This window comes from Moschus berezovskii, chromosome 28 (assembly GCF_049115385.1).
Source record: "Moschus berezovskii isolate FMDL1 chromosome 28, NW_MosBer_1.0, whole genome shotgun sequence".
Taxonomy (NCBI): domain Eukaryota; kingdom Metazoa; phylum Chordata; class Mammalia; order Artiodactyla; family Moschidae; genus Moschus; species Moschus berezovskii.
In genome coordinates, this window is record NC_142487.1 from 1,686,689 (window position 1) to 2,216,686 (window position 529,998).

General features: G+C 45.1%; 6 protein-coding genes, 1 non-coding gene and 2 pseudogenes across 20 annotated transcripts; 4 read left to right on the plus strand and 5 right to left on the minus strand.

Annotated features, from left to right (window-relative positions):
• Positions 1-7,452: 7,452 nt before the first annotated feature.
• Positions 7,453-83,714, plus strand: ANKRD29 (ankyrin repeat domain 29). 6 transcript variants are annotated; one of them, XR_008684653.2, is made up of 11 exons: positions 7,455-7,569; positions 22,400-22,510; positions 25,424-25,522; positions 27,909-28,007; positions 32,969-33,067; positions 45,468-45,566; positions 57,514-57,612; positions 58,772-58,867; positions 61,758-61,856; positions 75,368-75,590; positions 81,449-83,714. XR_008684653.2 is itself a non-coding variant. In XM_088833348.1 (11 exons), the coding sequence occupies exons 3-11, from the start codon at positions 22,320-22,322 to the stop codon at positions 70,079-70,081; spliced, it is 816 nt and encodes a 271-aa protein (XP_088689474.1). In that variant the 5' UTR covers positions 7,479-7,569; positions 8,149-8,195; positions 22,210-22,319; the 3' UTR covers positions 70,082-73,015. The 6 variants fall into 6 exon arrangements, 5 of the variants coding, with proteins under 5 accessions (XP_055273068.2, XP_055273064.2, XP_088689474.1 ...); XM_088833348.1 differs by lacking the exons at positions 22,400-22,510; positions 75,368-75,590; positions 81,449-83,714 and adding exons at positions 8,149-8,195; positions 22,210-22,361; positions 69,998-73,015 and having other exon boundaries at positions 7,479-7,569; XM_055417094.2 differs by lacking the exons at positions 75,368-75,590; positions 81,449-83,714 and adding exons at positions 8,149-8,195; positions 69,998-73,014 and having other exon boundaries at positions 7,526-7,569.
• Positions 83,715-88,357: 4,643 nt separating this feature from the next.
• Positions 88,358-132,242, plus strand: NPC1 (NPC intracellular cholesterol transporter 1). Of its 2 annotated transcripts, XM_088833486.1 has the most exons (25): positions 88,358-88,541; positions 99,327-99,449; positions 100,389-100,495; positions 102,565-102,740; positions 105,430-105,597; positions 106,379-106,628; positions 108,337-108,410; positions 108,798-109,168; positions 110,466-110,692; positions 113,058-113,158; positions 115,354-115,456; positions 118,328-118,517; positions 119,285-119,467; positions 120,227-120,341; positions 122,157-122,284; positions 122,380-122,520; positions 123,917-124,006; positions 124,385-124,575; positions 125,175-125,290; positions 125,935-126,064; positions 127,366-127,566; positions 128,821-129,052; positions 129,789-129,902; positions 130,703-130,865; positions 131,441-132,242. In XM_088833486.1, exons 1-25 carry the CDS (start codon positions 88,485-88,487, stop codon positions 131,521-131,523), a joined length of 3,834 nt encoding a protein of 1,277 aa, XP_088689612.1. In that variant the 5' UTR covers positions 88,358-88,484; the 3' UTR covers positions 131,524-132,242. The 2 variants fall into 2 exon arrangements, with proteins under 2 accessions (XP_088689612.1, XP_088689613.1); XM_088833487.1 differs by lacking the exons at positions 88,358-88,541; positions 99,327-99,449; positions 100,389-100,495; positions 102,565-102,740 and adding an exon at positions 102,835-102,955.
• RMC1 (regulator of MON1-CCZ1) lies at positions 131,969-154,433 on the minus strand. Of its 2 annotated transcripts, none has more exons than XM_088833488.1 (20): positions 154,189-154,433; positions 153,450-153,526; positions 150,848-150,932; positions 149,235-149,291; positions 147,779-147,865; positions 142,811-142,951; positions 142,407-142,510; positions 140,858-140,947; positions 140,661-140,766; positions 139,851-139,962; positions 137,920-137,964; positions 137,624-137,677; positions 136,851-136,979; positions 136,287-136,393; positions 134,441-134,560; positions 133,873-133,950; positions 133,468-133,572; positions 133,144-133,212; positions 132,835-133,060; positions 131,969-132,106 (listed from the first exon to the last, which is right to left on the minus strand). In XM_088833488.1, exons 1-20 carry the CDS (start codon positions 154,288-154,290, stop codon positions 132,027-132,029), a joined length of 1,974 nt encoding a protein of 657 aa, XP_088689614.1. In that variant the 5' UTR covers positions 154,291-154,433; the 3' UTR covers positions 131,969-132,026. The 2 variants fall into 2 exon arrangements, with proteins under 2 accessions (XP_088689614.1, XP_088689615.1); XM_088833489.1 differs by having other exon boundaries at positions 150,848-150,988; positions 154,189-154,221.
• LOC129549729 (small ribosomal subunit protein eS6 pseudogene) lies at positions 145,813-146,569 on the plus strand (annotated as a pseudogene).
• Positions 154,434-169,461: 15,028 nt separating the features above from the next.
• On the minus strand, positions 169,462-190,068 carry RIOK3 (RIO kinase 3). Its single transcript, XM_055417096.2, has 13 exons — positions 189,843-190,068; positions 184,070-184,185; positions 183,316-183,461; positions 183,116-183,223; positions 182,833-182,942; positions 181,513-181,656; positions 180,433-180,560; positions 175,541-175,738; positions 174,178-174,337; positions 172,918-172,998; positions 172,740-172,829; positions 171,752-171,859; positions 169,462-171,020 (listed from the first exon to the last, which is right to left on the minus strand). The coding sequence occupies exons 1-13, from the start codon at positions 189,903-189,905 to the stop codon at positions 170,913-170,915; spliced, it is 1,560 nt and encodes a 519-aa protein (XP_055273071.2). The 5' UTR covers positions 189,906-190,068; the 3' UTR covers positions 169,462-170,912.
• A 3,630-nt stretch (positions 190,069-193,698) lies between these two features.
• On the plus strand, positions 193,699-313,542 carry SLC35D4 (solute carrier family 35 member D4). Of its 6 annotated transcripts, XR_008684656.2 has the most exons (17): positions 193,699-193,855; positions 196,168-196,214; positions 199,648-199,725; positions 219,026-219,107; positions 234,821-234,898; positions 238,357-238,382; positions 243,314-243,365; positions 245,806-245,854; positions 246,600-246,645; positions 248,376-248,411; positions 252,083-252,117; positions 262,207-262,276; positions 266,735-266,828; positions 279,741-279,964; positions 284,237-284,332; positions 300,720-300,784; positions 311,695-311,762. XR_008684656.2 is itself a non-coding variant. In XM_055417097.2 (15 exons), exons 1-15 carry the CDS (start codon positions 193,784-193,786, stop codon positions 311,753-311,755), a joined length of 891 nt encoding a protein of 296 aa, XP_055273072.1. In that variant the 5' UTR covers positions 193,699-193,783; the 3' UTR covers positions 311,756-313,542. The 6 variants fall into 6 exon arrangements, 2 of the variants coding, with proteins under 2 accessions (XP_055273072.1, XP_055273073.1); XR_008684658.2 differs by lacking the exon at positions 279,741-279,964; XR_008684657.2 differs by lacking the exon at positions 284,237-284,332 and having other exon boundaries at positions 311,695-311,757.
• Positions 220,233-221,062, minus strand: LOC148773556 (dynein light chain 1, cytoplasmic pseudogene; annotated as a pseudogene).
• On the minus strand, positions 294,083-294,184 carry LOC129549927 (U6 spliceosomal RNA). The gene has a single exon (XR_008684732.2). It is a non-coding gene; the product is annotated as a U6 spliceosomal RNA (small nuclear RNA).
• An 18,086-nt stretch (positions 313,543-331,628) lies between the features above and the next one.
• Positions 331,629-434,422, minus strand: CABLES1 (Cdk5 and Abl enzyme substrate 1). Of its 2 annotated transcripts, XM_055417101.2 has the most exons (10): positions 433,454-434,422; positions 384,513-384,584; positions 377,373-377,465; positions 366,138-366,215; positions 351,440-351,536; positions 349,387-349,543; positions 348,091-348,194; positions 336,568-336,674; positions 334,383-334,590; positions 331,629-332,404 (listed from the first exon to the last, which is right to left on the minus strand). In XM_055417101.2, exons 1-10 carry the CDS (start codon positions 434,293-434,295, stop codon positions 332,264-332,266), a joined length of 1,899 nt encoding a protein of 632 aa, XP_055273076.2. In that variant the 5' UTR covers positions 434,296-434,422; the 3' UTR covers positions 331,629-332,263. The 2 variants fall into 2 exon arrangements, with proteins under 2 accessions (XP_055273076.2, XP_088689618.1); XM_088833492.1 differs by lacking the exon at positions 366,138-366,215.
• Between the last annotated feature and the right edge of the window lie 95,576 nt (positions 434,423-529,998).

Here is a 529,998-nt window from a genome sequence, read left to right on the forward strand (position 1 = left end):
GTCTTTATAGGCTTCAGATCACTCATTGGGGGAAAAAACCCAACTTTTTAAATGAGGACAAGGACACGGTGAAGAGTAATGGGCATAAGGGGTGAACATGTCTGTGACAGAGCTGGATGGGGCCCTAGTTGGGGTTCACCATCCTTCTCCCTTCACCTTGCCCTTGCTCCCCTGACCAGGCTTTCACCATGTAGGGCAGTGAAGTAGTTAAGCCCACAGAGTCCCAGACTTGGATTTAAATCTTAGATCCCCCATCTGCTAGCTTCTGTGACTCCCTGACTTTGGGCAAGTTATTGAAGCTATTTAAGTCTCAATTCCTTCATCTGAAAATTTTTACCCCTGGCAAGAGATTGGTGACTGTGGGATGAAGACCTTCTTAAGGGTTGAAAGCAATGCTAGCACATAGCACACCTCCGATTAGGCCAGCTATTGTTCTTTTCCACCCAGTTCCAGCAACAAGCTTTGACCCATGGTGTCTTAATTTCTGGCCCAAGGCCTGCCACAGATTCTGATTACTCAGAATCTGGAAGCTTTCTTACTCCTGCCTTTAAACACCAGCTCTTAAAGACTGAATTTCTGTTTCTACCTGCTGACCCTCTCTGCTGCTGCACTTGGCATCTCACCAGAGCCCTAGCACCCTAGAAGGCTGCCAGGTATCCTGTGGAAGCTCTCATTGCCTTAGGGTCCTCTGGTCAGCTGTTCTGCCTTGCCTACCCTCTACTTTGTGCCCCTAGACCCTCCAGGACACTGCCCTCACCCCCAGGCTTTTCCATTTTCTGTAGGGAGCTCCTGGATCCCTGCCTCTCCATGAGCCTAGCCTGCCCCAGGATTGAGCCAGAGGGGCCTAAGCCCCAGTTCTAACAGCACTTGCTGTGGAACAAGTCAGGGCATGGATCCCATCCTGAGACTGGCACATCACCAGGGGGTCAGAATGCCAGCACCAGACTGAAGGCAGATGTTACCAGAACTGTTTTGTCTAAAAACCATGTTCGATTATGGCTCTTCTGGGAGCTTCTGCTGACATTTCTCTTTGCAATGAAATCCTTTAAATTTTTCCATATACATCCTTGTACTTTCGTTTAAGTTTCCTTCTGCTGCCCCATCCCACATTCTGGGGGAACTGAGAATCCTATACCTGCATAAAAGTCATCAAAGCCAGCAGTGGTCAGTGACCTAAGCTTCCACCAAGCTGCACCTCTGGGGAAGTGAGGATGGTGGTTCCGTAGAGCATGAGGTCTCTCATTCAACTCAAAATTCTACAGTGCTTATGTGTGCATGTGCAGGTGCGCACAGAGGGTGCATGCACACATAAAGAGTATCAGTTAATTTAAAACACACGTGGAACCACACAAAGATGGAGTCACAACCCCTTAGCAATCACTTTCAGGTCCCTCAGGCACATCCCAGCCCCATTTTTGGGATGAGTGATGATTTGAGGTATGGGGTGGGGTAGTTCTGCTTTCAGTAAAATCATGATGGTTGTTCTACCAGGCAGTAACCCTGGTGCAAAAATAGGAATTTTTTTTTTACCCGCCCAATGGCCTCCCTTATAAGCTAGTATCTACATGCCTTAGATTCCTGAGTAAGAGAAGAAACTCATCAACACAGACTCCAAGTCTCATTAGAGAAAAGCACATCAGAAGCTTTGGTTTCAGGTCTGAGAAGCTCGTGGATCCTCAGATAACCTGAGAGAGTTCATTCGTTCATTCAAAAATACTCAGTGAGAACCTGCTGTGTGCTAGGATCTGGACTTCTCTTGGGAACTGCAAAGAGATTGAGGCAGATACCACTTCTGATTTAATGTGACCATATGGCTCATGGCCTAATTTTCAGTCTCACTGAAGTTCCTGTAACCCAACACTGCCTTGCAGTGTAATCCTAGACTTACCTGTAGGCTGTAGGAGGTCAATCAAAACATCTTCACTTGAGGCTCCTGCCACACTCGAAACCTGCCACTTTTAAGACACAGTTCGATCCCTGGGTCGGGAAGATCCCCTGGAGGAGGAAATGGCAACACACTCCAGTATTCTTGCCTGGGAAATCACATGGACAGAGAGCCTGGTGGGCTACAGTCCATGGGGTCGCAAAAGAATCAGACACAACTTAGTGACTAAATAACAACACCGTTACATTACCAAACAAGGGCTCCAAAAGTCAATCTGTTATCGCCACAAACAAAATTAAACTTGAAGTCCACTCTTGCTCCCATGCGAGACTGTGAGAGAATTTCCATAGCAAGGAAGTCTTCTAGGCCATCCTCCCTAAGGATTGAACTCAGCTTTTTTGGTTTCTCTTAAACAGTTTCGGTTCAATTAAACATTAAGTGAAACCGGTCCCGTCTTTGCTAATGATTTAGACTGTATGCACGTGTCTGCTGCACTTTTACCCCTGTGAGTTTAACAACTTGGTAATAAAATATAAGGACTGAGAGTTCAGCTGGTTAGCATTCAGGATCCTCAGTTCATTAAAAAAAAAAAAAAGTTCTTAAATGGATACTCCAAAGCTCCAGTGGAATGCTTAAGGCAGATTCACTAAGGATGTACCTCTGCCAGGCCCATCCATAATAGCTGCTCTTATTCCCAAGGGCCAGATTACCAGCCCAGTGATAGAGTACTTTCCAGTTATTAACCCAGACTCTTCAAACAAATGTTGGAAATTGAGGCAGCTGATAGAGTTGCACAAAAATGCTAGACATCCAAATAAAAATCAAACACTGCAGAAAACATCTGGACATCTGACCAATGGATGAAGGCTCTCGTGCTGGTATTTCGACCCCAGTGCTTAGTCCACTGGGTCAGAGTAACATTGAATAGGGGCAGGAAGCTTGGGTCTTTAAAGTCCCATGTCAATGTCATGAGATGTGGGCCCCGAAAAGACAGCATGACCTTGGCAAGGTGACTCTGCAGTTGAGGCAGTCCCAAGGGGCAAGCAGCTCAGAGTTATCTGCCAACAGCACTTGAATAACTGGGGTGACACATCACAGCCCCGGCTACTGCCTCTGGTCTCAGGACCACAATAAATGCTTTTCCACTCCTCAAGTATCTGTTCCAGAGTTTCCTCTTTCTCAGCCAGCATATCTGCCCATCTTACCTGGTGGAATGACCCAGGTCCTCGTCCCTGAGGAGTGCAAGCCCTGGTCACCATGTGCTTCTCAGGCTAGAGTTTCATCCACGGTCCATTTAATATCAACTGTGGTCAAGAGGTACCAAGTAAAGCACCTGGGTTCCATAAGAACTCCCCCTGCTCCCTCTGCTCCACAGCAGCCCCCCTTCCTCCTTATGACCAGGGCCAACTATACTTGCCAAGACGGTGACTCCACTTCTCCCCTGCTACTCCTGGAAACAAAGAACCTAAAGTACCCAGGCCATGGCCATATGTTATAGCTCAATGGAACTATTATTACGCCCACTGGTGGACGTGTTTTCCCTTTTGGAAAATAGTACTTGCAAAATGGCTGAGCCTAGAGTTGCTGGGACAGGAAACACAAGTGGGTCACTGAGAGTCATGGTAAGTGGGGCCACTCTGCTCGCACCCCGTGGTCTGCAGCCCTGCGTATTCTTCCCATGGGACACAGCGCCACAGACAGCTCTTTGACTTAAACTGTATATTGTGTCCTAGAAGACAGTACCCTATGCTCATAAAATATCATCTCCAAATTAGTGCTTCAGCTATGCAACCCCAACACTCAAGTGATTGTCAGCTTTGGATAATACGAATGCCACGGTCTTCAGTCTATAAGTGCACCTCTTTTGCTATAAAGTGGGTTTGACATAACATTATTCTGGATTCTGTGTCAGTCCACTAATCCAACAAACACTCCACGAGCTCCCAAATAGCAGTGCTGGCCGACGCCCCACAGGCAGGAATGACAAACCCACACCTGGAATGTGTCTACTCCTGGCAAAAGAAATCATTGGTTTTCTAGGATGAAATGTATCCAATAGAGTCAATTTGCCACCAAATGACCAGGTTACCTCCTCCAGGGATGACGGCATATTGGTCACTCAGTATTGAGGTCTGTTATTGGCCATGTAGTGGCCACAGTAGCTAGATCAGGCTTGGTAAGTGGGAGCCCCTGCTCTAGGGCCCATTCACTGACCTTTATCCCTCCCAGCATGGCTGCATCACTCACAAGACCACCATGCCAGCACTGGGGGAGTCCAATGATGGAGGCTGGTTAATGTCAACCGATAAGTCACTCTGTCTATTTTGTCATTAAGTGCCTTTCTTGTTGAGCATTAAGATACATTAATTTTTTAATATGAATGCTCAACAAGAAAAGCACTAAATGATAAAACAGACACAATGTCTTACCAGTTGACATTAACCAGCCTAACATATATTACAAAAAGAGGGAGAAGTCTCAGTAAACCAGTCTGACCCACTTCACAGTACTGTCTAGAGCAAGTCCTGCTGCAGCATAAACTGGGACAGTGCAAAATCGAGAACAAACACATTTCAGTCTGTGCTCGTGTAAACCGCAGTGATAACAAATATGGCCTCATTTGAAATGAACACAGATGCTTCTGTGTTGTGGGTGTCTGTGGAGGAATGGTGGGTTTTCTAACAGTATAGATATAAAGAACACAATTCCTGAATCTATTCAATCAATGATTAATACATTTTGACCACCTACTGTATCTCTAGCTGAAACTAGCCCTTGAAGAAGAGAAAAGACATAAGACTCAGAGTCTGGCTTTGAAGATTTAAAATTCCGCTGGAGGAGTCAGAAGTAGAAGCAAGGTCTAGAGAAATACAGATCACAGGCTAAGGGATGTGGTGCAGAGTGGGATTACAGAAGGAGCCTAGCAAAGTTGGGAGAGGGATGGCTGAGGGGCAGAGTTCAGGAAAGGGCTTGACCTGTGAGTAACCCTGCTAGGTCAGGACTGGGGTTAGGGCAGACCAAAAGGGGAGACATGAAAGCTATGGGGCTGGGAGTGAGGGTGGTAACAAGGAGAATCCTCTGACAAGTGTGGAGCCCTTCTGGTGGGGGAAGAGAAAGTTTTAGAATATGGGGTTGGGGCCACAAGAGTTCAAGTTCCTGTGTGAGGGCTGGTGGGTCCCTGCTAAGTTTTGGAGCAGGCAGTTTTAGAAGGAGGTGCCTGGCCATGAGTAGGAGAGTTTTGCTCTGTTTGGAGGCTTCTTCATGAAGATGAACTGAGCCAGGCGTGCCAGAGGGTGTACAGGCACATTCTTTCCTGTGACTTTGACAAGAATTTCATCAGCAGCCTGGCCAGAGATGATGCTCAAAACAACTCTGAGTGGCAAGTGCAGTTGTGGAAAGGAAATAGGCTTTGGAGTCAGAAAGACTTCAAGTTCTAGTCTGATCTCTCATGAGCAGATGACTTCATCTTTCAGAACCTTAGTTTTTCGAACTATGGAATCAGCATAACACACATCTCATAGCATTCTTATAAAGGAAGCACCTTAGCACTCAAAGTACTCTATAGCACTCAAAATATTACTTCTTTTCATTCTCTCTTTTTATCAAAACTGTTAATAAAACACAACTTCCAATGCTTGATCTTATATAGTAATGTCATGTCAAAACTATCTCATCAACATCAAAACTATCTCATCCATAGATACCAAATGCAGGGTAAAAGTTTTGCATCATCCTTGATATTTTTTTATGTTATTATTCTTGGCCACACTACATGGCATGCCAGATCTTAGTTCTCTGACTAGGGATTGAATCCAGGACCCCTTCAGTGGAAGTGCAACGTCTTAACCACAGGACCACCAGGGAAGTCCCTCTTTCTTGATTTAAAAAATTAGAAGTTCCTATCAAATTCTGGAACACTTTTTCTTAAAATTGTTTTAAACACAAAGTAGTACAATGTATCCACCGTATTTACACAAGATAAACATTTTATGTCCTTTATGAACTTCAACTTGAAGTTGTATTTTTTAACTTTTAAATTAAAAATTCATTACAAATTTATTTGAGGAAAAGGAAGAGGCTCAAACAGAGATGACAGGGAGAATGAGTGTATTCCTGTAGTAGGAGGGTGTGAGATGTCCACTTTTACTTTAGCATTCAGATTTTCTAGAAAGGCTATTACTGCTTTTTATACTTTAAAAATAATATATTTTTAATTTTTAAGAAATATGGCTCTCCCACTTTTATTTCCCTCAACTCAGTCCTGGGCAATCAGCCAGCAGTTTGTATGAGGGAGTGGACAATGCCTGCCATACATACTGTGGGTGTGCAGGAAAGGTCAAGAGGAGGAGCTGACTATGTGATAAAAAAGTGGAGGAATATGTGTTTATTTCAAATTGTGCCCTTCACCGTCAGAAAGGAAAATACCATTTATCACTCATTCAATCAAAGGCTTTTTTCCCAGCTCTTTTCTGCAAGAGGAACAAAACTCAGATTCTTAGAAAAGAAAAAGAAGAAAAAGAAAACCTAGAAGGACAGAAACTAGCCATTTGAAAGAGTTGTGAGATGATGGGTGAAGTTTTTTTCTCATGTTTCATTTCCATCATCATCATATTTGTGCTGTAATGAAGGCTGAGAGTCATTTGATGCAGACTGTGCCCTACTGGAGGCTGTGTGTGTGTGTAGTGTGTATACATGGGTGTGTGTGGATCTATGTATTGATTGTGAACCTGTGTGTGTGGAATGTAGAGGCTGTGTAGAGACTGCAGTGTGTGCAGAGGGTGTGTGTGTGTGTGAGGCAGAATTGTGGATGTGCATGGAGTGTGTGCATGGGAGAGAGGGTGTGTACATGAGGGGTGTGGGTGTGGGTTTTTTTCCTCCTGAACCAAAATTTTAAATTATTGGGTTTTTAGTGCATACGAAACACTTTCATAACGTAGTATATATAAGCATGTCAGCACATTGAACTACAACAGAAAATTTCTTACACAACTTTGGAAACATTGATATGCTTGTTTCTCTTGTGTATGAACGGCACCGTTAGCTTAAATCAGCTTTGTCGTGAATTATCAAGTAGGTTAAAAGCAGAGCTGGGTTTCCAGCTAGGGTTGAAAACGTGGCTAGGGTTGTGTGTGTGTGTGGAGGCTGGAGAGTGTGCACAGAGTGGGGTGTTCAGTTTGGAGTGTGAGAGAGTGAATCTGGATATGTGCAGAGTGGTGTGAGGTTGTGAGTGTGCAGCGGTGCGTGCATGAACCTCGTGTGTGTGTGTGTGTGTGTGTGTGTGTAGTGTGTGCACAGTGCGAGCGGAGCTGGGAGTGTTTGTGTGGCAGGTGCGGGGGTGCGGGTGGGGCGGGGATGGGAGGGTAGGGGGATGGGGGAGGGTCGTCCGAGGGATGCCCCCTCCCTCTCCCTCCTCCGTCCCTCCTCCTACCCCTCCTCCCCCTCCTCCCCCTCCTCCCCTCCCCCCCTCCTCCCCTCCTCCTCCTCCCCTCCCCCTCCTCCTCCTCCCCCTCCTCCCCATCCCGGCCCGGCCGGGTCTGCAGCGGCGGGAGCGCGCGGCGCCGCGGAGGCCGCCCTCTGCGGAAGGCGGCGGGAGAGGGAGGGAGGCAGGGCCGTGCAGGCGTCCGGGCCGGAAGCGCGCGGGGCCCGGCGGGGCGGCCGCGGACATGTGCAAGATGTCGTTCAAGGTGAGCGCCGCGCCTGCCGGAGGACGCGCCGGGCGGGCGGCCGACCTGCAGCGGCGGGGCCGGCACCCTCCGTCCGCCCGGCGCCGCCGCGGGCCCGCAGGATGGGGTGGGCTGCGGGGCCCGGGAGGGAGCGGCCGGGCAGGGCTGCCCCTGTGGTTTGTGATCTGGGGGCGCGGGCTCTGCGGGAAAGGCTTTGCGCACTTCTGGGTGCAGGTGGGTGAGCCGGGCCGCGGGGCGCCGGGCGGCGGGGACTGTCGCCGGGGTAACGGGCGGGCGGGGGCGGGGAAGGAGCCCTGGGTCGGCGCTCCTCGCGGGGACCCGGGCTGCGGCACCGATTCCTGCATCCGTGTTCCCGAACGCCAGCCGCCCCACTGCTGCTTCCTCCCGGAATACTTTTTCGACTCTGGAGCTGAGGGACCAGCGCAGAGCGAGTTTATTAAAGTCATTTATTTAACCCCCGCATTTTCGGGTTCATTTCGGGAAAACGAGGTTCATTGATTTGCCTGTATTGAAGATGTTTTTAAAAATGTATTAGTTAAAATGTACTGAGCACATAAAATGTGCCCGATTCTGATCCAGGGGCTCCACGGTTCAAGTTCTGAATCTTCCGGAGGAACCACGAGAAGGTACTTTGCCCCCACCCCCCACCACCATCACCACCACCTTTTCTAAGTAAGGAAACTAAAACATGGAGAAGTTAAGTAACTCTTCCCACAACCGTGCAGCCAGTGAGCGAATGGTGTTCAGACTGAAACCCTGGTGAGTTTCGCTCCATAGCAAGTGTGATCCCAACTCTTAAAATAGCTTATTTAAGCAGGGGAATGACACGGTGAGATTTGCATGTCAGAAAGATCTCTGGCTGCAATTTGGAGTTGGGTTTCCCAGGTGGCTCAGTAGTCAAGAATCCACCTGCAGTGCAAGAGACACCCTGGAGAAGGAAATGGCAACCCACTCCAGTATTCTTGCCTGGGAAATCCCATGGATAGAGGAGCCTGGCTGGCTATGGTCCAAGGGATCACAAAAGAGTAGGACATGACTTAGTGACTAAACAATAGCAACAGTTCAAAGAATAGAACGGAGCTGGGAGACCAGTCAAGACTATGTTGGGGACATCCTGTTAAATGGTACCAGACTAGGGCACAGATTTTGAGAATGGAAGAAAACAGACAAACGTTGAGTGACTTAAACATTGTTAATCAGCAGAATTCAGTGATTGATGTTATTCACTGGGTTAGGGAAGGGCAGAGAGATAAAGATAAAATGTTTGGTGTGGTACATGTAAAGTTTCAGGATGGAGTGAGTCCAAGTAGAGATGTTAGTTAGACAGATGTGCAAACTGGGAGCCCAGGAGGGTAGTCTAGGCAGGAAACAGAGATGACATTTAAGAGTGAGCAGTGTTAAATGGTCGTTGAACCCATGGGAATGAATGTGGCTGCCCAGTGAGATCATGTAAAGGTAATACATTAGAGGACTGAGAACAAATTCTTAAAGAACCTCAGGACTTAAGAATGAGCAGAATAAGAGAAACCCATTGAGAAAATGGAGGGGGGAGGAGGGCGTGGCAGACAGAAATGTATGAGAAAAATCAGAAGCATGTGTAGTCATTAAGCCAAGAATCTCTAGCCCTTCAATAAAGGCGAAGAGGGACGCAGAATTAAATACCTCAGAGAAATCAAACAAGCTAAGAATCAAAAAGTGCCCGTTGAACTTAGTAACAGAACAGACTCTGGTGACCTTGTTGAGAACAGTTTCAATGCAGTGTTGTGTTCAAAAGCCAGACTGTAACAGCTTGAAAAGAGAGTGGGTGGAAACCACAAGTGGAGAAAACTCTTTCAAAAAATTGGAAACAGTGACTGCGGTGGGAATCCAGACTTGGCCAAGAGTTTGTTTGCTTTAAAATGGTAGAGACTTGAACATCTTTATTTTTTAATTATTATTATTTTTGGTTGCACCACACAGCTTGGAGGATCTTAGTTCCCCTGGAAGTGAAAGTCACTCAGTCATGTTTGACTCCTTGTGATCCCTTGGACTATTCAGTCCATGGAATTCTCAGCCAGAATACCGGAGTAGGTAGCCGTTCCCTTCTCCAGGGGATCATTCCAACCCAGGGATCAAACCCAGGTCTCCTGCATTGCAGGCAGATTCTTTACCAGCTGAGCCACCAGGAAAGTCCAAGAATACTGGAGTAGGTAGCCTATCCCTTCTCCAGGGGATCTTCCCGACCCAGGAATCCAACTGGTGTCTCCTGCGTTGCAGGTGAATTCTTTACCAGCAAGGATTGAACCTGAGCCCTCAACAAAAGCATGGACTGCCAGGGAAGTCCTGATCATCTTTAAATGATAATAGACATTTCAACAGTAAACAGACAACCCAGTTTTGAAATGGGCAAAGGATCTGAATAGAAGTTTCTTCCAAAGAAATATACAAATGGTCAATAAGCCACTGAAAGGATATTTAAATCAGTAGCCATCAGGAAATGCAAATCAAAACTGCAGTGAGACACCACAGTTACACCCTTTAGGATGATTACAGTCAACAAGACAGACAATGACAAACATTGGCAAGAATCTGGGGCAATTGAAAACAACAACAAAAAGAAGAATGTGGAGAAATTGAAAACAACAACAATGAAATTGGAACCCTTCTACATTACTTGTAGGAATGTAAAATGATACAGCAATAATAGAGAACAGTCTGGTCATTCTTCAAAAAAATTAACCGTTGCCATATGACCCAACAATTCTGCTTCTAGGTGTATATGCAGGAGAAATGAAAACATATGTCAGGAATTTATATCTCACCGTGGTGGAGACCGGGAAGCCCAAGAACAAGCTGCTGACAGTTTTAGTTTCTGGTGAGAGCCTACTTCCTGGCTTGCAAGCAGCTACTTTCTGACTGTATCCTCAGATGAGAGAGACAATGAGCTCCAATGTCTTTCTTTCTTTGTAAAGGCACTAACACCACCCTTATAGCAGAAAGTGAAGAGGAACTAAAAAGCGTCTTGATGAAAGTGAAAAAAAAAAAGAGGAGAGTGAAAAGGTTGGCTTGAAGCTCAACATTCAGAAAACTAAGATCATGGCATCTGGTCCCGTCACTTCATGGGAAATAGATGGAAAAACAGTGGAAACAGTGTCAGACTTTATATTTTTGGGCTCCAAAATCACTGCGGATGCTGATTGCAGTCATGAAATTAAAAGACGCTTACTCCTTGGAAGGAAAGTTATGACCAACCAAGATAGCATATTAAAAAGCAGAGACATTACTTAGCCAACCAAAGTCCGTCTAGTCAAGGCTATGGTTTTTCCCATGGTCATGTATGGATGTGAGAGTTGGACTGTGAAGAAAGCTGATCGCCAAAGAATTGATGCTTTTGACCTGTGGTGTTGGAGAAGACTCTTGAGAGTCCCTTGGAGTGCACGGAGATCCAACCAGTCCATTCTAACGTAGATCAGTCCTGGGTGTTCTTTGGAAGGACTGATGCTAAAGCTGAAACTCCAATACTTCGGCCACCTCATGCGACGAGTTGACTCACTGGAAAAGACTGATGCTGGGAGGGATTGGGGGCAGGAGGAGATGGGGACGACAAAGAATGAGATGGCTGGATGGCCTCACTGGCTTGATGGACGTGAGTTTGAGTGAACTCTGGGAGTTGTTGATAGACAGGGAGGCCTGGTGTGCTGTGATTCATGGGGTCGCAAAGAGTCGGACACGACTGAGTGACTGAACTGAACCCCACCAAGGGGGCTCCACCCTCATGGCCTAATCTAAACCTAATTACCTCCAGACATCACATTGGGAGGTTAGGACTTCAATATACGAATTCAGAGAGGAGAGGACACAAAGATTCAGACCATGACATGGTGTATCCATGTGATGGATCATTCAGCCAGCAAAAGGAATGAATCTCTCATACGTGCAGCAATGGGGATGGACCTTGAAAACGTTATGGTAAGTGGAAAACGCCAGACACAAAAGGCTCCATGTTACAGGGTTCCATTTATATGGTGTTAGTCACTCAGTCCTGTCCGACTCTTTTGCAACCCCATGGACTGTAGCCCACCATGCTTCTCTGTTCATGGAATTCTCTAGGTAAGAATACTGGAGTGGGTTGCCATTCCTTTCTCCAGGGGATCTTCATGACCCAGGGTTCGAATCTGGTGACACCTGCATTGCAGGCAGTTCCTTTACCATCTGGGCCACTAGGGAAGCCCCCCCCCCACCCCATTTATATCAAGTGTCCAGAATAGGCAAATCCATAGAGACAGAAACTAGATTAGTGGTTGCCAGGAGCTGGGGGAGAAGGGGCTAATGGAGAGTGATTGTTAATAGATATGAGGTTTCTCCTTGCTTGCTTGCTTGCTTGCTAGCTAAGTCACTTCAGTCATGTCCGACTCTGTGTCACCCCATAGACGGCAGCCCACCAAGCTTCGCCATCCCTGGGATTCTCCAGGCAAGAGCAGTGGAGTGGGTTGCCATTTCCTTCTCCAATGCATGAAAGTGAAAAGTGAAAGTGAAGTCGCGCAGTTGTGTCCAACCCTCAGCGACCCCATGGACTGCAGCCCACCAGGCTCCTCTGTCCATGGGACTTTCCAGGCAAGAGTACTGGAGTGGGGTGCCATTGCCTTCTCCGAGGTTTCTTCTAGTTGATGAAAGTATTCTGGGATAAGGTGATGGCTGTAAAACCTTGAGATTAAAATAAAAACCACTGAATTATATGCTTTAAAAAGATGGGTTTTGGGTTTTTTTTTTTCATAGTCTATTTGTTTATTTTTCTTTTGAACATTTTTTATTTTGTATTGGGGTGCAGCTAGTTAACAATGTTGTGATAGTTTCAGGTGAACAGTGAAGGGACTTAGCCATACATATACATGTATCCATTCTCCCCCAAACTCCCTTCTAAAAAGATGAATTTTATGGTATTGGGTTTTCCAAAAAGTTCATTTGGGTTTTTCATCACAGTTATGGAAAAACTTGAATGAACTTTTTGGCCAGCCCAGTATGTAAAGTATTAGTTCTAAAACTAAAGTAAGTCATGTCTGACTCTTGTGACCCCATGGACTGTAGCCCACCAGGCTCCTCTGTCCACGGGATTTTCCAGGCAAGAATACTGGAGTGGGTTGCCATTTCCTTCTCCAGGGAATATTGCCCAACCAGGATCAAACTGGGGTCTCTTGCATTGCAGGCAGATTTTTTTACCGACTGAGCAAAGCATCTCAGTACAGAAGTGTTTTAAGATGGCCGAAGGGAGTGCTGAGAAGGCTTGTGCGTGGAGAGGATGGTCGAGCTGAGTGCTGAAGTGCTCAGAGGTGGGAGAGCAGAGACACTGATATTTTGTAAACCGAAGGCCAGGATGAGCTCAGAATTTGGGGTGGGCAGGAGGGCAGGTGCCAACAGTTTCAGTGAAGAAGGGAGAACGATCCGGAGGCCACAGCTACGTTGAGGTGAGGCAGAAGATGAGAAGGTGGGATGGCCTGGGTCTTGAAGCAGCAGAGATGTGTACACCTGCTGAGAGGGGGTGTCTGGAAGCCAGGTGAGGAAGGTCCAACCCCATTCCTCATCCTGGGGCTGCTATGGGAGCAGGTTCAGCACCCCCTCCCCACACTCCCCTCCCCCGCACCCCACCTAGGGAGACAGGAAGCTTGGTGCTGGGTGAAGGAGAAAGACGGTTGATTTTTTAGAAAGTAGAGGAGTTCTAAAAGGCACAGAGAGAAGCTTTGAGGGTCAGCGGGGGAGAGTCTCAGGCTGGGTGACTAACCGTGTACTAGCCCCAGCTAATATCATGTTGTTTAGTTGCTCAGTCTCTGCGACCCCATAGACTGTATGACCAGGCTCCTCTGTTCATGGGATTTTCCAGGCAAGAGTACTGGAGTGGGTTGCCATTTCCTCCTCCAGGGGATTTTCCCAACTCAGGGATCAAACCCGTGTCTCTTATGTCTCCTGCACTGACAGCTTTTCCACTAGTGCCAGAGTGTGCCCACAGCCCATGATAAAAATACAGGACGTCCCTGGTGCTCTAGTGGTTAAGACTTCCCCTTCCAACACAGGGTGTGTGGACTTGATCCCTGGTTGAGGAGCTATGAGATTCCACATGCTTCTTGGCCAAAAATACAAGACATAAAACAGAAGCAGTATTGTAACAAATACAATAAAGACTTCAAAAAAATGGTCCACAAAAAAAAAAAAAAGAATCTTAAAAAAAATAGCGCTTTTGGGAATTCTCTGGTAAGTCCTGTGGTTAGGACTCAGTACTTTCAGTGCCTGGGGTCCAGGTTCAATCCCTGGTTGGGAAACTAAGATCCCACAACCACTTTTATTGTACATTTTTGGAAGGGTTTTTATAATATTGCTTTTAGAATTATTTAGCAACCAGTCCATTCTAAAGGAGATCAATCCTGGGTGTTCATTGGAAGGACTGATGCTGAAGCTGAAACTGCAATACTTTGGCCACCTCATGCGACGAATTGACTCACTGGAAAAGACTCTGATGCTGGGAAAGGTTGGGGGCGGGAGGAGAAGGGGACGACAGAGAATGAGATGGCTGGATGGCATCACTGACTCGATGGACATGAGTTTGAGTGAACTCCAGGAGTTGGTGATGGACAGGGAGGCCTGGCGTGCTGTGATTCATGGGGTCGCGGAGAGTCGGACACGACTGAGCAACTGAACTGAACTGAACTGAACTGAATCTTTAAATTTAGACTTCTCTGGTGGCTCAGTGGTAAAGAATCCATTTGCCAGTGTAGGAGACACAGGTTCAATCCCTGGGTTGGGAAGATACCCTGAAGAAGGAAATGGCAACCCACTCCAATATTCTTGCCTGGGAAATCCCATGGACAGAGGAGCCTGGCGGGCGACAGTCCCTGCGGTCGTAGAAGAGTCAGACATGAATGAGTGTCTAAACAAAAGAAAGCTTTAATTTACAATTGCCCATGCTGCTGCTGCTGCTCAGTCGCTTCTGTCATGTCCAACCCCATAGACGGCAGCCCAGCAGGCTGCTCTGCCCCTGGGATTCTCCAGGCAGGATTACTGGAGTGGGTTGCCATTTCCTTCTCCACATTTGCCCATGATTTTTCTGCAGTTCAGTAGTTCTTGTATAGTGGGAAAAACAGACCTGCAGATTATATTGTGTCAGCAATATTTTGTGAATATCAGTTTTAGCAATTGACATTTAGCATTTTGTAGATATTGAATGATGTTTTCATTGACTCTGATTTTGGAGCCATTGTTTCATTTTCGTAGGTGGCTGAAAGGCTTGGAGGCCCTAGACCCTTTGTTTCCAAGGTCTGCATTGAAAAGACTCAGCTGTTGGCTGAATCTGTGGGTGGATAAACAGGGCTTTAGAAACCACAGTTTAGCTTCTTCTCGTGACTCAGAGTCACCACTTGTAGGACTGTTAGTTTCTGAGCCTCCAGGACGCTCGCTTCATCCTTTCCCCGTTATGTTGTCAACAGTCTCTTCTCGCTGGTAGCGCTTTGCCTTCAGTAAATGTCAACGTTTTGTTGTTGTTCAGTTGCTCAGTCCTGTCCAACTCTTTGCGACCCCATTGACTGCCGCATGCCAGGTTTCCCTGTCCTTCACCATCTCCCGGAGTTTGCTCACTCATGTCCATTGAATCTGTGATGCCATGCAACCATCTCATCCTCTGTTGCCTCCTTCTCCTGCCTTCAATCTTGCCCAGCATCAGAGTTTTTTCTAATGAGTTAGCTCTTCTTATCAGCTTTGGCCATCTCATCTGAAGATCTGACTCATTAGAAAAGGCAACTGCTAGTTTGTTCTGGTTGGGAAAAGACATACATGTTTGCTGGAATTGTTTTTAAAGTAAAGAGAACTCAGATTACAGGTCTGAGTCTTTTTTGTGGAAGAAAACTCATAGATTTCAGTAGATTGACTTTTGTCTTTCAGTTCAGTCGCTCAGTCACGTCCGACTTTTTATAACCCCATAGACTGCAGCATGCCAGGCTTTCCTGTCCATCACCAACTCCCGGAACTTGCTCAAACTCACGTCCATGGAGTCGGTGATACCATCCAACCATCTTATCCTCTGTTGTCCCCTTCTCCTCCTGCTTTTAATCTTTCCCAGCATCAGGGTCTTTTCAAATGAGTCGGCTCTTCCCATCAGGTGGACAACGCATTGGAGTTTCAGCTTCAGCATCAGAACTTTCAATGAATATTCAGGACTGATTTCCTTTAGGATTGACTGGTTGGATCTCCTTGTAGTCCAAGGGCCTCTCAAAAGTCTTAAACACTACAGTTCAAAAGCATCAATTCTTCGGTGCTCAGCTTTCCTTATAGTCCAACTCTCACATCCATACATGACTACTAGAAAAACCATAGCTTTGATTAGATGGACCTTTGGTGGCAAAGTAATGTCTCTGCTTATTAATATGCTGTCTAGGTTCCCATGGATGGTGGAGCCTGGTGGGCTGCAGTCCGTGGGGTCGCGAAGAGTCGGACACGACTGAGCGACTTCACTTTCACTTTTCACTTTCACGCATTGGAGAAGGAAATGGCAACCCACTCCAGTGTTCTTGCCTGGAGAATCCCAGGGACGGGGGAGCCTGATGGGCTGCCGTCTATGGGGTCGCGCAGAGTCAGACATGACTGAAGCACCTTAGCAGCAGCAGCAGGTTGGTCATAGCTTTTCTTTTGTCTTTATAACAGCTATTTCAGCTACTCAGGATTTATTCTTCTGGGCTGAGGTTGCCAGAAGTCCAGCACAATTTGTAAGTTAGACCCTAACCCAGTGAGGGGGAGTCACTATTCCAGAGGAGAGATCACCAGATAAAGAGTAATACCTGGGTCTTTCTTGATCATGTCTTAATGGAGAGGATTTGCTGTTTAGTCACTGAGTTGTGTTCGGCTCTGCAACCCCATGGACTGTAGCTTGCCAGGTTCCTCCATCCATGGAATTTCCCAGGCAAGAATACTGGAGTGGGTTGTCAATTTCCTCCTCCAGGGGATCTTCCTAACCCAGGGATCGAACCGGCATCTCTTATGTCTCCTGCATTGGCAGGCAGGTTCTTTACCACTGAGTCACCAGGGAAGCCCTGAATGCCGGGTTCCATATTGGTGGCGGAAATTGCTCATGCCTTGGCCAGACATACAGGAACTTATACTTTTGACCCTTGTTCTGAAAGTATGTAAGTTTTCTCAGAATCAACTCCAGTTCATCAATCATCTGAAATTACTTGGATGAGCCACAGGAAAATAAATTGACAAAACCATGCATTTATTTTTTTGACAGCTTTATTGAAATACAGGTCACATACCATATAACACACCCAGTTAAACTGTCCATTCTGGTGGCTTTTTTTTCTAGCATATTCAGAGTTGTGCAACCATGAGTACAATCTATTTTAGAATATTTTAATCAACCCCACAAGAAACTGTGTACCTGTTAGCAGTCACTGTATTCTTCTAAATAGCCTCATTTCAGAAAACAGCTGAAGTACTTTCTACTCTATCAATTGGCCTCTGCTGAACATACATGTGTTAAACAGACTTTAAACATAGTCTGCAGTTCTGAGTTTGGAGACACCTGTGTTATACAGGGCTACTACCTCTATGGCAGAATGCCTGAGTAGAAAAATCACTTATTTTTTTTTGTCAGATGTTTAGCTTTTTGGAAAAACCACAGTGATTTTTATTATTTTATTTATTTGGCTGCCTCGGGTCTCAGTTGTGTCATACGGGAATCTTTCGTTGTGACACACGGACTCTTTAGTTGTGGCACGTGGGCTCAGTAGGTGCAGTGTACAGGCTTAGTTGCTCCTTGGCATGTGGGATCTTAATTCCCCAACCGGAGATTGAACCAACTTCCCCTGCATTGCAAGTTGGATTTTTAACCACTGGCCCACCTGCGGAAGTCCCCTAAATTACCTACTTTTTCTCTGTGGTTTCCTGTCATTTACAGAAGTGTAATGATACTTACAACACAGGTTTAACGCTCAGTTAATGTTTTTTAAGTGACTCAGTGAATTTTAGCCATTTAGCACAAAGTGAAATGGTAAGATCTCAGAAACCTCCTTCTGCACATGGTCTCTCCACCCTTCTTATCTCCTCGTTTAATCTGGCTTCTAACACCAGAGAAATTCATCATTGAACAAAGCCAGTGTTCTCTTGATTAAATTAATTATACACGCTTAAAATCCACATGATTCTCAACCAGTTTTTAAGCCAATAGTTGGGATCTCTACCCCCTCTTAGCTTTTAATCAAAATTCCATTTCTGTACAAGTAACAACTTCCCTTCTGTGTTTCTCTCCCCTTCCTTCCTGTATTTAATTTCTGGTAGTGTGCTAATGAGCAATGTGTGAGCCAAAATTCTAGCAGTAAAGGGGGGCTGGGGGAAGAGAAGAGAAGATGACCTATGTGGAAGGTTGTGCCCTGGTTTTCTAACAAGGTATAAGATATAGGATCTCAGACTCTGGACCCAAACAGACTTAGGTTTGAATCCTAGCTCTGTTACTTTCCAGCTGGCTGACCTTGAGTAAGTCATTTCTGTGCCTCAGTTTCCTCATCCTAAAACTGGGAACAGTAGCATCTACCTTGTGAGATTGTCCTGGGAATTAAAAGTGTTAGAGCAATGAGAGTGCTCAGCACGCTGCCTGACACAGAGCACTACCCAGCTTAGGTTGGCTTTGCTGTAACTCATCATATCACACTGATAGCCTGATGCCAGAGACGCGAAAAACCAAGAAAGAGGTTAAATAGTCATCACAGGATTGGTGAAGTGCCTTAGGATTTGTGTGAGGCATTTTCACATGCATCAGCTCCTTTCAAGGCTTAAGGGCTGCGCTTTATAAACCACATGTTAGGATTATGTGCATATTGTGCCCAGAGGAAGTTTGGAAGTTTACCAAGCAATGTGGTCTGTAAAGGAAGGCCAGGGGACTTTCTCTGTTGGCAGAAGAGGAGCTTGGCATGAGGTTAGGAAGGTGGTCATTGGGGTGGCCACTGCCTGTTTCTTGCTGTCTCAGGAGGAGACTTCTGCAGGAGGCAGGCAGGGGGATGGCTGAAAGCCTAGCCTCGAGCTCCAGACTGCCTTTTGGCTGCAGCCTGCCTTGTTCTCACTATGTCATCTGAGCAGTAGGGTAGTAATGTTCCCACTTCACTGAGCTGTGTTGCAGAGGATGTGCCAGTGGTATGGAATAAGCATTTGGTAAGAAATAGCTTGGGCTTCCCAGGTGGCGCTAGTGGTAAAGAACTCGCCTGCCAGTACAGGAAACATAAGAGACACAGGTTCGATCCCTGGGTTGGGAAGATCCCCTGAAGGAGGGCATGGCAACCCACTCCAGTATTCTTGAGCCTGGTGAGCCACAGTCTATAAGGTCACGAAGAGTCGGACATGACTGAGCAACTAAGCGTAGGAGGACTCTGCTTTTAGAGATCACATTTCTTGAATGTTTACTCTCGAAGTACATTTGCACGTATTACCTCATTTATCCTCTAACAACCCGTGACAGAGGCACAGTTGACCCTCTGTGTCTGCAGATTCTGCATCTGTGGATTCAACCACAGACCAAAAATATTTGGAAAATTTCAGAACGTTCCAAGCAAGAGAGCTTGAATTTGTCCTGCACTGGCAACTATTTACTTAGCACTTACGTCGTGTAAGGTATCGTAAGTAACCCACAGGTGATTTAAAGTATATGAGATGATATGTGTAGGTTATATGCAAATAGTTTATATGTAACTACTGTGCCAATTTATATAAGAGACTTGAGCATCCACAGATTTTGGTATCCACAGGCAGTCCTGGAACCAATCCCCCAAGGATATTGCCTACACTAGCACTGTTAATATTATTCTCACTTTCCTGGGGCAGAGAGAACTTAAATAACCTCCCCAAGGTCACAGAACAGGGATGCAGCAGGGTTAGGACTTGAACTCGGCCCTCTCTTACCCCAAATCAACAACTTTTTCATGCCTCCACCTGCCAGTAAATCAAGCCCTTGAGGGAAAATGAAAGATTTAAACCTTTTCCCAAAGCTCAGTTTCTGGAACCTTCTACAAAACGGGGATGTCTAGTCTGTGAAAAGGAGAGGACTCCCTGAGGCCATTCTAAAGGCAGGAGAGGCTCCTGGCCGGAGAGCTTGTTATGACAATAGAAGCTTGTGGTTTACAGATGGTTTTTGAAAGGCATTTGGGGTTAAAGTTGAAACAGAATCACCGAAAATGATTTAAAGTTTATTTATCTCAAGTTCTCATGTTTCCGGAAAAGCCAGCAGAGCTGTTTCCGTGGTGCATATTAAATTATCTTCCTGATTCACCCTCCCATACTTCGTCCTGGCCTCGTGCAGTGTCTCTTGTCAAAGGGGCATTGTTTCATGGTTTATATACAAGTCAAACCAGCCTGCCATGGCTTATCGTAGTCACAGCTGTAACATCAGGCCCAGCCTGGTGTAAAAGCCACAGACACTGGGTGTGCAAACTGGGACAGTACAGTTTACACCTTCAGGGGAAGCAAAGGGTTCACCTGCAATTTAAGGTGAATTTTCTTCCCTCCTAACAGAGCCAAAAAAGCATTGCAAGTATGTTTGTAATCTGCTTATCACTCCCTGCTTCGCCACACTCTCATCCAAGAATGCACAGGAACGCTAAGTTGGGTACGTGCTGAAGGGCTTCTCAAGTTAAATCCTCCTACCCCAGATGCTGCCAGCCCTCTGCCACCCCTGTACTTCACTGTGTTGGCTCCTCGGAGCAGCCGAAACTGTTGGTGTCTGCTTTTTAACTTATTGATGGTGAGTTAGGTACTGTTAGGGCTTCCCTCATAGTTCAGTTGGTAAAGAATCTGCTGGCAATGCAGGACACCCCAGTTCAATTCCTGGGTTGGGAAGATCAGCTGGAGAAGGGAATCTAGTATTCTTGGGTTTCCCTTGTGGCTCAGCTGGTAAATAATCCACCTACAATGTGGGAGACCTGGGTTCAATCCCTGGGTTGGGAAGATCCTCTGGAGAAGGGAAAGGCTACCCACTCCAGTATTCTGGCCTGGAGAATTCCATGGACTGTATAGTTCATGAGGTCGCAAGAGTCGGTCATGAATGAGCAACTTTCACTTTGAGTTTTCACTAGGTCTGTATGTAAAAACGTATCAATAGTCTTCGAAGATGTATTGCATATAAGACTCTCTGGTTCAGAGGAGTGCTTTGAAGAAAGAAAGTGTTAGTTGCTCAGTCATGTCCGACTCTTTGTGACTCCATGGGCTCTACCCCACCAGGCTCCTCTGTCCACGGAAATTCTCCAGGCAAGAATACTGGAGTGGGTAGCCTTTTGCTTCTTCAGGGAATCTTCATGATCCAGGGATCAAACCCAGGTCTACCTGCATTGCAGGAGGATTCTTTACCATCTGAGCCACCAAGGAAGCCCTGAGAGGAGTGCTTTAAGCCCACCAAAAAAAAATATTTTTGTTAATTTGAATACTAAAAAATTTCCTGTGAATTCGTCGTTAGTAGCAATACTCTGATTTTAATTTTGCCTGTTGGTTCTAACTTTGTAAAGAAAGTGGATAGAAGGAAGGAAACTAGCGTTTTTAAGCACATATAACATGCCAGATACGGTATTAGCCAGTTAACCTACATCATTTTTTAAATTTACTTCTATTTTTTAGTGGTAGTATAGTTGCTTTACAGTTATATGTTAGTTTCTGCTGTACAGCAGCATGAATCAGCTATAAGTATACATATTAATGTATCCCCTTCATCTTGAGCCTCCTACATCATTTAATTTTTACCATAAACTTCAGGGCATGTCGTGTGATCTCCATCTAAGCAAGAGGAAACCAGGACTTATCAGGGCCAGTCCATTGCCCAAAGCCAGACTTGAAACCCAGAGCTGACTGGTTCTGCCCATCCTTCTGCCCCCACCACGGACTTTTCTCTGCAAATCCAAATCAATGCATTTTAGAGAAGGAGGTGGTGCTTCAGTCAGCTCTGCCACTTTGATTCTGGAGAACTGTTCTCCACCTGTGTTCCTTCCATAGTCATGGTTTCAGGGTTAACTTAGCAACTTTAAAATGACCCCACACTGGAGTGAAGGATCCACCTGAGGTCGCATAGCAACATTTCATGCCCAGAGTTCTTTGTTCTCAACAGAAACCTCTGGCAAGTTCCAGCTGAATCAAAGAACCTTTGGTAGAGAGCGAGCGAGGCGTTTACCCAGGCGGCTGAAATTGAGTAGAAAGCATTGATGACACAGAAAGTTAGTCACTTGCTCAGTCATATCCATCTCTTTGCAACCCCATGGACTGTAGCCCGCCAGGCTCCCCTGTTCATGAACTTTCCCAGGCAAGAATACTGAAGTGGGTAGCCATTCCCTTCTCTAGGGGATCTTCCTGACCCAGGGATTGAATCCAGGTCTCCTACATTGCAGGAGGATTCTTTACCATCTGAGCCACAGAAAAGACGCTGGTAAACTCAGAACTGGGAGCGATTTCCCTCCGCTTAGAGATAAGAGACATTTGGGAACATGGCAGGGAAGAAATAGCAGTTAAGCAGAACCTTGGCCTTGAAGGATGGGGAAAAATTCTTTCAAGCAAAAAGGAAACTGAACAAAGACACAGAGGCAGGAAAGCGAGGACGTTGGTGGGAAATGGAGTATATTAACAGTGCTGTGTAATCAACAACCCTGCGCTCTGCCACAGCCCCAGGGCTCGGGTTTCCTGCATCCCATAGCCAAGTATACAGCGATGACCCGCTGCGGGAGGAACACTCTTTCCAATGATCAGACACATCTGGAAACTCTCCATTTTGAATGGCAGCGCGTGTTTACGTAGCGGTGGTCACATTAATGAAGGTCAGTTTTAAAGATTCTGTTTCATTTTGCTTCTGCAGAAGGAAACCCCGCTTGCCAACGCGGCATTCTGGGCAGCGAGGAGGGGCAACCTGACTCTGCTCCGCCTGCTCCTGAACAGCGGCCGCGTGGACGTGGACTGTAGGGACAGTGTACGGACCGGTCCATTTGGTACCCGCATGCTAGGAGCTGGCTGTCCCCTGCTGGCGTGAGAGCGCCTGCTGAATACCCTGCCCTTCACAGCGCTTGTCCCCTTTTTCATGCGCTTGTCCCCTTCATCATGTGTTTGCTTGCCTCATCCTTTTCAAAAAGTTCAAAGCACCGTGGTTATTGTTCCGTCGCTCAGTCATGTCCAACTCTTTGCGACCCCATGGACTGCAGCATGCCAGGCTTCTCTGTCCTTTGCTCTCTCTCCTGGAGTTTGCTCAGACTTATGCAGAGTACCACGGGGAAACATATCGAGGAAACTATTATCTGCATCAGACAGGAGGGGCCGCAGTAGGGGAAGAGATAGGTCACTGGGAAATCAGAATTGGCCCAGTCAAGAAGAAAAGGGGTGGGGGTGATTCAGAGTAGAAGGAGGCTGCCATGGATGGAGGAGTTGGATTTTTTCTGCTGAGAGATGGAAGCCCCCCACCCAACCTCATTTCCCTCTACCTTTGCAAACATCAATTCACTCATCAGTGACGGCCGGGAACTAAAGCAGGTCCTCCCACCCGCTGGCAGCATCACTTGCGGAGTCCTTCCCTCCCCAGCCAGGGGCAGTGATCTCTGTTCTCAGCAGGACTTCACGTCTCTGGGGACTAAGAGGACCTCAGATGAGGAGAGAGAGGAGATGTTTTGATTTTAGGGATTAAATAGAAATGTTTTCACAGGAGCCTTCTTGTTTTCCTGGAAACATGGTGTGCCATTTCCAGCTTTTATTACACAAATTTGGTAGGTGATATCAGCCACCAGCCTGAGTGAGGTATCAAAGTTTGCTCCCTTTGCCCCCCGGGGCATTGGTGCAGGACAGCTCAGGGTGCATCTCCGGACCCACGTGTAACTTCCTCCCCACTTGCTCCGTGTCCCAGGGTCAGAGCTCTCTGTCTTGCCCTCAGGCACTCACTTTCCTCCCACCGCCAGTAGGGTTTGGCCAATGGGAGGCGTTGGCAGGAATCAGAGGCTGGGAGGACAAGGATGTTGGGGAGTCCAGCCCCTGGGTCCTGTCTGGCAGCAACACCCTCATCCTGTCTGTCCAGGGAGCTACCACCTGCCTCTCGTGCTTTGGGGCCTGGGCTGGTATTGAAACCCCACTGTCCCTCCCTCTCAGTCCTGTTCTTTGTGGTTTCCTTCCATCCAGAGCATAGCTTTATAAATAGTCTCTTATGCTTTCTTCCAGTTATCCCAGTTTGAATATACTGTCTATTCTTTGCCAGGACCCAGACTGATATGGGTCTTAGGCATCTGTGAACTGATTGTCTGGTCTTACTGGGGGCTTGTTGGGCAGCAGTGCCATACTGGACAGATCTGGAGTGGGAACACCCGACTTCATTGTGGTCTCACCCACTGACCATGTTGATGACCAGTTACTCCTTTTTCTTAAAGTCACCCCTTTCCAGACACCCCTGACTTCCAACTTTGTGTCCCTTCCTACATCCACAGATCCCACTTCTTCTTTCTCTTTCTCCTTTGTCCCAACCTCTGACTTTTTGTCAGTTGACCATGTTATAGAAGTGAAATGCAATCCATAAGGAAGCATTTTGGGGCAACTTGTTTTATTCATCTTCCCTTACTTTAATATAGATGAAACCTGACATTTAAATTTTTTCTTTGTGAAATGGCCAAGTTAAATGCTCTGTGCTTCCTCTAACTCTTGATTGATTTGTGCTTTGAGACCAGTGTGGCCGTGATAGAAAATTTTTCTTTTTTTAAAAATTGATTGTGATTGGAGTATAGTTGGTTTACAATGTTGTGTTTCTGCTATACAGCAAAATGAATCAGCTATATGTGTACATGTATTCCCGTTTTTTTTTTTTTGGATTTCCTTCCCTGTTAGGTCACCACAGAGCACTGAGTAGAGTTCCTTGTGCTATACAGTGGGTTCTCATTAGTTATTCAAGTCCTTGAGTCATTTTTTAAATCATTTATTTGTTTTATTTATGCATTTTTGGCTGTGCTAGGTCTTCACTGCTGTGCGGGCTTTTCTCTAGTTGCGGAGAGCAGGGGTCACTCTCCAGCTGCTGTCTGCAGGCTTCTCATTGTAGTGGCTTCTCTTGTCGGAGCACAGGCCCTAGGATACAAGGGCTTCAGTAGTTGAAGCACGTGGGCCCAGTAGTTGCGGTTCCGGGGCTCTAGAGCACCGTCTCGGTATTTGTGGCAAACGGACTTGGTTGCTCTGTGGCATGTGGGGTCCTCCAAGACCAGGGATCCAATCTGTGTCTTCTGCATTGGCAGGCAGCTTCTTTGCCACTGGGCCACCAGGGAAGCCCCAGTCCTTGAATCTAAAGGTAGCGAAGACCTTGGCGATCATCTCATCCAATTCCTCATTTTAAAGATGAAGCAAAGGAGCCCCGGAAATTGTGAGCGGTGTGCCCCTCAGTGTGCCAGTGGGCCCCGGGGCTCCTGACTCTCACCTCTGCAGCCTCATTGCATCTGTCCCTGAATCAGTTCGAAGACAAAGAATTCTCAACTCGGAAAACTGACTAGTGTCACTCAACCCACCTTTTTGCATTAGTAATGGTGTTTTGGCTCAGGAATCATTTAACAGGAGTCATAAAATAAGGCCATTCCCTTGCTGCTGCCTCAAAATACAGTAGCCATGGTTCATTTGGACTGTGTTTCTGACGGTAATGGAAGTAAGCGAATGTTTAAATTGAAAACTCCAGCCTCAGCAGTTTGTCGTTTTGCTTTCTCCTGCATCGTCTACATTATAAGATTGTTCATGAGGCAGTTTTCTTTACTGTGGGAGCTGTTGCGCTCAGCTCAGCCGTGTCCTGGGAGGAGCTGACCTTGGCAGCCTCTTCTCCAGGTGCCTCTCTGACGTCATGGTGGCCTAACTGCTCACGTGTCTCTCCTCCCCCTAGCACGGCACCACGCTCCTCATGGTCGCCTCCTACGCTGGCCACATAGAGTGTGTGAAGGAGCTTGTCCTGCAGGGAGCGGACATCAATCTCCAGAGAGAGGTAGGTCAGGTTGGCATATGAATAATAGTAATGCTGGTGACAGAGCTGTGAAGTTTACACGATGAAGGACTCAATGGACATGAATTCAAGCAAACTCTGGGACACAGTGGAGGACAGAGGAGCCTGGTGTGCTGCAGTTCATGGGGTAAAAAAGGGTTGGACACGACTTAGTTATTGAACAACAAGGACTAGAGTACAGCCGTCCCAACAAATCTGGGGGGATTGGTTCCATGACACCCCCTATCCTGTGGATACCAGAAGCCACTGATGCTCAAGTCCTTTATATAAAGTAGCATAATATGTGCATATAACTACACACATCTTCCCATATACTTCTGACATCTCTAGATTACTTATAGTACCTATGCTCGGTTGCTTCAGTCATGTCCAACTCTTTGCAACCCTATGGACTGTAACCCATTAGGCGCCTCTGTCCCTGGGATTCTCCAAGCAAGAATACTGGAGTGGGATCTTCCCGACTCAGAGATTGAACCCATGTCTCCTGCTCTCCTGCATTGCGGATGGATTCATTACCCACTGAGCCACCTGGGAAGCCCACTTATGTAAATAGTTGCTGGTGCATGGGAAGAGCTAGAACTTTCTGGAATTTTTTCAATTTTTTTTTCTGTGGTTCATTGAATCCACGAATGCAGAACTTACCGATACTGAAGGATGACTCTAATCATTGCTTGTTTCCTATGTGACATTAAGCCCAGGTTGCAGACCGTGTTGTGTCTAGAGAAGGCCCAGGAAGGGACCATTGGTTGTACTTTAACTGAACAAAACTTCTCAGGCCCTTGTTGCATCTGACGTAACCAAACCTCCTTAAACATTCATATGGTTCACCCTGAGCCTAAGTCAGTTCTTCTTTCTTCTCTTGGGATGAGATGTTATAGAATGTATAGGATTTTCATAGAGATCTTCATATTTTTAGGAGGATCAGGTCACCCACCTGTTGTTAGGGAGACTCACTGGCTAACCTACCTCAGCCATCCTCACCAAACCATGTCTGCAGAGGGCCTCTCTGACCATCCATGTGTTAAATAGGTTTCCCCCCCAAAATACCACGTGGTGAATATCAGACTGAAATGGGAGCCTGTTTGCACACTCATTCAAGGGAGTCCCAGCCAGCGAGAGGATCCAGACTTGGTCCGATGCCAAGGAGCAGTGGAAGGCTGGGCATTCAGGCCCGGGGAGACTGCCTGTATTTCCAGACCAGTCCAGGGCCTGATGAGTTCACCTTTGTGGAGTCACATCCAGGGTCACACCTAGAGTGGACGTGACCTCAGTCCACAGTGACTCAGACCTCAGGTGGGCATCCATGGGCAAGTTCCAAATGAGACAAGAGTGCTTGGTTCTTCTTGAGCCACTCTTACTGGAGGTCCTTCCCTGTAGTTCTTTCAAAGAGGATGGTCCCCAGAATTCCCTGAGCCAGGCCAGTCTGGAAAAATAGCCAGAGTGGCCCTGACCTCACCCTGCATGTTTTGAAAACTGGAAGAGAGTGTGTGGCAGTGCTGTGAAACTGACGCTTAGAGCAGACTTCTTTGGTTCATTTGTAATCCGTTCTGCAGTATCAGAATATTTGTCTCCTAACGAAGTACTGCTGTTGTTTTCTGTATTTGTCTATCTAGACACATAGAGTTTGCACACCTTGGTAGTCTCTAAAATTCATGTCTATTAGGACGAGGGGGCTTCCCTGGTGGCTCAGTGGTAAAAAAGAATCTGCTTGCTGATACAGGAGATACAGGTTTAATCCCTGATCCAGGAAGATCTTCCATACCTCAAAGCAATTAAGCCTGTGCCCCACAACTATTGAGCCTGTGCTTTAGAGCCCAGGAGCTGCAGCTACTGAATCCCACATGCCTAGAGCCCATGCTCTGCAAGAGTGGCACTGCAGTGAGAAGCCCATGCATTGCAACCAGTGAGTGACCCCTGCTCGCTGAAAATAGAGAAAAGCCCGCACAGCAATGAAACCCCAGCACAGTCAAAAATAGATAAAGTTATAAATTAAAAAATGAGGAGGAGGAGGAAATTCCCTGCTGGTCCAATGGTTAGACCTCCACGCTTCTACTGCAAGGGGCATGAGTTCAATCCCTGGTCAGGGAACTAAGATCCTGCATGCCATGCAGCACAGGCAAAAAAAAAAAAAAGAGTTTTCCCATTCTAGCCCAGTTTTCTCATCCAGACTTTGTTACATCTTAAGGTTTCTGGAACCCAGCATTATCCACACTGGTCACTTAACCTGAGCAAGGAATAGTCTGTTCAAATGTAGTCCCTTCAGGCTAGAGGTTTATATGTAAGGATTTCGTTTTGTTTTGTTTGCAGTCAAATCAGTCAAATGACATGTAACCAAGTATCTTTTAAAACCAGCCTCTCTCTCTCTCAGTCAGGTACAACCGCCCTTTTCTTTGCTGCCCAACAAGGACATAATGACATCGTGAGATTTCTCTTTGAATTTGGAGCATCCACTGAATTTAGGACCAAAGTAAGAGAATTTTCTTGATTTTATACCCTATTGAAGAACTTCAGCAGTTATGGGTATTCAGTTCTCTTCATTTATAGTATGAATGTTTGCTATGCTATTTACAAGATTCACAAGCCTAAGAAGTTGGGTTTCACAAGGTTAAGTTGTAATGATTCAGGGGTAGCCCTAGGAATTCAATTCAAAAAATGACATTTTTACCCTGGGCTAACATATGCAAAGTACATCATGAGGAACGCTGGGCTGGAAGAAGCACAAGCTGGAATCAAGATTGCCGGGAGAAATATTAATAACCTAAGATATGCAGATGACACCACCCTTATGGCAGAAAGGGAAGAGGAACTCAAAAGCCTCTTGATGAAAGTGAAAGAGGAGAGTGAAAAGGTTGGCTTGAAGCTCAACATTCAGAAAACTAAGATCATGGCATCTGGTCCCATCACTTTATGGGAAATAGATGGAAAAACAGTGGAAACAGTGTCAGACTTTATTTTTTTGGGCTCCAAAATCACTGCGGATGCTGATTGCAGCCATGAAATTAAAAGACGCTTACTCCTTGGAAGCAAAGTTATGACCAACCTAGATAGTATATTAAAAAGCAGAGACATTACTTTGCCAACCAAGGTCCGTCTAGTCAAGGCTATGGTTTTTCCCATGGTCATGTATGGATGTGAGAGTTGGACTGTGAAGAAAGCTGATCACTGAAGAATTGATGCTTTTGAACTGTGGTGTTGGAGAAGACTCTTGAGAGTCCCTTGGACTGCAAGGAGATCCAACCAGTCCATTGTAAAGGAGATCAATCCTGGGTGTTCATTGGAAGGACTGATGCTAAAGCTTAAACTCCAATACTTCGGCCACCTCATGCAACAAGTTGACTCACTGGAAAAGACTCTGATGCTGGGAAGGATTGGGGGCGGGAGGAGAAGGGGACGACAGAGAATGAGTTGGCTGGATGGCATCACCGACTCGATGGACATGAGTCTGAGTGAACTCCAGGAGTTGGTGATGGACAGGGAGGCCTGGCGTGCTGTGATTCATGGGGTCGCAAAGAGTCGGACACGACTGAGCGACTGAACTGAACTGAACTGAATAATTGGAGAATTTGGCTGGGGCGGGGGGGGTGTGGGGGCAGCTTACATTCTTTCTTGTATTGGTAACTTTCTGCTCTGGGACACTAAATTTTGTTATCACAATGGATACAGTAGTAGGTGCTTAATGACTTTTCCTGTTCTCTTTTGCTTTTTTCTGCTCCAGGGTTAATCCCAGTGCTGTGATAGGAATTATTGGAAATATTAAGCCAATCCTAGTGATCTTGAGAGATTTCTTAGGAGGCTTTGGCAGGCAGTTTACTTTCTGAGATGTTGCTGCTGAGATATATAACATATGATTCCAGTTCATCTGGTTGGGTGAGGAATTATGGTTCTTCCTCAAAGAAGTCATTGATTCTTCACATTTGACACGTGAATAAGAAAACTGAGGCTGCAGAAAGATCAGTTTGTCTTCACAATATGATTTTTCATGATAATATTTTGTAGCAGAAGAATTTGAACTGTCACATTTTTATAATTGAAAACTTCTGTCTAGCCCAGACATAAAAAATTCTTGAAAATTTGCCCTATTTGGAAACTTTTAGGTTTTCTTAATTCATTGTATGTGATATGTTGATATCAAGGGAGTTTCCAATGGGTTTTTTTTTCCTGTTAAAACACTATGAAGTATATCTGAATTTCAGAAAGGGTTTCTGTCTTTTCTAAAACCCACAGTCAGGTTGTGTACGTGCCCCTAGACATGCTGAGTATAATATACAGTAATCCAAAACACATGTGTTCATACTCTTTATGTTAATTATCATTTAATTTTTAATTATAAAAGGGACACAACTAAAAATAAAATGTGGAAGTTCTACAAATCTCAGGCTCAACTCTGGACTAAGTCAAATGATTGTGTGTGACTAGATGCTTCATTCTTCCTGGGTAACAAGTTAGAGCTGGCCTTTGTACATGAGCCAGACTGTGCTACCCTGGAAATCCATGGCACACAGGCCCAGGATGAGCAACTCCACATATTTCCATTAGGACAGCTGCAGGTGGCCAAGAGCTTTTTCTGAGAAGAAGACAATGTTGGGAAGCTTTGGGTTTTAATATAGTCCTGTCATCCAAAATTGACTTTGTGTCAACAACTGTTCTCATTGTAATTAAACTTGCGTGCGTGCTAAGTCATTTCAGTTGAGTCTGACTCTTTGCAACCCCATGGACTGTAGCCCACCAGGCACCTCTGTCCATGGGATTTGCCAGGCAGGAATACTGGAGTGGGTTGCCATTTTCTTCTCCAGGGGGTCTTGCCGACCCAGGGATCGAACCTGTGTCTCTTATGTCTCCTTCATTGGCAGGCAGGTTCTTTGCTGCTGGTGCCACTTGGGAAGCCCTATGTCCCCCCAAATGTGTTTTTTCTAAATAAAAGGTATCAGCTCTTCTATAACAATCATCATGTTTTAATCTATTCTCTAAACCCAGACAAAGAGCAGGGAAGATTGACACAATATAAAGTGGAAATGTTGGTGCTCATTGCTATTATTAACCAATTTCTTGATGCCCAGTCACCCCACGCCCCGCCCATCTCCACTGACCTCAGCCTTCCAATCTCTCTCCTCCATTCCCTTCCCTTCAAAACGCCCCTCTTTCCCACCACATAGCCCGTCCCTCACTGAAGCCTTACTCAGCCGCATGCATCCTCCAGCATCTTGCAGCTATAACAGCGTTTCTCCAAGGGAGCCCTGCCCGACTGGCACCTGCACCTCACAGTCACCTCTCATGACTGGTCAAAGCCTGTATCTGGGCCTCACTCCAGATCTACCGAATCTGAGGCTGTGGCTCCAAGGGTAGGCATTTTGAAGAAACACTCTATGCCCAAATTTAGGACCCACACTGTCTTATGTTTATGATTTGTATTTCAAAACCAGATTCCACATGCTTGCATTATTTATAATTAGCTCAAATGTCCAAATACCCATTCATAGAGCCAAACAAATAACACAGCAATCCTAGATGGAGAAAGAAAAAACCTCAGCCCAGCACCTGAGGAAAACCATTAAGGGCTTCAGTTGACCACAGACTCTGAGTCAGTAGTGTGGTGTGGTTGGCGTCAAAGCAAATTCTAATTTAGGCGCAGAGATAAAAGCAAGAGTGGATGGAACCAAGGAATGTCCCGTCAGACCACATCTACTTTGCAGTGCTCTGTTGAGTCCTAGCATCTGCGTTTTAAGAGGTTTGGACAGATTGGCACATGTTCAAAGGAAAATGCAAAGTAGGAGCATCCGAAGCATATGGAATATGCTGTAGTTATCCCTGCTTAAGTGCATGTAGATCTCGTCCAAGAAGGCAGGGGCCCAGAGAGCAACTCCCTAAATACCCCTTAATCTCAAAGGCCTGTAACTGGGCAGACCCACAGGAAGAAGCTAGTGACCATTCTGGTAATTCCAAGACACAACTGGTTGGTACAGTCTTTCTGTTCTTTGTTTCCTTTATTGAGAGACAAAGAGATGATTCTGCATTTAAGATGAGAAATTTCGGTACATATACACAATGGAGTACTACTCAGCCATTAAAAAGAATGCATTTGAACCAGTTCTAATGAGGTGGATGAAACTAGAGCCTATTATACAGAGTGAAGTAAGCCAGAAAGAAAAACACCAATACAATATACTAACACATATATATGGAATTTAGAAAGATGCAAATGTTAACTCTGTATACGAGACAGCAAAAGAGACACAGATGTATAGAACAGCCTTTGGGACTCTGTGGGAGAGGGTGAGGGTGGGATGGTATGGGAGAATGGCATTGAAACATATATATTATCATGTGTGAAACGAATCGCCAGTTCAGGGTTGATGCATGTTACAGGATGCTCAGGACTGGTATGCGGGGATGACCCAGAGGGAGGATAAGTGGAGGAGGGATGTGGGAGGGGGGTTCGGGAGGGGAAACTCATGTACACCCGGGGCAGATTCATGTCAATGTATGGCAAAACCAACCAATATAATATTGTAAAATAATTCAGTTCAGTTCAGTTCAGTTCAGTTCAGTTGCTCAGTCGTGTCCAACTCTCCGCGACCCCATGAATCACAGCACGCCAGGCCTCCCTATCTATCACCAACTCCCGGAGTTCACTCAAACTCATGTCCACAGAGTTGGTGATGTCATCCAGCCATCTCATTCTCTGTCGTCCCCTTCTCCTCCCGCCCCCAACCTTTCACAGCATCAGAGTCTTTTTCAGTGAGTCAACTCGTCGCATGAGGTGGCCAAAGTATTGCAGTTTCAGCTTCAGCATCAGTCCTTCCAATGAACACCCAGGATTGATCTCCTTTAGAATGGACTGGCTGGATCTCCTTGCAGTCCAAGGGACTCTCAAGAGTCTTCTCCAACACCACAGTTCAAAAGCATCAATTCTTCGGCGATCAGCTTTCTTCACAATAAAAATAAAAATTAAAAAAATAAAATAAAATAATTTTTAATTAATTAGTTAATTATAATAACTTAGTCAAATATCTGTAATGTATCTCGAGCAAGTCACCTGAGTATACAACACAGTGATGTCCTTAAGACAAACTCTAGGGATTTCCCTGGTGGACCAGTGGCTAAGACTCCACGCTCCCAATGCAGGGAATCCAGGTTCAATTCCTGGTCAGGGAACTAGATCCCATATGCTGCATCTAAAAGAGTTCTAATGCCACACTAAAAAGATATTGCACGCCGTATAAGACCCAGAGCAGTCAAAACAAAACGAAACAAAAGATGAGCTCTGTCATGATTATAAAGAAAAAAGTACAAGAAATCACAGAGGAAAAGTCAGTTTGTTATTATGTATGGGAAATGCTTTTCCAAAGTTCTCACCATGCGAAGAGCATCTGCCTGGTAAGATTTGTGCCTGCCCTGTTTCTAATGCGTTTATTCTTTGCATGCCCGCAGGATGGAGGCACTGCCCTGCTGGCCGCCAGTCAGTACGGGCACATGCAGGTGGTGGAGACCTTGCTGAAGCACGGAGCCAACATCCACGACCAGCTCTATGTGAGTGTGTTTCAAGGGGGCTTTCGGGGGACACTTGCTCATTGCCTCAGCACATACAGCATCACAGTCTAAATTCTGATGCCGGAAGTGGCATCTGAGCCATCAAGGAAATAAAACAGTTAACTGGATGAGCCTTTTCTGTGTAGAAATCACATAACCTTTATCTTTGCTCTTTTAAGTCTCTCGCACATATAATGTATTTCACGTACCTACACAATTAAGATCTTCAAAAATCGTGTGATACATATTTATTTATAACAAGCCCAGTGTTTGGACTTGCTGAAAACCAAAATAAACTCTCCTGTTGTTGAGTTCTTTGGGGGGAAGAGCACACAAAAAAAGGAGAAATAAAGTTGTTTGGAAGAGAAGTGAGGCTGGATGGAGGAAGATCTCTGAAATACGTGCATGCCATTGACCTTGAAAGGCATCCACTGCCAGCGTGGGTCTGTTTGCAGCTAATTGGCAATTAGCACATTACCCAAGTACTCTTAATGGTCGCTGTAATTCTGTAGAATTTATGGCAAATGTTATTCTGGTTTTGGAGGAAGAAGTAAAACATGGGGAGATGAAGTGACTGGACAGTCTCATTATGAGGAGTGCAAGAATCCCTGCTTCCATTTATCTCAGAGCCGTATTTGAGGCTATTGTACCACCAGACATGAGCCCTGTGCCCAAGAGCACTAGACTTTCATAGCCCTGTAATGAGATGTGTGGGTGTGAACTTTTCCATTTGAACATCCTTCCCAGAGTCTACATGGAACCTCTGACAGATCACAGGCCTCTTTGAAGTGCAAAGGAACTAGCCTTAGCCTTGGCGCTTCAAAACCTGCTCCCGCTCTTTGTGCCGATAGCATTCCTAGTACCATGACTGAACTGCGTGACTGTAGTCTGAAGGAGTGATTCTCAACTCTGGCTGCACAGGAGAACCACCCAGGGAGCTTTAAAAAATTTCACTTCCTGGGTCCACCCAGGCTTCCCCAGTGGCTCACTGGCAAAGAATTCACCTGCAGTGCAGGAGACAAAGTAGATATGGGTTTGATCCCTGGGTTGAGAAGATTCTCTGGAGGAGAGCATGGCAGCCCACTCCAGTATTCTTGCCTGGAGAATCCCATGGACAGAGGAGCTTGGCGGGCTACAGTTCATAGGGTCACAAAGAGTCAGATATGACTGAAGCGACCTAGTACATAGCATAACATACTATTGGATAACATTCTTCCATAAGGCTCACTGAGGCGGCACTTAATTTTAGAAATGTAGAGTTTCTAAACTCTTCTGTGATAGGGTAACCTAAAAATTCCATGCTCCAGAACTTCCATTTTATGTTTAAACTTTTACCCTTACCTGAACAGTCCAAAATAAATGTTTCCATTAATAACAGTTGAAATACAGGGCCAGGGAGGTGGCATCAATGATTCCTGAAAGCTTCTAGGAACAGAACTGTGTAATGCATGGTAAAAAAAAAAAAAATCCAATGAATGCAGGGAAGATCTGTTTTGGAAAATTCTTAAGAGTTAGCACTTCTGTGTCAGGGAAGCCTTTCTGTGGCAACACAGTAAGGAACAGCTGAAAATTGTATCCCCGTGTCAAACATCTGCTTTAAAATCTGTCCAGTAATTTCCTAATGATTGCCTTGGGGGGATCTGACTGCTCTGCTGATACCCAGTGGAAAGCCAGCACCCTCTACCTGGTTAGACTTGCAGGGAAGGTGCTGTGAGTGTTTTGTTAGTGTTCCGACGGGAGGGGTGGTTATTAGCTGGGAGAACTAGTTTTCCACTGTGTATCTGAAAGTAATGAGGCTCACCCTGTCCTGTGAGCGCTGTCTGCGTGGAGAGAGCTCCTGTGAGGAGGCATACTCTGGATGGACCGATGTACTTGCTGAAATTAACCAATGGTGCGTCTTCAAGAAAAAAACGCCCAGAAGATGTAGACACCCAGTTAAAAAGAGAACGAAAGAACTTGGTAACAAGCAGTTACTTTGGGTTTTCATGCAGGACTGCTTAGTTGTGTGTATAGGTATTGTTGGAGTCTGCTGGCCTGGCAGGGAGAAAGTTCATGGACATTGTTACCAGGGTGGGTATTCTGAAAGCTATCGGGGTCCTGCCCCGATATGACCCAGGGTATCCTCGGGATGAACGGCGTCGGCGTCAGAGAGAGAGAGAGAAAGAGAGAGAGAGACAGGGGCTGATGATTCCTTGGTTTACGCTGGAGACCAATAAAACCCCAGCACAGGGCTTGCTCTGTTTACGTAGGCCGCAGGCGCCCTCTCAAATCACTTGAGGCACCCCACCAGGGCACCCCCTCGAGTGGGTCTTAGAAGCCCAGGCAGATAAGTAAACTCAGAGGGCCCAGCGCTCCAAGGATCTCAACCAGAAAACGGAGAATAGAGAAAAGGATGGAAAAAGAGAAAGAACGACACGGGGAGACCAAGCTTCAGTGAGCAAGGCCCAAAACTTTATTTTCCAGTGCTGCTTTTATACCCTAAGTTATGCGCATAAGAAACAGAGAAAGGAAGGTATAGATTCACACCGAAATCACGTGGGGTCAGCAGTCTTGACCCTTATCAGGATCAGGGCTTATTTTTGTGTGATAAAAGTTTTAGGTGATTTACATCATCTTCTGGCCAGGGGGCCTGCTAACAGTTTTATGGCCCTCTCTCCTGACAATAGGTTAGTTAGCAAGTAAAAGACTTTTCTTTTAAGGTGACTTTCCTAAAGTTAGGTGGTAGACACATAACAAAGTTACATTCCTATAAGGCACCGGTGTAGTGAGCTGCAAGAAAAAAATTTATTAACTTAAGATCTGATGTGGTTAAATCAAAGGGTTAATATATTTCCAAGGATACAATAGAGGAAACTGCAGCAAGCATTGATTCAACAATGAAATCTTTTCTAGTACTATTCTAATGATTTTAACTTCTTCAACAGATTCCTGTATTTTAGAATATTAGGCTTTCTGTCCTTGCATGGCTGGGAGGCTATAAACAGTCACACTCATAGTTGTAAGAGCCCGGACAAACTTGTCATGCAAGTTAGAAAGCTATCAGAGGGGCTTGGATTGGAACACTCCTATTAAGCCGAGGAGAACTTTTAAACTACAGCTCTGAATTAATGTTTTCAGAGAAAGGTGGTTGGGGGGAAGCCCCTGTAAGTATTAGAGGACTTGGTAAGAGGCGTAAGATAGTAAAGCAGTCAGACTCCAGTTTTCTTTGGGGTAGATGCTCAGGTAAGTCCAGGGGGTTCCTCGAGCCCTGATTAGCCTTTGCCCGTCAGGCCTCTTCCCCAGTTGACCTTTGCCACAGGTAGGATTTCCCTCGCTGGCTCCCGGCATCTCCCCCTTTTTTATTTCTTAAAATAGCCAGATGTAGTTCAGCTGCGAGATTTTGAGTGCTCTGCCGGACAATACAAGGAAGAATTATAATGAGAAGCAAAATTACAGCAGCCACAGCAATATAGCTGAAAACAGTAGATAGAATGTTTTTTCCAGAAATGAAGTTAGAGAAAGTATGAAAAAAGTCATTTGCTACTCCTGCGGCGGTAAAATCTAGTCGGGAGTGTTCCAAGGTCTTTATCTGATTTTGAAGTTTTCCTAAATCTAAACTAATGCTGGAACTGTTCCAAACCCCCCAAATGTGGCTTTTAATTTTCTCCCAGTCATAATCTGTGTCATTTACTCTTAGGGGTGTAACACACATCCACCGATAGTCAGCATGACAGGACAATGCCAATTTTACTTTTAAAGCCTGTAATTCAGTCCCAATATACATCATCGCCTCTTCTAGGGCATTTACCCTTATTTCTAGCTTCCTATCTATAACTTCCTGTGTAGCTAGCATTAGAGAAACATTTTTGGACATATTGTCAACATATTGAGCAGTAAGTACTTGTTGAGTCAATGACACTGCTGCTGCAGTAACAGAAGTGATTGCTACTACTAAAGCTGAAATTCCTAGGATAAGCAAGCCCACAAATCGTCACGGTCACATTAAATCTTGTAGTTGTTGTAGCACAGCAAGACCATAGTTATCATACCAATGAGTAGTTAAAGTTACAGGCACCATTAGATAGGGTGGTCATTGTAATATCACAAAAGAGCAGACATTGTATTGGGGAGTCAGAGAAGATGAGAGCATACATTGTTTACAAGACACTACATTAGGTCCGCCTGAACAATTCATACATATACTAATTCTCTCAGAGTGATTAGTAAAGAGAAAAACATAGGGAGATGGTAAGCAAAAATATTTTTTGGTCAAATTAGAGTAATGGGGGCAGTAGCGGCAAGCAAAGTACAGAAGCAAAAATGCATTACAGGAGCATTAAGTTCTACATTAGGTTACAGCGTCTAATCTGAAATCACACCCATAATATCATTTTTCAGGATATCTGGGAAATAGTTATTTCCCAGGATGTTTGAACCATAGCTACTTTATTTTGACTTTTAATTGTAATTTTTTTTTTTTTTATGACCAAAGCAGATGTCACCATTAATGACGTCAGTGTTTTTCTAGGTATGAGAAGATGCAAGAATTGGAAGTCATACTCTGGACCACTGTCTTACTAGCCTCCTGATCCAGGAAAATATTCCCTCTTGTTGCTTTTTTTCATACCCAGAGTCACACTATTACAATTACTGATCTCATATGGAACTGCATATCAGCATTATATCACAGGCTCAGTGAAACAAGTGACATAGAAAATAATACAGCCATAGCTAGCAGTTATTAGTAAAATAAGAATTATCAGTCAAGAACTTTTATTAGATAAAGCTTGGTATACCCCAAGTCACCTGACTTCATTTGTTAAATGACTATAGCCTGGTGTTAATCTCCTGGTTGTACATTATGGAGCATCTGACCTTTATCGAACTATCTCAGCAGTGAGTCTTAGTAAACACTAGACCTTAATTAACAAAACTAGAAACTTAATTTATCAATTTACAAAACTTAATATTAGAGGTCTAAGAAGTCAGGAAAACATTATAAATGATCATACGAATCAGGTCCAGCCTCTTGGGCAAGCTGTCTACCTCTGGTGTCATCGTCTTCTCATCCTGGTGTAGTGTAGTTTCTTCTGAAAAAAGTCCTTCCATCCAGGTTGGAGACAGTCCCTTAAATCATGTCTTCTTTTTTTTTTTTTTGTCCTGGTTGCAGGTCATGAGACATCTGATCTTCATCCAAAGATGAAGTAATCTACTGAGATAAGCTTCAGAAACAAACTTAGGGTGTTCTTTAAGAATTCAATTAAATTTTATATTAATATCACATAACAGCAAAGATCTATTCAGGAAATGAGTCTTAGTAGATACAGACTTCCGTTAACAAGCTTGAATTCAACATTCATTGAAACATCTTTTTTGGTTTTTTTTTTTTTTTTTTTACTCTCATTTTTATCAAATATAACCAAATTAAGACTTGTTTACAAAATAGATCTGTTCTCAATAAACTTGACCTGATTATTTATATAACCATAGACTTTTTTTTTTTTTTTTTGGTGAAACTTTTATGGAGTCTCAAACTTAACTTTAAAATAAAACCTTTCAGGGCTAGCAAAATCATCCCAAAGGCTTATCACAGATTTCGCCTAACAGATCTAAGTGAATTCCTCCCTTTATTTTTTAATGAGATAACCTTTCTAATTTATCTGATAAAGTTACTGGAAGCCTAAGAGTTTCCAGTCTCTGAAGGGGTCAGATAAAAATGTTAAATGCTTTAATTTGTTTAATAAATACCATTTTACCAAATTACTGTTAAATCATAATTAGTTTGAGGGGAAGGTTTCCTAAGATCTGGGAAAAAACAGATTTAAACCAGTAATTTTTCAGAAACCATAAAAGTTATAAGCATATTTGCCAGTTCATTAGGTCTTTTTGTTAACCTTTTTACAGTCAGTAGGTTTCCCACTAGAATCTTTTAATTTCTTACCCAGTTTAGAAACTTATATTTATCTTAAAGTCCTTTCCATAAATCTTTTGGAAGAGGAAGAATTTTTACAAGAAACTTGGTTAGTGCTGTGATAACACTTTAAGATAGTAATCAGAATTATGGCAATATTTTACCTGAATATATCAGAATTTATGTATAAATTGTTTCTAGGATATCTGTATTAGTAACATCTACCATACAATATAGCCGAGATTTATTATTTACTTGACAATACTTTCTATGTAATTTAATCATGGAAGTTGAACCCAATTACTCTAATATCTCGCTTTGGGATGTTTCAGGGGCCCTCTGAAGCATCCCAAAGTTAGCTAGAAGCCAAAAGTGCTTCATCAGATTGATTTAGAAAGTTTTGTCAACAAATATCAGAAAGGTTTAGAGCATTCAGTCAGATGGGATTATAGGTCACTGTGAAATAATAGATATTTACTCAGCCATAGTAACAATATAGGATTTTAGAGGAAAATATGGAACAGACCACAAAACTTAAATCTATTGTCAAATGCAGTCTAAAATCTCAAGAAAACGTTTATTTATACACAAAACTCTTTCCTTGGGGTCCACTTTCCACAAAAGCTTTTTATAACTTTCTGTACCCATTTTTTCTCCCATCCTGGAACAGCCAACTGTAAGTCAGACCTACTACCTTTTTCCCTCATAAAATGTAACTTCGTTCTTCATACCTTCTTTACTGAACACACCCATCTTACTTCCCTTAAGCAACCAAGAATTGACCTTTATATTAGCATTCTATAGATTGGTGAACATAAATACCAGTGATAACTTAAAAAAATTTTAGCGAACATCTCAGGATGGCATCAAACATTATTTATTAATAGTCTAAAATCTTTAGTTTTTTTGTAAGTTAGTATTTAGTAGTGAATGTTTCAGAATCTTATTTTATTTGGAAATGACCTAGCTAGTCAATAAACTTTTGTTACTTAATTTAGCACAACCTTAGAAATTCAGGTTACCAAAATCTAGAGAAACTGTTTTAGACAGACATTTTTAATCTTAATAGAATTTATCTAAAAGCTCATATCTCATTTACTTTTTTATTTTTTATTTTTATTTTTTAGAGGTATCTTTTTTGCCAACAAACTTATGACAGATATAATATAACAATATTTAACTTATAATAAACCTAGGTACAATGAAAATATGCTTAATGTTAATGACTCTTGCTGCTGCTGCTGCTGCGTCACTTCAGTCGTGTCCGACTCTGTGTGACCCCATAGACAGAAGCCCACCAGGGTCCCCCGTCCCCGGGATTCTCCAGGCAAGAACACTGGAGTGGGTTGCCATTTCTTTCTCCAATGTGTGAAAGTGAAAAGTGAAAGTGAACTCGCTCAGTCGTGTCCGACCCTTAGTGACCCCACGGACTGCAGCCTACCAGGCTCCTCCATCCATGGGATTTTCTAGGCAAGAGTACTGGAGTGGCTCGCCAGACTCTTAGACATGTCTATATTGGATTAGCAAACAAACATTAATACTAGATATTTAATATTTAATATTTACCAGTTTACGTGACTCTGAAACTCAGGTTAATTTTTTTGTACTTAGAATTGTCTGATTTGTAAGCGCTTATTTATTTATTTTTTAGGCCAATTAAATTAGAGCTCACAGCTTCAGCAATATTGTAAAATAAACAAGAAACAAAAAACAAAAGACACACACTGAGACATACATAAATCCAGACAGACAGACTTTAAAGTCTCTTGTTCCTTACAGGTCGGGGCACTCTGGCCAGTTGTCTGCATCAGGAGGAGACCAGGGACAAAAGTGTCCCAGTTGCGGCCGCTGGGTCTGGTCCATTGGCAGGCAAGCTGGCCCCTGAGTACCTCGAGTACTTTTTTAGAAACCCAATTTTAACTGCATTTGGTCTTCATCGGCCCCAAATTCAATTTTTGCCAACATTCCCTGAGTAATATGTTCTGGGCCATGTCTGCCAAAGTATATTAGGTTTGAGACCGCGAGGGTTAACTCTCATATGCAAACTATTTGTAGCAGTGGGACAATGTGAACAAGAACGAACAATCTCCCAAGCAGATTCTCGAGGAATCTGAAACTGATATCTTAAAGCCATAGCATTTTGATGGTGCAGTGAGTGAGAAGTTTGGGCCTCTTCAAAAGCAGAGGCCACTGTAATCTTGGTCAATGCATCTGCCAAATCATTGAAAGCATTTAAAGGGCCAGGCAGCCCAGAATGAGCTCGAATGTGGCCAATAAAAAATGGTCGGTTTCGCTTCCAAATTTGTTGCTGTAATTTAGTTAGTAAATGAAATATTGTGGTTTTATTTTCAGGCAGAAGCTGCAGTCTCAATATGTGGGAATAATCTGACTACATAATGAGTCAGAAAAAAGGTTGAAATCTTCTTCTGCAAACATGACAAAGGCTTCTATAACAGCTGTGAGTTCAGCTCTTTGAGCTGAAGTCTCCTGTGTTTGCAGAACCTTATGTTGATTTTTTGTAACTATAGAGGCTCTGCCATTAGCTGACCCGTCAGTAAAAGCTAGCTGAGCGCCTGGAATGGGGAGTTGTCTGCATCTAACAGGGAAGATAACCGGGTGTCTAGATATAAAATTTAACAAAACATGTGAGGGTAAATGATGTAAAATTTGACCAAAATAGTTTCCTATAGCAATTTGCCAATCTTCATCAAACATTAAAAGAGCATCAAGCTGTTCTTTGTTATATGGAATTGCAATCTCTGATGGCTCTTTACCAAATAGTTCAATGCTCCGCCTTCTTCCTTTTAATATCAAAGTAGCTATCAGCCCCGGATTAGAAGCCACTATCTTTTTTGCTTGAGCAGGAAGATGGACCCATTGTAAGGGGCCGTTTTGCCATAAGACTCCCCTAGGTGCAATGGGGGTAGCTAAGCAAAAGAATTGCCAAGTGGCTGCTAAATCTATTTGTTTTACATAACTATTAGATAGGGCGTTTTTCACTGTAAGCAAGGCTTCTTGAGCCTCAGTAGTTAATTGCCTTTTTGAAGCTGGGTCGGGATCCCTGCGCAAAATGTTAAAGAGAGGTTTTAGCTCAGTAGTGGTTAATTTTAAGTAAGGCCGAATCCAGTTAATATCACCTAAAAGTCTTTGAAAGTCATTAAGAGTAACAAGATGATCTTTTCTTAATTGTAGTGGGGCATGAGTCACTGTTTCTGAATGTATAATCCTTCCTAAATAAGTTATGGGTGGGCTGGTTTGAATTTTTTTTTTTCGGGGCAATTTTTAAGCCTCTAGCTGATAACGCCTGAGTTAACTCTTGGAGGACAGTTTGTAAGTGAGCTCTATCTGGATGAGCTATTAAAATATCATCCATATAATGAATCATATATACCTGCTCATATTTAGCCCTAATATCTTGTATAGCGGTATTAACAAATTTTTGACATAAGGTGGGGCTATATTTTTTTATTTCCTGAGGTAACACTTTTTATTGAAACCTCAAATAGGGCTGTTTAAAATTTTCTGACGGCAGGCTAAAAGCAAATCGCTTTTTATCCATGGCGTTTAAGGGAATAGTGAAAAAGCAGTCTTATAAATCAATTACAATTGTATTATATCCCTCTGGAACAGCTACTGGGGAGGGGAGTCTCGGCTGTAAGGCCCCCATGTTCTCCATAGTGGCATTAATAGCCCTAAGATCTTGTAAAAGCCTCTCAAGGTGCAGATCAAACTCATCTCCAGGGCTAGAGAGAACTCTTTTCTGGGGAACTTCCAGCGGTGGTCTCTCGCCCCTATAAGGGGGGGGAGGCAAAGGGGGACGAGAATGTCCCACATATTTGGTCTCTAGTTTTAGAGAGCCTTTCTGATGTTTAGATTTTGAGGACAGTTTATTTGAGGATGTTTTTTTCAAGCTTTTAGGAGTATCAATAGCTAAAAGGTATTCATCCTCATCAGAATGGTATTGATCTATTATCTCATCTAAATCTTCCTCATCTTGAGGAGGAGCAGAGGGTGAAACTTGTTTTTCTTTTTCATCCCCGCTTTCTGAATGACTATTGGTGTTCTTGGTGGCTACCATAATCTTTCTTATGCAGGGGGGTTCCGGAAACCCTAAGTGGGATCCTTAGCCGTCCCGAAAACTGGACAATGGGGGAGACTTACCCTCGGAAGCCTGGTTCGGGCGCCACTTATCGGGGTCCTGCCCCGATATGACCCAGGGTATCCTCGGGATGAACGGCGTCGGCGTCAGAGAGAGAGAGAGAAAGAGAGAGAGAGACAGGGGCTGATGATTCCTTGGTTTACGCTGGAGACCAATAAAACCCCAGCACAGGGCTTGCTCTGTTTACGTAGGCCGCAGGCGCCCTCTCAAATCACTTGAGGCACCCCACCAGGGCACCCCCTCGAGTGGGTCTTAGAAGCCCAGGCAGATAAGTAAACTCAGAGGGCCCAGCGCTCCAAGGATCTCAACCAGAAAACGGAGAATAGAGAAAAGGATGGAAAAAGAGAAAGAACGACACGGGGAGACCAAGCTTCAGTGAGCAAGGCCCAAAACTTTATTTTCCAGTGCTGCTTTTATACCCTAAGTTATGCGCATAAGAAACAGAGAAAGGAAGGTATAGATTCACACCGAAATCACGTGGGGTCAGCAGTCTTGACCCTTATCAGGATCAGGGCTTATTTTTGTGTGATAAAAGTTTTAGGTGATTTACATCATCTTCTGGCCAGGGGGCCTGCTAACAGTTTTATGGCCCTCTCTCCTGACAATAGGTTAGTTAGCAAGTAAAAGACTTTTCTTTTAAGGTGACTTTCCTAAAGTTAGGTGGTAGACACATAACAAAGTTACATTCCTATAAGGCACCGGTGTAGTGAGCTGCAAGAAAAAAATTTATTAACTTAAGATCTGATGTGGTTAAATCAAAGGGTTAATATATTTCCAAGGATACAATAGAGGAAACTGCAGCAAGCATTGATTCAACAATGAAATCTTTTCTAGTACTATTCTAATGATTTTAACTTCTTCAACAGATTCCTGTATTTTAGAATATTAGGCTTTCTGTCCTTGCATGGCTGGGAGGCTATAAACAGTCACACTCATAGTTGTAAGAGCCCGGACAAACTTGTCATGCAAGTTAGAAAGCTATCAGAGGGGCTTGGATTGGAACACTCCTATTAAGCCGAGGAGAACTTTTAAACTACAGCTCTGAATTAATGTTTTCAGAGAAAGGTGGTTGGGGGGAAGCCCCTGTAAGTATTAGAGGACTTGGTAAGAGGCGTAAGATAGTAAAGCAGTCAGACTCCAGTTTTCTTTGGGGTAGATGCTCAGGTAAGTCCAGGGGGTTCCTCGAGCCCTGATTAGCCTTTGCCCGTCAGGCCTCTTCCCCAGTTGACCTTTGCCACAGGTAGGATTTCCCTCGCTGGCTCCCGGCAGAAAGCATCTTGTGTTTTAAAGCGTAGAGAAACTGAAAGTCTGGAGAATATGGATAAGGAAATACAGAAAAGAAAGCAGTAGGGAACATCTAATTAAAAGGATGGGCTTCCCCGGTGGTGCAGTGGTAAAGAATCAGCCTGCCAGTGCGGAAGACGAGGGTTTGATCCCCCGGAGAAGGAAATGGCAGCCCACTTCAGTATTCTTGCCATGATAATCCCATGGGCAGAGGAGCCTGTGGGGTACAGTCCATGGCGTCGCAAAGAATCAGACACAGCTGAGTGACTGAACAGTAACAAACAAAAATTAAAAGGATACTGTTCATACCCAATTAGTAAAAGCACACAAAATAGATTTGGGGGATTTGGTTGTTTTTTAGTTAACATGCGTTTGTGTGTGTGTGTGGTTTTTTTTAGAGTTTTAATGTTCTAAAAAAATTTAGATTTTTAATGTCCTGATGTGCTTTCTAGAGCACAGGCTGAACAGTTGTGGTGCACGGGCTTAGCTGCCCCAAGGTATGTGGGATCTTCCCGAATCAGGAATCAAACCTGTGTCGACAGGCAAATTCTTTACCACTGAGCCACCAGGGAAACCCTTTGTTTTTGTTTTTTAAATGAACAACTTAGCTCTTAGTGACAAAAGGATTGCAATGGAAAATTGTATTAAGTGTGTATTTTTTTTTATCCTAAATAAAAGAGAGTGAACTCTGAGATCACACAACAAAAGCAGAAGGCAGTTAATGAGAAAGCTGTATGGACAGAGAAAAATGATGACTCTTTGGAAAACCAGAGTTTTGCAACTAGATGTATCATAAGCTCTATGACCAAGATTTTATAGTGTGAACAGTCACTGCATATGTTGTAACTCATCCTTGTACAGCTGTCTGTTTTAAACTTTACCTTTCAGCCTGACTTAGTGTCATGTTTTAGAACTAGTCTTCAAAGAATAAAATACCATGCATATTAAAAAGGGGGACGGGAGGGGTGGAAGTGGAAACTTGTATTAAACATATGTATCAGTATTATAAGAGCGAATTTCTTTTAAAATAAATAATTTCTTAACACTTTACATTTGCTAACTTTCAGGATGGAGCCACTGCACTCTTCCTAGCAGCCCAAGGGGGTTACTTGGATGTGATTCGATTATTGTTATCTTCAGGCGCAAAGGTCAACCAGCCGAGGCAGGTAATGTTTGCATGTGCACATGCGTGTGGGGCGGTGGGCAGGGTGGGCTTCCAGTCCTGCAACAGCACCTGCCTAAGATAACCAGTCAGATCTGGGTCTCTAAAGCCTTTTTGCCTCTGGATGAAAGTTCATCCTTGATCAAGCTTTCTTCTGTTCTTTGCTTTGGGCTCACCTGAAAGCCTATGAAATCAGGCTGACATCACCATTCAGTATGTTTCGTGTCTGCGGTCAAGTGCATACTCTGCCACCTCCTGTTCAAATAAGTGATGTCGGTGCGCTGAGGTCAGGAGAGTAGGCTAGACTGGGGCACAGGTAAATCGAAGCGGTCCAGGTAGCCTTGCCCTTGCTCAGCCCCTCCGCTGATATGCTGCCTTATCTCTTCCCCACCACTTCTTGTGCTGAGTCAAAGGTGTTTTTAGTGGGTTCTGTAGTTTTGTCTCTCAGATTATAGCACTGTTGAGACTTCATTTACCAAAAGCCAAGATGTTATCTGGAGAATCAATTAACTGATACTTAAAGAGAGGACCACAAGGTAACTAACCCATGGCTTCCCTGGCGCCTCAGCGGTAGCCACAGGAGACAAAGGTTCGATCCCTCAGTTCAGTTCAGTTCAGTCGCTCAGTCGTGTCCGACTCTTTGCGCCCCTATGAATCACAGCACGTCAGGCCTCCCTATCCATCACCAGCTCCTGGAGTTCACTCAAACTCATGTCCATCGAGTCAGTGATGCCATCCAGCCATCTCATTCTCTGTCGTCCCCGTCTCCTCCCACCCCCAATCCCTCCCAGCATCAGAGTCTTTTCCAGTGAGTCAACTCGTCGCATGAGGTGGCCAAAGTATTGGAGTTTCAGCTTTAGCATCAGTCCTTCCAATGAACACCCAGAATTGATCTCCTTTAGAATGGACTGGTTGTATCCCCTTGCAGTCTAAGGGACTCTTAAGAGTCTTCTCCAGCACCACAGTTCAAAAGCATCAATTCTTCGGCAATCAGCTTTCTTCACAGTCCAACTCTCACATCCATACATGACCACGGGAAAAACTATAGGCTTGACTAGACAGAGCTTTGTTGGCAAAGGTTCAATCCCTAGGTGGGGAAGATCCCCTGGAGGAGGGCATGGCAACCCACTCCAGTATTCTCACTGGGAAAATCCCCACAGACAGAGGAGCCTGGTGGGCTACAGTCCGTAGGATCGCAGGGTCGGACATGACTAAAGCGACTTAGCAGGCATGCATGCACAAGGTCATGTTTATAAATGGTTAAGAACCATCCAAAGGTAAGGCTTTATAATTAGCCTCTCTTCTATCAGAACTATTTCTTCACTAATTCGTTTTTAATGAAACATGTCAGATTAAGGTAACCTTACTTTTAAAGTTAGTTTTCTAGGGAAAAGGGCAAGCTGATAACTTGCCAGGAAATTTGACACAGGCAGATTTCCACTGTGATGTGGCCCTGATATGGGAAGGCCTGTTGGCTCATCAGTGAGTAGCCATGTGAACCTTGGGGCTTCCCTGGTGGCTCAATGGTAAAGAAACTGTCTGCCAATGCAGGAGACATGGGTTCAGTCCCTAGATCGGGAAGATCCCCTGGAGAAAGAAATGGCAACCCACTCCAGTATTCTTGCTTGGAGAATCCCATGGACAGAGGAGCCTGGTAAGATACAGTCCATGGGGTCACAGAGAGTTGGACACAACTTCGTGACTAAACACCACCAACAACAAACGTAAAATGAGTTGTGTGATGATGTGAAAACCAGGAAGTTAAAGAGTAACCCAGCAGTGCCATGGTAACCATAACACACTGCTGCTGTTTTTCATTCCTCAGGAATGAGGATAACCTGGGCGAAGTGCGTGACCCAGCCTGGGAACGGCAGGACCCCGCCCTTGGGTCAAGGGTCAAGTGACATGCCTTCCCAACGACTACATCTAATGCAGCTGTTTGGAATTGCGAGCATCCAGCTCTGAAAAGATTGTTATTTAGGTGTTTTATAAAATAAGAATCACCATGGCGCTGGGGAGCCTGTGGGAAGCGATGAAATTTTTCCTTTCCATAGAGTGCACTAATCCCCTTGTACCCCTAAATCATGATCTTTTTACTGCCTTCCCACACGCTTATTGTTAAAGGTTATCTACCCAAGTCAGACTAGTCCAAATTCTGTCTTCTCTGAAAGAGTAAATTCTGCATATTTAATTCCATTTCAGGAAACAAGAGTGGCAGAAATACAGAAAAAGTAATATCAGCTGACTTTGACGAAAGTTATAAAGAGGTCAGGGCTTCCCAGGTGGCTCAGATGGTAAAGAATCCACCTGCAGTTCAGTCCCTGGATCGGGAAGATCCCTGGGAAAAGGGAATGGCAAGTATTCCCAGTATTCTTGCCTGGGAAATACCATGGACAGAGGGGCCTGGCAGGCTACAGTCCATGGGGCTGCAAAGAGTCGGACATTACTGAGGGACTAACACTTTCATTTCACTTACATGAAGCGGTTAAAAAAAATCTAATTGAAAGTTTCCATTAAAATGGCCTGCACATGGTAGACATTTACACAGGTAGGACATCTGGAAGCCAATATTTTATTCTAAAATCTCAGTTCAGTTTAGTTCAGTCGCTCAGTCGTGTCCAACTCTTTGTGACCCCATGGGCCGCAGCACGCCAGGCTTCCCTGTCCATCACCATCTCCCGGAGTTCACCCAAACCCATGTCCATTGAGTCGGTGATGCCATCCAACCATCTCATCCTCTGTCATCCCCCCTCCTCCTGCCTTCAATCTTTCCCAGCATCAGGGTCTTTTCCAATGAGACAGCTCTTCGCATCAGGTGGCTAAAGTATTGGAGTTTCAGCTTTAGCATGAGTCCTTCCAATGAACACCCAGGACTGATCTCCTTTAGAATGGACTGGTTGGATCTCCTTGCAGTCCAAGGGACTCTCAAGAGTCTTCTCCAGCACCACAGTTCAAAAGCATCAATTCTTCGGCAATCAGCTTTCTTCACAGTCCAACTCTCACATCCATACATGACCATGGGAAAAACCATAGCCTTGACTAGACGGACCTTGGTTGGCAAAGTAATGTCTCTGCTTTTTAATATGCTATCTAGGTTGGTCATAACTTTCCTTCCAAGGAGTAAGTGTCTTTTAATTTCATGACTGCAATCAGCATCCGCAGTGATTTTGGAGCCCAAAAAAATAAAGTCTGACACTGTTTCCACTGTTTTCCCATCTATTTCCCATGAAGTGATGGGACCAGATGCCATGATCTTAGTTTTCTGAATGTTGAGCTTTAAGCCAACTTTTTCACTCTCCTCTTTCACTTTCATCAAGAGGCTTTTGAGTTCCTCTTCACTTTCTGCCATATAATGGTGGTGTCATCTGCATATCTGAGGTTATTGATATTTCTCCCGGCAATCTTGATTCCAGCTTGTGCTTCTTCCAGCCCAGCGTTCCTCATGATGTACTCTGCATATAAGTTGAATAAGCAGGGTGACAATATACAGCCTTGACGTACTGCTTTTCCTATTTGGAACCAGTCCGTTGTTCCATGTCCAGTTCTAACTGTTGCTTCCTGACCTGAAATCTCAGCTGACACATTGAATCATTGTCTGAATATTCTTGAGTTTACAAAATAAGGACATTGTATGATACACTATGCCAGGATGTGAACAGAGCTGCACTGAAATTATTCAACTAATATTTGATCTGAACTGCAGAGGATCCAAATGGTAGTAGGCAAGACTTTTCCTTGTAATTGTTTCACTGAAGAACTAACTGAAAATCCTTTTAGTACTCTTATAACTCTTGTGAGAAGGAGTCATTAATCAGAAAGCAAGTCATAGGCAGGTTCGGGAAAGACTAAATTCTTTTCTTCTGTCTTTTTTAAAAAAATTTTTTATCCCTAGAAAGAACTTGAAAATTTTCCCTTTTCAGTTCAGTTCAGTTCAGTCGCTCAGTCGTGTCCGACTCTCCGCGACCCCATGAACCACAGCACACCAGGCCTCCCTGTCCATCACCAACTCCCGGAGTTCACTTAAACTCATGTCCATCGAGTCAGTGATGCCATCCAGCCATCTCATTCTCTGCTGTCCCCGTCTCCTCCTACCCCCAATCCCTCCTAGCATCAGACTCTTTTCCAGTGAGTCAACTCATCGCATGAGGTGGCCAAAATAATGGAGTTTCAGCTTTAGCATAAGTCCTTCCAATGAACACCCAGGATTCTTTTAGAATGGACTGGTTGGATTTCCTTGCAGTCCAAGGGACTGTCAAGAGCCTTCTCCAGCACCACAGTTCAAAAGCATCAATTCTTCGGCGATCAGCTTTCTTCACAGTCCGACTCTCACATCCATACATGACCCCGGGAAAAACCATAGCCTTGACTAGACGGACCTTTGTTGGCAAAGTAATGTCTCTGCTTTTTAATATGCTAACTAGGCTGGTCATAACTTTCCTTCCAAGGAGCAAGCGTCTTTTAATTTCATGGCTGCAGTCAGCATCCGAAGTGATTTTGGAGCCCAAAAAAATAGTCTGATACTGTTTCCACTGTTTCCCCATCTATTTCCCATGAAGTGATGGGACCAGATGGCATGATCTTTGTTTTCTGAATGTTGAGCTTCAAGCCAACCTTTTCACTCTCCTCTTTCACTTTCATCAAAAGGCCTTTGAGTTCCTCTTCACTTTCTGCCATAAGGGTGGTGTCATCTGCATATCTGAGGTTATTGATATTTCTCCCAGCAATCTTGATTCCAGCTTGTGCTTCTTCCAGCCCAGCGTTCCTCATGATGTACTCTGCATTTAAGTTAAATAAGTAAGTTGTCCTAAATAAAGAGGTCAAGAGTCACAGACATATGTGAACTCCACTGTCATTTAAAACCTCATTTTCACTTCTGTCTATGCATCCTCACTGAGTAGAGTTGATATGACTCAGATGTTTTTAATCAGTTGCTGAGATGGCTAATTAGTGTTTTTTTCTACCAACAAGGAGTTTTACAGGTGGTGCCAGCAGTAAAGAACTCACCTGCCAATGCAGGAGACATGAGTTCCATCCCTGTGTCTGGAAGATCCCCTGGAGAAGGGAATAGCTACCCACTCCTGTATTCTTGCCACTCCAGTATTCCATGGACAGAGGAGCCTGGCAGGCTGCACACCATGGGGTTGCAAAGAGTCAGACACGACTGAAATGATTTAGCATGCCTACCAATATACTTTTCCCGTCTCAATTCACACAGCCTGTTAAAATGATGCTTTTATGGAGTGGCAAAGGTCGGGCTCTGTACCCAGAGATGAGGTTGGCCTGTCATCAGCTCATCTCTGTCTCATTCTCTCAATGTGCTAATCAGCATTTCTTTGAAGCCTGACCAAAAGGTCATCTCATAAAGTGCGTTCTCTAATAGAAGCCTTGGTTTGGACTTGTATCCATCCAGTCCAAGAGAGATACTGGGACCCAGATTGGATTGGACCCAGACCCTTTCTCCTGGCTTGTAAGCTTGGAGGGCAACTCAGTGGTGGGCACTGGGCAACGTGGAGTCATCAGATGGGTATGGTGTCCTGAGGGCTCTGAGATGGGAGCGGACAACAATAGGGAGACCCACCTGCTTGCATGTCCCCTATTCTCAGAAATACTGTGTTGACTACCAGAGGACAGCCTATGGCGTGGGCAGAGTTCCCGTGAGGCCCGGAAGGCTGCAGTGCATGGTGATCAGTGACTGGAAACTGGAGCGAGGCTCTGATGTAGGGCCCGGGCTCCTGGGCAGGACACCAATCCCAGGAGCCTTCTAAGAGCCAGACCCAGACCTCAGGGGTGGGACCAAGGCTGGGGAAAGTGAGCAGCTTGGTGGTTATGGGAATATGGACAAGGAAATGAAACATAGTTTCAGTTTTGCTTAGTAACTGTGTGACCTCGAGCAAATTTGCTTACTCTCCCTGAATCTCATTTTTTAAAACTGTAAAACCATGATCATAATGGTATCTTCGCTTTGGGAGTACTGTGAGCATTAAAAAAAAATAATCCCTGCAAAACTTCCTGCAGTGGCCAGTATATACCAAGGGCTTAGTGACTGTTAGGTTTTGCTGTTTTCATTCCTAGTCCATTGAGGCCTTCCTGCCTCCCCGGAACAGAAAACCCATCAGAAATCAAGGCTGTTCTTTTTCTCTCGTAAGCCAAGCAGTGTCTGTCATCTCAAAGTCCTTTCTTACCTCTCTCTCTCAATCCCCACTCCTTTTTATTTTGATCGGCTTCCTCTGTCCACTTATTTTGTATGTGGTCCCCAAGTTTCCAGGTCAGATTCCCAAACTCTTGGGGTAACCATGTCACTGAAGCTCATCCCTGCTCCCTAGGCCATGGCTGGCCTGCCATCCTTGGTCTGATCAATGGGAGAATGGGTCACAGTGTGGACAATGCAAGCATCAGGTAGCATCTTCTATAGACTGGTTTGCTGGACCAGGGACACAGAATAGAAGGACAGTACTGAGAAATGGGCTCTAGGTCAGGGCTCCAGGGCTGGTAGCAAAGTTGTCTCCATATTGAACTCCCCTGTGTTACTGATGTGGTTCCTTGTAATCTCTTGCATGTGTGCATGCTAAGTCGCTTAGTCGTGTCCGACTCTTTGCTATCCTATGGACTAGAGCCTGCCAGGCTCTTCTGTCCATAGGATTCTCCAGGCAAGAATACTGGAATGGGTTGCCCTGCCCTCCTCCAGGGGATCTTCCGGACCCAGGGATCAAACTAGCGTCTCTTACATCTCCTGCATTGGCAGGTGGGTACTTTACCACTAGCGCCACCTGGGAAGCCCTAATCTCCCCCAGTTAGAACAGAATTGGTCTTCAGCACTTTCTTGTCTGGCTGGAGCCTGCCGGTGAAGTAGCCTAAGTGTAGGTGCTAGAAAGCAATAGAAGCAAAGAGCTAGTGCCACTTAATATACTTATTGCCATGTATTCCTAGGTCACTCAGTGGTAAAGAATCCACCTGCCAGTGCAAGAGATGCAGGTTTGATCCCTGAGTTGGGAAGATCCCCTGGTGGAGGGCGTGGCAATCCACTCCAGTATTCTTGCCGGGAAAATCCCATGAACAGAGGAGCCTGGCAGGCTACAGTCCATTGGGTTACAAAGACTCGAACACAGCTGAGCACACATGAAAGCACATGGAAGAGAATGATTTCCCCCCATAGACGGAAGCCCACCAGGCTCCCCCGTCCCTGGGATTCTCCAGGCAAGAACACTGGAGTGGGTTGCCATTTCCTTCTCCAATGTGTGAAAGTGAAAAGTGAAAGTGAAGTCACTCAGTCGTGTCCGACCCCTAGTGACCCCATAGACTGCAGCCCACCAGGCTCCTCCATCCATGGGATTTTCCAGGCAACAGTACTGGACTGGCTTGCCATTGCCTTCTCCGTGTTTGGTGATCAGCCACTGTCAAACCCCTCCAGGCATGGGGATCTCATTACTACCTCATCAACTTATTTAATCTTTTACCAGCGCACCTTATCACTCCTTTTTTGCACTGAGCCAGTGTATCACTTGGTATGCAAAATAAGTCTAAACTGTTTTCTACTTGACATGCACAAACAGTAAACGACAGCTGTCATGATCCCCATGAATCCCATCTTCAAGCGAAATGTTCTGTTTCTTTTTCTATGTACTGGTAAAGTTGTAACTTCTACTTCATGAAAGTTTCTTTGATTTAATATACTTTGACTGTATGTTTTTGTCAAGAAGTAATTTAAAACTTATACAAACATTTTAAGATGTTTTTCCTACTCCTTTTCTCCCCAAAGCTCTATAAAAAACCACTACATTGACCTGATTGCAATCAGTTTTATTACACTCATTGTCATAATGAAGATTTTAATAGAAGGATAATATATGAAAAAGCAAAGATTGTGGTGTAGAGAAGAGGAAAACCTGTCCTCTTCACAGACTAGATAATCAGCTGATAAATAATTGGATCACATTCAGCTTCCTGGGTTCAAAAATCAGCTTTGGTGGTAACATAAGTGGGAAGGAAATCCAAAAAAGGGCATATATGTATGGTATAGCTGATTTACTTTGCTGTAGAATATAAACAAACACAACATTGTAAGGCAACTATACTTCAATAAAAATTAATTAAAAAAAAATAAAAATCAGCTCTGGAGAAGTAAACACCAGTAAGGAAATACATAGAGTCCCCCAAATCTCTTTTTCTCAATCAATCCTACCTGCTCAGTCAGTTTTTGCTTAGGATAACTAGGAGAATCAACTTAAAGTACATGGAATGCTTTGTAAACAAAAGTTCAAATTAACTTACTGTTTTTCATGATAAATAATATTCAGATCTGGTTACCATTTTCTAAGCATCTGTTGGCCACTCCTTGTGCTGAGCACATTTCTGTATGCTTTCTCCTTCACAAATATCTCTGAAGCTAATGTTTTTGCAGAAGGCTGGCACCGAGGATCAGAGGAATTTGTCTAAGTTTTCTCAACCAGGAAGTGGTGACTTCTTTTTCCACCTACCATGACTATTGCAATTAAGGTGACAACATTTGAGTGTTAGCATCACTGTTACGATATTAATAGTTGTTGCTAATAAAGCACCTCTCAGCACTTTTCCACGTATTAGTATCAATTAATGCGTGTATGCTAAGTTGCTTCAGTTGAGTCCAACTCTATGACCCTATGAACTATAGTCCACCATGCTCCTCTCTGTCCATGAGATTCTCCAGGCAAGAATACTGGAGTAGGTTGCCATGCCTTCCTCCAGGAAGGGATCTTCCAGACCCAGGGATTGAACCTGGGTCTCCTGCATTGCAGGCTGATTCTTTACTTTCTGAGTCACCAGGAAAGCCCCGTGTCATTAACAGAGTTTAACTAAAAACAACTAAAGCCCTTGGAAAACACAGGGAATGGAGTGCTGGCTTTCTTTCCTTGCCTGCCCTCTGGTGGCTATAACGACAAAGAGCAGATGAACCCAGAGCTGGCTGGAATGGCAAGTGCATTAGCACCTGGGGAAATCTTTTGTGGAGCCCAGACTCTCTGTCCTGTCTCCTGGGGCCCCACCCATATCCCTTGGGCTGCAGCCAACCGACTTTCCCACCCAGCCTGAGCCAGCCACGCCTATCCACGCCACTGTGACTGTAAATGTACTTCCTTCTACGTAGAACATTTTCCCTCTTTCCCCACCTGGCAAAATTCTAGTCCTCCCTGGAGACCCAGCTCATACCACCCCATCTGAGAAGCTGACCGTGTCGCCCCCCACACAGTAAGAGGGTCCCTCTCCAGGTTCATCCTGGGCATTTTGTCTGTACTTTATTGAGACACTGCAATCATACTGATATTTCCATGTCTCGTCTCCACTAGGCTGCATTCCTTTGAGAACTGAGACCAGATCTTGCATTTAGTACTCCTCCCAGGACTTAGAAGATGCTTAATAATTGTTGGGTGTTTGAATGAGCAAACAAAAGATTGGTTGAATCCTGAATTGGGAGAATCAAATTAAACAATGAATGCAGACGTGCTTTGTAAACTCAAAGTACAGATGAAGGTATTATTTACATTGCTAATGATAAAGAATATACAGTGATGTCCCTGATGGTCCAGTGGTTAGAACTTTGTCTTCCAGTACAGAGGGTGTGGGTTCAATCCCTGGTTGGGGAGCTAAGATTCCACAGGCCTCATGGTCAAAAAACCAAAACATAAAACAGAAACAATATTATAACAAATTCAATAAAGACTTTAAAAGTGGTAGTGGCTTAGTCACTAAGTCATGTCCTACTCTTGCAACCCCATGGACTATAGCCCACCAGGCTCCTCTGTCCATGGTATTTTCCTGGAGTGCACTTCCATTTCCTTCTCCAGGGGATCTTCCCAACCCAGGGATCGAACTCGAGTCTCCTGCACTGCAGGTAGTGTCTTGCATTGCAGGCAGATTTTTTACCCACTGAGCCATGAGGGAAGCCTGTGGTCCATCTTAAAAAAGAATATTCAGATTCAGGGATATGTCTAAGAGGCCCTTGTAGAGCATGAAGTAGGTCAAGGTGTCTCCAGCCTTCTTCCATCCTTTGTTCCAGCACTTCTTCCCCGTATCTCCCCCAAGACAGTGGTGTCAGTGTCCACTGACCCTCCCTAAGCACTACCAGATCCTTCTAGGCTCCTGGTTTGCCATCACCCACCACCCTGCTCAAAGACCTTGGTCCTCTGTTCATTTCAGGACAGCAGTGGGCAGTGACCCTGTGACTGCTGCAGGCAGTACCCTGGTGTTGAAACGATATCCTCCAACTGAAAGTGAAACTCTAGACTCTGTACCCAAATCATCTTGCTCTTCAGCCCGCAGCCCCACTGATGAGTAATTTAGTCTGATCTGACTAAAGCCATCTCTTCAGGTTCCATTACCTTAATTACGTCTGAGGTTAAGGTTGGTCAGTTTTGGGTTCTCCCTCCTCCTGCCCGTCTCTCCAAGTGATCTAGGTTCTCAGAGGTCAGAGTATCACTGTGGCATTGGGATGGGGTGAAGATACTCTTGTTGCTTCCTCTGCTGGCTTGTCCAGCTCCCTGGCCTCTAAGCCTCTTGTGCTGGTCCCCTGAAGGGGCAACTGGTCTACCAGACGCAGGTCCTGCCATCACCTATGCTCTTGACATTCTGTAGCCTTGTCTCTCCGACCCAGGCTCACTCCAGGCCACTGTTCAGCCAGCACTTCTGATGTCCCTCAGGCAGGCAGGGACTCCTGCGTGGATGTGACCAGGGGTATTGGGGGCCAAGTCCAGCATTGGTCCAGATGGTGCCCACGACCATTTCTCTTCTACCCATGAGGCACCAGCCAAGCGCAGAGCTCCTCTAAGGGGTCTGCAGTGTTCCTGGGTTTCATCTCAAGAATAGGAGAAAGTCCTTTCCCATTTGGAATTCACCATAACTGATCTGAGTGTTTCTGGCACCCGAGCTTACCAACCCAGATTCAACCCAGAGCTGGTGGAAAACACAGACACTCGTGACCCCGCCTCCCCGCTCCCTCTCTAGTGAGTCCTTCCTGGCACTAGCAGGGTTTACTAGTTTCCTTTCTGACCAGAAGGAACCACCTTCCTTCCTGTCAAATCCTTCTCTGTCTGATGTTTCACTTTTCCTTCTCTGAAGCAACGCACCTCAGTTTCATGACCCCAGCGTTCACAGGGAAAAAAGAATCACAGGGAAAAATAACACTCAGGAAGTGTTACCAAAACCATCGCTCTGCTGTAGCTGGGCAGTGTTGCAGCAACCTCCAGAAGACACAGCGTCACATCCTGCATAAAGTTTTAGTCCCTGGAAACGAGGTGATGGTGGAGGAGTCTGAACACAGAAAAAAGAGTGGGAGCAACGTCTTTAGCTTTCTGACACTCAGATGGGGCTCAGAGGAGACCACCCCCTCTTCTGTGAGAATGCGTGGCCCCCACGAAGCACAGTGTGTTGTGTGAACCCTCCAGTAAAGCAAAGGGGGCAGAGTCAGGAGCAAATAAAGACAGGCTGGCTTCTCCTTGGGCTTCCCAGGTGGCTCAATGGTAGAGAATCCACCCGAGATGCAGGGAGCCGCAGGAGACGCGGGTTCGATCCCTGGGTCGGGAAAATCCCCCGGCAGAGGCCATGGCAACCCATTTCAGGAGATTCCCATGGACAGAGGAGCCTGGTGGGCTACAGTCCACAGGGTTGCAAAGAGTTGGACAGGACTGAAGCGACTTAGCACAGCATGCATAGCTTCTCTTCCCCGAGGCTGTCAAATTTGGTTCTGCCTTGTGTGAATGCAACTCTGCCGCTTCCCACGCGCCTTCCCTGGAGCCCTGCACACCGTTGACCTTTAAGAAGCCAGGATCTGAATGTTGTCCATTTCCCAAGTGGTCCAGGCACTGCCAAATGCCAGTCTCGGTAGGTGGGTAGACTCGCCCTCGTTGTGTGTGGTCGGGAGCCCTGCCCGGGCCCTAACCACTTTCCGCGCCCACCCCACCCCGCCCCGTGTCCTCTCCCCGCAGGACGGGACAGCACCGCTGTGGATCGCCTCGCAGATGGGCCACAGCGAGGTGGTGCGGGTGATGTTGCTGCGCGGGGCCGAGCGCGACGCCGCCCGCCACGTGAGTGCGGGGACCCCCGCGCGGGAGGGGAGGGGAGGCCTCCATCGAAGCGTTGACCCCGAGCCCAGACGTGCGGAGAAGAAAGGCGCAGCTTCATTTTGTCTCTAATTCACCAGGGTTTCCTCCCAACCTCCTCCTGCTCTTTAGCAGAAACCCAGGAAAGGTCTGAATTCATTGAAACCTAGCAATTGCTGCTCGGTCTCTAAAGGGGAAATGTTAAATTCCTCGAGAATATTCCTCCAACCAGAGCTAGCCTCTGGATGACCCGCGGCGGATGGGGGAGGTAGGAGACTCAGACCTCGGCGGTCCTTGGGGATGCGTCCCCGTCGGCTGCTGATCCGCCTGGCGCTGCGCCTCCTGCCGGGCTCTGGGCCGCAGCGCAGCTGGCTCGCGGGGTCTGTGGTTTGGGGTCCCCATGGTGCCCAGGCTCCCCAGGCTGTAGACAGCTTCACCACAAGGATGGTTTCTTTACTACAGAAGTCTGTGAGCAAGATCGTCCAAATACAGCAATTGATGCGTTCCAGCCGGAGAAAGGGGAAATTGGAAAATCTCTTCTCAGGCCACAAAAGGACGACAGAAACTGAATATTAATTTTTGAACTTGTCTCTGCATCCTTTCCTGCAGATTTCAGTCTGCCCCTTTCCTGTTCTCCCCACAGCACCCATACACCCAGGGCAGACTATGGCAAGAGCGTGTACACGGAAAAGCAAAAAGAAAAACACATTTAAAATTTCAAAACCGTGGATACATTTCAACTGTCATAAAAAATTTTTAATTTAAAAACTTTTAAAAAGCAGTTCAACAATTAATTTCTAAGTTGTGAACTGCAGAGAATGCCTCTTTAGTCCATCTATGTTCTAAAAATATCCTCCTGACATTCCCCAATATTCTGAGGGATTAGAAGACCTTGGATTCCCAAAGGACAGGGTTCTAAGATAACAGAATAAGTCACATACTTTGTCTGGTATTCTTTCATGCAGAGTTAACTGTTTAATATGCTCTAAAATGATTTTAGTTTAAAAGACATGGCAGCCCTGTGCTTTAGTTTACATATTTTGCCAGTTTCTGACAAGCATGTTCCCAGTTCTCAACAAACATTTCATTCTTAGCCAACACACATATGTTAATAATGAACTTTTCTTTTCCTTTCTCTGTAAAGGATGGTACAACAGCTTTATTGAAAGCAGCCAACAAAGGCTATAATGATGTTATAAAGGAGCTGCTGAAATTCTCACCCACCCTCGGTATTTTGAAGGTAAGACCTGCAGAGAAATTTTACCAAATTGTAAAAGAGAGGGGTTAGAAATTTGAGAAGTCTGAACTGGGGACTGCAGTAGAATCCAGGTACCATTTCCTTGGTTAGTTGTATTCTTGAGAGAACATACCTACAATTTCTTGATTTTGGAGATTCCTGGGCACTGGTAGAAATGGAAAGGTAATAAAAAGGGTGAACCAGAGTCTATAGGTACCTAGTTTCTAGGGGGAAGAAAATCAGACAATAGTAAGGAAATGCTAAATCAGAGAGTCAACCCTATTAATATTAATATATCATTGGAAGATTGGTGAAGTCCTTCACAAGTCATCACATGATTTGTGTCCCAGAAAACAGAAGGATGGGTACATTCTTTCTCTTCTTTACCTGGATCAAAGAACCACACTGTTACCTTAGGTCGAATGAAATAAGCTTCAAACATCTGGATACCTCAGAGACTGTGTCATCCTGGAGGGCTGGGTCTTCCAGAAAAGAGAGCCCTCAAAATCCTTTATTAAGTTGTAATCATTTTGAGTTAAAATATTTCTAAACTGGAGGATCTACCAGAGATTGGCAGTCTTTTTCAATAAAGGACCAGTCGGCAAATGTGTTAGGCTTTGTGGGCTGTACTCTCTGTGTTGGAACAGCTTCACTCAATGGTCATACAGACAAGCAACCGTAGAAAATGCAGCAGCAACAAAAAGTGTTGCTGCATCTTACCACACTTCACTGATGCATACTATATTTCTTTTTAAAATTACTTATCTGGGTTTTTTATCTTTGGCTGCGCTGGGTCTTCATTGCTCTGTGTGGGGTGTTTTCCTAATTGTGGTGCACACGCTTCTCCTTGCAGCAGCTTCTCTTGTCGGGGAGCACGGGCTCTAGGCACCTGGGCTCAGTAGTTTGGGCTCCCGGGCTCGAGAGCACAGGCTGAGGAGTGTGGCTCACAGGCTTAGGTGCTCTGCAGCAGGTGGAATCGTCCCAGACCAGGGATTGTGTCCCCTTCATTGGCCGGCGGATTCTTAACCACTGGACCACCAGGGAAGCCCTGTATTTCTGAACTTCCATATTTTCACATGTCACAAAATAGTCTTCTTTTAAACTTTTTTTAAATTCTGAGCTAATCAGGATGTATAAAAACAGGTGGGCGGGGGGAAGGGGGGCGCTGCGGCGGAGGCGCTGAAAGAGGCTAGATTTGGTCTGAGTGCCGTAGTTTGCTGATTCCTGGTATACACGCTCCTGTTTTCTTAGATGACACCAGCACCTGTTGTAAACTTGGGACAGTCATTTAGCACTTTGGGGATTTATTGATGTGTCTGAAGTCCTTGCCCTTAGATGACCCCAGAGGCTTTTTGAATGCCTTGTATTTGACCTTTATATGTTCAGGCTTCAAGGCTGATGTCAGCTGATACAGAGCTCCTGTTTTCAGTCCTGACCTCTCTCGCCCCAGTGAGCTAATTGACCTCCCTGAGTTTGGAAGTCAAAAAACTATACTTTGTAAAAACTGTTTGGAAAGTAAGAATAAATAGTCTGTGAAAGTGAATTCTCTGTGAATAACAGAAATAAGCTTCAGGAATGGACTTTGCAATATCTAGTCTTGTTTCAGACAACTCTTTCTTAGCTTTTTTATATTTTTATTCTTAGCCATGTTGCACATAGGCAACGTTGATAGATTGGTGAAGATTTAAGTGAATGTTGTGTTGTCAGATTAGCATATCGCCATGCATGGTAAACGTGGTAAAGCAGACATGGGAAACTGCTGCCTTGCTGACATTTTTCTCTGGGTATGATATTGATTTAACTTGTCTGCAAAATCAGAAGGTTTTATGTGTACATATACAGTAATAAAGTATAATATTACTATTTTATTAATATTATAAAATGTTTTTCCTTCCATCTTCAATACTAAAGTGACTACACAAAAATTCACCAATTTTAGCAAGTTTTTTTTTAATGCACACTGATACAACAGCTGTCAGAATGTAATCTAACAAAATTGCTTCAAATGAAGTTAAAGACATATAAGAGCTACTAATGAAGTTAAAGACATCTAAGCGCTATTAGAACCATCTTACGGGAAAAACCAAAGGAATGTTTTGAACAACCCAATATCTATATATAGTGATTAATTTGAAAACTAAGCTTGCATTTAGGTGCTGTTCACGACATATGTCCCTTCTAGAACAGATAGCTTATGATTGTCCATTGTTCTTATATCAGGTTTGTTATATTCTCTTCTCCCCTCCCAGAATTCAGCTACATACTGTGCATGGCTGCTTCCTTATGTCAATAAATGTTTGCAGTAAATTTCATAAAGTGTCAGCAACCTATTCACTAGGTCTGTCTGTACCCAGAGATACTTCAGCTCGGGGCTGAGGGCAGGGAATGGTCCTCACCCCCACCTGTTCTTACTCGTAAGCCCTGTGGCTCCATAGTCATTGCCCTGCCCACCTGTGCATGCGGAGTGAGAGCAGCAGGGCTAAGTTGGCATGGAGGTGAACAAGCTATACCTCCAGCCTTGCAGAAGTGTGTTCACCTAAAGCACAAAGACTCTTAAGGAAAAAAAAAGAAAGTTTGACAGAGCGTTGTTGTTTTTCCCACAGCAAGTTCTAGTGCATCTACAATGGACCAAGTGAGCATAAAGTCATGGACGCACGGGGCAGATCCCTTATTGTACTTGGAAAAGGATGTTGGCAGTATTTATCCTGGCTGTCCGCGGTGTCCCTGAGGACACTGTGTTAGATGCTGAAGTGAGTGACTTTGGAAAGGGAAGATAAGGACAGGAAGGGCTCCAGCATTACAGGATCCCCAGTCGGGCTGGTTCACGAGGCGAGCCAGGACGAGTGCTGAAGCTGGGAGCTCTCGCCTGACTCGCACTGTCCTTTTCTCCTAGAATGGGACATCAGCACTCCACGCGGCGGTGCTCAGCGGGAATATCAAGACAGTTGCCCTGCTCCTGGACGCAGGGGCGGACCCAGCCCTGAGAAACAAGGTACCATCTTAGTCATCTGTTCCTTCCATGGGGCGCCTATGCAAGGAATCTGCTGAAGCCAAGACAGCATCTCTCTGGCTTCAGTCACTGACTTCATCCTTGGGCATAGTGGTTGGTTTAGTCACTGAGTCATGTCTGACTCTTGTGACCCCATGAACTGTAGCCTGCCAGGCCCCTCTGTCTATGGGATTCTCCAGGTAAGAATGCTGGAGTGGATTGCCATTTCCTCCTCCAGGGGATCTTCCCAACCCAGGGATAGAACCCAGGTCTCCTGCACGGCAGGCAAATTCTTTACCGACTGAACTACCAGGGAATTCTCTTGGGCATAGTAAGAACATAAAATGTTCTCCTTATAGGTTATGAGTGAGCAGTATATTTGAACCCAGCATGCATGCATGCTAAGTCACTTCAGTCATGTCCAACTCTGTGTGACCCCATGACTGTAGCCTGCCAGGCTTCTCAGTTCATTTAATTCTCCAGGCAAGAATACTAGAGTGGGCTGCCATGCCCTCCTCCAGGGGATCTTTCCAACCCAGGGATCGTACCCAGGTCTCCCTCACTGCAGGCAGATTCTTTACCATCTGAGCCACTGGGGAAGCCCTTTGAACACAGAGGTTCAAAACCCCTATATCATCAGTGATTTTTAGGTAACGATGAGGCAGGAGGTAGGGGGCAATAGTGGGGGGAGTAAGGTTATAAGTGTTTTATCATCAGAGAAGTGTCCTGAAAATGTCAAAATTTTGATAGTTTAATAACCATCCTCTAGGCAAATTTGGCCTTGGAGCACGGAATGAAGCAGGGCAAAGGCTAATAGAGTTTTGTCAAGAGAACGCACTGGTCATAGCAAACACCCTCTTCCAACAACACAAGAGAAGACTCTACACATGGACATCACCAGATAGTCAACACCGAAATCAGATTGATTATATTCTTTGCAACCAAAGATGGAGAAGCTGTATACGGTTAGCGAAAACAAGACCAGGAGCTGACTGTGGCTCAGATCATGAACTCCTTATTGCCAAATTCAGACTGAAATTGAAGAAAGTAGGGAAAACCACTAGACCATTCAAATATGACCTCAATCAAATCCCTTATGATTATACAGTGGAAGTGAGAAATAGATTTAAGGGACTAGATCTGATTGATAGAGTGCCTGATGAACTCTGGACGGAGGTTCGTGACATTGTACAGGAGACAGGGACCAAGACCATCCCCATGGAAAAGAAATGCAAAAAAGCAAAATGGCTGTCTGAGGAGGCCTTACAAATAGCTGTGAAAAGAAGAGAGGCGAAAAGCAAAGGAGAAAAGGAAAGATATAAGCATCTGAATGCAGAGTTCCAAAGAATAGCAAGGAGAGATAAGAAAGACTTCCTCAGTGATCAATGCAAAGAAATAGAGAAAAACAACAGAATAGGAAAAACAAGAGACCTCTTCAAGAAAATTAGAGATTCCGAGGGAACATTTCATGCAAAGATGGGCTCGATAAAGGACAGAAATGGTATGGACCTAACAGAAGCAGAAGATATTAAGAAGAGGTGGCAGGAATACACAGAAGAACTGTACAAAAAAGATCTTCATGACCAAGATAGTCACGATGGTGTGATCACTGACCTAGAGCCAGACATCTTGGAATGTGAAGTCAAGTGGGCCTTAGAAAGCATCACTACGAACAAAGCTAGTGGAGGTGATGGAATTCCAGTTGAGCTATTTCAAGTCTTGAAAGATGATGCTGTGAAAGTGCTGCACTCAATATGCCAGCAGATTTGGAAAACTCAGCAGTGGCCACAGGACTGGAAGAGGTCAGTTTTCATTCCAATCCCAAAGAAAGGCAATGCCAAAGAATGCTCAAACTACCGCACAATTGCACTCATCTCACACGCTAGTAAAGTCATGCTCAAAATTCTTCAAGCCAGGCTTCAGCAGTATGTAAACCGTGAACTCCCAGATGTTCAAGCAGGTTTTAGAAAAGGCAGAGGCACCAGAGATCAAATTGCCAACATCGGCTGGATCATGGAGAAAGCAAGAGAGTTCCAGAAAAACATCTATTTCTGCTTCATTGACTATGCCAAAGCCTTTGACTGTGTCGATCACAATAAACTGTGGAACATTCTGAAAGAGATGGGAATCCCAGACCACCTGACCTGCCTCTTGAGAAACCTGTATGCAGGTCAGGAAGCAACAGTTAGAACTGGACATGGAACAACAGACTGGTTCCAAATAGGAAAAGGTGTACGTCAAGGCTGTATATTGTCACCTTGCTTATTTAACTTATATGCAGAGTACATCATGAGGAACGCTGGGCTGGAAGAAGCACAAGCTGGAATCAAGATTGCCGGGAGAAATATCAATAACCTCAGATATGCAGATGACACTACCCTTATGGCAGAAAGTGAAGAGGAACTCAAAAGCCTCTTGATGAAAGTGAAAGAGGAGAGTGAAAAGGTTGGCTTGAAGCTCAACATTCAGAAAACAAAGATCATGGCATCTGGTCCCATCACTTCATGGGAAATAGATGGAAAAACAGTGAAAACAGTGTCAGACTTTATATTTTTGGGCTCCAAAATCACTGCAGATGCTGACTGCAGCCATGAAATTAAAAGACGCTTGCTCCTTGGAAGGAAAGTTATGACCAACCTTGATAGTGTATTAAAAAGCAGAGACATTGCTTTGCCAACCAAGGTCCGTCTAGTCAAGGCAATGGTTTTTCCCGTGGTCATGTATGGATGTGAGAGTTGGACTGTGAAGAAGGCTGATCGCCGAAGAATCGATGCTTTTGAACTGTGGTGTTGGAGAAGACTCTTGAGAGTCCCTTATACTGCAAGGAGATCCAACCAGTCCATTCTAAAGGAGATCAATCCTGGATGTTCATTGGAGGGACTGATGCTAAAGCTGAAACTGCAATACTTTGGCCACCTCATGCGACGAGTTGACTCACTGGAAAAGACTCTGATGCTGGGAAAGGTTGGGGGCGGGAGGAGAAGGGGACGACGGAGAATGAGATGGCTGGATGGCATCACCGACTCTGTGGACATGAGTTTGAGTGTACTCCGGGAGTTGGTGATGGACAGGGAGGCCTGGTGTGCTGTGATTCATGGGGTCGCGGAAAGTCGGACACGACTGAGCGACTGAACTGAACTGAACTGATGGGTTGGATACTCATATCTTGAGAATTGCCTGTGCTCTATTTGGTAATGGCAAGGGGAAAATGTTGCTTTTATGTTGTTAACAGGACTTTGACCACAGCTGTAAAACCAACCCAGATTTTTTTATTGACGTATAGTTGAGCAAAATCAACCCATATTTTTATAGCCTCCAAATAATTTTAGTTTTCTATTAAGTCAAACTTGGAGGTGGGAGGATGCACAGTAACCACAGCAGGGGAAAAAAAAGGTTAACATTGTATTCCCCCCTACTCAACAGCTGCCTAAGCAGTCAGATATAGAGACTGGGGGCCAAAGAGTAGCCTGGGAAAGGTCTGGAGAAAACAACTAAACTACTGACTTTTGAAGGAGGAAGTAGGATGGGTGCTTATTAACAGGGGAGGATATGAAAGCAGTTTTCACTCTATACTTATATACTGCTTGAATATAATAAGCATCTGTGGCTGTGTCGTGTGTTCGTTGTTCAGTCGTGTCCGATTCTTTGTGAACCCATGGACTGTAGTCCGCCAGACTCCTCTGTCCATGGGATTCTCCAGGCAAGAGTACTAGAGTGGATTGCCATTTCCTTCTCCAGGGGATCTTCCCAACCCAGGGATTGAACCCAGGTCTCCCACATTATAGGCAGATTCTTTACCATTTGAGCCACCAGGGAAGCCCATTACTGTATTGGATTTTATTAACAATAAAACCAAAACCATGTAACATTCCATGGTGTTTTTAAAAGAAACCATTTTGAAGTTCAGTTAAACAATATGCCAAGAGCCTCTTTTTTCTCATTCTTAGCAGATGGAATTACTATTTCCCCTGTTGCTATCATTGAAGTACTTGAAGACAATGTTGCTGCTTATCTCTTCCTGAAATACATGGATTTGTTTTCCATTAGCGGATCTGATTGTATCATGAGCCCGCAAAACCACAATTGCTCTCTTATCTTTGCATCTTGGACACAGACGTCCTAAGATGCTTCATGGCTAAGCCATCCTGTATTGAGTTAAATCAAGGGGGAAACTTTAGTATCTTTATATAGAAACTGAAAGATGCGATTCTTCCTGTGTCTCCTCGAATCTCATCAATAATGGTTATGGGTAATTTCCAGTGACCAAAATGCTGGACTTTGGACCCTTCCTAAAGCTGTAAGCCAGCAGCCTGGAAAGGCCAGGCTCTTTAGAGGCACTCCAGGAGCAAGAGTGTTGGGATTCCTGCAGCCACTCAGGACTCTTGAGGATGTATTCTTGACCTTCATTCATTCATCCAACAAACACTTAGTAGCGCCTGCTAGATATACTAGTGGTAAAGAACCCATCTGCCAATGCAGGGGATGTTAGAGAAGTGGGTTTGATCCCTAGGTCAGGAAATCCCCTGGAGAAGGGCATGGTAACCCAGTCCAGTATTCTTGCCTGGAGAATCCCAGGCAGAGGCTGCTGGGCTACAGTCCATGGGGTCGCAGAGTCCAACACGACTGAAGCGACTTAGCACACACAGATAGCATGCACTGTGCTGTGAACCTTATCAATGGAGAGATACTGGTGAAAGAGATTTACATAGTGTCTGACTTCATAGGGTTCACAGTTTACTGGGGAATAAGGATAATCAAGCAATTGCAAGAAAAAAAAATTGCAATACAGAGTGACAAAGGCTGTCAGCAGGAAGTAAAGAACGCTACTGAAGCCTTCCCAGGGAGTCACTTCTCAGCTAGTACAGAAGTGCTCTCTAGGCTCCAGGACTTCTGCCCTGGAGCAGACGCCCAAGGAGAGGGTGGCCATGGCCCCAGTAGTCTCCTCCCCCCACACCGTGGCCTTTTCAACGGGTGCAGGGATCCTGTGTTCCTGGTACCCCAACTGGGGACTCAGCACACAGCTTCTCCCAAGAGCAGTGGGGACAGAGTGATGTGATGCTGTGGGTCATGAATATGGACCTGTGGTCCTGTACTGTCATGAATAAGATGGACTTTAGGGGCAACGTGGGTGCTAGCCATCGTAGCAGTTGGCACAGCCTCAGCAACCTGAGAATTCAGTGGGGACCCACTCGGGGAGAGCAGGAATGAGACTGAGTTTTTAAACCTGTGTGGATAACACACAGAGCAGTGATGTGATTGGCCAGAACTTTGAGAGTATAAAGCTTATTTTAATGATAAAGGATACAGACATTGATGGAGACGGACACATACATTACTACTCAACAAGCTGATAGACAGAGGTACAGCTTCTTAGATCTGTTCCTCTTCCTGACTGTGGAGAACCCCTGGCTCCCTGCCTGCCTGTCAATCAAGGACCAACAATTGATGCCAAACAGTTAGTTCTTCTGAGGGTTACTCAAAGACTGGATGTCGCACCAGTCCATTCTCTGTGAGCATTTTTCTCAGGCCCAGGCATTAAGCCCATACTGCTCCTGCAGGAACTAAGCTAATAGTAGAACTGACCCCACAGTGGGGCCTCTGGCCTAAGGCAGCATCGCACAGAGACTCCCATCTGTCAGTCCGGCACCAGCGTCAGCGGTCCTATGGGTGGGCAGGAGTGCAGCTGCAGGACGAGGTGCACAGCAGGACCACTGTGGCAAATTCATCATTCCCAGCAGGTGGGGTCAGGGAGAAGGATCCAGTTTAGAAAGTGGGGACTGCAGGAACTTCACCTGAGATCCAGATTTCAGATGAAGCAGCTGGGGCTCCAGGTTTAACTGCAAGGAAAAAAAACTACCTCTGAGTTCTCTCCCCAGTTTGAGTGCGTTTCTGCACTTGAATTGCCTCCCCTGAGTTCCCAAGAGGATCCTTTTATTCCTCTGTAGCAACTGTTCTCAAAGTGTGGTCCATGGACAGTTGGGGTGTCCTCCAAACCCTTTCAAATGTTCTAACAGGTCAAAACAATATTCTTGATAAGACAGAGACGGACTTTCCTGGTGGTCCAGTGTTAAGACTCCACGTTTCCACTTCAGAGGGCATGGGTTCGATCCCTGGTCAGGGAAGTTTCTAAAAATTAAAATAATAAAAATACAGAGGCACTATTTGCCCTTTTCCCTGTGCTGCCATTTACTGGGCTTCCCAGGTGGCGCTAGTGGTAAAAAAAAAAAAAAACCTGCCTGCCAATGCAGGTTAGATGTAAGAGATACCAGTTCCATCTCTGGGTCAGGAAGATCCCCTGAAGGAGGGCATGGCAACCCACTCCAGTATCCTTGCCTGGAGAATCCCGTGGACAGAGAAGCCTGGAGGGCTACAGTCCATGGGGTCACACAGAGTTGGACATGACTGAAGCAATTTAGCACACACAGCCATTTGCTGTAATGGTGCAAAGACAATGGTGGAAGAAACCATTGGCACCTTAGTACACATCAAAGCAGAGTCACAAACTGTGGCTGAAAATAATTTCACAAACCTCTGTAAGTTATTTTACATGTTATAAGTTATTTTATAAAAATTCCAGTTTTATTGGTATTTTCTAAATGACTAGTATGGGATGTTACAAATCAAGCATGGGTTTTTTAAAAAAATCCACTTGCGGATAGATAGACCTATGGATTTTAATGCAACAGAGTAGAAAAATTCATTGATGTGGTTCCAGATTGCACACAGCAATTAATCTTTAAGAAACAGCCACTTGTCCTGTATTGTTGAAGCATCAAAGAAAAATATCTACTATGATCCAAAAAGGCTATTAAAACGTTTCTCTCTTTTCCAACTACCTGTCTGTATGAAGCTAAATTTTTTCCCTATACTTCAGCCAAAACAAAATATCACAGTAGATTGGATACAGAAGCAGATATGAGAATCTAATTGTCTTCTTTTAAGCTACATAGTAAAGGAATATGCAAAACTGTTAACAGTGCTACTCTTCTGTTTTTGAAAATTTAGTTCTTTTTCAAAATGTATTATTTATGTTAACCTTAATAGGCTTATTATTTTCAATGAATTGATAAATATTCTTAATTTTTTTCAGTTTTCACTTTTAATAAGTTAAAAATAAAAGCTCTTTAGGGTCCTCAGTAATTTTCAAAAGAGTGTACAAAAGTCCTGAGACTGAAAAGGGAACCATTGCCCTGTCATGTCTATTTCTTGGACTAGAGACTCACTCAGAGTAAATGCTTAAAGAATGCGTCTCAGCAGCACTGTGAAAAGAGAGCACGTCGAGTGAGGCTGGATCAGGCGGGGCATGGGGGACACTGAAGCTGCTCTTTCACGTGTGTCTTACGTTCTGGCTTTTTCCTGACTCTGCCTTCTCATCCAACAACAAGTCTCCCGCCGCAACTATGAAGCCCACGTGCCTAGCACCCATGCTGTGCAACAAGAGAAGCCAATGCAGTGAGAAGCGCCCCCACCACAACTCAAGAGTAGCCTGTGCTTGCTGCAAGGAGAGAAAGCCCACACGCAGCCACGAAGAGCGAGTGCAGCCAAAAATAATACATAAATCTTAAAAAAATAAAATAAAATACGATATGAATGAACTTATTAAAAAACAGAAACAGACGCACAGATATGGAAAAGAAACTTCTGGTTACCAAAGAGGGAAGTGGGGGAGGAATCAGTGAGAAGTTTGGGATTAGCAGATACGAACTACTAAATATAAAATAGATAAACAGTAAGATCCTACTGTATAGCACAGGGCACTATATTCAGTATCTTATAATAAACCATAATGGAAAAGAATACGAAAAAGAACACACACACACACACACACACACACACCCCTGTGTATATATCGACACATGTCTGAATCACTCTACACCTGAAACTAACACAATGTAAATCAGCTCTACTCCAAAAATTTTTTTTAAAAAGAAAGAAAAAGTACTAACAATGAGGTAAGAAAGTAACTGGTGATATGTACATTTAAGTATATTTTTAAAAACCCTTTAAAACCTTACAAAAGACTAAGTCCAGTGGGGTTTTTCATCAGTGGAGGAGCAGGTCTGGGTGAGGGGCCCCTCTTCAGAGTCCCTAAAACCACACCAACTGTGGTTGAGAATTCACTCATGCCTCTTATTTTCTTTCAGGCCAATGAACTTCCAGCAGAACTAACCAAAAATGAACATATACTGCGTCTCCTCCGAAGTAAACAAGGACACAGGAAGAGCTAACTCAGTTCTATATTTGACTGAAAGATAGAAACCTTAATCATAGTGTCCAAAAAAGAAATTGCTTTTCAAATAGTGTTGGAAATTCCTGTAAGAACAAAAATGCCCAGAATGCCCACCCAGGGTCCCTGACCAAGAAGAGCTGTGTGGTTTCTGTACCAAGTGGAGAGCAGAGCCACTCAGGGACCCTTCCCATGTAGTGGGCTTCTCGCTCTGGCCTCCAGCCCCACTCCAGGGGGCCTGGCATGTTCATTCGGGGATTCCACAGAAACTCATTTGAAACTACATCAACTTGGGTCTTTCAGTTAAACTCTAAGATAGAGTTAAACTCTCTTAGAAACTGAAACAGGAAACAAAAAGCTTTGTTCCTTTAAAAGGACTGAAAGTCTGACCTTCGATGAATTGACGCTCTTTTGCTTTTGTGTTAAATATATGTGAGCTCAAAGATATGGTTCTATCATATTTTACATGTATGTGTATGTCATTCCAGTATAAAATGTTCTCATCCACCCAAGGGTCCTGGCCATGGTTATTGTGAATCAATAATGGGTGAACTTACATTATTAAAAAGCCACTTCTGACCTTCCACCATGTGCTTTCCAAAGATGGACTATGGAACTATAAAAAAAGAGACAAATAGTTCATTTAGACCTCATCTTATTTCTCATATGTAAAGGTCGTTTTTACCTGGAGTCAGTGTTGTTGGTATGGAAGGTTACAAGTGGCAAATTTGGAAATTCAGAAAATCACAAGCCACAAGAAATGTAGGCTTGTCTCTTTGAGCTCTCACTCTGGGTCTATTGCTGGGAATCTACTTCCTGTGCCATAACTAAGTAGACTTGACCTGCTGTGGAATCTTGAGTTTCCAACACCACATTGCTTGATACAATGACTTTGGAGTCCTTGGATATAATGTGATGTATGGAAGCACACTGTGTTGCTGTCACTATTGAAGGAGTATAAGTAATAAAAGACTGTTGCTGCTGCTGCTAAGTTGCTTCAGTCGTGTCCGACTCTGTGCAACCCTATAGAGGGCAGCCCACCAGGCTCCCCCGTCCCTGGGATTCTCCAGGCAAGAAACTGGAGTGGGTTGCCATTTTCTTCTCCAGTGCATGAAAGTGAAAAGTGAAAGTGAAGTCGCTCAGTCCTGTCCGACTCTTTGCGACCCCATGGACTGCAGCCTACCAGGCTCCTCCGTTCATGGGATTTTCCAAGCAAGAGTACTGGCGTGGGTTGCCATTTCCTTCTCCGAAAAGACTGTTACTAGTATTTAATAAGTGTTCATCTGTGCATGTTCTTGACCTGATTGATTCCAAGAAAGAAACCTAGGTTTTTTTCCTTTGAGGGGGGTCAGAATTTATATTCACTGCACTTTTTGATCAGTGGTGTCTAAACGCCTCAGTTGGTGCCTAATTGCACGCACACAAATTAAATCTTTCTGTAACCTACCATAATAAACACTGATGGCATTTCGGTTATTTAAGCACATCTTTAGTTTTCTTGTTCATGTCTGCTCTGGTTTCCAGCCAGTGTTCCATGTGAAAACACATTAAAATGGAGGGAAATGTTTTAAACCTAAAATATATACATATATATTTATACATTTAACCAACTTGCAGTAGTACTAAAAGCATTATATTTAAGTCAGTAAATGATGAGTTAATAATTTTGACATTAGAAGAGATTCTCTTAAAGTTTATTATGATCAATAAAACAGTCATCAAAAAATCAGCTTATTTTAATCCATATCACAGCAAAGCCAGTAATGAGCAACCCACAGAGCCCCCAAAGATGCCTGCAACCTAACCAGCCAAGCAATGAGCCTGCAATCTAATTTTGGGATAAAAAAATTAGAAAGCTCTGTCTTATTGCTAAAACATCCAGATATAAACATCTTAATAGTTAAAAAGCAGTGCCAGTTTCCTCATTGGCTTTCTTTTATTCAGCAAAGTTGTACAAATATATCTTCTTTCTTGGGAATTTGATAAAGCTAATATTCATTTTGTAAAGGAAAATAATGTGGGCTGAAATATTTTATTTTTTCCCCAACCAAAAAAAAAAAATTTTAAGTTGTTCATCACTGATATAAATCAAAATAGTATAATGGGTACTAATAGCAAAGTTCCCAAAGACAAAATGGAATGAAATCACAGTATTTTTCACGAGAGCACATCGTCCTTGGCCTATTTGTTAGATCCTTTTAAATGGATAATGTTCTTGATCAATACTAGGGGCATAAAAATTGAATTCACTAGCTTTAAAGTATTTAACGGAAGCTTTCTTAACTGTAGGCAAGGGATCTCTAGCTTACAAAGGATCACATTTGGTCTGAATGAGATGAGATAAAATTGTCCAGAGCAGGGAAGTTGACTGTATTAATCCCTCACCAAAGACTGAACAAAAGTTCAGTTCCTTAAATTGCATTTTAAAACTTTTTTTTATAAAGTTAAATTGCATTTGTTTTGCACACAGGTAGATGATTCTTGTTTTATGTTAGTCTGATTCACAATTCAGTGAGCTCTGCATTTTCACACTTAGGAGGAGCGATTCCCATGCACATCATTTGCTTAGTTGAACCCCTAAAGTTTTTCATTACATCCATTTGTTTGATGAAAAATTCCATGCTATAATTCAAAATAAAGTTAACATACTACCCAATTTACCTTTGCTGCTTTTTCCTGTTTATCAAAAGTTCTTTCTGCATGATTTTTTTAATTTTGTTTTTATTTATTTCTGGCTGTGCTGGGTCTCTGTTAACTGTGCGCGGGCTTTCTCTAGTTGTGGCAAGCGGGGGCTACTCGTTGCAGTGGCTTCTCTCCTTGCTGAGCACAGGCTCTAGGCATGGCTCAGTAGTTGGGGCTCCTGGGCTCTGGAGCACAGGCTCAGTAGTTGTGGCACAGGGGCTTAGCTGCTCCTCAGCGTGTGGAATCTTCCCGGATAAAGGATCAAACCAGTGTTCCCTTCACTGACAGGTAGACTCCCAACCACTGGACCACCAGGAAAACCAGTCTGTGATTTTTAATAGGGTGGAATTTTAGAGTGAATAATCCAGCTCTGTGGATAAATATATGAATATTTGGAATCCTGAATAGGATTTTCAAGTTATGCATGGACTTATGATTTCATTATATCTACTGTGGAGAACCTTTGTAGTGATCCCAAAATAATTTTTATTCAAACAAAAATTGCTGGGATTGTTATGAAAGGTACTGAAAATGAAACTCTAAATTGTATATCATGATAATTAGCTATTTATAGACACTGTGAAATGATTCCCCCTGCTAGGTAATTAACACATCCATCACCTCACATATTGATCTTTATGTGTGTGTGTGTGTGTGTTTGTGAACATCTTAATGTCTATTTGTATTTCAATGATGCTTCTGGCTTTTCAGTCTTGTGCAGTGGCTTTTTCTTCTGCAGTAGCTGATGCTTTTTGCATAACAATATTTAGGAAAAAAGTATTTACAGTAGCAACATTAGGAATCTGGAGCATGCCATGGCCATTCTGGGGTCCTCCCCTGCTCCATCCACTCTCTGCAACTGAAACCTCATAACAAAGATAGGACTCAAACCCAGCCAAAACCCACTGTCATTTAATTAAGATTGCACACCTGGTCTCAGGACTTAATGAAGCCCAGGTTCTTTATGGACTTAGAAGGAATACAACAAGAGGCAAAGTAATAGGTAAGAAGTGGACTTATTTAGAGAGATACACATTCCAAACTTTGGCCATCTGATGTGAGGACTTGACTCATTGGAAAAGACCTTAATGGCTGGGAAAGATTGAAGGCAGGAGAAGGGGATGACAGGACAAGACTCAACAGACATGAGTTTGAGCAAACTCCAGGAGATAGGAAAGGACAGGGAAGCCTGGCATGCTGCAGTCCTTGGAGTCCCAAAGTCGGACATGACTGAGCGACTGAACAACAATACATTCCATCGACAGAATGCAATCCACCTCAAAAAACAAGATCGGCCCTGAGAGAAACACACTCAACAGACAGAGTGTAGGCCATCTCAGAAGGCAAGAGGCCCTGAAATATGGGGTGGTTAGTTTTTACGGATTGGGTAATTTCACAGGCTAATGAGTGGGAGGATTATTTCAACTTTGGGTGGAAGGAGTGGGGATTTCTAGGAAGTGGGCCACTGGTCACTTTTTGGCCTTTTATGGTCGGCCTAGAGAAACATCACGGTGTCTGTGGGTGTGTCATTTAGCATGCTTATGTATTACAGTGAACATATACTGAGGTTCAAGTTCTCCTGAAAGTTGAATCTTCTGCTATCTTGAACCTAAGTGGTTCTAACCAGTTTTTGTCGTATCCACGACTGTCATTCTTTTAAATGTTGTGCCCTGTCCTTTTCCTTCGTTTCACAACCACACTTAAGCTATGTCTCATTGTTACCCCATACTGGGGTACCTACTCAGAAGACAAGAGCACGCCCAAATGCCAGGCTACTTAGAATCTGATGGAAATGCCTGTATCTTGGGGTGGGCCTGCACTGCAGAATGTAGGGGTGAGAAGCTGAGGCCCTAATTTCATAATAAAGTGGTTTTGGTGCTGGAACTGGCTGAGCCTCACAAGTAGTGACCAGATGGAGTCCACAGACTATCAGTACTAACAACAGAAACAACGCTAATGTTTTTTAAAGGATTGTAATGTCCTCAGTACTTTAGGTAGATAATCTCATGAAAAGTGAAAGTCACTCAGTCATGTCCGACTCTTTGCAACCCCATGGACTATACAGTCCATGGAATTCTCCAGGCCAAAATACTGGAGTGGGTAGCCTTTCCCTTCTCCAGGGGATCTTCCCAACCCAGGGATCGAACCCAGGTCTTCCACATTGCAGGCAGATTCTTTACCAGCTGAGCTATAAGGGAAGCCCAATCTTATGAAGTTTATACGTATTTTCTTATTTACCCCTGGCACCAACCCTATGGAATAGGCGCTATTATCATCTTCATCTTGCAACTGAGGAAACAGGCTTTTTTAAAAAGATTTATTTATTTTATTTTTGATTGCACTGGGTGTTTGTTGCTGCATGGGCTTTCTCTAATCGCGGCCAGTGGGGACTACTCTATTTGCAGCACGCAGGCTTCTCATTGTGGTAACTTCTCTTCTCTTGTTTTGGAGCACAGTCTCCAGGTGCACAGGCTCAGTATTTGTGGTGCATGGGCTTAGTTGTCCCACAGCACGTGGGATCTTCCGGGACCTGGGACTGAATTCTGTTTTGCAGAAAGTTTTCACTTTCCCCAAATAACGTTTTGCCAAAAATTTTCACTTTCAGGTTTAAAGGATTTGTTAAGAAAATAAGCCACTCATTGTATACAAATGAATACGATCAATAGAATACTCTTGAGAGTCCCTTGGACAGCATGGAGATCAAACCAGTCAACCCTAAAGGAAATCAACCCTGAATATTCATCAGCAGGACTGTGCTGAAGCTGAAGCTCCGATACTTTGGCCACCTGATGCGAAGAGCTGACTCATTGGAAAAGACCCTGATGCTGGTAAGGATTGAAGGCAGGAGGAGAAGGGGATGACAGAGGATGAGATGGTTGGATGGCATCACCGACTTACCGACTCAATGGAAATGAGTCTGAGTAAACTCCAGGAGTTGGTGATAGACAGGGAAGCCTGGTGTGCTGCAGTCCATGGGGCCGCAAAGAGTCAGACACGACTGAGTGACTGAACTGAACTGAGTAAGTGAGTAAGTAGTAGTTGTTAGTCACTCAGTCATGCCCGACTCTTTGCAACCCTATGGACTACAGCACACCAGGCTCCTCTGTCCACGAGATTTTCCAGGCAAGGATACTGGAGTGGGTTGCCATTTCCTTCTCCAGAACTGAAGTGAAATGAATATTTATTAGAGAATTATCTAGCTTACTCTCAATATACTAACATTAAAAGTAAAGAGAAATAGAAACAGCAGAGGAAACATCACCAAATTGGATTTTGACTAACGTTCAGACTCAAACAGTGTTAGGAAGTCCTGTGTCACAGCCCATCTGGAAACCCAATTGGGAAAATGTTAGGTAGTTAGAATAGGAAACAGGAGTCCAAAATGGCAGTGGCTAAAAGACAAGGAAGGGAAAAGCCTGCGAAAATAGAACAAAGGAAGGTCAAAGGAAGATCCGAGGACCTGAGTGAGGACCTCAGGTAGAACAAACAGCACTCCTAGTAGCCCAATTTACATAGAACCCAGGGGGAGGAAAAAACATATAAAAAGAGGAGCCGAAAGGCTCTCTCTCTCTCCCGCGCACTGGCACGCTCCTCCACTGTCTTCTCTTCGCGTCTTTGGGTTGGCATGCCCTCACGCTTCGAGGATGGATTCTCCTGCTATCTTCTATATAAAATAGAGCTGTAACACTGATTTGTCTAAGAGCTATAACACGGTTTGTCCAAGACCCGAGAGCTGTGATGCTCCAAGGGCTTTAATGTCCGTCGCTCCAAATCATTGTTGTGATGAGACAGAACCGAGGCGCGTACACTTGCCTGACAGAAAAGATCCTAGGCATCACTTCCACTCCGTGGGTGAGACTTCAAAGATTACAGTTCAGGGTACCCCGTTTATAATCCCAGGACACAAATTGATAAAATCATCAATCTGTGAGATAATTTCAGCTCTGATTTCATGTTAATGCATAAAACTTAGAATGTTGTTAAGCCTGGGGCTTGGTTAGCCAGCCCCCCTCCAGGGACTCAACAATCTCTCCTCCCCTTTCTTATCTGTGGTGCTGCTAATCTTGCAGTCACAGCAGGCAGTCCACTCATAGTCAGGACAGCCTCCAGGCAGGTTAGAAGCAAGGTTGGAGGCCTGTTCTGCTTTGTCTCTGAAGTCTAAACAAGACTATTTAATTTCCCTAACAAACCCATGTCCCTGGTTTGGCTAGCAGATCCCTAACCACTAGACCACCAGGGAAACCCAGGAAACGGGCTTTGAGAGTGCTTTAAAGCAGCAACAACATGCCCAAAACGGAGTCACTTGCCCCCAGAAAACAAACGTGGTTTGCTCTAAGATTTAATTTCAACTTCAGCTACTCTCAGGAGTATGATCTTTAACCAGTCAATCTGGAATGATCACATCAGCTCCTGTGAGGTCAATTGATAGATTGATAGGTCAATTGATAGATTGATAGACTGATAGGTCAATTGATAGATTGATAGATAGATTGATTGATTGATTGATAGATTGATAGATACATTGATAGATTCCCCACACTTCTTCCAAAGAAAGGTGACTTTGCCTGAAATATGGTAACCTTTTTTCTTTTTTATGACTTCCTTGTCCCACCCTCTTTCTATCTATGAAAACCTTCCATTCTGTACAGCTCCTAAAACTTCTTTCTACTTGTTAGGTGGAATGTTGCCCAATTCATGAATCCTTTATTATTATATTTTGGCTGCACCATGGTAATTGAAGGATCCTTGTTCCCTAACCAGGGATCACACCCATGCCCCTTGCAGTAGAAAGACAGAGTCCTAACCACTGGACTGCCAGGGAATTCCCATGAATCCTTGAATAAGGCCAATTAGGTCTTCAAATTTACTCAGTACAAATTTTTTTTTAGACAAGAAATAACCTCCCTCATAGCATCAGCTTACTGCTGTCCCCCAGTCTTTTGGTTTTACTTTTATAGTGGGGGAAAGTAGGGAGATTGATGCCCAGATGGGGTCATGGTTGTAACATCTTGGCAGTGAAGGTGGAGAATATGGGACATAAATATTAATTTCGAGGTAAAAAGCTAATGATAATTAGGTGATTAATTGAACAGAGAGGGTGAGGAAAAGAAAGACGAGTCAGGAATTATACAAAGGTGCATCAGGGAACCCTAAGATCACTCCCAGTGATCTTCAGTGATTTGCTGGGAAGACTCATGGGGCTCATAGTATGGTCATATTCATGGCTAAGATTACAGTGAAATTGATATAAAGCAAAACTAGAAAGGAGAAAGGGAAATGAAATGGACACACAGAGAAAACCATTGAAGCTTCCAAGAGTCCTCTCCTCTAGGAAAGACTTGTGGCAACATTGTGAAGTGTTATCTGCTGTTAAGCAAGCTCATGAAAGACTCAGGCTTTTAACTGGGAGCTGGTCACATAAGCACCTTATGCCTAGCTTTTAGCCACTCCAGTACTATTGCCTAGAAAATCCCATGGATGGAGGAGCCTGGTAGGCTGCAGTCCATGGGGTCGCTAAGGGTGGGACATGACTGAGCGACTTCACTTTTCACTTTCACACATTGGAGAAGGAAATGGCAACCCACTCCCGTGTTCTTGCCTGGAGAATCCCAGGGACGGGGGAGCCTGGTGGGCTTCCGTCTATGGGGTCACACAGAGTCGGACACGACTGAAGTGACTTAGCAGCAGCAGCAGCAGCAGCAGCCTAGATTTTACCAGAATTCCAGGCTGCCAGGAAGAAACCAGGCATTTAGCATGAGCCCCATTGTTTGTGCAATCAGTGTGGGCACAGTGAGCCATTATCACTTAGGAAAAGTTTCATATCTCTGTAAAGAACTATTTGCCTGCCAAGAGTCCAGTGGCCTGCCAATGGCCAACCTCGTGAGCAAGACTTTCTATAGAGAGCAGACTCAGGTCTGTGGGCTAACTCCACACAAAAGGTTTATGTGGTGGGCGGTGGTAGTCATTGTGTCAGGAAATAGAGAAGAACAGCAGAGCTGAATGGGGCCAGAGAGAGAGTATGGACATGTTCAGCTTGAAGAATGTACAGAATTGATTCCAGAAGGCAGCTGGAAATAGCTGCTTAACATTTAGGACAAGACTCTTCCAGATCTGGGCATCATCTGTGTAGAGGTGATGGTCACAGTCATAGGACAGATGAAGTCCCCAGAAAGACTCTGGTGAGAGGAAATAGATGAGAGAAGGAAATCAGCAAAGGAGATGAGATGAAATAGGTGCAGGAAGTGAAACGTGGATAGTGGCAGGAAAAAGTCTCAAGGAGAGGAGAGCAGGCAACAAACCCCATGAAGAAGTGTGACCATGGGACTTCCCCGGGAGTCCGGTGGTTAAGACTCCATGCTCCCAAGGCAGGGGGCATGAGTTCAATCCCTGGTCGGGTAACTAAGATCCCGTGTGCTGTGCGGAGCAACCTTTAAAAAAAAAAAAACAAGAAAAGAAAAAAAAGTATTGTGGTCATGAAACAAGGGCCAGCAATTCCAGACCTCTTTTGCTGCACAGGCTTGCCCTTGGTGAACTTGTTCAGTCATCAGAGAACTCTGGCCCTGCGTTGGAGAGGAAAAGCGTGGTATCTGGTTAGGACCTGGAGCTGATGATAAGTGGCTGACCTGATTCTAGTTCTGTTGGTAGAATTGTGTTGCCTTCCTAACACTTTCTAGGGCTTCCCAGGAGGCATTAGTGGTAAAGAATCCACCTGCCAATGCAGGAGATACAAGAGATGTGGGTTCGATTTCTAAGTCAGGAAGATCCCCTGGAGGAGGAAATGGCAACCCACTCCAGTATTTTTGCCTGGAGAATCCCATGGGCAGAGGAGACTGGTGGGCTACAGTCCATGCGGGCTACAGTCCACAAAGAGTCAAGTACGACTGAGCAACTGAGCACATAACACTTTCTAGGAGTTGTTGGCTGCCATGAGATTGCATCTCCTCTGCTTTTCACCAAGAAAGAATCTTTTGCACGATCTGTGCGGTGTCTGTGATTATCTACGCTGGTCAGTTGGTCTTAGTAAGTTTTATGTCACTATGCTGCTGCTGCTAAGTCACTTCAGTTGTGTCCGACTCTGTGCGACCCCATAGACGGCAGCCCACCAGGCTCCCCCGTCCCTGGGATTCTCCAGGCAAGAACACTGGAGTGGGTTGCCATGAGAAGATGCTAAAAAATGAGTGCACAGAACCATGTTGAGGCCCAGCTATGAACAGAGTCACACCGTGTCATGATTTTTCATGTCCTTTCCTCTCATCAGCTCATACCCATGTACTTACCTGTGCTTTGAAACACAGAGAAAACCAAAATTGAAACAAAATAGGCCAAAACCAAGTTCTATGCTCTCTGGGAAAATTTGAAATAATTTGTTTCCCATTCCTCTGACTGAGGGCCTTACCTGTCTCTTTTTGCTGTTTAATCTACTAAATGCAATGAGATAAACCAATGGGACTCATGGAGGTGTTTTCTCCAAGCTCTCTGACCATACTTAGTCCTCAGTTAAATAATTTATGTGCTATTGGGCCTGAAGAGTCTTAAAATCTTTTCCTGGTGTTTTACCCTTATTTTTTGGCAATATTTTAAGATAATTTAAAAATATGAGTGAAGTCATATTAAAACAATTGAAGGAAGTTAATTAAATACCTTTTAGGTTTTTTTTTTTTTTTTGGCTGTGTTGTGAGCTTTGTGGGATCTTAGTTCTCTGACCAGGCAGTGAAAGTGCTGAATCCCAGTCTCTGGACCACCAAGGAATTCCCGAGAGCTTCAATTTTAAGATGCCTTGTCAGCTTTAGCTCTGGCAACAGAAAGCATGACTTCTCCCATCTTTGATCTCTTCTCTCCCTCACTGGAATTGAACCTTCTAATTTTTAAGGAAGGAAATACTGCTATTGTTCCTATTTCTTGCAGTTAAACTTTTAAGAATAGCCTTAGAAATCTGCCATTTACAGGAGTTAGTCTTCCTATTTTAGCAAAGATAAGACCTAAAGCCATCCCAGGGGAAGGAAACTGTATTATGTGACTGAATCTTCCAAATTAGGGAAAGCCAGGGCAAAATACTAACGGCCAAGTTCAAGTTACCTCCACACTAATGAGCCTAAGCTACACTGCAACTCATGACTGGATTAATCACCAGTTAAAGTGTCCTCAGTGTGGTGAGTAATACTTTACCATAAGTCTGACCAACAATACCCCACTCCTGAACTCTCATAAACCACTGACGCTAAAGTCATGAGTGGTAGCCTAAGCTGTTTTAAAAGAAGGTGTCTGTAAAATTCAGCTTAAGTATGGAGTTTTAAAAGTTTATTGCAGAGCCCCAAAGAATTGAGGGCATATTTCAAAGAAATGACCTGCACAAGAATGTTCATAGCAACTCTATAAAAGCCCAACCTGGAAACAATTCAAATGTCTGCCATGGTATTTTTATACCATGGAATATGACCCAATGATAAAAACAAACAAACAGAAAAAGATGAACTATTGCTATAAGTGATGTGGATGAGTCTTACAGACATAATGTTTAGTGAAATAATGCAAGACACGAAAGATGACTCAGTTTGTATGAAGTTCAAGAACAGCAAAAGCAATTTATGATGACAGAAGTCGAACTAGTGGCAAAAAAAAAAAAAAAAGACTGGCATGCGACCATAAATGTTCTAACTTGCTCTTTCTTGGATCACTTGTTCTGGAGGAAGCCTGCTCCCTGTTCTTAAAGACAGATGAGCAGCCCTGAACCAGTGGAGTGGAACTAAGATCTCCTGCCAGCAGCATCTTGGAAGCAAGTATTCCAGCCCCAGTCAAGCCTTCAGATGACGGTAGACTTGCTGAAATCTTGACCTCAGACTCGTGAGCCAAAACCACCCAGAACCACATAAAGCCCTGGCTGGCAGGAAATCTGATCTAATAAATGTTTGTTCTTATCATCTATTATGTTTTAGGATAATATGTTATCAAGTAATAGATAACATAAATATATAGTACTTACTGAACTGTACATGTAAGTTTATAGATTGTACATGTGTATTATATATGAATAAAGAAGAAAAAAAAATCTTTTACCAAAAAGAGGCTTTCAACCTAAAACTCAAACTAAAACTCCCTAAGGGTTTTACAGAAGCTTAAACTCAAGGTTTCCTATGGTTTACCAAAATGTGTTTGCAATGTGTAGATTGACAGAGGGAGTCAGGTGTGAGCTGGTCACCTACTCATGTTGAACTGGTCACTTTCCAATCATCTACAAGGTGGTTCTTTTAGAGTCAGCTCTAGTTGCTCTTCCTGGATCTTTTTGGGGGCAGTCTGTTAGCAAAATTTACAGTGTCTACAAAAGTGGGTCCAGCTTCTCCATTAAGCCAAGTAGGCCTAGTGCCTAGGGCCCCTGACACTTCTAAGGTCTCATGAAAATGTTTTAATAGCAATTTATTTTAAAATCAGAAGAAAAAATATAATAATAAATATATAATAATGAAATCAGCTTGGATTATATCCATCTCTATACCAACGTTGTTATAAAGCAGAATTTTAAGTGTTTGTTTTTTGTTTTTTAGGAAGAAGGGGCCCCCAAAGGCAAAAGTTCTTAGAGCCCACAAAAGTCATCAAGCAGCCCTGAGCATAAAGAGGGGTGCAATGAACTGAATTGTGTCCCCCTTCCCCAAATTCCTACATTGACACCCTAACCCTTTAGAGACAGGGCTTTTTGTTTGTTGCTGTTTAGTGGCTGTGTCCAACTCTTTTGAGACCCCATGGACTGCAGCCCACCAGGCTCCTTTGTCTGTGGGATTTCTCAGGCAGAAATACTGGAGCAGATTGCCATTTCCTCCTTCAGGGAATCTTCCTGACCCAGGGATCAAGCCTGCATCTTCTGCATTGCAGGCGGATTTTTTATTGCTGAGCCACCAGGGAAGCCCCTAGGGCGATTAAGAGGTTTTAATAATTAAGGTTGAATATGGTCAAAAGGAGAAGAGGGCAGCAGAGTATGAGATGGTTGGATAGCATTACTGATTCAGTGGATTTGAACTTGGGCAAACTCTGGGAGATGGTGAGGGGCAGAGGCCTGGTATACCTGGGGTCGAGAAGAATCAGAGATGACTTAGTGACTGGAAAACAACAACAGTGGTCCTAAGGGTGTGGCCTTAACCCAATAGGATTTGTGACTTAATATAAGAGGAAGAGAGGTCTCGCTCTCCACACACAAGTACCAAGGAAACAGCACATGAGCACACAGTGAGAAGCTAGTGTCTACAAGTCAGGAAGTGGGGACTCACCGGAAACTGACTGGCAGCTTGATCTCAGACTTCTCTGTCTCCATTACCATGGGATGTAAATTACTGACGTTTAAGCCATTCAGTCCCTGATATTTTGTTACGACAGCCTAAGCTGACTAACACAATGGGGGTGGGTTGGGTAGGTAGGGGGAGTGGCAGTGAGAAATGAAAAAAAAGCAAAGTGAAGAGGCACCCAGTCCATCCAGAATGGTCTCAGGTGAAGTCAGCTGCATCCTAGTACCCCAAAGGCCCAGCTCCATCTACATGTCTCATAATTAAATTTCAGCCTTTAAGTTAGAAACTGCGCAAGCTTGCAATCTGTACAGAAGTTAGGCCTTCTTTTTTCTTTGCCCCCTTGAATCATTGCCTACTTTGAAGCTTCAAAGTTAGCAGCAGCAAAACAAAGCTTCTATATTAGAAGAACTCAAAGTTATTTTATTGAAACAAAATTTTATTAATAGGAACATGCTGCTCAAATCACATCCCTTAGTCTCTAGAAGATGAGATGCAATAGCCGCTTAGCCAGTGAGGTAACCCAGGAGAATCAGGGTTAAAGAAGAATGTTTAATGAAGAACATGTGATTATCTGTGCTCAATGTTATTAAGAAGGCAAGTGAGATGAGAAGAAATAGGTTGTCTTTGATTCTGCAACACAAAAACTAGTGACGACTTTAAGAAGAGCAGGTGTCATGTGATTGCCGAGGTTCTTGGACCGGGGTGGGAGGTGGGGGGGTGGGAGATGGAGGGTTGGGGTTGGAGGGGTGGGGGGACCTGGGGGAAGCTGGATCCTTACATCACTGCTCACAGCAAAACAATTCCAGTCTGATCATTATCTTCAAGAAATCATTAAAACTCAAAAGGAAAACATGGAATATTTTTTATAACCTTGTAAACCATGAAATTAAAAGACACTATTCCTTGGAAGGAAAATTATGACCAACCTAGACAGCATATTACTTTGCCAACAAAGATCCATCTCGTCAAGGCTATGGTTTTTCCAGTAGTCATGTATGGATGTGAGAGTTGGACAGTGACGAAAGCTGAGCACTGAAGAATTGATGCTTTTGAACTGTGGTGTTAGAGAAGACTCTTGAGAGTCTCTTGGACTGCAAGGAGATCCAACCAGTTCATCCTAAAGGAGATCAGTCCTGGGTGTTCATTGGAAGGACCGATGGTGAAGCTGAAGCTCCAATACTTTGGCCACCTAATGCGAAGAGCTGACTCATTTGAAAAGACCCTGATGCTGGGAAAGATTAAGGGCAGGAGAAGAGGACGACAGAGGATGAGATGGTTGGATGGCATCACCGACTCAATGGACATGGGTCTAGGTAGACTCTGGGAGTTGGTGATGGACAGGGAGGTCTGGAGTGCTGTGGTTCATGGGGTTGCAAATAGTCGGACATGACTGAGCGACTGAACCGAACTGAATGGATCAAAAACTATTAACAGACTATTTCTAGCCTTCCTCTTCCATCTGTCAGGTGAAAAGAAATTTGTTTGGGGTCAATGTTCTCATCTCTCTCCCTCCGGAAAATGTTCAAAATCTTATGGACTTCTGTGATGCAATATCACAAGGAAAGCCAAGGGCACGGAAACATGCAAAGCTTTGTGGAATCCAGACAAGCTCAGGAATGTGCGAAGGCATAAGAAAAAGAAAGGTGAATTTATGCAGTATTACTACAGACGTACAAACACTTGTCATGTACCAGAAATGCAGTTTGAGGCTTGAGTTATTATGAAATACTTTCTGATGGTGCACTCCGTTTCATTGACTTAGGCACTGCTCTGAGACTGGCCCACACTGCTGGCTTCAGAAATGTCACATACACACAATGAAATCCTGTAAAACTAGTAAAAGTAGTGAAGTAGAAAAGCCTACTGCTTACTGTGTAAAAAAAAAAAAAAAAAGCAAGTTGCAGGGACTTCCCTGGTGATCCAGTGGCTAAGACTCCACACTCCTAATACAAGGGGCCTGGGTTCGCTCACTGCTCAGGGAACTAGATCCCACATGCTGCAACTAAAGATTGTGCATGCTGCAACTAAAGATTCCACATGCCACAACAAAGATCAAAGATCCCATCTGCCACAATTAAGACCCGGCACAACCAAATAAATAAATAAATATTTTTTAAAAAGCAAGCTGCAAACTGTATACCATATGTCCCGACTTGTTTAAAAAGCCCATATATTATATTCACAAAAATGTTTTCAAATACACAGATGTTTTTTGGAGGATGTTTCTGCATATTGATAAAGGTGCATACATGCAATAATTTCATTGACCCTCTTGTTTTGTCCTTTATTTTTATGCAATCAATGTTGGATGCTGTTTATAATGATAGTGGTATTGACAAGTATTTAAACAAACAAATGAAAAGCCTCTCCTAGGACTTTGACTACATGTCAATTGAAATAAAAATGCACAATGTGAAAGTTGTGAGTTAAGTTTTATTTAGGTACCTTACTTAGGACCATAGCCAGAGAGACAGGCCTCTCAGAGAGCTCTGAGGAACTGCTCCAAAGAGATAAGGGAAGAACCTGTGTGTACATGAACTTTTCTGTTGGGGAAAAAACATGTAATTAAACATGAAAGATTACTGCTGTCAACTTAAGATGCACAACGTGAGAGATGCAAGTTAAGTTTTATTGGGGGTAAAATGACTACAGCCCAGGAGATAGCACCTCAGATAACTCTGAGAAACTGCTCCAAAGAGGCAGGGAAGAAAAGTCAGTTTATATGTGACTTTTGGTGAAGGGGGAATAAATACAATCAAGCATATATTTTTCCAGAAGGTTTCTACTAGTCTTGGGGAGCCTTCACTAGTCATGAGGAACAGTGTCACCATGAAAGATTTTAGTGCTTTTCTAGATATGAGAAGATATAAGAATTGGGCTCATAGAATCAGCTCCTGATTTAAGCACCCATGTGCTAATTTGTAGTTGGCATTGCTAATCACGAAGAACAAACATTTCAAGTTAATGATTTCAGGGCTTTTCTAAATATGGGAAGATGGAAGAATCTGTGGTCTTTGAAATTTTCTCTTAGATATGTATTTTACCTAGTGACTGGTGTATCTATTGCACAGAATGCTTCCCGTTGTTTTCCATCCTAAATTGCCCTCAGAGCACACACGTTATGGACTTCAGTGACTAAGAGCTTAACTCTTGTGGAACTGAAGCGGCAGGCAACATTTTTTTCTTTACATGCATTAAAACAATTTCCAGAGAAGGAGAAAATACACCATGATGTGACACAGATTATCATAAATGGTGGAATTATAAATGATGTTTTTAATTCTTGCCTATAAATTTTCAAAATTGCTACCATAAGCATGGATTGCTTTATCAGCAAAAAACATTTTTCTTAAAAATAAGATACTTTATTTTTAAAATATATCATTGCCTTTTGGATATTATCAAAGTTGTACAAAATACCGAACTAGAAATATATGTATATAGCTAAAAGATCTTTTTGTTCCTATTTTGGTGAATGTGTATGTGTGTGTATGTGTGTGCTTAGTTGCTCAGTTGTGTCCGACTCTTTTTGATCCACCAGGCTCCTTTGTCCATGGGAATTCTCCAGGCAAGAATACTGGAGTGGGGTTGCCGTGCCCTCCCCCAGAGACTCTTCCCAACCTAGGGATTGGACCCAGGTCTCCGGCATTGCAGGTGGACTCTACTGTCTGAGCCACCAGGGAATTCCATTTTGGTGAATAGTGGACATAATTTACTGGGTATCAAAATTTCTGCCCATCCAAGACATGTTTCATATGGTGCTCGAAATTTCCTTTACTCAATTCAATTATTTAGTAAAGGTTTTTTTGGTTGATTGCCTGGTTTCCCCCATAAGTACTGGAAGCGTAACTAAGCCACTGAGATCCTGGGAATATGTTACAGAGGTAGTTGGTGAACTGGAATGTGAATTGGGACCACCTGGAGGGCTTCATCCTCCTAGGGTTTGCATGGGGAGGGGTGTCCAGAATGGGGCCCGTAATTTGCATTTCTAAGAAATTCCCAAGGGTGGTCCTGCCAGCTGGCTCAGTGACAACATTTTGATTACCTCTGCGTGATGTACATACCAAGTTATCATCAGTGAGCAAACCAGGCACTTGAGGGCAAGCAGATGCATGAGGCCAGGAGATTGCCAAGGCTGAATGTCCAGAGGGAATCCCTACAGTTTAGTGGCCAGCCAAGCAGGTGTACATTTCAAGGCTGAGGAGGTCGGGAGGCAAGTCAGTAACTGCACAATCAGTCAAGGACAGTCGCCTTGCAGAATAAGGATGAGAACATTACCAGATCATGGTCCTACCTCCACTGGCTTTGATCATTGCTACAGATGTATATTTAGTCTTTTCACTGTACTTTGGCTTCCACTGTGGGGAGGAGGGATCCTTACGTCCATTTTCCTAACTTCAAAATGGAAATGACTGATGCTTTTGAGTGATCTTAATAATTAAATCTGAGGGGAAATGATACCGGACGTGCATATAACAAAAATAAGTGTCAGATCAAAAAAAGTATAAGGCTTGAAAACGAAGATGCTTCTTTATCTCTGTGTTACTTCACTTCACCTAGAACTTAGGTTCTCTGGTCCCACCTTTGCGTCCAACTTCCCCGGGGGTGGTTTCGGAGGTGGCTCTTCTCCGGCGGGCGGGTTCCCTGCCACGCTCTGCTCCGCCAGCAGATGGTGTGGTTCTAGAACTTTTTTCAAAAGTGGGCTGAGCCGACAGAAAACAGAGATTGGGCGGCTCTGAGGCATCACCCACTGCCACGCTCCGCCCGCTCAGCTCTCCGATCACAACACTGTCAGGCCACCGCGTGGCGCCGCCCCCAGCTTTGCTAGAAGTGCCCAGGCACCAATTCCTTTTGCGTGACTGGGTTTGGAAAGAGAACTTGCTTGGGGTACTAATTGGGTCCGCTGAGAAGTGGGATCTTAATTGGGGAAAACTGTCCCCACGCACCCCGATTTGCTAAAACCTTCTCGCCCTCCCATTTCCAATCGAGGAATGACAAAAAGGGGAGAAAGGAGTTAAAGCATCAAAACCACACACTGTTGCGACAACCCCAGAAATATCCTTCCCAGGCCGGATTCCAAATGTTCCGCTCTACCCGGGTCTCTTAGTCTCTGGCCTCACGCCGCGGCTGGGGCGGAATTAGTGAAGAGCGGGGACTGGGAACGGGCTGTGACATGAAGCGGTCCGGGCTCCACTAGCCCCGCCCCCGCCCCTGCCACGCCCCTTCCTGCTCCGGCCCCGCCCCAGGACGGGTCCTGTGCTCGGACGGCTCCACCCAGAAGTGGGAGGAGCCGGCGACGCCTTCGTCCTTCCTGACCTGCGCGCGCAGCCCGCCGCAGCCGGCGCGTGGCCTCCTCCCTCCGCGGGCGCGGGAGCCGGAGACAGCCCGGGGCGCCGAGCCGAGCCTGCGAGCCAAGTCTCTCCGACGTCCGCAGCCCGTCGCCGCGGCAGCATGAGCGTGCGCGGCCCAGCCCTCGGCCTTCTCCTGCTGCTCTTCTGCCCGGCGCAGGTGAGTGGCCGCCGGCGACCCGGGCGATCTGTGGGGGCCGTGGTGGGGCGGCCGTCTGTGCCGCGACTCCGGTGCCTTTCTCTGGCCACGCACTCTTCGCGGTGATCTGGAGGACGGTGGCAGCTGGGGCTGCCTGTTTGACCTGTTTTGAGCTCATTTCATCCGTGGTCATCTAATTTCTGGGTTTAGGATGTGGGATCAAGAAGGGAGGAAGAAAATGGGTAGAAAGGAATAGAATTCTTATCATTTTAACCTCCGCACCCCCTTCATTCTGCCATTTGTACAGAAATTCTTTATAAATTTGTTTAGGAGATCCGACTTCTTCCCTAAAGATGAAGGAGAGTGGGGAGGTAAATAATCTGAACTCACCTGAGTGCTTCACAGAAGGCAACTTGGTCTTCCAGAGAGGGCAAGTTACTTCTTATCCGCCCCCTTTACATCCATGGGAACGGAGGCCCGCAGGTGGGGGGTGGTTAATTGAATTTCGCCTTGTCACAATCCTTGCAGTGGAGAAGATGGGCCTGGAACTCCCAGTCCTGACTCCTTGGGTCGCTTTCCCTTGCTTTGGTAGCCTTGGGCGTGAGCACCTCACTGCTATTTGTGTTTCTACAGTTTTCTCCTTGAAAACTGTGTGGTTGGGTGTGGGGGGGGGATGTCTAAGGATATAGTGCTGATTAAACCAGATACAGTGGGAATCCTGAGCCCTGGTGCCCACTCGTAGGCGTGTCTATGATGAGGGTGTAGTGAGTCACGGGGAAGGCTGATGAAGGGGTTCCCTGCACTAGAAAAACCTCTCTTTGAACTATATAGTTCTCAGCAGGGGTTGGGTAAGGCTGACCTGGGAAGGGCCTCCTGTGGTGGGGTGGACGGGGGTGGCCAGCCCTGTGGGCTTCTGCAAGACCACATGTTTGGTGCCTGGTGGGGAGGAGAGGCAGAGAAAAGCAGGTTTTCGGGAGGTGGTTTGGAATGCGGTTAACCCGTAGACCACCTGCTAGCTCTGTGGCTTTGGGCTCATTACTCTTCCAAGCCGAACTTTTACTGAAGATAAACAACAGATTGTAGGATTATTGGGATTCTTAAGTAGCATGGTGTATGGAGGGGCCTCATCATAGTAGTAAAAACTCAAAAAATGGTAGCAGTTACTTGCTTTGAAAATACAGCTGTTTGGTTTCCTTTTGGTTTTAGGTCAGGATCTAATAGGCAGGCTTCTGGTTAAGTAGCTTTAATTTATCTCTGAAATCCGTCAGTGCCTCTCCTCCTAGGACTTGTGGGGTAGGTCAGAGGTTGATCACAAGTTTCTTGCAAAACGCCTGGAAGCCTTGAGAAGGTTTGTGAATATGAATTGGAAACACTTCTGTTGTATTTAAGATTGGCTCCGTCAGTCTGAAAGATGAATCCATTCCTGATCTCCTTAGGAAAAACAGTTTTAATGACTTAATTCCTACCTAGGCCTCATTATGGTCCTAGTTCCTCAAGAGAAAAAAAAAAACTTTAAAAAATTACAGTCAGGAGAGAGACCATAATGAGGCCTAGGTAGGAATTAAGCCATTAAAACTGTTTTTCCAAAGGAGATCAGGAATGGGTTCATCTTTCAGCCTGAGAGTGTTGAAGAGTAAGCCTCTGAAATGGAAGCGAATATAGGTAATCTTTCGCAGTCTTCCCCATTCCTAGAGTGATGTTGTGATCAATTATTTTACTAACATAAGTAATCAAGGGAAATGAGTTTTTTAAAATTATTTTTATGATTCGCAAGTGGTTAAAAAGAAGACAACTAGCTGAATAGGTCTTTGTATTCCTTCAGTGTTTGTCATATTACCCAGAACAAAGAACTCTCTTTCCTGGGTAACCCTTCCCCTCCTTCCACTCCTAAAAGGGACTCTTGTCAGGGTGTTAATGAATGACACGTTACCTGTCCGGAAGCCTGGAGTGGGCCATCTCTAACCTGATCTCAGGTGCTTCATCTGCGCTTCTCACCCACAGCTCTGTGAAGGGTGTTAGCTCTCTAGCTGAATAAACAAAGTGCTGTCAAAACCCTGCCCATCTTCCAAGGTCCAGTTCAAAAGCTTCATCATCTATAACACTTATTCCCAACTAGAATGCCTTCCCTCTGAAGTTCTAAACCTTTATTTAAATGGCTGCAGCAGCTTTTGGTATTTTGTTGTTGTTTAGTCACTAAACTGTGTCTTTGAGACCCCATGAACTGTACCCTCCAGGCTCTTCTGTCCATGGGATTTCCCAGGCAAGAATACTGGAGTGGGTTGCCATTTCCTTCTCCGGGGGATATTCCTGACCCAAGAATCGAATCACTGTTTCCTGCATGGCAGGTGGTTTGTTTACCACCTGATCCACAGGGGAAGCATTTACAGGCTGGCACAAGACTTGGCATTAAAAGACCTGGTACAGATCTTGACGCTTTCTCTTACCAGGAGTGGTCTTGGGCAAGGCAGCTGCCTCCTCTGTAAAATGGGTTAACAACCCTGCCTACCAGATGACTCATATTTAAAGTTCAGCAGATGTTCCACTTGGCCAATAACGTTCATAACCTGTTCCTGGCTCCAGTGTGGCTTCTCCAGAAGCCAGTGATAGATCAGGAGTGGCTTTAGCCTGCTGGCCCAACCCTTGGTTCAGTTTGTCACCTTGTGTGAACATTCCTTAGGAAAAAAAAACAAAACTGGGGACAGTATACACCCCATCCACTTTCATGGTTTTATTTGACCTTGTGACTGTTGTAGGTGCTGGAGCTTATTAAGCCTAAACTAGTAGTATAACCTTGAGCAAGTCAGTTAAACTGCAAGCCCAGGGCTTATCTATAAAGTGAAGACTGGCTGAACCCATCTAACTCTAAAATGTATCTTAAATACCCATCTGAAGGCGTGCCTGGTGCTCACACCAATTATCATTTGTTACGTGGATACGTTTATCCCAGATTGGCTATAAAACAGAATTCCAGAGAGTTGTGTCAGTAAAAGTCAGACCAGTCCAGCCTCCACCCCAAGTGTCCTATCATATTTATTTGATCTGCCCACCTAACTCCAAAGGATACAAAGCTTAATCTCTGGACAGCATTCTCCGGGCCACCCCCTCCACCCTTGTCCTGGGTTATCCTGACTGGCCAGACCAGCCCTGGTATTCCAGCCCTTGCCAGAGCTGAAGCTGGGCATGTCTGTCCCCAGGCTGGGGACAGTCCTGGATACTGAGGAAGTGAGTCAGGACTTGACAGCTCCCTGGAGTTGTACGTAAAGGGTAGTCACCAGTCATGCAAGTGAACAGTCCTGTGTAGCAGGAGGGGCATGGTAGTGGATGGGCCAGCCCGTCCCTGGCATATTGTCACAATCTAAGGATACATCAGTGTGCAAGCCGAGTTGGAGTTTGAACAGTGCGGCAGCTGTGGGGAGGATGGGGGGGGATATGGGAGGGAGTATGCCTACATTAGCGTTCAAAACCTTGGTTTTCATTATTGGTTTTGTCACTTACCAGCCAGGTGACCTTGGAGAATCCTCTCTGAGCTCTAGTTTTCTTACCTGTAAAATTCTGCAATGCTACTCCGTGGGGTGTCTGATAAAGAACTGAGGCGAGGAAGGAGAACTCACTCAGCTTTATGCCCAGAACCCGGTTGATGTTCAGTGAGCAACTGAACGTGAGTTACTTAATAGCCTAAAGTATAGGATTCTGTTGCTGGTGATCAGAGCTTCTCCAAGTGATAAGATGTGCTCTCATGGAGCTCCCAATTAGAGTCTGCCAGAGTTGCTGACATATAGCAGAAGGGGCATTTTTTTTTTTTTAACTGTCCTGAGCTATTCCTATTATTATTGAAAGATGCTTCCCTATGCAGTCACATATCTAATAATTTAAACTTTAGAGCATGTTGTGAAATAGCCGTATGGCCTCACCTTTAAAAGCAGAGACATCCTAGCCTTGTACTAAATTCTGGGTTAAAGCCAAAGTCACTTCTTACATAATCCAGTCAAGTTCCTTTAACTCATCGTGTATGTTTGGATGTTTTCTGAATCAGGGAGCACTGGATGAGATATTAAGACTTCAGAGGAAGTGTAACCCCCAAGCTCTGCCCTTTAGGATTCTGCAGTCTTGCAGGGGAGTCAAGACACCAGCAAGAAAATACTCTTGCAACCTCTGCCCACATACACAACTTCTGCATTCTCATAAATATGTGAATTCTGTTTCATCCTGGAGCATGAGCCTGCAAATTAGTTGTGGATGGTTTTCTTGGGACACACCCATGCCCATCTTTGACCTGTTGTCTGTGGTTACTTTTGAGTTAACAGCAGACAAGGTTGAGTATGTACCACAGACACCTTAAGGCTCACAAGCCTACCATATTTAATACGGTATCTGGCTCTCTTAGGAAAAGTTTAGGAATTTCCCTGGGTGGTCCAGTGGCTAAGACTCTGCGCTCCCAATGCAGGGGGCCCGGGTTCCATCCCTGGTCAGGGAAGGAAACCCCGAGTACTGCAACTAAAGAGTCCAAATGCTGCGACAAAGATCCCGTGTGCCAAAACTAAGACTCAGTTCGGCCAAATAAATACGTATGTGTGTGTGTATGTGTGTTAGTCGCTCAGTCATGTTCTACTCTTTTTGACCCCATAGACTGTAGCCCGCCAGGCTCCCCTGTCCATGGGATCGTCCAGGCAAGAATACTGGAGTGGGTTGCCATTCCCTTCTCCAGGTGATCTTTCCAACCCAGGGATCCAACGCAGGTCCCCCACATTGCAGGCAGATTCTTCAGTCTAAGCCACCAGGGAAGCCCAAATAAATAAATATTAAAAAGAAAAAAGGAAAAGTTTATCCACCTCGTCCTGGTGGATCCACAGGGGAGCTTATGGAAACGGGAGTGTACAGAGCTCTGGGTTCAGGATGCCTGGTGGCTTGAGCATTGAGGAGGGATGCCCGTGAGCACCTCTGAGGCCACATCTGAGGTTTGCTCATCTGTAAGTTGGACATAATAATAGCACCACCTGCCTCTCCCCAGGACAGCTCACCCAGACCAGGTGAAAGGAGTCAGAGTTAAATTCGGTGTTGGCAGCGAGTCTTGGGTGAGGCTTGTAAAAAGGGAGGCCGTCCTAAGATGTGGGGGCTGTGGGGAGACTGAAATCTATGGAGCAAACAAGGGACAGCAGACAAGGGCTAGAGTCTGTCCTTGGGGACCTGGATAAATACAGTTACAGTTAGTTCAAATAGAGCCAGCCACGGAGGGTAATCGAGATTTGTTTGAGAATATGTATTTCAAAGTTAATTCACTTGTGTTTTCGTAGGTGCATCTGTATAGGTTTACCTATTGGGGGGAAATTGAAAGCCGGAAGACCAGGATCCAATACATCAACATTTGTTAAATCTGAGGAATGGGATGGGGTGGAGAGATGAGGGGGGCACCCCTGTTATCTCACGTATACTTGTGATGTCTGAATAATTGGGATCGGTGGGTATTCTGTAATTAAAATCTACGATCATTTATTTTTGACTTTTTAGGAATCGGTCAGATGTTAAAATAAGATAGTTCTTGTGGTCACGAGTCACCCTGTAAGAGACTGGTCGGTGCCCATGAGATGAACTGGGAAGAATTATTCTTCTCTGGGCTTGTCCCCCACCCCCACCCCTGCTGCCCCCCTCAGTGGAGCTTTTGCAACACTTATTACTAGGGACGCTGGGTGTGTTAGTGACATTCAGACCCGTGGTTTCAACTGATGGTCCCTCTATACTTTGTTTAATCTCAGTCGAACCAAGAACATGCTCTCTGCAGTCTTTGCCACTGGACTTTTCTCTTAAGTGGTGAAGGACATCTGAGCTCTTGTTTTGTGTCAAAATACACATAAAGTTCATGGTTTTAAAGTACAGTCAGGGACATTAGGTATATCACATGTCGTGCAGCCACCACCAACCGTCTCCAACACTGAGCTCACATGTGGTCTGGTGCCCTTGGTGGGGGGTGGTGTGTGTGTGTGTGTGGTCGCTGTGTGTGTGTGTGTGTGTGTGTGTGTGTGTGTGTATAGTCGCTCAGTTGTATCCGACTCTTTGCGACCTCTTAGACTGAAGCCCACCAGGCTTCTCTGTCCATGGGTTTCTCTAGGCAAGAATACTGGAGTGGGTTGCTATTCCCTTCTCCAGGTGATCTTCCCAACCCAGGGATTGAACCCGGATCTCCTGCATTGCAGGCGGGTTCTTTTCTGTTTGAGCCACCAGGGCAGCCCACCCTCCCCGACCCGCTTGGAGTCCTGGCGGACCGCAAACCTTGGTAACTTTCAGTATCAGCAGGATCTGCCCTCCCCCAGGGGAGTATGGGTATGAAGCAGCAACAGGTGTTCTTGTATCAGTAAAGGCAGCTTTCACCCAGTCGCCTTGCCTTTGGAAATCACGTGGTTCCCTGGGAAGACAGGTGTGTGGCCTGTGTCCAAGCCCTTGGTCTGGGTGTCGGCTCCTGCTGCCCTCACATTCCAGGGAATCTTCCAGGGATCTCAAGGTGCAGCCTTTGTCTTTGTTAATAAAGTTCTGCCCAATGCAGTGCTGTGGCCATTTGGAAACTGGAAATTCCGGTCACTGGGACTGCAGCTAGGTTCTAGACTGGCTGCAGAGATGAGCACTGCCCAGTCAGTGGTCCACGGAGGAGTGACCCCGGTGCAGCGTAAGGAGTAAGCGCTCCAGCTTCCAAACCAGCCAGGCCTGGCTCACCCATTTCTCTGATGTGGCCTCAGAGGAGTCACTTTACCTGTGTAACCCTCGGTTTCCTCATCTGTGAAATGGTGTTGTTTTAGTACCAGACTCACAGACCTGTTGTGGGGTTGAGCTGACGGGGGCACCCTTAGTCAGTGGCTGGCTGCTGGGTGCCGTGGGGTGGGAGTGATGGAGATGGCACCTGTGAGAACAGACCAGGTGGAGGGAGGTGATGAGGTGGACCGAGGAGGCCTGTGGGCTCCCAGGGGAGGGTTCAGGGAGGGCAAGGGTGAGGGAGACTGTACCAGGGAGGCTTCCCGGAGGCTGGTAGGAGAGGACCCGGGGCTTTAAACCCTGCTGAAGAGGGCCTGGTGATGGAGGAAGGATCGGTTTCCTTGTGAGCATCTCAGCTGTTGTGGTTGGAAGTGCAGCTGGAGAGGAGTTGGGGGCGGTTTGAGCAGGGGAGGAAATGGGACCGCCTTTATGGGAGGAGCAGGTGAAAGGACCAACATGGAGATGAGGTTGAACATGTGGACGAGAGGGGGGCCAGGTGGAGGAGGTCTCTGGAGAGGCTCGGGACCATGGCAGCAGCTGGGCCTGGGGCAGAAGGAGGCGCTTGGGTTTCAGCTGTAGTTGAGCCCAGGAGAGGCGGAGAGAGAGCCTGGAGGTGAGCACGAGGCCTCCCCCACTGGTGCAGCCATGCGAGTGAGCTCAGAGGCTTGCGTGCCTGCACACAGGGTGGGGGAGGCTGATGCCAGAGCAAGGACCTCATTAAAGGGTTAATTGTATCTTGTTGAGAGTCTGTTTCTGGAACTAGAATGTTCTGGTTTGAATCCTGGCTCTGCTGCTCTTGGATTCAAACTCTCTGCCTCTGTTCATTCATGTGTAGATTGGGCTTAATCATAGCACCTCCTGGGACTTCACTGGTGGTCCTGGTCCGATGTTTAAGACTCCAGGCTTCCACTGCAGGGGGCAGGGGTTCTATTCCTGGTCAAGGAGCTAATTCCACCTGGCATGGTACAGCCAAAAATAGAAGAAAGATAAAACAAAAAACACTGCCCTCTCACTCATGCTTTAAGGTTGTGTTGGGTTCATAAGGTGAGAACAGTTAAAGCAGTGCCTGACACCCAGCAGGCAGCCTGTGAGCACCTTTGGGCCCCGCTGGTTCATGCTTCTTCAAGCAGATGACTTGGGAAAGCAATCCTAAGAGCAATGACTCAAGCCCTGTTTTTTCCTGGCCTGGAAGAAGCTTCAGGTTGTTTATTTTGTTCAGGTCTTTGAACCTCTTTGGTGAAGTCCCATATACTTCTCGGAAAACCTGGAGAATAATTCCTTACGTTTGATGGGTGGTGCTTTCTGGCTTTCTAAGTGCTTTCTCGTTTATTCCTGAATTCAGTCTTCCACCAGAGCTGTGATGTAACCGGGGTTGGGGGTGGTCAGGAGTGAGGAGGAGGTTGGAAACTCCTACTCGGCACAGCTGGGTGACCTGCTCCGGGTGCAGCTGGGCTCAGCATTTATTAAGGATCAGAGCCCAGGGCTCCTGACCTCCCGCCCCTCAAACTCGTTCTCCACCCCCATCTCTCCTGCCTGGTGGGTAGAAACACCTTTGCTTTGAAACAGATGGTGTAGATTATGAAGGATGATCTTGTAAGTAGGACCCAGACAGCATTGGGTCATCTTTGTTGTCCCGTAGAGCGCCGAGTGCTGAGGAAGGGGAGCTTAGACTCCAGAATCCCGTCTGTTAGTTATGCTAGAGCTGTGGGTTTGTTTTTTTTTTCTGACTGGATTCCTGTCACTCCTGCAGGTGATGAGCCAGAGTGCCCCTTGGCCAGTACCTGCTTGCCTTGTTGGTCTATTGAGAATTCTGTGCTGGAAGAGTGGGGTGCGGTGAGAAATCCAAGGGGTGGGTCCCTAGTATGTAAGTTACAGGTCAACATCAGCAGTTGTCACCCTCCTTGGCTTACTTGTCTTTCTACACTTCAGTAGTTGGATGATGACCTTTCAGTGGGAAACCCAGAATCGGAAAGAGCAGTACTTTTCCTAGAACCACTGGGTTTACAGACAAAATTATGATTCTTTTTATATAGGAATGGTGGAATTTTGTAAGTTCTTGCCAAAGGTTTGGGACGTGGCATTGCTGAATGCTTGTCGCTTCCTCATTTGTATACGTTCCCTCCCTCCCTGTGTCCTAAACCTATGACTTAATGAATCAAGCTGGGGTAAGTCATAATTGCTGGTTTAAAATATCGGAAGAATGAATTCAGAGACGAGTCTTGTGGGCGCTTAGATTCCCCCCCAGCTCCCCTCCATCTCCTGCCTGCTTTTCCTCCTGTGTTTTCAGGGCCTGTCGTGAGGTTTGTGTCTTTTCATCAGGGACCAGCACTGCTCAGCTCCTTGCAGGGTGTGTGGGTCACGTGCCCTTGTCCTTGGAGACAGTTCACTCTCTTGCATCTGTGCCCATTTTTCAAAAATGGCTTTTCCATCAGGCACCTCGGAAGCCATGGTTACTTCTCTCTTTTTTTTTTCATTTTTTTTTTAAATTTTACAATATTATATTGGTTGGTTTTGCCATACATTGACATAAATCCGCCCCGGGTGTACGTACATTCCCCTTCCTGAACCCCCCTCCCACCTCCCTCCTCCCCTTATCCTCCCTCTGTGTCATCCCCGTGCACCAGCCCCGAGCATCCTGTATCATGCTTTGTACCTGGACTGGTGATTCGTTTCACATATGATAATATACCTGTTTCAATGCCATTCTCCCAAATCATCCCACCCTCACCCTCTCCCACAGAGTCCCAAAGACTGTTCTATACACCTGTGTCTCTTTTGCTGTCTCGTATACAGGGTTATCATTTCCATCTTTCTAAATTTCATATATATGCATTAGTATACTGTATTGGTGTTTTTCTTTCTGGCTGACTTCACTCTGTATAATAGGCTCCAGTTTCATCCACATCATTAGAACTGATTCAAATGCATGGTTACTTCTCAACAGCCGCTGCTTCCCTCCAGGACAGCTGACTGCACAGTCACGCCAGCCGTGACCCTGGCCAGCTTGGTGGAGCTTGGTGGCCTTGCTAATGAGATGAGTCACACTCGCGCACCCCCCTGCCTTTTCTGATGCCATGTGACTGTCACATGGGGAATAGGAAAGGCCCTTGAGAAATCTTTATGCAAAAGGTTTTACATTTTTTCAAGATTCTGAAGTGATTTTCCTTAAAGTATGCACATTTCTTGCTTTTTCCTTAAACTCAAGGATAAGATACTCATTGTTGCTCCTCCTCCTTATGGGTTTTTTTTTCCCCACATTACTCATGGTGTGCTGATATTAATTAACCTTAGCAGATATGGAACTGTTCTTTCATTATTTACACCTGACTCAGTTCCTTATCCTGATGTGTAAAAATAGAGCCTTAGTAATCATAGGCTCACCTATTATCTTGCTTTCTTCTACACTGATTGATAGTGATTCTTGTATGGAACTGTTGCTTCCTCTTAATAAATAATCTAGCAGGAAGTAGAAATCATGTAAGCAATTTCAATTACCTCCTTTGCTGACTGACTTCACAAGTCCGTTTTGGACTTGGTTGTTGTTCGTGCACTAAGTCGTGTCCAACTCTTGCGCCCCCATGGACTGCAGCATGCTCGGTTTCCCTGTGCTTCACTGTCTCCTGGAGTTTGTTCAGACTCTCGTCCATTGAGTTGATGATGTCATCCGACCGTCTCATCCTCTGGCTCCCGCTTCTCCTCCTGCCCTCAGTGTTTCCCAGCCTCCGGGTCTTTTCCAGTGTGAAGTCAGCTCTCCATATCAGGAGGCCAAAGGATTGGAGCTTCAGCTTCAGCACCAGTCCTTCCAATGAATATCCAGGGTTGACTTCGTTTAGGATGGACTGGTTTGATCACCTTTCTGTCCAAGGGACTCTGAAGAGTCTTCTCCAGCATTGAGCTTTGGGTTTATTTTAATTAATGTTTTTCAAAATGTTCAACTAACCGGTGCCTCTGGCTTTTACTTCGCTTAGCAGGTACTGTTGGAAGCTTCTGTGAATGAGGGCGTTTTTGCTGTTGAAATTTGTGTTATCCCTGAGGCCCTAGTGAACCGTTTTCTGTTGACTTTTGCAGGTATTTTCACAGTCCTGCATTTGGTATGGAGAGTGTGGAATTGCATCTGGAGATAAGAGATACAACTGCAGATATTCTGGGCCACCAAAGCCATTGCCAGAGGATGGCTATGACCTAGTGCAGGTGAGTGAGTCGTCTTGGGCATTGGGAACACAAAACACTAATCAGAGGTCCTCTGCAGTTACACCGTAAATATTCCCGTGGGGTGGGGATAGAGATGGAATGAATGGGCTTCTCTTGTCCCAGACTCTTCCCTGTAGCGCAGAGAAGATAATATGCTAACTCTGCAGGCGTCATTTTTCTGGGGTTGACCATGCCTTGCTCATAAAGTTTCCCAGTAGCAGGTTACTACTGAGGGACTTGGTCTTGGTACCTTCCATGTTGCTCTTTGCAGCTTCTTCAAAATACACTCAGAGTTAGCCCCTTTTTTTCCTAGATTTCGGGACTTGAGTGGATGGGGCTGCTGAGTGGCTGTGACTCGCTTGTCCTATGTTCACTTTAGAGGTTCCTCCAGTTTCCACCTAGAGCCTGTGACCTTTGACTGCCGCCAGGAATCTGTTTCTTGTCTCTATTACCATCCCTGATACACAGGGATATTAGAAAAGAACTGGAAAAATCCAGGTTAAAAGACTGGCTTTAGAGGCTGCAGTTATCTAAAATCCAGCTGACACGGTAGCAGGTCTTCTGGACTTATTTGCTTCTTCCATCAAAATTTTTAAAGGCATTTGACTTTCCCTGGAGTGACTCGCAGAAAATAGCATTCTGGTTAAACATAACCAAATAACCGAAAAAGGGGTAAAGTTATTGTCACAGAAAGAAAGTGAGTTTCCCAATAAGACAAAGAAGTTGAAATATCTCTGCTGCCTCTAGTTTTGTGAGTCCCTGGTTATATAGAAGGAATTTGATCGCCTTTTAAAGGAATTCTGCAAGAGGTTTGCAAATAGGTGTGTCACCCTTGTGTTCCTCAAAAAGGATGAAGTGCAGAAAGTGGTCTCCTCTTTGAGGAGTGTTTGTGTTTATTTAACTTGGCTACTCTGATGTTCATGTTTTCTCTCCCGAAAGGAACTCTGTCCGGGGTTCTTCTTTGGCAATGTCAGCCTTTGCTGTGATGTCCAGCAGCTTCACACACTGAAAGACAACCTGCAGCTGCCTCTGCAGTTTCTGTCCAGGTGGGTTGACCTCCAGTCATGTAGAGAAAATGGGTTTAAAAGTTAGTTCTTGTTTCATTTTAAGAATGCTATCTTAGGACTTCTCAGAGATAAAGGAGAACTTCTGATAAAGTAGTAATGATCAGGCTTCGTTCTCGCTCTCGTTAACATTCAGAGTTGCTACTTGGTTTGCTTCTGAGATGTCTTCACCCCAAAGGGGACCTGCACTGGGGTCTGGGTCCTTTCAGACTTGAGCCCCTTTGCACGGTGGCGAGGCGAGGTTCCGGGGATCCTGCCCGGGTCTCTGACCCAGGCCCCTCCTCCGCACAGTCCTCTGCGTCGCCCCCGTCCCCTGTTTGGTGCATGGTTCCCTCTCCTCAGTGGAGCCTGCCTTTGATGACTGTTCACAAGCCTGTTCTGGCAGAGTCGGCTGGTTTTGTCAAAGTTAGTCTGCTGTCCACTGTGTTCTCGTGACCGGGGCAGTGAAAAGGGCCACGTAATAGATGTTCTCCAAGCTTACCCAGCAGTTTTCAAATGTGAGAAGAGTGAGCTGGTGGTGGCCGTCTGAGCAGCATGGTGTGAGCCCCCTGATGAAGGTGGATGGAAGGACCCGTGCTTCTCTGTGCAGGTCTCACTGCAGGTGACAGGGCTCACGTGGGCATCCTTGTTTCTTCCCAGATTTTCAGTTGGCAGTGCAGAGCGGAAAACCACCCCTCTGTGTGTTATCTCAGGATGACATACAACGTAGCAATAGATCTAATTAGATCTTTAGCCTTGAGGCTCTAATCAGGCCACTGTATCTTATGGAAGGAAATCTCACGGCTGTTGCTGGAGTCAGATTGAAGCTGTCATTCGGCCAAATACATTTATTTAGCATCTACTCGGCGTGAGGCATTATGGGCATAAACATCAAAAGATAGCCAAGTATTTCCCGTGTTGTCAGAGGTAGCAAAGCTTTATGTATAATAACAATGAGATGCTAATACGGAATATTATGCAGCCGTCCAAACTGATGACTGTAGAAGATGGAGTAACATGGAGAGAAGTTTGTAATTTATGGAAAGTGGTAGGAAGCAGTGCACCCCAGGAGCCATTTCTGTTCAGATGGTGCAGTTGTCCTTCCTGTCTGTCACAGTAAAGCATGGGACTCCTGAAAGCAAGCCAGTGTGTGTGTGTCTGCTCCTTCACTAGACGGGAGGCTTTTGTTTTATTTTTGGCCGCGCTGTGCAGCCTGTGGGGTCTTTGTTTAGTTCCCTGACCAGGGATAGAACCCACGCCTCTTAACATTGAAAGCGAGGAGTCTTAACCACCAGACTGCCAGGAAAGTCCCACAAGACCAGCAGCTTTGAAGGCTGAGACCAGACCGTCCTTGTTCTGTGTCACGTGTGGTCATCTGGATGGGAGCAGAATGGGGGGCAGTCTTGATTGGTTGTGTTGCAAGAATGCAAACCTGATGAAGCAATAGCTTTTGCAGATAAGAGGGAACTGAAGGGGAGGACAGAGGCCTTCTGCCACATAACTGGTCAACATTAGAAGCTTAACAGTGGACAGCTTGTGATTCTTAGGAAAACTGGGTGCTTCTGAAATGCATGTAGCTGGAGAACACCACTGCTGTTCTTTTTATCTTCTGTAATCATGGGGAATCCTCTTGTGTTTAGAGACGGTCTAAGATTATTTGGGGCTTGAAAGAGAGCCCTTCAGTAGGTTATGAGATGAAAGCACTAATGTGTAAATCTCATTTTTCCCCTTTTTTATTCTCAATCAGAATGTCACCATGGTAGTCCTAAGTCCTTTTGGCTTCAAGATACAGGAAACATGACCGAATTATAAAGTGCAGGATTCAGAGAGCATTTGTCTCTTCAAATTACATCCGGGCAGCACAAATGTTAGTAATTAGGGTGGTTTTTAAAGAGGTTTCTTTATTTTAACATGAGGTTTTAGGTTTGGAATTGCTGGGTTTAATATGTCCTCATGGTAATCCATTTGCCAATTTACAATAAATTTTAAATGGTCTTTGTGTATTTTAAATCATCTTTTTTGCTGGCCCTGTTATCCACGAGATCATTCAAAATAGTTTACTTTTTCTTTAGATGTCCATCCTGTTTTTATAACCTAATGAACCTGTTTTGTGAGCTGACATGTAGCCCTCGACAAAGTCAGTTTCTGAACGTTACAGCAACTGAAGATTATGTTGATCCTTCTACAAACCAGACGAAAACAAACGTCAAAGAATTACAGTACTATGTTGGAGAGAGTTTTGCCAATGGTAAGTAAACTTTTAAATTATCTCTCTTTTATATTTGATTTCAGGACAGTGGATCAAGTTGTCCTGTCAGCTCTGTGAAGAAGGACAGTTTTCAGTTCTGTTAGCACTGAAATGCTAATGGAAATGTGAGTTGTTGCTTTGCTTGTCTTCTGGGACTTGAGCTACAACCTGTGAAACAATCTCCTTAAAGTATTTGCTTTAACTCCTTCCTAACTGTAAGTTCCCTTCTGGAAATTTTTAGTTTGTGCAAGTTTATTTCTGTACATTTTAGGAACCATTCGGACTTTGGTTCTATTGGACATGAAGTGCGTAACTTCATGAATTACTGCAAGACTGCAGAGATAGGGTGGAAGGGAGACCTAGGTGGCAGAAGAGAGATTTTGCCTGTGAAGAAACCAGGCACCATAAGGGAAAGTAAGCAGGTGTGACAAACAGGAGAAAGGTATCCCAGCAACCGAAGATCATAGAACAGTCTGGAAAAGACCATGTCATGTTTGTTGAAAACGACTGAAATGAAAGAGTTCTGAAAGAATAGGACACTAGGGAAAGAGAATGAACAGATTAGAAATAGAACCAACTGGATCCGTTAATGAGAAATAGTTATGTAAGTGGATTAAAAGATAGAGGATTAGATGCAGCTGAATAAAGAATGTGCCCGAAAACAATAAAATGAGAGAATAAGAATTCAGCAGTTGCTGACTATAAGAGCAACGTATAAATATAATGATCAATTAAAAATGTAACCAAAAAATTTAATAAAAAACTTGTGCTTTGATGGACACCATTAGAAGGAGACAGACGTATTTGCAAAGCATGTATTTAATGAGGGACTTGTGTCTAGACTATATAAAGACCTCTGACAACTCAAAAAGGAAATAGCCCAATTAAAAATGGGCAGAAGATCTGAGCAGACATTTTTCCAAGGATGTTATTTGTACAAATAGTCAATAAGGTTTTGAAAAGGTGCTTAAAATCAGTCATCAGAGAAATGCAAATCAAAACCACTACGAGGTATCACTTGACAGCCAGTAGGGTGGCTGAAATAAAAAGACAAGTTCTGGCAGGTATGCAGAGAAATTGGAACCTTCATACACAGCTGGGAAATTGGAACCTTTATACACAGCTGGTGGGAATGTGGAACAGTGTAGTCACTTTGGAAAACAGTCTGGCAGTTCCTGAAGCAGTTAAACATGGAGTTACCCATATGACCCAACAGTTCCACTCACAAGAGAAATGAAAACATATGTTCATAATAGCCAAAAGGTGGCTATATGAAACAACTCAGATATCAATCAACTGATACATATAGAGAGAGATAAAATCTCTCTCTATATGATGGAATATTATTTGACCATAAAAAGAAATAAAATAAGGATCCATGCTGCAACATGGATAGACCTTGAAAACGTCATGCTAAGTGGTAGAAGCCAGTCACAAAAGACTGATTTCATTTATATGAAATGATTTCATTTCATGAAATCATGATTTCATTTAAATGAAATGTCCAGAATAGGCAAATCTATAGACACGGAAGTAGGTTAATAGTTGCTTAGGGCTTAACGGAATGGGGAAATAAGGGAGCATTAGTTAAAGGTCCTGGGTTTCTTCCTTAAGGTGATGAAGATATTTTAAAATTAACTGTGGTGATGATTTCTCATATCTATGAATATGCTAAAAGCCGTCAAGTTGTAACTTTAAATTGCTAAATTGTATGTGAGTTATCTCAGTAAAAGTATTGAAAAAAGGAATTTGTAACTAAATATAGCTCATTTTAAAAACTATAAAATCTGAATGACAGATAATCTTAAATGCAAGTAGAGAAAAGGTGGAAATCACTTCAAAAGAATGACAATTGGAGATTTTCTATCCAGCAAAGGTAGAGGCCCGAAAGCAGTGGGGTTATCACAGTTCTGAAAAAAACTATTGCGCTAGCTAATCTGCCTTTCAAGAGTGAGGCTAAAACAATGGATTTCTAAGTATCTCTAAAGTTTAGGGGAAGAAGGTTTTAGAAAGTTTCTAACAATCAGGGACTGACAACTGAATGTTAATATAAGACCCATTGAAGCCTAGTGCACTGCAGTCCATGGAGCACACAGTCAGACACGACTCAGCAACTAAACAACAACAAAAACAAGGAAGACCCATTCCTGCTGCTTTCTTATGTCCAAACTGCCATCGACAGTACTGTTTCATGTGTTTTATTTTATGCGCACTAAAATGAAGCTCCGGAAGGAGTGTTACTCAGCTCATCTCAGGTGAACTCTGACCCGAAACCAGTTTTTACCCTGGAGGTTCCATCATTTGCCAGCAGTAGTTTCTTGGGACGAGCTGCGCTGGCTGAAGAGGCCCTGAGGGTCTTGCTTCTCCCCCTTTGGCCTTGAGTGTGCTCTTCCCTGCACGGGGGTGACGCTTCTCCAGGCCCCTGTGGACTGGGATGGTCACGGCTTGTCCTGCCTTTGACTTTAGGTTGCTTGGAATCCGGCCTAGCCTGTCGCTTGCAGGGTGACAAGCCAGTGTCAGAGGTGACCTCCGTTCCTTCCCTTAGTGGTTGCTGTCCAGAGTCCCAGCCCCTGCTTGCTGGGAAACCCTGTCTGGATTTCCAGGTTCACAAGTGAGAGGCCCCCTGTAAGCTCTCACCCGGTGAATTCCAGCAGCGCGCTTTCAGTCTTCTCCCTCCCTCCCCTGCCAGCCATGTACAACGCCTGCCGGGATGTGGAGGCCCCCTCGAGCAATGAGAAGGCCCTGGGGCTGCTGTGCGGGCGCGAGGCCAGCGCCTGCAACGCTACCAACTGGATCGAGTACATGTTCAACAAGGACAATGGCCAGGCGCCCTTCACCATCACCCCCGTCTTTTCAGGTGGGGACAGAGACCCCCCGCCCCCAGGTTTCGTGTATTGTACTTAACGGTTTTTTTATAGCCTAGGAACCCTAACCTGCCATGGGAAGATGAATTCAGATCAGTAGGTCCTGGAGTTTCCTCCAGCGAGAGGTAGCTGGAGAGGTAACCCCTGAGTTATCCGGGGCTGGATGAACTGGTGGAGGAGGAAGAATTGCCTTCAGGTGTCGATATATACTTAAAGGAATAAGTCATTTGTAAAAAAAAAAGCCTTTTCAAAAAGTAAAATGGATAAGCAACAAGGACCTGCTGTGTAGCACAGGGAGCTCTGCTCAGTGTTATGTGGCAGCCTGGACGGGAGGGGAGTCTGAGGGAGAATGGATACATGTATATGTATGGCTGAGGCCCTTTGGCTTTCACCTGAAACTGTTATACTGTTAATCAGCCACACTCCAATACAAAATAAAAAATGTAAAAAAACGAGCCTTTTCAGAAGCTCTGCCTTAGTTTTAAACTAGCTCCTCAGTGGAGGTAAACATTTGATTGGAAGTTTACACTGAAGTGTGGTGGACTTGAATGTTGGTGATGAAACCTATGCCCAAAGTTATTGAGGTTAACTTAAAATTTTGCAGCACTAAATGGCAAAGCATAACTCGATCACCCAGAAACCTCCAGTCTTTCTTATTCTTCTGGCTGCATGACTTCTTTCAGTGTGCTTATCATTGGGTTAAAATATAATTTAGTACAACCCTTGTAATTAATTTTTTTTTAATGGAGATTCTCAACACACTCCTTCCCACAGATCTTCCAACCCATGGGATGGAGCCCATGAACAATGCCACCAGGGGCTGTGACGAGTCGGTGGACGAGGTCACGGGGCCATGCAGCTGCCAGGACTGCTCGGCCGTCTGCGGCCCCAAGCCGCAGCCCCCGCCCGCTCCCGTTCCCTGGAGAATCCTGGGTCTCGATGCCATGTACGTCATCATGTGGAGCACCTACATGGCTTTCCTGCTTGTGTTTTTTGGAGCATTCTTTGCTATGTGGTGCTACAGGTAATCATTTTTGCTTCCCACCCTCCCAGACAAGAAGAGAAAACTTATCCCAGTGGCATTTCTAAGCTTTCACTTGGTAGACTTTGGTTCATTAGAATAAGAACAAAGATCTGCACTAATACAATTCCATGACTTGCTTATGTCCTGCAATTAGTCAACAATCAAAAGCCTATTTAGACCTTGAGATGTTTAAAGTTAGTTTCATTGGTTTATTCAAAATGGCGTGTGATTTAAAAGACCCATTCTTTAACAGAAAGTCTGAGCCAGATCTGATTCAAATCCTTTTAAATGCAGTACTGTAGTCCTTTTAGATACCTGCGTCTTGACTTAGGATAACACGTTTATTTAAAACTGTCTTTTGAAATAATTTTAGACTTACAAAAAGGGTGCAGAAATAGTTAATTTACATCTCTACTGGCTTCGAAGCCTCTAATGTTACCACTCACATCACCCATAGTATGTAATTTAATCAAAACCATGAAAATAGCATTGGTATACCATTATTGGTTAAACCACAGTCCTTTTTTAGGTTTTACCAGTTTTTCCTCTGAGGTTCTTCTTTTTCTGTTTCAGGACCCCATGTCACATTCACTTCTTGCTTTGTTCGTCTCCTTCAATCCATGACAGCTTCTCATCTTCCCTTTTCTTTTATGACCTTGACACTTTTGATGAGTGCTGGTCAGTTATTTTGAATGTACCCTGATTTGGTTTTATCTGATGTTTTCGCATGATTAGGTGGAGGTTTTTGACAGCATCACAGATGCAATGTGTCTTTCTCAGTGCAGCATGTCAATGGCTTATGATGCCAGTATGTCTCATCACTGGTGGTATTAGCCTACATCATTTAGTTTAGAAGGTGTCTGCTGGGTTTTTCCGCTGTGAAGCTACTGTTCCTTCCTTTGGATTTGATAAACATCTTTTGGGAGCTGTGTTGAGACTGTGCTAATACCTCCTTTCTCCTCAAACTGTCGTCCACTGATTTTACCATCCATCGTGGGTCTTCAACACTTAACTCTTGTGGTTTTTACCTAATGGTGACATTTCGTTTCCCTCGTTCCTTCTCCATTTACTAGCTGGACTTACTCTGTTATTCCTTCTACCCTACTTACTTAACCAATATTTATTTAGTTATGTTTACATAATGGACTTGAAAAAAAAACAAAACTGATCTCTGTTAGGTACCATCATTTATCTTTTTGCTCAGATCTTCCCAATTTTGACCACTGGCAGCACCTTCTGCTGGCTCCTGTGTGTTTTTTAAGCATGCCCTCACCTTTCTCAAGCTTGTTCTTTTTTCTGGAATCACAGGATGTTTTTGTATTTTCCCTGCCCCAGCCCTAGAAGCACCCTCTTCTGCAAGGAGCCCTGGTTCTTTTCACTGGAAAAAGGTGTTTAGAAAGCACTAGGCAACAGGTGTGCTCATTGTTCCTGGAATATAGTGTTCACAGTGTTTTTAAAGGACCTAAAACTTTTAAATGTGAGTGAGGGCTACAAGGTGAAATTATCTTCTTAATACCTTCTTAAATTTTCCCCTGAGACTAGTGAGCAGAGAGACCTGGAGCAAGGGAACTTCGGGAAAGGAAGGCACCAGTTAGGAAGGAAACAAACAGGATGAGGAAGTAAGCTTTTAATAGGGTTGTGGGAACATCAAGAATAGTCTCATGATGCTGAAGTCCACTAATACGACTTATGTGCTTTTATCTTTCAGAAAACGGTATTTTGTCTCTGAGTATACCCCCATTGATGGCAATATACCTTTCTCTATAAACGCCAGTGACAAAGGTAGGCACATTTGTACATAAGTAAAAGGGTTGGCACCGTGTTAGCAGGAGAGTGTTTATTTCTTTAACGTTTACTCACCTCTCCTGGGAACGGTTGGAGGGGACTGCTTTGGCTGGAACGCTCAGAGCACTTGGCTTTTCCGAGGCTTATGTATGAGTACTGTCCCTCGGGGGGGCTGGTGGTCACTGTGGGCAGGTGAGCAGGGCCGCTTCTCCAGCAGACAGGTAGCTGGGTGGGGCGGGGGATGGTCTCGTGCACATCCCTGGGTGTCCCTGTGCGGCTGCGAGTCCCGCAACATGCAGTGGTAGCTAATACTCTCCCTGTTCCGACTTTCAGGAATGGTTTGGCTCTTAACCTTCACCCTCCCTTCCTCTCCTGCTCTTCCAGGGGGGCCGACCTGCTGTGACCCTCTGGGCGCTGCCTTCGAGGCCCATCTGCGGCGGCTCTTTGAACGGTGGGGCTCCTTCTGCGTGAGGCACCCCGGCTGTGTCGTGTTCTTCTCCGTGGCCTTCATTGCCGCCTGTTCCTCGGGCCTGGTGTTCATCCAGGTCACAACTGACCCGGTGGACCTCTGGTCGGCCCCCGGCAGCCAGGCACGCCGGGAGAAGGAATACTTCGACACGCACTTTGGGCCCTTCTTCCGCACGGAGCAGCTCATCATCCGGGCCCCCTACACCCCGCCGCACACATATGAACCCTACCCCTCGGGAGCCGACGTGCCCTTCGGGTCTCCCCTCGCCGTAGACATTCTGCACCAGGTAATCGGCTCTTGGCAGAAGCCACTTCCAGAAGACCCGGCACTAGGCCAGCTTTCAGCCAGTTCACTTGATGTGGGTTTCGGCCTGAGTGTGATGGTTTAATGATAAGACACTTTTCACTTACTTTCAAAAAGTGATCAGTGTTGAACTTAATGAAAAATTTGCTGTAGATCACTTTTGTATTTATTTCATATAGTAGGTCTTGCTTGAAATTGAGAAGAGCATGTCTCTATTGAAACAGAATGTATTTATTAATATATTCACCTTAGGAACTTACGAGTTTTTTTCCCGCTAGTAATTCAAAAGTAATATACCAGGAACCAAAGGAATAAAGCTTCTTGTGTTGTCCTGGAGACCTCGGAGGGACTGCTGGATCACTGTGGACCCGCCCCACCCCACCCCACCTACCGCAGGAATGACCTTGTCACTGCCTGAATGTGGGCTCCTGGCCTGTGTTTGGAATAAGATCCACTCCAATTCCTACAGCGTCCTTTAAATCTGTCCATCCTCCCTTCCCACACTTGCCCTGGAGAGCTATCTGTAAATTAACTGCCATCCACTTATTTCTTAATGAACAGTTATACAGTTGCATACTTTTTCCTTTCAGTGTTGCTCTTGCCCTACAGAATGTCTGATAGCTTGAGAAAACATCAGCATGTTCCCAAGAGTCTAATAGAATCTTCGTACCCTTTGACCATTGCTTTCTCCCAGCTTGTTGCAAAAGGTGCACATGTTGTCATTTACCTCCTGGAGTGTATTTGTATTCTTTACTAGAAAATACGAGAATATACGTAAATAACTACAGTGTTCTTGCCTGGAGAATCCCAGGGACGGGGGAGCCTGGTGGGCTGCTGTCTATGGGGTCGCACAGAGTCAGACACGACTGAAGTGACTTAGCAGCAGCAGCAAGCATAGTGTGGAGCGAGGTGGTGTTTGTTGGGGATGGGAGGGACTGTCAGGAAGACCCAGCAGATGACCCCGGGCTCCCCTTCGTGGTCACTGTTTCTCCGGGTGGGAGGGCACATGTTGGTGTGTCCTGCGCTGGGATGTGGCCTGTCGTGCTGTCCCCTGCCCCTCTCTCTGAGTGCCGTTTGCTGATCCTCAGCAGAACTGTAGTAAACTTAAAAATATTTTCATCCTTATTTATCTCAGTCTTCTCCCCTGTCTCAGGAAGGATTTTCTCCAAAGACTCTTTTATCTTCTAACCACCCTCACCCAGAGCAGTAAGAGTTAATCAGCGTCTGAGGGAAAAATGATGTATTTCTGGGTTTGTTTATTTTAAAAAATCCTTTTTCAGGTCCTTGACTTACAAACCGCCATCGAGAGCATCACTGCTTCTTACAACAACGAGACTGTGACCCTGCGGGACATCTGCGTGGCGCCGCTCTCTCCGTACAACCAGAACTGCACCATCCTGAGCGTGCTGAACTACTTCCAGAACAGCCACTCCGTGCTGGACCACCAAGTCGGGGACGACTTCTTCGTGTACGCGGATTACCACACGCACTTCCTCTACTGCGTCCGGTACGTGGCGGGGGCGGTCCTTCCTCTGTCCCTCCACCAGGTGACACCTGCCGTGGCCACACACCGCTGTAGGTGCTAGAGCCCCAGCAGGGAGCAAACAGCGGGACCCTCACGGTGAAGCGATACTTGGCCTGATACCAGGTCGAGGCAACGCCAGGTCCAGGCGATTCCATGGGAGAAGGAAGCCAGGTGAGGGTGGGCTTGCACGGGAGGTGCCACTCCAAGTGCAGCAGAGCCTGCTCAGCAGAGGGGAACAGAGGGAACCTATGAGAGTCGGGGAAAAGCTTTCCAAGTAGATGGGCAGCTGGTGCAAAGGCCCTGAGATGGAGTGTTCACCATGTGTCATCAAGGTACCGCCCAGCCCCTGACTCCCTCCTAGCTGGATTACACATAGTTGCATCTGCCACACCATCCCAAGCATTTCTGAGCTGGTTTCTTGGTGCAAAGACAGAAGCCTCTAATGCCTTTTCTTATCTTTCAAATGTAAATTGATCTCATGACACTGACTTTTCAGAACATGTGGCGTCCCCTCAAGGAGTGGGGGCTGGATTGGAGTTCAGTTTAGATGGGAAAACACTGAAGTTGCTTCATGTCGGAGGCTTGTCTGGCTGCGCAGGCCAGTGTGTGGTTTGAGTTAGTCACAGAGAAGCCACGCAAGGTGACCTGTGTGGTGACCTTTAGGCCTGTCCTGTGGCAGGAGGAGTGGCTCGCTTCTCTGCCCTCCCTGGATGCCCTGTCACTTGACCTGACCTGGCCCACAGAAAGTTGTTCAGCCACTCGGACAACTGCTGTGGCTGTTCGTTTGGTACAGAAGCAGAGAAGTTGCTCCCCGTCACCTTTGAACGTGCTGCTCAATTAACCACGTCTCCACAGCCAAGTGCTCCGATTTCTGGCCCAGTTCAGTGGCCCGAGGTTCCATCTGTTTTTCTTACTGGAGTGTGGCTAACTCCAGGTGCTTGCGCTGTGTTGACTGTCTTCAGGCGGTCACCTCTAGAAACACGAGCCTGTGAAGCAAGGGGGGTAGCCCGTGTACCCCCAAACCAGCGTTCTCTGAAGGGCAGGTAGTACAGGGCAGCCAGGGGCAGTTAGGAAAAAAAAAGGTTTAGTATTATATAACTTTAATATTTAAAGAAAAAAGTTATTTATTTTACAAAATAAAACAGGATTTTGGCAGCAGGAGAGATGGATGTATTATCCAAGGGGAGCGCGGTTCGTCTAGGTGTGGAAACACCGCTGGGCGCGTCCCCTCTCCTGTGGAGAGGGCTCTGTGTGGCCTGTGGTCACGCCTGTGCATCTCCAGCTTTCAGCTCCCTTCTCACCCTCCAGCTTTCTCTGGGCTTGTCCCCTGGAGGGAGGCCCTGCAGGAACCCGGCCAGCCCAGAACCACTCACAGGCCTCCTGCGTTCCCTGGTTAATACCCCAGCATCACATAAAGGCATCAACACCTACCACTTATGGGATCCCCGAACTCTTCCTCACATGACTCTGTGGATGTTAATTTTGCCATGAGCTCTCAAGCCCGCAGTGTGGTGGCATAGCCCCACATGGGTGGACAGGACCCGGCTTCTGGCTGCAGCCCTGTAGCCTGTTCGCCCCGAGCATTGACCTAACCTTCCATGGCCCGAGTCCGTCCCCTGGCACTGAAGGGCGGTGCTTCAGATTATATATGAGGACCTTCATGTGTGCCCAGAGTCCAGCTGACATCTGGCCTGAAACGCTGGTTGTCTGTCTGTCTTCCCTGCACTGCTGGCATCGCTGCCCCGTCTCCAGACCTCTTGCTGCTTTGCCACCGAGTTTTGTTTGCCACACAGTTCTTGATCTCCTTTTCCTTTGATTGTTCCCAGGTGCCGACAGAATAAAAACCCCAATCGCTGGTCAAGATGCTTACCCCTTCCTTCCATTGCATCCCTCTTCCTTCCCAGCCCCACCCCCTCCTGGGGAGGCCCCCATCATGGGTACCCCACGCACAGACCCAGGACTTCCTGTGGTCCCTCAGGCCATGGTCTGTTCTCTTCTTTCCTCACGCTCTTTTCTTCTCTTCCTGCTGGTATGGTGCCTGGAAGCCTTCACCTGCTCCTTAGAGACTGGGTCTGCGCATAAAGTTCTCTGTAGTGACAGCTCAGCTGCCACCACGCATTAGCAGCTCCCTCTGTGCACCAGCTGATGTCAGCCACATCTCAGCGTATTTGCCTGCCTCTCTCAGTGACTCTGAGCTCCCAAAAGCAAATACTGAACTGTGTCATTCACCCAAGGGGACCTCAGGCCCACATTCTTAATCAGCCTCGTGACTGCTGTGTAAACGTCTGGGTCTCTGTGATGTGTTGAGGTTGTTCTAACTGGAAGGTGTTCTCTGAATTCCTGGCAGGGCTCCTGCCTCCCTGAATGACACCAGTTTGCTCCACGATCCTTGCCTGGGGACGTTTGGTGGCCCGGTGTTCCCATGGCTTGTGCTTGGAGGCTACGACGGTAAGTGAGAGAAGCTTTTACTCTTCTTCCTGGATAAAGCGGTCTTGGTTCTGTCATTAACACTCAGGTGGTAATTATGAGGATTTCATACTCTCATTAATTACCCAGTCTACTGCATCCTAAATACCGTATCTCCTTTGGCTTTCGGTTTTATTGTGCATTTGGAAGAAGTGGTTTTAGCCATTTTTAGGTTACTTTCTGGGAAGCTGTCAACAGCTGAGGACTTTTTCCCAGAACAGCGTCACTGTTAACATCCACATAATATGTTGCTTAGTCTCAAGTTCATGGGACCCTTGAAACTCATCAAGAGAGCCCCCAACGAGTCCATGGACCTTGGGTTAAGAACATCTGTAATAGAGGAGAGACTTGTGAAATATAGGGGGAAAGAAAACAGATTTTTTTTTTCCTTCTAAACCAGTTGGTTAAGGAGTCAGACGCTTCCAGTGGGAGGAGCAGTGAGGCTTTGCTCAGATCACTCCAGGTAGATGGGGTAATAACTCACGTGGCAGCTTTGGCTTCTGAAGCCTAATTATAAGCAGCTCAACAGGTTTTTCTCCAGCCCGTTGAAGAGGCCAGATGTTCTTCTCATCCGGTGGGAAGGGAGAGATTGTGAGCTATAAAGTAATTTTTAGATGGAGAAGGCATTTCTAAGCAGGACACACAATGTGAAGCCACAAGAGGAAACCCTTATGAGTTTGACTGTGTGAGAATTTAAAGTTCCTGTGTAGAGAACAAACATAAAATGTTAAGAAACCGAACAAATGGCCAACTGGAGCAGGAAAAAATTTAGTGTACATAACAGTGTTTCCTTAATAATAGAGAGCTCTTGAGGAAAAAAAACAAGGTCGGCCCTCCAAAAGAAGTGGGCAGAGCCGTATGCACGTTAATAAGAGAAGAATTACAAAGGGCTTTTAATTATATGGAGAAAATGCTGAACCTTACTTCAAGCTAGTGAAACACCTCTCACTTCAGTCTTTTACATAACAAACAGATTAGCAAAGATCTAAAGTCAAAGCGTTCGTCACTCACTGGTGTCCAACTCTTTGAAACCCCATAGACTGTGTAGCCTGCCCGGCTCCTCTGTCAAAGGGTTTTTTTTCCCAGGCAAGAAGGCTGGAGTGGGTTGCCATTTCCTCCTCCAGGGGATCTTCCCGACTCAGGGATCAAACCCGTTTTCTTGCATTGCAGGCAGTCTTTACAGTCTGATGGGCTTCCTTGGTGATTCAGATGGTAAAGCAAAGATCTGAGAATTTGACAACATTCTGTGTGCATGTAACCCTGCCGTGGGCAAACTGCATTTTGGTGGGAGTGTAAATGGTTCTAGAATATAAGCGCTAGGAAGGTTGAGATTTTTAACCTCTGTTGCTCATTAATGTATCCACAGTCCCTAAAATAACACTGGCACACAGTAGGTCTCAGCAAATAAAGAAATGAAAAACAGGATAGCATTTTTGGAGGGCAGTTTGGGAGATCCATCCAAATTAAAAATGCACATTTTTCTTTTTTTTGGATTCTGAGTACTTGTAAGATTTGATCCTACAAATACAGATTTTATGTGTTAGAAATATGAGGTTAATTTTTGTAGTAATTCTACTTATAATACAAAAAAAAACCAAACTTGCAAAGATATCCATCAACTGGAGATGGAGTTAAACTGTACTAGAAAACATCATAAGCAGAAACAAGAATAAGGAAGTGCTGTGTCTATTAAAGGAGCATTCTCAGGATATGAATTTAAGGCAGCATTTGCAGAAGGGTGTGTTACTATTTGTGTGACCAAGAAGGAAAGGGGAAGGCCGTGCTTGTGCGTGTGGACTGCGGCTGGTCGGGGCCGCAGCCGTCATGGTGTGAGGAGGAGAGGTAAGACACGGATGGGGCGGAGGGAGGAGAGACTTTTCCCCGAACACCTTTCCGCTTTGTTTGAAATCGTCACCCAGCACGTGCTGGGTAGTCATGATGATAGAATGACAGCTGCGTCTACGTTTGCTCGAGAGTCCCCTTTTCTCCCTAGCTGAACTACCCAAGCGCCGGGTCAAGGGAGCTCCCATTTTGTTCCACGAGCTCAGGCGTGTTTAAGCTTCAGCCCCATGAGAAACTGGGCACCTAGCCAGCTTGTGATTTTTTTCCCCCGTGTATTGATCTGGTTTTCTGCACTCTTGTAATCTGCTTTTTGATGTCGCCTTTTTCCTTTCTAGATCAAAACTACAATAACGCCACAGCCCTTGTGATTACCTTTCCTGTTAATAATTACTATAACGACACAGAGAAGCTCCAGAGGGCCCAGGCCTGGGAAAGAGAGTGAGTTGCTCACAGGATCTGTAAACCAGCTGCTCTCTCACAGGAAGGTGGACGCTAGCAGAAAGCGTTTATATGATATTCAGCTAAATTAACCAACATCAGACCTAAAAGTTGTGCCATTTTTTTTTTACTTGGTTCTAGTGATGCTGTGAAAAATATATATATATAAATAAATTTACTTGTAAACATTCTTTAAATATATAGTCCTGCAATGGGAATGCACAAGAGTCTATGCAGAAATGCTCCTTTAGTTATTTTCTAACAGCAAAACCTGGGAGCAAGCTAAGTGTGTATCAGTAAGGAGAAGTACAGTCAAATGTTATGCCATCATTAAAGATAAGTGAGGTAAACATTAATAAATGGTGCAAGAATTATTAAATAAAAACTGTGGTCAGCATGTTTGGGCAAATGCATGTCATGCATGCTGTCCATGCCTAGAAAGGATAACAAGTAAGTGACCCGGGAACCAGTTAGCTGTGATGTAACCTCTGAAGGAGGGGGAGGGGACCCAGGAGAATGGGACACTGAGCAGCTTTGTTGGGATGTTCGTATACCATACAATTTACCCATTCGAAGAAGCTTTTTGTATTTTCAGTACTAGTATTTAGTATTTTCAGTTCAGTAGCTTTTAATATTTTCACCAATGTGTGCAGACATTACCAGGGTCAATTTTAGAGCATTTTCTTTAGCACAGACAGAAATCCCATCTCCTGCAGCAATCTGCCTCCTAACACCTGGCCCTACATAACCCTAGTCTGCTTTCTGTCTCCATCAATTTTCCTGTTCCAGACTTTTATATGGATGGAATTACATACAAGGCCTTTTCTGTCTGGCTTCATTCACTTAGAATAATGTTTTCAAGGTTCATCCAAGTTGCAGAATGTGTCAACACTTCATTCTTTTTTATGGCAGAAGATCATTCCATCCTACAGATAGACCCCATTTTGTTTATCCACTTACCAGCTGATGAACATGTGCGTAGTTTCTCAGAAAGTTACTCAGTTGTGTCTGATCTTTGTGACTCCGTGGACTGCAGCCTGCCAGGCTCCTCTGTCCATGGGATCCTCCAGGTCAGTTCTCTGATGGAATGGGTAGGCATTCCCTTCTCTAGGGGATCTTCCTGACCCAGGGTTCAAACCTGGGTCTCCCTGCATTGCAGGCAGATTCTTTACCACCACCTATGACCTTTAGGAATAATGCTATAAGCATTCACATGCAAGTTTTTGTGTGAACATGCCTCCGTTTCTCTCTGTGTGTGAACTTGTTTTCCTCTCTCTTGGTTGGTATACACCTAAGAGTAGACTTGCTTGGTCATATGGTAACCCTGAGGAGCTGCCAGACTCTTTTTTCCAAACTGCCCTGTGGGTCTTCGCTTGTGGTCCCGTGGTTTAGACTGCCCTCCCACTGGTTAGGGAACTAAGATCCCCCATGCTGTGCAGTGCAGCCAAAAAACCAAGTGACTGCACCATTCTACATTCCCACCAGCATGTAGGGAGCTTCACATTTTCCACCCCTCGCCGGCACTTGTAATTATTTGACTTTTTTGATTCTCAGTGGGTATGAACCGATATCTCATTGCAGTTGTTGTTTTTTTTTTTTTTTGTCCACACTGTACAACTTATGGGATCTTTGTTCCCCAACCAGGGCTTGAACCTGGGCCAGGCTGTGAAAACACAAAGTCCTCAGCACGGGACCACCAGGGAATTCCCCCATTGCAGTTTTGATTTGCATTTCCCTGATGACTAATGAATTCGAATACTTCTTCATGCACCGATTGCCCATTTGTATTAACTTTCTTGGAGAAATGTTTATTCATATCCTTTGCCCATTTTTTGACTGGGTTGTTTATGTTTTTATTATTGAATTAGAAGAATTCTTATATATTCTGTAAATCCTTTATCAGATCTATGACTTCCAAATATCTTCTTTTCTTCTTCCAAATATCTTTTCTCTGGCCTGTGTTTTTGCTTTCTCAATGGTGTCTTCTGAAACATAAAAGTTTTTAATTTTGATAAAGTCCAATTCATCTGTCTTCTCTTTTGTTACTCGTACTTTTGGTGCCATAGCTGAGAAACCGTTTCATAACCCAGGGACCTGGAAGTTTACACCTATGTATTCATCTGACAGTTACGTGGTTTTAGCTCTTACAGTTAGGTCTTTGATCCATTGAGGTCTTTGTGTATGATATGAGGTAAGGGCTCAACTGCATTCGTTTGCATATGGCTGTCCAGTTGTCCCATACCATTTGTTGAAAAGATTATTCTTTCCCCCGTTGATAGTCTTGCCACCGTTATTGAAAATTAGGTGAAAATACTTGGCGTATTTCTGGACTCTTAGTTCTGATCGTTTGTCCTGATGCCTGTCCTTAGGCTGGTAACCACACTGTCTTGATTACTGTTGGTTTGTAGTAAGTTTGAAATTACGGAGCATGAATTCTCCTACTTTGTTATTCTTGAAAAACATTTTGACTGTTGTAGGCCCCTTGCAATTTCACGAGAATTTTAGAGTCCTTTTGTCTTTCTATAAAGAAGTCAGCTAGGATACTGATAGGGATTGCATTGACTCTGAGATCAGTTTTTAAAATTTTTGTTCCATGAGCATATATCTATATTATAATATACTACACTTAGAAATCATTTTTAGTGAAAAATGAAATGAGACTATGAAGCAGTTTTTAAACTTGGTCCCAACTTATTTTAAATGGTAGAAAACTCAGCATGTCTGGAACTTTGTAATCTGGCCAGTGTAGAAAGTCCTAAATAGGGAGAAGGGTTAAGTGTGGCTTTTGTGTTGTAAAAGTTAGGAAGAAGTTCCTCACTTAGCTGTCATTCAGTTTTAACTAACAGTGAAAAATTTTGCTTACCCTTTTAGGTTCATTAATTTTGTGAAAAACTACGAGAATCCAAATCTGACCATTTCTTTTAAGGCTGAACGAAGCATTGAAGATGAACTAAACCGTGAAAGTAACAGTGATGTCTTCACTGTTCTGATCAGCTACGGCATCATGTTTTTATATATTTCCATAGCCTTGGGGCATATCAAAAGCTGTCACAGGCTTCTGGTAAGTGGGGTGTGTATGTATGTGTGTGTACATGTGTGTGTGTGTTAGAAATGGCAGTACACAGCATGATGTCATGTTTTTGCCTCTATTTAATCCTAGTTCATTATGTTCAAAACTGCCTTAAGTTGTCCTGTTCTTTTTTTATTTTTTGGCCATACAACTCAGCATCCGGGATCTTTGTTCCCTGACTAGGTTTTGAACCCATTCACCCTGCAATGGAATCATGGAGTCCTAACTGGAAATTGTCTGTGTTTTAACTGTTTGTCACATTTTCTGCTTCCTGCCCTTGTTTTCTTTAGTTACAGATTTTTATCTTCAACTTAAAATTTATTTCACCTAATTCATTTTTTGTTTTTTTTTTTGTAATTTGCTATCACCTAAGAGTCTGATGCTGGGAGGGATTGGGGGTGGGAGGAGACGGGGACGACAGAGAACTAGATGGCTGGATGGCATCACCGACTCTGTGGACATGAGTTTGAGTGAACTCCGGGAGTTGGTGATGGACAGGGAGGCCTGGCATGCTGTGATTCGTGGGGTCGCGGAGAGTCAGACACGACTGAGCGACTGGACTGGACTGGACTGGAGAGTGTAGGCTCCTGAAATATGTGGCTCAGGAAGATCTAGACAGCTTTTCATGTCTTCTCTCAAACCGGGAACTGTGCGTTTAAATCTGGATGGGCAATGAGCAAGTAAAAAGGTGAAAGCCCTGTTAGGAGCAGGACAGAAAACACTATAAATGATGGTTTATGTCTTTGTGGCATCTCCAGGTAGATTCGAAAATCTCCCTGGGCATCGCTGGTGTCCTGATTGTGCTGAGCTCAGTGGCCTGCTCCTTGGGCATCTTCAGCTACATCGGGGTCCCCCTCACCCTCATTGTGATAGAAGTCATCCCGTTCCTCGTGCTGGCTGTGGGGGTGGACAACATCTTCATCCTGGTCCAGACCTACCAGGTACGTCTCAGAGCCTCATAGCGTCTGACCAGGTACTAGGCTCCACGTGCATGCATGCTGGCTCCACGCAGGGTACCTGCAAGCGTGACACGTGGAGGCTTCGTTTCCATGCCTCTGAGTGCTTGCGTATTGGTGCTTGTCCTGGACCCTTTGAGACCAGGAAGTATAAGACCCTTCTCTTTGCTTGGTGGCATAGATACAAAGTGAGAGTTTGGTTTTAAATATGTGCAGCGTGTGTGCAAGAAGTGCTAATACACTTGTGGAAAATATTTTAGGTACAGCAAACTATTAAAATGATTCAACATAGTGTAGAAGAAGGAAGGACTTGAAAAAGTGCTGTTAAAAGGCAGAAGGTCAACATAGGACCCTGCTGTAGAAGATGACGTCAGTTCTCCCATGGTCCCTTGTCCTGCAGGCCTTACCTGGGCAAAGGCCCAGTGGCACATTGGAGTGTTATTTTAAAGCTTCAGCCACTTGCAGCCTACGTTGCTTGTATTTTCCTGATAACCTGATTCAATCCTTCCTTTAGCCTCTCACCTGTTCCCTTGGCTCCGAGCTTCAGAAATACCCCAAGTGAATCAACATGAGAAGTTTGGGGTCCTCACCACTTTATTGTACAAGGTTTATAAACAACAAGTAGATGCTGCCAGTCATTTTTCTTTACCATCAAGCTAACACAAGGCAGCCAAGAAGCAAAGAGGTGGCGTTGTAGTTGAGAAATGTGAATGTTGCATGTTTCGCTTTTTTTTTATTTTTAAGAGAGATGAGCGTCTTCAAGGGGAAACCCTGGACCAACAGGTGGGCCGGGTCCTGGGAGAAGTGGCTCCCAGCATGTTCCTGTCGTCCTTCGCAGAGACGGTAGCGTTTTTCTTAGGTAATTACTCTTGGAACTCGGCCAGCCCTGTGGTGTGCTAAGCCTGGGTGTGTCAGTATGCCCCTCTGCATTCTTCCTTTGTTAAACTGTATTCTGAAATTATAACCTATCAGAGTGGACCATGAAGAGAATCGGTGGCAGTAACTTGGGCACCATTAGCAACCGTCTTCTCTCACATTGTTTCGGGATGGTATTGATGTGGTTGGGTCAGATACCTAGGGCTCCTGCCCCTTCCCCTTTTGGACATGTGCTGGCGAGTGTGGGGATTTGAAAATAGCAGCCTTGCACAGCCACAAGTCCTCCCAGCACAGTGCTCCCAGCAGCAACTCCACAGTCACAGGCATTAGCCCTCGAGGTGTGTACCCCTGTTCCTGAGGGCGGTCTTCCTTCTCGGCTCACTCAGTTCATGGGGGAGCACCCTTGTGACTGAGCAGAGGGTCTTGAATCTTCCTTCTGTACAAAGAGCCACGAGCTGGAACACAACCCAGCGTTCCTGTCTTCTTTCACGTGGAGAAATCCAGTAGGCCCCTCCCTGCCCCTATGTCTGGTGATAAGTAAGACAACACTGGCCATGTCCTTTGCACAGGATGCCGGCTAGGATTGCCCTGTAAGTCCAGGGAAGACACATGGTCTGTGGGTCACAAATGGAAATCTCCAGGGGCCGCAGGACACCTTACAAGGGGCCGTAGGAGGGACAGCGCGCGTATGGTCTCGGACTCATACTCCATTAGCACACGTCCCCCTGCACTTCCACAAAGCAGTGCACTGTGGAGCCTGTGGCCCTGTGGTTCCTTCTGATAGATACAGATGCCAGAGAGTTACTTCCTTTCTTTCTATGATAAGAAAACCAGTGCAAGTGTGTTGGTGACAGCAGCTGACCCTGGGCTTTAAGGTTGGAGTGACTTTGTGAGGACAGGAAGAGTTGGCGGTGGGGGGACCCCATGGCTCCCATTTATAAGAGCCAGGTTCAGTTTTCTTCTCAAGCAACATTGTGAATCTAGAGTTTTGTTTTTTTTTTTTCCCTGCTCAAGTGACACTGTGACTCTCATTGTTAAATATTGGCTCCTTATGTTTTTTAAAATGTTTTAAAATTCTGATATTGGAATTGGAAATGGCAGCCCACTCCAGTATTCTTACCTGGAGAATCCCACGGACAGAGGAGCCTGGCGGGTTGCAGTCCACGAGGTTGCAAAGAGCTGGACACGACTGAGTGTACACACAGCATACACACAAAACAGGTTGATGATATACGTGTGACCCATGGGCGGCCAGTGTTCAGTCTCTGAGTCTTAGTAGACAGCATACACACAGAACAGGTTGATGACATACGTGTGAGCCGTGGGCAGCCAGTGTTCAGTCTCTGAGTCTTAGTAGCCTAGAGGATGCTTACAGGCAGCACCCTCATCTGATTGTAACTAAACCTAGAGGCTGAAATACCATCCCTCCTGTGGACTGAATCACAACAGATCCCATAAGCAATGACTTGTGTTAATGGTTCTTAGATGCTGCTGTGTATGCGTTTGCTCAGAGAGTGTGTTAAATTACAGAGATGGGGCCCTAGAATTCTGAACAGTAGAATCAGAGTTGAATTTCCATCGTTTTGATAAAGTGGGATGGATCAGGTCCCCAGAATCTGTTTTTAACTCCCAGGGTGGTTCTGGTGTGACACCCACAGCCAAAGTGCCTTTGGGGAGGGGAGGTGGGGGTCTCCTCGTGGGTTTGGTGGCTCTGGGGCCACGTGTTCATCCATACACGTGCGTGTGAGGCCACATGCCCTTGGCCGGGGAGGACGTGACCTCTGTCCTCTCCCCGCAGGAGGCCTGTCTGTGATGCCGGCCGTGCACACGTTCTCTCTTTTCGCGGGCATGGCGGTCCTCATCGACTTCCTCCTGCAGATCACCTGCTTTGTGAGCCTCCTGGGCTTGGACATTAAGCGGCAAGAGGTAAGTGGTCATCAGGACTGCAGCCTGTTTCCTTTGAGTCTGGAGTCTGGGTGAGGCAGCCAGAGGGTGACCTCTGTCTCCCTTGGTCCCCTCAGAAGAACCAGCTGGACGTTCTCTGCTGTGTCGAGGGGGCAGCAGACGACGCGGGCATCCAGGCCTCCGAGAGCTGCTTATTCCGCTTCTTCAGAAACTCCTACGCCCCGCTTCTGCTCAGGGACTGGATGCGGCCCCTTGTGGTATGAGCCTGTCTGTCGTGGTGTCCCCAGACAGACTTGTCACCTGCCTTCTGAGAAGTCACCTTGGGAAGGGTGCCGACAGCTGTTAAGTATACCTACGAGAATGCATGGGACTTCGCTGGCGGTCCAGTGGTTAGGACTCTGCTTCCACTGCAAGGGGCGTGGGTTCAGTCCCTGGTTGGGGAACTAAGATCCCTCATGCTGTGTGGTGTGGCCAAAAAGAAAAAGCCATAGCAGATATGTGTAAGTATATAAAATATTTTTAGCAGTCAATATAAACAGGAGTTTTTGGGGCTTTGGGGTTTTTTTAAAAAAAATAATTACAGGTTCATAGAAAGTGACAGAGTAGCACAGAGAGGAGCCTGCTGCCCTTTGCCCAGCTTCCTCCCATGGTCTTACATGATAGTAGTTCAGTATCAGAACCGAGAGCTTGACATTGGCACAGTGTGTGTGTCTGGTCCTGTGTCCGTTTCTCAACTGTTGCAGATTTGTGTAAGCACCAGGATAATAAATGTCTCATCACTCTTGTCCTCACCTTCAGTCACACACACACACCCTGACACACACAAACACACACACCCTGCCCTCTCCCTCCCTGTACTGTCCCTTGTCCCCAGCAGCCATGTAAGAGCGTTTCATAGTTTACATGCTGGATATACCCAATAGCGATAGTGAATCATGTCTCTGCTTAAAGCATAAATTCATTCCAGTAATAGTAATATTTAGCATTTATTGAATACTTAATATCTGGTACTGTGGTGGTACGCTAAATTCTGAATTGATTATTCCTAGAGTTTCCTCATGTAATCCGCAAAACTATCTGATGCTACAAGTCTTATTTTTCCTGTTTTATTGAGAAGGAAATAGAAGCTCAGAGAGGTTAAATGACTGCCCCAGGGTCACTCAGCTTGTCAGAGGCAGAACCAGGATTTGAACCGGATGGTTTGGCTCTAGAGACCGTGACTTCAGCCACTGCCCCAGACTCCTTGTTTTCTTAGTATATCATTTAAACTTGCTTGTCAGTTTAGGAAAGTCCTGTTTTGTGTGTTTAAGATCTGATTTATGTTCTTCTTTTTTTTTTTAATTTATTTTTGGCTGCGCTGGGTCTTTATTTCTACTCGAGGGCTTTCTCTGCTTGTGAGCAGAGGGCTACTGTCTAGTTGTGGTGCATGGCTTTCTCACTGCAGTGGCTTCTCGTATTGCAGAATGCGGGCTCAGTAGTGTGGCACACGGGCTTAGTTGCTCTGAGGCATGCGGGGTCTTCCCAGGCCAGGGATCAAGCCCACACCGCCTGCATTGGCAGGCAGACTCTTTACCACAGCACTGCCAGAGAAGCCCCTGATTTATGTTATTCAGCTCGTGACCACTCTGCTCTGTGACTCACTTCTCATTCCAGGTCGCAGTATTTGTGGGTGTGCTGTCGTTCAGTATCGCAGTCCTGAACAAAGTAGAAATCGGATTGGATCAGTCTCTTTCAATGCCCGATGTAAGATGCTTTCTCTTTTATTCTGACTTGTTTGGCCCATGGTGAACACATTTTCCCAAACACACACGGTCGTTTCAGCCTCTGCCGGCTTCTGAACACAGATCCTGGCAGGCTCTCCCACGTCACAGGGACTGCCCTGGGGCTCTACCCACTAACTTGGCCTTCTGAGCGCTCAGGCCTTGGGCGCCACTACAGTATGTGAGCAGCCGGTCTTGACCTCATGAGGTGCCCTCCTAAGGGTGGGACTGACTGGAGAAGCCCCTACGCCCAGGGTGGGGCAGGGTGCTGGCTGTGGAGGGACTCAGAAACCAGGGCTGGAGGCATCTCGGCTCGCAGGACGTTCACGCCGTGTCCCGTCGTCCGCTCTCTCTCTCTCAGGACTCCTACGTGACGGATTACTTCCAGTCCTTGAATCAGTACCTGCACGCAGGCCCACCTGTGTACTTCGTGCTGGAGGAGGGCCACGACTACACATCCATGAAGGGGCAGAACATGGTGTGTGGGGGCCTCGGCTGCAACAACGACTCGCTGGTGCAGCAGGTCTTCACGGCCGCCCAGCTGGACAGCTAGTGAGTACCCCAGCTGCGGACGGGCACCTGGCCTGGCACCTTGGCCTCACGCCTCTCTCTGAAGATAGCTTTTCTGGAAAATCTGTCTTGCAGAATGCAGGCTGAATCTAGCTTGACATGAGCAAAACCTCTCAAAGGGCTAATTAGACTGCCTCATATTTTTTTTTTTTTTTGGTTTAAGCAACAACATTTTATTTTTTAATTCAGTTTTTAATTTTTTTAACACCAAAAACATTTTGTATTGGGATATAGTCAATTAACAGTCTTGTGATGGTTTTAGGAGAACAGTGAAGGGACTCAGCCATACATGTACATGTATCCATTTTCCCCCAAAATCCCCTCCCATCCAGGCTGCCACATAACATTGAGCAGAGTTCCATGTGCCATACAATAGATCTTTGTTAGTTGTCCATTTTAAATATGGCAGGACCACCTTATATAAGGAAGCCTTTCCCATTAAATACTAATGTGGTTTGTCTTCTGACTGGGTGGAATGAGAAGGTCTAGAAAAGGAAGTTCTAAATTTCAAGAAAAGGGACTGAAACTGGAGATTTCCTCCTCGTGGGGGCACCCATAACCCTTTCTCTTCTGTTCTCTAGCACGCGGATAGGCTTTGCCCCGTCGTCCTGGATTGACGATTACTTTGACTGGATCAAGCCTCAGTCATCTTGCTGTCGCATCTACAACAGCACGGAGCAGTTTTGCAATGCTTCGGGTACTTGACCCTTCTCTAGATCTTTCCCTCTTTTCTGAAAAATTTTACGTTTATCATTTAAAAATCATGTGCATGCCACCCCCAATTCCGCCTGGTTTCCTCGGCCGTCGCTGGGTCTCATCCCGCTTTGTTCTTGCCCCCTTCATCCATCATCCACTCTGGACATGCCCTGTTGTCCCGTCTCCTGCCCCCCACGGGGCTGCAGGCTGAACCGGGTCAGGGGACTCTGGTTTTCAGGTTTCTTACCTTTTCCCAGTGACACCGACGGCCTCTCTTGATTGTTATCTGGCTGGAGCTTGTCATGGGCCTGCTTTCTTTTTGTTTATCACTATTGCCCTTTGGTTTTATGAGAGTGTTGAGGTTGTCCTAGGATTTTCTTCATAAAAACATGGAAGCCCTGTGCTCTGGTAATAACATACTGAGGTTGTCCTTAAAGCAGGAAACCTGCTTTGGGGAAGGAAATTTGTACAGCCTATGTTAGGGGAAAATGGGACCTACCTCATTAGACTGCAGAGATCACGTTTGAAGCTTTTGGATAAGCAGGTTCAGGAAAGGAACTCCCGCCATTTCTTTTTCATTATTTTAAAATGCTTTAATCTGGACACCCGTCCTCCTCACTCGGGCTCCTCCACCTGTTTGCACAGTGGTCGACCCTGCCTGTGTCCGCTGCCGGCCGCTGACTCCGGAGGGCAAGCAGAGACCTCAGGGCGCAGACTTCATGAGGTTCCTGCCCATGTTCCTCTCCGACAACCCGAACCCCAAGTGTGGCAAAGGGTAAGGGAGGCTGAGCTGTTCAGCTGCACGCCCACGTCCCCAGTCATGTGTGCTGGGAAGCTGGGGGGCTGGGGGAGTGGCTGGGTGGGCCTCTTTTCTGCCTGTGCCCACCTTTCTGTGAAAGCAGAGAAACCAGACCGCCTTTGAAGAAAATTCCTCATTCTCAGCTGATTCCGACTGGTCTGAGCGTTTGGTCCCAGGCTCCCCTCTGTGGACTGGCCCTCCTGGCGGCGCAGAGGACTCGGAGTCCTGTGCAGGCTTCCGGCAGGGTGGAGTGCGAAGAGGGATGCGGGCATTTCAGGACGTGAAAGGGTCTGTCCAGTTGTGTGTGGGGTATATGAGACCGCAGATTTGTCCTGGTGATGTTGCCTGGGGTAAAGGTCTAGGTTTTTCTGTCCCCACTGTGCTTCTTGCCAGCCTGTCTACATGAGCTCTTGGGCTGCCCCACTTTCCCATCCAGCCAGGCAGCCAGTTACCATGGAAACAGGATCTCTGGCCCAGAAATAGCAGAGACGACTGAGGTCTGGAGTTGGGGGGATTCAGACAGAAGGTGAGGGTTATATTTACATTATAATGGTAAATGCTGGACATCCCTGTTTTTCATTAAGAATACATAATACGACCCGAGTTCCATCAGTCATGTGTCATGTCTGTTGTGAGACCTAGGCTAGGTACCGTGGGAGAGCTATCCCCCAAAACAAAGTAGGAATGAACCTTGCATCTTGATCTCCCTGCAGACTGAACACTCAGCCTGCATAAACAAGTCAGAGTGAATGCAGCTCTTTGGAAGGCAACAGCCACCACTCTCAGGGAGCTTCCTTTGAGCCCGAATCGTGCCTGGCATCTCACTGACACTACTTCGTTTATATACAACTCTGTAAGGAGATGGTGGTGCACCCATTTGCAGGTGACACTGCAGCCGAAATTCAGTAATTCTACCCCGGGGTTCCAGGACTGAGGACGATCTCACAGCCACCTGACTCCAGGGCCCCCGTCCCTTCCTGCCTCCTTTTACACGGCATGGCTGGGCACACTCTGTAAAAAAAACACACTGGATGGCAGAGTAGAGCCAGCTATAGAAACAACAGCAGCTGCATGCAAAGAAACCAAAGCAGCAAAGGAAAACCAGTGTGGGAAAGCATAAGCTACACCTTCCTCTTTCCTTTTCAAGGACTTCCCTGTCCCTGAAATTGACAGTCTGACCCCTGAGCCCAGGGTCAGGTGACCCCACTAAGCTTGGATGCCCAGATCCTGCAGGTACGGCATGAGATGTGGCCTCTGACACCACTGTCTTGTCACAGGGGACACGCTGCCTACAGCGCAGCTGTCAACCTCCTGGACAAGGGCACAAGTGTGGGAGCCACGTACTTCATGACCTACCACACGGTGCTGCAGACCTCAGCTGACTTCATCGATGCCATGGAGAAGGCCCGCCTCATCGCTGACAACATCACCAGAACCATGAACCAGCAAGGGGGAGATCACCGGGTGTTCCCATACAGGTAAAGTATACATGAGGGTGTCCTCGGGAGCGGCCCCACACGCCAGGGCTTCCTTGCTGGGGTTGCTGGGGGGTAGGGGGGTACGGTGCTGACACTTGACCCTGGCTCCATCCTGAGCTTGGGGGGAGCCTGTCGCTGGATATGGCATCTGGGCAAGGAAAGCCGGATCGTCTAGGTGGAGCTCACCCTGCAGAACAGCACCGGGGGGCATGGGTGGGGCGCCTGGGAAGCAGCTCCACAGAGAGGGCCCAGCAAGGCAGGGCTCCCGATGCCGATTACTGGAGATGGTGCCTTTATGGAGGTTTCTTGCTTTCATTTATTAATTTTTTTCTCATTATAAAGAAAATATTGGGACTTCTTTGGTGCTCTAGTGGTTAAGACTTCATGATTCCATTGCTGAGGGCATGTGTTTGATTCCAGGTCAGAGAACTAAGATTCCACATGCCAGAGGGGTGTGGCCAAAAAAATTAAGAAAATATTTTATGAAATACTGAATTTGGAAAATATAGAAAAGTAGGGGAAACAAGTGATTTCCCCACCAACCCCCGGGGTCTCAGTTCAGGGAACCTTGACTTTTTCCTGACAGAGGGCCAGCTTGTTGTCCTGTGGAAGGAGCTCTCAGAGTGGGTGTCCTGACCTCTAGGAGGAGCTGGTTAACTTTGCCAAAATGGCATTATCTCCTCAGGTCGTGCACAGACCCTGTTTGGCTGGGGATGATCCTCCAGATAGACCAGGGCTTGTTTTCCCAAAGTACCGTGAAATATTCTTTATAGATGAATGCCTGCAAAGCAGCACGGGGGCTTCCCTGATGGCTCTGCAGGTAAAGAAGCCACCTGCAATATAGAAGATGCAGGAGACACAGGTTCGATCCCTGGGTCAGGAAGATCCCCTGGAAGAGGGCATGGCAACCCACTCCAGTATTCTTGCAAAGAAAATCCCATGGACAGAGGAGCCTGGTGGGCTACAATCCAGGGGCTCACAGAGTCAGACATGACTGAGCACGCATAGCACAAAGCAGAATGGATTGGGCACATGAACAAAAACTTTCTATAAGGTACACGTCTGCGAGGCCCTACTTTGGGCATCAGGGGTCAGAGGTCCAGCTGAATTGCCAAAGGCGAGTCTTACAAAAACAGGGAGGTTTCCTGTGAGGCCTGCCTCTCAAGGTAGCTCCGTTTCGCAGTGGTGGCAGGATGAAGGGTGAAGCTTCCCGGAGTGAGAACGAGCGGTAACAGACCCCTCTCCCACTTCCAGCGTGTTCTACGTCTTCTATGAGCAGTACCTGACCATGATTGACGACACCATCTTCAACCTCAGCGTGTCCCTGGGCGCCATCTTTCTGGTGGCCGTGGTCCTCCTGGGCTGTGAGCTGTGGTCTGCCATCATCATGTGTGTCACCATCGCCATGATCTTGGTCAACATGTTTGGTGTCATGTGGCTGTGGGGCATCAGCCTGAACGCGGTCTCTCTGGTCAACCTCGTCATGGTGAGTCCTGGAGGAGCGCTCGGCCCTCACTCCTGTGCCACTGATGTGCCTTGTTTCTTGGGGTGAAAGGTCAAGGTCAGCTCTTGCTTTTGGTGCACTCAAGCAGCTGGATGTGGTCATGTAATGAAGTCGGTGTGACCGCATGATCTGGCTGAAGTATTCTGCCTGTATTATTCTGAAGGGTGAGTTGTCGAAGCGTGTAGCCTGATGACAGCAAGATGTTCCATTTCCACTTAGAAAAATTGCCCCTTCTGAAGGCAATTTTCTGACCAGGACGTTTTGCCTCTCATGTAGTTGCCAGTTGCTTTTTAAGTCTTAAATATATGCGCATCTGAAAAAGTATGAACAGAAGCCAGACCTGTGCATGTGCCCTTCAGATAGGAAAAGAATATGCTTCAGGGGGAGTGGCAATGAGGAGGCCCTGCTAGAGATGACAGTGTGCTGCCTGGGTTGGGGGTGGGAGGACCTGGCGAGGTTTCAGCCACTTCCCCCAGAGAAGGCCAATCTGCTGGAGGAATCTGGAGCGCTGGGTACTGTGCCTGGAGGTTCCACAGGCTTCCCGGGACAGCTGATGTGGGTGCCACAGGGGCTTTGTCTTGCAAGTAGAAGGGGCTCTGCTTGGGGCTCCTTGACCCCCCAGAGTGCCCTGGTAACCACAGATCCCAGGAAGAGGGGTGGCTGCCTTTACCACCTTTAACCAGAGCAGAGCAGTCCTCATGGGAGCACTTTATTTCAGAGCTGCGGCATCTCCGTGGAGTTCTGTAGCCACATCACGAGGGCGTTCACAGTGAGCACGAAGGGCAGCCGCGTGGAGCGGGCGGAGGAGGCGCTCTCCCACATGGGCAGCTCTGTAAGTACTGCCGAGGCCACCCGGGCAGTGACTTCACCGTGAAGGGCCCAGTTGGATGACTGAGAGCTTCTCAGGAGAAGGAACTTCACCAAATTCTGAAAACAGAATTTGTTATCTCTGACTTAGCAACAGTACCTCAGGATTACAAGTTTTCAAGCGATTCAGGAAACTTGCATAGAGCTGTATCCCGCATAGAGCTCTAGCCTGGAATTCTTTAGGACTGTTCCCTTTGGTGACTCCTTTGCACAGTCTGGCTGAAGCAGGAAAACAGGTTTGATGTGAGAGCCATTGAAAACCCAGGCCCAGCCATGTGTGTTGAAAAGCAGGCGAGCTGCCATGCTTGGAGCCCAGTGTGGTTTGTGGGTCAGGTTGGCAGAATCTTCTCAGGCTGAACCAGGATACAGGGCTGGACGGTGAACCAGTTCCTTTTCTACCATAGAAAATACTGTTATAGATGAACAATGAAAAGTGTGCAATAGCATTGTCTAAAAACATAATGTGCATACCTTAATTTAAAACTAATGCTCTTGGAAAAATGGTGCTGATAGACTTGCAGGGTTGCTATGGGGTATATGCAGAATACACAGCTTTTATCCTTATTACACCTTTTTTTTCAGATTGATAAGCAGCAAATAAAACAATTTAAGCAGAGCCACATGCTGCTTATCAGTAACTCTGAAAGCTGGGGTTCAGTCCCTCATTACTTTGGACCTTTATGTTTAAGAAATCCCTTTAGAAGGAAGTGTTCAATTATGGTCAGTTGATACAAGTGGTTTCTGAGCCCATCTCTCTTCTCTTAGGTATTCAGTGGAATCACACTAACGAAATTTGGAGGCATTATCGTGTTGGCCTTTGCCAAATCTCAAATTTTCCAGATATTTTACTTCAGGATGTATTTAGCCATGGTCTTATTGGGAGCCACTCATGGACTAATATTCCTCCCTGTCTTACTCAGTTACATAGGTAAGAGCTTTTTGTTTTTAACCTGGTGGGATGGAGGAAGCCTGATAGGAGGGTGGGTACCTTGAAGCTTTCTTTTGAAGTATTTGAACCTACTTATACTAGTGGTCATTTGATAAATATTTATTCTAAGAGAAAAACTCTGATCCTGGGGCTTCAGGGCTAAACCACTTCATTAGAAAACCAGAGCCTGATGTGGTCAGCACTGGGAGTGAGCTTGCATGTCAGAGGCCCAGGGCTCCTACCCGCTGAGGAGAAGGACCTGAGTCTGGCCACAGCCCGCGGTGCCCTGGAGCAGCCTTCATTTCCGTTCACTTTTAAAGAACAACGCTGCTCTGCGGTTTGTCTCTAATTTGGAGTTCTCCTTAGGAGCGTCTTTTACCTCTGTGGCAACTTCAGCTTCTATAAATGACCTGTGGTTGACAGAACAGTACTAATTTGCTTGATTTATAGCTTTGTGATTGAGAAAATGAGGATTTTTTTTCCCTGTAAATCTCTGGAGGACAGGAAGTTCTGTTATAGTAGAAACCATCTCCTTTTCTCAAGAAATGATTCATAAGTTATTTTATCCCTCACAGGCCCGTCGATAAATAAAGCCAAAGGTTTGACCACGCAGCAGCGATACAGAGGCACAGAGCGAGAACAGCTCCTCAACTTCTAGCTGCCCCCTCATGGACTTGAGACTGTGTCTGCGGGTCGGTTGGTTTACCACTGGACAGCAACTGCGTTGTCGAGGCTCGGTTGAACCGTCGATGTGAGCAAGCATCAGGCTACTTAACAGCAGCCGCTTTGGCCTAGCGCTTTTAAACTCAGGAATGCAGACTCTGACCGGAAGCAGTATTACTGAACCTGGAGGCAGCCCCAGGGCGCTGGAGCACCTTTCGGTTCCCCAGGAATGAGGCCTGGTTCTCGGGCAGTCAGAAGGGGGCGCTAGGGAGCCTGCGATCTGCTCGCTGACACTTCCTAAAGGCCAATCAATGCAATGTTTCTCCTTTTTCAGGAGTAAGCCATCACACAAGTTCTACACCTTATTTTTAGTAATATTTGAGGATGTGGTAGATACATACTTTATTACAACATTTTGTAGTTTAAAGAGCTTTATTAATGCAATAAATTAACTTTGTACACATTTTATATATATATATAAAAAACTAGCAAGTGACCTCAGAACGTTGTAGGCCTCATTAGAGCTTGGTCTCCAAAAACTTGTTTGAAAAAAGCGACATGTTCTTCACAGTGCTCTCCTGTAAAGGCAAATGCAGATTTAACCCGTTAGGACGAGGCACAAAAGGAGGAAAAGAAGGGAACACTTTGTGGCTCCTAGATGTGGATCCTGGGTTTTAACTTATTTTTCTCTCATAAAATACTTTGTTTTCCTAAGCTTCTGAGTCATCCTTTCTGTTCACACAGCTCATGCCATCACAGGACTGGCTGGTGCCTTGACAGCCCCCAGCAACCCTGCAGTCTGCCCTGAGAGACAGTAGAGAATCAGGGAGATCCGTAAACACTGGAAGCCCTGAAGGAGTCACAGGTTCCCCCATCCTGAGGAAAAGGGTTCTTTAGATTTCATAACTTTGGAGATTAGAGGGATTGGCCAATGCATCCTGCCTAAAAATGAAATATTGACAAGCCTCAGGCCATTGACAAGCCTCTGAAGCCATTTCCGGTCTTGTTCCTGAGTCTTCAGAAAGGGCCATTCCAGGCCCAGATATCAGATAGCTGTGCCCAGATGACACTGTCTCCACCCATCACTCCCTGCAAGTTCCAGAGCAGAACCCCAACTCCATCAGCACCCTAAATCCACTCTCACTACAGTGAACAGGCTAAGGCTTATGCGGGCTGGTACAAAATTTTGTTAAGAACTAGCCCAAGAGTTCTCCCAACCAAAAGGCTTCTCGCCCCACCCCAGCCGCCAGTGATCTCCTGGTACTGAGTGTGGCTGCCCCACTTTTCCTTACAGCTGTATTCTCACCTGGTGTGAAACTAGGGTTCCCTCGCAGACGCTGGTTTCGCTGTTCAAAAAACCGGAATATCGTGTAGAAAAGCATGTGGTCTTCAGTCTGCTTTGCAGCATCTAGAAACTTCCGCGCGGAGATGTTATCGTGGCCACCAATGCCCCGGATGAACCTTAAGGCAGCTAACACTTGGTGTTTGGAAAGGAGAACTTCTACTATTTCATCATTTGCTGTGGAAAGTCGCTGGAAATAAGATAGAAAGCTGGGTCAGCACAAGCAGTAGGAACAGCCTTTTGTGGGGTTTGAAACTTGGCTATATCAGTTACCTTCAGCATATCCAGAGACAGCTGGTGGGCAGGAGGATAAAAACTTTCTAGGGAAAGCAGCAGACAAGCCTGAAAGACACATACTTTCAGATTGGATTCATAATATGTTGGAAGGTCAAAGTTTTTTTATACTTGTTTTTATTTGGCTATGCCAGATCTTAAGTTACAACATGCGAACTCTTACTTGTGGCAAGCAGGGTCTAGTTACCCCACTGGGAATGAAACCTGGGCCCCCTGCATTGGGAACGTGGAGTCTTAGCCACTGGATCACCAGGGAAGTCCCTCAAATGTTGAGTCACGGAAGTTAAGCCGGCTGGCACTCACCAAAGGCTTCGCGTCACTGAGGACGTGGTACTGCAGGAACTGGTGCAGCGTGTAGAATAGGTTGTGCTGGACGAGCGTCCTGATGACCAGCTCGTGTAAGTAATGCTGAGACACAGACAGACACATCATTCAATTACGAGACGAGATGCGGTGCAAGGACTGTGGCTGCTCTAAGTGAAGTTCCCATCACTAAGAGAAGTGGGTTCTGTGTGCAGGGAAAGAACCCAGCCCTCATCTGACACTGATCATTCCACTGAAGAACACGGGGTCCCATGAGGGGGGTGGCTCACTCTGAGCCAGGTGTGCAGACCCTTGTGGGATACTGAGAGTCACCTCAGTTAAGACAGTGATGCTGCTTTTACTCTAATGATTCCCTGTCCCTGGAACGTGGGCCCACAGAGGTACCTGTACTGTGATCTGAAACTGGTTCAGGGAGCGGATGTACTCCATGAGCACGGCGATCACGAATTTGTGCGGCGTCTCCTACACAGAGGAGAATGGTTAGACACACACGTGACTCCTTGTTCGTCTGCCCCCTGGCTTCCGGGGTTCCACTTGGCTGTGCTGTGCTGGACTTGGTCACTTCAGGCATGTCCAACTCTGTGCGACCCCATGGACGGTAGTCCACAGGCTCCTCTGTCCATGGGATTCTCCAGCCAGGAACACTGGAGGGGGCTGCCATGCCCTCCTCCAGGGGATCTTCCTGACCCAGGGATCAAACTCACATCTCTTACATCTCCTGCACTGGCAGGCAGGTTCTTTACAGCTACGCCACCCTCCAGACCCTCCCTGGTCTGTGATCATATTTAAGCTTGAGTATTAGAGGCCAAACGATGAGCATTCACTCAGTTCTCACTCCAAGATAGCTCGGTTACTCCAGTCACATTCTGAGTTCTTTCTCCTCAATTCCCTTCAAGTATGATCACCGCCTTGGGAATCCTAAGCCCAAAGGGGGCTGGCGAGCCTCCCTTACCTTCTTCTCCGTGAATACTGACAGAACATGGGTGTACATGTCAGACTGGTCGACCACGGCCTGGGTGCGCACTGGCCTCCTGAGCAGTGGGCCACTCCGGCTCTGCCCTGCCTCCACGGCCTGCACACAAACCACACACAGGATCTCAGTCGTCTTCTGGGTAATGGCATGTTTGCAGTCAACCCAAAAAGACCAAATTCCTGGATGTTGTGAGCCTGGCCATGAGCAGAGGGTAACACTTGGACAAACTGCAGTGCAGCTAGAGAGGATGTTTAGCAGGTCAGAGCTGATCATCTTGAAAACAAACCAGTGTTCATGGGTGGAACTAAAAAGCCTAAGGTGTAGTTTTATTGAGAATTATTTTTTTACCCTCTTAAAATAACTCCCTAATATTATTAATTGCAAACCATCTGACATTTGTTGTCTAATTAAGATGCCTACTGCATCTTTGTTTTATGAAGCCCAGATCCTACACTGAGTGAAAAATCTTTCTTAGAATGAGTATCAATAGAATTTTTTTTTTGGCTGAGCAGCAAGGCTTGTGGGATCTTAGACCAGGAACTGAACCCGGGCCCTCAGTGCTGAGAACAAAGTTCTAACCACTGGGTTGCCAGAGAATTCCCTCAACAGCTTTTTAAATGGCAAGCAAGGCTCCCCAAATGTCACTGAACAAGAAAGCCCTGTGAGATCTTGACTTCACCTCACTTGGTAATGCTGACTCTGCGACGGGGCACCTGAGAACCTGCATTTGCAGAAGCCCGGCGTGATCCAGTGGTGGGGTTGGTGGACCATGCTCTTGACTCCCACAGGTTTACAGAGCCAGAGCACCGCAGCGTAGGGGCTCACAGACACTGCCATCTGAGATCAGGCCTGCTGCCTTCTCTGCCCAGAACGCCAGCGGCAACAACAGGATACTCCAGAAGGACCTGGGTCAGGACAGGGCCACACAAGGCTGCATGCTGCACCTCGGCCCTGTTAGCCCTGAGAAGCGAAAGGGAAGGGGTTCTGGGGGGCTGTTACTGTTTAAAACCACTGCCATTTTTAGCCTTCGGACTGCTCAGGTTCATGAAGGTAAATAATTCATTCCACTTGTCCTGAACTTCCTTCTAGCTTCAGAAGACACACTTAGGAAACAGTACAGCAGACTCTGAGAAGCCTACCCTTCACAACAGATACTTGACATTTTTGTCTGTTGTTTTGTTTTTTTTTATGGCTGCAAGTGGCATGTGAGATCTTAAGTCCCCAGACCGGGGGAACTGGTCCCAGACCATGCCCCGAGCAGTAGTAGCTGGGAGCGTGAAGTCTTAACCACTGGACCACCAGGGAAGTCCAACAAACACCTGAACCTACTAAAGGAAAAGTGCAGTGCTAATACTGAACTATCAGGATCCTAAAAGGAGCTTGACTGAATGACAGGATAAGTCTTATTTTTTTATAGCTTTTTCATCCTAAAAGGAAAAGAAGATGTGGCAAAATACAGTACTGATTTACCAAAGTCTAGAGTCTGGCTTGGCAGAAGGACATAAAATAATGCAAACTGAGAGTGATTTTCTTATCCGTTACATAAAGGGAGACCAAGGATCTATACATGTGTGTGACCAAACACAGATTAAAAACAACAAATGAAGAGGAACCATTAAGTGACACTCAGCCTCTGAGCTCAGGGGACATGAGGACTCTTAAGTTTACACTCCCTGTAAACATCCACCATGCTCTCTGGCACACGGCAAACCTCAGTGTTATCATTCTATGAGAATCTTGCTTATAATTACGTTGAAAATATACCCACAGTGGGGTGGGGTGGAGTGCCCCACCTTGTATGTAAAGTGTACATAATACAACTTACCATCGTGTAACTCTGCTCGGCGTCCAGGTACTTCTTATACTCTTGGTTGAGTTTGTCAAAGACGGTGGCTATCACGGGCAACGTCGCTCTGTCTGACTCTGTCAACACTGGAAGGAATTAAGTTTCACACTGGTCAGCCAACACGCTAGGAGAGAAAGGACTCATCTCCGAGGGTCACCAGGAGACATGACACAGTTGAGGGGCTGGGGGCCCTGAGGGTGGTCAGTTACTGACAGAGGGCATCAGGAGAGTCTCAGAGTATTAACAGACACAACGTCGTGAGTGACTTGGACTCAGAGAAAGGTTTCTTTTCCAGCTGGGGAGGGCAGCCTCTACCCTCCTGTGTGTCCAGGTTTAGGTCTGTTTAGTCTCCCCTACCCAAGAAATGTCTTGCAGGGATAAATAATTTTTATACCAAGCAGCCTTTCCAGGGGGTTAAATGATGCTCCCGTCACTGGGCCTACAGGCTGCAGACAGGAGAAGAGTGTGGCCCATCTCGTGGTAGGCGTGCAGGCTGTGTCAGGAATCAGACGGAGAGGCTGAAGACCCCCCACCCCTACTTACTCTGCGAGCACACAGACAGGATGACCATCTTGCACTCCTTCCTCTGCAGGAGGAAGTCCATAAGCCTGCCTTTATCGGGCAAGAGGTTCACTATGGGCTGGAGCTTCACCTGGAGGTTCCAGAGGTAACCTGGTGGAGAGGTGGCACGCTGAACCCTGGCTGTAAACCAGAGCAGCGGCCCCAGAGCTGCTTCCCTCCACCTTCACGGCGGGTGGGGTTGGGGGGTGGGGGGAGGTGACGCTGCAGAGCTGAGCCAGCGGCTGCGCTCACAACACAGCCCAGGCTGCGATGATCAGGACACCCACACCACAGTGGGGCTGCAGCCAACGACCTCTGCGTGTTGGCCAATTCCTCACAGAGGAACCCTCCCTGCACACTTGTGGAGCATCCACTGAATACAGGCACCTCCTCCCCTTCAGCGCTGATGGGAGAGCAGGTGGAAGCCCAGGCGCAGACTTTGGTCCTGGGCTCCTCTTCTGCTCTGACTCATTAGTCAAAGGCAATTCCTGAAGCTCCCAAAGGAGCCCTGGAACCCGCCATCCTCCCAGCCCTGGGCATCCCCTGTCCTCGAACCTCCCAACACCCTCACTGCTGGGCAGTGGGCACAGTCCTTCTCATTGGGGCTCCGGGAGAGAATTAAAGGCTTCACTGGAAATGTCCGAGTCAGCCCTTTCTCCCCAGGGCCGGCACCAAGCTGGTACCCTCGAGACGGACAGGAGGCCGTCCACAAGCTTGTCTAACAGGACACCCCACCACCCACACCCCAGACCCACCTTGGCTTGCACTGATGATGATGTCGGGCTGGAAGACGATCCACGATGAAGAATCCACACGTTATAGGAAACACTACCCCAGGAGAGGCAGGAGGCGACCCAGCTCCCGTGAGCATCCTCCCCACCCCTCACTGAGTCCCCCATGGAGGCCCGGCCCTCGATGAGAGGGAAACCCCACGGGTGCTTTCCATGATATGATTCATCCGACTAGGAGGCTTGGACCACCCTTAGACCCCTGTGTAAGGAGAGGTGACAGCTCCCCTCCCCGGCCCGGCCAAGGCTTTCAGAAAAGATACAGAGTTTACATGGGACGGGGGACTGGCTGGTCACAGGAGCCGGACCTACAAACAGAGAAGACGTGTGTAAGGGCTAAGTAACCCAACTGGAAAGTGCTACCAGTGCGACACTTAATACTTTCTACAGGCTTCAGTGCGTGTTCATTTGACTGCAGTTAAGTAAGGAGGAAGTGAGTTGGCATGTCCCACTGATAACACCGATCAGGAGAAAGAAGGAAGTCGAGAACAATCCATGAGGAAGTCTTGAAGAAGTCTTGAAAGAAGCGGAAAGCAGGCTGAAGTTTCTTTCACAGCACTGTTCTGCTTTTTTACACATGTACACAAGAAAGAACTGAAAAAGTCACCTGGGTGCTTTCAGACTGGAAGATAGGTTTTTATCAGCTGGTTAGAAAAGATGTTAATTTTGTGCAGACTTCCCCCCCCTCCCCAGGGCCCCATTAGAGGACCAGGCTGGAATGTTTAGAGTCGTTTTTGCCCCAATTACCAGCAGTTACTTTCATGCTGAGTAAGCAATCGCAGATACCAGCCATTCATCTGACACCATCTACTGACATCTTTCTAACAGGACACCTTTAAGTGCTGACATCTTTCAACTACCCTGGCAAAAGGAAGAAGCTGGAAAGAACAGAGAAGGCTGAGACCTAATCAGATGTGAGAACTACAGCCAACCCTCAAACAAGGTGGGTGTGAATTCCATGGGCCCACTTACACAGGGATATTTCTCAACAATAGAAACCACAGGACTACACGGTCTGTGGGTGGCTGAATCTTCAGGTGCAGACCGATGGATCTGGAGGACTGACCATCAGTTATATGCAGATTAACCCTCATTGTTCCAGGGTCAACTGTAGCTTGTTCTCAAACCCTGCTCAGCTGGCTGATCCTGCAAGACCCAGTGCAGAGGCAGCACTCTGGCTAAACTATCAGCGAGAGCCTGACCTGATTCTTCCCGTGACAGGTATTCGGACGTCCTGTCAGTGGGCAAGGCCAACCCAAAGCTATCTGACAAGGATTCCTTTAAGAAAACACTCCTCCCAGAGTTCCACATGTGCACTTCTGACTCTGGTTTATACATGGCAACTACAACCAACCTGCTCCAGACTCCCATCTCCTTGAAAAAGAACATGGTTTGAGTTCTCCACTAAAGTCAGTCACACTGAGTAAAAGCAAGAGGAACGAAATGGCTCTTCCCCTTTTCTGACATCCTGACCTTCTCTCTCCTCTGACTTCTCACTGCCACCTCTTCGGGTAGGAGGACGGGTTCAGAATAACCTCACAACTACAGCCTTACCACTTCCCATGACCACCAGTCAAGGGAAAACAACAGTCTTCATCATCATAGTGACACAGAACATAACAACGGTAAGGAGAAGTGATCCCAGGTTAAAATGACAGCCGTAAATAGCCAAATTTAACCGCAGGGTTGCTGAGCAGAGACAAACAGAAATGTCAACATCTTAACTCAACATTAAAAACTCTTTGAGCTTCAGTGGGTAATCACAATGCTCCACTGTAGAGCTCAGAGAAAAGAATCATTCTGTTTTCTTCAAAGGGAGATTCATGTCGCTTATAAAACGCTTTTCATGAGAACACAATTTTAACTTATAGACTCAGCAGTGTTGGTCGCTCAGTCGTCCGACTCTGAGACCCCAAAGACAGTCGCCCGCCAGGCTCCTCTGTCCATAAAACTCTCCAGGCAAGAATACTGGAGTGGGTTGCCATTTTCTTCTCCAGGGGATCTTCCCAATCCAGAGACTGAACAAGCATCTCCTGTGTTGCAGGCAGATTCTTTATTATCTGAGCCACCAGGGAAGCCCAAGATTCAATAGTGACGTTAGAAAACAGACAGAACCAGCCCTGGAAAAGTGAACAGATGTGGGAAGCCCCGGAACTGCTCCCCCTTCCACCCACACACGGCGACTCCCTCTTACCTGCTGCGGGGATCTGATAGGGCTGGATGGATCGAGCTGGGAGCACCGGGTGATGCAGAGTAACAGAGCCATCGAATTCCCCCCTCAACCTGATATCAAATATCACCGACGTCTGGCGGGTAGAAAGACAACCGTGTGGTATCAGTCCAACAGACCACAGTTCCACCCACCCTCTCGGGGCCTCACATCTTCTGTTCAGATCCGCTGAGGAGCCTCGTGTCTGCGATCTGCCCCTGCATGCTGGTTCCTATATGAGGCGGACTCTGCTGCGACATCACAGCTCTCCGCCAGCTCTCACACGGATTCCCACAGCTATGACTCTGCTGCTGAAGGGCTCCAGCTATTGGAACACAGCTTTTTCACTTTAACTTGCAACATCTTCATTAGTTAACAACACGGGTGTCACCAGCCTCCAGGAGGGGAGTGGCTTGTCTCCCACCAGACACCCAGCTGACAGGCATTCTAGTTTTCTCTGGAGCCACATGGCCTCAAAACCACCATCATTTACACTCACAAAGGAAGTGCAAGGTTCAGGTGCTAACGCAACACACTGGCTCGGCAGGAATTCCTGGCTTAGATGACTCAACCAAATGACTATTCCCAAGTTCGATCTTATGTGTTTTATTTCCTAGAACAGTATTTAATTATCCTAATCAACTGGCAGGGTTTTCCTAAACCATCTAGAAAACCAAACCCACTTCTACCTGGAAGACCAAAACTTTGAGCATAAAAAGCATCTTCTAGTCTTTTTCAGAATGTTGTGCTCATTTTCACGGTTCCGTGGCGCAGGACATGCCCCTGCACTCATACCTCTGTGTCCTGATGATGAACCACCACCAGGTTGTCCACCACATTTAGGGCAAACTTCCCCGTCCGGTTTAACTTCAATATGTGCATCTTTTTACAGGCACCTTCTCTGTAAGACAAGAGAAAGGTCACAAAATAGGTCAACAAGCTTTAGTTTGTATTTTAAAATTGGAGAAGAGGGAAAACAGCATTAAATGTACCGTGGTAGGTGATACAGGACTACCTCTGCTCCAGTACTATTGGAGGTCCGAGAATGATGCCTCAGGAAGAGAACGTACAGTTGGCCGTATCTGATCAGAGAACAAGGAGACGTAAGTCACGCTGGTCATCTGACATCCTTCCATTCTAAATGCTGAGATATAAGGCCATAGGTAAGTGAGTTACAAGATACCCACTTAATCAGATATTCTGCATGAGATATTCTGCAGCCAAGAGAAACATTTATAAAGAAAGTGCAGTTAGCTTAAAAAAAAGAAACCTAATATTAAGTGAAAAAACGGGGATGCAAAACTAAATAGAACTTGATCATAGTATTAAAAAAAAACCAAACCTACAAACTTATGCAGCATGTCCAAAACCACTGGAAAGAGAGACAGGTTGTTAACAGTCCTTGAGTAACATGCTGTGCTCATGTGCTCATTCACGTCCGACTCTGTGCAACCCCGGGGACTGCAGCCCACCAGCTGCCTTTGTCCATGGGATTTCCCAGGCAAGGATAGTGGACTGGGTTGTCATTTCCTCCTCCAGGGGATCTTCCAGCCCAGGGATCAAACCCGGGTCTCCTGCATTGGCAGAGGGATTCTTTACCACTAGCACCACCTGGGAAGCCCACAGTAATATGCCAAGTCCATTTTTCTTTTCACTTTCTGTGATTTCCCAGTTTTATAAAATGAATACATTCCTTAACCATAGGAAAGGATAATTAATCACTTTGCATTTTTAAGCCTCATCTGATACATGCTGCTGTGACCAGTTCCTGTAGGCAGGTTTTTGTTCCAGGAGTTCACACTGTGCTGGGGCCTCCCTCAGGGACAAGGAAGAGACAGACGGAAGGGTCTCCTTTTGCAAAGACTTCTCATTTTATCTTTTTCTATACCATCATGCCTCAGATTTCTTTAAAAAAAAAAAAAAGCATTCTAAGTGCTAAAAATATTTTACCATTTGGAAACCAGTTTTAGGCCATAGAAGAATCAGAAGTAATTTAGAAGCAAAGTGTTGATATTTGTTGAATTTGGGTATATAGGAGATTCTCGAAATCAGTTTTATTTTTGTGTTTGATATTTTCATAATAAAGTTTTTAAATTGAGCTATCTACATTTCCAAATGAAAATAAACATTCCTACACAAATAATCTAGGTCTGCATCTGTTAGCTAAAAAATGTAAACTATGTTTTTCTTTAGAAAAACATGATATATTTTATCTAAAAAATCTTTGATAAGCTTCAACTCAGAACTAAAAAAAAATTTCTGAAACTGAGAAATAAATTGGCTCAGTGGTCTCATTTTATCAGACTAATGTGGTGAAAAAAACTTCTCTAAGATCACAACGTCAATAAAATCAGAAAAGAATGTCAGGAAGATGAGGAGCTTTCTACATTCATAAGACCCGGAAGTGGAGAAGGAGGGGTCCTTCTCGTGTGTTCTGAGGCTACAGGAGCCAGGGCAGCCCTGGTGGGCTTACAACAACCTCCTATCATGACAGAACTGAAAACAATTATGAGGAGGAATTCTCCCAAAGGACAGACATACATTGTCGCCATGGCAATGTCTCTCTCCGAGAGGCTCAGTTTAGTTGACTTTGGGGCAGCTGGTAATTCAATCTCAAACTTGGGCAGCTTCGACATGGTGCCAGCCTGTTTTGGGGAGAAAAAAGTTTTTGCAAAAGCTTATTAAGCCCTTCTGATGTTTCAGCACTCCCCACATCAAAGCACTGAGGATACACATGCACTGTGTCTTCCCCTCCTTTTCAGGGTTCCAGGGGCCTGGCCTTAGGACTCCTTCTTGATGTAGATGGGATGGTATGGGGTGCCCTCTAGTGGTCAGAAGGGGTGAGGCTCTTGTTGGAGAAACTTGCCCCTTTGAAGTTACAGGATCAGTTAGGCTGTTAGAGAAACAAGGTCAGAGGACTTTTTTAAAGGGAGGCCGACTCTTACCCGGAAGTAGAAGGGCTGCAGCACATTTCCAAGCACTGTGGTGGACAGCAGAATCACAGAGCCCTCAGGACAGTACATGTACCAGTTCACGTTGATGTTCTGGCTCTTCAGGAGCTTCAGATTCCGCTTCTCTGGTAACACCTGACACAAAGTTCAAGAAACAGAAGCTTCATTTGAAAACAGCAAATGGGAAATTCCCTGGTGGTCCAGTGGTTAGGACTCTGTTCTTCAGCTGCAGGGAACGTGGGTTTGATCCCTGGTCAGGATCCTGCATGCCTCGAGGTACGACCAAAATAATAAAAAAGAAAATACCTGAAAACTGACATAGTACACAAAGAAAATCATAAAAAGCAAAAATTAGTAGTTAAGTAGAAAAAAATAATTTTTATTTATAACAGCTACCATTCTTCCAGCCCTGTGCTTATTAACACTTCCAAATCTTAGCTCATTATTCTTTCCCTGCCCCCAAGGGCTGGGCATCATTAGGCTGATTTGAGGGGAAAAAATAAGGCTCCAAGGGGCAAAGGAACCTGTGACAACCCAGGCAGCCCACCTCACTCCAGGGCCGCCCAAGCCCCGACACTCCCAGGCACCATCCTTCCAAGAGTGGGGAGCAGTAGCATCCTTGGTTGTCATGGATCCAGCAAAACAAACCGACACGCCCTGGAGCCACGTGCACCAAATCAGTCACCGCCCTGCCTGCAGAATCAGCCTTCCTCCTGGTCTCCCGCTCAATCTTAGGCTGGGGGTGAGGGGGTATCCTTCTAACAGACCTGTTCATGAGACTCCAAGTGCAAATCGAGTAACTATTTTATAACAACGGCACATTTAAAATATACTCAGAATCTCATGATACATTAAGGAGTGCTGAATAGAGCCCAAAGATGATGTTAATGCTCCCAGAACACTGCCCTGAAGAACTGTCTTGGAAGTCAGCGTTGGGGGCATGGGTTTCTCGATGATCCAGGGATAATAAAATAAAGATGTGTCAGAGTCCTCTTTCTTTCTACCTTATTTCTTGAAGACCTTAATTAAAACCATCTAGATGACCTGAATGTACACTATTCTACTCTGAGAACAGAAAGATATACTTTTAAATGACTGCCCCAGAAACCCTTCTGTAAAGCCACAATCCTTTCCTTGCTAGTCACAGGCACAAAATTCTATTTCTGTGCAATGGGATTCAGGTAGCTTTTCTTTCTGCCGGTCACTGAGGTTCTGATAACAGACCTACAGCAAAGTACCACGGCATTCACAGAATCCTGTGTTACACAGGTGTGCCTCCTAGATTCGTATATTCTAAATTACACTGGTTTTGTTGGGGCAACAAACTTAACACCTGAAAGAATTCTAACCCTCTCCACTTTGGCGCCACTTGAGAGATTTCAGGAGCTCTCTCAATAGATCAGGCAGCTGGAACAGATTAATACATTATTGACCAGGGGATTTTTGCAGAAACTAAGGCCTGTGACCAGCAATTTGTTATGTAAATGAATATTGAAACACTCTGGTCAATTATGTTCCGGTAACATAATGTATAAGGTGCATTACTACATCAGTCAGTTAGTTATTAAAAGATAAAGTCCAATGTAAACCACAGAGTGAAGAGGCAACCTACAGAACAGGAGAAAGTATTTGCAAATTATCTATCTGATAAAGGGTTAATACTCACACTATACAAACACTTTCTACAACTCAACAAAAAGAAAATAACCCAATTTAAAAGCAGAGGGGACTTCCCTGGTGGCACGGTGGCTAAGGATCTGCCTGCCAATGCAGGGGACAGGGATTCAATTCCTGGTCCGAGAAGATTCCACGTGTTGCAGAGCAACTAAGCCCAGGAGCAACAACTGCTGACGCCTGCTCGCCCTGAGCCTGTCCACGGGAAGCCACTGCAGTGTGAAGCCCGAGCGCTGCCACGAAGAGTAGCCCCCACGCGCTGCAATCAGAGAAAGCCCGTGAGCAGCAACACAAACCTAGCACTGCCAAAGATAAATAGTTATTTGTTTAAAAAGAGGAACAGACACCATCCGGAGCGCAAACAAGCCATGAACGAGGTGGACACCGTCGCCAATCAGAGAAAGGCAGACCAAAACCACGATGAGACACCACCTGCCACCCAGCAGGACGACTGCCACGGATACAACAGAAAACAAGTGTCAGCACTGAGACGGAGGAACTGGAACCCTTATGCACCGTTGCTGGGAACGTAAACTGGCATAACTGCTAAGCGGAAATGCCTCAAAGATTAAAAACAGAACTATTATGTGATCCAACGATCCCATTTGGGGGTTATATACCCAAAAGAACTGAAAGCAGGGTCTCAGAGATACTCACACACTTGTGTTAATAGCAGCATCATTCACAGTAACCAAAAAACGGAAGCAATGCCAGTGTCCGTTGGTAGATAAATGGACAAACAGAATGTGGTGTGTGTATTCAATGGAATATTTTTCAGGCTTGCAAAGGAAGGGAATCCTGATGCACGCTGTAACACGGATGAACCTTGAAGACATTATGCTAAGTGAGACAGGACGGTCAGAAAAAGTTGTATGATTCCATTTGTAGGAGGTAGAGGACCTTAAAGCAGACAAATTCATAGAAGCAGAAAGGAAACCCGTGGTTACCACAGGCTGGGAAAGGGGAAATGGGGAGTTGTTGTTCAATAGGTACTGAGTTTCAGTTTTACAAGATCAAAGTTCTGGAGCTCGTTTTCACTACAACGTGAAAACACTGCTAATGAATTATACACCTAATGGTTAAGATGGTAGATTTCCTGTTATGTGCTTTTTATCACAGTTAGAAAAAAATCTGGGACTTCCCTGGCAGCCCAGTGGTTAAAGCTTCTAATGCAGGGGGCAAGGGTTCAATTCTTAGTAGGGGAACTAAAATCCCACATGGCACAGCAAAAAAATAAAAAATAATAATAACAATAATTTTTAAAAAGTTTAAAAAAATATTCTTTTTAAGATGAAAAGGCTCTTTTTCATGGTGCCTCTGAGGCTGTCGGCTGCTTCAGAATGAAGCTGAACATCTCTTTCCCGGCCACTGGCTGCCAGAAGCTCATTGAAGTGGACGATGAACAAAAACTTCGTACCTTCTACAAGAAGCATATGGCCACAGGAGTTGCTGCTGACGCTCTGGGTGAAGAATGGAAGGGTTATGTGGTCCGAATCAGTGGCGGGAACGATAAGCAGGGTTTCCCCATGAAGCAGGGTGTCTTGACCCATGGCCGAGTTCACCTGCTACTGAGTAAGGGTCATTCCTGTTACAGACCAAGGAGGACTGGAGCGTGAAAGCGCAAATCTGTACGGGGCTGCATTGTGGATGCCAACCTGAGTGTTCTCAATTTGGTCATCGTGAAAAAAGGGGAGAAGGATATTCCTCGACTCACTGATGCTACAGTGCCTCGTCGCCTGGGTCCTGAAAGAGCAAGCAGAATCCGCAAACTTTTCAATCTCTCTAAAGAAGATGATGTCCGCCAGTATGTTGTGCGAAAGCCTCTAAACAAAGACGGTAAGAAACCTAGGACTAAAGCCCCCAAGATTCAGCGTCTCGTGACTCCATGAGTTCTGCAACACAAACACCGGCGTATTGCTCTGAAGAAACAGCGTACTAAGAAAAAATAAAGAAGAGGCTGCAGAATATGCTAAACTTTTGGCCAAGAGAATGAAGGAGGCCGAAGAAAAACGGCAGGAACAGATTGCCAAGAGACAGCGGCTGTCCTCTCTGAGAGCTTCTGAGTCCAGTCAAAAATGAGATGTTCTAAGAGTAACAAATAAATAAGATCAGACATCCAAAAAAAAAAAAAAGATGAAAAGGCAATTCATAAAACAGGAAACACAAATGTACAATACACAAAAGATGCTTAGCACTCTCCTAATGAAACATGCAAATTAAAATGGCTTTCCACCTCTCAAGATTGACAAATGTCTACAGATTTATGCTATCTAGCTCTGCTAATGGTGTGGAAAATGGAGATGCCTATATTGCTAGTGAGAATGCAACTTCTGGAAGAAATTTAACAGTATCTGTTAAGGTTTTTACTTTTTATTCTCAATTTTGTTCTTACTCCCAATTTATTTTTTGGCCTTGTTGCATGGCATGTGGGATCTTAGTTAACTGATCAGGGACAAAACCTTCAACAGCCCCACCCCACACATACCACCCGTTGGAAGCAAGGAGTCTTAATTACTAGACCACCAGGAAAGTCCCTGTTCAGCTTTTTAGGTATTCATACCTAGATTGTAATTTCCCTTCCAAGAATTGTGTCATCTAAGAATATAAAGCAACATTTACAAGCTCATTCACTGCTTGAACTCACTACAGAATTGTTTGTAATCACTAGAAAACAAAGATGTTCATGAACAAGAATTGGTCAAACTGTAGCACATCTACACGCCTAAATACCAGTCAGAATAAGATATGGTAGATGTCTAAGAAACACCCCTATGCAAAAAAAAAGAGCCAGTCCCCAAAATTATACAATATAACCAACCATATTTGTAAGTGTAGGAACCAAGCAGAGGAACAGGCACCAAATTAGTTCATAATGGTTACTTCCAGGGATTATGGGGGACTTTTTACCCTCCAAATAAAGGAAAGGTAACATCTGAATGTTTTATATAAAAATATGTATTACTTCTAATTAGAAAAAGAAGAAAAACCCAAGTGATTTCAAAAAGCTGCTAAAACATGATCACAAACCTTTCTCTAGAACATGTAAGTAATAAACATTTGTTCTTGGTTGTTTGCTAAGTCCTATCTGACTTATTTGTGACCCTGCAGACTGTAGCCCACCAGGCTCCTCTGTCCATGGGATTTTCCAGGCAAGAATACTGGAGTGGGTTGCCATTTCCTTCTCCTGGGGATCTTCCCGACCCAGAGATTGAACCTGTGTCTCCTGTATTGGCAGGAGGATTCTTTACCACTGAGCCACCAAGAAAGCCCAGGTAATAAATATAATACCTGGTAAAATTCAATTCCTTGATCTGTGATGAAGACAATTTCAGTAGAACTGGTCCAGCAGAATCCTAGTATGTTGGCATTTTTGGTCTGAAAAGAATTGTAGAAAGATTTTATTTTAATTAATAATAAAGAAAAAATGAATCTGTAATTTTTTTCAAAAGTTTAAAGTACCTTGCTGTTTATATCGCTCTTTGATAAAAGTTACCAAGATTTGATTACTTATGAACAAATCAAACTTTCTGTTAAATACAGTGTTCCCAGATCTCCACCTGAAACACCTTACTGAAGCACCTGAATATGAAGTCCTTCTTGTCAACAGGATGGGGGAAAGGACTGAGTTTGGCAGGAAGGTAACTGCCCAGCACTCTGATACCAACCTCTACCTTTAGAAATCAAAGGACAGCTGATATGCTGAGTCAAACACATCATAAAAGCTAGTGGTATAAAGGTCTAAAGGCCTAAAGATTTTCCATAGCAGTTACCCAAAGTGGGGTTGAAGATCTTGAGCTCTGCCCTGAGTCACCTGGTGAAGTCACACTGGGAGCCTCACGGCAGCCAGGCCAGGATCAGGCTCTGTTGCACAGAGCAACGGAGTCTGCCAGGGGCTAAAGTGTCTGCAGACGGGCCCCTCTTTGCTGAGAACCCATCAGAAGTATTAGTCATTCAGTCGTGCCTGACTCTTTGCAACCCCACGGACTGCCAGACTCCTCTGTTCATGGGATTCTCCAGGCAAGAATACTGAAGTGGGTTGCCCTTTCCCCCTCCAGGGGATCTTCCCGACCCAGGGGTCAAACCTGTGTCTCCTGCTTTGCAGGAAGATTCTTTACCTCTGAGCCACCTGGGAAATCTGAGGAACCCAGGTGGATCCCCAAGTAGCAAAACCATTACAAACATGTGCAAAGACAAACCCCTTCACCAGCAGCTTCTGCTGGGTTCCTAGGTGCCAAGATACTCTCTGAGCTGAGCCCCCTCTAGCTCATCAGGCCCAGCAAATCTGATTAAAACGGATTAGAATCTCCACGGACGGGAGGGATGGAAGATGAAGGACACAAGGAGCGCAAGTCCAGACAACATCATCAGGGAAAAGGGGGAAAGAACTCCTTTTCCAAAAACCTCCGGAGAGGCTGCTAAGAAGGGAATCCAAGGTCTGACCCAAAAACGCCGCCCAGTGGAGAAGGGCAGGAGCCACAGGAAGACAACAGCCACCAAGGGCTGAAGGGGCTCGTTGTTCAACATTGTCCATCCATTTAATCCTGCCAGCTCCATCTTACAGCTGAAGAAACGCACTTTAAAAAATCTAAAAAGTGTCCAAAGTCAGAGCCAACATGAGGCAGATCCAAGGGTCTGAGCACAATCTAATTCCACATTCGTGCTCTCCATTACCCGGCTACCCTGTGCCTCTGACCCTGGAGTTTATACCCACCAGCTCAGACAGAATCACCCCATCGGCCCATACCTTGCACTCCTGAGTGTACTCCAGCTGAGAACTGTCCGGGATAAAATTAGAAAAGTCCTGAAAGGAAAGAAGCACACAGAGGAGAACTGTGGATCTTCGAGTACAAACAGACAAGAGGAAAAAGACAAATTTAAAAAGTGGTCAGGTAAAAAAAAAACCGGACAAAACCCCAAAGACAGGAAAAATAAAACAACTGATCTGGACAAACTGCCCTGTTATCAGCAGCAGTTGGAATTTAAAAATTCCAATTTTTAAAATGAGTTAATCCAAATATTGATAGGTTTCAGAAACTAATTTTGAAAATGCATTCCTCAAATGACTGACTTCAGAGAAATGAGTTGCTATATTTTACAAGAGGCTTTCCAAAAATTTTAGCAGTTAATACTGACAGAAAGAAACAGGATTTGCCTTTCTCAACAGCTTTTTCTCTACAAATGGCGATGGTGAAAACTGACGAAAGCCAAAATGCCAACAAGCTGCTCCAGCTTTGAATATCTGCTCTTAGATCAAGCATTCAAAGATGAGAGAAATGAAAATATGAAGTTACTGAGGTAAGGCTAACTCCCCAAGTTGCCAAAAATATGCTTTGCAAAATCTATGGTTCCAGTTATCCATCAAAACAAAAGATGCCTGATGTTCCAAATAACTTTTAAAAAAACTTTAACGGGATTCTCTGCAATTCCAGGGGTTAGGATGCCTCACTTTTATTGCAAGGGGCCCAAGTTTGGTCCCTGGTTGGGGAGCTAAGCTCCTGCAAGCCACGTAGAGCAGCAAAAAAAAGGAAAAAAATTAAAAACAGGTACATCAAAAAAAAAATTTTAAGTCAAAAATGACAAACTAAGGCTGTTAAGCGTTTATTCATTTCAATGTCTTTCTCATCTTCAAGAATCCAAAAACTCAAAAACAATGCAGCATGGAACTACAGCTTCCATGAAATTAAAATAAAAATGGGTCCTTTAACACTGGAATTTTTCAGTTCGTTCTCTTCCAAACGTACTTCAAGTTTTATATTTCCCTATTCTGTATTTCTTCGGAGAAGGCAATGGGAAGCCACTCCAGTATTCTTGCCTAGAAAATCCCATGGATGGAGGAGCCTGGTAGGCTGCGGTCCGTGGGGTCGCTAAGGGTCGGACACAACTGAGCGACTACACTTTCACTTTTCACTTTCACACATTGGAGAAGGAAATGGCAACCCACTCCAGTGTTCTTGCCTGGAGAATCCCAGGGACGGGTGAGCCTGGTGGGCTTCCGTCTATGGGGTCACACAGAGTCGGACACGACTGAAGTGACTTAGCAGCAGCAGCATTCTGTATTTCTTATTATTTACCGTGTGTATTTATTTGGTCTATTTTCTCTGCTCTCAAATGTCTGACTCTTTGCGACCCCATGGACTGTAGCCCACCAGGCTCCTCTGTCCATGGGTTTCTCCAGGCAAGGATACTGGAGTGGGCTGTCATGCCCTCCTCCAGGGGATCTTTCCAATCCAGGGATTGAATCCACATCTCTGGTGTCTCCTGCATTGCAGGCAGATTCTTTAACACTAGTGCCACTTGGGAAGCCCACCAAATGTACTTCTAATGTCCTTTTCTTTGCACTATAAAGATATGTCTTACCACGGTCTTTGAGGTCCTCTGAACAGCCAATATCTTATTTTCCAAGGAAAACTTGATGCACTTCACTTCTCCTTTGTCCTCCATTCTTTAAGAAGAAAGAGCAGGTGATGAGTTGTACAGTTCATGACTGCATTCTAGCTTCTATCATTTTATGAGAAGAAAAAAGACAAGTTAAATATTCAGGAAGCAGCAAATCTTAGCTTAAAATGATAACAATGTTTCTGAAGCTTCAGTAGGACCACTTTTCAAACAGCAGAGTCCAACTGGCAACAGGCAGCAGAAGAAACTGACCAAATTGCATGTAACAAGTGACTAAGGTGTTGCAAACACTGCACTTTCACCTGAACCTCCTTTTAGATGTCACTAAGTCTAGACCCCAGAGTAACTTTCTGCACACACTGCCGCCTTCTCTCTCCATTCCCTTCACAGCAGCGCCTTTATTCTCCTGAGATACTGGCAGCTGTGAGATATTTACTTATTTCTGATTGAAGTATATAGCAGCGCTTTTGAAAGAGGAGTCTACTTTTTCCCACCCAGCACCCCATGGGCTGTGCCGCCCAGGACGGCTCCACCTCCATCTCACAACCACCTCAAATGGAGGTCAAGAGGAAGCCAAGGGCTGGATCACAGGGGAAACTCTCAAAGGAAAGGGGTCACTCCCTGTCCTGATTATAGTGATGGTTTCATGTATCAAAACTCATCTACTGTGTATGTCAAATATATGCAGCTAGTAATAATTAGACCACAACAGAGCTATTAAAAGTAGCAAGATGTTTTTAAAACAGGGTAGGGAATTTCCTGATGGTCCAGTGGCTAGGACTCAGCACCTCACTACTGGGCCTGGGTTCGATCCCTGGCTGGCAAACTACGATCTCACAAGGCGCTCAGTGTGGCCAAAAAAACAAAAGAGGTAAACTCAGTATCTCCCCTCAAGTCTTCCTGAGCCCACTGGGCTAGATCATCAGGGCCTCACCCCCACTTTCCACACGCAAGCGACCAGCGAGTCTTACCCCAGACCTTCCTAAGCAACCCCGTAGAACCTACTGGATGCCAGTCAACACTGTTTTTGGTCTACACAGCCTTCAGGCAGGTTTCCACTGTACCAGCTCAGAATGAAGCAATTGTCTCTTAAAGGGATACCTGACTCATATAACAGGTTCCCAACTAATCAAGCTTCAATGCTGCACCAGTGCACTCTTCCCAAATACTGATCTTTTTGCCTTTTTTTAAAGAATCTAAAGTAATGAGATGAACCCTGAAATCCACAGCAGAATATAGAGGGTTCAAGCCGACCGATGTCAGTGGCCACACCACCACCCACGTCTTCCCTGCGTGAAACCTCGTCTTCAGTCACACAGACAGGGAATCCCCCCTCAACAGGGAGACTGCTTGTCTTCGTGTTCTCTCCATCCAGAAGCCTCCTGTCCACCTAGAGGCCTCCCTTTCAGCCCTCGATCCTCTCTGAGGCCTTCCCCCTCCCAGGCAGTGATCTTCCCCAGCCCATCTCTTCTCTGTGCCTACATTCTGAAGAGAGGGTGATTACAATATCTATCACAGTAAATACTATGCATCCACTCCCTGCCTCCCAACACTAAATGTATGGGTTTTCCAAGAGTGGGGTGTGCTCACGTGCTCAGTGGCTCTGTCATGTCTGACTCTTTGTGACCCCTAAAGGGGGCCAGGCTCACTCAAAGCCTTCCTGCGCCTGGAGCCCAGCATACTGCAAGCAGTGTTTTCCCAACAAAGGATGATCAAAGAAAAAGAGGCTGATTCATTTTCTACTTTAAAAATTGTTTTCTAGGGACTTCCCTGGTGGTCCAGGGACTAAGAACTCTGCGTTCCCAATGCAGGGGCCCAGGTTCCATCCCTGGTCAGGGAACCAGATCCCACATGCCACAAGGAAAAGAACCCATACGCTGCAAGTAAGACCTGACACAGCCAAATTAAAAAAGTAAAAAAACCAAAAAAATTAAAACTGTTTCTTAGTTACACAGTCCAACTGTAAAATGTTTTTAAAGTCACCACTGAACTGAGGATCAACTCTGTACTTTCCCCTCTGTAATCACAGCAGTTAAGGTCATCAAATAGTTTATCATCCAAACTGAGATAATTCTGAAAGTGAAAGGAGCTGCTACCCACAGTTACACTGGTTCCATTGGGATATACTGGGACATCCAGTCCCCTTAAGTATACTGGAAGCTGAGGTTTTAACACACATGATTACATGGCAAACACTGACCCAGGAATCTCCTCCAACTCCCAAATGCTCTGGAAAGTCCCTGAGTTAAAAGAGGAAATAAAGCCCCTCTTCCGCCAAGAAACCGGAAATACGAACGCTGACGCTCCGACTGGTTAATTTCAAAAGACACGAACTGGAGTATGTGGATCCCGAAACAACAAGGAAAGACTGCACACCTTCACTCTGACGGGAAGTCCAAGGATGTCCACCAAGACTGTATAGCAGGTGTCTGCTTCCCTCTTCCTACAGGCAGGGATGTGCCCCCCACCCAACACGTAAAACAAGCTTCTGAATGAGAAACAGATAAAAACACCACTTTGTTTACACGTTGAAACAGTCTGGAAACGTCAATATGATAATTACCTAAATGAGATGGGATTCCTGTCATCAGGGCCTTTCACTACCACTCCAGTGGCTCCACCAGATCGAACGGCAAAAACCTGGGAGAAAAAGCAGCGACGTTTTACCACCCTGAACTCGGAAAGGCTCCAGACATCTATGCCCACCTGCGAGGATGATTTCTGCTACGCCCCACCCTGGGTTCAGATGAACTAACGCGGCACTTAGCAAACTGCGGATGCTTGGTGTCCACATGAATTTTAAGAAACAAGAAAGTAGTGACCAAAACAAGCTGCCATTGGGCACACTGCCCGCCGTGCGAGACCGGGTCGGTCCTGCAGGCTGCAAGCTCTAACCCGTTTCTGCAAAGGCACCATGAATGCACTTGGGCACAACCGGCTACTCAGCCAAGCTGCTCCCAGGGTTTACAAAATTCCCGAGAACAGTGAAAATCTCAGCGCCTAAATCCTTGACTGCAAGGGAAACTGATGACGAGAAGGCGTCGGGGAAACACCGGCATGCCACCAGCGGACCGCAGCGGCCGAGGGGCGCCGGGGTCCGCCCGGCTGTCACTTCGGGGGAGAAAGCCCTGGCCACGGCAGATCCCGGTCACTCGGATGCCTCCCAGGAAGGGACTGGCGCGGCGGCCTAGGCCTGATCCCCGGGCCCCCGGCCCCGGCGCGCGGAGCACCCGGCGGCATCGGGGGCGGCTGGCAGGGCGCGCCGGGCCGCGCGGGGGAGAAGGGCGCGGGCCGGCCCGGACCTGCTTGTTGGCCTCGTCGAAGAAGACGCAATTGACCGGGTTCGCCTTCTCGAAGTGCACTGGCCGCTCGCACAGTTCCAGATAGTAGTCCTCGTCGCCCATGGCGGGCGCCGCGGCGGCGGCGGGGGGCCCGGGGGCGGCCGCCAGCGTGAGGCCGGTCGAGCAACACCGGATGTAAGGAGTCTGGCCGGGCGGCGGCGGCGGCGATCTCGCGGGCGCTGAGGCCGCTTCCTGGTGCCACGCCCCCAGCCCTCTGGCACGTGACCCGCAGATCTCCTCGCTTAAACTGGCGACTAACCGCCCGCCTCGTAGCGGTGGGGCCCACCGGCCCGAGACCAAGCTGGGCTCTCCGCGGGAGGCTCCGCCCCTTTGCGGTGGGGGCGGAGCCCCAGGTCTGCCCAGCCGGCGGAGGGGCGGAGGGCCTGACAGGGAACACACGTTTGGTGCAGTGGGCGGGCTTGGGCGCCCCGGAGCTCAGCCGCCCTTTTCCGGGCGGTCGGTGGTCCTGGCTCCCTCTCGGTCACAGGAAGCTTGCGCAGGGCCGCGTGCTCGTGTGGGGCAGGGCTGCCCCCTGATCTAAGGAAAGCGCATCCTTCTAGAGCCTGTCTCTTACTAAGGGAGAGCATGGTCAGGGCCTGGATGCTCTGAGCGTGTAACGGGGAAAACTAGATTGCGGCTCTGAAAGCCTCTTGATGGCTTTGATAGTTGAAGGGGATGGGGTAAGTGGGGGGTAGCTCCTCATTTAAGGGATAGAAGAGAGAGATGGGAGGGAAGAAGGGAGAAGCACAGATGACCCCCCAGATGTCCATTCTCAACAAGCAGATAAATTTGACACCATTCTCTTAAGATAGAAAGTGTTTTGCGACATTTGGCAGAGAAGTAGAGAAGGTCAAGGATTGGATTTTGGACAGGTGAATCCGAAGATAAATGATAGTTACACAGATGGATATATGGGCATCCCTGGTGGCTCAGATGTTAAAGAATCTGCCCTGCAATGCAGGACACACAGGTTTGATCCCTGGAGGGGTTAAGATCCCCTGGAGAAGGAAATGACAGCCCACTCCAGTATTCTTGCCTAGAGAATCCCTTGGATGGAGGAGCCTGGCAGGCTACAGTCCATGGGGTTGCACAGAGTCTGACACGGCTGAGCTACTAACACATATATAGGTCTGAAGCTCATCAGAAGAGTGACAAAACTGGAGACAGAAATTGGGAGTTATTGGAATATAGATGGTATTTGAAGCCGTGGAATTGGGTGGGATCACCTAAGACAGGTGCATAAAGGAAAACACACACAACCAGCCTTTCGAGGCCAGGAGCAGGAATCCCAGAGGACAAGCAGAGCCTGCCAGAGAAGTAGACAGAAAACCAGGAGAGGTTGTCTGTGGAGCTGAGTGAAGAGACTGAGGAAGCAGGTGTGGTCTGCTTTGACAAAGGCTGCTGAGAAGTCAGCTAAAGAGAGTCCTGCAGATGCTCCAGGTTGGGACCCTACTGAGCCTTCCTGGGACAGACCCCTCCCCTCTCTCCCTGCTGTTGCTCTTCTCTGAAATACCCAGATAATAGTATCTCATGCATATTTTCTGTGTTTTACAGATGCTGCCCATCAATCAACAAAACAGCTGTCATCAGCGTCCCCAGAGTCCTCCATGTTACTATGTTTGTGTAGATTTGTGAAGGAACCAGAGATCAAATTGCCAACAGCCATTGGATCATCAAAAAAGCAAGAGAATTCTAGAAAAACATCTATTTCTGCTTTATTGACTATGCCAAAGCCTTTGACTGTGTGGATCACAACAAACTGTGGAAAATTCATAAAGAGATGGGAATACCTGTCCACTTGACCTCCCCCTTGAGAAATGTGTATGCAGGTGAGGGAGCAACAGTTAGAACTGGACATGGAACAGTAGACTGGTTCCAAACAGGGAAAGGAGTAAGTCAAGGCTGTATATTGTCACCCCGCTTATTTAACTTACATGCAGAGTACATCATGAGAAACGCTGGGCTGGAAGAAGCACAAGCTGGAATCAAGATTGCTGGGAGAAAGATCAATAACCTCAGATATGCACATGACACCACCCGTATGGCAGAAAGTGAAGAACTAAAGAGCCTCTTGATAAAAGTGAAAGAGGAGAGTGAAAAAGTTGGCTTAAAACTCAACATTCAGAAAACTGAGATCATGGCATCTGGTCCCATCACTTCATGGCAAATAGATGGGGAAACAGTGGAAACAGTGACAAACTTTGTTTTGGGGGTCTCCAAAATCACTGCAGGTGGTGATTGCAGCCATGAAATTAAAAGATTCTTGCTTCTTGGAAGAAAAGCTGTGACCAATCTGGACAGCATATTAAAAAGCAGAGACATTACTTTGCCAACAAAGGCCCATCTAGTCAAAGCTATGGTTTTTCCAGTGGTCATGTATGGATCTAAGAGTTGGACTATAAAGAAAGCTGAGTGCCAAAGAATTGATGTTTTTGAACTGTGGTGTTGGAGAAGACTCTTGAGAGTCCCTTGGACAGCAAGGAGATCCAACCAGTCTATCCTAAAGGAAATCAGACCTGAATCTTCATTGGAAGGACTGATGCTGAAACTGAAGCTCCAATACTTTGGCCACCCGATGCAAAGAACTGACTCATCTGAAAAGACCCTGATGCTGGAAAAGATTGAAGGTGGGAGGAGAAGGGGACAACAGAGGATGAGATGGTTGGATGGCATTACTGACTCAATGGACATGAGTTTGGGTAAACTCCAGGAGTTGGTGATGGACAGGGAGGCCTGGTGTGCTGCAGTCCATGGGGTCGCAAAGAGTCGCACATGACTGAGCAACTAAACTGTGAAGTCACTGTGTTTCCCAGAAGTGTGCAGTACCTCTTAATCATGCCCTCAATCTCATGAAATGTTGTTGATATTTATTTTTCTAATTATCTGGTTATAATCTGTTCCCGTTTTACTGCGAGAGCAGGGGCTATGTCGTTTGTGCTACTCAGCCCTCACATCAGTGACCTCCTCATCTCCACCTCTGCTGCTGCTGCTGCTAAGTCGCTTCAGTCGTGTCCGACTCTGTGCGATTCCATAGATGGCAGCCCACCAGGCTCCCCGTCCCTGGGATTCTCCAGGCAACAATACTGGAGCAGGTTGCCATTGCCTTCTCCGATCTCCACATCTAAGCACCTGGAAACCAACATCTCTAAAACAAAACTCCAGATCACCCCTCACCGGGGTCTTCTCCAAGGGTCCCCTACCCCAGTAAAGGCACTGTTACCAAACTAGTCAACAACCCATGCCAGGGTCCTAGCCTGGGCAAGAGTCACCTTGACCACGGAGGAGGTTCTTTTTCCAATCAGATTGGCCTAGACGATAGCAAAACGGATGCTGAGACTCGAGCAACATAAGCTTTATTTAATGGCCAAAGAATGGAGAACCGGGAACCTAGTTTGCAAACTTCTCAACCTGATTTGGGTGGAGACACCAAAAATATAGAAAGGTTGAGGAAAAAGGGAGGAAACTGGAAAGAGTGAGAGGAATACATGAGTTATTCAAGAACAGGTGTGTGATTTTGACCTGAAACTGATGCAGCTTTCCTTTTCAGTCCTCATATGGGCTTGTCCAGTTGTTGTCATGGCAACTGTCAGCCATCTTTGTGCTGGTGGGCGTATCATTTAGCTAATGTATTAGGAACCTGTTATCAGGCTCAAGGAAGTCAAATCTTCCACCATCTTGGGCCTAGTTGGTTCTAACTAGTTCTTGCTTTTTCCTCTTTGCAGCTTCCTTTTGAAACTTAAATATTCATGATCAGTTGTGTACGATGGACTTGTGACCCCATGGACTGTAGCTTGCTGGGCTTCTTTCTGTCCATGGCATTTCCCGGCAGTGATACTGGAATGGGTTGCCATTTCCTCCTCCGGGGGATCTTCCCAACCCAGGGATCAACCCTGTGTCTCCTGCATTGCAGGTGGATTCTTTATCCCACTGAGCCATCGGAGAAGCCTAACCCCAATAAATGGAAGAAGTCAGTATTCCTCATTCCGGAGAAGACGATCTAAAGCCAGATTAAAAGAACTGGAGAAGCTCATCAAGGGATGACTTGAGCCCAGATTAAAGGAGTGCAGGTCCCACACACACCCTAATCTGATCAGCACCCCCACCCTGAACCACTGCTATAAAACTCCTTACCAAATCCACACAGTTTTTGAGGCAGGAGACCACTCTATCCCCCTTTGCCTGGCATAGCAATAAAGCTGTTATTTTCTACTTTCACCAAACTGTCTCCAAGTTTCAATTCAGCACAGAAGAATTTTCAGCATCACCCCCACACCTGATAATTCTGTTACCAGAAGGTTCTTTCTGTAAATTTCCTGTGTTACTTAGGTAGATGTTTCCTTCCTCATTTCATTTCTGTAACAGTTTATGCTTCTGTGTTTCTTTAAAGATTAAATTGAAGAATGGATGCAAAGCTGTACCTCTGTGCCATATGTCTTTTCTTTGCTGCTATACCTTTTCTCTGATTTGATTTTCAGGGAAAAATAAAATTTCATTATACAAATCAGAATAATTTTAATACTTAAAATTCACTTTTGGGCTTCCCTGACCGGTTTAAACCCTGATCTGGGAAGATCTCACTTGCCTCAGAACAACTAAGCCTGTGCCCACAACTATTGAGTCTGCACTCGATAGTCTGGGGGCTGCAACTACTGAGCCCATGTGCAGAAAGTACTGAAGCTCGGCGCCTAGAGCCTATGCTCTGCAACAAGAGAAGTCACTGCAATGAGAAGCCCTTGCACAGCAACAAGTCAAAGCCCGTGTGTAGCAAAGAAGACCCAGCTCAACCATAAATAAATATCTTTTTAAAATCACTTTTATTGAAAATTTAAAATTGCATTTTAAAATGATTTGTTAAAAATTTCTGTACCTTTCCTGAAGGTGCTGGAGAGCTCCCAAAGCAAGTGGAGCCCAAGAAGCCATGATCCTGGGGAGCAGGTAGGCCCAGAGAAGACAGCCTGGAGGGGGGTTGCTGCCACTGTGTTCCACTATGAAATTGCTGCTGTGAAAGTGATGGCTGAGAGGCTGAGGTGCTGAGCAGAAGGGGAAAGATAAAAGATGCTGAAACAGAGCAAAGTGCATTTTTAGACACCTCAGGGCCGCAACGGAGGAGCAGGGCTAGGACCTACTAGGCTTTCAGCGATGCCCTCAAGGACATGCCTATCCAGGAGCAGAGGAAAACAGGGGCTGCCTCCAATCAGCTCAATCTATGGTGGGTTAGGAGAAGGCAATGGCAAGCCACTCCAGTACTCTTGCCTAGAAAATCCCATGGATGGAGGAGCCTGGTAGGCTGCAGTCCATGGGGTCGCTAACTGAGCGACTTCACTTTCACTTTTTACTTTCACACATTGGAGAAGGAAATGGCAACCCACTCCAGTGTTCTTGCCTGGAGAATTCCAGGGAAGGGGGAGCCCGGTGGGCTTCCGTCTATGGGGTCACACACAGTCGGACACGACTGAAGTGACTTAGCAGCAGCAGCAGCATGGTGGGTTAGAGTCACCTGCCCTGCCCTGACTGCCCCAGTGTTAGTGAATCAGCTCTAAGTTCATAATTGGTTTCTCATTTCATTGTGGGCTTGTGAAAGCTCAGTGTATGTCTGGTGTTTAAGATAAGCAGCTTTACAAGCATATTATCTTCCCACAGTAGCTTAAAATGTGCTTGTGACAGTTTCTAAAATCTAAACACAAAACACACAGGCTTTTTTGTTTTTCTGAGTTTTGTTTTGTCTTTAAATTCTTTTTCAGGCTTTATGACGCATCTGGAAGGATATGTATCAGCACTATTAGAGTGGTTCTCTCAGCCTGGCATGTTTTCAGGAATTTCACTTTCTTCTTTGAACTTTCCAAATTCCATTTGGTTTTTAAAACAAATGTAACTTTTATAAAAGGAACTGTTTTAAAAAGTTTGTGTGCCTTTCTTTACCGGCAAATCTTGATTATATATTACTGTTGTACAACCTGCTTTTCATTTTGTAAACACTTTATACATGAATTTATGTTTCCTTACATATATGTATTTGCCTGTATATGTGTATACAAAAAGTGTTAGGTATAGTATTGATGATGGTTCTTGTACTGTGGTAATTTCTGATTTTTTTCCCTCCTACCTTTGGTATTATTTGCATTTAGAAAAATAAATGTGCATTATCTTCATAAAAAGAAATAAGAAAACACCTGTGTGTTAAGTCACTTCAGTTGTGTCTGACTTTTTGTGACACTATGGACTGTAGCCCGCCAGGCTCCTCTGTCCATGGGGATTCTCCAGGCAAGAATACTGGAGTGGGTTGTCGTGCCCTCACTCAAGGGGCTAGTCCCGACCCAGGGATAGAACTCATGTCTCTTACATCTACCTGCATTGGCAGGAGGGTTCTTTACCACGAGCCCCACCTGGGAAACCCAGTAGAACACGCAGGAAGGTCCATAACGATTAACAAATCTAACCAACCATCTTGTGTTCCTCTGCACTGCACCTGAAGAGCATCTAACCCCTGTGTCTACTTACTCAGGTGGTAAGACACTCACGTCCTGCCAAACAACTTGTTCTGTTCTTAAGCAGCTGTAAAGACTTGTTTTAAATCGAACCTGATTGCATGTAATTTGAACAGAAAAGCGACCTGATTTAACTTCTGTTTAAAAAAGATCACTCTGGCTGCTGTGTTGAGACTTGTTCGAAACGAGGAGCGAGATAGGCAAGAACAGAAGCAGGGAGACACTTAAAACACTAACTTGCACTAGGGAAGTGGCAGTGGATGCAGTAAAAAGTAGTCAGATTCCAAATATATCTAACTATAGGTGGAGCACAAAAGAAAGTTTGAGATGCCCACGAGATGGCTACATAGATATGTTAAGATGCTAGATATAAAAATTAGAAAATGTTTTACAGCATAAGTTCCTTTCCCTATTTAGTTAGGAATTTGTTCATTAATTCATTCAAAAATTAAATGAGCTAAGACACAATTCTGGGTGCTAGGGTTCCTGCTGGTGAAAAAATCATGAAAATCTCTGCTTTCATAGAGCTTACATTTTTAGTGGAATCTCACCTATATTATGACAGATAAGACTTATAAAATACACTGGTTCAGTGGCTGTGGAGAACTGTACGGTGAGTCCTTAAAAAATTAAAACAGGATTACTAAATGATCCAGCAGGAGCTTCAGCATCAGTCCTTCCAGTGAATATTCAGTATTGATTTCCTTTAGGAATGACTGGTTTGATCTCCTTGATATCTAAGGGACTCAAGAGTCTTCTCTAGCTCCATAATTCAAAAGCATCAGTACTTTGGCACTCAGCCTTCTTTATGGTCCAACTCTCACATCCATACATGACTACTGGAAAAACCATAGGCTCAAACAAACCTTGTGTGCACCAGGACCCAAGGACCCCACAGAGACTGAGACAGAACTGTGTTTGAGCGTCTCCTGTGGAGGCATGGGTCAGCAGTGAACTGCCACATGGACAGGGGCTCTGGGTGCAGCAGACTTGTGTATGGCATAAGCCCTATTGGAGGAGGTTGCCATCATCCCCACCACAGAGCTGCCAGAACTTACACAGGACTGGGAAATAGACTCTTGGAGGGCACAAATAGAACCTTATGCACCAGGACCCAGGAGAAAGAAGCAGTGACCCCACAAGAGACTGACCAAGATTTGCCTGTGAGTGTCCAGGAGTCTCCAGAGGAGGCGTGGGTTAGTGGTGGCCTGCTACAGGGTTGAGGGCATTAAGTGTAGCAGTATAAGCATGGGATCTTTTGAAGGAGGTCACCATTATCTTCATTACCTCTACCATAGTTTGGCCCTAGCTAAATAGCAGGGAGAAAGCTAAGGAGGAAAGGAAAGATATACCCATTTGAATGCAGAGTTCCAAAGAATAGCAAGGAGAGATAAGAAAGATTTCCTCAGTGATCAATGCAAAGAAATAGAGGAAAACAACAGAATGGGAAAGACTAGAGATCTCTTCAAGAAAATTAGACATACCAAGGGAACATTTCATGCAAAGATGGGGTCAATAAAGGACAGAAATGGAATGGACCTAACAGAAGCAGAAGATATTAAGAAGAGGTGGCAAGAATACACAGAAGAACTGTACAAAAAAGATCTTTATGACCCAATCAATCACGATGGTATTATCACTCACCTATAGCCAGACATCCTGGAATGCGAAGTCAAGTGGGCCTTAGGAAGCATCACTATGAACAAAGCTAGTGGAGGGAGGGATGGGATTCTGGTTGAGCTATTTCAAGTCCTAAAAGATGATGCTGTGAAAGTGCTGCACTCAATATGCCAGCAAATTTGGAAAACTCAGCAGTGGCCATGGGACCGGAAAAGGTCAATATTCATTCCAATCCCAAAGGAAGGCAATGCCAAAGAATGCTCAAACTACTGCACAACTGCACTCATCTCACACGCTAGTAAAGTGATACTCAAAATTTTCCAAGCCAGGTTTCAGCAATACGTGAACTGTGAACTTCCAGTTGTTCAAGCTGGTTTTAGAAAAGGCAGAGGAACCGGAGATCAAATTGCCAACATCTGTTGGATCATCGAAAAAGCAAGACAATTCCAGGAAAACATCTATTCCAGCTTTATTGACTATGCCAAAGCCTTTGACTGTGTGGATCACAATAAACTGTGGAAAATTCTGAACGAGATGGGAATACCAGACCACCTGACCTGCCTCTTGAGAAACCTATATGCAGGTCAAGAAGCAACAGTTAGAACTGGACATGGAACAACAGATTGGTTCCAAATTGGGAAAGGAGTACATCAAGGCTGTATATTATCACACTGCTTATTTAACTTACATGCAGAGTACATCCTGAGAAACGCTGGGCTGGACTAAGCACAAGCTGGAATCAAGATTGCCGGGAGAAATATCAATAACCTCAGATATGCAGATGACACCACCCTTATGGCAGAAAGTGAAGAACTAAAGAGCCTCTTGATGAAAGTGAAAGAGGAGAGTGAAAAAGTTAGCTTAAACCTCAACATTCAGAAAACAAAGATCATGGCATTTGGTCCCGTCACTACATGACAAATAGATGGGGAAACAGTGGAAACAGTGGCAGACTATTTTTGGGGGCTCCCAAATCACTGCAGATGGTGACTGCAGCCATGAAATTAAAAGATGCTTACTCCTTGGAAGGAAAGTTATGACCAACCTAGACAACATTATATCAGCATTAAAAAGCAGATATATTACTTTGCCAACAAAGGTCTGTCTAGTTAAAGCTATGGTTTTTCCAGTAGTCATGTATAGATGTGAGAGTTGGACTATGAAGATAGCTGAGCACCAAGGAATTGATGCTTTTGAACTGTGGTGCTGGAGAAGACTCTTGAGAGTCCCTTGGACTGCAAGGAGATCCAACCAGTCCATCCTAAAGGAGATCAGTCCTGAGTGTTCATTGGAAAGACTGATGTTGAAGCTGAAACTCCAATACCTGATGGTCACCTGATGCAAAGAGCTGACTCATTTGAAAAGACTCTAATGCTGGAAAAGTTTGAAGGCAGGAGGAGAAGGGGATGACAGAGGATGAGATGGTTGGATGACATCACTGACTCAATGGGCATGGGTTTGAGTAAACTCTGGGAGTTGGTGATGGACAGGGAGGCCTGGTGTGCTGTGATTCATGGGGTCGAAAAGAGTGGGACACGACTGAGCGACTGAACTGAACTGAAATAGAAGGGAGGGAACACAGCTCCACCCATCAACAGAAAATTGGAGTAAAGATTTACTCAGCGTGGCCCCGCCCATCAGAACAAGATCCAGTTTCTTCCTCAGTCTGTCTCTCCCATCAGGAAGCTTCCATGAGCCTCTTATCCTTCCCCATCAGCGGGCAGACAGACTGAAAACCACAGTCACAGAAAACTAACCAATTTAATCCCGTGGACCTAAGCCTTGTCTAACTCGGTGAAACTATGAGTCATGCCGTGTAGGGCCACCCAAGATGGACGGGTCATGGTGGCGCGTTCTGACAAAATGTGGTCCACTGGAGAAGGGAATGGCAAACCACTTCAGTATTCTTGCCTTGAGAACCCCATGAAGAGTATGAAAAAAGGCCCCCATGTTCACAGCAGCATTATTCAGGACAGCCAAGAGGTGGATACAACCCAACCACTGACAGACAAATGGATAAAACAAATGTGGCCTGTGCATACTATGGACTGTTATTCAGCTTTTAAAAGAATGAAATTCTTACACCTGCGACAACCTGGATAAAACCTGAAGACACTATGTGAATGAAGTAAGCCAGGCATAAGCTAATATTTATATGAAGTGCCTGGGGTGGGTAGCCTTTCCCTTTTCCAAGGGATCTTCCCAACCTGGGGATCGGACCTGGGTCTCCCACATTGTAGGCAGATTCTTTACCATCTGAGCCACCGGGGAAGCCCCACGAAGTGCCTAGAGTAACTGAAATCAGAGAAACAGTAAAATAGTGGTTGTCAGAGATTGGGAGAATGGGGAGTTTATTCTTAGATGGATGTGAAGTTTCAGTCTGGGAAGATAAAAAAAAATTTTAGAGATGGATGGTGATGATGGCTGGATAAAAAATGTAAATATTCTTAATCTTAATGAACTGCATTTAAAGAATGGTTAAAATGGTAAATTTTATGATACGTATATTTAATCACAGTTTAAAAAATAAAATTCAGAAAAAGAGGAAGAGAGAAAAAAATGATTTAACTGTTCAAATCAGAGAGCTATTAACCATAAGTGGTCTCAAACACAGGTCTGTTTGATTACTCCTGCTGTTAACTCCCTTTCTACACTGCCTTCATAACAAACCAATACACTCTCATTTCAGAAGCTAGCTGTTAGGTCCTCAATCTTTTCCAGGCTAAGCACCTTCAAATTCTTTGGCTAATCCACAGACAAGATTTCCAGACCAATTCTAGTTGCTTTCCTTAGTATACATTCTCATGCTTGTATCTTTGACAGTCACCGTTCTCAAACTTTTTGGCCTCAGGACATCTTTTTACTTTCAAAAATTATTGAAGACCTCAGTGACCTTTTGATTGATTACATCTATTGCTATTAAGAATGAAAACTGTGAAAATAAAACAACTCTTAAAAAAATAACAAAACATGTTAATACAAATATTTGCAAGTTAAAAATAACTGTATTTTCCAAAACTTCAGTAAAATGGCATTTTAATGTTTTTTGCAAATCTCTTTAATGTCTGACAATAGAAACAGGTGAATTATCGTATCTACTTCTATATTCAATCTGTTGCGACAGCTTGTTTTAGTTGAAGTATATGAGGCTAATCTGGCCTCTGGCAGCTAAGTAGTTGAATAAAGAAGGGGTAAGTTAGTGGTCTTTTCAGATTATTGTAGATATTCTTTATGTCTGGCTGAGTCTTTTTGATGTCCACCTGAAACTATCAAAATATTGGAAATCAGTTACACTCTAATATAAAATAAAATGCTAAAAAATAAATAAAGGTGATTTAAAAAATGGTACAATACCCAACAAATCAATTTCTTAAACGGTAGTTGCAACATGGAATCTGAAACTGCATCAGTGAATATTTTGTGCTGTTACATTAAAATTCTTAGTCTTCCTTGAACTTTTTTAATAAAGTATTGACTTATGTTTATTTGGCTGCGCCAGGTGTTACTTTGAGCACACAGGATCTTCCAGCTTCCTTGGGCACACAGGTCTAGTTGTGGCAGTCAGGATCTTTGGTCACGGCAAGGGAACTCTTAGTTGTAGCACGTGGGATCTAGTTCCCTGATCAGGGATCAAACCTGGGCTCCCTGCAATAGGAGCAGAGAGTTTCAGCCACTGGACCACCAGAAGTCACTTTCTTGAACTCTGAATCTCTTACCCATTGTATTTGTTATCTAATCCCTCCAATACAAATGACCCACAGCACTTGATGGCTTAAGACCACAAACATTTATGATTTAGCAGTTTCCATGCACAAGAATTTGGGTATGCTTCCCTGGGTAGTTCTGATTCAGGGGACCCCGAGTTGTGGTTACAAAGTTGGCCCGGGCCGCTGTCACCTGAAGGTCTGACTGAAGACACAGAGAGAGGGTCTGCTTCTAACCTCATTCGTGTGGCTGTCTGCCAAGGGCTTCAGTTCCCCACTTGAGTCTCTCCATAGGCTTCTGGAGGTGTCCTCAAAAGCTGGCTTCCCCCAGGGCAACAGGGTCCAAGAGAGAGCAAGGCAGCATCATATCTTTTTATGAATGAACCTCAGAAGTCACACACCATCCCTTCTGCCACATTCTGTTGGTTAGATTCACTGAATACAATCCACATTCAAGAGGAGAATTTGCTTCTACCTTTTGAAAGGAGGGGTGTTAAAGAATTTGTGGACATATATTAAAAGCAGAACACTCATAAATGGATTTTGTAACATCATGCATCAGTCACGTGGAAAATATTTGTTCACTGAGTTACATGGATCTTTTTTTCCTTCCTGTCTCTCGGCTTGTGGGATTTTAGTTCCCTTACCAAGGACTGACATGGATATTTTCAAGGTTGATAATCCCATTGTTTTTAAAAAGATCACATCAGTATTACTACTAATATCACTGGATATCACTGCACACTTATTAGAATGGCTAAAATAAAAAAAAAAAACTGATTATACAAAACAGTGGTGATGACGTAGAGAAACATTGCAGGTGGGAGTGTAACATGATTGAGTTTCTAACAAAGCAAAACATGCATCTGTCATTCAAGTCAGCAACTGTACTGTTTGTGCAAAAACCTGTATATAAATGTCCATAGCAGCCTTATTCATAACAGCCCAGAGACAATCATCCAAATGTCTTTCAACAGGTGAACAGTCAAAGTCTTGGCATATTTCACTCCCAGATTCCTGTCATTTCACAAATCTAATAACGGGATCTGTTATATCAAGTCTTTGCTAAAAACACTGAATAAACTATGCTTGATAGCAAAGTCCTGAGTCTCCTGAAACAAATTTGATAGTGATTAGCCAGATTTGCTCTGAAGCTAATCTAAAGCTACCACCATGTTGTCTATACTCTTCCAGTTTATGGGGTTGGGGAATGGGGGTGGCAGAGAGCAAATGTCCAAAATCCTATTGTTGCATTTCCCTATTTTAATAGCCCTGCTTAACAGTTTTGGTCGTTTTTTTTTAGAAATTCATGCAAGCTCAAGTGTAACAACATAATTTTAATAATTCTGTATGTGTAATATACTACCTTATCATATACCTTCTTCCCTCTTTAAAATAATTTCCCAAATATCTCAGATATTTTTTACCTTAGCAAAATTCTTAACTTAGCTGAAGGAGTAGGATGCCCTTCCAACCTCCACCCACCAAATACACTTTATCTACCTGGGGTCATGTATTAGTCTGCTCGGGCTACCACAGTCAAGTACCACAGACTGCATGCTTAGAAAACAGAAATTCATTTTCTCACAGTTCTGGAGGATAGACATCCAAGATCAAAGTGCAGGGTTGACACCTGCTGAGGCCCCTGTCCTTGGGATACAGACAGCTACCTTCTCCCTGGTCCTCACATGGCCTTTCCTCTGTGCTTGCGTGAACAGAGATCTCTGGTGTAGCTTCCTCTTCTTACAAGGACACCAGTCCTGTTGCATTAGGACTCCTATGACTTCACTTAACATTTACACCTTCTTAAAGGCTCCATTTCTAAATACAGTTGTCATAATTGGGGCTAAAGCTTCATATGGATTTAGGGGAGAAAACATTTAGCAGAACAGACTTCAATTGCTCTGTCCAATATTTATCCTTTTCCAAATTTAATACAACTTGAAGATGAAACAGAAAATTAGTTGTTTTTTTTACTTAATAATATATTAACACTTTAAGCAATGGACTCATCTGTTTCTTCCTAATAAACTTCCCAAACCCTTTTCGATGTTTCCCACATTCTTCATAAACTTTGGCTCATCATCTAGCACTTTTCCCAGACACTGTTTTTATGGTTTTGCATCTAACATTCTATGTTCTTTCCCTTCCAGAAGTCAATAGAGAGAAAAAAAAATTAGAGCTATAAGTAGTAGCTCACTCATTTATTCTGTAATGAATACCCTACTTCCTCCTCCATCTGCTGTGTTTTTATCTTTCCACTATATTTGGTCTTGACTCCTCGAAGGGCTAGCTATTTTGGGAGAAAGTTGGAAAGCCAAAAGTCATGCTGTTTCCAAATGTAACCTTTTCTATTTATGAATTGGGAAATAAATATGAAATCAAAGAATAAAAACAAGAGGCTTTGACAGGAATAAACTGGTATCTCCAACTATAAACTTTGAGAAATTCAATCACTCATAAAATGTCTTCAAAAATAGAAATATTGAGGTTTGAAAATACAATCAGATGAGCTTTTCCCTAGTAACTTCTAAAGTGTTGGAAACTGATCAGAAGTTTTCAAAAGGTGCAGACAACAATCTCTTCTGATGCCCAGGGCCTAAACAAGCAACACTGTACAGACTCTAATGTATCTTAGGGCCTTTGTCTCCTTCATCTTCCTTAGGGCTTTACCATGATCAACACTTCACCATCAGCTGCCTAGCTTCATCTCACTTTCTGTCCAAAGATTTTTTTAAAAAAGAGAATATAACATTTGCTGAGAGGAAACAACGTGGCATAGATGTATGCCCACTGCATGCAGTGATTTTTGGAATTCAAGGGAGCATTTACTTCAGTACTTCTGGATTTCTGTAATATTTAAATTTAAATAAGCAGGCATGTCTTAGTTTTGTAAGCAGAAAAACAGATTTTTTTTTTTTTTGGCTGCTCCGTAACTTCTGACCAGGAATTCAACCCAGACAGTGAAAGCAAGGAGTCCTAACCACTGCCAGGGAAATGGATTGGATTGCCAGGGAAGTCCCTGATTTTTTTTTAATAAAAGGAAACTGGGAAAAAATTATCTTGTTGAAATAAAATTCTCTACACATAATCTTCCTTATTTTGATAATTTATCTCATATTCATACATCCACTTCCATTAAAGTGAGGCAAAAGATCCTTGTTTCCAGATTTTGTTATTTCCCATTTGTATTTGACTATTTAGCAAATCAACATTTTCCACTATGTGAAAAATTTACTCTCAGCTCTGCATGAGGGGAAAAAACCTATTTGTAATGTGAAATAGGTCATTTAAAGTGAAATCTAAAGATGGGAAGTTGGTGGGGGGAGGGAACTATTTAAAATAGCACTGCTGAATTTAAAGAGGAGGGGTAATGTAACTCAATGTTAATATAAGGAATAGGAAGAATACACACAAAGAACCAATTCTAAAATGATCTCTTCATTTTTAATTTCTTAAAAAGCATGTTCACAGCACACTCCAAGAATGCCACACAGCAGTAGTTTGCTGCTACTGTCAAACAGAGTATGTCAGAAAACAAAACAAAATTTAATGGTTAATGGTTTTTAAAATTAGTTCTTTGAAATTTCTGTAAAGTCAGTAATTCCCAGTCATTTAAATATTTGTTTCATAGTGGTAAACATTTCATGAAACGCAATGAGTAGCCCCAAATTACACTTCTCTGAAACACAACTGAAAGTTATAAAACAGAAACAAAAAGAAATATTTTTCTAGGAGAGAATGTATTTGGCATTTTAAAATAATCTTAATGGAGAAGCTTTCAAGTGTAACTAATGATTCTAGTAATAGGAGGAACGATTCTGTTGTTCTGAATGAGCTTCAGTCTTAATAGAGTCAATGTATTTTGTCTGCATTAAGAAGTGGCGCCCCAACAGTACTAAAAATTATTAAAAGCGAGATCAGGCAGTTTAAATTAGTTGGTGATTTGGTACCTAACTTGCTTTGTATGTACTTTTCATCCTTTGATTTTATAATCTTTCTAGGCAGCCTGCTATATTTCTTTCAAAATCAGTAAGTATACAGCTTGAGTGATGTGTAAACTGAATTTTGTTTCAATGCTTCATTAAAAATGTTAAACATGGTTGAAAATTCTATTCTGTCCTTCCAGATAATTTACATTTTCATTATAAATGCAGAGCGGCTGCACCATGAGTTACATCCTAACCATTTCACCTAAATGTAGAAAAGCTGGAAGTTAAATTTAAAAACTGTGGATAGCTGAAAAGTACTTATTTATCTCTTTCAGAAATTGATGATGCCTTTTTCTTGCATATGAGTGTGGAAAAGAATTCATGATGTACCAATAAAAAGCACTTTCAGCCATTCTGAAACCAAATTTCCATTTACGTCACCTACTAAAGAGAAGAAATTTTCCTTTAGAATCATGGTCACAATCTGAAAAAAGAATTAAGAAGGGCTAATTTTAGGCCAATAAAATATTTGAGGAAAGATGCAACACTAAAGAGGGAGGTGAGAAAAGCCAAGTGTGTTGTAATAAATGTCTCCTTTGTAAACACATCTGTCCCTTCCTTCCATATTTGGAAATGTTAAAAATTCTCATCAAAACATTTTATGCCACAAATCCTGTAAAATCAGGTTGATTTCATCTAGATAACCTGTAGCTGTTAAGAATTATATTGCCCTATTCATATCATGAGAGGTAGTGACATTTTATTCTCTCAATGCTGAGCTAAAAATTCCACGCATCTGTTGTATGGGTTACAAGGGAAAAAAACCACAGAAGCACCATTGTACACGCCTCATGTTCTGATATTTCAAGTCACCCATAACTTCATTTGCCATTGGCAGCTGACAATCACCACTGTGTCAACACGGAAAGCAGTGGGCATTAGTGCTATTCATCATATAAGACTGGTGGACCTCCATCATCTTTCAAAAATGAAGCAGCTTTCCTTCCATTCTTCTGAACATGATCTTCATTCATTTTCTCCAAAGCTTCTATCTACAAAATACATACATTGAATCCATTGGTCAAAATGCTACTTCACAGAAATCATACTTGAGATTGAACTGGTATTTTTACTCTCCTGAAATGACATTCCTAATGACACTGGACTTGAATCAGAATTACAGTGTGTGACACAGATCACAGTGTGATACATACGTGTAAGTTTTTACTTGATTATGTTATCAGGATTGATGCTTAGTGTCTTTTATCAAGCTAGCCACTGGCATCAGATAGGTCTTAGGATATAATCTATACAGCTTTCAGGGAACAAGAAAAAGAAATCCCAAAGTTGATTCAGCAGCAGCAACATCAGGTAACTGTCCTGAACTAAAAGCTAGATGTACCAGCTTCCCGTCACTTCTCTTCTGGCCTTAGACTCCAGCATGGCTTGGCCAAACTCAAGTCACAGCGGGCTTTCTGGAACAGATTCTACAATCATTCTCTGCTTTGGTAGGTTGCTGGGAATAATTAGCTGCTGTTTCACATTTTGGTTTTTGCTCAGTTTTGAGAGGCCTTTCTGGAGGAAGGTTTTTTATGGTTCTGTAGGTCCACTGTAATGACTGGGTATTTCCAAGGAAGGATCAAAACCATTTCAAGAAAGGAAAAATCTCTAATTACTTTTGTTTCTGAGGGGATGAGAGGATGAACTCAGCTCTGGGTTTCATTATCTACTCCCTCCAATTCCCCACTATCAGTGAGGTGAAAAACAGCCTTACAACACTTACCTCGGCTAAGAAATCAGCTTCGTTATCTGCCGTGATGTGTAAGCCTGAAACAGCATTGAAGAGTTCTCGTTCACCAAGGGCTTCCTTTACTCCTCCTTTCTGAAAAAACTAGTAACGAAATATGAGAAAGTCAGCAGAGATATTAGCAAGGTTCGCTCAGAAACAGGAAACAGTGTACTTGTAAGACACTGGTGAATTCCCTCCATAATTTTTTAGCTACAGATGTTTCCAACTCAAATAAAACTGCGCTCAGGTTCTACTTGCTTACTGTCCTCTCACACATTCAGCTGTCTTCGGATTTAGTAATAAGTCTGTCATATTGTACCTTCTATACCTATAAGTGGTATATACAAAATCGCTTGCCGTTGCTTTCAGTAGACATAAAATAATCACTAAATTTCATGAATTAAAATTTTCCAGTAAACTCAGACATTATTTCCAAAATGAAGTTGTTCTATCATATTTAGAAAGAACATTCCTATCTGAATCTGTTGCTGACAATTCATTTCCTTTAGAAAATAGCAAACAGATGTGATGTTTGATAGCATCCACTCTGTGATAACTGAGTCTACCGTCCCTCGTCTACTCACTCAGCCTCGGAGAAACAGTGTCCGGACTACACCACCAGGAAGACTCTTCTTAGTGTGGTAACAACGGCAGAAGCATGCAGGGCTGCTATAGTTCCACTTCCCTTAAAGCACTGTGCACGGATTACATGTCTACTTGGTGGCTTAAATATTTAGAACCAAAATAAAGCTTACTCTCTCAGAAATTTAATTCACTGGCCCAAATGTGAGGCATGCAATCAAATTCTTGCAAAAAGTGAAAATCTGACAAATCAATCTTTGTCTCTTTATCGTGAAAGTAAAGAGGAACTAAACCCTTCCTTTAACTTCTAAGAACAGTGTCTTCTTATTGGTCTTAGGAGTCAGAAAAATACTTCAACCTATTACAGCCCACCCATAAAAAAGACAATTTACATTCCCACCTGTGAGACATTCCTACAGTCACGAAACAAGAATTCCAGGCCATGAGGGTGGGTTGGTTCTACAGACTGACTGACATCGATCAACCAGACCTATTTAAATACACAGCACAGTGATTTCGTTATAGTCGGTCATTTACATCAAGTCACTAAGTCTGAACATGAACAAAATGCTCCTCACCTTCCCAGCATGCCAGAGCATGTTGTACTCACTGAGGTCGGCGTGTACGAGAGTACATTCGTTATATAACTGCTGCATCAACTGTGAGAAGGCAGGACAGACATTAGGACATGAGGAACCATTCTGCGTTACCCACACAACTAAAACATCTACATCAACCAGTATTTTCCAGAAGGAGCAAAACCAGGGTAAAGAACTTAACTTATTTTGTGTGCTACAGTCAAGGCTGTGCCTTTTTTTTTTTTTTTTTAACCACAAGGAAGGATGGGAGAACAATGAAACAGTGGAAGAGATATGACACCGTACTTCCCTGCCCACGTGACAGTTATGTGATCAGGAGGCCAAAGGGCAGACCTAGATTCCCACACATGTGAGAGAGCTGTGGTCACTTAACCAGGGGACCGAGGCTTACCCTTCACAAAAGGGCAAACATAGCACTGAGAGTTCCAAGGGGTGCACACAACTCCAAGATAAAAAGTGAAGAAGTGAAGTGAAGTCACTCAGTCGTGTCCAACTCTTTATGACCCCATGGACTGTAGCCTACCAGGCTCCTCCGTCCATGGGATTTTCCAAGCAAGAGTACTGGAGTGGGTTGCCATTTCCTTTTCCAGAGGATCTTCCCTGCTCAGGGATCGAACTTGGGTCTCCCTCAGTGTAGGCAGACACTTTACCATCTGAGCCACTAGGGAAGTCTTACAAAACAGAGGAATAACAGTATCGGGAGCAGTTTCTTGAGCTAGAAGGATCCCAGACTGAATTTGGTTGCTGTCCCAAAACATAAATAGCTTCCTCAAGACTCCAGACATATGCCTTCCAACTCTAATGCCTGCACAGATGGATAAACCACGCCTCACCATCTTCTGATCATCACTTCCTTACACTGAGAGCCAATCTGCCTCCTTCCAAGTTCCCAACACTAACGGTATTTCCTTCACCGTTTCAAGAGGGCATACAAACTAACAAGGCACTGTATCTGCTAAATACAATAACATCAAATTTTATTTAATGAAGTTTTATGAATAGCTTCTGGCTTCCATGTCACTAACATTGACCCTTCACTTGCTCCACTGGTCCATGATTTTTCTAAAACAAGTCAAAACACATGCATACTGATAGAAAGACCACTCTTCAACATTAACATTCCTTCACAAATTTCAGTTTGTTCTCGTTATAACTCCTTAAAATAGTACTGTTAGGAATTTTTTTAGTTTAGAGGAAGTATTTTTTTGGTATCTGAATGCTCTGTACGGCACAACTTACATGAAGAGTTTGATAGTAGGCATCTTTCATTTCTTCACTGCTGAGCTTTACTTCTTTCAATTTAGGGGCTGGAACTTGATCATGGCCAATAAAAGACATAACTAAAATGTGTTTCTTGAGTAGTACAACTGTTGGACAAGGAATTCCAGCTCTCTGCATCCTATACAGAAAGAAAGGATCAAGAAGGTAAAGATCAGTAGGAGAGAATATTTCATTTATTCAACAAATATCTAACGAGGTCCTGCAATGAGCTGTCAGTGTGTTCCACTCTGGGGAATGATGGAATGCAAGGGCAGTATGACACAGCCTCTGCCCTCACAGAGCCTGTGGCCTGGTGGAAAAAACAGATGAGTGAAGAGATGATGACAGCACAATGTGGTATGGGCACTGGCAGAGGTGTGGGTAGGCGGCATCGAGAAGAAGTGGGCAGACAGGAACCAGCCAGGTTCAAACTGTGGGGAGGTGTGGTGTGGAAGCTACTGTGAGATGCAGAGGCATCAGGGTGCACAGTCCACGTGTGTGTGTGTGTGTGTGTGTGTGTGTGTAAATCAAGGACAAGTGGGCTGAGCCCACAGAAAACGGCTGGCTCCACGTCACAAAACAGCTTTGAACTTTACAGTCAAGACTATGGGAGCTACGGGAAAATGTTAAGAAAGGCAGTGATGAGATCTTAGTAATACAGAAAACAGTCTGTAGGGCAGAAAGGCCTCTTGGGAAATTATCCTAATTAGAAGTCCTACTAAATAGAAGACTTGAAACTAATAAATGTAGATAATTATGTTTGAAAGCAAACAACTTTAGAAAAAGCAAACTAAAAAGCTTTTAATAGTTCAAATATAGGAAGGTTTGTAAATAAGAAAGATTATTAGTCAATTTCTTGGTTGACAAAACAATTTCCTTGATAAATTCTGCTTAGAGAATTGGGCAACAAGTCTAATAAAGCAAAATGCAATCAGACTGGTAAAACCCTGCCCTCACCAAATTAACAAATATTAGATGGGATAAACCTTTCCTGAAACAAAAAAGGAAATTATTATTTATAATATGCCTAACTGGAAGCTGGAAAAGATAGCATTTAGATATATGACAAAATATCTTTAGTAAAAAATGACTTAATTTCCCTCAAACTTTACTGAGGAAAAGAAAAAACAAAATGGATTTTCCACTCTATGAGTATGAATTCAGGTTATATGCATAGAAATGCTTTCTTATAGAAGCCCTCCTTAAACACTAGAATTTCAAGGCCTTTCATGCTTTCTACAAATGAATTTAAAAGAAAGCATGGGTGTTTTTGCCAGGCTGGTAGATTTAATACAAAGAGGTGATCACCCAAGATGACTTCCAGCACAATGATTTTCTTTACCTTGTAAGATTGTGCATTTCTTTTTCTGCCCACATGCGGATGATCTTACGCGGATTTAGTTTACTGAAGCGATCTTTAAACCTGAAATCATCTTTAATATATTTGTCACGATTCTTAAACTCATTAAGGGTTGTTTTAAATACCTTGATGGCACATTCTGTAGGTATAACTTTACTATCTTCCTTTCCATCCTCCATGCTAAGTGGAAGAAACAAACATTAAGTCAGTATAAGTTACCAGGTAAAAAACAATTTAAAAATAAAAGATTTTATGACATGAAAGTAAATCTACCTTCTCTGAGAATGAAAGTCTTGGGGTGTTTTGTTTTTTTTAAGCCTCCACGTTTTAGGTCTTAAGAAAACCCTAGCTTTTATCTTTTTTAATAAGATACACTTTCAAATAAATTGTCAACGGTTTTCAACAACCCATAATATAATCTTCATTTAATGACTATGGAATTACACTTGAACAATGAAGACCTATACACTTGCCCAAAGTTTATTCAAATTTCCTTAATGAATTTTTTTTCTTTTTTTTTTTTTTTCCATACACTTCAAAATAGGCTGCAGTCTGCCCAGAGTCTCTCTCCCTCCCCACAGCCAACCCCGCAGCACAGACTGTCCACTCTCACTTTCCAAACATACACCAGAAGTCTCCTATTCTTCATCTTCATCACCTGCTAGTCTGACCAAAGTCATCTGTCACCACAACTTTCACCACAACTTTCTAACTGATCTGTTTCTTCTCTTGCCTGACTAGAATTCATCTCCCACACAGCAATCTGAGTAATCCTTTGAAAATGAGACTTGATTCTGAGCTTTGGTTCCCACTGCACTGAAAAAGCAGACTCCATACCCTGGCTTACAGAATGTTGCCTGATCCACCCTTTGCTTCTCCAGCCTTCTGGCTCCTCCTCACACCCTGCACTCCAGAGACACTGGCTTTCTTAGTCTCCCAAAGATACCAAGCTTACACCTGCTGAAGGCATTAGCACTAGCTGTTCTTTAGTCTGGAATGTTCTTCCTTCTGATACGTGATACTGAATCCAGGTGTGTCATTCAAATCCAGGTTTAAATGTCACTTCATCAGAGGTTTCCCAGTCCTACTGATAAAAAGCAGTCACCCAGTCACTATGACATCACCCTGTTTTATCCATTTGCATGGCACTTATCTGATAGTCTTGGGAGGGGATTGGAGGGAGGGGTGGGAAGAAGTACAGTCTATGAAAACAGGGACCTTCCTTGTACCAGTCACTGCTAAAGCCCTAGTACACAGAAGATGCCTGGAACATGGTAGCTGCATAAATACTTGGTGAATGAACGAACTGGTTTTCAGAGAGACGGAATATTCTCTCCAAGGAAGAAATGATAATTTAAAGATGTTATAGACATCTCTGGATTTTGCTATAAGTTCTCTGTCACTGAAATAATTTAACCATAGGTAGATGAGGCCGTATCAAAAATAGCACCGAGGAGATTCCTCACTTGCAAGGTCTCCAGAATAGAATCTAATTTATAAAATTCATCTTGTCATTCTCCTACTAAAAAAAACTTCCATGTTTCTCGGTAAATTACACAACCCTCTGCCGAGCTCTTAAGGTCCTCTGTACCAATTTCTGGTTTGCTTACACAATTTTATCTTATTACCTCTAAATATGTAACTTCTAATTTTCTCACTGTCTAATCTCATTGTCTAAATTTCAATCCTCCCATTTTCAGCACTCCCTCCTCCACTTTTTTTTTTAAAGAATTAAACTTTACAAATAAAGGTGCAATTTCCTTTGATTACCACCTGTGGTAGTTACATTCCCCATTTCAACTCTTGAGAGACAATCACGATCATGAATAGTACTTTTCTACACTTTTAAAAAAGATACATACATATGTATTAAAAAAAACAACCTATGTATGTTACATTCTGTGTAACTTTTACCAGTTCTTACTGTAATGTCTGCCTCTTGAATATACCATAAGCTCTTTGAGAGCAGAAAACATGTTATACATTTATTTCCTGAAAAAATCTTGCACATGTTACTATTCAATTAACTGTTGATTACTTGGTCAATGTGAGCATGACAGAATCCATAAGAGCTCTGTGGTAGGCAGGACCTAAAAGGGTCCCCAAGATCCCAGTCCCTGGTATACACGCCTGTATAAGCCCCTCCCTTGAGTAGATTACACTACAGCAAAAGTGATGGTATAGTCATTGCCAGGATTATCTGCCATCCTCTAAGACTCAGTAGACTCAAGGCAGAGAGTTTCCTGATTATTCTGAGATGCAACCTGCTGTACAAAAGGGCTTCAAGACTAGGACTTACAGGGACCTCTAGGAGCTCAGAGCAGTCTGGCTGGCAGGCAACCAGAAGGTGGAGACCTTTGTCCTACAGTCACAAGGAACTGAACTGCGCCTATGGAAGAGGACCTCATGCTCCGGTAAGGAACACAGACCAGCTGACATGCAAGACTGCAGTCCTGGGAGACCCTGGGCATAGAACCCAGCTAAGCCGTGCCTGCCTGAACTTCTGATCAGCAGGAACTGTAAGATAATACATAGGTGTTGTTTTAAGTTGTTATATCTGTGGTAATTTGTTATGCAGCAGAGGAAACTAACTTACACTTTAAAATATATTTACTCTCAGTTGTTGAAAACCAAATGCTCTCTAGCTTTACTAACTTACAAATACCAAAGTATAGATTATAATATCAATTCCACCATAAGCAAAGGGAGCTCACTTGTTCTATCAAAGGATCATTAAGTTGAACAGAAAATGGACAAAGAATAAACAAGGAAAATGACAAGGAAAAGAAACCCAAGTGGCCAAAACGTGAGAAGAAAAAATACAACCTAATCATAACTAAATAAATGCACACTAAAACACTAAAAAGGTACTTTCCATCTTTTACACTGAGAAAAAAATATTAAGTTTGATAAGACTAGGCACTGATGAGGATGAGGGAAACAGGTTCATACTGCTTACAGGTGGTGGCATAAACTGGTTAACTGTCTCATTGGGCAATTTGGCAACAACTACTGACATTCAGAAGTGTGCAACCTGCAGATCTAACTAGCTCATAGGGAAAACTGTATTTGCCCCACTATTAAAAAATAAACAAATTTAAGATTTCTGGCCTTTGGTGTGACACATAAGAAGAAAAAGTTTAAAAAAATTTTTAATGAATAACAGAAATCAAGAAACATTGATTGCTATAATAGCCAACTCAGCGGGCCAAACAGTGAGCAAAATCTGGTACTCTCCCTTCAGTAAGGCCTTCCACTGTTTAACAGAAAGGGGGAAAATGCATGTGGTCTTTGCTCCAGCAATTCCAAGTGTTCGGAATTTAACTTAAGGATTTATTTGCAAAAGTACACCAAAGCTTATGTACAAAGATATTCCTGTAGAGTGGAATGTTCTACTATAAAAATGGTAAAATAGAAGGACCAGAGATATATTAATTGAAAAAAAGATGCTGAATACAGCATATAAACGAAAATAAGAAATACATGCATAAAAACTTCTAGAAGACCAGACTAAAAACTATTAATAGTGGTAACCTTTAGAGAAAAAACCTGTGGGGCCACAGCTGGTAAGATGAAGGCTACTTTCATTTTAGTCCTTTTTGTACAGTTTAATATTTATTGTGAGGAACTTTTCATTTTAAATTAATTTGTGCCATTAAGTTACGTTTGCCTAATCTCAGGGAACCCTCAGTTGAAATTTGGAAAGCGGGCAACAGAGCTTAGAGTAAAAAAAAAAAAAAGAAAAGGTTTATTAAGATTAATTTATACCAGGTATAATCAAATATGATATCAATCACCCCTACTAAAATCCTATGAAGGGAGGGTCAGTTTTCAAGTAAGTTTAGTAGACTGTTCCAGATCACACTGCTTAAAAAATGTTGAGTCATTTTAAACTAACATTCATTTTTATCCCTTTCATTTTGGAACTTAGTATAATTCAATACATGATTATATGTGTATGTCTCATCTAGAAAGGGAGACAAGTTAAATAAGAAAACCAAAGGCAAGTACTTGAGCAGTAATTGTTTGAATCCCTTTAAGTACATAATAAATACCTTCTAAAGCTAAAAATAACTAGAATAATCTGTAATCTATTTTAACATTTTTGTTTATAAACACTGCTAACATAAAGGATTAGCTGAGCTAGTAAGCCTTGCTGAACTAGTAAGACTTCAAAGCTAAGTAACCAGATGACATCATACTCCCGGTTTGCACATTCTCTCAACAGGCTCCACGTTTAAAATGTTTTCTCTTCCTCATGCCATTCTTTACTAGACTAAGATCTCGTAACAAAAGTAAAGTGGGTAAGATCTAAAATGACAAAAAAGCTTTAAAGACATTTCTTTAAATAATGCAAGCATTATTAAAAGGGGGAGAAATCAATAAGTGATCTAAGTATAACCCTCCCAACTTGGTATCAGAGTCCCATAGAGAAAAGAAAAGTTTTGAATCAAACTCAGGTTCAAATTTTGCTGGGCCACTACAGCTACCTGTATGATACAGAACAATTACAATAATAAGAAAAATAATACGTTAATAGAAAAAAGACTGGAGGAGTCTACACAAAATTATTACTGGTTCTCTCTTGACGGTAGAATAGGGATGACTGTTTATTTTTTTGGCCACCCAGCAACGCTTGCAGGATCTCAGTCCCCCAGATCAGGGACTGAACCTAGGCCATAGCAGTGAAAGTATCGAATGCATCGAATGCTAACCACTAGACCACTAGGGAACTCCCTTGATTGTGTTTCTCTTTTTATGTCCCTATATTGCTGAGACTTCCTAAAATAACACTTTAAACTTTGATCTTCTGTAAATTCAGAACAAGGGACTAAGTTTGGTTTATGTTATTGTATTGTTTTCTGCTCGTTTACCTCCCTCCATATGCATGAAAGACAACAGATTCCTTTCCTGTACTAATACAGCCAGTGATTGTCTCCAACATTCCAGAGTTGACCATTTTATACATAAGTAAACGTGTCTTAGGATCAACTGCTTTTTCCTGCAAAAGATAAAGTGCTGTAAGTGAAAATGACTGGTAATCACAAAACATTTTCTGAGCCATTTCTAATATCTAACATTCAAAATAATATACACTTTTTAAAACTTTTATATTTCATTTACTTAGATGTATATATGCTGCTGCTGCTGCTAAGTCACTTCAGTCATGTCCGACTCTGTGTGACCCCATAGACGAAAGCTCACCAGGCTCCCCCGTCCCTGGGATTCTCCAGGCAAGAACACTGGAGTGGGTCGCCATTTCCTTCTCCAATGTGTGAAAGTGAAAAGTGAAAGTGAAGTCGCTCAGTCGTGTCTGCCCCTTAGCGACCCCACAGACTGCAGCCCACCAGGCTCCTCCATCCATGGGATTTTCTAGGCAATAGTACTGGGGTGGCTTGCCATTGCCTTCTCCGAGATGTATATATAACAGGCTCTTAAAAAAGGACTGTTAAGATACCATCCATTCCTATAACTCTACTGTCTCTGAAAGTGAATATCAAAAAGAACTACTAAAAATCAGACTCTAGCTTAGTCAAAGTTTTATCTCCAAACTTTAAATAGCTCTCCTGATGTACCTACCATTAGTTTGTTTTTCTAAAAAGTTTAAAAATTATTCTCAAGATACTAGACACTAACTTCATTAACGTAAAACATTATAAACTATTACATTATTATAAATATGTCATGACAGAAAACAATTTATCATATGCAATGAAAGCAACATAGTCCAAATTAATTATGACCACTGAAAGGCTAGTCTTGAGTAACTGATTAAGAACCATTACATGAAATCTGAAAGTCAAGTGGCAAAGCTACTTGGGTTTTATTCACATCTTTGATTTGAAAAGTCAATCTCATAAAAAAATATCAAACATGAACTTTTGTCTTGTTTTTTTCTTCCAAACGTGAAGTTTTCCAATATGAACCTTTTCATTAAACGTAAGAATACTTACTGCAGTAGAATGCTCTTTTTTCTCATGAAGGCGGGCACTTCGACGTTCTTCTGAGTAGGCATGTTGTTTTAAAGCATTGAAAACATGGTTTGATAGTTTTAAGTCCATTCCAATTCCATCTCCTACCTGAAACCCAGGTGCAAACTGCCAAAATGAAAAAGAAAAATCAGCATCTGAATAGTTTAACATGGGACAGAAAAAATGTTTTACTTGGATAAGGTTACCCACTCAATAGATGATAATGCTATGAAAGCAGAACCCATAGACATTACAGAGGAAAAACCAAAATAACTCACCAGTGAGCTCAACAGAAAGGGAAACAAGGCTTTTTTAAGAAATTTCATCCCAAAGGAAGGGAGGGTTTATTTTATGCATAGAAAACATCCAAACACATCTAAAAACTAAGGTATTTTAGCATATGCTCTGAACTTTGCTTTTATATCAAAGAATATATTACATTTTGAAATCACACTAAGTCTTAACAAAAAAAAAATTTCCCAATTATTTTTGAAGAGTAGGGTACAATAATAAGCTATGCTCACACCATGACAATTAAGTCCAATATGGAATCCACTAGCCACATGTGGATATTTACATTTAAATTATTAAAATTAAAAATTCAGTTCCTCAGTTGTACCAAATTTCAATTTCTCAGTTGTCAAATATGGCTACCATATTAGATAGCACTGGTACACACAGTGTGTGATACTATCACAAAAAACTCTACTGGACAGAGTCGTTCTACAGTCAGATCTAGATTATTTCTAGAATTTAATAATATGTTTACTTAACAAGTATTTTTGTTCTGAAGTCTAAATGTTTTATATTTACCATGATATTTACGAAGGAGGAAAAAATGCCATTTTTCTTTTTCTATTTTTCAAAAATCACATCTTGTTTCTGATTTTGCAGAGGTAGGCACAAGATAAAAAATTCAAAAACTGTAACAGGGTATACAGTAGGAAGTATTTCCACCTCCCACTGTTATCCTCCAATCACCACTGTTATGTCTCTCAGGCATTTCATGGAAAACTAAGATACTGGAAAACGTTACTTTCATAAGAACGGTTTCTTAATTTTAGAATCAATGTAAATCAAACTAGTTTTCTTAATATTGTTGGAGAATTTTATTCTGAGGTGTATTCTCATCAGTGGCTGAGTCTCCATGGTGTTGCTGTACTGTCTTGTAAAATATCTCTAGAAAGGATGAAGGATATTTTTAGAAACTTAAGATAGTGTATTTAGAATCCTATGTTTTTAACTTATCCTAATAGAACTTTAGGATATTTACGACTCAGAGGAATCCTTTCTGTAACTTACATTTTCCATTCTGGCTGTGTTCTTTCTCCCACATACTACTTCATCGTGTTTGGTGGTGATGTCTTTTCCTTTTCCAATAAAACCCTTTTTGGGAGTAGGAACTGGTTTTGCTAAAGGTGATTAAGACAAGGCAAGTATGTAAAAATAGCAGAGACTAAATTGCTGCATTCGTTATTGTCTGACTCTAACAGTAAATTACCAAATGAGCGTCAAAGATAAATATAAAATACTTAGTCCTCCTGTCCCCCCATTCTACGCCCCCAGAAGGTCAAAGCTCTGATACCTGGTCTGTAGGGGTCATCACGAGTGTCCTGCCAGTCAACCTCATCTTCAGAGCTATCGCTGTCTTCGTAAGGATGCACTTTTCGATAATTTTCAAAGGAAATGGAAACTTAAAAGGCAAAAACAGTTGAAGACTTATTTAGGGCCCATTACAAGCATTTCCTACCACCCAATGGGGTTGTCACAATAAGGTCACAGTACCTTTGCTATCTCCATTGAATTTTTTTTCTTCACGCCTAAGCTGGGCATCATATTCTCTGTCAAACTCCATCTGTAGCATCTGAGCCAGCATTAGGTCGCTGGAAGTGTCAATGTTTTCTCCAGTAATAAATGGTCCTTCAGCAACACTATTCAAAAAGGCAATATGGGCTAATACAATGTGCTGGTGTAAACAGATGCTATCTATTATGGGTGAGATGTGCCTTTTCAGTGTTAACACTGTATTGAAGAAACAATGGAAGAACTTTACCAAACCCTTCACCCTCTCCTGCCCAGCTGCCCTCTGACCAACAGCAGAGCAGCGAACAGGATTAAGGGAGCTTTAAGAAACAGAAAGCTAAAGGGCCTATCATAAGAACCAAGCAGACTCCAAATTCATTTGTTGTGTGTTCTGATCAGAGAGATAACATACATATGGAAAGATAAACTACAAACACTTAATCAAAACTGTTAATCTATTTGATTATTATTTGTTAATCTATTTGATAACAGAGTTCAACTGTTGAAGTAACTGAAACCCAGAGAAACTGAGCAGTTTGCCCAAGATAATACTGAAAACTAGTCACAAAATTGGGACCAAAACCCAAATATCAGTGAACTCCCAAAATGGTGCTCCTTCTATTGCACTGCTTTTCTATATCTCTGACTCATTTGTCATGACAATCATTAATCAAATCCTAAGACTTGGGTATGGTCAGTTGCTAGATCAAATAGATTCTTTGTGACTTTTACTTACGCAACTTCAGGAAAAGCGGCAGCTTCTTCTTCTAACTGCAATTCTTTAGCCAACTCCTCACTCATTACATCAGACAAAGAACAAGATACTGTATTTTGAGGAGTAGCCCATGGACACTATTGGAAAAAAAAAAAGAAGGCAATTCAAAATAATGAAATTAAAGTGACTTCCAAACTTGGAAATAAGGTTATCTTTTGAGAATTAGAGGAGTTATATAAACTCAAAGGCATGTTTAGTTTTTTGCAGAAGTCATCTCGAAGGTAAAAATAGATCCTAGCTCAAATCTAATCAAAGATACACCTAGACTATGGCAGCCAAGAGCACTTTCCAGCCCGCTTGGAGGGAATGTCCTTATGGTGGAGGGGAGCACAGGCTGCGCCAGCATCACCTGACTAGCCACTGCGTTCATGGGGTGCCCTTGTTCTGATATCAGGCTCACCAAGCAACATATACTTTTGCTCACCGTCCACTTATAATCTGGCTTCCTGGGCAGGTTCTCTTACAGGAACAGGCTAAACCAACTACCACAATTCAAAGCCCACTTAGAAGTTATACTTCCTTCTAATTTAAGCATTAAGTCTTCGACAAGTAAAAAGTGTACGGCAGCCTCTTTCAAGATATCCTGGGATACGCTAAAACAAACAAAAAAAAAAAAACCCAGCAGTGACAATGAACCCTATACTTCTGAACTTTAGAAGTTCAATAAAGTTTCAATGGATTGAAACAATATTACTAGAGCAAAGTAGTATTCTGTGAGACTCTTCAAGAACAGCTGGCTGGTCAGCCCTCCTCAATGGGCATCACCATCTCAGCCCTCCTGCAATTTGTATAAACCATAGGTTTATTTCACAATTCCTAATTTTTGAGGGGAGAAGCTTCACTGAGCGGCAGCAAATGACTCCATCTGATAGCCCAGTGATTAAGACCATTAATACTAATAAGAGGTCTAAGTATCTCCTGAACTTGTTCTCTATCCCCTTTCCGAGGTGTCATCCTCCCATCGCTGGATTACTCGCTGTAAGAGCCTCCTACCTCTGCCTTCTGTTTGCTTCCACTCTCCACACCACAACACAATGGTTTTTCTAAAACGTAGATTTGACTGGCTCAGTTTCCTTACTGAAGTTCTTTTATTGCTTTAATGTTTCCCACTGCCTTCAAGATAAAGTCCAAACATTTCTTAACCATTACCACTCCTGAGAGTCTAATTTAGAATAACACATGATGGTAAGTGTTTTAGCCAGAGTCCAGCATAGGGCTTCAGACCTAAAGAGGCATTCGAGTTCTTTACTGAACAGGCATCAAAAGGAAACCTGGGGATATGTCACGGAACTGCCACGGTGTCCCTAGGCTGGAGAGGTCTGATTTCTTTCTACACCACTCCCAGGTTAAAATCCTCCTCTCCACCGTGCTGTCAGCCCCTCTGCCCACCCACTTCTCAGGCTTCTAGTCTCTAGCTCGCAGTCAATTAATTCTCCTAAGATGTTAAAACATCTGTGGACAAACTCTCAAAGAGAGAAAATAATGAAAGGCAGTCACTGTATTATTTTGGAGGCAGAGATGTACCTACTTCCACGATAGAATGAATGGGAAAGGGAAACATGCAGAGACTGAGAGCACCAACAAGACAGCGGGACTGCTCAGTCTTGCTGACCGTGCTCCTAGGCTCTAGAGCTGGACTTCTCTGTACCCCTGCTGGTCAGCTCAGCTGGGCCACCTCACGTTGAGGTGACTTCCTTGGGTGGGGTAAATAAGTAAAGATTTCTGAAAGTCTGCCAGCTTCCATACTTTGAAATCACATCTTCAAACCAGTAGCCCCAAATCCCTCCTTAAAACGTTCCAGGCTGTAAGGGACAGCTGCCAGGCATGGTAGCCCTCCACAGGCTCAAGTGGTCCACCATCCCGAAGGGGGCTTAGCAAAGGCACTGGGGCCCCTCCTCCGAATGGGCACCATGGGGTGAATGGAGGGGAATCTTCTTTTGTCATATTTCAATTCTTCAGGAAGTCGTCGGCTCCCTCTGTCAAATGTTTAAGGAGATAAGAGTAAAAGGCCCTTATTCTACCCAAGCAATCTGACATCATTTCCCACTACTGCTTTCAACAAATTAAACTCACCAGCCATCAAGATCTGATGGGAAACTCCAACCACTTCCAGTTAGTTATTCTGCTTTAAGTGACATCTACCAAGCCCATCATTAGCTCCCTGACTCCTGTTCGCTGAGGACCCCTGGCCTACCCTGTTTTCCTCTCCTGGGAAACTTCAACCACTGAACGCAGCAACGTGGGGTCTCCACAGTTACCATCCTCCCACACCTGGCTGGCTGCAGATGGCAGGGAAATCATTCCCCCTGCCTTCTACTCTTCAAGATGCATCACAAGCTGCCCATTCCGCTTTTTGTTTCTTTCTAAAGATTTTACTGCACACAGCTATGGGGAAAGAATCAACTTACAAACAAAAAACAACAGCAAACATGAAGGAGGTACACAATAACAAAAATTCTGTCCTCAACTTAAAGCCAGTCAAGAGAACCATAACTCACAGGAAAGTCCCTTTTCTGCTCATGCAGCTGAAGACATAATCTAGGCAAATATTTAAGTGGGTAATTTTACTTCTCAGAACAAGGATTTCTGCAAAATGTGATCTGAGCCTATACAACAACACTACTTTTTTTTAAACTTTCAATTTTAGAGTATTTTTAGAGCAACAACAACAACAATAAAAAATCACAAAGATTATAGAGTCGCCAGATTCCCTATACCCGGCATCGCCGTGTAAATACTGTACATGTGTCACAATTAATGAGCTCAATCATTAATTAAAGCCCATACTTCATTCAGATTTCCTTAGCTTCCCCCTAATGTCTCTACTCTATTCCAGAATACCATCCAAGATACCACTGAACATTTAGTCATCATGTCACCTTAGGCTCCTGTTGGCTGTGAGTTTCTCAGACTTTCCTTGTTTTTGGTGACCTTAACAGTTCTGAGGAGTACCACTAATCCACTTGTTACAGCTCTTTCCAACAGAGCTACACACTTCCTCACTTTTGCCTACAGTATGTCCATTCTCCTGCTTGGAATATTCCCTAAAATTCATTGCTCATAACAGCAGCTTTGCATTTTGTAACTGGGGACCCCCAAGTCCCTTTCGGGGTGACTAAGAGGTCAAAATTATTTTCATAGTAGTTCTAAAAAAGTTTCCACTCTCATTCTCTCAAGAGTGTAGAGTTTTCCAGAGTCTGTACCAGATATGATGGCAGCACTCTGGTGGCTACTAGAATGAGTGCCTGTGAACTGTGTTCTCCAAAAATTTCAAAGGTAGTGGGTTTAGAATATAAATGTGAATTTTAACTACTATATATAGGATGGACAAACAACAAGGTCCTGCTGTACAGCACAGGGAACTACAGTCAATACCCTGTGATAAACCATAATGGAAAAGAACATAAAAAAGAAGCATGTATAACTGAATCATTTTGCTGTACAGCAGAAATTAAACACAACACTGTAAATCAACTATACTTGAATAACATTTTTTTAATGTGCAGTTTTAAAGATTAACTCAGTTCGTTCTCAGTGTGTCTACCGTGCTCTTATTACCCATCTGCAATTTTGCTTGCTAAAATCTATGTATCTGTAAGGATGGATTTTCTTCATATACTTCAACTGATACATACTTCAATGGACCGAAGAAAAACGAGCTATGAAAATTAAGCTGTCTTCTACTAAGTTACTATATTAAAGAGATTTGCAAAAATCCAAAATACTACTTCACTAATTTTTCATTTTGGAAAACAGCTTTTTTTTTTTTTTTTGGTAAAACATAAAAATATTATTTATATAAACATCATGATGTGTATCACTTAATAAAGTTTTTCAATATCTCAATTTTAATTACTGATATGATAAATATCAATAGATATAACCAATATAAACAAAAGTTCTTGGAGTTCTCAATGGTTTTTAAGAGGATAAAGAAGTCCTGATGGAAAAAGTTTTGAGAATCATTAGCCTTTAACATCCTTTCCATTTTCCAAGGTTTTCCTCAAATCTCCACTTACTCCACACAGGTTTCTACAATCACTTCCATCTTCCAAGAGGTTAGAGAAGGAAACGATACTTGCAGTGTGATACCTGCAGTGCATTTCTATTGTCTCCCCCATGAAAATGCTGTCTTCTTAACAGAACATCAGTAAACCCCAAGATGATCTTTTATTGCAAGAAGAAAATGAAATTTTATAGTCCTGATGATGCACACTTAAATGAAAATATGACTGATGTCAAATATTTTACTACTGAATTAGTTTTGGAAGTGAAGTTTGTTCTGAGCTTAGGTATTCTGAGCAAAGTTTGTCTCATCTGCATTTTTACAAGCTTTACAAGCTTACCTGGAGAACTTTAATATGTATAGTATATATTTATTAGTGTCTCTCTAATGACTTTTCTTTTACATCTACTGATCTTGACCTTGTAAACAAAGCTTTGACAGGAAAAAAATAAACAATGTAAACACACAACTATAACCACATTTGCCAATTAAATATCCTAGATTCTCCTTATGGTTGTATGAGAACTTTCCTTTACAGTACTTAATAGCTCATATTTCCCCCACTTTCTGTTAAGACCTGGCATGAAGATCTAATAAGATTAATGAGTGACCCTTTAAATGGAACAAATGTTCTGTGTGAACACATAAAGAAGTCGGTGAAATGGGTAAAGGTGGTCAAAAGACAGAAACTTACAGTTAACAAAATAAATAAGGCATGAGACATACTATACAGAATGACTAGAGTTAATGATACTGTATTGTATACGTGAAAGTTGCTAACAGAGTAAATCTTAAAAGTTCTCATCACAAGAAACAAAATGTAATCCTGAATGCTAACTAGACTTACTGTGGAGAGCATTTTGCAATATATACATGTATCAAGTCATTATGTTGTACACCTTAAATTAATATGTTGGTAAATATCCATTTTACTTTAAAAAAATGAACAATTAGGAAGCAAAAAAAGTTAGATTCCTTCACAACTTTGAGGAACACAAAATCTCAATTGAGCTACTTGTACTTTCAAGAAAACCCTCCATAAAGTGGCAAAAGAATCTTCTCATTCTTATAATGAAATTATCATGAAAAGCAGCAGCCCGAATTCAGGAACCAAATGTTAAATGAGCATTTTAGCTGGCCATTACACGAAAAAGCATAAACGTTAAAACCCAGACATAACCATCTTACAGTTTGTAAACACTTGAGTATTAGCCTGGAGGGGAGGAAGGGTGCGCCTGGACTTATCTCCTAAACTTTCTACTTCAAAAACAACAAACTGCCCAAGTAGGATGACCACACTTGACAAGTTAAGGAAACAGCTTCCCCAACCATCTATCCGTCTGGCTTTCTGTGAATAATTGGGCTGACTCATTTGGCTGGAGAAAAACAAGTTCGTGCTTGCCTTCCCCCAGACGTCAGCATCTTTAAGCGAGTCCCGCCCAAATACATGCTACGGGGGTTCAGAAACCGAGGTGCAGAACTAGACGGAGACTCCAAACCGGGGAGGCCTTTGGTAGCCTGTGCCCCTTCCGTGCCCCTTCCCTGCCTCTCTCTCCCCGACACCCGCAGCCCCGCCGCCCGTCCTCCCTTTCCCAGGCGGTTGGTATTCAGCCCCAAACTTCCCAAGTCGCCTGGGGAGCCGCTTCGGCGCCTGCCATCCTCTCCGGGTCCTCCGAGAGGGCCAGTCGGGAGGCTACGGCAGGTGCGTCAGCCCCGACTGCCACTCACCTTGCTGGGTCCCCAGGCCGCTGCTGGCCCGGGCTCAGGGGATGCCACTCTGACCAGATCCATGGAGGGGAAGAAGTCAGCGACGAGAACAGAGCAGACAGGTGGCAGGATCGGGAAGCAGCTCCGCCAAGGAGACAGGCGGCGGGGCCTGGACGGCAGGGTACTGGTGCCGGAGCTGAGGTGACAGATGGCGGCGGGGGCGGTCGCGAGCGGAACTAGACCGCGTCTCTTCCGCCTTTTACGTTTGTACGCTCGCTTCTGATTGGCCGTCTACCCGGGCGCGTCAGGTCACCTTTCTCCGCCCCAGAGGACCGCACTTCCGGTCGCTGCCCTGGCCGGAGGCTGGTGGTCGCTGTCGCTCTTTCCTGGCAGGGCAGCAGCCGGGTGTGGCTTCCTCTGGTCAGCCTCTACGCTGACCCCGAACCGCCTCTTTGGCTGCGCGAGAGGGCAGCTGGATCAAGTTAAACGGAATCAGAGTGCGTGGACTGTAAATAAACAAGCAGAACAGACTCTGTTCATTCATTATTTCCCCGGGTGGATTCTCAACTGGGATGTGATGGGAGACAGAAAATGGCAGGTTTAGAGAAGGGAGATTGAAGGAAACGTTCATGTTTTGTTTTTATTACAGTTGTCGATAGGAGGCGGGGCGAGGAGTGTGAAATTTTGTAAAACGTGTTATGTAACATGGAGCAAAACTAGGACTGCGTAATAGATGTTTTGATTCAGCTTTTCATAACGTGACCGGAAAAATCCGGAATAGGTAAATCTATGAAGACAGAAATCGAACTGGTGATTGCCAGGGAACAGGGTTGGGAGGAGGCAAACGAGGAGTGATTGGTTAATGGGTAAAGGGTTTTCTTTTGGGTGATGAAGCAGTTTTGGAACTTGTTACCGTTGATAGTTGGACAATATTGTGAATCTGTTCAATGCCACTGAATTTTACACTTTGAAATGGTTACACTTTACCTCAGAGAAATAGTGTGTGAATGAGCCGTTTAAGTGATTTGGGGGTAAAGCAGATACTGGCTATCTCAGATCAGAGGAAACCACAGTGAAACAATCGTGAGGACGAGGTTGGGAAGCTTAAGGGAGCAGGGAAAAATGCCAGGATGTTAGATGGGTGATCCACGTGAACCTTGACATTACCCAGCAAGACGGCAAGGCTTGGGTTGGAATGGAAGAGTGTGAGCAGGTGCTGGTCTTCAGAAAATGTGCAGATTGTAACCCAGAAAGGTCGGTAGATGCTCTGCTCTGGAATCTTAGAGACAGGCAGAGATGTCAGAGGACAGCCTTATAGCAGGAGTCACATTTTGGTAGCCGCACTGGACAAAGTAAGGCGTGCCAGCTGGCTCCCCTGCCTTGCACACCAGACAGAGATGAATAGTCTCAGAGGACACTCAGGCTTTACTTCAGACAGGGAAGAGAGAGGGCAGGCTGTGGGGACAAGGGAAGTTTCTTTATCCTGAGTTGGAATTCCAGGTTAGAACAGAGTTTGTGAGTTAACAATCTTAATGCTTGTGTCTCAACAGTTAAGGTATATACTTGATGCCATCAACTATGTGCTCCTTAAAAGAGAAGATAGAAAATTACAATATTTACAACTTACATTTACAAATATTAATAGGAAAACTGTGGTTTACCAACAACAGCATGTTGTTGTATGTTACTTGTTTTTTTGTTTAGTCATATATTATTAAATAGTGAGTTCTTGAATGGGGTAATGGCCATTTTGCTGTGAAGTGGAATAAGTACAATGTTTAAAAGATTTAGTTTCAGTTTTTACTCCTATCATCTCTGCTGATAAACTCACTGGTGCTCAGCTGAGATGAGCTAGTCTAGAATTTGTATTCCCTAAGAGTGATTCATGGGGTTGCAAAGAGTCGGACATGACTGAGCGACTGAACTGAACTGAACTGAAGCACATGGAATCAGCAGATTCTTAAGTCTCTAAAGGGAACAGAATTAAAATTCTTTACTCTTTATTATTGAAATTAGTTGTCAATTTTGAAAGTAACTGTTTCAAGCAATCAACAAATATTCAATAACTACTTGCGACATTCCTAAAGTCCTGTGGGAGAAGAAGAAAACTATGAGATATAGTTGGAGAGATAACATATTCACATAACAATGTTGAATGATAATACAACCCTTCTATCTCAAAAGAGGGCATGATTAATTGCCACATGACAGCTATAGACAGTGAATGCTTCAGGATTCTTTGCTGGTTTGAGAAATCTGGAAAGGCTGAATGGAGGAGGTGCTACCAAATTAGACAACCAATTTGAAGAGAAGCTATAAAGCTAGTTTAGCTGGAATGAACAGCATAAAACTCGGTATAAGGGTAGGAAAGTCTATTATATGTTTAGTGATGACAGAATTTCCCTAAGTTTTCTAAAGGGGTGTTATGGATATAGGTCGGTTAGGTTTAATTGGGACACAGTGATTTTTGAACCCTATACAACCCATTGCCATTTTCCTTCTTTCTTTTTTTGACTGCACCGTGTGACTTACGTGATCTTAGTTCCCCCAACAGGGACTGAACCTGGGCCATTGGCATTGAAAGCCTGGAGTCCAAACCATTGGACTGCTAGGGAATTGCTGGTTGCCATTTTCTGACAACAAATATTTTGTTTTGTTCCCTTTACTGCACAATTATTTTTTAAATTAATATAAAGAGTTGGACACGGATGAACTGAACTGAGTGTTCTGACTATAAAAGATAAAGGGAGAATAATTTTTAATAAAATATGTATTCTTGATTGCATTCAGATAAGGTATCCCAAGCAGTAGAAAGAAAATAAAATAGAATGGTGGTTCCCATTCCCAGGTGCCCTGGGGGAGCAGGGAGGGGTGGGGGGAAGTTTTTCCCTGGGTGTAGAGTTTCAGATTCAGTTCAGTTCAGTTCAGTCGCTCAGTCGTGTCCAACTCTCCGCGACCCCATGAATCACAGCACGCCAGGCCTCCCTGTCCATCACCAACTCCCGGAGTTCACTCAGACTCACGTCCACGGAGTCGGTGACGCCATCCAGCCATCTCATTCTCTGTCGTCCCCTTCTCCTCCCGCCCCCAACCTTTCCCAGCATCAGAGTCTTTTCCAGTGATTAGCAGGATGCAAAAGTTCTAGAAATCTGTTACACAACAATGTGTATGTAATTAACACTACTATACACTTAAAAATGGTTAAAATGGTTATTAGCAAATTATATGTTGATATTTTAATACAATAAAAATGTGAATTTTAATATGTAAATATATGAGTGGATTTCTTTTCATTTAGTTTGCTCAGGATTCAGTGGGCCAGCTCTGAACATTTTTCTTTCAATGCTAATAGACTGTTGTGAATTGTTCTGTCAGCTGCTTTTCTCCCCTCTTATACCATTTTCTACCTTTTTACAAGGACTACCCCGCTCTTGTTCTACAGATGGTCACAGCCCTACTGCTGCTGCTGTTGGTGCTGCTAAGTCGCTTCAGTCGTGTCCGACTCTGTGCGACCCCATAGACGGCAGCCCGCCAGGCTCCCGGGTCCCTGGGATTCTCCAGGCAAGAACACTGGAGTGGGTTGCCATTTCCTTCAGTGCATGAAAGCGAAAAGTGAAAGTGAAGTCGCTCAGTCGTGTCCGACTCTTAGCGACCCCATGGACTGTAACCCACCAGGCTCCTCCGTCCATGGGATTTTCCAGGCAAGAGTACTGGAGTGGGGTGCCAGCCCTAGTGAACCTTATTTCTCCCTCCACATCCTGGGAGCTGGCCCCGCCCACCGCGAGCCTAGGAGTTCTTGAGGAGGCGCGGCCCCTTTAAGAGGCAGGCGCGGTGGGCGGTCGCTGCGCCGATTGGCGGAGCTCGCAGCCACGTGGCGGTCCTGGCAGCAAGGGCTGTGGCCCGGCTCTGGTGGCGGCAGCGGGGCTTCTGGGGGGTCCCTGGGAAGGGGCGCAAATTAACAGATGTGCATGAAGAAGTGTCTGGTCGGCCTCACGTTTTGTACCTGCTACCTGGCTTCTTACCTCACGAACAAGGTGAGGAGGGGCGGGTGCGGGGTGGTGATGATTGCCGGTAGGGGATCTGAGTACCCAAATCGTATGGGGACCAAATACTGCCTCCCGATTTTTATCTGATTTGTTCCTGATGATGATGGAGAAGAAAACAACTCTGCACGATGCTCTTTTAGAAGTAAGATTTGTTGGACGGTACTGTCCTCGTTTCTCGTGCTGTAATATGTCCTTTTCATCTACTGGGAAACTGCATTTTTGACTGGTGAATTCCCAGGAATTTCATTTTTGGATATGTGGACTACTTTTTCGGGAAGGGGAAAGCTGTTGGCCCCTGTTCCCTCTAGGAGGAAGAGTAGGAGAAGAAATCACGGTTTGCTTTTCTTCGAAACATATCCCTGCCCCAGAACCACCAAAATTCCAGAAGCCTTTAAATAGAAGATATCAGTCCATCTCCATCTCTGCCTCACACCATTGATTCTCAAACCTATTTTTCTTGTGGCTCCATCCCAGGCATTTCGAATATATTTAAGAGTTTTTCATGAAATTATTAAAAAATAAAATGTAAACTTAATTTTGTTTAATATCATAAAACCCGTTTGATGAAAAGTCAGAAAAGCAGTGCTACCGTGTTTTTGTTTTGCTAGGAGGGAGCCTTGGGTTTGGTACCATGTAGAGAAATGTTAGATCCCTGTGAGCTAGTGTGGGATATCACCCCTTGTCCTGGACTCTGGGGTAGACGCCAAGCCAAAGTAATGATAGGGGGCTCAGGACCACCTTTCCCCACTATGGGGTCTCTACTAATCTCTTTCCACTCCCCCTTGAGGGGAAAAAAAAGCAAACCAAAAACCCTCTTTTCTCTGGAAAAGAACTACTAGCAAATAGCAATGAATGAGCATTTATTGTCTTCATGAAGGTTGTTCAGGATGTTGCAAGACATGGTCCAGATGCTAACATAATCCTTCCCCTGTCTCAGTGTTACAAATAAAATATCAGAGGAAAGTGGAGAGGAATATATTGACTTAACGTGAGTAAATAGGCTTCAAAGAAGAATGATGGTCCATCTCTAGGATATATACACCAGAGCACAGGCAGGTAACTATACCAGTGACATTTAGGAATTCATACAAGGGGAATTACAGGTTGATTAATCCATGGGGGGAAAAAATAGAAATTAAACTTGCATAATACCAGTCTATTGTGCTTTTCAGATCATGTGACGAATCAGTGGAGTCCTTGCTTAAAGTCATTTAATGGTCTTTAGGCTTTTAAAAAATTCTTAAAGTGTTCCATCATAGAAAAAGATACCCAGAAAGACAAAATACACTTCTCCTGTACATAATGTGCTATAAATTTGGTTAAAAGACATAATAGAAATACAAGTTGATCTTAGTTGAATTGGCTTTAAAAACAAAAACCTTAAAAAACACACCTAACGTGATAGATACCTGAGCAGAATTAGTTAGAAAAAAAAATCCCAAGAATGCAAAACCAAACAAAAGTGGAAGGAAAACAAAGGAAAGAACGAATAGGATGACAAACACAGAAGGCAGTGAATTTTTAGGTAAACTGGGCAATAGATGAAGTGGATACTCCGAGAAAACCCACTGTGTCCAGGGGTTTTTCTAGTTTTCTCTGAAGTTGCCACAGTTATAGCATGGTACTTCCAAGGTCTGGGAATGCTGAGAGGGATCAGCTGTCTACAGTATCTGGCCCAGCTGTTGTGTGTTCCACTTTGTTCCATCCCCAGCTGAGAAGTGATCCTGGGGAAAGCAGCTCCCTTCACCCCCTTGTTAAAAGTTTTACTGGAGTATAGTTGTTTTACAATGTTGTATTAGGTTCAATTGTACAGTGAAGTCATTGAGTTATACATATGCTCATTCTTTTTCAGCTTCTTTTTTCATATAGGTTATCATAGCGTACTGAGTAGAGTTCCCTGTGCTCTACAGTAGGTCCTTGCTGGTTGTCTATTTCATATATATGTATATGTTAATTCCAAGCCCTGATTTATCTCTCTTCCACAGGTTTTTCTTTTCAATGTCTGTAAGTCTGTTTCTGTTTTATAAGTTCATTTGTCATTAAAAAAAATACATTCCACATATGAGTGACAGCATATGATACTTGTCTCTCTGTCTGACTTCACTTAGCCCCTCTCTTTAATATGAATTGGAAGGTCATTGTTTTTTCCCCCACTGTGTGATTTCTTTGGGGAGGAATAAAAAAGGCCTTTTTGAAACTTGAGTGTATTTATGTTTCTTTATTAGGGATTTCCTTGATTATATGGTCTATCAATTCTCTATAATTTGAAAATGTCCATTAATTTGATATTTGTTTTTCAGTATGTCCTGTCTGTCTTGAAATTTACCTACCCTACATTATTCCAAGGGTGAGTATCTTTTATATACATTTGTAGGAAATGTCCAACTAGCATCATTAAAATATTCTTAATGACTGCATAGATTTTTCATTAGATAGACATACTGTAATTTATTTCGTCCTTCTGTTAATGTCATTTAAATTGTGCCCCTTTTTTGGGGTATAAACACAACAATATTATCAGACATTTGTTTGCATTCAAATCTGCCAAATTTCTAATTCTTTGGACTAAATTCCTGTATAAGAAATTTAGATTAAAGAACATGAAATTCTTTAGTCGACTGCTTAAATATTAAAAATTTCTTTTTCAGAATTGTTTTGTCATGTAACCCTAGCCTATGTGTGAAAGTTTCTATGATATTTTGAGTTGTGCTCAAAGTATGGCTCATTTTTTTCCTCTCTCTGTTAATTTCATGAGCAAAAAATAATAGCACGTTGCTTTGTCTTACCATTTCTTAGATTATTCGTGAAGTTGGATGGTTTCTTTTGTTATCCACTTGTATCTCTTTTTTCAGTGAATTATGTTTTTGTGCCTTTTATCTTTTTATTTTTATGATTTATTTTAAATTGAAGGATAATTGCTTTAGAGTATTACATTGGTTTTTATCCTTTTATTACCCTTTTATTTTTACTAGGGTTTTAGTATTTTCTTATTAATTTAATGAATTCTTCATATTTTAAGGATGTCAACAACTTTTTTGTCATATTTATTGAAATTCTCTTTTTTTCAATTTATTCTTTTCCATTTCGTTTTGTTTATAATTATTTTGATTATTTGGACTTTTTAAGTGACATTATAGACAATTCATTGTTTGAACATAGGAATGAAGCAGCAGAGAGAACCTCAGATGAATCCAGAATGTGGTCTGGTAAACTGAGGGACACTATTATTAGAAAGAAGACAGAAAATGGTGTAGAGTCAGGTCAATAGAATAGCTAGTGTAGCAACAGCATGGAGTGCTCTGGCGCTCACATTTCCCCCTTTTACCTTAACCACCCGCCCCCCAGCTTTTTAAAAATATATTTTATTTTTATATTGATTGTTTCTTTTGTGATAGCTACCATTGCTTTTAGGGGCTTCCCAGGTGGCACTAGTGGTAAAGAACCTGCCTGCCAATGCAGGAGACATAGAGATGCAGGTTTGATCCCTGGGTCAGGAAGATTCCCCTGGAGGAGGGCATAGCAACCCACTCCAGTATTCTTGCCTGGGAAATCCCATGGACAGAGGAGCCTGGTGGGCTACAGTCCATGGGGTGGCATAATAGTTAGACACGACTGAGCAGTTCAACAAGAAGAAGCTTTGCTGGAGCCACTCTCTCTCACCTGTGAGCCATTGTCCGTTCTGGGCCTCCTGCTTTGAACAGACATCTGCTCAGATTTATTGGGTTGGCCAAAAAGTCCATTTGGATTTTTGTACCATTGTATGGGAAACCTGAATGAAGTTTTTGGCCAACCCAATACTTTCTCGAGGAAAACTTATCCAGCTCCCTAGACTAGGTCAATTGCTCCCTGCTAGGGTGTTTTGTGCTACCCGAATTCTTCCCCTTAGGACTTTTTCACACCTTATTGTATTTACTGGTTCATTCGCTTACTTTCCATTACACTAGGGTTTCTCAGCCTCCGCACTATTGATGTTTTGACCTGGTTAACTCTTCTGAGAGGCTGTCCAATATGTTACAAGGTGTTTGGCAGCATCCTGGCTTCTATTTATCAAATGCCAGTAGCAATGCTTCCCCCACCCCCAGCTGTGACAACCAAAAATGTCTACAGATACTGCCAAGTGTCCCCTGGGGGGAAGATCCACACGATTGAGATCCATTGCTCTAGACCAAGCTGTTGGAGGATGCGACCCCATGTATTTCCACGCTGCCTGGTGGAGTCATTGAAGGCTCCACAAGGGAGACATAAAACTTGGATCTTATAGGATGGGCAGGTGTCCTCCAGCACAGAGGAGATGGGAAGACATTATGGGTTAAGAGGACCACATGTGCAGACTCTAAGAAGTGTGAAATAACCTGGCACATTGCCGAGGCTGTGGCCAGTTCAGTGTAGCTGGAATGTGGCTGCCACTGGCAGAAAAACAGGAGCTGACCCTGGGGAGGGGCGGCTGCAGGTCCTGGGAGGCTTGTGTGTCCCATGCAAGTGACTTTGTCATTTAGGCCAGGGGTTCTCCACTGTCATGTCCCAACGCATGGATGTGTTGTAATCACCTCTGGAGGTGAGGTGTCTCAAGTCATGACTAAAAATAAGGTTTTGAAATTTGTGAATGACTCACCAAAAACAGAGTAAAAGCAGTTACTGCAGAACGGGATAAAGTTGTGCCTATCGTACCTGTCACACATTTGGCGCTCAGTCGTGTCTGACTCTGCGATCCCATGGACTGTAGCCAGCCAGCCTCCTCTGTCCATGGAATTCTCCAGGCAAGAATACTGGAGTGGATTGCTTTTCCCTTCTCCAGGGGATCTTCCCAACCTAGGGACTGAACCTGGGTCTCCAGCATTGCAGGCAGCTTCCTTACTGTGAGCCACCAGGGAAGACCCTATAATACCCATCATTCATTCGGCGTTTTGCTGTGCTTTCTGTAGTGGGAGGGGAGGGGTGTTTATTTTGTCACCTGTGCCCCCCGCCTGAACTTTGCACTTGAGGAAATGTGTCTCCTGAGAACTTCATGTCCCCAGGTGTGTTGGCGTAGCAAGGGGGCTGAGAGCTGCTGCCTATGGCACCAGGAGGAATCAATGGTTCTTAAAACAAGTGAGGAGCACAATTAGGTTTGCATTTTGGAACAAACCCTTTGGCTGCAGCATGGAAAATGGACAGTGCAGGGCAACCCTGGAGAGAAAGGGGACCTGTTAAGGAACTGATGCTGTGGTCTAGATGTGGAATGATGGGAGGTTGAATTAGGCAGAGGGATGGAAGGGAAGGCTTCAGGTTTCAGAGCTGTTATGGCGATAGAGTCAATAGGGTTTTGTAAGTAGATGAGGGAGGTGATGGCAGAGGAGGACTAGGATGACATCTAGGTTTCTGGTTTGGCTGATGGGAATAGTTGGAGGATGACCAGGATGGGGAAGGGGAAATTCCAGGTTATGCTTTACCATCAGGAGCTTGGGGTAGGTGTGAGGATGGCTGTATCCTGTGAGAAGGGGAGGTGGGACTCACCAGTGCAAGGTCATGGAGACGTGCTGGCTGTGGGTGAGATTGTTCAGGAAAAGTCTAGAATAAGAAGAGGAGATGGTCAGTGTCAGCAGGGAATGGTACAGCTGGACTCAGGGGAAAAGCAGAGGTCAAGAAGGACAGGTCTAGAGCTGGGGTGATGATCAGGAGAAAGTGCTAGAAACGAGTTGTAAGAAGGCTCACATATGTATATTTGTCAGTCAACACATCTGTGGGGGTGAGCCATGAGACCGTGGCACTCTTAAATTCACCTTGGCCCTTTTCCTTTTCAGGTGGCAGACACTGATTGGTGGACTTCTGCTTCATGTGTCCTGGAAACTGGGCTGGGTGGAGATCAACAGCCGTTCAAGGTAGATTTGCCTCTTCTGTGCTTCATTCATGATTCATACCCTGCTTTCTTGTATGCTATTTGTATTGCATGGTGTTACACTGGGAAATGCTCATGTTTATTTCAGTTGTTTGATCTCTTAATTCCCTTCTAATCTTGAGATTCAATGGCTTTATAATCAAGTAGAACTCAAGTAGAGTTTTCCTGGTTAATGCCACTAATGTAATGTCAAAATAAATTGAGATATAAAAATGATAATGCCATATTAATTTGACTTTGTTTTAGATTATAGGATCCTATGAGTAAGTTATTAAATCAACTTTTAAATTTGGGGGATAATTTTTTTATTTTGAAATTATTTCCTGCTTACAAAACAGTTAAAAGCGGTATAAAGATGTCCCATACTCTTTATTCAGATTTCCCAATTATTATTTTACCTTGCTTCTATTGTCATTTTCTCTTGATATATACATATATATGTGTACAGTAATTTTTTTCTGAATTATTTGAAAGTAAATAGCAGAGTTTCTTTAATTCTAAATTGCTGAGTATTTCTTAAGAGCAAGGACTTTCTCTTACATGACTTAAGTAGTTATCAAAATGAGGAAATTAACGCTGATACAATACTATTATCTCATCTGTAGACCAATATTTATTTTGCCAGTTTCCTTAATAATATTCTTTATAACCCTCTCCACAAAAATTCTGATCCAGGGTCCAGTTCAGTCACACATTGTTGTTATGATTCTATTAAGACCGCTTTTCAAATAGATTTAAAAGAAATGTCAAAGACCATGACATTTTTCAGCCAAAATGATCATCTGAATTGGCTATGTGAATCATAGATAAATCCTCACATAGGTAAATCCTCATGATTCTTTGAGAACATCATGCCTCACCTGAAATGATGTAGAAAATGAAAAGAAAATGAAATTAAGATTTACATGCTGCTGCTGCTGCTAAGTCACTTCAGTCGTGTCCGACTCTGTGTGACCCCATAGACGGAAGCCCACCAGGCTCCCCCTTCCCTGGGATTCTCCAGGCAAGAACACTGGAGTGGGTTGCCATTTCCTTCTCCAATGTGTGAAAGTGAAAAGTGAAAGTGAAGTCGCTCAGTCGTGTCCGACCCTTAGCGACTCCACGGACTGCAGCCCACCAAGCTCCTCCATCCATGGGGTTTTCTAGGCAAGAGTACTGGAGTGGCTTGCCATTGCCTTCTCCGAAGATTTACATAAATAAGGTAAATATCCCAGTTGAATGATCAGGCCAAGTCATTTGCCGTGTCCGAGTTATCTGCCCAACTTCTCCATGAAGATAAACTGCTTCCTTGCTAAGTCACCCCTTGGCTTAGCATACTGGAGAAGCTTTGGGAATGAGACCAGTGTAAATATTAACAATTTTGGCTTCTCCTGAAAACGTTTAACTGGAGAGCAAAATACTGGTCTGAAGAGGTTTGACAAGGGTGAGGCCCTGGGAACTTGGGTGTGGATTAATTTCCCTGACCCTATTACATCATAGTTCATATTCTGAAAGAATATCCCACATGAGATGCTTAACTAATCTGAAGGAATAATTTATTAAGTCATACTCTTGCATTTCCATGGAAGAGTGTTCTCTACTTGATAAAATACAGAGACTTCTGGGATTTCATAGGTGTTATTGGGTACATGTCTTATACTCCGTTATTATGGTAGATAGTTCAGTGAGAACTGGGTCTCCATTTAAACAAATGTGGGCCCTGAATTCACAAAGCGTGTGATAGTTCTATGATTTAGTTAAATAATAGAGCATCTGGACTCTGAATAGTTGAATATATTCTTCCACAGAAGCAAGACAGTTGGCTGTCAGATTTTGGACTAGAGTCTACCAGGGCTGATCAACATGAGTCTTCCACTCATAGCATTCCTGACTATGATTAGCTTGTAGTTTCTGATGAGAATTATTTACTTGTTCATAATGGTCATTTAAACATTACCTTAGGAATTCCCAGGTGGTGCTAGTGGTAAAGAATCAGCCTGCCAGTGCAGGAGACTCAAGAGACACGGGTTCAATCCCTGGATTGGGAAGATCCCCTAGAGAAGGAAATGGCAATCCACTCCAGTACTCTTGCCTGGAGAATCTCATGGACAGAGGAACCTGGCCGGCTTAGTTCATGGGGTTGCAGAGTCAGATGTGACTGAGCACAGGACTGGAAACATTGCCTTACTCATATTTGCTTAAAAGCAATGCCATTGTTCATACTTAAACATTTTATTGGTATGTAAAAGCTACATAACATAACATTTACTGTTTTAAAGTAGTTTTAAAGTATACAGTTCAGTGGCATTAAGTATGTTCACAATATTGTGCAACCATTCAGTTCAGTTCAGTTCAGTTCAGTTGCTCAGTCGTGACCGACTCTCCGCGACCCCATGAATCACAGCACGCCAGGCCTCCCTGTCCATCACCAACTCCCGGAGTTCACTCAAACTCATGTCCACAGAGTCGGTGATGCCATCCAGCCATCTCATTCTCCGTCGTCCCCTTCTCCTCCCGCCCCCAACCTTTCCCAGCATCAGAGTCTTTTCCAGTGAATCAACTCGTCGCATGAGGTGGCCAAAGTATTGCAGTTTCAGCTTTAGCATCAGTCCCTCCAATGAACATCCAGGATTGATCTCCTTTAGAATGGACTGGTTGGATCTCCTTGCAGTATAAGGGACTCTCAAGAGTCTTCTCCAACACCACAGTTCAAATTATCATTACCACCATCCATTTCCAGAACTTTTTATCATCATTCCAGACAGAAACTCTGTACCCATTACATGATAGCTCTGGCATTAAAAACAAATTTCTTAAAAAATAGAGCTACAGGACTTCCCTCGTGATCTGGTAATTAAAACTCCATGGTTCCATTGTTGGGGGCATAGCTTCAGTCCCTGGTGAGGAAACCAAGATCCCACATACCTCGAAGACTGGCAAAATAAAAAATAAATAAATAGATGATAGCTCTCCTCTCTCTCTACCCACCCCAGCCCCTGGTAAAGCTCTCTTATATTTTCTGTCTCTATGAATTTACCTACTCTGGGTACCTCCTTTAAATAGAGTTATATAGTATTTGTCCTTTTGTGACTGGTTTACTTCACTTGGCATAATACCTACAAGCTTCATCTATGTTGAAAATTGTGTCAACATTTCCTTCCTTGTTAAGGCTTTTCGTTGTGTATATAGACCACATTTTATTTTTATACCACATTGTATACTGCGTTTGGTGTATCCATTTATCCATCGATGGATTTCTTCATATTTTTATTGCTTTTTTTTGGAGGGGGGAAGGGGAAAATGACTAGTAAAACTTGGTGAAGTCAAAGATACTCAAGATGCTTTCCTTGGAAGAAGTGGTTCTCAACAGAGAAGTTTGAGACCCACGAGACACTGCTGTCCCTTGAACACACAGGATGCTAGATGTTACCCAGCTCAGAAGAGCTGTCATCATTTCTTTTTAGTCCTCTTGCTAAAGCTCCCAGAGAGTTTTTTCAGTTTTATCCCCTGGACTTCTTTGGTGGTTTCACAGCAACACACAAGATGTCAGCCCAGTTAAGCTTCTTGGCAAAGATTCTAGTGTCTTAGTTTGTAGTGGGTTGATAACAGGTGTCACAGCTCAGAATCTCCAGTCACCCTGGGCCTTGGGCAGAGGGGTGTTACCAGGTAGCAAGCAGCAGGGACCCAGGCCCAGGGCTCCTTCATGAGCTGGGCGGAACTGGGTTTGTGTTTCTTGTGGCTGCTATTTCCTACCAGGCTTGGCTTTCTGATGATGTCAGTAGAGAACCAAAGTTCAGCTTTGCTACGTGACTGGACTTGTTCGCTGTGTGACTGCGGACTTGTGCAGAGATAGCGGCAGTTGGGCTCTACTCAGAAAGGAAACAACCCCAGGAGGACAGTTTGGAGTTCCCAGTGACATCATGGACATCCCCATCACCCGTGGAGTGAAAGTGTAAGTCATTCAGTCATGTCCAACTCTTTGTGACCCCATGGACTATACAGTCCATGGAATTCTCCAGGCCAGAATACTAGAGTGGGTAGCCTTTTTCTTCTCCAGGGATCTTCCCAACCCAGGGATTGAACCCAGGTCTCCCACATTGTGGGATTCTTTACCAGCTGAACCACAAGGGAAGCCCCTCACCCATGGAGGGTGGGCCCCAAATTGGTCCTTTTTTTTTTTAATTGGAGGATAATTGCTTTACAATGTTGTGTTGGTTTCTGATATACAACAGTGTGAATCAGCCTTAAGTATACATATTATCCTCTCCCTCTTGAGCCTGCCTCCCACGTCTCCCTCTGACCCCTCTAGGTCGTCACAGAGCACTGGACTGAACTCCCTGTGTTATATAGCAACCTCCTACTAGCTATCTATTTTAAGCATGGTAAGTATATATATTTACCATGTGTATGGGCTTCCCAGGTGGCACTAGTGGTAAAGAACCTGCCTGCCAATGCAGAAGACATAAAAGACACGGGTTTGACCCCTGAGTCAGGAAGATCCTCTAGAGGAGGGCATGGCAACCCACTCCAGTATTCTTGCCTGGAGAATCCCATGGATGGAGGAGCCTGGCAGTCTATAGTCTAGTCTATAGGGTCGCAAAGAGTAGGACACACCTAAAGCGACTTAGCATGCATTCACCATGTGTATATATTTCAGTGCTACTCTCTCAATTCATCGCACCCTCTCCAAATTGGTCTTTAATAGCCTATGCCATTGAGAGTTCATTTAAACTGTCCTTGTAGCCGGGAGCACAGGAGAATCCTAGATTCCCTCTCAAACAAGTCACAGAACCTACCACCACGCTTCTTCCATTGCAGAGAGGCCATGACAGCTGTGTGGGTCAGCCTCTGGCCATGTCATGTACTGACTCCACCAACTGACCCAATGGAATCGTTCTTCTCCCAGGATGTTTGCCCAGCACCCAGTTGTTATCACCAGGTGCTGGATGATACCCTGGGAGGCTCTATCTTAGAAGGAGAGCACTGGTTTTCAGTCACAAGCTTGTCATTCTACATTAGCTCTTGCTGTTGTCAAAGCTTTGCAGAACATTGCAGTGATTTTTCTAGCCGATGTTGGAAGGCCTGAGAGCGAGCTTTCTGTATTTACAAAATGTGATCCTGAATGAACATTGTGACCTGTTTCAGCTGACAACGTTGTAGCACAGTGAGACCATGTCCTTCTGTTAGATTCTAGAACCACTGCTGAGGACAGACTCAGTTGTAAATTCACTGGAGACTTTATTTTATTTAAAAATTATTTATTTATTTTGGTTGTACCTCGGGGTATCCAGAATCTTAGTTCCCTGACCGGGGATTGAACCCATACCCCCTGTAATGGACGTGCGCTTTCTTAACCACTGGACCATCAGGGAAGTCTCTCACTGGAGACTTTAGATGTCATCTCCTGGCTCCTGTGTTACCAGGCTGTATATCTAAATAAAAATATTTTGAAGCCTACTTGTCACTTTTTGTCCGCTATATATATGAGAAAAAAATTTGCTCTCAAGGTTTTCAGTTAAGAGAAATTCTACGTTAGAAAAACAACCTGTGTCATAATATCTTTGTGACCAGAGAATTCTAATAGATGAAGAAGCCCCCACCCCTTAATTTTCCACTGAGAGTCTTTGCTGGAGAACCTTAACAAATATCTTTGATAAAGCCTGCAAATTAACTCAGCCCTGTCCGTAAAGAAATGAACAATGAGACAGCCAGCTAGGGTTGAGATTGTACTTCTTTTTAGTTATTGATTATTTATTGGTTTTTCAGTGAGCTAGCCCATCTTTGTCAAAGCTACTGGTGGTCCAAATTTCCCAAATAGTGTTGTAATGTATTGACATTTCATTTTGAATGACTCGTAGTTTTCTAAAAACTGAGCTTTGCTCACGGAAGAAATTCATGTGTTTTTGATATTCTTCCCTGTTGTTTTTGCTCCAGAGGAATACTTTACGCACATGCATGTGTTGGAATTACTTTGGGGGAATAATAATTACGTTGGGGGAATAATAAATCCAGCTTTCAAAACTTCCTCAAGAAACATGCTAAGAACCACCAAAAGAATAAAATAGGGAATAAAATCTGACTGGTGTTGGTCTGGTGATTGGGGTGGTACCTGGGGGGAGTCCAGGAGGCCAGTAATAGTAAAAGGACAAGATGTTTTTAAGTATCAGCTTTTTGGGGCTGATTTTGGTCTGCATTACTGCACGTGGGCTTTCTCTAGCTGTGGCACATGGGCTTCTCATTGTGGTGGCTTCCATTGTTGCAGAGCACGGGCTCTAGGGCCCTCGGGTTTCAGAAGTTGTGGTACGTGGGCTTAGTTGTCCCACAGCATGTGAAATCTTCCTGGACCAGGGATTGAACCCATGTCTTCTGCATTGGCAGATGGATTCTTAACCACTGGACCATCAGGGAAGTCCTCTTGAAGTATCAGCTTTTTTTGAAGTATCCTTCACAAATACAATTTAAAGTTATTCAGAGTATACAGTGGGGCTTCTCAGGTGGCTCAGTGGGTTAAGAATTGACCTGCCAATACAAGAGACACAGGAGACATGGGTTCAATCCCTAGGTGGGGAATATCCCCTGGAGTAGGAGATGGCAACTTGCTCCAGTATTCTTGCCTGGAGAATCCCATGGACAGAGGAGCCTGGTGGGCTACAGTCCATGGGGTCGCAAAGAGTTGGACATGACTGAGCGATTGAGCACACACGCACAAAGTATACAGTGTGGTGATGTAATTATATATATATATACACACACACATTGTGAAAGAGTCCCACCTTGCAGTTAATGAAGGCATCCATCACCTCGCTTATTTATTTATTGTGTGAGAACAGTTAAGTTTATTAGCAAATTTCAGTTATAGGGTACAATGTAAGCAGTTGTAGTCACTGTATGTTATGTTAGATTCTCATAGAATACATTGTTCATTGTTCGCCAATAATCAATATCAATATACATTATTCACCTTGTAGCTGAAAGTTTGTGTCCTTTTATCAAACGGAGCTGTTCCCTCTACTCCCTAGCCACTGACAACTACTTTTCTACTCAGTTGCTCTTAAGTTTGACTTTCTAAAAAAAGTTGACCCATTTAAGTGATACCATGCAGTATTGGTCTTTCTCTGGATGGGATGTTCTGACCTTTGACACTGCAGGCCATGCCCACACCACTCAGTGCAAAGGAATGTGCTAAACTCATTTATAATAGACTCACCGTGTGGCACTGTCACTCCCAGTTCACATGGCCCTTTCTGGCCTCTTAAATCTGTGGTATGAAATGTAAACATCCCTAGACTGTTAAGTCTTGCACATTAACTTGGATTTGTAGTCCCCTGGACCCTGTGCATGAGCAAGGTGCTTGTTTTCTTTCTCCCATCTATTAGAGATGAGATATGTACCTCTTCAATGGCAAGCCACTCCAGTACTCTTGCCTAGAAAATCCCATGGACGGAGGAGCCTGGTAGGCTGCAGTCCATGGGGTCACTACGAGTCAGACATGACTAAGCAACTTCACTTTCACTTTTCACTTTCACACATTGGAGAAGGAAATGGCAACCCACTCCAGTGCTCTTGCCTGGAGAATCCCAGGGATGGGGGAGCCTGGTGGGCTGCCATCTATGGGGTCACACAGAGTCGGACACGACTGAAGTGACTTAGCAGCAGCAGCAGCAGCATGTACCTCTTCTATCCTGCCTCACTTCATATTTGGGGACCTCTGTCCATAGTGCTCAGTCATGTCCAACCCTTTGCGACCCCGTGGACTGTAGCCCTCCTAGCTCCTCTGTCCATGGAATTCTCTAGGCAAGAATACTGGAGTAGGTTGCCATTTCCTACTACAAGGGCTGTTCCCCACCTAGGGACTGAACTGATGAGTGCGTTGCCATTTCCTACTCCAGGGGATCTTCCTGATCCAGGGATCAAACCTTCATCTCCTGCATTGGCAGGCAGATTCTTTACCTGTGAGCCACCAGGGAAGCTCCCTGATACCTTGCTGCTGCTGCTGCTAAGTCGCTTCAGTCGTGTCCGACTCTGTGAGACCCCATAGACGGCAGCCCACCAGACTCCCCTGTCCCTGGGATTCTCCAGGCAAGAACACTGGAGTGGGTTGCCATTTCCTTCTCCAATGCATGAAAGTGAAAAGTGAAAGTGAAGTCGCTCAGTCATGTCCGACTCTTCGCGACCCCATGGACTGCAGCCTACCAGGCTCCTCCGTCCGTGGGATTTTCCAGGCAAGAGTACTGCAGTGGGTTGCCATTGCCTTGATATCTTGGTCAAAGTTTGGAAACAGCTTTTGGGTCACTAGGTGTCAGTATAACACAGAGTTTTCAAGAATTCAGCTCAAGGATCCTGCCAGGCTCCCATGAACAGATAAACTGAGTGTTTTCAGAGAGCAGATGTTCCTTCAATAATGCATGCTCTATTTGAAAAACAAATGATTTAATTTAATTAGCCTTCATCTCAATAACAACAGTTTTAAGATTCATGCCAACAGACTATTGTTAGCTTCTTGCAAAATGCTTTATTCATCAGAGTTCTTAGGGACAGTAGAGTGTGCAGAAGCAGAAAACAAAAAGTACACCATGCAAACAAGATGCAGCATTTGTGCTAATAAATCATGTAGGGAAAATTGTGTGTCACCACTCTTTTTAAAGCAGACCCCGTAGCAAATAGTCCTTTAACAGAGTACAGTCTGCAATCTCTCAAAAGAAGTTGCTATGAGATCCCTCCTACACACACACACACACACACACACACATACACACATATGCATGCATGCATGCACTTCCTGGTTCAACAGCTCCCCAGAGGCCCTCCAACCACAGAGACTTCAGATTCTGCCAGGACCTTCTCAGGATTTGATCCTGTCTTGCTTCCTTTGATAGAACAATGCAAGGGTAAACCCAGATGGTGCCACCTTATGAATTAAAGGTGGAGAGGAGGTGCTCCTTTGTTCTAGTAGGCTGTTGAGTGTCTTGGAATCACGCAGTGTTGGAGCTGCCAAGGAGCATCTCCATCAGCTCAGGCTGCTGGCACAAAAGACCATGGGTTTAAATAGACATTAGACATTTACCTCTCACAGTTCTGGAGGCTGGGATGTCCAGGATCAAGGTGCCAGTGTGGTTGGGTTCTGGGGAAGGCATCTTCTGGGTTTATAGATGTTTGCTTTCTTGTTGGGCTGCCCTGGTAAAGAATCTGCCTGCCAGTACAGGAGACACGGGTTCAATCCCTGGGTTGGGCAGATCCCCCAGAGGAGGAATGGCAACCCACTCCAGTGTTCTTGCCTGGGAAATCCCATGGACAGAGGAATCTGGCGGGCTGCAGTCCATGGGGTCGCAAAGAGTCAGACACGACTCAGCATCTGAGCACACATGCGTGCATGAGCTCTGTCTTGCTGTATCTTCACATGGTGGTGGTGTGTGTAGGAAACAGAGAGAGATCGATGAAGCAGAGAGAATAGAGGAGGCATGCTCTCCTGTCTCTTCTTACAGGGGCACTAATTCCATCATGAGGGCCACGCCCTGATGGTCTGATTACCTCCCAAGAGCCCTGCCTCCTTCCATCACACTAAGCGTTAGAATTGCAACATAGGAATTTTGGGAGGACATTAACATGCAGTTCATAGCAGAGAATAAATCAGTATAGGTCCTTGGAAGGCAATTATATAACCAATTGCAAACTTTAATAGGTGTATCTTTGAACAGCAATTCCACTTCAGGAAATGTATTCTGAATATTGTGAACATCATGAATACGAGAGGAGAATATAGTCAAGGATAATCATTACTGCGTTAGAATAGTAAAACCCTAGGCTGAACTTTGATGTTCAGCCGTAGCATGGGATATGCGTGTGCTCAGTCCCTCAGTTGTGTCTGACTCCTGGCAACCCTATGGACTGTAGCCTGCCAGCATAGGATATAATTATTAATGAGTTGGGGATGACCTTTTTGACATGGGAAGGTGTTAAGCAGGTTATAAAACAACCTGTATAGTTGGATCCAATTTTTGTTGAAGTGTTCACATACGTGCATATGGGTACTGTTTGGAAAGAGTTCTAACATGAAAGGTACCATTTTTTATTTTTATTTTTTATTTTTTTTTAACATCTCAAGAAAACGTTTATTCATACACAAAACTCTTTCCTTGGGGTCCACTTTCCACAAAACCATTTTATCACTTTCTGTACCCATTTGTTCTCCCATCCTGGAACAGCCAACTGTAAGTCAGACCTACTACCTTTTTCCTTCATAAAATGTAACTTCAATCTTCATACCTTCTTTACTGAACACACACATCTTACTTCCCTTAAGCAACCAAGAATTGACCTTTATATTAGCATTCTATAGATTGGTGAACATAAATACCAGTGATAACTAAAAATTTTAGCAAACATCTCAGGATGGCATCAAACATTATTTATTAATAGTCTAAAATAGTTTTTCTGTAAGTTAGTATTCAGTAGTGAACGTTTCAGAATCTTATTTTATTTGGAAATGACCTAGCTATTCAATAAACTTTTGTTACTTAATTTAGCACAACCTTAGAAATTCAGGTTACCAAAATCTAGAGAAACTGTTTTAGACAGTTTATTAGACAGTTTAAGTTTATTTTTAATCTTAATAGAGTTTATCTAAAAGCTCATGTCTCATTTACATTTCTTAGAAGTTTTTTTTTTCACTCAAGGTAATTTCTTTGTCGACAAACTTGTAACAGATATGATATTTAATTTATATAGAACCTAGGTGCAATGAAAATATTCTACTTAATGTTAATTACTCTAAGACATGTCTATATTAGATAGATCAACAAACATTAATATCAGGTATTTAATACTGAATATTTTCCACTTTACTTGAACCTGGAATTTATTAATTTAGAATTATCTGATTTGTAAGCGCTTACCCTTTAAGCCAATTAAATAGAGCTCATTTACAAATTAACTTCAAAAATATTACTCAGAGACAAAGACATACCAAGACATATTAAGACAGACACAGTGTGAGTCTTTAGTCATGAATTAGACATTACAATATAAAATTTACTAAATTTATAAAACAGTTGGACCGATTCTATAGGGGGTCGGCGGAGGGACCCCATAAACAATAAAAGAGCATAAGGAAGGAGAGTCACCCAGTCCCCGCCAGTCTCTATTGCCAATTTTGCAAATGTTTCCTTTAGGGTCCGATTCATCCTTTTTACTTGACCCGAGCTCTGGGGATTGTATTCGCAGCGTAATTTTCATTTAATCTCCATAGCCAAAACCAATCCCTGAACAACTTTATCTTAGCCAAATTCCTTGGTCTCCGGGCAGCTGCTCGGAGGCCTGCCATAAGAGTCTGGCGGTACACTCGGAGATGCTCCCTACCTTCTGCGCGCTCAAAGTCCCACTGGGGCCGGGTCAATGGAAATCCCTCATCAATTAGGTTCGGCTGCAGGGTGGGCCTCCCGTCCACACCCCGGACATGTTTCCGAGCTTCCGATAGAATCCGCTCCCGTTCTTCCGTGGTGAAGAGCACCTGTAACAGCTACTGACAGTCATCCCAGATGGGATTATGGGTGAAAAGGATAGAAACAAAAGGCTTTATCCATGCTGGTGGGTTTTCCACCAGATCTTGCCAGACCAGGATATAGGGCATCTGGTCCGGGTGGCCGGAAGGGCCGGGCGTGAGAACCTTCCCCCAACAGCCGGATGGTGGGCAGGCTGAAGGTTCCCTCCCTCGGCCACCCGACATTAAAAGTGGGCCACTCCGAGGAGCAGAGCGTCACCAGCTTATTCCTCTTCACTAGCAGAGACAAGTCTCACGCCCTAGATTTAAAGTCAGAGAAATGATCCATCATGAGGGAGAGCGGGGTAGAGCTTCCTTGACCCAGGACCACAGAATAGATTACGGGAGAGAAAAGACACAGGAGAGAGACAGAGACAATGCCGGCACACACGATAACACGACAAACGGAAGACAGACAAACGTCGGCCGAAAATACACTACTAGGTCTCTGAGACCTCTGAGGCTTCCTGCAGTTTAAAGTAACCTTACCGAAGGGCGTCCACTGCCCACCAGATTCCGGATCGGGAGAGACCTCCTCTCTCCCGCAGAGCCAGCTGCCTTCCAGCGCAAATGCTGGGCCTCGGCCTTATGCCAGCTACGGCGACCAATTCGCCCCTGAACAGACCTTGCAGATCCAGCTGCCTTCCAGCGCGAATGCTGGGCCTCGGCCTTACGCTGGCTACGGCGATCGCCCCTGAACAGACCTTGCACCGGTGCTATAATCAGCCCTCCTCCGGGCTGATGAACCCCTTCTGCCGGGAGAGCGTTATTCTCCCCAGTCAGAGGGATCCCGGACGAGCCCCCAAATGTTATGCCCTGAGTCCGGTCCCCCCATACTGGTAGAATAAGACACTCGCAGCAATGCAAAAGCAAGAATGGGGTTTATTTCTAGCTCGAGCTAGGGCTCATGCCTCCTCCAGTGCAGTGGAGTGCTGACAAGAGCCTAAAGGTACCATTTTTTAATAAGAAAAAGAGATTCAGTTATCATAGGAAACAAAATAACTGCCTCTATTCCAGGTTTCTCAGTTCTTGTCCATTGAAGAAAAACATGTTTGTTTTTTAATGCACTTTTTTGTTTTATGGTTGTAGGTTACAACATGATTGTTGTAAATGTTTATTGAATTTGAAATTGTTACGGCTCCTCCATTGGGGCCATTTTAGAGAGGCAGATGACAGGATATAGAAATTTTTTGCTTTCATCCCTGTCCTTGGAAACTGAGTAGCTGTAAGCACAAACAATTCTGTTCAGAGCAAAGTCTCTGAAGGGCTTGAGAAAAGCAGAGGAAGAAATGTGAATTAGGGTCATGACAGCAGTTTCCTGATGTATCTTGTTGCTTTCTACTGAACTAGCAAGAGCAGGGAAAACTTTTTTTTTAAGTTACAAAAATAATTCATGGCGATTCATTCAGCAAATATTTGAGCATCTACTGTATAAGCCTTTTCCAGTCCTGTGGCCATTGCTGAGTTTTCCAAATTTGCTGGCATATTGAGTGCAGCACTTTCACAGCATCATCTTTCAAGATTTGAAATAGCTCAACTGGAATTCCATCACCACCACTAGCTTTGTTTGTAGTGATGCTTTCTAAGGCCCACTTGACCTCACATTCCAAGATGTCTGGCTCTAGGTCAGTGATCACGTTATCGTGACTATCTTGCTCGTGAAGATCTTTTTTGTACAGTTCTTCTGTGTATTCTTGCCACCTCTTCTTAATATCTTCTGCTTCTGTTAGGTCCCTACCATTTCTGTCCTTTATCGAGCCCATCTTTGCATGAAATGTTCCCTTGGAATCTCTAATTTTCTTGAAGAGATCTCTTGTTTTTCCTATTCTGTTGTTTTCCTCTATTTCTTTGCATTGATCGCTGGCGAAGGCTTTCTCATCTCTCCTTGCTATTCTTTGGAACTCTGCATTCAGATGCTTATATCTTTCCTTTTCTCCTTTGCTTTTCGCTTCTCTTCTTTTCACAGCTATCTGTAAGGCCTCCTCAGACAGCCATTTTTCTTTTTTGCATTTCTTTTCCATGGGGATGGTCTTGGTCCCTGTCTCCTGTACAATGTCACGAACCTCCGTCCAGAGTTCATCAGGCACTGGAAAAGGTCAGTCTTCATTCCAATCCCAAAGAAAGGCAATGCCAAAGAATGCTTAAACTACCGCACAATTGCACTCATCTCACACGCTAGTAAAGTCATGCTCAAAATTCTCCAAGCCAGGCTTCAACAATATGTGAACCGTGAACTCCCAGATGTTCAAGCAGGTTTTAGAAAAGGCAGAGGCACCAGAGATCAAATTGCCAACATCCGCTGGATCATGGAGAAAGCAAGAGAGTTTCAGAAAAACATCTATTTCTGCTTCATTGACTATGCCAAAGCCTTTGACTGTGTGGATCACAATCAACTGTGGAACATTCTGAAAGAGATGGGAATCCCAGACCACCTGACCTGCCTCTTGAGAAACCTGTATGCAGGTCAGGAAGCAACAGTCAGAACTGTACATGGAACAACCGACTGGTTCCAAATAGGAAAAGGAGTGCGTCAAGGCTGTATATTGTCACCTTGCTTATTTAACTTCTATGCAGAGTACATCATGAGGAACGCTGGGCTGGAAGAAGCACAAGCTGGAATCAAGATTGCTGGGAGAAATATCAATAATCTCAGATATGCAGATGATACTACCCTTATGGCAGAAAGTGAAGAGGAACTCAAAAGCCTCTTGATGAAAGTGAAAGAGGAGAGTGAAAAGGTTGGCTTGAAGCTCAACATTCAGAAAACAAAGATCATGGCATCTGGTCCCATCACTTCATGGGAAATAGATGGAAAAACAGTGGAAACAGTGTCAGACTTTATTTTTTTGGGCTCCAAAATCACTGCAGATGCTGATTGCAGCCATGAAATAAAAGACGCTTACTCCTTGGAAGGAAAGTTATGACCAACCTTGATAATATATTAAAAAGCAGAGACATTACTTTGCCAACCAAGATCCGTCTAGTCAAGGCTATGGTTTTTCCCGTTGTCATGTATGGATGTGAGAGTTGGACTGTGAAGAAAGCTGATCGCCGAAGAATTGATGCTTTTGAACTGTGGTGTTGGAGAAGACTCTTGAGAGTCCCTTGTACCGCAAGGAGATCCAACCAGTCCATTCTAGGGGAGATCGATCCTGGGTGTTCATTGGAAGGACTGATGCTAAAGCTGAAACTCCAATACTTTGGCCACCTCATGCGACGAGTTGACTCACTGGAAAAGACTCTGATGCTGGGAGGGATTGGGGGAGGGAGGAGAAGGGGACGACAGAGAATGAGATGGCTGGATGGCATCACTGACTCAATAGACATGAGTTTGAGTGAACTCCGGGAGTTGGTGATGGACAGGGAAGCCTGGCGTGCTGTGATTCATGGGGTCGCAAAGAGTCGGTCACGACTGAGAGACTGAACTGAACTGATGGCTTAGATGGTAAAGAATCCGCCTGCAATGTAGGAGACCCGGGTTCAATCCCTGAGTTGGGAAGATCCCCTGGAGAAGGAAATGGCAACCCACTTCAGTATTATTGCCTAGAGAATCCACCCATGGACAGAGGAGCCTGGCGGGTTACAGTCTACGGGATTGCAAAGAGTTGGACACAACTGAGCAACTAACACACACACACATATCCCACAGCAGTATATGAAGACATTAATTTTATGACCCCCCTATATTACATTATCGTTTTATAAAAACTGCTAGTTTCTTGGGCAAAACTTGGTATATCATTGGCTTAGTTTTTTAAATTATTTATTTATGTATTTTTAGCTCTGCTGGGTCTTTGTGGCTATGCTTGGGCTTTCTCTAGCTGCAAAGAGCAGAGGCTACTCTAGTTGCAGTGCATGGGCTTCTCATTGCAGTGCTCCTCTTGTTGCAGAGCACAGGCTCTAACTGGGCGGGCTTCACTAATTGCCACACGTAGACTCAGTAGTTGTGGCACATGGGCTTAGTTGCTCCCTGAGAACCAGGGATCAAACCCGTGTCCCCTGCGTTGGCAAGCGGATTCCTGTCCACTGTATCACAGGAAAGTCCAGTATACCATTGTTTTATTTAAAAATTCTTGTAGTATAATGGATGTTGAATAATTTTTCATATGTTTATTAGCCATTTGTGTTTCTTGTGTGTATGTGGGTATGAGAGAGAGACACAAACAAAAGCAGGGGAGAGAAAATTACCTATTTTTGTCATTTGACTGTTTTTCTTTTTCCTTTTGGGGAGTTGATTTTTCTGTCACTAATTTATAAACACTCATCCTACATCAAGCATATTAAACTCTAGCCGGTTTTATGTGTTGCCTATATTTTTTCCTGGTTTATTAATCATCTTTTCATTTTCTTCATGATATTTTTGGCCATTTTATATAGGCAGATCTCTCAATCTTTCCTAGTGGCATCTGTCCTTGGAGTTATGTATGGAAAACCCAGAAGCAGAACATTTATTCAATATTGTTTTTAATGTGCCATGCATTGCCCCGAGTGCTGCTTATTCATTCTCTTAGCTAATCATCTCAGTAGCCTTCTGAGCATTATTATCCCTATTTTATAAATGAAAAAAGTGAGATTTCAGTGCAAACTAGCTTTAGAGTTGGGGTAAAAACCAACTTGCTTTAGAGTTGATATAGACCTGCTAAGTAGGAAGGTTTGCCTGACCGTATTTCTTCTACTGCATACAACTCCCTGCTCTGTATTTGTGCATCCTTCCTGCCCCCACCCCTAGATGACTGTGATGACCCCTAGATAGCCCCTGTCCTAGATGCCCTGACCTAGAATATAGGGCACAGCCCACCCAGAGATGTGAGTGAAATCTGTCCATCTCTTAGAGCTGTTGGTTAAAGTTAGCTGACTGCTGGAACAGTCCTTGGAAGTGAAGAGAGCTAATCATAATTTCCAAGATTTGGGCAACCATGTGACCATTATAAGATTATAGTCTCCAGTGCCCAGAACTAGATACGATTTCCATCACTTACTGCTATATCTTCTCAGAAAAGAATCCTCAGTTTTAGCTGAGCTAACTAGGATGTCAAAATTATAGTTTCCTTTCTTCCTGAAGAAAGGATTTTAAAGAACTGCTTCAAGAGATGACAAAAATGCTAAGAAGCACCACCCTTGCAGCTCGTGCCTTCACCTTGTCTCCACACTGCCTGGAAGATAATGGAAAGTTCAGTTGTCCTGAATTTTATCTGCCCCAGTAGCTATTAAAAGGTCTGACCCCTCCATATTGTGAGACCCCACTCACAGTTGTGAAAACTCTGGAAGCCAGAGATTCAAATTCTAATTCCTGAAGCAGCCTGTGTATATTTTTTTCTGGTTGAAGTTCTTTCTTTTAAAAAAAAAAATTCTTTATTGAATTTCTTACAGTATCGTTTCTGTGGTACATTTTTTGTATTTTTGTCCACAAGGCATGTAGGATCTTAGCTCCCCAACCAGGGGTCTAATTGGCACCCCCTGCATTGGATGGCGAAGTCTTAACCAGCTGACCACCAGGGAAGTCCCCTTTCTCTTTTTTTTAACAACAAAAAGAAACATGTTTAATTGAGAGAAAAAAATTCTACTCTAGTAGTAAGATATGGAGGAAAATTTAGTCAGACCTTATGCCATGCTCTATACTTAACAGTACTTATAGAGATAGAATTTTTTTTTGGCTTAAAAATAACATAAATTTATTATCTTACACTTCTGGAGTCCGAAAGTCTAAGATGGCTTCACTTGGGATGACAAATCTTTGGCTGTAAAGACTTTGCTACAATTGAGAGATTTTCCCTCGTTTTTTGTGTTTCAAAACTTTGCAGTACAACCTTAACTTTTCAGAGGTCCCAGTTGCTTTTCAGAATCTGCAAACAATTTTTATGCAGAAAAAAAATGTTTATTTGTACACGTCTTCTAATTTTGCCGAAACTTTCTCTTTTTTAAAAAAAATACACATTTTAAAAATGTTGGTGGTATTTTCAAGCTGAACAGTCAGTACTGTTTTGTTTTTGTTTATTTATTTATTTTGGCTACACCGCACAGCATGTAGGATCATAATTCCTCAACCAGGGTTTGAACCCACGTCCCCTGCACTGGAAGGCAGACTCCCAACTGATGGACCACCAGGGAAGTCCCTATTGTGCAGATTTTAAAAATGATAACAGCATAGAAAATATTTAGCACAGGGCCTGGTTTGTAGGAAGGCTCAAACAATGTCAGTGGTGATGCTGGTAATATTAACACTGCTGTGAGCACCTTGTCAGTTGCTATGAGTTTTGGCTGAATGAATGTGTACAGGAGGTAGGGTTTGAAGGCCTTATTTGAGAATAAAAGCATTTGCATGCTGCATTCTCTGGGAGGTTGTGCAAAAAGCATGGCTGATGATAGATAAAGTCCCTGCTCGTGTTAATCCAATTAACAAAGAACATTTCTTGAACAGGCACCATCTGAGGAAAGCAGTTCATTGAGTTACTTGGGATTATTATGTTATATCCTGCAAGAATGCTTTCATTAATTCATATTTATTATTAGAATGACTCTGGGAACTCGCATTAGCAAAACGAATGCGTTTGTAACTAATGGGGAAAGCAAGCTGCACCCTCAGTGATGTGTGCCCTATGTAAAGCCTGGGATTTTGCTTTTCTTGAGGAGAGCAAGACCCTCAGCTGAGTTGAAACAGCAGTTCTGTGGTGTGGCCACAGTGTAATTGAAGAAATGCGCCCTTGAGAAGTCCTTAGAGATTTCTTGAACTGACATCCCAGGTTAACTGTTGAGGCTCAGCACATGGCCACCCAGCTCAAGTTCAAGCACTCGTTTCAATTCCATTCTTTAACACTGTGGGTCCTTTCGTGGTTTGATGGAGCTGTTTGGTACCTTGGTAGGTGTGTGTGTGCTTAGTAGCTCAGTCGTGTCTGACTCTTTGTGACCCCATAGACTGTAGCCTGCCAGCCTTCTCTGTCCATGGGATTTTTCAGGCAAGAATACTGGAGTGGATTGCCATTTTCTTCCTCCAGGGGTTCTTCCCAACCCAGCGATTGAGCTTGCATCTCTTATGTCTCCCGCATCGCAGGCACATTCTTTACCTACTGAGCCATCGGGGAAGCCCTTTGCTAGGTAAATAGCTTTTAAAAAAATTTAAAAGGAATTTGGTATGGGTTCAAAGCATCTGACTACTTAAATTTCAAAGAATAATGTTCACTGGTCCTTAAAAAAAAAAATCAGTTTGTCTCTCAACCTGCAGGAAGCCTTTTTCTATCTCTAGCTCATCTGTCGGAGAAGGCAATGGCAAGCCACTCCAGTACTCTTGCCTGGAAAATCCCATGGATGGAGGAGCCTGGTAGGCTGCAGTCCATGGGGTCGCTAAGGGTCGGACACGACTGAGCGAATTCACTTTGACTTTTCACTTTCACACATTGGAGAAGGAAATGGCAAACCACTCCAGTGTTCTTGCCTGGAGAATCCCAGGGACGGGGGAGCCTGGTGGGCTTCCGTCTATGGAGTCACACAGAGTCGGACACGACTGAAGTGACTTAGCAGCAGCAGCAGCTCATCTGTGGCTGATTGTGGGGCCAGTAACGCCACATCATTGGCGGAGTGATGGGCTGTAGGCAGAATGCTTTGGTCTGCCTCCATCCTGCTTGATGATACAGACCATGTCAGGCTTCACCAATCAGTCACCTGGGGATGCTTAGACAACCACGGGTGCTATATTTGGTGTATGGGAGGGTCATATCTTCTAGGGAGGTCTTTTGGACAGAAATATGATGGCCTCTCTTTCCCTCTTTTCCAGATCCGATGTTTTGACGTGGCTTCCTGCTTCGGTGCTATTTGTGGGTATCATCTATGCCGGTTCCAGAGCACTGTCCAGACTGGTAAGTGTGAGAGGCTTTGAGGGGGACAGTCCCTTTTTCATCTTCCTCTTTGCCTTTTAACTGACTGCACCTCGGATCAATAGTGGATAGAGCATCAGCTTTAACAATGGTACAGCTAGATTGAAGAACTAGTCTTGGGGCTGAGGCCAATGTGGAGCCTTTTACTACCTCTTCCTGAATTGAGGGGAACCACGTAACAGGGAAGGAACTTCCCTATAGTTCAGATCGTAAAGAATCTGCCTGCAATACAGGAGACCTGGGTTTGATCCCAGAGTCAGGACGATCCCCTGGAGAAGGAAATGGCAACCCACTCCAGTATTCCTGTCTGGGAAATCCCATGGACAGAGGAGCCTGGCGGGCTACAGTCCATGGGATTGCAGTCAGACACTACTGAGGGACTAACACACATACACACACGTCACAGGGAAGATAGACTTGTGTTACAAAGTAGAGATGCAGGTGGAGACTCAGAAAGACAGAGTAGGGCTATTTGTGGAGTCTGCTCTGTGTGAATGCAGGCTGTCCTTGGGAACAGGGAGGGCAGGCTCAGTCTGCTCCTTACTTCTGGGGACCATGACCCTACCCATCAGTAATGCCGCCTGAGCACACTGGGCTTACTCGTGGGGGCACATGCCTGGCATGAAACTGATGCCCACGACATGTGGACCCTAGTGAAACAAGTGTTCATTCTGTCCTCCCACCCAGCCCCCAGAATTGAGCTCCTCAAAGGAGGCTACTGTGAGGAACAGATTCCTTCCAGTTACATTATATAGTATGTGGAACTCCAGAAATTTATTTTGTCACCAAAAGAGAGCCCACAAATATCACTATTGACCAGAGAGTCAGAATGTGGCTTAAAAATCAGGAATGGTGTTAAGGCCTCTTCCCTTTTTAATCTCCTAATTGCTGTTTTTATCTATCTGAAAATGATTGTATTGTGATGTTGGAAAAATACAAACTTTTTACACAGTTTAGTTTTCTGTTTTAAATGCATACTTCTCCAACAGATTTATTTCTGTAAAGGAATGGATTTTGAGGAGAAAAAAACATGGAGCAGAGAGGTATGGAATAGAAAATAAATACAGATGTAAGCTATTTTGCTAATTGCAGTATAAACACAACAAACTAGTACAGAGACTGTTCTGGGCAAAATAACACAATAAAGGTTCAGAGATTGAGGTGTTCCCTTAAGCAAGACTGAAGATTTCAGCCTCTGGTATTTGGAATTTAGGCTGCAGTCCTTGTTTGTGGATGGATCACTGGGTATGTGGCCCAGTCCATGCTTTAAACCAGATCTGAACCAGAAAACGACCCCTTGGCCCAGGTAGAAGTCATTGAAGTGTTTGGTTTCACATGTCTCGTAACCGGCAGAGTTCCTCCCCGTGATGCTCTGCCGGGTTGGGGTTGTACTTCTTGTCAGACTCCTTCTTGATATGGGCAGCAATGTCCTTCTCTGTATTATATTTCTCCACTAAGTCCTACTGCATCTCCTCTGGCATATCAGCATTTTAAAAATGATTGTTTAAAAAAAGATTTATTTATGTGGCTGTGTAGGGTCTTAGTCTCAGCATGTGGGATCTTTAGCTGAGGTATGTGAACTCTTAGGGCTTCCCTGGTGGTTCATTCAGTAAAGAATCCGCCTGCAGTGCAGGAGACTCGAGTTCAGTCCCTGGGTCGGGAAGATCCCCTGGAGAAGAAAATGGCAACCCACTCCAGTTTTCTTGCCTGGAGGATCCCATGAACAGAGGAGCCTGTTGGGCTACACTCAATGGGGTTGCAAGAGCCAGACACCACTTAGCAACTAAATCACCATCATGTGAACTCTTAGGTTTGGTATGTGGAATCTAGCTCCCTGATCCTGGGCTCCCTGTTTTGGGAGCATGGAGTCTTAGCCACTGGACCACCAGGGAAGTCCTCATATTGGCATTTTTGATCATGGCCTTTCAGTCACACATGGTTACCAAGGAGCGGTGTGTGTGCTTAGTTGCTCAGTTGTGTCCAGCTCTTTTCGACCCGATGGACTGTAGCCCACAAGGCTCCTCTGTCCATGGGGATTCTCCAGGCAAGAATACTGGAGTGGGTTGCAATGCCCTCCTCCAAGGGATCTTCCCAACCCAGGGATCGAACCTTGGGCTTCCCTGGTGGTTCAGCTGGTAAAGAATCTGTCTGCAATGCAGGAGACCTGGGTTTGATCCCTGGGTTGGGAAGATCCTCTGGAGAAGGGAACAGCTACCTACTCCAGTATTCTGGCCTGGAGAATTTCATGGACTGTTTAGTCCATGGGGTTGCAAAGAGTTGGACATGACTAAGCGACTTTCACTTTCTTTACCATCTAATCCACCAGCCACTAGGGAAGCCCAAGAATACCAGAGTGGGTAGCCTATCCCTTCTCCAGGGCATCTTCTCAACTCAGGAATTGAACCAGAATCTCCTGCATTGCAGGCAGATTCTTTACCAGCTAAGCTACCAGGGAAGCTTGCAAAGGATCAGAGGGTTGGCCAACTGCGAAAGTCTCCTGGGGAGAGGCTGAAGAGGTGCAGACTTGTTGGGAGTGGTCATCACTACCTAACCCATGATGCTTCTCCAAATAATTTAGTTTGTTTTTTTTTTTTTTTGGTCGTGTTGCGTGGCATGTGGGATCTTAGTCCTCCCCCAGGAGTTGAATCTGCGCCCCCCTGTATTGGAAGCATGGAGTCTTAACCACTAGACCGCCAGGGAAGTTCCAAAACAATATTGTTTTTTAATGTAAAGTTTATTGTTGTGCTGGCTCCTTAGAAGTCAAATATGAAAACGTGTTATAGTAGCTGTTCTCAAAAACAAAATCTGCCTCTCTGGATAATGATAGTGTTGTTAGGACAACTCCGAGGTTGCAAAATAGCGGTTGAGAATTAGTACTGGTAATTTCTAAATGAAATCATCATTTTTCTTTCGTGACTCATAAGCTTGAGTAAAAGGGATGTTGTGTGTTATGGGGGAGAGAACAGCCTGACTGACCTAAGAAGTGAGCCACCACACCGCGTTGGTGGGTGCTGATCCTGGAATAGGGGTCAGGTTGGCTCACTGCTGCCCCTCTTGATGGGGTCGAGCTCCTCGGGTCTGTGGCCTCACTTTATGCCCTCTGGCCTGTAGGGGGAGCTGCTTCTCCAACCACAGAGTATAGGATTTGATTGGGGGGAAAAATCTATAGTTGTACAAATGCTTTTAAAATTTTTTGTAGGCTCTGAATATTTATGGATGCCAGAATTTTGAAGTTTGAATGAATAAGGTGGCGTGTTAATAATGATAATGATTTTTTGTTTGTACAGTGCTTTTTCATGTTTCTGGAGTGATTTCTTTTGTATCTTTCTGTGTGGCTCTTCCAGTCACCTGACAGGTGAGGCAGATGTTAATCCCCTGACAGAGGAAGGGACTTAGGTGTGGGAAGTTACCAAGACTTTCTCCACCTAATGGGAAGCTCTTCTGGCTCCCCACCTTTCACCTTTTCTGATTTGTCTTTTTAGGGTCAGTGTATGTGGATTTTCAGATGAGCCCAGGGTATAATAGTCTTGCATAGACTTGAGACTCTTATGATTTTAAGTGTTAGAAAGCTCACCAACTGGTCTAAGCAAAGGGGAAATCTCCTGGTTTACATTAATGAAAAGTCATCAGGTAGAAACTGCTTTAGGCATGGTTTGATTGAGAGATTTGAACTGTGGTGTTGGAGAAGACTCTTGAGAGTCCCTTGGACTGCATGGAGATCCAACCAGTCCATCCTAAAGGAGATCAGTCCTGGCTGTTCATTGGAAGGACTGATGTTGAAGCTGAAACTCCAATACTTTAGCCACCTGATGCGAAGAACTGACTCATTTGAAAAGACCCTGATGCTGGGAAAGATTGAGAGCAGGAGGAGAAGGAGGAGAATGGGATGACAGAGGATGAGATGGTTGGATGGCATCACCGACTCAATGGACATGGGTTTGGGTAGACTCCGGGAGTTGGTGATGGACAGGGAGGCCTGGTGTGCTGCGGTTCATGGGGTCGCAAAGAGTCAGACACGACTGAGTGAACTGAACTGATTGAGAGATTCCAATGACCTATTCAGAATCCAGATGCTGTCTGTCTGTCAGTTCTGCTCTGTCTTTGCTTCATCTCACAGTTCAGCTTTCCCCTCTTGAGTCTTGTAGATTCCAGGCTCACATCCTCACAACTTCAAGTCTAATGGAACAAGACTGTCTTCCTTGCAGCTTCTGCAAAATTTCCAGGATTCACTCTGATTGCATCAGTTAGGGCCACTGCCCATCACAGGTCTAAAAACTAAAAACTAACCATGATGGAGTTACGCTGATTGGCCAGCCCTGGATCATGTCTTCCCTGAACCATCACTGTGACTGGAAAGACTGAGAACACTATTTGGCCAGCCCTGGTCACACAGGATCCCCACCCACACCTGCAGACTGATAAAGAATGAGGCACATCCTCAGTATTGGGGTGTTTCATCAAAGAAAGGGATCAGGAGATGAGGTAGCCAATGAATCCTCAAAAGCCCATTGTAAATGTCAGTCCTGTACATCTCAGGCACATGGAGAGCTCTCCAACCTGAAACAGTGCCTCTTGAAGTATAGTCCACAGGTGGTGACTGCCTGTGAGCTCTTGTTCAGTTCAGTTCAGTTCAGTCACTCAGTCGTGTCCGACTCTTTGCGACCCCATGAACCGTAGCACGCCAGGCCTCCCTGTCCATCACCAACTCCCAGAGTCCACCCAAACCCATGTCCATTGAGTCAGTGACGCCATCCAACCATTGCATCCTCTGTCGTCCCCTTTTCCTCCCGCCTTCATTCTTTCCCAGCATCAGGGTCTTTTCAAATGAGTCAGTTCTTCGCATCAGGTGGCCAAAGTATTGGAGTTTCAGCTTCAACATCAGTCCTTTCAGTGAACACTCAGGACTGATCACCCCAAGGATGGACTGATTGGATTTCCTCACAGTTCAAGGGACTCTCAAGAGTTTTCTACAACACCACAGTTCAGAAGCATCAATTCTTTGGTGCTCAGCTTTCTTCATAGTCCCAACTCTCACATCCATACATGACCACTGGAAAAACCATAGCCTTGACTAGATGGACCTTTGTTGACAAAGTAACGTCTCTGCTTTTTAATATGCTGTCTAGATTGGTCATAACTTTCCTTCCAAGGAGTAAATGCCTTTTAATTTCATGGCTGCAGCACCATCTGCAGTGATTTTGGAGCCCCCCAAAATAAAGTCAGCCACTGTTTCCACTGTTTCCCCATCTATTTGACATGAAGTGATGGGACCGGATGTCATGATCTTAGTTTTCTGAATGTTGAGCTTTAAGACAACTTTTTCGCTCTCCTCTTTCACTTTCATCAAGAGCTCTTGTTACCTGGCCCTAAGGAGACTGTGCCAGAGTGAACATCAAGGTTGGCACTAAACACGTTGTTTAGTTGAGCTGACTTTTTTTTATTCATAGCCATACTTTTTGAAGAAGGAAGTAGTGCACTGACTTACATTCTGTATGTGAGCTCCTTATCGTGTTCTTCTTTTTTTTTTTAATTAATTAATTAATTTGGCTGCTCTGGGTCTTAATTGCAAAGTAAGAGATCTTTGATCTTAGTTTCAACATGCGGGATCTAGTTGCCTGATCTGGGCCCCCTGCATTGGGAGAGCGGAGTCTTTAGCTACTGGACCACCAGGGAATTCCCTGGAGCTCCTTTTCTTCTGAGGGGACTGCATTTGAATGGCCCTGACCGAGAACACAGATTTTTTTCATGGGCAGAAAGAAGCTGCTGCATTTCAAACTCCAAGCAAAGAGAAACAACCCCAAACCAAATACACCCGGTTAGAGCAGTAGGAAGACAGAAAGGAGATACTTATTTTTTTTCTTTTATAGTGAAATAACCCAGCATCTTTTCTTTGTTTTCTGAGTTTTTTGTTTTTACATAGTTGCTTAAAAATCTACAACAGAGTGGATGAAACACGAGGTACTTGTACAGCTTGTGTTAGATGGAAAACAGGCGTCAACATGCTGGTGCCAAGCTGTCAGTTTCATGGATCCACGAGGAACTGGGGGAGAAAGCACTCAGTTAAAATCCGTGGGCGTGTTGTTATGCAAAACACTTACGGAGTTGCTTTGCTCCATAAAGGCCTCCTTTATCCAGCAAGACTTTGAAGCCTTTCTTCTGATGTGTAGCTCCTGAGAGGAAGCTGACTTAACTCTGCAAAGGCAAGGTGGGGACATTCTTTATTGATTTTTCCACCTCAAACTCACAACCAAATGATAGAATTAAGGCAAGGAGATTATTTTTGTGGTTCTCCACTCAGCAAATATTTATTGGGGAGTCTACTGCTGCTGCTGCTAAGTCGCTTCAGTCGTGTCCGACTCTGTGCGACCCCAGAGACGGCAGCCCACCAGGCTCCCCCGTCCCTGGGATTCTCCAGGCAAGAACACTGGAGTGGGTTGCCATTTCCTTCTCCAGTGCATGAAAGTGAAAAGTGAAAGTGAAGTCAATCAGTCCTGTCCGACTCTTAGCAACCCCACGGACTGCAGCCCACCAGGCTCCTCTGCCCATGGGATTTTCCGGGCAAGAGTACTGGAGTCTACTACTGGGGGCTTAATGAGGGATGATACCTGGTTCCTGACCTTGAGGGGACTCCTAGGTGGTGCTGGTGGTAAAGAATCTGCCTGCCAATGCAGAAGATGCAAGAGACGCGGGTTCGATCCCTGGGTCAGAAAGATCTCCTGGAGGAGGAAATGGCAACGCACTCCAGTGTCCTTGCCTGGTGAATCCCATGGACAGAGGAGCCTGGCAGGCTACAGTCCAAGGGGTTGCAAAGAGCTGAGCACACACACTTACCTGACCTTGAAGAATTTACAGGGGAATCCATGAGAGACACACAACTCACCATGGGAACAACCATTTTGAATATTCAGTGTTATATATGTGAGCCAGGCACTTCCTGCTGCCAACCTTCATGACATATGAAGTTGGACTTAATTACTCCCATTTACAGATGAGGACAATTGCACTCATCTCACACGCTAGTAAAGTCATGCTCAAAATTCTCCAAGCCAGGCTTCAGCAGTATGTAAACCGTGAACTCCCAGATGTTCAAGCAGGTTTTAGAAAAGGCAGAGGCACCAGAGATCAAATTGCCAACATCCGCTGGATCATGGAGAAAGCAAGAGAGTTTCAGAAAAACATCTATTTCTGCTTCATTGACTATGCCAAAGCCTTTGACTGTGTGGATCACCATAAACTGTGGAACATTCTGAAAGAGATGGGAATCCCAGACCACCTGACCTGCCTCTTGAGAAACCTGTATGCAGGTCAGGAAGCAACTGTTAGAACTGGACATGGAACAACAGACTGGTTCCAAATAGGAAAAGGTGTACGTCAAGGTTGTATATTGTCACCTTCCTTATTTAACTTATATGCAGAGTACATCATGAGGAACGCTGGGCTAGAAGAAGCACAAGCTGGAATCAAGATTGCTGGGAGAAATATCAATAACCTCAGATATGCAGATGACACTACCCTTATGGCAGAAAGTGAAGAGGAACTCAAAAGCCTCTTGATGAAAGTGAAAGAGGAGAGTGAAAAGGTTGGCTTGAAGCTCAACATTCAGAAAACAAAGATCATGGCATCTGGTCCCATCACTTCATGGGAAATAGATGGAAAAACAGTGGAAACAGTGTCAGACTTTGTTTTTTTGAGCTCCAAAATCACTGCAGATACTGATTGCAGACATGAAATTGAAAGACGCTTGTTCCTTGGAAGGAAAGTTATGACCAACCAAGATAGCATATTAAAAAGCAGAGACATTACTTTGCCAACCAAGGTCCGTCTAGTCAAGGCAATGGTTTTTCCCGTGGTCATGTATGGATGTGAGAGTTGGACTGTGAAGAAGGCTGATCGCCGAAGAATCGATGCTTTTGAACTGTGGTGTTGGAGGACTCTTGAGAGTCCCTTATACTGCAAGGAGATCCAACCAGTCCATTCTAAAGGAGATCAATCCTGGATGTTCATTGGAGGGACTGATGCTAAAGCTGAAACTGCAATAGTTTGGCCACCTCATGCGACGAGTTGACTCACTGGAAAAGAGTCTGATGCTGGGAAAGGTTGGGGGCGGGAGGAGAAGGGGACAACGGAGAATGAGATGGCTGGATGGCATCACTGACTCAATAGACATGAGTTTGAGTGTACTCCGGGAGTTGGTGATGGACAGGGAGGCCTGGCGTGCTGTGATTCATGGGGTCGCGGAGAGTCGGACACGACTGAGTGACTGAACTGAACTGAACAGATGAGGAAACTGAGATGCAGATTTGGCCAAGGTCACCAACTGGTAGATGTTACAAAAACCAGAGATGCAGACTCAAGACTGTCCAATGATAGTGGTTCATCTGCAATGCCTCGGACTTTCCTGGTGGTCCAGTGGTTAAGACTTGCAGGGGACAGGGTTCGCTCCCTGGTCAGGGAACTAGATCTCACATGCTGAAACTAAGAAGTTTGCATGCCACAACTAAGACCCTGTACAGCCAAATAAATAAATACAATTATTCTTTTAAAAGAAAGCAGTACAGTGCTTACCCTGTTTCCTCCCTAAATCATAACAAGCCAAGGAGATGAGCCTATCAGAATGGCACGGGGAGAAGGGCAGAGGAGCTGTGTAGTTGTTCTGCCTTCTGTGCGTGCATGTGTGGCAGGTTGCTTCAGTCATGTCTGACCTTTTGTGACCCTGTGGACTGTGGCCCACCAGGCTCCTCTGTCCATGGGATTTCCCAGGCAAGAATACTGGAGTGGGTTGCCATTTCCTTCTCCAGGGGAATCTTCCTAACCCAGGGATCGAACCCACGTCTCCTGCATTGCAGGTAGACTCTTTACCGACTGAGCCACCAGGGAAGCCCCTGTACGATACATACTTGTTTCTTGTATGTTTTATATATAGTAGTTTGGTGCCTCTTTTTTAAATTTAAGTTTATTAAAAAATTAATTAATTTAATTTTTGGCTGCACGGGGTCTTAGTTGCAGCAGATGGACTCTAGTTGCGGCGTACAGGCTTAGTGACTCCATGACACTTGGGATCTTAGTTCCCCGACCAGGGATTAAACCCTTATCCCCTGCATTGCAAGGTACATTCTTAACCACTGGACCACTGGGGCAAGTCCCTAAGTTTTATTTTACATTGGGGTAGAGTTGATAAGCATTTCTTATGAAGAGATTTTAAAAGAAATCTATACATATAGCTGATTCCTGTTGTTGTAAACTAATACAACATTGTAAAGCAGTTATACTCCAATTTAAAAAAATAAAATCTTAAAATTGAAAAAAATAAAAGAAATCTATATCAAGGGAAATAGAAGAAAACCACAGAGAGACTTAGCACATAGAAATTTATGCTATAATATGTAATGAAACAAGTATCATGGGGCCTTGGTTTTAACTCTATCTTTTTGCAGTGAAGTAAAGAAGTTACGAGACTCTCCATGCTTGTAAGATAAATGCTAGCTATTTGCTGAAGAAATGCAGCGTCCTTCTTTGCTCTCAATTCTTGCTGTGTGCTCTGTGCTCAGTCGTGTCCAACTCTTTGTGACCCAGTGGACTGTATAACCCACCAGGCTCCTCTGTCCCTGGCATTTCCCAGGCAAGCATACTGAAGTGGCTTGCCATTTCCTCCCCAGAGACTCTTCCCAGCCCAGGGATCAAACCCGCATCTCCTGTGTCTCCTGCATCATAGGCAGATTCTTTACCCATTGGACTCTCAGTTAGTTAGTCCTTATTGAGGGTAGGACGGGCCACCTAGGATCTTCAGTCGCATCCTTATAATAAACCCAATGGTAACCTAGTTTCTGGGATTCCTCCCAGTCTGTTTGGTAGCATGATGACAGCACGGTTCAGTAGGAACAGTTCTCTGGGGTTAAAACTGCTGCTCTCCAATTATCTGCCTCCTTTCCGTTAGGAACATTTATTTCTGCAGGCATGATTTTGATAAAAAACTAGGCAGCCAAATGCTCAAAGGTATATTCTTTGGCACGAGCATGGCAGTTAATTATTCTATAATATATTGTAGATTGAAGTCACACACACCCAAATTGAAGGTAGGATTGATGTTCTACAAAACTAAGAAGCCAACCCACAGTTTGGCTAAGCGAGCCATCCACACTCCTGCAGAGGGACCCAAGGCCATGCCTGTGGACAGGGCCAGGGCTTGCCATAGAAAACTGTTTTAAGTCAGTCCCAACACCTGAACAAACAACAATCAAGGCTTGAAAATTCCACTCTGGGAAGCATGGGAATAATGAAAAATTTGAAGTAAAAGTTACTGATTTCTTTTTACAGCCAGAGAAAAATTTCCAATGGTGCATGGACAAAATGTTGAATTTTAAGTGAATTGACTCCAAGAATAAATTAGTTGCAAATTGTGCCCCTGAGTCATGAAATGAATTGGACTGCAGTGTAGTTGAATTTGCTCAGTTACGTTTTACGTTAAAAATGATGATTTGGGTTTCATGGTAGTTGATCTTGGGCCATTTTTCCTAATGAAAGATGGTAGGACCTTTTATTATTGAGGCCGTTCCTAGCGCCTTGACAGTATGGAAGAACAGACTTGATTTTCTGTTCTCTTTAGCAGCAAGCTAGTGTCTAGATTGTCTAAAAGTGGTTTCAGATTATTAAGAGGCAGGTTAAAAAAGAGAATCAAAGTATATCCCTCCTTTTCCTCATCTGTATAATAGGGATGTTATTAGTGTTTCTCTCAAAGGGTTATTATGATGATTCAGTATATAAAAGCAGTTAGAATGGAGTCAGGCACATAGGAAGCATTCAGGATATCTTGACTGTTATTATTGTTGTTATAATTTCTCAGAACTTTTTTTTTTGGCCATACCATGTGGCTTGTGGGACCTTAGTTGCCCAACCAGGAATCAAACCCATGCCCCCTGCAGTGGAAGAAAGGAGTCTTAACCCCTAGACAGCCAGAGAAGTCCTCATTTCTCACAACTTTTGTCTGATTTCACAAAAGTAAGTCTGCTGAACTTCAGTCTGTAAAGGACAGGTTTTCTGAAATAATTGGTCACTTGGGTCTCTTGAACTAATCACATAGTTCAGACTAAGGCTTGATACACAGAGGTGGAGGCCAAGGGAAAGTCAGTACTTATAGGTTGCAGATTGCCTTAATATTGTTCTTGATAGATCTCTTTGGAGGCCTATAAAAGTCAATGGTAGAGTTACTGTTTCTAAAGTCTGCTAGCTCCTCAGTCAAGAAAAATGGCTTGAGAAATTCAGATTAGACCATTTTAAAGTAGAAATGGATGATGTCCCTTTAAAGAGTGGCATGGAGTTTACGTGGAGGTCATCTGTTTTAGATCATACCAGTTTTATCACCAGAGGACGCAGCCTGGCAGAGTTTGGAACAATGCACAGTTATGTTGGACTTTGTACAGGTGTGGATCCAGGAAGCTTATACTGGGAGCTTGCCATAACCTGGATCCTAATAACTTTGAGGATGGGGCTTCCCTGGTGGCTCAGTTGTAAAGAACCCACCTGCCAATGCAGGAGATGTGGATTCTATCCCTGGGTTGGAAAGATTCCCTGGAGAAGGAAATGGCAACCCACTCCAATTTTCTTGCCTGGGAAATCCCATGGACACAGGAGCCTGGTGGGCTACAGTCCATGGTATCACAGAAGAGTCAGACGTGACTTAGCAACTAAACAACAACAAACATCAAGGCTGGGAGTGTGGTCTTTGCCGTTACTCGGTCGGAATCCTGGAGTCCCACCCTGAACCAGCTGTGAACTCACCAGCAAGCTGCCCCATCACCCTGAGCTTCCGTTTCCTTGTCCGTAAATCAGGGTAACAGCATCTGTGGATACAATTGTTGAGAGGTGATTTAAATAAGAGAATGCAATTAAAATAGCACTGTGCTGAACACATTGTTGGTACCTACTATTAGTGAACTTTAAGATCAGTTCTATATGTACTGCTGCTGCTGCTAAGTCGCTTCAGTCGTGTCCGACTCTGTGCGACCCCATAGACGGCAGCCCACCAGGCTCCTCCGTCCCTGGAATTCTCCAGGCAAGAACAGTGGAGTGGGTTGCCATTTCCTTCTCCAATGCATGCAAGTGAAAAGTGAAAGTGCAGTCGCTCAGTCGTGTCTGACTCTTAGCGACCCCATGGACTGCAGCCTACCAGGCTCCTCTGTCCATGGGATTTTCCAGGCAAGAGTACTGGAGTAGGATGCCATTGCCCTCTCCATCTATATGTACAGATAGATCCTTTTACAGAATCTGCTCAGATTCTGCTGGGGCGATGGAGGAACCTCTTGACGGTTTATAAAATTGAGAAAGTAAAACCTCTTTGAGGTCTAGAGTTAGAGTCTAGTGAAAGTAAAAGTCGCTTGGTCATGTCTGACTCTTTGAGTCAACCCTAAATCTCATCTCCTCTCTGATTTTATAGTCAAGGAGGCAAAAACATTTAAAATCAGGTCTTGTTGTGTGCTCCGTCGCTCAGTCTTCTCTAACTCTTTGTGACCCCATGGACTGTAGCCTGCCAGACTCCTCTGTCCATGGGATTTCCCAGGCAAGAATACTGGATTGGGATCCAATTTCTTATTCCAGGGGATCTTCCTGACCCAGGGATCAGGTCTTAATTTTAAATAAATAAGATCCAGGTGGCCACTGTCATGTACCACAGGATTAACCTAAAGATTTTCTGTTCCGTCTTCTTAGGCTCAGACCTAGAAGGCCAGGGCCCAAGTTTTCCCAACATGAACCTAATGGATGAGGCCAATTAATAAAATACATAAAACATAATAGAAAACATAAAAGCTTAAGAAGAATAAAAAGAAGCACAAAAGACATGAAAAACATAGGAAATAGTTATGATTTTAAAGGGAAAAAAGAGTTGAGTTGAATTTTTAATGAAAAAGAGTAGAAAACATTAAAAAAAGGAAGAAAAATATAAGGCAAGAGCTCAGAATGAAACGAAACAGTGTGAGTTAGAACAAAATACTAAAATAGGGCAGAGCTATAAACTTATAAAAGTCTTAATGACAAGGTAAAAATATATCTTCCCCAAAGATAAAGAATAAATCCATCTGGAAGTGATAGGGCAGTAGCATCTGCTTAAAGACCCACTTAAAGGTCCTTGAAGCGGGAACAACTTCTCAGCTCAGGGTCCTTGATCGACACCACTGAGTGTAGGCTTGGTACACGTTAACATTGACAGCCTTCATACAGGGCTCTTGCATGGTTTCCACCTTCCTCCCAATAGCTTCAGGTTGTAGGTACTGTTATCCTCATACTACAGAGGAGCAAACTGTTTGGATAAGCTCCCTGCTCCATGAGCAGATGGTGGAGCTGGAGCCTGAAACCCAGGCTGATGCCAAAACCCATGCATATTCTTGATTTTCTTTTGCTTTCCAGGAAGCATCACCATTGGCAACAACAAAGATAGTAGCAAATATCCCTCACCCTTCAATCCCTCCCCTGGCCTTGTCAAGATCATCTATCAAATCAGGAAAGACTGCTGTTCTTAGCAGACAGCCCAGCAATTGTCAGTGTACAGTGGGTACTCTGTGTATCTTGACAGCCCACTGCTTGTTGTTCAGTCTTTAAGTTGTGTCCAACTCTTTGCAGCCCCATGGACTGCAGCACGCCGGCTCCCCCTTCCTTCACCATCTCCCAGAGTTTGCTCAAATTCACGTCCGTTGAGTCGGTGAGGCTATCTAACCATCTCATCCTCTGCTGTCCCCTTCTCCTTTTGCCTTCAAGTCTTTCCCAACATCAGCGTCTTTTCCAATGAGTCGGCTCTTCACATCAGGTGGCCGAAGTGTTGGAGCTTCAGCTTCCGCATTAGTCCTTCCAATGAATATTCAGGACTGATTGCCTTTAGGATCAACTGGTTTGATCTCCTTGCTGTCCAAGAAGCTCTCAAGAGTCTTCTCCAGCACCACAATTTGAATGCATCAGTTCTTCGGTGCTCGGCCTTCTTTATGGTCCAACTCTCACATCCATACATGACTACTGGAAAAACCCTAGCTTTGACTATATGGAACTCTGTCGGCAAAGTGATGTCTCTGCTTTTTAATATGCCACCTAGGTTTGTCCCACTGGAGTGTTACATTTTTAAGTATCTTCTCCCTCTCCCCCTTTTTGGGGGAGGGGGTACAGTGTTGATCCCAGTTGTTCCACCATTGACTTCAATCTCCTAAATGTTTCCTTCCGGTGTCCACTTTTCTCCATCTCCACAGCCACTGCCAGGTTCAGGCCACCGTCTGGTGATTCCTTCTGTTGGTTTCCTGTAGCTACTGTGACAAATGACTACTTCCCTTGGTGACTTAAAGCAACAGAAATTTATTCTCTCCTCGTTCTGGAGGCCAAGGTTCTGAAATGGCTGTGCTCCCTCCAGAGGCTCCTGGGGAGAATCCAGTCCTCGCCTGTTCTGATTTCTGGTGGCTGCCGACCTGCCTCGGCTTGTGGCTGCATCCCTCTGTCTCTGCCTCTGGGGCCATATTGCCTCTTCTCTGTATGTGTCACATCTCTGCTTCTCTCTTAGGAGGATACATGTGTTTGCATTTGGGACCCACCTAGATCATCCAGGGTATTCGCTCCATCTCCAGAGTCTCGATTTGATTACATTTGCAAAGGCCCTTTTTTACTGTACGAGGTCACTTTTACAAATCCTAGGGATTGGGACTTGGGTAGTTTTAATACTTGTTTTATGTGTTTATATTGTTTGTGTGTATTTATATGTGTTAGTATGAATGCAGCTGTGCTGGGTCTTAGTTGCATCATATAGCCTGTTCAGTCTAGATTGAGGTTTGCGGGATCCTTAGTTGTGCCATTTGGGATCTGGTTCTCTGACCAGGGATTGAACCCAGGCCCCCTGCACTGGGAGCACAGAGTCTTAGCCACTGGACCACCAGAGAAGTCCTGCGGCTAGAGTTTGGAGGGTCGATTTTCAATCTGCCACACCGCTGAACTTCTGTAATCATCTCTGTCTCTTCTCCTGCACCCAGCAGCCCAAGTTCCTATAAACATGCAGATGCAATCATGTCACTTGGGCTTTTAACCCTTCAGCATCTGCTCTGGCCCTCGGGACGGTCCTGACTCCTTGATATGATTATCGCCTCACCTTCCTTCCCCCACTTTCGCCTTCCACGCTATTTCTACCCGGCTCAACTCCCCCCAGGTCCCCGAGGAGGTGGGCTGCCTTGATCCTGTGGACTCTCGTGTGCTCCTCTGCCTCCAGCCTTCTCCCACCTTGTCTGTTTTTGCTGGGCTCGTTCTAGTCCATCATTCGGTTCCTGTTTAGACTTTGGGCTTCATTTCCTCCAAGAAGGCGTGCTCTGCCCACGCTGGGTTGGTTATGCCTTTCTGTGCATCTGGTCAGAGCTCTCACCTCTAGAGAGACAGCCTATCTGGCACGTGTGCAGCTGTTCACAGGACGTGTCCCCTACACCTGGCACGGTGCCTGACACACAGTAAATGCTTAATCAGTGATGAGAAAACCCATAGGAAGGGAGTCTCTACACCTACCGAGTATCATGCCAGCAACAAGAGTGCAGCAACAAGAGCGCAGGAGAGTTTTTGCTGGAGAGGAGTAGCTATGTGAATGCCAGCAGTTCCCACAGATCTTTTATTTTGAAGCAGACATCAAGAATTATGTAATTATGAGATCAAAGAAATATTTTCGTGCTTATTCCTTTGTTTTCTTTCAGGCCATTCCTGTGTTTCTCACTTTGCATAATGCAGCCGAAGTTATCATCTGTGGGCACCAGAAGTGTTTTCGGAAAGAGGTAAATGATTACGCAAAAGGCTAGTTTCACTTCCCTTGCTTGAAATTTCAAAGACATGCTTTTTATGTACGGCCCAGGTTAGTGCCTGCCTCTTTCCTGCCATCTGTTTCCAGTCAAGGCTGCATGACAGTGGTCATTAATTGATTTCAAGGACCACGGTTTCGACATCCCTTCAGGTCACCCAGCATACATGGGGATGCTTGTGGGTCTGAACGGAACTCACCTCAAGGCCAGAGATGAGCCAGGGCTCGGGGGCTGAGGTAGAGATGCCTGTGGGCCTGGGGGAGGCATGGGGGAGTGGGCATTACCCCACCGCATCCCAGCTTCGACGAAATCGATGGCAAGCTTCCCATAGGGTGCTGGGAGCTTTAGCCCACCCCGAGGAAAACTTCTTTTCTTCCCCACCCCAGCTCTGCCTTCCACCACCTGGAACAGCTTCCCTCACCTTCTGGGCCTCCATCTGTGCAAAGGGGAGAGAAATGTCACCCCCTCAAGAGTTGTAGGAGGACCCTATCAACTGCTTGGTGCTCCCAACACTTTCTGGCACATAGTAGGTGCTTTGTACTCATGAGCTATGATTTTTAATATTATGAGCAGTAGTTTTATTTTTTAATAATTTTATTTATTTATTTTTAATCTTTGACTGTGCTGGTCTTTATTTCTGTCCAGGATTTTCTCTAGTTGCAGTGCCCAGGCTCCTCATTGCGGAGGAGCCTGGGATGTTGAAACCGTGGTCCTTGAAATTAATTAATGACCACCGTCAGGCAGCCTGTTGCAGGTCACAGGCCCTAGGGCTTCAGTAGTTGTGGCTCCCAGGCTCTAGAGCCCAGGATCAATAGTTGTGAAACGTGGGCTCAGTTGTTGCATGTGATCTTCCTGGATCAGGGGTTGAATCCCTGTCTCCTGCATTGACAGGCAGATATATTACTACTGAGCCACCAGGGATGTGCAGTGGTGCTTTTAGTTTGGTATCTCTTTTGAGGGTTTCTTTTTTCTAATATCTGCCAGTTTCAAGTGACTTCCATCAAAATTTTGGAACTCTTAAACTCGAGAGAGGTTAGTGGGTCATTCAGGCAACATACTTTTTACAGGCATGCTGGGAAGAGAGGCAGCCTTCTGTGCCCAGGGCCACTCCACACACTCCCATGGACCAAGGGACCTTTCTGACACACAGATCTGATCGTGTTCCCCCACATACAGCTCTTCAGGACTGCCCAGAACCTATCTGGAGACATGCAAAGCCCTTTACCACCTGGGCCCCATCCATCTGTCCGGCTTTAGAAATTTCAGCCACAGCTAAACTTCTCCATCTTCCTAGACCATATGTTGATATTTCTCTCCTCTGATCTGTCAGGAAACCTCTTCTCGCACCCCCGCCTCATTCACTCTCTGAATATTTATACGTCTCTGGGTGTGTGGCTGCCCTGCCAGGCCCTGGGTCTACAGTCATGAGCAAGAGGCATAGTTTCTGCTCTTAAGGACACGATTGAGCCACTGAGCATTCACGTGGGAGCACGCCCCTGCATTGGAAGCTCGGAGTCTTAACTGTTGGACCGCCAGGGAAGTCCTGAGCATCTGTTTCATTCTCATCTTCATTCCTACTCTTCCTCCAAACTCTGGAGATGTCGGCTGTGTTTAGCTCAGAATCTGTTAGTGACATGTTTTCCCAAGTTGAGGGCAGTTATCCAGGTGGGAGCCAGGTCACCTCTGTCATCCTTCTGGGACCAAAGGGATTCGAGTCTCCACCAGGGGGCAGTGGAGTCAAGGTCCGCTTTGCCTTTTGGACTGTTGGGGCGGGTTCCACAAAGATGAGAGGGAACAAATGAGAAGTAAGAAAGGATCTGAAGACGGGAGCCACTGCTCTGTACACAGACATCTCGCGTTTATTAAACCAATACCAACCGGATGATTTAGTCACACGTGAAAACTTAGGAAAGCCTTCACAGCAAACCACAAAATTCTCTTGCCAGTGCTTTACCTTCTTTAAAAAAAAAATTGAGATATACTTGAAAGATAAAATTATATTCATTTCAGGTGTTCAGTATAATGATTCAGTGTGTATATTTTGAAATGATCACCACAGTAACATCTGGTTATGTGATCTAGAAATGATCATCTAGAAATGATCACCATCTAGTTAACATCTGTCACCATGCATAGTTACATTTTTTTTCTTGTGATGAGATTGTTAAGATCTACTCTCTTAACAACTTCCAAAATTTGCAGGAGACTTGTTAACTATAGGCACTGTCCTGTACATCGTCAGCACTTGCTCATTTTATAGTCAACGGACATTCGTACCTTTTCAGTGCGTCACTTTTACAGTGTTATTTATTTATTTCACTTTTAGCTGTGCTGGGTCTTCTTTGCTCCACGGCCTTTTCTCTAGTTGTGGAGAGCGAGGGCTACTCTCTAGTTCCAATGACCTCTCATTGCAGTTCCTTCTCTTGTTGGGAAGCACAGACCTTAGGACACGAGGGCTGCAGTAGTTGCAGCCCCCGGGCTCTAAAGTACAGACTCAGTAGTTAGTTCCTCCCCTGTATGTTGAATCTTCCCGGATCAGGGATTGAACCCCTGTCTCCCTCACTGGCAGATGGATTCTTTACCCACCAGGGAAGCCCAGTGCTTCACTTTTGAATAATATGGTCATACTTCACACTTTGAGCTGGAAGAAGAAAAAAACCCCAAAACTGTGGTTTGCCCTCAACTAGCAAAGTAATCCTTCTGAAATGTACAGAAATAATCTCTTACCTGACCATTTTCCTTATCAAATGTAGAAAAATCTATGCTTCTCCCTGCTAGAGATTTCTTCCCAAGTGCCAAGGCATAATTCCCTTAAAGTAATAAAAAAGGAAGTAGTAAAGGTGGAGTCTGTGTTAGAATTTCTTTGTTTCTTCATTTCAGGGAGCTTTAAACGCCAAGTTCCGATTTCCCCAATCTGCCCTTTTTTCCTTCTCTCTAGGGGTGGAATCAAATGTCCCTGCTCCTTTTTTTCTGTTTCCTAATTTACACATCATACCAGAGAATTTATAGCGCTGCTCAGAGTCAGAGCTGGATTAATGAAAGGAAAATTTAAAGAGAGTGGAAAAGAAGTTGAACCAGAGCCTGATTTCTTTTCCTGCACAGGATATGTCAATTTCTATCTCCTTTTCACGGTGTGTGAGATATTTGCAGGCTTGGGCGAGGTGGCATTGTGCTTTTTTGTGGGTAAACAGAGTTCTAATGGTGAGAGTGGTAAAACTGCTCATCCCAAAGTGACTCACCTCTGGACCTCTGAGTCATCCTTCATCTGGTCCAAGCAGAAAAAGCCTCAATAAATACTGAAGTGTGACAACTTGTTAAGACCCCAATAAATTTACTCATAATTTATGTGCCTCTTGATCTAAATATTTTCTTTTAAGGAGAACAAAAAAATTTTTTTTTAAAGATTAATGCTGGGTCTTTTTATTTTCATACAGAAAACTTCTCCTGCAAAGATTTGTAGGTAAGTTTAAAAAAAAAAAAAAACAGCTCCACAAACCTCTAAAATAGAAGATTTAACCTGATTTTAAACTCTGATGAGAAACCGTCTGTTGATGATTCATACTTGAGAGTTGACAGAGGAATTTCTTACAAACACTCGTATATCCCTATTTCATGTCTTATTCAAAAATTTACTTCCTTTTTTTTTTCTGAAATATTTTATTTCTAAGGGGAAAACAGCCCGTGCTAGGTTTCAACCACCGATGCCCAGAATTTCGCTGAGTTGCGCAATACTGATGAAGAATGAAAATGGAAAAATGGAAACGACCTATTTTAAAAAGAAGGTTTGCTGTTTGAGTTTTTAAGAATTCCCACGGTGGAAAAAGCGCTGACCTGCGCATCCAGGGATCTGAGTCGTGGTCTTGGGCCACATGACACCATGGCTGTGGACAGGCTGCACACCCCTCCATTTCTCAGTGTCCCCAGTTGAAACATGGAAAGTGACCCACCCCCCCAACCCATCCCTGTGCCCCCTGTTGTGCAAATTCTGATCTGAGTGCCTCATTCTCTGATGACTTCCTGTCTTCTCGGCAGTAGCTGCGAAGCTCAGTCCTGTAGATAGAAAATCAACAGAAAGGCTTTGATGCATGGATTTGGGCCTTTTTGTTTCAGCTATTTCTGGGCTTTTATCCAATCTCCTTTTTTTTTTTTTTTTGCCTTTATTACAAGCTGCTACTTGAAGAAGAAAAAACACCCCACAGTCAGGACTCATCCTCTTGTTTAAGAGATTAGCGGGTGTTAAAGAGAGGCATTGAGACCCATTCATGCCATGCCTGGTGGAATCAGGTGTTGCTCAAGGCCAAGTTTGGTGGGAACCTGGGCTGTCCCACACCTGGCTGACCCCCTTCTCCCCTCAGTCCCAAGGGCCTGTCTGTTTGAGGACTCTAACACTCATTGCCTGTGAATGGTGAACTGTCCTGCATCTGAAGCAGGGGTCCCCAGCCTCCAGGATCTAATGCCTGATGATCTGAGGTGGGACCGATGTAATAATAATAGCAATAAAGCGCACAGTAACTGCAATGTGCCAGAATCATCCTGAAACCATCCCCCTACCCTGGTCCATGGAAAAATTATCTTCCATGAAACCGGTCCCTTGTGCCATAAGGGATGGGGTCCGTCGCTCCAAAGCCTTCTGTCCACTGCAGGCAGACACTGAAGCCATGAGGGTCCTCCTCTCCCCCGACCTGCAACCTGTCTATTCATGTGCGGTCGCAGGAACCCTCCCTGGGAGCCTCCCTCCCCTTGCCTTACCCTGGCCTCTGAGTTGCTCTGCAGTCGGGTGCCAGGGAGTCTTCTTGAGGCCATTTGTGTTGTGTGCCTCGAAAGTTGGCGAGACTGTAGAGTGGGTGGGCTGGAGTGGATAACCTCTGCCGTGTCATCCTGCCCTTCCCAAGGCCCTGAGGCCCCAGCTCCGAGGCTTCCCCCATGCCCGTCCTCCTGTTCCGGGCTGGGCTGGCCAGGCCAGTCTGTTGGGTACACGTGTGTGTCGTGACAATGTTGAGGACTCGGGGGGACGGTATGTGGACAGAACTGATTAGCATTACTATTGCCGGTGTATTTAAGTTATGAAGAACCTGTTGTCATGTATTACATATATATGTAAGTAATACAGAATTCAATACGTATATAGAGTATATGGCTTCCCAGGTGGCGCAGTGGGTAAAGAATCTGCCTGCAATTCAAGGAGACACAAAAGATGCAGGTTCAATCCCTGGGTCGGGAAATCTCCTGGAGGAGGGCATGGCAATCCATTCCAGTATTCTTACCTAGAGAATCCCATGGACAGAGGAGTCTGGTGGGTTACAGCCCATGGGGTCGCAAAGAGTTGGTCACGACTGAAGCGACTGAGTACGCATAGAATATATATGGTGTGAGATGTCCCATGATAAAATCCCCTAATGGTGAAAATGCTGTATTCACTGCCCCTGTTCATGTCCTTGATCCTTTGCTGTTTGCCGCCTGATGCGATGGTCAGAAGGGACCCAATTCTAAATATGTTGTTGCCTCATAAATGGAAAGAGGGGGAATGAGCATGTGATCATGTGGGTTTTGTGTTTTCTGCTGCCTTCCTTTAGGAGGAGAGAATGACTGGGACAAGATAGAGGGCAAGGTGTTTTGGTATAGGAAACCCAAATACCACATCAGTTCAGTTCAGTTCAGTTCAGTCGCTCAGTCGTGTCCGACTCTCCGCGACCCCATGAATCACAGCACGCCAGGCCTCCCTGTCCATCACCAACTCCCGGAGTTCACTCAAACTCATGTCCACAGAGTCGGTGATGCCATCCAGCCATCTCATTCTCCGTCGTCCCCTTCTCCTCCCGCCCCCATTTATTTCTACGTGAGAAAATAACTCCAAATCGACTTTCTAATGAATGAGAAAATTTGAAAATATCTGTGATTGGCAATGTTACTTTTTTGTGCAAGAATTTTTTTTAAAAAAAAGCCTTTATGATGGCAATTTCTCAATATATATATAAAAATAAAAAGAATAATAAAATGAATTTCTATAGACTCATCTCTGAGATTCAGAGATGAGATTTCAGCTTAAGCCTGCACCCAGCGCCTCATTTCAGCAAATCACAGGCTCTGTAGGGTTACATCCATAAATATTTTGGTATGTGTAAGATTTTTTCTACTGAAATTTTTAATTATTAATACTATTTGGCTGTGCCAACAGCTTGCAGGATCTTAGTTTCCTGACCAAGGATTGAACCTGGGCCCTTGGCAGTAAAAGTGGTCGGAGTCTAACCACTGACCACCAAGGAATTCCCTTATTTGGGTAAAAAGTTTAAGCTGGTAGGAAAGTTGAAGGAGTATTACAATGAACTCCCATATACCTTTTTATTTAGCTTCACTCATTGATAACATTTTTTGTATTTGCTTTCTCTCTCTCTCTCTCTCTCTATATATATATATATACATGCACATGGTGGCTCAGGAGTAAAGCGCCTCAGCCAATTCAGGAGACGCAGGTTCAATCCCTGGGTCAGGAAAATACCCTGGAAAAGGAAATGGCTACCCACTCCAGCATTCTTACCAGGAGAATTCCATGGACAGAGGAGCCTGGCAGGCTACAGTGCACGGGGTCACAAAAGAGTCGGACACGAGTTAGCGACTAAACAACAATATATGTATCGCACAAAGTATATAATAATAGATATAATTATTCTTATTCTTATTTTTTCTGAGCCATTTGAGGATATGTTGCAGGGATTATGACTCTACCCCTAAATACTTCAAAGTGTATCACTCAGTCATGTCTGACTCGTAGCGACCCCATGGACTGCAGCCTACCAGGCTCCTCCGTCCATGGGATTTTCTAGGCAAGAGTACTGGAGTGGCTTGCCATTGCCTTCTCCGCCTAAAGATAATAATCTCTTGTATAACCACAGTGCAATGCTTACATTTAGAAAATTAATGTCTCATATGATACTGTTATGTAATTTGAGTCAATGTTCAAATTTGGTCAATAATCCTGATATTTCCTTTTGTAGTATTCACCTCCCCCAAAGATGCCGTGTCTCTTCCTAACCTTTATTTTTTTTTTTTTTACTATAACCTTTAATTTGGAACAGTTCCTCGGCTTTTTATTGCCTTTCATTGCCTTCAGATTTTCGAATAGTGTAAGCCCACTGTTTTGTGGGCTGCCTGAATTTGGGTTTGTCTCAGCATTTCCCTGAGGTTCAGTCTGGGTTGTGCATACTACCACATGAGTGACACTGTACCCTTCTCAGTACAGTATCAGGAGGCGCATGATATTGATCTGTCCCTCTGCTGGAGATGTTAAGTTTGATTATTTGAGTAAGTTGATAAGACTGTAATGTGCTTTCCACAATGTTTTCTTATTGGTAAGCAGCAAAACTGTAGTCTGCTTGGCCACATTTTCCACTTCCCTAGTGGTTCAGATCAGAGAAGGCAATGGCAAGCCACTCCAGTACTCTTGCCTAGAAAATCCCATGGATGGAGGAGCCTGGTAGGCTGCAGTCCATGGGGTCGGTACGAGTCAAACATGACTGAGCGACTTCACTTTCACTTTTCACTTTTACACATTGGAGAAGGAAATGGCAACCCACTCCAGTGTTCTTGCCTGGAGAATCCCAGGGGCAGGGGAGCCTGGTGGGCTTCCGTCTATGGGGTCACATAGAGTCGGACACGACTGAAGTGACTTAGCAGCAGCAGCAGCAGCAGTGGTTCAGATGGTAAAGAATCTACCTGCAATGTGGGAGACCTGGGTTCAATCCTTGGGTTGGGAAGATCCCCTGGAGGAGGGCATGGCAACGCAGTCCAGTGTGCTTGTCTGGAGAATCCCTTAGACAGAGGAGCCTGGTGGGCTGTAGTCCCTTGGACAGAGTCCATGTAGTCCAAAGGGTTGCAAAGAGTTGGACAGGACTGAGCAACTAAAACTTTCACTGGTCAGTTTTCCACTAGTGTATTTGTTGGGATCGGTAATTTAAAAAAACCTCCTTTTATGTACCCTTTTTTTTTGCCTCGACATGTGGCATGTGGGATCTTAGTTCCTCAACCGGTCATCCAGCCCATGCTCCCTACATTGGAATCACAGATTCTTAGCCACTGGACCACCAGGGAAGTTTCTATAGATACTGTTGTTCTCGAGTGAGCCAGCTGTGGTTTTATACATATCCTGCAAATGCCTCTGTCTGGGAAGATGGCTCACTGAGCCCCAGTCCTCTGGAACTGTCTGGTGTCAGCAGAGCACGTAACTGAAAACTAGACAGATAAAGTGGTGCTCAGTGGATGAACAGGGCAGCTGGGTGTGGTCTCTCGGGATCTCCGCCCCACCCGAGCTCCAATCCAGGTATTTCCACCTCCACCCTCTCCGGGACGCCCTTCATGTTGAATAGTAAAGCTGTGTCTTTTACCTCCTCTCCACAGTGCCCTCTTCCTCCTGGCCGCTGCCGGGTGCCTGCCCTTCAACGACTCCCAGGTAAGTTCAGGTAGACTCACTTTGCCTTCGAGTATCTCTGAAGCCTGCCTGGATGAGCAGAATTTCCGAGTCCTTCCTTTGAGAAGCAGTATGACCTCGGCCCGTGCAAAGACAAGTAAACGCAAACTTTCAGGCAGGGCCTAGGGGAGCCATTGGCCAGGCCAGCATCTCCCTTTAGGTCTTTGCCTTCTCTCTGTGTGTGGCAGGGTGACCCACAGAGCTCAGACCTCTGGGTGCTGTGTGATGGGGGCAGTCCATCCTCTGTACCAGCTTGGAGGACCTGCAAGCCCAAATGACCCACACACCGAGGCAAAATTGATTTTCCCCTCTCATCCCAAGGGGGCTTCCCAGTGGCTCAGCGGGTAAGGAATCTGCCACCAATGCAAGAGACACGGGAGACACGGGAGACGCAGGTTCGATCCTTTGGTTGAAAAGATCCTCTGGAGGAGGCAGTGGCAGCCCATTCCAGTATCCTTGCCTGGAAAAATCCCATGGGCAGAGGAGCTTGACAAGCAATTGTCCATGGGGTCTCAAAGAGTCAGACAGGAATGACCAACTGACATTTTCATTTTCACATCCCAAGGGCCTCATCTACACAGTGTTTTCACTTTGTCTTCTTGAGTTTTTCTTTCTTAGGCACTGAGGACCCACCCCCAGCTCCAGGAGTCATCTCATTCCTGGGTCGCTTTTCGCTTCTTTCCTTCCCCAGCATTGATTAAATCCCCATCAAGTGTCAGGCACCAAGCCAGGCTCTGGGGGCACAAAGAGAAATTGCCGTCGTCCGGGCAGAAGCCAGAGTCTAGTCAGAGCAAAGGGGAGGGGGCAGACGATGAACAGATAATTATAACCGGGGGAGGCCAGGGCTCTGTCCGGGGCGGGGTGGGATCCTGCCAGGCGCCTGGGAGGCTCAGAGGAGGAAGAGCTGACGATTGTATTGAGCTTGCTGGGTGCCAGGCTCTGGGCCAATGCTTTAGTGCCTTATTTTATTTAATCTCAACAATAATTCCACAAGGGTAGCAGCTATTATTGTCTCCATTTTGTAGTTAAAGAATAGCGAGGCCCAAAAGGTCACCAGCGAACAAGAAAGTGGAGATTTTAGAATTTTACCCAGATCTTTCTGATGCTGGAGCCAGGCTCTGTTGACTGGACCTAAATCTTTATTTATTTGGCTGCTCTTCGTGGCAGCGCATGGGGGCTTCCCTCTAGTTGTGGCTCGTGGAGTTCTCGCTCTAGTTGTGGCGTGGGGTCTAGAGCACATCGGCTCGTAGCTGTGGTGCTTGGGTTTAGTGGCCCCGTGGCATGTGGGATCTTAGTTCCCTGACCAGAGATTGAGCCCACATCCCCTGCATGGGGAGGCGGATTCTTAACCACTGGCTGCCAGGGAAGTCCCTGGACCTAACTCTTGAAGGGTGAGGAGGAGTGAGCCAGAAGAAGAAGGCAGGGGCGGACAGAGTCGTGGAGGTGTCCTAAATGCTCTGTAACTCAGCTTCATGGCACACCTACCATGTCTGTGCTCCTGGGCTAATTCCTGCCCTCCTGGAATTGACCATCTCACGGAGGGTGGAGACAGAGACAGATCATAAGCTAAATGGAATGTGTCAGGTGAGATAAATGGAAAAAATAAGGAAGGGAAGGAGAGGAGGGAGTGCCCCTTGGCCAGGTTGGCTGGGGAAGTGCAAGTTCTCTTTCTCTGGAGAGGGGATGGGCAGTGGATGGGACTGGTTGGGTTGACAGGGGCTTGTCATGGGGGTTCTTGGGTGCCTTGTGTTCGGATTTCATCCTGAAGCCACTGGGGGACTGTTGGCTGATTTTAAGCCATAGGTGACATCATCTGATCTGCCTTTTTAAAAAAATGATGATTCTTTTATTTATTTCTGTTTGGTTGTCCTGGGTTTTGTTGCTCCTGGGCTTTCCCTAGTTGTGGAGAGCAGGGGCTACTCTGTGGTGCGTGGGCTTCTCATTACAGTGGCTTCCCTTGTTGAGCACGGCTGAGGGTGCCCGGGGGCTTCAGTAGTTTCGACACGTCTTAGCAGTTGCAGCTCTCGAGCTCTAGAGCACAGGCTCAATAGTTGTGGCAAAGGGGCTTAGTTGCTCTGCGGCACGTGGGATCTTCCCAGACCAGGTATCAAACCCGTGTCTCCTGCAGTGGCAGGCAGATTCTTTATCACTGAGTCACCAGGGAAGCCCCTTGGATCAGCCTTTTAAAGATGCAGTGCTGGGGAGTGTTGGGGGCGGGAAAAGTGGTGCTGGAGGCGGAGAGCCTTGTTGGGAAGATGTCACATAGGCCAGCTGGGTGAGGAATAAGGAGGGGCTGGCCCAAGGTCCCAGAGTCCTGTCTGGCATTAAACGCTGTGTGTTGGCATTTAAAATTGCCGCGCTGAATCCTGTTTGTCTGTACTTACAGCTTTTTTCTTTTTTTTTTTTAAACCCTCTGTTACAGTTTGATCCAGATGGATATTTCTGGGCTGTAATTCACTTACTCTGTGTAGGTAAGTTTTTAAAGAATTCTTACTTAAACAATTGAGGCTTATTATTTAGACCTCACCATGTATCCATTTTTTAGTGACCCTGGACAATAGGAAGATTAAATCCAAGATGTCAAGGTTAAAATTAAATGGGCATTTTTTTTCTGGTTTGATTTTCCTATTTTGGAGTTTTCCCAAAATGGTTCCAGTTCCCATAGAGTCTCCTCTTTCTCATGACAAATGTTAACTAACTCACCAGGGCCTAGGGTCCATTTCCTCAGATCCACTTGTGCAGTGCTAGCTTCTTCTCTAAAAAATGGTTGGAAGAATTCCATATCCAGAAGTTTGTGTCCATAAAAACTCTCTTTCAGTACACTTAAAAAAAATAAAAAGTGGGTGAAATAAAAGGACCATCTACTTTATTTCAAACCAGTGTTTCCTCTCTTAGAGGGAAAACAGTGCCCTGACTTTGTGACACACAGTTCAGAAATCCAGTGATGTTTCTCATGGCACCATCAGAGGTAACCCAGGCCTCCTGTTAACTGTGTCCTTCTGTGGTCCGTGAGACTCACTGGCCCAGCCCTTTCTCTGTGAACTGCATCATCTGGGGGATTACCAGATGCGCATCCTTGATGTCCTCCAGAGTGCCTTCAGTCACCCTCTGTCGGCTGCAGGTGACCCTTGCAGGGAAGAGGGGTCCTTCTCCCCACAGATTTCGCGCCCTCTGCAGAATTCCCTGTGCCAGTGACTCCTGTTGCTTCCTCTCTAGGGGCTTATAAGATACTACAGAAATCCCAGAAACCCAACAAGTTAAGGTAAACTTTTAAAACAATACATGTATATATTTTATGGAACTTCCCTGGTGACTCAAATGGTAAAGAATCTGCCTGCAATGCAGGAGACCCGGGTTCGATCCCTGGATTGGGAAGATCCCCTGGGGAAGGGAATGGCCAGTATGCTTGCCTGGAGAATCCCATGGACAGAGGAGCCTGGCTGGCTACAGTCCATAGTGCTGCAGAATCGGACATGACTGAGTGACTTACACACATATATTTTATAATTAATTAATTAGAAATTTTTTGTTTGCAATGGGTCTTGTTACTCCTTGCCAGCTTTCTCTAGTTGCAGCAAGCGGGGAATCCTCTTAGTTGCAGTACACGGGCTTCTCACTGCCGTGGCTCCTCGTGTTGAGGCGCACAGGCTCTAGGCACACGGGCTTCAGTAGTTGCAGCCCTCGGGCTCAGTAGTTGTGGCTCAAGGGCTTAGTTGCTCCGTGGCATGTAGAATCTTCTGAGACCAGGGATTGAACCCATGTCCGCTGCATTGGCAGGTGAATTCCCACTCACTCTGCCACCAGGGAACTTTTGAAGTCTGGTAAGTTAATGTTTCACTAAAGGAAAGGGGAGACCCATGGGGTTGTGAGCGTCTTCCATCAGGAGACTCTGAGAGTCCAGGATGTGGGGAGGGCAACAGTCTTGGTCCACCAGGAGCTGAAATGTGCCAGCCGCCAGCCATGTACAAAGAGCCTGGAAGTCTCTACTCTTCCCTCAGGGCGGCTGTTTAGAGGACATTTTGTCAAAAATTATGTGACTGGCCTCCTTGGGCCCCAGTTGACTTCTTGCAGCTCAGAAGCACAAGTCTTTTTTCTTGTTTCTCCAGCCCCTTCCAAACTAGACCCAGAAGTCCCTCCCATCACTAGCTCTGTTCTGAGGTAGAATGAAGCCTTTGTTGAAGGCAGGCAGTGGCACATTTGCTGAATAAGAGTGAAAAGAGCTGCCAGGTCAAAGCCCCCTAGTGATCCGCTGGGTTTTGGGGCCAGGTGAGGCCCACAGAGAAAGGTCTGAAGGGACTGACTCCTGGGAGAAGGCGGTATATACTCTGAGGGTGTGTGATGGGTCCTAGGGCACCATATTTTCTTTGAATAAAGTGTTTTTGCAGCAAGAAGTCGGTTGAGTTGTTAAGATAATGTACAGGATACCCAGTTAAATTTAAATTTCAGCAAATGATTTTTTTAGTTGAAGTATGTTTCATGCAATATTTGGAACACATTTATACTAAAGCATTATTCTTTACCCACAGTTCAGATTTATTTGGGTGTGCTGTATTTTTACTTTGTCAAATATGGTAGCCTTAGAAGCCAGTCCAATGGCCTGAGAGAACTGACACTCCTTTTATTTTTTGGCCAAGCCTATGGTGGCATATGGGATCTTAGTTCCCTGACAAGGGATCAAACCCTTGCCCCCTGCATTGGAAGGGTGGAGTCTTAACCACTGGACCACCACAGAAGTCCCAACACAGCTTTCAAAACTGCAGATGTACCCAAAGGAAATAATCGACCAAAGTGAAAATGCATGTGATGGTACTTAGGAAATGGTTTTCAAAAATGAGCCAGGAAATGAAGTACTCTTCATATTGTTTCTTGATAATTTATAAATGTAACTTGTACATAGGTATAATTTTTTAATAGAGGAAAATTATTATTCTGTATATGTAAAACACATCTATTATTTCATCTTTTGTCTTTTTTTTTTCTCTTATTCCTTAGTGACATTGACCAGCAGTACTTAAACTATCTATTCAGGTAAAATATAATTTTAAAGTTTGAAAAAATAATTCATATTATTCTAGAGCTAATGGATTTTTATTTTTAATAATATCTTGATTAGGGAGATCTGAGCCAGTGTGCCAGCCAGGAAGGCAACCTAAATAATTGGTGAGATGATCAGAATTGAGGAAACCAAACAGTAGTCCTGCCCTCAGGCCAGACAAGCAGGGCTTCCAACCAGCCTCAAACTTCAGAGGGCTATTCCTCTGAAGGGCTTTTGGAGTCTGTAAAGCTAATAAGAACCCACACCTTTTCTTCTAGACTGGGCCCTGAAATTTCCTACCCAAATGGATTCCAAAATCTGTCTTCTTAACTCATTCCTAGACCCAGTGGATGTCCAAGGAAAGGGTTTTAGTGGGAAGGTTGGGGGTGGCGGATGGACTTGCAGGCTGAGATGTCCACACACAATACACATGTATGAGGTCCTTTGGGTGCAGGATGGAGCCTGGTTTGGGGAGACAAGAGGGTGCTTTGGGGGTTGGGAGCCAGAGGCTGGACCTTCCCCACACCTCTACCTTCTGACACGAAGCTCCAGGGACTCTGAGAATTCTGCTTTAATTTGGAGTTCCAGGTTGTTTTGAAGGTGTTTTTATTAAGGTAGGATGAAGTCTGAGGCTTGGCTTATGACATTTAAGTGTGGCATTGAATAGTATTTAATAGATTACACTTAAATGTCATAAATCAAGTATAATATTGAATATATGGGCTTTCTCGGTAGCTCAGTGGTAAAGAATCCACCTGGTAAAGAAAGCTCCTGCAGGAGCTGTAGGAGACCAGGGCTCAATCCCTGGGTTGGGAAGATTCCCTGGAGAAGGGCATGGCTACCCACTCCAGTATTCTTGCCTGGATAACCCCATGGACAGAGGAGCCTGGCAGCTACAGTCCACGGGGTCACAAAGAGCTGGACATGACTAAAGCAACTTAGCACGCGTGCATGCATTGAATATGTGGATCCTTTTGTACCCTTGCCCCAAAACAGGTGTAGAATAGGGCTTAGCCACTCAACAGAATAGCCTGGGAGCATTCCTGAATCCTGAGAATCCTCGAGGCACTCTGTAGGACCTAATTGAGAAACAACAAGGTTTGCTGTCCGAAGCTCAAGTTTGCCTAATGCAACAGCATTCTGTCCAGAGGATTGAGTTCACAGAGGTGCCTTTCAGCATTTGGTGGTTTAGTCGCTATGTTGTGTCCTACTCTTGCAATCCCATGGACTGTAATCCACTACGCTCCTCTGTCCATGGGAGTCTCCAGGCAAGAATACTGGAGTGGGTTGCTATTTCCTTCTCCAGAGGATCTTCCCCACCCAGGAACTGAACCCGGGTTTCCTGCATTGCAGGCAGATTCTTTACCAACTGAACTCTGAGGAAGCCCCTGTCAGTTTTGGCCTCATGGATTTCTGGAGGAAGTCACTCAGCTTAAAATGTTCGACATGAGCTGTATTCTCCACCTACAGATAAAGTTCCCGAATATCTGAGTATTTATGAAAATGCCATTTTGAAGGCAAGATTCAACCCAAACATAGCTGTGGCCTCTTTTATACTCAGCTGAAAACAGTCATTAGTTCCACTCTGCCCAGACCCACCAGCTGCCTTTTCAAGAGATGTTTCTGAAAATGCAGAAAGACTCTTGGTGTTTGAAATGTTTCCATGACATCGCACCACTTTAAACAGTCCTTTCCCCCCCACCCCCAGAACTTACAGCCAAGTCTAGCAGCAGCAGAGAGTTAAGGGGATGGAAAATCAAGCCACTGTGACCACCCCTACCTGCTAGTTCTTCTGCCTCTCCCCCTGTGTGAGGGTTTCATTGCTGGGGAGCCTGATGCTCAAGGCTTCCTGCCTCAGACTGCTGATTCTGTTTTTAAGTCTTCTCTTCAGTGTAAGTGAAGAAGGTGAACCAGGGCTGAGATTTGATTTGCCACAGGCCCTGAGCATCCAAACCCGAAGATCTGCAGTTGGTCAGATCTGTCTGGACCTCTGCCTGCTGGTTTGATCTCTCTGCTGGTTTGAAAACACAGAGAGAATCTGCTATGTATCTGGCCCCACTAAATACTTGAGATCCAAAGATGAATAAAATATGGTTCTTGCTCCCAAGGCCATCACAGTGTAGGAATTAGGAAGGTGTGACATTATATTTACAAATTTTCAGACGTGGACTAGAGAACCATCACTTTTATTTAATGATTTATTTTTACCCCCTAGTCTTTTCTTTTAGAGTCACCGTTTGGGGTGATCCTGATGATGGCCTTTGGGGTGATCCTGATGATGATGGCCTTTGGGATGCCATGTCAGGCCCTGGGAGATATTTTGGGATGGAAAAGGGGTCCCTCACGTCCTACCATAAAAGCAGTAACTTCTGCTGCTGAAGTTATAAGTGGAAGGGGATCCAGGGAGCTAGAATAATGGGGTATTAGAGGGTATGTGCTTTCTGGAGAAAGAAGAGACAGCAAGCTGACATCCTGTGTGAAGGATAGAAAAGCTCCAGTCTTGTTTTTGGTGTGTATGTTTTTTACAGCTGCATGTAAACACTTACCTTACAAACCTACAACTTATGAATGGCCAGAATGTGGCTATTCTCCATGGCCTTTGTCCCGACCTGCATCTCTTCTTGCATCTTTCTGTGATGCTGCTCCTCTGGGAGCTGTCAGAAAATCAGAAATGGTGCTGGGAGGTAAATCAAGAGCAGGGCAGGGCAGGGCTGATGAACTCACATTGGTTTCCTTGTAAAACTGGCCTCTTCTACTTCCCTGTAATGTCACCAACTGCAGATCCGAGGCAGTGGTTCTCAGCCCTGGTACTTTATAGCTTCCAGGAGCCATGACAAAGTAAAATCATGGATGCCCAGACTATTCTCTTAGAGATTCTAGCCAGGATAGTGGGCTATTCAGATGTGTCTGCAGGGTTAAGAATCAGAGTGAGGCCATCTAACATTAAGACAAACAAACAAACATTCTTTCTTCTATTTGAATACAAGGTTTTATTCCTACCTCCAACTAAACCAGCTGCCTGGTAGCATAAGTTTTGATAGAAGAGGGTGTGGAAAGTGGGCTTAGGGCCACACTAAGGGGCTTGTAGACAGGCAATGGGAGATGGGACAGGTTTCCAGAGAGGAAGATGGGAGACAGCCAAACAGGTATGACCTGCGTCGTCCCTTATAACATCAACTACAGATTGGTCCAGGTAGTTTTCATGCACACTGTGGATGGCATGGATCATGTTGTGGATTAATTTCTTGGAAATCTAACACTCCTTCTGTAGTTAATTTTGTGATTTAGCTCACAAGTAGATTTAGCTCCCATTCAACAGCTAACTTTTAGGCTGTAGCCTCTGTGTAATTTAGAGTCTGCTTTGTTTCGCTGACAAGGACGCTCTTTAGATTAGCGGGCTATGGTGATCATTCATGGTATGGCTGATGCTCAGAGAACAGTGTGGACCCTCAGAATCATCACAGGAGAGCCAGCCCTTTTACCAATACTTGAGACATTTCAGGAGATTCTCACACTCTTCCTGATGAGTTAGATTTCATCAGAATGAGAACATTCAGTGCAGATAATTTGCTTTTAGGCAAATCTCACTATTTCCAAGTAGAATGGATGCCGTTTTCTCAGTGCTGGCGAAGCTTTCTTCACCAGTCTGCTGTTTCTTTTTCAGTGTGGTGCTCCTGGCTTTAGCAGCTCACCCCACAGGTAAGATTTTGTTTATTTGTTTGTCTCACATTACCCACTTGACCCAGTGCTCTAACCCTGCTTATATCTCTGAGGGAAATTTTGTAAGAGAAAGTGGCTGCCTTCCAGGGTGTCACACTCAGGGGTGAAGAATGGCCCGCGTACTTGAAACTGCTCTTAGTGTTCCATCATGGAATTCACCGTCCATGTGCATGCGTGCATACGCTCAGTCACTCAGTGGTGTCCAATGCTTTGCGACCCCATGGACTGTATCCCCCACCAGGCTCCTCTGTCTGTGAGAGTCTTCAGGCAGGAATACTGGAGTGGGTTGCCATTTCCTCCTACTTTTATGTGAATTGGTAACAAAATTATGGTCTATATAAACTGTTGTTTAGAATGAAGTTGTATAACGCACAACTTTGTGCAGCTCAAACAGCAGCCCACTGCTTCAAAAAGCACATAGGTTTGTTAGAGTAGATAAATAACGCAGGTAGATATTAAGGTAGGAATTTGGTATGCGAGATTACAGAAACTCCAAATCTAGAAGATCCCTTGGAGATCAGTTTTTCCCACTTTTATAAAGCCAAGTCACTTGACTTAAACCCTCTGATGGGTCCTGGTGATGTTTTGTCATAGGACCATAAGGTTGATTACAAAATGTAAACAACTAAAGCAGCGGAGGAAACTCCCTCTCCTCCAGAAGTGTCCAACTCCCTCTCCTCCTGATTCAGTTCAGTTCAGTTCAGTTGCTCAGTCGTGTCCGCCTCTCTGCGATGCCATGAATCACAGCACGCCAGGCCTCCCTGTCTATCACCAATTCCCAGAGCTCACCCAAACTCATGTCCATCGAGTTGGTGATGCCATCCAGCCATCTCATTCTCTGTCGTTCCCTTCTCCTCCGGCCCCCAACCTTTCCCAGCATCAGAGTCTTTTCCAGTGAGTCAGCTTGTCGCATGAGGTGGCCAAAGTATTGGAGTTTCAGCTTTAGCATCAGTCCTTCCAATGAACACCCAGGATTGATCTCCTTTAGAATGGACTGGTTGGATCTCCTTGCAGTCCAAGGGACTCTCAAGAGTCTTCTCCAGCACCACAATTCAAAAGCATCAATTCTTCGGCGATCAGCTTTCTTCACAGTCCAACTCTCACATCCATACATGACCACGAGAAAAACCATAGCCTTGACTAGACGGACCTTGGTTGGCAAAGTAATGTTTCTGCTTTTTAATATGCTATCTAGGTTGGTCATAACTTTCCTTCCAAGAAGCAAGCGTCTTTTAATTTCATGGCTGCAATCAGCATCTGCAGTGATTTTGGAGCCCAAATAAATAAAGTCTGACACTGTTTCCACTGTTTCCCCATCTATTTCCCATGAAGTGATGGGACCAGATGCCATGATCTTTGTTTTCTGAATGTTGAGCTTCAAGCCAACCTTTTCACTCTCCTCTTTCACTTTCATCAAGAGGCTTTTGAGTTCCTCTTCACTTTCTGCCATGAGGGTGGTGTCATTTGCATATCTGAGGTTATTGATATTTCTCCCAGCAATCTTGATTCCAGCTTGTGCTTCTTCCAGCCCAGCGTTTCTCATGATGTACTCTGCATATAAGTTAAATAAGCAAGGTGACAATATACAGCCTTGACGTACTCCTTTTCCTATTTGGAACCAGTCTGTTGTTCCATGTACAGTTCTGACTGTTGCTTCCTGACCTTCATATAGGTTTCTCAAAAGGCAGGTCAGGTGGTCTGGTATTCCCATCTCTTTCAGAATGTTCCACAGTTTATTGTGATCCACACAGTCAAAGGCTTTGGCATAGTCAATGAAGCAGAAATAGATGTTCTTCTGGAACTCTCTTGCTTTCTCCATGATCCAGCGGATGTTGGCAATTTGATCTCTGGTGCCTCTGCCTTTTCTAAAACCTGCTTGAACATCTGGGAGTTCTCGGTTCACATATTGCTGAAGCCTGGCTTGGAGAATTTTGAGCATGACTTTACTAGCATGTGAGATGAGTGCAATTGTGCGGTAGTTTGAGCATTCTTTGGCACTGCCTTTCTTTGGGATTGGAATGAAGACTGACCTTTTCCAGTTCTGTGGCCACTGCTGAGTTTTCCAAATCTGCTGGCATATTGAGTGCAGCACTTTCACAGCATCATCTTTCAAGATTTGAAGTAGCTCAACTGGAATTCCATCACCTCCACTAGCTTTGTTCGTAGTGATGCTTTCTAAGGCCCACTTGACTTCACATTCCAAGATGTCTGGCTCTAGGTCAGTGATCACGTTATTGTGACTATCTTGGTCATGAAGATCTTTTTTGTACAGTTCTTCTGTGTATTCTTGCCACCTCTTCTTAGTATCTTCTGCTTCTGTTAGGTCCATACCATTTCTGTCCTTTATTGAGCCCATCTTTGCATGAAATGTTCCCTTGGAATCTCTAATTTTCTTGAAGAGATCTCTTGTTTTTCCTATTCTGTTGTTTTCCTCTATTTCTTTGCACTGATCACTGAGGAAGGCTTTCTTATCTCTCCTTGCTATTCTTTGGAACTCTGCATTCAGATGCTTATATCTTTCCTTTTCTCCTTTGTTTTTCGCTTCTCTTCTTTTCACAGCTATTTGTAAGGCCTCCTCAGACAGCCATTTTTCTTTATTGCATTTCTTTTCCATGGGGATGATCTTGGTCCCTGTCTCCTGTACAATGTCATGAACCTCCGTCCAGAGTTCATCAGGCATTCTATCTATCAGATCTAGTCCCTTAAATCTATGTCTCACTTCCACTGTATAATCATAAGGGATTTGATTGAGGTCATATCTGAATGGTCTAGTGGTTTTCCCTACTTTCTTCAATTTAAGTCTGAATTTGGCAATAAGGAGTTCATGATCTGACCCATAGTCCGCTCCTGGTCTTGTTTTTGCTAACTGTATAGAGCTTCTCCATCTTTGGCGGCAAAGAATATAATCAGTCTGATTTCGGTGTTGACCATCTGGTGATGTCCATGTGTAGAGTCTTCTCTTGTGTTGTTGGAAGAGGGTGTTTGCTATGACCAGTGCCAAACTCTACTGGCCTTTGCCCTGCTTCATTCCGTGCTCCAAGGCCAAATTTGCCTGTTACTCCAGGTGTTTCTTGACTTCCTACTTTTGCATTCCAGTCCCCTATGATGAAAAGGACATCTTTTTTGGGTGTTAGTTCTGAAAGGTCTTGTAGGCCTTCATAGAACCGTTCAACTTCGGCTTCTTCAGCGTTACTGGTTGGGGCATAGGCTTGGATTACTGTAATATTGAATGGTTTGCCTTGGAAACGAACAGAAATCATTCTGTCGTTTTTAAGATTGCATCCAAGAACTGCATTTCGGACTCTTTTGTTGACCATGATGGCTACTCCATTTTTTCTAAGGGATTTCTGCCCACAGTAGTAGATATAAAGGTCATCTGAATTAAATTCACCCATTCCAGTAGGCTGCGGTCTGTGGGGTCGCTAAGGGTCGGACACGACTGAGCGACTTTACTTTCACTTTCACACATTGGAGAAGGAAATGGCAACCCACTCCAGTGTTCTTGACTGGAGAATCCCAGGGATGGGGGAGCCTGATGGGCTTCCGCCTATGGGGTCACACAGAGTCGGACACGACTGAAGTGACTTAGCATAGCATAGCATAGCATTCCAGTCCATTTTAGTTCACTCTTGCCATTTCCTGTTTGACCACTTCCAATTTGCCTTGATTCATGGACCTAACATTCCAGGTTCCTATGCAATATTGCTCTTTACAGCACCGGACCTTGCTTCTATCATCAGTCACATCCACAACTGGGTATTGGTTTTGCTTTTGCTCCACTCCTTCCTTCCTTCTAGAGTTATTTCTCCACTGATCTCCAGTAGCATACTGGGCACCTACCGACCTGGGGAATTCCTCACTCAGTATCCTATTATTTTGCCCTTTGATACTGTTCATGGGGTTCTCAAGGCAAGTATACTGAAGTGGTTTGCCATTCCCTTCTCCAGTGGACCACATTCACCTGTGGTCCATGTGATCTGATCGACTAGTTTCCTGTGATTATGATTTCAGTGTGTCTGCCCTCTGATGCCCCCTTGCAATACCTACCGTCTTATTTGGGTTTCTCTTACCTTGGGCCTGGGATATCTCTTCACAGCTGCTCCAAGTAAGCACAGCCGCTGCACCTTATCTTGGACGAGGGGTATCTCCTCAAGGCCGCCCCTCCCGACCTTGAACCTGGAGTAGCTCCTCTCGGCCCTCCTGCGCCTGCGCAGCCACCGCCTATTGGACGTGGGGCAGCTCCTCTCGGCCGTTGGCCCTGACCTCGGGCGTAGGGTAGCTCCTCTTGGCCGCACTTCTGTGCGTGGTTGGTTGCGCCGGGGCCGGCGTCCCTCGCGTCTGATTGGGAGGCTCCAATTCCTGCCAATGTGTTATCTTTCTCATAGGACCCAGCCCTCTGGGTAGTCTAGCCCATTTTTAAGGCAGAAGGACACTTGCTTATTACACTTTGTGTGTGAAATGTCCACTTCATAGACTGGGTGTGGGTCAGCCAGAGTGCTTTCAAGACTCCTTATATCTGCACCAATTAAGACACAGTAAGAGTCAGGACCCATGGGTGCAGTCTTTTTCTTTTTTTTTAAGGCTCTGTTAATTTCCTTCTTTTTTTTCTTTTGGCCGTTTTGTACCACTTGTGGGATCTTAGTTCCCTAACCAGGGATTGAACCTGTGCTCCTTGCAGTGAAAGCTGAGTCCTAACCACTGGACTGCCAGGGAATACCTTCTCTTAATTTCTGACATTTTAAAACAGGGCTTTATCCTTTTTGGTTTTGTCTTACCTCTTCTTTTTTTTTTCACTTGTGTCTTCATTATTTGGTAGTACTTTCAAAACATTGTAAAATTGAAATATGATTTACACAAAGGAAATGCATATTCTTAAATGTACAGCTGGATCAATTTTGAGAAGGGTACACACCCATGTAACTCACACCTCTATCAAGATATAGAAAACATCTGTCACTCCAGAAAGTCTTCTTGTGTCCCTTCATAGTTGCTCCCTCTTTACCAACCACCAGAAGTCCCTATTGAACTGATTTCTGTTACCATACATGAGTTGTGTCTATTTTAGAGTCTCATACAAATCGAAGCACATAGGAAGTGTTCTTTTGTGTCTGACTCTTGCATTCAGCAGAGTGTTGAGGTTCATCCAGGTTGTCATGTGTTTCACTAGTCTGTTCCCTTTACTGCTGACGAGTGTGCCCGTGTATGCACCTTTTGTTTATCCGTTCACCTGATGATGCGCACGTAAATTGTTCCAGATTAGGGCTGGTATGAATAAAGTTGCCATCAACATTCTCATAAAAGACTTTTTGTAGACTTATGTTTTCAGCCCTCTTGGATAAATACCTAGGAGCAGAATTTCTGGGTCTTAGAGTAGTCATATGTTTACCCTTGAAATAAAGTGCCAGTTTTCTAAAGCATTTGTACCATTTTACCTCCCAAGCCACTCCAGTACTCTTGCTTAGAAAATCCCATGGATGGAGGAGTCTGTTAGGCTGCAGTCCGTGGTGTCGCTAAGGGTCAGACATGACTGAGCGACTTCACTTTCACTTTTCACTTTCACACATTGGAGAAGGAAATAGCAACCTACTCCAGTGTTCTTGCCTGGAGAATCCCAGGGTAGGGGGAGCTTGGTGGGCTTCCGTCTATGGGGTCACACAGAGTCGGACACGACTGAAGTGACTTAGCAGCAGCAGTAGCAGCAGCAACAGCTAGTGGTAAAGAACTCGCCTGCCAATACAGGAGACATAAAAGATGCAGGTTCAATCCCTGGGGTGGGAAGATCCCCTGGAGGAGGGCATGGAAACCCTCTCTAGTATTCTTGCTTGGAGAATCCCTGGACAGAGGAGCCTAGCAGGCTAGTCCATAGGGTTGCAAAGAGTCAGACATGACTGAAGTGACTTAGCATGTAAGCCTGCACAGTAATGCATGAGACTTCTGGTTACTCCATGTCTTCACCAGCCTTTGGTGTCGTCTGTCTCGTGTTAGCTGCTCTCCTAGGTGGGTGATGGTCTCTCAGTAGTGCTTTTGACTGAGCTGCCCTTCTCCCTCACTCCTGAGTAGCTAGCAGGATAAGATTTCCTGTGATGCAGATGGTGTGACTTTGACACACACCTTTGGGGTGCACTGGGACGTGGTAGTAGGTAGGGACCAGGTAGACAGTTCTCTGTGTCCTGGTTGCAGACCCTGATACTTCTACCCTTTCAGGCATTTGGTTTGCTTCTTGGTGAGTGGGGTCTACATCTCCTTCTAATCTTTCAAAGTCACAGTTCATGCAGAAGCTCCAAGAATCGTGGAACCTTGCTTCCCCTGGGACTATTTTAGATAAGAGTAGGGAAAAGAAATTCTTCCTCTGTTTGAAAGTTTGCATTTCCTCTTTGTATGAGGTCCCTCTGTGGTGGCATTTTCAAAAGAGAACATTTCGTAGAACCAGAAGGGCAGGAGGACTTGCAGGAATCTGACCAGAAATGACCTTGTCACCTGGTGTCTATTGTCAGTACTGAGATAAAGCCAACAGTACTCACCACATCTTGGAACTGACCTTCTGCTTTCCCACTGATTCTAAGGACTAAAATGTGGTGAGAGGAAATTTTCCTGCTGTTCAAATATCAGTTGTTCTTGGATGTAATAAGATCGTTGCCACACTTTTCACTGGCGCAATCTCATGCTCCATTATCTTCAGAGAGATGGGATTCACTCCCTCAGAGAGTCAGCAGAATTTTAACCGTGGAGTATGAGGATGAAGACTTAACTCAGACCTTGGTGCGTAAGCTGTGTGTTGATGCCACAGGACAAGCTTACAAGCTTGGACCACTTACTTTGTGCTTAAAGTGGGTGTTCTGCCCTAGTGGTGAAGGAGTGTTGTCTTTTGAGCATCCTTACACCTTTTTTAGGCTCCTGGGTTTAGTTCTTATGTGGTTGGGTCCAGCTAGCCACATACTGCAAGATCTTCAGGGCTAATTTTGTAGCACAGTTGAGAAGCTGTGTGCACCCTCTCTGTTAAAGTAAAAAAGGAGGCCGGCTAAAGTCATCAGAGGGGAAGCATTGGGGGTCGATTTGAGATTGATTGGGCTTCCCTGGAGGCTCAGACCATAAAGAATCTGCCTGTAATGCAGGATGCCCAGATTTCATCTCTGGATCAGGGAGATCCCCTGGAGAAAGAAATGGCAACCCACTCCAGTATTCTTTCTTGAAGAATCCCATGGATAGAGGAGCCTGGTGGGCTACAGTCCCTGGGGTCACAAAGAGTTGGACATAACTGAGCGACTAACATAAAACTTGAGATTGAAGACCAGCAGAGCCAAGTGGAAAGTGTTTGGAACATACTCTGTAGGGAAAGCAGGAGGTCTCCCAGATACTCTTGGTTCACTAGCACTTGTTATTTGTCAGAGATGGCCCTGACACAGTGGATACAAGTGATGAATAATCATAGAATCGTTGCTGTCAAGAATGGGATGGTTCTAGAAGAGACCGTCATGGGATCAACTACATGACAAATATGTGGAGGTTTTAGAAATGGCTCAACGAGAAGAGCCAACTATGCTCTCTCTTGCTCTCAATAATTTACGTGATCAATTTTTAGGATTTGGGTGAGGATTATTATGTAACTGGTCAATTCCTTAGGATGGTATTTTTTTTGCTTTATCTTCCACCCTCCCTATCTACTAATGACCACCCCACTGCCCTTTAGATCCCTTCACAGCTTGGGCTGGGCTGTCAAGACTGCCCCTTGCCCCCGCCTCCCTGTTCTGGGCACCAGGAGCCCAGTTCCCCTCCCCTGAGTGAGGCAGTAGCACCCAAGGAAACGTGAGGTCGTGCGTTTAATGTGTTTCTCTCTGCCTAGCCCTCCGGATCACACTGACTGCACTGCAGTTTCCCTCACTCTGAAAGGGAGGTCGGGAAAAAGCCAAGAACCAACAGTCACTAAAGAGACAGAACAGAGCCTCTGAGAACATCTTTCCACCCTCCCGGGAGGGGGTTGGGACCACCCGCTAGGATCTGGATGCTCAAGGTTACCCTGGCTGTCACTTCTGGAAGAAAAGGGCCTTCAGAAGCAGTGGAGCTCTTCATGCACTTTACACGTCTGGGCCTGATGTTGGTTACAAAGTCCCTCCACCCAAACAAGTCTCGAGTTGATGACAGAGGTGTTCAGTGGGGCCAAATATAAAGAGAACCAAAACTCTTAGTCTTTTATTGGCTGTAAGAAAACCAGATCCTTGAAGACCCTCTCACTTTAAACACAGGTACATATGCACCAACCAAACCAAACCAAATCATGATAGTTACAGTAGAAAAAAACAACCCTCCAGAGAAATGGAATTCACACCTTTCTTTCCCAATTGATGGTGGAATCATTTGAGATCATTTTTTTTTAACACAAAAATCATTTTGTATTGGGATATAGCCAATTAACAATGTTGTGATAGTTTCAGATGAACAGCGAAGAGACCGTTTGAGATCATTTAAGGCTGAGGAAGTGTAGCCTGCCCTGTGTCTTTTGTTCTGAAACTCTTGATTAATAAGCTTAGTGATCTGATTTTATGTATGGTAATGTGTATGTCTCGGTGCTACTCTCTCAACTCATGCCACCCTCTCCTTCACCCACCTCCTGTCCATAAGTCTGTTCTCTGTCTGCCTCTCCATTGCTGTCCTGCAAAAAGGTTCATTAGTATAAGCCAGTGGAAATTCACTGGGAACTCAAATCTGGTGCTCTGTGACAAGCTAGAGAGGTGGGAGGGGTGTGGGGTAGGAGGAGGTTCAGGAGGGAGGGGACATGTGTGTATATATCTATGGCTGATTCATGTTGGTGTATGGCAGGAACCAATACAGCAATTGTAAAGCAATTATCCTCTAATTTAAAAATTAAAAAAAGAAAAAGTGATGAAGAATGTTCCACTGCCCCTACTATGCTGTGAATACTCAGGAGAATCAGCCTTTCTGGCTCCAGACCATCCAGAACTGAGAGACAGACCCAGGCCAGGGGGTCTTGAAGGCCTGGCGCCTCCAGAATCTCAGAAATCCAAGATTTGGAAGGATTAGGCTATCTGCCGTGGAAATGCTTAATTCCTTCTCTCTGGACATTTTTGGAAGGCTTTCTGCTTTTTTAATCTCCTGACTTCTTGTTTGTGACCAAGTTCAAATTCCAGAGAGGGAAGCAGCCAATATGTGTGATTTTCCTCTTGCACCAAGTGGAACTAAAAGAATGAACTTACTTCACTAGAAATAAATGTACCCTTTGGACCTTAAACTAAAATGAGTATGCATGGCCATTGGCCCCTGCTCTCTTTGTGTGGTAATTAAAACACAAAAATGAGAAAAGATGTCAGAGGCATGCACTCATGATCCTTTTTTAGATATAAGGAAAAAAATAATAGAAAAGTCTTAAAAAAAAAAAAATAAAGATTCTTTTTGTCCTGTACTCTGGCTGAGGCAGAGGTGGCTGCCTGGTGAAGAGCAAAGATCTTAGGGTTTGGAGTGACCAGGGTCCATGTTCTGGCTCCAGAGTTCAAGAGTTGTGCAATCTCAGACACTTCACTTCTCTGAGCTCCAGTTGAAATGGGGATAAGAAAGCCTCACAGATTGTTACAAGGATTGATAAAAACAATATATGGAAAGCTTTTAACACAGGGTCCTGCTCAGGGCAGGCTCTCACTAAATGGGTGACAAGTGTCATCATACTTGGGCTTCCCAGGTGGCTCTAGTGGTAAAGAACCTGCCTGCCAGTGCAGGAGACACAAGGGACACAGGTTCAATGCCTGGGTTGGGAAGATCTCCTGGGGGAGGGCATGGCAACCCACTCCAGTATTCTTGCCTGGAGAATCCCATGGACAGAGGAGCCTGGTGGGCTACAGTCCATGGGGTCGCAAAGAGTCAGAGATGACTAAAGAGACTTAATTATTATATTTATATATATATACTTATATATTAATACTACTATTAATATATTAAGACAGTGCTGATGACATGGAGACCTTCGAATGCTGGAGTGAATTCGCTGATATAGTGCATTTCTGGGCAGCTGGGGGCAGGGGGCTTTTGGCCTTTGCGTCTCACTCTTGCTGTTTCCACCAGGTGATCTCTTCAGCGTCCTGGACTTTCCGTTCCTATATTTCTACAGATTCCACGGCAGCTGCTGTGCCAGGTAATCCCAGCTCGTAAAGCCCCTCACACTGTGGATCTGTGTGTTTCTGTACTACCACCTGTGTCTTTGTGAAGCCCACGCTCACTGCCTGAATGTGCAGCAGAAGAAAATGGTGCCCAGTGCCAATGAGGAAGGTTCCCCCCTCAGCCATCAGAGGGTTGTTAAAGGACATTCTTGGATGCTCAGAGCTGGCCTGGGACCTGCGAGGTTCCCTGTCCTGAATAATCGTCTTGGCCAGAGCAGTGGTTTTCAGAATTGCAGGAGTGAGAGAACTCTCCCACTTTTTTTCTCTCCCACAAGCAGTTCTTAAACAGAACTTCAGTATGTAAAAATGATGAAACTGATTCAGTTCAAGGCAAGATTCGGGTGCAGATTCACACCCTGTCAGCTTCTGCCTTAACTTCTCTCTTGTTTCTAAGGGGTGACCTCCAAAAAACCTTGACTGAACCCTAAGACTCTGAGAGACAGATTTTGAAACCAACAGCTAGGAGCTATCTAGACAACAAGGTGATCCCTAATATTTGGCCTTGGGAAGGATCAGAGATGTGGACCAGTTAGATGGATACATTTATGGTGCTACTGATAAAGAATTCACCTGCCAGTGCAGGAAATGCAGGAGACATGGGTTCAATCCCTGGATCGAGAAGATACCCTGGAGGAGGGCATGGCAACCCACTCCAAGATTCTGGCCTAGAGAATCCCATGGACCAAAGAATGGGGCTGGCTACAGTCCATGGGGTTGCAAAGAGTTGGACACGACTGAATGTCTAAGCATCACAGATAAACAGAAGTTCATCCAATCCTACCCCCCCTCTATCCTGCATGAGCCCCACTTCACTTGACTTTCCTGTGCTGAGAAATGGAAAGGCTTTTGCGGATAATCTCAAAGGATGGATTCTTTATATTTTTAATCATGATTTTTAAAAACATTCTTATTATTTATTTGGCAGCACCAGGTGTTAGTTGCAGCATGTGGGATCTAGTTCCCTGACCAGGGATCAAAGCCAGGCTGCCTGGATTGGGAGTGCAGAGTCAGCCTCTGGACCACCAGGGAAGTCTCAAAAACATGAATTCTGATATATTTGGAAGACTACACTTGGGTTGAATTCCAGTCTTGCTGTTTGCTCCTTTGTGTCTTTGGGCAAGTTATCCTAGTTCTCTCAAACCTTAGTTTTCTCATCTGTAAAATGAAAAGATCTTACAAATACAGGATGACTGTGTGTATTAAATAAGGTACATAAAGTTCTAAGCATCTTGCCCAGCCCAGCAATGGTGGGCATTATTATCTGTAAATAGAATGTCAATAGACCAGGAGCAATTGCTGCATGAAAGCCAAACCACTTGTTCCCACACAAAAGAGACTGTGCCTTGTGAAGCAGTGATTCTTCACATAGTCAAAAAGCTGATATGTAGGCTAGGTGCTGTTTCTGATGGGGGTGTGTTAGCATACACACAAACTCACTATTATAGAGTATACTCCTGCATTTGGGGCTTCCCTGGTGGCTCAGATGGTAAAGAATCTACCTGCAATGCAGGAGTTTCAGGAGACCCAGGTTCAATCCCTGGGTGGGGAAGATCCCCTGGAAAAGGGAATGGCTCCCCACTTCAGTATTCTTGCCTGGAGAATCCCATGGACAGAGGTGCCTGGTGGGCTCCAGTCCATGGCGTCGCAAAAGAGTCAGACATGACTGAGTGCTAACACTTTTCTGCATTTGAGCCTCAGAATGATTAAAAAAAAAATCATCCTCAGGGAAGTTTCAGGAAAGCACTGACAGAATTCACCTTCTCAGTTCCTGTGTCTTTGGTCAGGCCTTGTCACTTGCCTTTTAGCTAGGATTCGTGGTGTGAGTGTCCATGGGCTCATTCAGTTCAGTTCAATCGCTCAGTCGTGTCCGACTCTCCGCGACCCCATGAATCACAGCACGCCAGGCCTCCCTGTCCATCACCAACTCCCGGAGTTCACTCAAACTCATGTCCACAGAGTCGGTGATGCCATCCAGCCATCTCATTCTCTGTCGTCCCCTTCTCCTCCCGCCCCCAACCTTTCCTAGCATCAGACTCTTTTCCAGTGAGTCAACTTGTCGCATGAGGTAGCCAAAGTATTGGAGTTTCAGCTTTAGCATCAGTCCTTCCAATGAACACCCAGGATTGATCTTCCCTTTGAGCCTGGTTATTTGGCTGTATTGGGTGACCAGGGTGTGGAGGGAGGGCACCAGGTTTGGTTAATTTGATCAGAGCAACAGAGTTCATGGCCTGTGGATGATGGCTTTGTGGGGTGATCTTCTGCCTCCATTTCTGTCCCTTTTAATCTGTCTCATAACCCAACATGAAAAATCAGGTTTTTTCATTTAAAAGATTTGGAAATCTTTACTTGAGTTAGTTTAACTCTCCATTACATTCTACCTCTCACTTCAGCACACACAGAGCTTACCCTCTTTTAAGAATGTGTCGGGACCTCCCTGTTGGTCCAGTGGTTAAGAATCCGCCTGCCAATGCAGGGGACACGGGTTCAATCCCTGGTCTGGGAAGATTCCACGTGCCATGGGGCAACTAAGCCCGTATGCCCTATAGCCCATGCTCCGCAAGTAGTAGCCTCCCCCACTGCCACCACTCGCTGCAGCTAGAGAAAGCCTGTGTGCAACAACGAAGACGCAGCACAGCCAAAAATAAAAAAAAAATAGTAAAATTTTTAAAAAAGGAATGTCTCAGTTTTCCCCACATCATCTCATGGCTCCCCTGTAACTGTATCTCAGACTAAAAGTGGTCACTGTCAGAGATCCTGGGGGAGTTCAGGAGGAGTCGTGGAGGCCTGAGGGGTCAGAGGCCCCATTAGCAGGGAGCCCCAGGCTCCCTCACTCCTGGGGTCCACGCAGTTCCTCCACATTGACGGGCAGGCAAGCTGGAAGTAGAACAGCTGGATGAGGGCAGGACCCATGAATCATTTAGAAATGATTAACCAACATGGAAGTCAGGTGATGGGAAGGACTCATGGGTACTTTCAGGAGCATGTTGGCCACAGAACAGGGGTCGCTCAGTTCTCGCAGAGTCTGTGCTGAGGGGAAGGGTCGACATGGAACTGTGCCCTCAGGAGAGGACAGAAGGAGCCCTGAGCAGACCGAGGTATGGCGGGTGAGAGCCAGGCACCTGTGATGATGGGGCTGCGGGGCATGGATGCCACCAAGAGGAACCCTGGAGGGCCAGCCACCTCACTGACCCCTGCCAGCCTCACAGTCACAGGCACCCGGAGCATCTCACTCCGTCTCTCTAGCCGAGAACACATTTCCACAGGTCTGAAGGGCCGCGGAGAGCTTTGGAAGAGCCAGGAAACCTGGACCCTAATTGTGTCTCTGCCTTAGTTTGCTTGTTAGTAAAAGGAGACTTGGGGCTGGGGGGGCCTTTCTCTTCTGAAGATCTGATTCCCTTCAGGTGGGATGAAATGACTACCCTTATTCCTGCTTTGAGAACACAGAACCGAACCTGGGGCAAGAAAAAAAGGGGAAAAAAAATGGGGATTTGGTCAAGGTTACAAGGGTCGGTGAGCACAGCCAGGAACAGAATTGCAGGTCACTGGATTCCCAGCCTCCCGCTTCCCCACAGGGGCTCCTGTGGGGGTGACTCAACGCCTTAATCCAGAGCGGGCTGGGCTGCTGGCTCCCATGCCTGCAGAGACAGAACTGTGCAAACTTTGCAGGTTGTTAGGCCCAAAGGGCTGGACTGTACACAGAGGAAACCTAATCCCCATCTCTGGTCCTGCCCCAAGAATGGGAGCTCATAGAATCTAATGAAGTGAAGGCGCGCATTTCTGTGAAATCTGGCCTTAGGTGGTTTAGTCAGTTCAACCTGCTTCTAAGTACACCTGTCAAGACACTTATGTAATGCCTGCCGAGACCAAGACACCTTGTTTGAGTCTGTTCGGGAAATACAGAGACATCCAAGATGGGACCCCTCCCTCTCAGGGCTCATGAGCTGGGTGGGAGCAGAATCCCCTCGGTTCTTACCTTGAACCTAGGGGCCAGTCCACACCCTCTGACTTCATATCATGAGTGTTTCCTTGGAAATCTTTTCCTAACAGTTTGTTTTGCTTGAAAAAAAAAGTTGAAGCTCTGCCTTGAAAACACCAAACTCCAGAAGTATTATAGGAGTGAGCAGGAGATACTGTCCTCCAGATTTTTTTTTTCTTTCATGATTTACCCAGAGATCTCCCAGATTTCTCTACCCACTCCCCACCTCCAGGGAAATGATCTCATCATAGCTCCTTGGCATAGTAGAGTTAATGGGTTTTTTTTTAACTTTTGATGTTTTTATCCAAAGATCACTAGAAAACAGAGGTGAGATAGAGGTGTTGTCATAACTAAAAATTGACTAATGTTTGTAAAGGTAAATAAAAAATGTCACAGAAAATAGCTACTGGCTACAGGAAGATAAGTCTCACTTAAAAAATCTGTTTTCTCCTTGCAGCGGATTTTTAGGATTCTTTCTCATGTTCAGCACCATGAAGCTAAAAAGCCTTATGGCCCCGGGGCAGTGCACAGCCTGGATTTTCTTTGCTAAGGTAAGAGGGAGGGAGAGGGTGGAGAACCTATGTCAGGAGCTCTTGTGTCCAGTGTTCTCAGAGCCCATGTGCTTCAGGTTGGTTTTCAGGGACTTGTCTCTAATTACTGACCCTGAATCTGATCCTTCACTTGTTTGGGGGTAACACTTTCCGAGGGCTTCTGCCTATTTTAGGCTTCCCTGGTGGCTCAGATGGTAAAGAATCCTGCCAATAGACACAAGTTTGATCCCTGGGTCAGGAAGATCCCCTGGAGGAGGACATGGCAGCCCACTCCAGTATTCTTGCCTGGAGAATCCCATGGACAGAGGAGCCTGGCGGGCTACAGTTCATGGGGCTGCAAAGAATCAGACAAGGCTGACGCTACTTAGTAGGCACGCATGCATGGTTGATTTACAATGTTGTGTTAGTTTCTGCTATACAGCAAAGTGAGTTAGTTATACATATATCCACTCATTGTTAGACTATTTTCCCATATAGGTCATTACAGAGTGTTGAATAGAGTTCTCAATGCGTGCTTTGTAGTAGGTTCTTACTAGTTATCTATATTGTATATAGCAGTGTGTATGTGTCAATTCCAATCTTCCAATTTATCCTTCCCGCCCCTTTCCCCCCTCAATAATGATAATGTTCTATTCTTGTGAGTCTTTTTGTATATAGATTCATCTGTATTATTTTTTAGATTACACATACAGGTGATATCATATAATATTTGTCTTTCTCCATCTGACTTATATCACTTAGTATGACAGTCTCTAGGTCTGCCCATGTTGCTGCAAATGGCATTATTTCCCTTTTTTATGGCTGCGTAATATTCTGTTGTTTATATGTATCGCATCTTCTTTATCCATCCTCTGTCTATGGACATTTAGGTTGCTTCCATCTCTTGGTTATTGTAAATAGTGCTGCAGTGACTCATTTGAGAAGACCCTGTTGCTGGGAAAGGTTGAGGGCAGGAGGAGAAGGGGATGACAGAGGATGAGATGGTTGGATGGCATCACCGACTCACTGGACATGGGTTTGGGTAGACTCCGGCAGTTGGTGATGGATAGGGAAGCCTGGTGTGCTGCGGTTCATGGGGTCACAAAGAGTTGGACATGACTGAGCAACTGAACTGAACATTGGTATGCATGTATGGGAAGAAATACATTAAATTAGACTGGGAGGAACTTCAGGGGAGTAGGAGAAAGTTGGGCACAGAAGAGTCAGTTTATAGGAGTCCCTAAAAGCCAAGCCACAGAGACCATTGTGAACTTCTGAATGAGACTGACCAAGGGTAATTTTTTCTTTTTTGCTGCACTTTGTGGCTTGTGGCATCTCAGTTTCCTGACCAGGGATTGAGCCCGAGTCATGGCAGTGAAAGCCTGGAATCCTAACCACTAGGCCACCAGGGAGGTCCCCTGAGGGTAATGTTTTAAGCAGATTAATAAGGTGACAGTGCTTAAGACAGATTGGAAATTACTTCCAAGCATTTAGAAGAGAGGTGAATCAAGGTAGAGATGGCAGGAAGAAAGGTGAAAGGTCAAACTTGACTTACAATTTGATGGAACCCGAGTGTCCTGCATCTCCTGCATTGGCAGGTGGATTCTTTACCACTCAGCCACCTGGGAAGCCTGACTTATAATTAGAAGGAAAATAAATTTTAATTATACAATTTGTCCCATAACTGTTACGCGATGTGATAAAATTAGCTGACAAAGACTCTTATCATTTTAGAACAGATTTGAGGGAGTTTGGACAAAGGAATGATGAATATTGTTGTTTGTTATTGTTTAGTCGCTAAGTCGTGTCCAACTCTTTGTGATCCCATTGACTGTAGCCCACCAGGCTCCTATGTCCAGGAGACTTCCCAGATGAGAATACTGGAGTGGGGTGCCATTTCCTTCTCCGGGGATCTTCCCAACCCCGGGATAGAATCTGCATCTCCTGCATTGACTGGTGGATTCTTTGCCACTGAGCCACTGGGGGAGCCCAGTGATGAATATGGAAGGTGACAAGTGACTCCAAAGTTTTTGCTAGAGACAAATGAGATCTGTGGCCTTAACAAACAGAAATGGGGGTGATTATGAAAGAACATCCTTTAGGAGAAAGCTGGTGATATACATTTTAGCCAGATGTGTATAGTGATAAAACATCTGCATGGAGCTCTTTTGTGTTGGAAACATGGGGTGAAATGTAGGTGAGTGTTCAGGAATTTGTCCATTTGGGCTTCCCCTATAGAAAGATGCAGCTGAAATCAAGAAACCCTATCCATCAGGGAGCTCACTGAAAGAGTGAAAGGATTTGGGGAGAGCAGAGCAGAGTCCTAGGGCTTAGCCTGGGAGAAACTGAGATGCCAGGGGCCAATAATGAGCAGGAAATAAAAGTCACAGCTGGAAGGTAGAGGGGATCAGAGAAGTTCTGAGCAGGGAGGTCTAAAGGAGAATTGCAAGGAGTAAAGCAGAATGCCACCCAAAGGTCAAAATGATCACACTGAGAAGAGTCTAGAGCAGGCACTTTGCTAAGCTTTGCGGAAACAGCTTAAGGAAAAGGGCAGGATTGGGAGTAGGGGAGAGGGGATCATAAACATTCAACAATACTAAGATGTGGAGAGAAGATTGTGACTGTTGGTGGGCAGAGCTAATGAAGATAACTTCTTTTCTAGATAAAGAGGGACTTGGGCGAGCTTGAAAGTAGAAAAGGAGACACCCTGATACAGAGATTTCATGATGCTAAAGAAGGAGGAGAAAATTTGGAAAATAAGTTTCAAAGGGAAGTGGAAGGAGTGTGTTTGTGGTGGGGGAAATGTAAAACCTTTTTCCTGGGCTTTACCTGAAGGTAGAGGGCTTCCCAGGTAGCTCAGTGGTAAAGAATCTGCCTGCCAGTGCAGGAGATGCAGGATCGATCCCTGGGTTGGGAAGATCCCTGTAGGAGGAAATGACAAATCAAGCCAGTATTCTTGTCTGGGAAATCCCATGGACAGAGGAACCAGGTGGGCTACAGTCCATGGGGCTGCAAAGTGTCAGACGTGGCTGAGCACACATGCTCTCATGGGAAGGTAGACAGGCTGTTCTCTGAGTCATGTGGCAGAGGAACTGGGATTCCCGGGAATTCAGGGAAGGAAAGACTGACTTTGATCACAATGCATTGAACCCCTTTAGTCCTCAGTTTTTTTTGTCCATAAAGCAAGGGATCTGGACCAGAAGATAGAAAGATAATTAAAAAACATGATTCTGACAGGGAATGTCTCATACTTGGGACTAAATGCTGATGGCGTCTACATCCAATTATAGGATCATCTGTTATGAAGATCTGCTGGGAACCATATCATTGATTGTCAGTGCCTACTTAGTAAAACGTGTGCCAGATTTTAAAAGTCTTTCATAGAACTGATCAGAATAAAGTAGGAAACCACTTAGCCATTGGACTTTCATCTCTATTATCAAATTCCATCTTCTCCTGGGGAAGATTGTATATAAAGACCATACATACATTATGTATAAAGGCCATAAGATATGTATAAAGATTATACCAGAATGTTCATCTGTGTTCTTATTTAGAGTCTTTGGTGTTTTTTGTTGTTGTTGTTGCGTGCATGCTCAGTCATGTCCAACTGTTTGTGACCCCATGGACTGTAGCCCACCAGGCTCCTCTGCCGATGGGATTCTCCAGGCAAGAATACTGGAGTGGGTTGCCATGCTCTCCTCCAGGGGATCTTCCCAAACCAGGGATCAAACCCGTGTCTCCAGCATCTCCTGCATTGGAGGGCAGGTTATTTACCACTACCACCACCTCAGAAGCCCCTGTGAGATAATGTGTGTAAGGATAAACCACAGAGTGCTATTGCAAACACAGAACGTGGTGTAGAATCACTTAAACCCTGGCCAAGATTGAATTTATGAACTAGCTCTGAATCCCAGCTCGGCCACACTTTCTAGGTGTACGCTTCGTTTTCTCATCTGTAAACAAATATAATAATAATGTCTACTTTCAGAGAGGGTTGAATAATATTTAGGCAGCCCTGGAATGGTGAGTGTCGGGCAGCTGACAGGCCCTCCTTGGCCCTATCGACCCCTGGTTTAATTCTTCCACCAGATTAACCCGTGATTTCCCGAGTCTGTATTTTCCATTTGTATTTGCTGGTTCTAGATTGTGAATTGAGTTGGGACCTGCCTGCTCCAGACTCTGCTCAGAGATCAAAGCTCAGGAGAATAGACTCTCTCACAGCATATTTCATGAGACACTGCCTAACAAAAGATGCAATTGATGTACCATTCACAATGTTTTTTTGCCTATATAAAGAGTCATTGATTCAGAGCAGTTGCTGTGCCTGTGAAAATGTGTGTTTGTAGGTCTCCGTGGAGACCACCTCTGGCTGTTCCGTGACCACCAGACTTAATTATACACTGCGGTTGCCAAGGGAGCCTGCAGAGCTGTCTCCATAACAACACTTCCTTGTGTAGTAAAAGGACCGCAGTCCTGAACTCTTTTCCGGTTAGGAGTTTCTCTTAAAAGAGTTGAGAAGGTTGTGCTGCGAAGTAGCAGCCTTCTTTTGATTTATTCTTGGGAAGAACTCTTGAGTGGATAGGAATTGCTCTGAGTTTTGACCTCCTCTTGCTCAGATTGTTTGGCCAGGTCTCAGGAGCATGACCTGGCATCTTCCTTTTTCCCAGTGACATGTTAACATTTCTCTTGACCTATTGCCAAGATATTGAACTGAGAAGGAAACTTGGCCAAGTGAGTTTCAACGTGTTTTAAGTAAAGGATGGACTTGAGAAAATGTCCTCAACAGATGCTGTGATGGTTTGGTGTTTGGAATTTTCAAATGTCTCCCAAGACCATGGGGGAAATGCTTGCTGTTTCTTGTGGAACTGCAAAAAGGAAAAAGAGGAAGCAGCCTTGTGTCTCTTATAATGGAACCACACAGATTTCATAACTTCTAAATAACATCATTTTTTTCCATCAAGTTTTTTTTCTGATCTATTTGCAGGGAAGTTTCAGAGCTTCACATGAAGTCATACCTTGAACTTCTGAGAAAGCGACAAGTAAACAAATCCTTCAGGTTCTGGAATAGATGTAGATTCAGTTTCTGGTGCATACATGCTTGTTTGCGCATGCGTGCATACGCGCGCATGCGCACACACAGATTACAAAAAGATCCTGGAAGTACACTTTGCTCTCTCTAGATCTAGTCTACACTGAACGGAGCGTTAGTTCTCCTCTGTCTTCTACTTCCTACTCTGTTACAACTCTTACTGTTTTTTTCTTTCCAGTTTCATACAAATGTAGCTGTCAAATAGCACGGTATTAGTTTAAGATGTGCAACATAGTGATTTGATATTCGTATATACAAATGATCACCGCAGTATATACAAATGATCACCGCAGTATATTTAGTTAACATCCGTTACCTCCCATAGTTACAAAAAATATAGATTTGCTTTGTGAATTTGCGGGTCATCCTTCTCCATGTCGTTCTGGTTTGGTATAGGTGCTGCTGAAACAAGCACAGTTACTTCTTTTTCTTTATCATCATCGTCCCCATCATCTTCATCACCATCTGTTGGGTGTGGGGAGCCTGTTGCTGTCTTTCCTTGCTTCCTAGGTGGTAAAAGGCAATCCCCAAAGAGAAGGTTACTCCCCTCAGTTTATTACTGGTATTGAGTGCTCAGTCATATCTGACTCTTTGTGACGCCATGGACTCTAGCCCACACCAGGCTCCTCTGTCTATGGGATTCTCCAGGCAAGAATGCTGAAATGGGTTGCCTTTCCTACTCCAGGGGATCTTCATGACCCAGGGATCGAACTTGAGTCTCCTGCGTCTCCTTCATTGGCAGGCAGATTCTTTAACCACTGTGCCACCTAGGAAGCCCTTCCCCTCACTTCGGTATTTGCATTTCTTCCTATTTTCTCAGCTTCTTTAGACTCCACACTCGTTCTTCCTGTCACATTTAAAATCTCATTTGAACAGATTACTTTCTGGGTTCAGTTCAGTTCAGTTCAGTCGCTCAGTTGTGTCCGACTCTCCGCGACCCCATGAATCACAGCATGCCAGGCCTCCCTATCCATCACCAACTCCCGGAGTACACTCAAACTCATGTCCACAGAGTCGGTGATGCCATCCAGCCATCTCATTCTCCGTCGTCCCCTTCTCCTCCCGCCCCCAACCTTTCCCAGCATCAGAGTCTTTTCCAGTGAGTCAACTCATCGCATGAGGTGGCCAAAGTATTGCAGTTTCAGCTTTAGCATCAGTCCTTCCAATGAACACCCAGGATTGATCTCCTCTAGAATGGACTGGTTGGATATCCTTGCAGTATAAGGGACTCTCAAGAGTCTTCTCCAGCACCACAGTTCAAAAGCATCGATTCTTCGGCGATCAGCCTTCTTCACAGTCTAACTCTCACATCCATACATGACCACGGGAAAAACCATTGCCTTGACTAGACGGACCTTGGTTGGCAAAGTAATGTCTCTGCTTTTTAATATACTATCAAGGTTGGTCATAACTTTCCTTCCAAGGAGCAAGCGTCTTTTAATTTCATGGCTGCAATCAGCATCTGCAGTGATTTTGGAGCCCAAAAAAACAAAGTCTGACACTGTTTCCACTGTTTTTCCATCTATTTCCCATGAAGTGATGGGACCAGATGCCATGATCTTTGTTTTCTGAATGTTGAGCTTCAAGCCAACCTTTTCACTCTCCTCTTTCACTTTCATCAAGAGGCTTTTGAGTTCCTCTTCACTTTCTGCCATAAGGGTAGTGTCATCTGCATATCTGAGGTTATTGATATTTCTCCCGGCAATCTTGATTCCAGCTTGTGCTTCTTCCAGCCCAGCGTTCCTCATGATGTACTCTGCATATAAGTTAAATAAGCAAGGTGACAATATACAACCTTGACGTACACCTTTTCCTATTTGGAACCAGTCTGTTGTTCCATGTCCAGTTCTAACAGTTGGGTAGCAGTTCATATTTCTTTATTTTCTTCCTCAAACTGTTATTCAGCACCTTGATGTGTTCTGGAATGGTCTGATGAAAAGAAATTATTCAACCCAATGTAGCTGTAGCTTTTTTTTTTTTTAATTTTTCTTTTTAGCTGTAACTTTTATGTTGAAAGAGTGCGCTTACAAAATCTAATTATGACTGTTTCCTAATTAAATAATTTTTCTTTTTCACAGTCTAAGTGGCTAGGGCAATGAGAAAAAATTTTTCATGGAAAATGGAAACTTAGAGGCAGCAGCATAATTTCCTTTACAGTCTCTAACTGGGCAATAATAACATGTCTATGTCTTTCCATGACATCACCGCTGAGGCGACGGGAGCATGAAATAGCAAGTTCAGAAGCTGCTCTGTGTTTGTTGAACTAAATGGAAACAGTCAGCAAGAAACTGGTTATCTGGGAATTATTCGTTTATAAGCAAGGTTTTCCCAGAGGACACGTGAGAGGGGGACATACAGTTTTGGACTGAGGGGGAAAATTAAATTCCATTTCCTTTCGTCAAAATAATTCCTAGGGAAGTGAGTGATGTTAACGGACATTTTGCTATTTTGGATAAGGCTGTTGTTTTTTCTTGTTTCCGATTATGAACTCCTGATTCTTTTCTGGGCTATTTTTAGTGCCATTGATCATCACAGTGTTCTCTGCAGCAAAAATGTGATAACGATTCTGGACTTCTCAACTTTTGACCTGAATGAATTTGCCTTAAAGGAAATACCCGGAATTTCTGCCCATGTTCTGACTGCAAGGTTTATAGGAATTCTATCAGTATCCAAGATAATTTATAATACCTAAATTAAAGTTATTGGCAATACAAAGAGCAGTTAATTGGGAAAGTTTACAAGACCTCCACTGTGGGGATGAATTGATGTTTCCTTGGTTCATTGTGGATACAATAAATGATGGCTGAGTGAATGCTTATTTTATGCATCTTTGCAGGCTTGTGTACTCACATCAGAAATAAAGGTACAATTCTGCACGTATCTTGTAAAGTCCCTTCCACTGCTCCCAGTTATGCTCTTATAATGTATGTGCCTCTGTCTTTAGCTGTGCCATTAATCCTGTTTGAGTTCATTTTTCCTTATGAAGAGCTTTTGTCCTAATCATGAGATCCAAGTTCCCCAGGGTGTGGCTGGACACAAGGTTATTAGCAGGGTGCACTTCACCATCTGTATGTGCCCAAACCAGAGGACAAGCTTCAGGCCTGTGTCACTGGAGAATGAGCTGGCAGTCAGAGCTAATAAAATAAAACAGTTTTTGGGAAATCAGAAGGAGCAAACTTTCATTATGGGAAAGCTAAGTTTTGTTTTGTGTTTTTTAATATTTGGCTGTGCCAGGTCTTACTTGCGACCAGGCATGGAACCCAGGCCTGCTGCATTGGGAACTTGGAGTCTTAAGCAATGGACCACTAGGGAAGTCTGGGAAAGCTAAGTTTTGACGCATGATAATAGAAAAGAATGACATGTGGATTTGAAAAACTTAGTAGACATCTACTTGGTGCCATTTTGGGCAAATAACCTCTCTCCCACAATGCCTTAGAGACATCTTGGTGACCTGGCCCCCTGGTGGCCCCAAGTACCCCCCTGGATCTTGCCCCATACTTGTTCTCCTGTTTTATCCCCCAAAGTGGAATTTGCTTAAAGTTCCAGTAGCTCCGATGATAAAGAATTTGCCTGCAATGCGGGAGACCCAGATTCGATCCCCAGGTCAGGGATGATCCCTTGGAGAAGGGAAAGGCAACCCACCCCAGTATTCTTTCCTGGAGAACTTCTTGGACAGAGAAGCATGACGGGTTACAGTCCATGGGGTCTCAAAGAGCAACTAACATGACTGAGCAACTAACATCGCATAGATTGTTTTTTTTCTGTTGAAAATGCCCTCCCTTACCAAAAGTAGTCCAGACTTGCTCCCCACCCCCCTGCCCCCTCACCCCGACTCTCCATCAGCACTTTAAAGTGACCCAGTGGCTCTTTAGGTTAAGATTCCTGATGTTGTTTTTGTTTTTCTCTAAGTAGGCTGCGTCAGACTGTAAGGCCAGGCAGTTCCGTATTGAACACAAGCTGTTATATGACACCAAAACAGCCAGTCTGTTAGTCAATGTGTGGCAGAAAAGGTTTTTTACAATCAACAGTTAATTGCCTGATATTATGTAAGATGTACTAAATCACTTTATTTGTGTCCGGTTCTTTGCGAAGCTATGGGCTGTAGCCTGCCAGGCTCCTCTGTCCATGGGATTCTCCAGACAAGAATAGTGGAGTGGGTTGCCATGCCCTCCTCCAGGGGATCTTCCTGACCCGGGGATTGAACCTGCGTCTCCTGCATTAGCAGTTGGGTTCTTTATCACTGGCGCCATCTGGGAAGCAGATATGTCAGCTAGACCACATATGACCATGTGTTAGAACACATGTGTAATTGTGTTTGATTGTTTCTGCGCACATCTGGGGGTTTGGAGTAGCATATTATGAGAGGAACAGGCTGTCTCTGGCTACATATCCACATCTGTCTTCTTGTCATGGGACTTCTGGGGGTGTTGCAGGGGATACAAGGAGACACTCCTCCTTCAGTTATTTGAAATGAACTTCTTTTCTAATGTCTTTAGTGTTCTAGCTATCTGTGAAGGACAGATCATATCAAGCGTATTCCAATGAAAAGGGAAATGGAATAATTGCCAAAATGTTCCCTCTCAAAGTGCTGAGCTCCTAAATCCTAACAATCCTGTATTGTTTATCTTAAAAAAAATTTTTTTTTTATTAGAGTATGGTTGATTTAGGACTTCCCAAGTGGCACTGGTGGTAAAGAATGTGTCTGCCAATGCAGGAGATGCAAGAGAAATAGGTTTGATCCCTAGGTCAGGAAGATCCCCTGGAGGAGGGCATGGCAACCCACTCCAGTATTCTTGCCTGGAGAATCCCGTGGATAGAGGAGCCTGGAGGGCTACAGTCCATGGGGTCTCAAAGAGTTGGACAATACTTAGCATGCACCCACGGACATGGTTGATTTCAGTGTTGTGTTAGTTTCTGCTGTACAGCAAAGTGAATCAATTGTGCCTGTATTAACATATGTATCCACTGTTAGATTTTTTTCCCATCGGCCCTTACAGAGTTTTTTTCATTTATTATTTTTTTATTGAAGTATAATTGCTTTACAATGTTGTGTTAGTTTCTGCTATACAACAAAACAAATCAGCTCCATGTATATATATATTCCCTCTCTCTTGAACCTCCCGATCCCACCAAATCCTAACATTTTCAGGGTGCACAGAGAGAAGTAAAAAGCTCTGGCATGGTCAGGTGGGAGCATACGTTTGGCAGTTTGGAACAGGAGTGCTGACACTGCTTACAGTAGGGTTTATAAGATAGGAATGCAAGCCTTGAGGTGGTGAGCACGTCTCTGACTCTCACTTGAAGGGAAAAACTAGCCCAGTTCTGAGCCCAGAGAAATGGTGCTTCTTCTACTGGTGTATCCCTGCTCTGACATCTGAGTTGAGCTTCACCATGTGAACCACTCAGATCCAGTCAAGTCCTAACGCATCTTTTGTGAAGCCAGTCACGCTTATTCTTATTTTCAAGTTATGCTTAGACAGTTGACTGTTCACTCTAAGAATTATATAATCATGACTCCATTTCAATACTCAGATCTCCTATGAAGGTTTTCTTTTCACTGAAAAAAAAATTTTTCAAGTTGCTCTGTGGGAAGTTGATATAGTCAACAGAGATTCATAGAGTGACCTGTCACAGTCCAGGCTGAGAAGATGAGACAGCAGAGGGAAGTGACAAAGAGCCCTGCGACAGAGAGGATTGGGAGAAAATCCCACTCTCCAACAATGTAACTTTGAAAAGTTTCCTTAGCCTCTGGATGTGTCAGTTTTCTCATCTGTAAAATGGGAATAATTGTATAACTTTCACAGAAATATTACAGGGATTATATGAAATAATGTACTGTTGTTGTTGCTCAGCTGCTTAGTCCTGTCTGACTCTTTGCGACCCCATAGACTGCAGCACGCCTGGCTTCCTTATCCTTCACTATCTCCCAAAGTTTGCACAAACTCATGTCCATAGAGCCGGTGATGCCATCCAACCATCTCATCCTCTGTCATCCCCTTCTCCTCCCATCCTCAATCTTCCCCAGCATCAGGGTCTTTTCCAATGAGTCGGCTCTTCGCATCAGGTGGCCAAAGTATTACAGCTTCAGCATCAATCCTTCCAATGAATATTCAGGGTTGATTTCCTTTACTATTGACTGGTTTGATCTCCTTGCTGTCCAAGGGACTCTCAAGAGTCTTCTCTAGCACCACAATTTGAAAGCATCAATTCTTCGGCGCTCAGCCTTCTCTTTGGTCCAACTCTCATATCCGTACATGACTACTGGAAAAACCATAGCTCTGACTACACGGACCTTTGTTGGAAATAATGTATGTTGAGCAGTTAAAGTTTGCTCATATTAATTGAAAAGAATAAGCTTTTCCCTTGCAGGTGAAGAAATGTTTGAAGTACTCTTTGTATTTTGGATTTGGCTACAATTTGAGAGCTGCTGACTTGTATCGTTAGAAAACCTTCACTTCTGCTTTGTTCCAGTTTGACAATCTAGTGTCAAGAGGAATTTAAAATGACCAGATTCAAGTGGCATCATATGTTTTAAAGTTCTTTTTTCAAGTAACTCAGGGAACCTCATTTATCATTTGATCTAACATTTTGGAAGTCACAGATGTCTATTCTGAAAAAGAAAGAAAAAGAGGAAGCAGCAGTCCTAAAGGTTGATGGGTGAGCCTTCAGTAGGGAAATGCAGCTTTCAGTCTGTGCTAGTTTGGTTGTCAGAGGATGGGGATTTGAGACAGAAGTGGTTTTAAATCTGATGTAGAGCCACACACCCACCAGAATGGCTAAAATTAAAGAGACTGACAATACCAAGTGTGGGTGAGGATTTGAAATAATGCCTGGTTTAGAAAACACTGAAGCTAAACAAGATTTGTTATGACTAGGCAGCCTTGGTTTATACCCATGAGAAATGAAAATGTATACCAGCAGCAAGGCACGTTAGGTGGTAGGGAATTAGAGGTGATGGTCCCATGACTCTGTGTATAGAGTAAAAAACTTTTTTTTTTTTTTGCCACACCATGCAGCTTGTGGAATCTTAGTTCCCCAGTCAGGGGCTGAACGCATGCCATGGCAGTGAGAGCACTGAGTCCTAACCATTGGACCTCCACGGAATTTCCCATACTAAACAACTGTGGAATGGTACACTTCTAACAGGGTGAATTTTATCATATGTGCATTCTATGTCAGTAAGACTTATTTTTTAAAAAATCCATAATAGGAATATCCACAGTAGTTTTACTCATAACAGCCTCAATCTGGAGGAAGTAGTCCATACGTCAGTCAAGGAGAAATAAATTTTGGCCTAGCCATACGGGGCGGGAGGAGAAGGGGACGACAGAGAATGAGATGGCTGGATGGTATCACCAACTCTGTGGACATGAGTTTGAGTGAACTCCGGGAGTTGGTGATGGACAGGGAGGCCTGGCATGCTGTGATTCATGGGGTCACGGAGAGTCAGACACGACTGAGCGACTGAACTGAACTGAGCCATACAATGGACCAGTACACTGCGATAAAAGAGCCTATAGCCACAAAAGTGATTTGGATGTATTGATTGGGAAAGAACCTTGTGAGATGCTGAAAGGGTTTCTTTTCTTTCTGGCAGTGGTTACATGGGTATTTAAAGATGTAAACATTCAACAAGCCCCACACTTTAAATTTAAGCTCGTCGTGCACTTTACTGTATTTGTGTTATAATTCGATTTTTACAAGTCTAACGTGGGTGCTACAAGGGTGCGGTCCTTAGAAAACACACCTGAGCCGCCTCTCCAGCTGGTCCCTGGGAAGCCCAGGTGTTGGGGCCAGCAGACCCTCCCGACTCTGACCTTGACCCTGTCTTTATACTGCAGATGGCCATGGGTTTCATTTACTGAAGAAAGAGAAGAGCCCACAGGCTGGTACCTTGCTGATCTGGGCCCTGGACACCAGTTCTCTTGAATGTCACGGTTGGAGAGGATTTCTAATCAATATTCAGCTCAGTGCCAAGGCAAAGAAAGTGAGCTCAGGCTTCCTGGTAGCATTGCAGAAGTATTTATTGTTCTGCCTCTGCTCCACAGGCTTCAGTGTTTCTTCAGTAAGTAGTAGCCTCCGCTGAACCCTCTCTCCTTGACGGAGCGGGGCATTCAATAGGCTCCTGGCTGCACCTGGAGGAGGGTGGGTCCATGATCGCTCCCTGCACTCAGGCTTCCTGGTTTCTTTGATGGAACCCAGGCAGGACCACAGTGCAGATTGCTCTGTTCTTAGTTTTCTAATTGTTCAGGGGATACTCCTTGTAAATCACATGGGGACCGCCTCACTCTAGCCAGCTGCCCAGGTTTTCTAAGTTAACTGATCTCTGAGTATTGCGGAAAAAAAGTGTGTGTGTGTGTGTATATATATATATATGTATGTATCTATGTATGTATATAACTGTATATATATAACATATATACACACACATATATATGTATATAACTAGATATGTATATAACTAGATATGTATATAACTGTATATATATAACATATAACTATATATATGTGTGTGTGTGTGTATAACTATGTTTACAGTTTAAACTTCGGAAACAGATTAACATTAGGGATATTTTGTTGTTGTTCAGTCGCCAAGTCATGTCCGACTCTTCACGACCCCATGGACTGCAGCACAACAGGCTTCCCTGTCCATCACCAACTCCCAGAGCTTGCTCAGACTCATGCCCATTGAGTCAGTGATGCCCTCCAACCATCTTATCCTCTGTCGTCCCCTTCTCCTCCTGCCTTCAGTCTTTCCCAGTGTCAGGGTCTTCCAGTGAGTCAGTTCTTCACATCAGGTGGCCAAAGTATTGGAGTTTTAGCTTCAGCATCTGTCCTTCTAATGAATATTCAGGGTTGATTTCCTTTACGATTGACTGGTTATGGATATTACTCAGCCTTAAAAAAGAATGAAACTGGGTCATTTGTAGAGACATAGATGGACCCATAGAGTGTCACACACAGTAAAGTAGGTCAGAAAGAGAAAAACAAATATCGTCTACTAATGTGTATGTGTGAAATCTAGAAAAATGGTACAGATGGACCTATTTGCCAGGCAGGAATAGAGATGCTGACATAGGGAATGGGTGTGTGGACCCAGGGCGGGGAGACGGCCTGGGGGACTGGGATTGGCTTGTGTGCGCTGCCTTGTGTGAAAATAGATGGCTAGTGGGAACCTGAGGGCAGAGAGCTCAGCTCGATGTTCTGCAGTGACTTAGACAGGTGGGGTGGAGGGTGGGAGTGAGGTCCGAAAGGGAGGGGATATATGTATGCATGTAGCTGATTCACTTCATGTACAGCAGAAACTAACACAGCATTGTAAAGTAACTATACTCAATTACCAAAAAGAAAAAAAGCCGGTTAACATTAAGTGGCTTCTCCCATGCAGTAGGTCACCTGCCTCTTGGGGATACATGTTGTGTGTCTGATCATGGACCTTCTTGGCTTTGGCTGCAGTGAAACTCCTGAGCCGCTGCTTCCTCTGCTGTGTGCCCCCTCCCCACCATGAAGGTAGATGTATCTGGCGTGGATTTGGCGTAACAGCCTCATCTCTGCTTCCCTATCTTTGTTTTCCTGATCCCTTCATCTCTCTTATCTACTTCCTACAGACATGTTGGATCTGTAACACTGTCTTTTTAAGCTTCTTGAAAATTCTTACTGGAACAAGTCAAGAAGTAAATCACATTCGCCCTGTCCCTTTCAAAAAAAGTTGTCAGGGAAAGAGTAAAATGTAATTCCTGAGAAATGCTTTACAGGTGATTCCTTTGTCTTAGGGATGGGGAAACTGAAATCCAGAGTGCAGAATGGCCAGCCTGAGGTTAGTCAGTGAGTTTGTGGTGTATCAAGGGGGCACTGGGGACTCTCACAGTCCCGAGGCTGTCTCATAGACGTGGCTCAAAAACAGATTAAGGTGAGCTCTTCTGAAGTCCCAAGTCCAGACATCTGATGAAACTATATGCCCCGTTGTCCTGGCCCTGGCTGCCCATGGTTTTGGGGATTTTTTGTGTGTCTTTGGCCACACTGTGCAGCTTGTGGGATCCTAGTTCCCTGACTAGGGGTCAAATCCTCACCCCCTGCATTGGAAGTGCAGAGTCTTAACCACTGAACTGCTAGGGAGGTTCTTGCCCATGGTCTTTAAGTGAATAGAATTCCCATGGGATTTTTGTTTTCAATACCTTGCAAGGAAAAAGGGGTTTCCAGCCATTGGTTTTTTCCTTTCTCTTCAGGTTTTCTTTGGCTTTAATGGTGGCCTCCACCCACCTCACACTTTCCACTTCCGATAATACTAACACCCAGTGGCTTAGAGTTTGTGAGCTTGCTCATACTGTTCCTTCTATGTAGAAAGCCTTTTCCACCTTTCCTCACCTGGTAATTCTTAACTGTCTTTCAGCACCAGCTCAGGAATAATCTCAATGTGGGACTCGTTCCCATAATTGGGTACACCCATGTCTTGGCCTGAGTGTGTGCTCAGTCAGTTGTATCCAACTCTTTGCGACTGTAGTCCGCCAGGCTCCTCTGTCCGTGGGATTTCTGAGGCAAGAACACTGGAGTGGGCTGCCATTTCCTCCTCCAGGGCATCTTCCCGATCCAGGGGTTGAACCCCTGCCTCCTGCATGGGCAGGCAGATTCTTTACCACTGCACCACCTGGGAATCCCATACCCACATCTTAGCACTTATCACAGGATATAGAAAGCATTTTCTTAGTAACCTCTGGAAGTGGCTAACCTAGAATAGGGGGGTGCTAGGGGCAGTTTCTTACCTTTCCTTTTTATCTCTTTAGTTCCTAGCAAAGGGAATTTGACCTTAGCTTCGTTCTAGCAATAATTCAAAGCCCTTTTCCTCTTTCCTTTCTAGTTCAGTGAAAGCTGCTTCTGAAGCAGTTTGTTGTTTTTTTAGCTTTCCTTTTTTACACTCTCCAAAAGAGCAAGGAATAATGTCTTAGCTCTGGCTGCCATAATAAAATGTCATAGATTGGGAGGCTTGAACAACACACATTTATTTCTCACAGTTTGAGAGGCTGAGAAGTCCAGGATCAAGGTGCCAGCAGGGCCGGTCTCTGATGGGAGCTTTCTCCTTGGGTTGCAGATGGTGGTCTTCGGTCTACATCTTCACATGGCAGAGAGGGAGCAAGCTCTCTGATCTTTCCTTATGAGGTCACTAAGCCCATCACGAGGACCCCACCCTCATGAGCTCATCTAACCCTAATTACCTTCCAAGGGCCCCATCTCCAAATACCATAACACTGGAAGGTAAGGTTTCAACATGAATTTAGGGTGGAGGACAGGCACACAATTTAATTCATAGGCAAAGAGTGCACGGGTGACCCACTGACATTTTGCCTTGAGTGCCAAGAGTGCATGGGTGACCCACTGACATTTTGCAGTGAGTGCCAAGAGTTGGCTGGCAAGTGCTAGAAAGGCTTCATGGTTTACCTAAATCCCTCAGGTGGAACTGAGCTGGTAGAGTGAGTCTTGTGCAAACTTTGTCTGTTTCTAAGGCATTCTGACTCTGGTCATGTGAAACTGGGTGTGATCAGACCTGGATCTGGTGTACAGCCCTTGACATCATGGACTCCCTTCTCCCAACTGATCCTCCTTCAGGAATTGTTGGGATTAAGAAAAGAGGCAGGTTAAAAGTAGCAAAAAGGTTTTGTACCAAATGAGTACCACATTTCCTATCTTGAAACATTGCAAGCAGATTTTTTCTCTTTTTTTCCTTTCTCTCTCTCTCTCTTTTTTTGGCTGCACTGCCTGGCATGCGAGAGCTTAGTTCCCCAACCAGGAATTGAACCCATGCCCCTTGCAGTGGAACCATGGAATCTTAACCACTGGACTGCCAGGGAATTCCCTGCAAGTGGGTCTTGCTGTATATCTTTTGGCAAATCTATTCTTTCACTTCCGTTATTTCCAAGTATAACAATATGAAAGTGAAAGTCACTCAGTCGTGTCTGACTCTTTGTGACACCATGGGCTATGTAGTCCATGGAATTCTCCAGGCCAGAATACTGCAGTGGGTAGTCTTTCCCTTTTCCAGGGGATCTTCCCAACCCAGGGCTCGAACCCAGGTCTCCCGCATTGCAGGCAGATTCTTTACCAGCTGAGTCACAAGGGAAGCCCAAGTATTAAGTATAACAATAATGTGAAGCTATTGCTAAATGGAGATTGAAAAAAAATCCTCATGGCCTTGGAGTAAGTATAATTACGGTGTTTTAATTTAAAGCTCATTTGCGCTTAAATTAATCTCATTCTTAAACTTTGATGACAGTGATTAGATCCATTCTTTGAGTGAATCGAAATAACTTAGAAAATAAAAACACTTGGGTCCTCTTCTTTCCAGAAGCACAGAGTAACTGCTTAGCTGGGAGACTGAACATTTTAATCAACAGGAAAAAAGTTTGAAAAATAACTTTGGCAGAAATCCATCTTTACAAAAGTAAGTCTGTCAGTAGGTGAGTACATTTACTGAATAGAATGGGCTTTCCTGGTGGCTCAGATGGTAGAGAATCTGCCTGCAATGCAGGAGACCCGGGTTCAGTCCTTGGGTCAGGAAGATCCCCTGGAGAAGGGAATGGCAACCCACTTTGGTATTCTTGCCTGGAGAATCCCATTAACAGAGGAGCCTGGTGGACTGCAGTCCATGGGCTTGCAGAGAGTCCTAGATGACGGAGCGACTGACACACTGAATAGAATGGGACTGAGAAAGTTGAAAAAAAGTATTGGAGTAAAGAATGTATCGAGTCTGTACCAGGCTGTCACTGAATTGAATTTGAAGGAAGATTAGTCTCAAATTCTTCCTTTGTCTTCAACAATTGGATGTTCTGAGTATATCGTTTTGCCCTTTATACTTGCAAAGAAACAATACTTGGGAAGAAAAAAAAAAAAGAAGAAGCAATACTTGGCAAATTGTAGCCCCTTTATTTATTTATTTTTTAGATTTTTATTTTTTGATGTGGACCATTTTTAAAGTGTTTATTGAATTTGTTACAGTACTGTTTCCGTTTAATGTTTTGAGTGATGTGGGATCTTAGCTTCCTAACCAGGGATTGAACTCGCACCCCCTGCACTGGAAGGTGAAATCTTAACCACTGGATCACCAGGGAAGTCCCAATAGCCCCTTTATTTAAAGAATTATAGTATGTTATAGAAAACAAAACAACCAACAAATTCAGGTGTTTTAGAATGAGCAGAACTGGAATGCCCACAGAGATAGATGAAAGGCCCCACCCCAAAGGTGCCAAGGAACACCGCTTCAGCAGACATGACATTAATATGGCCTCTTGAGAAATGTTTGAGTACTCAAGAGAAAAGTCTGACACCCAGCTCTCAGGGAGAGCCAGTACTTTCTGGCACTGCTGATCCAGGAAGATTGCGGGTCCCAGATAAAAGATCCAAAGGTCCACAGATTTCTAAAAGTGAAACCAAAGGACCAGTGCCAAATGGTATAAAAAGTCACAGGTCTTTTCAGCACACAGCATGTGTTAAAGATTTCAGAGTTTTGGCATTTGAATTCTTCTGTCCATTTGGCCTCCTTTCTTGGGATGTGGACGAAGAGAACATATGAGACTTCTCTGGTAGCTCAGTGGTAAAGAATCCGCCTGCAAGGCAGGAGACAAGAGTTCGATCCGTGATCCAGGAAGATCCCACATGCCTCGGAGCATCTAAGACCATGTGTTGCAAGTACTGAGCCTGTGCTCTAGAGTCTGGGAGCTGAAACGACAGAGCCCACATGCTGCAACTACTGAAGCCTGTTCACCTAAAGCCTGTGGTCTGCAGCAAGAGAAGCCACTGCAGTGGCAAGCCTGCGTACTGCAACTAGAACGTAGCGTCTGCTCTCTGAACTATAGAAAGCCCACGCACCGCAACAAAGACCCTACACAGCCAAAAATAAATAAATAAATTATATTAATAAAAAGGAAAGAACATGTGGACAAGGAATAGTAGGCAAGTGGGAAACAGTGGAATTGAAAAACTCAGCCTTGGTTTAGAGACATACGGCTTTCTGTTCCTTGTAGGAGGCATGCCTTCCTCTCCACCCTCCACTCCCATCCCAACAGGTGGAGACAGAGGGTAAAGAGAATTTTATGGCATGGATTCCAGAGAAGAAATAAACCGTGTGGAGTTTGGATTCTTGCCTTTAAAGCGCTGGAGTCCCACTAACTAGTGTAATGAGCCTCATCAAGTATACAATCAGATGAATAATTTTTCCCACTAGAGTGATCTTGGAAGAGATTGAAAGGATGAAAGGCAGAAGATTTTCCTCCCCCAAGGCAGAGAGAAGCGTGAGGAAAGAAAACCGTGTGTTCCTCTCACCTCCAGTTTGCCCAATTAATCATCGTCAGTTGCGTCATATCTGACTCTGTCTGAAGAGGAGGAGACGGGGCGTTTGAGAAAGTCCCGTTGCTGCTGGCTGTTACATACAAGATCCTGCTGCTACTGCTAAGTCACTTCAGTCGTGTCCGACTCTGTGTGTCGTGTCCCACCAGGCTCCCCCGTCCCTGGGATTCTCCAGGCAAGAACACTGGAGTGGGTTGCCATTTCCTTCTCCAACGTGTGAAAGTGAAGTCGCTCAGTCATGTCTGACTCGTAGCGACCCCATGGACTGCAGCCTACCCAGGCTCCTCCGTCCATGGGATTTTCTAGGCAAGAGTACTGGAGTGGCTTGCCATTGCCTTCTCCGGATACAAGATCCTAGACTATAATAAAAAGACAAAGCCAATTAAAATTGTAACGATGAGTTAATATGATTGTTACTGATCAGGAAGGTGTTCAGAACAAATCAGATAAAACCCCACCTAGCTAAAGAATCTGTCTGCCAGTGCGGGAGACAGGGGTTTGATGCCTGATCAGGGAAGATCCCATATGCCGAGGAGCAACCGAGTCCATGCCCCTCAACTATTGAAACTGCTCTAGAGCCCAGGAAGCTGCAACTACTGAGTCCGCTTGTCGTGACTGTTGAAGCCTGCATGCCCTGGAGCCTGTGCTCTGCAACGAGAAGCCACTGCAGTGAGAAGCCCTCATACTTCAACTAAAGAGTAGCCCCTGCTCACCCCAACTAGAGAAAAGCCCAAGCAGCAACTGAGACTCAGCATAGCCATAAATAAATGAATAAACAGAATTATTTCTTAAAAACATTCCCCCCCCACCACCGCCCCACCATGCCACCATGACGTCCTAGGTGGCTCTAGGGAAATTGTGGTCAGCCAAACCTGGTTTGAAAAGCAGTGCCTTACCATCTCTGTGTGTCTTAGTTTTCCCTTTCTGTGTAACAAAGGGAAATCCTCTGCCTCAGAGTAGAATGTTGTGCATTGTGACAGGACAACATTCAACTGAAACAACTGGGAGAAAAACAAATCAATTGCAAAATATTATATTTTTAAAGAAATCAGAGATCTATGAAGGCAATGAGAACCAAATTAGATATATTTCCAGAGAAGGAAGAACCCTGCCTGGGTTTACTAAGTAGCACAGGTTATTGTTTTTCCCAGAGTGGGGTTGGAGGGTGAAGGATAATTGTTGATTCTGGGTGTGGCCTAAGGATCTGACTTGGTCCAAGAAGAGGAAATATTCTGTGGGAAGGAGAAACTAGCAGATCTTTTGGCAGTCGTGTGGAACTGACTTGATGGGTTGGAAAGGAGAGGAGCCCCAAAGGCAAGTCCAGTATTCCCAAGAGACATTTGCTGAGCTCTGAAGCAGTTCTGGGGGATGCAGGCTCACCCAGGAAGGCAAAGCAAAAGCTCATAATATTGGGGGGTACTAGGAAACAAATTCTGGTGGTGTTTTTTTTTTACAGCACTCAAACTTTTTTAGCTTTATATTTTATATTGGTGTATAGCCAATTAACAGTGTTACGATAGTTTCAGGTGGACAGCAAAGGGACTCAGCCATACACCTACATGTATCCATTCTCCCCCAAACTCCCCTCCCGTCCATTGAGCAGAGTTCCCTGTGCTATCCAGTAGGTCCCTGATGGTTATTGATTTTAAATATAGCAGTATGTACATGTTCATCCCAAACTCCCTAACTGTTCCTTCCCTCATCCCTGGCAACCATAAGTTCCTTCTCTAAGAGAGACAAAATCTTGCTGGAAAGAGGAGTCTGAAGCAAATATATGATGAGTCTTCACCTAAAGACTGTTGCCATATTTTGAATCTACGTGGGATGAGAAGCTAAAAAGCTACGGTCACAATTTTTGAAAGGCAGAACTTACAGGACTGAGAAGACAGACCAAGCTCTTAAGCATAAGTCTCAGAGGGCCACACCTGAAGGACTAGGTGAAGAAGAGGTGAATTAAGCCTTACTAGAGCTACAGCCCATCTGATTCACTCAATCCTTGATTGTAGATCCTTTATACACAGTGTTTGACATATTAAGTTGTAGAGGACTTCTCTGATGATCCGTGGTTAAGGCACCATGCTTCCACTGCAAGGGCACAGGTTTGATCCCCATTCAGAGAAGTTCTGGATGTCGCTTGGTATGGTCAAAAAATAAAAACTCAAAGTTGTAGACATGTGAAGAGGCAGGAACATTGACTGATAAGTGAACAAAATACTGAGAATGTAAACACAAAGGATCTGGATTTTAGAGCTAGCGATAACTTAAAGTGATGATGAAGAATATGTTAAAGAAAATTGAGGAAAGTATGAATTAAATGATGGAATTTCATTGCAAAATTGGAATCTGTAAAAAAAAAATCAAAGTTATTACTGAACTGAAAAACTATATGTCAAATTAATAACTTAGTGGATGGATTTAAGAACAGATTGGACTTAGCGTCACAGAATTAGTGAAGTACAGAGAGAAAAAATTTGGAAGTACAGAAAAAAGCATAAGAGACATGGAGGAAATTCTCAAAGTCTTCAGTTCAGTCGCTCAGTCATGTCCGACTCTTTGTGACCCCATGAACCGCAGCACGCCAGGCCTCCCTGTCCATCACCAACTCCCGGAGTCCACTCAAACCCATATCCATTGAGTCGGTGATGCCATCCAACCATCTCATCCTCTGTCGTCCCCTTCTCCTCCTGCCCTCAATATTTCCCAGCATCAGGGTCTTTTCAGATGAGTCAGCTCTTTGCATCAGGTGACCAAAGTATTGGAGTTTCAGCTTCAACATCAATCCTTCCAATGAATACTCAAGACTGATCTCCTTTAGGATGGACCAGTTGGATCTCCTTGCTGTCCAAGGGACTCTCAAGAGTCTTCTCCAGCACCACAGTTCAAAAGCATCAATTCTTCGGCACTCAGCTTTCTTTATAGTCCAACTCTCACATCCATACATAACCACTGGAAAAACCATAGCCTTGACTAGACGGACCTTTTTCTACAAAGTAATATCTCTGCTTTTTAATATGCTGTCTAGGTTGGTCATAACTTTCCTTCCAAGGAATAAGTGTCTTTTAATTTCATGGCTGCAGTCACCATCAGCAGTGATTTTGGAGCCCAGAAAAATAAAGTCAGCCACTGTTTCCACTGTTTCCCCATCTATTTGCCATGAAGTGATGGGACCAGATGTCTTAGTTTTCTGAATGTTGAGCTTCAAGCCAACTTTTTCACTGTCCTCTTTCACTTTCATCAAGAGGCTTAGTTCTTCTTCACTTTCTGCCATAAGGGTGGTGTCATCTGCATATCTGAGGTTATTGATATTTCTCCCGGCAATCTTGATTCCAGCTTGTGCTTCCTCCAGCACAGCGTTTCTCATGATGTACTCTGCATATAAGTTAAATAAGCGGGGTGACAATATACAGCCTTGACGTACTCCTTTTCTTATTTGGAACCAGTCTGTTGTTCCATGTCCAGTTCTAACTGTTGCTTCCTGACCTGCATACAGGTTTCTCAAGAGGCAGGTCAGGTGGTCTGGTATGCCCTTCTCTTTCAGAATTTTCCACAGTTTATTGTGATCCATACAGTCAAAGGCTTTGACATAGTCAATAAAGCAGAAATAGATGTTTTTCTGGAACTCTCTTGCTTTTTCAGATGTTAGCAATTTGATCTCTGGTTTCTCTGCCTTTTCTAAATCCAGCTTGAACATCTGGAAGTTCACGGTTCATGTATTGCTGAAGCCTGGCTTTGAGCATGACTTTACTAGCGTGTGAGATGAATGCAATTGTGCGGTAGTTTGAACATTCTTTTGCATTGCCTTTCTTTGGGATTGGAATGAAAACTGACCTTTTCCAGTCCTGTGGCCACTGCTGAGTTTTCCAAATTTGCTGGCATATTGAATGCAGCAGTTTCACATTATCATCTTTTAGGATTTGAAATAGCTCAACTGGAATTCCATCACCTCCACTAGCTTTGTTCATAGTGATGCTTCCTAAGGCCCACTTGACTTCACATTCCAGGATGTCTGGCTCTAGGTGAGTGATCACACCATCGTGATTATCTGTCCTTGAGAACCCCATAAACCACTTCACTTCTCAAAGTCTAATATATAGGTAATTGGAGTTCTAGAAGATGAGGAGAGAAGCAATGTATGAAGGAATAATGGCTGTGAATTTTCTAACACTGCTGAAAGACATCAACCCACAGCTTCAAGAATCTCACCAAACCCAAGCAAAAAATACAAAGAAAAGTAAGTATCAGGACTTCCCTGGTGGTCCAGTAGCTAAAACTCCACATTCCCAATGCAGGGGCACTGGGTTTGATCACTGTTCAGGGAAGTAGATCCCACACGCAGCTACTAAGACCCAGCATAACCAAATATATAAATAAATATTTAGAAAAAAAGCAAAGGAAGTATCTTTAGGCATATCCTAGTTAAACTGTTGAAAACCAAAGATAGAGAAAATCTTAAAATCAACCAGAGGAAAAAGACACCTTAAATTTAAAAAGTAATTGACTTTTCAGCTGAAGCTATGAATACCAACAGACATGGAATGACATCTTTAAAGTGTTGAAATTTAAGGGAGAAATTAGATAATCTGAACACACTATTCCTTTATTCTTTATATTTGTTTATTTATTTGGCTGCTCTGGCTTTTAGTTGCAGTATGTGGGGTCTAATTCCCTGACAAGGGATCGAACCTAGGCCCCCTGCATTGGGAGCTCGGAGTCTTAGCCACTGGACCACCAGGGAAATCCCCAGTGTTGTTTTTCGATACCTGGAAAAATAATGGTGAATTGTATATTTTAATGAGGTGATACCAGACACTGTTAATAGCTGTGCCTGGAGTTTAGCATGATTTGTCTGTCATTAGTAATTACACTGATCCTGGAATAAATCACAGGATTGATATTAAATTAATTCAGTGTTTTAAAAACAACGAACAGAGATGTCAGCTTTAGCTGTGGTTTCTGTCTAATGGATTTGGAATAGTTTCTTTGGTCCCAGGCGAAAAAGAGAGCCTGCTCTCAGATTATACATTTTTGTTAGATTTACTCTTGAACCTAAAAGACAGGCGCGGCTGGTAACATTCATATGTGAATCTGTGACACAGATGGACTCCAGGACGGTCTGACACATGTGCGTACAGCGTGTGAGAAAGCTAGAGTCCGCCCGTCTGGGGAGATGGGACAGCACCATCTGGACAGTGTTAGAGGTGAACCGTATGGAGCAGAATCCCTCACATTTCAGCGTGATGAGTCTCACCAGGGGAGGAAGGGCTGTTCCCTTGTAGATGGTGCTCAGGCAGTCTGGGGTGGGGCCCGAGATCCGGCCTTTCCTCCAGGCTCCCAGATGGTGTTGATGGTAAGGGTATAGAAGACAGCTGTTCTTCTTTCTGCCCACCACTTTCCCTACCTTCCTCCGGAGAAATGTTGCTTCCTCCATTCCCACCATGACGTTCAAGGGTGAGCTTGCATGTTCTTACCTTACTCTGTTTCCCAGGATAGTCAGGTGATTCAGCGACCAGTCAGAATCTTCTCTGGGATTTTTTTTTCTTGTTTTTTTTTTTCTCTCTCTCTCTCTTTTTTTTTTTATTGGAGGCTAATTATTTTACAATATTATATTGGTTGGTTTTGCCATACATTGACATGAATCCACCCCGGGTGTACATGAGTTCCCCTTCCTGAACCCCCCTCCCACCTCCCTCCTCCCTTTATCCTCCCTCTGGGTCATCCCCGCACACCAGCCCTGAGCATCCTGTAACATGCATCGACCCTGAACTGGTGATTCGTTTCACATATGACAACATACGTGTTTCAATGCCATTCTCCCAAATCATCCCACCCTCACCCTCTCCCACAGAGTCCCAAAGACTGTTCTATACATCTGTATCTCTTTTGCTGTCTCGTATACAGGGTTATCATTTGCATCTTTCTAAATTCCATATATATGTGTTAGTATACTGTATTGGTGTTTTTCTTTCTGGCTTACTTCACTCTGTATAATAGGCTCCAGTTTCATCCACCTCATTAGAACTGATTCAAATGCATTCTTTTTAATGGCTGAGTAATACTCCATTGTGTATATGTACCAAAGCTTTCTTATCCATTCGTCTGCAGATGGACATCTAGGTTGCTTCCATGTCCTGGCTATTATAAACAGTGCTGCAATGAACATTGGAGTACGTGTGTCTCTTTCAATTCTGGTTTCCTCGTTGTGTATGCCCAGGAGTGCAATTGCTGGATCATATGGCAGTTCTATTTCCAGTTTTTTGAGGAATCTCCACACTCTTCTCCATAGTGGCTGTACTAGTTTGCATTCCCACCAACAGTGTAAGAGGGTTCCTTTCTCTCCACATCCTCTCCAGCATTTATTGCATGTAGACTTTTGGATAGCAGCCATTCTGACTGGTGTGAAATGGTATCTCATTGTGGTTTTGATTTGCATTTCTCTGATTATGAGGGATGTTGAGCATTTTTTCATGGGTTTGTTAGCCATCTTTATGTCTTCTTTGGAGAAATGTCTGTTTAGTTCTTTGGCCCATTTTTTGATTGGGTCACTTATTTTTCTAGAATTGAGCTGCAGGAGCTGCTTGTATATTTTGGAGATTAATCCTTTATCAGTTGCTTCATTTGCTATTATTTTCTCCCATTCTGAAGGCTGTCTTTTCACCTTGCTTATAGTTTCCTTTGCTGTGCAGAAGCTTTTGATTTTAATTAGGTCCCATTTGTTTATTTTTGCTTTTATTTCCAATATTCTGGGAGGTGGGTCTTGGAGGATCCTCCTGCTGTGATTTATGTCGGAGAGTGTTTTGCCTACGTTCTCCTCTAGGAGTTTTATAGAATCTGGTCTTACATTTAGCTCTCTAATCCATTTTGAGTTTATTTTGGTGTATGGTGTTAGGAAGTGTTCTAGTTTCATTCTTTTACAAGTGGCTGACCAGTTTTCCCAGCACCACTTGTTAAAGAGACTGTCTTTTTTCCATTTTATATTCTTGCCTCCTTTGTCAAAGATAAGGTGTCCATAGGTGCGTGGATTTATCTCTGGGCTTTCTATTTTGTTCCACTGATCTATATTTCTGTCTTTATGCCAGTACCATGCTGTCTTGATGACTGTGGCTTTGTAGTAGAGCCTGAAGTCCGGCAGGTTAATTCCCCCAGTTCCATTCTTCTTCCTCAAGATTGCTTTGGCTAGTCGAGGTTTTTTGTATTTCCATACAAATTGTGAGATTATTTGTTCTAGTTCTGTGAAAAATATCGTTGGTAGCTTGATAGGGATTGCATTGAATGTATAAGTTACTTTGGGTAGTATACTCATTTTTACAATATTTAATCTTCCAATCCACGAACACGGTATATTTCTCCATCTATTAGTGTCCTCTTTGATTACTTTCACTAGTGTTTTATATTTTTCTATGTACAAGTCTTTTGTTTCCTTAGGTAGGTATATTCCTAAGTATTTAATTCTTTTCGTTGCAACAGTAAATGGAATAGTTTCCTTAATTTCTCTATTTTCTCATTATTAGTGTATAGGAATGCAAGGGATTTCTGTGTGTTGATTTTATATCCTGCAACTTTACTATTTTCATTGATTACCTCTAGTAGTTTTCTGGTAGAGTCTTTAGGGTTTTCTCTGTAGAGGATCATGTCATCAGCGAACAGTGAAAGTTTTACTTCTTCTTTTCCAATTTGTATTCCTTTTATGTCTTTTTCCGCTCTGATTGCTGTGGCCAAAACTTCCAGAACTATGTTGAATAGTAGTGGTGAGAGTGGGCACCCTTGTCTTGTTCCTGACTTTAGGGGAAATGCTTTCAGTTTTTCACCATTGAGGATAATATTTGCTGTGGGTTTGTCATATATACCTTTTAAAAATATGGAACGCTTCACGAATTTGCGTGTCATCCTTGCGCAGGGGCCATGCTAGTCTCTGTATCGTTCCAATTGTAGTATATTGCTGCAGAAGCGAGCACTTCTCTGGCATTTTTAAACTTGGAACCAGAGAGCCAAGATCTCAGATCTTCTCAGTGGAGATAATTGGTCATGCTCGCTTCGGCAGCACATATACTAAAATTGGAGATAATTGGTCAAAGAAGCACAGATGAGGGACCAAGGGTTTGTCTTCATGGTTCTCAGGTCCGGGTTCCAGTGGTCCCTAATATATGAAAATTGATTTGAAAATCAACAACATCTTGACCTTTGGGGTTATGTTAGCAGCTCTGATGATTGAGTGTATTTGCTTAAAACGTTTCAGGCACTTACCATAAGCAAGTCTCTGTTGCTGGGCCCTGAACATAGGAAGATGAATAGCTCACATCCTGGTTGGGGAGACTACCACTTCAGTAGAATTTGGCATGTGCAATGATACGGGGTTATGAAAGCCCCTAGAAGTTCCTGATCCACTCGGATCTATGAATGGCGGTCAGGGTCAGGAAAAGATTTCTAGAAATGTATTTTCAAAAGGTGAGTAGGAATTGTTTGAGGAAGCCTATGAAACTATCCCAAGTGGAGAGAATTGCTGGGCAAAGGCAAGAGATGGGATGCAACAGTGTTTGAAAAACTATAACCTGTTTATGTGGGAGGTGCCTGGCTGAAACTGGGGCAGTTATGGTGAAGGACCTCATACATGTGCTGACATGGACACATTTTCCTTAAGTCATATATATTTCAACAGACAACAACCACATCAAAACAATAATAAACAATAAAGCTAAATTTCTGATTCTCTTCCAAATCCTTGACTCTGGCAGGTTCCCACTAACAACTGCTCCTCTTTATTTTCCTTTAAACAAACAGGAAATTTGTCTCAGGATCGAAATGAATGTTTAAAAAACAAACCTGATCTGCTTTAAATACCAAAATCTGTTTAAAGAACACAGAGGTTGTGACATCCGTTGACACAGCCAGGAAGTTCAAAGCCCCGCCGTTGACACAATGTATTGAGTTCTGCTGTTGTTGGCAGCCCAGACTGTGGCGGGTCCTGGTGTTTGTCATTCAGATCTGCATGTGCGCAAGGGAGACATTCCTGCGACCACAGGACTCTTTCTTCTTTGGGGAAACATTTGTATTTTTTAAAATGCCGTTCGAACGCAAGAACAATAATTGGCAGTAATGGCTGCTACTCCCATCTCTTGAATGGCAAGTCCCAAGAGTAACTTGGAGTCTTTCTCATGAGCAGATTTTAGCCATTTTAAAGGTTAAAAAAAAAAGTTTATGCTTTTACTGACATCCATCTCCAGAATTTTTTCATCAACCTAAATTGAAACTCTATACCCATTAAATGCTAACTTCCCACTCCTGTCCTCAGATTCTGGTAAAATTCGTTCTGCTTTCTACCTCTACGAGTTCGGCTGTTCTAAGTACATCATATAAGTGGAATCATATAGTCCTTATCTGTGTCTTGTTGATTTTACTGAGCTTAATGTCTTCTAGGTTCACCCATGTGGTAGCATATGTCAAAATTTCCTTTCTCTTTAAGGCTGAAAAACATTCCACTGTACATATATACCAGGTTTAGCTTACTCATTCATCCCTTGATGGACACTTGGGTTGCTTCCAGATTTTAGCTATTGTGAATAACGCTGCTGCAGACATGGGTTTGCAGATATTTGAGTCCCGGCTTTTAGTGGATTCTTATTTTCAAAAAGGCTATATGGAGCTCCCTTGGGTCCTCTCTGGCTGTGAGAGGAAGCTGACCTGGGAGTCAGAGCTCCACGGCTCCCTGACATGAAGTTGCCAGGCCCTGGAGTCAAGTCACACACTGTCTCTGGGTCAGTTTCCCCACCTCTGAGCTTAGGGAGTCGATTGCACCTCTCAAGTTCTGCCCTCAGGTGTCTGTGCGTGGGACATTCAGTACCCAGACCTGCATAGTCAGCTATTCCTGGCTTCTGTTTGTTCCTCAGTGGAATTATAAGTGAAGTGGACTCTTGGCACAAGCAGATTTATCATTCACACTTTCCAGTGTTTTGAGCAGCCCTGAAGGCTCATTGCATATGGAAAGCTGTTGATTTGCTGAGGCATGAATTTGAAGTTCATACAGGGTGAGGTCGGTGTGTGGGTAAGTTGGGCTGGCCACCTGCCCAGTGTCCGCCCCTCAGTGAAGTGTGACCGGCTGCTATTCATCCCTTATACAGTGACTTTTGTGAAGTGGTCGAACTTTGGTGACTGTGTGTGTGATACACACACACACACACACACACACGGGATGGGGCAGGAGGTGGGGGGAATGAGAAATGCTTTTAAAAAGAAAGCTGATGGCTGGGGCTGGTTATGGAAGTAAAGCAGAGAAGGGATCTCCCTGGCCGTCCAATGGTTAAGACTTTACCTTCCAATTCAGGGGGGAGGGGTTCAGTCCCAGGTTGAGGAGCTGAGAGCCCACATGCCTTGTGGCCGACAAAATAAAACATAAAAAACAGAAGCGATATTGTATCAGATTCAATGCATGTAAGCACATTGTCGCTTCAGTAGTGTCCAACTCTGCAGCCTCATGGACAGTAGCCCGCCAGGCTCCGTTGTCCATGGGATTCTCCTGGCAAGAATACTGGAGTGGGTTGCCATGCCCTCCTCGAAGGGATCTTCCTGACCCAGGGATCAAACCCATGTCTCTTACATCTCCTGCATTGACAGGTGGGTTCTTTATCACTAGCGCCACCTGGGAAGCCCACAGATTCAATAAAGACTTTTAAAAAATGGTTCACATAAAACAAAAAACAAAAACAAAACCCAGAAAGCAGAGAAGCCTAAGGAACTAAGGGTCCTTCTGGAAATAGATTAAAAAGTGGCCCATCTAACTCCCCAGGAGTGCTATCGAACAAACAAGGTCACTGTAAATTCCCTACAGAAATAAGACAGATCTTTTTGTGAGATTTCACTGAGTGTCTCAGCCAGCAGAAAATTTGCTCCATGAGGGGGGAAAATATAGAGATGTTTGAAAGAGGGGCCCAGGAGAATGGCAGGAGACCATGCAAACGTTTCCAGGAAGCGGCAGATGGAAAGGCACCAGTCTGGCTACTAAACCAACCTTATTTTCAAGTCAGGGCTGGTTTGAAATTTTTCAGAGGTGTTTTTCTTGGCAAAAGGTGCGGTTAATAGGAACAAGCAGGCCAGCTGTCTATTTCACGGCAGACGAGATTCCTTCTGAGCTGAAAGAAGCCTGCGGAGGGCTAGAGACATAAGTCCTCGGCTGTGACTGTTGCAGGGCATGTGGGAGGTGACAGTGTCACAGAGGAGCCTGAAAGTCATGTGGAAAAAGCCACCAGAAGGACTTCCCTGGTGGTCCATTGGCTAAGACTCCAAGCTCCCAAGGCAGGGGGCCCCAGTTCCATCCCTGGTCAGGGAACTAGATCTGACATGCCACAACTAGGACCTGGCACCATCAAATAAATAAAAACATAATTTTAAAAAGCCATTAGAGAAGCCAGTCAGAGAAGGCCATGTACGTATGTATATGTCTATCCAGTCACGGTGTACAATTGAAATAGATACAGTTACATTTGCCAACTTTATTCCTTAATAAAGTTGGCAAAAAAAAGACAAGAGCTGGTAAAAAGGGTAAAGGAGATGAAGATAATGGTGAAGAGTTAAGAAAGGCTTCAGAAATTTCATGAGTTGTTCCATTAATGCCAAGCTGCCGTTGCTAACCTCCCTCAGTACAACAGAGGCTTTTTCAGCAATCCCAAGAAATAAATCTCTGTTGGCACTCTCCCAGGAAATGTGCAGGAAGCTGCAAAAGTAAAGAGGGATTAATGAGGTTAAGATTAACTTTGGTTGAGACTAAAGAAGGAGAGAGAAAAAAAAAAGTATGAGAAAATGATAAAGTAAGAATAAAAGGGAAGATGATAAAAATGGGCACAAATGAGATAAAATAATATTTCTACAAACTGCTGCTGAATGTTAATGAATGGAAAACCTAGATGAAAGATATTTTTGGAAAAAAATGAAAATAATAAACTTGAATCCAGGAGAAAGAGAGGATTTGATTAGGACAATGGCCATTAAAGGCCACCCCAATTAGGGCTTCCCTGGTGACTCAGATGTAAAGAATCTGTCTGCAATGCAGGAGACCTGGGTTTGATCCCTGGGTTGGGAAGATCCCCTGGAGTAGGAAGTGGCAACCCGCTCCAGTACTATTCCTGGGAAATCCCATAGACAGAGGAGCCTGATGGGCTACATCCATGGGGTCACAAAGAGTCAGATGCGACTGAGTGACTAACACTTTCACTTTTTCACTTTCAACTAGAACCTCCAGGTCCAGGGGTGGTCAGGTCAGAGTGGAGACCCCAGTAAAGACCGTCTTTATCCTTTACAGAAAAAGAAGCAGGGAGGCTGATGTATTAGCTTATGTGGTTTGTATAACCTTGTTTCCAAAACTAGACAATCTCATTACAAGATAATAAAATTTTAGGCCCACTTCATGTATGACCATAGATGCAAAAGTCCTAAATAAAATGTCAAACAAAAAGAAGGGAGGATGGGGGAAGAAGAGCTGCCCTTTGAGATAAAAGCTCTTTGAGATAAAAGCCAGCACTCCGTTTTCACTTTGAGAAACGGTTCTTCTTGTCCTTTGCATTCTGCTTTGCTGCTGTCTCTCTGACTTTGTTGTCACTTCTTTTTTTGTTCCTGAAGACACCACAGGTTCTTTTTTGTTGTCAAGGTTTTTAGCTGCAAATCAATACAGGGAAGCAAATAGAAAGTGACCTTAAATGAATAAACTATTACAAAGGTTCTAAGATCTCACAAGGTTTTTATACTGAGAGTTCCAGGTTTATATTTCCAGGCTTCTTTTTGAGATGGTAAACAAGTGAAGGTGAGACTCATCAAACATACTGCCTCCTTCTTGTTTTTTAAATTGTTTGAAAACATGTTTGGCTGCACTGGGTCTTCTTTGCAGTGTGGTCTTTCTCCATTCGTGGTGCACAGGCTCATTCATTGTGGTTGCACGAGCTTAGTTGCCCCACAACACATGGGACCTTTGTTCCCTGACCAGGTATCGAACCCATGTCCCCTGAATTGGAAGATGGATTCTTAAACACTGGACCACCATACTCCCTTCTTCTAACCATCTGCTTGCTGCCTTGTTCCCATCTTGGGACCCAAAGAGGCCTCCAAGACAGGACTTGACATCCCTTTGAGTGAGATGGTAGTTGATATCTCTGAGGACATGCAGCCTGAGTGACCTGTCCTGATACAGCCTGCTTTTTACTTCTCATTGCAGAGAAGCAAGTTCTTAGGGTAACTTTCCTCACAGAAGCTGCTTTGCATTCCAGAGTGCAGAATCCCGGGAGGAAAAAAAAAATCTTACCTGAGCCAGCATTCCAGAGTTGGTCTTTGGTTCTCAAAACTTTTTGTGTTGACTTTTTAGAGGCATCTTGGGAGTCTGAGTCCCATTACTGCCACTTTTAAGAGGGTTTTTTTTGGAATTTCTAGCTCTGAGAAATGTGGAATAACTCTTTTCTCTCCTTTGCCTCCTGTGTTCTGCTCTGTCACTGCTTCAGTCATGTCTGACTGTGTGCGACCCCATCGGTCATAGCCCGTCAGGCTCCTCTGTCCACGGGGTTTTCCAGCAAGAATACTGGAGTGGGTTGTCATGCCCTCCTTCAGGGGATCTTCTCGACCCAGGGATCAAACCCTTATCTCTTTTGCCTCCTGCGTTGCAGGTGGGTTCTTTACTGCTGAGCCACCAGGGAAGCCCATTTACTGCCTCCTGCTGCTGCTGCTGCTAAGTCGCTTCAGTCGTGTCCGACTCTATGCGACCCCATAGACGGTAGCTGACCAGGCTCCGCCATCCCTGGATTCTCCAGGCAAGAACACTGGAGTGGGCTGCCATTTTCTTCTCCAATGTGTGAAAGTGAAGTCGCTCAGTCGTGTCCGACTAGTAGTGACTCCACGGACTGCAGCCCACCAGGCTTCTCCGTCCATGCGATTTTCTAGGCAAGAGTACTGGAGTGGCTTGCCATTGCCTTCTCCTAGATGTTTGCAAATAATTAATGATTTCATTGCTCCCTCTCTTAGGAAGAACCTGGTTTCTCAGAATGTGTGCATTGGGCCAGAAAGACAGGGACATTAGGACAGGGCAAGAGACAGTGCTGTTGGCTAAGGTGGGTCGGCAGCTCGGTTTTTAGCTGGAGGATCTGGGAATGGGTGAATGGATACTTCTGCCCTTGGGGGTTCTTGTGCAGCTAAGACAAGATGGAAACAGGTATTCTTGCTCTGCTGTTGCCCTGGAGAGAGAGGAGTGTGATCTTAGCTGTGTGCCTCCTCTTTTGAAAAATTTGGAAATTAAATGCTTCTTTGAAGATTCTCATCTCAAAATAGACGAGGACTTAGCATTGTCCGTGAAACACCAGGGACTACTAGGAAGTGCAGGGGGCCGGGAAAGACAGAGCGGGAAGACAGAGCTGATGTCTGGGGTCTGAACTGCCACCAACTAAATGTGTGAAAAATGGCTTTGGAGAAGGTCACCAAGGTCCTGCTGCTCTGATGACCTTTTGCTGAAATTGTTTCTGCAGGTGATCACGTCTGGCTTCTCGATGTTGCTGTTTAATATAATTCTGACCAGGGAAACCATGGGATGGTAAGTCTTTAGCAGAGAGAGGAGAGGAAAATAAGTTCTTTGGGTTTCCTGGGGATACTAATATTTGCTCTCCAATGTTAGTGTGCATGTTTGGGGTGTATGTCCTATGGACATATAAATAAACATACATTCAGAAGAGTGCTTATATGATGAATATTTTCACAAGCTGAATATATTATATCTGGTACAGCCAGCATTCAGGAAGCAGAGCCTCACCAGGACACCTTTCAGCCACTCACCCACACCAGAGTAACCACTGTGGGTGAACCACTAATTATGTCTGTATATGTAACTATAGCTATAAATATGTAACTGTAACTTTAACTGTGACTATGGCTATGTTTGTGTTTCTTCCTTTGATCCTTCTATTCATTTTTCTCTTAGACAAGCTCCAAACCATCCTCGTTTAGAATGCACTCACCCATTTGCTTAAAGACAGCACCGCTTCTCACTCCCATGTTTGAGCACAGACCTGAAGAAGTAGGGGGGTGAGCCCTGGGGACACGGAGGGGTAACAGAAATTGCAAAGGCCCTGAGGTGGGAGAGTGCTTGGTTTGCTCAAGGAGCAATGTGACCGGAGCAGGTTGCTGGGCAAGAGTGGTAGGAGATGAGGCTGGAGAGGTGGTAGGTGGCTGACCATGTGGGTTCTTAAAGGCCATTATAAGGGCTTGGCTTTACCATGAGTGGAGGCGGAGAGGAGTGATCCAAGAGCAGCCACACGCTCCTACTTTAAACTCACATTCCTTGGTCTGCTGTATGGAAGGTAAGGTGGTAGGGATCTGCCCCTGAACCCTGTACACAGACTGCTGATTGGCGACTGACCACATTAAGACTTTGATCTACTCCAGCTTATTAATATTCAAACCAGCTGACATGATGATCACCAAGGGTTGTGGTTGTCATCTTCAGGGAGGGTGAAGGTGAGGTGGGGAATGATGGTGAGTTTAAACTGTTAGGACAGCTGTTGCTCCCCTCAGTCAGAGGGCATGCTCTTTTGGGGGTTATGTACTTCAGTAGGGCTTCCCAGGTGGCGCTAGTGGTAAAGAACCTGGCTGCCAAATGCAGGAGACATTAGAGACATGGGTTCGATCTCTGGATCAGGAAGATCCCCTGGAGGAGAGCATGGCAACCCACTCCAGTATTCTTGCCTGGAGAATCCCATGGATAGAGGAGCCTGGCGGGCTATCTTTCATAGGGTTTCAAAGAGTCAGACACGACTGAAGTGACTTGGCACGCATGCTTATACTTAGGTATTTTATTTTATAATTTTTGACTATGCTGGGTCTTGGTTGCTGCATGCAAGCTTAGTTACCCCATGGTGTGTGGGATCTTAGTTCCAGGACCAGGGATCAAATCCACATCTCCTGTATTGGAAGGTGGTTTCTTAACCTCCAGACCAACCAGGAAAGTCCCTATACTTAGGTATTTTAAATCTATATGGTAACGTATGCTATTTCCTCCATAAGCAAGGTAGTCAAAACTACGATAATAGGCAGCAAAATTGGGAGGCAGTCAATGTAGGGTTGACTTAGGAAAAGGATGGAGAGTCATCAAGACTGTTGCTTAACAAGTTATAATAGAAATATATCAAAAATGGTTAAGCAGAAGGCAGGGGTCATTTACGTAACTTAAAGTGACAATCCTTGGCCAGTTTCCAAACCCAAGTCTATTCTCAGAATCAGAATCAATCAACTGAGGAGAAGATTAGTTCCTAATGAATAAAGATTCAGTCGGACACGACTGAAGTGACTTAGCAGCAGCAGCAGAAGCAGTAGGAGACATTTACGACAATACAGAAATGCATCCAGTAAAAAGTGTAGATCCTCTGTTTCCATGGTCTCCACTTGCCAGAAGTCACACAAGTGTGGTCTGATGGTGAGGACAACGCACTGTTTGGCCAGGGAAGTCTGTGCGGAGGGAGGCGGGCTCTATTGTCTATAAAGTGAAACCACGCTGAGTGGTGCTTGACGAGCCTCTCAATGACCATGAAATGGGTCAGTCCTTCCCAAGTCTTCACCCAGCTTACCAGCTGCTGGCCTGGTGACCCACAGCTTTCCTTTCCTGTGACCACGGCTGCCTGCTATACGGCCTAAATCACTAATGCAGCACCTTAAGGAGAATAATTCCTGTTGGTTCTCGCTACTTACTGTCTCTTAACCTGTTTTAATTTTTTGGGCTCCGAAATCACTGCCGATGCTGATTGCAGCCATGAAATTAAAAGACGCTTACTCCTTGGAAGGAAAGTTATGACCAACCTTGATAGCATATTAAAAAGCAGACACATTACTTTGCCAACAAAGGTCCGTCTAGTCAAGGCTATGGTTTTTCCTGTGGTCATGTATGGATGTGAGAGTTGGACTGTGAAGAAAGCTGATCGCTGAAGAATTGATGCTTTTGAACTGTGGTGTTGGAGAAGACTCTTGAGAGTCCCTTGTACCGCCAGGAGGTCCAACCAGTCCATTCTAAGGGAGATCGATCCTGGGTGTTCATTGGAAGGACTGATGCTAAAGCTGAAACTGCAATACTTTGGCCACCTCATGCGACGAGTTGACTCACTGGAAAAGACTCTGATGCTGGGAAAGGTTGGGGGCGGGAGGAGAAGGGGATGACCGAGAATGAGATGGCTGGATGGCATCACCGACTCTGTGGACATGAGTTTGAGTGAACTCCGGGAGTTGGTGATGGACAGGGAGGCCTGGCGTGCTTGATTCATGGGGTCGCGGAGAGTCGGACACGACTGAGCGACTGAACTGAACCTGTTTTAAAAAGAAAACAAGCCTAGGGCCACTTGAAGTTATATAATGCTTATTTCCATTCCAGTTTGAATATATTGTTTGGCAATACCCACCCCCCACTCCCAGCACCAAGTATGGCACTCCAGAACTGAATTGCAGACAAGTTTTGGAGGCTTTTACATTTCTTTACCAGCATGATGGAAAGAAAAGCATTTTATTTAATTTTGCTGAATTAAGGCATAGTCCTCGAAAATCCGTATTTTTTTTCTCATGCTTTTTGTTGTTTAATTGCTAAGTTATGTCTGACTCTTTTGCAACCCCATGGACTATAGCCTCCCAGGCTCCTCTGTCCCTGGAATTCTCCAGGCAAGAATTCTGAAATGGGTTTCCATTTCCTTCTCCAAGTGATCTTTCTGACCCAGGGATCGAACCTGTGTCTCCTGCGTTGGCAGGCAGATTCTTTGCCACTGAGCCACCAGGGAAGTGCCTCTCACGCTTGGGATGAGAGTAATCCTAAGGGTTGGCTTCCTCCACCTCCTCCCCCAATTTTTGCATTGGTTTGCACATTGGACATGCAGAACTGTCACCTTTTGCTCCAAGGCCACAGTGCAGGTTGGTGGGGCCAGCACATGTGTCCAGGGCAGCCTCCTGACTCCCAGGACAACTTGTAAATAATCCCCCATCTTGTGCTGTCATAGCCCCCCCGCCCCAACTCACACACACACACACACACATGCGCCTACATGCGTGCAAATGGTGTCAAGTTTAAACATCAGTATGAGGTTCCTGCAGGATGAATGTGAACGACAGGACCAGCTCCAGGAATACCGTGATGAGGAAGTCCAAGAGGCAACTTTGCATCTCCTGTGGCTTTGGGCTGGAAGGGGTTTGTTCAATAAACAGATATTTCCTGAGACCCAGTATGTGTCAGGGCCAACTCTTGGATAAAAGTGAAAAGTCGCTGCCCCTGGGATGTCAGTAGTTACTTATCTTCCTGCCTGGTGTTAGTTGCTCAGTCATGTCTGACTCTTTGAGACCCCAAGGACTATAGCCCACCAGGCTCCTCTGTCCACGGGATTCTCCAGGCAAGAATACTGGAGTGGGTTGCCATCCCTTTCCCTTCTCCAAGGAGCAGGTCTGTATCTAAACCATCTACACTGAAAGAAATGGATCTTTTTGCTCATGGCATTCTGTGAAAGTGATTTTCAGCCTCTCTCAGGAGCCCTTAATGGGGCACTTCCTGCCCTAAGAAGAAAAATGGAAGGAAAAGAAAAATTGAGAAATACTTCTACGCCATCCTCTTCCTTCTCCTCCTAATCTCTTCTCTTCTTTTTAATAATTATTATCCATTTATTGAGCAACTGCTATATTTCAGACATTTTCATATTAACATTATATATCTCATTAACTTTCACAGCAACCCTTCAAGTTAGCCCCCATTTTAATTTTTAAAAAAAATTTTGGCTGTGCTACATGGCATGTGGGATCTCTGTTCCCTAACCAGGGATTGAAGCAGCACCCCCTGCATTTGAAGCAAGGAGTCTTAACCACTGGACTGCCAGGGAAGTTCCCTAGCCCTGTTTTAAAGATGAAGAAGCTAAGGTTCAGAGACATTTAACTGTTTTTTCCCCAAGATTTTAGAGCTACTAGGTGATTGGAAGAAAGGGAAGGAAGTACTAGTTGCTCAGTCATGTCCAGCTTTTTGTGACCCCATGGACTGTAGCCCATCAGGCTTCTTTGTCCACAGGAGTCACCAGGCAAGAATACTGGAGTGAATAGCCATTCCCTCCTCCAGGGGATCTTCCTAATCCAGGGATCGAACCCAGGTCTCTTGCATTGTAGGTGGATTCTTTACCATCTGAGGCAACTTCTAATGTTTTTCTTCCCACAGTCTGGTCATTTATAAGGAGTATGGATGATTCAGCAGCAATACAGAAGGAGCATTATCCAAGACATATTGGCCCTATTTCTTGTTGAGAGACTAACACAGTGAACTAGGAATGTCCAGTGGAACATTTTTAGGAAAAGGATCTCACTGCCTTAGATTTTTAATACTATGTTATATTTCTGTGAATTAACAAAAAAATATGTATTGAGTGACTGGTATATGCAAAGCATGTAGAAGTCATTAAGCAGCATAAGACATCATCCAGACCTCGAGGAGTTTTCAGGAGAAGAAGTCATAAAGATAATTTCTGAGGTAGGATAGTAACTATTTTTTGGAAATATATATATATATATTTTTTTTTTTTTTCTTTTTGCTCATGCCACTACCACACAGCATGTGCAATCTTTCCCAACCAGGGATCAGACCTGTGCTCCCTGCATTGGGAGTGTGGAGTTTTTGTTGTTGTTGGTTTTGTTTTTTGTTTTTAAGCCATTGGACCACCAGGGAAGTCTTGGATAGTAAGTATTTGTATGCACAGTGGGTGTGAAGAGCAGAGGAGAGAGGCAGGCTGGGGTGATAGGGAGGGGCTTGAAACTGGACCTGATGCAGAAGGGAGAGGCTTAGCCAGGCTGTGGGTGGAGGAGAATTTGGTCCCTCTGGCCTGGGAAGACAGGGAAGAACGGAGGGGCGGAAGGTGCCTATGGTGAGACTTAGCAGTTTGGAACTAGAGCTGGGGCGGGGGGCAGGAGCTGACCCTACACAGTCCCTCCTTCTTCCCCTCACCTGTCCTCCTGGGAAGGCAGAACACAGATGGTGGGCAGGTTGATGTCCAGAAACCCAATCGTCAAGGTATCCTGGTGCATCCTTGAGACTGTTCCCCCAGTTTCTATATCTTAGCCTTCATCTAATATCATGGCATCTGGTCCCGTCACTTTATGGCAAATAGATGGGGAAAAAATAGAGTGACAGACTTTATTTTCTTGGGCTCCAAAATCACTGTGCCTGGTGACAGCAGCCATGAAATTTTTAAAAGACACTTGCTCCTTGGAAGAGAAGCTATGACTAACCTAGACAGTGTATTAAAAAGAAGAGACATCACTTTGCTGACAAAGGTCCATATCATCAAAGCTATGGTTTTTCCAGTCATGTATGGATGTGAGAGTTGGACTATAAACAAGGCTGAGTGCCAAAGAATTGATGCTTTTGAACTGTGGTGCTGGTGAAGACTCTTGAGAGTCCCTAGGACAGCAAGAACATCAAACCAGTCAATCCTAAAGGAAATCAACCCTGATTATTCCTTGGAAGGACTGATGATGCTGAAACTGAAGTTCTAATACTTTGGCCACCTGATGGAAAGAGCTGACTCATTGGAAAAGACCCTGGGAAAGACTGAGGGCAGGAGGAGAAGGGGACAACAGAGGAATGAGATGGTTGGATGGCATCACCGATTCAATGGACATGAGTTTGAGCAAACACTGGGAGATAGTGAAGGACAGGGAAGCCTGGTGTGCAGCAGTCCACGGGGTCACAAAGAGTTGAACACAACTGAGTGACTGAACAGCAATAGCAACCATTATAGTGACTATCTCAATTCTTGATGGCATTTTTTTTTTCAAATAATTCTCATTGACTGTATTTTGTACATAATTTCAGAATGAACTAAAAAAAAAAAAAACCCAGCAAAATCCAGGTGTTGAACTGAGTGTAAGAAATAAGCGTGAGATGCTCTGCAGTGGGGAGGACGTGCTTAGTCTTAAGGTTCCCATAGCTGTCTGTGGGAGCCGTGCCTACAGGCTGTCCCACATCCTGTGGACTTCATGGTATGCCCTGTGTGTACCCAAGTCAAGGAAACAGCATGTGTGATCATTGCAAAAGGAACCTTGACTTTGGAATTTCCTGATTCTTGAGAACTCTTGAGTTTAAGGATGGTGTGTTTTCAGCCTCAAAGAATTTTCCGACCACAAAGTGAACCACCAGAAGAGGAGTGTCAGACTGTGTTTCAGATTTCCTGTCTTGCACAGGGCTGGTCTGCATTGTCCGTAGACTGGGTGTGTTCAAGCTGTGACTGGGTGACTGGCTAATCGGATCCTGGGCAGGAATCCATGGCCCATCTCTGCCCCGTGGGAGCCTAGACTGGTTAGAAGTCACAAAAGGCTGTTTGGTTTGGACCGACTGTGTTTGTCTGCATAGTTATCGTTTCTTTTTTTTTTTCCTTTGATTTTCAATTTCAAATTATTCAACACTTAGAAATCAGGTGGTTTCCCTGTAAAAGTCCAGATCTCCAGATTCTTTCAAAAATATGGAGCAGCTGTTAAGTTGGGCCTGCACATGGCAGCAGTTACTGGAGTGGGTGGAGGTGGGTAGAAGCTGTACAGCCACCCCCCTGCAGTCCGGCTGAGGCTGAGGACCCTGTATCCACTGACACGCTCACCTCCATTGCTTGAATGTTCATTCATTCTACCAGAAGTGCCTACTGGGTTCTGTAGACACAGTTCAAGACCCCAGCGAGGTCACCATCTAGGAGACCAGGGTATATGTCATTGTCCATCTCCCTGGATGGGCAGGAGCTTGGATGCACAAAATAGCTCATTGTCTGAAGAAGGTTTTTCACCCTCAGTGCTGTTGACCTCTTTGTTATGAGGGGCTGTCCTGTACCACATGGAATTTTTAGCAGCAAGCCTAAGCCCCACCTCACCAGGTGCCAGTAACACTCCCTCAATTCCAACAACCAAAAAACATGTCCAGGCTTTGCCAAAGGTCCTCTCGTTGGCAGAATCACCACAGTTGGGAATCACGGATATAAAGGTTTATGGCAGTTCGTGGAGAAAACACCATTTGAAATTTCAGCAAGATCTTAAAGAACTTATCTCCTCACTAGAGATTTGGATCAGCTCCAGGCTCAGGTCCTTGGCAGCCCCTGCCACCCCCACTGTGTACCTCCATCAGCAGGTACCACAGGAAGTGACAGGTGTGCACTTCCTGCCTACCTGCTGGCTGAAGATCCTCCAGGAAAGGGTTGTTTCATTCACCTTTCCATCTTTCTGTCTGGCACTGTTAGCTCAATCAGTGGGTCCTGTACTCAAGAAAAATGATAAACCCACTCCCCCAACGTTGGTCAACTTTTAAAGCCTTTAATTAAAAGCAACTGCTCTTGTCCAACTATCTTCTTTTTAACGATAAAAGCCCAGTATTTTAATATCTATTGCAAGCTCATTAATTTAAATATCCAGGTTCATATTTAGTTATTTGTTTTTAAATTAACAACATTCTAGGTTATGTATCAATATGAATTCCCAGTATTCCAAAATTTGACTGCCTAGGTCTGGAAGGGGACGACAAAGAATGAGATGGCTGGATGGCACCACCGACTCGATGGACATGAGTTTGAGTTAACTCCGGGTGTTGGTGATGGACAGGGAGGCCTGGCGTGCTGTGATTCATGGGGTCGCAAAGGGTCAGACGCGACTGAGCAACTGAACTGAACTGAAGTCTATTTGTAGGAAGAGTGAATTTTGGAGTGAAGAAAGAACTTCCTCCAACATACCCCAGAGTGCAGCTAGGATCACAGTGTCTGCAATTTTTCAGCTGAATTAAGAATCTGAAACCTCTTCTTTAAAATGCTGAGAAAGGCCTTCTGAATAACTACACTCGTTATATTTCCACACAGAGTAATTAATCAGATTGTGAATCGTCACTCAGCAAGTCCCCAAGGGAATGGTGCATTTATTTTGGTGAGGAAAAGAGAGAAAAAAATAGTTTGGAATCCAGATGGGAAAGTGGGGAGCAGGTATAAGAATTCCATCACTCATTGAGCAAATATTTATTGGGTGTTGTGTTAAGTGCTAGGCCTACAGCTGAGAAAAGAATACAGTGTCTGTCCTCAGTCTGGAAAGTTCCATAGGAATTCATTGGATCACCACAGTAATAAATGTAAGTTTGAGATGGGGCCTTTGGCTCCTGATAAGAGAGAAGAGAAAGAGTGGAGAGACGCTGAAAATAAATAACTCCCTGGAAGAGAATTGAGTGATGACTATTTCTGGCTGGCTCTGCAGTCTGAATGTTTATGCCTTCGTTACATGAAGTTTGTTCATTTCAGGAATGATGGGGATTACAAGATTTGCAAACAGTTCAGTAAAGCTCTGACTTAAACAGCTGTAATGCTATTAAGATTCCTGCACCCTGTGTCAGCATCTCCCGCTGTTTAGAAAACAGCATCAAAGCTCACCTCCCTGGTGCTCTTAACGGTGAACGGAACCAGGTTTGTTTTCATGTCAGCATTCTCTAAAGCCGTTCGGTGTTTCATTAAATCGCTAAACCAAGGGGATGCAATGCAAGGTTATTATGCTGCAGCATTGTTCTAAGGCTGGGGGAGGGAGGGTGGCAAAGAGCCAGCCGAAACCCTGTTTTCCCTGGTGATTAAGGAAGATTAGTGGAAATGATTGACCCCCCGTGTTACATTTGCAGAAATAAAACTCTTCCCAAGTCGAAGTTCTGTACTGATCTTGCGTCAGGTCATGGTGACTCTGTGCTCATCCAGGGATTTAGGAAGACGGTGTGTGTGTTCTTGAAGGAATGCAGAAGGAAACAGCAGATCGGCTTAGAAGGCAAAGCTGGGTCTTTAGAGGTGAGCCTGTGTACAGAACAGGCTTCCCAGGTGGCTCAGTGGTAAAGAATCTGCCTGCCAGTGCAGGAGACGCAAGAGGCGCAGGTTCGATCCCTGGATGAGGAAGATCTTCCCTGGCGGAGGAAACGGCAATTTTGCCATTTCATATTCAGTGTGCTTGCCTGGAAAATTCCAATGACAGAGGAGCCTGGTGGGCTGCAGTCCATGGGGTCGCAGAGTTCAGACAGGACAGCACCCAGGCATTGTGTACAGAACAAATGGCTTTCCCTTCCTGGGTCCTTCTTCATCCAAAAAGAAGAGGTGATAGAACCCACCAGAATCTAGGTCTGTCCCCAAACTACACCAGGGACAAGTCCAGTGGGGTCGTGTTTAAAAATACAATCTTTGGAACTTGGTCCCCAGTTTCTCCCAGAAGCAATGCTATAAATGACAAGTATAGATCTAGGAAAGTCCTCTGAAATTTGTTTGGTTTGTAACAAACTTCAGCTACATTATTATGAATTCAGTGGGTGTTAGAGAGAATTCATCGACTTATTGTCACTATTTTAATACTTCTGATTGGGGAACTAAGATCCCACATGCCATGTGGTGCAGCCAAAAAGAAAACCCCCAAAAACCAAGAAACACCTGAGCACAGTTTGAACTCAGCTTATTGTTTTCCTGTTCCCACTTAGTTCACTCCTTTATTGGAAGTGGTTTATGGTAGATGTTATCTTTAGGTCATAGTCACCCCCATAGGTGACTTTTTTCACTGAGAACAGAATACACACGGCCTAAGTGTATCTCATAAATTTGATGCCTTAGACCTATGTGAGGACCGTGGAGGCGCCACTACCCAAGTATGAGTGTGTTGTGTGTGGGTATGTATGAAGAGTGGGTATATAGGAAGAGTGGGATGCTGGGGGTTAAATGGAGAAAAAAGGAAGAAGAAGGTGGCGTCGAAAGGGCTGTTGGCACCTCTGAACAAGAGCACTTTATCCTCCGGGACCCCCATCACAAGCCTTTACTCATGGCCCAGCCCAGGCTTCAGAGGTGCTTTGGGGGAAGAATGATGGGGGCTTCAGACAGACACTAGAGTGTCTACTGAGAAGTTTAAAATAGAAAATGTGCAACCCTTCGAATGTGTTACATTTTAAGCATGTAAAATCCACCTCTTTCTCACAGTCTTCCGTTCTGCTAATTTTCATTTTCATTGACCATAGATCTTTCTGCTCTGGTGGGAAATTCATGAGTCCCCATTTGTATTTTGTCTTTAAATGTTCTGTTAGTCTAAAAGAATTCAAGGATTCAGAGACTATCAGTAATCATAGGATTGTGAATACATGCATGGTTTCTTATCCATCACTAGCAAAATGCACCAGTGGGAAGCCCTCCTCCTATGTTTGGGCCAGAGAGCAGTAAGGAAGTGCAGTCAGCATCACCTGGTCAGGATGGTTGGGACATGTCACCTTTCTCCCTGAGGGACAGCTGAGGTTTACCCTGGACGACTGGGCAGTCCAGGACCTGACTTGAAGTCCGGCAGTGTGGGCAGGGGACAGGATGTTCAGCTTCATGATGAGGGAGCATCACTTGTTCTGCGGTAGGTGGACACCAGGCAACTCCACACGTCCACAGCCTCTAGGCTCCAAAGAGGGCAAAGCTGACCTCTTGCTGTTTCTCGCAGCCTCCTGCTCGGCGGATTTGGAGAGGCCTTGCTGGTTTTCTCAGAGCGGAAGGGCTCCTAAACCCGGGAAAAGTGGACTCCCAGGCTGTAGTGGAGAACACCGCGCTGTCCAGATGATAGAAGAAAGCGAGGACGGAGAGGCGCCACTGCTCGCTGCGGCAAGGAGAACGCTCTTTCTGGGGTCTCTGGGATGCTTCAGGGAGTGGACTGTGTCGAGAGGCTCCCCAGGTCCAGCTGACTGCGCCCCGCGCCCAGGTGTGCAGAGAGAGATGCAGGGTTTCACCTGCGTGGGGATGGCTCCGCCTTCCTGGATTGCTGCGCATGCTCCTTATTAAACACCCTTCAGCAAGCAAGCTTTCACTGCCAGGTAGTGGAGGTAGTGTATCGTGTTTTTGGTTTTGTTTTGTGATTTCACAACCTTGAAGTCTTCTCTGAGGATGTCCTTTCCTTGCTGTCAGGTTGGCTTGCCTCGAACCCACGCTCACTCACTTAGGGGCACACAGAGAATTCCATGAGGGGGCTTCCCCTGGGGGCCGAGTTAGGGGGGCAAATGGGAGTTCTGGACCAAGTAAGATGCCAGCAAGGACACTATTTCTCTCGAGCACTGAAAACTTTCTGTGGTTGTGTTGAATTCTGAACACCCTTTTGGGCTCACCAGCAGGTTGAATTGGTACTAATGATTACCCAAGGGTAATGATTACCACTGATGAATAAGCACTGGTAGATGAAACAAACATAAGTATGCAAACACACACATATTTTTATTCATAACCCATGTAATTCCCTGATATCTCAGAAGAGTTTTCAAATCATTGGAACCTGAAATATATTTTTCAGGCCAGATTAAAAATGTTAAACTCTAAATCTTGCCTTTATGGGAGTCGGAAGAAATGAATTTGCATGAAATGGTCATTTGATTCTGAACTTCGATGGTGGTTTAAGAAAATAATGTCTAACTGTAAATATTCCTGCTCATAAGAGGTTTTCTGAATACATTATACTCTGCTAGGTGTCAGTTTTGAGCATTTTGAGATGTCAAAGGTAGTGAAGTCCAGAGAGTCCTGTCCGGGCAGGATCCAGGCATTGCCGGATTGGACACTCATGTCAGTTACGAAGGACCATCTCCAGTATCTGGGAAACAAGCCTTGTCCATTCTTGGCCTTGTGAAGACTAAGGTCAGCTGAGTTAGGACACTCTTCGCACATGTTTTCTCCAACCTGTTGCAAAAAGAAACAGAAGATGAAACAAATAGGAATGGATTAGTATACATGGACCTTGAGTACCTTAAATTCATTTCCTTGTCTTTTCCCGGTCTCTGCTTGTCATTTAAGGTAAAGATGTTCAGAGTGACCTTTATACATATATAGTTGCACTTTGCTTTTTGTTCCTAACCTGTGATGTCAGACTTGCTGCTCAGGATCAAATGGAAAATCTGAGTTTCAAATTTTCCTTGTTCTTTTATTCCCGTAAAACCCTCTCTGTACTATTGAGGCTGGTTCCTTGTCTGCGGAAAGTGACATCTGTCCAAATGTCATCTTATGTCTGTCCTTCCAAGTGTCATTTGAGCAAATGAGATTCCTGAGACACGAAAGAGCTGTGCACGGTTAACAAGCCCCCTCCCCTGTTCTAGCAGAACTGACTTCAAAAACTTTTGCAGCAAGTTTTTTTTTTTTTTTTTTAAGAATCTCTAGCAAGGATTTTTTTGCGTGTGATTTTTTTAAAAACTGCGTTCGAGAATTCCATTGTTTTTAAAATCTCGGGTCTTTTCTTAGTTTGACACCAGCAAGAGGCAGAGGATAGGTGTTACCTCAGTATATTATTCCGTCTCCTTTAGCTTCCGTTTCTTCATGGGCTTGTTTCTTCAAGTGTTAACCACCATCTTTTATGCCCAAGTTCTCATGCTCAGCTCTGATCTGAGGATGAGCCTGTTATTAAGTCGCTAAGTCGTGTCTGACTCTTTGCGACCCATGGACTGCAGCACACCAGGCTTCCCTGTCCTTCACCATCTCCCGGAGCTTGCTCAGACTCATGTCCATTGAGTCGGTGCTGCCACCCAACCATCTCATCCTCTGTTGTCCCCTTCTCCTCCTGCCTTCAATCTTTCCCAGCATCAGGGTCTTTTCTAAGGAATCAGCTCTTTGCATCAGGCGGCCAAAGTATTAGAGCTTCAGCTTCAGCATCAGTCCTTCCAATGAGTATTCAGGACTGATTTCCTTTAGGAGGATGAACATAGAGCTCTGTAAACCAAGGGACTTCTGTCTCCTTAGCTCTTAATCTTTGTGGCTCTCTGGGTCCTTGGGCCCCCAGGCAGGGAATCCACAGATAACCCCAGCAATCCCTTTTACCCGAAATGATCCATTTGGTCAAGACCTATCTGGGGCATGTCCTTGCTGGCAGCAAGTCAAAGCCAGGGTGTTTTTAGTTGTGTTTTTTTTAATTTGTCCAGATAATGAATATGATTTCTGTCAAGAGAGGCATGGTTCTGTCTGGTGATGTATTATTACAAATCTGCTATGGATTTAAAGAAAAATAAACCGTTTATTTTCTTGATAATTTGCCTTTCTCTTCAATGTTGACAGGAGCGTAGAGTACCAAAAAAACATGTTGTTATCCTGGGGGAGTGAGTTCTTACATTTTAAACACGGGCCTAGGGACTTCCCTGGTGGTCCAGTGGTTAAGACTTTGTGCTGCCACTGCAGGGGGCACAGGTTTGATCCCTTGTTGGGGAGCTAAGATCCCTCATGCCCTACAGCCAAAAAGAAAGAAAGAAATCCAAATACACCAGTAATAATAATAATAAAGCCAAAGCACAGACCCAGACTTCTGCCAGCATCCAGGCCACTTATCTCTGCAGAGTGAGCTCCACCCAGCTCCCTCTGTAGGTCTGCCCTGTCCCGTAGGGCAACCACCAGTCAGGCGTGGTTGCTGAGCACTGTGATGGCGTTTACAGACCTTGCAGTTCCTGTCTTTCTCCTGAGTCTGGGCTGCCTCTGACATACTGGCTGCCAGTAGGAGGTGATAGAAGCTGCCAGACTTCCAAGGTGGAGTTGAAAGCAGCCTCGATCTTCTTGAACAGCCTCTGGGAATCCTGAGCTGCTGTGTAGAGGTCTGACTCCCCTGAGGTGGCTGTGCTGGAGAGCCCAGGGACAGGAGCCCCACAGACGGTCCTGCTGCACCCAGCCTTCTCACGGCGCCCAGACATGTAAGGGGAGCTGCCCCGGACCCCCTGGGCCCAGCCAATCTACCAGTGGCCACAGTGAGTGCCACGTGGTGCAGAAACATCAGAGCCTACATGAATGCCTGACCACAAAATCATGAGATACAGCAGAACTGTTTCAAGCCACTATGTTTTGGGGATACTTATCACACAATAGGGGCTTCCCAGGTGGCCCGAGTGGTAAAGAGCCGCTCTGCCAATGCAGGAGACATGAGACATGGGTTTGACCCCTGGGTCGGGAAGATCCACTGGAGAAGGACATGGCAACCCGCTCCAGCATTCTTGCCTGGAGAATCTCATGGACAGAGGAGCTTGGCGGGCTACATTCACGGGATCACAAAGAGTCAGACACGACTGAAGTGACTTAGCACGCACACAAGCATGCATCACACCATAGAGAGCCTTGCATTCTCCTCTCAGGTGGATCTGATCTGAGCACTCTCAGTCCCTGCCCTGAGTGGACTCCTGCTGCAGAATAACCAGTGTCTGCTCCAGGTGCCCTCCACCCCAGAGCTGCCCTGAGGAGTGGGCCTTGCTGACCATTATGGAGCAGGATCTATGCCTTTGGGTCAAAGAACCTCACATTCATTCATTCAAAAGATACCAAGAACCCACTATGTGCCGTACTCTGTTTTGGGGCTTGTGAATAAGACAAGTGCCCTGAAGCTTACTTTCTAGGGGTGGAGACAATAAACAAGTAAATAATGAAATTTCAGAGAGACTTGAGTGCTTTGAAGAAATAAAGCCCAGATGGGAAACACAGTCTTCTGAAAATCTGATGAAGAGTAAGGGATATCTCTTCCAAAATGTGCAGTCTCATACCTGCGTGCACACTCACACACGCACACACATATATACGCCTGCACACTCACACACACACACAATTAAGCATCTAGTCAGGGGATTTATTCTTGAAGTCCATCTGTTGGGCCTCTGTTGGACTCAAGAACAAAGGAGTGAGAACCTCTTTGGGGGACATTCGGTATAGTCGATTGTTCCCATAGTGGGATGTCCCGCATTGGTCTGAGTGGAGGCTGGATCACTGTACCAGATGGGCCTTGTGTAGGCAATGGTGCCATGGAAGACTCGGCCCTGCCTCAGAGTCGCCCTCACCTGGTGTGGGCGAGATGTGCAGACCTGAAGATGGATCTTGTGGTCAGTTTCAAGGACATGACGCACCTGGTAGGAGCCCAAGGAGATGCTAGGAGGAGACATCCGGCTGTGAGGCCCAGCATCGAGACTCACTGTGGGCCTCACAGAGTGTCCCCCAAAGGCCTCACTCCTGTGGCCTCTCATCTAACCCTCAAAGGAGCCACCAGTGGAGGAGCTGCCACTGGCCTCGTTTCTCAGAGGAGAAGGTAAGTCGCTTCCCTGTGAGGAAAGGGGGCGCGGGGATTGGAGGGGCCTGTGTGACCTCACAGCCCTGCCTTTCAGCATCCACAGTGTCTGCCCTCCCTGTGCAGGTGACAAGGGGCTGGAGGGAGCAGAGATGGACCAGGGAAGTCTGGCCATGCTCAGGGAGTGACCACCGTCAAGACTCAAGAGGCCAGGTGGTGGGTTGGGTCAAGGCCGGGGTGTTTTGAAGGCCTGGCTGGGAAGTCACGTTGGTGAGCTCCATAATGCTCCAGATGGAGTGCAGGTGCCTCCCCCCACATTATATCACCTGCTTTTCATACCCTCGGACTTAAAAGATGACACCTCTGACAGCCTGACGGCAGGAAAACTCAGCCTGCTCACCACTCCTGAACCGAGATTCCAAGGTGGCTTTCACGACCCTTCTGCCCTGGCCCTTCCCACGTTATGGGTCATCTGTGGGTTCTGCCACCTCAGCCCCACTCCACACCACTGGGGTCTGAACAAACCAGAGGAGCCAAGCCCCCTCACTGGCAGCCCTTCTGCAGGGCCGAGGAGAGTGATGTCCCCCAGGGGCATTGGTCACGCCGGCCCCACACAGGCGGTCTTTCCGGCAGCTCCCAGGTCCTCTGACCCGGGCAGTGGACCACTGGGATAGCCGAGCCCATAGTGGAGCTTGCATGAGGCTCCCTGTGTTCTGGAGACTTTCAGAGGCTCAACCATCCTGTGCTCCCGGTGAAATGAGGGCTCCTTTGCTCCCGCTTCAAGCTGGTTTTTTCAGTGGCCTGACCAGCAGCGGCTTGCCCTTGGCAAAGCAAACATCAGCATACAGGCCTTCATCCAGTTCCATCCAGGACATACTGGGCTGGGGTCTGAAGGAACGGCGCCCTGTTCCACCCCCCCAGCTCCCCTTCCTTTTGGCTGCGGAGGGTGTTATCCCATTTAAACAAACCACCTGAGCCAAAAGGAGCATTTGGGTCATTTATTTAGATGACTGTGTGAAGAGGCCACGGGCTGGGGCATGCAAGGCCGCTGTGCCCAATTTTGTCTTCACACCCGTCACTCTGAGGGAGCCCCTGGGAGAGCAGTGGAGACCTTGGAGACGTGGGGATTAAATCTAGGCACCGTTCCCTGGATCCATGGATCTGCATGGCCGATTAAAGGAAGGTGTTATTGAAAAGGGCTGTCGGTCGGGGACAGACCCCTAGGTTCTGTCCATGTTCTCCCACCACCCCAGCAAGTGCTGTTAATCAGTCTTGATTGCCTCTTCTCTTCATCACATACCATCGAATGCCCACTGGCCGCTAGTCTCTGCTATCTCCAGGTGTCTCCAGAATGCTCCGTGTCCTCCAGCAGAGCTGACCTGCCATCTCTGTTGCTGCAGGTGAGGCCTGGCTCTTCACACAGGTGAGGCCGTGGGTGGTCAGCCTCCCATGGGAGCAGCTGTAAATTGTCCTGGAGGCAGGAGCTCCCTTGTCCTGGTAGGACGTGCTCTGGTGACCTGTGTGATAAACTACAGCAGATACACCCTCCCTATTCTTAGGGATGCTCTGAGTCTACAAGAAGACCCTAAGACTGAGATTTTTTTTTTAATTTAAATTTTTAAAAAGGTAAAAATTTTTTAAATTCTACTTATTTAGTTTAAAAAAATAACGGCTTTATTGAGATATAATTGACATGCCCTAAAATGTACTCTTTTAAAGTGTACAGGTCAGTGGTTTTTAGTATATGTACAGAATTCTGCAACCATCACCACTATCTAATTTTATTCTAAAAAATATTTATTTGTTCGATCCCTGGGTCAGGAATCTCCTGGATCCCCTGGAGGAGGAAATGTCAACCCTTTCCAGTGTTCTTGCCTAGGAAAACTCCCATGGACAGAGGAGCTTGGCGGGTTACAGTCCATGGGGTCACAAAGAGACAGGACTGAGTGACAGCACAAACAAAAACAGTGATTGGTTTTTTACTTGGCTGCAGTGGGTCTTAGTTGCAGCATGTGGGATCTAGTTCCCTGACTAGGGATTTTACCTGAGCCCCCTGCACTTTGAGCACAGTGTCTTAGCCACTGGACCACTAGGGAAGTCCCACCACCATCTAATTTTAGAACATTTCCATCGGTCCCAAAAGAAACCCTGTACCCATAGTCACTCCTTCCTCCCTCCCCCACTCCTGCTGACCCAGGTAATCCACTTTCTAGCTCTACAGATCTACCTCTTCTGGAGCTTCTGTGTGTACAGGGGTTCTGCAGTAGGTGGCCTTTTGTGTTAGAGTCAGGTTTGTGAGTAGTTCATGTCCTTCTATCAAAACTGCCCTCCCGGGTAGCTATGTATCTGCCTGGAGGGGTGGGGCGGGCGTCCTGAAATGAACATGGAGAAAAGCTGGGGGTGGGAAGAAGGCTGCCCAGACATCTGCAGGTAAGCAAGGGAGCTCCAGAGAGGCAGCAGGAGGGAGGTGGTCCATGCTGTTGCAGAGCCCAGTGGCCACATCTAAGATTCATTTTTTAGCCAAAGCTCTTTATGATTCTCAGGCCTTCGGTAAAGTCTGTTTCCCATCACAGCCTGCTATTGGCTGTCCTCCGGGGAATAAAGGGCCAGGGTCTCCCATTTGTGGTGAAGCTGGATGGGAGAGAAGGAGTGGTCACCACTCTCCAGCCGGTGGCTTCACTTTAAAAAGCTTTCAGCTCCCAAAACTGTCCTTTCTCTGGAGGTCTTGAAGGTACAATGGAGTCAAACTCATCATTATACTTGTGTGTGTTGACTACTTATCACATGTTCTCTAAGTAAAGTGCTCTCTCCTGGGAGGAAGGAGAGAAGCAACATGGCCATTTGAGGGTTCACTTCCTACAGAACAGATTCACACCCACAGGTGACAGAGGACAGGGCCCAAAAGGGTCTTCCGTGAAGAGAGGAGAAAAGAATGGCCCCAGCGTCTCTCTTTTCCAAGAGCCCAGGCCATTTGCAATGTGATAGAGCCAATTCCCCACTGCTCAGATCTGAGTCAGCCTTGTGACTTGCTCTGGATGATAAATGCAGTGGAAGTGACCCTGCCCATTTTGAATCAATGCCTTATTAGAAGTCTTGGACACTTCCACTTGCATTCTTGGACTTCCCTTCTGAACCCTCTTCTTGACCAGTTCAGCAAGAATCCTGCCAAGCCAGTTTAGCAAGAATGCCCCCTCCCTCCACTTGGTACCTGACCGAGTTTCCTTTTGGTATTTTTCCATCCACTGACTCCCTTGCCCTGCCCATTGGCTGTAAATCCCCAGCTGCTTCCGTTGTATTCCGAGTTGCATTCAGTCTTTATCTCCTTTATCTCAAGTTGTCTTGACTCCTATTGCAGAAGTCTTAAATTAAGTTTTTCTTGCCTGTTTAACTCTCTCCAATGCATATTTTCATTGACCACTTCCACTGTGACAATTAGTCCAGACAACCTGTTGGAGAATGAGAGACCACGTGGAACAGAAGTAAATCCTACCAGCTGAGGCCATTCTAGACCACCCACCCTCAGGTAACTGCAGTGACATTAACAAGCCAGGTCAAGATCAGATGGACCCCAAAGCTCTTGAGAAAGTAAATGTCCCGTAGTTCACTCCACAGTGATTTACAGTGAATTGATTTGCAGCAATATGGCTCAGATGGTAAAGAATCTGCCTGCAGTGCAGGAAAATTGGGTTTGATCCCTGGGATCAGGAAGATTCCCTGGAGAAGGAAATGGCAATCCATTCCAGTATTCTTGCTTGGAGAATTCCATGGACAGAGGAGGAGCCTGGTGGGCTACAGTCCATGAGGTTGCAAGGAGTCTGACATGACTGAGCGACTAACACTTTCACAGACGAGAAAAGCAGAGCAGAAGGACCTTTAAAAAGAGCCCCTGCCCTGAGCACCGTGGATCCTACAGGGTGTTAGGGCTTCTGTAGAATCAGTGAGGGGGCAAACCTGTGTTTTTGGCTGCCGTTCCCGGAAAAGAGGGAACAGAGCTACAGCTGACTGTGTGGACATTGCAGCCACCCCGCAACAACAGAGCAGGGAGGCGGAGAGGTACCTCGGGCAGGGAGGGACCGGTTAGCACTGGGGCTGCCCTCCTGGGCTGTGCCAGCTGGGAAGCGATCAAGTCCTATATTCCAAATCCCTTCAAGTGAAGGCACTGGGACTGAGTTGTTGATAGCAGGCGAACGAGTCTGCATTATCAGCAGCAGAGCCTCAGGTTGGTGTCCTCCCAGTCTGCCCCTCCCCCCGCCTGGACCTGCTGTTCTCCACACAGCTTCTCTCACCTCCTCAGCCCTTTCTTCTTTTTTATTTTGGCCAATCGTGGTAAAAGATACATAAGATAAAATCTATCATTTTAAACTGTTTGTAAGTGTACCCTTAGGTCCATTCACAGTGTTCAAAAAACGAAGATCATGGTATCCTGTCCCATCATTTCATGGCAAATAGATGGGGAAATAATTGAAACAGTGACAGACTTTATTCTTTTGGGCTCCAAAATCACTGCGGATGCTGATTGCAGCCATGAAATTAAAAGACGCTTACTCCTTGGAAGGAAAGTTATGACCAACCAAGATAGCATTTTAAAAAGCAGAGACATTACTTTGCCAACCAAGGTCCATCTAGTCAAGGCTATGGTTTTTCCAGTGGTCATGTATGGATGTGAGAGTTGGACTGTGAAGAAAGCTGATTGCCGAAGAATTGATGCTTTTGAACTGTGGTGCTGGAGAAGACTCTTGAGAGTCCCTTGGACTACAAGGAGATCCAACCAGTCCATCCTAAAGGAAATCAGTCCTGGGTGTTCATTGGAAGGACGGATGCTAAAGCTGAAACTCCAATACTTTGGCCACCTCATGTGAAGAGTTGACTCACTGGAAAAGAGTCTGATGCTGGGGGGGATTAGGGGTGGGAGGAGATGGCACGACAGAGAATGAGATGGCTGGATAGCATCACCGACTCGATGGACGTGAGTTTGAGTGAACTCCGGGAGTTGGTGATGGACAGGGAGGCCTGGTGTGCTGTGATTCATGGGGTCACAAAGAGTCGGACATGACTGAGCGACTGAACTGAACTGAACTCCTTGGACGGAAAGTTATGACCAACCTAGACAGCATATTAAAAAGCAGAGACATTACTTTGCCAAGAAAGGCCCGTCTAGTCAAAGCTATGGTTTTTCCAGTAGTCATGTATGGATGTGAGAGTTGGACCATAAAGAAAGCTGAGTGCCAAAGAATTGATGCTTTTGAACTGTGGTGTTGGAGAAGACTCTTGAGAGTCCCTTGGGCTTCAAGGAGATCAAACCAGTCAATCCTAAAGGAAATTAATCCTAAATATTCATTGAGAGGCCTGATGCAGAAGCTGAAGCTCCAATACTTTGGCCATCTGATGTGAAGAGCTGACTCATTGGAAAAGATCCTGATGCTGGAAAAGATTGAAGGCAGGAGGAGAAGGGGGTGACAGAGGATGAGATGGTTGGATGGCATCACCGATTCTATGGACGTGAGTTTGATCAAGCTCCAGGAACTGGTGATGGACAGGGAAGCCTGGCGTACTGTAGTCCATGGGGTCGCAGAGAGTCAGACATGACTGAGCGACTGAACTGAACTGAACGGGATTGTACAATCATCACTGATGTCCATTTCCAGAATTTTGTTTATTCTCTCAAGTAGAAATTCAGTACCCATTAGATAATAACTCCCCATTCCCTCTATTCCTTCCCTGTCTCCTAGCTCCCAGCAACCCCCTCTGTAACCTCTATTCAACCTTCTGTGTCTATGGATTTGCCTAATCTAGGTATATCATGTGAGTGGAATCATATATTTGTCCTTTTGTGTCTCTCCAGCACTTTATTCTTTTTTAAAATTTTTAATAGAAGGATTAATTGATTTACAATATTGCACTGTTTTCTGCCATACATCAACATGAATCAGCCACATGTTACAGCAATTGCAGAGTCTTAGCACTGGACCATCAGGCAAGTTTTTGCACTTTCTTTAATACCCATCCCCCTTCCTTTGGCCTGCAAGAGTTGGGTTGCGTGACTTTGGCCTTGGGGTGTCCCTGTTCCCATCAAATCCCCAAACAAAACAAATAAGTCACTCTTCCTGGTCACGCTGAGCAGGGCTGGGAAGACACCCCACCCTGCATTTTCCTCTCTGCCTTTGAGTCCAGCTGTTCTCACCCATGCCCTCTGCAGCCCAGACTGCTCCCGCTGCAGGTGGATAGAGAGCATGGATGGCACCATGGGCCTCAGGTTTATCTCAGCAACCCCCAGAGAGTAGGGTCCACATTCTTTGAGCAGCTCCAAGGGGCCCGCCCAGTGTGAGGTCAAAAGCTCAACAAATAAGTTGAGCTTTGGTAGCAGAAGCCCTGACTTGAGGTTAGCTGAAATCAGACCAGCCCTGTGGGACTGGAACAACCCGATGGAACCTGAGGCCTGTAGACACCTTGTCTGTCCAAGGTTGGTGTGGTCAAGGAGGTGCTGGGGAAGACGCAGAATATTGCTAAGTTTCTGCCCTCTGCTGCTCCTCCCTCACCCTAACACAGACACACAAACATACACACTTCCTCACTCACAGACACTCATGCACACCTGCCTCAGGGACTTACGTTTTTAAAGCCTGAGGCGAGAGGCTATTAATCAAAAATGTGTTCTAGAAGACCCCAGGGGCCATGAACAGTGGGATCAAAGGTGACAGTGAGAAGGAGAGAGGGAGTTTTTCCCAACTTCCTAGAGGGTACAGCACTGCCCAGGCCCCTCAGCACACTGGGGACAGTCCAGGGGTCTGTGGGCAGGGGCTGCGCTGGCCCTTGAAGCGGGGAGGCTTGAGGGCCTGTGCTTCCCTGAGGGGGTGGGGGGGAGGGAAGAGCAGGGGAGGGGAGGGGCTGGCAGCTTGTTGTTGCGTGTCCCCTCTCCCAACCCCGCCCTGGGGATTATTCGGTGGCCTTCCATCAAATCAACTTTGCCCCCAGTGGGAGACCAGACAGTAAATCCACTTTGTCCTCAGACAGGGAATTTATTTTCTTTCTTCACTTTCATTCTGAAGCTGATTCTTCAATATTGAGAATTCTCTACCTGCCTTTCCCCCAGCCCCCTTGGTTAAGGGGGTCGTGGCTGCCTCTGTTGGACAGGGGGTTCTGGGCAGGAGTGGAGGGGCCCCATGGAGCCCCAGTTCTTTAAAACGGGAGGGGTAAACTAGTTTCAGAGATTTGTGGAAATACTTAAATGGGAAAAAGTTATATGTGTGTGTGTCTAAGTATATGCAAACATGCATTCACTACATATGTATGTATATATATGTGCGTGTACCATGTATAGACCATCTGTGAATGGATGGGGCTTAGCATGGCACCCAGCACATCATAAGCCAGAAATGTTACTGTTGAGTCTTATCATCACCTGGGACTTTCCCTCGTGGTTGGCTTTCTGTGGCAGGGGACTTGGGGTATCCAAGTAAATGGAGTGTGACGAGGAGGTAAAGTGACTTTAAAATCTCTTAGCACTCACATATCCCAGTGAGTGTGAAGGTACCTAGAAACCTTAATTCATTTCTTTAGGAAGTTATGGAACAGGGTGGATTACGTTCTCTACACGTTCACAAGTGCCAGTCTCTGATGGCTCTCTGCACCACCGAAACCATGGTGGCTCAGGATGGTTCATGTTCCCAACTTTTGCAAACACTTACACTCTCTTGGGCTTCCCTGGTGGCTCAGATGGTAAAAATCTGCCTGCAATGCAGGAGACCCGGGTTCAATCCCTGGGTTGGGAAGATGTCCTAAAGAATGAAATGGCCACCCACTCCAGTATCCAGTATCCTTGCCTGGAGAATCCCACGGACAGAGGAGCCTGGCGGGCTACAGCCCATGGGGTCGCAAAGAGTCGGACACGGCTGAGAGACTTAACACAACACCCATCTCTTACTTAAAGGGAAAATGGAAGCTCTCAGGTGAGAACTGTCACCTTCCCAATCTCTTCCGGAAAAACCCGCTCCCCTGAGCTCACCTCACCCCTGCTTTTCCCTGTGGAGAAGTCCCTCCCTGCTGCTCATTTTGATTTCAGCGCCCCCTGCCTCCTCAGGAGGCCGAGCTGCCCTCTCTTGGTTATTTAAACTTTCCCTGACAACTGGCTTTAAATACCCTCAAGTCTTTCAACACAACAACAACAAAAAAGGAGAACCAAACGAATGCTGAACTTGACTTCTCTCTTTAACCCCGTCACCAGCACGCTCCCCAGGTATCACCAACACACCCACTAAAGAGACAAAGTCGAGGGTGCCAGCTGCTGCCCTGGCCCGGAGGGCAGAACAGCAATATCTGGAATTCAGAACCAGGAAGGCAAGGTCAGAGCTTGCCAAGAATTGCAAGTTTGGTTTGATGGTTGTATCTCAGGTAGGGAGTAAAATCAGGTAATCACGGATCAGTTCAAAGAGCCGGACACGACTGAGCGACTGAACATCCGTGTTGGGTCAGAATCCCACAGTCCAGGTTGGGCGGAGATGGCAAGGTGATGGGCTTGAAAAATCTTTAGGGATAAACAGGTGATGCTTTTCACAGAACAGCTGTCTTGCGGGGGAGGTTTCTGTAGGAAACACTCTGCTTGGGAGGACAGTCCCCTAAGAGTAAAGAAATGCCAATACAGACAGTGGAAGGGCCCCGTCTTGTGACTTGTGACTTCAGGCAGTAAGGTGTAGTTTCACTTCCCTCTGTCTAGGCTGAGTGTGGGTAGGTTTGATTCTCAGCCTCAAACTTCTGCCCTAGCTCTTTCCTCCTGTTCACGACTCCACTTCTCAAAAAAAAAAACAAAAACAAGAAACAAACAAAAAAACTCTTCTTTGCCTGCTGATGCCCCTTCCTCCCCTCCTACTCATTCCTGCAACCTGCCTTGGGAAGCAGGACTCACTGAGCCAAGCCTGGATGCCACAGAGGCCTCATTATCTCCCCGTCCAGTACCGGAGGTCAGCACTTGGGGATAATTTGGGTTTAAAGAAGCGGCAAGGTACCCAGTGCCCATCTGCTGCCTCTCCCAGATCCTGGGTCCCCAAAGGGTAGTCAGCACCAGTGTTTGCCCAGCCGTGGGGACAAGAAAGGAGCGACTCCCTGGGGGTGAGTGGGGGAGAGTCAGTGAGTGAAATGCCATGGAAATCAGGAGGACACTTCCGGCTGGAACGAAACAGACTGACTGGGAGCAGGAAATGGAATCAGCACACAGCACGTTGTTGCAGAAAGACACTTTCTTGTCATCTCTCCGAGTCTCCTGATATCTGAATGCATGCCTAGGGTCCATCGTGGGCAAGAGCAAGTGATCTCAGCCCTTGGCTCTTACTCCAAGCTCTGCAGCCCAGGGCCTGGTTGGTCTGACTCAGGCCAAGCTGGTGAGTGGAGCCTGGAACTCTGGGTGAAATTGACCCAGTGGCCAAGCGCGGTGCTGGCTTTGCTTGGGGGGTTCAGTGAGCAGAAGGCCCCTCCTTGACAATGTCCGTGCCCCCACCTCAGTCTCAGGGGGTAAAGTGCTGACTTCAGGTCTTCTTTGTCTTTCCTTCTTTAGCCTTCAGGAAAGTGACCTTGTGTGGGAAGGGGGAGGTGCTAGGAGAGCATCTGAAAGTCAAGGTGAAATAGGACTCCCAGGTGTCACTGGGCTTCTCCAAACTCCTTCCAAGAGGTGACCACCTGCCCGGCCTCCACCAGATGAAGATGCCTTGAGAGTTGGGCCCTGCACCCTGCTGCACTTCTTCATATCCACTTTGCTCTAGTTCTACCACCACCCTCTTCTCCCCCCGGCTGGTAGCTGAGGCAGGTCAGTCCTTGCTGTGTCTCTGCTCTTCAGCCCCAGCCCACCTCTGCTTGCCTTGCTCAGAGCTGTTCCATTTCCCCTGGATTTCTAGGGAGCTCATCCACGCTCTACACCCTTGACCATAGATAGCATGGCCTCCTGGTCCTCTGAGGGACCACGTAACCCAGCTGCACCCCAGGGCTCTAGCAGCCAGCTCCCTCATAGGATGGGGCTCATCTCATTGGACACATGGGGCCCTGGTGAATCCTCCATCCCTACCCTCTGCCCGCTGCCCTCCCATCACCCAGCTCCTCTGAAGGGTCAGGAGTAGATCTGCCTTTACCCAGCTGCCTGAGCACAACAGTCAGAGAGGTGTCCCTTCCTCCACACTTGTGCCTTGGACACAATTTGGTGAGTGAAGCTAAGGCTGAATCACAGCCTCCCAGCACCTCCTCAACTGGGCACCTGGGCAGGGTGCAGCCACACAGCTGTGCCGTCCATGGAGACGCTGGGTCACCTACCCTGGGAACCCAAATGAGTCAGTGTACCTTCCTTCTCTGGTCCTAGACATATCTGTGCTCCAATAGCTTCCCCTATAGAGCAGGGCTTTTTATTTTTTGCTAACTCAGTTAAGTTCAGTTATAAAATTGATGATGGCCATTTATGGCTCACCTACGGGTGTTTCTTGCAGCATCTCATTTGAGCCTCCTGAACCTCTCTGATGGGAGGCATTAAGGCCCCCTAGCAGGCCAGCCGGAGAAGGCGATGGCATCCCACTCCAGTACTCTTGCCTGGAAAATCCCATGGACGGAGGAGCCTGGTAGGCTGCAGTCATGGGGTTGCTAAGAGTTGGACACGACTGAGTGACTTCACTTTCATGCATTGGAGAAGGAAATGGCAACCCACTCCAGTGTTCTTACCTGGAGAATCCCAGGGACAGGAGAGACTGGTGGGCTGCCGTCTATGGAGTTGCACAGAGTCGGACACGACTGAAGCGACTTAGCAGCAGCAGCAGGCCAGCACCCTTCAGTGTCTGGCTGGAGGTCCCCTGGTCTGCTGGCCCCAAAGTCTTCTCCTTTGCTTCTCTCTTTCCTTTCCCAGGGTTGCCCCCTCTGGACTTTCAACTGGCTGCTGCTGCTGCAAGTCATCCTTTCTGATATGGGCCCTCCTGTTTCTGGCTGTTGCTCTTCCCAAAAAACCTCTTGCCCGCCATGTCCCCTAGAAAACTGCTCCTGCCTTTCTAATGGGCTTCCCTGGTGGTTCAGACAGTGAAGAATCTGCCTGAAATGCAGGAGACCCAGGTTCCATCCCTGGGTTGGGAAGATCCCCTGTAGAAGGGAACAGCTACCCACTCCAGTATTCTGACCTGGAGAATTCCATGGACAGAGGGGCCTGGGGGGCTATAGTCCATGGGGTCGCAATGAGTTGGACACAACTGAGCAAGCATGTGTCAAGCATCATCACATGCTGAGAACAGCCTGCCCAGGGGGGTAACTCTTTCGTGATGGTTTATTTGACACAACCAATGTTTACGTGGCAAATTGCACGTGCCAGGTGCTGTGCTGGGTGCGTAGGGGTATGGCGGCAGATACCGTTCCTGCCCTCATGATCCCTGTGGTCTAGAGTAAGAGTTAATGACTGTGAAAGGGCCTCTCTGCACCTCTGATGAGGGCCCAAGTGCTGTACATGACGCTTGGGGGCTGAGGCACGAATTGTCTCCAACAGCTCTAAGCCCTAAGCCATTCCTTGGCTCTACCTTGTGAAGTGGGTCTCGCTGCCAGCTGATGGCCTGCCCAAGGTGAACTTGGCTTCGCCTCAGAGCAAAATAAACGTGCATTTCCTAGCCATACAGTGACCGGGGGGACAGCAGCCAACGCACATGTGGAGCAGAGGGGCAAAGAGAATTTGTGTTAATTGTACCACCTTGTGGAAAATCCACACACGTGCACAATGAGAAGCTGATGGATTGAATGCTGGCGGACAACCACCCTGGCCACGTTAGCCTCACTGTGATCTTCTGCTTTTCTTTTTTTGATTGTTTTTTATGTGGGCCATTTTTAAAGTCTTTACTGAATTTGTTACAGTATTGTTTATGGCTTTTGCTTTGGTCTATTGGCCATGAGGCACGTGGGATCTTAGCTCCCCAACTCGGGATGGAACCCGTACTCCCTGCATTGGAAAGTCGTCTTAACCATTGGACCACTGAGGAAGTCCCCTTAATTTTGGGGTGCCCTGGTCATGTTACTGGAGGAGACCCAGGTTCAATCCCTGGGTCAGGAAGATCCCCTGGAGACGGGAATGGCTCCCCACTCCAGTATCCTTATCTGGAGAAGTCCAAGGACAGAGGAGCCTGGTAAGCTACAGTCCACGGGGTCGCAAAGAGCTGGACACGACTGAGTGAATTTCACTCACATGCGTATATGGAGGAATTGCACCTCTCAGATTTTAATGCATACAAATGTCCATGGAACCTTGTTGAGGTGCAGATTCTGCATGTGTCGTAAGGCCCCAGGGGATGCTGACGCTCTGGTCCTCAGACCACACTTTGAGCAGCAAGATGGAAGTAGGAGATGATACACAGCACCATCCTCGCCAGGTGTCTTCAGGGTTCAGTCAGCCCTGTGTTTGCAGACCTTCTAGAATATCTATTTAGATATTAGTCTTGATGCAGTGTGGGTTGTCAGAGCTAGCACTCCCTGCTTGGGCAGTACCATGCCCTTCAATTATTATTTTCTTCTCTTAGAGCTTTTTGGCTCATCTCTTGCTTTGCACTTGCCCTCCTGGAAGCCACGTTTACATTAGTGTTGACAGTAAGTGACCCAGATTTATTGTGTGGATGTTTCCTCCCCTGTCGGGCCCTCCGCTGGGACCTGGTCAGCAAGTGTCCTGACAGCCCCCAGATGAACTCAGGCTGTCTCTGGAGGAGGGAAGACTCTGGGCTGCTCCCCCAGAAACCTCTCTCTTCAAAGAACTCCTTCTATTGCTGGACCGATACTGCAATTAATGGGTAATGAAAACTACTTGGCTCAAACCTACTCTGTCCCAGCCTGCCCCGCCTCCTCACGTGCAGATTGCAAGGGAGACGAGAAGACTTCAGGGAAAATGAGTTATAGAGGAAGCCAGGGGGTGGGGGGTGAGGGCTGGCCATTCAGCACTGCACCAGAAATGTCTGGGAGAGACAGTTCAGCAGTGAGGGCAGTAAACAGACCTGTGTGCTGCTGGGGTGTGCAGGGGACTGGCACCTTCTGCCACCCCTGTGCCTGCATCAGCAAGGCAGGGCTATGGAGGACTTGTGTAGGGTAAGGGTGGCCCCAGATGGGCCTGCTGGGTGGACCACAGGAAGAACAGAGGAGTTTCTCATCAGAAAAAAAAAAGCCAAGGAAAATGAACAGCTTTGTGTTGTATGTGGGTTGCTTGCTTGAGGGTAGGTTTGACTGAGGCAGGGGTGCGGGTAGAAGGGAAAGGAGGGTCCCTACTAAGTGTCACTGGGCTGAGGTTCCCAGGCTTTTAGGGGGCGGGAGACTGACCCTTCCTGGCAGGGCACACAGCGGGGCCCATGGCTTTGGGACATGCCGGCTGCTTCCCTGGCTTCCGGCTCTAACAAGACTTCACAGTCAGGCCACCAGAAGAGAGCACCCCCAGTCCATCAGGCCAGGCTGGGGAAACTAAGTCAGGTGAAGCGGTTTCCTGCTGTCCCCACGGGCATGTGGCTGTGGTGGGCTTCCCCACACATGTGGCCTTTGGGAGAACTGCAGAGGCTTCAGGCAGCCCTTCAGGGAGCAGGGGCTGCAAGGGGCCTGAACTTGCCCCTGTGGTGGAGGGTGGAAGGGGGCAGAGCCTCAGGATCTTCTAGAATAGTCTGCCTTCTCTCCACACAGGCTCAGGCTGCCCCCATGACTCTGCACCAAAGGCCGAGGATGGGAAGTGATTGGAAGGCACCAAGTCACAGGGAGGCTCCAGCAGTGACCCTGGTCCCCTAATCTCCACCTGGTTCTCCTTTCCCTTCAGAAAGCTCATGAAATGGACAGGGAAAAGAAAAGAGAGCCCTGGACAACATCTTTCATTCTAAGCCTCCCTCCCGTAATAAACTCCTCACTTAACAGACCCACAGGTCAAAATAAACTTTTAAATTAAGTTTTTAAAAAATAGACCCACAACTTCATAAGTCTACCTCCTAAATGCCAAAATCCAAACTGCCCCAAACCAAAGAATGTTAGCCTGACTTTAAGACAGGGGGAGGCTGCAGGGTATAGCACAACACACATCTGAGCTGGTGGCCTGTGTCACCCATTGGACGTCCCCCCAAGCTTGGCAGGAAACTCAAGGTGGATGGACGGCAGGGAGCCACCTGCAGGCAATTTCTAGATATAAGTGACCTGGAGTCTATGTAAGGCCTTTCACCTGCAGGCCCTCATGGCAGAACTTCCCTGGTGGCTCAGATGGTAAAGAATCCACCTGCAATGCAGGAGACCTGGGTTCAATCCCTAGGTCAGGAAGATCCCCTGGAGAAGGGAATGGTTACCTACTCTAGTATTCTTGTCTGGAGAATTCCACGGACAGAGGAACCTGGTAGGCTACAGTTCATGAGGTTGTAAAGAGTCAGACATGACTGAGTGACTAACACTTTCAACTAGTAATTGACGAATCAGGCCAAAGAGGTCATGTTCATCATACCTCCCGACAAAATCATCTCACAACTGAACGCAGTTAAGGAAATCTGTTTGCAAAATATTTAGGACTAAACTTGGTTACTTGTCCTGTTTGCTCTCTCCCCCACCACTCCTTGATTTCCTCCAACCTGTGACTGTCAGATTCTTTCAAACCCCGCTACGTAAAGCTGGGTACACTCTGTTCCCCCATCGTCCCTTCTCTGGGATGAGAAGCTCCAAATCTGTATGTGGGATTGAGGAGGAGCTGGTGGCATCCGTAAGGCATGGTGAGGAGTGACTGCTGACACGTGTCTACACATACACGGGTATAGAAATCATAAAATATTTTAATTCTCTTTTTACAGGGCCACAGGCTTCCTTGTGTCAGGTGAATCCCAGCAGGCACCTCTCTCTGGCAGCTACGAGGTGATGATACATTGAGGAGCCTCCATACAGGTTGCCCCAGTAAATCGGTACAAGTTGCAATGAAACCTCTGCGCTAATAGCCCCAGGGACATGGTGATGCTAAGAGTTGCTGCCTCTTTGATTGACTTAACCTCAGCTCAAGACGCAGTTTGTCCCAGCTGTCAAAAAGTCTCAAAACACCAATCATGCGTCTTACCCCTATTCTGGATTTTATAAAACACTTTATATATATCCATATAGATAGATATAGATAGATAGCACAGAAACGTGCCTGCGATGCACTCTAACATAGAGCACAGGAATACACACTGCGGAGCCCAACCCCAGCGTGTCCACAGGAGAAAAATGCGATGGTTCAATGCGCACCCAAGGTGTGACAGTGGAAAGGTACAGAGTGCCACACGCCATACCTTTCCACACAGCCCATCTGACAGTGATAGCTTGTCGCCTCTGTCCTGTTAGTGGTGACGGGAGCAGGAACAGAAACTATATGATTTTCTAAGGGCAGAGGATATCCATCTGGTTTGGAGAGAGTGATGGTTATCCAGAGATTTATTTAGAAATAATTGCCGACGGTCAGTATAACTCCAGGCTGGGGTCCACGGGTGGGGCTGGCTTTGCAGGTGGAGGCTGATTCGGCGTCTCTCAAACACACACACTCTCACACTTCTCCATACACTCCTCCAAGGGAAAGTGCACTTCCAACAGCGGCTACAAAAATAGGTTGGCACGCTCTTTTGATACAGTGAGGGAATCTTCTAGAAGCTTTCCCCCTACTTCCACGAATTCTCTTCCCCGATCTGCTCTAGAACTTCACACTCCGAGTTGAAACGGGTCCTGAGAGAAGGCCCTGGACCACGCCTGCAAGGTCTGGGTGTGGCTTCGAGGAAGTCCCAGAGGGGCCAGCAAGGGACTCGTACTTGTGCTAGGGGGCAGCCATCTCCTGAACGCGTCTCCCCTTCCTGGTTGAGCAGTAATCAGCTCACTGCCCATCTCGTCTGGCCAGATGGAAGACTCCCTGAAAAGTTCCCGGTACGGCTTCTGTACAGAAACAAATGTTGAGAGGAAAAAAAGTTTGCAATGTTGCGTTCTAGTTTTGCATTTCCAGTAGTATGGCGCTACCACTCGGGGCTCAGAAGAAATGGTCCCCGGCCCTCCCAGGAGGCCTGTGCTAGGAGCTCTGGACCAGGCGTCTGTAGTGGGGCATAACTTCGTGCTCTGGGAGGTGAAGGGCAAACTCCAAGGCCACCAGCACTGGAAACTCAAAGGCGATCAGTTCTCGTCGATTCAGCCGGAACTTCTCTTCCAGTTTCTGCAACAAAATGTAAAAAAGCCAAAAGCCTTTTAGCCTTGAAATAAAAATCCTAGGTTTTTTCCACGTGGAGCCTCTATATCCATATCCATTATGGTCAAGACTGTGGAGGAAGAAAGGGAGGTGTCAGCTGTGTTTCCTGCTCGCAGTCCTAGGGCAGAAGGACTCATACCTCCTGAGGATCCACAGGCTGCCGGGAGCCTGACATACATCAAATGACTTCATTTAATCCCTCAATAATCTTACGATCTCAGTGGGTTTTCAAATTATTTATTTATCTGGCTGCACCAGGTCTTAGTTGCAGCATGTGGGATCTAGTTCCCTGGCCAGGGATCGAACCACGGAAACTTGCTGTGGGAGCATGGAGTCTTAGCCACTGGACCACCATGGAAGTCCCTGAATACACTGGATTTTAAAACAGGCATTCATATAACTGTCTAAGAAGGTCAGTGTTGTCTTGCTTTGATGACATTCTACTTTAAAAGCAAGGACATCAAAAAGTCTACAAACAATAAATGCTGGAGAGAATGTGGAGAAAAGGGAACACTCCTACACTGTTGGTGGGAATGCAAACTGGTACAACCACTATGGTGAACAGAATGGAGGTTTCTTTAAAAAACCAAAAACAGAGCTACCATTAGACCCAGCAATTCTATTCCTGGGCATATACCCAGAGGAAATCATAATTCAAAAAGATACATGCATCTCAGTGTTCATTGCAGTGCTATTTACAGTAGCTAAGACATGGAAGCAAGCTAACTGTCCATCAGCAGAGGACTGGATAAAGAAGATGTGGTACACATATACAATGGAATATTACCTAGCCATAAAAAGAAGGAAATAATGCCTTTTGCAGCAGCACGGGTGGACCTAGAGATTGTCTTATTGAGTGAAGCCGGACAGAGAAAGACAGGTAACATATGATATTGCTTGTATGTGGAATCTAAAAAAAATGGTAAGGTTCATTTGTACAAAATGTACATTATGTACAAAACAGAAATAGAGTCACAGGTGTAGAAAACAAACCTATAAGGAGAAAGGAAGGGAGTAATACAGTGGGGGATTTTGACTGACACATACACAATACTACATACAACGTCATGTGAAGAGTTGACTCACTGGAAAAGACTCTGATGCTGGGAGGGACTGGGGGCAGGAGGAGAAGGGGATGACAGAGAATGAGATGGCTGGATGGCATCACCGACTTGATGGACATGAGTTTGAGTGAACTCCGGGAGTTGGTGATGGACAGGCAGGCCTGGCGTGCTGTGATTCATGGGGTCACAAAGAGTTGGACACGACTGAGCGACTGAACTGAACTGAACATATAACACAGATAAATTACAAGGACCTACTGTATAGCCCAGGGAACTCTGCTCAATACTTCTGTAGTGGCCTATATGGAAAAAGAATCTAAAAAAAGAGTGGATACTATGTATATGTGGGGGCTTCTTAGGTGGTGCTGGTGGTAAAGAACCTGCCTGCCAATGCAGAAGACATAAGTGACGCAGGTTCCATCCCTGGGTAGGGAAGATCCCCTGGAGGACAAAATGGCAACCCACTCCAGTACTCTTGCCTGGAGAATCCCATGGACAGAGGAGCCTGGTGGGCTACAGTCCACAGGGCTGCAAAGAGGCAGACGTGACTGAAGTGACAGCGTGCACACACGCACAAACTATGAACATGTGTAACTGATTCGCTGTACACCTGAAACTAACACAACACTGTAGATCAACTGCACCCAGATAAAACATTTTTAAAAAATAAAGATAGGACCCATCTCTCTGTTCTAAGACAGCCCAAGATGTGGGGTCTGACATTTGCTGCAGAAGGGCCGACCTCATGGTCCTGGTCCACCAGCCGGTACTAAGGATCAGAATTCGCCAAGGCAGGGTCACCAGTCAGGCTTTTCTGAGAGACCAATGCGGGCCTGGAGCACGTGCTCCCACTCCAGCCAATCAGGACTCAGGCCACTTACGTCAATTAAATGCTTGACTTCATGCTTTTTGAGGTCACTTCCGATTTTGGCTGCTAAGAGCACGCAGGCGCCAGCACAAAGCTTCCGGTTCTGTTTGTTCAGTTTTCCCTTGAGGGCGAGCTTCTCAAAGTAGACAAAGGCCATGGCCACCGTGGGCTCCTCGAGGCCACAGTCCTCCTGGGCGAGCTTCCGCATCTCTCGTTTCAGGCTACAGAAAAACGGGAAAGAGGGAAGAGTCTTGTTAGAATGTGGAGTTTCGGGGGACTTCAAAGAAAAAGACTGTCCTGTCTTGAAAGCATCTTCTCTTTCTCAATCTCAAAAGGGTGATGTGGAATGGGAGTCCATCTCTATAAGCAAGATTTATGTTATATGTGGCCAACACACTTAAGAAATCAAACCAGTCAACCCTAAAGGAAATCAACCCTGAATATTCATTGGAAGGACTGACGCTGAAGCTCCAATACTTTGGGCACTTGATGCAAAGAGTCAACTCATTGGAAAAGACCCTGATGCTGGGAAAGATTGATGGCAAGAGGAGAAAGGGGTGACAGAGAATGGGATGAGTGGATGGCATCATTGACTCAATGAACACGAGTTTGAGCAAGCTCGGAGATAGTGAAGGACCAGGGAAGCCTGGCGTGCTGCAGTCCCTGGGGTTGCAAGGAGTCCGACAGGACTTAGTGGCTGAACAACAACAGACTTAAGTCACTGGGACTTTGGGCCCTTCTCTGTTGGTCAGCCTGTATAGACCACGTCGGTTCAGGACCATGGTGAACTAAAGTGGATGGCTGAGGGTCTGGAAATGGAATAGAGCTGTTCCCAGTGACAGGAGGAAACAAAGGTCATTCCAGAGAGATAGTCACTGAGATAAACTAGGTACTTGGTATCAGCTCTGCTGAAGATCACTTAGGGCCACTAACTATGGCAGAAGAGAGGTTTGACTAAGAGTGCAGCAACCAGGGGATGGAGGCCCGCGAGGGAGGGGACATATGTATACCTAGGACTGATTCATACTGATGTATGGCAGAAACCAACACAAGACTGTAAAGCAATCATCCCCTAATTTGTGCTTGTTCAGTTGCTCGGTCATGTCCGACTCTTTGCGACCCCACAGACTGCAGCATGCCAGGTTTCCCTGTCCTTCACCATCTCCCGGAACTTGCTCAAACTCACGTCTACTGAGTTGGTGATGCCATCCAACCATCTCATCCTCTGTTGCCCCCTTCTTTCCCAGCATCAGGGTCTTTTCCAATGAGTCGGCTCTTCTCATCAGGTATCCAAAATTAAAAATAAATGAATTTTTTAAAAAAAGAGTGCAGCAACCAATCTTCTTATGAGAGTTGCTTGGCCAGCAGACCAAGTATGAATAGTTAATTTTTCTCATTTCTTGGCTCAGAACATGCCAGAATCAAATCAGTATTGCGATACGTACTCACATGTACATTAGCATGTGTTCCAACATTGTGTATAGTTTAGCCTCCATTACCTACCACACACACACACACACACTGAACTCTTACTGTCCTGGCACACAGTCACCACAACACAGGTCAGCTTCTCTCCAGCCCAGCAAGACTGGCAGATGTGGGTCACCGCAAGGCCGATCCAATCCGCTGCAGGGGAAATTGGGGCCTGATTTTGCTTTGGCTGTTTTGCTGATGGCTTACAGATAGGGCTTGGCTGTCACCTCTGGGCGGACGACTGTGGGTAGAGTTATCTCAAACCCTATAATGCCAGCTCTTTTCTGTTTTGCCTGCATTTAAGGAAGCAGGGGACCGAACGTTTCCTATTCTAAGTTTTCCATAACATAAATCTTACTGAACTGTGAGCCATAGAGAGTATGAAATGATTCCTTCATGAGCAACCTCCTCCCCCATGCCCAGATCCTTGTCAGCTCGTGTTCAGCCTCCCTCGGCTCTCACACTTCCGGGCGCTGGTCAGCCAGCATCGGACGAGCCTCTTTAATTAGAGCTGAACATGACCTGTTTCACTTCCCCAGAACAACAGAAGAGCCGGCATACAAAGCATGAGCTCAGGGTGTGCTGGGGGAAGGGCCTGGGGGGAAGTTCAGGTGGGGGCCCAGCCCCAGTGTGCGTGTGCGCTTGGCTGTGTCCGACTCTTTGTGACCCTCTGGACTGCAGCCGGCCAGGCTCCTCTGTCAGTGGGATTTTCCGTCCCCACCTACCTCCGAATTTTGCTGAGTGTTAACTTAATGTGAGGGAACTTCTCCTTGAAGGTCTCGTTCATGTCCTTCTTGAGATCGGAGGGCTTCACGTAGTCAATCACTGTGGTCTGAAACAGATCGGGCCACACGAGTCACTCCTTAAAATATGGGTCATGGGTCATAATCACGTGCAAGTCACAGCCAACTTCTAACACCCCCACCACCAGCAACGGGGAGCCCAGGCCAGAGCCACCTCGAGGGCTCTGCCCGATGCAGGAGCCTGTCAGGGCAGGACCCCTGCAGGTGGATGGAAACGAAAGCCCAATCATCAGTAGGACCCGGCAACTTTTAGAAACCCTGGCCACCAGAGTCAGTGCCTGGCAGACTGTCACGAGGTTTGTGATTATGTGAGCAGGTTCAAGCAAAGAAGCTCCATCTTTTGTTGGGTGCCAAAGCCAGGTGAGCCCCCAGCAAGGATATTCCAGGGGCTGGAGGTGGGATGAGGGATGATTGGATCTCACTCAGTGACAACCACAGCAGCTCTGCTGTTTTCTGTCTTACATGTAGATACATGCAATGCTTCTTTCCACCTTTTTTTGGTGTGGGGGATACTAGTTTCCTGATCAGGGATGGAAATTGGGCCCCTTGCAGTGGAAGCATGGAGTTTTAATCACTTGAACTGCCAGGGAAGTCTCAGCACACTTCTCTTGAAAGAAGCCTCCCACTGCCAAAAGAAAAGTTTGCAAGTGCCTTCCAGCCACCCTAACCTTATGGAGGAGGAAACAGAGGGTCAGAGAGGTGACCAGGCTTGTCCCCACTGAGGAAAGGCACACTGCTTTCCTTTTCTGAATCAGACTGAAAGAGTAGTCGTTAGTAGCATCCAGGAGCAGCTCCAAGCTGCTGAAGGTGGAAAGGGTTGCGGACGGAGGCTGGAGGCTCCATGTCCAGCGAGTCAGGCAACTTGCAAAAAGTGGCTTAACCTCCCTGAGCCTCACCCTCCTCTTTGCTGCACAAGATAAGAATACCTGCTGGGCTACTTCACAGGTTTCTCTCAAAGATCAAACAAAGAGAACCCAATGTATCTAAAGCACACTGGAGAATTTTATTGAGAAGACAATGGGGAGACAGCAGCCAGCGGGGCTGAGCTCCTGTTCCACTGAGTCAGTGTCTAAGGGTGGGGCCTCTCTCTAAGCACTGTAATCTTGCCCAGGTGGTTTTTATGCAAATCAGATCCTCCTTTGCCTCACCTGCAATGCTACTTCTGCAGGATCATCTTCCCTAAGTTCCCAGGTGGACTTGCCTAAATCCCAGTCATCCCCCTTCGCTATACACTATGGCTTGGATAGCCAATCCCCTTCCAGACGCCACGCTGTCCTTCCCGATTCCTTTGCAACTAGGATTCCACACACAATTCCAGTTCCTCTGGGGTGACACACTGGTGTCAGAAAGCCGAGTGGAAGCACAGGATGGGCTTCTGTTCTTTCTGCTGCCAAGAGGAGTGATGGCAGAAGTCCTGGAGTCCCAGTTTCCATTTTGTGGGTGTGGACCACAGCAGGGCAGCATGGATCCAGAGCTGGCAGCAGTGGCAGCGTCCTGACCATGGAGGAGGCAGGTGGAGCTGTCATATCTGGAGCTGATGGCCAGTGCACATTCCCCTGGTGACCTGGTTCTGCAGCACAGTTTGGGGATCATTCCTGAAATCCCAACTGTTTCATTAGCCTCCCCAGTGATGATAGGCAGTTTTAGTCAGTCAGCCAGTTCAGTCGCTCAGTCGTGTCCGACTCTTTGCGACCCCATGAATCACAGCACGCCAGGCCTCCCTGTCCGTCACCAACTCCCGGAGTTCACTCAAACTCATGTCCATCGAGTCAGTGATGCCATCCAGCCATCTCATTTTCTGTTGTCCCCTTCTCCTCCTGCCCCCAATCCCTCCCAGCGTCAGAGTCTTTTCCAGTGAGTCAACTCTTCGCATGTTGCTGCTAAGTCACTTCAGTCGTGTCCGACTCTGTGTGACCCCATAGACGGAAGCCCACCAGGCTCCCCCGTCCCTGGGATTCTCCAGGCAAGAACACTGGAGTGCGTTGCCATTTCCTTCTCCAATGTGTGAAAGTAAAAAGTGAAAGTGAAGTCGCTCAGTCGTGTCCGACCCTTAGCGACCCCATGGACTACAGCCAATCAGGCTCCTCCATCCATGGGATTTTCTAGGCAAGAGTACTGGAGTGGCTTGCCATTGCCTTCTCCGATTCGCATGTTGAGTACCCTGTAAAAAATGCCTTTCTTCTTAAACTAGTTTGAGTGGATGCTGCACTTCATAACTGAACAAGCAGACACTGTCTTTGTTGATGGCATTTACCCCTACTGTAACAGGACATCTTTGGGGGGACATGGGATGACAGCAGAGCTGTTTCCCCTAAAGACACTAACATCTCTTCAATGCAGCCCTGGGGGCCTCCCACGCTGCTTCCTGACCAGCCCTAGCTTTAAAACAACCCAGTGAACAGCAACAACCCAGCCCAGCTTGCAGCCTTGAAGGTGAGGCCAGGAGGGCTCAGGACATCCCAAGCCTGGACCTCACAGGAGAGGTCCTTTATTTTTACACGCAGCCTCATTCTAGCTCTTGGGGGTACAGAGCTAGGGGCTTATTTTTCCTGGCGGCAGGATGAATGGATATGTATATTTGTTTCCATGCTGGACGCTTGAGAGGAGGGTAGAGGAAAGGCCAGTGAGTTGATGCTATGAGACCCCTGGCTCAGCACTTGGTCCCCAGCGAGGGCTGCACATGATTAAGCCCTCAAATTCATTTTCTTGGTGGCAGAATTCTGAATCCTGGCTCTGCCACCCAGACTTGCAGAGGTGGCCTTCTCTGATTCCTTCTGGGGGAGGTTTCCAGCCACTCGACACCCAGGCACTAGTGCAGGCAGTTTCAGCTCTCTCTGCCTGCTTCTTCCTCTGGCTTCTCTGTCATGGGCTTTATGTTGATGGTTGCGGGGCACCAACTGTGCAGGCTGCTCGTGATCAGGTGCGTGGGGCACGCAATCGTGGTGGCTGCGTGGGCAGCCTCCAAAGTGACAGTCTGCTTCCAGGTCCTTGCCCAGACAGGACCTTGCACACAGAGTGTGCCTGTGGGCCACTGTTCCAGACCAGTCAGGCACCAAGTATGGGAAGACTTGCTCAGAGCCCAGGAAGACCCTGCAGTCAGATTTCAGAGGATGACAGGCCTCGCTGTCCTCAACTCTGGTTCCCTCGAGGGGACACTTTCTGGGAACATAGCAGCTATGATCCTGTGTGTCTTGAGGGAGCCTAAGACATCCTCTAGAGGCTGACCTCCCCACATTTCCTCCCCTTCCCGAGAGACAGCTGTCCTCTTCCCAGTGATGGGGGTGAGCCGAGGGGGCAGTACTCAAGGCTGAGTTGCAGTGCGACCCCAGCCACTCGCTTGTTTGGCTCGTGTGTGTGTGGCATGTGTGTGTGTGTGTGTGCACGCACTCAGTCGTGTCCGACTTTGGGTCCCCACGGACTGTAGCCTGCCAGGCTCCTCTGTCCATGGAATTTCCCAGGCAAGAATACTGGAGTGGATTGCCATTGCCTTCTTCAGGAGATCTTCTGAATCCACTTCAGGGATTGAACCCTTGTCTCTTATGTTTCCTGCATTGGTAAGCGAGTTCTTGACCACTAGCGCCACCTGCGAAGCCCAAGGCTCAAGAGAGAATGAATTAACCGGGAGGCCCATGCTTTGTTCCAAGTCTCCTCTCCCTCTAATTGCATAGTTTATGAAGACTCCCACCGTCTGGGTTTTGCCACTGCACGTGCGTTCCTAGGAATCAAAGTGCTAATAAATGGCCTGTGGGCCCCTCCTGGCCTGGGACAGAGCCGGTGGCTGCTGCGTTCAGTGCCATCAAATTCCTGGCCAGGGGATTGGCCAAGCGCAGGGGTCCTTGTGGCCCCAGCAATGGCCAACAGCTGGGCCAGGCAGGCACGTGAGGGCCAGGCAGCTCCATCCTTGGTGCCCGCAATTTGCAGAGGAGGGGTGAGAGATGGCTTCCACGTGCTTTCTCACAGCTGCCTGGCTGCAGGGACGCTGTGTGTGCACAGAGGCAGAAAGAAGAAGGGAGGTCAGCTGGGAGGAGGAGACCATCCAAAACGCAGAAGGTCCAGGGGGAATGGAGCCCTGCTGGGCCTGCCCTGCCGGGGACAATGGCAGAGTTAGGGAGGCCAGCCTGGGGGCTGATGCCCACACCCCTTCTGCGATAACAGGAAACAGCGGTAACGCCACAACCTAGTGATCCGGCTGGAAGGGTCTACCACATCTACTGGAGACGCCGAGACACCTTTGCTTTATTCAGAAACAAAGGCTTGACTCATCCTGAGAGAAGGGAGGGAGCCTCCATGGAGGAGCTGAATGTGGGCCCGGTTCTGGCCCACAGCAGCCACCACGATACCCCTAGGTGAAGGCCTCTTGGGGTGGGGGTAGGGGGCAAGCAGGGGAGAAAGCGAGGCAGCAGGAGTGTGTCAAGGGGGGCACATGTGCCCCAGTAGCAGTGCTGGAATGAGGGGCTTGAAGCTAACAGGTTGCTGGTCTGATTCCCAGAGAAACAACAGAAAAGGTGCTCCCCCCGGGGCCTGGTAGGGTTCTCCTTCCTTCCGCCTGCACTTCCGGGCCTCACATCTCCCTGGGAATTCTTAGGGCAGCTCTGAACAGATGTGAGATTGCAGTTGACTCTGCTAGTGCTCGCCTTTGGGTCGGAGGAGCCCCCGGGGGCAGGAACATTCCAAAGGAGCCAGGTTCCAGCCACAGGGCTGCCTGTCACCCGGGAGACATGGGGAGCTGTGCAGCCACCCCTTCACCCTGAATCGCGCTTTCCAGGGCCTGTGACTCGGAAGATACAAGCAGTGATGGGTGCAACTCCTTCGACACCTAGAGCCACAGCCTCCATGGCACTCACCTGCCGTCCACGGGGCTCCGAGCCCAACTGGGCATCGGAAAACAGACATGACATGCTCGCTAAGGAAAGCGGAGCCCTAGCCCTTCATGAAATCTCTAAAACCTCACACAGCCGGGCATTCCGGCTGTTCTCTGTTACTCCTTTCCCCTGTGCTGTGTGCTCTGTGCTCAGTCCCGTCTGACTGTGGCTCCGTGGACTGTAGCTCATCAGGCTCCCTTGTCCATGGGATTCTCCAGGCAAAACCACTAGAGGGGGTTACCATTTCCTCCACCAGTGGATCTTCCCTGACCCAGGGATCGAACCCACGTCTCCTGCATTGGGAGGTAGGTTCTCTACCACTGTGCCACGAAGGGAGAGGAAAGCAAGGCACAAAGAAACTTCAGGAATGAATGCACGGACAACACAGCCTGGGGCTGCGTTTGTTGCTATTTCTATCCACCGATTCCAAACACAGGATCCTGGATCTAACCTCTGTCCTATCCCCTGAAGGTGAGCAGCTCTTCAGGTTCTCTCACTGACATGAAATATGTTGCTTTCAGGAGAGCCACACAGGGAAAGCTGCCTTTTCCAGAATTATACCATCATGTGGACTGGGCAGGTATGCAAAGCATGTCCACAGCCTCAGATATGTGACAGGCATTCACGTGATACCACAGAAACTTCTAGAGTCCTGTCTCCACCCTTTAAGCCCCAGGCAACCACTAATGCACTTTCTGTCTCCATAGACTTGCCTATGGTGGATATTTCACGAAGATGGAATCATGCAGTGACACTGGGGAGATGTGGTCCCTGAGGTCACACATAGCCAGCTTGCATTTGGATGTACTTCTAAACACTCGCTTCTTAAGATGGTGGTCAGAGCACAAGCTGATGCCCATGTGTGCAGTGTCACGTTCAAACTCATAGTGTGATCATCAAGAATCTGAGATATATCAGAGAAAGGAAGCAGATGCTACAACACCTTGGGTGAAACGTAAAACAATGTTTCACATTAGTTTTACAAGAAAAAACAGTTTAAAAAAAACCCCAAACCACAATACTGATGCACACCGCCACATAGATAACCCTTGAAAACATAAGTGAAAGAGGCCAGAGGCAAATGACCACATAGTACATGATTCCATCTTCATGAAATGTCCACCATGGGCAAGTCATGGAGACAGAAAGTACATTAGTGGTTGCTTGGGGCCTAGAGGATGGGGCCGGGTGGTTAAGGCTATGGGGGGCTCTTTAGGGGGATGGTGAAAATGTTCTGAAATTGACTGTGGTGATAGTTGCACAATTTTGTGAATATACTAAAAACCACTGAATTGCACACTTTAAAGATGTGAGTTGTACAATATGTGAACTACTATATAACTAATAAAGCTCTGGGGCTTCCCAGGTGACTCAGTGGTAATGAATCCGCTTGCCAGTGCAGGAGACACAGGAGACTCGAGTATGATCCCTGGGTCGGGAAGATCTCTTGGAGGAGAAAATGATAATCCACTCCAAAATTCTTGCCTGGAGAATCTCAAGAACAGAGGAGCCTGGTGGGCTACGGTCCATGGGGGTTGTAAAGAGTCGAACATGATTGAGCAGCTGAGCAACACAAGAGCAAAAAAAAAGCAAATAAAGCTCTTACCAAAAAGAAAAAAAAGATAAAACCCAAACCCAAAGTGGAAAACAAAACCCACCATGACGCAATAAGGCATTTTAACACTTACGCCAAAAGCCATCAGGCCTCAAAGCCCCACTGCTCAGCGTCTGTGCAGGTGACTGGCGGGGAAGTTCCAGGGCCCCTTTCAATCTCCAGAGAGGCCTAGTAATGGTGTGTTGGTGATGCTGAATAACTTTTCTTAGAGACGGTCTCCCAAATTAAATAAGCTCCAGGCACTCTGAAACCTGGGGGCCTGGAAAGAGCCTTGCGAGGAAGGGGCCCTTGGACTCAACACTGCTGTAGCTTCTCAATAAATCCACCTGCAGACAGGTAAGTAAATGCCCACATCACCCAGACAGCTTTCAACGAAAAAGAAATAAGGAGGGAAAGCAGAATCCAATCTCACGGAAGGCTGGGTTAATCTTCCTTTTATTACTTTCTATTCCCTCCTGCTCAGCATCCCACATTGTTCTGAAAAATTAAGTTCTAAGATATATTCCCATAAACCTAGGGAGATGCTGAGATGGGAGGAGGGGCTTTTCTGGGAATCTTTAGAATGTAATATTAAGTAAATCAAAGAACAGGCAGTTTTTCACAGAGGTCAAGCCAAGGGATGTCTTGAGATGCAAATATGCTATGTCACTCAGTTGTGTCCAGCTCTGCGACCCCATCGACTGTAGCCCGCCAGGCTCCTCTGTCTGTGGGATTCTCCAGGCAGAAACACTGGAGTGGGTTACCATTTCCTCCTCCAGGGGATCTTCCCAATTCACAAATCGAACCCGCGTCTCCTGCATCTCCTGCATTGGAAGGCAGATTCTTTACCACTAGTGCCACCTGGGAAGCCCCTGAGATGCAAACACCTACAGATATCATAACGGTTGTGAGTCGGCATTCTTTCTGATGTCAAAACAGTTTGTGAGAGCGCCCTTCCTGAGAGAGGAGAAGGATCCAGAAGTCCATTCGCAGAGCGTTAATTTTGTTGGCCTTATCTCAGTCAGCTCTTTCACTCACTTTCTCCTCTGAATTGCTCCCCACACCCGTAAAGAGGAAAAAAAAAAAGCCCACTACCAACTTGGCTGCCAGGTCCTAATGATAAATAACCGCTGTCAAGTGAAACGTAAATTACAGGCCAGGAGGCACACAGGGCAGGAAGCACCGGTTTGGGGAGCCGAGGTGGAGGGCTCTGGCCCTCCCTCCCCTCATTGAGAAACCACCATGAAGCTCAGGCCCTACAGGAACCTGCTTGTAGCCAGCAGACTCGATGGGCTTTCTTTCTTTCTTTTTTAAAAAACAAACATTTATTTTATATTGGAGCATAGCCAAATAAAAACATTGTGATCGTTTCGGGTGGGGACAAGTGGACCCGGCCATCATGTACACATATCCATTCTCCTTCAACAGGTCTTCATGTTCTGGCATCACCTTGTAGACACTTTAAGGCCAAAACCCAGGGACAGCTGCAATCTGATTTCCATATGTGCCCCAGCAATTTTTTTTTTTTTGGTTCAAACTTCTTTGCCCTTTCACAGTGGCAAGTACTGGCAGTGACTTGCTTGGATCAAAGTTAAAAAAATACAACTGTAACTAGGAATGCAAGGCTGGCTTCAAAGGGTTCCTCTTAAACTTTGTAAATAACAGCCTTCTTTCTCAGCCTCAGGGAACGTTCAACCCTGGAACCCTCCCATTTTGAGGGACGTCCCATTGGTGGTGATGAGTGGCCCTTTATCGTCAATGGAGAACAAACGTGAACCTTCAACTACACCCTGGTTGGTAGGCATCACCTCCACTGTGACTCAGAAAGCCCACTCCCAGGTATTTACCCAAGAGAAATGAAAATGTACGTCCACAGAAAGGCTCGTATGGGAATGTTCATAGCAGCAAGATTCATAATATCCGTAAATGTAAAAAATGCAAGTGTCCATCAAAAGCAGAATGGACAAATGAGTGATGGTCTATCCATACAATGGAACCCTACTCAGCAATTAAGAAAAACAAACTGCTGATTCACGCAACATGAGTGAAACTTACAGATACTAAGTTGTGTGAATGAAGACAGATTTTTAAAAAAGCACATATTGACAGGACACAATTCTGTTCCTATGAAGCTCCAGTAGAGGCAAAACCAACTTTGGTGACAGAAGTCAGAATGGCAGTTGTCTTTACTGGGAGCAGGCATGATGCAGAACAGGATGGAAAGGAGAGAACTTTCTCTTTTTTAATTTAATTAAAATTTTAAACATTTTTTGGCCACACTGTATAGGTGGATCTTAGTTCCCTGACCGGGGGTTGAACCCAAGTCCCCTGCATTGGAAGCACAGAGTCTTAACCACTGGACCACCAGGGACATCCTGAGGGAACTTTCTAAATGAACAGATGTGGTCAGAGTGGAGGATGGAAAATTCAGGGAACTATACACTTTCCTCTCTTACACTCTCACCTCAGCGTTCACTTTTGATCCACTTCCTCAGGGCAGCCTCCCTAGAAACCTACGTCCAAGCCCTGACCTGCCCTGTCAGTCATTTCCCACCACTTTTCTACGATGACTCTCTCCTCACCCTCCTCACTACAGTGACTTGTCTGACTTCTCCACTCACTCTAAGGTCGAGAGGAATGGGGGCGGTGGCTGGTTTTTCCTCTGCTGTATAAGGTAGCACCTGGCCTGGCACACAGTAGGGCCTCACAGTACTGGTCGAATGGACACATTCTATACCCATTACCGAACACACAAAATAAAGCGAGCAAACCAAAATCCAACCCCTGCCCCCTACCCCACTCCTTCTCCTGCAAGTTCAATGCAAAAATGCTGGTTCTAGCAGACCCAGAATCCATGTCTACTAGAGAGCAAGTCTCTCAGGAGCCAGGCTGAGGTTCTTTATAACCCTCCACATGCTCATCAGGGTTGCAAAGTAGATGCGCCATATTTTATTAAAGATATTATCAATATCTGTGGCCAGATCAGAAAGACATATAGGTCTTATGAACCTGACCAGGCAAGTGCAGCTCACGAGCAATTTCATTTCCTAAAAAAATGGTTACAGGAAGCGCAGGCTACAGACTCAATGCGGTGAACTGAAAAATGACCCACTTGGGATCATAAAACGTGGGTAGGACGTGTTAATATATGCTGACCTGGAAGGTCATCTAAGACACTGTCCAGGAGAGGGGAAATGATCTGTGTGCACAGGTGTGCCCACATAGACTGTAGACCAGAACCTCAAAGCTCACAATTAAATCATTTAAAGAAAAACAAAATATCAGAACCACACTGGCCAGACACCAGACCTATAAAAGTAAAATTCGCTCAGTTGCGACCAACTCTTTGGGACCCCATGGACTGTAGCCCACTAGGCTCCTTTGTCCATGGGAAGAATATTGGAGTGGGCTGCTTCCTTCTCCAGGGGATCTTCCTGATCCAGGAATTAAACCCGGGTCTCCTGCACTGCAGGCAGATTCTTTACCATCTGAGCCACCAGGGAAGCCCAGACCTATAAAAGGAGTGAAAGTCACTCAGTCGTATTCCACTGTTTGTGACCCCATGGACTATACAGTCCATGGAATTCTCCAGGCCAGAATACTGGAGTGGGTTGCCATTCCTTTCTCCAGGGATCTTCCCAACTCAGGGATGGAACCCATGTCTCTTGTATGCAATTTCTTTGCCGTCTGAGCCAATAGGTCATAGGAAAGAAATAATCATACCTGCCCCTGGTTTTGCCTTTTGTGTTAAGAGTTGGAGAGTAAGGATGGCAGAGAGTAGCCGGGGCAATTTTAAACAAGATGCCTTTGTCAATTTATCCTGGCTCAGTATAGCATTTTAGAATGATCTCTGAGCTGTTTGTCAAATTATTAATACAAGAGGATCTATGTTGAAAGTATCAATGCAGGCTTGAGTTCTGCCTGGTGCTTTTCTGACGTCAGCTACTTGCCAGATGCTGGCCAGATGGACAGGCTGGGGGGTGGGGGTGGGGGTGGGGGCTTCCGCTGCTAACGATAAACTTAACAGTGAGTGCATGGGCTGGGGTCTGACTCTGGCCTCTGCAGACGTAACAGCCTAGAACAGAGAAAGGATCCTCTACCCACTCCTGGGGCCAGGGTTTTTGACATCAGGCCTGGCTGGGGGTGAGAAGGGAACCAGAGCTGGATGTTTTTAGCTGTACCCACCCATCTGAGCCTGGCAGGGGGTGGTGGGGGTATCCTGGGTCTGTGCTCCACCTGGAGGCACACATGGCAGGCCTGACATGGGCGAAAGTTCCCACAAAGCCTGGCTCCCCTCCTCCTGCAATACCCTGGGCTCTGCCCACCTCTGAGTCAGGGAAAGCACACGGGACCCCATCAGGCCCCACGAGTATCTGGAGACCCAGCGGCTACAGTGGTGGGAAACGGTGGTCAGCCAAGAACAGAAACCGAATCACCCAAAGGGAAAAACAGGAAGAGCCCATGAAACAAAAACAGCAAGGAAAGGTTTTGCATTTAACACCCACATTGTCCTACTTTCACTTTCCCAGGAGATGACTCTGTCATCCAGAGCCTGGTGCCAAATGTTTGCTCAGAGCGTGGACAGCGGCCTATGGTCACCAAGGAACCCCAGCGAGCTGAACTTGAACTCAGCACTGCCTGTGATGGGCTGGGCTGGTCGTCCCCTACCCATCGGGGTTCATGGACATGCAACCTCAGAGGTGCGGTTCCACCCTGAGCCGGCAGCGTTCACACACACGGGCCACTCAGCCATCTCATGCCCTCTAAAGGGGTGTGCTTGCGCCAGATGGCCGGAAGAATCCTGGATATGATGCATGTGCTGGTCCTTCCCTGAGTGACCCACCTGGGCAAGTGGGGGCGGGTGGTCGTCGAGAAGAACCATGTGGAGCAGTGTTTGAAAGCCCCTACCCCAGGAACAGCATGGCACCTCCGAGTTCCCCAGGAGGCTGAGGGGGTCAGCTCCCTGACCATCCCTCCACCACCACTCACCATGTACGAAGGGAAGATGAGAACTCGCTTGTGCTTGCCGCAAGGCCACTGGGGGTCATCCAGGAGATTTGGGTCATAGTCCATAAAGTCTCCCAGGTCACTACCTGAGGATCAATGCAAAATGATAAATAGGAACCTGACCTCCCGAGACAGAAGTGGCCGGGCGAATGCCTGGTACGAAGTTCAATGGTAGAAAGGCTGGTTTCAGGTTTCTGAGCCCAGTTACATCGCTTGCTCTGACCATCAGTAGATGTCTCTGCATGCCAATGAAGTGTGTCCCACCCGTGTGCCCACCACCCCTCCCTGCCCTGGGCAAAGGAGTTCATCAAACACTTCACATTCTGACATTTTTTCCATTAAAGAAAATTATATATTAATCTCCCTGACCTGGCAGAGCACAAAACCTCATAAGCATGAATGTTGTGAACACTCACAGATTGCAAAACAAGGCACGGAAAAGGCTCATTTTCTAAACCTACAGATCGAATGAGCCTCAAGTTATCGCATGTGAGAAGCATGTTCGGTGTGAATAATTCTGGGCAGGCTCTGGGGGTCTGAATGCACGCAAACCAGAGCAGATACCAGTGCAAACAGCAGTCAGTGACTGGAGGAGGCCGAACAGCACCTGGACGGGCCTGAGGAACTTCACGTTCACCTGGAATTTCTCTGAGAGTGGAAAGAATCCTGCCTCATAAAGCATTTTTCTCTGTGTCAATTCCCACAAAGGCTTGTACAGGAGAAGCTGGAGTCTTCTGTCAGCGGCTGAGTAAGCTCACCTGCTGTGAGAATCACTAAGGGAGTTTTCACACCTGACTGTTCATTTATGGTCCAATTATTTGAAAAAAGGCCAACTTAAAAAAAAAAACAACCCATTTATTTGGCTGCACCAGGTCTTAGCTGTGACTTATAGGATCTTTAAGTTGCAGCATGTGGAATCTAGTTCCCTGACCAAGGATCAAACCTGGGTACCCTGCATTGGGAGAGCAGAGTCTCAGCCACTGGACCACCAGGAAAGGCCTGAAAGGTCAAACTTGAGCACTAGGAGAATGTAGGTAAGAAGCAGGTAAGTGGAGAGATGAGGAGCTAAGAGGCAGAAAGAAGTCAGGGAGCCAGGCCTCTCTGCAAGGTGGTCTGGGCATGTCTTCTTGTGGAAGCTTAGAGGCTGGTGACTGAGGCCTCTTATTAGAGAACTTTCCCTGTGGCCTGGTCAAGAGCCTGCCCATCCACCAATGCACACAAGGAGACCCAATCCATGCTGTCCACTGAGGTACCTCCTGCGGCCAGACCCCAGCTTACCCGTGTCGAGGCTCCCCTGGGTGCTGCTCGCCCGGCCGATGGAGAGGCTGCGGTGGCTCAGGGTACGGAGCTGGGAGAAGGAGGACGTGGAGTCTAAGGTGTTTCTCCGTGTTCCAAAGGCATTCGTGGGCAACAGAAACTGGGTGTAAGAAACAGTCTAAAAGATGAAGACAAAAACAGGTCAGTGATTAACCCCCGGCAATGAAGGGGATGACAGAGGATGAGATGGTTGGATGGATGGTACCACTGACTTGATGGACATGAGTTTCAGCAAACTCCAGGAGTTGGTGATGGACAGAGAAGCCTGGCGTACTTGCAGTCCATGGGGTCACAAAGAGTCGGACACGACTGACTGAACTGAACTGAATGTGAGGTTTGCATTCTGACCAAGTTTAGGTCCACAGTCTCATAGCTGGGCAATTCTAAAATCCAAGATCTGAAAAATGAAATTTGTTTTTGCACATGTTTGTGCCAAAACCTAAACTAGACTGACTTGAGGCCATCCTAGTTTTAATTTATCCAACTCAGCATGATTATTCATGTTATCGGGCAGAGATATTCGTGTGTCTGACAGCACGGGACCATCTCTGAAGCTGCTGGGAGGTTTTCTAACTCAGAAGGCACATGTTGCAATGCTTTGTTTAATCCACCACGGGTAGAATTCCAGAAGATCAGGCCCCAAGAGTCTCTGATAAGGGCTCTGCCCTCCCCCGTTCCCCTGGCAGATGCTGTATCTATGGTGCTCATCTCACTCCATCCTCCTTCCTTCCCCTGTGAACACTCGGTCTTTAGGAATGAAGCTGCAACACGTGTTTTTCTTTACACCTGCTTGGCAGCGATGTGGCTCATGACGCCAGTCGGGTGCAGCACACGCGCGTGTAAGTCGTTTCAGTCGTGTCTGACTCTTTGCGACCCAATAGACTGTAGCCCGCCAGGCTCCTCTGTCCATGGGATTCTCCAGGCAAGAATACTGGAGTGGGTTGCCATGCCCTCCTCCAGGGGATCTTCCCGACCCAGGGATCGAACTCACGTTTCCTTCATTACAGGAGGACTCTTTACCACTCAGTCACTGAGGAAGCCTGGAAAGTCCCTAAACACTGGCAGCGGGATTGCTACGCACCACAGTTAATACTGTTCAGACCATCCGCCACTCCATCCAGGCACATGCATGTGTGTTTATGCAAGATAAAGCAGTTCCCCCTCACTCACAGTTCGTTACTCATGGCCCAAAAAAACGACATGGAAAATTCTAGAAGTAATTCCTCAGCTTTAAATTGTGAGTCAGTCAGAGCAGTATGATGAAATCTAGCGCCGTCCTGCCCGGGACATGAACCATCCCTTTGTCTGGCGATCCCACCTCTTTCTTGTCAGGGAGTAGCCGTCTCGGTTATCAGATTGATTATCATGGCATCACAGGGCTCATGTTCAAGCATTATTTTACTTATTAATGGCCCCAAAGCACAAAGCAGTGACAAAGGACAATTCGGATAGTCTCTCACTGTGCCTTATTTAAAAAGTAAGCTTTATCAGCGGTATGTAGGTATAAGGCAAAACAGAGAATATATAGGGTTCTGCCCTACCCAAGGTTTCCGGCATCCACTGGGGGTTCTTGGAACATACCCCCCGAGGATAAGAGTGGGTGACTGGACTAGTCAGGATGGGCATTCATGGAGAAACAGTTGGGCTGCTATTTAACCCATCTGCACACCTGGATAGGGGACTTCCCTGGTGGCTCAGATGGTAAAGAATCTGCCTGCAATGCGGGAGACCTGGGTTCCATCCCTGAGTCAAGAAGATATCCTGGAGAAGAGCATGGCAATCCACTCCAGTATTCTGGCCTGGAGAATCGCAGGGACAGAGGAGACTGGTGGGCTACAGTCCATGGGGGTCGCAAAGAGTAGGACACGACTGAGCGACTAACCCTTCCTTCTGGACTGGCGTCACTCACACTCCCAGGCTGTGCCCCACATCAGGTTTTCCAGCCCAAGGGTGCTTCCTGACCCCTGTGGTGTCTGTCGCACAAGCCGGAGGTCTGGGAGCCAGGCGGCCTTACCTTCCCGTCGGCACCCAGCTCCACACCTTCCAGGCCGATGATCTCCTTCAGGCTCACGGCTCCCGCTGATTGTCTCCCTCCATCCAGCTTCAAATCCCTGCAGGGACAAGCCAAGGATAAAGATGCTTCTGTTTGCACCTGAAGGAGCCACGGAGATGTTTACTGTCGGAACACCAGAGTCACTCTGACAATAATGACGGAGGAGGCCCCGCTGTGCCTGATGGGATCCTCTCTTTGTCCCTCTTTCGGGGCTTCTCGGTAGTTCCACCCACTTTGATATAATGAAATTCAACTGAACAGAGAGCCTGAAGATGAGAGTCAGGCTCAGTAGCCAGTGGAATTACCAAAGTCCCTGCCTGCTCAGCAAGGCCGTCGGCTCTTAAATGGCTAGCTAACAGCAAGCCAGGGGAGGTCACCTCTCCTTGCCACCCCCGTATTAGAGAGGAGGAAGAAATTCTTACCCTAAACAGTTCTCAGCTTTACTACTAGTAATGAAGGAACTAATGCCACAACAGCCACCCCAGCGACCTTACCAGGCCACTCAGACAATGGCTATCTCTATAAAAGAATGATGTCTAGTACTACCAGCAAGGTCTTCCGTGTCCCTCAAATGGTAAAGAATCTGCCTGCAACACAAGCGACCTGGGTTCGATTCCTGGGTCAGGAAGATCCTCTGGAGAAGCGAATGGCAGTCCACTCCAGAATTCTTGCCTGGAGAATCCCAAGGGCTGAGGAGCCTGGCAGTCTACAGTCCGTAGGATCGCAGAGTTGGACGTGACTGAGCAACTAACACTTACGCCACTACTACCAGCAAGCACTTCCTAATTTACTTTCACACATTCTCCTTTCCACTCTTTAAGATCACCCTGTAGGACATGTGTTTCTAATATTATCCCATTTTACAGATGAGAAAAATGAGGCCCAGTGCAAGTAACTGTCTCGCCAAGTTTCCCCGCTGACAGTGGGCTGTAGACACTGGTTTTGTGTCCAGTACAGCATTTCGTGCAGCATTCTTCCCTGGGTCTGGCTGTGGCTCTGCTCACAGTTAACTGTTCACATTTTCAAGGCCAATCCCCCCCTTACAGGAGCTCTCAGACTTTCACTGCGTATTAGAATTGCCTGAGATCTTTGACAAACTACAGGCACATCTCAGAGGTTCTGCAGGTTCAGTTCCAGATGACCCCAACAACACAAATATTGCAACAAAGCGAGTCACACAAATTGTTTGGTCTCCCAGTGCATATAAAAGTTATGTTTGCACTTTTGTCTATAAAGTTTGCAATAGCATTATATCTAAAAAAAAAACAAACAAACCACCAATGTACAAGCCTTAATTAAAAAAATACTGCTAACAAATGCTAACCATCATCTGACAATGCAGACTGCCACAAACTTTCAATCCGTAAAAGGAAAAAAAAAAGCAGTGTCTGTGAAGTACAATAAAACGAGGTGTGCCTGTATGGTGTCTGGTCCCCATCCCCAGATGTTCATTCTGATTCAGTTGAATGGGGCGTAACCTGGTCGGCTTGAGTTTTAAATACTCCCCGGTGATTCGGATTGGAACTGAGTTTGGAAGCTCCCTCTTCCAGCTGGGCTCCACACGCAGCCTTGTTAGTCAAGGCTGCCCTAGGCCGGCAGCATTCGTGCCTTGTGGCCCGGAGGGGACCGCCACATTCTGAGACGTCTCCTACAACCTAAGCAAGAATAAACACCATGTAAAGGCCAGACTCTCCAGGCCAAAGGTGAAGGAATCACGGGAAGGGAGAACGAGAGCCCAGGGTGTGGTGGGGAAGAAAGACAAGAGGCCGTCCCTCCCACCTTCTAGGAGGGAAAAAAAAGTATCTTTTCACTTTGTTGAGCAATCATCCTTGTCTATGGGCATTCCAGGCATGGACTGGCACCCTAATCCTATCTGATTGATGACCGTTTTCAAAAGAAACACCCAAGACCTACATCTAGGAAGTACTGCACTTTCTAAGGTAGTCTCCTTGGGAGGCCATGGTTCTGCCCAGATCAAAAGGTCTCTGCAGCCCCTTTTGGAATCCACACTAACATCATGCAGAAAGAAAAGACCAACCAACCCATCCCAGTCTTCAAACTTTATACTTATATATATAGTGCATGTGTATATATGTGTGCATGCATATATATATTAGTATATATATATTAGTGTGTGTATATATATATTAGTGTATATATTTCAGTGTATACACTAATTATATATAATTATAATTATATATTTACAAATATATTTTATAAATAAATATATAAATTGCAATTTATATATTTATAAAATATATAAATATATAATTATATTATATACTAGCATATACACTAATATATATATTATATATGATAAACAGTATATAATATATATATTGCTGCTGCTGCTGCTAAGTCACTTCAGTCATGTCCAACTCTGTGCGACCCCATAGATGGCAGCCCACCAGGCTCCTCTGTCCCTGGGATTCTCCAGGCAAGAATACTGGAGTGGGTTGCCATTTCCTTCTTCAATATATTAGTGTGTATATATATATTAGTGTATATTAGTGTATACACTAATATATTTATATACAGTCCACGGGGTCACAGAATCCGACATGACTTTACCCCGTGGACTGTATAGCCCATCAGGCTCCTCTGCCCATGGAATTCTCTAGGCAAGAATACTGGAGTGGGTTGCCATTTCCTTCCCCAGGGGATCTTCCCGACCCAGGGATCGAACCTTGGTCTCCTGCCATGCAGGCGGCTTCTTCACCATCTGAGCCACCATATATATATAAATTTTTTCTTTAAAAAACTTTTTTATTGGAGTATAGTTGATTTACAAAGTTGTATTAGTTTCAGCTGTACAGCAAAGCGAATCAGTTACACATATACACATATCCACTCTTTTTCCGATTCTTTTATATGTATGTAATTATTTCAATCTTGAACACTTACCACTTCAGTCAGTGTCCTAACCTCTCTCCCCACTGACCAGGTTTGACTGTAAATGACTTCAAGTACTTCCAAACATCAAACTCACCCCTTTAGGACAGTACTGAACAGAAGAATTGTAAACACTTAGTCTGAAGGTGCATATTACCCCATTGAAAGTGAAAGTGTTAGTTGCTCAGTTGTGTTTGCAACCCCATGGACTATAGCCCACCAGGCTCCTCCGTCCATGGGATTTCCCAGGCAGGAATACTGGGGTGGGTTGCCATTTCCTTCTCCAGGGGATCTTCCCGACCCAGGGATCAAACCTGGGTCTCCTGCATTGCAGGCATACTCTTTACCATCTGAGACACCAGATAAACCACATACAAAGTAATTGCAATTAGCTTGCTACTGAGAATGAGTGTTGGTCGCTCAGTCGTGTCTGAATCTTTGCAACCCCGTGGACTGTAGCCTGCCAGGCTCCTCTGTCCATGGAATTCTCCAGGCAAGAATGGAGTGGGCAGCCAGCCGTTCCCTTCTCCAAGGGATCTTCTCGATCCAGGGATGGAACTCAGGTCTTCTGCACTGCAGGCAGATTTTTTTACTGTCTGAACCACCAGGGAAGCCCACTGAAAGCCCCTCAAATATTCTGAGTCATAGAAGTGCTCTGGAGAGGTGGCTGAGTCCACCTTGGGTGTCTCATCTGCTGGGGACCACACTCCCTGAGGGCTCTGAGGGCCAGGCTGATTTAAGTCACATCACCTTATGAACATGCGACGCCAACAGAGAGCCCCGCTTCCCAGTTATTGACCTCAAATCCAAGCTGGAAGGACCAGGTGGGCTGGCTGGAGCAGAGCAGGGCTCAGCAAGACCACGAGAACCTCAGGTTCCCCGGAGACCATGTGCACAGTTGCCTTGAATCCTACATGAGCCACTGGGGGCAACTCTCAGAAGATTTCCTCAAGCAATTAAGGATGAAGATGATGACTGCATAAAGGCCCTAAAAAGGGAAATGCCTTCAGAGCAAGCACCAGAACAAGAGGCAAAAATAGCTGTGGTGGGAAAGGATGGAGTGGCCCAGCGGTGGAAGACCAGGAGGTGAGCTGGCACAAAGAAGCAGAACCTGTATTTTGTTAAAGGACCCACAACACACTTCCTCAGACTTACTGCTTTCCCAAAGTCTAACCCAGCAAGCATGTGCCTCAAATTCCCAGCTCCTAGACAGCTGTCTCCTTGTTTCCACTTCACCCAGATGGAGAATGTTACTTAGGACTGAAACTAATACAAGAGCAGGAAATATCTTTATGGGATGAGAAGATTAAAAGAAATAAGGCATATTCAAATAGGTCCCTATTAAGAATGCTCCTGGACACAGACATAGAGAATAGACGTATGGACACGGTGGTGGGGGTGGGGAGGAAGGAGAGGTTGGGATTATGGAGAGAGTATAAAGGAAACACACATCACCATATGTAAAATAGGCAGCCAATGAGAATTTGCTGTATGACTCAGCGAACTCAAACCAGGGCTCTGTAACAACCTAGAGGGTTGAGTTGGGGAGGGAGAGGGGAGGGAGAGTCAAGAGGGAGGGGACATATGCATATCTATGGCTGATTCATGTTGATGTTTGGCAGAAACCAACACAATGCTGTAACGGAATCATCCTTCAATTAAAAATAAATCTTAAAAACTTAAAAGAGTTTTAAGTTAAAAAAAAAAAAAAAGATTGCTCCTACATGGAGAGTTGGCTGTAGGCAGGAACAGAGTCTCAATCCATGTCTGCATCCTGTCTACCTAGTGTCTGATGTGTAAAGATGCTTAAAGAAGTGTTTGCTGAGCGGAGGTCAGCTGACTCCTTGTTGGTTCATAAAGATGGCACAGATGGTGGGTGTTTTTCCACTGTGCCCCCTTCCATCTGTCTCAATTTGCTCCCAGGCTCAGTGCTTCCCCGGGGCAGCCCTGCCTTTGCCAACTGGCCCCTCGATGCTGGAAGCACAGATCCCAGTTCGCAGAACCAAACCAGCCACTTTTACTCCACACTCCCCTTCTTCTTTTTTTAAAAAAAATTTGGCAGCAGCTAGTGGTATGTGGGATCCTACCTCCCCAATCAGAGATGAAACCCATGTCCCCTGCATTGGAAAGCAAAGTCTTAACCACTGGACCACTAGGGAAGTCCCTCCGTGCTCCCACACGCTCCCCTTCTTGACTTCTCTCTTGTGAGAAATGGAGCCATAACAAAAATTATACTTTAAGTGCCCATGAAATGTGAGACTTCTCTCCATGAGATAAACCCCAAGCCCGGTTTAAAAGGCACAGGGAGGACTTCCCTGGGGGTAGAGCAGATAAGAATTCACTTGCCAGTGCCGGGGACACAGGTTCGATCGCTGGTCCGGGAAGATTTCATATGCTGTGGGGCAACTGAGCCTGCACGCCACAACTTCAGAGTCAGTGCTCTGCAGCCCGCGAGCCTCAACTACGGGGCCCATGTGCTGCAACTACTGAAGCCCGTGTGCCCTGGAGCCTGTGCTCCGCAACAAGGAGGAGCCACCTCAATGAGAAGCCCGTGCATTATAAGGAAGAGTGGCCCCCACTCGCCGCAACTAGAGAACAAAGACCCAGCACAATCATAAGTAAATGAATAAAATTATTAAAAATTTAAAGGAACAGGGGTTGTTAGCCTATCCAGGTGCCTCACAGACACTTTGGACCACATAGAAGAGAGAGCTCTATGGGCAAAACTCTACCACCCCTGACCACAGAAACCCATCTCTGGAGAATTACTGTGCCCCCTGCGTACCACAGCCACCACTTTCCACCCTGGCGCTTCACCTGTATCATTCTACTTTCTAGATAACTGCGGCACGCTGAGAATAAAAGTGAGACAGGAGAAGAGTGCGTCCACCCTTGACGGCTGCTGAGAAAACACATGCTGCTCATTACAGTCCAACAGAATCTCCCTCAGTGATGGACGGTCCTCCATCTGAGCCATCCCGCAGGGCAGGCACGAGCCACACGTGGCAATGGAGCACTTGCAGTGTGACCAGTTGACGAACTGAATTCTTACTTTTGGTTAAAATTTAAATAGCCATGTGTGACTACGGTACGGGATTAGTAAGTCAGCCTTCCCGAGGTGGCCTGGCCACTTACTGCCCATTGTCTCCAGGGATGTCTCCGACCCAGGCCCCAGCTCACAGAAGAGTCCGTGTTAGGAGCCCCAGAGTGAATGGGAGAGAAGCAGGACCCTGTGGATGGAGCCAGTGCAGCAGATCTACCCTCAGTGGGGAAGAAATGAGGAGTGTGATGCCCACGGTCACAGGGGACCCATGCCCTGCACCCCATCAGCACCCCAGGAACAGAGCTCCCGGCTGAGATAAAAATTCACATCCTATACAAGGCATAGAGTGGCACATCCTTTTGCCCTGAGGGGCTGTGCGGACAGGGGGCATGGCAGTGGGGGTTTTGGTGATGCCAGGGCACACAAAGGACAATGAGCAACGGCGCTCCCCGAGTTCACAGCATTCCAGGTCCTTCGTGCATCCTGGAGAGGAGAAGGGTGGTGCCCAGTGATAATTAAGTCTGAACTTCCTGCCAGTTTTCTAGAAGGGAGTTTATATTATGTCTATTAACTAAAAAGACATTTCTTGCAGACTGAAGCTGCTACACCAATATTGGCTATGTTCACATTTCAGAAACTTCACTGACATGGTTATAAATATCACAACTGCTCTAAAAAAAATTGACTGCTTCAAGGTGGCGTCTGAGGGCACACTTGTTCATTTTTTCTGCCTCATTTTCAGGAAGAGGTTGTCACTAACTTCAGGACTGCCGTTTTGGTGGGACTGAATTAAGAGGGCCCACATATATGCATCCACTTACACAGCCATGTGTGCATGGAAAATGAAACACATCTCATCTATGTCAATAACGTCACCTCTTTAACAGCTTTTGAATTTGTTCATATTGAGCCTCGTGGGATCTTAAACAACACATCTTTTATGAAGAGGCTGACAAACTTCCTGAGGTGCCTTAGCTAAGTACTCTTCTAAGAGTTGCTGAAACCATATACAGTCAACCCTCCATACCCCAGGTTCTGCATCCATGGATGCAACCAACCTTGGAGCAAAAATATTTGGAAAAAAATCCAAAAAGTTCCAAAAAGCAAAACTTGAATTTGCTGAGTGCTGGCAACTATCTACATAGCATTCACATTGTACTAGGTATTATAGTGACCTAGACATCAACCCACTCCAGTGTTCTTGCCTGGAGAATCCCAGGGACGGGGGAGCCTGGTGGGCTGCTGTCTATGGGGTCGCACAGAGTTGGACATGACTGAAGCGACTTAGCAGCAGCAGCAGCAGCAGCAGCGATGATTCAAGGGGCTTCCCAGGTGGTGCTAGTGGTAAAGAACCCACCTGCCAGTACTGGAGATGCTGGAGACAAGGGTTCGATTCCTGGGTCAGGAAGAACCTCTGGTGAAGGGAATGGAAACCCACTCCAGTTATTTTTGCCTGGAGAACCCCATGGACAGAAGAACTTGGTGGGTTACAGTCCACAGCGTTGCAAAGAGTAGGACATGACTGCAGAGACTTAGCACGCACATACACAGCAATGATTTGAAGTACACAGGAGGATGTGTGTGGCTTATACAAAAATACTATGACATTTTACGTAAGGGACTTAAGCTTCTGTGGATTTCAATATCCACCAGAGATCCTGGAACCAGTCCCCTGTGGATACCGTGGGATGACTACATTAACAGGAACCATATGAAATTGCTGTTGACTGTCTGACTCACATGAACAGCAACTTCATATCGTGGCTCCTAATTTATAGACGCAGCAACTGCTGGGGGCTCACATGTGAGTGTAAAGCAAGCAAGAGACCCGTGGCCCTTGATGCCCCGCTGTTTTGGGATTCAAGGGTTGAAGTTGACCTCAGAAAGGAGTTCTGAATGATGTTGCTGGTTTACCCAAAGAGAGTCCTCTAGAAACAGCAGTGGAAAAGAATTAAGCAGAAGTCCCAGAGGAGCAGTGATAAAATCTTGATGTTTTCTTTCTAAGATCATCCTTCTGAATTCTCATCAAAATGCTGTATGAAAATAGAAATATCTTTTCAGCTCAAATGCCAGCATTAACCCTCCAGCACCAGGAGACTGAGCTGGATAATAAAACTGCAGCGGAAAGTAATTAAAAGCAAACTGAAGTTGGACATTTCTATTTCTCTGAAAAGCCTAGGAGATTATTTTTTTCCCAGGTATCTCGAGAGTTCAAATGTCAATTTATTTATGTTCTACCTGCTTCTAAAAACGGAATGAGCCAGGTTCAAAAATACCAGATGTGGATATTGTCCCAAATTGTATGCATTAAGGTTGAAATGCTGTTGCGTGCACTCAGAGACAAACAGGGACAATCAGATTACAGAAGAAAACCTCATTTGGGCAGATGTGCCGACAGAAACCACTAGTTAAGAAACGGCGGACAATGCAAAGGTCTGATTCCTTCTCCTCCACAGGCCTGGGGGATTCTACAGCTCGGACTTACTTTGCTTCAAGAGCTCATTTCTCATTCTATTCAAGTTTGTTAACTTTTGCAGAAGCTGTAGGCCTGAAACAGGCTTTGAAAACTCAGCACAGATTTTTTTATACAATGTGTGGCCAATGGGGATGGGGAGTGGATGCCACCGGTTCAAGGAGGGGGAATGGGGAAGGGGGGAGGCTAAAACAGAAAATGAAAATGCATTTGGGGACACATCCAATCAGCAGTTGTACCCTTAAACAAGGAGCAGAAATACAGGCTGGTTCTTTTGGGGGATATAAACCCCTCCTTCACTGGATAGCACTGGAAGTCATTCAATGTAGCTCTCCCGAAAGCTCCACGGCTGGAAACCCCCTGGACCTCTGTCTTCGCTTTGGCTCCCATGGCGTAAAGTGAATGTACATGATTGCACAGTTGTGAAATCAACTGGCCAGAGCAGACGGCCAATCTAGATATTCTGATGCCCAAAGGGGGTTACCCAGGTTGCTATTAACCACACAATGGCCAACTCCTGATTTCATCTTATGTAATAGGCAAAATGATCTTTCGTTTCCTTTTTTAAAGTTCACTGAGCCATACTACATGAAACTGATCAAACAAGATTCCCTACTAGATAACAAGAAATTCAAGTGAAGACGCTTTCCTTAGGGAGCATATGAACCAATATTCCTCTTACTTTTAAAATAAAAAAGGATTTAACTACTTAATACCTGGGAAGTAGAGGAAAAAATTGTATCTGTGGTCAATTAACTGTTTTCCATGGCTTTCTGTTTCTAGTCATTCCACTCATGGTGCTCTAAACTCAAAACCTTGGAATGCCAGCCTGGAGCTCCACTGGGCACTTGCTCTTTAAAGGATCACAACAGGTTGAACATTGATGTGTAAATAATTTAAAAGCCAATTAAATATTAACAGGACTTCCAGATCCTGCAAAAACGAGAGAGCTTTGTGGTGCAGAAAGCAAAACTTGAAAAGCTGGATTAGGAAAGAAAATACCACTTGTGGGCTCGTTTTAATTAAGAGCTCATACATCCACTGGAACTCAACCATGCAGCATTTATCATCATCTAAGAGGTCCCATTTGTCACCTCGTCAGATATGGTACAGCCGCCATCTTGGATTGGGCCTGCTCCCTTCTGTCAGAGCACAGCGATACAAAATCACAGTTTAGTCAATGGAACGATGCCCAGGACTGACAGGAAAAAGTGAAATCAAAGCAGCTTTTAGTCCAGAAGTCCAGCCTCTTTCACACTCAGCACTTCATTGATAAACCACCCCTCCTCCCTACTTGGGTAACTGGCAGACAATGAAGGGACCTTAACACAGCTTACACCAAAATCTTTGTCTAAAGGCAGTGCCTATAAACAGCGGGGTAATAGCATGATTCACCCATGAGATCATTCCTGAATCTGTCTCTGTGTGGAAATATGCTTGGTGTGAGGAAATAAACACAATTTGTGAATGTGCAATTTTCCACAACGAAAAGAGATGTTTTTGGAGAAAATGGGTGGGGAGGAAGGGGGGATGGGCCGGGAGCAAGGCAGGCAGCACTTAGGCTTGGAGGCCCTCTCTAAGAATAGAAGAAGCTGTTCTCTGTGTCACAAAATGATCAACTCAGGAAATGGACCCAAGAGGATGACCTCATCTGAAATGCCCCAATGCCAAAAAGCTAAGCACATAAACACCATGTGGAAGCTGCTATTTTATATCACGCCCCCCAGAGGTACCTGTGCTCCACTGGGAAGCCATTTTCTTCATCATATGGTCTCTGATACATTTGTTATATTTTTTAAAGTCTTTATTGAATTTGTAACAATATTGCTTCCTTGTTCTGATTTTCTGGCCAAGAGGCATGGGGGATCTTAGTTCCCCGACCAGGGATGGAACCTGAATTGGGAGGCAAAGTCTTAACCACTGGACCACCAGGGATGTCCCTCTGATACATTTATCATAAAATTAACCCAGTGACTATCATTCAATCAGGTATGGTTATCTGAATGAGTCTGTACCCACACACATCTCAGAAACTGGTTTCTGCTGGAATCACTAGTTTGGTCATCTTCTTACACAGCTCTGAATCACAAGTTAATTGGATTCATTCCTACTTCGTTTTGGTTGGATCCATACATATAAAAGCTTCCCAGGTGGCTCAGTGGTAAAGAATCTGCCTGCCAATGAAGGAGACACCCGTTCGATCCTCGGATCAGGAAGATCCCATGGCAAAGGAAATAGCAACCCACTCCAATATTCTTGCTTGGGAAACCCCATGGACAGAGGAGACTGGCAGGCTGTAGTCCATGGGGTCATAAAGACTCAGACAAAACTGAGCACACACAGACACACATATCATACATACAGAAATACCTACGGATGTCCACATGTTTCAGGAAGTAAGCGTATGTGGGCATCCTCGTCACTCCCCTTGTGCACAGGGACAATCCCCGGACTGGTCCCCAGTACAATGCCTGCATCTCTCACTCACCAGTGGGTTGTTATCCAAAAACTTTCGAGTCGGCCCTCTGGACTCAGAATGCATTCTCTACTGATGCAATGTTATAAATGGCAATTAGCCCACACAGTGCCCTTCTGGCCTGCAGCGTGACTCAACTAGCCCAACAGTACCAGCAAGAGCTATGGTTGCAGGAGCAACAGCTCAGAGGGTGAAAGGTGGTGAAGACATAAGGTGAAGCTGGGTTTCTCTTGTGGTTTCCTGGTTTGGGGCTGACCCTCCATAATATTTTAAAAGAGGTCAAGTTTGCATTATTTCCACCTCCCTCTCTGAATTTGCTTTTTCTTCTCAGGACTGCAGGAGCCTTTCTCCCAAGCTGTTTCTCCATTTCACAATTTCCTCTCTCTCTAATTCTGAACTCATAGATTCCTTTACAGCTCCCAGATTTTCCACTCCAGCTCCCATGGTGATGGCACACCAGCCCAGAGGATGGGGTGGGAACTGAGAAGCAAGAGGAGGAGCAATGGTTTTAGAACTGTGGATGAGCTGTTTATCAAGTAGGATCTGCCTACTCAGGAAAGTTGGGCATCTTGCTTACGATTCATTTTATAAGTGGAGGGTCGCCAAGCCAAACCACAAATCCATGCTAGAAAGAGAAGGCCATGAGTAATGTGGATAAAAAGCAACTAGACTCAGTCAGGCCTTGGCAATTGGTTGAGAGAAGAGGAGCTGGTTTAAGGCTGGGACTCTTCCCAGAAAATGGCATAATTTACAAGCTTAATCTGAGAAGAGTGTTTACAGCTATGGGAAGGTTTGATGTTTCAGTTATAGTGAAAAAGACAGGCAACATCTGTTCCTCTTCTCAGCAACCAGCTTCCAATAGCTTGTTTTGAAAGGTGGGATCTGGCAGAGCCTCTTACCACCAGCAAGAAAGATCAAAACAGAACAATCATCTTGTCATATTCCATACAAGCACATGTTCCAATGGAGGGAAAAAAAAAGACTGGAAGGAAACAGACCAAAATATTCAGGATGGCTTTGAGGTGAGGCTCAGTAATTTTCATCTTCCTTTTGTTTTTATATACTTTCCAGATTTTTTTTTTTTCTTTTTGAAGTGTGTTATTTGCTCAGTTCTGTCTGACTCTTTGCAACCCTGTGAACTGTAGCCCACCAGGCTCCTCTGTCCATGGGATTCTCCAGGCAAGAATACTGGAGTGGGTCGCCATTCCCTTCTCCAGGGGATCTTCCTGACCCTGGGATCAAACCCAGATCTCCTGCATTGCAGGCAGATTCTTTACCAACTGAGCCACGAGGATCCTTTTAATATTTATTTATTTGTCTGCACTGGGGCTTAGTGGCCCTGAGGCATGTGGGATCTTCCCTGACCAGAGATTGAACCTGCATCCCCCGCACTGGAAGGTGAATTCTTAAAACCACTGGACCACCAGGGAAGTCCTGATTTTTAAAAATAATGATGTACAAATGAGGAAAACAAAGAGCAAGTCCAAGAGCAGATGAATCCCTTGGGTTTGTGTTTGTAGGCACCAGCTAACTCATCATGAAGAAGACTGAGAACTGCCGTATAGGGGCAGCTCGAGAGTGATGAAGTAGCTGTGTGACCAGACAAATACGTTCCCAAACTTAACACTTAATGAGTATCTACTGGAGCCTGGCAGGGTACTCAGAGTGTTCATATGTTAATCTTTCACTCATGTTCTCAAAACTGTGAGGCTGACATTATAGCTGATTTTACAGACAAGTAAGCCTGGGCCCAGAAAGGCTGGTTAATTTGCTGGGACTGAGGCTCCAGCCTGAGCCAGCTCTCTCCCATGCACCTGATGAGTCCCTGGCTTGAGGGATGGATAAAGACTATGGTTTCCCTAATGGGGCCATGAGGGACAGAGTGGACATTAGTGGGAGTCTCATCCTCACTCCCACTTTGCTGGAATAATTCTGCTGTTAGGGATTTTATTTATTGGTACTGTGTGTAAACTTGCATTGGAAGAATGGCTTCTTCAGCTAAAAAAGAAAAATCCTGCAAACCACAGGACTAGACAGTCTCCAAGTTCCTTCTAGCTCTAAAAGTCTATCTTGGGAGCTGAAGAGCAGTCCCTGTCACTGAACTCACATGAGCTGGTGTTAGCTGGCGCATTGTCCATACCAGATGACCTTTAATGAATTAGCTGGGGGATACCCAAGGAGAAATCTCAATGCCCTTATGTCCAGGAAGAAATGATGCTTTTGAACTGTAGTGTTGGAGAAGACTCTTGGGAGCCCCTTGGACAGCAAGGAGATCAAACCGGTCAATTATAAAGGAGATCAGTCCTGAATATTCACTGGCAGGACTGATGCTCAAGCTCTAATACTGTGGTCACTTGATCCGAAGAGCTAACTCATTGGAAAAGATCCTGATACTAGGGATGATTGAGGGCAGGAGGAGAATGGGGACAACAGAGGATGAGATTGTTGGATGGCATCATCGACTCAATGGACATGAGTCTGAGCAAATTCGGGGAGAGACTGAAAGACAGGGAAGCCTGGCATGCTGCAGTCCGTGGTGTTACAAAGAGTCGGACATGACTGAGAGACTGAACAACAACAGATTATTATTGTTCTTAAGGTGGCACTAGTGGTAAAGAACCCGCCTGCCAGCGCAGGAGACATAAGAGATGCAGGTTCGATCTCCTTCTCTGACGGAGGGCACAGCAAACCCACTCCAGTATCCTTGTCTGGAGAATTCCAAGGACAGAGGAGCCTGGTGGGCTACAATCCATGGGGTCACAAAGAGTCGGACATGACTGAAAGCGACTTAGCACTAATGATAGTCAGTATTCCATGAATAAGATGCATGATGGAGGTTTTGGTGTAGAGTAAGAATAAAGATCAGAGTGTTTAACAGGCCGGAAGTCTGACAGGTCTGTGGGGGGGCGGGTGGGGCAGGGAAGGGAAGGTCACGGTGAACGGGGAATGACCAGGCAGAGCCCACGGAAGAGAGTGGGAGAGGAGTGAATGGTCAGGGGCATAATGCCCTCCGAAGGGGCAACAGTCGGGTGTCACTGTTACAGTGACCAGAGGGCAATACCAGATCCGGTCTGCAGAAACCAGACCTGCCATCTCACGGTGCTTCTGTCATCCTCCACAGGGACCTGTCCTGCCCTAAATAATACCAGCAGCTCCCTGATGACAAACAGTGGATGCAGTGAACAGGTGAGGGGGCGAAGGAGTCAGACTCAGGGTGGGGGGTGGAAAGGAGTCTGGGGATGCAGAATGAGGAGGCGGGGCTTTGCCACGACAGAGCATCACTTAGTTCTTTTTGGAGCAAAGGAGGGGCTTGTTGATCGAGACGCGTGCATTCCTCCATCTGAACCACACAGGTCTGTTCCCATACTGCTTTGCTTTAATATTTGCTGCAGCTCACTGGTCACTGTCCAGCCCCTGGTTCAAGGGCAAGGATGCAGGAATACCACCCATTTGTCTGATTCCTTTCTTGACCTACCTTTCTCCAAAAGTTGATGAGGCCCTGCAGGATGGGTGGGCCCCAGATTGCCCTTGCCTTACAGTATTGCGAGAGGTTTAGAAACAGCAGGCAACGTGGTAAGACACACACACACACACAAATAGCAACAACAAGGAAGCTTCTTGGCTGAAAAGAAAGTGAAACTTTTTTTTTCTTTCAAATTTACCAATACTGAATTGGCAAGGCAAGCTCTTTGAAATGTAAAGCACGGCCACATCACACACAGGGTGTCAGAAGTGTTCGCCCAGAGGGTTACAAAGCAAGCATGCATATACATACCCAACTTGGGTACTGTCCCGATACGGCAGCACTGAAAATATACTACAGAAGGATCTTCTGCCACTGATAAGGACTATTCTAAAAAATAAAAATAAAAAAACAAACACAAATAAACTAAATGCAAAGCGTCTTCAATTAAAAAAAAAAATTCTATAGCAATTCAGCATTCGTGGAATTCACAGCAGTATCTGCAGCCCCCAGCCACCTCCTCTGACAGACGGTACTCTGTTCTGCTCGCAAAAACGCGACCTCGGGGCAGCAGAGGTATGCTGCCACCCCTCATTTCGGTGTTGACACAGTGAGACCAGGCGGCGGTCGCTAAAGAACACATGTGCGTGAATCCATTTTCTGGTGGGAGGGGCTGGCTGTGGGCAGCACGGGGCAGATGGAGCCATGAGTCCAGGGTGCCCTATGCTGGGTGAACAGTCCTGCCACATTTAAACCATCAATTTCTACTTTGCGGTGAGCAATGCAAAAGCAACGGTGCCAGAAACCGTGAGCAGGAAAGACACTCAGATGCCATTGTGATCATCAGGGCTCTTCATATGCTGGCGGCGTGTTAGGTTCTGAGAATAAATTGAGGGAACAATTACATAATCAGTCTTAGCCTCCATTCCTGCTAAAAAGATACTACTGGAAACAGTTCTACATGACGCTCTTATGCAATCAAAGGCACTTAAAAAAACATTAAAAAAAAAAACCTCCCCAAAGTACTTATCTTGGCATCTGAGAATAACTTTTGCCAAAGAGGATTGCTGATGAAAAAAATGGAGAAACAGTGGGGGAGATTAAAAACCAACATTCTTCAGCATGATGGTAACACACATCAGATATGGAGCTTACTGAGTTTGAATATCTTTTCCTTCAATAATTATTATCAGGGAATAAAGCAGTAGTACTCAAGGTTTGGGTATTTTGACCTTGTTTTAAAACTATGATATTCAATTGCTTATATGCCCAGAATTAAGTCAGGTTCCCTGGCATGGGGCTTCCCTGGTGACTTAGACGGTAAAGAATCTGCCTGCAATGCAGGAGACCCAGGTTCAATCCCTGGGTCAAGAAGATCCTCTGGAGAATGGAATGGCAACCCACTCTAGTATTCTTGTCTGGAGAATCCCATGGACAGAGGAGCTTGGTGGGTTACAGTCCACAGAGTCGCAAAGAGTCGGATATGACTGAGTTACTAACACTTTGATACTTTTCCTGGCATGGCAGTTTCCCAGGCCCTTTGTTTTCTGGCTCTTTTGCCTCTCTGGTCTCAACACACAATATTTTCCCCTGCGCTTTATCACTCATCCATGATAGAAGTACTTGCAGTACACTCACTTTTTTTTTTCATAAGGTCCCTGTTGGGGACTTTTTTTTTGGTCAAGCAGCATGCATGTGGGTGGGATCTTAGTTCCCCGACCAGGGACTGAACCTGTGCCCTCTGCAGTGGAAGTCCTGAGTCTTAACCACTGGACTGTCAGAGAAGTCCCTTCTTCATCTTTTAAAAAATCCCTGCTATTTCATATCTCTGTCCTTTGTGTGCTATTTCTTCTGACTGTTGTGCCTTACTAAGTACACTGGGTGAACTTCTATTTAGTCTTCAAAACCTAGTTCACAAGTAACCTCCCCCAGGAAGAATTTCCTCCCCTTTCACTGAGTTACTCTTCCCTTTATGGTGTGGCCTCCACTCTGTTTTTACTTTCAGGAACATCCTGATCACAAAGTGCTGCTAAACATTTGCTGCCCGCTTCTTCTCCATACTTGACAGCTGCTCCAGAAACACAGCCTGGGCAAGGCGGTGCTTCAGAGCAGCCCCTGAGTCCCCATCACTGGGAAGGCAGGACCAAAGCTCCAACCTCAGCCTCAAACACTAGCTCTGTCACCTTTCTGTGACCTCAGGCAGCTCACTAATTCTATAGCTTCCTCATCCAAAATCATGGCACAAAAATCAGTAGCCATCTCATTGGAATGTTGTAAAGAGTAAATGAGTTCCCATATTGCAAAGCCTACAGAACAGGGCCAGACAAATAACACGAGCTCAATAAATACTCATTATTTTTACCAGGAGCTGCCTTCTCGGGTTGAGGTAAGTTTTCTCAACAGTCTGTGGATTCAGACCCTAAAATACACAGGCCTGCTAAAGGCAAAAGGTTGAGAAAGGACAGCTGAAGGCTCACATGCAGCCTCACAAAGGTGAATAGGGATACAGAGTCTGTCTCTCCTTTCTCCAGGGAGATGTTTCTCATCAGATATCACAGACTCAGACCCTAGCCACAGCTCTGAGAACAGAGCCAAGAAAGCTTACTCAGGCAGACCGAATGCACACCTATTAAGTGTCAATTAGGTGCCTGCATGCTAAGTCGCTCAGTCATGTCTGACTCTGCGATCCCATGGACTATAGCCCACCAGGCTCCTTGGTCCATGGGATTCTCTAAGCAAGAATACTGGAGTGGGTTGCCATGCCCTCCTCCAGGGGATCTTCTCAAACCAAGAATTGAACCCGGTCTCCTGCAGATTCTTTACTGTCTCAACAACCAGGGAAGCCTGAACAAGAAAATCAGACTATAAATGTAAACCTTCTTTCCAAAGTTTCAACCGGGATGTGCCCATAACTAAATGGTACATTAATTCAATCACACACTACTGCTGTGTGATTCTCACTTCGAGGTGCAGAAGAGGCTGGCAGCATGGGTCCCATTCAGAAAAAAATTGTTATTCTAATGCCCCGGTCAAGTCTAGCTCCTACAAGGTGATTGCTTCACATCAATTACAGGAAGGTTGGTTCTCTGGTTGGCCATTTTTGAGCAGCTGGAGGAGAGGGCAGGAAGGAAGCAAAGAAAGAAGACAACACCTTGGGGCACCTTCTTTCCATTGCTGGGTCCAACTACCCCTAGAGGCCCACTCGTGGCAGGGACCAGAGGAGGAATCCAGAGTAGAGACCCGCGGCACCCTGAAACAGATCTGCAACTCTTCATGCCCTGGAGAGCTGAAAGGAGCCGGTAGAGCTCCCAAGAACACATCCTACATGTTTCCCAAAACATTTTTGGAGTCAAGGAGGGACTTGAGGTCTTCGCCATAGCACACAAGTATCAACAAGTGGCCAGCTCTTCACAGTTTCTTGCTCCAGTGACTTCAAATGGCATAAGTCTCAAGATGGGTCCCACGTGACAACTGCTGTGTCTAGAACCTGAGGGCTCACGTGAATTTGCAGCTTTGCTCTTTATAAGCATCAGGGCAATGTCCATCATAACTGAGATGCTCACAAAGAAAGTCAGATTTGTTTGCCTCCTTTGGGTGCATTTGTGAAAGAATTAAATCACATGCTAGTTGTCTGGAATGATGTTAAGACAGCCAAACTCCATTTCCAATGGGTTTTGGAAATTCACTGTGTTTTCCCCTCCAGCGCTACAGTTATCTTCTTCTGGGCCCAGATGTCATGCAAGAAGCCCACAGAATTTTCCATCTGTAACATATAACACTTGGAGTCAAGATGACCAAAAAGCATTACACAAAAGATTAGGACTTCAAAAGAGGGATTAACTCCGGGGAGATGAGTCTTTAAGGAATTAAAGATCACATTTCCATACAAACATCTGCTGGAGGGGAAAAAAATAGCAAGCGGAAAAGTTCCCCAGGGCTGTAGCTCATGCGGGCAGAGTTCCCTCTGGACATACCATGTTTTCTGAACCCTTAGGAAACATTGAGTGTGCTCAACTGCTGGAACACCGTCTGATCTTCTTCTTTATGTAGCTCCATTTCCGGGCTTAGGAAAGTGTTTCTGGTATGAGGGAATTTACAGCTTCAGACCACAAAGCTTCCAAAGGCACGCTTTGCCCATGAGATGCTGGAGCCCTCAGAAACAGCATGGAGATGCATGAGGGTCACCACAGCTGATCCAGGACTGCAGACCACTTTCACTGCATCTGCTTTCAAAGTATCTGACCAGGCAACGTCTAACACCATCCAAGATCCTTAAGTGTTCTCTCGTATGCCAAAAATTGGCTTCTTGTTCTATTTCCAGCCCCCTGGGGAGTCTCTGTTGGCTGTGAGAAGTTTTGATCTCTTCCACGTGGAATATTCCATGATAGCAATGGTATTCACTTAAGGACATTAAAAACAGGCAACCAACTTTGAAAGTCTAAAGCAAAGAAAATCACATTTGCAACAGCGGAGGGTGAGCACAGTGATATATGAACACAGCCTAGGGTGCCCACCGCCCAGGGGTCCATGGTGGGTACTGGACACCATGTAGAAGCACATTCTCAAATTCTGTACTTCATTCTCTACAGGCCAAGGAAGCAAGAGAGAACACTTAAAAATGCTGGTGTTGTGGGTTGAACCGAGTTCCCCCAAAAGACATATTCAGGTCTTAATACCTGCGGACATAGCTTTATTTGGAAAAAGAGTCTCGGCAGACATGATCAGTTGGTATGAGGTCATACTGGATTGCACTTCTTGGGTAATGCCAGGGTTAAAGAATCCGCCCACCAATGTAGGAGATGCAAGAGATTTGGGTTTGAACCCTGGCTGGGAAGATCCCCTGGGGGAGGAAATGGCAACCCACTTGTGTTCTTGCCTACGAAATCCCATGACAAAGGAGCCTGGTAGGCTACAGTCCATGGTGTTGCAGAGCCAGACACTACTGATCGACCAAGCACACACACAAGGTTGAGAGGAGAAGCAGAAGGCCCAGTGGAGGAACAAAGTGTGCAGTGAAACTCCCTGCGCTGACTTCCCTTGCTTGATGCACCATGGTCTCCACTCCCCTCTGTAAATCACTTCAACCAACAACCATGGCATGCCCAAAGCTCTCTAGAACACTGTGTGAACAGTGATTGTGTGATGTCAACGTCACAACCCACTCTGCTCAGGAGCCTCACTGCACAGAAAGCCCTGGCATCACACATCTGTGGAACGGCTGATAGCCAACGTGCCTGAAATGAAATCCGAGGTATTTAAACTACATAAGTTAGGACTTCCCTGGTGGTCTGGTGGTTAAGGCTCTGAGCTTCCAAGGTAGGGGATATAGGTTTGATCCCTGATCAAGGAACTAAGATCTCACATACTAGTGTGGCCAAAAGTGAAACCTACGTATGTCATTTTGTGAGTATTTTTGCCCACTGTTTACTTACCTCTTCCCCTTAACCAAGCAGTTACTGTGAATAATTTAGCAGAGCTGGGCCTGGGGCAGTTAAGATGGCCATGGTGACTGAGCCGTGGCTGGGTGAGCACCCCCAGGGCTGGGTATGCAGTGAGGAGAGGGGATGGGAGACAGGAAGTGACAAAGCCCGAGAGACAGCGGCAAGAGAGCCTAAGGGAGCGTGTGAGTTCTCCGGGGCTGTTGTAACAAGGAGCCCGAGTGCCCAGCTCCATGGCTGTGGCTGCCACAACAGAAATCAATCATCTCATGGCTGTGGAGACTAAGGTGTCAAGGGTCAGGCTCCCCCTGAGGGCAGGATCTGTCCCAGCTTCTGGGAGCTCCTTGTCTTGGGGCAGCAGGACAGGAGCCCTCACAAGGCCACGTGTGTCCCCAAGGCTCCCCCATTCATAAGGACACCAGTCATTAGATGAGGTGCCCACCATCCCCCAGCACACTCTCCTCTTAACTCATTATATCTGCCACGACTCTATTTCCAAATAAGGTCGACTTCTGAGGTACAGAGGGCTGGGGCTCAGCATGAGAATTCTGAGGGGACATCATCCAGCCCAAGAGAATGACAGGAGGAAGACCGGCTGAATGCAGTGTCACAGAAGTCTCCTCTGGGGCCCTCTCGTCCTTGCTCCTCCAGGACAGCATTGGCATCCACGTCCTGGGAGTAGTTTGGGCCTCCCACCAGCCCTAATGATGGTTTCCCTCTCAGATGGCTGGGTACCACTGGTGGAGACCAAGGTCTGGTCTCTCCCAGGCTCCCAGGCCCTCTCATCAAGTAGTGTTGAGACAGAATTATCAAGAGAAGGCCCTCTCTAACCCCTTACACTATATTTTTCTGTGACTCACTTTATTTCCTGTAAATCAAACTGGTTGGAAAGAAGCAACAAGCATTCCCAGGCTGAGCACTTTACAGCAAGGTATTAATACATCTGCTCAAGAGAACCATTGTTGCTTATGTTTGAAAATCATTTTCTCAAAAGCCTCGGGCAGAGTCACAGAAAAAGCCAGCATACCTGCTGTGGTATGGATAAAGAGGTATGGATAGGGACTTCCCTGGCAGTCCAGTGGTTAAGACTCTTGTGATTCCAAAGCAGGGGGCATGGGTTCGATCCCTGGTCAGGGAACTAAGAGCCCACATGCTTCAAGACATGGCCACAAAACAAAACAAAACCCTTAATTAAACAAACAAATGAGAAATACGGATAAGACTGTAATGAACCCTGCACACAGTGCTGAGCCAGTGCCAGCCCCAGCTGGTCCCTGATGGCTGTGGTCTGGCTTCTCCTTCCTCCGGTGGCTCAGAGAACCAGGGAAGAAGCAGAGGACAGTCAATGGCTCAGTCTGAGAGCATCTCCAGGAGATACTTCGGTGGCAGAAGAGGCTGGGCCCAGGGAGTCTCAGTGAGGTCTGGACGTTACTAAAGGCTTCCTCAGGGCTTCCCTGGTGGCTCAGACAGAAAAGAATCCGCCTGCAATGCAGGAGGCCTGGGTTCGATCCCTGGGTCAGGAAGATCCCCTGAAGGAGGGCACGGCAACCCACTCCAGTATTCTTGCCTGGAGTATCCCATGGACAGAGGAGCCTGGTGGGCTACAGTCCATGGGGTTGCAAAGAGTCGGACACGACTAAGTGACTAACCCTTGGCTTCCACTTCCTTCAAGTCTATCCACTCGACGTCCTTTAGGTCTGAGGTTTTGCTGACAATTGGTTATAAACACAGATGATGACACTGATACAGAAGCTTCTCTTCCAGCCTACTGCTGCCGGGGAATGGAGGGGTCTAGTCTTTTAATAAAAAACAAAAGTTTGGGGAGGAGAAAAGCGTGCTGGGGAAGAAGCAGACATTTCACGGAGTCTCCCGGAAGATGCCACGCATCTATAGAATCAGAAGGTTTTGTTTCAGGGAGAAAAGGCGATGATGACATATTTCTGCTTTCTAGAAGGCCTGTTCAGAGCTGGTGACTAGCTGTTTTGTTTTTTGAAATGTGCTACTTCCTCCAACACATCTTTCAAACTAAATGAAGCTGACAGATCGGAACTGATGAGATGACAAACAAGGTTTTAATTTAGTTATTACCCATTCGCCTAGTTCCCTCCACAATTTTCAGTATAAAATGAGAAGTGACAACTTGACTTCAGTTACTGCACTTTTTTTTTTTTAACATCTTACTTTACAAAGCAGATGAAAGGTATTGGAATCTTTCATGTTTTTGTTTTTCCTACTGAGTTCGCACTTTAGAGAGACAACCCTCTGGCACACATCTCTGTCCACTATCTCAAATCTTTTTAAGTCTCTTTGAAAATTTCTGTCAACCGACGAGACAGACCAGTCCACGCATTGCAAAAAGTATTTCTTTGCCTGTGCAGAAGGCAATGATTCCCACGGCAGACCTAGGAAGGGAGCACTTCCAGGGCAGATGGCAGCCATCGACTGTGTTCAAGGCAGACACTCGAAAACCAGATGACTTCAAAAGGATGTGAAATAATGTTTGGGGGAGGGTGATGCCCACTTGAAGCCATGGCTGCTGTCTCCCACTGCTCTCAAACATTTTGAGTCTTGAGGCTGGAAGCACCCAGAGGAGAGGTCCTGTCCTAACAGGACCATGAGGGTCACTGGACATGAACATGTTTTGGCCGGTGGCTGGTCTTCAGTCTTCACGCTCACCTTCCGTTCTGATAACCCAGCTCTACCTGGCCAGCAGTCAGTTCCCTGTTGGCACCCGTGGGCCTCATAATGTTTGTCATTTTCAAGGGTGTTTCCTCCCTGAGGGCCGAGATCTGTCTTCACTTCTGGTTAACGTCCTCATGCAGGTGAGAGTGGACGCTGACTGGCTCTTCTCTACTAACCAAACGGCAGCTCTCAGTCCCCACTGACCATCCTCAGAATGTTCAAGGGTCCCCTCCGGACGCCAGGACATGGGGCCCTGGACTCCTTTCTACCACGACAAATAGTTCGGTTACACATGTGTGAACAGTTTTTTTTTTTAAGATTTCATGTCATTTCTGGAGAAGGACATGCCAACCCACTCCAGAATTCTTGCCAGGAAAGTTCCGTGGACAGAGGAGCCTGGTGGGCTACAGCTCATGGGGTTGCAGTGCTGGGCACAACTGAGCATGCGTGTGCTGCACAGCACGTGGGATCTCAGTTCCCCAGCCAGGGAGCGAACCCTCGTCTTTTGCATTGGAAGCGTGGAGTCTTGATCACTGGACCCTCGGGGAAGTCCCCCTTTGAGTTCTTTAATGCTTCTCAGCAAAGCCTCTTACCTCCCAACATGGCAGGAACCTGAGTCGAGAGGCTCCAACACTGGGCTGCAAGAAGCAGTAGGGGTGGTGTTGTGTGTATGCCCTGTACGCCTGAGGTAGGGTATCAGAGACCCACCATCCCTTGCCCCAGCCATCTTCCCAGTCCCTCCCTCCTTAGAGCACACCTAGGCCCCCTGTACCCAGCACCGCTGCCCTGAGCTCAGCCCTGCCCCTGGCCACTGCCAGCAGGACGTGCTCTGCCTGCTGCCCGGCTGTGGTGGGGACCTCTCCTCACCCTTCTCAAAAGCTGGATCTTCTCCCACTTATCAGCTCTTGACCACAATTTCCTTCTGTCACCTCGGAAATTCTAGGCTCTTCCTGGTGTCCTCCTGAGTTCTTCCTTTCATCTATCTAAGAACGGTCCATCCCTGCTAATAAATCAGCTGGAGGGAGGAAAGAGTGCTTCTCCAGGCCTTTCATCTTCGCTGGCACATAAAAAGCAGTTCTCACCTGGGCAGGTATGACCAGCTGTCATCACAGCCTATAGCCAATGCTGAGGGCTTGCTTTTCTGCCCGAAATTCCCGTTCTTAGATCTTCAGATGAGCTTAAAGTCCTTCCTCGTTCCGTCTGAAAATTCCCCAGCGAGACTACCAGCAACTGCATGCTTGCTGGGCTATTTCTGTTGTTTGTGGGTCAAAAGTGTGCCAGGAAAGGCAGTTTCCAAATATGCTAAACACTGGTGATCCCATTAGTCCAAATCTCTTAACTACATCCCTTCATTGCTTCCCCGGAGGCTCAGACAGTAAAGAATCTGCCTGCAGTGCGGCAGACCCAGGTTCAATCCTTGGGTTGGGAAGATCCCTTAGAGAAGGGAATGGCTACCCACTCCAATATTCTTGCTTGGAGAATTCCATGGACAGAGGAGCCTGGAGGGCTACAGTCCATGGGGTTGCAAAGAGTCAGACACAACTGAGAGACTCATACAACACTCTCTGCAAACCATGCCCGGTGATTATCTGACTCTGTATCCTCGATAGCATTGAAAAGTGGGGAATACTATTAATTTGGCCCACTTTTTGGCTTTGTCATTGATTTTGTTCAGGAACTCATGGTTTTACATGTTTGTTTATGGTTCAAGAGATTATGAACAAAAACACCAACAGAAATAAATGATGAGTAATTTATACTAAAAATGGTACAAGTAAGGTTCAGATTCAGTAAGTAAAAGACACAATAGAAAAGAAAAACATGGTGGCCACATGCATAAGGCACAGTAATTGTGACAGTGACAGTCAGGGTGAGAGAAAGAAAGCCAGAGTGTATTCCATTTCACAGATGACTGTTGGGTTCATTTTAACTAAAAGCTTTGTACTTAAAATAGGAATACATACTGACTACATAAAAATTATTTGACGGAAGAGTTCAATCGTGCCATTCTGAAATTGTTGAACAGCTATAAAATTATGTTCTCTATTCAAGAAGTCTTTACACACTGTAATTGTTAGTGATTCAGGTTGTACAGTGTATTTTACATTAAATTATAGTGATGCTGGGGGCTGGGCCTTAATCATGCCATGAGTCTAAGTTTTTAGCGATTTTCATTTGGTATAGATTAGAAAAAATTAGTGGGGCCCATATGAGCTTCTAAAAATCAGGAGGAGATTAAATGAAACGGTCTTGTGGTAGGAACTCCACTCTGGGACACGTCTCTAGCTACGATCTAGGTCACAGATCAGAGAGCAGGAGCCACCCCAGGGAACAGAGCTTCAGGGATCCCAAGAGGTCTTAGAGCCCTATTCCCAGCACTACTGTGAGGCTACCATTAATGGGCTTCACCATTCAATCATAATCTATGCTGGCAACAAGGATTCATGTCCACTCGTCACCAGGACAGTTTTAATACCATGATCATATTGCAAGTTCTTTCGATTGCAAGGAGATCAAACCAGTCAATCCTAAAGGAAACCAACCCTGAATATTCATTGGAAGTGCTGATGCTGAAACTGAAGCTCCAATACTCTGGCCACCTGATGCAAAGAGCTGACTCATTAGAAAAGGCCCTGATGCTGGGAAAGATTGAAGGCAGGAGTAGAAGGGGATGACAGAGGATAAGATAGTTGGATGGCATCACTGACTCAATGGATGTGAGTTTGAGGAACCTCCAGGAAATGTTAAAGGACAGGGAAACCCAGCGTGGGGTCAGTCCCTGGGGTCGCAGAGTCGGACACGACCTAGTGACTGAACAACAACTGCATATACATGTTAACCATAATTTTCATTTAACAGCGCTTTCCCGAAGAGCAACTCTTTGCTAGAGAAACACATGCTCCCAGACATCAGCTGGCCCAGGAGTCTGAACTGGCGCCCGGGACGAATCTGCTGGCAAAATCAGGATCCTCCTCTCTTAATGAACATCATCAGAGAGAGAGCCAAACCCGACTTTAGGTCCCAGAACTAGCAGGATATTTACTGACCAGAGCACAGAGCCCTGATGAAAATAGAAAACAAAACCCAACAAAGCAGAAAAAGAAACGACACACCCCCACCAAAAAAAAAAAAAAACCTAAACTGTTTTTCTGTTCAAAGTTTCCTAATAAAAATATATTTCAGTACTATTGAAAATTCAGTTTTAGTCTAAAAAAAACAAGCCTTGGGTTACCATTAGAGAGCAGCATTTTCTATAGACTTCTTTGCATGACTCTGGCGGGAGAGGGGTGGAAAGAATGGTTTGTTTGGGAAGGTTACATGAGATCATGTTCATCTTTACAGTGGGCTTCACCCCGTGAGGTTTGGCCATGCAAAGGGTCCCCCTTCCCTTCCCTGTGGGACCAGCCCATCCCAAAGCTTCTGTTACCTGCCATTTCTGGTATCGTGCTGCCTCATATTCTTGATAAAATGAATCTTCTTCAAGTTCTTTGGTCTGGGCGAACCTGAGAGAGTTCGACATCTGAAAAATAAAGCCATTTCAAAAACACAGTCAGTGGTCTCGGATAGCTGAGACGTCTCCACACAAAGACAGGAAGGAAAGACCAGACAAACGGTCTGAGTCACCCAGAGGATAACGAGGACCTTGCGGCTGGAAGCGAGGAAACTTAAAAAAACAAAAAAAACAATCCAACAGACAGACAACTTCCTTGATAATACTGATAATAATTTATATGGCTCTGAAGAGCCAGCTAATGAAAACTATTGCCCTCAATTGCAATAACATAACCTACATGGATTCCAAAGACATTATTCGTTACTGTCATCTTAAAAAGAATCCTCCCATATCAACACAGGTATCGGGAACGGAAAACTGCAAATTCAACGAATTCAGAGGCAGGGAAAAACACTGGCAAATTCAGTTTAAAAACAACCCCGAATCATTTTTCTTCTATAGCAGGACTCTGGCTTGAATCACCTGGACTATTGCCTCAACACTCAACTTGGCTATGCTTGGAAGTCACAGCTTTACTTTGAATGAGAATCAGAGACCTGGCTAGTGGCTGTTTGTTTTTGTTTTTTTAGATAAATTTTAAATAAATATTAGTTGAACAAATTGACTTGGATTATAATTAATTTCCCCTAGAATATATGACATGTGCGTGCACTGCAGGAATAACAGAACAGAAAGGTTTTATTTGTGTATATTTTTTCAAAGTTACCTGGCAAAATTCTAAGACACATAACTGCAACAACAGCTAGGATAAAAAGCAAAATCCCAACAAATGAGAATCTGAAGTTTGGTCTTGTCTTGAGAAAGGGAGCAACGTCCTCTCTAGTTGGGTTTTTGCTGCCAAAATTTTTTGTTTACTTAAATCTTTCTGACCATAGACCCCGAGGGCTGGTTTCTGGGATGATGTCAGATGTGGGTCCCAAGAAGTGGTGCCCAGGTTCCCAAAGCCACACTGAGTGTCTGAGCTGGGCTGTCACCTGAGTTCAGTCAGTTCTGAACTGGGAGGCTTCAGGTAAGAGAATAGCAGGGTGACCCAGGAGGGTAAAGCTGAGGGCAGTGGGGTGTGGGGGCCCTTTGGGGGGCAAAGGATTAAGGAATGTTCAGAGTCACACACTTGCCCCTCAGCTCTGATCTTTACTTTCCCCCAGGGGTCTGAAGGGGGCTTCTCAAGTAGTACTAATGGTAAAGAACCCACCTGTCAATACAGGAGACATTAAGAGATGTGGGTTTGATCCCTGGGCTGGAAAGATCCCCTGGAGAAGGGAATGACTACCCACTCCAGTATTCTTGCCTGGAGAATTCCATGGACAGAGGAGCCTGGTGGGCTACAGCCCAGGGGGTTGCAAAGAGTCGGATACGACAGAAGCGACATAGCACGCACGCAGGCAGGGGCTTGAAGGGAAATTAGGGGACAGCCCCGGTCTAGACCTCAGGGGGTACATACCCCTGAAACTCCCTTACCTGCCCTCCAGGAAGGGCCAGTCTTCCTAGAAGCCGCTTCCTAGGGAGCACTGAAAATTATTTATTTTTCTCATAGAAACAGCACCTTAAAATAGAATTTATCTTGAAAAAAATACAGTGAAGTGAATGAGTGGTCAAAGCAATGACATGGTAGCCATATCTGGTGACTTTCATCAGGAAAGGGGGTTCCCTGGGCATTGGGTCTAGAGACAGGAAGATCCCCTGCCAGTCATGTCCACTTCATCGGAGTGAAGTGTCCACAGCCCATGGCCACAGCCCGAGTGGCCCTGCCAGCATCCACCCCAACTCACTACCAACCCTAGTGATCTATCACTAGTAATATCCCCTGGAGCTCTTCTGACATTTACACTTGAAGACTTCTATAAGAGCTTCATACACTGTCAAGTGATACGTTCAAATACACATGTTCATGTCCATAGATATGTGCGTGTGTTAGTCGCCCAGTTGTGCCTGACTCTTTGGAACCCCCCATGAACTGCAGCCCACCAGGCTCCTCTGTCCATGGAATTCTCCAGGCAAGAATAGTGGAGTGGGTAGCCATTCCCTTCTCTAGAGGATCTTCCCAACCCAGGGCTCAAACCTGGGTCTCTGGCATTGAAGGTGAACTCCATACTGTCTGAACAATCAGGGAAACCCACTCTTTGGGACCCCATGGGCTGTAGCCTGTCAGGCTCCTCTGTCCACAGAAATCTCCAGCCAAGAATACTGGAGTGGGTAACCATTCCCTTCTCCAGGGGAATCTTCCCGACCCAGGGATCAAACCCAGGTCTCCTGTATTGCAGGTGGATTCTTTACTGTCTGAGCTACCAGGGAAGGCCCATATGTACACAGAGGTAAATATTCATATACACATTTCAAGTGTTGTGATTATTATTAAAACTTTTAACTACAAAGGGTGCATATTTTGCTACTATTTGCCTCCTATGTTCTTAAAACTGTAGCCCTAGGACTTCCCTGGCAGTCTAGTGATCAAGGATCCGAGCTTCCAACGCATGGGGTGTGGGGGATCTGATCCCCAGTTGGGGAACTAAGATCCCACTTGCTGTGTGATGTGGCCAAAGAAGTATAAAAAAAACCAAAAACCTGCTGCCTTTATTAAGGGTCCCGATTTCTTGGTTTTAAATAGATTCTTTTAAAGACAGGCAGTGCCCTGCCTGAGGGCCATTCTGTCGATGCTTCCTGTGGACCTCAGGGAGGTTTGAATCAGGAAAGACACTCACTGGTCCCACTCCCCACTCTGAGCTTCCAAACCCAGATCCAGCCTTCCTGGGGTCCAAGGAGCTGCAGCCTCACTCTGCCTTCTCAAGGCCGCACTCAGAAGCAGACCCAGCACCTTGAAGGGTCTCAGTTCTACCCCCAGAATGACTGTTAGAATCTGCAGGCCACTCAAGGTCCCTCACTGTCTCTCTCACACATGGCAGAAAGTTCTAGAAACATGTAGTCACTGGAGAGAGGAGGATCCTTGAAGGCATAAAGGCGTGCTTCCACTGGTTTCCGGACAGGCGCTCAGGAGCATCCTTACATGCTTACCCTGTGCTCCCGCCACTGCTCCCAACCAGAGGTAGAGTTTCCAGTCCCCTGGGTCTAGATGAGGGCAGTGGGCTAAGAGCTGGACGGTGACGACGCCCTCCTATGACCTCCCAGTCTCCATATTTGTAGAAAGAGGTGCTGTTACCCTCGGATTTAAACACAAAATCTTTCAGTCTTCAGCTGGGGCCGAAAGTTGGCAAAAGGGCACTGGTGTGTGTTGGCACTGGTAACTACTGAATGGTACAGCAGACGGCACCCCTCAAACCAGACAGGCTGGAGACCAGGGACGGTGGTGATGGCTCCCACACCTAAGGTAGCCAAACACAGGTTTTTCTGGACACCTAACGGACAGCCTAGGTTCTTATTTCTGGGAGACCAAGTAACTACCAGACAATGTGGAAAACCCCAATCTAAAGGCTCTCACGGTTAATGCTCAAGTCTTGAAGTTCAAGGTGGATACAAGAAACTAACTTGTGATGTGCAAGAGAAAAGCAAAACTTTTAAAAAGATAACTGAGTGCCAAGTCGCTTCAGTCGTGTCCAACTCTGTGACCCTATGGACTGTAGCTCGCCAGGCTCCTCTGTCCATGTGATTCTCCAGAAAAGAATACTCGAGTGGGTTGCCATTCCCTTCTCCAGGGGATCTTTCCAACCCAGGGATCAAAACTGTGTCTCTTACGTCTCTGTATTGGCAGGTGCGTTCTTTACCATTAGCTCCACCTGGGAAAGGCCCCAAAAGATAACTGAAGAGGTGCTTTATTTCTATATTAGCATACAATTCTAACTGCAAAGGGACTTCCCTGCTGGCTCAGTGGTAAGGAATCTGCCTGCCAATGCAGATGCGGGTTAGACCCCTGGGTGAGGAAAATCCCCCTGGAGAAGAAAATGGCAACCTGCTCCAGTACTCTTGCCTGGGAAATTCCGTGGACACGTCGAAGGAGCCTGGCCCACTGTAGTCCATGGTATCACAAAAGAGTTGGACACGACTGAGTGACTCCACAGCAACAACAATGCTGCTGATCTAGCCCTTGGATGAGCAAGCTGTTTGTTGTCTTGTGTGTGTGTTTTTAAAGCATTCAGCTATTACCACCCCCGACTGAAGAAACACTTTAAGAGAATTGTGGCGTTGGCAACAATTGCCAAGGAAACCTGAAGACTGAGCACTCAGGTTAAAGCAGGTTAAGCAAGGAAGAAACTAATTTCAAAGCTGCCTGCATTAATGTGTAAATACCCATTTAAAACTATACATTTTAAGTGACGCAAAATTAAATTAGGATAGAATTAAATTAAAAACTAATTTAATGAAAGATTAGCTCTTTCTTGTTAGCACTGATTACAGGATACACCTAATTATGCAAAAGGTTTTTAATAGATGCCTTGGAGCAGTTTGTTCTGAGTACTGACTTTAAAAGCAAGTTGGGCTAATAGCCTTCCACCCCCGCAGTTCCCAAAACACTTTGGCGTCATTACTGATACATTCATTTCACAGAATGGAAAGGCTGGTAAGGACCTCAGAGAGCAGTCAATTTGTCCCTTCCATTTTACAGGAGGGAAAACAGAGGCCTACGCATAAGTGAGTTTCCAAAGCCATGTACACAGTTAGTATAAGAATGGGGCCAAAAATTCAAATCCCCTGACTCCCAAACTATTGCCCCTTCTGCGACTTTTATTTCTTAGGAACAAGTTTCTAAGTACATATCAGAATTTTTTATTGGCGTATAGTTGATTTACAACTTTGTGTTGGTTTCTGGTATATGGCAAAGTGATTCACATATATCTGTGTGTGTGTGTGTATTTATTCTTTTCCATTATGGTTTATTACAGAATACTGACTACTGTTCCCTGAGCCCTACAATAGGATCTTGTTGATTTTATACATAGCTGTTTGTATCTGCTAATCCCAAATTCCTAATTTATCCCTCCCTTATCCACTCTGGGGCTTCCTTGCTGGCTCGGTGGTAAAGAATCTGCCTGCCAATGGGTTCAATCCTTGGGTCAGGAAGATCCCCTGGAGTTGGAAATGGCAACCCACTCCAATATTCTTGCCTGGGAAATCCCATGGACAGAGGAGCCTGGCAGCTATAGTCAAAAGAGGCATGTCCAACAACAAGACAACCTCCTTCAATAACCATGAGTTTGATTTCTATGTCTGTTTCTGTGGTAAACATCAGAAATTTTTTAATTAAAGAAAGTAGACTAGGGAAAACCTAGACTTCTTCAGCTGCCCAACTCCCTTGATTTTGACTTATTTTTTAAACTTTGTATAGACACAAGATTTGTTGGAAATTAAGTACAGCACTCTGTAAGTAGAAGCTGGGTGAATTTACAGTTAAGGCAAATCAGCCATTCCATTTTTATCTGACCGTTTGTGCCATCATAGGCCTGAGAGCCAGAGGACAAAGGACCAATCTGGGCAATGCTGAGAGAGGGTACAGGGGTGATGGGGCACCTGACCAGGAACACGGCACCCGGCTCCTCCTCCGTCCCCTCTTTAACCCCAGGAATCCCTAAGGAGGTGACATTTAGAGCCTGAGATTTTTTTTAAAACCTGGTTTCCTTGGTCACAGCTACCACATTGCTCGAATGACTGTGCTCCCTGCAGCCTCTCCAAACTCCAGGGCCTTTGCAGTTCTGTTCACTGATGGGCATCAATTGTGCTCAAATGCCGAAGCCACTTGGTGCCACCTGAGGATGTTTCTCCCACGCATTCACTGATTAACTTGGGCCACTTAATAGAGACTGACAGAAGAACACTTGCCCCTGGGCCACATGGATCACAGCCACACGCCATCAGCCTAATGTGGTCCCAGAAGTTATGAACATTTTTTTTCAATATTTATTTACTGTTTGGCCCTGCCAGGTCTTAGTTGTATATCAAACCTGGGCCCCCCTGCATTGGGAGCATGGAGTCTTAGCCACAGAACCACGAGGGAAGTCCCTTGGATGCTTTCAAAAAGCCCTCAAAAGTGGAAATCGGACTGTCTGGCCCTGACTTTCTGTTTAGAATGATGTCGGTAATGACACTCACAGTCACGGATGCTTCGGAGCAGATCCCAGGCCTGTCTATGCCCCACGCTTTATAACCACGTGGTCCGTGGACATGACCTGTGGCCTGGGAGTGAGGCTCTGTGCAGGGAAGGGGCCGGCTCCAGGGGGAGACTCTCCCTCCAGCTCAGCACTCTCCAGGCTCAAAGGGAGGAGCTGGGGACTGCCGAGTCCTGGCTAGAGGTCAAAGCAGGAGGGATGAAAATGTGGGTTCCCAGAGGAGCTGCGTGTAGGCATGAGAGCACACGTCCCCTCACAGCCTGCCAGCATCCCCCGTAAACCCGCAGCACACCGTCCTACCTGCCTACCCCCCGCCCCAGCCCCCTGTGCTGACCCCGTCTTCCCTCAGCTGCTCCTCTACCGACCAGCCCAGTTGGGGCTGCAGTGAGGACTGAGGGGGATGTGGTGTGGGTCCCCTCCACTCCAGGAGGGCCAAGGGGACCGAACACAGATGACAGGAAGCAGAGCTGCCAGTCAGAAGCCAGGCACAGCCCTACAACTGCTGTCGCCCACCCATCCCCGCTTACCCCCGCCAAAAAAGATGCCTTGAAAGCACTTTTCTAATCCGGAGGGAGAAACGGAACACTTTCAGCCCTGAGGGAGCACTCATAGCTGTCTCAACCTTGTCCCCAGCACCCGACCGTGGAGGAACTTAGCGGCCCCCACTAAACAAGTCAGAGACTGCAATGCCTGTGTCCCCTCTGGGAAAGCCAGAGCAGGGACACGTTCTTCTCCGTCAAGCAACAATTTTCAAAAAGAAAGGGTCATAGCACCCGAATTCACATGCAAACTGGGCTGTTATGGTACATGGTTGGGATTTCACGGCATTCTCCTTCTAATATTCCAAGGGGTTGGGGTTTCCAAACTGAGTCTGGGGATCAGATTGTCATTTTTAGAATTTAATTCTGTAAATCAAGGACTGGAAAAGAAAAGCAAACTTTGGTCTCCTTCTTGTACTTCAGGCCATTCACATACACATGAATGCAACCAGAAAACTGACCTCCGTAGGGGGGCATTCTCCTCAATGTCCTCCAGGGTCTCCAAGGATGATCGCTGGGAGATGAGGCGACGTCTGCAGAGAGAGGGGAAAAAAATCTAGGTGTTAAAACTGCATCATGAAATGGATCAGGAATTTCCATAAAGCTAAAACTGTTCTAAAAAATAAAGTCCGTTTAAAAAAAATCAGATGAAAGGTGTCTTTAAGAGGCTGTCATATTCCCAGACTGTACCCTGAATGCCAAGCCCATCTTGACTTGCTGAATCCTAACATTCTCCCTGGGAAGCAACGAGATGTGATGGAGACATTTTATGCTGCCAAATAACAAAACCAGACAGGTGCCTCTTACTGCATGTAAGTTTGGTACTGTGTGTAAATGTGTGTGCTCAGTCGCTAAGTCGTGTCCCACTCTTTTGAAACACCATGGACTGTAGCCCACCAGGCTCTTCTGTCCATGGGATTCTCTAGGCAAGAATACTAGAATGGGTTGCCATTTCCTCCTCCAGGGGATCTTCCTGACCCAGGGACCAAAGTCACATCTCCGGCATTGGCAGGCAGATTCTTTACCACTGAGCCACCTGGGAAGCCCATTGGTACTGTGTGCACTTTTCCGAAAGCATATGTTTTTACTATTAAAATACTGTTAACTATTGAAATATCAGTGGTCTGAACCAGCTTTAGCTGATAAATATTAAATTTTAAAACCATACTAAATAAAATATCAAAATTATTAGGAGGCAATAAATAAAACTTATGGTCTCCGGGACTTCCCTGGTGGTCGAGTAGGTAAGACTCCATGCTGCCAATGCAGGGGACTCAGGTTCCATCCCTGTTTGGAAAGCTAAAGTCCCACATGCCTTGTGGCACAGCCCAAAGATGCAAAACAAAAACAAACAAAACTTATGGTCTCTGGATGGCCATGATTTCAAAAGCAACTAGAAACACAGATGACATCATTCCCCGGGAGAATTTCTCAGCGACCATTAAGAATATATATCAGGACATAACTAGGAAAAACACAAATGCTTTCCAGATGCTAAAGAACTGAAAACCACCTGCCCAAACCTCCTTGATCTTCTTTTGTCCAACTGAAATAAGAATGGGTCTGAGATAACTCAGAATATCTGACACAGGGACCAGGTTGGGTGATGGTTGGCAATTTCACAGTAAATCCATTTGAACAAAGACCATCACTTCACAGTACAATAGGTGATTTGGCTGATGGTGGGGGGTGGTGGTGATCAGAAAAAAATATGATTCAGTCTTTACCTTGGAAAGAACTGAAATTAGAAGGATAAGTCTATTTTATATTCACTTGACAACATTTAGGTTAAGAACATGCAATTATAACCAAGGTCTAATTTGTCATAAAGAAAAAGAATGAAATGTTTTTTGCTTTGTTCTGTGTGTATTGTTTCTGACCAACCATGTGGTTACCTTTTTGTTTCACATTTTATTTTTAATAAGAAAGGTCATTTTTGCAAACCATTTGAGGGCTTCATCGATTTTCTCAGAGCCTGTCTTCATCTTTTTAAAAAATGTTTATTTATTTGGCTATGTCAGGTCTTAGTTGCAGCATATGGGATCTCTGATCTTTAAGGTGGCATTCAGGATCAGTTCCCTGACCAGGGATTGAACCTGGGCCCCCTGCATTGGGAGTGTGTCGTCTTAGCCACTGGACCACCAGGCAAGTCCCATCTTCATATTTTGACATCAAGTCCTTTCTAAAACACTCAGCATGTTCTCCCTGCTTTTCTCTCCAGTGACCCTTGTCTGTTCACGTGTGAGAACCGGAAGCACTCCGACATCACCTTCAGTGTCTTCATGACATGCTGACCTTTTGTAAGATATGCAGTTTTATTCCACAGTTAACTTACACTGAATTTCCATTTCTCTAATGTTGCCAGATTTCCAACAGTCAGCTAGACTGGAGGCAATGGCCTTGGGGAGACACTGGTCTTAACTGAGGGGTGGGGAACTGATTTTATAGGTGGGGATTTGAAAGGAACCTAATTCTTGAGCAAGCAGGACCTCTCTATGCAGCCCCATGAGTCCGGTGACTTGGCTCACCAGGACCCCTGTGACCCTGTGGTTGAAGGAAGGGTCCACTTCATCTACCGAGGTGCAGTTTCTCCGGGTGCCAGGTCTGGCTGGAATGCAGTTGCAGGCTGGGATGGGGGCCTAGTTAGTCCCACTCCCATCCACCAGAGCTCTCAGAGATAGGCATCACCCAAGGGACGGTGTGATGCTACAAGGAGCATGTGTGCTGGGGCAGACAGACTCAGATTTCAATCCTGGAGTCTGGAAGCTTTGGGACCTTTGAAAACTCCTTAATCCTTGAGCCTCAGTCTCCTCATCTATGAAATGGGAAGATGAGAAAAACTAAGAGAGAGACATAAAGTCCTTGGTACAGAACAGTTCATGACTAGGAGTTCCTGGGCTTTCATTATCACTCCAGTTCCTGCCACTGGGGCTGCACCCTGACCCACCACCCTCCCCGCTCAGTTGATGGGGTCAGCTTGGCTCTCTTAGCTCTGGCAGCTCCTCCAACCCCAGCCAGTGTCTAGGTTGTCTCTCCAAACACCCTGTGCCTGAGTCAACCGGTGACACGTGCTCCCTCCACTCCTCCCCCGCTTCTAAGCAGAACTAACCTGGTGTCACATGTGCTGATGCACCGGCCACCTATAAAACGTGTGCTGCTTCTCACTTCATACCAACATCTCAAATGGGCATGTGATTAAAACGATAATTTACTGTCTACTTCTGGATAATGTTCTGAGTTTTTAAATCAAAAGTGAAATATTATTTTAGGTATGCACCTCCAAACTGTCATTAGACAACCTATTCACAGGCAGAAATAAGTGTATGAGTTTCCGACCCTGAAAATCCCAACAAATTTTGTCAAACTCTAAGCTTTCCTTTCTAGAATAGCATCATCAGGTGACAGGTAAACAGATACTTGATGTTTGGCTCAACCTGCAACCGGGGTGACTACAGTGACTGTACAGCTTCAAGCTCTCCCTTCCTTCAATCATCCTGACAGAGGTCAACCAGGAAGCCCTGCAGTCAGCCCTGGGCAGCAAAGATACAACCAAGGTTGCAGCAAAGGCCAGGCAAGTGCATTCTGCCAACCCTCCTGACCACACCAACAGCGAGCCTGGCCTGTTGGGACCGCAAAGCTGGCCCCGGCTTGACTCCCGTCTTCAAGGGCTCATATTCAAGGGTGAATCTGTGGAACCATCAGGAGGGAATTCCATTAACAATCCCTTGAGCTCCTCTGGCATTTGGGGCTGCCCCTCCTCCCGCCTCAAAAACGGTGAGGCCAGTCCTCCAGTTACAAACACCAAGTGAACCCACAGTGGATACATGAAGCCCTGTAGGGTACCCTGAGGCTCATAGGCTCCTGTCCAGCATTCAGACCTGGAGGTTCACCCTGGAAAACTAAGTCCATTCCCACAAGCACACAATCTGACAATTTCCTAATCTAAAAGGCACACCCAGCATGCTGTTTGAAAAATCATCAAATTAGGATACATCTTTCTACGTATTTATAAGGATTTGTTTTCTAAAAGCTATTAAATCAGATATTCTCTTCATGAGTTGAACAGCTATAAATTCTTTCTCTCTCTTACACACACAGAGGCACTCTTAAGGTCTGGGTTCCTTAAAGGGAAAAAAATCCAAAACTCAAATGTCCAACTGTTCCTTTAAATTCAGCAAACGTGTCTCCTGTCCTCATGAACAGAACCAAGCTATATACTCTTTGAGATGCACATATAGAGCTTGGAAAGAACCACCATGGATCCTTATAAAGAAACTATCATATGCATGTACACACTGCTATATTTAAAATGGATAACCAACAAGGATCCACGAAATAGCACAGGGAACTCGGCTCAGTGTTACGTGGCAGCCTGGATGGGAGGGGAGTCTGGGGGAGAATGGATATGTGTATATGTATGGCTGAGACCCACACATATGTATATATGTATGGCCGGTGGATATGCTGTTATCACAGCGTTAATCAGCTATACTCCAATATAAAATAAATAGTTAAAAAACCTAAAGAAAGAAACTGTCATATGGCACCAGGAAAACAAAGATTTGATCCCTGCCCTTCCTGCCACAAAGGGCCTGCCCTGTGGTGATCACTCATCTCTGCCCCCTACCACCCGGCTGCATCCTTCCAGGCTGTGTAAGAACCTCTTCCCTTGCCTTCTATCCTCAGAAAGCCCCAAATGGAAGGGAAGGCTAAGAATAGGTGGCCAGCCTTCACCAGGCACTTTTCACACTGCAGTCTGCCTCATAAACCAAGTCCATGACGGTGCAGACTCCTAACCACTGGGAACAGTTAACAAGCAGAGGTCTTTGCATATTTTAATGACTGATGAGGAATACTTAGCCTTAGACCAAAACAGCATGCCCCCTTATTAACCAAGCAGACATTCAATAACAGCCCAAGCATTCTGCGTCGACATCACTACATGGATGGCTGAGTCCTCAGAATTCAGGGTCCCCTGTGTTGTCTGACAACTATTATCTGGGTCCTTCCACACTGACCACCAACACTTTTGAGGCCGATGTGGTTCACATTCAACACTCATAGGTGAGTCAGCCTCCCTAAAGCCCCCAGGCTCATTTTAGAATATTATCCTTCGAAGGCTGAACTCTGCCGGGGCCAGGAAATGCCAATACATGATGCGTTTGTCTATCTAGATATACCGACGTGGACCAAATAATTCACTTCTCGTTAGGGCTAATGGTTGACGGTGGTGCAAGTCACCTAGGACCCAGGGCTGGTCACAGTGGGAGTCCTGGCAGTGGAGCCTCATCAAAGTGGACACTGGACTCACTGATGTCCCTGCTGACCAGTGAGGCCAGGGCAGGGTCATCCTGGGTTCCTCTGGCTCAGAGTAATTCCCTTATGGGGTGACCTGGGGCATCACTTCATGGCAAATAGATGGGGAAACAGTGGAAACAGTGTCAGACTTTATTTTTTTGGGCTCCAAAATCATTGCAGATGCTGACTGCAGCCATGAAATTAAAAGATGCTTACTCCTTGGAAGGAAAGTTATGACCAACCTTGATAGCATATTAAAAAGCAGAGACATTACTTTGCCAACAAAGGTCCGTCTAGTCAAGGCTATGGTTTTTCCAGTGGTTATGTATGGATGTGAGAGTTGGACTGTGAAGAAAGCTGATCACCGAAGAATTGATGCTTTTGAACTGTGGTGTTGGAGAAGACTCTTGAGAGTCCCTTGGACTGCAAGGAGATCCAACCAGTCCATTCTAAAGGAGATCAGTCCTGGGTGTTCATTGGAAGGACGGATGTTAAAGCTGAAACTTCAATACTTTGGCTACCTCATGCGAAGAGTTGACTCATTGGAAAAGACTCTGATGCTGGGAGGGATTGGGGGCAGGAAGAGAAGGGGACGACAGAGAATGAGATGGCTGGATGGCATCACTGACTCAATGGACGTGAGTCTGAGTGAACTCCGGGAGTTGGTGTTGGACAGGGAGGCCTGGCGTGCTATGATTCATGGCGTCTCAGAGTTGGACACAACTGAGCGACTAAACTGAACTGGGGCAGCAGCTCGGTCCCAAATCCAGTGTCAGGTAGTGGGCACCACTGGGGACAGCTCTGGCCCCTGATTTAGGACCAACAGGGGATAAGGAAGGTGATCCCTAGTCTGACAAGTAAGTCGGGTTGGATCAATGCTCTCCACTCTGGCTGCACCCAGGGAATGCTCACCATCTCTGGGAGAAAAACTCAAGCTTTGAGAATAAGAAGGGACCCTGACCACATGGGCCAACACATCGCTATCCTGTGTGGCTCTGGTTCTCCCCATGTAAGGAACCCCCTTCCCGGCTATAAGACAGGCCGCTGGACGGCACAAATCTGAGGGCCATGAGGGCCCCACGGATCGCGCAGCTACACAGGAGATGTGCCAGCTGAGGTCAGAATTACTTCAAATCCATCTAGACAGTTATCATGATAAAAAAAAAAACCCAAACAAACAAAACTTCCAACCACAGAAAGAACTTTTTCCTCTAGTCACCAGATACCCATACACTTGTAATTTATTTGCTTTGTTATTTGTGTCCTTCTCATACTGACCACCTCCTTCCCATTGGAATAAAAGTGACCACTGCAGGGGATTTCACCCACTCCAGTGTTCCTGCCTGGAGAATCCCAGGGACAGGGGAGCCTGGTGGGCTGCTGTCTATGGGGTCGCACAGAGTCGGACACAACTGAAGCGACTTAGCAGCAGCAGCAGCAGCCAAGGGAGTTCCCCAGTGGTCTAGTGGTTAGGACTCCATGTTCCCACTGCAGGGGGGCCAGGGTTTGCTTGCTGGTCAGGGAATTGTGATCCTGCATATAGCACAGTGTGACCAAAAAAGAAAAATTAAAAACCGAAACAAGTACGGAGAAAATAACATGGAAACATATACATTACCATATGTAAAATAGATAGCCAATAGGAATTTGCTATATGACTCAGGGAACTCAAACTGGGGCTCTGACAACTTAGAGGGGTGGTAGGTGGGAGGGAGGTTCCAGAGGGAGGGGACATGTGTATACCTATGGCTGATTCATGTTGATATATGGCAGAAACCAACACAATATTGTAAAGCATTTATCCTTCAGTGAAAAATAAATAAACTTAATTATAAAAAACAAACAAATAAAAAAAATGGCCCCTCCCGCCAGTGAGCTGCTCAAGGAAGCATTCGCTCCCCTCACCTGTGTAGGCTCAGGGGTGGAGCATACTTAGCCAACAGCAGGGACTTGATCAAGGCCAGCTGAATAAACTCGTGGAGTGTGGACTCAGCAGGTGGGTGTTTGGGGAATCTTCCCAGACAGTGTTTTCCTAGCCTTCCACTCACAGCTTCTCTATACACAGTTATTACTGGGTTTTCTCTGTTCAGTCCACCAGATCCCAGTCTGATTACCAGAGCCCAGAAATCATCCTCAGAAAGCATCCTATAGCCTCACTACAGCAAGAAGCAGTAGACAGCAGAAGACCCTCCCCCTGCAGGAGGTGGGGGGTGGGTAGGGGAGATGGGGAGAAGGGTCAGTGCCCCTAGCACAGCCCAGCAGTGTGCAGGTAGAAGGCCTGATCTGTTTAAAATGGATTTCTTCTGAGTTTATTAAACATTCATTTCCCACTTGCTTTTTGACTATAAGAGTAATATGTTTCATTGTTAAAAAAAATTCAAAGATGTGTGAAGTAGAAACTGAGGAAATGACCTGCAAACCCCAGGGTCCAGAGAGCACTCTCTAAGAGTCTGGTGTGTGTCTTTTCAGACTTGCTCCTAGTTTCACATACACTTGTAAACATAAATACACACACACACAGCCTCCTCTGTCCATGGGATTCTCTAGGCAAGAATACTGGAGTGGGTTGCCGTGTTCTCCTCCAGGGGATCTTCCCGACCCATGGATGGAACCCACGTCTCTTACGTCTACCTGCATTGGCAGGTGGGTTCTTTACCACTAGAGCCACTTGGGAAGCCCTTTCAGACATAAACTTTTATTTATCTGGCTGCTTCAGATCTGAGCTGCAGCAATGGCTTCTCTAGCTTTCGTGCACAGGCTTCTCTCTAGCTGTGGCACACACGCTCAGTAGTTACAACATGTGAGATCAGTTGTCCCAAGGCACGTGCGATCTTAGTTCCCTGATCAGGGATTGAATCCAAGTCCTCTACATTAGAAGGCGGATTCTTAACCACTGGACCACAAGAGAAGTCCCAGAGGTGGACTTTTTAGCAGGTGGAGAATCCCTTTGCAAAATGTCATAAGATTCCATCCCTTGGTCAACATATCTCACCTACAAGAGAGGGCTTACTACTTCATTAAGCCATAAAGAGAAGAACCCCTATGAATCCAAGAATCCTACTTTCATTGATACAGCTTTTGTGAAAATGCTGGCTTTCAAATACCAGGCTCTCAAGGCCAAGTGCTAACATTTCACTGCTCTTTCCTTCATTCCCTTGCACGGCTTCTGATTGTTGGGGTCACAGCACCAGGAGTTCGAGCTCCAGACTCAGCATCTAAATTGGGATGATTTCGGTCGTGATTTGGCAAATTTTAAAGCCAAGATCCCAGATGCTCCTGTAGCAGAAATTGTCAGATTGTGCTCCTTGAAGAAGCAAACTGTTTTGCACCAGTACATATGTGTTCACAGATGAAGGAAGAGAAGTCAGCTGCCACTTCTCAACAGAAGCTAGAGAGTCTTAGAGCAAAACCGCCCTGGCTTCAGCCTGAAGACGGGTTTGTTAGACGCATGCTCAGCTCTGCTTTCCACGGATCTAAAACAATCTGTCTCACAGCAAAGGTGCTGATGGAACTGACTGAGGCCCTAGCTTGCTCATGTGGCAACAGCTGCTTGTCAGACTGTGGAAGAAACTCCAGAGGAGAGCTGGGGACTCTGACATCACAGTCTGGCTGGGCCAGACCACTAGGCTGGGGTGACTGCAGAACCCCCGGCCTGGACCAGTCAGGCCCTGCAGGGGTATTAGGCATGGCTGGTTTGCTTGAGCAGGGAAAAAAACCTCTCCCCTGTGGCAGCATAATGCATGTATAGCCAGATCCACCCTCAGAATACTGATGGACACAGTTCACACCTCCAGAGGATCATGGGAGGTTTCCTTGCAAAGGAAGGAAATAGATCATCTTTAATAAAAGAAGAGCTGTGTGGATCCAGAAACAGACCAAAAAAAAAAGGCTAGGAAACTGATTTTGAATCTGACTACATTTTAAGAGTCTCTAGTTGAGCTGGGCAAAGAATCACATTGAAATCAATATGCTGAGATGCCAATCAGCTTGTTCAATTAAGATCTGTTTCTATGTTTCAAAAATTCAGCCATTTATTTCCTATTTTTGCAAACATTTATTTATTAATGGAATATCAAATAGCAAGCAGCAAGCTGGATGCTGAGAGACAGCAGTGTATAAGTACTGTCCCCTTCTTCATGGAGTTTACATTTACGATCAGGAAGACAGACAAGAAACAAGTGAAATAACTCTAGTTGTGAAAGAGATTAACACAAAGGGGGAAGAAAACAAATGACCTAATAATACTGTGGGGCTACTAGCAAGATGGACTTCCCAGGTGGCTCAGAGGTAAAGAATCCGCCCACCAAAGAAGCAGCTGCAGCAGACACAGGTTCAGTCCCTGGGTGGGAAAGATCTCCTGGAGTAGGAAATGGCAATCCACTCCAGTATTCTTGCCTGGAGAATCCAATGGACAGAGGAGCCTGGTGGGCTACAGTCCATGGGGTTGCAAAGAGTCGGACGTGACTGAGCAACTGAGCATGCACACACTCTCAGGATACATTTGTCATCTGTAAACGTTTTTAGTTCTTGTTGCCACATTTTTATACTCCTGTCAACAAAGCAACTCCAAGCGTTTACAGGGAATACGGAGGAACTCAGCTTGTCCGAGTCTACTTTTGTTTCAAGGTTCTCATCAGACTCACCAAAACCTGGAAAACCAAGGTGTGAGGTCATCTTAGCATGAAGGGCTATGCACAGACAGACTTGTGGGCAGGGTTTAATAACTGGCCAGGTATTTACACCTCAGATTCCCAGTCCACCCTACCCACTGGACCCTGCTGATCTTACAAAATCCCCTTTCCATCATGTCATTCCCTAATTTGAAGATCTACAATGATTCCCTCTGGGAACAAGTTCGAACTCCTCTTAAAAAGGGACTAAGACCTCTGACTAGAGGTCAGAGGACAGAGCAGACACAGCTCAATAGGTCATCCTGAAAGCAGGTCTCCTGGGGGCATTCCTGGGGTCCTGGGGAATTGGGGTGGGGGGCTCGGCCAGGGCCACGAGCTGACAGTGCCATATTCCATATTCTAATTCCTCCTCTGCCCCATCCTGGAGGGAAGGGCCTGGCAATGCAGCTGGAGGGAGCAAGTTGGCCAAATGTACAGAACAGGAACCAAGAGCAGGTGTTTCTGTTTTTGTTTTAAAATCAGGACCCAGAATGGTTTTGGGCTTTGTGTGACTGATGAGATAAACAACAGTGCCCTTCAAAAGAACATACCAGATACCCATGAGGGTGAACAGGGGGGCTCAAGCCAGGACAGGGTGAGGATGGAAAGGAGACATGAGCAATAAAAAGACCACTCAAAATAAAAAAAAAATCAGCTTCATACGAAAAAGGAAAGAGGCCTGTCTATTGAAAAGAACTAGTTCAAGGAGTCTGAGGCCAACTCACGTTTGTTCTGGGTAGGAACCAGAATCTAAAGAATCAAATCCAGGTATTTCTGTGAAAAGGGTCCCCTGAGCCAGGTGCGGAGCGTGTGGGAGGCAGGGGAGGGCGCTAGTGAGCTCAGACAAGAGCCAAGATTTAACTGGAAGAGGACCTCCTGGAGAAGGAGCAGCCGGTCTAGCACAGGAGGTTCAAGGGTAAACTCAGAAAGGATGGACACACATGCCTCATGGGAGCTGCATAGGACAGAACACCAGGTTTTGCAAGACATAGAAGCATTCCCTGAAGCAACGTCAGGGAAGAAGCCCAACAGAAGCCAGGAGCCAGACAGATCACAATCGGATGGTGGTTCCAGGAGGAGCTGGTGAGACCCCAAAAGTCAAGTGAACATGCAGTTGGGTGGGCTGGGAGCTGCATTGCAGGGTGATGAAACAGACATGTGCACCCAGAAGCGTGCGTGCACTTGTGTGTGCATTTACACCGTTGTTGTTGTTCAGCTGCTAAGTCCTGTCCGACTCTTTGTGACTCCATGGACTGCAGCACGCCAGGCTTCCCTGTCCTTCACTATCTCCTGCAGCTTGCTCAAACTCATGTCCATTGAGTCGGTGAAGCCATCCAACCATCTCATGCTTTGTTGCCCTCTTCTCCTTTTGCCTTCGATTGTCAAATGTTTATATGGTGTTTCCTTCTAGAGCAGAGCAACAAAGCAGGGGCAGGAACACCTGTAGGACAGGTGGGGAGTGAGGTGGAGGCAGTAGATTGGAGATGCTCCCTTAGACTGAGGCTGATTGTAACCTGACCTGAGCCTTCCGAAGGCCCGCAGGCACCCGAGTGGCGTCAGATGGACCCTTGGCCTTCCCTCCCCTCCAGCCTCTTCAGGAAGTGTGTCATCCTGGATCCTCTGTTTGGTAGTACTCAGCACGGGGTCTTCTCTTAAACAGCTCACCCTGACAATAGCCCCAGCATCAGTTACCTCACCTTTCTTTCCCAGTCCTAACTGTTGCTTTGCAAGGATGCCTTTACACGCTAAAAACCTTCTGGGACTTCCCTGACGGTCCAGTGGTTAAGACTCTGAACTTACAACACAGGAGGCAGACGTTCTATCCCTGGTTAGGCAACTAGGATCCTGCATGCTGTGCAGCCAAAACAACAAATAAATAAGGCCTTCTAAGCCGTTAGAAGACGGAACGGGGGCCCTCTATGCCCAGCGCTGTGGGGTCTGCAGCACAGAGACTGGAGACAGACAGGAGGAAGTCGAGCCCTACCCCGGGAGGTGAAGTCCACTCCCTGACTCTCTGTTTGAAGAGCTGAGATGGCAGTGGAAGCTGATTTAATTAGAACCAGCAGAGACAGGCGGGGCGGGTGACTTCCATGCTGGTATTTCACAGAACCTTTCGAGGCCGCCTTCCAGCATAATCGTTCCCCTGAGTTTCTCCTTTGGTTTCCAGCTTGACCTTTCTCTGCTCCTAAGGGCCTTCAGTAGAAATGGATTCTGACAGCTCGGAAACAGCAGGCAATTATTTATAGCAAATTTGGGATGGATGGGGTTTCATCAATCTTTATTTTCTGGTTTTCCCGATTAACCACGGCCTGCACTCAGTCACAGCGTACAGAAACGAAGACAGATGCGCCCTTGTCTTTCCAGCTTCAAGCATCAGCCTCCTCTTGCCCACGGAGGGACTCAAATGATCTCATTTGTCTCTGGAGCCTTTAAAAAAAATCCCTTGTTTCTCCTTGGCTGCCGAGGTTTAGTCTCTTTATTGAAAACTGATGGGGACTGGGAACGACGGAATCGCTGGGCTCATAAGGGGCTTATGGGGTGAGGATGTGCCATGGCGACCAAACCTTAATTCAAAAGAAAACTCAGAATCTGTTTCACCTGCTCTTCGTCCAAATCCTACCATCCTCCTAGGGCACAGTGCAGTGCTGCCTGCTCTGCCAAGCTGTCTCTGACATTTTCTGAGCTCTTACCACATTTCTGAGTTCTTACAACCACACTACATGGATATATTGATATCCAGATACGTGTAGAATGATTGATTTTACTATTACGCCCTGTATCTCCATGATGCATGCAAGCTTATTTGTTCAGTCCTGTTTGATTCTTTGCGACCCCATGGATGTAGCCCTCCAGGCTCCTCTGTCCTTGGGATTTTCCAGGCAAGAATACTGGAGTGGGTTGCCGTTTCCTTCTCCAGGGGATCTTCCCAACATAGGGATCAAACCTGCGTTTCCTGTGTCTCCTTTATTGCAGGTGGATTCTTTACCTGCTGAGCTATCAGGGAAGTCCCCGTATCTCCAATCTCACTGGAAATACCGGGAAAAGATAATAATGTCTTCCCTTCTCTATTTTTTATTTTTCTGGCTGCACTGGGTCTTTGCTGTGGCGTATGGGCTGTTCATTGCAGTGTGCAGACTTTACCCAGTTGCAGCCTGTGGGCTGTTGTTCTATAGCATGTGGAATCTTAGTTCCCCAAGTAGGGACTGAACCTGTGTTCTCTGCATTGGAAGGACCACTGGAACCATGAGGGAAGATCCTGTCTTCCCTTCTTTGAAACCTCCTTATGACTAGCACAAAGCTTTGTCATAACAGCTGTCTGAAGCTACATCAGGCTCATAAGAAGCAAGGATAGATCTTAACTGCTCCAAGGAGTCAGATGAACACTGCTCAGGGGGACTCTTCTGCGTCCTCTCAAAAAACCAGCAGAGGCCCAAACCATATCACGAATGAGGTCCAAATGAAAGCTGGGACTGCAGAGATCATCGGGGGTCAAACTTCTTCTGAGAGGCAGAACTTTTTTTTCAAACTAAATGTTAAATCAAGTCCCAATATATAAAACAGATTAGAGTAATGATAAGTTTTACAAGTAATGTTTTTACATTCAAATGTATAGCTCCATCACTGTTAGAGCAGTGAAGCTATTCTGATGCACAAGCAAATCTGAAACGAGGAGTTACGGATGATATTTCTAACCTGAGGTCAATGTCAGTGTCTAGTTTATGTTTTTTTAATCTTGGTTGTACAGTATGAGATAATCCCAGTTGATACACATAAGTAGGTACCTATGGTAACCATTTTCAAACATCTCAAGACTCACTTCAATTAAATAGATGTGGCCAGTTAAACTTAGTTGCATAAAATCAACTTACTCTGGCAGCATAATTAAAGCAAAACTAATGTACAGGTGGTCACCAGCATGATAGGATTTGCTATAGAAAGCTACTGATTTTGTATTTTTCAGCAGTTTTTAAAAACACATTATATATATATATGTATACATTATAAGTGTATAACATACCTCAAAATGTTAAACACAGAATTACCCCATGTAAGTGGCAATTCCATTTCTAGACATAATCCAAGAGACATGAAAGTTATATTCATACAAAAAGTTGTATGTGAATGTTCACAGCAGCATTATTTATAACAGCCAAGAGGTGAAAACAACCTAAATTCCATCCGACTGATGAATGGATGCTTCTGCTGCTGCTAAGTCACCTCAGTCGTGTCCGACTCTGTGCGACCCCACAGACGGCAGCCCACCAGGCTCCCCCATCCCTGGGATTCTCCAGGCAAGAACACTGGAGTGGGTTGCCATTTCCTTCTCCAATGTGTGAAAGTGAAGTCGCTCAGTCATGTCTGACTCTTAGCGACCCCATGAACTGCAGCCCACCAGGCTCCTCTGTCCATGGGATTCTCCAGGCAAGAGTACTGGAGTGGGGTGCCATTGCCTTCTCCAGATGAATGGATGAATAAAATGCAATATTCTTCAGCCATAGAAAGGAATGAAGTATTGATAGAGGCTACAAAACGAATGGACCTTGAAAACACTATGCAAAGTGAAAGGAGACCACTGCAAAAGACCACACAGTGTATGATTCCAATTAAACAAACTCCATAAAGGCAGAAAGTGGATGAGGGGTTGTCTAGGGTGGGGTGTGGGAAGCAGAAGGCATGGAAAATGACTGCTGATGGCTACAGGGCTTCTTTTTAGGGTGATGAAAATGCTCTAATTAGAGCATGGTTGCACAAGTCTGTGAATATATGAAAACCCAAGAATTGTTTGTTGTTCAGTCACTAAGTTGTGTTCGACTCTTTGGGACCCTGTGGACTAGAATCCTCTAGGCCCCGGTCCTTCACTGTCTCTTAGAGTTTGCTCAAATTCATGTCCATCGAGTCAGTGATGCTGTCCAATCATCTCCTCTCCCACCCCCTTCTTGTGCCCTTAATCTTTCCCAGCACAGGTTTTTTTTCCAATGAGTTGGCTCATCCTGTTTTCTAGAAAGGACAGAGCCTCGGGGCAACTTCCAAGAAGCATGACAAAACACCCTCCAAGGTGCTCCTGTCAGCGTCTGGGGAAGTAGTTTAATTTTTTAACAGCTTATTTGGAACCCTTTGAAAATACATTATTAGCACATCGGTCTCACTGTCTACCTAATTAGCAACTGCAGTTCTAATTACCAGGCTGTTCAGGAAAGGTTTCCAAAGTGAACGTGCAGTCGGAGAGCTGTGCCGAAAACCACATGGACATTAAGTGTCCTGTGGATCCAACTGCTTATTAGATGCTCTGGCAAAAGTCCAATCCAGAGGTCTGAGCAGCTCTTTATGCCAGCACTTTGGTGTGATACTCCATGGTTATTATGGGAACTAATCTATTTTTATTAAACATTTGTATCGAGGGCTTCCCAGGTGGCGCAGTGGTAAAGAACCCACCTGCCAATGTAGGAGACGCAAGAGATGCGGCTCGATCCATGGGTTGGGAAGATCCCCTGGAGTAGGAAATGGCAACCCACTTCGGTATTCTTGCCTGGGAAACTCCATGGACAGAAGGGCCTGGTGGGCTACAGCCCACGGGGTCACAAGAGTCCGACAGGACTGAGCACATGCACACACATACACACACACATAGTTGAGTTATTATATTAGTTTCAGGTGTGAAAGTGAAGTCGCTCAGTAGTGTCCGACCCTTTGCAACCCCATGGACTGTAGCCTACCATGCTCCTCCATCCACGGGATTTTTCAGGCAAGAGTACTGGAGTGGGTTGCCATTTCCTACAACATAGTAATCTAACACTTTTATAGGTTATACTCCATTTAAAGTTATTATTAAAATATTGGCTATATTCCCTGTGATGTACAATATGTCCTTGTAACTTATTTATTTTATCCACAGAAGTTTGTGTCTTTTAATTCACCTACCCTTACCATGCCTCTCCTCTCTTCCCTCTCCCCACTGGCAACCACTTGTTCGCCCTCTATACCTGTGAGTCTGTTTTGTTATAATTCGTTTATTTTTTTTGACTCACATATATGTGATCACATATAGTATTTGTCTTTCTCTGACTTATTTCACTAAGCACAACACCCTCCAGGTCCATCCATGTTGCTGCAAATGGCAAAATTTCATTCTTCCTTATGGCTGAATAGTAGTCCATTGTGTCCATGTGTGTGATATATCACAAATAATATATTCTTAACAACCTCCAAGGTGAGGGATATATCATTTTCAGCTAATGTTTCCAGAAAGCAATGGGCTAAAATAAATCCAACCGCTTGCCATTTTATCTTCCTAAGGATGTTCGCTGGTGTTGTTTAGGACAGGATCCTTATACAGGATCTCGGGATCTCTTAGGGGGTCTGCCTGCACACCTTTAAAATCAGATGTAAGGCGCATACACACATGTGTGTGTCCATACTCTCTCTCTTCTAAAAGAGAATCTATGAGATCCCAAGAAAAGATTAGAACCCACTGTTATCAGGCAAAGAATGATGCCAGCAGGGGTGACAGGGCAGAGTCCCAGATCCAGTTCTGTCCCTATTATGTAACTTGAAGCAAGATCTCACTGTCACCATTATCAATGTCATCAGTACATACACACAAATATTCAGTCCTAGGTGGTGGAGATACAGAGAAAAGCAAAGAAATGTAAGACCTGGTTCCTGTTCTGGGTGGCTCATGACTATTATGGAGACAGGGCAAACACAGCTCTGAAGCTTGGAGAATTTGATCAAGTACTCACGAGCCAGAGCATGAAATGCAGGTGAGCCCTGAGCCATGCCCACTTGGCAGGGAGGCAAGGTGGACGGGCCTGTGAGAGACCAGAGTTCCACTGAGGATGCATGTAGAGGGTGACTCTCTGCAGAGCCTTTGGCGCTGCTAGATGAGGGAGGTGTGGAGCCCAGGTGGCTAGGGTTTTACTAGGTGGCAGGAATCTTGGAAAAAGCTGAGGGATGATGGTCAAAGCAGAGATGAGGGTAGACTGTGAAAGCTGGGTAGGCTCTAAAGATCTCAGGAGAAATAATAACACTTTGATCTAGGGAAAGGAGAGTAGCAAAACAGAAAGATTTTGTAAAACGTTACCAAGAAAGGGATGCTCAAGACTTCCCTGGGGGTCCAGTGGCTAAGACTCCACACTCCCAATGAAGGGGTCTGGGTTTGACCTCTGATCAATGTCAACTACAAACTGGCACTTGCCAAAAGCATTGCCAGTGACTGAACAACAAGGACATTTTGCCATCTGCCTCTGCAGAGATTACTCTCTGGGCTTCCCCGGTGGCTCAGAGGGTAAAGCGTCTGCCTGCAATGTAGGAGACCTGGGTTCGATCCCTGAGTCAGGAAGATCCCCTGGAGAAGGAAATGGCAACCCACTCCAGTACTCTTGCCTGGAAAATCCCATGGACAGAGAAGCCTGGTGGACTACAGTCCATGGGATCGCAAAGAGTCGGACACGACTGAGCAACTTCACTTCACTTCTGCAGAGACTGAACCCTATGTTGCTGCAGCTGTTGACCTTCAACACCCACTGTGGGAGTTCAGGGTAGAGTGAGGCACTCTGTGCTCCAGGCAATCTGGTGGGACAGGTCTTTAGATAGCTAGATATCTTCAGGAACTGATTTCATAATCCAAATCCTTGCATCTCCTCTTATCTAGAAAAGCATTAAATCCATTCGTGAAGATGTCAGCTCCTCATGACAAGCAGAAAACCTTTCATAAAACGAGTACTTAATTGCACTGAACTCCTCCTTCACCAAAATCTTTTATATTGACCTTCCCCCAGTGCCTCTTTGGAGAAACCTCTCAGAGCTCTCTGAGGTGCTGCCTCCTGGGCTGCAGTCCTCATTTGGCCCCAGCTTAAACTTAACTCCCAACTCTCACATGGTGCGTCTTTTTCGTCGACATCAGGGACCTAGATCCCACATGCCGCAACTAAAGATCCTGCATGTTGCAACTAACATCCGGTGCAGCCAAAAAAAAAGAAATGGAGGTGTGAATCAAGACACGCAGAGCAGACAAGAAGCGTGCATATATACTATGGGGAGGTTCCACCCACATGAACCTACTCCTCCATCACCTGGACAAAGCTCACCTGAATTACAAACGACCATTCATTCGCTCACTCAAACGTCCATCCAGCATTTACTAAGTACCCACGACAAGGAACTGGGGGATCAAGGATGAACGGAGCACAGTCCCCGCTTCCAAGGACAAACTGATGGGGAGACACCTTAAGAATGATTGCGGACGTCCCTGGTGGCCCAGTGGTTAAGATTCTGAGATTCCACTGCAGGGGGCTTGGGCTCCATCCCTGGTTGGGGAAATTTCATATGACACGAGATGTGGCCGAACAAAAAGAAAAAAAAAAGGAGCGTGAGATTATAAAAAGGGAGAGGATGTGTGGTGGGGGGAAAGGGGAAGGGGAAACCCCAGGGCAGGGCCAGGGAGGAGACCCGGGAAGGTTTCCTGGGTGTCAGTGCTTGGACAGACCCTGCAGATCACTCATCCAGGTGGGAGACCACGCACGGTCCGGCTGCAAGAGTCACGTGTTAGCAAAGCCCCAGGAGGAGCTCCCAAGGATGTAGCACATCACCCGGTCATCTCCAGAGGGAACAGCAACTCTGCCCTTCTCAGCAGCCAGCACGTATGAAGGTTGAGAAGGCTACCTTAACTGTTTCTCCACAATGCTTTTCAATCATCCTCTCAAACTGCCCCCTACTCAGTCTGGGAGATTTTGTGTCTGGATTTCAACCTGCGTCCTTTAAAATGGAAGCTTGTCAGGCGTCAGGACACGTGAGGTTCACCCTGAGGCTGGACTGTGCCTATTAAATTGGCGCCAAGGTTTAATACCTCATAATCATCAGGAGCCCACTTTCCCAGGTTCATAAACCCAGCAGCAGTCTGGCTTCTGAGTTTAGACTAATAAAAAGCACGAGGCATAAAGGGACCCACGGCCCGGCCACAGGCAGTCCGAGAAGCCTGGGGTGTGTGGTCCTAGAAACCAGAAACACCCTCACTGCCCACCCTGCCAGAGGCCAGAGAGAAGGTGTGAAAAAAGCATTCCTCCCGTATGGCTGGGACGGTCCGTCCAACAGCAACCAGGCTCTCAGCAAGGACATCAGACCAGACCAAAAGGCTAGCAGGCCCTTGTTACAGGAATATCACATCCTAAGCACTCCAAATTTGCCAGTTACTCCAGGTGTTTCTTGACTTCCTACTTTTGCATTCCAGTCCCCTATAATGAAAAGGACATCTATTTTGGGTGTTAGTTCTAAAAGGTCTTGTAGGTCTTCATAGAACCGATTAACTTCAGCTTCTTAAGCATTACTGGTTGGGGCATAGGCCTGGATTACTGTAATATTGAATGGTTTGCCTTGGAAACGAACAGAAATCATCCTGTCATTTTTAAGACTGCATCCAAGTACTGCATTTCGGACTCTTTTGTTGACCATGATGGCTACTCCATTTCTTCTAAGGGATTCCTGCCCACAGAATGCAAAAGTAGGAAGTCAAGAAACACCTGGAGTAACTGGCAAATTTGGCCTTGGAGCACGGAATGAAGCAGGGCAAAGGCTAATAGTTTTGTCAAGAGAATTCACTGGTCATAGCAATCACCCTCTTCCAACAACACAAGAGAAGACTCTACACATGGACATCACCAGATGGTCAACACTGAAATCAGATTGATTATATTCTTTGTAACCAAAGATGGAGAAGCTGTATACAGTTAGCGAAAACAAGACCAAGAGCTGACTGTGGCTCAGATCATGAACTCCTTATTGTGAAGTTCAGACTTAAATTGAAGAAAGTAGGGAAAACCACTAGACCATTCAGATATGACCTCAATCAAATCCCTTATGATTATACAGTGGAAGTGAGAAATAGATTTAAGGGACTAGATCTGATAGATAGAGTGCCTGATGAACTCTGGACGGAGGTTCGTGACATTGTACAGGAGACAGGGACCAAGACCATCCCCATGGAAAAGAAATGCAAAAGAGCGAAATGGCTGTCTGAGGAGGCCTTACAAATAGCTGTGAAAAGAAGAGAAGCGAAAAGCAAAGGAGAAAAGGAAAGATATAAGCATCTGAATGCAGAGTTCCAAAGAATAGCAAGGAGAGATAAGAAAGACTTCCTCAGTGATCAATGCAAAGAAATAGAGGAAAACAACAGAATAGGAAAAACAAGAGACCTCTTCAAGAAAATTAGAGATTCCAAGGGAACATTTCATGCAAAGATGGGCTCGATAAAGGACAGAAATGGTATGGACCTAACAGAAGCAGAAGATATTAAGAAGAGGTGGCAAGAATACACAGAAAAACTGTACAAAAAAGATCTTCACGACCAAGATAGTCACGATAACGTGATCACTGACCTAGAGCCAGACATCTTGGAATGTGAAGTCAAGTGGGCCTTAGAAAGCATCACTACTAACAAAGCTAGTGGAGGTGATGGAATTCCAGTTGAGCTATTTCAAGTCTTGAAAGATGATGCTGTGAAAGTGCTGTACTCAATATGCCAGCAGATTTGGAAAACTCAGCAGTGGCCACAGGACTGGAAGAGGTCAGTCTTCATTCCAATCCCAAAGAAAGGCAATGCCAAAGAATGCTCAAACTACCGGACAATTGCCCTCATCTCACACGCTAGTAAAGTGATGCTCAAAATTCTCCAAGCCAGGCTTCAGCAGTATGTAAACCATGAACTCCCAGATGTTCAAGCAGGTTTTAGAAAAGGCAGCGGCACCAGAGATCAAATTGCCAACATCCGCTGGATCATGGAGAAAGCAAGAGAGTTTCAGAAAAACATCTATTTCTGCTTCATTGACTATGCCAAAGCCTTTGACTGTGTGGATCACAATAAACTGTGGAACATTCTGAAAGAGATGGGAATCCCAGACCACCTGACCTGCCTCTTGAGAAACCTGTATGCAGGTCAGGAAGCAAGAGTTAGAACTGGACATGGAACAACAGACTGGTTCCAAATAGGAAAAGGTGTACGTCAAGGTTGTATATTGTCACCTTGCTTATTTAACTTATATGCAGAGTACATCATGAGGAACGCTGGGCTGGAAGAAGCACAAGCTGGAATCAAGATTGATGGGAGAAATATCAATAACCTCAGATATGCAGATGACACTACCCTTATGGCAGAAAGTGAAGAGGAACTCAAAAGCCTCTTGATGACAGTGAAAGAGGAGAGTGAAAAGGTTGGCTTGAAGCTCAACATTCAGAAAACAAAGATCATGGCATCTGGTCCCATCACTTCATGGCAAATAGATGGACAAACAGTGGAAACAGTGTCAGACTTTGTTTTTTTGGGCTCCAAAATCACTGCAGATGCTGATTGCAGCCATGAAATTAAAAGACGCTTGCTTCTTGGAAGGAAAGTTATGACCAACCTTGATAGTATATTAAAAAGCAGAGACATTACTTTGCCAACCAAGGTCCATCTAGTCAAGGCAATGGTTTTTCCCGTGGTCATGTATGGATGTGAGAGTTGGACTGTGAAGAAGGCTGATCGCCGAAGAATCGATGCTTTTGAACTGTGGTGTTGGAGAAGACTCTTGAGAGTCCCTTATACTGCAAGGAGATCCAACCAGTCCATTCTAAAGGAGATCAATCCTGGATGTTCATTGGAGGGACTGATGCTAAAGCTGAAACTGCAATACTTTGGCTACCTCATGCGACGAGTTGACTCACTGGAAAAGACTCTGATGCTGGGAAAGGTTGGGGGCGGGAGGAGAAGGGGACGACGGAGAATGAGATGGCTGGATGGCATCACCGACTCTGTGGACATGAGTTTGAGTGAACTCCGGGAGTTGGTGATGGACAGGGAGGCCTGGCGTGCTGTGATTCATGGGGTCGCGGAGAGTCGGACACGACTGAGCGACTGAACTGAACTGAACTGACTGAAGCACTCCAAGGGCTTTACAGACATCCTCTGTCCATGGGATTCTCCAGGCAAAAATACTGGAGTGGGTAGCCATTACCTTCTCCAGGGGATCTTCCTGACCCAGGGATCGAACCAGGGTCTCCCTCATTGCAGGCGGATTCTTTACCATCTGAGCAACCAGGGAAGCCCTTAAAGACATCTCCGCACTTAAGTCTCACTTTCTGTATAAGGTATGTACTGTTCTGACTCCCATTTCACAGATGGAGAAACTGAGGTTCCTGCATGGTATGTAACTTGCCCACGGTCCCAGAGCTGGGAGGTGGTATAGACAGATAAGGAACTTTCATAGAAAACACTCTGAGGTGGTGCTTTGCAAAGGAGATTGATTTCTGGATCTCTTTCAGAAGGAGCAGCTCACAGCCTGATGGAGGAAGGAGTGGGCTATCTTCCAGAGGGGAGTTGGGAGGGACGGAGGGCTGCTCAGTGGTCCTCCCTCCCACTGGGCTGGCGGCTCATCACCATCACCGCCAAGCCCCTCCAGGAGCCACCGCTCTGAGGTCTCCCATGATCCCACGGAGCTGGCTTCAATCTGGGGGAACCCCCAGGTTTCAAAGAAGTCTGGGAGAGCCTCTGCAGGTTACAGGCGGCTTTAAACCCCCTCATGTACTTATCTGAACACTAGGACATCTGCCCCATGGTCCTTTCAAATACTGATGCATTCTCCAGATGCTTGTTTCAAAAGAAGTGAAGTTCTAACAGTTTCTGCTAGGTTTGAAAGAAAGCTCTTTTACTTCAAAGTTTATTTCCAATGAAAGCTATGTTGTCAAAGAAATAAGACAGCTTTACCAAAACTAGGTAGGAATGGTGGTTTCAAAAAAAAAATTCACTTTGGAACCTTGATTGGGCATAGAAGAGCTTCACTCTTAGAACTCCAAGGCTCAATTCACGTTAGGAATAACTGAGTTTTCCTCATAGATTAGGCTTTTTTTTTTTTGGTCGCCTGGGTTGTGGGATCTTAGTTTCTGATGAGGGATGGAACCTGAGTCCCCTGTAGTGGAAGCATGGGGTCCTAACCACTGGATCGTCAGAGAAGTCCCTCACAGGCCAGGCTTAATGTGTTGAATCATTAGATCAACACATCAGTAGATCAATCATTAGATTTCAGAGGCTGGAGTCTAATGGAGATCCTGTAGTGGGGGCACCTGGGAGGGGAGCCCCCCAGTGCAGGTCTGAGCACTTGTCTCCTGCACTGAGGGCCTCACCGTGGTGGAGGCAGGGCTCAAGCGTAGAGGCAGGGGGCTCTTCTTCCAGACTCAACCGTCAGTCCCACCCTGGGGCTCAGCTCTGTGTCCTGGCTTTTCCCCACTAAAAAAAATTTTTTATTGTGGTAATATACAGGACTTCCCTGGTGGCTCAGATGGTAAAGAAGCAATGCAGGAGACCTGAGTTCGATCCCTGAATTGCGAAGATCCCCTGGAGAAGAGAATGGCAACCTACTCCATGGAACAGGAGTTCTCCTAGAGAATCCCATGGACAGAGGAGCCTGGTGGGTATAGTTCATGTGGTCATATATACACAACCTAAAATTTAGCATTTTAACCATTTTTAAGCATACAGTTTAGTGGCATTAAACACATTCACATTGTTGTAAAACCATTACTATCCTCCAGCCTAAACTCTGTACTCATTAGACACTAACTCTCCCCTCCCCACATCCCCACCCCGGAAACCACCATTCTCCTTTCTGTGGATTTGACTACTCCAGGTCCTTCATCTAAGTGGGCTCATACAGTCTTTGCCCTATTTCACTTGGCATAATTCATCCAAGTCGCATGTGCCAGAATCTCCTCCCTTTGAAAGGTGAATAAGTAATAGAGATCACATTTTGTTGGGTTTTTATCCATTATAGGGCTTCCCCGATGGCACACGTAAAGAATCTACTGGCAAGGCAAGAGACAAGGGTTCGATTCCTGCATCAGGAAGATCCCCTGGAGGAAGCAATGGCTACCCACTGCAGTATTCCTGCCTGGAGTATCCCATGGACAGAGGAGACTGGAGGTCTATAGTCCATAGTGTTGCAAAGAGTCAGACACAACTGAGCCACTGAGCACAAAAACACACATCCATTGACGAATACTTGAATCGCTTCTGAGACTTCTGGCTATTGTGAATAACGCTGCTATGAACATGGGCGGGCAAATACCTGTTCCAGTTCCATGCCTGGCTTTTTTGTTGTTTGAATTCTGAAAGGGCAAACTGGCATCAGTCCTATCAGATGCCTCAGGGTTGCCCCTGGGTGGCCCGGAGGGGTGAAAGGAAGGGAGGCAGTCCCCAGGGGGTTGCCCACACAGACACAGGTGTCTCCCAGAGAGCTGCCAGTGAAGCTCCGGTATTCATGGGAGCCGGCCTGCTGCTTTTAAGTGTGGGAATGAGTGAAAAGGCTCAAGCCCCTACCTGCCCATCTCCTCCCCTGCCCCAAACATACCCTTCCGTCCAAGAAAGGAAAGCCGCCCACGGTACGTGTGGGCAGCGGGAGCCCTGGTGTGGAGCATCTCCATCCTCCCTCCTTCCCCTCACCCCCTCTGCAGGCAGAGCCCCCTCCTAGCTCCCGTGACATCCTGGACACGGCTCTGTCGCGGCAGCCCTGCACCGTCCTGGTGGATTTCCCATCTGGCTCTCTTAGGTGACTCAGGGCTTCCTAAGTCCAGGACTAACGCATATTACCAAAGGTAGTGGCTCAGATGGTAAAGAATCTGCCTGCAATGAGAGCGATCCGGGTTCGATCCCTGGGTCGGGAAGGTCTCCTGGAGAAGGGAATGGCAACCAGTATTCTTACCTGGAGAATTCCGTGGACAGAGGAGCCTGGTGGCTACAGTCCACGTGGTGGCAAAGAGTCTGACACGACTGAGCAACTAACACTAACGCATATTCGGTGCACAAAATATCCGTGGAAACGTTAGTTGCTCAGTCGTGACTGACTCTGCGATCCCATGGACTGTAGTGCACCAGGCTCCTCTGTCCACGGAATTCTCCAGGCAATGTTGAATGATGGAACAAGGTAAAATAACTGGCTCCTCAAAACTCCCCAAACAAACCCAAATGAGCACCACATAAATTATCACAGACAGAATCAACCCAATACGTGTTTCCCAAGGACAGCACCTTGCTAGCCTTTTCAAGTGTATTTTGAATGAACTAACACAACTGCAAAAAGGGGGCATCTGGCAAGTAACACGGACCCTGAATTTCCAAATAACTTTTTGAAAAAATTGGTCTGCAGCTGGACCATCCGGAGCTGGAAGAGTCTCGGTGGGGGTGGTGGTGGTAGGGTCCCAGGCTCTGTGTGTTCTGAGGCTCCGTTTCCTGACACGTGAGGGGAAAAATCCAGGAAGTCTCCCAAAGAAGCCTGGAAAGTTTTTGTTTTTTTTAAGTGGAAAAAAAAATAGACGCGGAATTGAAATTACCATTAAGCAAACATGAAAATATGAAAGCACACTCCCAGGAGGATAGGGAAAATAATTTCCACTGATAGTGATCTTGAGGTCAGTTTTATGGATTGAATCAGGCACCAGGCAGAAAGCAAGGGACTGGCTTTCTATTCCCAGCTTCCCGCGCCCTGGTTCAGTCATTCAGAAATAACTCCCACTCCTTGCTTTTTCTACTTTACAACGAGGGAACTGCCGCCTTTCCTCCTCTGTTAAGACTGTCAGCAGAGAAATTGTGCCTGACACAGAACCTGGAGGATGCCCTGACTTCTGACGCCACAGAGAGAATTCCATGAGCGCCCACAAACACAGCCACCAACAGACACGTGCAGGATGCGACCTCATAACAAGAGGAGGTGTTCATAATGTGATACTTAGTGCAGAAAGGAAACTTGCAAAATCGTATGTGCAGTTTGGTCTCTATCAAAAGAGAGAGAATATATACACACACCATAACCAACTGACAGACTGTAAAGCACCCAGCTCTGTGTATTCGAGCATGCTCAGTCACGTCCGACTCTCTGCAACCCCGTGGACTTGTAGCATGCCAGGCTACTCTGTCCATGGGATTTTTCTACACAAGAATACTGGAGTGGGTTGCCAGTTCCTCCACCAAGGGATCTTTCTGATTCAGGGATCAAACCTGCGTCTCTTGTGTCTCCTGCATTATAGGAGGATTCTTTACCACTTGAGCCACCTGGGAAGCCCCACACCCTACGCCAAAACCAGTAACTGGTCATTTCTGGGTAATAATAGACTTATGGGTAATTTGAACTTCTGGCTTTTTTCTAAATGTTTCACACAGGTATTCCTTTCTGTTATCAGGAAAAAAAAAATACAGTTTTTAAAAAGAAACATAAATATATATTATATGTATGTGCACTGTGATTGTATTCTGGGTGATAGAGAAGAGTCAACTGGTGCCATTATTGAAGAAAATAGGTGGAAAGGTAAGAAATCAAAGGCTGATAAGACAACCCTTATGATTAAGTGATTTCTTGGCCAGTGGCTCACACATACATCAAAAAAATCCCTAGAATCGCTTCTTTCCAGCAGACAGGAAATCACTCATTTCCCCTGAATTGTGAACTTTCAGGCACCAAGTCTGATGAGGAATCACTGCATTCAAACCAACCTTCCTTTTCCTCCTGTAAATCACCTCTAAGTGAGAGCTTGCTTCTAGGCAGTTTGGGAAAAAACAGCAAAATCTTTAGTTGTGTCCACCCAGGTTCCCAGGAGTATGAGTCACAATAGCCAAAAGGTGTAAACAACCCAAGTGTCCATCAACAGATCAACGGGTAAACAAAGTGTGATATATACACAACGGAATATTATCTGGCCTAAAAAAGGAAGGAAATTCTGACACATGGTACCACACGGATGAACCTTAATTGCTAAGGGAAATAAGCCAGTTATAAAAGCACAAAACACTACACGATTCCACTTATGTGGGGCTCCTAGAGCAGTCAAGTCCATAAAGACACGAAGTAGAATGGTGGTGTCCAGGAGCTGGGATGGGGGCGCACAGGAAGTTATTGTTTAATGGGTACAGAGTTACAGTTTTGCAAAATGAAGAATGTTCTGGAGATCAACTGCAAAACACTGTGAATGTTGAACACTACTGCACTGAACATTTACAAATGGTTAAGAGGGTTGTGTGCGTGCGTGCTAAGTCACTTTAGTTGTGTCGGACTCTTTGTGACCCCACAGACTGTAGTCTACCAGGGTTCTCTGTCCATGGGGATTCTCCAGACAAGAATAGTGCAGTGGGTTGCCGTGCCCTCCTCCAGGGGATCTTCCTGACCCAGGGATTGAACCTGAATCTCATGTTTCCTGCATTGGCAGGTGGGTTCTTTACCACTAGCGCCTCCTGGAAAGTCCTAATGTAAAACTTGAATCATAGAAAAAGCAAGAGAGTTAGAGAAAAACATCCACTTCCACTCTGTTGACTATGTTAAGGCCTTTGTGTGGATCACAACAAACTGCAGAAAATTCTTAAAGAGATGGGAATATAAGACCACCTGACATGCCTCCTGAGAAATCTGTACGCAGGTCAAGAACCAACAGTTAGAACGAGACATGGAACAATGGACTGGTTCCAAATTGGGAAAGGAGTACGTCAAGGTTGTATGTTGTCACCCTGCTTATTTAACTTCTATGCAGAGAACATAATGTGAAATGCTGGGCTGGATGAAGCACAAGCTGGAATCAAGATTTCCGGGAGAAATATCAATAACCTCAGATATGCAGATGACACCACCCTTATGGCAGAAAGTGAGGAGGAACTAAAGAGCCTCTTGATGAAAGTGAAAGAGAAGAGTGGAAAAGCTGGCTTAAAATTCAACATTCAAAAAACTAAGATCATGGCATCTAGTCCCATCACTTCATGTCACATAGATGGAGAAACAATGGAAACAGTTTATTTTGGGGGGCTCCAAAATCACTGCAGATAAGTGATTGCAGCCATGAAATTAAAAGATGCTTGCTCCTTGGGGAAAAAAGCTATGACCAACCTGGACAGATTATTAAAAATCAGAATCATTGCCGACAAAGGTCTGTCTGGTCAAAGCTATGGTTTCTCCAGTAGTCAAGTATGGATGTGAGAGTTGGACCATAAAGAAAGCTGAGTGCTGAAGAATTGCTGTTTTTGAACTGTGGTGCTGAAGAAGACGCTTTCGAGTCCCTCAGACAGCAAGAAGATCCAACCAGTCCATCCTAAAGGAGATCAGTCCTGAGTGTTCATTGGAAGGACTGATGCTGAAGCTGAAGTTCCAATACTTTGGCCACCTGATGCAAAGAGCATACTCAGTGGAAAAGACTCCGATGGTGGGAAAGATTGAGGGCAGGAGGAGAAGGGGATGACAGAGGATGAGATGGTTGGACGGCATCATCGATTCAATGGACATGAATTTGAGCAAACTCTGGGAGATAATGAAAGACAGGGGAGCCTGGCGTGCTGCAGTTCATGGGGTCACAAAGGGGTTGGACATGACTTGGCGACTGAACAAGAAAGAGAAGAGTAGCCACAGATAAGTATTCCTTGATTAATTCTCTGGAGACAAGGAAGAAACCTAGCTCCCGGTGAGGCTATCTTAACGATGTAACTTGACAATGAGTTTTTAAAAAAACAGTCAAACCTTTTTCATGTTCTCTACCTAAAATTTTAGGATGAGATAAAAATAGGACAAAAATCATAAATTCTCTTGAGAAAAATATAAAGAGTCTTTGGAATAGCAGACTAATTTTAATCTCACTAGGAGCAACCAACTTTTTGTCTGTGCATGCGTTTTAATTATTTATTTTTGAACTTCAACAGATGTCTTTTATAAGCTCACACAGCCAGGATCATCTGACTGGAATCTATTTAGCAGCATATCTCGCACTGACGCCTTGGGCTGAATAAACACTGATGTGGAAGAAAGAATCACTGTTCACTGATAAAAGTGTACACAGTAGAAAAAAACCATCGAGGGGAAAAGGTCTCTTTGAAATGTGCCACAAAAGACTTGCTTATAGGAAAGGTGTCCTTTCCCCTTAAGGAAACAGGAGTTTTCTTTCTTTTAAAAAAAACTTTTACTGAAGTACAGTTGATTTACAGTGTTGTTCATTTTTGCTGTACAGCAAAGTGATTCAGTTTTTACACTTTCTTTTTCATATTCTTTTCCATTGTGGTTGATCACGGGATACTGAAGGTAGCTAGTTCCCTGTGCTATACAAAAGAACTCTGTTGTTTATCCATCCTATGTATTACTAGTTTGCATCTGCTAATCCCGAACTTCCAATCCTTTCCTCCCCCTGGGCAACCGCAAGTCTGTGAGTTGGTTAGTTTCATACATATATTCATTTGGGTCATATTTTAGATTGCACATGTAAGTGAGACCATACGATATTTGTCTTTATCTTTCTGACTTACTTTGTTTAGTATGATAATCTCCAGTCCATCCATGTACCTGCAAATAGCATTATTTCATTATTTTTAATGGCTGAGTAGTATTCCAGCGTGCATATGTGTGTGTGTGTGTGTGTGTGTGTATCACACCTTCTTTATCCATCATCTGTCAGTAGACATTTAGATTGTTTCTTTATCTTGGCTACTGTAAATAGCACTGCTATGAACAGAAGGGTACATGTATCTTTTTGAGTCTGGGTATATGCCCAGGAGTGGGATTGCTGGATTACATGGCAACTCTATCTTTACTTTTTTTGAGGAACCTGAAAATAGGAGTTTTCTAACAAGAGAACGCTGGCAAGCTCATGTTATGAAGGCAAGCAGGTTAGGCCAAGTTTAATATTCCATGCAAACACAAATATGAATTTAGGGCTGCAATTTTTTATAGGCAAATAACAGAAAGCCCCAACCCAACCCCCCAGGACTGAGAACTTCCAAACTCTGCTTCGAGAAAGCAAACAAGAGTTTCCCACATTGCTCTCACAGTCAGCTGCTATCTGTCCTTGCACCATGGCACCCCCTCCAAAAGATTAATTTTGTACCACTCAGCTGCGAAACTGAGGTCTGTGGAGAGAGGGAAGAAATGCAGAAAGTAACTTGACTGCCCAAGAGCTGAGATTCTGGAGAGGGAAAAAAATCGATTTTCCAAATCACAATCATATCATGATTACACAGATGTGGAAATGAAGCCACATCCTTTGTTTTTATCTTCTGCTGGTGACATGAAATGCATTACCAAGCAAACAGGCACGGTCTGCCTGGGGTCTGCTTAGAAAGGTGTATGTGTGATGGGTCCTGAGATGACTCCAGGTTGGGGGGCCCCACAAGATCTGGTCTCCCCCTCCCTGTGGGACAAAGGATTGCTTTTGACTTACATCTGTACCAGATGCTGAGCTGCAGATGGAAGGGAAAGAAAACTCTGGTGGTTTTAAATATACTTGAGTAGCTGTAAAGATGGAGGTTTGGAGGTGACATGGAAATTTGCTGTTTACATGCCTTAATTATTCTTTCCCCATGTGACATCTCATATTCTTGTCCTCTGCCACTTAAATGTTCACAGACAGGGACTATCAAAGCCAGCAGGGTGCCTGGAACCCAGCAGGTGCCTGCTAATATTTGCTCATCTGATTAGCTGTCCACTCATCAAAAATGGTGGGGACTTGACAAAAGTCTGTTTAATCTGCTGACTGCTGACAGTCAAACTGGATAAATAAAGCTCTAAAACAGATCTTCCAGGTCCGAACTATATAACCCAAATGGATCAAAAGGACTGGAAAATTGCAAAATCTCCTCTTGGCTCTGGGCCGTGCAATTACAAGCAGACTTTACCATTTGCCTAATTTAAGAGCCATCGTTGATGACCGGACACTCATTTCCTGAGCACCTGTCAGCTCGATAATCATCACAGCTAATGCACAGAGGGTCTAAGGCAGGCACAGGTCTAAGCACTGACTGTGAATGAATTCACAGAATTCTCACATTAACCACACACAGTGGGTGTTCATACTATACTTGTTTTACAAAAGAGGAAACCAAAAGCCAGAAAAGGTTTTACTTTATTTAAGAAACTGCCCAAAGTCACGCAGGTAGGGAGTGGCAAAACCAGGATTTATTTTTTAGGCTCTAGAATTTATGTTCTTAGCCACAATGCTACACTGCCATTATGTACTTAAATCACAGAAAAATCATTAGGAAGATAACTTTTTCAACAGTATTAAACTATGATGTCAGCATTTCAATTCCGTTGTTTAAAGCACTCTTGCCCTGATGAAGGAAATGGCAACCCACTCCAGTATTCTTGCCTGGAAAATCCCAGGGACAGAGGAGCCTCGCGGACTAGTCCATGGGGTCACAAAGTCAGACACAACCGAGCGACTAAACAACAAACATGGTGCTAATCTCTTTTTTCTTTTTACTTTTACACGTTTTAGAATTTTCCATAATAAAAACTTTAAGAGGGAAAAAAAATCACTCTTGTACTGTGCCTGCCCCGCAGAGTGGGAAGAAAATGGCCAGAAAGTCAGGCTTCTCTTCTGGGGGACGCCCAAGTCCTGTCTGCCCTGTGGTTCTTGGTTTCCTCATCAATAAAGGGAACACAGTAATTCCAGCCCTTCCCCACTCAATGGTATTAACGGGAATAAATATGAGATGGATGGGGCAGGCCTCTGTAAAACAGCAAACAGAAAAACCCCACACCGACCCCCACCCCCCGCCCCGCCACCTCCCAAGACAGACCAGCCGTGAGAAGCCCCCAGCACACAGCACCGACTTACACCTGAATTAAGTACAGGCAAACCTCATTATTCACAGATTTTGCAGCTGTGCGTTCATCTCCGTGCTAACGTTTATTAGCATATCTGTTAATATTTATTAGCAACCCCAGATCAATACGCACAGGACTTTCACACTCATTCATGGACATGTGCGTGCGCAAAGCAGGGAAAATTTTGAACAGCTGAGGTGAAAGGAGGGCTGGCCTTCCTGTTTTCATCTCTCAGAGTGCAAACGGGTAACTTGAGGTACTCTAAGTGCTTCACTCACTGTATTTTTGCGCTTGCTGTCGGCGATCTCACCATTTAAAACAGTGTCCAGGCCAAGTGGACAATGGGGCAAATTTGTGAGCGAGTTTTGTCCATGATTGAGTTACTGCTGGCTGTGAGTTCAATGCTAATGAATTAACACTATATATTAACTATGGTATCTTCCTTTCCCAGGGCTTCCCAGGTTGTGCAGTAATAAAATAATCCATCTGCAGACACAAGAGACTCAGGTTTGATTCCCGGGTTGGGAAGATGCCCTGGAGAAGAAAATGGCAACCCACTCCAGTATTCTTGCCTAAAAATTCCACGGACAGAGGTGCCTGGTGGGCTACAGTCCATGGGGTCACAAAGAGTTGGACAAGACCAAGCATGCAATCCAATACACACCCAAGGCATCTTCAAGCAGAGACACATGTAAAACCAGGTTATGTATTGACTGGATGATGAAAATATGACAAGAGGCTGGCAGGCGCTCCCCTCCGCCCCCACCCTGTATTTTCCTGGGAACAATGGTCCAGTAGTCAGTGTTTGCAGCTGATTCGGGGTTCATGGCCACTTGACAGAACATAATTTTGTACCACCATATCAGTTCAAAGTTTTATATTAATATACAAATTATATTAATAATATAAATAATATAAATTACTCCCTAGGAGTAGAGGCAGCTGACACAGGAGGATGAAGTTGAGTTCTAAAGAGTTAAGACTTAAGTACCTGGAGCTCAGTCTCAGCCCCTCCCCTGAATATCCATCCACAGACCAGGAGCCTCTGACCAATATTAGCCTCAGCAAGCAGGGTCGAGGGCTCTCATCCTTCAATTCACAGTAACCTTACCACTCTGGGCCTCTTCAAAGTCCCTTCTCGTCCATCTGAAAGCCTAGAGCCTGGCTGCTGTAGGAAACCCCAAGGCCTGGGGTGGGGGGGCGTGGAGCCCCTCTGCTCTAGGCAACCCCCTTCCACTCCACTCCTGCGAACCCCCAAGCCACGGGGCTCTGACAGTCCTCTCTTCCAGGCTGAGAAGGATTCTCACCCAAGTCTGCCGGCATCCAGGCTGAGGACGCAGAATCAGACTCGGCCTTCCCGGTCATCTGGGAGATTCTCCAACACCTCAAATGGGAAAGTCAGCAAACATCCTTACACAGAGGCACCTTTAAAAAAGCACTCAAGGAATGCAGCAGAGGTGTCAGGCTACTCAAGACTCTGTGAGTCATTCCCACAGCAGCGCCAGGGAGAAAAACTGCCTGGAGGAGAACGGATCACTGTTGAGACACAAGTAAGACTCAAAACAAAAAGCCACTTTTTTAAGCCACTGGGGGGAGGGGTGGAGGGAATGTACGAGTCACCCATAAGCCTGGGGTCCTGCGGAGACCACACGATGCCAGCTGCCCTGGACACAGTGCTCTTGTGTTCTTCCTCCGACCTGAGGTTGAAGTAGGATGGGAATGAAGCTCCCGGCTCTGGCCATGGCTACACAAGGCTGAACTAGCTCCCAGGGCAAGCAGAAGATGCCAATACTAATAAAATGTCACTTCGATTACATCTGCCAGCGTTATAATAAGAAACTGGAGACTTCCTCCCTTGGGCATCCTCTGTTAATTGCCATTTATAAAAGTTCTGTTTGCCAGGTCTGGAATATGCATTATTTTCCCTTTGAAAACAAAAGGAAACTTCTAAAATATCAATTGGCATTCCAAATGGCAAAGTGATTTGTTTTCCAACTGACACTGTGAGATCAGCTTGGGAGTCTGTCTGGAAGGTAGGCATCTGGTATCAATTTGCGACAATATAAAATCAAAAAGTAACTCCCATGTAAATACACTTTAAAAAGAAATCCCACAAGTCCCTTCTCTACGTCTGTGTCTCCATTCGTTCCCTGCAAATAAGTTCATTAATGTCATTTTTTCAGATTTCATATATATGCATTAAATATAATATATGGTTGTTTCTCGTAGTATGGCTGAAACCAACATAGCATTGTAAAGCAATTTTCCTCCAGTTAAAATAAATTAATAAAAAAAAATAAAGATTTTAAAAATTCCATATTTCACCAGCCAGCATGTATTTTATCGATTTCCTTATACTTCGGTCTTGACTTCTTTTTTTTTTTTTCTGGCTCCAAAGAAATAAAGTTACAGATAACAAATGTTGCACCTCTTAATAAAGATCTACTGGCTAAATTCTTTCTAGCTCTGTGAAATACACCTTAGAGGGAGGGTGTATCTAGATGAGTGACTGGATTGAAATATTCCCTTACCATCTCCTCCAATCTGCCTGCTTGTGTTTGGAACAAACAGGGTCAGATAAAAAATCTGGTTGAGCTCCCCAGGGCAGCTCCCCACAGACACATAGTCAAACATGGGCTGGATATGTACCTGACAAAGACCTGCACATATTCTTGGACAGTTCAAGTGTCCAGAAAACCATCCGGACCCTAAAGCAAAACCCGTTTTGCTCAGGAAGGTCACAAAACTTGTTTGGATGAACTTTTAACACACGGCAAAGGCAATCAAGCTCAGTGGCAGAAGTATGGTTCAGGATTAGACAAGATCCCAGCTCTGCAAACTCCATTGTGCATTGGAGAGAAAAGTAAGCTCCATGGAGTTCAATTCACTCATTTACATAGTAATGTCAGCCTCTGAAAGAGCATCAGCAAAGGAGTTGGGATATAATAATCACATTGAATACTTACTGAGAACTATGGTTTTTCCAGTAGTACAGATGCGGGAATTGAACCATAAACAAGGCTGAGTGCCAAAGAATTGATGCTTTCAAACTGTGGTTCTCGAGAAGACTCCTGAGAGTCCCTTGGACAGCAAAAAGATCAAACCAGTCAACCCTAAAGGAAATAAACCCTGAATATTCACTGGAAGGACTGATGCTGAAGCTGAAGCTCCAATACTTTGGTCACCTGATGCAAAGAGCTGACTCATTGGAAAAGACCCTGATGCTGGGAAAGATTGAAGGCAGGAGGAGAAGGGGATGACAAAGGGATGAGATGGTTGGATGGCATGACCAACTCAATGGACATGAGTTTGAGCAAACTCTGGGAGATGGTGAAGGACAGGGAAGCCTGGCGTGCTGCAGTCCACGAGGCCGCAAAGAGTCAGAGATGACTAAGAGACTGAACAACAATATATGTACCTAGCATTGTGCAAAGTACTTCAGAGAAATCAGATTTAATCCTGGCTGTTATGCCATGAATCTGCTGTTGTTTAGTCACTGAGTTGTGGCTGACTCTTTGCGACCTCATGAACTGTAGTCCGCCAGGCTCCTCTGTCCATGGGACTTCCCAGGCAAGAATACTGGAATGGGGTATGTGATTATTAATATGCCCCACTCTTACAGAGATTCTGGAATCTGCCTATGGGCACACCCGGGAAACGGCAGATCTGAGATGTGAAGCTATTTCCACATGGCTCTGCAGCTCAAAACGTTAGTGTGCAATAAGCAAACCATGATTATGAAAAACCAACCATAAAACAAGAAAAAGATGAGATTGCTGCTGGAATGTTAAGCCTGTGTCCTGGGACCTCCCTGGTGGTCCAGTGGCTATGACTCAGTGCTCTCAATGCAGCAGACCCAGGTTTGATCTCTGGTCAGAGAACTAGATCCCACATGCCACAACTAAGATCCGGCACAGCCAAATAAATAAATAACTTAAAAAAAAAAAAAGACCACAGCCTGGCCTTACTTTGAATAACAGAGCAAGTACAAAATCACTAGACACTGGGTGCTTGTTTAGTTACTGCAGCAGACTATTACGCAGCTTTGCAAAGGCATGTTTTCCTTCTCTTGAGAACATATCTTTATCCTCCACACTCGAGATCACTCAGACTTCAACACCTGGTAATTAGTTGCGAACATGCACAAGTTGAACCCAGGAATTGCTTGAAAAAAAATCTCATGATCTTGCTCAAGGGTACTTTTTTTCTTTAATAAAAAGAAATTATATGTCTTAACTGAAATGTCTTAACTTAATCTGACTTTTTTCTTAAATTGACATGCTCAGCATTTACCTTAAAAGGTAACATTAGAATTTTTAGACCAAAAGACCAATAAGCATAAAACTTGGTTTCTCTAAGCTGAAAATGTATACATCCTCAGTTCACTTCAGTTCAGTTCAGTCACTCAGTCGTGACTGACTCTTTGCGACCCCATGAATCACAGCACGCCAGGCCTCCCTGTCCATCACCAACTCCTGGAGTTCACTCAAACTCATGTCCATCGAGTTGGTGATGCCATCCAGCCATCTCATTCTCTGTCATCCCCTTCTCCTCCTGCCCCCAATCCCTCCCAGCATCAGAGTCTTTTCCAGTGAGTCAACTCTTTGCACGAGGTGGCCAAAGTATTGGAGTTTCAGCTTTAGCATCAGTCCTTCCAATGAACACCCAGGATCGATCTCCTTTAGAATGGACTGGTTGATAATAGCCAGGACATGGAAGCAACCTAGATGTCCATCTGCAGACGAATGGATAAGAAAGCTTTGGTACATATACACAATGGAGTATTACTCAGCCATTAAAAAGAATGCATTTGAACCAGTTCTAATGAGGTGGATGAAACTAGAGCCTATTATGCAGAGTGAAGTAAGCCAGAAAGAAAAACACCAATACAATATACTAATGCATATATATGGAATTTAGAAAGATGCAAATGATAACCCTGTATACGAGACAGCAAAAGAGACACAGATGTATAAAACAGTCTTTGGGACTCTGTGGGAGAGGATGAGGGTGGGATGGTTTGGGAGAATGGCATTGAAACATGTATATTATCATATGTGAAACGAATCGCCAGTTCAGGGTCGATGCATGTTACAGGATGCTCCGGGCTAGTATGCGGGGATGACCCAGAGGGAGGATAAGGGGAGGAGGGTGGTGGGAGGGGGGTTCGGGAGGGTGAACTCACGTATACCTGGGGCAGATTCATGTCAATGTATGGCAAAACCAACCATTATAATATTGTAAAATAATTAGCCTCCAACAAAAATTTTAAAAAAAGCCAAAAATAAATAAATAAAGTATAAGTTCTTAAAAAAAAAACAAGAATGGACTGGTTGGATCTCCTTGCAGTCCAAGGGACTCTCAAGAGTCTTCTCCAGCACAACAGTTCAAAAGCATCAATTCTTTGGCGATCAGCTTTCTTCACAGTCCAACTCTTGCATCCATACATGACCACTGGAAAAACCATAGCCTTGACTAGACGAACCTTTGTTGGCAAAGTAATGTCTCTGCTTTTTAATATACTATCTAGGTTGGTCATAACTTTCCTTCCAAGGAGTCAGCGTCTTTTAATTTCAACCAATACATTATTTACGACCCTATATACTTCAGCTCGAGCTGTCTGGAGAGTAAAGGCACAATGTTATGAGAAAGAAGACAATGAGAAGAAACAGGGTCAGAACTTTCTTGGTGGTCCGGTGGCTAAGACTCTGAGGTCCCAATGGAGGGGGCCTGGGTTTGATCCCTGGTCAGGGAACTAGATCCCACATGCCACAGCTAAGAGTTTGCATGCCGCAACTAAAGATCTTGAATGCTGCCACTGAGACCCGGCACAGCCAAATAAACAAATATTAAAGAAAGAAACACGGTCATCTTCAGGTCTGCAATTTTGTCTTCTAGAGAGTATTTCTTAAACCCATAGCTTTGGATTGGGCTCACACCCATCCTCTCTGTCACTGAGATGGCTCTGCTGTCCCACCAGTCCACGCACTGGAACCTGTGTATGTGTGTGTGTTGGGGGGTGGTCCCTTGATGCCTCTGTACCCCACCCTCCACAGCCAGTCCATCTCCAAGTTCATTCCACTGCACCCTAAATCTCTGTGGGATCAACCCCCTTCTCCCCACCCCTATCACTGCCATTCCAGCCCAGTCGCCACCAACCTCTGCCAGGACAGTAGCTACAAACTGTGGTTTCCTCCCATCTGCGGCGTCTCTCATCTAACTGTCCTTCCACGCTGCCGCCGGCCCAATCATTTCAAAAGACAGGTCTCACTCTGGTTCCTCCTGGCTGGTGACATCACATTGCTCTGCTGATGAACATCAAAATCCTCCCTGTGGTCCAAAACACCACCTGCTCTTCGTCTACTTCCTTCACATCTTCCTGCTTCTTCCCACCAGAGACCCTGCCCAGGCTGATCCTGTGGTCTACACACTCCTCCCAGCCTGTGTTCACCCTTTAGACATCTCCAGAAACCAGCCCTCGCCACCACAAGCAGGTCAAACCCACCGTGGTGCTCGTCACAGGCCTCGACGGGACCAAGGCCCTCCCCTCTGTCCACACACCACAGTCGCAGCTCTACACCTGCGGGTGATAATTTAAGTCTCTTTTTGGACACAAGCTGGCAGTGACCATCCAAGTCATGCGTGTGCGTGCATGCTCAGTTGTATCCGACTCTTTGAGACCCCATAGACTGTAGCCCATCAGGCTCCTCTGTCCATGGATTCTCCAGGCAAGAATATTGGAGTGGGTTGCCATGCCCTCCTCCGGGGGGATCTTCCTGACCCAGGAATTGAACTCATGTCTCTTATGTCTCCTGCAATGGCAGGCAGATTCTTTACCAGAATTGGCGCCTGTCAGTTCTATCTTGTTTTTGAGTCAGTCATCCCCTCACTGTCTCCACCCTAGTCTCAAATCGAACCTGCAGTATCTCTGAGGTGCACCCTTATTTCCAAATAAGGTCACATTCTGAGGTTCCAGGCGGGAACCCCATACCCACAAGAGCTGCAGATATAGGTGACCCGAAGGACTTCAGGGAGCAGAGGCAGCACCCCAAATCCACATGGTTGCCGAGCATCACAGTTAGTCCTGGGGGTTAGTGACGACACAGGCCTCCGGTCTCCAGTTCTCTCTGGGGCTCCTAACGCCAGCTTCCTCGCTGGTCTCCCTCCCTCCAGGAGAAATTTCCAAGTGTCCATGACCCTCCTGAAATTCTTTCTAAAATTCTCTCTGTATAAAAATAGATGAACTCCCAGAACAGAAAATTTTTCAAGGGCACGGGTTCCTCTTTCTGAAGTGACAACTAAGATGCCAAAAGGGTTAAAAACAAAAGGCACTGCTCTCCTTCCTCCAGCCAACCCGCCTCCAGTTTTCATAACCCCTGCTCTGTTCACACCTGTCCTTGCTCCTTCCTCTGAAATGAAGTTCACCCCCACCACCAGGTGCTGAGCACTGGGCCGCCAGTCCCTGCAGGCTCAGCTCCGAGGCCACCTCCAGGACAACCGCCCGCTCCAGGGGGGGACCAGGGAGCCCCACTGCCTCAGCCTGTAATTCTCCTCTCTTCCGGAAGGTAGGTGCTGGTCCACTGATCCCTGAACCACCAAGCGACCCGATGGTTCACACACAGGCGTGTGAACACCCTGGCACGTGGAAGGGTGTGGGGTGCTGCTGACCCCACGCCACATGGCTTACACCGGGGACCCGGACAAGCCCCACCTCTGTTTTCCCAGAGGGGTGAAAGAGCAAAGGCAAGAGCTAGGTGCAGAGAGACCCGCGAGCAGGGAGGGGATGCCAAGTCCATCACCAAAGTAGCATTCAACCGACTCCACGGTCATGGCCACAGGGACCTTGAGGGTGCCCCAAGAGCCCTCACACTCCAGGGGTGTCCTGCCTAGAGAAGGCGGCTGAGCAGGAAGCAGGCAGACCACAGGAGGAGGACCATGGCTTCTGCAAGGGGAGGGAGCAGAGAAAGCATCTTCCAGAATTGTCTTGGCAGGTAGCACTCCCCTCCTGCAGTCCCGATGGGCAAGGCAGTGTCTTGCATGCCTGGGTGTGGACCGGACTGGCTATTGCTCTTGACTGCACCACTGTGCTGCTCTAAGCAGATGACACCGAACATGCGATTCACCCCTTCTTGCTGCCCTGTCCTCGAAACTGTTATTTTCCAGCATACAAAAGGACAAAAACGCTAAGGGAGGGGGTGGTGGTATCCTCAGCTGCTCTGGTCTTATTTTACTACTATTTATGAAATTGAACCAATGTGGTAAATCATCTGGAAGCAAAAAGCTCCACTCTGGATGATCTAAGCAGACCCTGTCAGGTTTCTCAACTGCTTTTTGACTGATGGTGTAGAGCAGAGCTGGGCAACTGTGCACAAAACAGCTACGGTCTTACTGATCAACCACCAAGGACCAAACCTCTGCTAGGTGCTTCTCACATTCATGCTCACAACACCCCCAAATGGGCAGGAAGTTTTTAAAAATTTATTTTATTTCTTTATTTGACTGCAGTGGGTCTTAGTTACAGCATGTGAACTCGTAGATGTGGCATGTGGGATCTAGTTCTCTGACCAGGGATCGAACCCTGGGTCCCCTGCATTGGGAGAGGGGAGTTTCAGCCACTGGAAGTCCCCAGGCAGAGATTATTATCCCCATCCTACAGGTGAGGATGCTGACGCTCAGAGGGGTTACAAGAGTTTCCTCAAAAGGTGTTGCTATGTGGCAGAGTTGTCTGACTCCAAGGTTGGTGCATCCACTCCTGAATCTAGTCACTCAGTTTTCTGGGAAGGAGGCAGAGCAGCAGGGGTGTGGGAAAGGAGGAACTGACACCAAACTACTGTTTGGAGAAAGCTGTTGTTATTGGGAAAATTTTCCACAACTCGGGCCCCAAACCAGGGTTCTCCGTTGGCCTGTCCCTCGAGGTCATCATATGAAAGTCAGAATCCTTGCTTGATGAGAAAGTGTTGCTGGCCAAGAATACAACACAATATTTCTTTGTACTTGAACATCCTGACTTTGGTTGATTCTAGCACATAGGTCTGAAATACATGAGGCCCTAGCATTTTTGTTCTCTGGAGGTTAACTAATATACAAGTGGAAGTTGCGGGCAGGAAGGAGAATAAAATTCTATAGCATTTAATAGAGTTCTTTGTTTTTCTTAAGTGAAACAACTATATTAGAGTCTGCGGTTTATTTTTAAAACTCTCGGCTTGGAACCAGAAAACCCAGGTTTCAAAATTCCAGCTCTGCCACGTGTGGGGTACGTGACCATGGACATGACCACTTTGTTCTTCGTGGTCTCAACTTTCTAGTCTATAAAACTGCTAACACATTGCCTTTCTGAAAACGATTCAGTATATACGAAAGTGCTTTGTAAATTGCAAAGCCCCAAACAAGTAAGTAGAACTTAATAATCAGAAGTTTGTCTTGTGGTGGATTAACTGAATCCTCAAGGACTTACACAATCACCTTTGTAATTTGTAATCTCATCTTCCTTCCTCACAACTCCCTCTTCAATAGCAAACTTTATTTGATTCACCAAAACATAAAAAACTTCACCAAGAACCACTTTTCCACATCAGATCAACCATTTATCCCCTAACATCCCAATTTTAAAAATTATTTTTGATTGAAATATAGTTGACATACACTATTACATTAGTTTCAGGGGGTACAACCTAGTGGTTCGGCATTAAAAAACATGGAAATGTGCATCTCTTAATTCTTTCACCTATTTTGCCCATCCACACCCCCATGCCAACATGCCAATTTTAGTCCTTAAGCAAAACATTATAGACTGTGGCTGTTCTCCTGTCTCTCACAAACCCCCATCCCCTTTCTAACATGATCAAAGTAGACACTTTGCTCTATAAATCATTGGGTCAATGAGTAAAATGCTTTAAAATAAAAATCAGTGCTCACAAATCTTTGGCATTCTCGAATATTTTGTTAGTCTCTTCCTGAATGGCTTGCCGTCTATTTGTCATGGGTTAAACTTAGATTTAAGTACATTCCTACCCTTTAAATTGGGGCTAAGATTGTATCCTTTCACAAACACACACATCATTACAATATTCCAAGTCCTAAATGTCTAGTATTCCCAAGCTCTGTTTTATAAGCTTTTGTCTTTGTGACCAAATGTTCAGCGATAAACTCCAAACCACATTAACAATAACCCCATTAAACATAAATTAGTGTGCAATTATCCAAAATGCTAACGCAAACAAAAAGGGGGGAAAAAAAACAGGAAACCTGATTGATTGTATTATCTCAGAGACTTTTAGAAACCAAACAAAAATAAAAATGCATCACACGGTTTGTAAAGGAGAGTAACAGGTAATGATTTTATGATTCCTACAGATAATACTAAGCAGTTTGTTTGAGACTTAGTGTCTGAAAGTTTAGTTTTTAAATTGCATGCAGGATGAAACTTGAGGTGGGGGGTTGTTAGATATTTTTTTGAGGTGTAAAATGGGTGGTGGTGGTGGTGACCCTTTGAGAAATTCACAGAATCAAGTAATAGATTCTGATAAAAACATTTGGTTTTTCACTCTTCCTCTGATGACCACATTTCGCACAGCTCCCCAGGGGAGAATGGAACCAAGAGACGTATGGTGAGGCCCTGGCACACGTATTAACAAACCAGCTCTCTGAAAGGGAAAAAGCAAAACCCTGGCTTGTGATAACCACTGGCTGATTCCTGTGGTGTGAATGCTCCCACGATGACTGATTTCAGCTACCAATCAGCTCAGATTCCTTGGTTGTCCCATCCCTGCGGAGTCAGTCCAGAATACTCTCGGCTCTGGCAGAAACCCAGATCAGAAGCCAGAGAGACCAGGGCTCAAATTCTAACTCTAGATTCCAGCTATGAGGCCTCTGGCAAGCTTCCTTAAGCCCTCCAAGCCTCATTGTCCATAGCTCTAAAACGGGTATAAGCACTATGTCCTAGAATTGTCACACAAATAAAACCAAAGAATGCATGTGAGGGGCTTCCCTGGTGGCTCAGTGATAAAGAACCCACCTGCCAATACAGGGGACTTGGGTTCAATCCCTGGATCGGGAAGATCCCCTGAAGGAAGAAATGGCAACCCACTCCAGTATTCTTGCCTGGGAAATCCCATGGACAGAGGAGCCTCGTGGGCTACAATTCATGGGGTCGCAGAGTCAGACAAAAGTTAGGGACTAAACAACAAATGCATATGAAGCCCATAGCACACAGGAAGGTGCTGCTTCCCCTCCCTGCAGAGCAGGGAGAAGCCATTGTGGGTGGGGTGGGGTTGGTAGATGGGTGGGTGATTCAGGGGGAGAGGAGAGACATTCAAGGAGGGAGGTTCGTTGCTGCAGGACTGAGGGAGGAGGTGGCAGAGTGGCTAATTTACCAAATAAAATGTTGAGAGTGAATTCTGGTTAAAAATACAAGACCTAGAAAGTTGGGTGGGGGGACACTCCCAGGCCTGTCACCAGTAAGTCCCCCAACCACCAAGGAGTCAGGGAGAGGGGCACGCAGACCCACAGAGAAGGAAGAAAGTCATCCCTAGGAGGGTGTGCTCAGCGCCATACCTGGGGCCTCTGCAGGGTGATGGGTCTGAAACGGAAGAAGGGGCATCTGGTGGGGAAGCATAGAGAGGCCAGTGGGTGCCAGAACCCAGGTGCCCTTTGTGAAGCCAGTGCAGAAGACAGGCGTGCAGAGGAGCAGGGAGCGTGCTGGCCACACATGAAAGAAAAGGAGTTTAAGACTGCCGGGATCCGATGTGGGCCTCAGAAAGGTCCCTCTGCCAGCTGGGAAGAAGGGATGTCCAAACAGAAGCCAGGAGCTTCCAGGAGACAAGGATAGGGGACCAGCCCACACCTCTGGGGACAGAGCCCTGGGCGGGGGCATAGGTCTCACCCATTTCTGTAAGAGTCAGAGAACAAACAGTTTAGGCTCTGCAGGCCATGTGGTCTCTGCCGCAACTACTCTACTCTGCTTGTAGCAAAAGGGCTGCCCAAGACAGTACAGAGATGAACAGGAGGGGCTGTTTCCCAGAAAATCTTATCTATAAACAGCCCCTGGGCCTGAGCGTGCTGACCCCTGGGCTGGGGAAAAGGGGTGAAGCTGAAAAGACACCAAGGGTCCAAAAAAAGGAAACACATCCAGGAGGAAGGTAGTGTTATTACCATTCCCATTTCAATGTATGAGACCCTCAGCACTAAGAAGTGGGAGAACTACCGCCATACGCCCAATTCCCGGGGGTGGCAGGCTCCTGATTCTCCTCTATCTCCCTGTGAACCATGGAAGGCACAGAGCCCAGGTGGACTGAACAGGTAACAAAGGTGACGGGAATGTGGGCGTGGTTGGGAGCAGGCAGGCACTGGTCAGGACTGGATCCCTGCAGACACGGACAGAGAAGAGACACCTAAATACGGAAACCGCAGGGCCAGCACTGCTCTTAGAGGTCACCGAGGCCACGTTCACCCCCGTCCAGCTGAAGCCAGTCGAACAAGCATTTAGGAGCCTGACTCAAAACACAGCAGAGGAGAGACAAGTGCGTTTGCACACATATCCTGGAGCCAGACTGCCCACAGGCAGGCTGAGGGACCCTGGGCCAGTAACTTTACCTCCCTGTGCTTCAAAGGGTGATGCTGTGTAAGGGCTGTTAGAAATGTGAACCAGCTTTTGCATTGTTCCCTTAGACCCACACCTGGGACGTGGTAGTTAAATACAAATACTGCATCAAGGAACTGAGCCAGGTCCCACAGTGGGCACATGAAGTGTCTCCGCCCTGGTGGGGCTCAGACAATAGGCTCAGCTCAAACCACGCTCTCATCACCAGAAAAACCGTCCTGTTGATGTGTGCCTCCCAACAGACAAGGACCACGTTGACGTCTGTACCTCCCATAACTGGTACCTCTTACTTGATATGCATCACGTTCATGTTTGTTGAATAAATCATACAAGGCTTTAGGTCCCCAAACTAGAATTTCCTCCATGACATAAAACACAGCTCCTAGGGTCACCCTCTGCTTACTCTGTGACCCTGGATTCCTGCTTCTCCACGCTGTCGGGACCTGAAATCAACATCTACTAAATCACTGTGTAAATCTGATGGTCTTTCGGTCCATCCTCCCCAGAGGAGGGGACCATGGATCACTTCTGTGATGGGGCTTGTAGAGACAGGGCTGAACTGCCTCAGTGGCTGTGGCTTCCAGCCTGGATGGATCAGGGAGGCCAGCTGTGACACCTCCGCAGCCAGAGGCGCACAGCTGACCCTCCCTGCCACCTGGGGAAACCCATTCCTTCATCCATTAGAGCACATCCTGCCTATGGGAGCCACCTGAGATAAACTTAGCTCCACCTCCTCATCTGACGCTGAGATTCAGTTATCCACTTGTCCCCAGGCATTATGCCCGGCCTCCGAGGCAGGTCACAGGGCACTAACCTGGAAAAGCACACCACTCCACTGTCCCAGTGCTTTCATCCCAGAAGAAAAGTGAGGTGGGAGGTGAAACCACCTGCCCTTGGTTACCAGCCAGGGCAGGGACTGGCTCTGAGCCCAGGGGGGCAGGGTACCAGCTTGGCATTCCTGATCAACATGCTGTCACCTCATCCAGCCTCACCTACTGCTCCTTCCCAGTGCGTTCAAAGGCCACCTGCCCCTTGCCCTCTCCCTACCTAGCAACTCTCCCCGGGGGAAAAAGTCCAGGCAGGTGGGGCTCCCCGGGGTGGCTATGGGGACACAGTACAAAGCCAGGTTGTGGCTTCCCCACCCTCCCCAGAGGACAAAGGATCACACTTGAACTTGCTGCCTCCCTGGGTACTTGTCAGCAGTGGGCAGGCTTCCAATGTACTTCCCCTTCCGAGTTCACTGACAACCTGACAACCTGGTGAGTGTAAGGAAGAGGGCGGCGGATGAAACTTGGGCTCTTGTTTCAGGCCCTGGGAGGAGGCACAGGGGAGCATCCTGACCAAGGCCTAGACCAGCCTGGGGCTGTACCCTTGGCATCCACAATGCACATTGCTGGAAAGATGGCTCAACAATAACTTGGGTTTGCTTATTGCTAAAATTCAGAAAGGTCAGGTGGTATACAGCTAAAACACAGTGTCACAAAGTCACAATGCAGAGAGGTGACAAAGTGGGGGGACTGGAGTCCAAGGCTTGGGGCTCTTCTGCACCATGGGCTCTTTCCATTTAAGACCGGCGTCTCCACAAGGCACACCATTAACGGAGATGTTCTAAGAAGCAAAACCCTCACCTTGTTTGAAATGAATACCCTGGTCCCCACGCAACCCTTCATCAGGCCCCACGGTGCACACGTGTTCACCTGGGCCCCATTCTGCAATTCAGCAGCACCAGGAAGTGGAGGAACCCAGGACTGCTGCCAGCTGCTACCTAACGGGAAACTTTTAAAGTGAAAGAAAGCCTTGAAACACACTCCCTTTCACCTATTAACGCCTTCCTTGGGCAGAGAACACAACAGGGTGTCAAACTAGAAGGCATCTTTCTGACTTCCCCCTTCTGACACCTAGCCACAGAACAAACTCAGCATAAACCCCAGCACACTGGCTTCCCATCCCTGGAGCCCCATCCCTGAGGCCTGTGGTCCTGGGTTCTCTATGCACTTCAGTAGGGACTGGCAAGTAGCAGCAAAGACGGGGCAAATGTGGGGAGGATGACTCGGAGAGGGTGTACAGAATCACACAAGCACCACTGGCCTGCTGTGTGTCCTGGACAAACATCTAGTAGGGTCCATAGCTCCCAAATTCTCCTTGGGCCTATGCATGCCCGGCACAGTGATCCATGCAGGGGCAGAGGAAAGACATCAAGTTCAGGACTTCCCTGGTGGTCCAGTGGCTGAGACTCTGCACTCCCAAAGCAGGGGACCTGATTTGATCTCTGGTCAGGGAACTAGATCCCACCTGCCGCAATTGAGTTCACATGTCTTAACTACAGATTCCACATGCCGGAATTAAAAGGATTCTGCATGCCGCAACAAAGATTGAGGGTCCTGCATGCCACAGCTGGGACCCATTGCAGGCAAATAAATAAATATATACTTTAAAAAAAAAAGAAGAAAGAAAGGAGGATGTCGGGTTTGGATCTCAAAGATGTGGAGTCCTATCTTGGCTAACACTGGGTCTGAGAAAGAATCTACAGATAGGGAGGCTGTGAGAATTCACTGTGATAAATATCAACTCTCCAGCCCAGAGCACAGAGACGGTGTCATCAATCCTCAACACATCTGTGCCGAGGTCTGGGCACACACATTTTCCTGCCATATTTCAAGGTTTGGAAGTACAAGTCATAAATGTGATTAGTCTTACAATTGTCCAGATGAAAGTAACAAAATAAATAAGATTTCGGATCAGGAGATTCTGATTTTTATATACCCATAACAAACTGAATGGGTGAAATTCCAAGTTTATGGGGAAAAAAGAGGCAGATTTCAGATGAACTGTGGCAGCTTTTTCCAAACTTTCACTTGTACATGAATCATCTGGGGATCTTGTTAAAATGCAAATTTGTACTCAAGTAATCCAGAATGGACCTGAGGGTTTGTGAAGGTCCAAGAACTCACTTTTGAGCAGCAAGGTTGTTTGGAATTCTTTAAATTGCAAGAAACAAATCCAAGGAAAATATATGATTTTAAAATGACACCCCAGGAGAACATCCATGAAAAAGTATATGGAACCACCCAGGCAAGCAGTATTTCTTAAAGCGAGGCACACCAGGAAAGTGAATGATATTCTTTAAACTACCCCGAGTTCTTTAAGTTGGCCCTGGGCCTGATTCAAATGAGTCTATACGCCACATCACAATTCATCTAAGCATGTGAATGTTCTCTCTAGCGATCAGAAGAACAACACACTTCTGAAAAAACTCCTGTAAGCAGTGCAGTGTAGGAAACAAAGTGTCCTAGGAGATTCCAAGTTTCTGGCCATGAGAAGTGGCCATACTCACTCTTCAAGGCCTTTCTTCAATCTCAGTCTCACCAATTTATTTCCTCTCTGCACATTAAATTTGACACGGTTTCTGTTGACAGCTGCAATTTTTTAAAAGCCTGTCAAGTTGCCAGATACGGATAATTCCAAAGTCATAAGATGAATGCGACTGTCAAGTAAGGAAGCATCACACTGACTCACTCATCTTAATGTGTGTGTTGAGGGAGGGGATCAATAAAACATCCATGGGGTTCATCTTTATAGGATCAGCGGTTAAATCTGGTAATTTGGGGGATCAGAAATATTAACACACAAGAATGTCTAAAGGAGATTCTTAAGAGACGAAGTGTGAGGTCATTTGATCTCCAGCTGTTGTGAGCAGGGGAACACATCTGTCAAGCATGAGACACAGGCCAGTCTGGCACATGGCTTAACATAACACCTATGTTTATTACCACTCCTGCCCTGACCCACTGGACAAGCTGGGCTCAGGCTCAAACTACAGAGTCATTAGGAGCCAGTGTGTGATGTCAAGCTGCTGGGAAACTGCTGAGTCTGAGCCACTCGCCCAGAAAGGAAGGGATACCCCTCCCCTCCCGCCCACTGGCCTGCTATGCTATGGGGGAGATGTGAGCCCTGACAAGAAACTCAGGCCCAGATGGTCAACTGTGCCCAGCATCGCTAATCACCTGGGGAAATCACAAGGCTTCAGGTGATTCAATGACAGGTCCACACCCCTGTCTGCAGACGTGTGCACTCAACTAGGATGCTGCACACCAAACAGGGTCCTGATTTCAACACTTGGGAGGAAAGAGACTCCGGACAAAATTCTGAAGGAGCCTGGTCCATTCATCACCATCTGTCCATTGGGAGAGGAAGTTAAGTTTTCCAACAGACCACCTTCTTAATAGACCCGATGAGGCTGTAACAGAAAAGGTTCTCCTTTCTCATCTCCAGGCCTGCAACAGGCTGGCAAGTTCCCATCGCAGAAGGGGAAACTGAGGCCCCAGGAAGCAGACATAACTGAGCCACGGGAGGCCTTCCTAACTAACTAGCCTGGACGCTCCCTCCCAGGAACCAGGCCTGCAATTCCTCCCTGTTGCTCACTCTAGTTCTCCCCCATCCCACCGCCTGAGGCAGACAGAACTGCCCAGGGTGCCTGGAACAAGCTCTAGCCGTTTCCTGAATAGGCAAGTGTCCAGCATTTCACGGTTTTGCTAAGATGCTTGAGACCTGGAGATGACTTAAGCTACCAAACACCACCTTTTGAAAGGTGAAAAACTTTGCACTCATTTCAGCGAATTCACGTTGGGATGGAAAAAATCCTCAAGCCCTATTTCCTCTCTGTCCCCCACCCTCAAGGCCTTCAAGGGCACATAAGAAGGGCTTTCCTTTTCTTAGGAAAGCCAAAGGAAAATGCCAAGTGCTCCTGGGACACTGGAATACTTGGAGCGCAAGCAGAACTTCTCAGAAGGTATTCACGGCGGCGTGTCTGCGACAAGTTAAGGCTCACACGCACCGCTCGGCCGGCTGCCGGACCCACTGCTGGACTCTGCGTCCCGCCTAGTCTTGCCGGGCGCGAGGACAGTGCTTCTCCCGGTCCGGCCCGGGTTTCTGAAAGCTCGTGCTCTTTCCCTTGCAATGAGAGGTTTTGATGCCACTTTTTTCGTGGGTTTCCGCAACCTCTAACTCCAACCCCATTTGCATGAGCACGGTGCTTCTTCTCGGTGAGTGCCGGACTCGTGCACACACGTGTGAACACACACACACACGCTCCCCAGAGACCTTCCTTCTTCCGCGTGCCCTCGCGGTTTGGAATTCGCGCCAGAAGCCCAGGGATCCGGCACGGCGCGGGAAGTGGGAGCGCCCGGTGTCCCGCAGCAGAGAGCCGGCCGGGCGGGGTTAGGAGAGGCGCGCGCCGCGTCCTGGCTACTCACCGGGACCTCTGCAGCTGCTCGAAGGCGCTGGAGCCGCTCCCCGGGCCCGCCTGCTCCAGCGAACAGTAGTTCTGCGAGGTCTGCCTGGAGAAGGCGATGGGCAGGATTCCCTGAGTGAACGAGTTGAGGCGGCCCCGACTGCCGCTCCCGCCCCCGGGGGTCCCGGAGCTCAGGAAGGCGGCCGCCGGCACGTGCACTCCGGTAAAGGCATCGTCCTCCTCCAGCTCCTCTGGCCCGGCGTCCCCGGACCCGTCTGGCGGCTGCGGCTGAACGCCGGCGGCGAAAGGCGCGGGCCGGAGCGGCTGCCACGGCTCCCCCGACGCCCGGCCGGCGCCCAGGGGGCTCGCGAACCCCCGGGCCGCCCCGGGGCCGAGCACGGTAGCGTGGCCGCCGGGGACGAGCGGCGGCAGCGGCGAGGGCGGCGGGAGGCAGGGGCCCGATCCAGCCGCCAACGCCGCCGCCGCCGCGCCCGCCGCGGAGAGCGCGCCGCAGCCGCCCCGCTCGGCGGCGGCGAGCAGGCTGAGCCGAGTCCTCGCGCCGCAGCCGCTGCCGGGCTTGGCCGCGCTGCTGTCCTCGCCGCCGGCCCACTCCTCGTCCTGCAGCGGCGGCCGTCCGTCCAGCGAGATGTTGGTGAGGAAGGAGAGGGCAGCCTGGCGGCGCCGCGGGTCCATGCGCGGCTTCCTGGGGGGCTCGGGCGGCGGCAGCGGCGGCTGGGCCGGCGCTGCGGCCGCGGGCCGGGGCTGCGGCGGCGGCTGCAATCTGCCGGTGCCCGCGCTGCTGGTGCTGCTGCTGCGGGCGGCCGTGCCGGCGGTGGCGGCCGTGGTGGCGGCGGTCGCCGCCATTGTGTCCGTCTGCGGCGAGATTTCCGCGATGCCCCCGGAGAAGCGAGTGGCGCCCGAGTGCTAAGCGGCGGGCGCGAGCGCCGGTGACCCGGGCTGGGCAGGGCGCGGGGCGCGGGCGGCGTGCGCGGCGGCCCGGCCCCCCAGCGGGCGGGCCATGCTCGCCCCTCGGTGCTCGGGCGGGGGGCGCCGCCGCCCCGGCCCACGCGCGCGGCTGCTGGCTGGCTCGCTGGCCGTCTGCCCGCCCGCCCTCCCGCCTGCGGGATCGGTGCTGGGCCCTCCGGGACCCCGCGATCTCCGGCTCCCCGGCCCCCGGCTCGGTATTTATAGGTGCGCGCGCCCCGCGCTCGCTCTGCGAAACGCTCTGTGCAAAAAAAAAAAAAACACACACACAGTATCACGTGTGGGGGGTGAAACCTGGGAGGAAAACAAAGCCGCAGGCGGCAGCCGCGCAGGCAGGCGGCGGGAGGCGGGGGGCCGGCGGAGGAGGAAGAGGAGGAGGAAGGGAAAACCGAGCGGGTGGCGGGGCGGGGATCGGCCTGGCGGTCCAGGTAGTGCGAGCTGACTGCGGGGAGAGTTGGCGGCTCCCTGCCGGGGCGCGCGCCCAGGTGCGGGAGGCGAGCACGCTCCCCCGTCGCGCTTGGACTGGGAATTGCGGAGCGCGAGCAGAGCTCCGAGTCACGCGTGAGGATGTGGTCCCGGGAGGGTTACGGGTCTGCGGGGCGAGTCCCTGGAATTGAAGCGATTTGGCCCGCGAACGTGTTAACTGGATCCCCCGCTGTCCTTATTGGGCCCCGAGAAATAAGTCCTTATTAATAGTTACACGAGTAGAGCCACACCCCTTTATGTGGACAGTCCCACCAGCAAGCGGTCGCTGACCGTTGAGTGTCAACGTTCTCATTCATCTGCAGGCTGAGGACGCAGCTCCTGTTATAAATACACGCCGGGGTGCACAAGAACCCCAAACCGATGTTTAGCGCTACCAGTGTCTTCTATTAAATAAGTACCTGTCCAAGGATGCATTGACCCTTCCAGAGCTTCAACGACGGCTCTGGGAGGGGTCGCAGTATGCTGTACCTCAGCCCCACCGCCAACAACCTTCTGTTCTGGGGTAGAGGGGGCTTTACCGTGAACCATCTGAAAATGCCTGCAGATTTCCCTCTGCGGTTTGGGTGACTTATCAAAGGCAGTAGTAACAGTTGTCACACTGACTTGCGTTCTCTGACATCTAAGAAACCTCTCTACGCTTTCCTGAGGGAGAAGCAATGTGTTTAAGATCAAGTGATTAATTTAATTAAAGGTTTAAATTTAGCCTTGAAGCTAATGGGTAACTCTACATTGAAATTCCACTCCATTTCAAGTTCAGGAAAGTAAATTGAGTAATGCAGGGCAAATACACCCTTCCAGAGACATGCAGCCAGCCTGGAGGAGGAGATATGGGCGAGTTCAGGTTACAGTGACTTAGGCCAAACTTGGCACATGGCCCTTTACGTGAACAATTGTTCATTTTTTACTTTATGCCATTTTTAGGCCTTTTGAAAAAGTGGAACCAAGAGTCTAGAGCAGGCTTATTGCAGCTAAGTGGCCAGCTCTGCATGATTTCATTAGGATTTTAATTACTCTGTTTAACTTCTTGAAACTCCCAAGTTACTCTATTACAACTAACTTAATTTACTTGACCACTCTTCTGGTTGTGCTGGCAGGCAGTGTTTAAAAAAAACACCTCCACTGCACATGTAAAAGAAAAACTTTTTTAATCACAAAAGGGATATATATTAATGCAGAACGTTTACAGAATAAAGAGAAGTAGGGGGGAAAAAACTTCATTAATAATCTCACCTCGTATGGAAATAACTATTACAATTTTGATGTCTGTCCTGTGTGTATTAAACAAGTTAAAGCAGGCTGTTTGTCTCTTATGATCTTTACTTGCTGTGTTTCAATTATCCTTTTTAGAATATTTTTCTATAGCATCATTGTATTTATTTTTATATAGCATCATTTTAATGACTGCACAGTGTTCAATTTGATGGAGAAACTATAATTATTAAGCCTATGCCCTACACTGAACATTTAGGATGTTTCCCTTTTGCTGTTGTAAAGAGTGATGATGACATCCTCTATTTTTCTAAATCTTGCTACTTATCCAGTACTATTTTCTTAGGTTAAATAGATGCTGGGGCAAGATGATCTGGCCCAGATCATGTTTTTAAGGCTTTCTATCCAGAAACATTGCTACAATCTGCTTCCTCACTCTTGCCAGCATTGTATTAAATTTTTTCACCAATATTCATTTATTTGCCCATTCAGGCTATTTTAAGAGTTAAATATGCAAACTAATATCAAATATTTAGTAAGCATCAAATAAGAATTAACTGGTTCTGTGATCTTATGGAGATCAGGAGAGATACAATTTATTGTTCACCTATTATGTGCTGGGCTTCCCTGGTCGCTCGGATGGTTAAGAACCTGCCTGCAATGTGAGAGACCAGGGTTCGATCCCTGGGTCAGGAGGACCCCTGGAGAATGTAATGGTTACCCACTCCAGTATTCTTGCCTGGAGAATCCCATTGAGAGAGGAGCCTGGTGGGCTACAGTCCATGGGGTTGCAAGGAGTTGGACATGACTGAGCAACTAACACTTACTTTACTATGTGCTAGCCACAGAATATTTCTAATTCTTATGCTTATGACCACACTGCAACGGGGGGAGGCGGGTTATCATCAATAGTTTACAAATGAGACTCAAAAAAATGAAACGATTAGCCCAAGGTCAGTAGCTCTTAAAGAGCCTGGGCCAGGATGCAAATTTTATTCCAAGACCCATGCATATTCTTGCGCCCTCTGCTGGTGAACATGTTTTATAGGGAGCTGCTGTCTGCACATTGACTTTCATATTCTTCAGTTTAGTTCAGTTCAGTCGCTCAGTCGTGTCCGACTCTGCGACCCCGTGAATTACAGCACGCCAGGCCTCCCTGTCCATCACCAACTCCCGGAGTTCACTCAAACTCAGGTCCATCGAGTCGGTGATGCCATCCAGCCATCTCATTCTCTCTCGTCCCCTTCTCCTCCTGCCCCCAATCCCTCCCAGCGTCAGTCTTTTCCAGTGAGTAAACTCTTCACATGAGGTGGCCAAAGTATTAGAGTTTCAGCTTTAGTATCAGTCCTTCCAATGAACACCCAGGACTGATCACCTGTAGAATGGACTGGCTGGATCTCCTTGCAGTCCAAGGGACTCTCAATAGTCTTCTCCAGCACCACAGTTCAAAAGCATCAATTCTTCAGCAATCAGCTTTCTTCACAGTCCTGAAGGTCAACTATAATGGCATTAAAACAAGCTTTGGAGGAAGGGATCTGGGTGTCAAGAGCAAGTCTCTTAATTTCTCCAAGCCAGTTTCCTCTGGGTTATTTTGAGGTATAAATGAGATTGCTCGAGAAGTGTTTTTTAAAAGTACTTTTTAAAATTTCTGTTATTTATACCATCCTCACCTACTTGCTCCCTGACTTTTTCCAAATTCACTTATTTTTCACCTATTTATGCATGGATTAAGTATTATTAAGTAACTTCTATGTGCACAGCACCGTCCTGCTACAAAAGGGATAAAAAGAAGTATAGCTTTTAACCCTTGTGCCCTTGACACCGGAAGTAGTGAAAACCAAAAGCTCAGGACACATTGAAGTAAGATGGACTCTAATTAAGTGATCAAATGAGCAATCTGACTGGAATATCTATACATGTTATCATAGTGTGAAGAAGTAGTTTTTATTTGAGGGGAGGCCTCAGGCAAGAGCCAGGATTTAAGCTGACCTGGGAAATGGAGGAAGGAAGAAGTTCAGTTCAGGAAGAGAAAATTCTGCAAATTCCTCGTGGATTGCAAGCACAAAAAACTAGAACTTGAAGTCTAATTCCTTCTGGTTTATCAAGGTTATTTTTTTTTAATTTACTTTAATGTTGCCCCTTCCAAGCACCCATTCTGAAAACTGTAATTGCATGCACAAACTGTTTTGATTGACATATATGGGAGTCAATTTAAAAAGAAAGATCCACCTGCAATGCAGGAGACGATCCCCCAGTGGGGAAGATCCCCTGGAGGACGGCTATGGCAACCCACCGCAGTATTCTTCCCTGGAAAATCCTGTGGACAAAGGAACCTGATGGGGTCGCAAAGAGTTGGACACGACCGAAGCAACTGAACATGCACACATGTACAAAGAAAGCACTTCTCATGTAATTATAACTCCTGAACATGCAAGTTACATATGGTGCCAGCTTCTAGATGCAGGCTCCTCTAGACTGTGCACAGAACAGCAGGACTAGAAGGCTGTGTGTCTCCCAGTATAAAAGCATTATTTTATAGCGTCTGTGTTTGCTCAGGTAACTCTCACATCAGAGTGGGATGAATGTGGCCAGATTCTGAGGGAAACATCACCTCTTTGCGGCTGGGAAGATCAGCTGGGCTAATTAATGGTCCATAGTAGCCTTCACTGATAGGTGGGCAAACTACATGAAGAGACAGCTCAGAGCAACTGAGATGCAAATGCCTAACAAGCATTTGAAAGAAGAAGAAATGAGTGATGGACATTCTGATTGGAACAACCTTTCTGGAAAGTCATTTGGTAAAGGTATCATGAGCCTTAAAATCATGCTTGAGAGCTTGGGCTTGGGAGTCACACTGCCCGGGTTAAATTTGGGGCCCACTATCACAGCTTTGAGAACATTGAGTACTCTATGCTTTGTGCTTCAGTTCTGTCACCTGTGAAATGGGAACGGTAATATCTACTTTGTACATTGATAGCATTGTTACTAGGATTCAGAGCAGTAATGGTGCAGTTAATGCACGGAAAAGGTAACCACTCAAGAAATGTAGTTACTATAATAATTCTCAGGAGCTATTGAGAAATAAGGTCAAACATGTATGCACAAAAATATACACCACAGCATTGTTTAAAGAAAACTTGGAAAAAGGAAACCCTAAATGTGGAGCAATGGAAAAACTAAGTAAAAAATGGTTGTCTCAAACAATGGGATATTGTGCTTCTATTTCTTTTTTTAAAATCATCTTTACCAAGCTTTCTTAATGACATGAAAAATGTTTTTTTGAAACAATGCTAACACAAACAGAATAGAATAGAAACTAGACAGATCACAGTATCTCAACTTTGTGAAAAAATAGAATTGTTTTCAATATTAATATGGGTCCTCCATGGGGTCGCAAAGAGTCGGACACGACTGAGCGACTGAACTGAACTGAACTGAAAGGGTACATGTGACCAAAAGGTTAAATAATTGGCTAAGACAGTAGGATTATGGTGATTTTTATTTGCTTTTTTTTGCTTATATAAATAGAAATAAGTGTGTGGTCATTATAGAAGCTGCTTTCCAATGAATACTTTTTAAAATATCTTTTAAATGCCTGGAAATAAAGCTTGAGAGAAAATATGGCCAAATGTTAACTGGTGGAATTATTGGGGAACTTTTTTCAATTTCTTTAGGGATATTAGGAAGCAACTAGCTTTCTTTGCTACAGATGGGTAGGAGGTGGTTAGCCAGAGAGAAGGAAATTCTTTTAGGAAGGAAACCAAGTATGAATGAAGGTGCTGAGCCAGGGATAAGAAAGGAAAGGACTTTGTGGGACTGGCTGGCAATGAACAGACCTCCCAGAACAGCGACATTGAAAGGACTGTAGCAGGGACTTCTCTTGTGGTCCAACGGTAAAGATACTGTGATTCCAATGCAGTGGGGGCAGGTTCAGACCCTGGTCAGGCAACTAAGATCCCACATGCCTCATGACCAAAAAAAAAAAAAACCAAAAAAACCTGCAGCAGTGAATGATGGGAAATAACACCAAAAAAACAGTATTTAGGGCCAGATCACGAGGGATCTGTAAGGAAGAAATTTGAACCTATGGGTACTGGAGACCCATAGGTGATTTTTTTGAACAAGAAATGACATGTGTGTTGAGAGCCAAACTGAAGGACTATACGGACTATTAATTTGGCAAGTGCACGCATGGGGTTGAAGAGAGTGAAGAGAGGAGAGGGTTTTTTCCTTCAATCTTCCATTTACATGTTTATTCACTCAGCGTGCTTTGAGTTCCTGCTTTATGCCATGCTCTGCCAGGCACCTAGTAATGCAAGGTTCCAGGTTTCAGAGTTAGCAGTATGGTGAAAAAACTGGTGAGAGAGAGCAAAGGGAATGAGAATGGGTTCCCTTTAAGGTGCAAGCCCCGAGACGGTCATTTCCACTTAATGGTTTGACTGAATACTTATCAAAGCCCTGCTGTCGATTCTATTTAATATATACAGAATCAGAGGCTCAGACAAGTTAAGCCTCTGGGGTCATGCTTAACTGGATAATTAAGCTGGTCCCTGGATAATTTTTCCCTTGATGTCTTAGGGTGCAGGTCCATGTCACAGTGAGCGGGTGAATCCTAGGGGTCAGAGAGGCCCCACGGGGAAGGTGGTATTTGAACTTGGATTTTAGCGTACATGTGAGACGGGGCATTTCAGGCCACGCAAAGGCACAAGGACAGTAATGTTAGGACTCTATTACAACAGTTTGGGCCTGAGGCAGTAGCACTTGGAATTGGCAGTGAGAATGGAAAAGAAGGGTCAAGGGCATGAGGCATTGAGGAGAAACTGGCTTCCAGATTTCCAACCTGGGGGGCAGCTGTAATTCCTGAAACAGGCAACAATACCCTGGGAAGGGGAGCCCAGATGAGAAGGGAAGACGCTGGCTGCATTCTGGCAGGAGTTTCTGGTCTACACTCTCATACAGGGATCCAGGGAAAGCTAGGAAGGTCTCATTTTACTAAATCATAACTTAATTAGATGGAATGAGAAGAAGACTCTGTGTTTGCATTGTCACAACCCCCTAATCTGATTACAGATAGGCTCGCGGGGAAATGGCAGAGGACACTGGTCTCTGGAGCCCCTACGCTGGCCATAATCACTGACTCATTTGCCCTTTGAGACACAGCTCAGAGTCAAAACAGGGTCCCGGCCCCCTTTTGTGATGTACCCGAGAGAAGGTGTTAGAAACAAGCCATTCTAGAACTGGGCTCATTTAAGCCACATTCAAGGATCCCTTTGATCACAGGTGACCGAAACCCAAGTCAAAGTGGCTTAAGGAGAATTTATTATATTTATAATATCTAAAGGTATAGGAAGATGTCTGGACTTCCCTCGCTGTCCAGTGGTTAAGCCTTCACCTTGCAACTCAGGGGGAGTTGGAAAGGGGTGTGGGTTCAGGCCTTGGTTGGGGAACTAAGCTCCCACATACCTGTCATCAAACAAACAGGCCAAAAAAACAGAAACAATATTGTAAAACATTCAATGAAGACTTTGAAAATGGTTCATATAAAAAAAAGTCTTAAAAAAATAAGGATATAAGAAGGTCTCAAGGAACACAGAAATAGGAATACAGGTGGGTCCCGGGCACAGAGAGCACTTGGATTTGAACACTTGGGAGCCTGCCTTTTCTTGCCCCCTTAACCTTCTCTAGCTCCCAGTTCACACTCAGCAGATTCTGTTCCTTTAGTCCACTGGGCAAGAAACGGGACTCCAGACAGATTCTCACCTTTGTAACCTACAGAGTCTGGACCGTCTGGGTTTCCATCTCAAATTTACAAAGGAAGACTGATTGGCAGAGCTTGTGTGGAGCAGGCCCTGGACTTCTCATCTTGGCTAACAGGCAGGCATTCACTCCCAGAGGCAGATGGATGGTAACAGGGGGAGGGGCATTCCCAGAAGAAAGGAAGTGCGAGGCAGGTAAAACAGTAAAGTCTAGCCTACTGGAACACTTTATGACTTCTCTAGGTCTAATTTCCTTGCTTGGAAAATGCAGATACATGCTCTATCTTGGAGGTTGCTACTGTAAAGAGTAAAGAGGATGGGACTTCCCTGATGGTCCAGTTGTTTAGAATCCACCTGCCAATGCTGGAGACATGGGTTCGATCCCCAGTCCAGGAAGATTCCACATGCTGTGGAGCAACATAAGCCCATGCCCCACAGCTATTGAGCCTGTGTTCCGCAACAAGAGAAGTCACGGTAATGAAAAGCCCTCGCACCGCGAAGAAAAGTAGTCCCCACTCGCCACAACTAGAGAAAGCCCTGGGCAGCAAGGCAGACCCAGCAAAGCAAAAAGAAAAAAAAAAAATCTTTAAAAAGAGTAAAGAAGATGAAAAGGCTTCCCTGGTGGCTCGAATAGTAAAGAATTCCGCACAACGCCACCCCCCCGCCCCCACCCGCCCCCCACACACAAAAAGTAAGAGACCCGGGTTCCATCCCGGGGCCAGGAAGAGTCGGACACAACTTAGGGACTGACACTTTCACTCTCAGAGAGGGTGAAAAGATATTGCTGGTACTCAGGCTTCCCACCAAGTGCTCCTACAGGCAAAACAGAGACTAGGACTCCCCTGGCGGTTCAGTGGTTAAGACTTGGTGCTTCCACTTCAAGGACGCAGGTGCAATCCCTGGTGGGGATACTAAGATCGCATGTGCTGCACCGCAGTGTCAAAAAATAAAATAAATAAATAAGTTAGAAAAGAGAAAACTGACAGCTCGAGGGGTCTGTTGGTAAAGCTGCAAGCAGAACATTTATCTGAGGTCTTTTTAGCATAGAAATGTGTGAGCTAGGGGAATTTAGCATATGATAACTGACATCTCAAATTAGTAAAGATAAGATAAATTATTTAGTCAGTGATGTCAAGATTGACTGGATTGCCAGTTGGGGGAAAAAAAGTAGATCCTTCACAGTTTATACCAGGTTAAATTCCCAATGGAAGAAGGATGTAAATGCAAAAAAATGAAATCATGTAAATAGTTAGGAAAAGTGCCAAAGACCTTACAAAAGAGCTCAGAACCTGTACTCGTGGTTTGCCTTGTTCAGCACCGAAACTCCAGCCCCTAAAGCAGTGCTTGGAACAGTGTCAGAACTTAAATTTTTTGTGAAAAGAATTAATGAGAGAATATTTTAAAAATCAGCTCAGATAGGGGATAAGCCTTTGTAAATGTGACATAAAACCCAAGAGCAATGAAAGCACAGGTTAACTGGGACTTCTTTGGTGGTCCAGTGATGGAGACTGTGCTGCCAGTATAGGGGTACAGGTTCAATCCCTGGTAGAGGAACTATTATAGAATCCCACATGCCATGTGGCTTGGCGAAGATTATTTTTAAAAGATTTTTAAAATAATAAAAACAAAATGGGTAGGGAATTCCCTGACGGTTTAGTGGTTAGGACGTGGTGCTCTTATTTTGGTGGCCTGGGATCAGTCCCTGGCCTGGAAACTAAGATTCCACAAGTGGTGCACTGCATCCAAAACAATAATAAATTGGCTTTAAAAAAAGCAAAGGAAAATTTAGCTACTATATACATATGTATACAACAAATTAGGTTAGGGTGGGAGGTAAGGGAACTGGACTAATCAAAAGACAACCATACTGGAGGAAAATGTTTGCAATTCACTTTTCACAAGGGACCTTTCTTTAATATTTAAAGAAATCTTAAATGTCAATTAAAGAAAAGCCAACAATCCTGGAGAAAAATGGGCAAATGATATGAAGAAATAGCTCCCAGAACAAGAAATACAAGTTGATCTTGCACATTCAGAAAATAACAGGATACTCCTCCTTCTGCATAATTAAAAAAAAAAAAAGAAAACTCCAATGGGATACAAGTTTTCACCAATCAGATTGGCCAAGGTCAGAAAGGTTGAAAACATTGTTGTGCCTTGGTTAAGGGATCGGAAACAGATACTCTGATGAAGCGTAGACTGGGAGCACTCTTCAGAGAGCATGTGGACCGTGCACTCTGCCCTGTGACCTACTTCCAGGAATCTGCCCTACAGATATTCTAACACATGCACAAATGAAGAATATTCAGGATTGTATTTGTTGGAATGTTGCTTGTAATAGGAAACTATTGGAAATAATCATCACAGGGCTGGTTAACAAATTTTGGCACATCCACATAATGAAAAATCATGCAGCTGTTGAAAGAATGAAATAACTCTTTATGAATATTTATGAAAAAGTCTCCAAGATGTAGTGTTATCTGAAAAAAAGAAAGCTGCAGGGGCAATGCGTGTTTTACGCTCCTTATACTAAATAACAACCCACATACATACTTACTTGTTCTGTGTAGACATGATTTCTTGCAGAATTCCCAAGAATATGGGAATGATGGTTGCTTCCTGGGAATGAAGCCAGGTGGTTGGAGAACAGAGGGGTAACTTTTCATTCTCAACTCTTTGATACCTTTTGAATTTTGCTTCATGGACATGTATTATCTCTTCAAATAGTAAATTAAGAACAATGTGGGTTAATTGAGCATTCTGCCCCGAAGTATATCCAGGATTGATTTAATGTGAAAAGGTTTTAACTGACTTAGGTTATGCCAATGAACTCCCCCTCCCAAATCTCTGAAATTAAAATTCAGGAAAAGACGTGGCACATTTATCCAGGGACTTGATCTGCTGGGCACAACGGCAGTGGCCCCTTTCGGAAGAGAACAGAACTTTGCAGGGTGTTTGGCACATCACGAAGCTGCCCTACAAATGTGAGTTCCTGTCTGTGGGAAAGGAAATGCTCTGGGAGAGGAGCTGGAGGGAACCTCCGCTCCCCTGGCAAGGACAACAGGCTGATGAACGGCTGGTGCTGGGAGCAGCGCCTTGGGAGACCAGGAAATCCAAGGTCATGTAGGGTCCACATTCTTCAACCTAGCACAGTCCCCTGCACACAGTAAACACTCAAAAAAAAAAAAAAGCATTTGCATTTCCGGAGTGAATGAAAGTACCGAGAGTTACCGGGTGATCTTGCCTAAGGGTGGTGTCAAATACTGTTGGAAAGCTTTGGGGAAGTTCCAGACATAGATGACATTTAGCCTGGGGCTTTAAGGAGGAATCCCCCAGACTTCCCTGGCAGTCCAGGGCTTAAGGCTCTGTGCTTGCAATGCAAGGGGCATGAGTTCTATCCCTGGTTGGGGAACTAAGGTAGACCAGAAATTTAAAAAAAAAAAAAAAAAACACCTGGCAGACAAGGGGGATAAAACGGGATTTTAGGCAGAGAGAACAACTTACCTTTGGATGGAAGAGTGGAAGGAGAGGAGCTCATAGAACACCTATCTGTCCTGCTTAGCGGGCTTAGTCGCTCAGTGCTGTCCGACTCTTAGCCACCCCATGGATTATAGCTCACCAAGCTCCTCTGTTCGTGGGATTTCCCAAAGCAAGAACTCTGGAGTGGGTTGACATTTCCGTCTCCAGGAGATCTTCCCAATCCAAGGATCGAACCCGAGTTTCCTGCATTGGCAGACAGATTCCTTAGCGCTGAGCCACCAGGGAAGCCCCCTGTCCTGTTTGAAGCAGCCATCATGTGGTCAGTTACCTCTGGGGACATTGCATGAGTTGGCAGCTACCTGACAGAGTGAGCTCAAAAAGGTCCAAAACTTACAGACAGGAAAGAGAACAACCAGGTCCCATTCACTTGAACAGAGAGGAGGCTTCAGGAACGGAGGGCCTCACTTGGAACCCATCCCCACCTCAAAGGCTGTGAGATGTGGGCGGAGCTGAGCTCACAGCCTATCAGATCCAGTTCCTCCTTGGTAAACCGACCCCCTTCATTATAAATATTATCTCTGAGAGTCACAGATAATGGAGGGCCATGATCCGTAAATGCTTTCAAAATCCTAAATTGGTTTTTAAAATTTTGTCAACAAAACCCACCCTGAGCTGATCTGAAGCTACTCATAGACTTAACTGATCTCACTCCATGTGGCTGTATATACGTTCTGCTGTGGCAATACGTGTGATTGATTACAGGTTGCTATTCTAGACACTGCTGAGGGGTTCTATAACATATCCTAGGTGCACCATGCTGCTTTTCTAAAATCTGGAAAATTCTGAGCTCTGAAACACAAGAGTTTTGCCAGGATTTGTGATCTAAAAGACCAATACAGGTAATGTCTAAAATAAGAATAGTATAATGCCCTGGATATAAAAGAAGAAGAAATCAAAGAATAGAAATGTATAAAAATAGAATGTATGCTTCATTATGTAAATGCTAGGGCAGGACTACACCAGAAGACTTAACACAAACTGGGGAGAGTGGTAGACACCCCTCCTATGGGTGGTTGCTGCTGCTGCTAAGTCGCTTCAGTCATGGCCGACTCTGTGCCACCCCATAGACGGCAGCCCACCAGGCTCCTCTGTCCCAGGAATTCTCCAGGCAAGAATACTGGAGTGGGTTGCCATTTCCTTCTCTGCCTATGGGGTGGGGGTGGCCCCTAAAGTGGACTTTTTTTTTTTTTAATAATAGCTTGTTTTTGTGCTTTTATTATTTGTCCATTTATTTATTTGGCTATGCCAGGTCTTTGCTGTGGCATGCAGAATCTTTAATTGAGGCATGTGGGATCTAGTTCCCTGACCCAGGCCCCTGAATTGGGAGTGCAAAGTCTGAGCCAATAGACCACCAAAGAAGTCCCAAAGTAGACTTTTGAAGGTGGCAATTCAAATGAAACTGATAAAGTTGTATATACTTTTTTGCAACTCAAATACTAGGAGTGACATTGCCGTAATTTTCCAAAATGGTAACTGTAGGTAAAGTTCTGATACAAAAAAAAATAGTCTCCCTTAATTTACTCAATAGCTACATTCCTGGAAAATCTAGTGCCTATAAAAACCATGCAAAATTACTTTCTGTTCCTTTGTAAAACATAATTAGGTTTTAGGCCCACATGATTATAATGAGGGTTTTTTGTTTACTTACAATATATGTTTTAATGGCAGGTTGGGAAGTGATTCAGGATGCAGGATAAGTCTTTGTCCTGGGCGACTACCTCACACACAGCAGGTGCCTTTTGTCTCTGGCCCCACATGTTAAATAAATGTCAGTAGTTTTCCCCAGTCAGATCATTATGACAACTAGAAATGCCCCTCCCATTTCTAAAACCCTTAGGATGGTAACCTCGAGGGGGAACACTGCTCATCTGCAGCCACCCTCAGAACCACCAAGTGGAGGGCAAGACTTGGTGAATGAGCAATGGAGTCACAGGGCACGCATAGTCCAGCTGGGGAATCCTGCAGTCGGATCTGGACTGAGCAGTTTGGAACTGAAGAACTTTGGTTTTCCCAGAAACGAAGGCTCAGGAAACACATATGCATTGAATACCAAAGTTCCTCATCAGGTGTGCCAGCGTGGCACTGGCTCTCCAATTGATGGCCAAACTGCAGGACGTTTTGGCCTCTGGCATCACTCTCCCCCACCCCCTCCACCCCTATCAGTGAGGTGGCACCTTCTCCAAGGGCCGATGGGCCATGTGGTACTTGGCTGATCTGCCCAGGTTGGGGCATGTCAAGCAGTCCACGGCTGCTCACCTTCCTATAAGACTCACTGTCCAAGTCTCAATATATCTTAAGGGTGAGGAGTTAAACATAGCAGTCTGTTCACCATAGCCAAAAGGTAGAGGCAAACCGAGTGTCCTTCCTTGGGCCCAAAAATGTGGTCCATACATACAGTGGAATATTAGTCAGTCTTAGGAAGGAGGGAGATTCTGGCACGTGCTACAATGTGTGAATGAAACTTGAAGACATCATGCTAAGTGAAACAAGTCAGTCACAAAAAGACAGATACTGTTGGATTCTGGTCTCTAGAGCAGTCAAATTCAGAGACACAGGAAGTGGAATGGTGGTTGCCAGAGGCTGGGGAGAAGGGAATAATGGGGAATTATTGTTGAATGGGGACAGAGTTTCAGTTTTGCAAGATAAAGAGACTGCTAGAGATGAACGGTGGCCATGACTGCAGAACACGGTGAAAGGTACTTAATGCCATTGTACTGCACTCTACTGTACTTAATGCCACTTAAGAATGGTTAAGATGGTAGATTTCATGTCAAGTGTATTTTAGCACAAATAAAAATTTAAAAACAAAGAGTGAAGGCTTTCACTGATGGAAAGACTGGAAAGCAAGTATGAACTCTGCTGTTGACCAGGTTGTTGCGGATCTTGGCCAGGTTAACCTCTCTGGGTCTCAGTCTCTGTATCTGTGAAACAGGGATAGGAATGCACTCTTCTTGGGGGTGGGAGTGCATTGCCATATTCACCCAGGATTGTGTGTGTAAGCCACGGGGCACCCTGTCAGCACTCAGGAAATGTGTTTGTTATCATGCATGCACATTTCACTTACTGCTCCTGAAAGCAATCTTTTTCCTTCAGACACTCGCAGAGAAGCATTTGGGATATCCAGCCCAACAGCAAGGTTAGATGGACATTAACAAAGAAGAATGACTGGAGACCCAGGAAAGTGCGAGTATAACCTTCCTGGGTCTTCCTGCCTGGGGATCTGCATCCTTCTCACCCACAGTGAACCATCCTCAGAAGTGATTTAGGCAACTTCTCTGTATCTAGAGAAAGCCCTTCTTTACCAAACACCCCTCCCAGAAGGACACATCTCCTTAAGTGTAAAACCTTCACTATTCCCATTTAGACTCTCAAGGAGAGTTGATAATTGTTGTTGACAGCAGCAAGTGTTCATTTTCTTTTGTTTTGGTTAAATAATAATTTGATTGGAAAAATGCTTCCTGGTGCAGGAGCTGATAACACCAGAGGTAAAAGCAAAAGGCACTTAACCCAGCTAGTCATTAGCTACCAGAAAAAATGTTAGACCTGGAAGGTAATCTGTGCTGGTACAAACTCTAAGACTATTAGGAAGAAAGAGGAAAAAAAAAAAAAAAAAACCTAAGCAATTTCTTTTTGTGAAATGAAAAGTTTAAAAATGGAGTGTTTTGTTGTCATAGACAACATTCCTGGCTCTGGGCTGTCCTCCACAGCTGAATCCAGCCACACAGCAATTAGACACAGTTTTCAGCAGGGCAGTAGAGCCTCCCAAGTACCTATAATGAATATCTGCAGCTCCAGGCTTCCGCAGAAATCCTCAAGCCTTCACTTGTCACCGTAATTTCCTTGGGAAATGTTTCTAATTACACATTTCTTGCTGCCTGCTCCAGGTCAAGTCTTCTTGTGTACAATATACGAATTACATAAAACCTCAAAACAGTGAGGGGGACCCTGGAGTGATCCAAAGTGCTCTGTAGTTGTTTTTTAACTTAGTAGTTAAGCATTACTGGGTGTAACGGGGAATCATTTGCATGAGCAAAAATAAGGTTTAAGGAACAGCATGTGCCTTGTTCTTTATAAATCTCTGTAGAGGTCAGACCCATTTCACCAAGACATTTATATAGTAACAGAATCTCCATCACCAACACATGGTCTGTTTCTTTTAAGTGTTATAGCAGGGTCAGTGTGAAAAGGAACTTCATTCTTTTGTATTATCTCCTGGGACCTGCCACTTAGGGGATTCCTGGCAGTTTAGTTTCCTGGAGGTGGACTCTTTTGGTAATTCTCCAAGATGTCAATCTTTGCCCACTATTCTTAGAGAAAATTGAAGTAAAATTAATCTCAATCCAGATGCTACTGTATGGATGGTAAATTTTCTTTGGATTTGAATAAATTGGAGGATATTCTAGCTCTTGAAGAAGAGGCAAAAATAAGTTTTCTAAAAGAGTGGGTTGTTTGGACTGGGGGTTCCCCTCCTTACATGGGAGCTCTAAGTTCCACTAACCTTTCTAACTTGCCTTGTGTCATGAAAGCTTAAGAGTACTGAGTCAGTGCTCACAGGTAGGGACTCTCTGATCACCTTGGTGGGGTTGAGGAGTTGGGCTCAACAGAGCCCCCAGGCAGTGTCCACTTGGGGAGGGCTGGTCCTGGCCTTGTCTTGCAACTAATGCTGATGCAAGAACAGGCTTTGACCCTGGTCCCTAAGGAGTCTCAGCAGAAAGTGGCAGCCGCTGCAAGATATGGCATTACTCCAGGCTTGCTTCTGCCCACTGGCTCCTCCTCCCAGTCTCTAAATGTTGATACCTAGGGCTCAATCCAGGACCTCTTTTCTCTGCCTATACTCAGTTCCTAAGTGACCTCATCCAGTGACAAGGCCCTGAATCAATACTGTCTGTAGAAGATTGTGTTTTCCAGAGCTGGCCCCAACAATGATGTCTCCACCCTCCATGCTCATCTACAGTGTGGTCTTCACTCTTTCCATGGAGAGAAGGGATCTATATCCACCACCCTCTCATCCCACCTTGAATCCTGGCAGGTTCTAACTCTCTTGTAGTCCAGAGAATGAGGTGGGAATGATTTCCCAAGCTAAGTTAGGAAATATCTTGTTTACTGATATTCTCACCTTTTGAAGCCCTGAGCTGCCATGTAAGTAGTCCAACTACCCCAAGACTGCCATGGGATAAGGAGCTCAAGCCACATGGAGAAGTCACATTAAGTGTTCCAGTTGACAGCCCCTGCTGAGGTCCCAGTGATTAGCCAGCGTCAACTGTCAGATTTATAAATGAGGACATTTCCAGGTGGTTCCAGCCCCAGCCATCATGTTGCTCCCAACCCTTGAGTCTTCCAAGCTCAGACCAAAAAATTGTAAAGTAGGAACTAAACTTTCCTGCTATATGCTGCCTCTGAATTTCTAACCCCAAAGTTGATGGGTAGAGGAAATAGATTTTTTAAGCTATGTTTTCGGGTCATTTCTTTTTAAAAAAAATATTTATTTATTTGGCTGCACTGGATCTTAGTTGCAGCATGTGAGATCTTTAGTTGCAGCATATGGGATCTAGTTCTCTGACCAGAGATTGAACCTGTGCCCCCTGCAGTGAAAGCATGGTGTCCTAACCACTGGAACTCTTTTAAATCTTACTTCTCTTTAATCTCTCAAGTATATTTATATATACTCTTGAGAATATATGGAGTTGCCCAACTTTATATATATATATATGGGGTCCAGTGACTATAAATTTCTCAAGGAACAGGACTTTTTCTTTGATTCATCACTATTGCTTTTCTGCCCTGGTCTTTGAACTATTCACGTGTGTTCATTATATAGTGTGTGCTGATGGAATTCACGAGGAAGCAATTGTGTCCAGTGTGTGTTTTACCTGTATTTAATAACCCTGGAATGTAGTAGCGGCTCAATTAATACATGTGCTTAGTGACTGGATCATGATCTACTAATTGCAGGACATGTAAGGGGGAAGTAAGCATAGGAGCGGGTCTTGGCCTTCAGTTACTTATGCCTTGCCCAACAGTGAAAGAGCTATCACAAGGCAGTATGTAATTATGATTTGTTGACAAAAGTTTGTGAGAGGTAGAGAAAGCTTTTCTAAGCCTATATAACCAAAGCCATAAAATGTAAAGAAGACTGTTGGTACTGCATAAAAATGAAACACTTCTGCACATTAAAAAAAATCATAAATATGTTTTTAAGGCAAATGGAAAGCCAGGAAAAACTTGTCGATATATTAGCAGAGATATAAAATACCTCTAATATTTCAAGAGATATTCTATATATAGATATAAGAAAAAGATGAATACTTTTTAGTTAGGGTAACAATATAACACTCAAAACAAACAAAAAAAAATGTAAATAGTGAACAAAAGGGAAAAAACCTTCAACCTCATTAGCAATCATGGAAATTCATAGTAAAACCACACTAAAATAATATTTTCTTTTATCAAATTGGCAAAGTATTTTCCTTAAGATAAGCTACAATGTTTGGCAAGATTAGGAAGGCTGAAAATTGATGTTTAAAGTTGCACGTCAAAAACCTTTCAAATGGGTATGCATTTGAACATCCAGCATTTCAACATCCCCAAAGGTATGCCTAAGAATTTATTGCTGAAGCTTGCCAGGATCTGTACACAAGATACTTCATGAAGTACTGATCTTAATAGCAGAAAACTGGGATTAATGTCCAGCCACTGGGATTTAATTGGTTAAATAAATCATAACACCACCCTGTAATATAACATTATATAATCATTTCAAGTGCTGATCTGAAATAATATTTAGTGAAATGGAAACATATTCATTCATCTTATACAGTTAAAGATTTGATGTATCAAGCAAATGTAGAGTCATGTTCTTTTTCATCATATATGTCTTTCCATTATCAAAAAGAGGCATAGCAGAAGCCTAGAAAGATTCACACCAAAATTTTTAGGATTCTGTGATTTTATTTTTTCTTACCTTTTTTGTGTTTTTAAGTTTTCTACACTAATGCTCTTTTATATTCAGGAAAAAAAATACCATTATTTCTTTTAAGCTGTATTAGAAGTTTGCCTCTGCAGGGAAGGTGGAAATGCCAGTTCTGATTGCTTCCTTTGAAAATCTCTCAAGTCACCAGAGGCACACTTTTTTAAGAGCCCATTCTGTCCTGAGGAGAGTGGGTGTGGGAGGAAATTGGGTGAATGTTTTGTCCTTACAGCTCAACCTGTGGCAAATCTTCGAGACTGTGGGAATAGGTGCTTTGCATTCTGCAGAGCTGACGAATGTGTGTCCGGCTTCCTCTCCGTCTGTCTCCGTCATGTGAAAAGATCTGTGAATGGGTGGCTTCATTAGTCTCAGTGCATCTCCAGCCCCATCAGGAGCTTTTCAGTTTCATGGGCAAGTGATTTGCTTTTTATTTTGGCTCCTGATAGAAATAAAGAATTGATACAATTAGTTGTGTGTACTGTGCCAAAGCCTTTGACTGTGTGGATCACAATAAACTGTGGAAAATTCTGAAAGAGTTGGGAATACTAGACCACCTGACCTGCCTCTTGAGAAACCTATATGAAGGTCAGGAAGCAACAGTTAGAACTGGATATGGAACAACAAACTGGTTCCAAATAGGAAAAAGAGTACGTCAAGGCTGTATATTGTCACCCTGCTTATTTAACTTATATGCAGAGTACATCATGAGGAATGCTGGGCTGGAAGAAGCACAAGCTGGCATCAAGGTTGCTGGGAGAAATATCAATAACCTCAGATATGCAGATGACACCACCCTTATGGCAGAAAGTGAAGAGGAACTAAAAAGCCTCTTGATGAAAGTGAAAGAGGAGAGTGAAAAGCTGGCTTAAAGCTCAACATTCAGAAAACGAAGATCATGGTATCTGGTCCCATCACTTCATGGGAAATAGATGGGGAAACAGTGGAAACAGTGTCAGACTTTATTTTCTTGGGCTCCAAAATCACTGCAGATGGTAATTGCAGCCATGAAATTAAAAGACGCTTACTCCTTGGAAGGAAATTTATGACCAACCTAGATAGCATATTTAAAATCAGAGACATTACTTTGCCAACAAAGATCCATCTAGTCAAGGCTATGGTTTTTCTAGTGATCATGTAGAGATTAAGAGTTGGACTGTGAAGAAAGCTGAGCACCAAAGAATTGGTGCTTTTGAACTGTGGTGTTGGAGAAAACTCCTGAGAGTCCCTTGGACTGCAAGGAGGTCCAACCAGTCCATCCTAAAGATCAGTCCTGGGTGTTCACTGGAAGGGCTCATGCTAAAGCTGAAACTCCAAAACTTTGGCCACCTCATGTGAAGAGCTGACTCATTGGAAAAGACTCTGATGCTGGGAGGCATTGGGGGCAGGAGGAGAAGGGGACGACAGAGGATGAGATGGCTGGATGGCATCACCGACTCAATGGACATGAGTTTGAGTGAACTCTGGGAGTTGGTGATGGACAGGGAGGCCTGGCGTGTTGCGATTCATGGGGTCGCAAAGAGTTGGACACGACTGAGCGACTGAACTGAACTGAACTGAACTTGAGGGTGGAGCTGCAGTGAATTCCAACATTCTGCAGCAAAGTAAAAATGAGATGGGTGTGAGAAGTGAGGCAGTCACAGGGAAGTAAAGTTGACTGGTTTTCTCCTTCATCTGGCCCTTAGTTTTACAAGGATACATAAAAATTATACAAAGAAATCTGATGGAAATAGTCTCTAAAACTAAAAAGTAACATCACCAGTGGTTCAGCCTTCATGAATTCCTCCGACTATATTTCCAAATGTAAATCCCTGTATATAAAACCTATATAATACCTCCCTGTATAAGACCATCCCTTTTCACTTTGAAGTGAAGTGAAGTCGCTCAGTCGTGTCCGACTCTTTGCGACCCCATGGGCTGTAGCCTGCCAGGCTCCTCTGTCCATGGGATTTTCCAGACAAGAATACTGGAGTGAGTTGCCATTTCCATCTCCAGAAGATCTTCCTGACCCAGCGATTGAACCCTGGTCTCTTGCATTGTAGACAGACACTTTACCATCTGAGCCACCAGAGAAGTCCATTTCACTTTGGGGACCACTAAAACAAGTGACTATTATAGGACAGAAAAAAGAAAAAGGTTTTTAAAACATGTGTGTTTAGATGCTTACATCAGATGTGATCAATTCACAATGCAGAATACCACCTGAGTATAGATACAAACAAAAGCATTTCCTTTGCTCCAAGGGATCTTTTCTCCATTTTATTATTGCTAATATAAAAGATCCCTGGATTGGGAAGATCCCCTGGAGGAGGAAATGGCAACCCACTCCAGTATTCTCCTCTGCAAAATTCCATGAACAGAGGAGCAGTCCATGGGCCACAAAGAGTCGGACACAACCGAGCGACTGGGCACACTATAAAAGCTCAGGAAATGTCTTAAAATACAAGAGTGGCTCTGCTGACTGTTTATGATATTTCTTTTGGATTCAGGAAGCTTTGAATGACTCTGTACAGATGTTTCTAGAAGGTTTATGGCTCTTCTTTGAGGTTCCCAAAGAGTGGTCAACTCCATATCACACCTCATGGGACCTGAGACCCATGACAATGAAATCAAAGGAGGCTTTCTCTCAACCTTCTTTGGGCTTGAAAACTGGAAACACCATGAAAGACAATAAATTCAGTGACACATCAGACTGGTGTCTTCCCTGTGCCAGCAACCACACCCACAAGCTATCATGGTGTGGTGTGTTACAGCCTTTGACCTGCTGGAATTTATAGTTGGGGGTGAGGATGAAGCCAGGGAGGAGACATTCGTTTTAATAGGCTTCTGGGTATTTCCATTCTTGGGCGAGCAGAAGGAAATGGTTTTCAACAACCTCTGTGATAAAACTATTTGCTTATTCAATTCAGCTCTAAAAATGCTAAAGGACAATTTAATGGTCACACAAAGTCCCCCAACTATCTCTCTCTAAATCTAGTTCACATATATGAGACGGGAATCTCTGTCCTGCTTTCCTCCACACTCTCCCCAATTTCCCCCCAGCCTGGCCCACCTTGGCTCTTTTCTTCTCTCCTTTTTCTCATCCTTTTCCAATGGATTTTTCCTTCTTCCTCTGCGACTCTCTGTTCTTCCCCTATAAATCAAATCAGCCTATCTTGGCCTTTCTCAGTTTCCTCCTTTACCCTAACACCACACACAAAGCCCAGTATCTACCAGGAAAGATAAAATTCTCTTACTGGGTGTGGTAACTCCAAGTATTAGATATTGTTAACTCACCAGACAGATGAGAAACCTGGCGATAAAGAGGGGAGGTAACTAAGCCAAGTTTACACAGCCCGCAAGCAGCAGAAGCAGTCTTCAAAATTCCTCATTCCAAGGACTTCCCTGGCAGTCTAGTGGCTGAGACTCTCTGTTCCCAAAGCAGGGGGCTGAGTTCAATCCCTAGTCTGGGAACTAAGAGTTCACCTGTCACAACAAATGATCCTGCTTGCCACAACTAAGACGCAGTGCAAGAAAAGAAAAACTATCAGCTCAATTCAATCAGTCATATCCAACTCTTTGTGACCCCATGGACTGCAGCACACCAGTCTTCCCTGTCTATCACCAACTCCTGGAGCTTGCTCCAACTCATGTCCATAGAGTCAGTGATGCCCTCCAACCATCTCACCCTCTGTCACCCCTTCTCCTCCTGCCTTCAATCTGTGCCAGCATCAGGGTCTTTTCAAATGAGTCAGTTCTTCACATCAGATGCCCTAAGTATTGGAGCTTCAGCTTCAGCGTCAGTCCTTCCAATGAATATTCAGGACTGCTCTCCTTTAGGATAGACTGGTTGGATCTCCTTGCAGTCTAAGGGACTCTCAAGAGTCTTCATCAACACCACAGTTCAAAAGCATCAATTCTTTGGCGCTCAGCCTCCTTTATAGTCCAACTCTCACATCCATACATGACTACTGAAAAAACCATAGCTTTGACTAGACAAATCTTTGTTGGCAAAGTAATCTCTGCTTTTTAATGTGCTGTCTAGCTTGGTAATAGCTTTTCTTCCAAGGAGCAAGTGTCTTTTAATTTCATGGCTACAGTCACCATCTGCAGTGATTTTGGAGCCCCCCAAAAATAAATCTGTCACTGTTTCCACTGTTTCCCCATGTATTTGCCATGAAGTGATGGGACCAGATGCCATGATCTTAGTTTTTGAATGTTGAGTTTTAAGCCAGCTTTTTTCACTCTCCTCTTTCACTTTCATCAAGAGGCTCTTTAGTTCTTCTTCACTTTGCCATAAGGGTGGTGTCATCTGCATATCTGAGGTTACTGATATTTTTCCTGGCAATCTTGATTCCAGCTTGTGCTTCATCCAGCCCAGAATTTCGCATGATGTCCTCTGTTAAGAAGTTAAATAAGCAGGGTGACAATATACATCCTTGATGTACTTCTTTCCCAATTTGGAACCAGACTGTTGTTCAATGTCCAGTTCTAACTGTTGCCTCTTGACCTGCATACAGATTTCTCAGGAGGCAGGTCAGGTGGTCTGGTATTCCCATCTCTTGAAGAATTTTCCATAGTTTGCTGTGATCTACATAGTCAAAGGCTTTGGGCATAGTCAATAAAGCAGAAGTAGATGTTTTTCTGGAACTCTCTTGCTTTTTCGATGATCCAGTGGATGTTGGCAATATTTGATCTCTGGTTCCTCTGCCTTGTCTAAATCCAGCTTGAACATCTGGAAATTCACAGTTCACGTACTTTTGAAGCCTGACTCGGAGAATTTTTAGCATTACTTTGCTAGTGTGTGAGATGAGTGCAGTTGTGTGGTAGTTTAAATATTCTTCAGCATTGCCCTTCTTTGGGATTGGAATGAAAACTGACCTTTTCCTGTCCTGTGGCCACTGCTGAGTTTTCCAAATTTGCTGGCATATTGAGTGAAGCATTTTCATAGCATCATCTCTTAGGACTTGAAATAGCTCAACTGGAATTCCGTCACCTCTACTAGCTTTGTTTTCAGTGATGCTTCCTAAGGCCCACTTGACTTTGCATTCCAGGATGTCTGGCTCTAGGTGAGTGATCACACAATTGTGCTTATCTGGGTCATGAAGATCTTTTTTGTACAGTTCTTCTGTGTATTCTTGCCACCTCTTCTTAATATCTTCTGCTTCTGTTAGGTCCATACCATTTCTGTTCTTTATTGTGCCCATCTTTGCATGAAATGTTCCCTTGGTATCTCTAATTTTCTTGAAGAGATCTCTAGTCTTTCTCATTCTATTGTTTTTCTCTATTTCTTTTCATTGATCACTGATGAAGGCTTTCTTATCTCTCCTTGCTATTCTTTGGAACTCTGCATTCAGATGGGTATATCTTTCCTTTTCTCCTTTGCCTTTAGCTTCTCTTCTCATAGAGAAACTATGACCTGATGCAAATTAAAACAAACAAACAAACAAAACTCCTCATTCCAATGCTTGGACTGTTTTCAAGGTGCAAGGGGAGGCCTTCAGGGAGGGCTCTAGGGGGTGGGGGTGGTGAGGGACAGAATGAAGTCATATTTACTGACAGCCACATCCTCTCAGCTTTGCCAGGCGGCTTCTGCGCCCTGGACAGGAAACAGCCGTCTCCCAGGAAGCTCCCTGTGGAGTTTGTCTCAGGCAACACAGACACGGTGGAAAAAAAGCATTTTTTTGTTGTTCTCAGAAGTCTGTATCTGCCTAGTTCCACGGGAACACTCACACTGTTTTCCCATGAATGGTGCCCTCTAGAGTTGTGTGAGGGCTCAGCTTTGTCTCCATGGTCACTTTATTTCTCAGGGAGCTTTTCTGGGAGATCTTTAGAGGAGGACTGTGACAGCTGCTCTTGGAAAGTTTTCAGCCCTGCTGAGGTTCAAAGCCCACATCTGTTCCGGGGTCTTGATGTTTTAAACTTTTGTTAATTTTTGGCAGCACTATGTAGCATGCAGTATCTTTGTTCACCAACCAGGGGTTGAACCTGTGCCCCCTGCAGTGGAATCTCGAAGTCTTAACCACTGGATTGCCAGAGAAGTCCCACGTTCTGGGGTCTTTTGCGTCTGGATCTTCCCAGTTCTCTCTGACACTTTGGGCGGGGACCAATAAACTAAACTTAAAACTCACATTGTCTTAAGAACCTAGAGGCCACCCCTCCTGTAACAGGAAGCATTTCAAAGGCTCTGAGAAAAACAAATCCCAAAGTGTATGTGTGAATATATGACCAGATCATCTAGAGGTTACTGTGGTATAAAATTCATAAATAACCACTTTCAGGTGAGAATCTGTGAGTCATTGTGGTGAATGTTGGGAGTGGGGCTGGGAAGAGCAGGAAGGGAGGAGACTTCAAAGTTTCTGTAGAAATAATTTGAGGGAGGGGGCATCTTTTCTCCTTTTGTCCCTCTTAGGTAGGTCTCCTGATTTTTCTGGGCCCATGAGAATCTAAACGCCACTTTCCTGGAACTGAAGGGCCGTGGCAGTTTTCTAGTTGAATGGCTTGGGAGCTGGTGACCAATGGGAAGACCAGCATCAGTGAAAAAAGCACTCTTGATCTGTAGATGAAGGAGGCTTTAAATGAGTGAAACTCCCTGTATTTGGGGTTTGAATAAATCTGGGCATCCTAACCATTTTTAGTACCCATTTTTGATCTCTTTTAACATGATGACCAATCAAGAGACAGTTGACTCACAAGAGCCAGAAGGGAAGGGAAGCTGAAGGAGGTTTCTAGAAACCATTTCTCAGGGCCACCTTTCGTCTGCCAGCCAGCTTTCCAAGTGAGATTAGAAGTATTGAAGCAAGAAGAAGGGAGTTATGAGTTTTGTTCCTGTGTGAGTGTGTGTGTGTGTGTGTGTGTCTGTAAGTCGCTTTAGTCATGTCCGACTCTTTGCGACCCCATGGACTGTAGCCCACCAGGCTCCTCTGTCCACGGGATCCTTCAGGCAAGAATACTGGAGTGGGTTGCCATGCCCTCCTCCAGGGGATCTTCCTGACCCAGGGGTTGAACCCAGGTCTCTATGTTTCTTACCTGGCAGGCAGGTTCTTTACCAGTAGAACCGCCTGGGAAGCCTTATAACCTGTGGGGTCTGCACTAATTCAGTGTGGTTAGTGTCAGAACAGAATGGAATGGAATTGTAGGACACCTAGTCGGTGTGAGAAGAGCTGGAAAATTGGTTGGTGCAGAGTTAAGTGAAAAAAAACCTCATTACATTGGAGAAGGAAATGGCAACCCACTCCAGTGTTCTTGCCTGGAGAATCCCAGGGACGGGGGATCCTGGTGGACTGCCGTCTATGGGGTCACACAGAATCGGACATGACTAAAGTGACTTAGCAGCAGCAGTGTCAGATGTGGAATGGAAAGTGTACACCGCATTACACATGTTCTCTTTTTTTTTGACAAATATCATATGATATTGCTTACATGTAGTATCTAAAAAACAGGCTACAAATTAACTTATCTGAAAAACAGAAATAGAGTTACAGATGTAAAAAATAAACTTATGGTTAACAGGGGTAAGAGGGGGTGGAATAAACTGGGAGATTGGGATTGACATATGCATAGTACTGTATATAAAATAGATAACTAATAAGGACCTCATGTGTAGCCCAGGGAGCTCTACTCAGTACTGTAATAGCCTATAGGGGAAAGAATCTTAAAAAGAGTGACTATATGTATATGTGTAACGGATTCACTTTGCTATCCACCTGAAACACAACATTGTAAAATCAACTGTATTCCAGTAAAAATTTTTTTAAAAAGTTTAACAGGAGTCCTTTTTTGAGGACTGAAAATTCTGGAACCTTGAAGCAATAAGCACTGTGGTTTTGAATAAAGCAGGTGGGGACAATTATTAGCCTTTTGGCTCTTTCTGTTCTTTCACTCTTGGACAAGCAGATAAAGGAAGATGGTTTTAAACAGCCAGTTTGATAAGACTATTAGTTTGTTTGAGGTTTAAGGGGGGTGGTTTTATTTTTTAAAAGATAAAATAACTGTTAACCCCTACACCATGTTGTGGGGGTCATGCTTTCTGTGTTGTCCTAGCTTGGTCAACAGTGGGAGACACTCTACAGCCTGGGATCCAGAAGTGACCTGCTGGCTACGCTGATGTTGCTGGACAAACAGCTGGACTGTAGACCACAGGCTTGAGAAATGTTTTCCCAGCCGGGCCAAGGGAGGCTACACACTGCTGTGGTTTGTTCATCTGTTTTCTTCACCCTGTGCAGAAAAGGCAAGTCCAGCAGAGGCTGTTGTCACAAATCCATTATATGTACCTAACATTCAAAGTTCCTCACATACCTTTATGCGGTATAAAAATAACATTCTATTTGTAATTTATATTTCTTAGAATCTAAGTATGTTCACTATGCAAAGATGAGTTCATAACATACTCTCTAATCATAGCTGAAGAATGTTTAAGAAACCAGAACAAGATTTTAGACAGAAGCACACTTGCTTTCTCAATGAGTAAAACTCCATGTGCTTGGGGTTTGAATGAGCCTGAACTTCATAACTCATTTTAATATTTGTCTTTGATCTGTTTTTTGCCTAATGATCAATCAACAGACTTTTGAGTGACTACTTGAAGAAACTTTGATGTAGAAAACGCTAGGCTAGAATCATTACCTCGTGTCCTGTTGGGACTCTGTGGAAAAGCATTCTTTCTAGTTTCGTGTTCAGGAAAAATCCCTTCATCAATTTGAGTCAGTATTAGCAATTCAGAATCTACTAAAATATGGAACAGAATAAACTTGAAAGAGCTGAGGATGGTCTTTCTAAAAACTCATCAGCACATTAAAGTGATGTGTCCAAGATGTGATCTTCCCAGAAACTGCCTACAAAACTGTCTTCATAGAAGCTCTCTGGTTTCCTCCTCCCAGAGTGGGTTTTTTTTTTTTTTTTTCTCTCTCAATGGTAGTACACAAACAGCATCAACTGCTTTGAGCTGCCAGTTATTTTTCCCAAATAAAACATGCTGTTGTTATCAAGTATCTATGTTGTGCAATGTTTATAGCTTTCCAAGTCTCTTCATTAAGAGAAATGTACTCCAGGGCTTCCCTGATGGTTCAGTGGTAAAGAATCTTCCTGCCAATGCAGGAGACACAGGTTCGATCCCAGATCTGGGAAGATTCCACACGCTGCATAGCAACTAAGCCTGTGTGCCGCAACTATTGAGCCTGTGCTCCAGAGCCCAGGAGCAGCAACTCCTGAGCCCATGTGCTACAGCTACTGAAGCCTAGGCGCCCTAGAGCCTGTGCTCCTCAACAAGAGAAGCACTGCAGTGAGAAGCCTACGCACTGCAACTAGAGAGTAACCCCCACTCACTGCAACTAGAGAAAAGCCAGTGCAGCAACAAAGACCCAGCACAGCCAAAAATAAACAAATAAAATTACTTAAAAAAAAGAGAAATGTGCTCCATCAGGCACAATAACAGCTCATCCACACACACACACATCCTTATCCTTCAAAAACTCAGAACATTCATGCCTGTATCAACATGATTTCAGATAAATACCAACCCACGAACCCAAACATCATGTTTGCAGCACCAGTAAACAAAGAAAAAGCACAGTGTTCACCTTGCCCTCACCTCATCCGCCTCCACAGGTACTATATTTAATGCATTTCTGTTAGGTGACCAACCCTGTCATAATTTGTGTCTACTTGGATGTTTTACTAGGAAGTACAGTTCTGATTTTTAGAAGAAAAAAATATCCTTTAAATTTCAGAACTGTGAGTGGCAGTAACTTATGGCAAAAAAGATGGATGATACGTAGTTTTTTAAAATCACGTCTAGGGAACTCCTGGCTGTCCAGTGGTTAAGAATCTATGCTTCCATTGCAGAGGGCACAGGTTTGATCACTGGAGGGGGAACTAAGATCCCATAGGCTGCGGGGCAAGGTCAAAAAATAAAAATAAATAAAAAATCATGTTTAGAACAAACGCAGTAATTTGTTTCAGGCTATCATAAGTATTACAGTCCCAATATATATGTGAATTACATAGCAGGGTCTTTTTGGTTACAATTTGTATCATGACCCATTTAGATTTATTAACTCTTGGTGGAGCTGATGTATCAATGCTTTAAAAAAAAGATAAATTGAACATTTATTTAAGTTCTAAAATACTGTATTTGAATAGCACTTTCCATGACTGACGTCCCCCAACTCCCACTTAAAAATATGCATAATATTTTTTCCAAGTACATGGATTGACTTTTTGTCTGGACTGTAAGCTTCTTTTTTTAAGTGAAGTATAGGTGCTATGCAATATTATATTATATTCTGAAATTAATCATTATATTAGTTTTCAGCATCTGAAGCTAATTATTATATTAATTTCAGATGTATATCTTAGTGTTTCACTATTTATATACATTATGACTTGATCACCACAATAAGTATAGTAATGGTCTGTCACCAGAGAAAGTTATCACAATATTATTGACTACATTCTGTATGCTGTACATTATATCCATGTGACTTATGAATCACATCTTCCTTATCTAGTTGTCTGTTGATGGACATGTAGGTTGTGTTTGTATCTTGTCTATTGTCAATCGACATAGGTGTAGGTGTGCAAATTAGTGTTTATTCATTCAGCCATTCTAAGCCTTTTGATTGGAAGGCTTTAGTCCGTTTACAAAGCAATTGTTATTAGGGATGTTATGTATTGCCATTTTAATTGTTTTCTGATAGTTTTTGCAGTTCTTCTCTGTTCCTTGCTTCTTCTGGCCTCTTCCCTTGTGCTTTGATGACTTCCTTTACTGTTATGTTTGTATTCCTGTCTCTATTTTTTGTGTGTATCTGTTATAGATTTTTGGTTTGCAGTTACCATGAGGTTCATATGAAACAGCCTATGTGTTAATGTCTAGCAGTCTGCTTTAAGTTGATGGTCACTTAGTTTTGAGCACTTTCTAAAGGCACTACATTTTTACACCCCCTCTCACATTTGTTTTTGACATCATATTTTACACTTTTTAATTTTGTGTGTCACTTAACTAATCATTTTAATTTGAACATTTTCAATATTTGTTTTTATTTATTTGGCTGGATCAGGTGTTAGATGCAGCACACAGGAGGTTTAGTTGCCACATATGAGATCAGCTCCCTGCCTGGGGATGGAACCCAGGCCCCCTGCATTGGAAGCATGGACTCTTAGCCACTGGACCACCAGGGAAGTTCCCAATTATTTTAAATGTAGAGAATTTTATGACTTTTGTCTTTTAACGTTCATACTACCTCTACTATGTGTTTGCCTTTATCAGTGAGATTTTTTTTCTTTCAGAATTTTCTTGTTTCGAGTTATGGCCTTTGCTTTTCTGTTTAAAGTTCCTTTAACTTTTTGTGAAAGGCCAATTTAGTGGTGATGAACTCCTTTGGCTTTTGCTGGTCTGGGGAACTATCTCTCCTTCAATTCTGAATTATAACCTGGTCAGGTAGAGTTTTCTTGGCTGTGAGTAGTTTCCTTTCAGGACTTTTAATAAATGGTGGCCATCATTTCTGATCTGTAAAGTTTCTGCTGAAAAATCAGCTGATAGCTCATTGGGGGGTTCCCTTGTATGTAGCTAGTTATTTTTCTCTTGCTGCTTTTAAGACTGTCTCTTCAATGTTTGACATTTTAATTATAATTATTTAATATTAATTACTTAAATAAATATATTTAATAATAATTATAATTTATCTTGGTGTTGATCTTTTTGAGTTCCTCTTGCTTGGACTTTCTGTGATTCCTGAATTTGGATGTCTGTTTCCTTCACCAGGTTAGGGAAGTTTTTAGCCATTATTTCTTCAAATAGGTTTTCTGTCCCTTTCTCTCCTCCTTCTGGGACCTGATAATATGAATGTTAGTACATTTGATGCTCTCCCAGAGGTCCCTTAAACTATGTTAACTTTTAAAAATTCTCTTTCTTTTTGATGATTTCCACTTCTCTGTTTTCCAGGTCACTGATATGTTCTGCATCCTCTAATCTGCTATTGATTCTCTCTAGTGTGCATTTCAGGTCAGTTATTATATTCTTCAGTTCTGACTGGTTCTTTTTCCTGTTTTCTATCTTTTTGTTGAAGTTCTCACTGAGTTCATCCATTTTTCTCCCGGTGAGTATTTTTGTGACTGTTTCTTTGAACTTTTTATCTGGGGAAATTGCCTATCTTTGTTTCATTTAGTTATTTTTCTGAGATTTTTTGCCATTCATTTGGAAGGTGTTCCTTTATCTCCTCATTTTACCTAAGTCTTTGAGTTTGTTTCCATGTATTAGGTATATCAGCTACATCTTCAGGTCTTGAAAGAGTGGTCTTATGTAGAAGATGTCTTATGGGGTCTTGTGTCATCATACTCCCTTGTCATCAGAGCCAGATCTCCAATGGGCTGTGTGTGCCCCCTTGTTGTGACTGGGCCATGATTGCTGCAGGTGCATTGGTGGGCGGGGTTGGTTCTTAGCCATCTGGCTGAGTGGTCCTGTCACAATTGCTACCATTGTGCAGATGTGCAGTCCTGGTCCCTGGTGTTGCAAGGCCTGGCTGTGACTGTTGCAGGAACTCTGGTGTGCAGGACTGACCCCAGGAGCTGGAGCTACTCCCCAGAGTGGGCACTGGTACTGGCCAGGGTGACCTGCTGGGTGGGGCAGGGAGGGAGCCACTTTGGCTCGGGTAGACTGGTTGGGCAGGGTTACTTGTCAGAGGAACACCAGGGCAGATGAATGGTGTTAGCTAGTTTGATGAATCATGACAGTCATGGCACCATCCAGCACCAGGCCAGCTAGGTGGAAGGAGAATTTTTTAAATAGCACCCGCCAGCACTTTGGTTTTAGAGAAAGTCCCACCCAATCCCTTCCCCTCCAGCACATGCCCTAAATTAGTCAATGAGTCACCTTCTCATATGACCCAGGAACTTTCCAAGCTGCTGCCTCTGCCCTGGGACTCACAGCAAGTAAGTCTGTGCCCAAGCCCTTCAAGATGAGAGTCTCAGGGGACTTGCCTGGTAGGTCAGTGGTTACGACTCTGAGCTTTCAATGCAGGGTTCCTGGGTTTGATTCCTGATCGGGAAACTAAGATCCCACATGCCATGGGTCATGATCAAAAGCAAACAACTGAAAAATGATCAGAGTCTCAGTTTCCCACAGGTCTCCAGCTCCCCTGGACATAGATCCTCTGATTTTCAAAGCCAGGTGTTGACGGCAGGGTGGGGGGCGGTAGGGGGGAAGCGGAAGGGTTTCGGGGGATTCATCTTCTCTGTGCAGTCCTTTCTTCAAGGGGCTTCATCAACTCTGATAGCCCTCCTCCTTTGTGGGTGCTGCATAGGGAGGTGTGACTTCCGACTAGACTTCATCTCTGCACCTCCAGCCTGTCTCACCATGGCCTTTTCTTCCTATCATTAGTTGTAGAAAGTCATTTCTGCTGGTCTTTAGGTGGGTCTCAGGGCTAGTTGTTCTCCATGCACTTTAAGTCTGGTGTGTCCATGGGAGGAAGTGAGCTCAGGATCTTCCTACCTGATCTGGAAAACTCATGATCAATGCTTTATAAGCTGATTCCAGATGCCACATTGCCACTGGTTCAGTTACCACTGCTTTAGCAAATATTTTTCCAAAACATTCCAATCTACTGTCCATGATGCATTTAAGTGCATTTCTCTATCAGGTTTGGTGCCAACTTTTAGAAAATAAAAAATGACTAGATACAAAGATCTGTATCAAGGCCTGGAGAGAAATAGAGAACATTTTTGGACAAAATTTCCCTTGGATTTGATTACATGAAAGCACCCAGGGACTTCCCCAGTGATCCAGTGACTAAGACTCCATGCTCCCAATGCAGGGGTCCTGGGTTCAATCCCTCAGGGAACTAGATCCCACATGCCACAACTAAGAGTTCATATGCTGCAACTAAAATCACACATGCTGCAGCAAGACCTAAGCCAGCAAAATGAGTAAATACATAAATGGAACATTTTTAAAAAAAGAAAGCACTCACTCACACACCATGATCTCAGTTCCCTGTCCAGATAAAATGCTGCCTTCCTTCCCTTTCTTGGGAATGTGTCTGAGCAGTCTGTCCAAGGGTGACCAGTGATACTTGTATCAGGCCAAGGCACTGAGGCAATTGGCCAGAAGAGATTCTGAGAGATCTGTGGCCAGAGGACAATAAGACCCAAGAGCCTGAGCAGTAATGAGCCAGAGGCAGGTGTACTGTAGAAGTCCAGAGCCCAGAAATATCCAGGGGCTGAGCAAGGCAAGAAGGCCAGACTCTAAGCATATACCTGCTAGGAAAGTTGGTAGGGTGTCTAAGTCCTAAGTCAAGACATGGTCAAAGGATGAGAACTTTTTTCATTTTCTTTCTTACCCCCACCCAATTATGTGTGTATACACACATATAGTTGTCATTCTGTTGTTAAGTTGCATCCAACTCTTTGCGACCCCACGGATTACAGTACACCAGGCTTCCCTGTCCTTCCCTGTCTTCTGGAGTTTGCTCAAATTCTTGTTCATTGAGTCAGTCCATCCAACCATCTCACCCTTTGTTGCCCCTTTCTCCTCCTGTCCTTAATCTTTCCCAGCATCAGGGTCTTTTCTAGTGAGTCGGCTCTTTGCATCAGGTGGCCAAAATATTGGAGCTTCAGCTTCAGTATCAGTCCTTCCAATGAATATTCAAGGTTGATTTCATTTAGGATTGACCTGTTTGATCTCCTTGCTGTCCAAGGGACTCTCAAGAGTCTTCTCCAGAAAGAATTGAAAGCATCAGTTCTTCAGCGCTCAGCCTTCTTTATGGTCCAACTCACATTGGTACATGACTATTGGAAAAACCATAGTTTGGACTATATGAACCTTGGTGGGTAACATGATGTCTCTGTTTTTTAATATGCTGTCTAGGTTTGTCATAGCTTTTTTTCCAAGGAGCAAGTTGCTGTCTGAGCTATGAGAGAAGCTATATATATATATATATATATATATATATTTGCTGCACCAGGTCTTACCTGTGGCACATGAGATCTTTGATCTTCATTTTGGCATGCAGGATCTAGTTTCCTAACAGGATTCAAACCCGGGCCCCCTGTCTGTATTGGGAGCAGGGATTCTGAGCCACTGGACCACCTTACTCCCTAATTCTATACTTTCCACAAAATGCTCTCTCCTTTTAATGGTTACTTAAAACCTGCCTCTCTCTTAAGATCACGGTTATATCGCCTTTTGTTTCACCCTCTGCTGACTCGAGCCACAACTCTTCCTCTCCTTGGCTTTGGCTGTTAACCATCTATGCAACTCGTTTAGGACTTAACCTGATGGTGTTTTTCTGACCTTCAGAATTGTTGTTTCAATGTGTCTTGTTGCCCCAAACCAGACTAGAAGCTCCTTAAAGTTAGGACCTGATCCACAGGGTGAGAGACCAGACAGACTTGAAGTCAGGCTTGCTCACCCACTGACAGTGCTATGCATGCTCAGTCGCTCAGTTGTGTCTGACTTTTTGCGACCCTATGCACTGTAACCCACCAGGTTCCTCCATTCATGAGATTGTCCAGGCAAGAATACTGGAGTGGGGTGCCATTTTCTCCTCCAGAAGAATCTTCTTGACCCAGGGATCAAACCCGAATCTCCTGCGTCTCCTGCATTGGCAGGCAGATTCTTTACCACTGAGCTACCTGGGAAGCCTCTGATGGTGACCTGTGGTTTATTGCATTTTTCTGAAAGGAGGTAAGACAGCTCCCAGAGCCTGAGGCGACGGTTGAGTCTTCCTGGTTGAGTAGTCCTGGCACAACCTCCCTGGGGTCTGGGTATAATTTTCTGGTGGTGTTTTCTCATGATTTACTCTCTTACCATTTTACTCCCCAGCTCTCTTTTAACCACACTTGTGCTACCTTTTCTAGGTTAAAGGAAATTCTACCTTCTTTCTGTGATCTGCAAAAGTTAGATTGTTATTGCACCTCAATATAGTGCTGACTTTTGAACTTGGCAAGTGTCTAATCATTCAATTTTTGGCTTTCTTGACCCTTTTCTCACAATCCCTTGTGAGTCTTTATTATCCATTCTTTATTATTTATCCTTCCCATCCATGGGCCATGTGCCCTTCAGGTCAGGTTAATAGAAGAGTTCCTTGGTGTCCACTTTGGCACTTTGGTTTCAACAGTTCAGTGGGGGTGCAGCTGTCATTGGGAGGACAATTATATGGCCCTTGGGCTAAAGGACTTTTAGCATCCCTGGCCTTCTAACAGTGAGGACCAGCATTGCCCCCAGATATTTCAACAAGCAAAAATGTCTCCACCAATTTCCCAATGGTTCCTTGTCGAGTCTCATGATTTTTGAGGCTGCCTCCTCACCCCACACTCCAAAACACACTCACTTTCTCCCTAAAGGGGATTGTTTGTGCCTCTGCCAATAGACTGTTTCTTTTTTGAAAGCTTGTCATATCTTTAAGTTATTCTTCCTTTCAGAGGTTTTATTTTTGCTTTGGAATGAGTCATCTATTATTTTGTTTTACTTATTATTATGGGAATTGTCAAACATACTCAAATGGAGAAAGTAACAAAATGAACCCCCATGGAGCTATCATCTAGTTTCAACAATGATCAGCTCATAGACAATCCTATTTTTTTCTCTACCCCCACCTATCACCCTCCACCCACTTCCTGCTGCAATTAGACAATTTTGAAGCAAATTACAGACATCATTCATTGTACACAGCATTTAGATAAGCTTTCAGATATCTTTTTTTTTTTTTATTTTTGAAGACAGCAAGGGTTAAGGTGAAACACTAGATTAACTCTCCAGGACTCCACCCTTCCACATCCCTGCACATTCCTTCTGACTCAGCTAACTTCCTTTCTTCCTCTATATTCTGAGACGAAAATGCCAAGACAAGTCAAGAATTTATCAGATGTTCTGTTTTTTAGCGAAGGGAGACTTGAAGCAGCTGTGTGGATCATGCAGATCTTATCGCTGCTCTGTGTTTTTTCTGTGCTGATTTGGTGACTTGTAGTAGCAGCTGATGGAGAAGGCAATGGCAAGCCACTCCAGTACTCTCGCCTAGAAAATCCCATGGATGGAGGAGCCTGGTAGGCTGCAGTCCATGGGGTCACTAAGGGTTGGACACGACTGAGCGACTTCACTTTCACTTTTCACTTTCACACATTGGAGAAGGAAATGGCAACCCACTCCAGTGTTCTTGCCTGGAGAATCCCAGGGATGGGGGAGCCTGGTGGGCTGCCGTCTATGGGGTCACACAGAGTCGGACACGACTGAAGTGACTTAGCAGCAGCAGCAGCAGCAGTAGCAGCTGACCTCCACATCTTCTCTAACATAGTTTAACATCATCCAAATATCATTTCTATTTCTACCTCCCTTTGTATTCCCTGAATAATTCCCCACCAGGCTGGGAATCTGAGTGTGTACTTTAACCAGCCTTCCTGTTTTATTTTTATTTTTTGTCTCTCCTGCTAATTCGGAAAAAGATATGTCCTTCTGCTAATGTACTTGAGTTACAATTCCATTCCAGTGCTTAATGAAGCCAACGAAACCGCTTGTCAGTTGTGCTACTGCTAAGTCACTTCAGTCGTGTCCGACTCTGTGTGACCCCATAGACGGCAGCCCACCAGGCTCCCCCGTCCCTGGGATTCTCTAGGCAAGAACACTGGAGTGGGTTGCCATTTCCTTCTCCAATGTGTGAAAGTGAAAAGTGAAAGTGAAGTCGCTCAGTCGTGTCTGACTCGTAGCGACCCCATGGACTGCAGCCTACCAGGATCCTCCGTCCATGGGATTTTCCAGGCAAGAGTACTGGAGTGGCTTGCCATTGCCTTCTCCGTTGTCAGCTGTGACTCTAAGAATATTTTGAAAATGAGGAGAACACATGTTGAGTCAGTTAATGGTTGAGTGCTAATAGGCAATGGAGATCAGATTGATTGGTTCTGTCATGAATGGTTCTTAATGATTAAGACAATCAAATGGTCTGTCCTGCCTTCTTCCTTCATAGCCTCGTGGGATGAGTTTATTGACTATTTCATTGCCCAGTGGTTAGAATTGATTAACCCTGCTGACTTTGGGGCAGCTCTTCGAAAACAAATTGATGAGCCATGTAAGCACTAAGCTTGACCCAGAGCACTCCTAAGTGCTGAACCATTGACTCTGAGCCCACTGGGCTCTTCAGTTTATTTGGGGAGAAATGACCTTGACCTGGAATGCAACTTTTCTGCCAGCCTCTCACTGAATGATGGCTATCCCCTTGGATATTTTTCCCTAAATGTAACTCCCATCCAACTTCTTGTCTCTAGATGTGCATTTAAGAAGAGTATAGATCTGTGTTACAAACAGCTTGAAGGTCTCCTGTACACCTACACTGCAATGAAATCCAGCGAAAGGAAGAGGATGTTAAATGCTCGTCAGACACTCCAGAGGAATGCTTAGATTGTTATATTCAATTAGTAAGTGCAGTGTTGTTTAGAAGAGTCTTGCCAGAATACTTTTTCAAGTTCCACTCCTAAAAAGATGTAATTTTGACTGATTTATTTTCTTTTGTACTTGTAACATTTAGCCCCAGATTTGAGAGCACAGTGGTATTATTATTATCATTATTATTGACTTTGGTCAAACACAGAGGGTGATTTAAGGAACTTAAACTAAAATCAAACAAGCAGTTCATTAGCACAGAGTCTGGAGCCTATGTCTCTGCTAGAATAGAGTGATTTGCCAAAGTTGTCCACTCATTCTATCTGCTTTTGCCAAAGTGATAGTTTATAATAAATTTAGTCTAGTGTGGCCATTTACGTGGTTGGCAGCAAACGTGTAGGTCGCCATCTTGAGCTGCAGAGTGGAAGGTCTTTGAGACAAAAAGAGATGCTCTTCCACAGGACTTCCCTGGCAGTCTAGTGGTTAAGACTCTGCACTTCCTTTTTTTTTTTTTTTTTTGGATGTTTCCTTGAATTTATTGAGTTTTAATTTTGGAAAGGTTCACTTTCTTTTTTTTTTTTTAATTTTATTTATTTATTTATTTGCATTACAATAGTTTAATATGAACAATCAGAACTAATTAACAGTATAACAATATTTTACAACTGAAATAATTAAACTATAAAATTACTACATAAAACAGGTCTGATCTAGCTTATTTACTTTCTATAATCTCTTCAGTGCTGCAAAACCATTTCTTTCTTTTTTTTTTTTTCATGTTTTAATAAACACTTCGTCTTTTTGTATTGCTTTTTTTTCATCACAATAATAGAAATATAACATCATATATCACTGTAAAACACATTTCCACATAAATGCTGATAAATACAAAATATTTTTCATCATTTACATTTTAACTGTAATAATATATGGCTGGGAAAGGTTGGGGGCGGGAGGAGAAGGGGACGACGGAGAATGAGATGGCTGGATGGCATCACCGACTCTGTGGACATGAGTTTGAGTGTACTCCGGGAGTTGGTGATGGACAGGGAGGCCTGGCGTGCTGTGATTCATGGGGTCGCGGAGAGTCGGACACGACTGAGCGACTGAACTGAACTGAACTGAACTGAATATATGGCAGAATTAAAGCTGCATCCATCATGAGTCTAACTCACCTTGCTGTAATGAATTTTTAAATGTAATGGTTTCTGTCGCAAAGTAAAATCGTACATAATGTCTAGTGACACAGTACGCTGGTGGATGGGTGGATTTGGAAAATGGAAATGCAACTTCATTTTTAATTAGATTTATAAACTTCACCACCTCCACCTCCAGCCAGCTTCCCAACCCTCCCTCCCACCACCATTATTTATTTATTTATTTATTTTTTTAAAATGAGGCTTTTAATTAATGTTTGACAGAGCTGATTCAGGTTGAATAGACTAAATTTCTTTAAACAAACTTACTTATACTCCAGAGTCCTTTAAAAACTTAATAGCATTTATACATTGAAGGTATTTGATTTTCTTGTAACTAGCACTTCAAATGCAACAAGCATTTGAAGCAACAAGCCTTTGACCCAACAAGTAAAACTTTCTACAGTTCATAACTTTTATAAATAAAATAAATTAAATGTACAGTGAATAAGTTCTCTGAAATATTTCAATATTTCTGCAGGTTTAGTAACATCGTAAAATACATTTCAACTAAAATTCACAAATCTAAAAACCTGTTAGGCATTTTTAGGCGTTTTAAGTTGGAAATGAAGACCAATGTTACATCGTAATATGCCAATTACAAATAGCACTTCAAATAGCAAATACTACAGTTTGTCCCAAACTTTAAAAACTACTCAACACTGAACTATTGATGGCTATGAGAATTGTTTCCTAGCCTTTTTGAAAATTTCAACCCATTTACGTTTAAGGTAATTATTGATAAGTACGATCCCGTAGCCATTTTCTTTATTACTTTGGGTTCAAGTTTATACACTCTTTCTGTGTTTCCTGTCTAGAGAAGATCCTTTAGCATTTGTTGGAGAGCTGGTTTGGTGATGCTGAATTCCCTCAGCTTTTGCTTGTCTGTAAAGCTTTTGATTTCTCCTTCATATTTGAATGAGATCCTTGCTGGGTATAGTAATCTGGGCTGTAGGGTATTTTCTTTCATCACTTTAAGTATGTCTTGCCACTCCCTTCTGGCCTGAAGAGTTTCTGTTGAAAGATCAGCTGTTATCCTTATGGGAATCCCCTTATGTGTTATTTGCTGCTTTTCCCTTGCTGCTTTTAATATTTGTTCTTTGTGTTTGATCTTTGTTAATTTGATTAATATGTGTCTTGGAGTATTTCGCCTTGGGTTTATCCTGTTGGGGACTCTCTGGGTTTCTTGGACTTGGGTGATTATTTCTTTCCCTATTTTAGGGAAGTTTTCAACTATTATCTCCTCAAGTATTCTCTCATGGTCTTTCTTTTTGTCTTCTTCTTCTGGGACTCCTATGATTCGAATGTTGGAGCGTTTAACATTGTCCCAGAGGGCTCTAATATTGTCCTCATTTCTTTTAATTCGTTTTTCTTTTTTCCTCTCTGTTTCATTTATTTCTACAATTTTATCTTCTAGTTCGCTAATCCTGTCTTCTGCCTCTGTTATTCTATTGTTTGTTCCCTCCAGAGTGTTTCTGATCTCATCTATTGCATTATTCATTGTATATTGACTCTTTTTTATTTCTTCTAAGTCCTTATTAAATCTTTCTTGCAACTTCTCAATCCTTTTCTCCAGGTTATTTATCTGTAACTCCATTTTGCTTTCAAGATTTTGAATCATTTTCACCATCAAAATTTGAAATTCTTTATCAGGTAGATTCCCTATATCTTCTTCTTTTGTTTGTGTTGGTGGGCAATTATCTTGTTCCTTTACTTGCTGGGTATTTCTCTGCCTCTTCATCTTGCTTATATTGCTTTGCTTGGGGTGGCCTTTCCCTCTTCTTGCAGTTTGTGGAGTTCTCTTTATTATGTAGTTTCTTCGCTGTGTGTGGGGTTGGACAGGTGACTTGTCCGGGTTCCCTGGTTAGGGAGGCATGTGTCAGTGTTCTGGTGGGTGGAGCTTGATTTCTTCTCTTTCCTTTAGAAGACAATGGCTGCTTTTCTGGGAGCCTGATGTCCTCTGCCAGTATTCCGAAGTTGTTTTGTGGACTTTACTCCGCATTCAAATGTTCTTTTGATGAATTTGTGGGGAAGAAAGTGGTCTCGCCGTCTTATCCCTCCGCCATCTTGTTCCTTCCTCCCCAGAACACTGGATTCTTATATTCCACTTGATCGTGGAGTACCTCTTCCCAGCTGCTCCAGCAAGACGCAGCCGCTGTACCTTACCTTGGACGAGGGGTATCTCCTCAAGGCCGCCCCTCCTGCTTTGAATGTGGATCAGCTCCTCTCGGCCCTCCGGTGCCCAAGCAGCCACCACCTCCTGGACGTGGTACAGCTCCTCTCCAAGACTCTGCACTTCCAATGCAGGGGCATGGGTTCAATCTCTGGTTGTGGAAATAGGGTCCCAGATGCCATGTGGTGCAGGGGCCCTCCCCCCAAAAAGTAAAAAGATTGTTATCCTTGTCTACCTCTCTGAGATGTTGTGACAGCTAAAAGAGCAAATGTGTGTGAAAGTTCTTTGTAAGCTGTAAAAGTGAAAGTGTTAGTCTTTCAGTCCTGTTCAATTCTTTGCAACCCCATGGACTGTAGCTTGCTTTAGGGCTACAGCCCATGGAATTCTCCAGGCAAGAATATTGGAGTGGGTAGCTATTTCCTTTTCCAGGGGATCTTTCTGACCCAGGGATCAAACTCAGGTCTCCTGCATTACAGACAGATTCTTTACTGTCTGAGTGACCAGGGAAGCCCTTTGTGAATTACAAAGCCCTATTCAAAGAAAGTTAAGGATGTTGACACTAAGAGTGTATGACACCTTTGGGGTATTTTCAGTTAGCCAATCATTGAGCTGAATTCTTTATGCAGCATCTCTAATCCTTACAACAATTTTATAATGTTTTTGTCATAATTATTGCTTTTCTACTTATATATCAATATGTATGGTATAATATAGCAAAAGTATAAATATGCTTAATAAGATAGCTTCTAGTGCTGTAAAGACTTCTCTGGACCAATCTCACTCCAAATCATTAATGTCTTAAGAAAAATTACAAAAGGAACAAGAAAACCCAATGGGTACTCCCAAATAAATCAGGCCCTTAAACCTAGCCTTCTCTCAGTTCAGTTCAGTTCAGTTCAGTTCAGTCGCTCAGTCGTGTCCGACTCTTTGCGACCCCATGAATCACAGCACGCCAGGCCTCCCTGTCCATCACCAACTCCTGGAGTTCACTCAAACTCATGTCCATCGAGTCGGTGATGCCATCCTGCCATCTCATTCTCTGTTGTCCCCTTCTCCTCTCGCCCCCAATCCCTTCCAGCATCAGAGTCTTTTCCAGTGAGTCAACTCATCGCATGAGGTGGCCAAAGTAGCCTTCTCTAGCATTCATAATTCATCACTCACTTTCCAGGGGTCTCTAAGCATCTAAACATATGTGTGTGTATAAATATATATGTATACACACAGACAGACATGCATACACACATATATATACACATGAATGTAGAGATATATATACTTTTAAATATACATAAACAAATATATATACGTTCTCAAATATGTCAGCAGTGACCTGCAGTTTATAAAGAGCAAGAACAAAGCTTGTTTTCTTCCAAAGCATTACTGTAATAATTATCCATTTAGTAAGTAATAATTCCATAAAAACATTTCATAAAATATATTCATAAAATAATTTAATAATTATCCACACCTTTGATCAAGTTCCCATATGTAGGGGCCTATTTTCTCACTCCTACTCTTCAGTACAACACAAGGAGAAGGCTTAAATAGCTAGTGTAAAACCAAAGACAGCTAAGAGATAATTAGAGGCAGAGAAGAGGAAATGCCAGCTTCTTTCAAGATGATGTGACTCCTTTTTATAGATGGAAAACCCAGTCTCTTCATATTGGTTTGTCAAGGCATAAGTAGCAATGTGGTTCATAAATGTTTAACAAAAAATGTTTAAATAATGTAATAAATTATAGTGCAACCATGCAATAGATTATTATGAGCCAATTAAAAATATCTTTTTAGATGTGGAAAATTATAGTGTGGAGAAATCCTCAAAATAAAATAGTAAATGATAAAAATCAGGATATACAACTGTATGTGTGGTACATCCCCAAAGCTGCTATACACACACACACACACACACACACACACTGGCACAAGATAGGGATTAAAATGTTAAGAGAGGTTATCTTCAGATGTTGGAGATATGAGTTTTTCAAAAGCTTTAATACTATACTTTTCCTTATTTTCCGAATATTCTATAACAAACATTTATTATTCTTATAATAAGGAGATGGATGTAAAATAGTAAAGAGGTCATATATTGTGATTTAAATGTAGATGAGAGTTTCAGAAGATTATAGCTTCCAAGTTAATGTGATTTTAATAGTTTTACTTAGTTATGAATGGAAGTCTGATTTGTCTATGTTGCTTTCCCTTATTCCGGGTGCTTTCTAGAAGATTCCTATTATATTACATGGTTCTGAGCCTCTCAGAATGCACAGAATTTCCCAGGGGTACCTGCTAAATGTTTTGGGCAAATGACTTTCAGATGACTGGGGCTCAGCCTAGCAAAGGAATCCTGCAGTGCATTGAGTTTCCTTTTAATTTAAAGGAGATTATTTAAATTTGCCTAAAGCTCTCAACATGCTACTTGAAAGTTCTGCTAAACATAAAACAAAACCAAGGAAAAGCTCTAGGGAATAAATGCAGCAAAAGTAGGACTAAGATACATTTTTATGAGCAGATATTTGAATATCAAGTGTTGAAAAGAAAGACATTTATTAATTGGCGATAAACTCTTGAAAACAATTGAAACATAAACATGAAACATGAATATAAGCAGAGGTATTGGTTTCTGCAAAATGGACTGAAAGGGGTGACTTTAACTCAATGACCATTATATCTACTATTGTGGGCAAGAATCCCTTAGAAGAAATGGAGTAGCCATCATAGTCAACAGGAGTCCGAAGTGCAGTACTTGGATGCAATCTCAAAAACGACAGAATGGTCTCTGTTCATTTCCAAGGCAAAGCTTTCAATATCACAATAATCCAAGTCTATGTCCCGACCAATAATGCTGAAGAAGCTGAAGTTGAACAGTTCTATGAAGACCTACAAGACCTTCTAGAACTAACATCCAAAGAAAATGTCCTTTTCTTCATAGGGGACTGGAATGCAAAAGTAGGAAGTCAGAAACACCTGGAGTAAGAGGCAAATTTGGCCTTGGAGTACGAATGAAGCAGGGCAAAGGCTAACAGAGTTTTGCCAAGAGAACACACTGGTCATAGCAAACACTCTCTTCCAACAACACAAGAGAAGACTCTACACATGGACATCACCAGATGGTCAACACCAAAATCAGATTGATTATATTCTTTGCAGCCAAAGATGGAGAAGCTCTGTATAGTCAGCAAAACAAGACCAGGAGCTGACTGTGGCTCAGATCATGAACTCCTTATTGCCAAATTCAGACTTAAATTGAAGAAAGTAGGGAAAACCACTAGACCATTCAGGTATGACCTAAATCAAATCCCTTACGATTATACAGTAGAAGTGACAAATAGATTCAAGGGATTAGATCTGATAGACAGAGTGCCTGAAGAGCTATGGATGGAGGTTTGTGACATTGTACAGGAGGCAGTGATCAAGACCATCCCCAAGAAAATGAAATGCAAAAAGGCAAAATGGCTATCTGAGGAGGCCTTATAAACAGCTATGAAAAGAAGAGAAGTGAAAGGCAAAGGAGAAAAGGAAAGATATACCCTTCCGAATGCAGAGTTCCAAAGAATAGCAAAGAGAGATAAGAAAGCCTTCCTCAGAGATTAATGCAAAGAAATAGAGGGAAACAATAGAATAGGAAAGACTAAAGACTTATTCGAGAAAATCAGAGATACCAAGAGAACATTTCATGCGAAGATGGGCACAATAAAGGACAGAAATGGTATGGACCTAACAGAAGCAGAAGATATTAAGAAGAGGTGGCAAGAATACATGGAAGAACTATATAAAAAAAGATCTTCATTACCCAGATAATCACGATGGTGTGATCACTCACCTAGAGCCAGACATCCTGGAATGTGAAGTCAAGTGGGCCTTAGAAAGCATCACTACGAACAAAGATAGTGAAGGTGATGGAATTACAGTTGAGCTATTTCAAATCCTAAAAGATGATGCTGTGAAAGTGCTTCACTCATTATGCCAGCAAATTTGGAAACCTCAGCAGTGGCCACCGGACAGGAGAAGGTCAGTTTTCATTCCAATCCCTAAGAAGGGCAATGCCAAAGAATGTTCATACTACCGCACAATTGTACTCATCTCACACGCTAGCAAAGTCATGCTCAAAATTCTCCAAGCCAGGCTTCAACAGTATGTGAACCATGAACTTCCAGATGTTAAAGTTGGTTTTAGAAAAGGCAGAGGAACCAGAGATCAAACTGCCAACATCCATTGGATCATTGGAAAAGCAAGAGGGTTCCAGGAAAACATCTACTTCTGCTTTATTGACTACACCAAAACCTTTGACTGTGTGGATCACAATAAACTGTGGAACATTCTGAAAGAGATGGGAATACCAGACTACCTGACCTGCCTCTTGAGAAACCTGTATGCAGGTCAGGAAGCAACAGTTAGAACTGGACATGGAACAACAGTCTGGTTCCAAATAGGAAAAGGAGTATGTCAAGGCTGTATGTTGTCACCCTGCTTATTTAACTTATATGCAGAGTACATCATGAGGAACACTGGGCTGGAAGAAGCACAAGCTGGTATCAAGATTGCTGGGAGAAATATCAATAACTTCAGATATGCAGATGACACCACCCTTATGGCAGAAAGTGAAGAAGAACTAAAGAGCCTTTTGATGAAAATGAAAGAGGAGAGTGAAAAAGTTGGCTTGAAACTCAACATTCAAAAAGCTAAGATCATGACATCTTTTCCCTTCACTTCATGGGAAATAGATGGGGAAACAGTGAGAGACTATTTTTTTGAGCTCCAAAATCACTGCAGATGGTGATTGCAGCCATGAAATTAAAAGATGCTTCCTCTTTGGAAGAAAAGCTATGACCAACCTAGACAGCATATTAAAAAGCAGAGACATTACTTTGTTGACAAAGGTCTGTCTAGTCAAGGCTATGGTTTTTCCATTGGTCATGTATGGATGTGGGTGTTGGACTGTGAAGAAAGCTGAGCGCCAAAGAATTGATGCTTTTGAACTGTAGTGTTGGAGAAGACTCTTGAGAGTCCCTTGGAGTGCAAGGAGATCCAACCAGTCCATCTTAAAGGAAATAAGTCCTGGATGTTCATTGGAAGGGCTGATGCTAAAGCTGAAACTCCAATACTTTGACCACCTGATGCAAAGAACTGACTTACTGGAAAAGACCCTGATGCTGGGAAAGATTGAGGGCAGGAGGAGAAGGAGACGACAGAGGATGAGATGGTTGGATGGCATCACAGACTCAATGGAGATGAGTTTGAGTAAACTCCGGGAGTTGGTGATGGACAGGGAGGCCTGGCGTGCTGCAGTCCATGGGGTCACAAAGAGTTGGATACAACTGAGCGACTGAACTAACTGATTGATTTCTAATTTTTTCAACTTTTTTTTTTGGTGAGATATTCCTGGCCAGGGATCGATCCCCTGCCTCCTTCATTGGAAGCACAGAGTCCTAACCACTGGATCAGCAGGCAGTTTTCCAGAGGTACTGATTTCTAACTTAGAAAAGTATTTTTAAACTTAATTTGAAATAATGCCATTTGCAGCAACATGGATGGAACTAGAGATTGTCATACTGAGTGAAGTAAGTCAGATAGAAGGTGAAGAAATATCATCTGATATCACTTGTATGTGGAATATAAAAAAAAGGTACAAATGAACTTTTCTACAAAACAAAAATAGAGTCACAGATGTAGGAAACAAGCACGATTACCAGTGGGGTGAGGGAGGGAGGGAAAAATTGGGAGACTGAGATTGACATATACACACTACTATATATAAAATAGATAACTAATAAGGACCTGCTTGAGGAACTCTACTTGAGGCTCTGTAATGGTGTATATTATAGGTCTTGCTCCTTGGAAGAAAACCTATGACAAACCTAGACAGCATATCAAGAAGTAGAGACATCACTTTGCTGAGAAAGATCCATATAGTCAAAGCTCTAGATTTTCCAGTAGGCATGTATGGATGTGAGAGATGGACCATAAAGAAGGCTAGTGAAGTGAAAGTCACTCAGTCGTATCCAACTCTTTGTGACCCCATGGACTATACAGTCTATGGAATTCTCCAGGCCAGAGTACTGGAGTAGGTAGCCTTTCCGTTCTCCATGGGATCTCCCCAAGAGGGATTAAACCCAGGTCTCCCGCATTGCAGGCAGATTCTTTACCAGCTGGGCTAAGTGCTGAAGAATTGATGCTTTTGAACTGCAGTGTTGGAGGAGACTCTTGAGAGTCCTTTGGACAACGAGACGATCAAACCAGTCAATCATAAAGGAAATCAACTCTGAATGTTCATTGGAAGGACTGATGCTGAAGCGGAAGCAGGGAAGCTTGGTGTGCTGCAGTCCATGGGGTTGCAAAGCATTGTCCAGGGCTTAGAGACTGAACAATGAACAGCAATGGCCAATATGGGAAAAGAATCTAAGAAAGAGTGGGTACATGTACATGTGTAACTGATTGGCTTTGCTGTACAGCAGATGCTAATACAATGTTGTAAATCAACTACAATTTTTTTAAAATTAGAAAAACAAAACAAAGCTTAGATCGGTATTTCCTAAAAGCTGGCCAGCCGTACCTGGAGAAGAGTGGGATGTTTTGTCAGTACCTGGGTGGCTAGGGCTAATTCTGAGGAGGTCTGTGAGCAAGCCTGGGCTAGAAGTAAGCAACACTTGGTCTGACAGAGCTTCACCTCCGGGGCTCAAATGCACAGATTGCTTTCCTGTTTGTGGTCAGACCCATTTCCTGTCTCTTTCCTGTTCCTACCTGCTATTTCAGGGAACACACTTCGGTTCCTTGGCCTCTGGCTTGATGTAGCTTCCATTTGGCCAATAGAAGCTCCTGAAAGACAGAGGGAGAAGGTTAGAAGTTGTACCTTTTTTTTCTCTCTCTCTCTGCCATGAGCAGGGTCTTTGGTTGTAGCTTTTTCTCCTCTTTGGTACAGTAAGTCCCCTACATATGAACCTTCAAGTTGCAAACTTTCAAAGATGTGAAGATGCTCAGAGGAAGGACAGAGCCAAGAGGAAGAAGAAGAAACTGAAGAACCAAAGGGATTAATGACAGGAAATGGCAAGGAGATTTTATTTGAGGATAATTTTTGAGGCATCGGACATGAACACAGAACAGTACACAGGTGTTCAGAATGCAATCCAGTGCTACCATGTCATGCATGATGAGAAAAAAGAGCTGCTGCCTAGATATCAGCGGATCGTTTACTTAAGACCTGTGCTGTCAGTATCAAGCATGAGTGAAAGTGCAGCCCGCCCTCCGCCTCCTACTGCTGATGATCCTTCAGCTCCACCATCTCCCACCTCCCCGTCCTGCTCCCGTCAGTAGCTCTTCTTGCCCGTTCACTCCTTGCTAGCTGCTGTATGCCAGCTGTTACACTGCGTGACAGTGTGAGTCGCTCGGTCATGACTCTGTGCCCCCATGGGCTGTAGCCCGCCAGGCTCCTCTGTCCATGTGGCTCTCCCGGCACGAATATTCTAGTGAGCCGCCATTCCCTTCTCTGGGATCTTTCTGACCCAGGGATTGAACCTGTGTCTCCTGCATTGCGGGCAGATTCTTTACCATCTGTGCCACGTACTTTTCAAGGTACTGTACTGTAAGATTAAAACTGTTTATTTTTTGTGTTTGTTATGTATTATATGTATGAAAAGTATTACAAAACCTATACCAGCATACAACATAACCAACTGTGTTAGTTGGGTACCCAAGTTAACATTTTTGGACTTATAAACAAATTGGACTTACAAATGTGCTTTCGGGATGGAACTCATTTGTATTTAGGGGACTCATTGTACTGGCTTCTGCCAGGTGATTCTGAATTCTGGGTTCCATCAACACCCTCTGCTCCTTTTGTGCTCCCAGCCTTTGTAGCTTCCAGCTGTTGCTAATCTGTTTGGCTTCTCCCCTCTTTCATCACTTATATATTAAATTCCCTCCAAAATACTCAAATTGGTTTACGCTTTTCTCACTAGACTCTGGCAATACAACTGGTTATAATTTAGGCTCATGCTGGGAAATGTATCCCAACTTCAGGGAACATATATAAGGAAAGCAAAGTGGAGATTTTTCAAAGATCCACAGCATCTCAGATGTTTTGTTGCAACAGCGGCAGAGAAAATGCAGGGACAGCATAAACTGGGGCTTGTTTATGCACAGAGATTTAGAGAGAATTTTAAGCACGTGTCAAAAGAAAAACAAAAGTTGGCTATCTCCATAATTCAGGGCTGAGGGCCAATAGCTGGCGATCTGTTTATGGATCATGTGAGAAGCTATTTATTTCCTTAGGAATAAGCTTTTTGATTCCATGGAGCTTCAAACAATGCTTATTCTCTTGAGTAGAAGCCTTCTGGAAAAACCTAAGTTTAATAAAACTTGAACAAAGTCTGAATATAGGAGGCCATCTCCCATGGCTGTGCTAAGCATGACTGGGTAACGGAGCGTATATAATTTTTAAAAAACCACTCTGGTATAATTACTAGGCCCTTTTTAAATTTAAAAAATCTCGACTCTATATTAAGTCAGGACCATAATTAGTGAAATCAAAGAATTACCAGTTGCCACAGTTGTGTCACCAATGGGAAATCCTTCTGATAGAGGCAGGCATGTAACAATTACTAAGTGTGCCTCCTAGAGAAAGAAGGCAAACGATGTGCTCAGTATATAGAGACAAAATCTTTGCTGCATGAGTCTGGGCACATCTGAAATCATCAATGAACAGGAGCAAGCAATTTTTTCTGTTTGGACTTAATAATATCTTTTAAGCAAGTGTTTGTTTGTTGGCTGCACTGCAAAGAATGTGGGATCCCTTTCCCCAGGCTGGAATCAAACCCACACTCTGCATTGCAAGCTCAGTGTCTTAACCACTGGACCACCTCGGAAGTCTCGCGAGATTTTGAAGAATGGGAAATCATGGTGCAGGTGGAAGCAGAGAAGGACTTCAGGAAGGCCAAAGAGGCAGAGTGGAGAGAGCAAGCAGCAGCGAGGTGAGGCTATAGTGGGGAGTGTTATAGGACAAGGCTGGCTTTGTAGGTCAGATTAAGCAATCTTGACTTCCTTTTGTGGCTGGGAGGGCACCGAAGGCTTTTCAGCTGAGGAATGACCTGACCAGATTTGTGCTTAGCGAGTTCCTTATGTTATGGAGTCCAAGCTCCTACTTCTCACCCATGGTGTTCGTTCAGTCACTCAGTGGTGTCCGGCTCTTTTGCGACCCTGCGGCCTATACTGTAGCCCACCAGGGTCCTCTGTCTATGGGATTTTCCAGGCAAGAATACTGGAATGGGTTGCCATTTCCTACTCCAGGGTATCTTCCCAATCCAAGAAACAAGCCTGCATCTCCTGAGTCTCCTGCATTGGCAGGCAGATTCTTTACCACTGCACCACCTGGGAAGCCCTTCTCACTGCGTCAGTTCAGTTCAGTCGCTCAGTCGTGTCCGACTCTCTGCGACCCCATGAATCGCAGCACGCCAGGCCTCCCTGTCCATCACCAACTCCCGGAGTTCACCCAAACTCATGTCCATAGAGTCGGTGGTGCCATCCAGCCATCTCATTCTCTGTCGTCCCCTTCTCCTCCCACCCCCAACCTTTCCCAGCATCAGAGTCTTTTCCAGTGAGTCAACTCGTCGCATGAGGTGGCCAAAGTACTGCAGTTTCAGCTTTAGCATCAGTCCTTCCAATGAACACCCAGGATTGATCTCCTTTAGAATGGACTGGTTGGATCTCCTTGCAGTATAAGGGACTCTCAAGAGTCTTCTCCAACACCACAGTTCAAAAGCATCGATTCTTCGGCGATCAGCTTTCTTCACAGTCCAACTCTCACATCCATACATGACCATGGGAAAAACCATAGCCTTGACTAGACGGGCCTTGGTTGGCAAAGTAATGTCTCTGCTTTTTAATATACTATCAAGGTTGGTCATAACTTTCCTTCCAAGGAGTAAGCGTCTTTTAATTTCATGGCTGCAATCAGCATCTGCAGGGATTTTGGAGCCCAAAAAAATAAAGTCTGACATTGTCTCCACTGATTTTCCATCTATTTCCCATGAAGTGATGGGACCAGATGCCATGATCTTTGTTTTCTGAATGTTGAGCTTCAAGCCAACCTTTTCACTCTCCACTTTCACTTTCATCAAGAAGCTTTTGAGTTCCTCGTCACTTTCTGCCATAAGGGTAGTGTCATCTGCATATCTGAGGTTATTGATATTTCTCCCAGCAATCTTGATTCCAGCTTGTGCTTCTTCCAACCCAGAGTGACCGGCCAATAAATCAAGAGCTGAACTGTTGGGGCAAGGAAGAGTGACTTTATTTGGAACACCAGCAGCCCGAGAAGATGGCGAACTAGTGTTCCAAAGAACCATCTTACCTGGGTTGCCATTCATGCATCTTCTATAATAAAAGGGGAGTGGGTGTGACTGGCTGTTGCACACTTCTTGGTGGCTCTGTCCTTTGCTCTGGCATCTCTACATATAAGCCTAATCACAATGTTCCTATATACCTCCAACAAGTGTTATTCTCTTTCCTGCAATTATTTATCTCTATATGAATGCAAAAGTGTTACAACAAGGTCAAAAACTTGAGAATGGGCTTCCTGTATATTTCAGGCTTAACAGGCAGCATTCTTTACAAAAGGTACAGAGTCTGCATGACTCAGCACAGGCAACAAAGCACAAGGGTTAGAGCTAAAGGAGTCTATCCAGTATGGACTCAGGTTTGTTCTCCTCTGTTACATTTGCATGTAAAAGTTCAATAAATATTTGTTAAACTAAATTTTTGAGAGATGATAGTAAAACAGCAATGGCTTCCCTGTTGGCTCAGTGGTAAAGAATACACCTGCAATGCAGGAGACGTGAGTTTGATCTCTGGGTTGAGAAGATCCCCTGGAGAAGGAAATGGCAACCTGCTCCAGTATTCTTCCTGGAAAGTCCCATGGACAGAGAAGCCTGGTGGCTTACAGTCCATGGGGTCACAAAGAATGGCACACGACTTGGTGACTAAACAACAACAATGAAACAGCAGGTAAAAATTCTAAATATGATTATAGGGCTTTAGGTTGGGAGTATTTTCATGTGAGTATGGTGTTAACCACACCCGCTGTTGATTTCCTAGCAACCATGCATCCTTTTGGTGGAGAAAAACCAAAGGGTCACTTAATATCTGCACTTAGAATCACTCATGTTTATCTCAAAGGAGACTTTGACCTCTTTTGTTTCCTTGACTTCCAGAGAATACAAGTCAGGTCAGAGGGATGACTGAGGTTTGGGGTGGATGGGATTGTGCTTTTGCAGGACAGTTGGGGTATACAAGATGGGGGAAGCAGTGCCGTGTCCTCCTATTATGCTTGCATCAGAATAAGGTTTTCACAGTAAATCTAAACATAAAGGAATTTGCAGAGAGAGGCTCAGAGGTCAGGAGAGGTAGCAGATTGTCACATGAGCTCTGAGGATGAGGTTTGGGTGAGTGGAAGGCGGACACATCATCAAGACACTGAGAATCTTTTTAGTGATCCTTAGAACAATCCTGAAGGAAGTTTTTGTCAGCATGCCCCATTTAAAGATGAGCCATCAGAGACCCATACAAGTTAAGTAACTTGACCAAACTAGCCAGACCAGGGCCTCATTGCTCCAAGCACAAGGGCACAAGCACAAACAGTGACCGCCCCTTCTTGGCCACCAGTGGCCAACTTGTGCAGAGTCCACTCCCTGCTGGTCTTCCTTGACCCTTTTCATCATTCACTTGTTTCCCGTTTCCTCCTTGAAACAAGGCATGGTTCCTTTCCTTGTCTCCTTCCTGCACTTCCTACCTTTGCAGCTGCTCCTTGTTGGCATCTCTTCCCACGGCTTTCCCTTCCTCTAGGAGGTGATGTTCCCCAGACCTCCATCTCTGGTCTCTTCTCTTCTCAAACTACAGACCCTCAGGGTAGGGGGAAGTGTGATTCATCTTCCATCTAGGCGTCAACCTCCACTTCCTTCCCACTGATGGCCCATAAAGGTAGATTGTTGTTTCAGGCAGTTCTGCTGCCTCCAGTCCCACACTTCTCAGATATAAATATGTGGATATCCTACAATCATTTCAAATATCAAAGCAGAACCCACTATTCCTACCCTATCTGATTCTGAATTCTGTTATGAGTTTCTCATCAGGGGATAATTTATTTCAAAAATATGGCCAGTGTTCTCTGGGGACCCTTTGAGATCTCAAGTCTGTAATTATGGAATGAACATATCACAACCCCAGTGAATGCCAGCGCGGCTTCTCCAAGAGGGGAAAATAAATCTCAATCTGCAGCGTGTGTTTGAGAAACCAGATCATATCTTTGTTCCAGAGGTGAGGTTTGCTCAGTAAACCTCTCTATCCTCACTCCCACTCCTCTGGGTGATCTTTTTGCTTGACTCTGTCAAGTGAGAAGAGGAACAGATGATAGAGAGGAGGGAGGGAAAGGAGACCCTTGCAGAACTGGGTTGGCATCCTCTGGGAATAAAGTTGGTTGCCCAGCAACAGTGCCCTCTCCTCAACTCCTGCTAGGTGTCAGTTGGTGATGTTCCATTCCTCCCTCCCTCCTTTTAGGGCTGTTCTTGGCATTTATTTTAAATAGATTTTACCTGTATGAAATTGGAAGGGAGGGGATGTATCTGTCGTGTTCTTAGGATTACAAAGCTGAATATGAAATTTGCAGATCATAGGAGAAATGCACAATTCTTCAAATAAGGGTGCCTTCTTTTGGCCAGTACTTATTTAATAAATGTTTATGGATGTGTCTGCTTTGTGTCTGATACTCTGCACAGTAGTGAGTTGAAATATCTTCCACGAGAAAGTTTAAAAACAAAAATGAGTCCCTTAGGTCCAAGAAGGACTAAGAATTGGCTGAAGGACCACACATTAAAATTCTGACTTTAAGAACATATGTGAGTTGCTGGATATGACATGAATATATCAAAAATCAATTGCAAATACATTAGTAATAAGCATCCAAAAAATACCATTTACAACAGCAAAAAACCCACAAAAGTACCTAGAATTAGACTAACATATGATATGCAAGATTTGTATCAGAAAAATCATAAAATTTTATGAAAAAAAATTTGAAGAAATCAAAACAAACGGAGATAACTCCCACATTTGTGAATGTGTGTATGTGCTAAGTCACTTCAGTCATGTCCGACTCTTTGTGACCCCATGGACTGTAGCCTACCAGACTCCTCTGTCCATGGCTTCCCCAGGTAAGAATACCGAAGTGGGTTGCCATTCCTTTCTCCAGGGGATTTTCCCAATCCAGGGATTGAACCCATGTCTCTTATGTCTCCTGCATTGGCAGGCAGGTTCTTTACAACTAGCATCGCCTGGGAAGCCCTTCTGGGAAGTTTGTGGATGAGAAGATATCAAATCCTAAAGAAGTCAATTCTCCCCAAAGTAATCTGTGAATCAAATAGAATTTAGGTAAAATCCCAATGGGCATTTTGTGGATTTGATCCTAAAACTGATACAGATAAATAAAGGCCAGTAACAGCCATGGAAATGTTAAATACAAAGAACATAGCAGATTTGTCTTACCAAATGTTAGGATTTCTTTTAAAGCTGTAGGAATTACAGCAGTGGTGCCAACCACTTGAAAAGAATGGGAACCCTGAAACGGACTTATATGTGATAGAGTTTTGAAACATATCAGAGATAGAATTACCAGTTAGTAGTGGAAAGTGGACAGTTTAATAAATGGTGCTGGGAAAACTGGCTCTCCACAAGGAAAAAAATTAAATGACACCACCATCTTAAACTATCTAAGCAAAAATCTGTTGCAGATAGTTTAAATATTAAAGTAAAATTTCAGTAGGCCTATAAGAATAGGTGTAAGTCACCTTTATAATCTTGGGGGTCAGAATAATTTCTTACAACTCAGAAACACAGATTGTAAAGGAAAAGATTGATATATTTGTTAAAGGAAATTTTCAGAAAGGTACAATCATGACTCATACAGATACAAAATTAATGCATATTAAAGATTTTATTTACTTCATTATTAATGAAGAAACCAGGCAGGCATTATGACTATTAAAAGGAGAAAACAGAGAACCACAAGTTTATATGGAATAAAGGAATGTTGAAATAATATTTATTTATTCAATTTATGGATGTGAAGCTGGCTTTTCTTGCAGGCAGGTTGGGGGAGGGAGATTAAGGGGTTTGGGCAGAAAGAGGCAACTGAACCATCATCAGACATAATTTATTTTCATGTCAAGAAATAACAAGTTGCTGGAAACAATGCAAGAAACAACGCATTGCTGTCAGTATCTGCAACTTAAAAGTTGTAAAATAACTCAAAACAATTAACACAGGAGGATGTGCTCTAAACAATGCATGGTTTTCTGTTAAGAACATGCAGTCATCTTTTGACAACATTAAATAAATATTTTGCCCATCAAAAGACATCATAAAAAAGTGAAATAATAAGCCACAGACTGGGAGAAACTAATTTTAATGACTGTAATTCACAAAGGATTAGTATTCAAAATATATAAAGAATTCACTTATATATAATATATACAAATCACTTAAAAAACATAAAGCAGCTAGTAGAAAAAGGGTAAATTATATGAACCAGCAGTTCTAAAAAGGGAAACTCAGAATGACAAAGAAATGTATGCAAAGATGCTCAGCTTCACAAATTAAAAAATACAAATTAAATCAGAGAAACACAAATTAAAATCATAGTGAGATAACATTTTACATTCGTTAGATTGTAGAAAAAATTAAAGCAGCTGACAATTACAGATGTTGAGGACTACATGAAGATATGGGAACAAACTACTGATGCAAGCATAAATTGATACAATCACTAAAGCAACTTGCTTGTAAAATTAAGGCTGCACATGCCTTCAAGCCCAGTGATTCATTTCCTGCAGGGCTGAACCCTTGGAGCAGCGTTGTGGCTCTGCAGGGAATGACAGCAGTCGCCTTGAGTTGCTCAGGCTTTGGGGAATAGCACTTGGTGGCTCAGATGGTAAAGAATCTGCCTGCCAGTGCAGGAGACATGGGTTTGATCCCTGGATCGGGAAGATCCCCTGGAGAAGGAAATGGCTACCCACTCCAGTATTCTTGCTTGGAGAATCCCATCGAGGAGGGATGGGATTGTCCTCCCATGGAGGAGACTTGTAGGCTACAGTCCATGTGGGCGACACACACACATACACATCCCTAACTTTGCAGTGATGGGGTAGTCTCCTCATGTGGCTTCTTCTGTGGCTAGATTTATAGCTCTTGTCTGAGTGGTACTGAACCTAGTGTTTTAAGTCTTCCAAGAACGGGACTGGCAAAAGTCAGTTTCTGTTGCTTGCGATTTATTTGTTTGTAATATTTATTTTTACTTCTTTCTTTGGCTGTGCTGGGTCTTAGTTGTGGTACCAGGAATCTTTGTTGTATCATAGCGGGTCTTTATTATTCAAACTCTTTGTTGTGGCACGTGACATCTAGTTCCTAGTCCAGGGATTGAACCTGGGTCGGCTGCATCGGGAGCACAGAGTCTTACCCACTGGACCATAAGGGAAATCCCTGCTTGTAGTTTAAAAATCTCGACCAATATGCCTAACAAAACAACCATGAAATTGATAAAATATAAAGGATAAGAATCACATGACAAATGCCATGATCAGAATGGCTGATCCATGTTTTTTAAGCTAGAAGAATTATGAAGTTACTTTTCTCACTTTGCAAGATAACCAAGAGGAGACAGAAGCTAAATTATAAACCCATATAACTTCTATTTCTCCAGGACTGCTACTTGATGAAGAGTAAGAAAATGACAATAGTGAGAGGACCCAAGAACACAAGAGGTCATTTGATACCGTGCTACTTCCAGAAAACAAACCACCATTATACATTTAAAAGTATTATTTAAAACAGCCAGCTGGGGACTTCCCTGGTGGTCCAGTGGTTAAGAATTTGTGCTTCTATTACAAGACCCAGAAACTAAGATCCTGCTTGTCTCATGGTACGGAAAAAAAAAAAGCCAACTAACTGGTGAACCCATGTCGCAAGTCACCTTGGATTGTGGAGTTTGAGGTTCATTTTATAAAAAAATAAGATTTTTTGTTTACTCTAAAGTGTGATAAACAGGATGTTGCAAAGAAGATAATTTTTTGGTTTTTTTGGGCTGATAATGTTGTCCTGTATACCTTCTTAAAGAACAGAGAGAAATTATTTATTTCACTTGGCACTAATACAGTTTCTCTCTTCCAAGAACTCAAAGTATGTGTACAAATATTAACTGATAGCCTTGTAGAGATGGAGGAGAAGAAGGGAAAAGCACAGAAACAGGAAAGAGGAGGAAGAGGGATGAGGAAAAGGAGGTGATTGTGGGGGTCCGTGGTAAAGATGATAAAAATGCTTTTCCTGTTTTACTTAATAATCCTCAAGGTGTCCACACCTAGGTCAGCTCACCAACAAGTCAGCTGCAGTACAGTCTGTCCTCAACCTAACATTTGATCTATAAACAAGAGCGCTCTGCTATGTAAAGTTGTTCACTTGTGTCTCTTGTCTCAGCTGGGAAAATGGGTAAATATTTGTACAAACCAATCTGTTATCTCAGAGTCCAAGATTTTCTCAAAGTGGTTTCAGTTCAGCTTAAAGGATATTTATTGAGCATCTTCTATGTTCTGGGTATTCTGAGGATTTGGTGGTGGATATATTCACACAGTGCTTTTCAGAGTATGCTCCTGGGATGAACAACAGCTGTACCACACAGAAATTTTCAAGAAAGGCAAATTCCAGGGTCCCACCCCTGTGTAGTCACAGCTATGGTTTTTTCCAGTAGTCATGTACAGATGTGAGAGTTTGACCATAAAGAAGGCTGAGCACCAAAGGTGCTGGAGAAAATTCTTGAGAGTCCCTTGAACAGCAAGGAGATCAAATCAGTCAATCCTAAAGGAAATCAACCCTGAATATTCATTGGAAGGACTGATGCTGAAGCTGAAGCTCCAATACTTTGGCTTTCTGATGCGAAGAACTGACGTATTGGAAAAGACCCTGATGCTGGGAAAGACTGAGGGCAGGAGGAGAAGGGGGCGGTAGAGGATGAGATGGTAAGATAACATCATTGACTCAACGGACATGAGTTCGAGCAAACTTGGAGGTAGTGGAGGACAGGGAAACCTGGGGTGCTGCAGTCCATGGGGTTGCAAAGAGTCAGATTCAACTTCGCAACTAAACAACAACAACTTTATTGCTATACAATTAGGAACTCAAGGGCCCAGGCCAGCAGTCTGTGTTTTAGCAAGGGTGACTGTAAGGCAGGGAAGTTTAAGAACCGCTAAAGTGGTCCGCCTAGTCAAGGCTATGGTTTTTCCCATGGTCATGTATAGATGTGAGAGTTGGACTGTGAAGAAAGCTGATCGCCGAAGAATTGATGCTTTTGAACTCTGGTGCTGGAGAAGACTCTTGAGAGTCCCTTGCACTGCAAGGAGATCCAACCAGTCCATTCTAAAGGAAATCAATCCTGGGTGTTTATTGGAAGGACTAATGCTAAAGCTGAAACTCCAATACTTTGGCCACCTCATGCAACGAGTTGACTCACTGGAAAAGACTCTGATGCTAGGAGGGATTGGGGGCGGGAGGAGACGGGGACGACAGAAAATGAGATGGCTGGATGGCATCACCGACTCAATGGACGTGAGTTTGAGCGAACTCCAGGAGTTAGTGATGGACAGGGAGGCCTGGCGTGCTGTGATTCATGGGGTCGCAAAGAGTCAGACACGACTGAGCGACTGAAAAAAAAAAAAGTTGTGCTAATGGATGACTTTCAATACAGTAACTGCTCAGTAACTGTTAGACGAATGGATGAAGACAAAATGAAAACAACAACAGAAATGAATGAGCTGCTGTAGACTTCAGGACAGGATAAAGTATTTGCATATTTATAAGAACTGGAGAAAAGGACTCGGTCTCACAGCTTTCTCTGTGGGCTTTGGCACACTCCTGGGTTCCCAGGATGGTCTGTCGATTTCTTTTTCTCTCCTCATTAATTTATTGATCATTGTTCACTGCCAGCTGTGGGGGAAAAATGTAAAAGAGACCCACCAAAATAAATGAACAGGATCAAACAGAACTCTAAGCAGAAGCTTTGGGAACCAGTGATGTCAGGAGGGTGGTTTTGGTTTCTACCGAGAAATTGGGGTGAACGTGAATAAGAGTTTGGTTTGTTGATTTAAGAGACGAACAGAATTCATTGTCAATTGACTGTGCCCTGGCAGAGCTTAGCTCAGCTGTTTTAGTGAAGTCAGAACTTGCTTGAGGACACAGGACTTCCTCCACTAAAGGATTTTTTTTCTTTTTTTTTTTAATGAAAGAAGCACTTTCGTGTCTTCTAAGCTCCAGCTGGCCCCCAGCCTGGCTCTTTGCAGCCCCTCTATTCCCACGATCTGACTAAGGTCTAAAGGGACTTTTCTTTGGCATTCAAAACCCCACGATGTTTTTGCCCACAAGAACCTCTTGACGTGAATTTCACGGGCGTCTCAGCTGGGAGCCCTGGACTGTCATTCTGCCCCTGGGGAGATGGGAGATGAGGACACTTTGGTTTCGTAATGTGACTTTTGTCACAGTAGAGCACGCTTTGGATTCTCACTTCCTGTTTTAATTTGGTTTGGAAATAAATTTGCTGAGATTTCGTTTCAAAAGAGCAGTTCAACTCGGTGAGGAATGTTCCTCTGCAGATTAGAAAAGCGAATGAGGACAAAACTGTCGTCAGCAGGACAGGCAGCCAGTTAAAGAGTGATTTAAGAGGCAGTTAACACTGGTGGTTAAAGACTGACAGTATTTGGCACGTAAACCTTGCTTTGCGTTCTGAGCACCGTGGAGGGTGGGTGGGGGGAGCAGAAAAAGCATGGCACAGGAGGGGACTTTGTTTGAGGTCTCAGAGCTGAGCCAGGGTGGGGGTGCAGCCTGGGAAGGGCAATTGAGAGGAAATGGGCAGGGGACGGGTGGCATCGGGAAGGCAGGATGAAGAACTGGAGTTGCAGGTGTGGAGGGAGCATGGTGGGTAGGGAACAGCGATATCAAGGGCTTACAAGGCTGTTGGGAGTCAACTGTGAGGGGGTCTTGTGCCAAGTTAAAGAAACTGAACTTCACTCCACAGGCCAGTGCGGGTTGTTGAGAAGGTGTTTCCTCTGGGAAGATGGGCCGTGCCCGCTGGTCTTGTAAAGATGACTCTGCTGGAGGAGAGGAAGCAGCTGGGAGGCTGTTGGGATAGGGGTGAGGGGTGGGGGCTGGTTCTGGTCTGGGCTCTTCTTTTAGCCCGGAGCCCTCTGGCAGAGCAGAGTTCACAGCCCCTGCCCAACTGGAGGCATAGCTGGAATACGGCATGTCAGAAAGTTCTTTGAAGTACTGTATTTTGCCTTTAAAAAAATCATGCAAATGTTTGCATTCTACTTCATTCAATTGGGACTTCAGGAAGCTGGGCCACATTTGTTTCCTGTGGCCTTGGGTGTCCCCTGCATCCCCTAGGATCAGCCATACTCCAGTTTGGGGAGGGGGCTGCACCTCCCCCCCCCGCCAAGATACTTCGAGGTGGCTCAGTGGTAAAGAATCCACCCTTCAATGCAGGAGATACAGGAAATGTGAGTTTGATCCTAAAGTCAGGAAGATCACCTGGAATAGGAAATGGCAACCTACTCCAGTATTCTTGCCTGGAAAATCCCATGGACAGAGGCGGCAGGTGGGCTACAGTCCATGGGGTCGCAAAAGAATTGGACATGACTGGGTGACCGAGCGTGCACACACTGCCCCGTGCCTCTCTGTGGACATCCCCTTCCAACACCAGAGGAGCAAGATGTTTAAAGGGGTGGTAAGTACATTTGCAGCAATAATAATACCTTTCTGGGCTGTGAGCACAATGACTCCCCTTGTCTTGATCTTGAGTGAAAGGATTTACTGAACTGGATTTCCTTAAATGGATTTTACTGTCATTCTCTAATACCTTTTCCTCCCCACACTCTAACTGATCAATACGTAATTGGCTTTACAGATCAATAGCTGGCTAATTGGTGGCTATAGAGCTAGGGGTGACTCCACAATGGGAGGTCTGGCTTTACTTGATTGCAGAGTATTTTGTATCTTATATCTGACTTTTCTAAGACAGACAGTTAGCATTCACTGGGCACACACTAGGTGCCAGACACTACACTCTAATAGATTATTTCATTTCATCTCTACAATAAGCCTGAGGTCAATGTGCTATTATTATTATCATTTCCATTTTATAGCTGAGGAAATTGGGATTTGGAGATGTTTCAGTTTCTTAGATGATCTTCAGTTCAGTTCAGTTCATTTCAGTTCAGTCGCTTAATCGTGTCCGACTCTTTGCGACCCCATGAATCACAGCATGCCAGGCCTCCCTGTCCATCACCAACTCCCGGAGTTCACTCAAACTCATGTCCATCAAGTCGGTGATGCCATCCAGCTATCTCACTCTCTGTCGTCCCCTTCTCCTCCCGCCCCCAATCTTTCCCAGCATCAGAGTCTTTTCCAGTGAGTCAACTTGTCGCATGAGGTGGCCAAAGTATTGCAGTTTCAGCTTTAGCATCAGTCCTTCCAATGAACACCCAGGATTGATCTCCTTTAGAATGAACTGGTTGGATCTCCTTACAGTCCAAGGGACTCTCAAGAGTCTTCTCCAGCACCACAGTTCAAAAGCATCAATTCTTCGGCACTCAGCTTTCTTCACAGTCCAACTCACATCCATACATGACCACTAGATCGTCTTAGGTGATCAAAATCCGGCATGTGAGTTTTTAGCCTCTTCACTATAGGAATGAAATTGAAGCTTCCCTGGTGGGTTAGATGATAAAGAAGCCTCCTGCCAGCGCAGGAGACCTGGGTTCGATTTCTGTGTCAAGAAGATCCCCTGGAAAAAGGAATGGCTACCCACTCCAGTAGTCTTGTCTGGAGAATTCCATGGACAGAGGAGCCTGGCAGGACTATAGTCCTTGGGATCACAAAGAGTTGAACACTACTGAGTGACTAACACACACACACACAGACGAGTAATACTTAAGATTTTTGCAACCCTGACATCTGATTTTGTGAACTCTTAAAAGAGCAGATGGATTCTGATAAGACTTGTAGGATAGAATTTACTGTGAAATTATACTATTTCTCCAGGCTGACTGATCATGCATGCATGTTCTAGGCTGTCATCTTTGGACAAAATGGTACCCAATAAGACTTTTCCATTGGATTTTTAAATTTTTCATTTTCATTGGGTAAATAGTTAAAAGTTTCAGAGCTCAATCTATCTCAAAGAAAACTTGATTTTCTTTTCAATTGTAAAACAAAAATATTGTCTGTCTTAGTCTTCTAGGACTGCCTAACAAAATATCATGGACTGGGTGGCTTAAACAAAAGAAATTTATTTTCTCATGGTTCTGGAGGCTACAAAGTCAAAGATCAAGGTTCCTGCAGGGTTTGGTTTCTGGTGAGACCACTCTTCTTGGCTTGGAGATGGCTACTTTCTCCTGGTGTTTCCTTTCCTCTGAGACAGAAGTGGAGAGAGAGAGCTCATTTAACCTCAGTTACCTCCTAAAGGCCCTATTTCCAAATGTTGTCACACTTGGTGTTAGGACTTCAGCACAGTTGTGGGGGACACAGTTCAGCCCATAGCAGTCTCTGTCATTTGCCTTGGCATCCAGCTGCCCGTATGTAGGGCAGGAGCTCAGTGACTGAGCCTGGTTCTCCTTGTGCACTTGGAGGAATCAGCTCTTCCCAGGCTGTCCATTTCACCTGCCTCACCCTCCTCCATGCGTCTGGAACATGCAGGACCAGTGCAGAGGCAAAGTCTCTAACACTACCTTGATGTGTGTTTGTTATGCTTGCAAAGCTGTCTCTCTTCTCCTGGGTTTAAAAAGGCAATGGAAGGGGACTTCCCTGATGGCCCACCGGCCCCTGTAGACTTATGTCCCAACTTCTCAACGGCATCTCTTCACTCTTATCTCCTCTGGATTCAGTGCCCTCTAGACACAAGAACACCTAGTATTAGGTTCTGGATTGTAACGTTGAATAAGTTCAAGGGCACAGTTCTGGAAGATTTGGTGGAGGCTTGTTTGTAGTGTCCCCCACGTGGTGGTGGCCTCTGGGTGTTTCAGAGTCACTTGGCAGCTTAGACACAGCACTGCCTTGCCATGAACACACCTGGACTTGTTTTGACTGTACATAGATGGCATCTCTGAGCTGTAACGACGTGCTTTGAGGGTGCAAAGCTTCACAGATGGCAGGTCAGACTGTAAATACTCCACTCCCATCCCATCGTAAAACCAGTCCAAGGAAAACACCAGAAACTAATTAAAATGAAGACAACAGTGCAAATATTTATGGGGGCAGAAACTCAAACAACACTAGCAAATACAAAACATTTCAGATCAGTGTTAACTAAAGTGAAAAACATAGTGGTATCTAATGGGAATATATACATATATAAATATATATATAAATATTTACCATCAGATCTGACACCTTCAAATGATGCTATAACTGGGAGGATAAAGTCGTGTACATTGTTTACTCAAAATGGTAATTAATTTCAGCCATTTGCCTTCATACTGATCATCTGCTGTTGCATGATGTCATAAGAAGGGCATGAGAACTGGAACCAGGATAAATGCCACAGGAGTTGTGTAACTTTGAGTGTGTTACCTAACCCTGTCCAAAGTGACCTTTGGTTTCTTCAGCTGAGAGGAAGAGAAGAGAGGAAAAGAGAAAAAAAAAGGGGGGAGGGGAGGCGGAAGAGACATAGCTCTGAAGACGTGGTATCATTTGGAGGGGAAAAATGTATACTGTCTAATGTGCTGGCTCAGGCTGGGGGCTTGAACTCGGGTGCTCAGGTTCAAAGCCCAGCTCCCTCATTCACTAGCTGTGTGACATTGACAAATTCCTTAGCATCTCTGTGCCTTTTTTTCTTACTTGGAAAGCCAACCTGTGTTGTGAGCATTAAGTTAATAAGTATATACACATAAGTATTAATACTTCCAATAATGCCTAGCTCACAGTAAGCACCTGGTAAGTGTTAGATATTACTATTATATGAGATGGTCTTTACTTGTAGGATAAAATAAGTGCGCTGGAGGAGTGAAAGAACGGAGGGGTTTTCTCTAAGGATTCTGTGCTTTTGACTAGGGAATAACAGCAGAAGGGAAAGAAATGAATATTTAAGTTGCCCGGTGGCTCAGATGATAAAGAATCTTGCTTGCAATGCAGGAGACCCAGGTTTGATCCTAGGTTGGGAAGATTCCCTGGAGAAAGGAGTGGTAATCTGCTCTGGTGGTCTTGCCTGGAGAACTCCATGGACAGGAGAGCTTGGTGTTATTTCAGGTCATGCCGTTTCATACTTCTGCATGTGCCTGTCTTAGGGAGAAGCTACATATTCCCACTAACTAAATCAGATATGACACAGATGAAGACTCAAAACAATATTTGTTCTAGGAATGAATAATCCTGTGATCAAATTTTTTTTTTTACTTTATATTTTTTGGAAGAGGAATCTGAAGATCAGAGAGGTTAAGTTATTTGCTTGAAATCACACAGCTAGCAAAAGTTGAGCTGGGATTTGAGCCCAGGTCCCCGTGGCTCTGAAACCCCCACCCCTTCCATTATACCATGATGCCTCTCACAAGGAGTCAGCCAGGAGGGAGACACTAAAGTGGTCCTCACACTGCCAGAGGGAGCCAGGACTCCCATTTAGTGATTGCTGTACAGCAGGCAGGGCCTGGAGTGCAGTCATTCTACCAAGTGTTGCCTGGGTGCCCCTCTATCACTGGTTGCTGCCCTCCCTTCCAGCTGCTTCCATCATCCAAGCGTCCATGACCAATGCCAGGCCCAGGTGGGCTTAATGTGAGGTGGTTTCACAGGTAAAACTTGCAGTTATGTGGCTGACCCACAGCTGGCACAGGGCAAGTTTTCAATATGTTTGGTTTGTTCCCTTAAACTCTGACAGCTATCATGCCTGCCTAAGGCCAAAGACCAAGCTGATCTACATGTTCACATTGAAGGCTTTTCTCTTGCCAGTCACCCTCTGCACTGTTAGGGATACGGAGGTGAGTGAAGCAAGCAGGACAGGACGTCTGCTCAGGAGCTTCCCTGTAACTGGGGACACAGCTGCGCTGCAGGTGCGTGAGGAGTGGCGAACGCTGACGCTGGTGGAAGGAGGAGGGATGACTTGGCTGCAGGGAGACTGGGGTTGGGGGGCGGTTCCATGGAGAGAGCGAGTTTTGAGCCAGGGAGGGGTGCGAGAAAGGGCAAAGTAGACAGCTGTTCAGTCACTCAGTCGTGTCCAAATCTATGTGACCCCAAGGACTTAGCCTGCCAGGCTCCTCTGTTCATGGGATTCTCCAGGTTCAGAATACTGGAGTGGGTTGCCATTCCCTTCTCCAGGGGATCTTCCTGACCCATGGATCGAATCTGGGTCTTCTGCATTGGCAGGTAGATTCCTTGCCACTGAGCCATAGGGAAGCCCAAAGTAAAGACCACTGCAGATACAAGGGCCAGAGTCACAAAAGACCAGAGCTTCCAGGATATGGTGAGAGTCCGGGGTGCACACAGCACAGGGGGCCTGGGAGGAGGTGGGGCTGTGGGCAAGGAATGAGCAGGGCTCTGGGGCCTGGACGGTCCCCGGGGCCAGGGCCCGGGCAACTAAGGAGAGTAGAGGTTGGAGTGGTTTAGAAGAGGTTCCCTCAGGCAGTCAGTTCAGATGCTGCAGTGTGGGGATAGACATTTGCAGGGGAACTCAGGTCTGAAGGGCTGGATGCACAGGGCATTCTGTGAGCCAGTGGAACTAGACGAACCGCAAAGGAAGAGTTAGACCTCATCACCTAGATTCCGTCTCATTCCCACCGCAACCCTTCCACCCCTAGAGGCTTTGCCTGGCGATTCTGAATGATTTCAGGACAACAGGCTGAGAATGTTCCATGATAGTAATAGTGGCCCCATATCAGGTGCTAGCCATCCCGCCCCAACTCTGAAGGGCACTGGCGGGACTTCAGAGGATGCTCAGGTTGAACCTGCTGGTGACAGACGTGGGTCCCCTGCGTGAGACCCAGCCAAGATGGGGCATCTTCTGCGCTTGGCTGATTCCTCTGTTGTGTGGAGGCAGGGACACGAGCCTCCTGAGCCTTCTCCTGAGTGTTTGTAGTTTGTTCACTGTGGGCTTCTGCCAGGTGACGAGTAACCAGGAACATGCTTGGGTCATGGTGCGGCTATGCTTGGGCTGACTTACAGGCCCACAGAGGTGCTGCACCCAGGTGTGTGTTACTGTTACCTGTGGACAGGTGGGGCTTTCCAGACCACGGCAGGTGGCGTGGATTGTGGTACAACCAGTGGGATGTCCCCCTGCCGCCCCACATTTCCCCTGGACAAGTTACAACCATGCAAGTGAGTCAAAGCATCTGTTTTTCTCTCCTGAGCAGATGCTGTTCCGGTTTGTCCTCTCTCTGAACTGGAGTCAGGACACCTGGATCTCATCTGTGTTCTGCAGTGAATTCACCTGGTGAGTGAATTCACATGCCAGGCACTTACCTCTGTAAGTGTACATAAAATAGTGTAAATGAAATAAAATAGTAAAATTGTGTAGCTGCTGTGGAAAACAGCTTGGTAGTTCCTCTGAAAGTTAGACATAGAATGACCATATGACCCAGCAAGTCTACTCCTAGGTAGATGCCCCAAATAACTGAAAACGGGGACCTAGGCAGGTACATATACACACAGATTTGTAGCAGCACTATTCACAATAGCTAAATGGCAGAAAGTAGCCCAAATGTCCATCCATGGATAAACAAATCATCGTGTACACATACAACAGAATATCATAGAAGAGAATATCATCCCACCATAAAAAGGATTGAAGTACTGACGCATGCCGCAATGTGGATGAACCTCCAAACCATGATGCTAAGTGAAATGTGTGACTTCATTTCTATGAAACCTCCAGGTTTATTTACTCTTATTATTTATAAGTAAATAATAATGTTTATTTATTAGTTGTAAATAAAGAGAGACAGAACGCAGATTGGTGTTTGCCAAGGACTGGGGAAGGGGGGCAGGGGAGACATTGCTTCATGGGTGCAGGGTTTTACTCTGGAATGATGGAAATGTTTTGGAACTAGAAAGAGGTGATGTTGCACAACACTGTGCAAGTACTAACTACCTCTGCATTGCTCCCTTTAAAACAGTTAATTTTCTGTTACATGAATTTCACCTCAACGAATTATTAAAAAAAACCAAACTAAAAAAACAGGCAACAAGGTGCATATGGCCCATGGACAATCATATGCCAGTTCCTGTTACAAGAGAGAGAATAGGTTGATTCAATGATAGAGTTTTTATTGTCAAGCATGTTTGTTGTTATAATTATTTATTTTATCAAGGAACAGAAATAAAGCCATTTTCCAGGCGTACTATTTTCAAGGCTAACAATATTGATTGTGAAGAGGTCTCCAGGTGGGTTTTGGACAAGTTTCAGACACAATTTAAATCCAGTGACTCTTTGGGTAAAGACCACATTCATGTGGAAGGGCTTTTACTATTTTTAGAACCTATTGGACATCTTCCTTCCCATTCTGGGGAACTAAAATAAATGTTTGGGGCTTTTTGTCAACTTCCTGTTTCTAAGGAAGAAGAACCTAGAAAAGTCTCATGTAAAATGTGCCAGATGCTTTGGGAACTTCAAAGAATTCCCAAGAAACAAGGGAGTTTGTTCATTGTAAAAGAATCTGAAAGAAGACACTAGATAATTTTATTTAATAAATATACAAGATGACCCTTTCTCAAAGATAATTTAACGGATTTAATCCATTTGGGGTTCAGTGACCCCTGAGCCATGTCTAATTCAAGCACGAAAACAATCTGAGAAGTCCATGGAAAGATGAGAAATTCTCACGTGAAACTGGACAGCTTGGCCTGATAGGGCTCCCTCCTGTTTGAATTCACTTGAACAGTTAGGAAGCATGAGACAAAGAAGCTTTTTTTTTTCAAAAGAGAAAAAGGTAGAAAAGAAATGATGTCTGTGATTTGACTTGTGAGTGCCAGACCAGCTTTCCCAGGTGATGGAGGTAGCAGAGCGCCAATTCACAGAGAACAAGCCCCTTAGGTGGCTGGTTCACAGAATAGCCATGTTTCAAGTTACGACAGGATCTATTCAGGCTTTAAAAGTCACTAACAAGAAGGGCAGCCTGATATTAGAGTGGCTTGTTCCTGAATGAGGACATCTTTCATGACATCCTGCTTCCTAACTCAGATGCCTAGAGTTATGGGCTTTCCTCCACTTTCCCCTTGCAGAAACATCAAACAGACCTCATTTACATTTTAGTGTGAACGAATTTAAGGCAATGGGTATTTGTCCTTAGCCAAATTTCACTGTGAAATGAGAAGTGCTATTTCCTGAGTTTTTGTTGTAGGGAGTGGATTGAAACAGGTATGTCTGGACCCAGGCTTCCTTGGGGACCCTGGACATTCACTTTGTAGGGGCTCCCAGCTCTGCCCAAGACTAAGGCTGGCACAGGAACGATCAACAAGGGCTCTGGGACTGTGGATGAGGAACCCCTGGAATGAAGGCAGATACCAGAACACTTAAGGACATTTCTTGATCCTAGAAGATTCATTTGGCTCCAGATTTATTTAACTTTAGGTTGAAAAGCTGTTCACAGCCAGGTTGGAGGAAGTTATTTGTGATTCTTTTTCTTTTCTTTTTCCTTTGTGCTTTGCTGCATTTTCTGCAATGAGCAGTATGACTTTGTATGTATGTGTTAGTTGCTCAGTTGTGTCCAGCTCTTTGTGACCCCCATGGACTGTAGCCTGCCAGGCTTCTCTATCCATGGGATTCTCCAGGCAAGAATCCTGGAGTGGGTTTCCATTTCCTTCTTCAGGGGAGCTTCCGGACCCAGGGATTGAACCTGGGTCTCCTGCGTTGCAGGCAAATTCTTTACCATCTGAGCCACCAGGGAAGCCCATCCAAGCCACTAGGAAAGCAAACTTTAGTAATCAGAGGAAAAAAAAACCCACTAAAAATTGTAAAATTATAAACCATTTTCTTCCTATAAATTATTTTCATTGGTCTGCAGACTTTCATTCAGTTTGTCATTGCCATCCTCTGAAACTGCTTCTTAAAATAATTTTAATAGGAACATCCTAAGAATTGCTCTGGCTGTAGCTTTTGCTCGGATTGATCGATGTTTTCTGTCTACACGGCCATGGAGATTTGGAAGGATTAGATGTTCCGATCACACTGGGGTGCGGACAGATCACCACGCTTGGTTTGATTGAAAGAGACAGTTGGAATAGTTGTTGGAAGGATTCTGCCCCTGTGTGTGCAGGCACAGTCTTACAAATAGATGGCCTTTTGTACCCCTCCCCACATCCTTAAGCTGAAAACCCACAAACACCGGGCTCATTGTTTATAATCTTATCTGATTGAGAATAAAGGGGAGGGTTGAGTGAATGAGGACACCAGAATACTGTATCATCATGAATTTCAAGAAGATATGGATTAGAAGGAAAAGGAGCCTTTAGGAAATATATATGCTAAATATGTATAAATGAAATATAATAAATATAGATACATTTAATAGTTGTTTAAAAATACGTCCATGTCGATTTAATGGGGTCTCCATTAATCCATCCCTAAGAATATATTTGGAGATGGTTGCATTGTCTTTCAAATCATTCGTATGTACTGTTGATGAGTTTTATCTTCAATCTCCATGTTTTATGCTTTCGTTGCTATAAGCATAGACCTCGTAGATCAGTATCGATGTCTGGAAGAAAGAAGGAATACTTTACTGTCAAAGAAAGTTGTTGGGCCTCGCTTTACTGTTGAGAGCTACAATAAAGTGTCTAATTACCAAGCCAGACTCACTTCACCAGCCACTTTCATCTTAGTGCAGTAACAGCACACCAGCCCCTCCTGCGCCTGCTGGTTTAGATTATGTGAGGGCAGCGGACAGGTGATCCACATGCCACAGGCCATCAGCTCAGGATTCATCAGCTCAATCTGCAATGAGGCTGAAAGCTGTATCATGTCAGAATGACTATAATTCTCTCTTGGAGATTTACATTTTGTAGTAGGAGTATAGTATCAATGGTTCAGGCTTCAGATCTTCCATTGATGACTTTTGTGTGTGGGGGTGGGTGGGTGGGGAATGGGGGTTTCTCTTCTTTCCTGGGAAGTTAGGATCCTTGCCAGTGCATTCCCCACCCCATGCTTGAGATCTCTCGCCTCTATCTAGTGGAAGGAATCTTTGTTTCTATTTATAAAAGGCAAGCATGAAAGTAAAACTTTTAGATTGAAACAGTTTGAGTTTCTGCAGGGACTGGCCATTTGAACACCACCTAGCACTTCGCTCTTCCAGTTTGGGTTTTGCATATTTGGAGCCTCACATCTTGCAAGGAAAGCACGACTTTGATTAGCTGCCCGGGTCAGCTAAGGGCTGGAACAGATGATCTCTTTGGTAATCAAGAAATTTAAGAGAGAGTCCAGCCATCTGTTTCAGCCTGGCACCCTCAGGGACTGTATGTTGGCAGAATCACCACGTTCCCCACTCTTAGCTTTGCAAGTTCAGATACTCAGCATCATCAGATCCCCAAGGGCAAATCAGGCTTTGGGAGACCAATCCCAGTAACCAAACTCACAAAAGGTTGATGGATAAACCTACCTCATCATGTGCTTGTGAGGATTAAATGAGAATGTGGGTATAAACTTACTTATCTCTGACCTGACACATACAGTAATTGAAAGAAAGTGTTAGTTGCTCAGGTGTGTTCGACTCTTTGCGACTCCATGGCCTGTATTCTGCCAGGTTCCTCTGTCTATGGGATTTCCCAGGCAAGAATACTGCAGTGGGTTGCCATTCCCTTCTCCAGGGGATCTTCCTGACCTACGGAATGAACATGGGTCTCTTGCATAGCAGGTGGATTTTTTACTGTCTGAGCCACCAGGGAAGCCCAGCACATATCGTAAGTGTCCTATAAACATTGGCTTTCCTTTTCCCCTGTGATCTGGCAAATAGTGTCTACAGCACAGGATAAACACTGGCCGACCAGTAGTTACCTTTGGCTTGCTCTCCCAGTTCTAGATTTCATACAGAGCCCTATCCTTCTAATGAGCAGTCATGATGTGATAAAATAGGTCATTTTTTAAAAGTTCCAGGGAATTCCCTGGTGGTCCAGGGGCTACGACTCTGAGCTCTGAATCCAGATGGCCCAAGTTTGATCTTTTGATCTCTGGTCAGGGTACTAGATCCCACACGCCCCAACAAAGATCAGAGTTCCCAGGTACCACAAACAGGACCAGGCACAACCGCATAAATAAATTCATCGATACAAAAAATAAAAAGAAAGAGGTTACAGTCCTCAGGAGGCATGGGCGCCCAAACTCTAGAGACACTTCAATCCACCAACATTCATGGAGAGTGGTTCTGGGGGAGCCTCTCTGCTAATGCTGTGGTTAAAAGATAAAATACCTCTCGTCTTTAGGGAAATTAGCATTGAATAAGGGTAACATTGGTCTGTATAGAGCTCTAGTTTTGACAAGCAACAACAACCACACAAAACTAAGGGTCAGAATCAACACACCATCTAAAGAAAAATAGGATCTAATTGAAAAAATGGGCTAAAGGTATAAACCAGTAACTCACAGAATAAATTAAAAAATGACCAAGATTTATATACACTGGTGCTCAGCCTCACTTTAACAAAGGAAATTCAAATTCATTGAGTATACTCATGCTCAGCTGGAGGGAATATGGGTGTGAGTACAGCCACTTAAGAAGTCACTCTGAAATTGAACAGCAATAAATCATATTTAGTCGTTAAAAAAGAGATCACTTTGTATAACCCACTACCCTGAAGTTCTGTTAATCACAACCCCAGGGAGAAACTTAAACCATGTGCTGAAGGAAGCAAGTACAAGTATCTTCTTCAAAGCGATGTTATTTATAACAGTGGAAAAATTCAAAACGACAAGAAATATTCATAAAAACAGGAATGGCTAAATAAATAAATGTGCACCGCTTTTATAGAAGACCATGCTGCTACATTCTAAAATGAGGTAGACCTAACTGTACTGACATAGAAAGTTGTCTAAGCCACCTTGTTCAATGAAACAATGGATGGATTGCTTCTGTTAAGACACACACAGATATCTTTCCTAGGGGCAACTCCTTAAAGAGAAGCCTGGAGGCATATACATTATATTGCTAACAGTGACTATTTGTAGAGAGGGGACTAGAATAGGAGGCACTGGAAAGGGGAAGCAATAAAAAAGAAAAAACCCAAACAAAACCCAAAAACCCAAACAAAACCCAAAAACCATTGCAAATCACTCTTTCCTGTAAACTGTCACTTACTCTTTTGTTGTTGTTTAGTCTCTAAGTCCTGTCGCACTCTTTGTGAGGATCCCATGGACAGTAGCCCTCCAGGCTTGTCTGTCCTTAGGGTTCTCCAGGCAAGAGTACTGGAGTGGGTTACTATTTCTTTCTCCAAGGGATCTTCCCAACTCAGGGAAGGAACACGAGTCTCCTGTGTTGGCTGGTGAATTCTTTACCACCACTACTGAAGCCCCACTTACTCCTTACGTTAGACCTCATAGTGTAAGCATCATTTCCACTTACCTATGGGAAAGTTATGACCAACCTAGATAGCATATTAAAGAGCAGAGACATTGCTTTGCCAACAAAGGTCAGTCTAGTCAAGGCTGTGGTTTTTCCCGTGGTCATGTATGGATGTGAGTGTTGGACTGTGAAGAAAGCTGATCGCTGAAGAATTGATGCTTTTGAACTGTGGTGCTGGAGAAGACTCTTAAGAGTCCCTTGGACTGCAAGGAGATCCAACTAGTCCATTCTAAAGGAGATCAGTCCTGGGTGTTCATTGGAAGGACTGATGCTAAAGCTGAAACTCCAATACTTTGGCCACCTCATGCGATGAGTTGACTCACTGGAAAAGAGTCTGATGCTGGGAGGGATTGGGGGTGGGAGGAGACGGGGACGACCGAGAATGAGATGGCTGGATGGCATCACCGACTCTGTGGACATGAGTTTGAGTGAACTCCGGGAGTTGGTGATGGACAGGGAGGCCTGGCGTGCTGTAATTCATGGGGTCGCAAGGAGTCGGACACGACTGAGCGACTGAACTGAACTGAACTGATGGGGGAACCACAGCTAAGAAAGGCCAAGCAACTTTTGCAAAGTCACACAACTAGTAGAGACGTCCCTGGGCTTGCTCCCATGCTTTCCCCAGGTTCCAGAAGGAATCGGCAGTTAGGTTATTTGGAATCTGATGTCTTTGTCACTTCTCACTTTTAACTATTTCTCACTGTTTAAAGTCAAAGGCACTTCGAGGTACCTCAGACAGCTCACTGTGTGTCAGAGTGAGAGGGGCAGGAAAGGAGACAATTTGCAAGTGATCAGAAGATAGTCTTGATATTTAAGATTCTCTTACTTTTCATTTTCCAGGTGGAGTCTTAGATTCTCTTACTCTTCATTCTCCAGATGGGGTCTTAGACCTCTCAGGGCCAAGTGTCAAAGGACCAGAGTATCCACAGCCCGACTTTCTCACTGCTGGGGTCTCCTACCAGGCTGGAAGCTGGGGGGTGGGGTATGGAATTCGGCCCTGCAGTCTTAGGAGGGACAGGAAAGAAGGAAGAGGGAACAAAAACTGAGCTTGGACTTGATCGCGGCTCAGCTCCCGTTCCTGCAGTGGCTGTGGGCCCTGGGGTCGGGGGAGGTTAGAGAGGGCCCCTCGGTCACCTGCCCTCGCCTTCCTCATTAACTCCAGTCTAGTCTTATGACAGCTGCAAATGAGGTTAGGCATACAGTTGTGCCTAGCAAGTGCCTGTGCTGAAACCATTGATTTGTTCAATGTGAGCAACAGATATCACATTTTTGGTATTTTCTTCTTTCTCCTGCCCCTCTCCTTCCCCTCCCTTCTTCCGTACCCATTCTCTCTCTTTTCTCCCTCACCCTCTCCCTCCATCCTTCCCTCCTTCATTCATGGAGGATTCCTAGTACCTGGCCTCTCCTTTAATTTCATCCCAAGTTTGCTAGAGATTTGTTAGTATAGCCGCTATTTTAAACCCTAAAAAAAATTTGTAAGTGGATGATGGATAATGTTTTGAGATAAGAATTTGGTTTTTTAAATATTTCTTTGTTTATTTGGCCGCACCAGATCTTAGTTGTGGCATGCAAACCCTTAGTTGCAGCATGTGGGATCTTGTCCCCTGACCAGGGATGGAATCCAGGCCCCCTTCATTGGGAGTGCAGAGTCTTAGCCATTAGACCATTAGGGAAGTCCCAAGGTCTATTTTTCCCCATGTTTTCTTGTACCCACTGACCTTCTCTTACCACTGGGGACACACGGTAAGAGCTTAAATGTGGTATCAGGAGAGAGTTGACAGAGAGACGAAGTCTTAGCTCTGAATTCTAAAATAGGTAAAATAGATGCACCGCAAGGACAAAAGTCTTGAAAGCCAAGGCTTCTGTTGTCAAGAGCTGGAGTTTTAAGACAGATAAGGATTTTAAATTCTGGAAGTTCAGCTTTGACCATCAATAACCAGTGGCCTCAACATTCAGGGGTGTGCCTGAGTGGGCCTGCACCTGTTCCTGAGAGCTGACTGTAGACCTCTCTTCTCAACTTCACATCCAGTAGCTTGAAATCAGCCGTGGCAGAAGCGTCTTTAGCACAGAAATTGGCAAATACCACAAACCTGGACATTTTTTTTTCCTGGAGGGTCTGTTGTTGAGGTTTTTGAAGGAGGGAAAGTAGGAAAAGAAAGCGTGGATGAACTGCTGGGTAGACTTTTTCCTGGGCTGAATCCAGCGGAGGGGCTGGGCTGCAGAAAAATGTTCAGACAGGCCTGGAGCTAGGAGGCTGAGGTATTGCATCTCTCTTTCCACCTGCAACTCTGCGAGAAGGTGGCAGCTATGCAGAGTGCTTGTGTGAAAAGGCAGAAGTGACAGCAGGGCAGGTCCGACAGCAGTGAGGACGACCTGGGAGAGCTGGCCTCCCTGCACCTCATCCCCCAATCTTCCCTCGAGTCCATTGTGGCAGTTCATAGAGACTTCTGTTTGGACACCAGGATGGGGCGAGATCAGCTCAGAGACTTGGAGTGCATGGCCAGTGGGATCAAGGACTTTCCCTCAGGCTCACTAACCTTTTCCTCTGGTTCCTTCTGTGCTATCTTTTCACAATGATGAAACCCCATTTAAAGGGCAGCCACCCCTGGGATCCTCCTGGAGGAAGCCATGGCAACCCACTCCAGTGTTCTTGCCCGGAGAATCCCATGGACAGAGGAGCCTGGCAGGCTACCGCCTATGGGGTCAAAAAGAGTTGGACACAACTTAAGCAACTTAGCATGCACGCACGCACAACTAAATACATTATATTTAAAACACATAATACTAAAAACTCATCATGTTCTAATAATTTTAGCAAATTTACTATCTATACATCTATCACTCTACGTCTATTGTGTGAAAATACTATGCAGTGGTTGTCACTGCATGAAAGTGAAGTGAAAGTGTTAGTCACTCAGTCATGTCAGACTCTTTGCAACTCCTCCCCGACTCTGCCTTCAAGTGACTTCACATTGGTAGATTGAAATCGGCCACAATGGAAGTATTTATACTATGCAAATCAGCACAGGCAATAAATCGAGGATTAAAAATACTGTTTTATTGGTTGCCTAGATGCAGTAATATGGTGGAGACAATGATAATACAGATTCAGCTTAAAAGCATGTTGTGCCTGTGGCCGTTACATTCTGAATAACACAAAAAATTGAGGAAATAGTCTTCCAGTATTCAAAAACCTTCATCTGATTCATCCGAAAAATTGCTTATATCATTGCATCATTTCTCTTGTCTTATTAAAATACATGAAAATATCAGTCAGCATTTTCAGTAGAACTGTACTTGTTTATCAGTTGTCACTATTGTTGGCTGCAGACACAGTTCTGCAAGTCAGTGAAATTCCATGAAAATCAATGAAAGAGGAGAGTGAAAAGGTTGGCTCGAAGCTCAACATTCAGAAAACTAAGATCATGGCATCTGCTCCCATCACTTCTTAGGAAATAGATGGGGAAACAGTGGAAACAGTGTCAGACTTTATTTTTTTGGGCTCTAAAATCACTGCGGATGCTGATTGCAGCCATGAAATTAAAAGACGCTTACTCCTTGGAAGGAAAGTTATGACCAACCTAGATAGCATATTAAAAAGCAGAGACATTACTTTGCCAACCAAGGTCCGTCTAATCAAGGCTATGGTTTTTCCCGTGGTCATGTATGGATGTGAGAGTTGGACTGTGAAGAAGGCTGATCACCGAAGAATTGATGCTTTTGAACTGTGGTGCTGGAGAAGACTCTTGAGAGTCCCTTGGACTGCAAGGAGATCCAACCAGTCCATTCTAGAGGAGATCAATCCTGGGTGTTCATTGGAAGGACTGATGCTAAAGCTGAAACTCCAATACTCTGGCCACCTCATGCGAGGAGTTGACTCACTGGAAAAGACTCTGATGCTGGGAGGGATTGGGGGTGGGAGGAGAAGGGGACGACAGAGAATGAGATGGCTGGATGGCATCACTGACTCGATGGGCATGAGTTTGAGTGGACTCTGGGAGTTGGTGATGAACAGGGAGGCCTGGCGTGTGGCGGTTCATGGGGTTGCAAAGAGTTGGAGACGACTGAGCGACTGAACTGAACTGATGTGGAACTTAGAATGTTGTATGTTTTATTGTTAGTAGCAGTAAGTCTAATTACCATCTGTCCTCTTACAAAGTTACAACTTTTTTTTCTTGTGGTGAGAAAAATTACAAGAAAAAAAGATTTTCTTTAAGATATACTTTCTTAGCAACTTTCAGATTTGCAAAACAATATTATTGACAATGATTTCCATGCTATGCATTGCATCCCTTTGACTTATTTATTATATAACTGGAAGTCTGTATCTCTTGACCCCCTCGATCCACTTTGCCTAACCCCTAACACCCTTTTCCCTCTAACAACCACCAGTCTGTTCTCTATATCTATCAGTTTGATTTTGTTTTGTTTTTTCATTTGTTTTGTTTATTAAAGTCCACATGTAAGTGAAATCATATGGTACTTGTTTTTGACATTTCACTTAGCATATCCCTCTTAAGGTCCACCATTCTGACCATTTTAAGTGTGTAGTTCAGTGGCATTAAGTACATTCACATTATTATTGCACAACCAGCACCAGCATCTTCAGACCATTTCATCCTGCCAAAATGAAACTCTCTGCTCATTCAACAACTGTGTATTCTCCACTTTCCCAGCTCCTGATAACCTCTAGTCTCCTTTTTGTTTCTGCAAATTTAATTACTCTCAGTACCTTACATAAGTGGGATCATACAATATTTGTTCTTTTTGTATCTGGCTTATTTCATTTAGCATGATGTCTTCAAGATTCATCCATGTTATAACATATATCAGAATTCCTTTCTTTTATATGATTGACTAATATTCTATGGTATGTATACACTGCATTCTAAAGATTAAAGTACAGTGATTTATAGATCCCTAGATTGGAAAGATCCACTGGAGGAAGGCATGGCAACCCATTCCAGTATACTTGCTTGGAGAATCCCAAGGACAGAGGACCTTGGTGGGATGCAGTCTATAGGGTTGCAAAGGGCCAGACATGGCTGAAGCAACTTAGCATAGCTGATTTACAATATTGTGTTCAGGTGTACAGCAAGGTGTTTCAGTTATATATTTATATTTTTCAGATTATTTTCCATTATAGGTTATTACAAGATATTGAATATAATTACCTGTGCTATACAGTAAATCCTTGTTGCTTATATATTTTACGTATAGTATTTGTCCTTTGTCTTTAGCTAAAGGCAAAGGAGAAAAGGAAAGATATACCCATGTGAATGCAGAGTTCCAAAGAATAGCAAAGAGAGATAAGAAATCCTTCCCATTCTGTTTGTGATCAGTACAAATAGAGGAAAACAATAGAATGGGAAAGACTAGATATCTCTTCAGGAAAATTAGCGATACCAAGGGAACATTTCATGCAAAGATGGGCACAATAAAGGATAGAAATGGTATGGTCCTAACAGAAGCAGAAGATATTAAGAAGAAGTGGCAAGAATACACATAAGAACTGTACAAAAAAGATCTTCACGACCCAGATAACCACAATGGTGTGATCACTCACCTAGAGCCAGACATCCTGGAATGTGAAGTCAAGTGGGTCTTAGGAAGCATCACTATGAACAAAGCTAGTGGAGGTGATGGAATTCTAGTTAAGCTATTTCAAATCTTAAAAGATGATGCTGTGAAAGTGCTTCACTCAATATGCCAGCAAATTTTGAAAACTCAGCCGTGGCCACAGGACTGGAAAAGGTTAGTTTTCATTCCAATTCCTAAGAAGGGCAATGCCAAAGAATGTTCAAACTACCGCACAACTGCACTCATCTCACATGCTAGCAAAGTAATGCTCAAAATTCTCCAAGCCAGGCTTCAACAGTATGTGAACCGTGAACTTCCAGATGTGCAAACTGGTTTTAGAAAAGGCAGAGGAACCAAAGATCAAATGCCAACATCTGTTGGATCATCAAAAAAGCCAGAGAGTTTCAGAAAAGCATCTACTTCTGCTTTATTGACTATGCCAAAGCCTTTGGCTATGTAGATCACAGCAAACTGTGGAAAATTCTTCTAGAGGTGGGAATACCAGACCACCTACCTCCTGAGAAATTTGTATGCAGATCAAGAGGCAACAGTTAGAACTGGACATAGAACAACAGACTGGTTCCAAATAGGGAAAGGAGTACGTCAAGGCTATGTATTGTTACCTTGGTTATTTAACTTCTATGCAGAGTACATCATGAGAAATGCTGGACTGGAAGATGCACAAGCTGGAATCAAGATTGCCGGGAGAAATATCAATAACCTCAGACATGCAGAGGACACCACACTCATAGCAGAAAGTGAAGAACTAAAGAGCTTCTTGATGAAAGTGAAAGAGGAGAGTGAAAAAGTTGGCTTAAAACTCAACACTCAAAAAACTAAGACCATGGCATTGGTCCCATCACTTCATGTCAAATAGATGGGGAAACAGTGGAAATAGTGAGAAACTTTATTTTCTTGGGCTCCCAAATCACTGCAGATGGTGACTACAGCCATGAAATTAAAAGATGCTTACTCCTTAGAAGAAGAGCTATGACCGACCTAGACAGAATATTACAAAAGCAGAGGCATTACTTTGCCAACAAAGTTCTATCTAGTCAAAGCTATGGTTTTTTCAGTAGTCATGTATGGATGTGAGAGTTGGACTATAAAGAAAGCTGAGTGCCAAAGAATTGATACTGAACTGTGGTGTTGGAGAAGACTCTTGAGAGTCCCTTGGACTGCAAGGAGATCCAACCAGACCATCCTAAAGGAGATCAGTCCTGGGTGTTCATTGGAAGTACTGATGTTGAAGCTGAAACTCCAGTACTTTGGCCACCTGATGCAAAGAGCTGACTCATTTGAAAAGACCCTGATGCTGGGAAAGATTGAAGGCGGGAGGAGAAGGGGACGACAAAGGATGAGATGGTTGGATGGCATCACCAACTCAATAGACATGAGTTTGAGCAAGCTCCGGGAGTTGGTAATGGACAGGGAAGCCTGGCGCGCTGCAGTCCATAGAGTCGCAAAGAGTTGGACACTACTCAGCAACTGAACTGAACTGATAGTAGTTGTATGTTAATTCCATACTCCCTATTTCACCTACCAGCCCCACTTTCCACTTTGCTTTCTTTTTTCCCCTTAGTTGTGCCGTACGGCATGCAGGATCGTAGTTCTCTGATCAGGGCTTGAACCTGTGACCCCTTCAGTAGAAGCACGGAGTCTTAACTACTGGACCACTGGGAAAGTTCCAAAGTTATTATTATTTTTATCAATCAAACCTGGAGATGTTGGCAGTTGAACCCAAGGCCTCTGGGTGCTAAGCATGCTCTCGACCACTGAGTTACACCCTCTCCTTCCTCCACATTCCCCTTTGGTAACCATAAATTTGTGACTGTTTCTGTTTTGAGTATAGATTCATTTGTATTGCTTTTTAAATTCCACATGTAAGTGATGTCATATAATATTTGTCTTTCTCTAACTTACTTCACTTAAGTATAACATTTTCTAGGTCCTTCCATGTTGCTGCAAATGGTAATATTTCATTCTTTTCATGGCTGAGTAATATTCCATTTTCTATCTGTACCACTTCTTCTTAATCCAGTCTTCTGTTGAAGGGTACTGTTTGCATGTCTTGGCTATTATAAATAGTGCTGCTAGAAAATTGGGGTGTATGTATCTTTTCAAATTAGAGTTTCATCTTTTCTGGATATGTACCCAGGAATAAGATTGCTGGATCACGATTTTTAAGGGAACTCCACACTATTCTCTGGGCTTCCCAGGTGGCGATAGTGGTAATGAACCCACCTGCCAATGCAGGAGACATAAGAGATGCAGGTTCAATCCCTGGGTTGCGAAGATCTCCTGGAGGAGGGCACAGCAACCCACTCCAGTATTCTTGCTTGGAGAATCTCATGGACAGAGGAGCTTGGTGAGGTGCAGTAGGGTTGCGTGGATTCAAACACAGCTGAAGTGACTTAGCACGCATGCACGCACACATACTGTTCTGCATAGTGGCTGCACCAATTCACATTCCCACTGGCAGCTATACCACAGACTTTGTTTATCCATTCATTCATTTAGGGACAATTGGGTTGTTTCCACCTTTTGGCTGCTGTGAATATGCTGCTATAAACGTGAGTGTACAAGTGACTGCTCTTCCCTTCCTTTTTATGAATGCCTTTAATTCTGGAGGCCATAGAGGGCAGATGAGAGCTGGATGGATCAAAATGAGGACCCAGGACCCATCTTATCTCCTGTTCTCCATACACACTTGCTGGCTGTTTCTGCTCCCTCTTCTCCAATGAAAGGCTGTGTGCTTTGGGAACAGCACCCAGAGAGGTCAAAAGCCTGTCCACTGGTGCGTGACACCACCTCTTGCCTTTGCTGATGGCTGGGTTAAGTTCACTAGCCCCACAGTGTGAGCTACCATGGCCCCCACCACGGCCACCCTGGAACTGCTGGCAGAAACCACGGAGGAGTGGAGGGGTGGTGAATGAAATGTCTTTGTTGTTGTGATAGGCAAGTGGCCTCAAGGGTTGAGGGTTATAAGTCGCTCAGTCGTGTCTGACTCTGCAACCCAGTGGACCCTATAGTTCATGGAGTTCTCTAGGCCAGAATACTGGAGTGGGTAGCCTATCCCTTCTCCAGGGACTCTTCCTGACCTAGGAATCAACCCGGGGTCTCCTGCATTGCAGGCAGATTCTTTGTCAACTGAGCCACCAGGGAAGCCCCAAGGGATGAGAGGAGTAGCCAAGGGCTTGGCCCCTCTTTAGGGTCAGGAAATGCCAATGACACTGAATGACCAGTGCGATGTGGATCTAAAATAAACTTTTTTTTTTTAAATGCTGGAAATAATCCATCCTGATTCATGCCTGGTTTTTGAACATGCCATCGACCTTTTCCCAGATGGAACAAATTATTTGCTATTAGAAATTCTTTTAAAAATAGCATAACCAATCAGGGTGTTTCCCTGTCCACATATCTCCTAAGAGGAACTGAAAAGAGAGTGCAAATGGGAAAAGTTTAGTCTTTTTTTTTTTTCTGAAGGAGAAAGCAGACATCTTCAGTTCCTCTGAGCAAGTGGTAGAGCCGTGTTCAGCAGGACAAGGTCAGCGTGACGAATCTTTTTATGTGACATCAAAGGATGGGCGGACAGTGAAATCAAAGCTTGCAATGAAGAGCACTTCCAGATACATTTTTAAGGTCTTTTGTCAGGCTTAGAAATGCTTTCTACGTTGTGGAGTGCTGGCTGGTGCTGATATGTTAAGAACCTTGATAAGGTAGGTAGCAGCAGAGAACTGAAGGATTGGGATTGCTGACTAAGGTCCGATAATACACACCAGTCACCCTCCTCCACGCCAACTGCTCTCCAATTCCTAGGCTCCAAACCCTGAGTTTATAGGCATCTGCCGTCCTTTCCTTAACTCTTGTCCACATCTCCTGGCCATGTGACTCTGGAAGCTGAAGCTATTCTGGGCCCAGTCTCTACAGAGTGAGTTAGTGATCACCCGGGAGGAACCTGCTCAGCTGTGCCCAGGTGATCCTCAAACCCATTGCTGTGGAACAGAGTGGGCAGGTTCTCTGGGTAGAAACAAGCCACTGCAGTCTGTATCTTCACCTGGGATTGGCACCCTTTTGCTCAGAGAAATGGCTATAAATCAGCAGAGTTGTGGGAGGGGTGTGTGTGTGTGTGAATCTTTAGAAGGTGGGAAAACCTACGCATCTAAGGAGTCAACACGCTTTGTTGTTTGCTGATCCTATCTTAAAAACTGGTACTAGGACTTCGCTGATGGTCCAGTGGTAAAGAATCTGCCTGCCACTACAGGGGACACGAGTTCAATCCCTGCTCTGGGAAGACCCCACATGCCACAGAACAACTAAGCCCCTGCGCCACAGCTATGGAGCCCAAGTCCTAGAGCCCGGGGACGTGACTACTGAAACCCATGGACCTAGAGCCCGTGCTCTACAGCAAGAGAAGCACAGGTACCACAACTAGAGAAAGCCCTTGTGTGGCTATACAGAGCAGCAAAAAAAGGTTAAAAAACAAAACCCTAGTACTTACCAAGTGGGCACAAACAACCCTCAGCACCACCTCTCAAACTGCTCTAGGGTAAAGTTAACTTCCAGTTAAATGAATTTTACAAGATGGACTTCCTATTGAGAAAAGTAAGCAAATTTCCACTTCAATAAAATTCATTTTCAACAGTTAAAAAAAAAATCCAATCGGAAAATGGGCAAAAGCTGTTCTGAATACAGATGATATACAGATGGCAAATAAGCACATGAAAAGATGTTCAGCATCATTAGCCTCCAAGGAAATGCAAATTAAAACCACAATGAGCTATCACTATCTATCTGCTGGAGTGCCTAAAATAGTGACAACAATTTGATGTTTGGTGTTGTTGACAAGGATGAAGAGAAGTTGATCACTCATACATTGCTGATGAGAATGTAAAAGCTACAACCATTCTGGAAAACAGTTTGGCAGTTTCTTATAAAACAAATCATTCTATTATCATACGATCCAGTAATGACACTCTTGGGCACTTTCCCAGAGAAATGAAAGTTTGTGTTCACACAAAAATCAGTGCGTGAATGTTCATAGCAGCTTTATTTGTAATAGCCCTTAAGTGGAAACAGCCCAGATGTCCTTCAACAGGGTAAACAAACTGGTACATCCACACTGTGGAACAGCAGTCAGCAATAAGAAGGAATGAAGTCCTGATGCGTGCAACAATTTAGATGAGTTACGCTGAGTGAAGAAAGCCAGTCCCAAAGAGGTACAGGCTATATATTCCACTTCACGTAACATCTTTGAGATGAGGAAAGCTTAGAAAGGGAAAACAGTTGTCAGGTGACTGTGGTGGAACCTGAGCATGTGCTAAAACTGTGGAACTAAATACACACACACACACATGCACACACACACACAGGTGTGTGGATGAAACTGGGGAGATCTGACTAAGACGGGAGGCTAGTACTGAAGGCAGTATCCTGGCTGTGATACTGGGCTATAGTTTTGCAAGATGTTACCCTCATGGGAACCCGAGTTAAGTGTTCATGAGATCTCTGTGTATTATTTCTCACAACTGCCTGTGAAGTCACACTTCTATTGTTACAATTTTCACTAAAGAGCATAAATCATAAGTGTGACAGTTGGGCTCGCAGCTCAATTGTACACGTGCTTTACCTCAAGACAACCATCCCTATACAGAATATTACAAAGATGATAAAATTGAATACAGTTAATATAGACATTTTACTGCTTCTGCAAGGACATTTTAAAAAATTAATGTATTGTTTATTTATTGTTGGCTGTGCTGGGTCTAGCTGCGTGCAGTCTTTCTCTAGTTGTGACAAGCAGGGCCTACTCTCTTGTGGTGGAGTAAGGGCTTCTCACTGCAGAGGCTTCCTTTGTGGAGCATGGGCTCTAAGTGTGCGGGCTTAAGAGTTGCAGCTCTTGGGCCGGATTCCACTCCACTGCATTTTCTGGGTAATTCCCTGATCTCACTGCTCCACAGAGAGTACACCGGACTTCGTATTCTTCTCTTCAGCTGTCACCGTCCAGAAAACGCTGCCCCAAGACACTTTTCTCCTTTTTCAATGTGGCAGCTAGTTACCTGATAAATGAATTGCTGTCTAGGTGAGAATGACCATTAGAGTGTTCAGTGTGGGAGGTAGGCCTGCTCACATCTGAACAGAAGCCTCCTGAAGTTCTGTAGGAAATCGACCAGAAAGAAATAATTCTGTGATAAGGAGCAGTTCACTAGGATCACAGGCATATGGGGGTGATTCTGGAGCCCTGAAGTGACATCAAGGGTCTGACAGCTGAGAGCAAGTCAGAGGAATTGACTGATCAAATGATTGGAAGAGGGAGAAAAAAATCCACACGGCAGTGGGTTATCTCCTTGTGACAAAGGGCCGTGGGTCTTTATTTCAGCCATTAATGAATGAAAAACATGCAGTATTTACATGGTCAAAGGACATGTAGATCCACAATGTACATCTTCACTTACACAGCTGATTTCCTGGGTGATCGTATCTCTAACATCTCCACACTGTTTTCCCTTGAAGGTGTTTCTTTTTTTTTTGCTGGTTGCTCAGTCGTGTTTACCTCTTTGCAACTCCACGGGATGTAACTCACCGAGGCACCTCTGTCCATGGGATTCTGCAGGCAAAAATACTGGCATGTACATTCCCTCCTTCTCCAGAGGATCTTCCCAACCTGGGGATAGAACCCAGGTCTCCTGCATTGCAGGTGGATTCTTTATCATCTGAGCCACCAGGGAAGCCCTTGGAGGTGTTTGAACGTTACTTATGTAGGTCATGGTTTAGTATTTTGGGGGGAAGTTTCCTTGACATGCCTTCCACTGTAGTTTTCCTGATGAGGAGGTTTTCGTCTGTTTTCTATGTCGAAAGAGGGGGCAAGGGTTGTGCCAGGGAGCATCTGGATAATTCAGCAGCTGTGTCAGGTTAACCTGGCTACCCCTGTCCCCCACCTTACTTTCCTGGGCACCCCAGCAGACACTTTGTACCTGAAATGCACACCCATGAGCTGACTTATCAGCCTCCTGAGGGCTGCTTCTGCAGATAGGCCACCTGGCTTCTCTTTCAAGCCCTGAATTATGAAACAAGGTTGTACACGTTTTGGAAAATCCCTTTGTGTGTGTTCTGCTACTTTGGTCTTTTTCATCTGGGCCTGGGAAGATGTTTCCACTTTTGCCTTTGGTCTCTGCTGACTCTAATATGAGCTAATGCTGCTGCTGCTGCTGCTGCTGCTGCTGCTAAGTCACTTCAGTCGTGTCCGACTCTGTGTGACCCCATAGACAGAAGCCCACCAGGCTCCCCCTTCCCTGGGATTCTCCAGGCAAGAACACTGGAGTGGGTTGCCATTTCCTTCTCCAAATATGAGCTAATGAGTAGTGGTCAATTCATATCTGTGGAATAAAGTTTATAGGACTAAATTAATTTTTCAAAAATGGCAGCATTTGAAATGACCCTATGGCTTAGAAGTGACACGTGCTCTGTATCCATCCTCCAGAGTTTGAACATTGAGGAAGTGGGGAGGATCCAGTGGCTTAGAGAGTATTGGGGTCACAGAGCCTCCTTTGTGCAATTTTCCTTAGAGATCATAGCTTAAGCACCCATGTGTGGCCTATGGGCTGTGACTTCCTTGGTCTCTCCTACCTGGTAATTCTGTTTTCCCTGGAGCCCCTGCCACTGCCTGAAATACCCCTCCTGTTCTCCTGCCTCCATGAACCTTTCCCTGCATGACCCCTCTCTCCCATCTTGCTCCCCTGGTTCTCTGTATTCCTGTGTGTGTGTGTGCGCACGCGCACGCTCACTCGCTGAGTTGTGTCCGACTCTTTGTGACCCCATGAACTATAGCCGGCCAGGCTCCTCTGTTCATGGGATTTTCCAGGCAAGAACACTGGAGTGGGTTGCCATGCCCTTCTCTAGGGAATCTTCCCAACCCAGGGATTGAACCCACGTCTCCTGCATCTCTTGCCTTGGTAGGCAGGTTTTTTTTTACCACTAGTGCCGCCTGGGAAGCCCCCTCTAAATTCTACCTAGTTGTTAAGGCTCAGCTCAAATTCTGACTTCTCCAAGAGGCTTTCTGATTCATCGCTACCAGCTCTGCATTACTGACAATAATGGTAACAGCTCTCAGTACTTAAAGAGTTACTATGTACCAGGCCCTGTAGTAAGTTCCTATAGCATCTCATTCAATCCCTGCAATAACCTTGTACCTTGAAGGTGCAGAAAACTTGGAGAATTTGCATGCACTGGCCATGTCATACTCTAAGTGACAGAGCTGTAACTCCTGCCCCGGTTTGTCTGGCTCTGAAGGCCATTCTTTTAACTCCTCTTCAGTCTGCCCTCCTGAAAAGTGTCAATCATTTCATTGTGAGAAGCTGATGAAGCTAGGTGGGACTGCCAAGGTCATGTTGTCCACTCTTCTCATTTTACAGTTTTTCTGGTTCTCAGTCTTGCTCATCATTTATTCATTCAACAAACATATATTAAATCCTTCCACCTCTAAGGCACTGTGTTGAACCCTGAGTGTCTTTCCTGCTGCGTGCTCTCTGGGGGCTCCTTTTGTGAGCTTAATGAAGCCACACCCAAAGCTACCTTAGAACAGGGATTGAGTGAAGCCCCTGCCTCCTCTGAGTGTGGCTCTGGGCAGAAGCGCCATGCACCACTGATGCCCCAATGTGGAACCTTGGTCATCAGCCTGTCTCACACTCAGAGCAGCTACATTGGAGCCAAAAACCCTGGAGTGACCCCTAACTCTGAATAAGGGAGCCTGGAGTGTGGCAGTCTGTGGGATTGCATAGAGTTGGACATGGCTTAGCTACTAAACAACAAGTAACTCTTCATTTACCTTAAACCTTTTAAAATCACTCAAGGCTTCCCTGGTAGCTTAGTCGGTAAAGAGTCCACCTGCAATACGGGAGACCTGGGTTTGATCCCTGGGTCAGGAAGACCGCAGGAGAAGGAGATGGCAACCCACTCCAGTACCCTTGCCTGGAAAATCCCATGGACTGAAGAGCCTGGCGGGCTACAGTCCATGGGGTCTCAAAGGGCCAGATGTGACTTAGTAACTAAACCACCAGTAAATCCTACTGATGCTCAGCCTTCAAATAACCAACTCTTAAACCACCATCTTGCACAGGACAGCGCAGTAATCTATGACTCTCTGCTCCCACTGTGCCCCGCCGCCGCCCCCCCCCCCCCCCCGCATTATCTCAGCCCTTTCTCACATCAGCTTGAATAATCCTTTTGAAACAGGCCAGGTCAAATCATATCCTCTCTCCTTATGATTCCATCTGGCACTTAGACTAAAGCCCAGCCCTTTCTGGGCACAAGGCACCACATCATCTTGTCCTTGCCTTTCTTTCTGACCACATCTTCCCCCAGATTCCCTGGTTTGCTCTGCTCCAGGTAAGAGCTGAACACGCCAACAACACGCCCCTACCTCATGGGCTTCGTGTCGCTATTCCGTTTGAGAAGATCTTCCCCCAGAGATTCCCATGTTCACCTCTCTTTTTTCTGATCTTCTCAGCAAGGCCTTCCCTCACAGCCCTTGTTCCTGTGTCATAGCCCATCAGGCTTTCCAACTAAGAGATGGTAGTTGGTTAATCTGGTAAGTTAGCTAACTGTTTCAACTAGGAGTCACGGGAAGTTCTGAACTTTGTTGGTCTCTTTAGCATCTTGTGCCTCAGTGGTCAAGAATCCACCCGCCAGTGCAGGAGCCACAGGTTCGATCCCTTGGAGAAGGAAATGGTGACTTGCTCCAGTATTCTTGCTTGGGAAGTCCCATGGACAGAAGAGCTTGGTAGGCTATAGTCCATGGGGTCACAAAGAGCTGGATACGACTTAGTGATTAAAACAACCACAACCACAAATTAGCATCAAAGATAGTCTGTTGAAAAGTTAAAAAGAATTTTTTCTTATTGTGATAAAATACATAAAAGTTACTATTTTAGCCATTATCTTAAGATTTTTAGCACAGCTTTTTAGCCTCCTTCTATAACTTCAACATGTGACTGACACCTTGAGGGGAAAGCTGAAGGAGGCTCCTCAGTCTCCAGTTCTGTCACTGCAGCCTTGGGAGACCCCCAGCGGTCCTGTCGGGCTCTCCCCTCTTCCTGGAAGAGACCTTCTGGTTGACGAGGCCTGGAGGCCTCAGTCTCCTCCCCAGGGAAACATGGACAGCAGAATATAACTCCCCTGTTGGCATCTTGTTTCTCCATAACCTGAGCATTTCCAGCCATTGTCTCTTCAGCAGCTCTAGGGCACTTAGAGATGATTTTTGTCTAATCTGTCCCACTTGGAAACCTGAATTCCCTTCTCTCATTTAAATTTAGAGGCTTTCCCTAGCTTGCCTGTCTCTCTTTTTCCAAGAATTACTGACTCAGGTTTGTTAAACCATTGCCTGGATCACTAGAAAGCCCTTTCACCCTTACTTTGAGTCCACTTTTTTTCCCTCTCAGCTATCTTACTGAAGTAGATCATATGGTCTGTATGGTCAGGCCACTCAAGATGGCTGTTGTCTTGCTCTTTGTATATCCTCCACTGGACTAGCTCACATGAATGGGATTGCCCTCTGCCCAGGCTAGTGATCGTGCTAGTCTTTAGGCCAGAACAACTCCATCTGCTAGTTTTTGAAAGGGAAATATCTACCCTTGTGATGGTGGTTAATCTGAGGGGCTGGGAGAGACCTGCCCTGGTGGTTGCCCTGGTAACTGATGAGCCGATTTGAGGTCAATTCCCCCTATAAATAAATGGTAGCCTCCTCCCCCAGGTGGTAAAGGTTGCTACCATGGCCTGCCTGCCCAGAGAGAGTGGAGTGTCAATCCAGGATCCTTTGTTTTGGACAAGTAAGATCCCACTGTCTGATAAGTCACTGTCTCTGGATTTTTTTCTCTAGCTTCAAGGCTGGGCAACCATAAGGCTTTCAGACCTTTGGGGGTGCAGCCCAACAACTGGTGAGCAAATAGGAGGCTGAGGAAACTTGTGTAAAACCTGAGATAGTGGGAAATAAGGATGGGGAATGGAACATGGCTGGAGAAATCCTGAGGTGGCCATCTACTAGCATGTGGGGCCCTGTGGCAGCTGACCACTATGGGAGATGATGGAAAAGAAAGCTCTTCTGTTATACTGATGATATCCTGTTAACCTCAGAGTCTCTTTCAACTTTAAAAGTAGCAGCACCATGGCATGTGGCTCATCTGAGTGCAGGGTGATGGCTGGCGAATACAGACCAAATGCAAGGATCTGGACTGTCTATCAAATAATTGGGTGTTCCTTGGTCAGGTGAGACAAGCATACCCCATCAGACCCACCAGTCTAAACAGTGAGACACTGACTCTAGGGATATTAACCTAGGGCCAGGCTTGTGGATGTGGCCAGAAGGGTCTGGTGGGGGCCTGAGGCAGTGCAAAACAATGAATGAGTACTCTCGGGCTTCTGGTCCCACCTATGAAATGGGACAGAGCAATAATAGAGTGTGATGGGACAACAGCCATGTGTTGCCTACAATATGTCACAACAGGTGAAAGACGTTACAAAAGGCCTACTCGAGTTGTTGAGCAACACAACAACCCACCCTGTGGGGTCTAGAACAGCTGTGCACGACATATGGGACCCCCTCCACCCACCACCACCACTATCGACATAGACCGCGACCATGAAGTTCAGGAATAGGCTGATATTATCCCTCTGCTTCTAGGCAGTGGATAGGCTGCTTACTGATTGCTTAATGATGAGACAGGAACCCAGCTCTCAACACGAGACAAGTCCCAGGAGCAAGAGTCCAGAAGCAAGAGCCTCCACCACGTTAACCCAAAGTAATGTCTCTGCTTTTTAACTTGTCAACACAAGCCGAGATCACCCGTTGACCACTGAAGGACTGTTGCCAACTGTTGGTCAGGACAATATCTTACCTTCGACCTCGCCGTAGGTCTACCCCCAAGGGGAACATGTTATAAAGTGGCCTTGGGATTGGCAGCTAAGTCCTGGTGCTTTGTGTTTGTTGCCCCAGAGGAAGAGGATTAGAAAGGGACTTACAGATTTCACCTGTTTTCTACTCAGCCCCACGTAAGACTGCTAAAATAATCTATGTCCACCTTGGGAGAAAGTGTACAACCTTGGCTGGTTGTTATACCATCTCTACAGCCTTCAGACTAAGGGTGGATGAACTGTGAGGACAAAGGGCAGTGATCAATGCAAAGAAATAGAGGAAAACAATAGAATGGGAAAGACTAGAGATCTCTTCAAGAAAATGAGAGATACCAAGGGAACATTTCATGCAAAGATGGGCTCGATAAAGGACATAAATGGTATGGACCTAACAGAAGCAGAAGATGGTGGCAAAAAATACACAGAAGAACTGTACCAAAAAGATCTTCATGACCCAGATAATCACGATGGTGTGATCACTCACCTAGAGCCAGACATCCTGGAATGTGAAGTCAAGTGGGCCTTAGAAAGCATCACTATGATCAAAGCTAGTGGAAGTGATGGAATTCCCATTGAGCTATTTCAAATCCTGAAAGATGATGCTGTGAAAGTGCTGCACTCGATATGCCAGAAAATTTGGAAAACTCAGCAGAGGCCACAGGACTGGAAAAGGTCAGTTTTCATTCTAATCCCAAAGAAAGGCAATGCCAAAGAATGCTCAAACTACCGCACGATTGCGCTAGTAAAGTAATGCTTAAAATTCTCCAAGCCAGGCTTCAGCAATATGTGAACCGTGAACGTCCAGATGTTCAAGCTGGTTTTAGAAAAGGCAGAGGAACCAGAGATCAAATTGCCAACATCTGCTGGATCATCAAAAAAGCAAGAGAGTTCCAGAAAAACATCTACTTCTGCTTTATTGACTACACAAAAGCCTTTGACTGTGTGGATCACAATAAACTGTGGGAAATTCTGAAAGAGATGGGCATACCAGACCACCTGACCTGCCTCTTGAGAAACCTATATGCGGGTGAGGAAGCAACAGAGCTGGACATGGAACAATAGAGTGGTTCCAAATAGGAAAAGGAGTACGTCAAGGCTGTATATTGTCACCCTGCTTATTTAACTTATATGCAGAGTACATCATGAGGAATGCTGGGCTGGAGGAAGCACAAGCTGGACTCAAGATTGCTGAGAGAAATATCAATAACCTCAGATATGCAGATGACATCACATTTATGGCAGAAAATGAAGAAGAACTAAAGAGCCTCTTGATGAAAGTGAAAGAGGAGAGTGAAAAAGTTGGCTTAAAGCTCAACATTCAGAAAACTAAGATCATGGCATCCGGTCCCATCACTTCATAGCAAATAGATGGGGAAACAATGGAAACAGTGGCTGACTTTATTTTTCTGGGCTCAAAATCATTGCAGATGCTGATTGCAGCCATGAAATTAAAATATGCTTATTCCTTGGAAGGAAGGTTATGACCAACCTAGACAGCATATTAAAAAGCAGAGACATTATTTTGCCAACAAAGGTCTGTCTAGTCAAGGCTATGGTTTTTCCCGTGGTCATGTATGGATGTGAGAGTTAGACTATAAAAAAAGCTGAGTGCTGAAGAACTGATGCTTTTGAAGTGTGGTGTTGGAGAAGACTCTTGAGAATCCCTTGGACTGCAAGGAGATCCAACCAGTCCATCCTAAAGGAGATCAGTCCTGGGTGTTCATTGGAAGGACTGATGTTGAAGCTGAAACTACAATACTTTGGCCACCTAATGCAAAGAGCTGACTCATTTGAAAAGACCCTGATGCTGGGAAAGATTGAGGGCAGGAGGAGAAGGGGACAACAGAGGATGAGATGGTTGGATGGCATCACCAACTCAATGCACATGGGTTTGGGTGGACTCTGGGAGTTGGTGATGGACAGGGAGGCCTAGCATGCTGCGGTTCATGGGGTCGCAAGAGTTGAACACGACTGAGCGACTGAACTGAACTGAAGTGTTTCACAATATAAATGACATAAAACTAGGGTCTGGGCTGGTGCACTGGGATGACCCAGAGGGATGATATGGGGAGGGAGGTGGGAGGGGAGTTCAAGATGAGGAACACGTGCACACCCGGGGCGGATTCATGTCAGTGTATGGCAAAACCAATACAATATTGTAAAGTAATTAGCCTCCAATTAAAAAAAAACTAGGGTCTCTTCCCATTTCCAGTAGACCCCATCCAACTGATTCTATTATGTCCCTTGTTACCACTGAGTTAGTTATCAGCTCACTGCGCAACTGTCATATTCATCTTCATATCCTCCCTCGGCTGCCAAGTTCTGGTAACAATCAGTAAGTGGTGGCTTAATGGTTTTCCCATTCCTACTGCCATGTTCTTGGCCCAGATGGTCTTCATCCTTGGTGTGCATGCTAAGTCTCTTCAGTTGTGTTCAATCCTTGCGACCCTATGGACCATAGCCCACCAGGCTCCTCTCCATGGGATTCTCCAGGCAAGAAGACTGGAGTGGGTTGCCATTGCCTTCTCCAGGGGATCTTCCCAACCCAGGGATCGAACCCACATCTCTTATGTCTTCTGAATTGGCAGGCAGGTTCTTTACCACTAGTGCCACCTGGGAAGCCCGATTCCTTGGCAGATTACTAAATTTGTTCTTGTTGTTGTTCAGTTGTCTGGTCGTGACTGACTTTTTGTGACCCCATGGACGGCAGCATGCCAGTCTTCCCTGTCCTTCACCATCGCCTGGAGCTTGTGCAAACTCATGTCCATTGAGTTGCTGATGCCATCCCCCCACCTCATCTTCTGTCATCCCCTTCTCCTCCTGCCTTCAACCTTTACCAGCATCAGGGTCTTTTCTAGAGTCAGTTCTGTGCATCAGGTGACCAAAGTATTAGAGCTTGTTTTAGTCCTTCCAGCCGGACACCAAACAGTAGCAGTAATGTGAGTGACTACTTCTTGTCTCTCACACAAATTCATCTTATGTATATGGCTGCCTGATGATTATATCTAAATGAACACATTATTACCCAACTCAGTCTTTTTGTCAGAGAACGTCTGAAAGCTCAGCATGTGGCTATTTGGTTTTTGCTGTTGTCTTAAGCAGTATTTCTTAGATTTGACTCATAATAATCTGAGAATTTAAAAAAATGCCCAAGCTACACATGAATCAAAATTCTCACAAGACGAGCCCAAGAATCTCTATTAAGTATCTGGATGACTTTCATAATTATGTACTTGCGGTAATTATACTAGCAGCATTAGCATCATCTGGGAACAGTATGAAAATGTAAATTTGGGGCTCCTTCTCTCTTTGGGATTGAGAAATCTGATTTACTAAATCTTCCATGTGATTCTGATGTACACTAAAGTTCAAACACAATGTAACTAGCCTGCAACAGTGACTTAGGGCAGTGGTTCTCAGATGTGGCTGCACACTAGAATCACCCAAGAAGGTTTAAAAAAACCCCAGAAAACTGCCTAGACCATATCCCCAGATACTCTGATTTAATTGAATTGGGGCACAAGAAGCATTTGACTAGGATATCATGGATGCTGAGGATGATGTAACCAGCTGTCCATAATTCATCTCAGAATTTTGTGTTTATCTAGCCTCAGTGATTGGGGCTTCCCAGGTGGCTCAGTGGTAAGAAATTCAATCCCTGGGTTGGGAAGATCCCCTGGAGTAGGAAGTGGCAACCACTCCAATATTCTTGCCTGGAGAATCCCATGGACAGAGGAGCCTGGCGGGCTACAGTCCATAGGGTTGTAAACAGTCAGACATGACTTAGTGTGTGCGTGCACCACACACACACACTGATTGGATTTATAAGGGGACAGATTTGAATGCTTAATGTAAATATGTGTGTTTAAAATACTGATTACTGATAGTCTATGTAAACTAATTTAATTTGAATAATGGGATCTGCTATTAACAGTTTGAAAAGCACAGGACTACGGACTCAAGTCCAAACTCTAAGACTTGTCTTTAAAACGCAAGTTTATTGCCTCTCTCACTAATAATGCCACATGGCCCTCCTCTCAAGCTCTAATTTATCTGTGGGCAGTATGCTTCAAGGGGAAAGAGCCCCAGACCGAGGCCCCAGACTAGTCTTGTTCCAGTATGTTGGGACCTTGCAAGTTAGTCTCTTTGGGCTTTTCTTTCCTCATTACAAAGTGAGGGACCAGAACCAAATTATGTCCAGAGCTCCTTAGTATTTTAGCATTTCCACATTTGGGTTTATTTCCCAACTTAGACTGTGTTGTCTCTTCTTCTCGAGGTTAACTCATCCGAAGGCATGGTTCAAGTTCTAATTATCCTTAATATTTCTTTGGCACTCAGTCCAAGCTTCTTTGACCTCTTGGGCATCTTTGTATGTTGATGTCTGGTCTTCTACTGGATAATAACTGATGTCATGTATCTCTTGTATATAAATGCCCAGTGTGTAAGTTCAGTTCAGTTCAGTTGCATCTGACTCTTTGTGACCCCAGGGACTGCAGCACACCAGGCCTTCCTCTCCATCACCAACTCCTGGAGTTTACCCAAACTCACATCCACTGAGTCGGTGATGCCATCCAACCATCTCATCCTCTGTCGTCCCCTTCTCCGCCTGCCCTCAATCTTTCCCAGCATCACGGTCTTTTCCAATGAGTCAGCTCTTTGCATCAGGTGGCCAAAGTATTGGAGTTTCAGCTTCAACATCAATCCTTCCAATGAACACCCAGGACTGATCTCCTTTAGGATGGACTGGTTGGATCTCCTTGCAGTCCAAGGGACTCTCAAGAGTCTTCTCCAACACCACAGTTGAAAAGCATAAATTCTTCGGCGCTGTTTTCTTTAGAGTACAACTCTTACATCCATACGTGACTACTGGAAAAAAAAAGCTTTGACTAGATGGACCTTTGTTGGTAATGTTTCTGCTTTTTAATATGCTGTCTAATTTGGTCATAGCTTTTCTTCCAAGGAGGAAGCATCTTTTAATTTCATGGCTGCAGTCACCATCTGCAGTGATTTTGGAGCCCCCAAACATAAAGCCTCTCACAGTTTTCACTGTTTCCCCATCTATTTGCCATGAAATGATGGGACCAGATGCCATGATCTTAGTAAGTACATGTTTTGTTGGCAACTATGTTGAAAGCTTTTTCCTAAGTGAGCTCTCATTACTGTACTAAAGGTTTCTAATTTATATCCTATTTGGCCCATAAATTTTCTTGTATAAGTGTTCAGCCCGTATGTCCCATTATTTTTCAAAATAGCTCTCTTGTGGCCTCTGCTGGTTTGACAGCAGACAACTGCTTCACTAATTCCTTAAGTGCATAATAAAGAATCCAAGTGTAAGGACACTTCAGTTTTCTAAGGAACCATTCTAACATCAACTCAGCAAAGAGAAAGATTTTGAGATGTCTTAAACTGCTAGGCTTGCTAAGAATACATATCTGAATGGTAAAACTTTAGTTATTTTGAATGCCTATTCTGACGTGGCATTTTTCAGAATTAAACTCATGCTTGTTAGGGTGTTAGGAATAACTTAAGATTCTTAGGTGTGTTCTTTAAAACTTGACCCTTGGGGGGAAAAATTGTCAAGATTTGCCTGATTCTAATACCAGTCCATTCTAAAGGAGATCAATCCTGGGTGTTCATTGGAAGGACTGATGCTGAGGCTGAAACTGCAATACTTTGGCCACCTCATGCAACGAGTTGACTCACTGGAAAAGAGTCTGATGCTGGGAGGGATTGGGGGCAGGAGGAGACGGGGGACGACAGAGAATGAGATGGCTGGATGGCATCAGCGACTCTGTGGACATGAGTTTGAGTGAACTCCGGGATTTGGTGATGGACAGGGAGGCCTAGTGTGCTGTGATTCATGGGGTCACGGAGAGTCGGACACGACTGAGTGACTGAACTGAACTGAACTGAATACTTGTATGTATTATACCTAGTAAAGATAAAAGTGCTTTGATGAATGCTTAAGAAACATGTTGTTCAGTTGCTAAACTGTGTCTGACTCTTTGCAACCCCATGAACTGCCAGGATCCTCTGTCCTCCACCATCTCCCAGTTTGTTCAAATTCATGTCCACTGAGTAGAAACAGTGTCAGACTTTATTTTTTGGGGCTCCAAAATCATTGCAGATGCTGATTGCAGCCATGAAATTAAAAGACGCTCACTCCTTGGAAGGAAAGTTATGACCAACCTTGATAGTATATTAAAAAGCAGAGATATTACTTTGCCAATAAAGGTCCATCTAGTCAAGGCTATGGTTTTTCCCGTGGTCATGTATGGATGTGAGAGTTGGACTGTGAAGAAAGCTTATCACCGAAGAATTGATGCTTTTGAACTGTGGTACTGGAGAAGACTCTTGAGAGTCCCTTGGACTGCAAGGAGATCCAACCAGTTCATTCTAAAGGAGATCAATCCTGGGTGTTCATTGGAAGGACTGATGCTAAAGCTGAAACTGCAATACTTTGGCCACCTCATGTGACGAGTTGACTCACTGGAAAAGACTCTGATGCTGGGAAGGATTGGGGGTGGGAGGAGAAGGGGACGACAGAGAATGAGATGGCTGGATGGCATCACCGACTCGATGGACATGAGTTTGAGTGAACTCCGGGAGTTGGTGATGGACAGGGAGGCCTGGTGTGCTGATTCATGGGGTCGCAAAGAGTCGGACGCGACTGAACTGAACTGAACTGAATTTAAATTGCATCTAGCTTAAATATGTTAAGCCTACTAATAGCTGCCTTTCCAGTTGGATTTGGGGAAATTTTTCTCTACATGAAAGGTGTTAGGAATATTCTTCTGTTTCACTTGTTCTTTTCTCTAGATA

What these genes read in the sequence shown, in the direction of transcription:
- SLC35D4 (XM_055417097.2), top strand. Translation starts at nt 193,784, where the DNA reads ATGTGCATGAAGAAGTGTCTGGTCGGCCTCACGTTTTGTACCTGCTAC. An exon ending in TCTCCTGCAAAGATTTGTAG is followed by an intron (nt 238,383 to 243,313) that starts GTAAGTTTAAAA and finishes TCCTCTCCACAG; the next exon opens with TGCCCTCTTCCTCCTGGCCG. An exon ending in TTTAGCAGCTCACCCCACAG is followed by an intron (nt 252,118 to 262,206) that starts GTAAGATTTTGT and finishes TGTTTCCACCAG; the next exon opens with GTGATCTCTTCAGCGTCCTG.
- NPC1 (XM_088833486.1), top strand. Translation starts at nt 88,485, where the DNA reads ATGAGCGTGCGCGGCCCAGCCCTCGGCCTTCTCCTGCTGCTCTTCTGC. An exon ending in CACTTCCTCTACTGCGTCCG is followed by an intron (nt 110,693 to 113,057) that starts GTACGTGGCGGG and finishes AATTCCTGGCAG; the next exon opens with GGCTCCTGCCTCCCTGAATG. An exon ending in GACGGTAGCGTTTTTCTTAG is followed by an intron (nt 120,342 to 122,156) that starts GTAATTACTCTT and finishes CTCTCCCCGCAG; the next exon opens with GAGGCCTGTCTGTGATGCCG.
- ANKRD29 (XM_055417089.2), top strand. Translation starts at nt 7,549, where the DNA reads ATGTGCAAGATGTCGTTCAAG. An exon ending in ACATCAATCTCCAGAGAGAG is followed by an intron (nt 25,523 to 27,908) that starts GTAGGTCAGGTT and finishes TCTCTCTCTCAG; the next exon opens with TCAGGTACAACCGCCCTTTT. An exon ending in AGCGCGACGCCGCCCGCCAC is followed by an intron (nt 57,613 to 58,771) that starts GTGAGTGCGGGG and finishes TTCTCTGTAAAG; the next exon opens with GATGGTACAACAGCTTTATT.
- RMC1 (XM_088833488.1), bottom strand. Translation starts at nt 154,290, where the DNA reads ATGGGCGACGAGGACTACTATCTGGAACTGTGCGAGCGGCCAGTGCAC. An exon ending in CTATCAGATCCCCGCAGCAG is followed by an intron (nt 137,965 to 139,850) that starts GTAAGAGGGAGT and finishes CTCTGTTTGTAG; the next exon opens with GTCCGGCTCCTGTGACCAGC. An exon ending in CATCATCAGTGCAAGCCAAG is followed by an intron (nt 136,980 to 137,623) that starts GTGGGTCTGGGG and finishes CCTCTCCACCAG; the next exon opens with GTTACCTCTGGAACCTCCAG.
- RIOK3 (XM_055417096.2), bottom strand. Translation starts at nt 189,905, where the DNA reads ATGGATCTGGTCAGAGTGGCATCCCCTGAGCCCGGGCCAGCAGCGGCC. An exon ending in ACACAGCCAGAATGGAAAAT is followed by an intron (nt 181,657 to 182,832) that starts GTAAGTTACAGA and finishes TCATTTTGGCAG; the next exon opens with TTTGCACCTGGGTTTCAGGT. An exon ending in GAAATGCACAATCTTACAAG is followed by an intron (nt 174,338 to 175,540) that starts GTAAAGAAAATC and finishes CTTTCTGTATAG; the next exon opens with GATGCAGAGAGCTGGAATTC.
- CABLES1 (XM_055417101.2), bottom strand. Translation starts at nt 434,295, where the DNA reads ATGGCGGCGACCGCCGCCACCACGGCCGCCACCGCCGGCACGGCCGCC. An exon ending in TCATCTTCCCTTCGTACATG is followed by an intron (nt 336,675 to 348,090) that starts GTGAGTGGTGGT and finishes GATCTGTTTCAG; the next exon opens with ACCACAGTGATTGACTACGT. An exon ending in ACACTCAGCAAAATTCGGAG is followed by an intron (nt 334,591 to 336,567) that starts GTAGGTGGGGAC and finishes GTTTTTCTGTAG; the next exon opens with CCTGAAACGAGAGATGCGGA.